This window comes from Cervus canadensis, chromosome 1 (assembly GCF_019320065.1).
Source record: "Cervus canadensis isolate Bull #8, Minnesota chromosome 1, ASM1932006v1, whole genome shotgun sequence".
In the NCBI taxonomy this organism is placed as follows: Eukaryota; Metazoa; Chordata; class Mammalia; order Artiodactyla; family Cervidae; genus Cervus; species Cervus canadensis.
Genome location: NC_057386.1, coordinates 124,919,778 through 125,496,493, shown reverse-complemented (window position 1 = coordinate 125,496,493; position 576,716 = coordinate 124,919,778). Strand labels below are relative to the sequence as shown.

Below are 576,716 nucleotides of genomic sequence, written 5' to 3'. Positions count from 1 at the left end.
TAAAAAGAAAGAGAAAAGTCAGTACCAAATGACCAAAATTTTTTATTTGACTAAATTCTATCTCATGCATAAGCATGACAGTCTCTCCTGTTTTATTAGACTTTGGCAATTAAAAAAAAAAAACACCAAAAAACAAGCAGCCTTGTACAGAACAGTGAAAATGCCAAGGGTGAGGGTAGGCTACAGTTTAACTGTAGGATAAATATATATATTTTTAAAAGGCCTCTCTCCCTTTGGCCAACAATCAGTTCAGATCATTAAATACAGACACATTTTCAAAATCACTTCTTCACTTCTCCAAGATCTTCAATGCTATCATCATCCACCTATAAAACACAAATAATTACATTTCATGAGGTGTGCTTAGCAACTAACACAGAAGCAACTGCTTTAGTAACTTACTTCTATAGATGCACAGGTTCCAGATACTCACCTCTGGCCATTTTTCCTGAATGACATCAATAATATCATCTGTAAAGTCTCCCTGAATGATGATTTCATCCTCCCCTGTTACTGAGGCACCACAGGAGAATTTCTGAGCAAAAAATCTTTGTGCTTCTTTAAGATCAATTTCTGTTATTTTAAAAAAAGAAACAGTGAGACTATAATCGGAATCATACATCAAAGAATATTTTTCCATTTTGAAATTTAATCTGCATATTAAATTCATAAAACAGATCATATTAATGGGTTTCACGTTCCTTTCAGAACAGTAATTACAAACTACCCCATAGGCAGTCATCTGAACAACATAACAATGTAACATTTTTAAGGTCAGATAAAGCCTCAGTATAGAAAAATAAGATCCATACTATTCCTGATTCAAGACCAAAATAAATCCAGGAACACATGAATTCCAATATTACATATACACTTCCAAGTAAATGAAGTTTCTTGTGGTTATCCCTTTTTACAAAGGAAGACACTCCGCCACTAACCACCTTCCCTTACCTTCTACTGTAATCCCAGAGAGGACAGGTCATTTTGCAACTGTTTGGCTACTGAGACTGGGAGGGAAAGAGGAGCAGTGCTGGTAGACCTCAAAGGGAAACCTGTCCAGCCCTCATTCTAGATAAAATATGCACAAGCAGAAATTCTGGAATGGAAAAAGTTAAACCAGTCCCTTCTACAAAAGATTTTTAAGATTTTAAGTTTGACTTTTTAAGATTTTAAGTTTGACTATAGTTAGAAATCCAAAATCTCATTTTGTATCCTTCTTAGCAAAAAACAGAACTGTAAAATTTTCATGGTACTAGATTAAAAAGATAATGAAATGAATTAACGAATAAAATTCACAAATTTTAAACATACTTAAGCTTGAACTCACCAAAAGTTGCAAGGCCACACACTCTTGTTACATATTTCTTCTTTGCTCTGGGAATTTTGGCTATCGTAACCTTTTGTGGTACAGTTTTCTTCTTCTGTTTTATTTGACCCCTTCCACCTTTATTTATTAAGAAACAGTTCAGGATTAGTTGTTTTATCATAAATAGAGAATACTATCTTTAAGTATACTGATTTTCAAAAGGTATGAAATATTTCTAAAGTTTCTTTTTCTAATACAAAATTCATAAACACATGAGTGAGTATTCATTCAGTCAATACATATTACGTAGTATGTGCTGTGCACTGCAATAAGGGCCAAGGACACAAAGACGAAGAGAACAAAAACAGTCCCTGTCCTCCAGAGGCTCTCAGTCCAGTGCAAGGAGAAAACAAGTTAAACAATTACAGCAATCTGGTATATACTGAAATAGGATCCATGAACACAGCACTACCATAAGCTCTGCAGAGGAATGGCTTACTCTACTTCCAGAGGACAGAAAGTTTCCCAGAGAAAGTGGCATCTAAGTGCCTGCAAAATAAGTCCATTTGAAGGGAGACGGGCTGGTGGAGATAAAAGGAAACAAGTACAGAGACAAGAAAGGATGCTGTAATTGAGAACTACACTTCGTCTTTTGGTGTATTAACAGGAAAGTAGGATTTATTGGTTGGCGTAGTAAGGAAAAGACAGTGCCAAGGTTCCTATGAGTGCAGGGCCTGCCACTTGTCCAGGGGGCCATGGTTAGGGTTGTATTTGACCCCACAACCATCTGGGATGAGCCACTTTTCTGCCACCATGTTTTCAAATTCATTCACATTAAACTTAGTAAATCCCCAATTCTTGGTGATGTGGATCGTCTGGCATCCAGGGAACTTGAGCTTGGCCCTGCAGAGCGCCTCAATCACATGCTCCTTATTCTGTAGCTTGGTATGGATGGACATAGCAATTTGACCAATGTGGACCCTGGCCACTGTGCCCTGGGGCTTTCCAAAGGCACTTCACATACCTGTCTGGAGCCTCAACTGGGGTAGTCCCATAGGCATTTTGTCTCCTTAGGGCAGATGCGAGTGTCTACTGGAAAGGGCTGTCTCCTTAGGGTGACCCATATAGGCCACAAGTTGAATATACTACAGAGGAGTTAGTGTACTGTTTACAACCACTGCACACTGAGCCCCCACGGGGAAAAGAACATGGTTGGCTTAACTGGCTGCAAATACACTTGTCTGAAGGAAGCTTATGATACGTAGGAAAGAAAGCCAGATAGGCAAAGATTATATACCAGTCATTTAAGGACTAGCACATCAAGCTCTGTTATACTGCAAAGAAAAGAACCCAGTGAACAAGTGACTACGCAGGAGTGAAATCATCGATTTATGGTCTGTCAAGATCATCATACCATGTGGAGGGTGGGTCTGTGAAGAGTAATGAAAGAGAGGCCACTGAGGAGCCTCCTACATTAGTTCAGGCAGAAACTAATCAAAATCTAAATAAAGCAGTGGCAACACCAATGGCCACTAGGCATAGGATAAACAGAGGAATGAGAAGAAATCACAGAATTCAGAACTGATTCAAAGGGGCAAAAAGAAAGAAACCAAGACGGGTCTCAGGTTTTTGGCTCAAATGATTGGATAAACTGCTGTCATTAATCAAAATGAAGAAAACAAAAGATGCAGATTTGGGACTTAAGTTTACTTTGGAAGTACTGTGTTTGAAGTGCCAAAGGGACCATGAGCATTTCTAGTCTAGAGACATGATCCAGGACTAGATTTGGGAGTTCTAAGTGCAGAGTGGGGGCAAAAGTTAAGGATGCAGAATCATCCAGGGAGGATATGCAGAATGAGAAGTTAATGTACAGAGTCCTGGGAAAAACACCATTTTTTAAAGGGACAGAAGGGAGAAGTCTACACAGAAGCCTGAGGAGGAAGGAAACCAGAATGAGGGAGCAAGCACAACACTTCAGGGAGTGCTCAGACGTGCTCTCATCACTGAGCAACCACCCAGCCACTTGTGATCCTTGTCAGAGGAGTTTCAATGGCATGAAAGTCAGGTAAGGATGGACTGAGGAGTGAAGGCTCAACGACTGAACTGAAAGGAGGATAGCTGAGTCTAGTCTGAGCAAGGAAGTCTAGCTAAGAAGGGAATGGGGAGGAGAATATGGCAAAGAGAGACACTAGTTCTTAGGGGAATGTTTTTTTGTTTTTAATGTGAAGTCCTAGAAAATATTTATAAGCTAATTTTAGTCATGGGAGAATTAATTCAGGAAGAAGAAACAGGCAGGGATAGGATACAAGGCACGAGAAATTCATTTTAGAAGGAGGAGAGGTAGCAGGTATATTCATCAGTTGTGAAAAGAAAAATTCAACTGAGCTGACAGAAATAAGGAAAGAACAAAATCTTTTATAAATGTCCTCACTCTAATTAAATAGAATACACAGATATTTTTATAAGGTAACAAAATTTTTAAGTCATAAATAAGCTGGCTGGCTGCTTTTTATGTATATACATGGCAAATGAAGCACGTTTCCTTGGGTTCAATTTACTGATAGAGCCCAAATCACAGGAAATCCAGTCATCCTGAGAACGATTCTATACCCCTCTGTATGGTATTCACACAGAATGCAGTAGCAGGAAGATGTTATTCAGTTTGGGAATGCTTTCACTTCTTATTTCTTCTAGTGGTTGTTGTTTAGTTGGTAAGTCATGTCCAACTCTTCTGCGACCCCATGGACTGTAGCCCGCCAGGCTCCTCTGTCCATGGGATTTCCCAGGCAAGAATACTGGGATGGGTTGCTATTTCCCTCTCAAGGGGATCTTCTCAACCCAAGGACTGAACCCGCGGGCCCCTGCATTGGCAGGCGGATTCTGAGCTTTCTGGGAAGCCCTCTTCTAGCAGTATGTTTGTAGAAGTCAAATCACGCCTCACCTCTCTTTTGTTTTTTCTTCTCTTCCTCTTCCCCTGCTGTTCCTTGACCCTCACTAATTCCAGCTTCTTGTTTGGGTGAATTTTCTAGATGTAAAAACAAAACCCTTATAAGCATTGACATCACTTCATACTAACATTAAGAAATTACCCCTGAGAAACCTCATACACAGATAAGGTATTTTTTTTTATTTACTTATTTTCTACTTGAAGGATAATTGCTTTACAGACAAATAAGGTATTTCACCAACAAATGAGTGTAACATTTATAAAGTCAGTGATTACATTCCTGGACTCCTATCAGGCCTGATTCTGAAGTCATTATGGTAAGTGTATGGTGACAGAAGCCACATTAAAGAAGCATAAAACCCTCAAGACTCCACAGGAGTGTTTAGCATCAAGCATACTGATTCTGTTAACAGAAAATCTGGCCCTAAATATGAAGATATGTCCTAGGCAAGTCACATGTTCAGGGCCCACCAGGTAGACTGACTGTTACATCAGATTTGAGGGTTCTTATCCAATCACAGACAGACCATGTTGTCTCAGGGGTTGGGCCTCATGGAAAACTATCTGAAAATCAAAGCAGCAAATAGCAGGATGATATTGGGTATACTTCAATAGCCCTGTTTCTGGCCCAGAGTTTCCCTTCTTCCTGCTACTGCCTTCATTTTTACCAGTCTTGTAAGAAAAGCCATCAATTTGTTAATTGAGGAAATCTGTTCTTCTGTAGTTTCCCTTACCTTTGGCAACAGCAACTCCATTCTAGTTGCTTCAGTCAAAAGTCTAGCTGGCCCTTTTCCTCACATCCCACATGCAACACATCAGGAGACCCTGTCAGCTCTACCTTCAAAACATGTTTGGAATCTGACCACTTCTCACCACCCCACTGCTACCATCCTGGAGTAGGTGGTCATCCTCCTGACCCAATCACTGCAAGAGCCACCTACTTGATCCCCCCGCTTTGCTGCCTATGCCTCTCTTCAGTCTTTTTTTTTGGCCATGCCACGCAGCATGTGGGATCTTAGTTCTTTGATCAGGTATTGAATCCAAGTCCCCTACATCCCTGCTCTGGAAGACCAGTCTTAACCACTGGACCACCGGGGAAGTCTCTCTTCAGTCTATTTTTAACATAGCAGCCAAAGATGCTGCTGAAACAAAAGTCAGACCTTATCATCACTCTTCTGCTCAAACTGCTTCTCATCTCACTCAGAAAAGCCGAGACTTGCTCTTTAAGACGTAGTCCTTCGTTACTTCTCTGACTTCATCTCCTACCTTCCCCCACCACCTTCCCACCAAAAAAAAAACAAAAACAAACAACCAAAGTCCTCCTTGCTGTTTTCTAAATATGCTATATGTGGTAAGTGTTTGCCTCAGGGTCTTTGCACTGGTTGTGCTATCTGCCTGGAAAATTCTTCACCCAGATATTCAAAGGACTCTCTCCCTCACTTATTTTAGGTCTTTGTTCAAATGCCATCTTTTCAGCAAAATCTTTCAAGATTTCAAATTCCCTCCCCCAAAATTCTTATCTTTCCATTCCCTGCTTATCATAATTTAATGTATTTATTTCATTTGTCTTGTTTTACTTATTTTGTCTCTCCTTCTATAATTTCCAAAGAGCAGGTCTTTTGTTTACTGCTTTATTCTCAGCATCTAAAAGAGTGTGTAGCATATAACAGGCATACAAAAAATAATTTGTTAAGTGAATGAGTGAAAATATATGTCCCTAAATCATTTACTCTTCTTTATATAAGAAAGTTGATATTTTGACCTATCCTATCCAGAGATAAGACTCATGAAGAGGTCTGTGATTTTATGTAAGAAATCTTAATTAACTCAAGAACTTAAAACAGTTTTCAAGTCAATAGACATAGATAGAGTGATACAATTCTGTTCCTACTAGAGGACTTTTGTATCTTTAAAATAATGCCCTACATGCATCTGTTTCAGGTGTACAGGTTTTGATGAAAGAAAAAAAAATGTTCATACCTACAGTAAGTTTTGCAAACTCATTTGGAAAATTCTTCTCTAACCATTGTCTACATTTAGCAACATCAGGCATATATTCACAGTACTGGAGAGGGGAAAAGAACAAACTGAGTCACAACAGTATATTTTTAATCATTTTAATTAAAAAATCATTCCCTGTGCTTGCTATTTATAGAATGATAAAATCAACTACTCCTACCTAATGTCTCATCCACAGAAAATCTGTATTCAACCAGGAAATGTCCCGTAAGAAATTAAAAATTAAAACACACCTCCTCACTGTAACAATTTATTTCCTCTCCAACAAACAGAAGGGCCATTAGAAAAAGGAGGAAACAGACAAAAATAACCAGAAGTATTTCTTGCTTCGGGCATATAGGTGTCTCATTTTTATGATCTGCCCACAGAGCCTGACTTAGAAGCTTATCAACAGAAAACCTTACACATAATTTATGCTTTTTCTTCTCTGTTTGGATGTTAAACTTTGACTTTAAGGTTACTTTTGTTTTACTGGCTAACTATTCATGAGTTCTGTGCAAAAATCCAAACCATGTATAGCCAAGTGCAAAAGATGCACACATATGACTCAAAGTCTAAAAAAAACAATTTGTAAGACCATAAAATCATTCTAAACCAAAGTTCTCTATAAAAAGTTGAAACTCTGCCAGCAAATAACAGAAAATGAAAAATAACAAAATAAAGCGCCCAAGCTAGCTATAAAATCAATGACCTCAAATTTAAAAAGAAAAAAGAATTTGAAAAGAACTTACCTCTGTTGGTAATGAACAGACTGGGGAAATGGAGAGAAAAGATTTGAAAATATAAATAAATAAATAAACAAGTACACACACAGGACTTATTTTTAGTTTGACAAAATGCTTCATTTCTATTTTTTCCTATAACTTTTATATACCACTTTTCAAATACTACCCCCATCATGTGCTTTTTTGAGGTTAATGGCACAGGGTTAATAGAGATACTATCTTGATTTCTTTTTTTGATCTAAAGAACAATGTCTCCTTCAGTTGCTAAAACATCAAACTATACTATCTGGCATGTCTTAAGGTTTTACCACAACCACTTCAATGGGTCGGAAACTAAGCTAGGATGGGAACAATTACCCATGCAACAAAGCTTAAATGGAGCTAGTTATTTCTTTTGATAACTTCACTAAAACAGCCGCTAATTTTCGTTCATACTAACAGATTTACAGACTTCCGTAGCACTTCTGCTACCATTTCTCTGCAATACAGTTTTCCTCTCCTTTTCATGTTATGCTATACAAGATCATGAAACTGAATTTCCTTCCTTCAAAGGGACGTTGGTTCAGTCTTGTCACTAGATAGCCTGCAAAGGCTAAGGGACTAGAAAACTCAAAGTTTCCCAATTTTAACTGTAACTCTATTACTGGGTCAACTGCTTATTTTAATTTTTAAGGTGAGGAATGGACTATTTCACTGGGCCCAACACCTTGAGGCCTGTGAGGGAGAGGACGGTTGGTACACCATTACTAATAACAGCAATTACTATCTATTGGGCACATCCCAGGCACTCTGTTATACTTTGTATTATGTTTCATCATCACAACCTGATAAGGTAAGAGTTACCATATGTTTATCATGATTGAGAAAAATGAGACTTAGAACAAGTAATTCATTTGCAACTGGTTAGAACAAGATTTGAACTCTGGTCTGTTTCTGAAGCTCATGCTCTTAACCACTTAATTAGATCACAGAACCTATCAAGGCAATGCAGCTGTGTACCAGCCCATCATCAGTCTTTTATAGATGAAGCCCTATAACCTTTTTAACCTTTAAACAGGTTAAATAGTTCATCCAATGACAAAGGTGGTAATGTGGCAGAAAACTATTCAATAAAATGTATCTTTTTTTTTTCCATTTATTTTTATTAGTTGGAGTGTACCATCTCTTTATTTCATTTTAGGGTTTTCCACTAAAGCTCTCTCTGCTTAACCAGAGCTCTCTAATCTTCACAGTTCAAGTTCAATCACTAGTAGTAACAGATATTCAGCCACACTTTCAGGATATAATTACAGGTTAAATACCATTACTGCAAACCTTAAAACCATAAAACTTTGTACACCATTTCAAATAATATTCAGTTCAGCAAAATTCTAATATGATGAAAAAAGTTGGAAAAATCTTCCAAGTTCCACATTATTTGCTTTTAAAGTCAATTTTCCTTCACAGATGATTTACTATTTGTAAACTACAGCTCTTCAATGAAAATACTGAGCAGTCACCAGCTTACATTACTAACAACCTGACCTTATGTACCTGCTGATGAGATATGAAGAACAAAGTCCATCATCCAAGAAACCTTCTGCTATGGTCTTCATGTTTGTGTTCCCTCAAAATTCACAATGTGGTGCTACTAGGAGATTGGGCCTTTGGAAGCATTATTTTATTTATTCTTTTCAACAGCTCGCTGAGGTAGGCTCTGCTATCCATTTTCTGGATGAGGAACTGGCTAAAGTCACCCAGTAAGTAAACGGCTCAGCCAGGATTCAAACTCAGACTGACTTCAGATTCTGAAGTCTCAGTCCCGCAGACAAATGTCTCCCTGGAAATGACCCCATCCCACTTACCCGTGTTTCTCACTATATTTCAACCAGCATTCTGCACCAGTTAGCCCCCTTTTTTCCCCTCTACCCTGAAAATACCATATTAAACCTTGCCCCCATACTGTTTTTGTGAATTCCTCAACCTTTCCTTGCAAATTCTACTTTTATGTAAGGTTTCTCACTTCACTTTCCCAGCTTCCCTTGGAACAAAGATCCCTCCTTTTCCTAAAATCCTAATTCATAGCTCTGGTCAGTACCATTTAATTTAGCATTGAATATTCCCTAAGTCCTTCTCCTACAACTAGACCTTAAACTCCTTGAGGTAAATGTAATCCTGTCTCCATCCTAGTGCCTGGAATATCAATACAAACTAGGGAAATAAAAATAAACCTTTCTTAAAAAGGTTAGGGACCTCTGGTGACTACTGGTGAAATATCACTGGGTTGGATGCATACTTAGTGCAGTTATTCAAAGCCATCTCAGGAGTAACATAAGCAATTGAAGAGGATGGCTTTCATATACTGTATTTCATTAATTCTTTCTTCTTTTCACTTTTATAGGGCTGCATCCCACAACTATGGCATGTCAATCTAACAAATTTTTCTTTCTCAGTGGAACCTAAAATAATGGTGCATCTTATAACATATGGAGACTTAGATTCAATGAATTAGGATACAAAGAACGATAACTCGTAACTACATCTGACAAGCAAGAAGGAATAAACTAAACCAGTATACTTTTTTAATAAGAGCACTTACTGTATTATGCTCTTGTATTCGTTGCTGAACCAGCTTTATAGAAATTATCTGACTTTAGATGTAATCACCATCTTTATTTTACAGACCTTAAGAAACAAACCTCTAACCCTTAGTGAAATCAGGTAACTTGCCCAAGGTCACAGAGCTAGAATTAAGCAGGAGCAGCTGGTAATGCCCAAAGGAAGGATGCAAACCCTGGTCCATGATTCCAAAGTCAACCTTATATAAAGTTCCCCTGCCTACTCTCTGGGATATTTTACACTCATTTTATTTTCTTAATCAAGGATAGTAAATAAATGATGAGTCGATACAATTTTTCAACTCAGTGACATCACCTCTCCTTTTATAGTACTTAAATTCCAGAAGAAATCTCTATTACATTCACAGAAGGTAAGATCCACAAGAACAGTGACCTCTCTTAACTTATTCATTATTCAGTCTCCAGCACACAAAACAGTTAGGCACGTAGTAAATGGCCAAAAATATTTACTGAAAAAGATAATATTTACTTGTCCTTTACTTTACTGTCATATGACTTCAAATTTTTCTGAACCTTTCCAAGATGCTAGTAAAATTTATTTATTTATTTATTCACAAATATTTCTGAATTGAAAATGAGGAAACACACTCAAAGGGAAAAAAAAAATCCTGATCCACATTTTATTAACCAAACCAAGGACACTTTCCAACTGTCCTACTGCCCATCACTCCAGCCTCATCATCTTCCACTTGTTATTACACTATTCCTACACTACACACTATACTGACACAAAACTGCTTATTTCTCCACAGACAAGCTTTTCCTTGCACAGCTATTCACTTCATCTAGGATGCATTTTCCCACTCCCTCATCCAGTCATCCCTTAAGAGTCAATTATCTTACAAGAAGCCCAACTTTAACAGCCAGACTGGGAAGTTACTTTGGGCTGGAATAATCTATTTACACATGTCTATTCCAACTGGACTGAAAATTTCTCCAGGCCAAGTAGCAAGACACAAGTCCCACAGGTTGGGAAAATCTGTTCACCCATGCCTCCTCTTCCCCAACTCCCAATTAAAGATTCAACAAATGACAAAGATGAAAAAATTACTTGGACCAAATGTGAAGCCACTGATCATAACGTATAAAAATACCGTGAGTAAAAGCCATTTTCTGCCTTCCAACACTTACCTCCACAGTAAAGGACTCGAAGTGGGTAATCTGCATCTAACTTGGTGTTGCTCCTCTGGTCTCCTCTGCAATCATGCCCACCAGATTCAGAAATGTCAGCAGCCATTTCAAAACCTGTCAGAAAAGAAAATAACACAGCTTCACTATTTGGGACCAAGGCCCTGAGAGAAACCCTGTTCGGTTGTAGCCTTGTCTTCCACTAGAAATCCCCCCCACACCCCAAATCTGTTTCAATTCTTTGCTGAATGAAAGGTAAGCTGGATTCATAAAATATGAGTAATTCTGGGCACACCATTTTCCAGGTCTACAGGAAAACGAGCAACAACAGCGAGATTCATAACAAATGGACCATGACACGGGGCGGGGGGGGGGGGGGGGCACCGGGGGAAGAAGCAGCAATGGGAAAAAGGATGGGGAGAGTGACCTCGGTGGAGACAAGGCAAAAGGTTTAGGGGGTGATTCGGAAGGGGTGCAAAGTATAACAACAGAGAAAGGCCAAGAAGCAGCTGAAGAGGCTGGAAAAACCTACGAAGACAAGGTGAAGAAGGAGTGGGTCGCCGGAGGCGCCCAGAGTGCAGGGTGTGGGGGCGGCTGGATGCCAAGAAAGGGACGCTTTAGAGTCGGGAGAGGGGATGGAAGTGGGAGACGGCGGGGACACCAGAGTCTGAGGAGACAGAATACGGGCAAAAGGACCAGGAAGGAGCAGAATGTAAGAGGACTAAGGCGACAAGAGCGGTCAGGTGTGAGGGCGCGACCTGAAGCGAAGGGGGCAACCCCGGGGACACCAGAGTGGCCCATGTGGGCGGGGGTGTGGAGACGCCCGGCCCGGCCCCCTTCCGCCGGACAGCACCTCAGCTTCCCCACGCTCTCTACAAGCTTCTCCGAACGGGAGAGGCACGAGGGGTTATTACCCAGGCGGTCGCACAGCCTCCGCCGCCTCCGCTCCCGCCACTACCGCCAGCTGAAGCGACACATGCGATTCCTCTTCCCCAGCCAGAGCCGCCCGAGAGCGCGTCTACCAGCGGCGGTCCCGCGAGACAATAAGCCTTTATCGCGAGATTCAGTGGCCGCCGGGCGGCTGTCGCGAGAAGCCTGAAGGCTGGGGCGGGGAGGAATTGGAGAGCATGCGCATTTCGCCCAGGGGCGGGGCCAAGCAGCCTAGAGGCTGACAGCCAGTAGGCGGTGCTCGTTACCTGTGGGAGAGGGTGGGTGGTCCGTGGTCGCGGCGCGGAAGGGGGCGCTCTTTGGAAAGCGAAGATAAGCGTCTAAGTCCGCAGTGACTCCTTACTGCCGAGGCGGGGACGTGGCCGTGTCCCTGGGGTCTGGAGTGCATCCTTCAGTCCTGACTAACCTCCAGCCTATTGGATGTCATTCCTCCGCGGGGAGATTGCAACTGGAAAAGGCGTTTGGTTTAATTTCAACGCCCTACCCTATGTTGGCGGAATTCTTTTTAAAAAGACAGTGTCAATGCTATTCCATTTTTCTCATTGCCCTGCAGTCTCACTAACCTAACAACTATTTTCACAGCTTCCTGGTGTCTACTGATCCTTATATGTGTTTTAAACTGGAATTAAACTCTCCCACGTCACTGTAAACTAAAAAATTATTCACAACCTCAAGATTGAGAGTTAGGGTTTACTTGGCTGGAATTTTAGGGCTTCGAGCCTAGGAGGCAGCATCTCAAGTTAACCCTGAGAGAACTGTTCTGGGGAGGGCAGAAGCCAGGCTATATAGGCATTTTGCAGCAAGGAGCAGGTTGTCTGAAAATCAAAAGATTATTGTTAATTAAAATCAGGTATATCAAAGAAATTAAGTGATTTTTCTATGTATGAGTAGATGCAGGAACCTGGGCTTACTGAAATCTTTCCTTTAATACACACCTCAGCTACCTGGGGCCAATATTCTGTGTTTTCCCATCCTGAGTTTCCTCAGGGCTCATTGTAGGGAGTAGTTGTAGTCTGATGACTGCTAGATGGCGGGTATTTTTTTCCTTCCCGAGTTCCCTCAGGGTTCACCAGCTCACAGTTTGGTGGTGATGATGACTGTGACATCCTTTGTGTACTAATACTGCAGGAAATAGTCCATTTCTCATCAGGTTTTCACACATGGTGTGTCTTGGCTTTGCTTCCATCTAGTTGTTTCATTTTGGGAAAAACCCTTCATATCCATCTTCAGCCTGAGTCCTATTTGGGAAATGGGAATAACACTACAACAGCTAAAGAGATGTGGGTTAGGGAAATGGAGACCAAAAGTGCTTTGTAGATGGTGGAGGTGGTTCTTTTCTATTTTGCTTTTTCCTCCACTCACATCTTTCTCATTCTCCCCCTTCCCTACAACTTCATTTGCCACCAGCAGTACCACCCTTAAATTGTCTGCTCAGAACTTTGTGTGCATGAAGCCATCTAGCATAATCTTTTGCACCGGAGACTGTGACCGCTACTCTGATGTCTTTCTTAAATAAACGAGTGGTTTCCCCCTCTCACAAAAGAGCATCAATTCTAAAAGATATTAATGAAAAAAGATCTTGTTTCTAAGCCTATTTGATTCCAATAATAAAAGCTTCCATTTATTGACACTTATATGCCAAGAATCTGTTCATTTGGGGATCGAGTGCAGGTGACTTCATTTCATAAAACTTGGGTACTTACTACGAGCCAGGGGCTTCCCAGGTGGCATAGTGGTAAAGAAGCCACCTGCCAATGCAGGAGATGCAACAGACATGGGTTCAATCCCTGGGTCGGGAAGATCCCCTGGAGTAGGAAATGGCAATCGGCTCCAGTATACTTGTCTGGAAGATTCCATGGACAGAGGAGACTGGAAGGTTATATGGTCCATGGGGGTCTCAAAGGGTCAGACACAACTGATGCTTGAGAACGCCCTATGTGCTACATGCTGGGGAAACAGTGAACAAGAGACAAAAGTCCCTGATCTTATTGAGCTTAACAGTCTTAAACTTACAAAATCCTTAGAGTGTAGTGACTGTCTCTAATTTCCAAATAGTGGGTAAAATCGAAGCTCAAAGATGGGGATGCATTGTTTACCTATGTTTAAGACACACAACTAGTAGCATGTTAATGATCTTAAGACATACATATTTTTACATTTTCATGTCTCTCATATCAAGATGTATTGCATGGAATGGAGTCTTTGCGCTGTTGTTTTAGTCACTAAGTCATGTCGGACTCTTTGTGACCCCATGAACTGTAGCCTGCCAGCCTCCTCTGTCTGTGGGATTTCACTGTGGCATAGTTTAATTTGGCAGTATTTTTCCTTTCTTAGTGATGCATAAACTAATGGTGCATCTTGCAGTCAGTGGCATCTTAGACATGAGGAAATATGGATAAGTGGCCAGTCCTGTGTAGTAGACCTAATGTCTTCAGTGCCATTCCTCATGCTTTTCCTGCTATGCTTTGTAGAGAAGGGGGCGCTGACTCCTATGACTGAATTCCCAAGCTTTCTTTTTCCTGAGCTTCCAGCTAGTTCAGTCAATGGGAAGCAGTAATGAGACCATGCCATCTTCTTGGGCAACATCTCTAGCAGTAGCTAGCTGGTTCTCCCCCTGCATAATTTAGGCATCTCAGCTTCTGGGCTCCTGTAACATCGCCCCCTCCCTAGATCTAGTCTCTAGCCTACCAGTGGTGATTGATGGCTTCTTGCTGCTAATTTCTGAGTGGCTTCACCATCTCTGTTTAGCTTTTAAAGCCCTGAATGAAATTCCCCTCTGCTTTAAATACTTAGATAGGGTTCTATTCTCTGGGTGAACTCTGCCTGACATTGCTGGCATTCAATCCCAGAGCTATACTTCCTCACGCACTCATCACAATCTGTCAGCATTCAGGTACCAGAAGGAGGAACAACCTATTAAATAAAGAAACATCACAGTGGTTTCTCTCCAGGAAGCCACAGACTCTGAGAGGCAGGGAAATTATTGCAAAGAATACAGGAATCCAGTTGAAGACTAAACATTGTCAGGAAATTGACTAAATATCTTTCAGCCTTAAGTATTACTATTTTTCTAGTGTAAGTTATAGTTTTGTTCCAATTAAATTCCAAAGGTTGAATCTGATGGGCTTGTTTCCAATCACGTCTGTTCCTAAATCAGTCACCATAACTAGTCAAGCCCTGAGTCAAGTGTCCATTTTTGGAACTGGGTTTGGAATGTGGAAACAGGTTACATCCCAAAGGAAATTTGAGGCACTGTGATCAGAAGAGGGAATGATGCTGAAGTATCAAAACCAATAGACAGTTTACTCCAGCCATCCTCATACTCATGTGTGCTAAAAATTATTTTAAAATCTAGGGCCCTTAGGGACTTCCCTGGTGGTCAGGTGGTTGAGAATCTGCACTCCCAATGTAGGGGGTCCAGGTTCGATCCCTGGACAGGGGAGTAGGTCCCGCATGCTGCAACTAGGAGCCGGCATGCCAAAACTAAAAAAAAATCCCTCATGCCAGAAGGAGAGTTTCCCTGGTGGCTCAGATGGTTAATAATCCACCTGAAATGAAGAAGACCCAGGTTCGATCCCTGGGTTGGGAAGATCCCTTGGAGAAGGGAATGGCTACCCACTCCAGTATTCTTGCTTGGAGAATTCCATGGACAGAGGAGCCTGGTGGGCTACAGTCCATGGGGTTGCAAAGAGTCAGACACAACTGAGCGACTAACACACACACACACACACACACACACACACACATGCTGCAAGGAAGATCTCCCACAAGGCAAAGATCCCATGAGCTGCAACAAAGATCTGGTGTAGTTAAATAAATACATATTTCTAAAAATAAAAATCTAGTGCTGTTAACACATCAAGTGGGGATACAGGTGAGGCAGACTACCTTACTAACAATCCTGTTTTACTTGAGGTAGCCATGTGTCCAGCTAAAGATGCTTGATTGCCCAGCCTCCCTTGCAGTGAAGGAGACTAAGTGATGCAATTCTGGTCAATGAGATGTAAGTGGGTGCTGAGAAGGGCATCTCTTCTCTTGGGAAACACTGTGAAAGATTTTTAAATGGACAAAAAAGAATACTGGGTGTCCTGTTTAGCATTCTCTTCAGTGTTATCTTTCTTTGTTTTTGTGCTATTTTACAATTTTGTAAGTTGTTGAAAATGGATAGTCATGCAGTTTGCTCTTGTCCGTAGAAATGCAAATCACTTCTGTCTAGTGGTGCTGTAATTGATTATTTCTCTGTTGACTAGTTTTCCATCTGCTTGTAAATTCATTTCAGCATTTCTGATTCTTATGTATATGTATATGAATGCCTATGTGTGCATGTTTTTTAAAATTCTCCCTTGAATTTGGTTTTCACATCTCTTGATTCCCATGCTAATTAAGGAATGAAATAAAAATATTGACACGTTTACTTATAACCGGACAAGAGTCATGCTTTTTTTTTTCTTTCGGCCACAACTCATGGCTTACAGGATCTTAGTTCTCCAACCAGAGACTGAAACTGGGCCAGATACCATGATGGTGAGATAACTCACCTAGGGCCAGACATCCTGGAATGAGAAGTCAAGTGGGCCTTAGGAAGCATCACTACAAACAAAGCTAGTGGAGGCGATGGAATTTCAACTGAGCTATTTCAAATCCAAAAACATGATGCTGTGAAAGTGCTGCACTCAATATGCCAGCGAATTTGGAAAACTCCACAGGACTGGAAAAGGTCAGTTTTCATTCCAATCCCAAAGAAAGGCAATGCCAAAGAATTTTCAAACTGCCACACAATTGCAGTCATCTCACACACTAACAAAGTAATGCCCAAAATTCTCCAAGCCAGGCTTCAACAGTATGTGAATGGGGAACTTCCAGATGTTCAAGCTGGATTTAGAAAAGGCAGAGGACCCAGAGATCAAATTGCCAACATCCATTGGATCATCGGAAAAACAAGAGAGTTCCAGAAAAACATCTATTCCTGCTTTCTTGAGTATGCCAAAGCCTTTGACTGTGTGGATCACAACAAACTGTGGAAATTTCTTCAAGAGATGGGAATACCAGACCACCTGACCCGCCTCTTGAGAAATTCATATGCAGGTCAGGAAGCAACAGTTAGAAGTGGACACGGAATGACAAACTGGTTCCAAATCAGGAAAGGAGTACGTGAAGGCTAAATATTGTCACCCTGCTTATTTAACTTATATGCAGAGTACATCATGAGAAACCCTGGGCTGGAGGAAGCACAAGCTGGAATCAAGATTGCCAGGAGAAATATCAATAACTTCAGACATGCAGATGACACCACCCTTATGGCAGAAAGTGAAGAAGAACTAAAGAGCCTCTTGATGAAAGTGAAAGAGGAGAGTGAAAAAGTTGGCTTAAAAGCTCAACATTCAGAAAACTAAGATCATGGCATCTGGTCCCATCACGTCATGGGAAATAGATGGGGAAGCAATGGAAACAGTGACAGACTTTATTTTGGGGGGCTCCAAAATCACTGCAGATGGTGATTGCAGCCATGAAATTAAAACATGCTTGCTCCTTGGAAGAAAAGTTATGACCAACTTAGACAGCATATTAAAAAGCAGAGACATTACTTTGCCAACAAAGGTCCATCTAGTTAAAGCTATGGTTTTCCCAGTGGTCATGTATGGATGTGAGTTGGACTATAAAGAAAGCTGAGTGCCAAAGAACTGATGCTTTTGAACTGTGGTTACGGAGAAGACTCTTGAGAGTCCCTTGGACTGCAAGGAGATCCAACCAGTCCATCCTGAAGGAAATCAGTCCTGGGTGTTCATTGGAAGGACTGATGTTGAAGCTGAAACTCCAATACTTTGGCCACCTGATGCGAAGAGCTGACTCATTGGAAAAGACCCTGATGCTGGGAGGGATTGAAGGCAGGAGGAGAAGGGGACGACAGAGGGTGTGATGGTTGGATGGCATCAGTGACTCAGTGAACATGATTTTGAGTAAGCTCTGGGAGTTGGTGATGGACAGGGATGCCTGGCATGCTGCAGTCCATGGGGTCACAAAGAGTTGGACATGACTGAGCGGCTAAACTGAACTGAACTGAACCGCAGGACTACCAGGGAATTCTCTGTTTTTTTAAAAAATTTATCACTTAACATTCTTAAATAAAAAGGCAATTCCTCATTTAAAAACAAAAGACAAAGTCGAATTTTCTGTCTTCTTTCCAACTGAAACATGAACATAAGCCATCTTGCAATCATGAGGATGGCTTACAACCATCTTTCACATGCTAAGGATCTTGCACTGGAAACATAAACAGCCTATGTTCTGGATAGCATTGTTGAGTCATTGTATCAGCTCTTGACTGTCCTCCTTCTAGAGCTTCCTATTATGAAAGACAAACACTCCCCATCCCTACAGCCTCCCCGCCTCCCCGCTCCTCCCCACCAACTGTTTACTACAGTAGAATTTTCTGTGCATTCCTAAATGATACTATCAGGAATCCCAGCGTTTCTGAGACAAGCCTGGAACTTGGGGCCCTTTGCTGCAGTGCTTGCACCTGGACAAACCTTTCCTCCAACAATGAAATACAAAGAACCTATAAGGGACTAAAAAATAACTGTGCACATATGTAGTTGGGGCAAATTCTGGGCAAAAGATACAAAAAGGCCAAAAAAAATCCAATTGCCACATTTCAATAGCTGGGAGCAAAAACAGGGTGTTGGAAGCAAAAATAGGGTACTACATATGCCCCCTACACACAACACCACCTAAAGGGTGGGCAAAACACCTGGGGTACCTCTCTGGACAGACCCCTGGACACATACACTTACCCTCACCACGTATAAGGAACCAGATCACCCCCCTCTCTGAGGAAATGAGCAAGAAAGGGAAGCTGTTACTTGTTCCCACTCTCCTCTGCTGCAGCAGGGACCCCAATAAAGCCTTACCTGAATTTTTTGTCTGGCCTCTAGTCATTTCTGTTGGTTGGGGAAGGCCAAGACCCCTGGTCAATGTCATTTCCTTTAACACAAGAGGGGAACCGATGTTCAAACAAAGCACGTGTGAAGGAAGGGGACAAAGGTGAGAGCTGGTTAAGAGACGATGGGGAAGTGATGCTGCAAGATCTGTCATTCAGATGAAGCCTGGAGGAAGGATTGTTCTGTCACTTTCTGAGAAGACTTCGGTCAAAGAGAATGAAAGCATTTGCCCTGGGCTCCTTGAATGAGACGTGACGTCTTACCACACACAATACTTTGTCTTAACACTATTTTTTTATTTTCAAGAAATTGTGGATTTTATTTTTCCACCCTTGGGGCTGGCTTTGCACTTGGCCAGACATGTTCTTTCCTCTGGGTCTTTCTGGGCATTTTTTTTTTTTTAATGTCTCTGCTTTTTATTTATTTATTTATTTTTTTCCAGTGGGTTTTGTCATACATTGGTATGAATCAGCCATAGATTTACACGTATTCCCCATCCCGATCCCCCCTCCCACCTCCCTCTCCACCCGATTCCTCTGGGTCTTCCCAGTGCACCAGGTCCGAGCACTTGGTTCTGGGCATTTTTTAAGATGTTGACTTGGGGCTGAGTGGATATTTGTTGTTTGCCTTTCTAGCATCCCCTCTCTGTAACAGGTTCATTTTGGACTGGAAGGGTTCCTCTCTCCCCCACACTTATCCCATGTGGTTCAACAGAACTGTTACAACTCCCCATTCAGAGATGGAGCATATGACCCAGGTCTAAGGCAATCAACACATAGTGTCCTGCTGTTAATAGCCATTAATTGATTCAAGGGGAGATCAGTCAGACTGAATGCCAGCACACTTTTGAAGGAGCTTCTAGAAAAGAGGCTCTTTCTTTCCTGTTGGACTTGAGTCTCAGCACGTTCACATTAGAATTGCTGGCAGCCATCACGTCACATGTGGTTTGAGAATAAAGTCAGTGTGAAGGACAGCAGAGCTGAGAAATAGAGAATATTTGACCCCTGATTCCAGCCACATCTGAAGTCAGCCTCAAACCCCAACTACTCTGTATAAAAGTCAACAAATTCCCATTTTTTGCTCGTCAGTTTGAACTGGAATGTCATTTTCAAATTAGTTCTGATGAACACATAGGAGTTAGCACTAGTGCGGCCCTGCCAGGGGTTTGTTAAGACTTGTTCTTCCCAATGTTTCCTAACATTTTCTCCCCACTGTGGTATGCCCAATGGATCTTATGCCTCTGCAGAGCATGATTTCATAAACACATCTACAGTTTGATGACATCTCCAAATGACTGCAAGGATGTAAAGCATTATAATAATTTGTAATTTCTAAAAATATGTATTTATTTGACTGTTGGGTTTTACTTGTGGCACTTGGGGTCTTTGTTGAGTCATGTGGGATCTTTCCTGGTGTTGCATGGACTCTGGCTGTGGTTTGTGGGCTCAGTAGTTCCAGTACACAGGCTTAAGTGCCCCAAGGCATGTGGGATCTTAGTTCCCCAACCAGGGATCAATCCCCCATCCCCTGCATTAGAAGGCGGATTCTTAACCACTGGACCACAAGGGAAGTCCCAGTGATTTGCAATTTTTGCAATTAATTACAACGCACACATAAGGAAGGTGGCTATGGACTATGGCAGGTTAAATGGGTTGTCACTGGAGTCCTTTTTTCCCCCTAGAAGAAAGTATTTTGGAGTCCTTAGAACAAGTCCTGGTCTAAAGAGAAACATAGGGCTAACCTTCAAACTGTCTCATTTGCTTAAGTAAGTAAAATTGCAAACTCTAATAGTTCCATATTAGCAATAAATTACCAAACACATGCCATACATGAAACTGAATTCTGGGGATTCTCTGGGGGTCCAATGGTCAGGACTCTGTGCTTTCATTGCAGGAGGGCCCAGGTTGGGGAACTAAGGTCCCACAAGCAGTGTGGTGCAGCCAAAACAAACAAACAAGCAAACAAAAACTGACTTCAACATACCAGTGGATCGAGACACACATGGGTGATAACGGTTAACTGAACTGGGTCCAATCAATTCCCAAGCTACATGAGCTATCTTGAAAACGAATATATTTTTCATCTGTTACCTCTGGTCTAAATTGAAAAACACTTATTCTTTTCTGAAAAAGAGTTTATATTTGTCATCTTTCTCTCTTGAAGGATGGATATCCTTCGAGAATTTTTTTTTTCTTTTTTTTTTTTAGTTCTACCAGTTTATTGCTACCAACCCATCTCCCTCCACCCTTGTGCACACATGCTCAGTCATATAATCCCATGGACTTCAGCCCGCCAGACTCCTCTGTCCATGGATTTTTCCAGGCAAGAATACTGGAGTGGGTTGCCATTTCCTTCTCCAGAGAATTATTTTTTTATGGGCAAGATGGTACCTGTCTCTTGGATATTTGATGTTCAAATTGCTTTAGGAAAAAAACATATCTTTTGATTTATCTATTTTTGTTGTGCTGGGTCTTTGTGGCAGCGCAGGCTTTCTCTAGTTGCAGTGAGTGGCGGCTATTCTTTGGTGTGGTATTCGGGCTTCTCTTGTTGTGGAACACAGGCTGCAGGGTACTCAGGCTTCAGTAGTTGCAGAACATGGGTTCACTAGTTGCAGCACATGGGTTCAGTAGTTGCAGCTCCCAGGCTCTAGAGCACAGGCTCAATAGCTGTGACCCACCGGCTTAGTTGCTCCAAAGCATGTGGGATCTTTCCACCTCAGGGATTGAACCCATGTCTCTTGCATTGGCAATTGGATTCTTTACCAGAGAGTCACCAGGAAAGCCACATATATTTTTAAATCAATACAGCCTTTGTCTTCTCTCTGTCAAACCCTGAGCCAACCACTTTCCCTAGGCTGCCTGGGGAGGCATAGGAAAAGGAACAAACAGCGCAGAGAGACAAGGGGGAAAGAACTATGGGAAGTGGAGACAGACCCTTATGGTTAAAAGGCCAGAGGACCCCCATCACTCCCGAGTGAGCCAAGTCCAGAATGGTTAGGAGAGAGATGTTGCTTCAAAGAAGGGTTCTTGGCATAACGGATGATGAGGCTCCCAAACACCGTCCTGAATTCCAGCCCAGAGCTAGCCACCCCTTCCGTGGCAGCCTCAATTCTGATGAACTTGGCGGCTGTGTTGATGTCCCTTGAAATGGCACTGAAATGTATAACTGAATCGGGGACTTGCCTGGCAGTCCAGTGGTTAAGACTCTGTGCTTCCACTGCAGGGGTACCGGTTCAGTCCCAAGTTGGGGAACTAAGATTCTCACATGCCACAAGGTCTGCCTTCCCCTCCCCCCAGCACACCGAAAAAAAAAAAAAAAGAGAGAGACCCCAGAAAGCTCCCTTTCCCTTCTGCCATGTGAGGACACCAAGAGCAGATAACAGTCAGGAAGTGGCCCCTCACCAGTGATTCTGCTGGCACCTTGATCTTTGACTTTCCAGCCTCCTGAACTGTGAGAAATAAGTTCCTGTTGCTTATAAGCTTCCCCAGCTGTGGTATTTTGCTAGAGCAACCCAAATGGAATCATTCATCCCTGGAGTCCTGTGCCTACCTGAGCCCGTCACAGTGGCTGTAGGGATGAAAAGATCTGATTTGCCAGATGGTCTTTCCTAGAGCCCAGGGGTGGAGCCAAATCCTCCCAAACCCCAGAGATGGTCATAACTCAGAGATGGATTAGTCAGAGAAGGAAATCAGGGTGTCAACGCCAATCAGAGGGCATGTAGATACTGGGAAGACCAAGACAGCCTATCATCTGAGGTTTGTTTTTTTTTTTAATTTATGTTATTTTTGGCTGCACTGGGTCTTCATCAGTGCACTTGGGCTTTCTCTAGTTGCAGAGAGCGGGGACTATTCTCTAGTTGTGGTGTGAGGGCTTCTCATTGCAGTGACTTCTCTTGTTGTGGAGCGTGGGCTCAGCACTTGTGATGCACGGGCTTAGTTCCTCCATGGCATGTGGGATCTTCCCAGACCAGCGATTTAACTGGTGTCGCTTTGCATTGCAAGGCAGATTCTTAACCACTGGACCACCAAGGCCATCCAAGTTCTTGATCCCAGAAGCCCTACTCGAAGGAAGAAGGATGAGGCAATGAGATGATAGGGAAGGAGCAGACATGATAGTGGTTAATGAAAACCAACCTGTTCTGCTTCTCCAAAGAGCTTGACGTTTCATAAGGTTCATTTGCTCTACCGGCCACACAGGACTAACGAGGGACACAACCAGTTCTGCCACAGAGGCCCATAAATAGTCAATATAGAAGAGGATTTACAAAGATGATACTTTATTTTAATGGGGCAGGAACTTAAGCTTGCAGTGAAACTTGTCTTTGTTTAGCCCTTGTACAAGGGGCTCAGCCCCTTGATATTCTGAGAGTCTTATTATAATACATCGAAGTACATCTCTCTTTTATTATAAAAAACAAAAATTTCCCCCTCTCCAGAGTACTATTAACAGTTTGGTGCATATAATGATAAGAATAGGAATATTAGTTAAAACACAGATACCATTTACTCTGTGTCGCATACTGCTCTAAGCACTTTCTATAGATTAACTCATTTTGTTACCGTGTCCAATCTTGTACTGCTCGCCACCAAACAGGCCAATAAAGCAAGAGATGAGTTGTGGGGGCAGAGAATAGTGACTTTAATCTGAAAGCCAGCCAATCAATAAGATGGTGGACTAGAGTCCCAAAGAACCATCTTCCCTCAGTTAGAATTCAGGCTGTTTTGTTTTTTTTTTTTAATATTTATTATTTTTATTTATTTGGCTGCACTGGTATAGTGGGAAGTGGGATCTAGTTCTGCAACCAAGGATAGAACCTGTGCCCGCTGCATTGGGAGTGCAGAGTCTTAGCCACTGGACCAACAGGCAAGTTCCCCCAGTCTGCTTTTAAATGAGGAGGGAATAAAGTCCTAGATCCTAGATGGGGGTCAGACTCCTGAGGGGATATGTTAATTTCTTTCTTCCTGCAGCTGTTCACAGGCAAGCCTGGTCAGGATGTTTCCTGTGATCTAAACAAAGGTATTTTAACCTAATGCTCCTTATGTGGGAGGCAGGGCTCCTAGAGATGGGCCGTTATGTGTAATTTAAGCTTATAGGTGAACATCCATTTAGTGATTGATTTGTAATAGTATACAAAGGTTCTTCCCTCTTACAATTTTACCGTGATATGACATGGGCAATATCACTTCCATTTTACTCATGAGGAAATTGAACCTTTAAAGATTGCCTAAAGGTAGGGAGTTTGGAATGGACATGTACACACTGCTATATTTAAAATGGATAACCAACAAAGGACCTACTGTACAGCGCATGGAACTCTGCTCAATGTTTTGTGGCAGCCTGGATGGAGGGGAGTTTGGGGGAGAATGGATACATGCATGTGTATGGCTGAGTCCCTTCACTGTTCGCCTGAAACTCTCACAACATTGTTTGCTAATAGGCTATCCTCCAATACAAAAGAAAAAGTTAAAAGAAAACAGAGATTGCCTAAAGGGACTTCCCTGATGGTCCAGTGGCTAAGACTCCAAGAACCCTGGTCAGGGAACCAGATCCCACGTGCCACAACTAAAGATCCCGCATGCGGCTAACTAAGACCTGGCACAGCCAAATTAATTAATTAATTACTTTTTTAAAAAGATGGCCTAAAATCTCATAGCCAATAATTGAGAGAATTAACTTAAAGCCCAGACAACCGAGTTCCAGGGTATACAGTCTTATCTTCTACTAGATTTTTTAAATGCATACATGTTTTTTTTTTTCCATTGAGTTACAGTTCACATAAAATGACCATTTAGAGTGTTCAATTCAGTGGCATAGTACATTGTTGTGCAAACACCATTTCTGTCTAGTTCCAAAATATTATCGCCCCCAAAACATAATCCTGCACCCATTAAGCAGTCACTCCCCTTTCTCCTCTAGCTCCAGTCTTTGAAAAATGCTAATCCACAGTCTCTGTAATTTCTATGTTCTGAATGTTTCATATAAAGGGAATAATACAATGATACCTCTTCTTTCACTTGGGGTTTGAAGTTCACGTATGCTATACCATGAATCAGTACTCCTTTCTTTTTATGATGGAATATACTCCATTGTGTGTTTTTACCACAATTTTTTATTCATTCATGTACTGATGAACATTTGAATTGTTTCTATCTCTACTAGGGTTCTTCAGAGAAACAGAACTGATAGTGTGTATATGTATACAGAGAGAAATTTATTTTAAGGAGTTGGCTTATGTGACCGTAAGACTGGTAAGTTGAAATCTGCAGGTTAGGCTGGCAGGCTGGAGACAGGGGGAACAATAACCCCTGCTCGCTGCAACTAGAGAAAGCCTGTGAACAGCAGAGAAGACCCAGAGCAGCCATAACTAACTAAATAAATCGAGGGCACTCTGCTTTACTCAGCATCTACCAATGTAAATGTTACTCTCATCCAATAAACGCCTTCAGAGACACAATCAGAAGAGTGGTTGACCACATGTCTGGGCACCAAGGCCCAGCTCTGATGACACATAAAATAAACCTTTATACGGTCCTCTGGTTGCTGTGACTAGTGCTGCTAGGAGCATTTGTGTACAAGTATTTTTTGAGTCCTATTTTCAGTTCTTCTGGGTATATACACTTGGGAGTGGCATTGCTGGGTCATGTGGCAATTCTATGTTTAAGTTTTTGAGGAGCTGCCAAACTGTTTTCCACAGCAGCTGAACCATTTTACGTTTCCACCCAGTGATATAGAAGACTATATATGTATATAGTCTTTTAGCTTCCAAAAATGGGGTTATTCTACACAAACTCCAGTATGTCTGTGTGTTTTGGGAGCCTAATCCAAAGAAAGTGTTATGCAAGTGAATGCTTTTTAAAAAAAAATTATTCATCTGGCTACCCCAGGTCTTAGTTGTGGGACATGGGATCTTGTTCCCGGACCAGGAATCGAACCCAGGACCCTGCATTGGGAGCACAGACTCTTAGCTGCTGGACCACCAGGGAAGTCCTGCAAGTGAATGCTTTTATTTTTATTTATTTATTTATTTTTTTGGTGAATGCTTTTAAAAAAGCACATAGTTGTTCTTTTGTTTTGGGCCATTCCATGCAACTTGTGGGAACTTAGTTCTCCAACCAGGGATTGAACCCATGCCCTTGGCAGTGAAAGGGTAGAGTCCTAACCACTGGACTGACAGGGAATTCCTAAGTATGTAAGGAGTCACCACAATTTATCTCATTCCCCACTAGTAAAGATTTAAGCTGCTTTCAACTTTAACTTTTTATTATGAAAAATATACACAAACCAGGAGAATAGGACAATGAGGGTCCCTGTTTTCATAATCCAGCCACAATAATAAAAAATTCATAACTTCTCTTTTTCTATTTCTTTCCCTTCTCCTGTTGGACTCCTTTGAATCACATCCCAAATAATATGTAATTCATCTACATATATTTCAGAATTTATTTCCTAAAGATAATAACTCTTTCTTTAAACATAATCACAATACCCATTATCACACCCACATTAATTAGCAATAATTCCTTAATATCCTTAATTAAGCAGTTCATATTCAGAGTTCTCCTAATGCCTTGTACTTTAAAAAATATATATATTTTTTTGATGTGGACCATTTTTAAAGACTTTGTTGAATTTGTTGCAATATGGCTTCTGTTTTACTTTTTGTGTTTTTTTTAGTTGCGAGGTATGTATCTTAGCGCCCCAATCAGGGATCAAAATCCCATCCCCTGCATTGGAAGGCTAAGTCCTAACCACTGGACCACCAGGGAAGTCCCTGTCTGGTACTTTTTAATAGCTGGAATTGTCAGAGTACAAACAATTGGTGAATATATCTCTTAAATTTCTTTAAATGTATAGTTTCCCTCCCTTTTTAATTTTTCTTATACTTTATACATGGGAAAAAACCCACATTGCTTCCCATTTTTAAGACTGATGTTGAAATGTCGGAGAACTTCCTTGTTATTTTGTGTGAGGTCAGGGTAACCTCCCTCCAGGTGACCCTGTGAAGCAATCCTCCAACCTCCCCTTGAACTTTTGGCCCCCAGCTCTCTCCTGGGCTGTAGCAGGAAACAAAATCAAACACACGATAGATCACTGATACCTTAAGTTCGGTCAGTAATTCCTCTGCCCTTCCAGAGAAGGTGTTTTGAAACAGTTTGGTAGAGAAAGGAACTCTGGACTCAAATACTGACATTGAAATTATCACTGTGGGGACTCCCCTGGCAGCCCAGTGATTGGGACTCTGCTTTAACTGCCAAGGGCCCAGGTTCAATCCCTGGTTGGGGAACTAAGATCCTGCAAGCTGCACTGTGTGGCCAAAATAAAGGACTTTTTAAATGATACAAACAAACTTATTTGCAAAACAGAAACAGACTCATAGATTCAGAAAATGAACTTATGGTTGCCAGGAGGAAGGATGGGGGGAAGGGATAGTTAGGGAGTTTGGGATGGACATGCACACACTGCTATATTTAAAATGGACAACCACAAGGACCTACTGTATAGCACAGGGAACTCTGCTCAATGTTATTTGGCAGCCTGGATGGGGGCGGAGTTTGGGGGAGATTGGATACATGTATATGCATGGCTGAGTCCCTTTGCTGCCCGCCTGAAACTATCACAACATTGTTTATTGGCTAAACTCCAATATAAAATAAAAAGTTAAGAAAAAAAGGAAAACAAAGGACTCTTTAATAAAAAAGCTCACTGTAATGGGCGGAGTGGTTACATCCCCCCTTCCAAAAAGAAGATATGTTCATATCATCAGCCCCCAAAACTATTAAACGTGATCCTATTTGGAAAAAGAGTCTTTGCAGTAATTAAGTTAGTGATCCTGAGATCATTCTGGATTATCTGGGCCCTAAATCCAATGACAAGTGTGCATACTAGAGGCACACAGAGGAGAAGCCTAAGCGACCAAGGAGACAGAAACTGATGTGGCTATAAGCCAAGGACTGCCAACAGTTCCCAGGAGCTGGGAGATGTGGGGAACAAACTCTTCCCTAGGGCCTCTGGTGGGAGCACAGCCCTCCTGACACCTTCACCTCAGAGTTCCAGTTTTCAGAACTCTCAGAGAACACATTCCAATTGTTTTAAGCCACCACGCTGGCGGTAATTTGTTCCAGCAGCCACAGGAAGCTAATACAGTCACATCTTCAGATGGGAAAGGCAATTTGGAGAAGGAGAGTCCTGGCTTTCTATCTGTGACATAATAAGAAATATAGATGTTGGTCTCTGCCCCTGGTTCCTGACACAGAATTCCTAAATCCCTTGGATTTCCAGGGTGATAGATTGTCTTGTGTTCTTTTTTTGGTTTTTGTTTTCTTTTTCTTTTTTTTATAGACATATAAACAGACATAGAGAACAGACTTATGGACATGAGGAGAGGGGAGGAGAGGGTGAGATGTATGGAGAGAGTAACATGGAAACTTACATTCAATTCAGTTCAGTTCAGTCGCTCAGTCATGTCTGACTCTTTGTGACCCCATGAACCGCAGCATGCCAGGCCTCCCTGCCCATCATCAACCTGGAGTCCACCCAAACCCATGTCCATCTAGTCAATGATGCCATCCAACCATCTCATCCTCTGTTGTCCCCTTCTCCTCCTGCCCTCAATCTTTCCCAGCATCAGGGTCTATTCCAATGAGTCAGCTCTTCATATCAGGTGGCCAAAGTATTGGAGTTTCAGCTTCAACATCAGTCCTTCCAATGAACACCCAGGACTGATCTCCTTTAGGATGGACTGGTTGGATCTCCTTGCAGTCCAAGGGACTCTCAAGAGTCTTCTCCAACCATAGTTCAAAAGCATCAGTTCTTTGGCACTCAGCTTTCTTTATAGTCCAACTCTCACATCCAGACATGACTACTGGAAAAACCATAGCCTTGACTAGATGGACCTTTGTTGGCAAAGAAATGTCTCTGCTTTTTAATATGCTGTCTAGGTTGCTCATAACTTCCTTCCAAGGAGTAAGAGTCTTTTAATTTCATGGCTGCAATCACCATCTGCAGTGATTTTGGAGCCCCCAAAAATAAAGTCAGCCACTGTCTCCTCTGTTTCCCCATCTATTTGCCATGAAGTGATGGGACCAGATGCCATGATCTTAGTTTTTTGAATGTTGAGCTTTAAGCCAACTTTTCCGACTCTCCTCTTTCACTTTCATCAAGAGGCTCTTTAATTCTTCTTCACTTTCTACCATAAGGGTGGTGTCATCTGCATATCCGTACTTATATTACCATATGTAAAATAGATAGCTAGTGGGAATTTGCTGTATGGCTCAGGAACTCCAACTGGGGCTCTGTGTCAACCTAGAGGGGTGGGATGTGGAGGGAGATGGGAGGGAGGTTCAAAAGGGAGGGGACATATGTATACCAATGGCTCATTCATATTGAGGTTTGACAGAAAACAAAATTCTGTAAAGCAATTATCCTTCAAGTAAAAATAAAGAATTTTTTAAAAATATATATTATTGAGCTGCAACAGGTCTTAGTTTTGGCACGCAGGATCTTTGATCTTTGTTGCAGCATGTATGATCTTTAGTTGCAGCGTGCAAACTCTGAGTTGCAGCACACAGGATCTAGTACCCTAACTAGGAATGGAACCCGGGCCCCCTGCATTGGGAGGTCAGAGTCTTAGGCCCTAAATCACTAGGGAAGTCTCTGTCTTGTATTCTAAGGAGGTCAACTCTTAATGGACTGCTGGATGGGGACTGGTTACCACAAAGGCCAAGCTATGATTAGAAGCTTGGAATTTTCAGCCCCAATCTCCTATTCTTCAGAGAAGGGAGAGGGGCTGGAAATGGAGTTAATGAGCGATTGTGCTTACGTGATGAACTCTCCACAAAAATCCCAATGCTATGTGGTTTGGGGAGTTTCTGGGTTGGTGATCACTTTCATAAATCAGGAGGTCCCCAACCCCATGAAGACCCCATGGGTCCCCAACCCCATGCACCCTTCCAGACCTTGTCCTACATACCTTTTATCTGGCTGCTTTTCTCTAACCTTTATCACATCCTTCATTATAGAATAAACTGGTAAACATAACTAGGGCTTCCCTGGTGGCTCAGTGGTAAAGAATCCACCTGCCAATGCAGGAGATGCAGATTTGATTCCCTGGTCCAGAAAGATTCCTTGGAGAAGGAAATGGCAACCCACTTCAGTTTTCTTGCTTGAAGAATCCCATGGAACCTGGTATATTATAGTCCATGGGGTCAAAAAGAGTCAGACATGACTTAACAAATGAATAACAAAAACATAACTGTTTTCCTGAGCTCTTTGAGCTGTTCTAGCACATGCTCAAATCTGAGGAGGGGTGTTAAGGGCACCTCAAACTGCAGCCTCGTCAGACATGAAGTTGTAGATATCCAGGGAATCCACAATTAGCATCCAAAGTGGGAGGTAGTCTCATGGAACTGAGCCTTTAACCTGCTACAGGGGAACGGGGGGTGGAATGCGTCTGTGCCAACTCTGGTTAGTGTCAGAATTGAATCAAACTGTAGGACACCCAATTGGTGTCACAGAGAACTGTGTGGTGTGCGGGGGGAAAAATCCCACATGCTTGGCATTGGAAGTGTTGTGAGTGTGGTGGAGGTGCAGGAGTGAAGACATGCCAGGAGGAGAGTACCTTCCCGATACACTGCCAGGGAGACAGTGCCCCCTCCTGCCCCGAATGTCTACCGCCTGCCCCGTCACATATAAAGTGACGTGTTCTCTCAAAGCATCAGGGAAAGTAGTATTGTGGGGCCTAAGAGCTCCAAGCTCACACCAGATCAGCCTGGCAGATATGACTGCGAGTCTTTTCAGTCTGCCCTTTCTAGGACTTCTCAGTGATCCAGGGGCCAAGACTCTGAGCTCCCAACACAGGGGGCGTGGGTTTGTTCTCTGGTCAGGGAACTGGATCCCACATGCCACAACTAAAGATTCTGCAAGTTGAAACTAAGACCTAGCATAGCCAAATAAATAAATACATATTTAAAAAAAAGAAAAGAAAAACAAGTTCTTTCCTGGTGGTCCAATGGTTAAGAATCTGCCTTGCAATGCAGGGACGTGGGTTCGATCCCTGATTGGTGAACTAAGATCCCACATGCCGTGGAGCAACTAAGCCTGTGAGTCACAACTAGAGAACCTGTGCACTGTAATGAAAGCTCCCATGTCATGCAACAAAGATCCCGTGTGCCACAACTGAGGCCTGACACAGCCAAATGAATCAATATTTTTTCATAAAAAAATAAACAAACCCCCAAAACAAATAAACAAAAAAGCCCTGCCCTTCCTGTGTCTCCTCGCAGCCAGGGGAAAAAGTAAACTACAGAGATCTAGAGTCATTCGTCCACGAGTTCATTCATTTATCCAAAATATACTTCCTGAGTGTTCCCTTGGTGCCAGGCTATAGTCTGGGCATGCATTGCTGAATCAGAGCCAGCGCTAGGCTTCACAGAGACAAGGGACTAGGGGAAGACACACAGGTAAATCATGACAATACTGTGTGGTCAGTGTGGGCATGGTGGATATGGGCAGAGAAGAGGGTTTAACCCAGGCTAGTGTGGGAGATGCACTGGAGGCTTGGGGGTTGAAGGAAGAGGTATCCCCTGGGCTGCCTGTATGGTAGCCACAAATCACATGTTGCTATGTGGCTTTCAGAATGGAAGTTAATTAAAATCAAATAATGTTGAAAATTCAGTGCCCACTAGCCCCAATTTCAAGTGTTCAGGAGTTACGTGCATATTACAGAAGATTTCCATCTCTGTGGAAAGTTCTAGCGGAAGATGCTAAAGCCAAAAAAAGAGGGGTTATCCATGGCCAGGAGGGAAGGAATGGTGTCCTCAGCAGTTCGTATAAGACAGCCTTTGGACACGAAACACTACTATGGTTCCTGTTGAAGGCATCGAGGCCAGCTCCTATGGCGTCTTGAATTCCCTGCTAAGGACAACAGGGAACCACTGGAGCATTCAACTGGGTGGGTGATGGGTGACACCAGATTTGAGTTTTGGGGGAATGGACTGGAGGAGGAGCATGAGAGCAGGCCCAATCACGCGGTGGCTGCATTCCTCTAGAAACTGGGCCAGCCAAAGTGGTAGCAGTGTGGGTGGAGAGAGATCTAGGGCAAATGATCAGTAGATGGGGGTTGTGCAAGCAAGGGAGAGGGAACCAAACTTATGAGTTACTTGGTGAGCTTCCCAGGCGGCACAGTGGTAGAGAATCCACCTGACAATGCAGGAGATGAAAGAGACGCTGGTTCAGTTTCTGGCAGTGGTCGGAGAATAAATTTAGGGTGGGATACTAGATCTGAGGGGCTTCCCTGGTGGCTCAGATGGTAAAGAATCCTCCTGCAATGCAGGAGTTTGATCCCTGGGTTGGGAAGATCCCTTGGAGGAGGAAATGACACTCCACTCCAGTATTCTTGCCTGGAAAAATCCAGGGACAGTGTAGCCTGGCGGGGCTACAATCCATGGGATCCCAAAAAGCCAGACAGGACTGAATGACTGTTCACACATGCCTGCTAACAAGTCCATTTGTCTGATGTGAACCTTTTTTTTTTTTAACCAGCATGGATAAAAATAAATCCATGGATAAAAAAATCCCCCACTCCCTTTGTTTTATTAACAATGAGAGAGAAGAGGCAACTGAAGCAAAGGTTTATCAGTCATGAGAAACTTACAGTCAAAGAACAAAGGATGGAAATGATCAGAGGTAGATTTCTGGGGACAAGGGGATGGGGGGGACTGTGTAGAGAAGGGCTTATAGCCAGAGAAGCCTCAGAACTTCAGAATAGCCCTTTAAAAGGTTTTAGTCTATTTTGAATCATATAAGTCTTAAAATATTGAACTGGCTGATTAACGTGACCAAATACAAAACTATCAAGAGTAAAAGTGTTGATGACATGACCAAATGTTTATGGATAGGAATTCAAAGGGAGTGTTCTCCAGGGGAGAGACATACTTTACTGGTGTTAACTTGAAGTGTTTGTACTCGAGTGGCTCAGTAACCTGGGACACCTCAATTCTCCATAACATCCCCACTATGGTTCACCATAGAACACTCTAGAAGGAGAAATCAGGGCTTTGATCCTGGAGGATACCCAGCTGAGAGCAGTGGGCAGTATTGTGGCTCCAGGGCAGGGAAGCCCTGTTGCCCAGCTCCCTTGGTGACTCAATGGTAAAGAATCCATCTGATAATGCAGGAGACATAGGTTTGATCCCCAGCCTGGGAAGATGCGACATGCTATGGAGCAACAAAGCCTGTGCAGCACAACTATTGAGCCTGTGCTCTGGAGCCTGGGAGCCACAACTGCTGAGCCCATGTGCTGCAACTACTGAAGCCGGCTGCCCTAGAGGCTGTGGAAGTGAAAGTCACTCAGTCTTGTCCGATTCTTTGCAACCCCATGGATTATACAGTCCATGGAATTCTCCAGGCCAGAATACTGCAGTGGGTAGCCGTTCCCTTCTCCAGGGGATCTTCCCAACCCAGGGATTGAACCCAGGTCTCCCGCAATGCAGGCACATTCTTTACCAGCTGAGCCAGCAGGGAAGCCCCTGTGCGCTGTAAGAAAGAATAGCCTCCACTCATGGCAACTAGAGAAGAGCCCTCTCAGCAACGAAGACCTAGCACAGCCAAAAATAAAGAAAATCACTTTTTTGCTTAAAGCCTCTTGCTTTTTCAACTCCTCCTCTCCAATCCTTAACAGCACCACTCACTCAAAAATGGTTCTCCCTGGACTCCCTGGTGGTTCAGTGGTTAAGAATCTGAGTTTCCAGTGCAGGAGGTACAGGTTCAGTCCCTGGTCGAGGAACTAAGATCCCACAAGCTGTGCTTCATGGCTAAAAAATAGAAAAAAAAAGTTCCCCTTGCCACTGAAGTCAAGGTTCTCGCCAAAACAGCCCCACTCATCATGACCTGTTTTATTCTTTATAATTCTGCAACATAGACTCCAAATTCCATATTCTTCAAATATTTCTCAATGTCTCTCATTTTATTCCTTCTGTTTCCACTCCTAGAAATTTTAACAACTCTCCCTCATTCTCCCTGACTCACAAAACTCCAATAAACCAGCTATATTTTTGGAACACATGTTAAAATAAAGTCATAGCTATAAAGTCCATGTGGATATTACTCTCCATCATCTAAAATCATCTCACATATCACCTGTGGCATGTCTACCACATTTTAGAAAATACTGCCTTAAAATGCTTATTCAATTTGCTTTTCCTTTATTTTTTTATTTTTTTTTAAATTTTTTTATTAGTTGGAGGCCAATTACTTCACAACATTTCATTGGGTTTTGTCATACATTGATATGAATCAGCCATAGATTTACACGTATTCCCCATCCCGATCCCCTCCTCCCACCTCCCTCTCCACCCGATTCCTCTGGGTCTTCCCAGTGCACCAGGCCCGAGCACTTGTCTCATGCATCCCACCTGGGCTGGTGATCTGTTTCACCATAGATAGTATACATGCTGTTCTTTTGAAACATCCCACCCTCACCTTCTCCCACAGAGTTCAAAAGTCTGTTCTGTATTTCTGTGTCTCTTTATTGTTATATATGCACTTGTCTTATTTCTCCTAGTAAACTCTCGGCTCCAGACAGCAGATACTATCTTCCTCACTTGGGGGATCCGGAAGCATCTAGATAAAGTATCCCAGAAGTCCAGAAGCTCATTGAGTAAACAGTTTTTCCTTTTTTGTTTTTTGGCTGTACTGCAACGAGGCATGTGGGACCTTAGTTCCCCAGCCAGGGGTCAAATCCACACCCCCTGAAGTGCAAGTGCGGAGTCTTAACCACTGGACCACCAGGAAATTCCCATAAACACTTTTTTAAATCAATAAATCCTCTAGGCCACTCTTGCCTTTTGAGATGGCCCACATTCTGTGGAGTGTGTTTCTCTCTAAATAAATCCCCTTCTTACCTATCACTTTGTTTCTCACTGAATTCCTTCTGCACTGAGACACAAAGAACCTGAGCCTCAGTAAGTCCAGACACCAGAATTCTTCATTACAGAGGAGGTCACAGTTCAGCCATCACCTCCTGATGCCAGATGATCTCTGGACTGAAGCAATTTGGTCCCTGCAGGCACCCTGATCTTAATCAGCAACCTGGGCCCTAGGCTATAAGACTCCTCACAGGTCCCCTTGTCCCCCAACTCTGGGTTGGAACACACAGTTTTGAGGGCACTACCCCACTGTGGCCCACTTTGCCTGGCAAAGCAATAAAGCTATTCTTTTTTACTTCACCCAAAATGAAAAAATAAAACAAAGCCTCCATTTTATATCAGACTCTGTAAGTAGTGTGTTCTTAGATACTCAGTCCTGTGTGACTCTTTGTGACCCCAAGGACTGTAGCCCGCCAGGCTCCTCTGTCCATGGGGACTCTCCAGGCAAGAATACTGGAGTGGGTTGTCATGCCCTCTTCCAGGGGATCTTCTCTAGCCAGGGATTGAACCCGTGTCTCCTGTGTCTCCTGCACTGCAGGCGGATTCTTTACCTGCTGAGCCATTGGGAAATTACTAGCTAGAAGTAAAAATAAAATCAGTAATGAAATTTGGCTTAAAATATTTTCAAGGGGATGTGAAGGGAGGCTCAAGAGGGAAGGGATATATGTATATGCAAAGTGAGAGAGTAAAAAAAAGGGGCTTAAAACTTATTATTCAAAAAACTAAGATCATGGCATTTGGTCCCATCACTTTATGGCAAATAGATGGGGAAACAGTGACAAACTCTATTTTCTTGGGCTCCAGAATCACTGAAGATTGTGACTGAAGCCATGAAATTAAAAGATGCTTGTTCCTTGGAAGAAATGCTATGATAAACCTAGGCAGCATATTAAAAAGCAGAGACATTACTTTGCTGACAAAAGTTTGTCTAGTCAAAGCTATGGTTTTTCCAGTGGTCATGTATGGATGTGAGAGCTGGACCATAAAGAAAGCTGAGAGCTGAAGAATTGATGCTTTTGAACTGTGGTGTTGAAGATTCTTGAGAGTTCCTTGGACTGCAAGGAGATCCAACCAGTCCATCCTAAAGGAAATCAGTCCTGAATATGCATTGAAAGGACTGATGCTGAAGCTGAAACTCCAATACATTGGCCACATGATGCGAAGAACTGACTCATTTGAAAAGACCCTGATGCTGGGAAAGATTGAGGGCAGGAGGAGAAGGGGACAACAGAGGATGAGATGGTTGGATGGTATCACCGACTCAATGGACATGAGTTTGAGCAAGCTCTGGGCATTGGTGAAGGACAGGGAAGCCTGGCGTGCTGTAGTCCATGGGGTCGCAAAGAGTCAGACATGACTGAGCGACTGAGCTGAACTGAACTGAACTGAACGCTGACTCACGTTGCTGCACAGCAGGAACTGACACAACATTGTAAAGTAACTATACTCCAATTTAAAGAATAAATTAAAAATTTAAGACTTTTTAAAGAGCAGTTTTAAGTTTACAGGAAAGTTGAGGGGAAGAAACGGACATTCCCTACAAACTTCCCCTCCTCACATGTGCACAGCTGCCCCTATTATCAGCAATAGACTTTCAGAAGACTAGAAGCCTATCTTTTCTTCCTTAATCCTCTGTTAAATCTAGAGGGAGCAAGAGAGAGGGAACAGAAGGTGATTTGACAAGACAGAAAAAATGTGGATAAAATAGCTGTGAAAAGATAAGCAAAAAGCAAAGAAGTAAAGGAAAGGTATACCCATCTGAATGAAGAGTTCCAAAGAATAGCCAGGAGAGATAAGAAAGCCTTCCTCAGTGATCAATGCAAAGAAATAGAGGAAAACAATAGAATGGGAAAGACTAGAGATCTCTTCAAGAAAATTAGAGATACAAAGAGAACATTTCATGGAAAGGTGGGCACAATAAAGGACAGAAATGGTATGGGCCTAACAGATGCAGAAGATATTAAGAAGAGGTGGCAAGAATACACAGAAGAACTATACAAAGAAGATCTTCACCACTCAGATAATCACGATGGTGTGACCACTCACCTAGAGCCAGACATCCTGGAATGCAAAGTCAAGTGGGCCTTAGGAAGCATCACTATGAACAAAGCTAGTGGAGGTGATGGAATTCCAGCTGAACTATTTCAAATCTGAAAAGATGATGCTGTGAAAGTGCTGCACTCAATATGCCAGCAAATTTGGGAAACTAAGCAGTGGCCACAGGACTGTGGCCATTTCATTCCAATCCCAAAGAAAAGCAATGCCAAAGAATGCTCAAACTACCACACAACTGCACTCATCTCACACACTAGCAAAGTAATGCTCAAAATTCTTCAAGCCAGGCTTCAACAGTATGTGAACCGGGAACTTCCAGATGTTCAAGCTGGATTTAGAAAAGGCAAAGGAACCAGAGATTAAATTGCCAACATCCGTGGGATCATGGAAAAAGCAAGAGAGTCCCAGAAAAACATTTACTTCTGCTTTCTTGACTATGCCAAAGCCTTTGACTGTGTGGATCACAACAAACTGTGGAAAATTCTTCAAGAGATGGGAATACCAGACCACCTGACCCGCCTCTTGAGAAATTCATATGCAGGTCAGGAAGCAACAGTTAGAACTGGACACGGAATGACAAACTGGTTCCAAATCAGGAAAGGAGTACATGAAGGCTGTATATTGTCACCCTGCTTATTTAACTTATATGCAGAGTACATCATGAGAAACACTGGGCTGGAGGAAGCACAAGCTGGAATCAAGATTGCCGGGAGAAATATCAATAACCTCAGATATGCAGATGACACCACCCTTATGGCAGAAAGTGAAGAAGAATTAAAGAGCCTCTTGACGAAAGTGAAAGAGGAGAGTGAAAAAGTTGGCTTAAAACTCAACATTCAGAAAACGAAGATTATGGCATCTGGTCCCATCACTTCATGTCAAATAGATGGAGAAACAATGGAAACAGTGACAGACTTTATTGGGGGGGCTTCAAAATCACTGCAGATGGTGATTGCAGCCATGAAATCAAAAGACACTTGTTCCTTGGAAGGAAAGTTATGACCAACCTAGACAGCATAGTAAAAAGCAGAGACATTACTTTGCCAACAAAGGTCCATCTAGTCAAAGCTGTGGTTTCTCCAGTGGTCATGTATGGATGTGAGAACTGGACTATAAAGAAAGCTGAGGGCCAAAGAATTGAAGCTTTTGAACTGTGGTATTGGAGAAGACTCTTGAGAGTCCCTTGGACTGCAAGGAGATCCAACCAGTCCATCCTAAAGGAAATCAGTCCTGAATATTCATTTGGAGGACTGATGCTGAAGCTGAAATTCCAATATTTTGGCCACGTGATGGGAAGAAATGACTCATTGGAAGATTCTGATGCTGGGAAAGATTGAAGGTGGGAGGAGAAGGGGACGAGAGAGGATGAGATGGTTGGATGGCATCCCCGACTCAATGGATATGAGTTTGAGTAAACTCCAGGAGTTGGTGACAGACAGGGAGGCCTGGCGTGCTGCAGTCCACGGGGTTGCAAAGAGTCGGACACGACTTAGCTGAGCTGAAAGGATGTGGAAAAGGATAAGTGTTAGGGCTTTCCTGGTGGCTCAGTGGTAAAGAATCTGCCTGCCAATACAGGAGACACAGGTTTGATCCCGGATACAGGAAGTTTCTCACAAGCCTTGGAGCGACTAAGCCCATGAATCACACATGTGTCACACACAAGCCCACAACACTGAGTCTGTGCTCTAGAGCCTGGGAACTGCCACTTCTGAGCCCACAAGCTACAACTACTAGAGCTCCTCAACAAGAGAAGCCACCACAATGAGAGAAAACCTGTGCGCAGCCACAAAGACCCAGCATAGCCAAAAACCAAATAAATCAATAAAATTATTTTTTAAAAAAGGAAGGCAAGTATTAGTCATTTGGGAAAAGGGAAACAGTCGTCTTCGTACTTATGAGGATCTCGATGATCTCTGCTAACACAGAAGGAAGAGTCTTTTCCATTTGTTGAAAAATCCAGCCTGACTACATCAAGGTGCTCAGGTTCACCCACCCAGGGCTCACCTTGGGGCATTCCAGCCTTCATAGATTCCCCCTGCCAGTTAGCTTCTTATAGAATCACAAAGTAGGAACTTGCCTGGTGGTCCAGTGATTAAGACTCCATGTGTTCTAATGCAGGGAGCCTGGGTTCAATCTCTGGTCGGGGAACTAAGATCCCACTTGCCATGAGGCGTGGTTAAAAAATAAAAGAATCACAAAGATCCACAGAGTGAAACTGGCAGATATGTGCTCTCATGAAAAGTAGGAGCTAATCATCAGATCCTTCTTGTAGGCCCTTCCTGCCAAGAACATGGACTTTACGTTCAAGGACCTGTTTGTTAGTGAGGTTAGGTGAGGGAGTTAAGTGTAGCTGTTTGGTGGATACATTTATTTACTAGAAGTTCGGAGACTAACAAGTAGGGTGTGGGGAGGAAAGTGAGAGGAGAATGATCTTGGAAAGCTGGTTTGGGAATCATCTGTGAAGGGCCTTGTAGACCAATCCAGGGAACGTGACTTCTAACCTGGAGTGTGCATGCGTGCTAAGTCGCTTCAGTCGTGTCTGACTCTTTACGACCCCATGGACTGTAGCCCTCCAGGCTCCTTTGTCGATAGGATCCTCCAGGCAGGAATATTGGAGTGGCTTGCCATTTCCTCCTCCAGGGAATCTTCCCGACCCAGGGATCGATCCTGCATCTCCTGTATTGGGAGGCGGATTCTTTACCACTGCACCACCTGGGAAGGACAGAACTGACAAACCTAGAGCAGAAGTGACAAACTCAAAATCCCACAGAGACCAGGCATGTCGATGAGTGAAGCTGACCAGGTAAGTGAGGGCGGAGGCAAAATGGAGCATTCCTGCCGTGTCTTAAGGGCAAAGCTATTCTCACATCCAGCATATTGTTATCAGGTGGGATGGTTGGCCCAGCGTGGACAGATCTTCCAGTTTCCTAGAGAGGCTGAAAATCCAGGTGTGTGTGTGTGTGTGTTTGGCCACACCTTATGGCATGTGGGATTTTAGTTCACTGACCAGGGATCGAACCTGGGCCCCTTGCAGTGGAAGTTTGGAGTCTTAACCACTAGACCACCCAGGAGGGCCCCACATGTATCCTTCCTATACACTCTCTCCCCTCACCCTTCCCTAAACTGAAAGCTGAAGTGTGGACAGATGATCTCTAAAGCCAAAGGACAGGAAAGTTTACGAACCCACCTGCCAAAGCAGGAGACCCAGGTTCAATCCCTGGGTTGGGAAGATCCCCTAGAGGAGGGCATGGCAACCTACTCCAGTATTCTTGCCTGGAGAAATCCCACAGACGGAGGAGCCTGGTGGGCTACAGTTCATGGGGTTGCAAATAGTAGGACATGACTGAAGCGACTTAGCATGCACAGGTCTTGGGAGCAGACTAATTTTACCCATGACCGTTTTGGAGATAAACTCCGCCACCCCTGGGCTGAGCACATAATTAAAATGAAAAACATACAGAGTGTGGCGCTCCACTCTTGAGCAGGCGGATTTGGGAAACTTGGAGCCAAATCCTCTTTTGTTAACAGCAGAGAACCCGGCTCCCAGAAAGGCTGTTTCATGAAGACGGACATGAGAAGTGGCTTCAGATTCATTTCACGGTCTCGGTGGTGGTGCAGCTGGTAACTGGGTCCAAGGAAGGATGCCCAGGGGAGGTGCCAGTGAAGGAGAGGGAGGGCGACTCACTTCAGAGAATTTTTTGAACAGCCAAACAAGTGCTATTTTAGGGATTTTTTTTTCCCTTCCGTAGAGCCTTCTGATTTTGAAGTGCTGTATTTTTGGGTCTGGGCGCAGGAAGTGGCCCTGAGGAGCGGCAGAGCTAAGCCTCCCCTCTCTGGCACCGCCTGGGAGAGCCCCCATGGGATGAGGGTGAGGTTGGGGCAGTCAGGCAAGGGTTAGGGAGGAGAGACCCAGAACAGCTCCAGGAAATGTTTGTGTTTCTCCACCGGGGAGGGAGGACAAACAAGCTTTTTTTTTTTTTTTCGTGCCTTCTGAGTAGCTTCGCTTAATGCTCCAGCTTGGAGAGAATCCGAAGAGAAAGAGAGGCTGGAAAGAAAAATCCACTCTGGGGCAGGTCCCAACAACTCCTCTCCGGCGCAAATTTCCTCGGATCAGCCAGCAGCTTCCCAGAAATGACAACTTGGTGAAGTCACCTGTGTTTCCAGGCCCTGGGGTGCGACAGGCTTCGGCTCTTGAGCCAGGAGGTTGGGGGTGTGGGTTGGAGATGGACCGCTTGTGATCCAGCCTCCACTGCAGTGTTACATTTCCTGGCTGAAGTTTCTGTTCTCTGTGGGGCGCCTGCATCCATGTACACGTGCTGTACCTGCCTCCCACGGTGAAGACGTTGGAAACGGCACGGCCCGGCACACGGAGCACTGGTCCTCTGTTCACCATGGCCAACAGGTCGTGCTGCCTCATCCAGGGGTACCACATGCCCGAGGTGATGCCGCCACTGCTAATCCTCGCCTTTGTGCTTGGCATCCTGGGCAATGGCGTAGCCCTCTGTGGTTTCTGCTTTCACATGAAGACCTGGAAGCCGAGCACTATTTACCTGTTCAACTTGGCCATAGCCGACTTCCTTCTGATGATATGCCTGCCCTTTCGGACAGACTACTACCTCAGACAGAGGCAATGGGCATTTGAGGATATTGCTTGTCGAGTGGCGCTCTTCATGCTGGCCATGAACAGGGCTGGGAGCATTGTCTTCCTCACAGTGGTGGCTGTGGACCGGTATTTTAAAGTGGTCCACCCCCACCATATGATAAACACCATCTCCAACTGGACTGCAGTTGGCATCGTCTGTGCCCTTTGGACCCTGGTCATCCTGGGGACTCTGTATCTTCTGATGGAGAATCATCTGTGTGTGCAAGAGAAGGTCGTAGCTTGTGAGAGCTTCATCATGGTGTCGGCCAACGGCTGGCATGATGTCATGTTCCAGCTGGAGTTCTTTCTGCCCCTTGGCATCATCTTGTTCTGCTCCTTCAAGATCATTTGGAGCCTCAAGCAGAGGCAGCATCTGGCCAGGCAGAGTCGGATGAAGAAGCCTATTCGTTTCATCATGATGGTGGCGGTGGTGTTTATTGCCTGCTACCTGCCCAGCGCGTTGGCCAGACTGTATTTCCTCTGGACAGTGCCTTCCAGCGCCTGCAATCCATCCGTCCATGTGGCCCTCCACGTCACCCTCAGCTTCACCTACATAAACAGCATGCTGGATCCCCTGGTGTATTATTTTTCAAGTCCCTCATACCCCAAATTCTACACCAAACTCAAAATCTGCACTTTGAGACCTAGGTGTCCAGGATGCTTCAAGAGGCCAGAGGGGATGCCCACTTCCAACCTTTGTTGCAACAGTTGCATCAGTGTGGCAAATAGCTTCCAAAGCCAGTCTGAGGTGCAGTGAGATCTTCAAATGTGACAGATGGCACCAGGACAGACAGACAGACAAAATCAAGGAGGTTGGATTGGTGACTTAGAAATACTCCATGCTGAGGGGTGGGGAGCCTTGAAAATGCCATTCTTTCTTAACTGTACCCTCCTCACTCTGTTGGATACAAAATTCGGATCACTATGCCTTTTTGGAAGGTTCCACTTGAGAAGTGAGTCAGTTGCATTTATATAATGTGATTCTAATGACAGAGGTGTGTGTGTGTGTGTGTGTGTGTATGTGTGTGTGTTGGGAAGAGCTTGGCCCCTGAGTAATTTTAAATGGCTCAGGTAATATGTACTAATGTTTAAATCTGTCATTCTGTCATGTTCTCTCCCTGGGGGAGTCAGCGAATTTAATGACCCATCCTCTGATCTTATATCCTTACTTTTCTTGGAAAATAGAAACTGGGGTAAGTCAATATTTTTATTTCAGGCAGAGGGAGGCTCTTTAGAGTGGGATGTCTTGACCCCAAAGATTTTCATATTCCCAGGGCCCCTCTCTACTTTTCTGACTACTCAGGAGCCCAAGAAGAATGACAGCAAAAACAATATGCTGCCACCTTTTCGGAGCTCCACGTTTTTCTGCAAGTATTTGCATTTCAAAGAAGGTACTCAAGGATATGTTTACTTGTCCTGATTTTTCCAGTGGAAGCTGAGCACTTGAAAAAGTCCTATTAACCTTTGGGAAGTGCTAAGTCCAGCAAAATTGCTTGTAATGTGACTATGAGTTTAAATTATTCAATCATTTGTTTTCTACGTATTTACTGAATTAATGTTCTGTGCCAGGTACTTTGCTAGTGTCCCTTTGACCCGGAGGGTCCTTAGTTAACTTGTGTGTTTGGCTGGGGAGGGGGCAAACAGAGAAGTTAATGACCTTCACCATTATGATGACTATAGTTTCTAGACCTGTTCTCTACAGACACTGGTGTTTTCCTTTTGTTGTAGGATTCTATACAAACACCAAAGAGTGGAAAAGGCAGTAGGCCTTGTGTACATGAATTTTCAAATATGCCCATGGGGTCCTCAGAATGAGATGATTGTATGAAATGACATGCTGCTTCTGCCCTGGATTAGGGGGAGAGATGCCAAGCCGATCTTAGCTCCGTTCTCAAGTCACAAAGCAGTGAAAGTGTTCTTGGCTCCTCTCTTTACACGTTCTCAAATTCCCAGGGGATTCTCTGCAATTAAGACCCTTGCATGCGTGCTAAGTCGCTCCAGTCGTGTCCAACTCTTTGTGACCCTGTGGACTGTAACTCACCTGGCTTCTCTGTCCATGGGGATTCTCTAGGCAAGAATACTGGAGTGGGCTACCATGCCCTCCTCCAGGAGATCTTCCTGACCCAGGGATCGAACCTGTACCTCCTGTGGCTTGTGCATTGCAGGCAGATTCTTTTCCGCTGGGGAAGCCCATTAAGACCCTTAACCTGCAACTAATACCAGTGTTGCATTCTTTGGCCTCAAAACACCCATCTAGGCTGTCCCTGGCCTTCCCAGGTAGCGCAGTGGTAAAGAATCTGCCTGCAATGCAGGAGACCCAGATTCCATCCCTGGGTCATGAAGACCCTGGTGAAGGAAATGGCAACCCACTCCAGTATTGTTGCTTGGGAAATCCCATGGACAGAAGCCTGGCGGGCCACAGCCCATGGGGTCACAAAGAGTTGGACATAACTGAGTATGCACATATGTATATATACTGTTCCTATTAACTCATTTTTAAGGGGCACTGCACAGCCCAGGGATGGAAAACATGGGTTGTACAAAGTAGATGAATCTAAGTTCAAATGCCAGCTTAGCCACTTACTAGATGTGTGATCTGGGGGCGGGTTTTATTTAACCACGTTTAGCTTGAATTTCCTCATCTGTCAAACAGGGGTAACAATAACATTGACATCAGAAGGTCTTTGGGGGACTCCATTGGTGGCTTAGCAGTACTGGTAAAGAATTGGCCTGCCAATGCAGGGCACACGGGTTCAATCCCTGATCTGGGAAAATCCCACGTGCCATGGAGCAACTAAGCCCGCACATCACAACTACTGAGCCCAAGCGCTGCAGCTACTGAGGCCTGTGTGCCTAGAGCCTGTGCTTCACAACAAGAGAAACCACTGCAATGAGAAGCCTGTGCACCACAAGGAAGGGTAGCCTCTGCAACTAGACAAACCCCGCGCAAAGCAACAAAGACCCAGCGCAGACAAATAAAAAGTGATTAAAAAAGAAAAAAGGAAGGTCGTTGGGTGGATTCACTGAATGGAAGATCCTGAAGCACAGGTACTTTGCTTCCTCTTCAATCCTTAGAGTCTACAAGTGTGAGTGCACACAGTAGGCGCTCAGTAAATATTTGAATGAATGAGTAAGTGTATGTGAAGCATAAGTGCATTGCCTGGCAGTAATGCTCAGTGTTCTGATGTATTATGTTAACACGTTTTACACATAAAGACCCTGAGGCCCAGAAGCCATTTCCCCTGGTGTTCAGCGCCTGTAAGGAGCTCCTCTGCTGTCACTGTTAGTTCCCCTGCTCCCCAGATTCCAGGGGAGAAGTGAAAGCAACGATTCTATCAGCTTCAAAGAACTCCAGATAAAAATCTGTGAAAAACCTGCACTTCTGCTTTAAGCTCTATTCTTAGTTCACTCTTTTCTGGGCTGCCCCCGTGTTGCTCCATCTTAATAAAAACAGATTCCAAAAGAAAGCCCGTATCCTGTGTGTCATCCTATGTCAAAAGAGTCATGAGACTTTACCCTCCAAGAGAAAAAAAGTCCAAAAAATCCAGGAGCTCATGGTAGGCTGAAAGTGTTAGTCGCTCAGTCGTGTTTGTCCAACTCTTTCAGACCCCGTGGACTGTAGCCCACCAGGCTTCTCTGTCCGTGAGATTTTCCAGGCAAGAATACAGGAGTGGGTAGCCCTTCCCTTCTCCAGGGGATCTTCCTGACCCAGGGATAGAACCTAGGTCTCCTTCATTGCAGGCAGATTCTTTCCCGTCTGAGCCACCAGGGAAGCCCTGGTAGGCTGAGGTTCTCATTAAAAAATAGCAAGAACAAACTGAAAGAAAGATCCAGACCCCAACCACAGTCTTGATTCTGATTTGCTTCTTCCACATTCATAGAATGTGATAAAACATAAATATTATCAAGAAGCCTTCTTCAGAAATTGTAAGGAAGTGATGTATAGCTTTGTTGATGAAACTTTGTTTCAACTACCTGGAATAGGGAAATGTCATCGATGTAGAAGAAAATGTTGTCTCCTCTGACTCAGGGTCTTTCAGGAAAAGTCACATAAAAGTGAGAAGGGATAGTAGACCATTATTGTTCACAAATTCTATGGAAAAAAATAAGAGGTACTTTTTATTGGTGCTGACTGTGAAAATTTAGATTCTGGACTACTCTCAGAATGGGTTTCCTTACCCTTTCCTACAACTGACATGGTTAAGATGGTGTCTGAAGTCACTAGAGTGCAGGGGCTGCTGGGGTGGGATTAGAACTCTGGGCACAAGGGGTTAAGTCAATGACTAAAGGTTCCATAGCAAGGTGGGGAGGTGGACACATTGTGATGCACACTCTCAGCTTGCTGCCTTCTGGGTCTTCTAATTCACAGATTTCCAATATGACGCAAGACCCCACCATCTCAGTGAGTCCATAAATGGCTTCAGGATTAGCTATCTAATTTGAAACGCCAGTGCAAAGAGAAAATGCGAGGTCCCTCATTCAAAAAGCATAAAGCATTTCAAGATAGTGACAGCAGGGCATAAACTAAACACAGTACCCTTCTGAACTCATCCATGAAGCTGGAGCCCTACATTTTTAAAACTAATTGATTGATTGATTGACTGATTTTGGGCAGTGTACTGGCTTAGTAGTTGGCACACAGGCTCAGTTGACATGGCTGGGATCTTCCCGGACTGGGGATCGAATCCATGTCCCCTGCATTGGCAGGTGGATTTTTAACCACTGGACCACCAGGGAAGTCTGCTGCTGCTCCTAAGTTGCTTCAGTCATGTATGACCCCATAGACGGCAGCCCACCAGGCTCCTCTGTCCCTGGAGTTCTCCAGGCAATAATACTGGAGTGGATTGCCATTTCCTTCTCCAAGGGAAGTCTGGGGCCCTACATTTTATATAGACAGAGTTTGTGATGGAGCAGCATAAACAGATGGGCTCAGAGATGGGCTTACTCTATATTCAGCTTCCAGTGATGATACAGTTTTATTCATTCCCTCTTTCAAGGCACATTCAAGGTACATTCATTAGGTACCAGCTCTGCACCAGGCACAGTGGCAACCCAAGTGAAAAACATAGCCCTCACCCCGTGGGTTCCAATGTGGAAACCAAAGAAAAACTAAATTTACCGTTCAGGGTATCTGCAGTGAAAATGGTAAACTTGGGGTTCTACAGAGAAGCCAGGGCCCTTAATCCTGGTTGAGGGAACTGCAGGAAGGTCAATGGGACTGGAATGGAAAGTCTAGGCTGGGCCACAACAACCTGGTAAGAGGGGAAGCTGTGAGATCTCCCTGGGTGAGAAGGGTCTGCTCACAGTCTTTCCTGACAGAAGATTCATGAATAGACTTGCAGATCCCTTTCTTTTTAGACAAGAATTCAATGTATTTCATTACAGAAGCACGTTATGTTTTCAATCAGAAATCAAGGAACACACAGATATGTAAAGTAAGAAGTAAAAGTCTTCCTTTATTTCCTCTTAATCCAATTTCTAGAGGTGGTGACTTTTAACATTTGGAATACATACATACTTGCATAAAGGTAATGAATCTTTCGTCTTGTTAAAGCAAGATAGAAAGATAGAGTTTTGCAAGGTATTTTATCATGAACAGTTTCCTATGTCAGTGTGTGAATGCTCAGTCGTGCCTGACTCTGTGACCCTATGGACTGAAGCCTGCCAGGTTCCTCTGTCCATGGGATTTCCCAGGCAAGAATAAGGGAATGGGCTGCCATGCCCTTTTCCAGGGGATCCTCCCAACCTAGGGTGCCATGCCCTTCTCCAGGGAATCTTCCTGACTCAGGGATCGAACCCAGGTTTCCTGCATCTTCTGCATTGGCAGGCAGGTTCTTTACCACTGAGCCACCTGGGAAGCCCTTCCTAAGTCAGAATAGATATCAATTTCCTTTTTGAAATTGTATCTCATTGTGTAAATGAGCCACATGTAGTTTATTCAACTAACAGACATTTATTTCTAGTTTTTCTCTATTGCCGCTATGCTATGGTGAACATACTGAATGATATATCTTTGGGTTGTGTCAAAACTTTGGAAGATAGATTCTTAGACATGGAATTGCTAAGTCAAAGGCACACTGGGTGAGGTCACGTGCACAGTGGCTGAGAGAACCCTTGGAGTTACATCTTGGGCATTCCAATCCTATCTCCTTTTTTTACTAGCTGTGTGCCCTTGAGAAAATTACTTAACCTCTCACTGCTTTATTTTTCTTGTCTGTGAAAGAATAGTACCTATGTATACTACCTATCTCTTAAAGATGTTCTGAGCACTAAATGAGTTTAGCTGTATAAAGCCCCTACAATTGTGACCAACATCCAGTTCAGTTCAGTGACCAACATCCAGCCGCTCAGTCGTGTCCGACTCTTTGTGACCCCATGGACTACAGCATGCCAGGCCTCCCTGTCCATCACTAGCTCCCAGAGCTTGCTCAATCTCATGTCCATTGAGTCGGTGATGCCATCCAACCATCTCATCCTCTCTCGTCCCCTTCTCCTCCCACCTTCAATCTTTCCCAGCATCAGGGTCTTTTCCAATGAGTCAGTTCTTCACATCAGGTGGCCAAAGTATTGGAGTTTCAGCTTCAGCATCATTCCTTCCAATGAATAGTCAGGGCTGATTTCCTTTAGGATGGACTGGTTGGATCTCCTTGCAGTCCAAGGGACTCTCAAGAGTCTTTTCCAACACCACAGTTCAAAAGCATCAATTCTTTGGCGCTCAGCTTTCTTTATAGTCCAACTTTCACTTCCATACATGTTTACTGGAAAAACCATAGCTTTAACTAGATGGTCCTTTGTCAGCAAAATAATGTCTCTGCTTTTTAATATGCTGTCTAGGTTGGTCATAACTTTCCTTCCAAGGAGCAAGCATCTTTTAATTTCATGGCTGCAGTCACCATCAGCAGTGATTTTGGAGCCCCCCAAAATAGTCTGTCACTGTTTCCACTGTTTCTCCATCTATTTGCCATGAAGTGATTAGACCAGATTCTATGATCTTCGTTTTCTGAATGTTGAGTTTTAAGCCAACTTTTTCACTCTCCTCTTTCACTTTCATCAAGAGGCTCTTTAGTTCTTCACTTTCTGCCATAAGGGTGGTGTCATCTGCATATCTGAGGTTATTGATATTTCTCCCGGCAATCTTGATTCCAGCTTATGCTTCTTTCAGCCCAGCATTTCTCATGATGTACTCTGCATATAATTTAAATAAGCAGGGTGACAATATACAGCCTTCACATACTCCTTTCCTGGTTTGGAACCAGTTTGTCATTCCGTGTCCAGTTCTAACTGTTGCTTCCTGACCTGCATATGGATTTCTCAAGAGGCGGGTCAGGTGGTCTGGTATTCCCATCTCTTGAATAATTTTCCACAGTTTGTTGTGATCCACACAGTCAAAGGCTTTGGCATAGTCAAGAAAGCAGAAGTAGATGTTTTTCTGGGACTCTCTTGCTTTTTGATGATCCCACGGATGTTGGCAATTTGATCTCTGGGTCCTCTGCCTTTTCTAAATCCAGCTTGAACATCTGGAATTTCCCGGTTCACATACTGTTGAAGCCTGGCTTGGAGAATTTTGAGCATTACTTTACTAGCGTGTGAGATGAGTGTTATTGTGTGGTAGTTTGAGCATTCTTTGGCATTGCTTTTCTTTGGGATTGGAATGAAAACTGACCATTTCCAATCCTGTGGCCACTGCTGAGTTTTCCAAATTTGCTGGCATATTGAGTGCAGCACTTTCACAGCATCATCTTTTCAGATTTGAAATAGTTCAGCTGGAATTCCATCACCTCCACTAGCTTTGTTCGTAGTGATGCTTCCTAAGGCCCACTTGACTTTGCATTCCAAGATGTCTGGCTCTAGGTGAGTGATCACACCATCCTGATTATCTGGGTGGTGAAGATCTTCTTTGTATAGTTCTTCTGTGTATTCTTGCCATGTCTTCTTAATACATCTTCTGCTTCTGTTAGGTACATACCATTTCTGTCCTTTATTGTGCCCACCTTTCCATGAAATGTTCTCTTTGTATCTCTAATTTTCTTGAAGAGATCTCTAGTCTTTCCCATTCTATTGTTTTCCTCTATTTCTTTGCACTGATCACTGAGGAAGGGTTTCTTATCTCTCCCTGTTATTCTTTGGAACTCTGCATTCAAATGGGTATATCTTTCCTTTTCTCCTTTGCTTTTTGCTTCTCTTCTTTACTCAGCTATTTGTAAGGCCTCCTCAGACAACCATTTTGCCTTTTTGCATTTCTTTTTCTTGGGGATGGTCTTGATTTCTGTCTCCTGTACAATATCACGAACCTCTGTCCATAGTTCCTCAGGCACTCTGTCTATCAGATCTAATCCCTTGAATCTATTTGTCACTTCCACTGTATAATCATAAGGGATTTGATTTAGGTCATACCTGAATGGTCTAGTGGTTTTCCCTACTTTCTTCAATTTAAGTCTGAATTTGGCAATAAGGAATCCATGACCTGAGCACAGCCAGCTCTTGGTCTTGTTTTTGCTGACTGAATAGAGCTTCTCCATCTTTGGCTACAAAGAATAGAATCAATCTGATTTCGGTATTGACCATCTGGTGATGTCCATGTGTAGTGTCTTCTCTTGTGTTGTTGGAAGAGGGGGTTTGCTATGACCAGTGTGTTCTCTTGGTAAAATTCTATTAGCCTTTGCCCTGCTTCATTCTGTACTCCAAAGCCAAATTGGCCTGTTGCTCCAGGTGTTTCTTGACTTCCTACTTTTGCATTCCAATCCCCTATAATGAAAAGGACATCTTTTTTTGGGTGTTAGTTCTAGAAGGTCTTGTAGGTCTTCATAGAACCATTCAGCTTCTTCAGCCTTACTGGTTGGGGCATAGACTTGGGTTACTGTGATATTAAATGGTTTACCTTGGAAACGAACAAAGATCATTCTGTTGTTTTTGAGATTGCATCCAAGTACTGCATTTCAGACTCTTTTGTTGACCATGATGGCTACCCCATTTCTTCTAAGGGATTCTTGCCCACAATAGTAGATATAATGGTCATCTGAGTTAAATTCACCCATTCCAGTCCATTTTAGTTTGCTGATTCCTAAAATGTTAACGTTCACTCTTGCCATCTCCTGTTTGACCACTTTCAATTTGCCTTAATTCATGGGCCTAATATTCTCGGTTCCTATACAATATTGCTCTTTACAGCATCAAACTTTACTTCTATCACCAGTCACATCTACAACTGGGTGTTGTTTTTGCTTTGCCTCTGTCTCTTCATTCTTTCTGGAGTTATTTCTCCACTAATCTCCAGTAGCATATTGGGCACCTACCTACCAGCCTGGGGAGTTCATCTTTCAGTGTCCTATCTTTTTGCCTTTTCATACTGTCATGGGGTTCTCAAGGCAAGAATACTGAAGTGGTTTGCCATTCCCTTATCCAGTGGACCACATTTTTTCAGAACTCTCCACCATGACCCATCAGTCTTGGATGGCCGTACATGGCATGGCTGATAGTTTCATTGAGTTAGACAGGGCTGTGGTCCATGTGATCAGATTGGTTGGTTTTCTGTGATTGTGGTTTTCAGTCTGTCTGCCCTCTGATGGAGAAGGATAGAGGCTTATGGAAGCTTCCTGATGGGAGAGACTGACTGAGGAGGAAACTGGGTCTTGTTCTGATGGGCGGGGCCATGCTCAGTAAATCTTTAATCCAATTTTCTGTTGATGGGTGGAGCAACCAACACGGAGTAGCTCTATTTCTTTTTTTAAATTATTATTATTATTTTACTTTTGGACCATGCTCTATAGTAGTGCCCTGACCAGGGATCAATCTCATGCCCCCTGCATTAGAACTGTGGAATCCTAACTGCTGGACCACCAGGGAAGTCCCTGGAGTATCTCTACTTCTATTAACCCTTATTATTATATTGTATTAGCTCTTATTAAAACCTTGATGCTGCTGCTGCTGCTGCTGCTGCTGCTAAGTTGCTTCAGTCGTGTCCAACTCTGTGCGACCCCACAGACAGCAGCCCACCAGGCTCCCCCATCCCTGGGATTCTCCAGGCAAGAACACTGGAGTGGGTTGCCATTGTCTTCTCCAATGCATGAAAGTGAAAAGTGAAAGTGAAGTTGCTCAGTCATGACTCTTCGCGACCCCATGGACTGCAGCCTACCAGGCTCCTACATCCGTAGGATTTTCCAGGCAAGAGTCCTGGAGTGGGGTGCCATTGCCTTCTCTGTAAAACCTTGATAGATACCACCAAATTTCTCAACAAAAAGGCTGAACCAACTTAGACTCCCCCAGTAGTGTATGAAAAAGCCTTCTTCCACACTCTCACCAATGGGCCCTTGTTTGGTTGGTTTGTTTAACAAGCATTTTTTTCATCTTTCTTTTTGTAAAAACCAAGCAAAAACTTTCACTTCTTTAAAGTGATGAAGTCTGGCTTATCAGTTTTGTTTGTGTGTGTGTTTGATGTTGTACCTAGAAAGGCTCTGCCTAAGCCACGGTCATGCCGAATTACTCTTAGGATTTCTTCTAAGAGTTTTATGTCTTATGTTTAGGTTTGTAATCCATTTTGAGTTCATTTCTGTGTCCAGTTCAAGGAAAGGACCCAATTTCATTCATTTGCCTGTTTAGTCATCCAGTAGCACTTATTGAACAGATGATTCTTTCTCCCACGGATTTGTCTTAGCACCCTTGTTGAAAATCAGCTGACCATAGGACTTCCTCGGTGGTCCAGTGGCTAATGCAGAGGGCCTGGGTTCAACTCCTGGTCAGGGCACTAGATCCCACATGCAGCAACCAAGAGTTCACACGTCACAACTAAAGTTTCCACATGCCGCAACGAAGATCTAAAATTCCAAGCACCACAACTAAGGCTCAGCACAGCCAAATAAATAAATAGATACTAAAAAGATGAAGAAAATCATCCGACCATAAATGCAAGAGTTTATTTTTGAACTCTCAATAATCCCACTCTATTGACCTATACATCTGTTCTTATGCCAGAATCACACTGTCTTGATTATTATAGATTTGCAGTTAAGTTTTGAATTGCAAAATGTGAATCCTCCAACTTTGTTCTTCTTTTTCAAAATTATTTGGTTATTCTGGTTTGCCCTCAGACTTTATATGTTAAATTTAACAGTGTTTCAAAACTCTGAAATCCCCTTCTCCTTTCTTTTACTGTCTCTGCTAGTCAGTATTGCCAGCTTCCTCTGCCCACTAGCTTTCGATTTCTCCTACTTTATCCTCTTCTCGAGAGGTCCAAAGGTCTCTCATTTCCCAAATGTACCAACTCAAAGTCATTTACTACCTACAGAGTCCAGGTCCCCCCAAATAACACCAGTGAACTGTGCTTCCTGAACCCCCATCCTTATGTGGCCCTTCCCTGTGAAATATGGACTGACTTGGTGACTCACCTTGGCCAGTGGAATGTGGTGCAGGTGATGTTCTGGGATCTCCGAGCCATGGCATTAAGAAGGTCTGCATCTCTGTGCTCCCAATGCCAGGGGCCCAGGTTCGATCCCTGGTCAGGGAACAAGATCCCACATGCCACAGCTGAGTGTTTGCATACTGTAACTAAAACCCGGTGCCATGGAAGGAAGAAAAGAAGGAAGGGAAAGAGGGAGAGATAAAGAAAGAGAGTCTGCTTGTGTGCTTTGGGAAATGTTGAGTAGCCTTGTCAGAAGTCCAGCATACTCAGTGGAAAGAATATGTGAAAAGGCTGTGTACAGGTGCCATAGAGACACAGACCATATGAAGAGGAAGAGATGTCCAGGCACTCCAAGTGGCATGCGTGAGCCTCCCTGGCATCTAAGAGACCCCAAATATAGACTGACTAGCTAAGTTCAGTCAAGCCATGATAACACAATGGCGACTTTTTTTTTTTAACAGTGACTGTTTTAGGCCACTAAAATCTGTGGTGGTTTTTGAAATAGTAATAGATCACTGAAACAGAAACAGCTACGTTCAACGACAAACAGCGAGAGTGCCGAATTCTAACCACTAGACCACCAGGGACAGATGAATAAACAACAAAGCTCTACTGCACAGTATAGGGAGATATACTCAATATCTTGTGATAAATCAGAGTGGGAAAGAATATGAAGACTATATACATATATATATATATATATATATATATATATATATATATATATGTATAGCTGAGTCATTTTGCTATACAGGAAAAATTAAACACAACATTGGGTTTCCCTTGTAGCTCAATTGGTAAAGAATCTGCCTACCAATGCAGGAGACCTGGGTTCGATCTCTGGGTCAGGAAAATCCCCTGGAGAAGGAAATGGCAACCGGCTCCAGTACTCCTGCCTGGAGAATCCCATGGACAGAGGGGTCACAAAGGGTCGGACACAACTGAGGGACTAAACCGCTACCACCAAACACAACATTGTAAATAAACTATACTTTAATAATAATTAAAAAAAAGACAAACCATGAATTACTTAACCTCTCTAAGCCTCAGGTTTCTGATCTGTGACCATAACAGGGCAACTCCTCATGGGTTTCTGAGAGGATTAAATGAGATCATGTATATACAGCTCTTAGCCGCATGTCTGGCACAAAGCAAGCAGTTGATAAATGAAAGCTATTGTTATTTTTAATTTTAAAAAGTAGTTCCATCCTGCTCTGGGGCACATTCCAGTTGTGATAAGAGAACTAAGAAGGGAGATTTGAGTTAATGGTGAAAGTCATAAATGTTAAGTGGAGTTCCCCCAAACTTGGTGGAATCACTGCCTGAGCTGTTGAAATGAATCACTAAAACAAGTTTCTGTACAGCTCATGCACTAGTAAGAAAAAAAATAATAAATGCATAAAAGGAAGACAGGAGCAAGAAAAAACATGCCCATGACACAGTAGTAAGACTGGGAATTCCACAGCAGGGCCAGGATCCAGGGAGGCCAGGATCGACACTCTTTCTGAGCAGTTGTGAACTTGGGTTTAGAATCCTAGGGTGTGAGAGCTGGAAGGGATCTGGAAGATGGTCCCATCTTCCACATTACACATGGGAAGTTCAGGGGTTAAGAGGTTTCATGGGTAATGATGGAGCCAGAGAAAAGCATCCAGGGCCTCCAACTTCTCTCTCTCTCTCTCTCTTTTTTTTTTTTTTTTCAAATGAAGCAATATCCATTCTTGTTCTTTCCTAATTTTATCCAAATATTATGAAATTATAAAACTTTCAAAGGTGGACAGAGCGGGGGAAGGGGAGGGTGGGACGAACTGGGAGAGTAGCATTAACATGTATACACTACCGAGTGTAAAGCTCAGTGCTCTGTGATGACCTAGAGGGGCGGGAGTCAGGCTCAGGAGGGAGGGGACATAAGTATATTTATACTTAGAGCTGATTCACATTGCTTACAGCAGAAACTAGCACAGCGTTGTAAAGCAATCAACCTCCAATTAAAAATTTTTTAAAGTAATAAAAATAAACATAAATAACAGTCTATGAGGGGAAAAAAGAATTAGGGGATTGGAATTGACATACACACTATGTATAAAATAGGTAACTGATGAGAACCCACTGGGCGGCAGAGAACTCTACTCAGTGCTCTATGGTGATGTAAATACGAAGGAAATCCTAAACAGAGGGCATATATGTGTCCTGATGGCTGATTCGCTTTGCTGTGCAGTAGAAAATAACACAACATTGTAAAGTAACTATATTCCAATAAAAATTAAAAACAAAACAGAAAGAAAATCTTACAAAGGGAAGATCCCTTGCAAATTCCAGCTCCCGGAAATAACTACTGTGAATAGTTGGATTTTCTGACTCTTAGCCAATAAAGGCCCTTAGGGTTACTTTCTGAATGTCACTGACAAGTCCACATTCATCTGAGAAGGGAGCAGGATATTGACAAGCATCAAGGATCAGAAACAAATGCTAGTCATTTCACTTGAGTCTTACTACACCCACACAATGTGACCTCAATCTGGTTCAGCCTTACAGATGGGGCAATAATATAATAAGAGGCAGTGTAGTGTTTTGGTTAGGGATTCAGGCTCTGAAGCCAGTGCCAGATTCAAATCTTATGATCTGTGTAGCATTGACTATATATACGGCCAACTTCTCTGAGCTTCACTTTCCTCATTTCGAAATAGAAATCAGTAGTAGTCCCTACGTCATGGGCTGCAGTCAGGGGAAAATAAATGAATGTATTAAAGCACTGAGCATGCCACCCAACATGCAGGAAGCTCTCCCTAACGTGACTGCCAACATCATCTTCATCATCGTCTTCGTCAAGTGCCACTGCTTCCTACGTGAGCCTAACATTAGATCATCTTGACTCCCGTTTACTGGGAGGAGTCTACAAAGCCCTATGGCAGAACCTGGGTGTAAAACTAAAGAAACAAATGTCTGGAAAAAAAAAATGTCTGGGACTTCCCTGGCAGTCCAGTGATTAAGACTCTACACTTCCACTGCAGAGGAAGCAGGTTCGATCCCTGGTCCAGGAACTAAGATCCCTCATGCCGCATGATGTGACCAAATTTTCAAAGATAAAAATAAACAAATGTCTTAGTTCTTACTCAGAGTAGAAGCAACACAGCTGAGAACCTCTTGCACAGCAAGAATTCATCAAACCAAAATATTCCAGGGTAGAAATGTTTTGTAAGGATTTATATCCCCAATTATACTGAAAAGCAAGAAAATGATGTGTGAAATGGTGACCTCCTGCAAGGCACAGTTCAAAGTCTTCTTAGGTCCTCAAGGTTAATTTTGTAAAAACAGAGGTTTTTAAAATATCACGCACATTGGGCTTCACTGGTAGCTCAGTGGTAAAGAATCTGCCTGCCAATGAAGGAGACATGGATTTGATCTCTGATCAGGAAAGATCCCATTTGCCATAGAGCAACTAAGCCCGTGGGCCACAACTACTGAGCCGGTGCACTAGAGCCTGGGAACTGCAACTACTGAACCCAAGGGCCACAAATACTGAAACCTGGTGCCCTAAAGCCTGTGTTCTGCAACAAGAGAAGCCAAGGCAAGAAGAAACCTGCGCACCACAACTAGAGAGTGGTCCTCACTCAAAAGCCAGAGCAGCAATGAAGACCCAGCACAGCTAAAATTAAGTAAAATTTGTTTAAAAATAAATTTATAAATAAATAAATAAAATTTTTAAAAATCAAAAATATCATGCACATTGTGAGGGAGGTTGTATATGGGGACAGCTGGTAAACAGGAACTCACTGTACTTTCTGCTCAGTTTTGCTGGGAATTTAAAACTGCTCTAAAAAATAAAGCTTATTAATTTTAATAAATCACCTCCTTAACAATAAATTACTTACTTGAGCATGGAGGCATCTCAAAATCTAACACAAACAAAGGAAAAACCCAACTTATTGTAACATACCACTGGCAACCCAAACTGGGTTCAAGTTTTCAAGTATCTTATGAAATGGCATGCTGTTCTCAAATAGCTTCCCCCCACCCCCCCTTAGCTGGGAATTAATTGCAGCATTCTGGTTTAGAAAGTCAATCCATGCTTGTACAGAGAAGATGGCCTGGAAACATCAAATGCAACACATCTGTCCTCATAAAATACTGGACAATTACTATCCTCTTGGCCTTCCATCCCCCCTCAAAAAAATCACACACACGTTACCGTTTCTTAAAACACATGTCTGCAGATATTCCATGCAAATTCGTCATGTTTCTGTTGAGCACAGTAAATTAATATTGCTGTTGTTGTTTTGTTCATTATGCAAGACAACCACATGACTGTGAATTGATTCTCCGGTGCTAAGTATTCAGTATACATGCACGCAGGCTTACACATTTCAGTAATTCACAATGACAGTCGGCTTGCCCAAACATATTCTTTACATTTAGAAAATTTTGTGGGTTCCTGTCTCCCCGGGGGATTTTTTTTTTATTACTTGTTTATGCAAACAGCAGATTGCATAAGAGCCTTGCTGGCTTCTTTTTTTTTTCTTAAAGCGATTTCGTAGTTTCCTGGTAACCATTCAGTCATCTGTTTCAACACTCTGACATGACATAAAGGCGAGCGCTGAACCATAGGTTCGCCACTCAGACACACACCTCGTTCCCTGAGCCTTGGCTAGGTGAGCTGCTCCCTGGCGCCAACGCGATTCACTCATGAACCCTTCCCACCTGCAGAATCATTTTCTGAAAATAGGGGAGAAGAACTGCTGTGTGTTCCGCGATGACTTCATTGCCAAAGTGCTGCCGCCGGTCGTGGGGCTGGAGTTCGTGTTCGGGCTCCTGGGCAATGGCCTTGCCCTGTGGATTTTCTGCTTCCACCTCAAGTCCTGGAAAGCCAGCCGGGTTTTCCTGTTCAACTTGGCCGTGGCTGACTTTCTCCTGATCATCTGCCTGCCATTCCTGGCGGACAACTACGTGCGGAGGTGGGACTGGAAGTTTGGGGAGATCCCGTGCCGGCTCATGCTCTTCATGTTGGCCATGAACCGCCAGGGCAGCATCATTTTCCTCACCGTGGTGGCCGTGGATAGGTACTTCCGGGTGGTCCATCCCCACCACGCCCTGAACAAGATCTCCAATCGGACGGCGGGCATCATCTCCTGCCTCTTGTGGGGCATCACCATCGGCCTGACGGTCCACCTCCTGAACAGAACGAGGTTGATCGAGAATCAGGGTTCGAAACTGTGCAGCAGTTTCAGCATCTGTGATGCCTTCCGCTGGCACGATGCCATGTTCCTCCTGGAGTTCTTCGTGCCCCTGGGCATCATCCTGTTCTGCTCGGTCAGAATCGTCTGGAGCCTACGGCAGCGGCAAATGAACAGACATGCCAAGATCAAGCGGGCTATCAACTTCATCATGGTGGTGGCCATTGTCTTCATCATCTGCTTCCTGCCCAGCGTGGCCGTGCGCATACATATTTTCTGGCTTCTGCGCAAGGCTGGCACGGAAAACTGTGACATCTATCGTTCAGTGGACCTGGCGTTTTACATCACCCTCAGCTTCACCTACATGAACAGCATGCTGGACCCTTTGGTGTACTACTTCTCCAGCCCATCTTTCCCCAACTTCTTCTCCACCTTGATCAACCGCTGCCTGCAGAGGAAAGGGCCGGATGAGTCGGATAACAACCGCAGCACCAGCGTCGAGCTCACAGGGGATCTGAGCACTACCAAGAATGTTCCCGAGGCTTTGATGGCCAATCCCAGCGAGCCTCAGAGCCCCTCTTATCTGAATCCAGTCTCCAGTTAAAAAAGTTAAGCCAAGAAGGGAGATGATCATCAAGGACCAGGATCTCTGGAGAAGCAGTTTGGCTGGTGCATGGAGTAACAGAGCCTTGGTCTGTGGTTTCCCAGAACTTCCAGATTCAGAGAAGCAGATTTAGGGCATTGGTGTGGCAGCGTGGGCTGCTTGCCTATAGAGTGTCTCCACAGGAAGCTTGGGGAATGGAGGATGAAGCTCCAGGTGTCGAGACTTCTGTTCCATCTTGGACACTTGCAGAACTGAAGATGGCAAAACTGTCCGCATTTCTGCTGCTGGAGTGTTGAAGCCACAGAGAGGCCCACTGGCACCTGGCGCTCAACTGGCCTCTTCCTGTCACCTGCCTAAGACTTGTTTGGTTCTCAGCTCCTGGGGCAATGTCTAGCTTCTTGTGGGCTCCCACTGGGATAAGGAAAGCTGTGACTGGAGGGGAATTATTGCATCTGAAGGGAGCCCAGGCATCATGAAACAAGCCAGGAGGTCACCTGGGTTCGGTGGAGCCGATCCTTCTTTCAGCCATGATTTGGCAGAAACGGACCAGATAGAGAGATTCATGAACTTCGGTTAGTATCTGAGTTTCCAGTGGTGGTAAGAAGGGGCTTCACCCCAGGAGGGACTGAGCAGAACAGTGTTACTAAGCAAAAGGAAATGACATTTATGTTACAACCTGCAGCCAATCCATTCCTCTTCTGTTTACACTAATTTGAAGGTTGAGCAGTTAAAAAGGCTCCAGGGAGAAAGCAGCTTCCCTCCTCTGTTTGCTTTTATCACTCAAAGGGAAATGCTGCCCTATGGTTAGCGGGAGGAAAGATTTCCTCCTGGTTCATTTGCTTGTGTTTCTGTTCTTATAAGAAATCTACCCCTTCAATAAACTTTGATATGAGACTCACAGTCTGGTGTTGCATGTGTCTGGGTGATGGTTCACAGACATGGACTTCTTACTTAAGCGAAGACCTTTATGGGTTGTTAACTGTGCCCTGGTAGAAAAAAAAAAAAAATACCACATACTGTAAAGTGTAAGAAAAGGATGTGGAATCTGAGCCGCAACATGAGGTAGTTAAGTCAAAAATTACATATGCGTTAGAACAAGGATGGGAAAGAGTAGGGAATAAAGAAAAGTGATTTAATCTGGAAGGGCAGTACAGACAAGATTACAAGAGCACTTTGCTTTTGTTTAGGGGGTGGTGAATGCTGCTATTAGTATTTGTGTATCAAAAAAAGGAATCTGGCCAGGCTGGGATTTTTGCATAGGAGGGGGAAGAGAGAACTTCCTACAGAATGGTTTCAGTTCTGAATGCTGAGAAGGAAAGGAGATGTACTGGTTTGAGGTGGTGATCAGTCCAAGTTTCTGTTACATGCTCATTTCCACTCATTGTTCTTTAGCAAGATGAGGCTTGCTTTGACATAGTGACTTGGAGGCCGATAAGGAAGGCAGATACTTGGACTCCTGGCCCCAGTGGGATGGCAGAAAAGGAAGAAAGATGGATATTTTGAGGTTCTGAAGTGTTTTCTGAGCAGTTTGCTTGTCTGATTTTTCAATTAACTCCTAGAGACTGAAAGTTAAAAGCTGAGATCATCTTTCTTAAAGAGGAAGAGATGAGGAGAGAAGAGCTCAGAGGAGAGTAGGGATTCCCCTAGACTCAGATGCATGAGTCAGCAGGGAACCCGTTTGTGAAACTCCGATTTGTTCAGAACACCCGAACAACTCACATTTGTCCTTTTGTTCATTCATCCCATCAGCTTGATGCTGAAAGCTCAGTTTCTCTGTACACCAGTGCTGAATCGAAACTGGGAGACAGAGATTTGGGTGAAGTAGAAAAGAATAGCCTTATTGTTTTGCCAGGCAAAGGGGGCTAAAAGCGGGCTAATGATTTCAAAACCGTGTGTCCCCACTTGGGGAAGACAGTGAGAAGTTTTACAGTAACTGTTCAAAGAGGAAGGCATGATCAGCTTGTGGACATTCTTCTGATGGGTTGGTGGTGAAGTAAGTGGGAGTCAGCACCATCAGCCTTCACGTATGGTGTCTACATGCTGGTGGGGACCATAACATCATTAATTGTTAACTTCTCTGACCTGGAGGGGGTTTCAGTATCAGCAAAATGGCTCAAAGATATTGTCATATGTTTCCCCGATGGGGAAACAGGACCTTGCCCCAAGGCTGCTCTTGACTGTTTCTGCCTGGTGTCGCATCTCCTTCCTTCTCTAATTGACAACTGCTTGAGTCTGCCCATCGGAACTCAGGGAAGTTTGTGGAGGCTGAATGAAAGCTGTTTTTTATAATCAAGGAAATGGGGGACACAGAAAGTCCTTGTGCCCAGGAGCCCCACAGGGCCCTGCTTGGCATCAAGTTTTTATGTATTAAGCACCAACAGTACTGTGGCATTCTGAGTGGTTGGTGGAAACAGAGCAAGGAACAAGTTCCCTGGGGCCCTCTTCTCCTACAACTTACATTCACACTGGGGAGGTGGCCAGACAAGAGATAAACAAATAAACGGAAAGGAAGCCTGGGATGACTGTGAGGACCATGAAGCCAACAAAGCAGGATGACAGACTAAAAAAGGCGTGGTGCTGGGCTGACTGGGATGTGACCGAGAGCTGAGCCATGAATGACGAGATGGAGCAGACAATGCGAGAATCTGGAGGAAGGGCATTCTAGGCAGAGGGGATGGTAAATGCAGAGGCCCTCGGGCGTGTGAGTCTGCTAATCTCCCAGGACTGTCATAACAAAGTAACACAAAGTTGGTGGCTTAAAAAAACAAAAATTTGGGATTTCCCTGGTGGTCCAGTGGTTAAAAATCCACCGTCCAATTCAGGGGACATGAAGGATTCAATTCCTGGTTGGGAAAGTAAGATCCCATGTGCCACAGGGCAACTAAGCCCACACTTTGCAACTAGAGAGAAGTCCGTGCACCACGACCAAGATCTGACACAGCTGAAAATGAAAATAGATAAATACTGGGGGAAAAAAGGCAAAATAGTATTCTCAGACAGTTCTGGAGCCTGGGAGTCCAAATCAGGGGGTCAGCAGGATCGATTACTTCTGGATGCTCTGAGGAGAATCCACCTTGTGCCTCACTCCAAGCTTCTGTGGGTTATCACATTCCTGGGCCTGCAGACACATCACTCCAGCCTCTGCCTCCATCTTCGCATTGTTATGGACCAGGATTCTTGGCCTCCTTAATCAATAGAAATTGATAAGTGGCCAGACAAGAAATTCAGGCAAGGCTTTATTAGGACCCTTGTGCCAGCAAGGTGGGGAGTGAGAGCAAGTAACAGGTTCTCTTGCTGGCTTGCTCCTTGAAGAGGGGTGAGCTTGTTCCTTATATGGGGTGAAGATAAGGTGTGTTCAGGGGTCATTCCAGAGGGGTGGCTTAGATGGTTTGCGACCCCTTTCGTGGTGATGTGTGCAGGGGGCATGCACGTCACCCTGCTTTTGATCCCACCTCTTCATAAGTGGCAGTTGGGTTTTGGTCTTTTTGTATCTTTTTGTTCATAATTTGTCCCAACTGCACATGTACACAGTTATTTTTAGTCCCCTGTAGCTTCTTGTATTGTGTTGCTGGAGGAGACATTTGTCTAAGTGTGAGAACTGCAGCAAAGGGTCCCAAGTCCCCAGCTGTCTCAACATGCCTTCTTTTCTCCTTGTCTCTGTGTCTTCTCCTTTTCTGTCTCTGATACAAACACTTGCCACTGGATTGAGGGACCACCCTAACCCAGGAAGATCCCAGCTCGACATCCTTCCCTTAATTACATCTGCAAAGATTACATCTGCAAAGACCCTTGTTCCAAATAAGGTCACATTCTGAGATCTTGGGTGGACATAGCTTTTGGGCTAAGTCAACCCACTGCAGTGAGGAACAGAGGTGAGGTCAGATGACTGGGTACAGTGAGTGTGAAGTCTTCTACCCAGTGAGGTAAAGAACCCTGTTGTGTGAAAATAACAAAAGATTTGAGAAAAAGATCATACCATATTAAAGGAAAAAGAGGTTAAAAACAAGATAGGATCTTTGTTCTCTTTGAAAGTCTGTCTATGTATATATACCTGGAACAGCAGATTAGAAAAACATAAATTGCAGCCTTAACTTTGATTCTACCTGGGTGATGAGGTTAGAGATGATTTTTGCTTGTCCATCTGACTTTTCCTTAGTATCATCTTCCTATCATCTTCCTTGATCATCAACAATAGTTATTAAGAGAGCAATCTCCTAAAGGGAACCCTTCTACACCATTGGTGGGAATGTAAATAGGTGCAGGTACTGTGGAAAACAGTATGGGGATTCCTTAAGAAACTAAAAATAGAGTTACCATGTGATACAGCAATCCCGCTCCTGTGCATATATCAGAGGAAACTCAAATTTGAAAAGACACATGCACCCTAATGTTCACAGCACCACTATTCACAATAGCCAAGACATGGAAGCAATCCAGTGTCTGCCCACAGATGAATATACAATTCAGTGTGCTATATACAACAGAATATTACTCAGCCATAAAAAAATGAACTAATGCCATCTGCAGCAACATGGATGGACCTAGAGATTATTATATGAAGTAAGTAAGTCAGACAGAGAAAGACAGATACTGTGGATAACATATGTGGAATCAGAAATATGACACAGATGAACTTATTTATGAAACAAAAACAGACTCACAGACATAGAAAACAAATGTATAGTTACCAAAGCAGAAAAGTGATGGGGGAGGGATAAATTAGGAATTTGGGATTATCAGACACAAACTACTTATTTACTATGTTTATCTATATATAAAGTAGATAAACAACAAGGTTCTACTGTATAGCACAGGGAACTATATTCAATATCTTATAATAAACCATAATGGAAAAGAATATGTATATATATATATATACATATATATGAATAACTGAATCACTTTGTTGTATATACCCAAAACTAACACCATATTGTAAATCAACCATACTTCCATTTGAAAAAAGAGAGAGAGATGTCTATTAAATTCTGTTTCCCTGTCCAGGAGAATGCCAACAGAGAGCAAGCACAACTTCCCTAGTGGTACAGTGGTTAAAGACTCTACCCTTCCACTCCAGGGCATGGGTTCAGTTTCTGGTTGGAGAACTATGAATAAGATCCTACATGCCGCAGAGTTCAGGCAAAAAATTAAAAGTAAAAAAATGAGAGCAAGCAATAACGTTCTGGGCTAAACCAATGATGTGGTCTATTCAGTCTCAAATTGTGTGTGATACAGTGTTTGTGTGTGTGTAACTCTAGGTATGCATGTCTGTGTAGCTATACATGTATTGGAAGGGCCAGTCATCATCATTTATGCATCTCTTTTTCACTGATTTCTCTTTATTTTGAAAGATACCAGTTCTTGGGGTCATGAGTTCCCTGAGTTTCACTCTCTGTTGGACTTCCTGCTAGCTGCCCCCAAACAACGTCTTCCAAGCTTCAGGAGATTAATTACCCCTATGTCCAGAACCATAAAATCAGGAGTACAAAATCATGTTTGTTTCTGACTTTGTGAACTCCTTTGCCTTTCCAAATTTATTAGCCTGCCTGCCCCAGGGCACCTTGCATGAAGGGAGGGGATTTAAACTGCACCTGGTATAAACATGCCTTTTGGTTTAATATTCAAAACACTTCCTAACTATTGTCTTTGGAACTTACAGCAAGCAGCTGGGGACCCAGCTCACTTCTCTCTTCCCCTGCTTGCTTCTGCAATCAGTCTTTAGCTGACTAACACTGCCTTGGTGAACCACTAAGTACTGGCAATTGACCATTTACAAATCAACGGAGATATGGGTCAACTCCTGCTCCCCCATCTTTTAGTTAAAATGGATGACTTTTTCAAATTGGAAAGAAATTTTTGATGAAATTCTTCAGGGCTTGAAGCTGGGCTGTTTGTGTTACTGGAAATTCCTTTCCCACTCTCTCATGGCATAGAAAGATGCCTTACTGTAATTGTTTAACTCCAGGTACTTATGGATGAAGTAACCAAGACACACTTATATTAACTTGAAAAAGAAAAAGAGAAGAAATATAGTGATGTATCTCACAGAAACTAACAGAGAATTAAATCAGGCACGGGCAGACCCAGGAGACCAGTTCACAGCTCTTCATTGCATCTCTGAACCATAAACATGAGTCAACCCTCAATACCTGTGTCTTTCAGGTCAGAGTCTCATTTGAGAGAATCTGATTGGTCCCAAATCACACTTTATAAAAGAGTCAGGAGGACAACCATCAGCAGCAGCTATGTAGAGTCTCTTTTTTCTTCTTCTAGTTTTACACAGATATAATTGACACACAGCACCACAGAAGGTTAGGTGTATAGCATAATGGTCTGACTTACATACATCATGAAATGATGACCACAATAAGTTTAGTGAACATCCATCATCTCATATAGATACAAAACTAAAGAAATAGGAAAAAATGTTTCCTGTGATTAGAACTCTTAGGATTTATCCCCTTAACAACTTTCATCTGTAACATAGAGCAGTGTTAATTATACCTATGGTGTTTTACATCACATCCTAGGAGTTATTTACCTTATAACTGGATGTTTGTACCATTTGACTATCTTCATCCAATTTCCCCATCCCCACCCCTACCTCTAGTAACCACTAATGGGTATTTTTATTTACTATTATTTCTGAAAAATATTTTTATTTATTTATTTGGCTGTGCCAGGTTCCAGCTGCAGCACACAGGATCTTTAGTTGTGGCATGTGAACTTTTAGATAAAACATACAGGACCTAGTTCCTTGACCAGGGATGGGACCCAGGACCCCTGCTTTGGGAGCATGGAGTCTTAGTCGCTGGACCACCTGGGAAGTCCCAAAGGGGTATTTTAAAACTACTGTTTATGTTAAGACATGCTTTTTGGCAACTGTTCCAGCAATAACATTTCAGACTACCATCTAGGTCACTCATTTAAAAAGCATGTTTGTGCCTTCAGCAAAGTTGATCTCGGTTCTCTTGCTTCCAAAATTTCTGCCACATTACAAAACTCTGGGGAATACAGAGGTAATTAGCCAGCCTTGAGGAAGAAACAACAGTTCACATTGTCCCAAACCCAAACAGATGTGGATCTCCAGATGAGTTCTAGAGCCTCTCTAAGGCCTTCCCAGAGATTTTAAAATCTTTGTAATGTTATATGTTACTTAATAAACTCAAGTTCAAGAAATATTCTTTGGCAGGCTTAGCTATGGTGAATACCTGGCCATGACACTCTGTTCACTGTTTTGTATCTTCCATGACAGCTGAAATGTGGCTATTGTGCAGCTAGTGCTGGATTCTCTTGGGGCTCAAATTTAAGACTTGGTCACTCTCTGTCTCTTCAGTGAGAAGAGGTTTGCATGTGGCATTACAAACATCAGGCCTGATCACAATCTCACGGCCCTGTCCTATGAAAGGCAAGCACTTCTAGGCTCTTAACAAATATTGATATACTGGGTGCTCTGGCCACACCCTGAGAGGGATTCATAGGCACGAGTGAATTGGGAACAGTACATGACATTCCCAATGCAACTGCAAAGAAGAGAAAACAATTGCCTACTAATGTTAACATCATGAGAAACTCTGGGCTGGATTAAGCACAAGCTGGAATCAAGATTGCCAGGAGAAATATCAATAACCTCAGATACGCAGATGACACTACCCTTATGGCAGGAAGCGAAGAACTAAAGAGCCTCTTGATGAAAGTGAAAGAGGAGAATGAAAATGTTGGCTTAAAACTCAACTTTCAGAAAATGAAGATCATGGCATCTGGTCCCATTACTTCATGGCAAATAGATGGGGAAACAATGGAAACACTGACAGACTTTATTTTTGGAGGTTCCAAAATCACTGCAGATGGTGAGTACAGTCATGAAATTAAAAGACGCTTGCTCCTTGGAAGAAAAGTTATGACCAACCTAGACAGCATATTAAAAAGCAGAGACATTACTTTGCCAACAAAGGTCCATCTAGTCAAAGCTATGGTTTTTCCAGTAGTCATGTCTGGATGTGAGAGTTGGACTATAAAGAAAGCTGAGTGCCAAAGAACTGATGCTTTTGAACTATGGTTGGAGAAGACTCTTGAGAGTCCCTTGGACTGCAAGGAGATCCAACCAGTCCATCTTAAAGGAAATCAGTCCTGAATATTCATTGGGAGGACTGATGCTGAAGCTGGAACTCCAATACTTTGGCCACCTGTGTGAAGAAGTGACTCACTGGAAAAGACCCTGATGCTGGGAAAGATTGAAGGCGGGAGGAGAAGGGGATGACAGAGGATGAGATGGTTGGATGGCATCACCGACTCAATGGACATGAGTTTGAGCAAGCTCCGGGAGTAGGTGATGGACAGGGAGGCCTGGCGTGCTGCAGTCCATGGGGTGGCAAACAGTCAGACATAACTGAGCAACTGAACTGAACTGAACTGAACCAATGTTAACAGACTGAAAAACAGAGGGTTTCTCTTCAGCAAGCTTACAGAACATCCCTTCTTTGGAATACAATGCTTCGGTCAAGAAAATGGTATTGATTCAATTTTTTATTTCAGTCAAAGAACACAAGGCAAAGATAGACTCAGTCAGAGAGGGGTTTTAGTTCCCTGACCAGGGATCAAACCCACAGCTCTTGCATTGGCAGCATGAAGCCTTTACCACTGGACCACCAAGTAAATCCCCCATTCACCATCATTCGATCACCATAAATTACTACATCTAAGATTTGTTCCATGCTGTCTGCCAGACACTACTCTATTTTCCATGGATGATCTCATTTCATTCTTTCAATAACTTCATAGGGTAGGTGCTATTTCATTTCACAGATAAAGGAACTGAGGCCCAGGGAGTCTGAATAATTTGCCCAAGGTCATACAACCTGTAAGAGATGAGCCAAACGTAGGCATGTGTGAGGGCACAGTGTTTGAGGGAACAAATGTAGGCAGTCTGACTTCAGAGTCTTTGCCTTTAAAAGTTCTGAAAAAACACAAAGTGAGAGATGAACAATATGAACTGTAAAAAGTAGGGTGAATACTTTGACCCATTAGGGCTCAATATTTCTGAAACTTTTCAAGTTGCCCTACCAAGAGGGATCTCCCAGGTCCAGACTGAGCTCATGTACTTAAGCTTTCAGGCACAGTACCAGGCACTAAAGGGATCAATAAATGTTAGTTTCCCTTCTTCCAAAGCTAATGGGTCATTGAATTCTTTCTTCCTTGTTGAAGATTCTTCTTGTCTTTCTAATAAAGCTACCATCTCACAAGGAGGCAGGTCAAGGATGTTCAGTGCAACAGTGTTTGTAATAGTGGAAACCAGGAGACAACCTAAGTGTCCATTAGGAGGGGAATAGATAGATACCAGTACAGGCGCCCATCGGAATACTGCATAGCAGGGAAGGAAAAAAGTGGACAAAAGTTACTTTCATCAACAGAGCTAAACCTAGAGCATAACATCTAGAACCAAAAGCAAGCTGTCAAAAGATTTGTGCAATGTGATAACATTGTTGTAAATGTTTAAGACATGCTGAACAAAATAACACGGACTTTGGAAGCACTGATATGTAATAAAACAAAAATCATGGATGAGAAGGATGCATAGCAACTGCAGGATACAGATGACCTCTGCAGAAGGAAGGAGGGAAATTTGATGGAGGGGAGGCCTCAATTGTCTCTGTAATGCTTTTACATTTTTCTTTTAGAAGAACAATCTGCAAATGTCCTTCAAAGGGGGAATGGCTAAACAGCCTGTAGTTTCTTTTTCTGGTGATGAAAATGTTTGGGAATTAGAGAGAGGTGTAGGTTGTATAACACTGAAAATGTACTAAACGCCACTAAACTGTTGACTTTAAAATGGTTTATTTCATGTTATATGAGTTTCATGTGATTAAAGAAAAGAAGAACTGCTGCAAATCTGTAGAGTAACTGTCCCTTTTCTCTAGTTTACCCTGTCTCCCATCCTTCATTCTCTGTCCCCAGTCCTCTTCTGGGTCAGGCAAGATCCCTACTCCAGAGGCAGAGGTCTGAGAATGGAATTAGGGTGGGATACTAGGTCTGAGGGGCAACCCTGGTGATTCAGATGGTAAAGAGTGTGCCTGCAATGCGGGAGGCCCAGGTTCAATCTCTGGGTCAGGAAGATCCCCTGGAGAAGGGCATGTCAACCCGCTCCAGTATTCTTGCCTGCAGAATCCCACGGACAGAGGAGCCTGGTGAACTACAGTCCATGGGGTTGCAAAGAATCGGACACAACTGAGTGGCTAACACACACACACACACACACACACACACATACTAGGTCTGAGCCAGCATCCATTGTGATCTCTTATCATCTGCAGCCTGGGCAGTTCTCATATAAACATTTTCCTCACTCTTAAAACCCAGTGGAGAAAGATCACCAGCTGCTGTTTGAAGCACACCTGAGGGTGGTTGTCAGGTTGAAATGAAGTCTCTTCCACAAACTGAAAATGGTTGTACATTGAAGTTATTGTTTACAAGATCTCAGAGATACTATAAAAGAATATTTGAAAAATTCTGAGTCATTTTTGTGTTTGAAATGAAAACTGAGTAATTTCTGACTCTGGCTTCCAGAGAGCTTGGTGGGGACATGTTTTATTTCCTCATCTTTCTTTGTCACTGATGGGAGCTGACATTCTCACACCCTAGAAACAGCCCATTGCCTCCCAAGCAGCTTCTAACTTGATCTCTGAGGAATCCTGGTCCCTCTGGCTGGAGAGTTCCTGTCTCCCACCTGTTCTTATCCCAACCTCTTTCTAGAGCCCAGCCAGTTTTGTTTCAAGCCCTTCAATGAACCACACTGGAATCAAAGCAAGCTTAAGAGGAAATTAGACAGCACATAAACTCTGATGTCTATTAAGAGCTGATTTGTGTCCCCTTCAAATTCCCATGTTGAAGTCCTAGCCTCATAATGTGACTGCATTTGAACAAGGGGTCTTCAAAGTGGTAATTAAAGTGACGTCTTTAGGGGTGGGGCCCTAATCAGACAGGACTGGTGTCTTTATAAAAAGAGGAGGTTTTTGTTTTTTCAGATTCCACATCTAAGAGATATCACATATTTCTTTTTCTGTCTGACTTCACATAGTATGATCATCTATAGGTCCACCCAAGTTGCTGCAAATGGCATTATTTCATTCTTTTTAATGGCTGAGTAATATTCCATTGTATATACATAGTACCACAACTTCTGTAGAATCTAAAAAGATACAAATGAACTTATTTATAAAACAGAAACAGACTCACAGACTTAAAGAATGAACATATGGTTACCAGCCGGGAAAGATGGGGGGAAGGGATAGTTAAAGAGTTTGGAATTAACATGCACACATTGCTATATTTAAAATAAATAAAATAAATAACCAGTAGGGGGAAAAATTTTAAATTAAAAAAAATACAGAGAGATTATGACACAGACATGCATAGAGGGAGACCATGTGAGCACCTGGGGGAAGATGGCCATCTACAAAGCTAGGGAGAGGCCTCAGACAAATAACCCTGTCAATGCCTTGCACTTCTGGCCATCAGACCTGTGAGGAAAAAAAAAAAAAACCTTTTCTAAATTTTTTTTTTTAAAAAAACTTTGTTTTATAGTGGCCCAAACAAACTCATAGCATCTGATCATCTTTGTCCTGTGCCTCAGTAAGCCAGTGGTTTTGGAGCTTGGCTGGAATGCCTTAGGTGATTATTTAAAACCACTTATCCCCTATTAATTTGAATAGGATTTCACCTAAGACCTACTGTGCTACAAAGCAGACAAATTCAACTATAGAGAAATTGTAACAATAGCGTTAAAGACAGGTTGACTTTTCATAGGCAAACATGATCCAACTGCTTTGTCTTAATACATATCTTTTGTTTAATGATGGAAACCAATCTCAAAATTCATTTAAATGCATGTTTCTTTAAAAATGAATGAGAGAAAAAAATCACACTGTCCTCTAGGGTTCCCATAAAAGCGGACATTTCGTTCATGATTTCAAAAATAAAATTAAAAAAAAAAGCTACTAAAATAATTATAATCCACCCAGAAAAAAACTGCTGAATAGTCTTATCTACTGTTATTATTTCTAACAGAGTATTCACATAAAACTCAAAAATTATCCTTCTAAAACAAAAACTGAATCATCCTTCTTTTCCTACCTTAAAAATCTTCAGTTATCAAAAGAAGAGAGTTTGGGGCTTCTCTGGTGACCCAATGGTTAAGACTCTCAATTCAGGGGGGCTGGGTTCCATCCTCGGTTAAGGAACTAGATCCCCCCACGCCGCAATGAAGATCCTGTGTGCCACAACTAAGACCCGGCACAGCCAAAAAAAAAGTATAAAGTTTCAACTCAGCACAGTCTTTGCCACCAGGCAACCTGGTAACAACAAGGTTGGAGGTGGAGGTGAAAGAGAACAGCCTTTGGAATCAGATGCTCCTAGATTGACATTCCAGCTTTCCCACTCATTGGCTAGGTGTTAGGGATGCAGAGAGGATGAAAGAAGTCCTGGGCCTAGGACCCTTACAGATATGGATATATTTTATACTGAGATATACTTCTCATGCTATAAAATTCATCTTTTCTTTTTTAAGGTCATTTAAGGAAATGGCAATTCATTCCACTGTTCTTGCCTGGGAAATCTCATGGACAGAGGTTAGTTTTTAGGGTCACAAGAGTGAGACATGACTGAGTGACTAAACCACCACCAATATTTTGTAGAGTAGCTTGTGTACTTTCTTATATTCTTACATTTAAGAGACTTTCTTTCAGATACATACCTAAAAGGCCCGAGAATGACAGGATAACCGGAACACATGATTCAAGCTCCTGTCCAGACCCTTCACCTATCTTTCCCATTGAGGAATAAGCCGGCACTTCCCCTCTATCTCAGCTGCATAGTGATCAGTCCTTTATTACTGATAGAGTGAAATAAAATGGAATTTAGGAGAAACAACCAGCTGTCAGAGGGAAGCCTGAGAAACTTCCAAGAGAGACTGTCTGCAGCTGATTCTGGCAGCCGCAGCAGGTCCCCTGCATGGTCAGTGGCTGCGTGCTGGCAGCGGTGACCATAGTGTCCTGGGTCATAGGCTGGCTCCTGACACAGACTGGATTCCCAGCCACCCAACCAAGACACACGCAACTCCCTGAGGTCTCTGCCCTCCAGCCCTCAACCACAGTTCAACCAGGGACGTCAACTAAAAACAGACATTGGCACTCAATCTTAGCCAAGAGGCCACAAAATGATAAATTCATTGTTAAAATATAGTTCAGCCATTTTTTGGAATATTCACAAACTTGTGCAAACACCACCACTCCACCCATCCACTTCAGGGGGCTCGGGTTTGATCCCTGGTGCAGGAACTAAGGTCCCATATGCTGCATGGCATGGCCAAAATAAGTAAATAATAAATAAAGTAATTATAAAAGGGTTCACTGAGTTCCGGACTGGTATGATGAGATAAAAGTCCAATGTGGTCATATTCTGGTAAAATTCCCAAACCTTGAAGATAAACATCTTATAAGTGTCAAGTGAAAAGCAGAAGATATTCATGAAGGAAAAAAATCAGATTGAAATTGGATTTTCATCTAAGCTATGGAAGGATGACAGTGGGACAGTATCTACAGAGAAGAGAGAGAAAGGACGTCAACCCAAGAATCCTCTATCCAGTTTCCAAAATACTTTCCATCCATTGTGGCAAAAGGAGAATAGTCAAGGATTCAGAGACTAACTCCCAGGACTCTGTCTGTGGAAACAACTTGAAAAAAGACTAACAAAACTACAACTGAACCTGAAAGGAAAATTGAAAAAAAAAAAAAAAAAGAGAGAGAAGGAAAAAAAAGAGAGAAAACAATATTAAGAATGTAGGCATGAGATATCTTACATCTAAGGGGATCCAGGGACTTCCCTGGTGGTCCAGTGGTAAAGTCTTCACCTTCTAATGCAGGCAGTAAAGGACTGATCCTTGGTCAGGGAGCTAAGATCCAATATGCTTCATAGCCAAAAAACCAAATAAATATAAAACAGAAGCAATATTGTAACAAATTCTATAGATTAAAAAAAAAAAATGGTCCACGTTAAAAAAAGAAAAAAACTTAAAAGCTTAAGGGGATCCAGAGAGGGATTTGTGTAACAGAAAAGGACTCTTGAAACCAAATGGACATCCCTTATGGGTTCTGTTTAGTTGCTAAGTCATGTCCAACTCTTCGCAACCCCATGGACTGTAGCCTGCCAGGCTCCTTTGTCCATGGGATTTCCCAGGCAAAAATCCTGGAGTGGATTGCCATTTCCTTCTCCAGGGGATCTTCCTGATCCAGGGTTTGAACTCATATCTCCTGTGGCTCCTAGGTTGGCAGGCAGATTCTTTACCACTGAGCCACCACGGAAGCCCAAGGGAGTTCTAAGAAATACTAAATTATCTCAACCAAATTTCAGAGATTGGCGAATGGGGGTGGGTGGGGAGGAAAAGTGTTTCACGGGTCTCAGTGGGGAACATGGGGAAGGAGAGAAGGAAAGAGAGGAAGTGGAGTGGTCTACAGGTCTCATCCTGGAGGGATAAGGGAGAAGAGAAAACAGATTTAGGAGCTGGGAGGACCATGCCCCTCCCTCATTGTGGGACATGGTGAGTTATATGCCTCTGATGATCAGATCAAGGAAATTCACATGAAGGAAATGGGGAGCTCTCCTTAACCAAGCCTGGGAACTCAGAAGCTAAGAAAGAAAAGAAGGGTATTTGACTATGTAAACATTAAAATGTTTTATGTGACAAGGGATACCAAAAATAAAGCCAGTGCAAATGATGGAGCTGGAAAAATATTTGTAATACAAATAAGAGTCACCAACCATGGTTGCCTAACTTACTGGGTGCCACGCACCATCTTATTGACCTGTATTAACTCCTTTGTGTCTAGAACAACAGTAGGAGGTAGGAATTATAATATTGATGATGATCACTACTTTATAGATGAGAAAACTGGGGCGTAACAAGGTTGAATGACTTGCAGGGGTCACATAGCCAGTCAGGGGCTAAGTTCTGATGTGACCCTTGGCAGCCTGCCCCAGAGAAGGATGGTCTTAATCACTTCTCTGCAATGAAGCCAAAGGCTAAACGGATACTATCTAAAAAGCTTTTATGGGGACTTTCTTGGTAGTTCAGTGGTTAAGAATCTGGGCTTCCACTGCAGGGGGCCGAGGTTGGATCCCTGGTCAGGAAACTAGATCCTGTATGACACAACTAAACATCCCGCATGCTGCAACAAAGATGGAGGATCCCATGTGCTTCAGCTAAGACCTGGGGCAGCCAAATAAATAAATACCCATTGCTTTCTCCTATTAGACATATCATCTTTTTTTTTTTCCAGAGATTTTTTTTTTAATGTGGGTCATTTTTTAAGTCTTTATTGAATTTGTTACAATATTGCTTCTGTTTTATGTTTTGTTTTTTGATGGAAAGGTGTGTGGGATCTTATTTCCCTGACCGGGGATCAAATCCATACCCCCTGCATTGGAAGGTGAAGTCTTAACCACTGGACTGCCAGGGAAGTCCCTAGATACATCATCTCACAAAAAGAAAGAAAGCCAATTCTGTAAAAATTAAATTGATTAAATTTTTTTAAAAGAGCTTTTACAAATTGACCTGAACAAGACAAACAAAGATGGAAATGGACTTTAGATTATGAACAGATTACTTATAGAGGAGCAAAACCAAATGGTCAACAAATGAATATAAAGCTCTTTAAATTGCACAGTGGTCAGAAGAACAGAAATTAAAGAAGCAATGAAACAGTGCATCCATCAGACTGATTGATGTAACTAAAACCAGCAATGCTCTCAAGTGCTGGCAGGAATATGGAGAAAAGGGTACATGTAAAGTTTTGTGACCATTTGGGAAAGCAATCTGGCAACATCTGTTAAAATGGAAACTAAACCCTTTGGCCCATTAATCCCACTCATGGGAATCCATCCCAAAGAAATAAAAATACCAAAACTTAGGGACAAGGATGTTTATTAGAGCATTGTTTTGTTTTTTTTGTTTTTTTTTTTTGTGTGTGTGTGTGGTAGGAAACTGGCCACAAAATGAATGTCCATCAAAAGGAAAAGGGAAATGATGGAATAAATGATGCTATACTCACCCTATATATATTGTAATAAAATTGATTGGTGTCTGCAACCTGGCAGCCTGTAGGCCCCGAGGCTTGGCAGATGTGTTTTTGGTGAGCCAGCAATGTTTTTATAAATTCCTGCAGGCTTCTGAGTCTAGGACCCCTTGCAAATGTTTTCACTAGACACAAAGTCTGTCCTTGAAAGGGCCACAGTACACAAATATGTGGTATATGTGAGGTATTACCCTTTTAAGGGGGGAATCCAGGGTGGAGGTATTGGTGAGGATGTGGAGAAATTGGAGCCCTCATATATTTCTGGTATGAATGTAAAATGGTGCTACCACTGTGGAGAACAGTTTGGTGGGTCTTTGATAAGTTAAATGTAGAGTTACTATAGGAACCCAGCAATTCCACTCCTATGACTATATCCAAAAGAACTGAATGGGTGTTCAGAAAAACATTTGAACACAAATAGTCGTAGCAACACTATTCACAGTATCCAAAATGTGAAAACAACTCAAAAGTCCATCAGCAGATGAATGGATAAACAAATGTGGTCCCATCCATCTGAACATACAATAAAATATTATTCAGCCATAAAAAAGGAATAAAGTGGGACTTCCCTGGCAGTCCTGTTGTTAAGATTCTGTTTCCACTGCAGAGGACACAGGTTCTATCCCTGTTCCAGGAAGATCCCATCCCACCTTCCATGGGGCAACTGGTACACCACAACTACTGAAGCCCTCACACCCTAGAGCCTGTGCTCTGAAACAAGAGAAGCCCATGCACCACAACTAGAGAGTAGCCTCTTCTCCCTACAACTAGAGGAAGTCTACACCCAGCAACCAAGACCCAGTACGGCCAAAAATAAATGGGTAAAATATTTTTTAAAAGGTTATGATGAGTGAAAACATTATGATGAGTGGTAGAGGCCAGACATAAAAGACCACTTATTTCAAGGCAAATCCATAGAGACAGAAAGTAGATTAGTAGTGTCCAGGACCTGGGGTGGGTAGGGGAGGGAGCTGTGGGAGAACCAGTTCAGTTTAGTCGCTCAGTCATGTCTGACTCTTTGTGACCCCACGGACTGCAGCAGGTCAGGCTTCCTTGTCCATCACCAACTCCCAGAGCTTGCTCAAATTCAAGTCCATCAAGCCAGTGATGCCATCCGACCATCTCATCCTCTGTTGTCCCCTTCTCCTCCTGCCTTCAATCTTTCCCAGCATCAGGGTCTTTTCCAATGAACAGGCCTGCTTAATAATGGGTTTAGGGTTTTTGTTTGGGGTAATGCAAAAATTCTGGAATGAGATCGTGGTATTGGTTGAACAACATTGTGAATGCAGTTAATGCAATTTTAAGATAGTTAAAATGGGCTTCCCAGGTGGCGCTAGTGGCAAAGAACCGGCCTGTCTATGCAGGAGACATAAGAGACATGGGTTCGATCCCTGGGTCGAGAAGATCCCCTGGAGAAGGGTATAGCCACCCACTCCAGTATTCCTGCCTGGAGAATTCCATGGCCAAAGGAGCCTGGCGGGCTACAGTTCATAGGATCACAAAGAATAGGACACAACTGAAGCAACTTAGCTTGCATACACGTTATACATATATTTTATCACAATAAGAAAAAATTCACAGAGAGGGACAATTAGTAAAAAATTTTTTTAAAACTGAAAAGGTAACCAGGGAAGGGGCAATAAAGGAAAAGGGGTTGAGAAATACTGGAATAAAGACTAATCTATGGGAACTTCCCTGGTGGTCCTGTGGCTAAGACTCTGCGCTCCCAATGTGGGTGCTTGGGTTTGATCCCTGGTCAGGGAACTAGCTCCCACAGCCACAACTGAGAGTTGGCATGCCACAGCTAAGACCCAGCATAGTCAAATAAATAAATAGAGACTAGTCTGTGCTTCAGCATAGTAAAGATCATCAGCCTCAAGGAAACCCTAAACAATTCACCTTAAAAACACACACACACACAAAAAACAGTGAGAGGGGCCTCCCTTGCAGTCCAGTGGTTAGGACTCCAAACTTTCACACCATAGCCCAGGTTCAGTCCCTGGACAGGAAGTTAAGATCCCACAAGCTGCTTGGCACAACCAAATAAATAAATAAAAAGTGAGGGATCTTGTAAATCCTTGAGGTAAGCCAGCCTCCTTTTCTCTTTCTAATCCAGGATTTGGGGTGTGTTCTTTAACAGCCCACAAGGCTTTGAGTTTAAGCACCATTCCTTGTTCAACTTTTGTCTGACTCTGTATTCCTTGGGAACTTCTGGGTTACCTGAGGTAATGAATGTTATATAAGCAACTGAAATGAGCTTGCTAGGGAAACTGTCAAGGCTTGTGGAGGTCTGGGACCACACTGTCTTTTTTTTTGTTTTTAAGATTATTTTTTCGATGTGGACCATTTTTAAAATCTTTATGGAATGTGTTACAATGTTTCTTGTTTCATGCTTTGGGTTTTTGGCCATGAGGCACGCGGGATCTTAGCTCCCTGACCATGGATCAAACTGGCACACCCTGCACTGGAAAGTGAAGTCTTAACCTCTGGACCGCCAGGGAAGTCCCTAGATAATACTGTCTTAGCTTACATCCAAATACCATCTGATAGAAGACACATCATTATGTGCCACGAAGACAGGAAATGAATGTACACCCACTGTGGCAAAATAATTTTGAAAATGTCATCATTTTGAAAATGTTCGACTGATATTTTTAGTCTTGGATTTTTTATATTAACGCCCAGTTTTTAAATTTCCCATGTCACTCTTGAGCATATATAAAAAGGAAAATGGAAATAAACTGGTTACGGTACTCCTACAATGCCTTTCTACTTAGAATCTGACTCTTCTGATCACTCGTCAACACAGTCACACTGAGGTCTGTGTTTTTCACTGAGCATCATCCTCCATGACTCAAGAATGCTGATGATGCAGCATTTCTTAAAAGACTGAACCACGGTTGGCACTGGGCTCTACTGCCAATTAGGGATCATGCAGGGAGCTTCCTTCTGAATCTTCCAATGGGAATGTTGCTAAACGTGTCTGATCCTCTTCTTGCCTCACCCCTCCTCCCCAACACCTGGGCTCTCAGAAGTGAGAAGAGTGCTTCACAGTTTCCCAGAGGCATTGACACCCTTCTTGGGCCTTTCAATCCCCCTGCTCTTGGTGCGCACCTTCCTGCAGGCAGGCAATGTCCACTACTTCAGGACTGCTGCCTCCACAAACACAACAGTTAAGACACCAGTGGTTAAGACTACACCTTCCATTGCAGGGGGTGCAAGTTTGAGCACTGAGCAGGGGTCAGGGATCAGGTGTAGCCAAAATGGAAACAATGCCAGCTACTGTTAGGCACATCCCAAGAGGTCAAAATGTGATGAAAAACAAAAGATACATTTTAGCTTGTTATCTTGTTATTTAGTTGCTAAGTTGTGTCCAGCTCTTTTGTGAAGCCATGGACTATTGCCCTCCAGGCTCCTCTGTCCATAGGATTTCCCAGACAAGAACACTGGAGTGGGTTGCCACTTCCTTCTCCAGGGGATCTTCCTGACCCAGAAATTGAACCCACGTCTCCTGCACTGGCAGGCGGGTTCATTACCACTGAGCCACCAGGGAAGCCCTACATTTTAGCTTATATCAATGAAAATGGTATAACAGAAGAAAGAAGCTCTAGAATTACCTCTATTCTTATGATGTGGCCTCAGCAGGTCATTGTTCTGACTTCTGATTGTCCTCTTTTGGGGTCTCTTGGCTTGTGCCCAACTCCAACAAAAGTGTCTGTTTCTTGCATATCTTATGTTCAGACTTCCATAAAGAGAGGACCTATCTGGATTGTCACTGTTCAGCGTCTTACCCTATATGATTGTGTCTAAATAGTCACTATCCTATGGGAGAGAGTTGAATGGTGATCCTCAACCTATTCAATGTCCATGGCTTAATCCCAGAACCTTAACTTGTGAATGTTACCTTATATGGAAAAAGGCTTTCGCAGATATAATTAAATTTAGGATCCCAACATAAGATCATCCTGGATTATCTGGATAAGCTCTAAATCCAGTGACAAGTGTGTCTCCTTATAAGAGACACACAGAAAGGAGAAAACCATGTGAAGACAGAAGAGAATGGAGTGAGGTGGCCGTAGGTCAAGGAACACTGGGGACCCCCATAGTTGCAAGTCACAAGAAAGGTTCCTCCCTTGAGCCTTCATGGGGAAGGTGGCCCTGTCAACACCTTGACTTTAGATGTCTGGTCTCCAGAACTGTCAGAGAATAAATTTCTATGGTTTTAAAGCTCCAAGTGTGGTGGTAATTTGTTACCGCAGCCCCAAGAAACTAACACACAGTATAGAGCGCCTTTTTGAGCACAGCTTATGACCAGGCCAGGTTACAGCTGTCAGTCACCCAATGGATGACTCCTCCGGGCTGGTCTAGTCAACTGAGGCCCGGATGGTGACACGGCACGGCTCCTCTCACAGCACAGCACAGAGGGACACGGGGTTGCATTTCGGTTTTTAAAACATCCGCACCCTGGCCTTTATGGGTCTAAACAATCCTTCATTTTCAAACCTAGTATTATTTTTCCCATGAACATTCTGTTGGAAACAAATGAGTCCCCATTATACTCTAAGTAGTGTCCCTGGAGCCTGCACTTGGCCATGCTGGCTAATTGAGGGACCTCAGTGACATTGGCTGGAGTCACCGCTTTCCCTTAACCACTCATTACAGGAAGTCTGCAATCGTCCCTTGTGTCTGTTGTCAGGGAGGGTCTAATCAGAACACTTCCTCTCTTCCACACTTTCACTGTGCCCTGTGTTTTTATTTCTTTGTCGCATTGATCACAATATTAGTTTTAAAACAATTTGCATAATCTCAATGTTCATAGCAACATTACTTACAATTGAAAAGAAAGGGAAGCAACATAAGTGACCATCAACATATGAATAGATAAAGAAGATATGGTCTGTACACTGTATATGCATATGTAATATGTTTAGATATATACATATATATAATAGATACAGTGCCGGAGCCTGCCGGCAAACGAACTAGTCAAGAATGCAATTACCACAGTACCTAGGAAAAAGAAGACTCAGAAAGAGAAAGATGGGGTTGAGAGGGACGGAGTCCGCTTGCATCTGACTCCGCCAACTTTATTGAAGAATACCACGCCTATATATACGCTAACAGGAGTTACTAAGAATAGAGCGAGGGTTTGCATATGTGCAGAGCTACAGATGTTTTAAATTCCCACACTCAAGATCAGTAAACCGTTAATTACCCTAGCGCCCAACATGATTAAGATCAATAGAACATTAGATAGAAAACAGGCTTCATCAATAGAACATTATTTAGATGGAAAACAGGTTTCGAGCATGATGAGTTTATCAGCACCAGAAAAACAGGCAAAAGGTCACCAGTGTGTTTTTTCCCTGAAGGAGACAAATGCCAGTCTATAGTTTAACAAGAAGGGGTGGCAGGACAAAGAGAGACCCTTTGTTCTCTCTTAGGGCCGTAAGGGGCCTGTACGTTCAGGCCGGCTCCCTGCAATACAGTATAATACTACTCAGCCATAAAGAGAACCATATTTTGCCATTTGCAGCCACATGGATGGACTTAAACGGCACTACTCTAGGTGAAATAAGTCAGACAGAGAAAAATACGGTATGATATCACTTAAATGTGAAATCTAAGAAATACAACAAAGTAGTGAATATAACAAAAATAATGCAGACCCACAGATACAGAGAACAAAGTAGAGGTTACCTGGGGGAGGGGAAATATGGGGTACGATAGCAGAAGATACAAGCTATTAGGTATAAGGTCTTCCCCGGTGGCTCAGCAGGAAAAATCTGCCTGCAGTGCAGGAGCCCAGAGACATCGGCTCAGTTCCTGGGTTGGGAAGATCTCCTGGAGGAGGGCGTGGCAACTCACTCCAGTATTCTTGCGTGGAGAATCCCATGGACAGAGGAGCCTGGTGGGCTACAGTCCGTAGGGTTGCAAAGGGTCGGACATGACTGAAGCAACTGAGCACACACGCATTAAGTATAAAATAAGCTACAAGGATATACTGTACATCACAGGGAATATTGCCAATATTTGATAATAACTATAAAAGGAGTATAACCTTCAAAAATTGTGAATCACTATACTGTACACTTGTAATGTTGTAGCCACGTGTTCTGGGAAACAGACTCACTCAGAAGGACAATGAAGATAGTGGAGTGCAGTTTATTACACTGGCGGGCCCAAGGCAGAGTCTCCTCTTAGCCAAGGACCCCAACCAGTTTTCGTGAAAACCTTATATACCCTAGGTGTACTTGCTCAAACCCACCTCCCCAAATTCCTTGAAACTAGTCTGGACAAGGTGAAAGAGAGATACGATCAAAGTTAACCCATGATTCATGTGTCACAAGACTAGATAAATAGTGGACATTTATCAATAGGACTGTGGTCATATCCCGATAAACATAATGGAATCTACCACTTTGTTCTGTTACAGAGATAATGAGCATATTCTTTTAGGCAACAGAGAGTCCAAGTACAAGTCCTGAGGCTCTCTTATCTGGGGGGTCTGGTTTCCCATTGGTATGCCATTTCTATAGACACTGGGCACAAAGTTCAGAGTCTATTGGGAGGGTGACCATGCGTGTAGCCTAAGGTTCGCAGCCTGGCCTGAGATGGAGTCCAGCTCTGTCTGTTTCCTCCTTCAGTAACTTACAGCAAATACACTTCAATTAAAAAAAAAAAGTAATTACTGACAGGCAAATAATTTTTAAAATATTCTGCAGAATTATTTATTTAACCTCAGCCTCCTCTACCACACTGTTATTTACAGCTCCATGAGGACAGGAGCTAAGCTCTCTGCCTTACCATAGTCTTTCCACTGTCTTTCCCAGTGCCTGACACATAGAAGATGCACAAGGAATATTTGTGGAATAGATGAAAAATGAACTCCATATGGCTTGGTGGTGGAGGGAAAGGCAAATCTGGGTACATAAAGAAGAATCTCGATGCCATTAAATTCATGGGCGTTCTCTGAAGAGGGGCGGGTGGGGGTGGTGGGAGGGAGGCACAAGAAGAAGGAGATATGTATCTACCTATGGTGATTCCCATTGTTGTACAACAGTCACTAATACAACATTGTAAAGCAATTACACTCCAATTAAAAAAAACAAATTAAATAATTAATGGAAGTTCTTTGAAACACATTCCCAGTGTCTCTACAAAGCAAGCACACCCTGCATCCACCAAGGTCCTTCCTCTAGTGTTTTTTAAGAGCTTCCATCTCACCTAGGTTTCATTGTCTGACACACGGTTTGTCAAGACCCTAGTTCCCACACTTCTTCCTTAAGGCAGATGTTTGCAGGATGAACAATCCCCAAAGGAAAGGCTGCTTGCCAGGTAGAATAGTCAAGTTCACACCCTTGAACACAAAGCAAATTGCTCTAACAATATGGGGAGGGATGGCTGACAGAGGATTTGCATACCTGTGTCACAGTGTTCATGCTCAAGGTCACCACCTTCTGAAAATGGCCCTCTTCCAAGTGACATTGTCCTTCAGAGATGACTGGGTTCCACCCCAGCTACATGGTGTCAGTCTCAGTTAGTGTTGGACAGTCGTGGTGGTCTCACTCTCCTTGCCAAGACATTGTTGTAGGCATGGAGATGTAACACAGCTCTGATCTCTAGGATGTGAGGGGAAGTCTAGGGATGTTTTTAGAAAATTTCCTTGTAGGGACTTCCCTGGTAGTCCATGCACTTCCACAGTGCAGGGACATGGCCCCTGGTCAGGGAACTAAGATTCCACATGCTACGCACAGTGCCCCCCCCCCCCAAAAAAAGAAAATCTCCTAGTAACTCCATTCCTAGGTATATTCCCCAAAGAACTGAAGCTCAGTTACCCAAATAAATACACATACAGGCATGTTCACGGCAGCACTATTCACAATTGCCAAAAGACAGAAACAACCCAAATAGCCACCAGCAGCTGAATGGACAAACAAAATGTGGAATATTCAAGCAATGGACTATCAGAAAAAGGAATGAAGTGCTAATGCATGCTCCAACGTGGATGGATCTCAAACACACCAGACTAAGTGGAAAAAGCCACACAAAAGGCCCTATATTATATGATTCCAATTATGTGAAATGTCCAGTATAGGCAAATCCTTAGAGGCAGAAATATTAGTAGTTTCCCAGGAACTGGAGAGAAGGGAATAAGTAGTTAGTCCCTGTTTAGTGAGTATTTTGGGGGTAATGCAAATATTTTGGAACTCAATAGAGATGATAGCTTGCGAACATTGTGAAGGGATTAAATGCCACTGAGTTGCTCAATTTTTCTTTCAAAAATTTACTTATTTTTAATTGAAGGATAATTGCTTTACAGAATTTTGTTGTTTTCTGTCAAACCTCAGCATGAGTCAGCCATAGGTATACATATTTCCCCTCCGTCTTTAACCTCCCTCCCCATCCCACCTCTCTTGGCTGATAGAGAGCCCCTGTTTGACTTCCCTGAGACAAAGGGCAAATTCCCATTGGCTATCTATTTTACATATGGTAATGTAAGTTTCCCTGTTACTCTCTCCAAGCATCTCACCCTCTCCTCCCCTCTCCCATGTCCATAAGTCTGTTCTCTATGTCTGTTTCTCCATTGCTGCCCTGCAAATAAATTCTTCAGTACCATCTTTCTAGATTCCATATACATGCGTTAGTATATGATATTTATCTTTGAGTTGCTCACTTTTAACATGTTGATTTTATGTCATGCAAATTTTACCTCAATTAAAAAAAAAAAAAAGGAACTTTGGAAATTCTTGCCTAAGGATGTAATGTTTGGAGTAGCTGAGCCCTTTTGTGAGGTGATAAGCCAAGGCCAAACCAGCACAGTAAAGGATGGCTGAGTGGAAAGATGGAAAGAACCTGGGCTCAATCACGTCATTGGCAAGTTCTGGGAACTCAATATCTGAACTTCAGGTTATGCAAGATAGTAAATGCCCTCTTAAAGCCATTTCTAGTTTTGGCAGCAAGGTTTTTATCATTTGCTGCCCAAAGACCCCCAAGGAAGGTTCTGAAAAAGCAAGGCAAAGGTATTGATTTTATCCAACCAGGAGCAAGAACTGCAAGACTAATGGTAACCATGTTCATGTGTCTCTCCCTGGAGCAAAAACATACCCTCATGAGTGGCCACAGCTAAAATGAAAGAAAGAAACCTTTTCAGCTTGTAGGTAGATGGCTAATGACAAAGAATTCTCGGGACTTCCCTGGTTGTCCAGTGGTTAAGGCTTCACCTTCCAATGCAGGAGGTGCGATTTTGATCCCTGGTCACGGAACTAAGACCCCATGTACCTTGTGGCCCCAAACTCAGAAAACATAAGCAGAGTTTTAATAAATTCAATAAAGGCTTTTAAAATGGTCCACATCAAAAAATGATTTCCCTGGTGGTTCAGTCGGTAGTCTGCCTGCAATGTGGGAAACCTAGGTTCGATCCTTGGGTTGGGAAGATCCCCAGAGAAGGAAATGGCAATCCACTCCAGTATTCTTGCCTGGAGAATCCCATGGACAGAGGAGCCTGGTGGCCTACAGTCCATGGGGTCACAAAGAGGACATGACTGAGTGAGTCACTTTCACTTTCACATCAAAAAAATCTTAAAAACAAAAGAATTTTCAAGTGCAGTCAGTTCTCAGGGCGAGGCAAGGAGTGTGTGTGTGTATACGTGTGTGTGCTCCCCAAAGACGAACCCCAGTCTCACATTCCCTGTCTCAAGCCAGTCTTAGCACTGAATATTTCAAAAACCAGATGGACTAGCTTTAGGTACAATATTTAAATAATTATAAATTATTATAATTATATAAGAGTGTCAGCTCTGAGTACTGCTGGCGAGATGGAATCGCTAGGCACACCACTGAGTTTGTGTGGCTTCTCTTGAGATTTGACAGATTAGCATCAAACCCTGAAACATGACTGAACACTGTGGAAAACTCATGCTTTCTCTGTGTGAAATGTCAATTCTACATGGTAAAGGTGAGCACTTTCTGCTTCAAAGTCAAGTTAACCTTTTGCATCACTAGGCTGTGACTGGGAGAAAGCAGAGGAAGATAAGTGGATCCCTCTCCACACCCTTTCCCTCACTTTTCTGTGGTTCTGGAAAGTTCTGGAAATGGCCACCTGTTGGACTGTTCTCCACAGGCCAATAAGGCCCATGCTTCCCCAGTTTCAAGAGCCCAGAGTCAGCAACAGAGACATCCATGGTTTAATGGATGAGGGAACTTACATGTCTGAAGCAAGGTCCTAGAGCAACATCCCACCATGTGCAGTGGATGGCGGGCAGGACATGGCGACAGTCTTTGCTCCTGAGAGGGAGGGGAGATTGCCAGTTGTAGGGGAATTGAGGTCAGGAGAGTTCACTAGTTACCAGGGAAACCAGCAGAGAGACACGCCCCTCACCGCCCCTTTCGTTCAAGGAAACAGTGACTGAAACTGCCCACTCTTGCCAGGCACCATACTAACCATTTTCATGAGTTATTTTATGACAGGAGGAACACAGTAAGGAACATGGAACTAACAAGTTACCACCAACTGGAAGAATTTGGAAAAAGTCAGAAAGAGACGCCATGTGTCCTACCACCTCCCAGAATCCTTCTCGCTGGAATCCATCTTGGCTGAGCCACGCCTGCACCACCAGGAAGAAACCTGAGTCGGAGTGACTGGCCAGGAACAACCCGGAACTTATTCACAGCACCGTAAAACCCGAGACTGCAAGCCAGGTGGCAGAGCAGTCCTCCTGGGTTCCCTTGCCCTCCTGCTCTCCACCTGGGCGCCCCCTTCCCAATAAAATCTCCGGCTTTGTCAACATGTGCATCTCCTCGGACAATTCATTTCTAAGAGTTAGACAAGAGCCCACTTTAGGGCCCTGGAACGGGTCCTCCTTCCTGCAACATTTTGATGAGAACAACCAACAGCTGGGGCAGGTATGTAGGAAGGTCAGTCCTGTGTGTAGAGTTTAGGTGAAGCAGGTGCTCATCAGGCAAGGGATGGACAAAGAGCAAGAGAACAGCCATCTTGAGTGGCCTGACCATACACAACCCTATATGTTTCCTGCTTTACTCCACAGATAAAAAGCTTTCAGAAAAAGGATAATGCAACTGGGTGGGCTTTCATAAGGGCATATAAAGGCTAGTATTAGAGATTAAAGGGTTTCCCTGATGGCTCAGACAGTAAAAAATCTGCCTGCAATGCGGGAGACCCAGGTTTGATTCCCGGGTTGGGAAGAGCCCCTGGAGGAGGGAATGGAAATCCACTCCAGTATTCTTGCCTGGAGAGTTCCATGGACAGAGGAGCCTGGCGGGCTACAGTCCACAGGGCTGCACAGGGCTGCAAAGAACTGGACATGACTGAACAACTAAGACACACACACACAGATTAATACTTGAAGTGTGGTTGGATTTGATCTTGCTCTTACTATATACTTCTTGGCACTTAGTCCTAAGTCATTGTGTAATGTGTAAACTATGAAAATAAATGACTTAAATCGCCTACAGTAAAAACCTGTTTCACAGCTGATGTGAAGGAGGAAACAGAGCTGGACTCCATCTTAGGCCAGGCTGCGAACATTAGGCTACACGCATGGTCACCCTCCCCATGGACTCTGAACTTTGTGCTCAGTGTCTATAGAAATGGCATACCAATGGGAAACCAGATCCCCCAGATAAGAGAGCCTCAGGACTTGTACTTGGACTCTCCATTCGTTGCCTAAAAGAATATGCTCATTATCTCTGTAACAGAACAAAGTGGTAGATTCCATTATGTTTATCGGGATATGACCACAGGCCTATCGATAAATATCCAGTTTATCTAGTCTTGTGACACATGAATCATGGGTTAACTTTGATCGTATCTCTCTTTCACCTTGTCCAGACTAGTTTCAAGGAATTTGGGGAGGTGGGTTTGAGCAAGTACACCTAGGGTATATAAGGTTTTCACGAAAACTGGTTGGGGTCCTTGGCTAAGAGGAGACTCTGCCTTGGGCCCGCCAGTGTAATAAACTGCACTCCACTATCTGCATTGTCCTTCTGAGTGAGTTTGTTTCCCAGAACGCATGGCTACAACAGATGGATTGAAGGAACTAGGTCCTGGGCTCAGGCTGATTAAGGTGCTGCATTTGTCTTTACAGACATTTACATACAGCAGGGCCTTAGCCATGATGGACGTGAATTTAGACTATACCTCTGAGAATCTCTAACAAAGATTCAGAATGAACTTCCCCTCGGTCTCCAAATCTTGGTTGTTTCATTTTTCCCACTCAGCTAGGGATTCGTATGTTCAATGGGTCTTATCTTTTAAGAGGTGACTTGTTTATTCCAAAAGTCTTCAATCCCCTGGGATGTGAGGTATTTCCAAAACAATGAGTGAATGTGTTTAAATAAAAGGAAACAAAACACAGACTCCTGCTGACTTTCAGATGGGTGGAAGGATGAGGACTAAACCACTGCCAAGGTCCTTTGGGCTCCGCCTAGGAGCCAGCCAATTGCAAAGAAAGGGAAAGGAAAGAGGAATGAAAAATTATGTTTTCAGACTTGCCCTTTGGCTTACTTGCATCTACTTTTGAGGGCTTCCCAGGTGGCACGAGTGGTAAAGAACCCACCTGCCAATGCAGGAGACATAAGAGACACGGGTTTGATCCCTGAGTTGGGAAGATCCCCTGGAGGAGGACATGGCAATCCACTCCACTACTTTTGCCTAGAGAATCCCACGGACAGAGGACCCACGGGATGGAGCCATGAACAGAGGCTACGGTCTATAGGGTCGCAAAGAGCTGGACATGACTGAAGCAACTGAGCACGCATGCATTCACTTTTGAAAGCTGTTGATTCTTTTCAGTTCAGTTCAGTTGCTCAGTTGTGTCTGACTCTTTGCGACCCCATGGACTGCAGCACGCCAGGCTTCTCTGTCCATCACCAACTCCCGGAGCTTATTCAAACTCATGTCCATGGAATCGGTGATGCCATTGATTCTTTTAGCTTTTCTATAAACTCAGTGAGATCCTTAAAATGCACATGAGATTGGGTAACTCGGTCAAAGTCACAGGATCCAGAGCAAAGGGCTAGGTTCTGGTTTAAAACCCTGAAAACCTGAACTCTATAATTGCCAAAGAGGAAAACACAAATGAAACATACATCGTTTACCAATTAGAATCAGGGATGAAAATAAGTAAAGATTTAGCCATTAAAATCCAGAGGAGGTTGTCATCACCTTTCAGAAGAATATGGTTCCTATAGTACTCAGCCCTAAAAGGAAGGAAATTCTGACATGTGTTACAACATGGATGAACCCAGAGGACATTATGCTGAGTGAAATAAGCCAGTCACAAAGCAACAAATACTGTATGATTGCACTTCCATGAGTTCTCTACTGCTGCTGCTGCTGCTAAGTTGCTTCAGTTGTGTCCGACTCTGTGCGACCCCATAAGACGGCAGCCCACCAGGCTCCCCCATCCCTGGGATTCTCCAAGCAAGAACACTGGAGTGGGTTGCCATTGCCTTCTCCAATGCATGAAAGTGAAAAGTGAAAGTGAAGTTGCTCAGTCGTGTCCGACTCTTAGCGACCCCATGGACTGCAGCCTACCAGGCTCCGCCATCCATGGGATTTTCCAGGCAAGAGTACTGCAGTGGGGTGCCATTGCCTTCTCCACCATGAGTTCCCTAGAGTAGTCAAATTCAGAGAGACAGAAGCAGAATTGTGGTTACCAGGGGCTGCGGAAATGGGGAATTATTGTGTAATAGGGACAGAGTTTTAGTTCACATGAGAGAAAATTCTGAAACTGGATGGCGGGAGCGGTTGTCCAACAATGTGAATGTATTAATGTATTAAACTGTATACTTTGGCCACCTCATGCAAAGAGTTGACTCATTGGAAAAGACCCTGATGCTGGGAGGGATTGGGGGCAGGAGGAAAAGGGGATGACAGAGGATGAGATGGCTGGATGGCATCACTGACTCGATGGGCATGAGTTTGAGTAAGCTCTGGGAGTTGGTGATGGACAGAGAGGCCTGGTGTGCTGCGATTCATGGGGTCGCAAAGAGTTGGACATGACTGAGCGACTGAACTGAACTGTATAGTTTATTTATTTTTAATGTTTATTTATTTGGCTGCCTCCAGTCTTAGTTACAGCACATGGTATCTTTGTTGCATCAAGTGGGAATATTTCATTGCAACGCTCAGACTCTCTAGTTGTGGCTTGCAGGCTCAGTAGCTCCAAAGTCTGCAGGATCTTAGTTTCCCTACCAGGGATCAAACCTGAGTCCCCTGCATTGCAACGCAAATTCTCAACCACTGGACCACCAGGGAAGTCCTTGAACTGTATACTTTAAAATGGTTAAGATGGTATATTTTGTTGTGTTTTACCACAATTAAATTTTTGTTAATGGAAAAAAAGAAAGAATATGGTTCCAAATCTGCACTGGGAATGTTCTGTGTCTTGATTTGAATGTTTTACTACATGGGCATGTTGTCTTCGTGAAAAATCCATTGCAATTTCCATACTCTTCTGTATGTTGGTTTGTGTGTGTGTTAGTTGGTCAGTCATGTCCAATGTTTTGCAATCCCATGGACTGTAGCCCACCAGGCTCCTCTGACCATGGGATTCTCCAGGCAAGAATACTGGAGTTGGTATCCATTCCCTTCTTCAGACCATCTTCCTGACCCAGGGATTAATCCCATGTCTCCTGCATTACAGGCAGATTCTCTACTGTCTGAGCCACCAGGAAAGCCCCCACTACATTAATTTACTTCTGTTAAATTTGTAAGACAACTGTTTCTTATCAGTGGTAAAGTAGACAGCTCACTGTCACTTCAAGGTTTATATACTATATCCAAAGGCAGAAGCAATAGAATTTGAAGGAGTTTGGAGTGGGTTGAATAGTCTCCCCACCACAATATTCATGTCCACCTGGAACCTCAGAATGTGGCCTTCCTTGGAAATGGTGTCTCTGCAGATGTAATTAAGGTCAGGATTAAGATGAGATCCTACAGAATAGGATAGGCCCTAAATCCAATGACAAGTGTCCTTATGAAAGACAGAAAAGGGGAATTCCCTGGCAGTGCAGTGGTTAGGACTCGATGCTTTCACTCCCAGGGGCCCTGGTTGTGGAACTAAGATCTCACAAGCCACACAGTTAGGCCAAATAAACAAGCAAAATAAAAGGACAGAGAGACACATAGCGAGGGCCATGCAAAAATGGAGACAGACATTGGAGTGATGCTGCCAAAGCCAAAGAACACCTAGCACTACCAAAAGCTGCAAGAGATAAGGAGGAATTTTCCATTAGAGACTTTGGAGGGAGTGTGGTCCTGCTGACACTTTTATTTTGGACCTCTGGCCTCCAGGACTGTGAGAGAATAGGTTTCTGATGTTTTAAAGCACCCAGTTAGTGATCACTGGGTATGGCAGAAATGAATACAGAGATATTTGGGACAAATTGGAGAGAAACTTGAGTATTCCCTTGATACCTTTTGAGAGACCTAACCAAGGAGGCTCAATGAAGATGATGTGGTGGTATAGCTTGGCCACTGGCTTTCATCCTTCTGGTTCTTTCTTCCTTTCCCTCTTCCATTCAACCCTCACCACTCACATTTTCTTTTTATTTTTGCTAAGCCCAGAAATAAAAATGAAAATATTGAAAAATCCCACCAGTAATCTAGGTTGAACCAAAAGCATGGAACTTGCTGAGAAAAGGCCACCCATTAAAATACTAGCACGTAGAATTCTTTTTCTTTTTTTGGGGGGTGGGGGCAATACTGCAAAGTTTGTGGGATCTTAGTTCCCTGACCAGGGATTGAACCTGGGCCCTTGTCAGTGAGAGTGTGGAGTCTTAACCACAGGACCATCAGGGAAGTCCCCAGAATTCTTATCTTTACATGGCAAACCTATGAATGATTGAACTATTACAATCAATGTTGTATACTGTGGCTGTTTAAGAGTCATCTTAGAAAGAGAGATTGAAGCACCAGCATATGTATTCATATCATCTGATGACAAAAGTTTTCCTAGATATTCTGGCTCCATATGACCAAAAACATCACCAACCACAGGGCATGTGATATTATGAGATAGAAAGAGGAGGAAGAAATTTTGTAAATTACCACTTCTTCTTTTGAGGTATGAAACAGAATATGGGTTATGAGTAACATCTTCTGTAGACTTAAAAAATCAAGTCTATATAAAGAGCATTGGAAAAAAATAAGTTGGCAATAGTCCTGGCAACATGCCATTTTTCCTGGTTCATTGTATTATTTATTTGAATACAAGGAATATCCTAACACTTCATACATAGATGCATAGTCATATAAACAAGATATTCTCTGAAGTAGTTCCAATGGACTTGGATACTGAGTAAACATCACAGAATAAAGAACGAGAAGGGGGACTTCCCTGGTGGTCCAGTGGTTAAGACACCACACTTCCATTGCAGGGGTGCAGGTTCAATCCCTGCTTGGGGAACAAAAGATCCCATGTGTCTCAAGGTGCGACCAGAAAGTAAAAACAATAATAAAATAAAAACGAGTGGGAGTTAGCTAGGCAAAGAGGGGGGAGCAAAGGCTTGAAATACCATTGGTATGTGTAGAGAATTGCTCCCAGAGACAAGAGTGGGAGTGGAAAAAATCTGATCATATATTTTTTAAAATATATATTTGGCTGTACCAGGTCTTAGTTGTGGCATGTGGGATCTAGTTCTTTGACCAGGGATCACAGCCTGACCCCCTGCATTGGGAACACAAGTCCCAGTCACTGGACCACAAGGGAAGTTCACTGATCACAGTCTTTTTTTTAAATTAATTTATTTTAATTGGAGGCTAATTACTTTACAATATTGTAGTGGTTTTTGCCATATATTGACATGAATCAGCCATGGGTGTACATGTGTCCCCCATCCTGAACCCCCCTCCTACCTCCCTCCCCATCCCATCCCTCAGGATCATCCCACTGCACTGGCCCTGAGCACCCTTATCTCATGCATCAAACCTGGCTTGGCGATCTGTTTCACATATGGTAATATACATGTTTCAATGCTATTCTCTCCAATCATCCCACCCTTGCCTTCTCCCACAGAGTCCAAAAGTCTGTTCTTTACATCTGTGTCTCTTTTGCTGTCTTGTATATAGGTTCATCATTGCCATCTTTCTAAATTTCATATATATGCATTAATATACTGTATTGGGTGTTTTTCTTTCTGACTTACTTCACTCTGTATAATAGGCTCGTTTCATCCACCTCATTAGAACTGATTTAAATGCATTCTTTTTAATAGCTGAGTAATATTCCATTGTGTATATGTACCACAGCTTTCTTATCCATTCATCTGCCAATGGACATTTAGGTTGCTTCCATGTCCTAGCTATTGTAAACAGTGCTGCAATGAACATTGGGGTATACTTTCAATTCTGGTTTCCTCAGTGTGTATGCCCAGGAGTGGGATTGCTGGGTCATATGGCAGTTCTATTTCCAGTTTTTTAAGGAATCTCCACACTGTTCTCCATAGTGCCTGTACTAGTTTGCATTCCCACCAACAGTGTAAGAGGGTTCCCTTTTCTCCACACCCTCTCCAGCATTTATTGTTTGTAGACTTCTTGGTAGCAGCCATTCTGACTGGCATGAGATGGTACCTCATTGTGGTTTTAATTTGCATTTCTCTGATAATGAGTGATGCTGAACATCTTTTAATGTGTTTGTAGCCATCTGTATGTCTTCTTTGGAGAAATGTCTGTTTAGGTCTTTCACCCATTTTTTGATTGGGTCGTTTATTTTTCTGGAATTGAGCTGCATGAGCTGCTTGTATATTTTTGAGATTAATTCTTTGTCAGTTGCTTCAATTGCTATTATTTTCTCCTATTCTGAAGGCTGTCTTTTCACCTTGCTTACAGTTTCCTTCGTTGTGCAAAAGCTTTTAAGTTTCATTAGGTCCCATTTGTTTATTTTTGTTTTTATTTCCATTACTCTGGGAGGTGGGTCATAGAGGATCCTGCTGTGATTTATGTCAGAGAGTGTTTTGCGTATGTGTTCCTCTAGGAGTTTTATAGTTTCTGGCTTTATGTTTACATCTTTAATCCATTTTGAGTTTATTTTTGTGTATGGTGTTAGAAAGTGTTCTAGTTTCATTCTTTTACAAGTGGTTGACCAGTTTTCCCAGCACTACTTGTTAAAGAGATTGTCTTTTCTCTATTGTATATTCTTGCCTCCTTTGTCAAAGATAAGGTGTCCATAGGTGCGTGGATTTATCTCTGGGCTTTCTATTTTGTTCCATTGATCTATATTTCTGTCTTTGTGCCAGTACCATACTATCTTAATGACTGTAACTTTGTAGTATAGTCTGAAGTCAGATTCCTCCAGTTCCATTCTTCTTTCTCAAGACTGCTTTGGCTATTCGAAGCTTTTTGTATTTCCATACAAATTGTGAAATTATTTGTTCTAGTTCTATGAAAAATACCATTGGTAGCTTGATAGGGATTGCATTGAATCTATAGATTGCTTTGGGTAGTATTCTCATTTTCACTATGCTGATTCTTCCAATCCATTAACATGGTATATTTCTCCATCTATTTCTGTCACCTTTGATTTCTTTCATCAGTGTTTTATAGTTTTCTACATACAGGTCTTTTGTTTCTTTAGGTAGATTTATTCCTAAGTATTTTATTCTTTTTGTCGCAATGGTGAATGGAATTGTTTCCTTAATTTCTCTTTCTGTTTTCTCATTGTTAGTGTATAGGAATGCAAGGAATTTCTGTGTGTTAATTTTATATCCTGCAAATTTACTATAGTCATTGATTACTTCTAGTAACTTTGTGGTGGTGTCTTTAGGGTTTTCTATGTAGAGGATCATGTCATCTGCAAACAGTGAGAGTTTTACTTCTTTTCCCATCTGGATTCCTTTTATTTCTTTTTCTTTTCTGATTGCTGTGGCTAAAACTTCCAAAACTATGTTGAATGATAGCAGTGAGAGTGGGCACCCTTGTCTTGCTCCTGACTTTAGGGGAAATGCTTTCAATTTTCACCATTGAGGATAATGTTTGCTGTGGGTTTATTATATATGGCTTTTATTATGTTGAGGTATGTTCCTTCTATTCCTGCTTTCTGGAGGGTTTTTTTATCATAAGTGGCTGTTGAATTTTGTCAAAGGCTTTCTCTGAATCTATTGAGATAATTATATGGTTTTTATCTTTCAATTTGTTAATGTGGTGTATCACATTGATTGATTTGTGAATACTAAAGAATCCTTGCATCCCTGGGATAAAGCCCACTTGGTCATGATGTATGATCTTTTTAATATGTTGTTGCTTTCTGTTTGCTAGAATTTTGTTAAGGATTTTTACATCTATGTTCATCAGTGATATTGGCCTGTAGTTTACATTTTTTGTGGCATCTTTGTCTGGTTTACACATTTGATACTACACTTGATCTTAGCCAAAAGGCCAAAAGGCAATGCCAAAGAATGCTCAAACTACCGCACACTTGCACTCATCTCACACGGGAGTAAAGTAATGCCCAAAATTATCCAAGCCAGGCTTCAGCAATACATGAACCGTGAACTTCCAGATGTTCAAGCTGGTTTTAGAAAAGGCAGAGTGTTGGGGTCCTTTAATGGACCGGAACCTGGTGGTCCGGAGTCGACTATGAGAAAGTGAGAGAAGGAAAGAGGCTAATATTCCCTGGGTTATGCAGCCGGCCTTCATGTTCCAGGGAATCAGCCAGAAAGAGAGAGAGAGAGAAAGAAAGAAAGACATGGGGACCCAAGCTTTGATGGAACACGGGTGCTTTATTGAATTCTTTAAGAGTATATATACCAGTAGCTTCTTTAGATAAAGATCAAGAGACCAGACTTTACAAGTTTACCAAGGAAGCAAGGAGCAATAGAGGCCATAAGGCCAAAAGGTGATCCATATCAAAATAGGGTCGTAAATAGTTACTTTTCACCGTATGGAAAAACTAACGAAGGAAATGCATGCATTCCTCAGTCCCAGGAGAGGCTTGCCTCTCCTCTTAATTCCTGAATATTCAGGAATTAATAAGGAACAGAGGATTCATGACAGATCCAAAACAGCACACAGGAAGCCTCCTGTTAAATGCTTCCTGACAGCAGAGGAACCAGAGATCAAATTGCCAACATCTGCTGGATCATCAAAAAAGCAAGAGAGTTCCAGAAAAACATCTACTTCTGCTTTATTGACTATGCCAAAGTCTTTGACTGTGTGGATCACAATAAACTGTGGAAAATTCTGAAAGAGATGGGAATACCAGACCACCTGACCTGCCTCTTGAGAAACCTGTATGCACATCAGGAAGCAACAGTTAGAACTGAACATGGAACAAGAGACTGGTTCCAAACAGGAAAAGGAGAACATCAAAGCTGTATATTGTCACCCTGCTTATTTAACTTATATGCAGAGTACTCATGAGAAACACTGGGCTGGAGGAAGCACAAACTGGAATCAAGACTGCCAGGAGAAATATCAATAACCTCAGATATGCAGACAACACCACCCTTATGGCAGAAAGTGAAGAAGAACCAAAGAGCCTCTTGATGAAAGTGAAAGAAGAGAACGAAAACGGTGACTTAAAGCTCAACATTCAGAAAACTAACATCATGGCATCTGGTCCCATCGTTTCACGGCAAATAGATGGGGGAACAGAGGAAACAGTGGCTGGCTTTGTTTTTCTGGGCTCCAAAATCACTGCAGATGGTGACTGCAGCCATGAAATTAAAAGACGTTTACTCCTTGGAAGGAAAGTTATGACCAACTTAGAGAGCATAATAAAAAGCAGAGACATCACTTTATCAACAAATGTCTGTCTAGTCAAGGCTGTGGTTTTTCCAGTAGTTGTGTATGGATGTGAGAGTTGGACTATAAAAGAAAGCTGAGCACAGAATTGATGCTTTTGAACTGTGGTGTTGGAGAAGACTCTTGAGAGTCCCTTGGACTTCAAGGAGATCCAACCAGTCCATCCTAAAGGAGATCAGTCCTGGGTGTTCACTGGAAGGACTAATGTTGAAGCTGAAACTCCAATACTTTGGCCACCTGATGCGAAGAACTGACTCACTGGAAAAGATCCTGATGCTGGGAAAGATTGAGGGCAGGAGGAGAAGGGGATGACAGAGGATAAGATGGTTGGATGGTATCACCAACTCAATGGACATGGGTTTGGGTGGACTCCAGGCGTTGGTGATGGACAGGGAGGCCTGGCATGCTGTGCTTCATGGGGTCACAAAGAGTTGGACACAACTGAGCGACTGAACTGAACTGAACTGTCTGGTTTTGGTATTAGGGTGATGGTGGCCTCATAAAATGAGTTTGGCAGTTTACCTTCCTCTGCAATTTTCTGGAAGAGTTTGAGTTGGATAGATATTAGCTCTTCTCTAAATTTTTGGTAGAATTCACCTGTGAAGCCATCTGGTTCTAGGCTTTTGATTGTTGGAAGAGTTTTTATTACAGTTTCAATTTCCATACTTGTGATGGGTCTGTTAAGATTTCCTATTTCTTCCTGGTTCAGTTTTGGAAGGTTATACTTTTCTAAGAATTTGTCCATTTCTTTCAAGTTGCCCATTTTATTGGCATATAGTTGCTGATAGTAGTCTTCATATTTCTGTGTTGTCAGTTGTGATTTCTCTTTTCATTTCTAATTTTGTTGATTTGATCCTTCTCCCTTTTTTTCTTGATGAGTTTGGCTAATGGTTTGTCTATTCATTTATCTTCTCAAAGAACCAGCTTTTAATTTTGTTGATTTTTGCTATAGTCTCCTTTGTTTCTTTTTCATTTATTTCTGCCCTAATTTTTATGATTTCTTTCCTTCTACTAACGCTGGGGTTCTTCATTTCTTCTTTTTCTAGTTGCTTTAGGCATAAAGTTAGGTTATCTATTTGATTTTTCTGTTGTTTCTTGAGGTAAGCTTGTATTGCTATGAACCTTCCCCATAGCACTGCTTTTACTGAATCCCATAGGTTTTGGGTTGTCGTGTTTTTATTTTCATTCATTTCTATACATATTTTGATTCCTTTTTTTTATCACAGAGTCTTATTGATATCTTAAGGATGAGTAAGTCAATATGTGTACATATTGAAAATAACAACAACAAAAACCCTAAAAGTATCAAGGTGGCTAAAAAGCTACAGAATATAGCAGTCGTTTTATAATAGCCAAAAGGTGGAAACAACCCAAATTTCCATCAATGGATAAACTAAGTGTGGTCTATCTACAGGGCTTCCCGGGTGGCATTAGTGGTAAAGAATCTGCCTGCCAATGCAGGAGATGTAAGAGAGGCAGTTTTGATCCCTGGGTCGGGAAGATCCCCTGGAGGAGGGCATGGCAACCCACTCCAGTATTCTTGTCTAGAGAATCCCACAGAGATGTCCATAAAGCAAAGAGTCCTTTAGGACTCTTTGTCCTAAAGCAAAAAGTCAGACACAATGGAAGCAACTTAGCAGGCATGCACGGTCTATCTATGAAATGGAATATTATTCAACCATAAAAAGGAATAAAGTACTGACACATGTGCTACAACATGGAAGAAACTTGTGGCTGCAAAGGCCACATTATCATATGATTCCATTTACATATTCAAGTGTCCAGAAGAGGCAAATCCATAGAGAGTAGATTAGCAATTGCTTGGGAGGTGTGGATTGGGAAGGGGTATAGGAAGATGATAGCTAAAGGGTATGCGGTTTCTTTAGAGGTGATGGAAATGTTCAAAAATTGACTGGTGATACGTGTGCTTAGTTGCTCAGTCGTGTCCAACTCTGCAACCCCATGGATTGTAACCCACCAGGCTCCTCTGTCCATGGGAATTCTCCAAGCAAGAATACTAGAGTTGGTTGCCATGCCCTCTTCCAGGGAATCTTTCCAACCCAGGGGTTGAACCCAGGTGTCCCACATTGCAGGCAGATTCTTTACCATCTGAGCCATCAGGGAAGACTGTAGTGAGAGTTGTATATATTTGTGATGTACTCCAAAGTATTGAATTGTACACTTTAAATAGGTGAATTGTATGGTATGTGAACTATATCTCAATAAAGCCTTTTTTTCTCAAGCTGTAGGACTACTTACCAAGGGAAAGTCAGTTTAGAGGTTGTATTCTTTGGTCCTATGGACGTCAGAAGGAGAGTTCAAAATGAGAAATTTCTCTAGGAATGTCTTTGTTCCCTCTAAAAAACACTACGCCTTGGTTGTTTGAAAAGCACAAGCCCTTGTTTTCTGGTTGTTTTGGGATATTTAAAGAGTTCAGCAATATGTGAACTGTGAACTTCCAGATGTTGAAGCTGCTTTTAGAAAAGGCAGCGGAACCAGAGATCAAATTGCCAACATCTGCTGGATCATCGAAAAAGCAAGAGAGTTCCAGAAAAACATCTATTTCTGCTTTATTGACTATGCCAAAGCCTTCAACTGTGTGGATCACAATAAACTGTGGAAAATTCTGAAAGAGATGGGAATACCAGACCACCTGACTTGCCTCTTGAGAAATCTGTATGCAGGTCAGGAAGCAACAGTTAGAACTGGACATGGAACAACAGACTGGTTCCCAATAGGAAAAGGAGTACATCAAGGCTGTGTATTGTCACCCTGCTTATTTAACTTATATGCAGAGTACATCATGAGAAACGCTGGGCTGGAAGAAGCACAAGCTGGAATCAAGATTGCCATGAGAAATATTAATAACCTCAAATATGCAGATGACACCACCCTTCTGGCAGAAAGTGAAGAGGAACTAAAAAGCCTCTTGATGAAAGTGAAAGAGGAGAGTGAAAAAGTTGGCTTAAAGCTTAACATTCAGAAAACTAAGATCATGGCATCATCTGGTCCCAGTACTTCATGGGAAATAGATGGGGATACAGTGGAAACAGTGTCAGACTTTATTTTTTGGGGCTCCAAAATCACTGCAGATGGTGAATACCGCCATGAAATTAAGACGATTACTCCTTGGAAGGAAAGTTATGACCAACCTAGATAGCACATTAAAAAGCAGAGACATTACTTTGCCAACCAAGGTCCGTCTGGTCAAGGCTATGGTTTTTCCAGTGGTCATGTATGGATGTGACAGTTGGACTGTGAAGAAAGCTGAGCGCTGAAAAATTGATGCTTTTGAACTGTGGTGTTAGAGAAGACTCTTGAGAGTCCCTTGGACTGCAAGGAGATCCAACCAGTCCATCCTGAGGAGCTCAGTTCTGGGTGTTCATTGGAAGGACTGATGCTGAAGCTGAAACTCCAGTACTTTGGCCACCTCATGAGAAGAGTTGACTCATTGGAAAAGACCCTGATGCTGGGAGGAATTGGGGGCAGGAGGAGAAGGGGATGACAGAGGATGAGATGGCTGGATGGCATCACCGACTCGATGGACGTGAGTTTGAGTAAGCTCTGGGAGTTGGTGATGGACAGGGAGGCCTGGCGTGCTGCGATTCTTGGGGTCACAAAGAGTTGGACACGACTGAGCGACTGAACTGAACTGAACTGAGAAGGAAAAAAAAACCCACTGAGTAGCTCCTTAATCTTTTCTAGAGTTTATGGTAAGACTTAGCTGTTTTAAGTTCAGATTTAGAATCTTGTCATGCTTTCCAGTTGAGATCATATAGAATGATGGCCACTGGACTCTGAGATGTACAGATACATTGTGGATTTAACTCATCCATAAATCTCAAGTGGAAAAGCGAGAGGAGATAAACCAGATCGGAAGACAAGATGTTTGTCCTGGCATTTTCTCCCACTTCATCAAGAGTATTGTAAGGTCTCCCACCAAGATGGCTAAAATTAAAAGGACTGATATACATGCTCCCCAGTGTTCACTGCAGCACTGTTTACAATAGCCAAGACATGGAAGCTACCTAAATGCCCATCAACAAATGAATGGATAAAGAAGATATGGTACAGATACACGATGGAATGCTACTCAGCCATAAAAAAGAACAAAGTAATGCCATTTGTAGCAAACTGGATGACTTAGAGATTATGATACTGAGTAAGTCAGACAAAGAAAAATATGATACCATATGCAGAATCTGATTTTTAAAAATGATACAAATGAGCTTATTTACAGAACAGAAACAGACTTAGCAGTTATCAAAACTAAATTTATGGTTACCAAAGGGGAAATGGGGAGGAGAGGTATAAATCAGGAGTTTGAGATTAACCTATACCCATTACTATATATAAGACAGATAAACAACAAGGACCTACTGTATTCCTCAGGGAACTCTATTCAATATTCTTTGATACCATATATGAGAAAAGCTTCTGAAAAAATGAATATGCATATATGTATAACTGAAACACTTTGCTGTAGACCTGAAACTAACTCAACAGTGTAAATCAACTAAACTCCAATACAAATTTTAAAAATACATAAAAATAATAAAATTAAAAGGACTGATGATTCAAAGTCTCATCACAGATGTGGGGTAATCTCTCACACATGGCTAGAGGGAGTGTAGATGGTACAACCACTTTGGCAAGACTGTTTGGCAATGTTTACTAAAGCACTTCCACTCCCGGAAACACACCCACAGTCAGTGAGTGTTCTTCTTCTTTTTTTAAATGTTATTTATTTTTTGGCTGTGCTGGATCTTCATTGCTGCATGTGTTTTTCTCTAGTTGTGGCAAGTGGGGGTTACTCTCTAGCCATCAGGGAAACTCTCAATGAGGGCTTCTGTCCATCAAAAACATGTACAGGAGTGCTCAGAGCAGCTTCATTCATCATTGTTAAAAACCGGTAATAACCCAGGTATGTGTCAAGAGTAGAATGGGGAACTTCCCTAGTGGAACAGTGGATAATAATCCACCTGCCAGTTCAGGAGATACTGGTTTGACCCCTGGTCCGGGAAGATCCCACATGCTGTGGAGCAACGAAGCCCATGTGCCACAACTACTGAGCCTGTGCTCTGGAGTTCAAGAGCTGCAACTACTGAGCCTGCATGCTGCAACTATTGAGGTTTAGTTGTTAAATCATGTCTGACTCTTGTGACCCCATGGACTGTAGCCTGCCAGGTCCTCTGTCCATGGGATTCTCCAGGCAATAATACCGGAGTGGGTTGCCGTTTCCTTAGAAGCCAAGAAATGAGAAGCCTGTGCACTTCAGTGAAGAGTAGCCTCTGCTCACCACAACTAGAGAAAGCCCACGCACAGCTATGAAGACCCAGCACAAACAAGAAAAAAAAGCAAGTAGAATGGGTAGGGATGTCCCTGTCAGTCCAGTGGCTAAGACTCCAAGCTGCCAATGCAGAGGGGACTGGGTTTGATCCCTGGTTGGGGAACTAAGATCCCACCTGCTGTCTGGCCAAAAAAAGAGAGTAAAATAGATAAATTAAGGTACATTAATACAATAGGATACTCACAAGAATGGAAAAGAATGAACTACTGCTATTGCTATACAAAATAATACAGGTGACTCTTAAAATGTTGAGGAATGAAGTCAGATTCTAGAGTAGATGCTGTAATAGTCCACTTAAAGAAGGTTCAAAACCAGGTCAAACTAATAATCTATGATGGCAGAGGTCAGAACAATGGTTATTAATGGGGGAAATATGCTCTACCTAGGAGGGGGCACCAGATAGTCTTCTGGGGTGTTAGAATGTTCTATATTTTGATAAGGATTATCATTATACAGCTGTAGACATAGGGAAAAAGTAACCCAACTTTGATTTATGTGCTTTATTGTATGTAAATTATACCTCAATATTAAAAGAGTATTGCAAAGTAAAGTTGTCTATGCCAGAGGTTTCCAACATGGAGTGCATAGGACAATCCACTGGATATACAGAGAAAGTATTAGAATCTTAATTTTTTATTTTTCTTTTAAAAAATAATTATTTTTTTGGCTGTGTTGGGCCTTAGTTGTGACACACAGGATCTAGTTCCCTGACCAGGAATCAAACCTAGGCCCCCTGCATTGGGAGTGAGGAGTCTTAGCCACTGGACCACCAGGGAAGTCCCTCTTTGTCTTCTTTTTTAAAATTTAACTATAGTTGACTTACAATATTCTGTTAGTTTCAGGTATATAGCTTTAGGTTTTTTCCCATGATAGGTTATTAGAAGATATTGAATGTGTTCATATTTCTTCTTTTCAAAATCTCTACTAAAGGAATATACATTGGGAGTACATATTCAAACGTTTTAACTGAAGGGCATGCCACAGAAAAGTTGGGGGATCACTAGCCTATTATATCTAGGGCACCAGCATTCAACAACTAAAAAGAACCCGTTGGTTATCTTAAGCACATCTGTGTGCTTACTTGGCTACTCCCAACTGGACGGACGTGTTCACCCAAACTCTTTGGTCTTATTCTCTTATTTAAAGCTAACTCTGTCAAAAACTACCCAGGGGAGGGAGCCAATGTGCTTACATAAGCAAAGCAAGTAGATTCCAAATCTCTGGGCCCCAGAAGAAACAGTACAAAGAAGACTGAATATCTTCCATCTTGTCAGACCAGCTTTTCCATCCTTAAGAAGGGCAAGCAGAGAGACCCACTAATTAGATTCTTTACTCCAACTAGTCAAAGGAATGGCAATGAGCCACTTCATGCAAAGCTAGAGATGATGAAAGACTGTGCATGAGTCACGAAAATTAAATATAGTGTCTTTACTTATTTAGTTGTTGCTAAATTTCTCTTTTTGTTATGTGTAATGAGGTGCCTTCATGTGTGCATGTGACCATGAAACATTCAAGGAAGGAATTTTACCCTGAAAAATGGGCAGCCAAAATTTACTTATCTCATACAAACGTATTAAAGTCTCCTACATGAGGCACAGTCCTAAGGTTTGGGGACAAATTAATGAATAGTGAAATGATCAATAGAGAAAGCGACAAAGGTAACTTTTAATAGTTTTGGGAAGGAAGTAAATATGGTTATGGCCTAGCAAGTGACTGGGGAAGGAGAGAGGCTGGCCAGAGAAAAGGGGAGAGTGGGAACATTGAGGCTAGAAAGGCAGGTGGACTGGATCCACTTGTGAGTCATGGTGTACATGGGCAGGAAATACTGGGCTGCAACTGAGATCCAGTTTTTAAACACTGTGCTTTAAAAAATGTGACCCTGGACTTCCCTGGTGGTGCAGTGGCCAGGACTCTGTGCTCCCAATACAGGGGGCCTGGGTTCCACCCCTGGTCAGGGAACTACATCGCTAAGAGTTCACATGCTGCAACTAAAGATGCTGCATGCCACAACGAAGACCTGGTGCAGCCAAATCAAGAAAAAAGAATGTGACCCTCCACAGAGGGGTGCCTTTTCCTGGTAGATCTACTGAGAGAACTGTTTATTTTTTAAAAATTTTTGGCTGCATCAAGCAGCCTGCAGGATCTTAATTCCCGGACCAGGGATCAGACCCACACCCTCTGCAGTGGAAACACAGAGTCTTAACCATTGAACTGCCAGGGAAGTCTTAAAGGAGAACCTTTTTTTATAGAAAATCTTCCTAGAAAGTATTGATGAAAAAAATCAATAGTATAAGAAAGAAATGAAAACTTTTACCCCAACCAACCTAAGGATTATAGGTTGAGAGACAGTGACTCAGACAGCTCTGAGGGCTATTCCAAAGAGGTAAGGGGGAGGTTAGCATATATGTGGTTTTCGTGAAGGGGGACATGAAATCTACCAGACATATTGGTAGAAGGTTGCGGTTTGTTACCAGGAACACCATAGTGGGTTTAGTGCTTTTCCAGAGACAGGAAGATGCAAGAAATTGGGTTTACAAAATTCTCTCCTGAAAATATCTAACAATCTGAGGGCCAGTTCTGCCAGTTTTCCCAGAGAACAAAGTGCCTCAGCTTGATCTTCGCCCTGAATTCCTTTCAGGGTGTGTTGTAGGTCAGTGACCACAGCAGTTAATGACTTGATTCTTGTAGAACTGGATGGTGGGCACCATTCTTTATTTTATAACTCCTTTCTTTCAGTCTTAATTGCAATCAAGGTTTGGGAGGTATTTTGTGACCAATTTGTCCCATGACGCTAGGAATGTTCATTTCCAGGTCAGGTGTGGATTTCATTGATGGGCTTTTTTCTTTTTTAGGGAGTGGGGGGCTGTGTTATTACTGGACTTGGAAAAGGAAATGACAACCCACTCCAATATTCTTGCCTGGAGAATTCCATGGACAGAGGAGCCTGGTGGGCTACAGTCCACGGGGTCACAGTCAGACATGACTGAGCGTGCGCGCACACACACACACACACACACACACACACACACACACGAGCTGGGGGCCTACAGTCCATGGAGTCACAAACAGACATGACTGAGCACACACACACACACACACACACGTTACTGGACTAGGCCCTATTAACTATAACCAAAGGCTTTTGGACTACCTGTCTTACTGGTCTGCTATGGTCTAGAAAATGGTTCTTTCCTGTTGCTTCTTTCCAAATCTAAAGCTACACTATTACAATCATTGATCTTACAGAACAATATTATCAGTCATCTCCAAGTCACCTAGTCGTCATTCAATTTATCTGAGGACCAGTCACACATTTGGCCATGCAAGAAACAATAATCTTGTGAATTAGGCAGAATACATGTAATATAGCTAGTAACATAAGGTCGTAAGTATTTAAGCTAAGAACTTCCATTAGGTGTGGCCCAGTATCTTCCCGGGTTGTCTGACCAGTCTGTACTGAACCAACTGCTATAAGGAAACCAATATATTGGCATTTTACGTAGCACTCACTGAAGGTATCGGCACAAACAGATGCGAAGGGAATGGTATCTTCCAGTTGCATGGCCAGTGCCAGAAGAAGAAAAACTGGGTTTTATGGCTGAGCAGGTATTTCTGCCACAGGGGAGGTCTGGTTAATGCATAATGCAGACGCACGGTGCATACTGGAGGGGAGGGAGGAGGCCAACACAAGCAGATAAAGGTTTGTTTCAATATTTCTTGTCTTAAAATGTAATTTTTTGGACAGTGCTACATGGGCATGTGGGGATCTTAAGTCCCCGACCAGGGATCAAACCAGCACCCCCTGCAGTGGAAGCATGGAGTCTTAATCACTGGACCACCAGGAAGTCCCAGAATATAAATTTTTAAAATTTCATCAAGATCTTTGTTGACATGCCTGGTAGTGCAGTGGATAAGTCTGCCTGCCAGTGTGGGGGACACGGGTTTGATCCTTGGTCTGGGAGAATCCACGTGCCTTGGAGCAATTAAGCCTGTGTACTACAACTACTGAGCCCATGAGCTCTCAGGCCCATGAGCCACACCTACTGAGCCTGAGTTTTTAGAATATGCTTAGGGAAGGGGATGGAGAATGGCTGTATGGAGACAAGTGGAAAATAAAAATGGTCATGGCTAATAAAAATACAATAAATATAATAACAAAAAAGATCCTGGCTAATTACGTATTTGAACTTAAATTCAAATATATTTATATAGCAAAAAACTACTTCATTGGCATATTAAAAGCTAACCTGTGGGCCCACCTGGTGGTCTAGTGGTTAAGAAACCGCCTGATGATGCAAGGGCCATGGGGGTTTGATCCCTGGTCTTGGAAGATTCCACATGCTGAGGAGTAACTAAGCCCCTGCATCACAACTACTGAGCCTGTGTGCCTAGAGCCTGTGCTCCTCAACAAGAGAAGCCACTGCAATGAGAAGCCTAAACACTGCAATGAAGAACAGACCCTGCTCGCCTCAACTAGAGAAAGCCCAACTGCAGCAACGAAGACCCACCACAGCTGAAAAATAAAATAATCTTACCCCCAAAAAAAAGCTAACCTGCTACCTATCAGAACTTGTGTGCATGTCTATTCATCTCCAACCAATTTATTTGATATGCTTCCTAATCTAAAATTATTTTATTGTATTGAGGGATAACTGACATGTAATAATAGTTTCAGGTGTACATAATTCAATATTTGTATATATGATGACGTGATCACCACAATGAATCCAGTTAACATACAGAACTTTACTCTGAACAATGAAACCAGTGTTAAGACGGAGAAAGAAATCCTTTTTAGCCCAGCTTGAGTCCAGGAAGTGCAGGCGTCCCCAACCCCTTGGGCCATGGACCAGTACTGGTTGGTGCCCTGTTAAGAACTGGGCCACATAGCAGGAGGTGAGCAGCGGGCGAGCAAGTGGAGCTTCATCTATATTTACCGCCACTCCCTATTGCTTGCATCACTGCTTGAGCTCAAGAAAACAAGCTCAGGACTCCCACTGATTCTGCATTATAGTAAGCTATGTAATTTTTCATTATACATCACAATGTCATAATAATAAACTGCACAATAAATGTAATGTGCTTGAATCATCCCGAAACCACCCCCACCCCCTGACCCCCGTTTGTGGAAAAACTATCTTCCACAAAACTGGTCCCTGGTGCCAAAAAGGTTGGGGACTGCTGATGAAGTGGAAACGGTCATTTCCATTTGCTACCTTCTAGTGCCACCACGTGACCCTTTTGTTCCTTGCACATTTATGCCCAAGAGTAACAATCACAGGCTCTACTTGTGAGCTCAGCCTTATAATTACAGTTTTTTTAAGGACTAATCACATAGATGCTAAAGAAATACAAATGTAAATACTGAGACACTATTTTCACTGATTAAATTAGCAAGAAGTTTTAAAAAGAAAAACTGCCCACCTTTTGGGAGGATGAAGTAAAGGTGACGTGTGTTTCTGGTAGGAATAGGGTTTCGTGAAGACCGTTGGAAATGCATGCAGTTTGGCAATTTGCATCTAGTCTTTAAAACGTCCTGCGTTCCCTTTGATCTGGTAAATATGTTCCTGGGAATGTATGTTAAGGAAGTAACTCCAAAAATACTAAGCTTTGTGAAACATACTGGTGTAAAAAGTCCAGAAGACAGTAAGTGGTGGACCATCTAATAAACCTGAAGCCAAGAGGTACACAAATGAGGGGATTAAGGCTTTGGGACATTATATAACAACTCATCTAGGATCACACAGCTAGTAGGTGATGGAGCCAGGGGGGTCAAACCCAGACTTGTTATAATTAAAAACATGGGTTTTGGATAAATATTATGTTGACTTTCCTATACAGAAATATTTTTCTCCACAAGCCAAACAAAGGCAAATGAATTCTAGTATTATCAGCTTCAGTTTATTCACAAGTAGAACCAAAAGAGGTGTGATTAACATTTCTGTGTTCTGGGTACTGCTGCAGGTTTTCAGCTTCACGCAGCCCTTCCAGCCAGCTTCCTTCCTGTCCTGCCAGGGGCTTACAGCCTGCAGCCTTCATCTCTCAGGCTCCTTGCCAGATGGCTTCTGTTTAGCTCTGTCATTTCTTGGCATAGGCACGGGAATTAGAAGGTTGCTGAAAGCAAAACGCTGCTTTTTTCCCCCCTATTGGAGGGGGCTTGGCAGTGCAGCACTAGTGGAGGATGACCAAGGGCTGCGTGGGCAGCAGCGCCAGGGGGAGGAGGCTCAGTCTCTGGAACAGCGGCACCCCCGGCTCAGAGCCAAAGCAGCAGCTTTTTTTTTTTTCCACTTGATGTGCTGCTGTGGGATCTTAGTTCCTGAACCAGGGATGGAAGCCGAGCCCCCTGCATGGGAAGCGTTGTCTTCACCACTGGACTGCCAGGGAAGTCCCCAAAGGCAGCTTCTGATATTAGGCTAACAGCCCCTCCCCTTCGGCTTCTCCAGTGCCCCTTCTTCATCTCCCTTTTGCCTTTCAGTCCACTTGATACCTCTGTAATCAGTTCCTGACACTCAATCCTTCTCTGCTTCAACTATCTAGAGTGGTTTCTGTACATCTGGCTGGCCACTGACGGATACACGCAGCAGCAAAGATTATAGACATATTTACTCGAATGACGTTAAAAAGACTGATATTCTGGGACTTCTCTGATGGCCCAGTGGTTAAGACTTCACCTTCCAATGCAGGCGACACAGGTTTGATCCCTGGTCGGGGAGCTAAGATCCCACATGCCTTGTGGCCAAGAAACCAAAACATAAAACAGAAATGATATTGTGACAAATTCAATAAAGACTTAAAAAAAAAAAAAAGAGACTAATATTCTTACCTACATAGGTGGAAGAGACAGGATGAAAGCAGTTGCTTTACTTATGGGGAGAGCAAAATACTTTTCTTCATATAGAGTACCAAAAAACTGATAGAGTCTCTACAAGTTATGCACATAACCGGCAAGGAAAAGATTTATTAATTTGGGACATCAGTTGTTTATGAGGCAGTTCTGCTGTTATTAAGCATCTTAGTTATTACTTCTCGGGGAATATTTGACAATAGCTATTGCACACAGATTGCACAATTTAAAAACTGTAATAAATAGTGTCAGTTATTAACAGATTCCAAACTTCTTGTTCTTCTTGAAAAAACTTTGATTAGGATCCATTAAACATCTAAATGGAAAGAAACACAAGCATTTTTATGAGTGTCAGTGTTTTAAATAGAAAATGGTTTGACAAACTACAGAAAAGACTTAACTATACTGCTAAAAATCTATGTATGAGATTATTTTGCATTTTAGACAACTATGATCAGAGAAAAACAGATACATTTTAAGGGCCACAAACTTGTCTCTTGAATCAATACTCTCCCTTTTTGAAAAAAGTAATCTTATGCCATTGATCACAATAGACTGGAAATGAACAAAGGAAGTTAATAATGGATGTTAACAAAATGTAGACTAAATACTTTAATATGCTTGCTCTGGACTAAGGGAAGAAAAAACCACAACAACCTAATTATGTTTACTAAAACTACCAAAACACGATCAAAATGAAAAATTTTACTTTATACTTAAGTTCAGAACAAGAGTAAAAATTATTTATGTGCTGTTTTTATACACAAAAGCATTTAGAAGAATGCACACCAACATGTTAACAGGGATCGTATCTCAAGTGATCAGTTTTTTTGTTATTATTATTTTTCCTCCTCCAGATTTTTGTTTTTCTATACTGGACATATATGTCTTAGCTAATTAAAGAAAAAGAAATAAAAGCAATGGTAACTCCAGCACAACATTAATCAATGCACTTTGCAATTTAGTTTGGTGGTCCAGTGGTTAGGACTCTGCACTTGCACTGCCATGGGCCCGGGTTCAGGCCCCCGGTGGGGAACTAAGATCCCACAAGCTTCGAGGTACAGCCAAATAAGTAAATACAATAAAACTTGGTTTGTCACCTGCCCCTGTATTAAAAACAAGACTCCACAAGGAGTCGTGATTCTTGAAAGCACCTGAGAGGCTGGGAGGGCCAGATCTGAAAACTGCAGGCCACTCAGGTACAGCAACTGGCTTGAGGCCACACGGCTGCTGAGTCTGGGACTCTCTCATACAAAAAGTGAAATGTAAAAACACATGCAGTTGCATATAAAAACTCATTTATCTCCAGAACAGGCTGGCTCAATATCAAGATCCTAGAAATAGAAATGGTGTTAGGTTAAAACCCAGTAACTTGGGCCAGATTTACCTTCAGAGTTTCACAGGGCGTGGTGCCTGGTGGTATGGGCTTCCCACAATGCTTGTAATATTCAGTTATAAAGACTGAAGCGTCATTTAAACTATGAAATAAGAAGAAGGGCATGAGGGAAATGTGGGGGTGATGTGTAGGTCTGCCATCTCGACTACGGCAATGGCTTCACAGGTGTACATCAAGCTTTATCAAATGACATACCTAAAGTATGTGCAGCTTAGTATATATATCAACGTTACCTCAAAAATATTACTTGTTCATAAACGACAACCTGCAATTATGGCTGGATCACAAGTGGTAAACAAGCAGAAAGAAATCCATGGCATGGGACTTCCCTGGTCATCTAGTGGCTTAGGCTCCATGCTCCCAGTGCAGGGAACCAGGGTTTGATCCCTGGAAAGGGAATTAAGATCCCACAGGATGATCCCGCATGCCACAGCTAAAGATCCTACATGCTGCAACTAAGACCCAGTGCAGCCAAATAAAAAAAGAAATAAAAATTTAAAAAAGAAAAGAAAAAGAAATCCATGGCATGATATTGAGAAAGAGACACTTTCCAGGGATCAGCACAGTTAGACCAAACAAATGTAGGGATGGATCTGGAAATATTTCAGTCCTGATTGAGCTTTCTCTTTCTTCAGTGCCAACTCATTTTGCCCTTCTTTTTAATTTCCAAATTTGCACCCAACACCATCCCAAGGGATACTATTTCTAAACTTGTGGGTACTGGAAAATTAGATACGCTTAGAAAAAATGATGTTATATACAGTTGTCGATGCCTCTAGTCAAACGTCTAAGGAATAAAGTTGTAATGTGGGGTTTTAGAAGGATTGTGAGATGCCTATTTTGGGATTTCAGGCAGCTTGATTAATTGTCTGATTTCAAGTTCATGTTCCAAGAGACTGGGTTACAAAACAGCTGCTTCTGAGTATGTGTTAGCAGTATGGTATGCATAATGTAGTGATGCTACAGTTTAATATTCAGAGACTTTAATTACAACCAAATAGCTTTACAATTATTTGGTATGTTCCTACAAAGTAAAGATAAATTTTAGTATATTCTACATTAAGTTGTTTTTGTGTTTTTTACACTAAGTTGTTTTAAAAAAAAATTTATCAACTTACCTCAACTCATCTGCCAAATAGTTTACAAGTTCAGTGATGTTGTTGGTATTTATCATGTGTGATTTCAACACTGGGAAGTATTTTGTCTTTGCCAAAATCCCAAACTCTTTCTTATCTATGATATTTTTCAGCACCAGACTTCTAATCTATAGAATAACAGGTATCATCATATTCAAAATGTGTTAAATGCCACCTTGTCTCCTTCAGTACCAAAGCATTTCTGACAATTAGATGTTAAATTATCACTGCATAGTGACTAAGCCTTCCTCGTGAGGGCGTGGGCTGGGGGTGGGGACTGCTTTGGCCCATTTCAGCATACAGTGAATAAATTAAAAGTTGCTGTTGTTAAGCACTTCGGGATTTTTTTTGAGGAAAATCTGTTCATCATAGTGACAAGCATTGAAGGCTACAGATTTTCCACTGTGCACAGAAGTAAACAGGACACCCAGGGTTTTTGACTTTTAAAAATTTACCTCGGCTTTAATGAAAGTGACGTTAATTGTATATATATTAACAACAGATGGAGATGGTGAGTTTTCAGCTTAATCTTGGTTTGGGGAAAATTGATTATCTCCTAATAAATTTTTCGTAACAAAAGGGAGAGGAAACTGCCACTTACTTGATGTGAAAACGCTGCCAACTGGCCAGTATTCATATGCTCCTCTAATTGCTGTAAAATGATCTGAGGGTCACAAGAGCCCAGAAAATTCTGGAGAAAAAAAAAAAAATCAAAACATAATTAATAGAAAAGTATAATCACTACTAATTTCTGTCAAATCTGGAAGGTTTTCATATTTACATTTGAAATATTTTAAAGTGTATCTAGTACAGAAAAAAGACCGCCTCTATCTTACTGAAGTAAGGAAAAAGCATTTTACAAATACCCATTTCAACAACAAAGAGCTGTTTAATAAACATTTTGTCATCCTAAGTGCCAGAAGGAATCTATTTAAATACTAAAACTCTGAAAAGCATCAACAGATGAGTTTAAGACCAGTCAAAAGAGAACAAAGTCAAGGACAGGCACAGATGGCTTTGAAAAAAAAATGAAACGAATACAGCAAGTGACAAATAAAAAATACGTGTGTTCATTTATATAGATCTTTATGAACTGGCTTAGCTACCCACAGGGAAATCATTGTAAAACAGTTCAAAATGCTTTGTTCTATTTATTCTATAGTATAAAGGGGATGGGAGCTATTTTTAAAAGTTCTGTCCTCAGAATGCTCATGGTGCCTTTGTTAGACACCCACACACAACCTGACTTTTCTATTTTCCACGGCTAATCACCAAGTCAAGCTGCAAGCAAGCCATCTTCCTCTGGTTTGTTTTTGTTGCCACCACCCTCCTTTGGGCACCCCCTCAAGCTTCCCTGGCCTAGTCACGAGGCTGTTGTATGTGCATCAAGTGAGATGAATTTCTATCCAAATGCAAGAGCTTCCTAGAAGTTTTACTTCTTGCTCCCTCTCTCTTCTGATCAAGCCCAGGTGGATTACTTCCTTCCAAATACCGCCGGAGCATTTCACTTTGCACTTGCAGGAAAATTCACTGTTCTCCACTGATAGAGAATAAGGTCCAAACTCCTCTTAAGGCTTTCTAAGATGAGTCTTCATCTATCTTTCAGTCATACCTCCCGCTAGACCCCGACACAAACTTTCTATCCTACTCATGCTTTACAGGTTTGATGAAAAGAAAGGGCAATCTTTGGCAGGGGACATGCAATGTGAGACCTTCCACCTCCTTGGCAGCCCCAGATGAGTAATTTGCCAGATACCTTTATTTCCTGGTGCCTTTTTTCTGAGTGGGGCATGAGCATTAGACACGCTAATGCAAAAGCCGGAAGCTCTAACTGGACATACTGTCTGGCCACTCTGATCATGTCGAGATCATCTGAAACTGGACATCTTCAAGAGAGCATGTTAATTAGTTAATAACCTGTCGAATTCAAGTCTATACATGTCAGGCGACAAATACTTAGAAGACTCAAAATCTATGACGTAACTATATGGTTTACAGTAGTCACAAAAGGTACTCTATATTTACATTAAAACTAGGTACAAATTTTAGAGAATGTGTACTGAATATAAGTTCATTAGCTGCACTGCACAAAGAAAGTAGACACTGTAAAAATAATAGAGATATTTTATTTTCAATCAAGTGGTGTGCTTAACTTCCGAGGAAAAAGGCATTACTCAAAAGGTACGTTTATTAGAAAGGAATTTTATAAGCAACGAATTTGATTTAGGGGGTAGGAAAAATATTTTACTTACTCTAGAACAGCAATGAGACTCTCACAACAATCTGACAGCTGACTGGGGCTTAAAGGACAAGAGGCTGAAAATAAAAAGGAACAATGTGTTTAGGAACTTCCCTGGTGGTCCACTGGTTAAGACTTTGCCTTCCAATGCAGGCAACACAGGTTTGAACCCTGGTTGGGGAGCTAAGATCCCACAGGCCTTGTGGCCAAAAAACCAAAACATAAAAAACAGAAGCAAAACTGTAACAAATTCAAGAAAGACTTTAAAATGGTCCACACTAAAAAAAAAAAAAAAAAAAAAAACACAAAAAACACACAAAGAAACCAAAACAAACCCAATAACCTGTCTATATACAAAACTATAAAATGCTACTGTCAACATTTCAGGGCACAGAAAAATACCTGAAAGCAGCGGTATCTGAACCACACACTGCCAAGCTCTGCTGAAGTAGGGAACCTGTGGAAACACGTGTATTAAAGAACTAATGTCTGGGATCTTATGAACTCTGTTTTGTAGTCACAGAACTATATACATTTAGAGCTTATATTCTTGATGTTAAGACCAAAATCTTAACTTGCTAGCTCCCTGTTCTAGATCATTAAGATTCTAGAATATTCCTCATACTATATATTTTAGGATATTAACACATAATCCTGGCTGATTTATTATTATTGTTTTTTGCTCTGCAAAATACCCTCTTATTTATATTTTAAAAAACTGAAATATAGTTGATTTACAATATTAGTTTTAGGTATGCAACATAGTGACTCAGTATTTTTACAGATTATTCTCCACTAAAGATTATAAGATAATGGTTATAATTCCCTATGCTATGTAATATGCCCATGCTGGTTCTCTATTTTTTTTAATTTATTTTGGCTGTACTGGGTCTTAGATGCATAATGAAAGAGCTTTGATCTTCACTGTGCATCTGAACTCTTAGTTGTGGCATTTAGTTCCCTGACTGGGGATTGAACTGGGGCCCTCTGCATTGGAAGTGCAGTCTTAGCCACTAGATCACAAAGGAAGTCCTGCTTATCTGTTTTATACATAGTAGTTCTATCTCTTAATCCTATATCCTTAATCTACCACTCCCCATTTCTCTCTGGTAATCACTTCTTTGTATTCTCTGTGAGTCTGTGAATATACTAAAAGCCACTTAATTGTATACTTTAAAAGGGTAAATTTTATGTGTGAATTATATCTCAATAAAAAAGGAGATCTATATGTGCTAATAGGAAACAATCTCCAAGATACCATTGTTACATTGAAAAAAACATTTATATGTAATGTGATTTAATTTATATGTACAAAAATGAATACACACACACACACAATATACACATGCACGTATACATACACCTGCTTATATGATAATAGGAAAACTCTAGAAGAGAACAAAGGAAACTGTCAACAGTAGTCACTCCTGGGGAGATTATGAAGGGAAGTGGTAAAGGAAAATTTTCATATTTTACTCAGCATATGTTCTAAGTTATTAAACTAAGAATAAAACATATATGTTTCTGGCAGGCTACGGTCCATAGGGTCACAAAGAGTCAGACATGATTGGACTGAAGTGACTCAGCACTCACATATTATATATTATATGCATTACATATATGTATAGTGATTGTGCATGTGAACAACAAGTGAAATTCAGAAAAGATGAATGACAGGGTTTCTGACTTTAGGAATCTTCAAAGTCCAAGATGGGCAGGCACATGTGTGATTAAAATAATTTATACCAGGACTTCCCTGGTGTCTGGTGGTTAAGAATTCACTTTGCAATGTAAGGGACAGGGGTTCTATCTCTTATCAGGAAACTAAGATCCCACATGCTGAAGGGTAACTAAGCCCAAATGCCACAACTACTGAGCCCAAATGCCGCAATGAAGACCTGATGCAGCCAAATAAATAAGTAAATGAATGTTTTAAAAAAAATTATACCATGACAGGTGTTATAGCTGAGCCCATGTGTTTTAAGAGCATAAATGGAGATGTGATTCATGAGGCCTAGAGGGCTGGGGGAAGTGATGTCGGGGAAGGCAAAGTCCGAACAGAGTATTCCGGGTCTAGGCACCATTTTAATGGAACAGCACCCTGCAGCTTCACTGAGGAACTGACTACTTAATCCAGGGTACCTGTGAGTCACAAGGTCAGTGAGTCTAAAGATTAAATTCTGTAAAATTTATTTTAGAAAAAACTACATACCTGCCACAAAGGATAGATGCTAGAAATGGCTGTTAAAACCTTCCTTAGATAAGGAATCTGAAAAAATGAAACAGAAAAGTTCTGAAGATTACCCAAATGGAAAATTTCAAAGTCCAATCTAGGAGTCTGAAACTTTCACAAAGAATATCAGGAGACTGTATCTTCTCTGAGGATCACCAGAGAAGGTCACCTATAAATCCACAAACACCAAAAGACGCCAGGGACTCTTCTGTTTGTTTCGAATGAAATTTATGTCAGTTTTGAGACTGCACTTTCTCTGGCCTCATGCCACATTCTTTAAGTTGGGTATGAACCCATGAGAGTGAATATTTTCCACATACATCTGTTCAATAACAAGTATCAGTGCAAGTATCAGTTTAGGAGATGCTGTGCAAAATCTTTACAATACACCGCAGTCTAGGGCACTGAGTTTTACTTACCATATTGAAGCCAAGAAGCTTTTGCAAGAGTCCATTCCAAAGCTGCAGGTCATAGATTTTGTATTCTAAACAAAGCTCAGTCACCAACTTCACTGCCTGAAGCAGGGGGAAAAAAAAATCATACTGTTTCAAGACACCAGTAAATTCAACCATCTTTGGAAAAGGTAGGATAGCTGAAGACAAAATATGCTTACAGCCAACCTGTGTCTACTGCCTAATTTCAATGAAGTCCCTCATCTGTCTAGGGAAAGAAAAAAAAATATTTTTCTTTCTCGAAGTTATGGACTCACAAACAGCATCTCAGGCTCCTCTTCCTCCTCCCCTCTTTGTTTCTTGTGTCCTAGAACAGTTTGCCTGTTGGCCCCATATCCTTCCTGCCCTGGGTTCCAGCTGCCTCAGAGACTGAACTCCCACTGGTAACTAGAAGGAAGAGGAACAAAACTTCCTGCACAAGGACAGTCTGTCTAGATGAGGACAGACAGGCTTGGGGAGGGATTAAAAAAGTGTTTCCCCCGCCACCTCGCCCTGATAGGAAGGGATGGCTTTAGGCCTTAGGCTTTTGGGAGAGAGGTAAGGCGGCTTCCAAGTTGCCGTGTCACCTGCCAGGAGAGGAAAACAGGAAAGCTCTCCTAGCAGCAGACCTGTTCAGGAATCAAGGGTTTCTTTGGATCTGTCTTTCAGGGATCCGAGTGGTGGCAGGCAGCCAAGTGAGTGCAACAGCATCTGAGAGGCTGGAGGCCGCCACAGCTAACTCAGTGTACATACCATGGATTCGTGGCTGTGGTTTTTCCAAAGACCCTTAATCATTCCTTCTTTAGGGCTGTTGCAAAATAATTCATACGTGATGGGGATATTCAGCGCCTCAAATGATGCCAGGAAAGTTATACATTTCAAGTAAGATCTGGAAAACAGAGGCAGGAAATGGGAATCTCCTCACTAGCCACATTTATGTTTAAAATAAAAGCCAACACTTAGAAATATTGGACTGATCTATTACATGTCTGTTTTAGGCTTCTAAGATAGAGTCAAGAAATACTAGAAAGAAATCAACTGGAGGAAGATGAAAAAAACACTCAGTTTCTAAATGTCTCAAAGATTCGAGAGAAATAAGATGTTCTTCAGGGCCTGTCTCCTCTCTGCCAGAACAAGGACACTCAAGGCAAGAGCACCTTGTTGACATAGCCCTTCTAACGTAATCTTCCGAACTAAGAGGCTTAAAAGTTATGGTTCCAAAGAGTGACCTGTTTTCTATTAATACAAAAATTCCACTTACTTCACTTCTTCGATGGATTTTTTGAAGAGAGATTCTATAGTTTCCTTGTCAGCCAAATAGAGCAGACACTGCAGGGCTCGAGTTCTGTGGGCGAATGTGAGCTGGTGCATCCTGAGCATCTGTAAGACCAGAAGAGGTTTCAGAGCTGCACCCATGGGTTTCAGTTGGGTAAATGAGTTTCAATCTAGGTGACAGGAGCCATGTTGGTTTTTAAAAGATTAAAGCCAGGAATTCTCTGGCAGACTAGTGGTTAGGACTCTGCACTTTCACTGCCCAGGGCTCAGGTTTAATACCTTGTGGAGGAACTAAGATCCATCAAGCCATGTGCATGGCCAAATTAGAAAATAAAAAAAAAAGAAAGATTTAAGTCTATGTTTGCCCTTGGGGGAGGGGGTTCAGTGGTTCTCAAATTGTGTTCCATGGGACCCTGCCTGGGGGCTCCTCAGTCTTTCAGAAAGAACAGGGTGAGAACCACTTTCATAGTAATACCATGATGGACTCTACCATTTTACACTTTGTTAATACTGGCTGGCCAAAAAGTTCAGGTTAGGTTTTTCCATAAGATGTATGGGAAAACGCAAACACTTTTTGACCAACCCAAAATGTGCACTCATAGTGCAAAAGCATTGGTGGGTAAACGGTAGGAACACCCAACTGCTGACAGCCACTGCATTCTTCACATTTTCAGTGCTGAAAACAAGAGAGATGTTCACTTAAGAGGGCTCTTGATGAAGCAATAAAAATTAATTTTATTAAACCTCAACTCCTGAATATATAACTGAGTTCACATTTGCATACACATTATTAATTAATCAAAATGTATTCATTAATGTCTACATGACACAAGAGGAAGCACACACGAACACAACGCGGTGCGACAATTTTCTCAGGGAAAAGCACTTGTATGACTGAGCTGGGAGCTGAACCTGGTCGGTTTCAAGGAACATAATTTTTACTTACGTGCCAGGATAACTATCAGATAAACGAAGATGCAAGAGAAAGAGGGATTTCCTTCCCGCTGCTTGTCATCAAGGACAAACGATCAGCATCTTAGCCTTTCCCTCTTTCTTCTTTCCATCCTTTGACCTACATCTTTCCTTTCCCTCAGCTCCAACTGCCTCAGAGAGCACTTTTTTTTTTTTTACCATGTCCTGTGGCTTGCGGGATCTCAGCTCCCTGACCAGAGAGCAAACCTGAGCTTTCGGCACTGAGAGTGCAGAGCCCTAACCTCTGGGCTGCCAGGAAAGTTCCCCAGAAGGCATTTCTATATGGACAAGCCTGAAAGTCAGTCACAGGCTTTCAGGGATGAGGGGAAGTTCTGACTAGTGAAGAGTTTAGTGGGGAGGGGGTGCGACAGGCCAGGCAGGGCTTGGAGACCAGAGTGGAGACTTCTCTCAGGCCTGCTGGTTGGGGGTCCCTGGTATTAGGAATGTGGCTGGGGGCTTCCCTGGTGGCTCAGACAGCAGACAGTCTGCCTGCAACGCGGGAGACCTGGGTTCCATCCCTGGGTCAGGAAGATCCCCTGGAGGAGGAAATGGCAACCCACTCCAGGATTCTTCCCTGGGAAATCTCACGGACAGAGGAGCCTGGCGGGCTGCAGTCCATGGAATCACAAAGAATCGGACACTCCTGAGTGACGTACACTGGGCCAGGGTGTTAGGACAGTGATGGTGGCTAACCCGTGGGGACTGTCAACAGTTGAACCACTCAGTTTGCAAAATAGGATGTTTCTGTAGCCAGCACTAAATGGAGCCCAGCAGATACTACAAACCTCATCTACAGAGTAAGACATAGTTCGAGTAAGTACAGAGAGCATTCTCCTAGTCACCTGTCAATAGTAAATACGCAGGGAAAAAAATGTTAGGCTGAGATACAAAGATAAGTTCTGACCAAGTTTTTAGAGCTTACGGTTGTGGTTGATGTTGCAAAGATGAACAGCATTCTTGAACTATAATCAATTGGACGAGACAGAAGGAGATACAGGACTCTGAAAAAATATTTTTTTATTACATTTAGATTTTAATTTAGTGACTGATTAGCAAAACAAGAGACTTGCTTTATCATCCATAAAAAAATAGCATCAGACAGCCCAAACAAAGGCCTGAAGGGCTATGGGTCAAGGCCACTGTTTAACTTTCCCCTCTAAAGGATGCTTAATCTGTTCTTGGGTTCCTTCACAGCTAAAGGAGATAATAAAGACACAAAAGATAGGCCTCACTCTTCTCATCTAGGAAATGGCTAAGCAACTGATAGTTTAAATCTCTCTGGTTAAGAAATCGATACAAACCATAGCTGCAAAGTACACTGAACACTACTATACATGGAAACTTGTGTTTTAATTCACAGGACCTTGTTAGTGGCATGTTTTAACCTTGGGACTCAGGGCAGACTGCCTGCCTTCCCCCCAGCCCCCAAGAGAAGGGCAAGATGGATCAGGCAAATTGGAGGAAGAAGGGATAGAGATTCCAGTGGGAAAAGGCAGGAAGTTATGAAATTGCCATGAATTACTCTCTGGGATTTCCATCTTGGGAGTTTTCTCTATGAACTATTCCCCCTAAGCCTTTCTGTGTTGGCTGCTTCAGTCAGATGCTCCAGGAGCTTTCTTTTGCTCAGACAAAGGTGTTCTTGCTCTCAAAGGACTAAGCAAGGACGAGGGAGTGCCCAGAGGGAAGGAGAGCCTGGAGCGGGTACTAGACCAGTTGTGCCCAGATCAGGAGAAATTCTTTTCTGGGGTTTATCTTCCTATATCCTCTCTCACTATCAGATCTCCAGGGCTGATGTCGGGTGGAGAGCTTCATGAGTAACCCGACCCACTGACACTTTTGGCCTACACCAAATGGCAAGAGGCTGGCATGCATGCCACCATTCCCTCTCCCACGCCTAAGCCAAGCATCATTAATGGACTGTTGTGTTTTCTGATTTGAGCACCGAGAAGAGTCTGCTCAAGACAGCAAGCCGTTACCAATCAGACTTATAGTATGTGACACCAATGTGCCTTTCTGGGTCTCAGCCTTAGGTTAGAAGTGAAAAAGGAATCCTGGTGGCCCATATCTGAACCAGCCTAGCTTGACAGGGACAGAGAACACGTACAAGTCTGGGGTCAGAGTCCTCGCTATGTAAGAGTTTTCCTTTGCTCACGGTACATTCTCTGCTAAGTGTACGAACTCACAGAGGATTCAGAAACTCTGGATCTTGGTTGTTTCTTATTTATTTGACTGGAGATATTTAAACACACTCATAGTCATGTGTCAATGAACTGATTCTTCTCAGAGATTCTGATCCAAGTTATACTAAGAAAGCCTTTTTTAAAACCATTGGTTTTAAAATCATTGGTAAGATTCGTATTGGGCAACAGGGTCTAGACAAATGTAAGTAAAGGAAGAATACCTTCGTAGTGTTTCATCTTCTTGAAGTTCAAACAATTCTGATGGTGTCTTTGAAAAAGTAGATAAACAAGTTAAGAACAGAAGAAAATTGATTGACAACATAAGCTTATGAAAGTCTATTAAATGAAAAAGTCCAACATGCAAAATTATATTTACGGGGGGGTGCAGTGCAGTAGCAGAGTACATACTTAGTGTGCACAAGGCCGGGGGTTCAACTCCCAGCACTTCCATGTTTGATGACAACAAAGGAAAAAAAAAAGATTTATAAAACAATTACATTTGCAGATAAGAAATTAGTGTAATTCATCACTTAATGAGAAGATTCTTGCTTTAAAAATGGGTTTACTCAAGTTCATTTGGTCAACAAATACATACTGAGTGCTTACCATGCACCAGGCATAATTCTGGGCACATGGGTTCCCTGAGTGAACAAAACAAATATTCCTGTCCTCCTGGAGTTTACATTCATTGTGTAATTTTTAAAAGGAAAGGACTCTGAATTGTATGAGTTGTCCTTAATTCAGTATGTATTTATGGGGACTTACACAGAAATGCATTAGGTGCATTAGGTGTATAAACACAGTTTCTAGTCTCAGAGGAATTTCAGTTTAGTGTTCCAGATTTATGTGTAAGTTAAAACATGGGGCCATAGATTCTATGTGGCCTGGATATGCTTCTAACTCTTCTGTTTTCACTGATACATGGTCCTTGCTCTGGGTAAACACTTAAAAAATACCTGTTAAATTGAATTACAAGTGATATAAAAACCATGAGTTGAAAAGCTAATGTCACATCAGTTATACTATTTGTTTACAAATACATTTTTTTCCAAGGATACCTGCCTAGGTGAACAGAAGAATTACAGAATCTCCTTAATTAAGTTCTGCCTGAAAACTCAAAAGAAACGATACAGAAAATTTTGCATTTGGATTGCTGAATCCCATCACAAATTTAGATGTTAATATTATTTCTAAAAAAACTGACATTATGTGTCTCCTTACGTGATACACTGAAGAGAACATATCACCCATAGAATATTGTTGCTAAAAATCCACAACTTGAATCTAATCATGAGAAACCTCAGAAACATAAATCCAGAATGAGACATTTTACAAACCAAAGAATCTGCACCCTCCAAAAAAGACAAAGTCTCAGCACAGATAAAAGAGTCAAGTAAGAATCATCAATAAAGACTAAGTCAGGGCCATGGGTGGTAAAGGGAGGAATTTAGAGAAGAGCAGGATATTACATTGTCTCAAAACACCTCCCTTAGTACTTACAAAAGGAAATATAGTAACTGTGTCTGAGAGAAATAGACAACAGTGTAACCAAGTTATCTAAATTCACATCCTCTATTTGGGCAAAGAGGCATCATGTGCCTCTAAACCTCATACCCTGGGAAGGACACCCTATCACCCAGGTAACATACTGCCCAAAATGCAAAACTCCAGTCTTATCATGAGGACACAGAAAAGCCCAAGAGGAGGGGCCACTGACAAAATAACGAGCCTGAAATGTTAAAAAATATCAGTGTCACGAAAGAGAAAAGTTATGGAACTGTTCTAGAGTGAAAGAAATTACAGACATGACAAATACAACACATAATCCCGGATTAGATCCTGGTCTCAGAGGAGAAAATTACTACAAAGAACATCATTGGCACAACTGGTTAAACTGTAACAAGGACCATAAATTCAAGTATGCAAACATAAATATATATGTATTTTATCAATACTGTATCAAAATTGTGTCTGATTTTTATAATTATACTGTGGTCCAATTAAGACAAAAATCTTTGTTCTTTGAATCACACACTAATTATTAAGGGTAAAGGGGCATGACACATGGAATTTACACTCAAAGGGTATGGAAAAATGTTATGGGTAAACATATTACAGGGAGAATGATGAAGTAGATGTGGCAAAATGTTTAAAAACTGACAGATCTGGGTGGAGGATACACAGCTAATTCTTTTGTACTATTCTTGCAACTTTTCTGTACCTTTAAAATTATTTCGAAATAGAAAATAATCATATGAGCCTAAAGTCTAAGCATAGGCCACTTCTATTATATAACAGTTCATCTGAAATCATCAATTAAAAGGAAGAATGTATCAACTATACTTCAATTAAAAAAATACTGGCAAGTGAAAAAAGAAAAGATAGACTAGCTGCAAAATAATATTTAAAGGAAAAGAAGAAGTAAACAACTTCATTAAAACTCATCAAATAACAGAAGCTATTAAAATGCTCAAATGTTCCTTCTTCTAAGATTCTGTGCTTCTAATGAGAAGTCATATCATGGCGAGACAAATAATTACCCTCTTCTTTGAGGAGACGCCACTGGCTCACACTCAACAACAGACACCATCAAAGCAAGCACTTACTTCACCAGGTTTGGCGGACGGGCACAGCCATTTTTCCAACAACATGTCCCAGACTTTTTCCAAATTAATTTCATTGACTTCAGCTATTTCTTTAGCAGCTGTGTGAATATCTAAGATATTCAAGATAAAGAATTAAAAAGAGAACCCCAAGTTTTCAATGCAAGATACCAGGGACTCAAAAGGATAGTTCTCCTTGGATGGAAAGATACAAAAAGAGTTTTGCTCTCACCAGGATAATCTTTCCCAGATGAATTCTGAATTCTTTGATTGATGCTGGGATGTTCGTACAGACTGACAATGAGATGCACTGGTTTTCCGATCACTCTTAAATACTCTGCAGTGTTCAGCTTGTGGGCTATGAGCACAGCTTCTGTGCCTGATCGCCGGTACTGAATATGAAGCTTCTTCAACAGAGCTTCAGCTTTTTCACGTGTCTCATCCTTTTAAAAAATTCCAAGCAACAGAAAACTTGTTTTCTAAATCTTCAGTGAGACTAAGAATCCACCTTTATCAATCAAGGTCCCTTCCTGCCTTAGTTACAACCTTAGTATCTACACCAAGCCTCATCTTCTTTCTCCAGTTTAGGTCTCCAACCCTTGAAAACAATCTATCACCAGGGTGGGCTGAAAAGGGATGGAAGGAGGGGATATAGGTATACTTAGGGCTGATTCTCACTGTGGTACAGCAGAAACCAACACAATGTTGTAAAGCAAGTATCATCCAATTAAAAATAAGTTTTAAAAAATAAATAGAAATGTGGACCTTAAAAAAGCAGCAGAGCCTGCACCCTAATGCTCATAACAGCATTACTTATAATAGCAAAGATATAGAAGCAACCTAAGTGTCCACTGAGAGATAAATGGCTATAGAAGATATAGTGTGTGATGTGTGTGTATATGTATATTTAGGAATACTACTCAGCCATAAGAAAGAATGAAGCTTTGCCATTGGCAACAACATGGACAGACCTGTAGGGTATTATGCTGAGTGAAATAAGTCAGACAGACAAAGACAAATATTGTATGATATCATCACTTATCTGTGAAATCTAAAAAATACACGAGTATATATGCAAAACAGAAACAGACTCACAGATAGAGAAAACAAGCTAGTGCTTACCAGTAGGGACAGGAAAGCTGGGAAGGGTACAAGAATAAGAGGCATGAACTACTATGAATAAAGTAAATAAGCTGCAAGAATATACTGTACAGCACAGGGAATATAGCCCAATATTTTATAATAACTATAAACAGTATAACTTATGAAAATTTTGAATCAATATGTTGTACACCTGAAACTAATATTGTAAATCAGCTATACTTCAATTTAAGAAAGAGGAACTTTCCATTTTACAGTTCAGACACACCTGAGATGGGATATTCTGAAGCCACCTCTCGGCTAAATACAGGCAGAATTTCAAACTGGACATCTTGAAGGAACCTAAACAGATAAAGCAAAGACTTAAAAGAAAATCACAATCCTTTCAAGAAAATGTATTTTAGCCAAATTAGCCAGTTTTAAAACGACAGAAAGGCATACTCATAGTAAAAAAAAAAAAAAACAGCTTAAACAGGACAGAAGGAGACAAAGTAGGAAGCACAGTTCACAGATGGCCATCTCTTAATCTTCTATTCCCATTCCCGAGACCTCGACATTCTGCCAGAAGTTCTCTGTGTACAAGTGTGCACGCATATGTACAAGCATTTTATTCCAAATGGGATAAGATCATATATGGAGCATAATCTGCTGTTCTCAGTTAATATATATCTAGGATATCTTTCCCAATCAACTACACAGTACTCTATTCTATGAATATTCTTTATTTTTTTAAACCAGTTTTTGATAAATGAGCATTTAGAAAAATTACTTATTTTCAACTTTTGTTACAATTGAAAACATGGCAATAAGTGATTGTGTACCTGTTTGACCATGTGACAGTGTCTAAGGTTTCGTTACAGAAAGTACGTATGACTGGACATGAGAGGGTATGAGTTTATACTCAAGTTGGGCGGTGCCTCTGGCACTGAGCCCCAAGCAAGCAACACTGCATCTTGCTTAAGTTCACTGGTGCCTCTTTTTTTTTTAATGTATTTATTTAGCTGCTCCAAGTCTTAGCTGTGGCAGGCAGGATCTTTAGTCGTGGCATTTGAACTCTTATTTGCAGCATGTGGGCTCTTAGTTCCTTGACCAGGGATTGAACCCAGACCCCCTGCCACTGGGAGCACAGTCCTAGCCACTGGACCACCAGGGAAATCCCCTCACTGGTGCCTCTTTAACATATGACAGTGTTACAAGGGAGGACAGGGGGGCAAATATATTTCTTTACTTTTATAAAAAAAATTTTAGCCATGCCACGCAACACGCGGGATCTTAACTCCCTGATCAGGGACCAAACTCCTCCCGCTGCATTGGAAGCATGGAGTCTTAACCACTGGACTGCCAGTGGAGTCCCATACATTTCTAAGCTATCATACTTCTTCTCCTTAAAAGAAATGGAAGGAAATGAAAGGAGTATAATCTTTTTTTTTACAAGTTACAAAAACAACACAGCCAACCATTTGAAGACCAATTAATAAAAGAATCCATACCTTCTGGGACATCCTGGGCAAGACTGATGGCGATGGCTACGGCCCACTCTGGGTTAACTATGGACAACAGGTAGGATTCGATGGTTTGAGTGATCTTGGCTATCTCCTTGTTAATCATTGTTGAGGATTTACCGTGTGTTAACTGCAGGAGCTTGGGCTTCAGCTTTTTTTCAAAAACGTGTTTGGCTGTAGACACATACAGAGTGTCCAGAGAGAACTTCAAAGAAGGGAAAAGTTATATGACTGACTTATATGCTCACTTTTACGGGCTTTACATAAATTTTTCTAGAGAGGTGCTGAAAGAATTATAGAGCAAAGATATGACTTTCACGAGTTTTAACCCATTACCTTCATTAATTTAGAAACTAAGAGCAAGGTTGGGAAGGATTCTTCACTGAGTTCTGTAGCTGGAAAGGAAACAAAGATAGCATGATTTACCTACGTAAAAGGTTTTGGCTATTCAGGACAATTCAAAAGAGGTTAATGAACATACAGAGAATTTTCCAGAAGCTCTGTGCTGTGCCAAAGAATATTAGGTGAAAAGGCAGTCTGGTTTGGGCAGCTGATGGCAAAGTTATGACGTGCTCCAACATATACTGATGTTCTAGGTCCACTGGGGGAGAAATTCTTCTGTACGACTTCAAGTGTTTCAGAAGACTTAGTGCCTGTATTAAAATAAAAAGGTTTATTCCTGTGAGATTAAACTAATCGTTAAGCGTTTTATGTTTACAGAATACCATTCCTGGGACAGTCTCTCCTCATGAAGATGATGAAAACCTTTTGTAGTTTTACCTTTAAAACTATTACATTATTTTTCTAAACCATAACTTTTGTGATTACTAAAGAAATTACACTAATTTCGACTGGAAATTAAACCACTGCAACGCTGTTGCTGGTGGGATGTCTTATACTCTAGAGTTCGAAGTTCTCTATACTCTTTTCAAATAGTTTTAGATGTACCTTAAAAATACTCGATTTCACTTTAAGTACATATGCAGTAGATCTAAAATGAATCCTCTATGTCCTCTTTTAGGGCTTCCATAGCTTCCCAGGTGGCTCAGTGATAAGGAATATGCCTGGTAATGCAGGAGACATGGGTTTGATCACTGGATCAGGAAAATCTGCTGGAGAAGGAAATGGTAAACCACTCTAGTATTCTTGCCTGAAAACTCCCAAGGACAGAGGAGCCTTGTGGGTTACACTACATGGGGTGAGAAAAAGTTGGACACAACTGAGTGTGCACACATGCATCCTTTTTTAAGTTTATATCTTATATTTTGGGGGGCCTGTATAACTTTTTTTTTTGGTTGTACCAAAAGGCTTGAAAGATCTTAGCTCCCCAACCAGGAACTGAACTCCGGCAGTGAAAGTGCTGCATCCTAACCACTGGAATGCTGGGGAAATCCCTGGGGCTTGTACTTTTTAAATCAACCCATTTTCTTTTGATTTTTAAAAGCTAATTTAAGAAAATATATAAGCTCCTATGACCAAAATTTGTAAAAGAATAGGAAGTTACTAAAAAAGTGTTAGTTGCTCAGTCGTGTCCCACTCTTTGAGACCCCATGAACTGTAGTTCTCAGGCTCCTCTGTCCATGGGACTCTCCAGGCAAGAATACTGGAGTGGGTAGGCATTCCCTTCTCCGGGGAATCTTCCCGACTCAGGGACTGAACCTGGGTCTCCTGCATTGCAGGCAGATTCTTTACCATCTGAGCCACCTGGGAGGAAGCCCAGTAAGTTACGGCAAGTACTCAAATAGAATTGAGTCCAGGACCTACCTAATATAGAAAGCTAAATCTGATTCTGGGTCTTACGTGCTTTGGGATTTTTTTGCCAGATGACAAATATTTTTTGCCTTAATTCTTCTAAATCAGTCTTTTAGTGGCTTTGTACTTTTGGCAAGTTTTAAATTGCCCCAGTAGAGCAAAAACTGGATTAAGATAGAACGTGGAGAGGGGACTTCTCTGGTGGTTAAGACTCTGTACTATACTCTGTACTTCCGATGCAAGGGGTGCAGAGTCGATCCCTGGTTGGGGAACTACGATCCTACATGCCACGAGGAGTGGCCAAAAAATAAAATAAAATAAAATAAGATAAAACATGGAGAATAAAAAACTCTTTTTACTCTGTATCCCTTTAAAGAAAAGGAAACAGAGTAAAAAAAATGTACAGTTTCAAGGGAGCTCAGAGAACAGTTCAGAAAGACACCAAATAAAAGTAATTTTAAAAAATGATCCAAATTAAAAACATAATTTTAAAATCTATGATATATTTGTTATACCTGATTAATATTAATGTTGGTTATCTTCTCATCAGCTCTTTCTATGACTTTCAGGACGACTTCAATCATCTCATAGTCATAGGGATCCAACTGCATAAAAACAAAAATACATCAAAACTGAAGATGTTGCCAGGCTGGTTGATGTTGCCGGTTATGTTCATCGGCACAGATTATAAATATAACACTTCAGTAAATTACCAGATTAAGTTAGATTATTCTTTTAAAAAATGAACTAACATTTTCTCATCTCTAAAGTCAACTCTTAGAATAAACACATGTGCTTTAAAACATTTTGAAAGCTCTTTTTAAAAAAAACCTGTATGAGGAAAAGTTGGTTAAATAAAGAAAAATGTTCTTAAGGGACTAAAAGCCTAGAAAAATAAACATATCAAAATTTTACAATTTTATAAGATTTTTAAATTAAAATTCTATTTCTGTCTTTTATGATGAGAAAATTAGAACAGGATAAAACTGACCTTTTCTTGGAAATGACATCATTAAGAGTGTGGGCCCCCAAGTAAAACCTTTTCAAAGGACTTCATTCCAGCTATAATCACATACAAGCTACAAAATCTAGCTGGGTGGTATCTACATATGCTTATAAAAAGAAAGGAAATATTTCCTTTGTTCCGTTTCTGCCCACATACCATTACTTAAAAAAACAATTTAAATGCCAACTAAATTCACATGAATAATAACACTGAACAAAGTGAGAAGATGATTTCTATAGTACCTATAGATTTTGAGCTAGTCTATATTATTTTTGGTTGAATTACAGACAAAACTTTAACTGAAGTATTTCTTGTAGTCATATAATTTTATTTCCCCATCCATCCACCTTCATTCCCCCATCAAACTACCCCTTGATCTCAAAGTTCCAATTCTCAGAAGATCTCCAAAAAAAGAAAAAAAAAAGACAAGAGCACAAATACACTTCACAAGTGTATAAAGATATTCCTTGAAACAACTTACAGGAATCAAAATTTGCAAACAATGTAAAAGTCCATTCATAAAAGCCTGGCTAAACACAGGATGTCTTATCCACATAGTGGAATAATAAATACATATCTGCCAAAAATGGGAGAGATGTCTATTTATTGACATGTAAAATATGTTAAATGAAAAAAAGAGAGTAAAAGGATAGTATATTTAGTCTTTAAGGGATTAGATCTGATAGAGTGCCTGATGAACTATGGACGGAGGTTCGTGACATTGTACAGGAGACAGGGACCAAGACCATCCCCGTGGAAAAGAAATGCGAAAAAGCAAAATAGCTGTGAAAAGAAGAGAAGTGAAAAGCAAAGGCGAAAAGGAAAGATATTCCCATTTGAATGCAGAGTTCCAAAGAATAGCAAGAAGAGATAAGAAAGCCTTCCTCAGAGATCAACACAAAGAAAACACAGGAAAACAACAGAATGGGAAAGACTAGAGATGTCTTAAAGAAAATTAGAGATACCAAGGGAACATTTCATGCAAAGATGGGCTCCATAAAGGACAGAAATGGTAGGGATCTAACAGAAGCAGAAGATATTAGGAAGAGGTGGCAAGAATACACAGAAGAACTATACAAAAAAGATCTTCACGACCCAGATAATCACGATGGTGTGATCACTCACCTAGAGCCAGACACCCTAGAGTGTGAAGTCAAGTGGGCCTTAGAAAGCATCACTACGAACAAAGCTAGTGGAGGTGATGGAATTCCAGTTGAGCGATTTCAAATCCTGAAAGATGATGCTGTGAAAGTGCTGCACTCAATATGCCAGCAAATTTGGAAAACTCAGCAGTGGCCACAGGACTGGGAAAGGTCCGTTTTCATTCCAATCCCAAAGAATGCTCAAACTACCGCACAACTGCACTCATCTCACACGCCAGAAAAGTAATGCTCAAAATTCTCCAAGCCAGGCTTCAGCAATACGTGAACCGTGAACTTCCAGATATTCAAGTTGGTTTTAGAAAAGGCAGAGGAACCAGAGATCAAATTGCCAACATCCGCTGGATCATCAAAAAAGCAAGAGAGTTCCAAAAAAACATCTACTTCTGCTTTATTGACTATGCCAAAGCCTTTGACTGTGTGGATCACAATAAACTATGGAAAATTCTTCAAGAGCTGGGAATACCAGACCACCTGACCTGCCTCTTGAGAAACCTATATGCAGGTCAGGAAGCAACAGTTAGAACTGGACATGGAACAACAGACTGTTGTTCCACAGAAAAAGGAGTACATCAAGGCTGTATATTGTTCACCCTGCTTATTAAACTTATACGCAGAGTACATCATGAGAAATGCTGGGCTGGAAGAAGCACAAGCTGGAATCAAGAATGCCGGGAGAAATATCAATAATGGTATATTTTGCAGGTGACCCCACCCTTATGCAGAAAGTGAAGAGGAACTGAAAAGCCTCTTGATGAAAGTGAAAGAGGAGAGTGAAAAAGTTGGCTTAAAGCTCAACATTCAGAAAACTAAGATCATGGCACCTGGTCCCATCACTTCATGGGAAATAGATGAGGAAACATTGTAAACAGTGTCAGACTTTATTTTTTGGGGCTCCAAAATCACTGCAGATTGTGACTGCAGCCATGAAATTAAAAGACTCTTACTCCTTGGAAGGAAAGTTATGACCAACCTAGATAGCATATTAAAAAGCAGAGACATTACTTTGCCAACAAAGGTCCGTCTAGTCAAGGCTATGGTTTTTCCAGTGGTCATGTATGGATGTGAGAGTTGGACTGTGAAGAAAGCTGAGTGCCGAAGAATTGATGCTTTTGAACTATGGTATTGGGGAAGACTATCGAAGAGTCCCTTGGACTGCAAGGAGATCTAACCAGTCCATCCTAAAGGAGATCAGTCCTGGGTGTTCATTGGAAGAACTGATGCTGAAGCTGAAACTCCAATACTTTGGCCACCTCATGCGAAGAGTTGACTCACTAGAAAAGACCCTGCTGCTGGGAGGAATTGGGGGCAGGAGGAGAAGGGGATGACAGAGGATGAGATGGCTGGATGGCATCACCGACTCGATGGACATGAGTTTGAGTAGACTCCAGGAGTTGGTGATGGACAGGGAAGCCTGGTGTGCTGCAATTCAGGGGGTCGCAAAGAGTCAGACACGACTGAGCGACTGAACTGAAGTGAAGTGAACTGATATTTAGTCTAAGATCTACGGTATACCGAACTATTAACTTTTTATCTATAGGAGTGGGATTATAGGGAAATTTACTTTTTGATTTACACATTTCTCTGTAGTTTGATCTTTTTCAAAGAATGTGTGCTATTTATAAAAGTCTGGAAAAAAAGGGCTATTTTTATTTTTGGGGGGAAAAAAGACAGGAAAAGTGCTGTATTAAACTATAATTAGGAATACAGAAATCTAAAATTTTCTGAAAATACTTTACAAAAAAATATAGGAGTTACTTTTCCAATTTGTTACCATATATCTGATTAGTTAAGGGTAGGAGGGATGTTAGAAATGACCCCGACGCATTCATTTTGCCATTCATCTACCTTATGCAGTATTCCACTAAGACTGATGACCAAATCTTTCGTGCTCGTCAGTAAAGGAACCATTTCGAGGGCTTTGGCCAGGAGTTTGGAACGCTGCTGCTTTGTGGACCCCGTGCTCACGTCTTCCTGGCTCTGGCTGGCATTCGTGTTGTGGAGGAGTGTTTCAATGAACAGCTGAAGGGCCGAATCAGCATCCAGCTGAAACGTGCTGAAATGAGTATTCCGTTACACGTGAATCTCCCAGAACGCGTGCCTTTCTAGACAGAGCTTCTCACAGAAAACTCAGGTTTACATTATCACAATTTTAAAGTCATTTCCTGAAATTCTAAAGGTCATCTAAATTTATTCAGTGGGACTGCCTGAGGCAAAAGAGTCACTGACAACCAAAGAAAAATCACCAACACCATGTGAGCATAAAGATGGTGAAATGAGCCTGACAAAATTAGAGCTCTTTAAATTTCACAAAAGAGGTCAATACCAGAAAACAACAGGCAAAAATCTACCAGTTTAAATTAAAAAAGAAGAGGGAGTGTGTGTACCTCATTCTGGCTTTGCAGCAGTCCAAATTGAAGAATGGCAGAGTTTTGTTACATTGGAATACAGGTAAGTCAGAGCTACTTAGAGCTATGAGTAGCCTCCAGTTACTGACTTGCAAGTCCAGGATGGTGACAGCCAGGGACAATACTCCCCACCATCCACAAGGACAACGAACTAGATCCCTGTCTGGTGAGGAAGGGCACTCAGCAGTCTCATTATCAAGAACTCAAGATTCTACTCATCTGTCACAAACTGGCTGAGGGTTACGGCATCCACAGTATTTTAGAAATGATCACTTATTATCTGATTTTGAGCAGGGCACTTGATAGGGTATGTTCACTCATACGTAAATTGGTGATAATATACAATAAAAATGAAATGAGATGATGTGTGGAAAACCACTTTGAAACTAATAATGGACCAGATTTAATATCTAAATTTATCAGGCAGATAAAACTGAGGTGTAAATTATAAATCGTTTGATTGTTCTCGCTACACTAAGCTGTATCTATAAATAACATTTAGTCTTAGATTTTTTTTTAAGTTATTTTTTTAAAAATTTCTCCCTAAATCATACTTTCCACCAATTTTAATTTAAGATTGCTTTGAGCCCCTAAGTTGATCTGATACAGAAGTTTACTTGTTTGGAAGAAATCCCAAGCTTCTCTGATCATGTAAATGGTCTGGATTCTGGAACAACCCAGATTCCCGGGCCTCAGCCCAGATCCGCCGAATCAGAACCAACAGTGGGACCCAGGAATCTATTTGTAACCAAGGGCCCTAGGTGATGCTTATCGTGAGGCAAGCTGGGAAAACACTTAACAGTAAGTTTAAAAGGTGATATATAAGAGAATTTAATCTGGTTTGGATTTACTCAGTGTGGGGCTGAGCAAAAGAAAACACCACAGGTCATGGGTCATATGTAATAATCATTGTTAATCACTGCGTTCTCTCATTAGGATTACCAGTTTGTTACGCTAACAGCAAAAATACTATTGAGATTTAAAGAATTACCTGCAATATTCCAGAATGACGCTTGTGTCCATATTTATATTCTTCACGAGAGCTTTGATGAGGTCTTTCTTGGTGAGAAAATGTTGCCTGAAAACTGGCTGGAAAGAAATCTAGAAATAAAAAGAGCAAAAGAAAAAACCTGCTAAACTGAAATGTATCAGAATAAGGGTACCATCATGTCATGCCCTTTCACTGTCCACTATAGAGAAACATTTTTCTACAGCTCCTTCAACTTTTACATTACTCAAGCTGAACATCACTCTGAAATTTCAGGTCCAAAATCTCTCAGTCATACTAACCCCTGGTGCTTCATCACTAAAGTATGGCAGTTAGCAATGAACAGTCTCATTCTGGAATAGGAATGAGGCTTCAAAATACATATTCAAAATATATTCTACAGTGGTTCCATTCCTGATAAGTCAACTATTTGCAAATAAAATAAAATGCTTTCATTCATAGTAAAGAAAACAGGATTTTGCTCTTGTAAATTGAAAAACAAGGGCCACTTACTGCTCCCTGGGAGGAGTTGCTGAAGCTAGTATACCTGTATTTATATTTACATATATTATCTTTAACCTACTAACACACAAAAAAGTATGAGGTTAAAGGGCAGGCCTGGAATAGCTTTAAATGTCAATTAATACTAGATACATTCCTAATGAGATGGCTTAGTAGATGAAATATCAAGCTTCTAATTTACTTAAAAATAGAGCAAAACGAAAATGAGGCAAAAAGTCCTTATTTCTTTGAGATTGAAAATGTGGGTACTTCATATACCTAAAACTTATGTGCCACAGTTTATATTTACATATAACTCTCCAAAGGGCTTCCCTGGTGGCTAAGTGGTAAAAAATCTGCCTGCAAAGCAGGAGACGTGGGCTTAATCCCCTGCAGGAGGGCAGGGCAACCCACTCCAGTATTCTTGCTGGGAAAATCCCATGGACAGAGGAGAGGAGTCTGGTGGGCTACAGTCCATGGGGTTGCAAAAGATGTGGACACGACTAAAGTCACTGAGCACGAGCATGAGCAACCTCTCCAAAAGGAAAGGACAATAAGTCCTTTGTTTTACATTTTTCAGCTGGGTAATTATCAGAGTGGATGAAACTTCACAGCACTTGAAGAATACTCACACCAAGTTTACTAAGACGAATACCCCACCAGGCATCAGTACTGAGTTCACAGAACTTAAACTTCGTTTCTATTTCCTGACAGAGACTGGCCAACTGAGAGCCCACCAGAGATATTGCCTAAAAAGTTAAAATAGAATTAAAATTAGGTTGCAGATAGAGACTGTTTTAATACTTTTTATGCAAAACTCAACAATAAAAACCATAATTTTCAGTCTTTCCTTATGGTAACAGTTGGAATGTTTCATGTTGTTTTGTAAACCATCATTACTTACACTTAGGTAATAACTGCTTTGGTAATTTGGCTTTCAGTGTGATGCCATAAATTTAGTCTGGGTTTCTTTCATAAGAAAAGGCCCAATTTGAGCTATCCTACAAGTAAAATCCCCACAAAGGGCAAATTTTAAAACAAACATTAAAGACAAGTTTTGCATCCATTAAACTTGTCCTATGAAAAAGAACTGGCCCGTGAATCTAAGGTTTCAAATACACTAGAGTAAGTATAGGCAGTGAGGTTCTGTGGCTGCATACAGATTTAAGAAATAAAAAAATACAATTCCCTGGGTTGAGCAATGCTTAGGACCTGCATATGCAATCTCTGGAGTGTCACTAGTTAAGGAAAAGCTGGGAGAAACCATGTGAGTTAGCTTGATGATGCTTCTGCTAAATCTGAAAAATATGGTGGCAAAGCCAGTTTTATTTCTTTCGCTAAATCTTTAATTCTTCAGGAACCAAAGGTGTGCCTCCTTAGGTCATACCAATATTTTGTCGTAATTCTGCCACGCTTTATCTGTGAGCTTCCAGAGATTCTCAAAGACTTCTTTTTGTGGTAAGAGAGTGCAGTACCCCAGTGCCAAGTCGAGATCCACCAGGCGACAATTAAATACCTGTAGGGAGAAAGCACCTGGAGAAGCAAGTTCCTCACAATTAAAACAGAATTTGGTCTCTAAAGGCTGATTTGCCACTAAGTTTAATTTTAGACTCTAAGAAAGAACAAGCGTTGCACAAAAAGTTATTTATAGTAAAACAGTTCCAACTTGCTGCTTAGGTTTCATGTCTTTTATCACTATTACAAATTTAAGAAAAGCAACTCCAACAAGTTCTATGTGACAGAGCACCCTTACCTTCAAAAGCAACCAGGGTGAGGACAGTGGGGAGGGAGAGGAACTCAGCACAAATACTCACTTTGTACAAGAGAGTGGTGGCATTTCCCCTGATAAACATAACAGCTTTCTCTTTCAATTCCATAACAACGTGCCTGGATTTAACTAATGGGGCGTCTTCAAACAACTTCTAAAAAAAAGAAAAGAATCCTCAGGTCTATTTCTATGAGCACTTTGAAAACTCTTCTTAAATATTAAGGGAACTTTGAAAATTCACCATGATATGCAAACAGCACTGTCATTTAATCTATAATGACAGAAAGCTGGGATGTGAAGGGGAATTAACTGGGAAAGGACAAAAATAGAGCCTTTTAAAATACTCTGTACCTTTATTATAGTGTTGGTGGCAAGGTGAAAGTACATTGGTTGACATACTTAAAATACGTGCATTTTAATTTTGAAAGCTATACTTCAATAAAGTTGTTTTTTTAAAAAAAGAAAAACTGGCATTTAGTAAATATCAATAGAGTAGTAGAAATGAATGCAGTTCCTTCTGAGACCAGCTTCATAAGCAAGATATCAATAGATAGCTTGTCTTCTAGAGTCTTTTCATAATGTTGTCAGGTAATAATTATAATAGTTTGGGCCACAGTAAAAACAAAGAGCAGATGGACAATTTCCGATAAAATGCAAGCATACATTTTTGTAGATGTTCAACAGATGTTTCCTAAACCTGGCAAATAATCCATTTCCTTACTACAAAGCCAAATGGGAAAACATGGGCCCTCAATTCATGTAACAGTGCTTTTGTATCTATATTCTTGCAAACTGAAAGTATTTGTTCTTAAAATAATACCTTTTCGCTCAAACTGGCATTCATGAAGCTTGACATAGAGTGCTGAAGGCAGGTACCAAAGGAACCAACCACAAATTTTAGGGCCAGTTCCCACTGGCTAGATTCCTGAAGGTTCTGAAGCAAGGCAGAGATGGAATCAATAATAGGTAATATCAGGCTGTCTCCTGTGAAATGATAAAAAAGAATTTTACTTGAATAAAAGTATTTTAATCTTTAGATTTTTTTAAAAACAAACAAAATCATATTTAGAAACTGTTTTCAGGGACGGTCTACTTCTTCAATGCACATAATAGTCATAGAATTGGTTCTCAAAGTTAGTAAATGAGAGTTAACAAGAGGCCTGACTGAAACCGGAAAATAGCTAAGTACATGGGTATGGAGGTACTTTGATTTTAACTTGCTTATTCTGAGATGTGTTAAGTCATGAGTTGAAGAAAACCACTTCTCCACTTGGAAGACCAAAATGTAGAACAGATTCATAAAAGTTAACACTAGATAAGCCAAACGACCCACTCTCCTGACTGTTTGGAAGAGTAACAATGTAAGAGTAGTAACTAAGAAACTACACTAAGGACATTGTATCAGGTTCATATTCAGGATTTCAAGAACTTTCTGTACTGGCAAATTTACAAAATTGAAACACAGTGGTTATACGTGTCTGATGCCAAATACCTTCACTGGTGAAGCAGTATGGTAAACTCGTAGAATCCAAGGGATATCTGTTGTTTTCTAGAAAAGAGAATAAACTCAATAACTCTTTTATAGAACACATAGTCCCAAGGATACTTTAATATTGTGCTCTTATCCAATAACGTCCTAAAGCAATCTGCTACTTAAAAAATGCAAGTATACATACAGACAAATACACAGAAAAATGTACATCCAGACCAAGAAACAGAACACTATGAGCTCCCAGAGGTCACCCCCTTGTCTCCTTCTGGTCAACCCCCCAAGAGTAACCACTATCCTCATTTCCAACAGCATGGCCTCCTTATAGCTTGTTCTTTATGTAAATGAAATCATACAATATGTATTTTTATTCCTTGCTTCATTTGCTCAGCAGTATGCCTACAATATGGAGAAGGGCATGGCAACCCACTCCAACATTCTTGCCTGGAGAATCCCATGGACAGAGGAGGCTGGCGGGCTATTGTCCATAGAGTCACACAGAGTAGGATACAACTGAAGCAACTTAGCACACATGCACTCATGCCTACAATTGATTCATCCATGTTACTGTGTGTAGCTCCAGTTCCAAACCCAGAAATACACAGGAAAAAGATATTACACAGATGAGATTTACCAGCCAGAGGTACAAGTGATGAAATCAATTCATAGATGACAGGGAGCACCATCTGTGACTCGAGAACTATTCCATCTTCACTGAAGAAGTCACAGTAAGACCACTCCTCATACGGATCTTTATGAGTTCCGAAAGAAGTCTAAATGTCAAAGAGTACAGAAAACACATAGATAAGGACACTGTGGGACACAGATACCCTCTTCACTGAGTAGAATCCAGAATCAGATCTATTAGAGCCAAATGTAATTTTAGCCAGACTATAAAGTTTGTTTCTTCTGATCAAGGGCTTAAAATAATGCTGCTTTAAGTTAAATTGTTGCTCAGGGAATTTCCTGGCAGTCCAGTGGTCAGGATTAGGTGTGTTCACTGTGGGGGTCCGGGTACCATTCCTGGTCGGGGTGATCCCACAAACTGTGAGGTAAAAAAAAAAAAATTGTTACTCTGGACAATGTCCAGAGATGCCATGTTTGAGGCCCCCTGTTTCAAAAAGAGTATAAATTAAAGCCAAAAAATGTGTGACTAGAAAAGAGAAGTGGTCTCATGATCTTAAGTAGTTCTCTGGTGCAGAGTAAGAAAATACAAGAGGTAGATTCAGTATTTTTCTAAACTATGCAAATAATTTAAGAGTGGTATATAATGGCTTGGGCTGGGGTTTTGTTTAAGGAAAAGAAATTCAAAGCAATTTACTTTCATGAGAATTCCACAATCATCCATTTGACACTGTCTGGAAAGCTCTACTGCCATCAAAGTATATTTACAGAGTTCTAAGGCATCCAGCAAAAAATCTGAAAGTGGAGAAAAATCATTAAACTATTATTTCATGTGTTTAGAATAACAACAACAACAATAAATCTTTTTAATAATTACCATTCAAATTCTAAGACAGGCCACAAAGTAGAGAGAAAGGTTTTCACATAGCTCTGACTACCCTAAATAATACAGGTCAATATTTTTCTTAAGCTTGACTGGAAAGTAAGATCAGATATGGGGAGGCAAGGAATTTCACCATCCCCTGAAAGTGAGTATTGTCAACAGTCAGAAATGACATTGTTGGGACTTCCCTGGTGGTCCAGAGGCTAAGCCTCTGCACTCCCAATTCAGGGGGCCTGGGTTCGATCCCTGGTCAGAGAACTAGATCTCACATGCTGCAACTAAAGACCCCACATGTTACAACTAAGACCTGGCACAGCCAAATAGATAAATATTAAAAAAAAAAAAATGACACTGCTAACTTTGGAAATATTTTAAAATAGTAATCCCCACAGAGATTCAATTATAAGTGTCCCTTTGTGAAAGGGGGTAATGATCTCTCCATATCTCCACATGTCCAACTGTAAGGGGATAGCATTAGCTAGACAAAAATGGAATGAAGCAGAGAACATAGAACTATGTAGATTATAAATCTTGTCACCTGGACTGCAGATGGTGGCAGCCTGGCATGCAAGGTCGTGTATCTCGGAGGGAAGATTCAGACCCACAGGCACTGTCATTGGAACACCACTGGCCAACATGTGACACAGCTTCTGACACATCAGGAACAGGAACTGCCCAGTGTCAGCGTTGCAGTGATATTTAAACAAGTCCCTTTGGAAGAAAGCAAGTATCACAAGTTAGAACACTCACATGGAAAGCAGAGGTGTTTGCCTTACTTAGATTAGTATATAATCACTAACAACATGTACATTGTCTTTAAATGTTTTCACAGTATACAGTGAAAACTTGCTTGGGGTACTGTTGTAGTGCAAGAGGATCTACACTCAATGGCTCAGTTATCTGAACCATTCAGATACTTGGGGGGCGGTCAGTTGCTAGACTTCTATGCCCCCTTTTTCTGACCCAGGTGACCAAGACAGGCTCTCAGGGTGAGAAACCAAGAATCATTTCTGTGGAAGTGAAAGGGTCACCAGCCCTACCTATCTTTTTAAATTTTTTATTGCTTGTTGAAAATAGGCTTATGGCTTTAAAAAAAATGCTGATTAAATTATAGCTGCTTTACAATGTTGTGTTAGTCTGTTGTGCAGCAAAGTGAATCAACTACACATATACACATACATATGTGTACATATATCCTCTTTTTGCTTTTTGGGATTTCCCTCCTGTTTAGGTCACCACAGAGCAGAGTTCCCTGTGCTAGACAGTAGGTTTCCACTAGCTATCTACTTCATACATAGCATCAACAGAATATATGTGTCATGTCCATCTCCCAATTCACCCCCTCTCCCCCAACCCCCTTGGTGTCCATATGTTTGCTCTCTACGTCTGTGTCTCTAGTTTTGCTTTGTAAATAAGATCATCTATACCAATTTTTTTCAGATTCCACATATATGTGTTAATATACGGTATTTGTTTTTCTCTTTCTGACTCACCACCAGCCCCATCCTTATCACCAAAGAAATAAATGAAGTCGGTGTTCCTTTCAGATGAGCTGTATGATCTGGGGACCAAGAACCCACCTGCATTTTCTCAATGCAGCTTCCACGTCCCCATCACTCAAGGCCCTCAAGGTCAGCTCGGCTTCTAGCTCTTGCCTGGACACCTGCAGGGTCAGAGCCTGTCGGTGCAGCTTGGACTCGGCGCTCAGTCTCTGCTCCTTGGCGGCCCGGGGCTCTGCTGGCCTCCGGGGTTTGTGTTTGGCCTGTGCAACTTGGTGAGCTTTAATGTGCTGCTCCCGGAGCTCTGCTACCAGGGAACTATTGCTGTAATCTTCAAATGAAAGAAAGACCTCAAAGTTCTCCTGCAGCAAGGCAAGCAAGACAAAGCCCCATGTCTATTCAGTTCATCCATGGTTGAACATCACTGGTGTGTCATGAACCTCTTTTTTCTCCCTTGTAAATTAAGAATTTAAGTCTCTATATTTCAAAAGTAACTTATATAAAGGTTGAGACAGGGGAAAATATTACTTTAACCCAGGGTTTTTCTACCTTCAGCACTGCTGAGTGTATTTGGCTCAGTAATTCTGTTGTAATTCTAAACCTACTGTAATTCTAAACCTAACCCTGAACAGAAGGAGAAAGGGGTTAAGTTTGTGCAATTCCACCCTGGCAGCTTGAAGAAGCCAGCTTTGCTCTTTTCTGTAATAACTCCTGGTTGGCTTCTAACTCCAGAACTAGGATTTATTTTTCCGACCCAATAAAAAAAGTCCTCCTGAAGCCCAAGGAAGGGCACCAAGAGGCAGTGGCAGTGAGGGAACGTTTTTCTTTGACACCACACTTTAGAGCAGGGTTTCTCTATCTGCCAGATAATTGTTTCCTGCAGAGGCTGTCTGGGTACAAGAGGTTGTTTAGCAGCATCCCTGGCCTCTCCCCCACTACACCTGACACGAGGAATGTTCCACAAATAGTAGCATAACTAAACACAACTTTGCTTTAAAACATCTGCAATTTTCAAATTTAAGAAGAATGTGGAGAAGTTAACTCCTGGGTTAACTCCTAGAGAAGCTGACTCCAGGGTGCTTTAAATGACATCTCTTGTTTAAAATGGAAGGTCTCAAACTTTAGGGGTGCAGCACCTCTATATACTCTTTTAAAAATTATTGAGGGGGGCTTCCCCGGTGTCTCAGTGGTAAAGAATTTGCCTGCCAGTGCAGGTGACAGGTTCGATCCCTGGTTTGGGAAGATGCCATAGGCCGAGGAGCAACTAGGCCCAGGAACTGCAACTACTGATGTCTGCATGCCTAAGAGCCCAACAATAGAAGCCACCACCATGAAAAGCCTGAGCACTGCAACTAGAGCGTACCCCCTGCTCTCTGAAACTAGAGAAAAGTCTGCACAGCAACAAAGACCCAGCATAACCAAAAAACAAAATAATTTTAAAAATTATTGAGGGCCTTCCCCCAAATTTTAATGAGATATTTATCAATATTTACTGTATTGGAAATTAAACAGAAAAATTTAAAATACATGAGCAAATAAAAATGCACATTCTATCAGCCTTTAGAGTGACGATGTTATCACAGCACGAAGCCTCTGAAAACCCTACTACTCTCATGACAGAATATGGATGGAAAGAACAAATCACTTTTTATTTTTGCTATAAATATAGTTTTAATATCAAGGACTCCCTGAGAGGATCTCAGAGACCCTTGGGATTCCATGGGCTATTCTTTGAGAAACTGCGATATAATAAATTGTGATAAATTATTTCTTCTTCCCACACTTCGAGATAAAACAGTTGAGAGTTAAATTTGCTAGTGTATTTACTTCAAGTTTTCACAAAGAGATCCTTGTATGTACTCCATTTCCTACTTATCGGTGAGCCCTGATAGCCTTTCTATTTACAAAGTCTTTTCACATTAGAAAGGACCTGGAGCCAAAATAAAGTTAATTTCAAATGTCACATCTGAAGACACTTAATCCGTTTAAAGTGAACAGAAATTAATTTTCAAGAAAAAGCAAATTGCCTAGGATGAAACTATATAGAAAAAAAGTAAAGACATTATGAAGTAGACAGTCATCTTTCGGACCAGTTTCTACATAAAATGTGCTGTCTTTCACAGTATTTTGAGAAGCTGTGGTTTCTGTTTCCTCCTCTGTTAAGGAGAATGGTAACAGTAACCTCTAGGGGGAGCTACTGTGACAATTACCACATGAGAAGCCCCTGGAATGATGTCTAGTACATGGTAAGAGCTGAGTAAGTGATGGCTACTGTTAGCCATCATTCAGGGTCACTGGAATTAAATAATCTATACAGATACCTTAAATCAAAATGGTTTTTTAAAAAGGCATAAATGATTAATAGAATATAGTTTAAAAAGAGAGTTGTTATTTAGTCACTAAGTAGTGTCCAACTCTGCAACCCCATGGGCTGCAGCACGCCAGGCCTCTCTGTCCTTCACTATCTCTTGCAGTTTACTCAAGTTCGTGTCCGTTAAGTTAGTGATGTTATCTCATCCTCTGCCCTCTTCTCCTTTTGCCTTCAATTTTTCCCAGCATCGGGGTCTTTTCCAATGAGTCAGCTCTTTGTATCAGGTGGCCAAAGGAATGGAGCTTCAGCTTCAACATCAGTCCTTCCATTGAATATTCAGAGTTAATTTTCTTTAGGATTGACTGGTTTGATCTCCTTGCAGTCCAAGGGACTCTCAAGTCTTCTCTAGCATCACAAATTGAAAGCATCAATTCTTTGTCACTCAGCGTTCTTTACGGTCCAGCTCTTACATCTCTATATGACTACTGGAAAAACCTTAGCTTTGACCATATGAAGCTTTGTCAGAAAAGTGATGTCTCTGCTTTATAATACGCTGCTGAGGTTTCCAAGGAGCAACTGTCTTCTAATTTCATGGTCACAGTCACCATCCACAGTGATTTTGGAGCCCAAGAAAAGAAAATCTTTCACTGCTTCTGCTTTTCCCCCTTCTATCTACCATGAAGTGATGGGACCGGATACCATGATCTTAAGTTTTTTTTAATGCTGAATTTTAAGCCAGCTTTTTCACTGTCCTCTTTCACCTTCATCAAGAGACTCTTCAGTTCCTCTTTGCTTATATGCTGGTATTCGGGTCAAGAATCAACAAAACCTTACGTGGAACAACTGACTAGTTCAAAAAAGAGAACATTTCTTAAAAAGTTAAAACAACACAGAATTGCCATATGACTCAGCAATTCCTCTCCTGGGTATATTCCAAAGGAACTGAAAACAGGAACTTAATGGATATTTGTACATCCATGTGCAATGCAGCATTATTCACAACAGCCCCAGTGTGAAAACAAACTGAGTGGCCATCAAGAAATAAACAAAAATGTGACAGAGCTGTACAGTGGAATATTATTCAGAGTAGGGAAGGAAGTTCTATACATCCTACATAAATGAACTTTGAAAACATTATACTAAGCAAAAAATGTCAGGCACAAAAAGACAAATATTGTATGATTCCACTTATGTGAAATTTCTAGAACAGGCAAATTCATAGAGATAAAAAGTTGATTAGAGGTTACTGGGCGCTGCGGCAAGAGCGGAATGGGGAGTTATACTGCTGAATAGATGCAAAGCTTCTGCTTGAGGTGATAAAAAGCAGACAGTGACAGTTGTACAACACTGTGAATGGAGCCAACACCACTGAATTGTATATCGAAAAATGGTTAAAATGGCCAATTTTACACTGTAGTACTTTACCATGATTTAAACAATCAGTAATGCAGTACACCGAAAAAGTTACTGAATTACACATACACTTCAAATGGATGAGAAGTATGGTACGTGAATTATATCGCATTAAAGTTGCTTCCAAAAAGAAGAGACAGTGGTAAAGAATCTACCTGCCCAGTGCAGGAGACACAGGTTCAATCCCTGGTTCGGGAAGATCCCACAAGCCTGAGCACTGCAACTGGAGAGTAGAGAAAAACCCTGCACAGCAAGGAAGACTCAGCATAGCCATAAGTAAACGGATAAATAAAATTACTTTTTTTAAAAAGAGAGAAGGAAAACCAGTATATCCAAAGTTCCTGAAGGCTAGTGCAGAAAATCTTGAGGAACTGATCATTTATGTTAAATGCACTGATTAGTCAGGTAATAATGTTCAACATGGCTTAACTTACCTGTAAGCTAGCAACAGTTTTAAATTGTTTCAAGGTTTCTTCCCATTCATCCTTCTTCTGCAGATTGTCTGTAATTCAATTTTTTAAAGTTATAGAAGACATCCAAATACTGATATTATCAGAATTTTTAAAAGCTAAAATTTTAATTCACTCTGTTTTTCTCAAATCTTCAGTAGTTCTTTTCAGATTCTGATAGAAGACAATTTAAGTAAACACAAAAAGAAATCTAGTGAGGGAGGTTCAAGAGGGAGGGGACATAAGTTAACCTATGGCTGATTCATGGTGATGTATGGCAGAAACCATACAACATTTAAAGCAATTGTCCTTCAATTAAAAAAAAAAGAGAAATCTAAGTATTCTCTTTGAAAGTAGAAAAGAGAAGTTTTTTGGTTACATGAGAAATGGCAATTTTTCTGAAATAAATTCTAGACTTTTTTTCCCCCAAGAGAGTTACTTTGGTAACTATTTGTCTGTTCTAGCTTTTCTTGTTGGAAATAGTACATTTATTTTTTCAAAAACTTTGGCCACACCTCAAGGCATATAAGACCTTAGTTCCCTGACTGGGGATCAAACTCGAGCCCTCTCTTCAAAGAAGGTAGAGTCTTAACCACTGGCTTGGTGGGGAAGTCCCTTGCTAACTGTTTTAAGTTCAAGGTTAAATGGTTTTTTCCTCAGTCATAATCAAATGATAAGTGAGCAATGCGAGTAAACAGTGCAAGGCACCTGAGAAATCTAGCCTGGCACTAAACAGTCACTGAAATATATACAAATGATGAGCTACTCTTAGATGCTTCTGTTCTTACACTGCTAACCAAAAGAATAAGGCAAGCAAGGCTTTTCCTGAAGAAAAATGTGTGGGATCAAACAAGACAATCAGGGGATTTCATTGGTGGTCCAGTGGCTAAGATTCCACACTCCCAATGCAGGGAGCCCGGGTTCAGTCCCTAGTCAGGAAACTAGATCCCACATGCTGCAAAAAGAGCTGGCGCAGTCAAATAAATAAATATTACAAACAAACAAACAAAAACATACAGTCAGAGCCAAGCAAAACAGACACAATCAGAGCCTGTGCATCAGTATGGCAGATGTCACTGATACCTGCTCCTGAAAAGGACTGGTTTTAGAACTAAACCAAAGTGAGGGAACAGAAATGGAAACTACCTTTGTGAATGTTGCAAAGTATTTTAAGAATGTCTACTGATGTCTTCGCTACAGACAGTCTCCAGGCCTTGTCCTAAAAAGAGAAACGCAAAATGAAGTCCATTTCTTGTATCTGCCATTGTACAGGCAGTGCATATATAGACAAATACATACAAAGCACAGAATCAGAATAAATAACAGAAATGGCTGAACAGTCGAAAGGTCAGTGTTATAGGGAGTTGGGCAGTCAAGGAAAGGATGATAAATGAATACTAAATATGAAAAATAACTAATGGAGTCTTGGATGTATGGATACCACAGAATATGCAAATCTCCCACATCACCTTTCAGTCACACTATAATTAACAAGCATTTGGATTTTGTTTGTTTTAATAGCATATACTTATTATTTGAGAAAACATCTGGAAAAAGATCTCTGGAAAAGTTAAAAAGAACTGAACTTGTTTAGTATAGAAATCAGAAGTCTAAGAAATAAGACTCCTCAAGACCAAAAAAGAAAAAAAACCTTTTTTTTTTTTTAAGACAAGAAAGACCACCAACAGGGAAAAGCTTTAATTTAAAGAGATGATATATGTTAAAGGCTTAGTAAGGGTTGGGTTCACATGAAGTACTCAAACACTTCGATCATGGGTTGTAGTTGAAGCTGGTGATTGAGAATACAGACGATTATCAGAGTTTGAAATGAGGCACTGCCACGTTTCAAATACCCTTGGGAAAGCCTCTAATGTTAAAATTTTAGTTTCTAAACTCAATCAGTAAGGAGCTAACAACAGGGCCTCCTTCACAACTATGTTCACTGCTTTACGGTGAGGAAGAAATGGATAATCCATTTAAAGTACTTTAACACTTTGTGAACAATAAGAGGATAATAAATTTTAGGTGTTTAAAAAATTCATTTCTCTAAAGGTAAAAAATGACTGAAGTGGAGACTCCCTGGTGGTGGAGAGGCTAAGACTCTACGCTCCCAATGCAGGGGGCTTGGGTTCGATCCCTGGTCAGGGAACTAAATCCCACATACCGCAACTAAGACCAGGAGCAGCCCCCACCTCTAAAGAAAAATGGCTGCAATGGGAGAAAAAAAAAGAAAAAAACTCAAGTGAACCACTGAGAGAGACTGGGGAGTAAGTATCTCCAAAGGTTTAAAAAACTCAACTCCCCTGGATAAATTAGGTTTTTGGTCCGTTATCTGTCTATCGCGAATTGGCTTTCTGGTAGCTGCTTCTAAATTTCAAGGTTCTGTTCTCAGATTAGTTATACATTATTCCTGTGGCTGACTTTACTTGAGAGTAATGACTATGCCCCATGCAATGTAAAACACTGTTTATACTTGAAGGTGTTAGGGAAAACTCTATGTCCAACAGGTGCTTCAATTATTCCTGCTGATCAGCAGATCCTAGATTACTCAGTGTGGGGGCAGAGGCACTGCTCCAAGGCAGCCATATTTGTTTTTTCTTTCTATATGATAAGTTTTCGACATAGTAAACAGGAATTTTCATATTATGCCACTGTAGCAGTGAGAAGGACAAACACGCTTACTGTGAGTCTGTCTTTTCTATCCTATTGATAAATAGCCATCAAAACTAGATTTATCTTCGTTTTATGTAGTAGAAATCTTACCTCATTAGAAGTATCTGGTTCTTCCTGTAACGCCAGTCGTGCCCATATGATTACTCTTTCTGCAGTTTTCTTAGCTTCAGCAGGAGGCAAAGACTTCAACAGAAGGACACAGTCTTCACCCTACAATCAGAGTTTGAAAGGAAGAAAAAGCAGCTGGTACTGGCAAGGAATGATTTGGATTTACCTCTTAACTTTATTATTTAGAGATGAAATGACATCATTTTGAAAAACAGATTATGATTCCATGGTTTAAAAATCTGAAAATTCTGTTTCAGATGACAGAAACAAAAAGATTAAATTAAAATACTATCCTCTGTACTTTGTAATTCTTGCGTATACCTAATAGTTTTAGAATTATATAAAGACACTTAAAAATACAAAAATAAAACCTACGTCCTATTCTGGGAACAAAGGGTCCTATAGCATATATAAAAACATGAGCTAAATTTTGTTAACTACCAAAGACTATGAAAGCTCTTTAGGTACTCACAAAATACTTTAAAGAAAAAAAAAAAAAAACCTATAGATAGAGGCCAATCTAATGCCTAATGTTAGTATAACTTTATTTTATGCTTGTCTATTTGTATAATTTGATAGTTAAATCTTTAAAAACTCAAAACAAAGAAACCATTTAGGGATAAAAGTAAGAATGATATAAAACTTTCACCTGTTCTCTATCAATCAGGTCAATAATTCTTAGACTGTAGATTTCATCTTTAGGCAACATATATGCTTCAGCCACCTTCAAAGCATCTTCTAAAGAAGATGGGACATCTTGTTTGAGAATGTATCTGACCACCCTCTGAAATAGAGACGATTCATATTTCTTTGTTATGAAATCTCACAGAGAAGCCAGAAATCATGTTTATGCAATTAAACAATGTAGCAAAAACTAAACTGTATGAAGAATTAAAACACAATTTATATTTTGAATTTAATGACAATCCTTTCACCTTTTTTTGTTACCCTTAGCTTCATCGAGGTTTAATTGATAAGTAAAAATTATATATATTTAAGGTACACACTGGAGAAGGAAATGGCAACCCACTCCAGCACTCTTGCCTGGAGAATCCCATGGAGGGAAGAGCCTGGTAGGCTACAGTCCATGGGTAGTAAAGAGTCGGACACGACTGAGCGACTTCACTTCCTAAGGTACACAACATTATGATGTAATCTGCTTCTTTAATTCCTTAATTTATGATCTGCTGTCTTTACTGTTTTAATAACCAATCAAACACTCTGTTAACATCCTATCTAACAAAAGTAAAGTAGTGAAGAACCTAGGTATATGAATCTTTAAGAATGTAAAACCCGGTCACATTTCCCATGGTGTTCTAGAAGTGGAACAAAGGTGTTAAAAGATTCAATTATTGGACTTACCATTATTTCCTTGTTTAAGAGATTCACCTCCCTTATTCCATAGCCTCGTAAAAGTTTTTTCATCTCCATTAGTTTGTAACTTTCCTGTAATAGCTTGACCCTAAAAGTAAATTTATTGATATTAACACAGACTGTCTTTGTTATGAAATACTAAGAGACACAGTAAAGGATAGAAAAACATGTTAATTTCAACTCAAAACATAGTTTATCCAACACCAAAAACTGGGTCAGGAGACTGTAATCTTACTTGGGATGGTCCATCTCTAGGTGCTGTTTCACCAGCTGCTCCACAGCTGCACTCCAGGGGACCACTGCGGCATACATTATCTTGAGCACAGCATCAAATATGAGCTACAAAGACACACACACACCAACAGTGCATAGCCCTCGGACTCACGTCTCATGCAAATTAATGATGCTGCCCAATCTATAGCAGGGGCCTTGCCATCTACTGTATGGAAACAAGAATATTTCACCCTTCTGACAGCAAAACCATGTATTTCTTCCAATATTCACACATATTAAGTCATATAGCTCTATTATTTTCTATAGTCTCTGTGTTTAAAAATGTTTTTATGATTTTATTCACATTTTACAATAATGACTAAAAACAGTGTGAAGTCAAAATAGAGGTATATGATAAATATGTTAAAAACTGTATGTTTGTGAGACCATAGAAACGCTGGAAATACATGCATTCAAATGTCCATGTGGTATTTCTGCAGGTGGGAATGAGAAGACTTTTCATGAGAAAAAAGAATCATGGGTGATTGTGACTTTATTTTCTTTTTATTCTTTTTTTCCTTTTATACAAATTCTTCCTAACAAATATGTATTGCTTTTTCTTGGTTTTGCTTTTTAATATTTATTTTTTTCAAACTTTAAACTTTTTATTTTGTACTAGGGAATGTAGCCAATTAACAATGTTGTGGCAGTTTAAGGTGAACAGCAAAAACTATCTGCTGCTTTTGTGACCAGGAAAAAAACTTTTAAGAAAGGATGCAATACTCAAAAGCAAAACCTGTATGACCACGATTTACTTACATCTGTGTCAGACAAACATCCTATTACTGCCATGGCTTTTGCTTCCCAGGCTGTATCAAAGAGTGAGGTGACCTTTGAACTACATCTCTTCAGTAAATCCTACAATGAGACAAACATTTTGTTTAAATTTAAAACTCACTAGAAAACAAAGAAACAAAAACCAACCCCCCCCCCCACAAATAAATACAAATAAATAGCTTTTATAGACATGTAAAAAACCAAAAACTTCTACTTAGCCATGAATGATGAACGACGGTCAACAGTGCAAAATTGCCAAAACCTTGGTCTTCGGTTTTACATGGCACAGAAAACTTTGTTCATACTTCTATTATTTCACAACAACCATTTGGAGAAAGTCTTAATATTATCCCATTGTGTCAAGGTTACCACTCAATTAGCAGCAGAGTTAATTCACATTCTTAACAACACAATATGCTGCACAGATCCTAATGGTAGGTATCCACATTCCTCAGAGTTAAACATTCAATACGATGACAAACCGCACAGATCCAGGAAAAAAGAAATTACCTCTATGTACAAAAGGAGAAGTTCCTCCTCCTGTAAGTCATGTTCATGCATGTAAACTCTTATAAATTTCTGGAAGATGGAAGGAATAAGCTCAGGGGCCAGCACTTTATCGAACATTCGGAATACAATGGTGGTTGTATCCTCCTGGATGTCAAAATAAAGATGGCATAAATGCAAACTGTAGCCATGTTGACTGTGGTAAAATAATTCTGGTAAATCTAGACTTTTACCTACCTTCTCAAAATCAGAGAGGGCCAATTTGCAGTTGTATTTCCTATGCAGTGTGATTAACTCTCGAAGGTTATTTACCAAAGTCCTTAACTGACATACTTCCTCCATGTTTTGATTATCCTTATAAAACAAAAGTGTTGAAGTTGTTATGGATATGAAACAAAAGCATGAGGGAAACACAATTAAGAGGAAACCTATAACTTATGCCTTTAAATTTTGTATAAGTTTAACTAAAATTAACTAGTACAAATTAACAGACCAGAATCTAAGAGAAATCTGAAATTTTTCTTTCCTAAAAAATAGGAAAAACTATTAATACACTGTAAATTTTTTCAGAACCCCAAATATACTCAGGTACACGATCATCATTTAGATGGTCCTCAATGTTCCAACCATATAGATATAAAGCTATACATTAAAATCAGATATAAAGCTATGACATTTCCTAAAGCTATATACAAGAAACAGAATTTTCAATTGATAAAAGGCAATTAGGGAAAAGAGGAAGAGGAAAAGCCCTCTTGTGGAAAAACATATATAATAATCAATATACTTTATACATTATAACATAAAGATTATATGATATCAATATACTGCTTGCAAACTATAGAAAAAATTCTTATTTTATTCTTAATAGTATATAATCACTAAATGTAAATAATAACAAGAAACTGTTATATCAGAAAGTAGGAGGAAATTTATTGATATTATCTATTTGGGGGCTCCAGAAACTTAAGGAATAAGTGTAATTTCATAATGCACATATGTTCCAAAAAGTCATACCTTCTGGTCCTTAAATACTTTATAATATTGAGATGTCTCAATGTTAGCTTATAAACTAAATTATGGTACTCCAATAAACATTTTTTAAAATATAAGAATGTACTTTTTTTTAAATATAATCAATGCTTTCTAGTTTTCAGAAATATGAAGGAGAAAATAAATAAACTTAAGAAATTTAGAAGCCAAATAATAAATTTAGTTCATTAACCTCAAACTAACACTATATGTGACATCAATATTCCTGCTCTCAGTTCTCTTTCTAGCATCACTATTTTTTTTTGGTCAGTCAGAAGTTCGAGACTTTTTTCAATTTGATTTTTTTAAAAATTATTTGATTCTTAAGCCATTATGACTGTTGGAATGTCTAAGGCATTCAAAACTAGAAGCAGTTTACCAGTTTAAATAAAAATAAACCTGATTGATAGCGCCTTTAAAAACTAATCCTAATGAATTATTAAGTTTTGCCCTTTTAAAGGGCTATGAAATGCTACTAACGCATAAAATCCCAATTAGACTACTTAGGAGTATGTTTATATATTGTTTCCCTTTGGTTCAATAAAGGAAAATAGTGCATTAGGACAGGCTGAAGTTGTGACAGAAACGTCATGAAGAAATAAAGCTAATTTTCCTTTTAGTGGATTGTCAAAGTACACAACAAAAGAATACACAGAAAGAAAACTTAAGAGGCAGATATGTCTAAATACAGAGACAAACTCTTAAATATAAATTAAATATTTTTAAATTGGGCTTCCCTGGTGGCTCAGATGGTAAAGAATCAAATGTTTTATTACTAAAAATTTCTTTTTCATATCATACCAAGGAACTCCAACTCCAAGAGGATGTCAATCCCAGCTCATCTGGTTTTTCTGCTGTAAAAAATACCTCTGCCAGTTGAAGCCCATTTTCTGGCCAGTTTGCCTTTAAAAAAATATTAGAGACCATTAAAAGTAATGTTTTTATTTTTAAAATAAAATGGGGAGTATTTGAAATGTCTCTTTAGTCCTAATTAAACTGGTATTACCTTATCAGTTAATTCAAGGTTCCTGGCTGCTTGCTCCAACCATTTTGCAAGAATTTTCTGAAATAGATACATCATATAAAGTACAAATAGATAATCATTGAAATCATTCAAAACCTCCATGATAATCTTTCAAAAGAGATACTAAAATGAACTACCTGGTGTTAGCATGACTTAATCTTTAAGAATATAAAATAAAAAATAAAACTGAATCATCCAGAGTGGAAACACTGACAGCAACTTACCTGTCCTTTAGGTACAGTCTTTCTCACAAATGGGACCACATCATTTTTAAGCCATGGACAAAGTTTTTGCAGACAGACTGGTGTAGAAATTGAGTTGAGCAAGTTCTCAAGCATTTTCACATCAAATCTGCTTTCAAAGTTTGCCTAAATCATACAGAGTGAGAAGCTAAGATTTATCTGATAAATTTAAACTGAGAGCCTCCCAAGAGGGAAAGACATTAGGAAGTCATTTCAAGAAATGTTCTACTGATTTAATAGTGACCCTTAAAGCAAATGATTTGAGTTGGTAGCTAAATTCCATGAAACCTCATGGCAGCAAGTACGAGTTAATAAATCAAGGCAGAGGAACTGGCAGAGATGCCATTCTAACGAAAACTTAACTGAAGGTGAAAGTATAAACCCTAACAAGCATGTGTCTTTAACAGTGTCACACCAAGATCCTGTTCTTCGGACCTAATATCCTATATCACTATTCAGGTGATTCAGAGCAGCAACTGTAAGAGGCAACACTTTACCACCATCTGAGCTGCAATAGGACTACCCTCTCCACCATTAACACAGAAGGTGTGAATAAACTGTGTCAATAAACTGTTTAATAGAATGTTACCTCTTGAGCTAAGTTTAGGAGCTAACTAGGCTCTGAACTGGGCTTCCCTGGTGGCTCAGAAGTTAAAGCGTCTGCCTGCAATGTGGGAGACCTGGGTTCGATCCCTGGGTTGGGAAGATCCCCTGGAGAAGGAAATGGCAACCCACTCTAGTATTCTTGCCTGGAGAATCCCATGGACAGAAGAGCCTGGTGGGCTACAGTCCATGGGGTCACAAAGAGTCAGACACAACTGAGCCACTTTACTTCACTTCACTTCTTCAGGTTCTGAATGATAAGACAACATAAGTTCCTATTTTATCGTCATAATATTTCCTCTGAGTTAATATTAATATCATCAGAGGACAGTTCTATTTTATCAAACAATCTGAAAACACCCCATTGCCCAGTCACTCCTGCCACCTCATTTGTTTCCAACACTGATTAAATCACATCTCTGCTGCTGCTGCTAAGTCACTTCAGTCGTGTCTGACTCTGTGCAGCCCCATAGATGGCAGCCCACCAGGTTCCCCCGTCCCTGGGATTTTCCAGGCAAGAACACTGGAGTGGGTTGCCATTTCCTTCTCCAATGCATGAAAGTGAAAAATGAAAGTGAAGTCACTCAGTCGTGTCCGACTCTTAGCGACCCAATGGATTGCAGCCTACCAGGCTCCTTCGTCCATGGGATTTTCCAGGCTAGAGTACTGGAGTGGGTTGCCATTGCCTTCTTCGAATCACATCTCTAGGGAACTATAAAGCCATTCAGAAAAAAATGCAAAAGAAATTACCCGATGTCTCAGCCAGAGGTACTGTGCACAAAAAAGGTTTCCTTCTCTTAGCTGTAAAAAAATATCCTTAAGGTCATCTTCATTATTCAGAAATTCAATCCAAGAACTACCACTGCAAAGTCAAAGAGAGGAAGGAAGCTAATAGTTTAAAAATATATATTAAGGTTATACAAGTGAATATCATTATGCATTGTAACTAGTTTTTTTCTCAAAGAGTTAAAAAAAAATACCAAAGATTGTACAGTTAGTCTCTTCTTATCCAGACCTATAAACTCCTGTATTCCCCTCCTCCAGAAGGCATAGCTCTTCTTGTAGGGCCTTTCTGAAATAATCACTACATATTCAAGCAACCATTTTTAATTTTAAATGAACGATTTCAATGAATTTTTAATACATACTGTTTATACTTGAAAAAATTCACTTTATATTATCTTGGTACTTGTACCAAATGAGCACATATAGTTATTATTCTTTTTAAGGACCACATATGATTCCACGGCATGGATTTACTATAATCTAACTAGGACCCCCACAGGTGAACTTTAGGATTATTTCCAGTCTTTTGCTATAATCAATAATGCTGTAGTGACTACCCAGTCCTAACTAAAGCTCAGAAATACAAGATGAACACTTCCTTAAAATGATAAAAAGACAAAACTCTATAAGCCTGTGTCATGATTAAATAAGACAAAATAAGCATTTTCAGTAACATCAGGAATAACACAAGGATGTCTGTTTATAACCATTATTTAACAATGTTCTACAAGTATCAGTCAATGAAACTGGGCAAGAAATGAGGAAAAAAATGAAGCAAAATTATCATTATTTGCATATATAATAATATACTTGGAAAAAGCAAGATTAACTGAAATATTACTATAAGCAAAAAAAAGGAGTTCAATAAAGTAACTGACTTAAAAGTAATTTTAAAAAATCTAGCTTCTATATTCTTTTGAAAATATGATAAAGTTCCATTTATAATAGTAGGAAAAAAGAACAAAATTAACATAAAGTATACACAATCTGTATGAAGACAACTGAGTAGCTATCACTTAGGAATATAAGAAAAGAATAGAATGAGTAGGAAGACACCCGCGTGTGGCTCAGTTGCTAAGTTGTGCCTGACTCTGTGAGTCCATAGACTGTAGCCCACCAGGCTCTTCTGTCCCTGGGATTTCCCAGGCAAGAATACTGGAATGGGTTGCCATTTCCTCCTCCAAAGAAGACACATACTGTCATTAAATATGAAGATTTAATATTATAAAGATACAGATTCTCCCCAAATTGATCTTAGGTTCAGCACAGTCCCATTTTTAAAAAATAATAATAAATCCAATAAAAATAAGATTTAAAAAAAACTGAATAAGCTGATTCTGACTCTTTCATACAGAAAAGAGTAATCCCCCAAATTGTGGAAAATAAGCATAGTGGGACTAGTCTATCAGTTAATGAGACACTTTAAAGCTACATTAATTAAAATTATTGGATACTGGTGAATGAATAGAGATGAGATCAAGTAAACACAATTATATTCCAGAAAATTAAATACACATGAGAATTTTAACATATAATTAAGGTAACATTTTCAATCAGCACTGAAAAGGTGGAATGCTTAATGATCGTACTGGGATAACTGAAGAGTCACAAGGAAAAAAATAAAGCTTCCTTTGTTGTTTATCACAGTAAATAAAATTATCTTTGAAGTAGCTATACTGAATATTCATAAATGATATTCTTGGTGCACATGTTAGTATATCTAATAGAATTAACTTCCAGAAGTGAATTGCTAAGGCCAAAGGTATGTGCCTTTAAATCTTCCTTCCAAAAAAAATCTGCCTTCCAAACGTTTCAATACCAATGGATGATGTCAATTCAGTCAGTTCAGTCACTCAGTCATGTCCGACTCTTTGCGACCCCATGGACTGCAGCATGCCAGGCATCCCTGTCCATCACCAACTCGTGAAGCTTGCTCAAACTCATGTCCATCGAGTCAGTGATGCCATCCAACTGTCTCATCCTCAGTCATCCCCTTCTCCTGCCTTCAGTCTTTCCCAGCATCAGGGTCTTTTCCAATGAATCAGTTCTTCACATCAGGTGGCCAAAGTACTGGAGTTTCAGCTTCAGCATCAGTCCTTCCAGTGAACACTCAGGACTGATTTCTTTTAGGATTTTCTGGTTTGCTCTCCCTGCAGGCCAAGGGACTCTCAAGAGTCTTCTCCAACACCACAGTTCAAAAGCATCAATTCTTCAGCGCTCAGCTTTCTTTATAGTCCAACTCTCACATCCATACATGACTACTGGAAAAACCTTAGTTTTGATTGGACAGACCTTTGTCAGAAAAGTAATGTCTCTGCTTTTTAATATGCTGTCTAGGTTGGTCATAGCTTTTCTTCCAAGGAGCAAGCATCTTTTAATTTCATGGCTGCAGTCACAATCTGCAGTGATTTAGGGGCCCCCCAAAATAGTCTCTGTTACCATTGTTTCCCCATCTATTTGCCATGAAGTGATGGGACCAGATGCCATGCTCTTAGTTTTCTGAATGTTGAGTTTTAGGCCAATTTTTTCACTCTCCTTTTTCACTTTCATCAAGAGGCTCTTTAGTTCTTCGCTTTCTACCATAAGGATGGTGTCATTTGCATATCTGAGGTAATTGATATTTCTCCCGGCAATCTTGATTCCAGCTTGTGCTTCATCGGGCAATCTTGATTCCAGCTTGTGCTTCATCCAGCCCAGCATTTCGCATGATGTACTCTGCATATAAATTAAATAAGCAGAGTAACAATATACAGCCTTGAGGACTCCTTTCCCAATTTGAAACCAGTCTGTTGTTCCATGACTGGTTCTAACTGTTGCTTCTTGACCTGCATACAGATTTCTCAGGAGGCAGGTAAGGTGGTCTGCCTTACCTGGATGATGTAGAAAGTGTCTAAAGTTTAGCAGGAAAGATAACATTTTCCATCATTCACTCCCTAGAAATATAAATTCATTCAAAGCAATGCTGTATCTTTTATGACAGTCCAAACTTAAATTAAAAATGGGGAATGTACACACCTGAATTTTTCTGGTCCAAATGCTCCATAAAAAGTAGTCAATTTTGCATGAGCCCTTAGTACCTAAAAAGAAACAACCCGACAGTCTAAATATTGTGTGCAGTAACATTAAAATAAAAAACACCCAAAATTAGGCATTCTGTTTTAGAAATCTTGTACATATTCTCCTTTTATCCTGTATTACAGGTCAATACCCATAAATATGGCTGCCTTTATTCAGCACAAAACATAAAACTTGGACTGATGGAAACATTTCCAATCACAGTCATTGCATTGCAATAAAACAGCAAAGAAGAGGAATGTATTTGTATATAAACTGTGCCTTTAAATCTGCCTTCCAAATGTTTCAATCCCAATGGATGATGTAGGAAGTGCCTAAAGCCTAGCAGGAAAAGCGTCTTTCAAAATCAATTAGTTTTCCCACTGATTTATAAATATGACCTTCTGGTAAAACCTAGCTGGATTATACTAAACATTTACTTTGAGATAAGAGTTAAAAATTATAGATGGTCCCTGGCATGCAATGGTTCACTTAACATTTTCTGACGTTATGATGGTGGAAAATCAATATGCATTCAATAGAAATCACACTTCAAGTTCTGATCTCTTCCTGCATTAATGATAATATACAAGACAATACTTTCTTGTGATGCCGGCAAGAATTAAGAAGCTGTAGCTCCCCTTCAGCCACATAATCCCAAACAACTGATACCCTTTCAACCATTTTGTGTTTTCACTTTCAGTACAGTATTCAATAAATTATATGAGCTATTTGACACTTTATTATAAAGTAGGCCTTGAGTCACATGATTTTGCCCAACTCTCGCTAATGTAAGTCTCTGAGCACACTTAACATAAGCGAGGCCAAACTATGATGTTCAGTTGGTTGGGTGCATTATATGTACTTTTTTTCACCTGCATGCAGCCTGCAGGATCTTAGCTCCCCCACCAGGGATGGAAGCTGTGTCCCCTGCATTGGGAGCATGGAGTCTTAACCACCGGACTGCCAAGAAAATCCCTTAAATGTATTTTTGACTTATGATATTTTCAGCTTAATAATGGGTTGGTCAGGACATAACCCCATCATAAGTCTAGGAAGATCTGTATGTACATGTACACACATATATATTTTTTGACACTATCATAACTATCATCATAATTTATAATTATTTGAGGTAGCAATCGCTATGAAAAAATACCTAGAGGAAATATTTCATTTGATTTCAAAATAACCCTTAAGTACTGTTATTACTCCCATTTTGCCATAAGGAAAAATGTATTAAAGTAACTTGCTCTTGAAAAAGTACAGACCTATCTTGAATTCAAAAGCATATTCTATTAGTACATTCAATCCCAAATTAACCTATAAATCTAATGTAATTACCTCTTTTAAGCCATCAGAATAGACAAGAACAGTTTTATCTTCTTTCTTCAAAAGCTAAGATGAATAAGAAACATGGTTAGAATATTGGCTGTATCAGGTTCTCCATTCTGTGAATTAAAGTAAAAAATCATTTTTAAAAAGTAAATTGCACTGAACTCTGAGATGAGTAAAAAAATTATATATCTTAAAAACAATGCATTTTACGAAAACAGCTCACATTTTGCCCATCTGTTACACCTTGATTTTAAGGAATATAACTAGCAACAGTATTCATTCAAAGATCAGTGAGAAAAACAATCTATAGCAAAAAAAGGCATCATTTGGAACAGCAAAAAAAATTTAAAATGCACTTTAAAAAGATCACTGATGGAAAAACAATTCAGCTTTTTGGAAATTATTTCTTTTGCTTAAGACAAACTAACATGGACAAAAATTAGAAAAACTTACCCTGGTTTTGGCATAATTTAGCATTTCCTGGGTGGTTTCATAGGTTATCCACTGAGCCTCCAAGCAGTAATTCATCACAAACTCATCATCCTATTGCATAAATGCCAGACATGGTAAGGCAACGCAATGCTGATCATTTCATTATTCTGAATATTCTACTAAACAACAGGGAAAACCTACCTGGATTTTATGTAGATTTTCCTTAGCTTCATTTACAAGTTTTTGCCATTCAGTCTGCTCACTGGTGTCCGGAGAACTCAAAGCTAGCTTCTCCAATATATCATTTGATTTTACTTTGTAAACAAGCTGTAATATAAACATGCCACATCAAGAAACCTGAAGCAAAATAACACTTGTTGATGAAACCTTATGCTGTATGCTAAAAAAAGAAAAAAGTGAATATTCATGCAGTTCAAGAATAAGCACTGGTAAGAGACTACTACCAGCAGCTCTATGCCAATAAAATGGACAACTTGGAAGAAATGGACAAATTCTTAGAAAAGTATAACTTTCCAAAACTGAACCAGGAAGAAATAGAAGATCTTAACAGAGCCATCACAAGCAAGGAAATCAAAACCGTAATCAGAAATCTGCCAGCAAACAAAAGCCCAGGACCTGATGGCTTCACAGCTGAATTCTACCAAAAATTTAGAGAAGAGCTAACACCTATCTTACTCAAACTCTTCCAGAAAATTGCAGAAGAAGGTAAACTTCCAAACTCATTCTATGAGGCCACCATCACCCTAATTCCAAAACCAGACAAAGATGCCACAAAAAAAGAAAACTACAGGCCAATATCACTGATGAACATAGATGCAAAAATCCTTAACAAAATTCTAGCAAACAGAATCCAACAACATATTAAAAAAATCATACACCATGACCAAGTGGGCTTTATCCCAGGAATGCAAGGATTCTTTAATATCCGCAAATCAATCAATGTAATACACCACATTAACAAATTGAAAGATAAAAACCATATGATTATCTCAATAGATGCAGAGAAAGCCTTTGACAAAATTCAACACTCATTTGTGATTAAAACTCTCCAGAAAGCAGGAATAGAAGGAACATACCTCAACATAATAAAAGCCATATATGACAAACCCACAGCAAGCATTACCCTCAATGGTGAAAAATTGAAAGCATTTCCCCTGAAATCAGGAACAAGACAAGGGTGCCCACTCTCACCACTACTATTCAACATAGTGTTGGAAGTTTTGGCCACAGCAATCAGAGCAGAAAAAGAAGTAAAAGGAATCCAGATAGGAAAAGAAGAAGTGAAACTCTCGCTGTTTGCAGATGACATGATCCTCTACATAGAAAACCCTAAAGACTCTACCAGAAAATTACTAGAGCTAATCAATTAATATAGTAAAGTTGCAGGATATAAAATTAACACACAGAAATCCCTTGCATTCCTATATACTAACAATGAAAAAACAGAAAGAGAAATTAAGGAAACAATACCATTCACCATTGCAACAAAAAGAATAAAATACTTAGGAGTACATCTACCTAAAGAAACAAAAGACCAATACATAGAAAACTATAAAACACTGATGAAAGAAATCAAAGAGGACACAAACAGATGGAGAAACATACCGTGTTCATGGATTGGAAGAATCAATATTGTCAAAATGGCTATTCTACCCAAAGCAATCTATAGATTCAATGCAATCCCTATCAAGCTACCAACGGTATTTTTCACAGAACTAGAACAAATAATTTCACAATTTGTATGGAAATACAAAAAACCTCGAATAGCCAAAGTAATCTTGAGAAAGAAGAATGGAACTGGAGGAATCAACCTGCCTGACTTCAGACTCTACTACAAAGCCACAGTCATCAAGACAGTGTGGTACTGGCACAAAGACAGAAATATAGACCAATGGAACAGAATAGAAAGCCCAGAGATAAATCCAAGAACCTATGGACACCTTATCTTTGACAAAGGAGGCAAGGATATACAATGGAAAAAAGACAACCTCTTCAACAAGTGGCGCTGGGAAAACTGGTCAACCACTTGTAAAAAAATGAAACTAGAACACTTTCTAACACCATACACAAAAATAAACTCAAAATGGATTAAAGATCTAAATGTAAGACCAGAAACTATAAAACTCCTAGAGGAGAACATAGGCAAAACACTCTCCGACATAAATCACAGCAAGATCCTCTATGACCCACCTCCCAGAATATTGGAAATAAAAGCAAAACTAAACAAATGGGACCTAATGAAACTTAAAAGCTTTTGCACTACAAAGGAAACTATAAGTAAGGTGAAAAGACAGCCCTCAGATTGGGAGAAAATAATAGCAAATGAAGAAACAGACAAAGGATTAATCTCAAAAATATACAAGCAACTCCTGCAGCTCAATTCCAGAAAAATAAATGACCCAATCAAAAAATGGGCCAAAGAACTAAACAGACATTTCTCCAAAGAAGACATACAGATGGCTAACAAACACATGAAAAGATGCTCAACATCACTCATTATCAGAGAAATGCAAATCAAAACCACAATGAGGTACCATTACACGCCAGTCAGGATGGCTGCTATCCAAAAGTCTACAAGCAATAAATGCTGGAGAGGGTGTGGAGAAAAGGGAACCCTCTTACACTGTTGGTGGGAATGCAAACTAGTACAGCCACTATGGAAAACAGTGTGGAGATTTCTTAAAAAACTGGAAATAGAACTGCCATATGACCCAGCAATACCACTCTTGGGCATACACACTGAGGAAACCAGATCTGAAAGAGACATGTGCACCCTAATGTTCATCGCAGCACTATTTATAATAGCCAGGACATGGAAGCAACCTAGATGCCCATCAGTAGACGAATGGATAAGGAAGCTGTGGTACATATACACCATGGAATATTACTCAGCCATTAAAAAGAATTCATTTGAATCAGTTCTAATGAGATGGATGAAACTGGAGCCCATTATACAGAGTGAAGTAAGCCAGAAAGATAAAGAACATTACAGCATACTAACACATATATATGGAATTTAGAAAGATGGTAATGATAACCCTATATGCAAAACAGAAAAAGAGACACAGATGTACAGAACAGACTTTTGGACTCTGTGGGAGAAGGTGAGGGTGGGATGTTTTGAGAGAACAGCATGTATATTATCTATGGTGAAACAGACCAACGGCCCAGGAGGGATGCATCAGACAGGTGCTCGGGCCAGGTGCACTGGGAGGACCCAGGGGAATCCAGTGGGGGGAGGGAGGTGGGAGGGGGGATCGGGATGGGGAATCGGGATGGGGAATCGGGATGGGGAATCAGGATGGGGAATACATGTAACTCCATGGCTGATTCATGTCAATGTATGACAAAACCCACTGCAATGTTGTGACGTAATTAGCCTCCAACTAATAAAAATAATTGAAAAAAAAAAAAGAATAAGCACTGGGACTTTCCTGGTGGTCCAGTGGGTAAGACTACGTGCTCCTAATGCAGGGGGCCTGGGTTCAATCCCTGGTCAGGGAACTAGATCGCATAAACTGCAACTAAAGATTCCGAATGCCTAAACTAAGATCTGGTGTAGCCAAATAAATAAATAAAAATAAATATTAAAAAAAAAAAAAAGCATTAAAGAAGGTAACACTTAGATAACTGAAAGGTAATCCAGATTGCAAAGTTATGTAAATCATTTCTACTGCATCCTCACTAGACGTGACCAGTGGTGTACTAAGAGCTTTATGTGAATTATCTCAGTTACTAATTCTCATAAAAACTTAAGTAAGCATTTGAACCTCATCATAACTCTATGGGTAAATACTAAGATCCCTATTCTATGGCTGAAAAAACTTAAACTTTGGACTTCCCAAGTGCTCTGGTGGCTAAGAATTCACCTTCCATTGCAGGGGACTCAAGTTCAATGCCTGGTTAGGGAACTAAGATCCCTACGCCATGAGGCAACTAAGCCTGCATGGCACAACTAGAGAAGCCCATGAGCCACAACTACTGAGCCTGCACACTCTAGAGCCTGTATTCTGCAAGAAGCCCCCATGTGCTGCAACTAGAGAAAGCCAGCATGCTGCAATGAAGACCCAGCACACCCAAAAATAAATAAATAAATAAACAAAATAAAAATTTCGAAACTCCCTCCAAAAAACCTGAAACTCAAGAGAGGGTCTGAAATTATGTTGTTCAAAAATTAATAGAGGGACTTCCCTGGTGATCTAGCAGCTAAGATTCAGTGCTGACAATGAAGGGTGCCGAGGTTTGGTCCTGGTCAGAGATCTAGATCCCACATGCCACAAATAAAGACTTCGCACACTGCAACCAAAGATCCCACATACTGCAACTAAAGACTGAAGACCCTGTGTGCTGTGACTACGATCCAGTGCAGCCAAATTGATTAACTTTAATTTTTTTTAAAATAAATGGAGCTGGTTTTTAGAAGATGACCACACAATTATGTTTCATGTCTAGTTTTCCATCAAAGGTTATTTAGCAACTAGAAACAACTTGAATATAGACAAAGTCAAAATTTCAGGTTTCTTTTTTCTTTTAATTTTATTTAATTATCCTTTGGCCATGTGGCATGTGGTATCTGTTCCCTGACCAGGGATCGAACTACAGCCTCCTAGCTTTGAAAGCATGGAGTCTTAATCAATGGACTGCCAGGGAAGTACTTCAGGTTCCTTTCTTATAAACAAAATACCAATTTTAACATGGGCTTTCTGGTTCCGAAAGCTAAAAATGATATGTACACATGATGTACATATGAACACATGTACACCCATTTTTCTTAAAAGAGAAAATTTTAAAAAAAATGATATGAAAGAGTAGTTTCTATAGTTCCGTGTCTCTAGTACATGAAAACACCTTTCACAGGTTTTGATTTTTTGCTCTATTCACCTTTTTAAAAATTAGAAACTCAGATGTTAAAAAAGATAATAATATAACAAATACTTGTATATTTATCACTCAAATAAAAAAAAAAATAAAGCACATTACTTACAGGGGTTAATAGTCAGCTGCCTGTTGCTCTGGCTAAGCCATGAGAAAATCGCCATGGGAAAAGAATAAAAGCAAAATATAGCAATACAGCATAACCCAAATAAAAGTACATCGGGTTGATCAGTTGGGGCTGTCATGCCCTGCTAAGCTAAGGAAAAACATAGTGCGGACCTTGGAGCGCCAGGTCAGTGCAAGTTCAGAACACTGCTTGTGCACACACTAAGATGTTTTCCCAAGGCATATGCGGGTCTATGACCTCCAGCTTGGTGATAGCCCTTGTACAAGAAAATAACGAAGATAGTTTAAAGTAATCAATAAAATGGGAGACGTGACCGGGAACACAGGAGGCTGACTTCATTGTAACACAAGATACTTTCTGCTTGCCAAAACACTAAATAAAAGTGATGTGGCTCCAAGGAACAGGGCTCTTGACCCAAGAGGTCTTGAGTTCCCTGGTTCCATCTTTAAAACTTTAATTCTGTCTCTAGTTTCTTTTTCCCAAACTGCGTCGACCACTTTCGATCCCTACTTGCTGTGCTGGCCACAGAAATTACTAATATAGTTTAAGATCTCTTTCTATTCTTCTAAATACATCATCCTCCTTCCCTAAACTAGAAGTATCTGTTATCTTAATTTTGGTGGTTGTTATCCCACTAATTTACTTACTTCTTTACTCATAAACACTTTTAAACAATATATGGAATTCTTTTGTGTGTTTTAAAATGCTATGTTTAAAAACTTTTTATTTAATATTGGAGTATAGTTGATTAACAATGTGATAATTTCAGGTGTATGACAAAATGATTCAGTTATACATATGCACTGCATCTACTCTTTTTCAAGTTCTTTTCCCATTTAGGTTGTTACATAAAATAAAATGCTACATTTTTCCACTCCTTTTTTTTTTAAATTTGATTATGCCAGGTCTTCATGGCACATGGGATCTTTAGCTACAGCATGCAAGCTCTCAGTTGCAGTATATGGGGATCTAGTTCCCTAACCACAATCAAACCCGGGCCCCCTTCATTGGGATTACTGGAGTCTTAACCACTGGACCAGTGGGGAAGTCCCCAAAATGCTACATTTTTTAAACAACAAACAGGTGGATACTCACCATCCGCAAAGGAAATATTAGTTCTTCACTACCACTAGGCTTCCTCCTTCATTACTTACCACGACTTTTCAGGGGATATCAACGAATTCCTAATTACCAAATTCAACAACTTTCAGTTTTTATGCTTGATTTTATCAGTAATATTTGCAACTGCTGATCACTCCCCACTCAACTTTTTGTCTTTTGGCCACATCTCATGACTTATGGGACCATAATTCCCCCACCAAGGACTGAACCTAGGCCCTCAGCAGTGAAAGCAAAAAGCCCTAACCACTGGACTGCCAGGGATTCTCCTCCCTAAACTTCAGTTTCTTCTTCCTTGGCTTCTTCAATTGCACATTTGTGTGGGTTTCTTCCCGAATGTGTTCATCGCCTCTCTTCCTCTATATCCCGTGTGCTGGTGCCCTGTATCTCATACTCAGATCTCTTCTGACTCTCCACATTCTCCTTGAGAGGTCTGAGTCATTCCCCTGTGTTATCCACCTCCAGATTCAGCTCAGATCACTCTCTAGGTTCCTATCAGAGAGCCTCATTTTATAAGATCCCTTACATGCAATGTTTTTTTCCAACATATAATTTTATTTATTAATTATTTATTATTAATTTTTGGGCTATGCTGGGTCTTTGTTGCTGTGAGGGCTTTTCTCTAGTTGCAGTGAGTGGGGGCTACTCTCTGCATGGACCTTTCATTGTAGTGGCTTCTCTTGTTGGGGAGTATGGGCCTTAGGGCACACAAGGCTTCAGCAGTTGCGGCTCCCCAGTTCCAGAGCACAGGCTCCGTAGTTGCAGCTCACGGGCTTAGGTGCTGCTCCCTGGCATGTGGGATCTTCCCGGATCAGGGATTGAACCTCTATCTCCTGCATTGGCAGCAGATTCTTTACCACTGAGCCACTAGGGAAGTCACACATGCAATGTTCATAAGGCAGAACCCTTTATATGCTATCCCTAACTTTTTCACGACACTCTTCATTTTTAAGTCATATCATCACATTCCAACTAGTGTGCTGAGCAGAGACCTGCAAGACCCTTCCCGACATTATCACCCCCTGTTTGATCACGGAGCCCCACTGCTTCTACCTTCTACACACCTCTCTTGGCCTTCCCTCCTGTATGTCTCTACCTTGCTGCACTGGTTCAGTCTTCCAACTGAGATATGGGTTCAACCCCATTATCAATTTCCCCTCTTTATACAGTGAAATTCTTAGGAGCTCCCCATCACCTGCAGAACAAAACCTAAATCCTCTGCACACAAAGCCCTCCAGACTCTGACCTTCTTCTCCATCGTCACCTTTTCTTTCTATGCACATTGAAACTACATGCTAGTCCTGACTAATTACTAGGAGTTCCTGGAAACTATAAGACTCCCTTACTTTCTTTTTAACATCTATGCGAATTTCTTTTTAATAAGGGATGAATTTTTCTTTTTTAAGTTTTCACTGAATTTGTTACAGTGTTGTTTCTGTTCCATGCTTTGGTTTTACAGCGTCCAGGCAAGCGGGATCCTAGCTCCCTGACCAGCAACCCCATTCCTGTTTTGGTTGGCGAAGCCCCAACCACTGGTTTGCCAGGAAAGTTCCATCCCTCACTTTCTTCATGTGTCCTAATACTTAGAATTCCCTTCCTCTCCCAGGACTATTAGGAATATCTTCAAGATCTGACATAAAATTACCTCCTCCAGGAAGTCTTCCCACCCTACTTAAAAGTTCAATACCTCCTTTGAATCCCTTACGCTCCTTTGGTCGTATCTTAATTACAGGTCTGATCACACTGAATTTCAATCATGTTTTACCTGTTTGTCTCCTCAGCCTCTAGTACATGAAGAAATGCTTTCAATGAATGAATGAATACATGAATAATTACCTCAACATCTAGTCCAAACTGAATGGCAAAGCTCTCAGCTTCAGCAAATCTGTGTTTGTGAAGTAACCGACTCAATCTGAAAAATTGAAAAGAAATTTCAGTAAAATTTTTATTAATCAGGGAATTCAAGTCTTCCATTAAGGGGTGAGGCTCAAAAGAAAAGGAGAAGTTACCTGTTTTCTGGTAAAGCTTCTGTAAGACATCTGAGTGCTAAAACGGAGACTGAGTCTTCAGACAGACTGAAAAAAACGTTTCAATATTGACATTTGTCATTTAATATTAGTAAGTAAATTTTAACTGTGCTGTTATTTAATGATGTATCTGATAAACAAAATGTGACCTACCTTGGATCATTTTTGCAAATTCCTTCCAGAAGGTAAATGGTATCCTACAAGAGCAAAAACATGCTTCAAATTGAGAAACAGAAATAATCCACTTTATAGTTACTAGAGTAACAGCTGGTTTAGGCAGAAATTATCCATCAATGGATTCTAAAATTACTGAGAAAAACTGTTGAGGAAAAGAATATATTCCCATAGTCTCTAAACAGTACCACAGAAATTACTTACTTACCAGGGGGAACGTGTACCTTTACAAGGAAGAAATCTGGCAGATCTTCTTTAACCAAGTGATCAAATTTAATAGCACCAATAACAAGATGAGTAAACTTGAGTCCCTTAACGTGATCCAGTCAGGACACAATATCACCTATGCAGGATCCTGGCCAGAAAAGCTTAGCACAAATCTAATCATGATGAGGCTGACAGATCCAAATGGAGGAACATTCAACCATTCTACTAGTACTCAAGAAAATGTGTCGGAAAAGACCAAAATAAGACTAAGTAAGTTTAGAGATTAAAGTAAACCACCATGTGACCACAATAAAATTCAATTTGCGATGCTTGACTGAATCCTAGGTCAGGGGAAAAAAAAAGTTCTCAAGTAATTGGCACTATTGGTAAAATTTGAATTTGGATGGCATATTTCACAATAATATTGCATTACTGTTAAATGTTGTGAGTGTGATGACTATGTTTTAGAAGAATGGCTTGACTCTTTAGGAGATACCTGCTAAAACTAGAGATGAGAAGTTATGATGTCTGCAAGTAATTTCCAAATGGTTTGGAAAAAATACAGGGCATGTATATAAAAAAGAGATGAAACATAGTAAAAAAAAATTTTTAGGATAAAATTTTTAGTTAAAAAATAAATTATTTTTTGTTAAAATTATTTAAATTTACCTTATTTTATTATTAAATTTATTATTATTTAGTTAATATTTTTAGTTAGAAAATTAAGTAAAAAGTGATAACCTCTCCCAAATTAACAATCATTTATATTCCCTGTGATCAGACAAGAAAATTGAATATGCAATTGACTGATGTCTTAGTCAATTAATTATCTTGTCTTTTTAAATGAAAACTGACCTCCTACAAATAAATGTATTACAGGACCTCTGATAACAATAAATATGGTTAGAAACCTGAGATCTATCCAGGTATTCCACTAGGTTCCACTCATTCTTGACTCAGTTAATCTTAATTGTTTTTGTTGTTGTTGCTATAAAGTAGTTCAAAATACATGTCACCTTACCGTGCTAATTCCTGTTTGGACCAGAGAGGAAATACTAGATACTTCCAAAGAATACAGTATTTCCATTGCAGGTAATGAATAGACCACAAGGTTTTTCATCTAAGAAAAATAGGACAGCAATGAATTTCTTAGGTCAATATAAACCTACAAGCACAAGATAGCACTTCACAATCCAGGACATAGATGAAAACATTTGATACAATGTTAAATGAAAATATAAGTAAATTTGTTACTGTATCATTTAAAGGTTACATATAAAATTACATCCTATCCCATCTTCTAAATCTGTTACCTGGAGTCCATTTTACAATTTAAACTAAGGCCAATGTAATTCGGAAGGCAAATGTAAATGTAAGGCAAATGTAACTAAGGCAAATGTAATTCCTCAGTGTCAGAACTATGAAATATCACTATAATAAGCATTTTCTTGTGGAAATGCTCCAATTAAAGTATGGAACAGAGATTTATACCATTTTCTCATTTAGATGAGAAAAAAGACCTCTCTGCAGGGTTATTTCTGATCTGTCAAGTACATGTGTGAAGTAAGAGCTAATATATTGTGAGCACTACTTAACAACTAGTTTTGTATTAATGCTATTTCTAACACATAATATGGACAAATGTGAAATAAATTCTCCCAAACCTTCTTATTAGTAGTCGTTGTCAGAGCCACTAATTTGAGATTTGTAATCCCTTGCCTGAAAGAGAAAAGAAGGTTTAAGTGAATCACATAAGCCAGTTGCTAGACATAAGCTAAGTCAAAGTGATATCCTTGTATAAAAATTTATTCACACAGAAGATAATGAATTTGGCTTCTCAGTGTTTATGGCCTAGACTGACACTCTTTCTAACACACTCACTTGGAGGTTTTTGTGTTACCTATTTGTTCTTAATGGCTAACAATGAAATGGTCTTTACCCCGTCAGTCTGTTCACAGTGCTATTTGGAATGTAACACATAATGGGGCTTCCCTGGCGGCTCAGCTGGTAAAGAATCCGCCTGAAATGCGGGAGACCTAGGTTCGATCCCTAAATTGAGAAGATTCCCTGGAGCAGGGAAGGCTACCCACTCCAGTATTCTGGTCTGGAGAATTCCATGGACTGTATAGACCACGGGGTAGCAAAGATCTGATCAGAACCAGGCAAGAAACCTAGTTCTAACAGAAGGGAAATCAATGTGAGTGTCATAATGTACCAGGTGACTGATGAAGGTGACTCCGCTTCTGTGGTGAGAAGAAACTCTTCTACATGAAGGACAGGCCAGTTCCATATGGGAGTTAGGGTGTAAACATCCCATAAGCTCAACACGTTCTGCAAAAGAGACATTTCATTGATACATCCTCTTAATGACTAAAAATTTACATTTGGGAATCTATCTTTTGATATGTAACTGAAATAAAATACAATACACAAGACAGTAATTCAGCCCAGCTAAAGTCCTTGTCTTGGTTAAGTTTAACAACACTTCCACTGTTAAATATAATACCAAGTGAAAATACTTAAGGCAAAGGATCAGAAACATACCTCGGTATCAAGAACAAAAAGTAGGTTGTCTATAAGCTGGAACTTCTTTGCACCTACAAAAGAGAAAGCAAGGTGTGTAAGGACTATGTTTCTGGGTTACATATTGCCATATTTAAGCCGGTAAATAACATACTTATGAAAAGGCAGAACTACACTTAAACAAGAAGTTTCCATTCCCATTTATTCCCTCCCCTCTACTTTTCTGGATGACTACTAAAACAAAAAACCTTCCAAAATGAAGAGTAACTACTGCAACACTCCAAGAAGTCAAATATGCAGACAATCAGAATAATAAGCTGGCTTGTTTGCAAGAGTTATTTGGTAAAATGGCCCACATGCTAGACTTAGCATAGTGACATGAAAATAACAACTCATTTTCAATTACCAAAAGTAGTTTCATTAACTTGTTTTTACCTTTGATAATCTCTGAATCAATAACACTCTTAACTGTCATCCCTTTCCTCGAAGAATCTGGCTCCCATTTTGAGAATGCACAACTGCCAGTTCCCTATAGCAGTGAAAACAGTATGTCAATTACAAACTTGGTTTTTAGACCCAAGTTCTCTTCCAAGTAGAAACATCAAAGTTGTACATGACTAATTTCAAAATATATTTATATATATTCAAGCTCAGCTAGCTGTATCATCCAGTTCCTCTCTTAAGTTTTCAAGAGAACAGAATTGAAAGAACAGTGAACTCCTACCACATGAACATTTAATAAGGAGCAGGCATGTTCAGGCAACTTAGAGACACCAGATAAGCTTTAAGACTTCCTCTAGAATTATGAGATAAATACAGTGCTTGATGAAGTATTGTCATTAAAATAACTACTATTTGAAAAAAACTCATATTCATTTCAAATTATTTGAAGCCCGATGAAATACTGAACAGGATACACTAGATGGGGAAAAATGCCTGCTTAATATATAAATTTGGCAAGCAAAAATGTTCTAAATGCTGTAATAATATAATTCAATGGAGAATTTTTGCCTACTCCTTGAATATGATATTAGATGTTTTGTTTGCTGCTGTTGCACTCATAGCTGAAGCGAAAAGTGAAAGTGTTAGTTGCTCAACTCTTTGCAACTCCATGGACTACAGCCCATCAGGCTCCTCTCCATGGAATTCTCCAGGCAAGAATATTGGAAGTCACTTCCTTCTTCAGTGGATCTTCTGGACCCAGGGATCGAATCCAGGTCTCCTGTATTACAGGCAGATTCTTTACCATCTGAGTCACCAGGGAAGCCCTAACTGAAAGACATGCTAAATGTCAGGTAGAGATTTGTGAAAATAAAGATGCAATAGTTTTTCCGATGTAGAAACTTAGTTAACTTAAATTTCATGACCTTTATTCTCTAATTTCCCTGTTTCTGCTATACACTACAAATTCATAATTTTACCAAAACTATGTTTTAATGAAACATTTCAGAAAAAGAAATTTGAAATTTTATAAAAAAAGAATTACCCCAATTATCACAGGGATTTCGCTTGCTAAATCACCAGCCACAAGATTGAGACAACCGAGAGTATGATAATTCTCAGTAGAAATAAAGCTGGACTTGATTTGTCCTTGTAACTGCAAGATTTAAAAAAATAAGAATGTTATATATATATTCCATAGTCCAAACTCCTTGGAAAGATTGATAAAAATCAGTTAAACCAACAGTTACAAATGTACCTTTTAATGGGAATGTCATTAAAATGTTTCATTATGCTAATTCCCCAAAATCAACCATTAGACAATTATGCAAACACTTTCTTAAACTGGCATTTAAGTTTTAACAAGGCAGTGTGGTTTTGTCTTACCTTCTTAGCTGTATTGACGTCTGCCTTTTCAATCGCTGCATGAAAAAGAGAAAGTAGGCTAAATTTATACTATGACATAAAATACATAGGAGTCTCCCCTTTTGTGTCAAGATGAAATTATATACAATCTAGTGAGAAGAACAACTGGTCAGAAATTAATAAAGTGCTGGTGACTTTTCAATTTTGCCCTTGACCAAAGAAATAAACTGTGATGACATGTTGTACTCAGGGCACCAGCCAGCATGTCTTACAACCCTTACAGTGCCTCTCCACACGTTCGCTCACCAGGGTTCTTCCTATTCAGAGAGTCTTCTCCCTGCCCCAACTCTCCTAGTCAAGCTCTGAAGTGCTACCTGTGATGTCTTCATCACTTTGCACTCCCTTTTGGAAGAGCTGTTTCACTTGTCCAGCTCCTTCATCAACCTTTAGAGAACCATGTATCTTAAATCTCCTCATATCCCCAGGATCTGGCACATTCTTAGCACATGTATGCATGTGTGCTAAATCACTTCAGTTGGGTCCTACTCTTTATGACCTTTGTGACCCTATGGACTGTAGCCCACCAGGCTCCTCTGTCCATGGGATTCTCCAGGCTAACATACTGGAGTGGGCTGTCATGCCCTCCTGCAGGGGATATTCCCAACCCAGGGATCAAACTATTACCTCCTATGTCTCCTGCACTGGCAGGCGGGTTCTTCACCACTAGTGCCACCTGAGAAGCCCTCTTAGCACATAGTAGATCTTTAAAAAAAAAATTGTTGAATACATATCTGGAATCAATTCCTCAATCTCTGCCAGTTCAGAGGGATATAAGATCCACACGATTCACTAACACACTCTAGATTACTGCTCTGTATTATTAACACACAATCATTTCAGTTTACAGGTTCATTCATTCCAGCAAAAAGCATTTATTACTACGCTAGCATATTGCCCGTCTCTCCAACTAAGTTGTAAAGTCGTCGAAGGCTATGAATAAATATTTCTTCAGATTCTGTTGCAGCCCTAACTTGGAGAATATGTATATTACAAATACTCAAAGTATACCCAGTATCAAAGAATGTAGTTACACTAAAATATTCTCAAAGAGAGTATATTAAAATTGCTTGGAAAACTCATAAGAAATATTGCTGTGCGGCTTCCCTGGTAACTCAGTGGTAAAGAATATGCCTGCCAATCCAGGAGACGCAGGTTCAATCCCTGGTTTAGGAAGATCCCGAATGCCGAGAAGCTACTGAGCCTGCACTCTACAGCTCGGGAGCCGCGACTACTGAAGCCCATGCGCCCTTAGAGCCCGTGTTCCACAGGAAAAGAAGCCACAGCAACGAACAGCCTGCACATCACAACTGGAGAGCAGAACTCCTGAGCTCTGTACGTAGAGAAAGCACATGCTCAGCAATGAAGACACAACCAACAAACAGTGTAACAGTGCCAACAAAAAATAAATAAAATTATTGATTAAAAAAAAGAGCCCTTTGCTCAAAAAAAAATTCGCTGCAAATCAGTAATAAGAAAATATTACATTACTTACCTTGTTGAATTTTTACAAGCTGAAGGTTCGTAATACAAAAAAGTCCATTGTTTGTAAGAAGCAGCATATAGTAGGTATCTATTAAAATAAAATCAAGCCAGCTTCTTTAAAAGGCACATCAATATAAAATTTAAACCAGAGTCTGGATCTAGCTTAAAAATATGTCCATTTGCTCATTTAAAGTCTAATAACCAAATGATATAGTAGCAATACAGATAAAAGTTATTTATAAAGAGTTGGTAAATTATCTGCAAAAACAAAATTACTTCTTTGAAACTTATAAACCAAACTTCATTTACCAGAAAAAAATAATCTCAGCTACATCAAAATAAAGTCCAGTTAACATGTGTTAAAAAGAAGTATAATAAAAAATAAAAAAAATAAAAAAAAGAAGTATAATAAATACACTAAAATCCATAAGAACATTTTTAAAGAATATTATGTATCCTTAATTATCTATAGAACTCTTAAAACTGTAAAAAGTTTAGGATATATTATTTAAGAAGAGTTAACATTTAAGCCTCTGAAAAGATCTAAAATAAACTTATTTTTTAAAACAATATTAATTGCACCTCAAAAGTCTAACTTTGTGTAAGTGTTAGTCACTCAGTCATGTCTGACTCTTTGTGACCCCATGGACTGTAGCCCGCCAGGCTCCTCTGTCCATGGGGATTCTCCAGGCAAGAATACTGGAGTGGGTTGCCATTTCCTCCTCCAGGGGATCTTCCCAACCCAGGGATCGAACCCAGGTCTCCTGCATTGCAGGTGGGTTCTTTACCAACTGAGCCACCTAGCGCAAATTTATTTACCTAATATATTAAGTACAGATCTGATTTTTTGACTGAACATTATTAAGAAGATATTTAAAAAGAAATTTAAAAACTTACCCTCATTTGAACTATCTTTCTCAATAACAAGATTCCGGTAAGTACACTGATTTTCATCGTTAGCTTTCTGAACAAAAGCCTAATTACAAATTAATATCAAATGATAAGATTAAACACAGAAAAATACAATCAAAGATTATTTTCTTTAAACTCAAGGGTTATCAATTATCATTAGCAATAATTCTACTTATATCCCAAACATTTTAGTCTTGAAATGGAAAACTATTTTGGATAAGTATACAGTCTTCAAACTGTAATTTTCCAGCTTTGCACTTATGTCCTATGTTTAGTGGATTAAAAAATGTTGCCTGCCATATCAGCAAACAAAGGATGCTGCAGCCACATCCAGCCATGAGGGAACTCAGGATAGATATGAACAGGCTGCCCACTGGCCAGCCCTTAGCCACGGCAGCTACTCCCAAGTGTACACCAAGGGCACTCTGGATGGGGAAGCACCTGACTCTGGCCCTGGATAGTAAAGGTGCATGTATCAAAGGAATGATTTGAGTGAGCCCACTCGTGCATCTTCCCATACACAGAAAACATTAAATTCATTAACCCGAGATACCTGATTTTCTTTAGTTAACAGTACTCTTTTGATGTTCCGACTATATGGTCTGTCTTGCAAAACTCCTATATATCCTAGCTCCTCCCTTACTTCTTCAGAGCAGTCCCTCAGAGCTATCTTGAGAGACTGCCTCCCAGGCTTGAAGTTCTCAGAAAGTCCACCCAATAAAACATAATTCTCAACTTTTAGGTTGTGCATTTTTTCAGTTTCTAAGCTATGATTCTTAAATTCAATGTTAAGAAACATTACTCTTTTAATTTAAAACACAAATCAAGCAATGCTTTGCTAGAGTTTTTAGCTAAGAGATAATTTAGAATTTAGATAATGGAGATGAAAAACGTAACAAGGTCTTACATTGGTGAGTAATGTTAGCTTTGATGTTACATGAATAAGATGTAAGTTGCCACTTCTCTCCCCAACCAAAAGAAACTTTCCTCCTTGACACAGGCCAACTACGTCCACTTCAGTATCTGAAAATTTCAAATCAAAGTTATGCCAAGCTTCCTCCAAAAATGTTCATTTTCAATACAAAGAATTGCAAATTTTGTTATTTAAAGTCAACTATTTAAGAAGCTTCTTTTAAATATTTCAGGAAAGTAGTGATTAATGTCAAAAGGAATGCTACTGACTCTTAGTCAATAAATATTTGCTGAGCACTGAATATAGGCTAAGCATTGTTCAAGGCCTTTTGTATACATCTGAGAATATTACCAAGAGTCCCACCTTTATGGAACTCAAATGCTAAGGCAGAAATAGATGATAAACAGTCAGCATAACATTCTAATTATATGACACAAACAAAGGTGATACAGAGGAGGGAAACAGAGCTCGGAAGAGCCATGTGGTATTAATTGGCGTGCTCAGGACAGCTCCCTTTGTTAAGGTCAGATCTGAACAAAAATTTGAAGGAGGTGAGAAAGCTTTTGTCTGCACAACAGAAAGAAGGCCAGGAGGAAGTGAAGACTGCAAGGGGAAGACTAAGACAAAAGGCAGTAGAACGTAAATCGTTTATAACTAAAATTATTCATTAGCAGTATCTGTACACAGAGTACTATACGTAGACAGTCTCACTTTCCATCAGTGAAACCGAATCCTGTGGCCCCATCAGGGCAGATATGCTAAGATTCCACAAAATATGGATTGTCCTCCTACATGTTGAGATCAAGATTTTGATCTCACGTGCATTACCTTCTGATTCCTTTCCAGCTAAGTTCTGTTTTAAAATTAATCATTAATTTTCAGCTGTTCTCAAACACTTCAATTTCTCTCAAAATTTCAGAAAAAGTTTCACAATATTTTCACCTATTTTCCAACAAAACCACTGACTTGTTTGTCCCTTAGTTTACTGTTAAGTCCATATTTGCATATACATACTTAAAGCTCTTTAATGCAATAGGAATTCATTCATATGCACTTTTTAAACATTTATAGTGCTAGAAGTATTCAAATATCTCCTGATGGTATTGAAATTATGCACAAGATCCAGGAACTTGAACATGCGTGTGTGCTAAGTCGATTTAGTCATGTCTGACTCTGTGACTCATGGACTGTAGCCCACCAGGCTCCTCTGTCCATGGGATTCTCCAGGCAGTACTGGAGTGGGTTGCCATGCCCTCCTCCAGGGGATCTTCCTGACCCAGGGATCAAACCCATGTCTCCTGCATTACAGGTGGATTCTTTACCGCTGAGCCACCAGGGAAGCCCAGTTTTCTACTAACACAAAAACCATGCAAATCAACTGTTGCTCTCCTGGTATGCTTTTCCCTAGACTTATTGACAGAAAGGATCATCTCAGTATCCTTTCCACCTGGTACTGAGCACACAGTACTCAAGATTCATTTCTTAAAATCAGTTTAATTTCAAGTCTTCTAAATAATGGAGTAAAGAAAAGGCAATGCTGTAGAAATTGGTAGCAAGATATAGTTGACTTCCAATTTGTTTACTGCATTATGTTAGACTTACCAAATATAAGATGTAACTGAAGAGATCTACAAATACTGTCCAACAGTATCACTGATTGATCTGCCACAATAATAAACCCATCACTTAAGCTGCATGCTTGTATTTTTGGATTTAATGAGGCCTGGGGGAGGGAAAAATAAGACTAAAATAAAGCATTTTTATACACATTTAACAACAGTTATCAACAATGTCATCACAGTCCTAAACAACCAAGTTTAAAACTTCACTTGACAGGCCTCTTTTCTTGAGCCCATATAACTGCTTAGTCAAGCTTTCCTTTTTTTTTTTTAATGTTTATTTATTTATTTGGCTGCACCATGTCTTAGTTGTGGCACACAGGATCCTAGATCTTTTTGTGGCATGCAGGGTCTTTAGTTGTAGCATGCGAACTCTGAGTTGCAGCATATAGGATTTAGTTCCCTGACCAGGGATTGAACTGCATTGGGAACGTAGAGTCTTAGCCACTGGACCATCAGGGAAGCACCAAGCTTTTCTTTCTATGATATATCTTGAATCCCATCAGAACCTGAAACAGGGAAATAGTCCAGGGTTGCTTCTGTTGTTGTTGCTCAGTCTTAAAGTCATGTCCAAGTCTTTGCGACCCTGTGGGCTGCAGCACGCCAGGCTCCTCTATCTTCCGTAGTACAGGGCAAACAATTCCCAAGTACAAGCCTTTGTTTCCTAAGGGTCGACCTTACACTTGGAGAAACCAGCAGGTGTTAACATAAATGAATAAACCAATATTGGCATAAAGTCTCAGTGTCTGGGCTACAACAGGGAGGGGGGCTGTGGTGTACTGTGAAATGAAGGACACAAGGCCCTACAGAAACTAGAGTCAGCAAAATGAAAGCCCCATGGAAATGAGACCCTGGCATGGCCACAGCTTCCAATTTACCAAGAAAATCTGCATCTTTATGTGAAATATTCTAAATTTTAAATACTGGCAGCTCAGTCAACATTTTAAAAAACACTGTAAGCCAAATATGAGTCTCCAGTTTGCAGCTTCTGTTGATTAGAGCTTCCCACACATATGTACCTTAAAGCAGTTGGACAGCTCAGTGGTTGAGAATGCTGTCACTTACTACCTGAGTCATCTCAGGCAAATGCCTCAACTCTCTAGTAAACCAGAAACAATAATAATAATGCCTACAACACTGGCTGGTTTGGAGTCATGAATTAATTCATATAAAGGGCTTAGATCCTGATGCTGGGAAAGCTCAAGGAGAGGAGAAGCAGGTGACAGAGGATGAAATGGTTGTATGACATCACTGACTCAATGGACACGAGTCTGAGCAAACTCGGGGAGACAGTGAAGGACAGGGAAGCCTGGCATGCTGCAGTCCATGGGGCTGCAAAGTGTCGGAGACGACTGAGCTGCTGCACAACAGCACAGGGCTTGGAAGGGAACCTAGCCTGTAGCATATGCTCATTAAATCCGTTCATGTTATTTCTGTTTCAGTGGCCACCTCCTGCAGGTGTAATTCTTGAAAACTACATTCTGATTCCTCTTATACTCTTAACCTCTTCAAACTGAAAAGTTACACCAAAGAAGAAACTGTGCTACACCTCCCAGGGTTCTAACCCAGGCTGTTTTCTCTGTCTGGATTGCGAACCTTGAGACATTTTTTTTTTTTTTTTGCCGCACCATGCAACAGGATTTTAATTCCTCACCAGGGATGAACCTGTGCCTGCTGCATTGGGAGCATAAAGTCTTAACCACTGGACCACAAGGAAAGTCCATTTTCTTTTTCTAGTTTCTTAACTGGAAACTTAAGATTATTGACTTTAGATTTTTCTTCTTTTCTAATATATGCATGCAGTTTCCCTCTAAGAACCGATTTGGCTGCATTCCACATATTTTGGTTAAGTTGTGCTTTCATTTCCCCTTCTTTTTCTGAAGGCCCAAATCAGATGCTAGTTTATGAAACACTCCTTAGATTGTCCCAACCCAACTCCATTCTCTGAACTCCTACTACATGTACTGTCTGTACCATTCATTTGGTATTTGGCACACACTGACTTGCACAGTTTAGGTATCTTTTATTGCTGTGTCCTGTCTAACTTTAAGGAAAAATCCTAAAAAGAGTTACCAAATGCAAGCATGGGTTGTGAACACAGCATTTGCTACAAGTAATGCCCCAAGCTAACAACTGATGAAATTTTAGTTCTTAACTGAACTCAAAGGTCAATACATACTATCCTTTTTCAACAGTAGCCCTCAGAGATCAAGAGAGGCCTGGGCCACTTCCATCTTTTAAGGCTGCTGGTAATAATAAAAAATAAAGAAATACCATTTTCTCATTATAGAACCTACAGTATTTTTTACTCTTGCCTTTTAGAAATAAATACCAAGGACTAAAATTTATTTGTATTATTCATAATATTTATAAATTCCATATAAATTTGTGATTTACAAATGCCATAAAGCAGTACAGGCTGACAAGAGGACACAAGCTGCATAAAGAATGATTTTTTGAAAACCTGTATCAGCTAATGTCTTTAATGCTCCTTTGAAGAAAAAGTCAAAAGCCTACATTTTGAGACTTTTGATGAACAATGTTGCCAGAGATTCAGGCCCTCCCTTTCTAGCTCTAAAAACTACAAATCTTGTCTGGTCTTTCCTCCTTTTAAAACTTTTTTCCTTAATCAGCTAATTAAAACATTACATTAACTTACTACGAGAAGCAGAGGAATCCTGGGCTATAATACTGGGACAGAAGATCATTTGTACTTTCTCTAAAAGAAACCTTTGTTTACCACGATCACCAAAATTTTATCAAAAGCAAATTACTGAGAAAGAAAATCAAAGATAAAAAACGAATAGCAATACTTTCCATAGAAGGCAGAGAATAAGGTTTCAAGCCTGGTGTGAGAATGGTGGAGTAGTTATTAAAAGAAGAAAGTTAAAATATAGAGAGAAATTCATGGAAAGGATTGGACAATCTCAACCTCAGTGGTAGGAGTATGAGAAGAGCTTGGGACCAGGGAGGGATGCCAGGGGCTTGCTTCAATTCTAGGTAATGTTTTACTTCCTAAGCTGGTGGTAGATATTCTTTGTATCATTTTTGCATACATCTGTATTTCTAAAATGCCAAGAGGAGCTATGAAAAGTTTAGGTTTGGAATATTGACCTTAAAATGATGTATGGGGAATTCAGATGGAAATTTTCAGTAATTTGACACTAACTTGGAATCCCTGAGAAAGGACTATACTCATTTATAAAACAACCACCACATGGCTACTAGTCTTACTAAACACAGTAAAAATTTTGTGAATGAAAACAGCGACATAACCATTACCTTTTCAGAGGAGATCTTTGCTAGTAAATCTACTTGATATAAAGCGGTTCCGTGTTCTTCTCTTGAACCAACACTTAGGTTCCCACTTCCTGTGTCATCATTTGTTAGCAGCTCAATGTCATTCCACATGTTTCTGAGATTGTTTTCCTGTTCAGGAATCACTGCCTTCCCTATGACAACTGTAAAATCAGACCAAATTACATTGTTGCATAGCCTCCAGCTCCTTGGGAAATAAAAAGGCTTTATTAAATACATATATATGTATGTATATATATATACACACACATACACATCAATAAACAGGGACTTCTCTGTTATTTCTGCAGTCACTAGACACTTTGGATCAATAAGATAAATGGAACTAGAACTATGACTATCACTAGAGAAGAACATACTGGTTTAGGGTCACAGGCAAACAATTTCAATCTTACCAATGTGTCCTAGAGTTTCCAGTATTTTGTATACCTAGGTGAAATTATAACAAGCTTTCATTTGAAAAAAAAATCTTTAACCAGAATAGCGAAAAACAGTGAAGTTTCTGAATGCATATCGTCTGGGATACCTTAGGTTGGTTAAGGTTCCAGACGAACTTAAAAAACCATGTCCATTCATGTTTCCAGGACTGTTACACCATAAATGAAAATGTTAAGGAGAGGTGGAAAAAAAACGATTAGGCTTCTGACTGGACCAAAGAGTGTGTTTGTAACCTTAGGAGTCACTTAACTATTTCATCAGCAAGGACTTAAATAACTCATTTCACTGGGTCTCCCGGGCATGGAACACTAAAATGAAAAGCAATGCTTGAATCAAGACTGGAGGGGAAAATAACCAAATAGTTTCAGTTGTTTTGGTAACTGCTCAGAGATATTTTTTTAAATCTTTGACGGTAACAGTACAGGAAAGAAATGATTTTTGACTTAGGGCTACTTTACATTTATTAACCTGTTGTGGTCGAGCAAGTAATTTAACCTTTCTGTTCCTCAATTCTCTTCTATAAAATAGGAATACAGTTGTACATAGCCAGAAACGTCACTACCAGTTTCAAACGTTCATGAAACAATGCTTGGTTTCATGGCAAGTGCTCCCTTTTAAGTGCAGCTAATCCACTACTGTATTGGTGGAAGAAGGTAACATTTGAGCTAGTATTTAAGGTTACAGGTGCTTTTTAACTATTGGAAGAGCTCTTACTAGGAGTGTAAGCAAGGGCCCGGAAACAAGGCATGTTAGAATAGACAATAATTCTAGTGGCTGTTTGGGCAGAAATTGGGAGGAGATTAAGACAGGCTGAGGTAAATACTTCTACTGAGTTTCAAAGTCCCACATCTGCAAGAACAGAGAAATATTATCAGCCTCCCAGGTATGCCACGTTCATTTGACAAACGTTTACTGAATGCCTACTATGTTTCAGGCACTGTTCTAGGAGCTGGGAATACATCTGTGAAGAGGACAGAAAAGGTCTTTGTCATTATGAAATTCATACCCCATAGGAAAGACGGACAAAAATAAATGCGCTATTGACTAGGCAAGATAGTTTGAATGTATTACTCATTTAATATGCACAACAACCTATTTTACAGCTGAGAAGCATGAGTCGGGGACTAAGTAAATGGCCACGGTCACCTAAAATGAGTTAACGATGTCGCTATATAAAATTCAAATTCATGCCAGTTATTAACTGTTATACTGCCTCCCTACGAAAAAATAAGTAAATGCACAACTACAAATAATGCTCAAGTGAATGGGGGGGGGGGGGTGGCGCATAAGAAAAATCTGGGAGGGGAAAGAGATGACAACTGAGCTGAGATCCGAATAACAAGACAAGGCAACTATGCAAGGCTCAGGGGGTACAAAGATGCTGGCCGAATATCAAAGATGCAGAGTGTGGAATGAGTTTGGGGTTGCTGTAGGGCCATATGAAGAATGGGAAATTGCGGGGGCTAAACCAACCGGTGGAACCAATGAATCCTTGATTACAAGATTGGCTTTCATCCTCAGTGCTAGGGTGGAAAAAATACTAAGTAGGCCAGTGACGTGATGTGATTAAGTTTGAGATTACTCTGGGTGCTAAGTGAACACATAAGCGAATTAAACGAAAGTTTCAAATAGGCCTCCTTGCTTAAGTGCTCTCAGCTAGACACGGACCAGAAAAAAACAACTCCAACCACTCTCCCGCCGGGGTCTCAAGGGGAAAACACCCCAACTGAGCTAAGGTTTCTCCTGTTTCGACCTAAAACCACCCTCCCCTGCTCCCCCCCCCCCCCAGCTCCCATAGTAGCGTGGCTCCCTCTCCTCACCTGCAACTGAAGAAATTAAAGAACACTCAAATTTACCTCCCCCGCATCCGGGCTCCCACAACCGCTCCTAAAGTCTTAAGGGTTTTTGCCACAGGTTTAAATTGGCGGGAGAACACCAAGCCCAACCCCTTCTACGGCGACTAAAGGAGGCCAAGACTGCTCTAGAAGCGAAATAGGAAGTCGCCCCACCCTAAATTCCACCAGTTCTGAAATCCATGCTGAGCATTCTGTGGTACGTCCTTGGCCCCGCCCTCTCCCCGCCTTACGCGCTCCTTCAAAAGAACAACCAATCACCGTCTAACCGCGTTGCTACAGAAACTCTTATCCCCACCCCTTTTCCTCCCAGCAAGCTGTGCTGTGCGCCGGGCCTTTTCCCCCTTTGTGCCATCCGGGTCTCTTGCGCGAGCTATTCAGTCTGTGGCGAAGCGTCGAAGCGGCCGGTACTGTGGAAAGCGGCAAGTGGAGGCGCCGCCGTTGCGGCCAAGAATCTAGACTATGGCGGTGGGTGCCAAATTTGAGTTTAAAATCATGGATATTTTTCTGTTACTCTCCAAAGAAGGGATGAGCGACTTCCAGGGCTGTTGTCCGCGCTTGTGTGTGGACAAAATGGCGCCTTGGCCTTCTTCTGCGCCCGCCATCATGGCTGGCTGCTGTAGGGAGGGGGAAATAAGGCGCTGTTGTTGGGGGTGGGGAGCAGCAGGGAGTGTCTTTTTTTTTTTCCAGAACTTTCCTGTCTCTTTCCCAGTTTTTTGTTCCTTTTGACCCACAGGACTGACTGCAGTTTAGCTTACTCACTAGTTAGTGGGTTATATTGAATTTCGTTGAGGCTTGGGCATTTATGTTCGCAGTGGGAGAGGGCTGGGGAAAAGAGAAAAGGGATCAGGGGTCGTCTCTGAAAAAGTATTGGGTCAGAAAGGCGGTGCCTGTAAGGGATCGAACGCGAAAAGAGAGCAGTCTAGGAGCGATTATTTTGCCTGTGCTCAATGAGACAATCTAATCGCAAATTTTCAATTAGTGTTACGTCTGCGCAAACCTTAGTTTATTCCTTAGTAAGCAGCTAGGGAACGAGTTTCTGGAAGGGAGTAGAAATTCGTTTTAATTAGAAGACTTTGAAACTGCGAATTCGGACTGATGATGCTCCGTTTTGAAGTCTTTGAGAAACATAATCAAGCACTATCATTGGCGTTGTTATTTTAAAATTGAGTCCTTCATTGGCCCGTTTAATTTTAAATGAAAATGCAATTTTTCAATTACCTCTAATGTAAAATAAGCCTACTTTGGATATAAGATGCCCAATCCAGATGGATCGCATTATTGTGGGAATATTTCGTTTTACTTTACCCGGTTAAAAGAAAAATGCAAACATTTTGTATCCTCTTCCACTGATTAAAAAGTTGTTTTCTCGCTTTCGAAAATGAATAGGATTATTAAACATATTGAAAAACTGGTAGTTTACTCAGCCTAATCTTTGGAGTATCTGGCGTTAGAAATCGTTAATCTGCCCCTCCCTGTTGCCCCTTTCCTAGTCCATTTGATTTAGAACTGGGTTTTTTGGTAACTGGTTTAGAACCACTTTCAAACAGTCGGCAGACTATTTGGTATTTGTGCAAAGAATCGATTTAGTGTTTTCTTTTGTTTAAATAGTGACTTGGAAGAATATTGTTTTACCTGAGCTCAGATATTTAAAAAACATTTGTTTCTTCAGTGCCTTGTTCCATAGAAAGACAACGATCCCCTGGAGATGTAGCCTGGTGTTAAGTCCAGTGTGCTTCTCTTGGCACTGGGAAAAGATTCCTATATTGTGTCTTGAGCGTCATTGAGGTTTTAAAGAAGATGTAAATTTTAAAAAAACATGATGTTTTTCTAAAAGAGTAAATGCTAGAGTGAAGGGCATTTTTGCGGTTAGCATATGGAGATTTACATACAGGTACTTACTAAATTGAAATCTTAACTACTGTAAAAATATCCTAAAGGACATAAAAGCTTAGGGTGGTCTGAGTGGCCACTTATTATTCATCTGTTTAGTGATGGGATGGTTTTTGTTGGCGTCTTGTAGTATATATTTTACAGATGAAAATGGCTGTTTGATATGTTATTACCCCATATTACAGAGTGCCTTCCTTTAAGTCAAGGACATTTGGCTTCCCTATTGCTGGACTTCCTTAATATTAAGCATGTAGTTAAATAAACCATTGACTGAAAACTTAGGACCTGGGCTAGATGCTGGCATTTCCATTGAAAGATTTTTAACTAGTCATGATATCTGTAGAAGTGAATGAGATGTGCCGGTGGTTTCAGGTATGCTGTCTCAGTTGGACAGAAAAGTGGCGTGCACTGAGAGAAGAGATAGCAGTGCCTTAAGTTTTTCTGTTGCTTTATTTTATATTCAGTGTAACTTGACCAGCACATCGCACATCATAAACCTGTTAGAAACAATCCTTAAGAATAGTGATGAGGACAAGAAGAAAAGAAAATAACCAGTGTTCGTGTGAATATCAGAATTCTCTTTTGTTTGATAAGAGTATCATATATTAATAGTAGACAGGAGATAAGAGTACCTTCTTTGGTGAGTCAGATAATATTGCTGAATCCCATCTGTGGATTGAAAGTTGAGTCTGATTCTAAGGGATGAGAGCCTTTCTGCACAAAAGTTTTCGGACTCCAGATACGACCCATACATAAAGAAACAAGTATGCTCGAATGAGCCTCCCCAGTAGTTATATGCTTCCACTTGTTTCTTGTTTTTTGATAATATTGTTAGACGCTTAACACATAATATGTCTTTCATCCTAACCCAGTCTGTAAATCCCTCCCTTTAAATTTATTAGTTTATTCCCGAAGTGTCCGGCATCGAGTGAGTTGGGTGCGTATATGACCCTCAGAAAATAGTTGGTGAAATAATGCAGCCTCTCAAACTTCACTTGTTAAATTACTGTCCATTTAGTTTACTTGCTGTTTGTTTTCTGGACTAATTTTCCTAAGAGAAGTAGTTCATTATCATGTGATTATTGCTTCTGAAAATGTGTAGTAATTCACCATTTATCCAATCCAAATTTGTTTCTGTAAAGAGCAAGTTGATAAATGTTTTAGGCATTGTGGATCACATACAACATACAGTCTCTTGTCACATTTCTTGCTTGCTTGTTTTAACAGCCCTTTTAAAAATGTAAAAGTCATTCTTAGGGGCCATACTTTGCCAATTCATGCCCTAAATAATTAGCTTCTCAGGCATATTAGCATATTGACTCTTTCCTATTCCTTCTCTGGGCAGATGGGTCACCACCTTCCACATATACTGAAACTGCTTTCCCTGCCTTTTATCAGTATCTGACTCGAGAACATTAAGGTTCTAGTTTCTCCTGTGACTTACTTAAATCAATTTCTTACAGAAATACATTTTTTTAATGGAAAACTAGTAACTGGAATTCGTTTCTTCATTTATTGGTTGATTTCTGTGCCGAGGACTATGTCATGATCTAGGCACAGGAAGTTTCCTTTTTTTAGGAAAAAAGTTCCCTTTTGTAAACGGGAAAACAAAGAGTTGATAGTTAAATGAAGGACCCTACTCTCTCAGGTAAATCAGGCCTTTCGGAGCCAGGGTACACTTGACTGTTCCTTTCAAATTTTAAAGTTTATATTGTGTAACTTATAAAAAGCTTTAAAGCAGAAACAATGTTTCCATAGCCCAGAGCATATGTGAGGAGAGGCAGACTTGGAGAAGCGCTGTGCCAAGGTGCTTTCATTAAAGAGGGTTAATGAAATTAAGATTGGGTTCTCAGATAGGTAAGTTAATTTTCTTTTTTTTTTCTTGTATAATATTCTAGAAGCATTCTGCTTTTTGAGATTTCACAGTCCTCAGTCTTTCTAACCTTTCACAGCTCATTTAAAATGCCTTTTTAAGGTATGCCCATGTAGTAAAGGCAACTAAATGAACTCAGAGATCTAAAATGGACTCTCTTCTCTGCTTAAATACTTATTGGAAATGCTTGGACCCTTATTTTCCCCTTCCTTGTTTTGAAAGATGTAAAAACAATGATTAAAAAAATTTACCAAGTTACATACGTCTGTTTGGTATTGGGTTAAGTCATTTTAGTTTACTCAGACTTACTGAGCAAGTACAAAGCATATTTAGCCACTTGGAAATCAGCTGTTCTGTTACTTGATTTTCTTTTTTTAGTTGTGTAAAACCCAAGGATAAGTGTCTTTCCTCCCCCTCTCTTTTAAGAAATTGAAAACATTTAAAAGCAATTAAGAATTTATGAAGATTTTTCTTTGAACTTGTAGGCTAGTGACGCAGAACGAGATGGACTAGCCCCAGAAAAAACATCCCCAGATACAGATAAGAAAAAAGAGCAGTCCGATGTATCTGTTTCTCCTAGAGCCTCAAAACATCATTATTCAAGATCACGGTCAAGGTCAAGAGAAAGAAAACGAAAGTCAGGTAAGAATTGCTAGAAATGATACCACTACCAGCATTTGTATAATCCATGTGGAAATGTAAAAGATTTTAGTTTACTGATACTGTTAATATGTGTGTTCTTCAAATTGAGAAATGAATAGTGAAAAGTGCATTGGTAATTTGGTGGAGAATTTTTCAGTTATGAGAACTACAAATGTCCTAATGCATACAGAAGTTTCATAATTTGTCAAACTGTATGCTTAAACTTGTGTCACAGAAATATTAGCCCTAGAGGTTTAAGTTTTGTCCTTCTAACACAGGCAAAACAATATTTTGAAAGATGTAGTCTCGGCAGTGGTGTATTCTGAATTTATTTAACATCTTTGACACAAGTTACAAGAACACTTTTAACCTTGATTTTCTTTTTAACTTAATGTTAGAATATTTCTGAAAGCAAGAGTTGTGTTTTGAAATGCTCTTTGTTAACTTTTTTTTTTTAAAAACGAGAGTGATGTGGCATAGAAAGCATCCTGTATTGCTAATGAGTGAATACTTAATGAGGTACTTAAATGAGAAGTAGAGTAGAAATGAGTTTAATGAAAGTTTTAAGACCTGAGGTCTAGTTATTTATCTTTTGTACCCGCAGATAATCATCTACAAAATGGCTTAAGTGTGATTTTTATCTATATATTGGAAACTGTGCAGTATCATCACTACTTTTTAAAGGAATTTTTCTGAACTGTAGCATCCTTTTGACTTCTTTATAAGTTTGCTGCATAATAGGAAACAAGATGGACTGGACAGAATGTTTTGTAAAATACTAAGAATCTGTGGCCACCTGAAAGTTTGTTTGGTCATGTGTCATAGAACATGGTCTTTTTGTGGAACTTATTTTGCTTACTTACTTGATTATATTCTGGTTTACTCAGATTGCTTTGTTTGTTTCAAATACATGATGTAGGATAATCCCACCCCTGTCATAAAAAATAGACTTTAGAGGCTTTACTTGACTAGTAAATATTTAATAAATTCTTGAGTTAGGCAAGTGGACAGAAATGTTCTTTGTGTGAGTTTTGAAATTTATGTTTGAGATGTCTTTATACGTTCATTTATAGCGACTTCTTGTGTGTTCACAGATAATGAAGGAAGAAAACACAGGAGCCGGAGCAGAAGCAAAGAGGTAATTAACACTTTGTAGTGAATAGGCACTTTAAAATACTTGTAAAGTATTTGGTAGAAATGTTTGTGTGAATATATGATATTGTCAAGGTAAGTACCAAAACTTGAAATTTAAAAGGTTTAATTGAGTTATAAAATAAGCATGATTTGGATTCATCATTTTTTCAAGAAGATAGTTGTTTATATGAAAAGTTCATTCAGAAACTATTAATGTGTTATGTTGTGAAAATATTCACCATAAAAATTTCATATGAAGAATATAATTGGTTTTTTAGGCCTGTTGCACAGAGCTTCCATTAATCTGAGGTCCCGAGTCTCCTTATGCCTTACGACTGTTCAGGATTTTAAAATAGCAATCATTCTTAAGTAGCAGTACTCTAAATATCTATGGGCTACTTTTTCTTTGTGGAAGGTAACAAGAGTCCTTTTCATTAGTAAACTAGTTCCCTAATAATACTGAATTTTGAAATAAAAGCGTCAGTGAGGGACAGCTGGAAAGGTGGCAGTGACAGCAAAAGTTGAGGATTAAGACAGCAGCTGTATTGCAGAAGAGTTAACTTGCCTACCTGAGAAGACAAGGAATGAGCCAACAAAGGAAGAGCGGAAGTAGAAGCCAAAAGGGAGGAGAGTCTCATGGGGGCTGGGCAAGGGACTCCTTAAACAAATATGGGCAGGGACTTCACCTCTTCCCCTAATGGAAGCTCTGTTAAATTTTTAATTTAGGAGAGTTTTTGTGAAAATGACTATTTTGTTTAGCTCACATGATAACATTTCTATAATAAATCATACTCAGCGTGCTAATGCGCGAAGAGACTGAACTGAAGACGCTGCAGACTCAGATAGCAAAATAATAAGCCTACTTCATGATAAGGTAACTATTAGTCATTCAAACTCCTATTTCCCTTAAGTATATCTTAAATCAGTTAAGGGTTTTAAATGGTTTTTTTCTTTTTAAAATAATAGTAATGTTATGTTTGGAAAACTGGTTTAAAATAAACTCTAAAACTTTTGCAAGCTTAACCACTTAAAGCTTTTCCACTTTGCCGCCATATGGCAAAATCAAGAAAATAGTGTTTTATAAGCTCATACAGAGAACTGGCATTGAAACTAAACTTTAGCTGTGTCTCCAGGTCTCTTAGTTTTCTGCAAAATAATGAGTTTTATGCTATCACCCTTTTCAGATATATCATCATGCATGTTCCAAAATGTTTGACCAAGTTTTTTGTTTTTAAGAAAAGTTAATCTTGGAGGAAATATGCTAAGGTCTAGTTTGGAAACTATGAGCTAACTGTCCTCTTGTAGTCTGGGCATCAAATATGGGGTCTGGTTTCAACTCTCCTAATAACGTAGCTTTGTGACTTCGGGTCTTAGTCGTATGTAAAGTAATGGGAATTAGAGGATCTGAGTTTCCTTCTAGCTTTAAAATTTTGATTCTGAAACATCCAGAATTGTAAGCTTTAGCTATAGGATGGATCTGACAAATCCTAATGTGGGGAAATCTAACATTTAACACTTTGTAATTCAGTGAGTGTAGGATGGAGATTTGATCATACAATTGAGTTAGCTCAGTCTCTGAATGCATATGTTGTGAAAGCAAAAGCCTCAGTTTTTACAATTCTTCAGAATATGGGGGAAGTATGTATTATATAATGGTATAGGGATTATTGTGTTATACCTAGTTTGATTTCATAAAAATTAAAAGATATGGTTGCCATTTTCTACCCTAGGTACATGAAATGTAATAGAACTCCAAGCCTGTTGGGATATTGCAAGATGAAAAGTGATTGCTTCACAGTGTAGACATTGGGAGAAAAATCAAGAGCCGTCTTTAAGAAAGGATGTGGCAGTATAGCTATATAAAAAGGACACTTAACTCTGCGTAAAGTAATTTGAAATTGCAGAAAATATTAATACTTAGATTAATTTAACTTAATTACCTAATTGGAAATGCATTTTCTGCTGCATTTCTGTGTCCTTATCTTCATTATTGTTAACTTATTATGTACTCTGGATTTAGAAGTTGTGTTGTGTGTGTGTATATATATGTGGTCTGTTTCTCTAAAAGGTTTGTTGGAAATTTGAAAAAATTTTGATACATGTGTACTTCCCTTTTAGATAAAAGAAACAACAGGGATTTCTGTTTTTCTGAAATAATGGTTTATATTATTTTAACATTGAAAGTCATTGTTTTAATTGTGATATTGAAAATATTTTGGGGTAGAAACTGCATTTGGGGGTTGTATAAGGAAAAGGTAAAATTAGTAGTATATATTTGCAACATTTGGGTGATGTGAAACTAGATCTTTTTTTAAAATTTGCCACACACTCCTAAGGTTACTAATGTTGCATCACAACTTTTTTGCTTCTGATACCCATACTAACTCTCTTTGTTGCACTATTTTCCTGAAAGAACCAACTTCTTCTTAAAACAGGCAAGAAGACATGAATCCAAAGATAAGTCGTCTAAGAAACACAAGTCTGAGGAACATAATGACAAAGAGCATTCTTCTGATAAAGGAAGAGAGCGGCTAAATTCATCTGAAAATGGTGAGGACAGACACAAACGCAAAGAAAGAAAATCATCAAGAGGCAGAAGTCACTCAAGGTCTAGGTCTCGTGAAAGGTAAGTAGTTTTTCCTAAGTTAATGCCTTCTACAAAACTTCTAAATTACAGAAAAAGTCTACATTAACAGAGCAACACAACAAAATCTTGGTTAGAAAATTTGGAATTTTTAACTTTTTGATTTGTCTTTTACAGTGAAAAAAAAAAATATTGCTGAAAACTATATATAGTTTACCCATATAACAGTCCTCTTACATTGCTGGTGTGGGATTTGTTTGCTGCTAACTACTAAACTAAATTTTAAATTGGGGTAGGAAATATTCCATTTTTTACATTATCACATTATTCTCTAGGAAGCATCATCAAATAAGAACAAAGGTCAATTTTTTGTGTAACTTATTTCATTAAAAAACTTCAGTTATACAACACAAGAGTATTGGCTCCATATGCTGCAGATAATTCATAATGTCTATAATTGAACACAGAACTCTTAAATAACTGAAATTTTGTGTGCTTTAATTTCAGGCGTCATCGTAGTAGAAGCAGAGAGCGGAAGAAGTCAAGATCCAGGAGTAGGGATAGGAAGAAGTCAAGATCCAGAAGCAGAGAGAGGAAGAAATCACGATCCAGAAGCAGGGAAAGAAAACGTCGGATCCGATCTCGTTCCCGCTCAAGATCAAGACATAGGCATAGGAGTAGAAGCAGGAGTAGGACAAGGAGTAGAAGTCGGTAGGTACTCATTATCTTGAATAACTCAGATAGGAATAGGGTCTGATAGGTCAGGCTTAGAGAGGTTAAGTAATTTGCCCAAGAAGTTCAGTATCATACTGTTCTTAAATGGTAAAGCTAGGACTGGTCCCAGGTATATCTGAAAGCAAAGTCAGTACATGGGCTCAATCCACCATACTGTTTTATTTTCTCAGATATTCAGAAGATGCGCTTATTAGTTCAAACTTGTCTTGATTGGAAGGAGGCTTTAATTTGTTGAAACTGGATGTTCAGTAAAGATCATTTCATTATAAGTATTCAAACAATAGGTTTAGTCTCTACAAAGCAGTTATTAATAGTATTCAGTTCGGCTACTCAGTTGTATTTGACTCTTTGCGATCCCATGAACTAATAGTGTATTATATCTATATTCACAAGTACTGGTATAAAATTAGTGGGAAAGCTTCTTTACTAATTTATTGCTCCTTAAGTCAAACAGCCTATAAAAGGCTGAAATATGGGTATAAGTGCACTTAAACTTATTATAAGAACTTGGGTTTGTCACTTGTATGATCAGTTAACCTATTGATGCCACTACTAGAAATTTATTCTACATACTGACCTTGTTTAGTGGCTAAGTTGTGTCCCACTGTTTTGCTACCCCATGGACTATAGCCTGCCAAGATCTTCTGTCCATGGGATTTTGGCAGGCAAGAGGACTGGAGTGGGTTGCCGTTTCCTTCTCCAGGGGACCTTCCTGACCAGGGCTCAAACCTGTGTCTCATACATTGATTGGCAGGTCGCCTCTTGACTGCAGAGCCACCAGGGGAGCACACATGTTGACCTGCACAACTAACCTACATGTCTTTTAACTTGTGCAACTTGGGCATAATAGCAAGAAATTGGAAACAACCTAAACGTCATCTGAAAAAGGAGTGCTTACGTGAAATTAGGGAAAACTAGTCTTACACAGTTTGAACTATGTAACCATGATTTTGACTCAGTGAAGTATTACTTGGCCATACTGACATGTAAAATATGACTTGTTAAAGAGATAGGAAGAAGAGAATTGAAAAACCAAGAAGATTTAGCAGAAGTTTAAGCCGAACTCCTAGTCCACCTCCTTTTAGAGGCAGAAACACAGCAATGGATGCACAAGAAGCTTTAGCTCGGAGGTGTGTATATTTTTGTTTGATGCATTTTTTTTCCTCCTTTTCATCTTGAAATGGATACTCAATTGTGTAGGGCAAATGAATGCTTTCAGTCAGAGAAGAATTCATACAACTAAATGTAGCCATGACTACTTGTGGCACCTTTGTGATACAGAGCTATGTAAGTGGTTTGTTAATTCTGGAAAGGGTACTTCTGCAGCAGTTCCTCTTTTTCTCTTCCATGATTAATTCATTCATTTTTCTCCAATCTAGACTTATAAATATTTTCAGTTTGCAATTGGAAATGTTTTTAAAAATCCTAAATCGGATCTAAGAACTCTCTTCATTTTATCTCTAAAACTGCTTTGTCATTATTTTCTTTGTTCCTAAGAAAACAGTCTCTGAAACAATAAGTAGAATTCTGTCAATAATTTTCTTATTTTGAAAGTGGCAAATAATAAACCAGTTTATTTGATCTTAACATTTTTACTACTAATATCATAGAAAGATCATTGTATTCTTAAAATTTCTGATGTTTCAAAGATGGGTTAATGTGGGACCACACAACAACAGGGCTATATAACTAAATCTGCAAAACCGTTGACTGAACTACCTAATAGAGGCAAGAAGTAAAATACAAGCCCTTGTTTGCAGGTTTTCCCATATTCTGAAAACTAAAATCTTTTGATTTTGATTTTTTTTTTTCTCTATGAAATTGAGTTTGTATTTTTTTTTTCCGTTACAAAAATACAGTTATCTCAATGTAACCTGATGGGCTGCTGCCCTGCGAACCCAGCCTGGCAGAAACTCCAGCTGAACAGCAGCAGCAAAGGTGTGAGCTCACCCCTTCCTCATTCCATTCACCTTAGTGAATGGTGTTGATTCCAAACCTGCAATGGCCGTTTAAAATATGCAAACAAAAAGTTGTCAATCACTTTCTTCCTGAAACTAAAATCAACGGAGTTAGGAAATAATTTTCCACAATATCTGAACTAATTTATGAAGAATAGTCCAATAACTTTGATCATGAATTTTTTTTTGTTTTATTTTTTTATTTTATTAAAGTTGAGTCTGTGACTAGCCTCTAAAACTGACTTAGTCTCCTGAGTGATTTTCAGATGACAATACAAATTTCAGAATACCAAATTATTCTTTGGCTACCTTGAAATTTGAAGGATGGTCGTTTGTTGTTAAACTACAGTATGTAGACCTTTTTTTGTTCCTTTTTTGTTTTTAAATAACAGAATTTTAAAACTACATTTGAAATATTTTTAAGTATTTATAAATCTACATTTTAACATTAATTCTAATCAGAAACTTTTGTTTCCAAGGACAAGTTCAAGGCTTTACTACATGCCTTTCTTTTATGTGTGCAAGATTACTATATTTTATGTAAATTTCAGTAATTGTTAAAGGGAATGCCAGTTTTCTACCACTGTATTTTACCCATAGTGCCCGCTGCTCCCCCCCTCAAAAAACTTTTCCCCAATCCTTGCCTCTTTATACCATGTTAAAAGGAGGGAGGGGGCAGTGTTTAACTTATGATTGGTAAATCAAGGAGTCTTCAGAGAAGAAAAGGGATTTCTCTTTCAGGAACTCATTATGAAGATAATATTACTTAAGATTTGTAATATAGCAGGCACTGACTTGACAGCACATTTTGTTTAGTATGTGTATTCATTAGTAAATTTAGTGTGAACCAGAATTTGTTTTTATTTTGTTTGGGGATGAGTTTGTGTTACATGTTTCCAATTCCTTTACTAATTTCTTCATCTCCTAAAAATAATTTTCTAATAGTTTTTCCCCTGTTTTATTAGATTATAGATAGGGTTTGCTTGCCCTTTTAGAAATTTTTGGCTTTTTAATTTTCAGTAATTTAGAGACCAATAAAGTCTGTTTAAATATAAATATCATCTGCATGTTTTGATTGGCCTTACTCCCAATCAGCCTCACGTAAGAAGCTTTTAGGTAATTCTATAAGTTATTGAATATACCCTAAAATTTACTCAGATATATTTTTTCAGTGTCTCACATTTGCAAGGTTTAATTTTATCCTTCTCCTGTAACCAGCACTGATGAAGACTGAATAATTTTTATCTCTTAACCATTTTAACCATTCTCCGGGAACTGTATATAAAAGCAATTAGAGTTGTTGGCTATTCAGTGAATTTAAAAATGTTTAAAACCAGTATGAAATACCATTGGATTGTGACTGATACCATCTTAAGAATGATTGCTTTTTTTCTCACATGCAGATGTCAGTTTGGGGAAAATACTAAATTTATTTAAAATTCTGTGTAGTGTTTTGTGCCTACACATGTATACATATAGAGATAAATGTTGGCTTTATGTTGTTATTTTTTATTAAATTGTCTTTGATAGGTTGGAAAGGGCAAAGAAATTACAAGAACAGAGAGAAAAGGAAATGGTTGAAAAACAAAAACAACAGGAAATAGCTGCAGGTAACTTTTTCTTCTTTATTATGGATGTATGGCATTTTAAAAATCATTACTAAAAAAAAAAATCATTACTGACGTGTGAACGTGTTGTTTTTGTTTGTTGTGTGTGTGTGTGTTTAGTTTTTTTTTTCAATCATGTTTGGTTGCTCTGGGTCTTCATTGCTGCACACAGGCTTTCTCTAGTTGTGGTGCTCAGGCTTCCTGTTGTGGTGGCTTCCCTTGTTACAGAGCTCATGCTCCAGGTGCACAGTCTTTATTAGTTGCAGCACAGAGGCTCACTAGTTGCGGTACATGAGCTTTAGTTGCTCCATGGCGCGTGGAACCTCCTTAGACCAGAAATTGAACCCATTTCCCATGCATTAGCAGGCAGGTTTCTATTCTCTGTAACACCAGGCGGTCCTGAACATGTTATTTTTAGTGTAATTTTCCTACCTCATAAAACTTTCTTTGTGCTGTATTTCTGATTTGGTCAGTGTAGATAATTTTGACAAGTGAATAGTGACTACTATTGTTCATGCAGCACGTTAGCCATCACTGCTTAAGGAATCCAAGTTTTCATGTATGACACCAGCACTGCCTGTGGATGATTTAGAGGTGATCAAGGAGAGCTTGTATGAAATGTAATCTGAAAGGTGGAAGTACCAGACCTGATACTTTATAAGACTTGGGCCAGGTATCTGTTAAGTGAGTGTAATACCTGTTTGGGTTTCCCAGGTGGCTCAGTGATAAGAATCCGCCTGCTAGTGCAAGAAATGTGGGTTTGAAAAACAAGAAAAAAAAGGAATGTGGGTTTGATCTCTGGGTCGAGAAGATCCCCTGGAGAAGGAAATGGCAGCCCACTCCAGTCTTCTTGCCTGGAAGATCCCATGAACAGAGGAGCTTGGCAGGCTACAGTCCACAGGGTCTCAAAGGGTCAGACATGATTTAGCAACTAAACAACAACAATCTGTTTAATAGTTTTAAATGTTTCTAATGAGTTTCAAATGAGGTATAGTGAAATCATATTGTGACCTATCAAGAACCATACAAATGAAAGTTACTAAAAGTTTAGCTACAGTCACCATAGTTCATTTCTATTGAAATTGTACACCTTTTTCATGTTTACAGAATTCTCTTTATCCTCAGAGAAGAAAATGAAGTTTTAGTTCATACAAGGAATTATATACAGAAATGTCTATTGATGAATACATTGAGTGTTTGCTAGAATGTTATTGCTTTATAAGCGTAACACTCCAATCATTTTTTTTATATTTGGTGAAAATATTCTGCCTTTTTGCAGCTTAGTAGCTCTTGCTTATAAATAATGTTACTGTAAATTAAGATGCTTGTTTTCATTAAAATCCATACTTACTTCCTCATTAGCAGCTGCCGCTACTGGAGGTTCTGTTCTCAATGTTGCTGCCCTCTTGGCGTCAGGAACACAAGTAACTCCTCAGATAGCTATGGCAGCTCAGATGGCAGCCTTGCAGGCAAAAGCTTTGGCAGAGACCGGAATAGCTGTACCTAGCTATTACAACCCAGCAGCTGTGAATCCAATGAAATTTGCTGAACAAGAGAAAAAAAGGAAAATGCTATGGCAAGGCAAGAAAGAAGGAGTAAGTTTTCTTATTCCCCTCTTTTGTTGTTGATTACTAAGTTAGAAAAATTCATTTGGATTGGAATAATTTAGTTTGGGTTTCTCTTTCTTGCTACAATTGTTAATGCTGGGAAAAAATGCATGATCTAAGTCAGACTTTCAGAGAAAACCAGTGTGCCCATACATTTATTAAAGGGGAAGAGTTCCTTAGTTTATATGTTTTCATATTAAGACAATTACCAGCTCCACTGATAGAATGTCATAAATGGTTTTTTTACTTAGGCAGTATTATGGAAAATTTTAGTATCCTAATAAAAGATATTTAAATTTTACATATCCTAAAAGTTCATTGTTTCTTAACAGGACAAATCCCAGTCTGCTGAAATATGGGAGAAATTGAATTTTGGAAACAAGGACCAAAACGTCAAATTTAGGAAATTAATGGGTATTAAGGTGAGTTACACACTTTGTATTAAAACTCATGTTAATTTATATCTTTAGGGTAACATTGTTTCTCAAATGTTATTTTAGTGATATGCCATCTCTGGATACTTTCTAGTACTTTTTTTTTTATTTTAACTTTATTTTATATTGTAGTATGGTTGAATGTTGTGATAGTTTCAGATGAGCATCAAAGGAACTCAGCCATACATGCACATGTGTTCATTCTTCCCTTCCCTTTCCACTAGGCTGCCACATAGCATTAAGCATAGTTCCCTTTGCTCTACATCTAGTGTGTTCTCATTTATGTTCTCTAGGTTAATTTTGAGAATAGAGAAAACATAAATGAAAACGCACTAAACCAATACATTATCACTAGCTGACAATAGAGATTGTTAAATTTGATTAAATATTTGTTGATAGAGTGTTTGTTAAGGTTTAACTGTCATCAGACCTTCTTTATTTTTTTTCAAGAAATTTTTTTTTTTTTAATATTATTTTGGGCTGCATCATGTCTTAGTTGTGACATGCAGGGTCTTTTTTACGGACTTAATTGCCCCATGGCATGTGGGATCTTAGTTTCCAGACAAGGAATGGAACCTGCGTCCACTGTTGGAAGGCAGCTTTCCAACCAGTGGACCATCTCCTTTAAAGGAGATGTAGAAGGTTGTGTTTTTTTGCTGAATAATGTAAAGATAGACAAATACAGTATTAGGTTTTGTACAGTAACCTGATAATGTCCACAAATGTTCAAATATTGGTCATTACTAAGGGAGTTGGTTTTTCATTGAAAAAATATTTGACTTAAACCCGATCCCCATTTTCTACTTAACTTTTCTTCTAGACATTTATTCACATAGTTTGGCATGTTCTTTCTCATTCCCACTGAATGAAGTTGATATTTGTTAACATCTTCTATCCCAGTACCAAGAATGAACATTGCCTTGAATGACGAATTGAAGCTAAGTGAAGTCAAATATATACTGCAAAAATATGATCTACCAGGACTTTTAAGTGAGAGAAGTACTTTCTAGTCTAGGTGAATTCATCTTGATAGTATATTTTTGTATCTGTTGCATAGAGTGAAGATGAAGCTGGATGTAGCTCTGTTGATGAAGAAAGTTACAAGACACTGAAACAGCAGGAAGAAGTGTTTAGAAATCTAGATGCTCAGTATGAAATGGCAAGATCACAAACCCACACACAGAGAGGAATGGGTTTGGGTTTCACATCATCAATGCGAGGAATGGACGCAGTTTGAAGAAGATCACCCTTTATATCTGGGACTTTTATAGACTTCTGGTTCTGATGTCAGGTCCTTGTTCACCGAACAGCTAGCATTCTAGCTTGCATGGGTGTTGCATTGACTTTAATTTATTGAAAAATACGATTTTTTTGTAAATATCAGATCAGTGATACTGGTGTTAGTGTTGTAATCAGGTTAAACCCACTTCCATTAAACTTGACAGGACTATAGAAGGACAATATTTTTTAGTTCATGAATTCTACTTTTCAAATATATAAAAGCTGCAGGTGGGATAAATATACATGAATTTTTGGTGTCCACTGTCTTGTGTACTTTTTGTACTTAACCTTGTACAGTTATTTTCATCTCTTGAAACATGAAAGAAATGTTATGTAGATGTTCTTTAGAAGATCTGGCCATTTGGTACATAATCCAGCACAAATAAGCTGGGTGGTAATGATAATAAAATTGGTTTTCTCAAGACTGGTGTTAATTTAAGTTACCTGGAATTCTTATTTGAATTTGTTTTATGGTTTCTATGGCATTTTGCAATTTCTGTTAGACACTGGCTGGAAATTCCTTTCTTTTTTTCTTTTCTTTTTCTTTTTTTTTTTTTTAAGAACAACTATGCTATAGGCAGTACCATGGTGAGCAAAAATGTAAAAGGAAGTTGGGAGCAGTGAAAAAACTTACTAAAATAATACTGTTTTCCTACTATTAAAAGGGACAGAATTGGTGTACAGTATTTGTTAAATATTCCATATGTTATTCAGGAAATAGATTAATACATTAAAGGGATGTAAGCACTTTTATTTTAATAAAGTGCCTTATAACAAGTTCTTTGTATGCCCTTTCCTCATTATCCATTTAGAATTCTTCTCTAGCATAGACTAAAGTGCTAAAAGAGAAAACCACTCTGTCACTAAATTGAATAAATTTAGGGCATAGATTTGTGGAAGGAGGGGACTACAGAACTTGTACTTCATTTACTTCTATTAAAACAAATTCCTAATTTTTAGCTTTCCCTGGAAAAGTCCTTTGAAAAACCTCTCCACAATGTAGCAGCACAGTAGAACGAGGGAAGACTACTTAATGCATTCTGATAAATGTTTAGTTTTCCCAGAGCACAGTAATTTTAGGGAGAGATACCTCTTCATGCCTCAGTGACAAAGTTAAGTTTCTGGGGAAAGTAACACCATGGTTTTTCATTTTGGAAGTCATCCCAAATTCACATTTTGCTGTTGAGCTGTACTTTCTAAAATCAGTTTTGTTAATGTCTGAGGGCTTGTAATGCAATGTGGTTATGGAGAACACACATTAAACTTCCTGTACTTTTCTGTGGTATTTTAGGTGCTAGACATAAATTATGAATAACAGTCCACTCTTAAGAATTTTTGTAGCCAGTTTTAAACAGGGAACTGATTTTGATTCATTTAATATAATGTCTAAATAACTGAATAGGTAACACATACTTTTAATTGAGGTTTCAATTTGTTATTTTCATGTTTATTTTTGAAATCCAGTGGATATTTTGTATTTTAACCCAGTTGGGCCTAGCTACATTTAAAGAATAGGGGCTTCCCTGGTGGTCTAGTGGTGAAGAACAACCTATCTTTGGGCTTCCCTTGTAGCCTAAATGGTAAAGAGCCTACCCGCAGTGCAGGAGACCTGGGTTTGATCCTTAGATTGGGAAGATCCTCTGGAGGAGGAAATGGCAACCCACTCCAGTATTCTTACCCAGAAAATCCCATTGACAGAGGAGCCTGGTGGGCTACAGTCCACAGGGTCACAAAGAGTAGGACACGACTGAGTGACTTGGACTATAATAGCCACATACAGCCAGGGGCAACAGTCCTGGACAATAAATTTAGAGGGAGGCATATAGGTTATTGTAATTAGCATAATTAAACTTCAGGAAACAATTACTGGAGTCCTGGAGGCAAGGGACAGTTAACTGCTTGGCTTGGTTGGAAATGACTTCATAGGAAGATAAACTCCATAGTTCTTATGTGCTTAAACTTTGTTTCCCCCTTTTGCTGGCTACTACTGTGCTTGGTTTTTCAAAGCCTGGTACTTACTGATGGATGTTGGCTTTACTTTTGCATGCAACAGGAACATAAGTTGTCCAATAGTTTCTGTAAAGACATGGTAGCTAGGCAGGCAGGAAGATAAGACCACACTATTTGAGGCAAGGTCTGATAAACTATGTAAAGGTAGTTGACTTGGAGAGTAAGTAAATTTAAAGATGAGGGTTCCAATTTGGGTGGTTATTGTAATTTAAATTAGAAATAATGTAAATACTCCCAGTTTTGTTTTTTTTTTAATGTAAATTCCATTTTAAGTAGTAGGTTGGTAGAAAGAGGTAGAAACAAATTGTGTGACTTATCATTTCAAGTTACATTTCATAGGCCAAAAGATGATTTTAAGAGTAAGTACTTAATCTGGAGCCCTCTCCAAGTTCTCCCACTGGCCATTCATCAATTTCTGCAGTTGTCTCATCCTTCTTAATCCCAGCCCTCTAGTACTCAGTCCCAGACTTCCCATTCTACATTATGCAGTCTCATTCTCCTATCCTTGTATTGACTTTGCATAAAAATTTGATCCAGTCAAATGCTAATCTTTAGTTCAGACCTCTTTCTGGAGTTTAGTCCCAAATACCTGACTAATACATACCTCTCCACTGGGGCCTAAAATTCCACCTTCAATATACTAATACACCAGTGCTTCAAGAATTTCTTCCACTCGTACTTATCTCTAAGGATAAAATTGCCTCAAGTTACCACGTAGCGAAAATGAAACTCGCTCTTTACTCCCAAACATAGTCAACATCAGTTTTTCTCTATCTCAAGCAATCATTCAGCCACTTAAGTCAGAATCTGGGCAAATAATTCACTCTTCTCTCATTCCCCATTTACAACCCTTCAATTATCTCTGTTACTTTATCTTATAAATATCCTCTGCTGCTGCTGAGGATAAGGTCTCTAACGACTGAGGTCGTTTCAGCCTCTGTGACCCTAAGGACTGCAGCCTGCCAGGCTTCTCTGTCCATGGGATTCTCTAGGCAAGAGTACTAGAATGGGTTGCCATGCCCTCTTCCAGGGGATCTTCCTGACCCAGGGATCGAACCTGGTCTCCTGGCATTGCAGGCAGATTCTTTACTACTGAGCCACCAGGGAAGCCGCTTAAATATCCTCTATTTGAATATCAACTCTAGGTTACTCTTGACACTACCCTAATCCAAGCGAACATTTGTTGATTTCATTACAAAATAGCGATCTGTCTGCTACAGTCAGAATGTTATTCAGCTCCATGCCTATCCTTTTCCAAACATGGGATCAGGATCATCTTATCACAATGAAAATGGGTGGGTCATGGACACACCACTTGTTTAAAATGTTGAAATGACTTCCCAATTCTAGGACTGGAAAGAATACCCGTAGTGTGATCTGTGAGTCCTTGCCTAATGTTCCAGCCACATTTTGTTCCACTCTGCCTAAGACTCATTTATCTATTTATTTTTGGTTGCACTGTGCCTTCATTGCTGTGCAAGCTTTCTCTAGTTGCAGAGAGTGGGGGCTACTCTCAATTGCGGTGCACTGGTTGGTTTCTCATGTGGTGGCTTCTCATATTGCGGAGGCTAGCTCTAGGGTGAGCAGGCTTCAGTAGTTGTGGCTTAAGGGCTCCAGAGCCAACTCAGTAGTTGTGGCACATGGACTCAGTTGCTCTGAGGCATATGAAATCTTTCTAGACCAGGGCTCAAACCTGTGTCCCCTACACTGGCAGGCAGATTCTTTTCCACTGTACCACCAGGCAAGTCCCAGCCTAAGACTCTTAATACCATCCCCCACGCTCACCACCAACTTTTGCCCTCTTTAACATTTCATAATTCAGCTCAAAACTCAATTCCTCAATTCAGACTCCCACAGAAATTTCAAATTTGTTATATATCTATAATTTCCTGTGTTTTTTATGCATATTTATCTCTTAATAAGATGAATTCCCATCAATATCCATTTTGACCCAAGATCAGAAACGTTTACGTTTATTTTTTGTTTCTTTTGGGCGTCCCAAAAGGAACCAGAGGAACAGATCAAATTGCCAACAACCGCTGTATCATCGAAAAAGCAAGAGAGTTCCAGAAAAACATCTATTTCTGCTGTATTGACTAGGCCAAAGGCTTTGACTGTGTGGATCACAACAAACTGGAAAATTCTTCAAGAGATGGGAATACTAGACCACCTGACCTGCCTCTTGAGAAATCTGAATGCAGGTCAGGAAGCAACAGTTAGAAGTGGACATGGAACAGACTGGTTCCAAAGAGGGAAAGGAGTAGGTCAAGGCTGTATATTGTCACCCTGCTTATTTAACTTTTATGTAGAGTACATCATGTGAAATGCTGGGCTGGATGAAGCACAAGCTGGAATCAAGATTGGCCGGGAGAAATATCAATAACCTCAGATATGCAGATGACACCACCCTTATGGCAGAAAGTGAAGAAGAACTAAAGAGCCTTTTGATGACATTGAAAGAGGAGAGTGAAAAAGTTGGCTTAAAACTCAACATTCAGAAAACGAAGATCATGGCATCTGGTCCCATCACTTCATGCCAAATAAATGGGGAAAAGTGGAAACAGTGACAGACATTATTTTGGGGGCTCCAAAATCACTGCAGATGGTGACTGCAACCATGAAATTAAAAGACACTTGCTCCTTGGAAGAAAAGTTATGATCAACCTAAACAGCATATTAAAAACCAGAGACATTACTTTGTCAACAAAGTTCCATCTAGTCAAGGCTATTGTTTTTTCAGTAGTTATGTATGGATGTGAGAGTTAGACTATAAAGAAAGCTGAAAAAAAAAAAAAAAGAAAGCTGAGCCCTAAAGAATTGATGCTTTTGAACTGTGGTGTTGGAGAAGACTCTTGAGAGTCCCCTGGACAAGAAGTCCAACCAGTCCATCCTAAAGGAAATCAGCCCTGACTATTCATTGGAAGGACTGATGTTGAAGCTGAAACTCCAATACTTTGGCCACCTGATGCGAAGAGCTGGCTCATTGGAAAAGACCCTGATGCTGGGAAAGATTGAAGGTGGGAAGAGAAGGGGACGACAGAGGATGAGATGGTTGGATGGCATCACCGACTCAGTGGGCATGAGTTTGAGTAAACTCCGGAAGCTGGTGATGGACAGGGAGGCCTGGTGTGCTGCAGTCCATGGGGTTGCAAAGAGTCAGAAACGACTGAGAGACTGAACTGAACTGAACTTGGGCTTCCCTGGTAGCTCAGCTGGTAAAGAATCCACCTGCAATGCAGGAGACCCCAGTTCGATTCCCGGGTCCAGAAAATCCCCTGGAGAAAGGACAGGCTACCCGCTCCAGTATTCTTGGGCTTCCCTTGCGACTGAGTTGGTAAAGACTTGGCTCGAAATGCGAGAGACCTGGGTTCAATCCCTGGGTTGGGAGATCCCCTGGAGAAGGGAATGCTACCCACTTCAGTATTCTGGCCTGGAGAATCCATGGACAGAGGAGCCTGGCAGGCTATACATATACAGTCCATGGAGTCCCAGAGTTGGACACTACTTGGCGACTTTCACTTTCCTTTTGTTTCTTTTGCTAGACTGCACCCTCTATGAAACCAGGACCAGGCAGTCTCTATTTCGCTCACTCTAGCATCCTCAGCTCCTAGAACAGTGCCTAGCACACAGAACTCGGTAAATAAATGTTGAATGAACGAGTGATTAAAGGAACTGCTGCTGCTGCTGCTGCTGCCTCTCTTCAGTCGCGTCCGACTCTGTGCGACCCCATAGACAGCAGCCCACCAGGCTCCCCCATCCCTGGGATTCTCCAGGCAAGAACACTGTAGTTGGTTGTCATTTCCTTCTCCAATGCAAGAAAGTGAAAAGGGAAAGTGAAGCCGCTCAGTCATGTCTGACTCTTGGTGACCCCATGGACTGCAGCCTACCAGGCTCCTCCGTCCATGGGATTTTCCAGGCAAGAGTACTGGAGTGGGTTGATTGAAGGAGAGGTATCACCAAAAGCTTCTAGGGACAAATCTAAAATAATCTAAAATCAAGCTAGCTTTTTATGAAAAAGTGAAACAAGTCCAACCAACTGAAGTAGCTTCTCCAAGAACAAAAAAGGTAGTCTGTGGCAAAACTGGAGTTCCTTATTGTTGTTTGGCATGAACACCAGAATCTGTGACAAGCCATGCATCGTGCTCTGATTTTTTATTTATTTTTTCTCCCCCTAGTTTTGAGGCAAAACGGGGACAACTCGCATTGTAACACTTTCTGATCTGGTTCCGCTTTCTTCACGTTAAAAACAACCAATCCCAGTATGCAATGCAAACAATGAGTTAACAGTCGCTTAGAAACCACATATCCCAGCATGCCACGATCCCGAGCAATCTCGGAAGTGGGTAGAGGAGACGCCACTGCATTCTGGGAGTTGTAGTCTCACAGGACTGGCCCGCCCCTTGTGCAACTTCGGCGGCCTACGTTTGGAGGAAACCCTACTTGGGTGGCTTAGCGCGGTGGGGGCCCTAGAGAGCGGTTCCGCCCAACAAAATCTTCGCCTCCGGCCTGGTGGTCAGCTCCGCCTCTTCTCGTATTTTTCCCACAGCCCAAAATGGCGGCGGAGGTGGATTTTGGCGATTTAGAGCTGTTCGAGGCGTTTGACCACCCAGAGGACTCGACTCCGAAGCCCGTTCACACCCGCTTCAAGGACGACGACGGCGACGAGGAGGACGAGAATGGGATTGGCGACGCGGAGCTGCGGGAACGGCTTCGGCAGTGCGAGGAAACCATCGAGCAGCTCCGCGCCGAGAATATCCTTCCCGCTCCCTGGGCCCTGTCACCGGGGCGTGTGGTGGGGCCCGTGCCGGTAGGGCGCGGGCGGAAATTCCACAAGGGCCAGAATTCAGCCTTAGAATCTAGGGTTCGGGTTGCGTAAAATGTCCTCGAGGCCTCGGCACAGACCTCTCCGCTTGTGGGATTCATTTCCTAGACCTCATTCGCTTCTCCCGTCCACGAGTCTGAGGCGGGATTTTAGCGTTATTACGGACTGTTTCAACTGTTCAGTTGTAGACTGTTCACTACGTCTCTTCCCGTCTTTTGAGTCATTATCCGGTCTCCTTTTTTGGAACCAGTGTAAAGTTGATGCAGTCACGCTATGTGGTGTATTAGGCGATACCGGCTACTTTGACCTGGGCGCAGATGTGTCTTTAAGGCGGGGCCAGTTAGTGGTCCTATTCTGTGGAGTTGGGGTCCCTAAGGAGTCGAGGCATGCACAGAGAAATGGTTCATTGCCTGATGACCATTGGGGATTCATTTGAAAGTTCTTCCACTTTGAAACAGCTTCCGTGTGGAATGTGCATTGCAGAGCTCCAGGGAAAACGCTCCCAATAAGTTTCCGTTAGACTTTAGTTTCATGTCCACAGCCTTTCTAGCAAAATGTGTTAATATGTTTATATGTTCTTAGAGGGTGTTTGCGGGTGGAGGTTAACTTATTTTAAAAGTTTTTGTTTATTTTTACTTAGCTTACAATTTTGGTTCAGGAACTTTTTTCTAGTGTAAGGTTTTCGAAGCCTTTTGTTTTTCATAATGCTTTTTTCCTGAGCATTTTATTGTGGAAAATTTCTAAAGACAGAAAAGTTGAAAGGATTTGGCGGTGAACATTCATAGATTCCATCCTAGATTTTTCAGTTCTTAACGGTTTGTTATGCTGCATTTACCTTACTGAGTTATTATGATGCTTTTGACCTGGAACGTTTTCTTAAGTAGCTGTTTAACTTCTGACTGTACACTCTTGTCCGAATAGCATTTTTGGTTTCAGTCTGTTAGTCTCTTTTGAATTACATGACCCTATCTTAGAAATGCCATGTTGGAAGGGTATGTACTTTAGCTTTTTAGATCCAGGTACTAGTCCTGCAACAGAAAAGGTCAGTAAGTGTGTCATCCTCAAAATATTTGTCTTTTAACTTTTGTAACATATTTATAACATGTTTATAACATTGACATCAAAAGTGAGGTTAGTAATTGAATTTTATGATCTTATTTCTGTTTAATGAGGGCTATCCTCCTTAACAAGTAATAACATCAAGAACTTAAAAGAAAATTGAATATTTTGACTCGACCAAGGTATGAGATCTTGAATTTGCACTATAATGTACTTTTTATTTTGTCCTGATATTAATATTTAATCGCAGGTTTTGGGTTTTTTTTTTTTTGAAGTATTTGGGATTTTTGTATTGCTTGTATGTGTTCCGTATACTCTGAAGAAATCAGAGTAATGATCCTTTATTTTTAATTTATGAGGGTAAAATTTGAATTCTCATAACTGCATTAAACTTTGAAACTGACTGGGTGAAAATACGTGTTAAACACAAACCAGAAATTTTTTCTTAATCTTCAGAATAAGTTATCTTCAGGCAAGTTATCAACCTATTCACGTTTGTATTCAGTGAACATTTCTGGGAAATTAGAATTCAAATTACAGTATTGATATAGCTGAAGATTTATTTACACAATTAAAATGTGTCTGTAAATAGAAACAATGCAAGATATATTTTAGAAGAAGAGAAAGGAGTTGCTTTTGAAAAAAGTACAGTGAGTAAATTTGCTTTCAGGCATCTAATTTTAATAGATATTTACATGTTGATATTTCCTTTTTTATGTAATTTTATTTGTTGGCTAGCTGGATCTTCATTGCTGCACAAGCTTTGCTCTAGTTGCAGCTGCTGCTGCTGCTAAGTCACTTCAGTCGTGTCCGACTCTGTGCGACCCCATAGACGGCAGCCCACCAGGCTCCCCCGTCCCTGGGATTCTCCAGGCAAGGACACTGGAGTGGGTTGCCATTTCCTTCTCCAATGCGTGAAAGTGAAGTCGCTCAGTCGTGTCCGAGTCTTAGCGACCCCATGGACTGCAGCCTACCAGGCTCCTCTGCCCATGGGATTTACCAGGCAAGAGTACCGGAGTGGGTTGCCACTGCCTTCTCCCTAGTTGCAGGGAGAAGGGACTACTCTCTAGTTGCATTGTGCAGGCTTCTTGTTGCCATGGCTTCTCTTGCAGAGCACAGCCTCTAGGGCTCAGGCTTCAGTAGCTGTGGCAGCTGGGCTCTGTAGTTAACGGTTCCCGGATTCTAGGGTACGGGCTCAGTAGTTGTATCGCAGAGGGTTAGTTGCTCCACAGCAAGTGGGATCTTCCCGAACGAGGGAGCGAACCGTGTCTCCTGCATTGGTAGGTGGATTCTTTACCATTGAGCCACCAAGAAGGCCCCAGTTATTTCTTAGTTTGCGTTTATTTAGTAGCCACTAAATCTAAAATATTTATTAAAACAGATTTACTATACAGAGTGGTATGTTAACGCTTTTAGACTTTGGGGTGCCATGATGCAGTTTCACATGGAATTTTTTATCCCTGGTACCAGCTGAAGTAACCTGCTGCATTGGTGACTAAAATTTTAGAATTTAGACATATTTCAGAATATGTCTAAAGAATAATTTCTCTATGCCCTACCTTCCTATCTATGTGAGCACACTCTGTGGATCTACACTTGTTTTTGGTTAGGTAGTAAATGTATTGAATGTGAGTAGGATTCCTAAAAAAATAAGTCATAATTTTTATATGTGTAGAGATATTTTATTTAGACAAGTGCGTGCTTTGTAATACAATCATTTGAACATTAAATATTTATTTAAAAGTGGGTTACAATCACCTGAGTTTAAATGATTATAGCATTATAGGCTTTACCAATTTATAAGGAAGCATTAGTACCCTGAAAAAGGAATAAACTATATATTTATTTATTTAGAATTAGAGTTCTCCACATTGTGAGACTGACAGAACTTTCTACAGAAAACCAAGGAAGAAAAAAATTTAGATAAAATTTCTTCCTCATTTGTCTTGATTTAACCCTCATTTTTGGAACTTGCATATCAAAGTGTCTCCCAATAAACATTGTGAGTTGGTTTTTGTTGTTGTTTCTTTATATGATAAAAATTTTAAATGTACAGAAAGTGGAAAGAATAGTATAATTAATACTCATTTTTATCACTTAGATTTAACAATATTTTGACATATTACCTTCCTTCTAATTCCATATACATATTTTACCCCAAATATTTCAGCATGTATTCTTTTTTCTAAAAACTTTCATGTATTACCACAACACCATGGTCACACCTAATAACTGGCGTGATTTCCTTAATAACATTCTCAACCATATTCAGATTTCCCCAACTGAATGTCTTTATCACTGATTGCTCAAACTGAACGCCAATCAAGAGTCACACAATTGCATGTGGTTTTTAAAAACATGGTGTTTTGTTTTGTTGGATAGCTGTATTTATTTACTTATTTTTGACTGTGCTGGGTCTTTGTTGCTGTGTGGGCTACTCTAGTTGTGGTGTGTGGGCTTCTCATTGCGTTGGCTTCTCTTGTGGAGCACAGGTTCTAGGGCGCTCGGCCTTCAGTAGCTGTGGCACAAGGGCTCAGGAGTTGCAGTTCCTGTAGAGCGCAGGCTCAATAGTTGTGGTGCATGGGATTAGTTGCTCCATGGTATGTAGGATCTTCCTGGACCAGGGATCGAACCCGTGCCTCCTGCATTAGCAGGCAGATTCTTTACCACTGAGCCACTAGGGAGGCCTACAATGTATTTTTTTTTTTTAAACTGCAGTTTTTGCAAATTGAAACAAGTTTCTGGATGTCTTCATATTTTAATTTAATTTCTCTACTTGATGTGAGCAGTTCTACATACAGATTAGTTGATTTCGCATGCTGTATAGGTACAAGGCTTTGAGGAAAGTGTGGAAAAATCAGATAGAGCTGCTCCCAGGTTACCAAAGGAATATATAGCAGATTTCAAGGCTGCAGTCTAGTTCTATTTTTTCCAGTATTTGAAAGTCACATCCAGGAATAGTGTAATTTTACATCTTTACTTTAAAATTTTGGATCTGAGATGTTTAGTGCAGTGTTCTCTGCCCTCCAAAAAGTCTACCCATTTATTTATAAAGTATTTCCATTTCCTGTATATTTCCAAGCCAAATTCACTATGATTCTTTCAGAATTATATTCTTTGTAACCTGCTGGTTTACTCAGTTCCTCCCTCTCCTCAATTTGTAAACAAACAGCCATTAGGTAAAGAAACTTTCTGGTTGAAAACTGAAAGATTAACTGCAGCTTTTAATTTTTTATGAAATATTTAAAATATATATGTAAAGTAAAAGATAATCTTTATAAAATTGTTCAAGTATGTAAAATTGGTGAAAACCGGAGTTCCTGGTGGTTCTTGATCTTGTTCGTAAAATATTATATCATCTTTGGTACTTAGAAATGATAAAGGTTCAGTGTTTATATATACATATGCAAGTTTTACTTTAATGTCTTCTAAGAATATGTTTTAACTTCTGTTTTAGTGGAATATTGGTGAACAATACTAAGTTAGATGGACCTTTATTACAGATTCTATTTATGAACAATGTTATTTCAAAGTAAGTAATTTTTTCTTTCCTAAATATTATGAGCTAATGTGTTTATGATACAGTGTTTGTATAAATATGCTGTTTTCATCTGTATTTATACCATCTGTATTCATTTTACTTAAAATTTATGGACTCATGATAAGAGCCAGGACTTTGCAGTCATAACCTGAATTTGAGTCTGGCTACCTCTGCTTTCTAATAGATAGGTGAACCTGGAGAGGTCGCTTACCCTCTCTGCATATCAGTTTCCTTACTGGAAAATAGGACACTAATAGTAACTACCTTTTAGGTAACTAAATGAGCACCTGTAAGAGCCCAGTGTTGTTATTGTTTAGTTTCTAAATGGTGTCTGACTCTTTGCAACCCATTGACTGTAGCCCATTACATTCCTCAGTCCATGGGATTTCCCAGGCAAGAACACTGGAGTGGGTTGCCATTTCCTTCTCCATGGGATCTTCCCTACCCAGGGATTGAACCTGCCTCTCCTGCAGCTCCTGCATTAGCAGGTGGATTCTTTATCACTGCGTCACCAGGGAAACCCAAATAGCCCAAATAGCTGTCTAGCTGCTAATAAAAGTCACTGCTACCACCATTTCGCTACCAGAATCAGGGAGCTGAGTCTTCCCTGTTGGCTATGTTCAAAACTTACCATGTGATTTTTTTTTTTTTTTTTAATAGCAAAACTAGACCTTTGCTAGTTTTCAGTATTCTTGGGTCTCGGATGTCTCAGTGCTTTCCTAAGATACTTGCTAGAATGTTCTGAAATGGTTTGAGGCCTTGACCCATGCCTTGCTTGAAGCATGGTCATAGACATTTCAGATGGTTGCTTGCCCCCTCCTGCATCACATGTTGTCATATCTTAGACGCTGTGCAAGGTAAAGGGAGCATACTTAGGTGTTACCTGCATGGCAGATCCATTGGCTGCTTTATCTCACAGAAGTGGAACCTGAAGCTGTGTGGGGTGGTACAGCCAGTGGCACGGTGCTGGGCATGTGGGACTCCAGGGCCACTGTCACCATCAGAGTCAGCCTCTAACTCAAGCTCCTGGCAGACCTTTTTTTTTTCCCAATTAAAAAAAAATTTTTTTTGGCCACACTGCATGGCATGTAGGATCTCAGTTCCTGAACAGGAATCGAACATACACCCCCTGCGTTGGGAGTGCTGAGTCTCAACCACTGGACCACCAGAATTCCCTCCTGACAGTCTTAATGTCTGCACCACTCACCTGAGGTTGTGCCTGCAGAAATCTTAGAATGTCAGAGCTAAATAGACCTAACAGATCATCAAGTCCACGAAGAGGAATTTGGCTCTTTGGCCCCTTCTGAACTGAGCACTGAAGAGTATTTGATGAACATGGTTCTTGACCTGGAGAGCTGGAGAACATAGACCTCGGCCATTTTTCTTGCATTGCATTTTGGTCTTTTTTTTTTCCTCCAGTGTCATATTTACATAGGTGTTGCCTTGTGTGTGCAGAAAGAGTCTGTGGGAAGAGGCTGTGGAAGAGCTGAATGCATTGATTGTGTGTGTGTTGCAGAAATAAGTGGCTGTGAGACAGGGTAGGAAGGGGGCTTTTTGTATGTAACTATTTTACTTCTTTTGAATTTTGAACCATTTCCATGTGTTATATATTTACAAATTAAATTTGTAAAATTTATAAATCCATGTAGTCTTTGTGTAAGTATCTGCCAGCTGTTCCATGCTAGGCACTATGTTAGATTGTCATCATTGTATTGTTAACTTGGCAAAAATGGGTTTGTTTTTTTTTTCCCTAAAGAATAGATTAGACTGTTACATACAGTTAGTGATTTGATATAAACTCTGAAAAACAAAATAACTATATTTACACATGTCATCTTCTAAAAATGCATGACTTCAGTCAAGTCAGTGTTTTACTCTGTCTGGGTTCTGACCACTTTGTCCTCTTATGCAGGCAATATCATCAAGAAATAGAGGAATTTGTATCAAATTTAGTAAAAAGATTTGAGGAACAGCAGAAAAATGATGTGGAAAAGACTTCCTTTAATCTTTTGCCCCAGGTATTTCAAACTTAAGAGACTTTAAGATTAGTAGGTTATGCGTATTACTGCCAATTATTAGGCGGCTCCGGGGATCCTCTTGAATCAAAACCAAAATGGTTGTTGAGGTTGTCTGTTCACCTTCCATCCTGCAACCTGACTTCCTCTCCACAATCTGACCAATGCAGCCATGGGGCTTTCTTTTGGAATTGTGATTGCTTTTCTTAGGGAATAATATTCACACCTGGCTACACTCAAAGCCTTTCCCCCTGCACCATTCCCTAACTTGGACGCATGGTTTGGGGCAGAAAATTAATTTTAGGCCAGGGAAAAACATCTCTTTTTCTGGGGACTATAAAAAATGGATATTCTTGTTTGTTTGTTTTTTTTTACTAAAATGAACAAGTTCATGTATCATCCTTTTTTCCCCTCTACTTGTTTTAAAAATCAGTAGCATGCCCAAAGAAATCTGAGAGATTCCACTGTGTGAATATTAAGGCATAAATTTATCTCAAGAAAATCAGGATTATGATTTCTGGGCTTTTTTTTTTTTTTTAATTAAAAGTTAAGGTAAGTAGAGGCTCTCAAATAAGGATTTTTAGCTGTTTATCCTCAGAGGTTGGAGAATGGAGTATTCTAGTTTACTAAATTTTTGTCACCTTTAGTTTTCATCTATTATATATAATTTTTTTTAAAGATTCAAGGAACAGAATACATTTAACAATAAAAACCATACTGAATGTTATTTAATTTTTGGTTCAAGAAACACTTCAGAATTTTGTGCCTTGAGTATCAGTATTGACCAGCAATGACAAGTTTATATTTTTAAATTTTTGATTATCTAATTTGAAGATAAAGCCTGTCTTGTCAGTTTAAATGTTGAAAGTTCCATAATTAATATTTATTAACATAAAAGTCATAGTGTAAGCTAATGCTTCAGAAGATGCTATCTTTTATATCTTTTTTAACTTTCCCACTTGGGAAATAGCTTTCATAAACTTTCCTACCTAGCTTAACTTCTCACTCCTCCTGATTATCACAGCAATGAATTCAAACTTTTATATACCTTAATGGTATGTATTAGAAAATAAAGTGAATGTGTTCAGATTCAATTATGAAATTTAAAGTTGTTAAAAATTGTTTAGCTTTTGTAACTTGTGTTTTTCTTTGTGTTAGCCATCCAGTGTTATGCTAGAAGAGGACCATAAAGTAGAAGAATCCAGTGCCGTTAATAATAAGGAAGCTTTTAGTGTAAGTTTGGACACTTTGGTTTTGAATTCTGCAGATATATTTCCTATCCTCTGTCCATTGGGTAGCATTTAAATGGTAAACTGATGTAGTCGCGTGTCATCTAATGATCACACATTCTTTCATTAAATCTGTTGTAAACAACAGTGTAGGCTTCAGCCTTCTAAATATTATAGTTTGCTTTATAATAACTATTTCATTGTGACCTAGGAGTACAATAGATATACCTCAGAGGACTTTATTTTTCTCCTGAGTATCCTCTCTGTTCATTCTCTTTTCTTTTTTTTTAAATAGATTTTATATTTTTTAGAGCAGTTTTTAATAGATTTTATAATTTTAATAGATTTTATATTTTTTTCAAGTTCACAGAGAAATTGAGTGAAACATAAAGAGATTTGCCACGCCTCCCCTGCCCCCACACATTTATAACCTCCCCCTCTATCAACATCTCCCACCAGATGGTACATTTGTTACAATTGATAAATCTGCAGTGACACATCATTATCACCCAGAGTCCATGGTTTACGTTAAGGTTCACTTTTGGTGCTGTATGGTCTATGGATTTGTACAGTAATACGCATCTACCATTAGACCTTCATATAGAGTAGTTTCACTGCCCTAAAAATTCTCTTTACTCCACCTATTCATCATCCTCTCCCCACTCATCGTCTTTAAGAACTTGGATGAAAATATAGGAAGCATGCTTGTGGAACTTACAGATGGGTGAATCTGAGAGGGATAAATAACTAGTATAACAAGTGGCAACTTGGAAATGTTAAATATTTGAAAGACTCATATAGTAAGTGAAAAACAGAAGATTTTTAACAGAGATGAGCCTATATGTAGGCCTTTTGATACCTATGCAAAATTCAGAGGCGCCAGTGCAATGTCATGTGTGATTTTGCAACTTAAAAGTTTTTAAAGAAGATGATATAATCCTGGATTCCATTAAAGGAAGACCAGTTTTCATGTTCATGGAGTATTGTGTGCCATTGACATACCACAATTTAGACTAATAAGTGTGCAACATCCTAGTCAGGTGCCACCTTAAATCCCAGAACCTTATTGTTTAGAAGGGAGATGAAGTTATCTAGTTCAAGGTCAGGATCTTTCTTTAAAGCGCCCTGATAGCTAGCATCCTGGTCTTTTTTTTTTTTTGACTCTTCTCAGTAACATGGAATTTACTTTAAAAAAATAAATGAGACATACTTCTTCATGTGTCACATCTCTGATAGAAATTTGTACTCTCTAAAAGTTGAGCTGAAATGTGCTTCTTGTACTCACTGGTCCTAGTTTTGCCGCTTGGCACTCTATAGGGTGATCTCACATGATACCTTTGCAGATATTAGCCTTTATCACATATGCAGAGTTGTGTCCATGTCTTATAAATCTTCCCAGTAAGATCTGTGGGCTCTTCATCCTCCCAGCACAGACAGGATATAGATGATATAAAGTGTTATTAGTTTTCTCAAGTATGACAGTGGTATCATGATTTGTAGGAGAATGTTCTTAGGAGGATCATACTGAAGTATTTAGGGGTGCCATGTTGTGAATGGTGCAGTGTTGTATGTAGCTGGTTATGTGTGGAAGCTGGATCTCGGGTAGGAAGTTATTAGTCCCCAGCAGGAGCAAATAATAGCTTAGACTAAGGTGAGAGTGGTGGCAGCTTACTTTTTAAAAATGGCTCAGTAAAAAGTATGTTTTTGTGTGGAGAGAATGATGTGCACACAGAAATGTCAGTTAACCATTGTTGAATCTAGATGAGGGCTCATGGGTGTTCCAACTTTTTCTGTATGAAATTTTTCCAAATTTGTATGGAGTTTTTCTCCTATTGGGAGACAAGGAAATGGAAACAATAAATATAGAAATAAAGACAGCTTTCTGAGGATCTTGCTACAAAAGGAAGCAAAGAAATGGGAAATAGAAGAATTGTTGACAAATTTTTGCTCTTTAAGTCTGGAGGGAGTGCCCCTGACAGTAGTGATCCAACAGGAAAAACTCCATGATCTAGGGAATTGAGTGATGGAGATTTTACTGACGCATCAGGATGTGACTCCTTCACTAGGGAGTTGATTATTATTTCTAGTAATTTTATCATCCAGAAATAAGTTGGTAAAACAATTAATCATAGTCTTACAGTATCTAATGTCATCTTTTTTTTTTCCGCTTAAATAGCAATATTTTTTGACTTGTTTTCTGCAGGTTGTAGGAAGTGTCCTGTATTTTACTAATTTTTGCCTTGATAAATTGGGGCAACCGCTACTAAATGAAAACCCTCAGCTTACGGAAGGATGGGAAATACCCAAGTATCCTACATAGTGAATGAAGATCTTTATGCATCTTGCCATTAAGTTCACCTTTAAAAAAATAAAAAACCAAATTGTGCAGACTATGATAACTATTCCTTAATAAAACTCACTAAAGGTACCAGCAAGTCTTCAGCCACATTGTTTCTCTAGAAGGGCAAGAAATACAAGTAAAGGCAAAAAGGTTTGTGTGGGGAGTTGCTTTTGTTTTCTTCTTCTTCTTTATTAACCAAAACCATAAACTCTTATAGCTTGAAAAGTTAATATTACCGGTTTACTACGAATAAACAGATTAAACCAGAATTTCAGTACATAGACATAGAGTAAATCTCTAAGTCAGTCATATTGCAACTCGTTGGTTCAGGCCTGATGTGCCTGGGTGGGTGGAAAGGATTAATCACTGCTGTCTTTGATTGCTGTCTTATAACCATCTACCCCTTTCCAAGTTTCCTAATGGAAAATATGATAATCTGTTTGCCTCAAATCCTTCTGTTATCAGCCACTGACAAAATTCAGAGGTAACAGATCAATCAGGAACATAAGGGCTCTTGGTTAAAAGACTTGATCAAAAGTAATATTTGTGTAACTCATTAGGACAGGAGGTGAAAGTGAGGTCATTTCTGCAGATATTAGTAATTGGTGATCTGCGTGCTTTCTTGTGTCTGATACACATTGCTGTCACACAGAATTTTATTGATTTGCTTTGATATTTCTATTTACATTGTGAAAATCTTTGTTTTTTGACCAAATAGGCCAAAGCCTCACTGTTTCAATTGTGGTTCTGAAGAGCATCAAATGAAAGATTGCCCAATGGTAAATTTTTCTCATATAAAAAAAAAAATCTTTGAACCAGAGCTTTCTAATATTTTCAGTGCATATATAGCATTGTGCGATATGAAGAAACTTCCTGTCTTACTTTCCTGTAGTCCTTAATTTTTAAATCTTTCCAAATTTCTCCATAAGTTTTAAGACATTATTTAAAAAAATAATTTATTACAGTGCTATCTATTTAAGATGAATAAAACATGATGAGAATTCATATTTAGACAATTTATTTTAAAAACTTTGTGATAGTGCCAAGGTAATAAGAAATTGAAGGACTGCCTCTCTTCCTTGCTTATTTTTCTAAACTATCCAGTCTCTTTTATACTTGCTCCTTATGCATTAAAACTGAAATAATCTGTGTGCTTGACCTAGGAAAAGTGCTTATGTTTATTTAATTTCTGAAATATTTCTACACTGCTTGATACCATTCTTTCCAAACACATTACGATTTAGCCTCGAAATGCTGCTCGAATAAGCGAAAAGAGAAAAGAGTATATGGATGCCTGTGGTGAGACAAACAATCAGAATTTTCAGCAGCGATATCATGCAGAAGAAGTAGAAGAGAGATTTGGAAGATTTAAGCCAGGAGTTATTAGGTACCTGTGTCATTTTACCTTAGAATGTCATTTCTATGTCCCCACTATTTGGAACAAGTTCTGTGTATCTTCAGGGTAATAATCAGCATATAAGTGTTCTCCCACAAGTCTCTATATAAAAGGTACATCGATTAATCCAAAAAATATCTACAGTAAGTCCCCTATATATAAAGGAGTTCTTTTCCAGAAGCACGTTCATAAGTCCAGTTTGTTCCTTAGTCCAACAAAGTTAGCCTGGGTATCCAACTAACACAATTGGGTGTATATAGCATCATAGGTTTCTAATACTTTTCAAACAAATAATACATAAAAAAAACTAACACAAAAAATAAAGGAAACAATTTTAATCTTATAGTACAGTACCTTGAAAAGGACAGTAGTTAACACTACAATAGCTAGCATACAGAGGCACAGTCACATCTTTGAAAGTTCGCAACTTGAAGGTTCGTATGTAGGGGACTTAACTGTATTGTGATTGATAGGCACTGCTGTGCCACATGCTGTGTAATATAAGACATGGAAGTGATTTGGGTTTTTTTTAATTTATTTTTAATTGAAGGATAATTGCTTTACAATATTGTTTTCTGCTGTACATCAACATGAACCAGCCCTAGGTATACGTATGTCCCCTCTCTCTCGAGCCTCCCTCCCACCTCCCACCCCATCCCACCCCTCTAGGTTGTTACAGAGCCCGGGTTTGTGTTCCCTGAGTCATGCAGCAAATTCCCATTGTCTGTCTATGTTACACATGGTGATGTATATATGTTTTCATGCTACTCTTTCTATTTGTCCCATCCTCTTCTTCCCCACCCTGGCCGTGTCCACAAGTCTGTTCGCTAAGGACATGGAAGTGTTTTAAAATACTAGAACAGTATGTATTTTCATCCAAGCAAGAATACAGTATTTTTTTTCCTCCTCTTTTATTTTTACCCAGTGAGGAACTCCAGGATGCACTGGGTGTGACGGACAAGAGTCTTCCACCTTTTATATATCGAATGCGCCAGCTAGGATACCCACCAGGGTGGCTCAAAGAGGCCGAACTGGAGAACTCAGGGCTTGCGCTCTATGATGGGAAAGGTATAGTATGTTCAGTTAGATAAGTCAACTTAAGGGTTCTATCTCTCTCTCTTTTTTTAAATTAAAGAGTCACAATAAAATAGAATGGGAATGGCTGTCTTGTTTAGTGTGTACTGAGTTAACTAAAAAATACCATGATTTTCCTTTGTTTTACAAGGAAGAAACTAAAACTTCATTGCGAGTTATCAAATAATTATCTGGACTTGCTCAGTGACTACTGAGCAAGGTATTAGCTCTCCAGCTAGACCTCATAAACTCTTGCCTTTCTCAGTAATAGTAACAGAAATATGACCCATCTCTGCCAGGAGATCTATAAAAGTTCGAATAAATAAACCTTCTCATTAATATAATCTAAAACTTCTCTTAGGTATCTAGAAAAATATTCACACACGTGCCCAAGGAAATGTATGTATATGAAGATACTTTTTAGCATTGCATATGATAGTGAAAAATTAAAAACAACATTAAGAGATCTTCCCTGGTGGTCCAGTGGCTAAGACTCTGTGCTCCCAATGCAGGGGACCCGGGTTCGATCCCTGGTTGGGGAGCTAGATCCCGCATGCCACAGCTAAGACCTGGCGCAGCCAAAATAAATTAATTTTAAGAATATATATATATATATATATATATAAATATTTTAAAACAAAATTAAGGCCATAAGGGAGAACAGCTAAGTAAACCATGGTAGATCTAGGGGGTAGGATCCTTGTAGAATTTAATAAATGGAGTAAATCCATGGAGCTCCTATGGCAAGATTCTTACGCAATACTGAGTTTAAAAGATAAATTTCTGGATAGCTTATATATTATGATACTGTTGATCTTCCTGGTGACTCAGATGGTAAAAAATCTGCCTTCAGTGAGAGAGACCTGGCTTTGATCCCTGTCTTGGAAAGATCTCCTGGAGAAAGGAATGGCAACCCACTCTAGTATTCTTGCCTGGAGAATCCCATGAACAGACCAGCCTGACGGGCTACAGTCTGTGGGGTCGCAAAAAGTCAGATACGACTGAGCACTAACACCACCACCACTACTACTACTACTACCGTTGATCTTTTTTTTTTTTTTTTTCCGTTGATCTTAAAGAAACAAAAAATCCCACATGGATGAAACCATGCTGTATATTTTCTATAAGGAGTTATGTTTGTAAAAGATATTTTTGAAAGGAACTATCTAGATTTTAGGGTTTAGACTCATAGAGGCCTTCCCTGACCACCTTATTTAAACATATCTCTCCTATGTTCATCTGTGTGTCCTGCCAGACTTTATCACTGCACCCTGTTTGTATTCTTCATGCCCTGTCACAGTTCATATATGTTTATTTATCGTGTAGCACAGTGCCTGACATCTGGTAGATAGTAAATAAGTTTTTAAAAGTCTTAACCAATATACAGCAAACTCAACAGTGGTTATCCCTGAGAGGGAAAACAGGATTGCTCTTAAGATTTTAGTATTATCTCTAATGCTCTAAATTAAAAAAGAAAAGAAAGTGTTTCTAGATATTACTTAGGTCATTAAAATAAAAACAAAACATTTACCAAGCTCCCCTTCTCACGTAGTTCAAGAAGAGTATATTTAGCACCGTCCTTTTAATATTTTATATCCCCAGGTCATGCTGACATTCAAATTATCATTACTCATGCCACTTTCTGTAGGTGCTTGCAAGTCTGTTGTTCTCTCTTTAAAAAAGAAAATTTATCTGGCTGCACCTACACACAGGATCTTTGATCTCCATTGTGGCATGTGGGCTGTTTTAGTTGCGGCATGTGGCATCTAGTTCCCTGACCAAGGATGGAACCTGGGCCCCCTGCATTGAAAATGCAGAGTCTTCGCCACTGGACCACCGATCTCTTCTTAAATTTATTTGTTCACATAGGGGTTCTTTGGACACATGGTTGTAGATAATTGAGAGTCTATAAGTTCTCTTTCTTGTTTTTAACAAAGCTCTGAATTTTGTCCTTTTGGGGTTTTTGAGATTTTCCTGATCATCATGATGGTTTTCTTTTAGTATATTTCTCTGTCCCTCTGTTTCCTGTGAATTGGTGGTAAAATCAGTCATCAGTGAACGTTGCTAATATCTAGTTATTGGGGATGGCACAGTGGTTGTATTCTCATTCTTTCATTACTTCTTGGTTTATTATCCTGAAAACTTCTATAAAGAGAAACTTCTCATCAACCATTTAGTTACCTTAGGTATATAGACATGGGACTAACAACATAAATGTTCGCTTTACTTAATGTACTTTTCAAAAAGAATGAAGTAGTTCTCAACTATCCTTCAAGGATTGCTGTCATCTGTAAAGTGGTATGAGTAGTAAGTACCTCTTAGGGTTGTTGTGAAGATTAAGTGAGTGAATACTTATAAACTGTTTAAAGCACTATCTGAGAAGAAAACATTTTTCTTATATAGTAACCATTATATAAATGTCTCTTAAATAAAAGAACTAGAATAGAGCATTAGGAAAATCATAATATCAGTGCAAAATAGACTTTTAAGCAACTCATGGAAGAACTAAACTTTCCAAGTTTTTCAGTATTTATATTTTTATCAAAATGGTATGTCCATGTTGTTTAAAAATTCTAATGGTTCAGATAAATTATAATGAAAGCCATTCTCAGAATAATTTTGTGGTCATAAATATAAGCACTTTCCAGGTCTGCTTTTGGTCCAGAGAGGGATCTATATGGGCACTCAGCAATACTAACCTTTTTGATGATCCATAATAGATGGTGCTGATGGGGAGACAGAAGCTGGAGAAGTACAGCAAAATAAAAGTGTCACTTACGATCTCTCGAAATTGGTAAACTATCCAGGTTTTAATATATCTACTCCCAGAGGAATTCCAGATGTAAGTATATTGGCTTTATATTCTTCTGGGATATAAAATTATTTGTGTAGATTGTTCAAAATGTTAGCTTATATAGCAATTACTGTCTCATAAAGAAGTAAAGGTTGAGAATTCCCTCGCTGTCCAGTGGTTAGGACTCCACACTTTGAGTGCTGAGGGTGGGAGCTCAATCCTGGGTTGGGAAACTAAGCTCCCGTAAGCCATGCAGTGTGGCCAAAAAAAAAATAGTAAATGTGACACAAATTTGAGCAAACTCTGGGAGATAGTGAAAACAAAGGAGCCTGGTGTGCTACAGTCCATGGGGTCACAAAGAGTGGGACATGACTTACCAACTGAAGAGCAACAAAATGTGTTGCTTATGAGTTTAACTTTTTAATTTCCTTTGTGTTGACTAGAATGTTAAGTGAAATTTTGAATTCATCAAAAAGAAAACCCAGTTTTTTCTGCTATTATGCCCTAAGGGACTAAAATAGAATGATTAGATTCTGTAAATATGAAACTATTCTAAAATTAAAAGTTTTTTTTTTTAACAACATGGGGTGATTTAAAGCAGTATTGTAATTTTACAGAATTACTTGGGAAGTATTTTTCTACCTTCAATCAATCTATGTGTACTATAACTTTTTCCTACTTTTCCTTCTTTTCCCCCCACAAAGTAAAATTTCTCCGATACAAGAAAGGTTTGCTATACTTAATCTTTTCCAACTTTTATCTTATGTTTCAGGATTCAACAACTAACTGTAGTAGTGGTGATGGTGGTGGTGGTATTTTAATAAAAATGCATTCTAGGGACTTCCCTCGTGGTCCAGGGGCAAAGACTCTGAGCTCCCAATGCAGGAGGCCTGGGTTCAATCCCTGCTCAGGGAACGAGATCCCACATGCTGCAACTAAGACCCAGTGCAGCCAAATAAATGACTTTTTAAAAAAATGCATTCTAGCTATTCTTAGGGACTGGGCAGTAGAGAAGCAGCCAAAGGTCTGAACTTAGAGTCTGGTGAACAGATCTGAAGATGTGTGTAATTAGTTAAGGGCTGGCTAAATTGCATGTACAAACCATCGGTGCCTCTGGAAGTTGGGTCCAAATCCCAGCCTACATCAGAATCCCCTTGGGGTACGCGTTAGAAGTGCACATTCCTAAGCACCCCCTCCCCCACTTAGACTTAACTTAGTCCCTAGAGTCTATTGGTTTCACAGGAGCCCAAAGTGATTCCTGTTGAGAGCCGCTTTTGAATGTGTTACTGGCAATAAGAGAGAAAGGAGCGATTACTACTCAGTTTGAAAAGACAGAAGGTAGAAAACAGCATGAGTGAGCAAGTTAGGAGAAAGGGACAAGGAACAGTCTATGGGCAGTACTGGTTAGTGTCAGGAGGCGGTGGGAACCAGCCAGGCTGCTGAGAGTCTGTCGTCACTGCCTGTAACTTCTTAACAGCAGGCAGAACCTTTATGGCCCAAGTGGTTTTGTCAAGTAGTCTTTTAGTATTCTGTCCTGACTGTTGTGCAGGCAGAGTTGTTTTTTTTTTCCCTTTCAGTGCACTATTACTTTCTTTACCCTCCACCCCCTGCAAAAAGGAAAAGTCACATATGAAGCAGGAATGTAATTTGATATCTCCATTTCGCCTCCCAGAAGCAGACTCTTCAGAGCATGACATTTTCCAAATACACACTTCTTTTTTCCTTCTCTTTTCATTGTTAGGAATGGAGGATATTTGGGTCAATACCAATGCAGGCGTGTCAGCAGAAGGATGTGTTTGCCAATTACCTAACTTCTAACTTCCAAGCGGTAAATAGATTTTCAGAGTGTGGTTTAGAAAAATGTATTGCTTTCATCCATGGGGTTTCGTAACTCATAGGCATCTCATTGCCTTCTCTTGTTTTGTATATAAAGCACTCTATGTTTTCTGATGAATCCAAAGGAAAAAGGTAACTACATTCACCAGTTACCTGAATTGATTTTCTGTATCATCTTTAAATGGAGGGATGGAGTGTAATTCTTTGTCTCCCCCAACTCACTTGTGTTTGGTTTGGTTCTCCGTTAGCCAAGCATGAAGTCTAGCAGCAAAAGGTCTTCGTCTCAGTCCAGCCCCAGTAGTCCAAAGAAGCAGAAGAAGGAAAACAGCGCAGCAGCCTCACCCGCCGACATGGAACTGGACTCAGGTAGGTTCCACCCCGTGGTTTTGCTTTCATTGAGAAAGTAGGACGAGTTGGTATGCTGCTGAGTTCCCTAAGAAGGAGGAAGCTCTTAATGATCAGTGACTCAGGAGTAAATCTTTGCTTTTATCCTTGGGTATCAGAGCACCTCCACTATTGCCAGTCAGAGCTGAGTTGGAAGGCTTATAGCTTGGCGTGAGAGACGGATGGGCCCGCCAACTGGGTTCCTTAGACAGACCCAGTCCCAGGGGCCCTGGATCTGGACTGGCCCCTCTGATGGGCAGTGCTTTGAGACACACAGTGGAAAATACTCCCATTTGGGAGCTCATTCCCAAGAGGAGGAAGGGCAGAACTGAGTCAAGCTTTCTCAGTTATTCTTCCCAAGTGTATAAATTCACAAAATCCCGTCTCCTCCCAGGAAAGAGAGACCGTGAGGAAAGTCCATCCTTTCGGAAAGCCAAGGGAAGGGAACAAAGGCCTTGCTCTCTGTACTCCCCTAGTCTTTTGTTCTCTGAATCCTCTGGGTTTACCATGAAACCTGTGGTCAAGCAGGATTGTGATGGTCCCGAGGGATGTGACCAGGGCGAGATGAGTAGGGTTAGGGCATTCAAGACAGTGAGAAGTGAAAATACAGAAGCGTGAAGCATCACAACATGTTTGTCCACCAACAGTGTGATAGCTGGAGTTCAGACTGGGCTGTAAGAAATGTAGTCACAATAGGCAGGTTCTTGGTTGTGAGAGCCTCATCTGGTACAGAGGAGATTGAACTTCCTCTAGATCATGGCAAGGCACTAAAGGGTTTCTAATGAGATGGAAAGATTAGTAGGACCAGATTTGTGTTTTAGAAAGACTAATTGTTTGAGGATGAGTATAAGGAAGACGAGTCGAGAGGCAGGAATGACTCTGATACTCCTGACCAACAGTAATGGTCCCAAAATAATGTAGCAGCTATGACAGGCTGTGGGAAAGGGTGGACCCCAGAGAGCTAAGGACCAGGTGTGGGTGGAAGGAAAGGAGGAGGACTCTGGTGACTGGGTTTCAGTTTTGGAGACTTAAACCAGATGCTACGGTGTTGCCAGTGAACGAGTTAACAAACGGGGGAAGAGTCTGAGTTTTAGGAAAAGATTCCTTGTTTTGTACAGATCAGATCCGTTGTGTCTGTGAGACACCCAGATAGCGATGACCAGTGACCAGTTGACCACATGAACCCACAGTTCTGTTGAGCAATCTAGACTGGGGTACAGAACTGAGAAGTAAGCCAGGGAATTTCCCAGTTGCTTCCTCTGCTGCTGCTTCCACATCCACCCACTCGAGAGTCTAGGCAGCCTCATTTCCAGCCAGATTTCCTGCCGTGTTAAAGGTTACCCTCAGTTAGAGTTACTGGCACCAGAGATCCTTGCCTCTTCCCCTGCAGATGTTCTTTTCAGGTGGATTGAGGCCATTAAGCAATGATGATGGTATGCTTCCCAGGGGGCTCAGTGGTAAAGAATCCACCTGCCAATGCAGGAGATGCAGGTTTGATTCCTGGGTCCGGAAGATCCCCTGGAGAAGGAAATGGCAGCCCACTCCAGTATTCTTGCCTGGAGAATTCCATGGACAGAAGAGCCTGGTGGGTTAAAGTCCATGGGATTGCAAAGAGTCAGACACCATTGAGCACAGCTTACACATGTGGTATCTGAGGATCCAGTTTTCCTCTCTTGAGCCCGTTATTTTGCCATCAAACCTCTGGATTCACCTGAGTTCAAATAATAAATGCTAGTAAAATCAAGTGCTGTATGACAACTCAGTATCTCAACATCCTCATTTCAGATGCCGAGGTCCCGCATGGGTCCCCAAGCAGCGAAGCTTTTCAGTTTCAGCCCCCGCTGCCCCCTGGCACGCCTCCCCCACTCCCCCGGGGCACCCCTCCACCCATCTTCACTCCTCCGCTCCCCAAGGGCACCCCGCCGCTGACTCCCAGTGACTCACCCCAGACGAGAACAGCATCCGTGACTATGGACGAGGACTCGCTGACTCTGGAGGAACTAGAAGAACAGCAGAGGCAGATATGGGCGGCCCTGGAGCAGGCCGAGAGCGTCAATAGTGATTCGGATATTCCTGTAGACACACCTTTAACCGGGAATTCGGTGGCCTCTTCACCTTGTCCAAATGAACCTGACCTCCCTGTCCCAGAGGGAAAAACACCCGAAAAGCAGGTGCCAGGGGAGGCTGAGGTACCAGACACTGCTGCACAGAAATCGGAAGAGGAACAAGCCTCGAGCCCAGATTCTGAGACTGCTTTGCTTGGCCAGAAGGAAAAGGAAGAGTCCACTCAGGTAGACCCAAATGGTGCTCTTGACCACGGCAGGGTTGAGTCAAGCAGTGAGGTCAGGAATGGAGGGAGCAGCCAGCAGCTCCTTCATGAGGACTGCAGTCCTGCAGCAGCCATGAAGGCCCACAGTGCTATCCCCGACATGAGCAAGTTTGCAACTGGAATAACGCCGTTTGAATTCGAGAACATGGCGGAATCTACTGGAATGTACCTCAGGATAAGAAACTTGTTAAAGAATTCACCCCGAAACCAGCAAAAAAACAAGAAGACTTCTGAATGACTGCTTGACATAGCACCCAGTGCTATTTAATTATAACCCTGTGTTCTGGTAATTTGGACTAAGTGGACAGGTAAAATTGTTCTCCTATTTGTTCCTCCCATGTGAAAGAAAAAAAAAATCTATCCAAGGCTTAATTGTTGTCTAAGGTCAGGCCTCTTTTAAAGAATGGAAAGACTGAGCTTTCTGGTTTACTATATTTTATTCTCACTGATAAAAACTTGGGGGGAGGTAAGTAGGAGCCAGTTTAGAGATAGTTTGTTAAGGTTTATACTATTTTTGGATTGTGAATGTCCGTCAGGAGTGATGGTTTTTAATCTGTCTTTTGTACATCGTTTTCCCTTTCTACATTTTGCTAATTATCCTGTATGTAAGTTTAATATATCACTTTTAAAAAAAAAATTCTAACCATTTAAAATTCATATTTCAACTCTTAACAACCAAATGAGAAAAATCAGGGATGAGCAGCTTTATACCATTTGGGGTATTTTTGTAAATGATTTACATTCATCCGTTTTAATAACACTTTTACTTTTTTGTAACTTCATTCTTCATATAAGCTTGCTATACAGGTATGTTCATCTTTGTGTACAAAGGTTTAATAAATTAGTTTTCATATACATAATCTAAGACTTTAAATATAAAAAAAATGATTCACAGTTAAATTAGTATATACAGCCTTGTACGTTTGGTAGTTAATTATGTGGTTGCAAAAATTAGTGGTAGCAAAGGAAATTAAGATGTTACAAGTTTGGGTATTTTCAGTGGGTTTCAGCCTTAAATATATCAATAGAAACAGCAGAATCTTTTAAAGTAATTATTTTGAAAAAATAAATGGTGGGCAGCTAGCCTTTGTATAAAAATAATTTTCTAGATTTGAATCCTATGATAATTGTTACAAACAAAAAGTAGGCATAAACAAATTGTGTTTAATTGTCTGATACATAATATAGAGCTGAAACTATGTTTTTGTCTTTATGTGGAATGCCATGACATCTTTACAGTCAAGTCCATGAAAATAAACGTTTAGATGATCTGAATTAGTCTTAGGTAGTGTTATTCTCCTCCGAGGCCAGCAGAGGGTGCAGAATACAACCCTTCCAGGTTTAGCTTTCACTTTGGTAACTTGGGTGTCCAAATTTAGTGTTCTATAAAACAGTAAAGAGAAGGGAAATTATATGAAAAAGGAAAAATTATTTTCAAGGCCCTCATAGAACATGCTAGAAATTGAATAAAATGTTTAATCCTTTTGGCTTTTTTCTCTGAGTCAAAGTCCATAATAAAACTGATCTTTTACCATAGTTTACATAGTGTTTTTAGATACATTATCATACTCAACATTTCTGTTAGGTAAATGTCTTCACATTATGTATATAACCTGAGGAAACTTCAGCAGCATGGAGAAGTCAAGGGGGCTTGTCTGCATTCAAGAAGTTGTTGGGATTTCCCTGGCGGTCCAGTGGTTAGCTTCCACTTCAGGGACCACAAGTTCGAACCCTGGTTGGGGAACTAAGATCTCACATGCCACAAGGCACAGCCAAAAAAAAAAAAGAAGTGGTTGTTGAGAGGCCAGTCCAACTAAAGACTTGACCATTCCCTAAATCACACACACAGTTGTTTAAATACCCCTTAAACATTGCATTGCAGGCTCCTATGACCAGAGATAGCTAACAGTTATCTCTCTAGCATGTCCCACAAACAATTCGTGTTGAGGTTCTTTATGCATTACTATCCCATTGTCACAATCACCGTATTAAGTAGGGATTGTTAACTTCATTTTTAGAGGAAATGCTTGAGACACAGCAGGTGACTAATGTGTGAACCTAAATCTTGATCACTCAGACCCCCAATATCCATATCCATTGTACTGCCTCTCTCTAGAGTCAAAAGCTCTAGAAAAGCACTAATTTCTCAATTGATTGCTGTTTCTCGATTTATTCAGTTATGTATTGAGGGCACACTTGTGTTGAGTTGTTCTATGTGCTTTGGGTCATTAAAAGAGGAAAACTGTAAAATAGAATGTGTTTTAAGAAGAGCTTGGATACTAGTAAGAGAAAATGGATGGTTTCCTCTTAGGAGATTCATCACATGGCCATGTGAAGTGGGCAAGGTACCTCAGCTATTTTGGGGTGGTAGGAGAGGCAGCTAGGGAAGACTGCCTTTAAATTCACAGAGCCAGGAGTTTCAATATTCATTTGGAGGGCATTTGAAAACTTCTGGAAAAAAGAACCTTTGAGCTAATCCTTAGAAAAGGTAGGTAGAAAAAAAAAAAAGGTAGGTAGAACTACAGGTTTCCATAGACAGAATGAGCATTGGAATATACAAGAAATGGCATGAGGGAAACCAAGCAGGAACTCTCAAGAAATGTAGGATGGTAGGGGCGGGGGGGACTTAAAAGCATTATTCATTGATGCTGAGGACTCTTGATTGCTTTACTATAGGGTTGGAATTTTATTAAGACAAAGGATCTGCTGAAGGTCTTGCAATGTGACCTGACCTCATCCAAGTGGTATTTGAGGAAGAGAATCCTAAAGCAGAATTCAGAATAATTTGAGAGGAGACATTTTATGGAAGGGAACTCAAAAAGCAGGAAGTAGTTGCCTTAAGAAGGTGCCCCATTTTTCAAATGTATTCTGTCCCATGGAGTATTAGGAAGAGAGTGTTGGGTGGAGGAGCGAGTTATTGTTTGGACTTGGCCATGCTGTGACAAGTCTCCAGGTGTGGGGAGGTGAGGTCATAACCAAACACTTGTACTTCAGGATGAACTTGGAGCCAGGGTGGGGACCCGTATCTAATCTTTGCCTTTCGGTGAAAAGGAATGTGAATTGTCTCACAGGCCGCTAAAACAAGGCCAGCTGTTTGTCATCTCCTTGAGCAGCTAAGAAGGCACTTTCCTTTCTAAAAATACCAAAGGACTGATTTCTTTTTTCAGAGGTTGCATGTCCTTACGTGGGCAAAAGTATAGTCTACTTTGTGCCAACAAGAAGCTTCCTCCTGGCTGGTTCTGTTCTTCAGCTTCTCTGCTGGAGTCGTTTTGCCCTTCTATCTCATACTTGGTAGATTATCATTAGCACATAAAACCAACAAGGGTGTTGTAACAATTGTGAATTTATAAGGTAGGACTCAGTTCCTAAGAACTTGTGTTTTTAGCCTCTAGGAAAAATAATTTTTTTTCAAGGTATTCATTGGACTTACTGGTACAAATTCACTTTTAAATGTTTAGGGTTAAATTATTTTGTTAAAGCATTTCTAAAGAGTTCCTAATTACAGAGCTCTTTCTATGAATAACATGGAGATCTCTGAATAAGCATGTTTTGAAAATCACCAGCAATCTAGCTAGAATGTTTATATTGAAATATTGGAGTGGGGGGGCAGGAACAGTGACAGCTGTCTTAAAGAAAATATCTTTTTTTATTTGTTTCCTAGAGAAATAACTTTTGTGGGAGGGAGATAGGAGAAATGGAGTGAGGCTCTGAAATAAGATTAAGCTGAAATACCTCTCTCGTATTGATGAAAAAAGTAATCCATAGTCAATCTGAGAAAGAAATGGAATATTTTATCCAAGCCAACCAGAGGATTATAGCCTGTGAGACAGTCTTGCAGAAATCTCAGGACTATTCCAAAGAGGTATGGTATATGTGGAGGTCAGGGTATATGTGATTTTGGCAAGGGGATATGTGCGCGTATCTTCGAAACTGACTGCTATTCGAAAGGAATAGACACCTCAGTTAATGGTTTGAGTGCTTTTCTAAGTATGGGAAACTGCAAGAAACTGAGTTCATAAAATTTTCTCCTGAAAATATCTATCCAAGAACCAGTTCTACCAGTTTTCCCAGAGCACAAAATGCCTCATCCTGGTCTTTGCCCTGAATTCCTTTCAGGGTGTGTTGTAGGACGATGACTACAGTGGCTCATGACTTGATTCCTGTAGAACTGGATGGTGGACAGCATTCTTTATTTTACAATCCCCTCCCTTTTGATCTTAATTTTGACTAAGGTTTTGGGAGGCATTTTGTGATCAATTTGTCTCATGACACTAGGAATGGTCATTCTGAGGTCAGATGGGGATTTTGTTGATAGGCCTCTCAATGTGCCATTGCTGAATTAGGCCTCTGTTAATCTATTTTACTGGTCTGTTATTGTCCAGGAAATTGTTCCTTCTTATTGCTTCTTCCCATATCTAGAGCTATACTATTATAATCATGGATCTTATGGAACTATACATTTGATTAATTCACCTAGTCATTTTTATTAGAGGCTCAGTCACACATTTGGTAATGCAAGAAAAAATAGGCAGAATGCAAATTGTAAAATAGGCAGAATACAAATAATATAGCTTGTGACATTAATAAGGTCATCAGTAAGTAAATTATCTTCTAAGGAGTTATGTTTGGTGTCAGAAGGGAAAACTGACCTTTATGGTTAAGCAGTTATTTTTGCTGTAAATATCTGGTTAACACAATGTGGATGCACAGTACACATTAGAGGGGAGAGAAGAGACCCAAACCAGCAGAGAATATTTTGTGTTAACTGTTTTTTGTCATGCCTTAAAATATAAACTGTATTTCAACACTCTATGTCTAAGCCTGTCTCTGTCATCCACAAAATCTGTAAAATTTACCTCCCATACCATTCTGTTAGCTGATGTTCAATGTCTATGAGTTAGATCCAACTTCTAAGACATTTTTATTTGCAGTTAAGTTACACCCTTTCATAACCATTTAACGAATAAATATGATGCTTGATTTCTCTTGGTTTAAAATGTTTACTTTTAAAATGATAAGCAGAAGGAATAACAAAGCCATAAATTTGAAGGAAAATAACCCATAGAGAAAGCCCACGTCCTTTTTTCTTCATAAGGCATAGAAATGTATTTTCTCACCAAATAATCTTCTAAACCCCCAAATTTTTTTTCTTTCCCCAAATGGAAATTCCTGATTTTGTTGTGGCTTATAAATGTAATACACATTTGCTTTATAAATTGAGATATAGAATATTATAAACATCCTTTATAACCACAACTTTCAGAGAAAATTTTGTTCATAGTTTGGTATATTTTCTTCCTGTGCAAATACATGTAACTAAGAATTTTTTTATTAATGTGTTGTATGTATAAGCGGTTTTTAACAAAAGCTAGGTTAAACTATACTTTCCTTGTCGGTATTTGAAATCTAAATGTTTATTACTAATGGCTGCACAGTAGTGTACCATATTTTATTAAATATTGTTTATAATAATACAATGAAATCTTTGAATATTTGCGGAAATATGTGCATGCAATGTATCATTGCTAGATTATAAGTCTAATTCAATATCTTATGTTTATGGGCAATTTTTATTCTTCTTTGCAATGTCTTTATATCCTTTGCTCATTGTTATACTAGTTTATTTAATGATATATAATCCTTTTGTTAAAAAACTTAACCTGTTTGCAGGTGTACTGCAAAATTATGTTCTTAATTTGTCATTATATTTTAACTTGTTTATTATATCCTTTGAAGTACAGAAGTTTCACATTCTTGTAAGATATTCACCAGCTGATATTACAATAATATAGCTAATGACTGAAGCTGTTATTGAAAAATTACTTCCCCTCTGGTATTTGTGTATTTATTTGTTAAATACCTATTTATTTTTGGCTGTGCTGGGTCTTCATTGCTGAGCACGGACCTTCTCTAGTCGTGGCAAGCGGGGGCTCCTTGTCTAGCGGCGGTGTGTGGACTTCTAGTGACGGCTTTTCTTGTTGAGAGGCACGCGCTCCAGGCTCCTCGGGCTTCAGTGGTTGCAGTGCACAGACTTAGTTGCCCGAAGCATGTGGGAACCCTCGTCCCCCACACTGGTGGGTGGACCACCAGGGAAGTCCCTCCCTCCTATTTAAATTGTATGATTAGCAAGACTATCCCTCTATGCAATTTTCCAGGTTTATTTTCATGTAGATTTGACTAATTGCTATCTAGATTTGGTCTACTCTACCCTAATATATCACTCTCTTTTGGATTTTCTTTTGGAATATACTGGAAAGACAATGAGATTGTCTTTCATTTTATTGGATTATTTTTACATAGGATTAAAAAAAACACAAAACTACTCAAAATATCTTATAACCCAACCAACCAGAAAAACAGATCAGGCTGGCAGGAAAAAAAAATGTTATGAACCTAATTCTTTTATTATATCTATGGTAATGGGGAGATTCTGTTTATCAGGAGTGCATTTTTTAAAGAATATTTTTATTTATTTATTCCAGCATTGGGTCTTAGTTGCAGTGCTCAGGTTTCTCTCTAGTATGGTGCACAGGCTTTGCTGCCCTGCGGCATATGGGATCTTAGGCCCCCAACCACGGGTCAAACCTGCATCCCCTGCATTTCAAGGCGAGCTCTTAACCACTGGACCACCAGGGAATTTCCTGGAAATGCATTTTTTTAAATAAAATAAAATTGAACAATCTGGCCACATTTGGGATTTTTGTAGCATGAAGAATTACTGAAAAAGCAAGGGTCTAATCCTGAGTCAGGTTTCTGTCACAGCAGACAGCTGAGATTGCTCCTCCAGAGGGGTGACATCATGCCAGAGTGAGTCCGTAAACTTTTCGGTGGAAGCTAGTTCATGAGTCATAAGCAAGAATGACAAATGAAACAGTATTAGGACAGGTTGTGGGATTAGACCTGGGGCAAATTTCTCACGGCCTTCTAACAAGTGTCCTTCTGTTCCTACCTCGTGTTTTCCATGCCTGTCCTGATCTTTGACTCTAGACAGTTACAGTTCTGCTTCTTGTATTGGTCCAGTTGACTTTAATGTTTGGTATTGGTGGTGGTGGTAATTTGGGGGGGGGGGGGTTTGGTTTCGTTTTTTGCTTTGGTTGTGGACTTTTGAGTTTTCTGTTGATATTTTTTAACATTGGGAATTTAATTAATGACAGGCAATAACATCCAATGAACAAAAGAAAGGGTTGGCACAGTTGCTTGTTGCAAACCTCTGTGATCTCATTCAACCCCATGGCTTTCAATACCATCTAGGTACAAATGATTTTCAAATCTACATGACTAGCTGCTAAAATCCTCTTGAATTCTAGAATATGTTTTTCAATTATCTAATAAGCAACGTCTCCATTCGGCTGTTTCTGTTGATTTTTTAAAGAATATTAATGAAGCATAGTTGATTGACAGTGTTGTGTTTAATTGCTGCTATACAACAAAGTGACTCAGTTGTATGTATATAATTCTTTTTTCATATTCTTTTCTATTATGGTTTATCACAAGATATTGAATATAGTTCCCTGTGCTATACAATACTGTTGTTTAGTCACTAAGTGGTATCTGACTCTTTGTGACCCCATGGACTTGTAGCCCACCAGGTTGCTTTGTCTATGGGATTCCTGAGGCAAAAATATGGAGTGGGTTGCCATTTCCTTCTCCAGGGGATCTTCCTGACCCGGGAATCGAACCCAAGTCTCCTGCATTGGCAGGCGGATTCTTAACAGCTGAGTCACTTGGGAAACCTGTGCTATACAGTAGGACCTTGTTATTTATCCTGCTTTAATGCTTTTATATGAGAATATACAGTGGAATCCTGAGGCTCTGTTGTGTTAGAGTGGTTGAAACAATGTATATTCATGACATAATGTGGTTTCATAATTTAGAGAATTAAAGATTAGGACAGACACAGCAGGCATTAGTAGGAGCAGAAAGGGTTGCCAACCTTCATAATTGAAAGAAACAGTTTCCCTGAATTCTATCCTGCACTTCTGGGGACTCACAGTTAACCTCACATTAGAGCAATCAGAGGAGAGGCATCTAGGGCCTGCCTTAGGGCTTTTGTTCTGACGGTCTCCTCTTCCATGACTGCTTTTTCCCTGAAATCGAATTGGCTAAGTCCCTCAGCTCCTTCAACTCTGCTTAAATTTCATCTCACTGAGACCAACCCGGCCACCAATTTTAAAGGCCACACACTTGGAACTTCCGTGGCAGTCCAGTGGCTAAGACACTGCAATCTCAATGCAAGGGACTCAGGTTTGATCCCTGGTCAGGGAACTAGATCCCACATATTGCAACTAAGAGTTTCATATGCCACAACTGAAAGATTCTACATGCTGCAATGAAGATTCCCACATGCCACAACTAAGACCTAGCGCAGCCAAATAAATATTATTTTAAATAAACCTCACACACATGCACACACCCAATTACTTCCAATATTGATTTAGTCTTCTCTGTAAGGATTTTTCACTCTCTAACATATTATCAAATTAGTTGGGTTATTGTTTATTGACTTTTGTCCCCTACTAGAATTCCACAGACTAAGAAATCTTTTTGTCCAGTGATATGTCCTAAACACCTAGAACAGTGCCTGGTGCATTAGTAAATGCTCAATAAGTCCTTGCTGGTTAAGTGACTAGATTTGAAAGTTGGAATATCCTACTTGTTTATTACCTTTTAAAGACGGGCTGGCATCTTGGCAGAGAAGTGTATCCATGCACAAGGAAAGAGTGTAAACTCTGTGATCTCTAAGATCCCTTCCAACTTAATGTATTTCTGAATTTTGTCCTCACTTAGGCTTCCTTCCCCATGAACCATATTTCATTTTTGAGGAACCAAAGCAATTTCCTAAGCTCATTCTTTATTCAGAGCAAAATTGCCCTCGTGTTTAATATGCTTTGTGTGAATGATTCACTCTCAGGTGTATATAGGGTGTGTAGGCAAAGACAGACCATATTGTGCTCTCAAGGAGATGTTGTATTTCACAAAAGAATACGTGAAAAACTGGAGGCACGAAACATGATCTACTGAAGAGTCCTCAGTTACAGTGGGATGGTTCATGCTGATTTCCCAGTTCATTGAGCCTTTTCTCATGAAGCAGTATTGAAGTTTGTCAAATACCTTATCTGCATGGGGATTATCATGTGTTGATTTTTTTAAAAACCTTTCTTTCTTTTTTTTTTTTTTAAACCTTTCTTTTTAAAAGTTGTATTTATTATTTATTTCTTGGCTGTGCTAGGTCTTTGTTGCTGTGCGGCCTTTTCTTCAGTGGCTGTGAGCGGGGGCTATTCTCTAGTTGCGGTGCGCCAGCTTCTCATTGTGGTGATTTCTCTTGTGGAGCACAGGCTCTGGGGCACGTGGGCTTCAGCAGTTGCGGCTTCTGGGCTCTGGAGCACAGGCTCAGTAGTCATGGTGTATGGGCTCATTTGCTCTGAGGCATGTGGGATCTTCCCAGACCAACGATCAAATCTGTGTCTCCTGCATTGACAGGAGGGTGCTTCACCACTGAGCATGATGAAGATGCATGATGCAAGCCCCTATCATGTGGTTTTTGTCCTTCATTCTATTGATACAGGGCTTCCCTTGTGGCTCAGCTGGTAAAGAATCCGCCTGCAATACAGGAGACCTGGGTTCACTCCCTGGGTTGGGAAGATCCCCTGGAGAAGGGAAAGGCTACTACCCACTCAGGTGTTCTGGCCCAGAGAATTCCATGGACTGTATAGTTAACGGGGTCGCAAAGAGTCGGACACGACTAAGTGACTTTCACTTTCACTATTATACAGTGTATCCCATGAACTGATTTTCAGGTGTTAAGCCAACTTTACATTCTTGGGATAAATCCCACTTGAACATAATGTATAACCCTTTTTATATACTGGTGGATTCAATTTGCTAGTGTTTTGTTGAGAATTTTACATCTATATTTATAAAAAATATTGGTGCGTAACTTTCTCTTTTTGTTGTGTTGATTTTTAAAATACAATGAAGATAAATGAGTCTGTGGATAGTAATCCAATCATCTAAGAACTTGCATCCTTGAACAATTATTTTTAAAAATATTTCATCTTTCATTTTTCTGAGTTATTAAGGAAGTTATTATTATTATTGAAGAGTTATTGAGAAAGTTATCTCATTATAAACCTTAAGGGCAATGATATATTCCATTCTATGATCTCATGTACATGTGCCAAAGGATATCTCAATCAGTTCAGTTCAGTTCAATCACTCAGTCATGTCCAACTCTTTGCAACCCCATGGACTGCGGCATGCCTGTCCATCACCAACTCCTGGAGTCTACTCAAGCTCATGTCCATTTAGTCGGTGATGCCATCCAACCATTTCATCCTCTATCATCCCCTTCTCCCCCTGCCTTCAATCTTTCCCAGCATCAGGGTCTTTTCCAATGAGTCAGTTCTTCAAATCAGGTGGCCAAAGTATTGGAGTTTCAGCTTCAGCATCAGTCCTTCTAATGAATATTCAGGGCTGATTTCCTTTAGGATGGACTGGTTGGATCTCCTTGCAGTCCAAGGGACTCTTAAGAGTCTTCTCCAATACCACAGTTCAAAAGCATCAGTTCTTTGGTGCTCAGCTTTCTTTATAGTCCAACTCTCACATCCATACATAACTACTGGAAAAACCATAGCTTTGACTAGACAGACCTTTGTTGGCAAAGTAATGTCTCTGCTTTTTAATATGCTCTTTAGATTGGTCATAACTTTTCTTCCAAGGAGCAAGCATCTTTTAATTTCATGGCTGCAGTCACCATCTGCACTGATTTTGGAGCCCCCCCAAAATAAAATTTATTTATAAACGTTATGTACTTATTATCCAATTTAGTTGACTTTAAATTCTTAACTTCCAGGCGTTCTCTGGCAGTCCAATGGTTAGGACTTAGTGCTTTCACTGTGGTGGCCCAGGTTCAACCCCTGATTGGGGAACTAAGATCTCACAAGCCATGCAGTGCAGGCAAAAATAAATAATTAATTAATAGTAAACAAACAACACATTCTTTAACTTTTGCTGATTTTATCTCCAGCATCTGCTTTCTGGGCATTTCACATCTACCTCTGACTTTTGTTGATATGTAAAACTGAGACTTGGCTAATAATTTAATAATGTTACATTAAAGATTGTGTATCAGTTACCTATTGCTGTGTAACATGGTCTCAAAACGTAGTGACTTAAAACATCAGCATTTCATTGTTGCTCATGATCCTATAGGTTGAGTAGGTGGGTCTGCTCATCTCAAAGCAGCTCATTCAGGTGCTGCATTCAGTTGGTGGCTTGACTGGAGACAGAGGGCCTGAGATACTTCACTCCCATTGCTGGGCACTTGTGTTGTCAGCTAGACCCCTCTTTCCATTCAGTTGTCTGGAATGAGTTCATTTACTTATAGCGGAAGCATTCCAGGGAGGCAGAAGCAGATGCTACAAAGTCTCTTGAGGCCTACACTGTGATGTTCACACAATGTCACTTTTACCAAATTCTATTGCAAGTTGGAAAGACCAGCTCAGCTTCAAAGGATGGGAAAAAAGATCCCACCTCTTGGGACTTCCCTGGCAGGCCAGTGGTTAAGACTCTGCACTTCCACTGTAGGGGGTTGTGGGTTCAATCCCTAACCTAGGAACTAAGATTCCACATACCATGTGGCCAAAATATTTTTAAAAAGTAAAAAAAAATCCCACCTCTTGAGGAGATGATCCATAAAACACTGTGGCTATTTTTAAAAATCTACTACCATATATATTCAAGCAAAGTGTTGTAAGTCACTTCAGTTCTTTAGCTGAGAATTCTCATGTATCACATTAACACTTAGTGCAATCTGTTCAGTTTAGAAAGTATGAATGATAATACGCTTTAAAATGGTTTTGAAACTCACCTATTTTGGAAATTGAGATTAAAAACAAGTAACTTTCAGAATAGGAAAAAAATTAAGTGGAATGAGATAATGTTTAAAATCAGAAACCACTGGGATAACAATGTCGAATGGTAATATTAACAAGCCACCCTAATTTTAGTACACTAAATTTTGAAAACACTCTACCCTTATCCATTTGGCTAGCAAAAATAGATTACTCCAGGAATTGTTTGTCTTATGATTGGCCCAAAGTACCACATCCAAGTTTAAAGTCATATAGTTTGTGTCACATGATTGACATGAGACATTAGTTTGATAAAATTTCAAGTTGACACAAACTGAATCCTATTCAAATGAAAAAGATAGTATATGTGGCACAAATATTTGTGCAGCACCTACCCTATGCATTATACCTTTCTGAGACCTCTTTTTTCCTTTTTTAAAATATTTTGTTGATGTGAACCATTTAAAAAGTCTTTATTGAATTTGTTACAATATTGCTTCTGTTTTATGTTTTGGCTGTGAGGCATGTGGGATGTAAGCTCCCTGATCAGGGATCAGACCCATATCCCCTGCATTGGAAGGCAAAGTCTTAACCTCTGGACCGCCAGGGTAGTCCCTTCTGAGACATCTTTATGCAGAGGGGAATAAGGCCTCTAGTCCTGGGAGAAAAGAGAAAGCACATGATTAACTACTAGATGCGGCAGAACATGATAAACATCAGATGCTGACCATGAAGTATGACTGAAAGTTCAGAGTGGCTGAGAATGCTGCCATCTAATCAGAATGCGTTAGACTTTAGTCAAATAGAGATGAGAAATCCAAGAGTAACTTCGAGAAAAGATTATATTTCTTGAAGCCATAATACAGTGAAAGGGATGCTTGTTGAAATTAATGACTTAAAAAAAAAGAAATTAATGACTTTAATGATTAGACTTGGTTCTTAGATAACAGCTTAGAGGTGCCGGGCCATGTTCCTGGGGAAGACACACAGCTAGTACCAGAATTAGAGTCAGTTTAGCTTATATTTGAAGATGTTACCACTGGCATTACCTAGTTGAATGTGATCCAGGAGCTCAGAAGGTGACCTTATCTGGAAATAGGGTTCTTGCAGTTATATTTAGTTAAGATGAGGTCATTCTGGAGGAGGGTGAGCCTTTCATACAATATGACTGATGTCCTTCAAGAGGAAAATTTGGACACAAAGAGACACATCTCCTGGGTGAAGATGGAGGTAGAGAATGGAAAGATGCATCTACAAGCCAAGTAATGCCAGCAAATACCAGAAGCAGGAGAGAGGCATGAGACAGGTGTTCCCTTGGAGAGCCCAGAAGGAATTAACCTCGCTTACTTCCTCCTCCAGAAATGTGAGACAATGACAGTTGTCTAAGCCATTCAGTTCCTAGTACTTTCTTAAGGTGATCGCATGAGATTCATAATGCCCAGTTAGCTAATTAGCATGCTTCTGTACCTCCATTATCAGGGACACAGGACCCTCTTTTCTTGGTGCTCTGTCAGTTACAACAAGTGGTTTTCCCCTTCAGTGTCAACATAAACAGCGCCAGCTCCAGCTATCACATCTGTATTCCAGTCAGCAGGAAGGAAAAAAGAAAGGGAAGAGTTTGCCTTCTACCTTTAAGGACACTTCCCAGATGTTGCACATGTTACTTAAGCTTGGCCAGACTTAGTCTCAGGGCCACATTTAGAAACAGCCTTCATTCTGTATGTCCATATGCTGGAAAATTCAGGTGCAGAAAAAAGGAAGTTTTGTGGTTTTTTTTTTTCAGTTGGCAGAGGCAGGCATCTAATAGTCTCCACCATAGCCTTTGAAAACCAAAGCAGTGTAGCACATGTGGTGAATGCAATACTCAATTTACCCTGATTGTGGTATGTTCAGAATGGACAGATGTATGTTAGTCTGAGCCAAATTAGAGGCGAGGAGATGCAAGCCAGAGGATATGTGTGTGTGTGTGTTCTTAGAAAGCCATGTGAAAACATGAATAAGGAAATGTATATTATCCATTGCTCTGGTAACCATCTTACCACCAGCCTTAGGAAGAGACTCTGCCAAGGGCAGGGAAAAAGAAAAGTTTGTGGGTTCTTGAAAAAGTTGAATTGCTGAATCAACCAGACCTGAAATTCAACCCTGCTTCACGCTTCCTGTTTTGCAAACGAACAGATTTCCTTATTGTTTGAGCTAGGTTGAGTTAGACTAGGTGCTGAAATCAATGCTGTTACAATATAAGAGTTTTGAACAGAATAGGAACCTCTGCATCTGACTGGCCACTGAAGATTTAAGCGCCCTTATCTTCTCTTAGCTTTGGGAATTTCACCAGGGACTCAAACAGCTTTATCTGACAGGAAGCTGTGCATACTGATTTCCAGGTAGTTTTGATGGCCTGTCTTTGATGGAGTAATATTGATTTTGCATTCAGAAAAGGTTCAAGTATGGGGCCACAGCCATTCTCAGACATTGCTGGTGGAGCTGTAAATTGATTCATTCTTTTTTGGAGAGCAACCTAAAAATGAAATTTAAATGACATACTTTAGATTAAATAGTTATAATCTAAGAATTAATCCTGCAAATATGTGTCCATAATACAAAATATACAATGTACAAGATTGTTTAATGAAGCAGCGCATGTAGTAGCAAATACTAAAAATAACGTAAACATCTATTGATAGGAGTCTCATTAAATAATAGCGCACTCATGATCCTGTAATAATTGAAAAAATTGAGGAATTCTGCATCTTCTGACATGGAAAGAGAGTTGTCTCCCAAATATATGTGTTAACTAAATAGTATGTGTGAATATATATGCATGTTAATATATATTTATATGTAAGTTAACATATATAATATGTATTATGTAATATATGTTAACTTTTATGTAGTACCCATAAACATTAACTAAGTTATATGTATATAATTTTATATTGTTAATAAGATTAAACAATTTTGATGTCAATGTATGACAAAACCCACTGCAATGTTGTGAAGTAATTAGCCTCCAACTAATAAAAATAAATGAAAAAAAAAAAAAAGATTAAACAATTTTGATTTCCTGCCTCACATCATGCCCAAAAATCTATCCCAGGAAAATAAATTCTTAGTGTGAAAAGCAAAACTTAAATTCATTTATTTAATTTTGGCTGTACGGGGTCTTAGTTGCTGTGCAAATTTTTTTCTCTAGTTGCAGCGCGTGGAGGCTACTCTCTAGTTCTGGTGCAAGTGCTTCTCATTGCAGTGGTCTCTCCTTGCAGAGCATGGGCTCTAGGGGGCACGTGGCCTTGGTGCTTGTGGCTCCCAGGCTCTAGAGCACAGGCTCAGTAGCTGTGGCAACCAGGCTTAGTTGCTCCAAGGCATGTGGGATTCTCCTGGGTCTGGGATAAAACGCATGTCTCCTGCATTGGCAAGCAGATTCTTTACCACTGAACCATCAGGGAAGCCCTTAAAAATTTTTTTTTATAAGAAAATATAGCTTCCTGGCTCAGACAATAGAGAATCCGCCTGCAATGCAGGATACCCAGGTTCAATCCCTGGGTCAGGAAGTTTCCCTGGAGATGACAGGCTATAGTCCATGGGGTCACAAAGAGTAGGACACGACTGAGTGACTAAGCGTGAGCATAGCAGAGTACTTTGTGAACAAGAATTTTAAAAACATTTGCTCATTGGAAAGCAGCATTTTCAGGGACTTCCCTGGTGGTCCCGTGGCTAAGACTCCATGCTCCCAAAGTAGGGGTCCCGGGTTCTATCCCTGATCAGGGAACTAGATTTCACATGCTCCAGCTGTTAGGTTGGTGCAAAAGTAATTGCGGTTTTACACTGTTGAATTTTGATGTTTGACATCAGAATACATTCTTAAATAAATGTGGTTATGTTATACATCATTTTGATGTGCATTTCTCACTTTATTTTTTTGCTAATGACATTACTTGCTGTTTATTTTATATTTATTTTAGACTATATAAATGATGTTAGACAAAAAGCAAATTTGAACAATTTTTTTGAGTTCAAAACGGGTCATAAAGCAGTGGAGACAACTTGCAACATCAACGACACATTTGGCCCAGGAACTGCTAATGAATGAACAGTGCAGTGGTGGTTCAAGAAGTTTTGCAAAGGAGACGAGAGCCTTGAAGTTGAGGAGGGTAGTGGCCGGCCATTGAAAGTTGAAAACAACCAATTGAAAGCAATCTTCAAAGATGATCCTCTTACAACTACATGAGAAATTGCCAAATAACTCCACATTGACCGTTCTATGTAGGGTCATGTGGCATTTGAAGCAAATTGGAAAGGTGAAAAGGCTTGATAAGTGGGTGACTCATGAGCTGACCGCAAATCAAAAAAATCGTCTCTTTGAAGTGTCATCTTCTCTTATTCTATGCAACAATGAACCATTTCTTGATTGGATTGTGATGTGTGACGAAAAGTGGATTTTATATGAAAACCAGCAAGGACCAGCTCAGAGGCTGGACCGAGAAGAAGCTCTAAAGCACTTCCCAAAGCCAAACTTGCACAAAAAAAGGTCACAATCACTGATTAATGGTCTCCTGCCTGTCTGATCCACTGCAGTGTTCTGAATCCTGGCAAAACCATTACATCTGAGAAGTATGCTCAGCAAATCAATGAGATGCACCAGAAACTGCAATGCCTGCAGCCAGCACTGGTCAACAGAATAAGGCCAATTTTTCTCCACAACAACACTGAACTACAACCAACACTTCAAAAATTGAACAAATTGTGCTACAACTTTTGCCTCATCTGCCATACTCAGATAGTATGGTAGTTTCTTACCAAGAAACTACCACTTCTTCAAGCATCTTGACAACTTTTAGCAGGGAAAATAACTTCCACAACCAGCAGGATACAGAAATTTGGTCTTGGAAAGCAGCTTTCCACGGGTTTGTCAAATCCTGAAGCATGGATTTTTATGCCACAGAAATAAACAAACTTATTTCTTGTTGGCAAAAATACGTTGATTGTAATGGTTCCTATTTTGATTAATAAAAATGTGTTTGAGCCTAGTTATAATAATTTAAAAGTTATGACCTGAAACCACAATTCCTTTTTTATCAACTTAATAAGAACCCTCATGCTGTAACTAATATAAATAAATAAATATTAAATAAAAAAAGAAAAGCAGCATTTTCAAAAAGTGAAAAAAATAGACCACAGATTGGGAAAAGAATACATGTATACATATATACAAACATATATCCAGAATATATAAAGAACCTCTGTAATCAAATTAAAAAATTAAAGACAATCCAATGGAATAATGGTAACAGATATAAAGCGGTAATCCACACAGGAAGATATATTGAATGGCTATAGGAAAAGATTTGGAGAAGGAATGGCAACCCATTACAGTATTCTTGCCTGGAGAATTCCATGGACAGAGTCTGGCAGGTCATGGGGTTGCAAAGAGTCGGACTAAGCTACTAACACACAGGAAAAGATTGCCAGCAATTTCACCTGGTTTAACCTGACAGTTGCCAAGAGTCTGCTGAAAAGCACAATCATCAATTTTAGAGGAAGGCCTATGAACTCTGAGTTTCAGCCTTCAGTTACTCCAGTAGCACTGAGCTTTTAACTTCCATGGTCTCAGTTCTTAAATCTGTGAAATGGGGATAATAATACTCTACCTCCTGTTCTCACAAGGACACAGTATTATAGCAAGTAATTAGCCTGTGCTATTCAGAGGCAGAGATCTAAAGCAGGGCATTATTGTTTGTTCTTATGCTGGTTGTATTTATAGCTGGAAGACACGGAAAATATAACTGGCTGGCTTTCTTGGGAGGTAGTTTTCTAATGCAGCCTTTTTTCAAAATTTTTTTTTCATGTGGATCATTTTTAAAGTATTGAATTTGTTACAATATCATTTCTGTTTTATGTTTTGGATTTTCTGGTCTGGAGGAATGTGGGATCTTAGCTCCCCATCTAGGGATCCAGCCCACACCCCCTGCGTTGGTAGGAAATGTCTTAACCACTGGACTGCCGGGGAATCCCTCTAATGCAGCTTTTTACAGGCATGAGTAGCTGGAAAGTAAAAGGTGTCTGTCGGGAAGAGATTGTACCTTTTCCTCTTGAGCAATACAACTTGAACATCTTCCTCATTTGCTGTTTTCTTTTTTTCTTTTTTTTGGCTCTGTTTTCTAAAGGAGATATCATATGTGAATAAATTCACTTAGATAAAATTGGCCTTATGACTGTGCATTTAGGTTTAAAGCCTCTGTGTGTGTGTGCTTGTGTGTGTTTTGTTATTGCTACTGCTGCTCATGTTTGTAATGTTACTGCCAGACCAGAAGCACTGTATACAGATTATATAATGAAAAAAAAAAAAAAAAACCGAAAAACTAATTTTCTTTCGCACTTAAGTTCCTTGAAATAAACACGGGGAGGAGAATTAACATTAAGCAGCTTGAAGCCTTGCTCCATAATGACAAAAGGAACATTCTAAACTAAAATTAACTTTCTCACCAAAGACGCCTATTTTTGCTTTTATGGTTTTCACGTAGTTACAAAGGGAAAACTCACTGTGGTACAACACATGGGAAACTAACTTCAGATGCCAAAAAGATTCTATAAGCCTTAGGGCTTGGTGGACATACGGGGAAAATGGATGTGAGGTGATAAGTTGTAACATCAGCTTATGGTTTTTGAGAGAGTAATGATAATTCAGCCCAAGCTTCCCAGATGGTTCTCATGGTAAAGAACCCATCTGTCATTATAGAAGACATAAGAGACACAGGTTCGGTCCCTGGGTTGGGAAGATCCCCTGGAGAAGGAAATGGCAACCGACTCCAGTATTCTTGTCTGGGAAATCCCGTGGACAGAGGAGCCTAGCACGTTATACAGTCTATGGGGCCACAAAGAGTTGGACATGACTGAAGCAACTTAGCATGCAATAATAAAGAAATGAAAAGAGGTTTTTAATAAGCTTGTTGAATTATGGAATCTTTTCTGGAGGATAAGAACATGAGAATCACTGCCATGCAATTATCATCCTTAACATTTTGGGAAGGTTGATGAAATACTCTAACCATTTTGATTGGTGAGATGATTATTCAAATACAGCAGTTGCTTTTACGATAGCTTTGAACTAGAACACTAAAGTCCTAGAAGGGGAAGTGAACGTTTATTACTTCTTGCTGCCTAGGATCCAAATGACATTCCAATTTGGGGAAACTGGGGGTAGATTCTGAGTGATTATGAAGTGGGTACTTTGGGGGGTATAGGGCAATCTAGGGGTGGGGGAGTGGGAGGTACAAACTATTGACTGTAACAGGCTCACAGGGAATATAGTCAGTATTTTGTAATAACTTTAAATGGAAAGTAACCTTTAAAATTGTATAAAAAGAAAAAAATTATTTTAAAAATGAATAATTTTTGGCTGAGTCATGTTGAGGTTTGATAGAAAACAACAAAATTCTGCAAAGCAATTATCCCTCAATTAAAAAATAAATAAATTTTAAAGAAATGATTAATTTATATGCTTGGCATTAGTGTTCAACCTGAGATCAATCTAGATTTGCAGGAAGTTAAATAAAAATATGATAAACTACCTTATCTGGCAAAGTCCAGAACAATGAGATGACTTGTACATGAAAATTCTACTTGTGCTTGTATTCATATATGGAACATACATTACTTATATGGATTACATACATTACTTATATATGGACTATATACATTACAGAGCATGCAAGTGTCATCTGAGGACTCTTCACTAAGGAAAAACTCCTATAACTAACTTTTGGTTTCCCCTGAGCCCATGTCTACACTGCAGCCAGATTCAGGACTACAGGGCTTTCCCTTAAAAGCAAATTAAAAAAAAAAAGCAAATTCAAATTCATAAAAATATACATTTTCAAAAATATATATATATATACATTTTCTTAAAAAATTGGAGTAAAATACAGTTACACACAGCATATAGTAACAATAAAAATCCCCACCAGCCACTTCTGTTTTCTTCACAAAGTTCCTTTTCAAACAAGTCCGTTAGCTCTCAAATATTTATTTTCTCGTTCTAAGCAGCTCTATTTTTGTTCTTCTCAAATATTTGCCCCAGATAAATAGTTCTCTTTCTAGGAGAGGAATTCTGTCCTTTCAATCTTCCTGCTCCGACACTCCGGCCTGCTGGCTTTTGTCTCCATGTTCACTACCTTGGGATGACAACATAGCTGCTTCTGCTCCAGATAGCACATCTGTGTCTGTCTCCATCTATTGGAGAAGCAAAAGCTGTCCCAGAAGCACCTCTAGCTTAATTTGCTAGGAAAAGTGTAACTGAACGTTAATTGTTGGGCACGTTGCCATATGAGATATGACTGGGGTTTGTCAAGTCACAGGAGGGGAGAGGATCTCGGGCCGGCGATCGACAACGTCAGCCACAGCTGAGCTCTTTGAGGGCAGCAGTCCTAGTTCTGTGTTCGAGTGTTTGCTTGGACCCCCTTGGAGTCTGTTCCTAACATATGCTCTTTCTTGGCTCGGTCAGGTCTCGGAGTCTTCTCCTGCTGACTCAGAAGTCCCCTCCTGTTACTGGCAAAACTAGCACCTCTGAGTCTCTGCCACAGTGAGTCCCAGAACAGGCACAGAAAGCTCCCAACCAGCCATTCATGCCTAAGGGAGGCCCAGAAGTGCAAACTGGATCTTGGCTATGCCTGACCTTGCTGCCCATCTTCTTAACAACGTTGGCATAGAACTATCACTCTGCCTAAGGGTTTTCTTCCAGACTCTCAAATGTGGAGTAGAGACAAACAGCCTTGTTCTGGGGGTCACCCCCCCACTTCTCTTCCCCAGATCTCAGCCTGTGGATCTGCCTTCCTCACCTGTTCTTCTGATCTTTGCCCCCATCAACTCCTAAGCATGGAAGTACAGCATTCTCTATTTCTTTGATACCATATTCTCTTTCTTTTGGATCTTGTTACATGTAATAAAAGTAATACTCAAAAAAAAAAAAAAAAGTAATACTCAGAAAGACACACATACCCACACAGACAGTGAGGCATGAAATTAGTTAGTTTAGTATTAATGAGTTAAATAAACTAGTTAATCTAGTACTTTTTGTTTGAAATCAATTTAAAAGTAGTATTTCTGGGATGTAAGAATGAGGAGCATACTAAATCTGCTTATTTATTTATGTATTTAATTTTAGCTATACTGGGTCTTTGTTGCTGTGAGAGGGCTTTCTGTAGTTGAGGTGTAAGGGCTTCTCATTGGAGTGGCTTCTCTCGTTGGACAGCACGGGCTCTAGAGCACAGACTCACCAGCTCTGGTGCACAGGCTTAGAATCTTCCCTGACCAGGGATCAAACCCGTGCCCCCTGCATTGGCAGGCAGATTCCCAACCACTGAACCACCAGGGCAGCCCAAATCTGGCTGTTTGGTTTGAGCCTTTCCTTCTACAAGGGGTCTAAATGAGATTTAGTCATTTTACTGGAATACAAGCACTGGCAGTGGCTGACAATTCCTGGTACTCATTTCCTTAATTTATAGGTCAAATTTAATTTTAGTCTCTTTTGTACAGTTGGACTTTTTCGATCTAACACAGTTGTGATTGAATGCTAAGAAAGAGGCTCAATTTTTAAAATAACAGAATATTAAAGTTGGGAAAGACTTTAATCCTTCCAATGAAAAAATCTCTTTTCTAAAATCTCCCACCTACCTGGTTTTCACATATTCTCTACTTGTCTTTTTCTTTTTGAATCTTTATTACTTTCATTTATTTATCTATGTATTTTTATTGAGATACTATTCACATTAGATAAAATTAACCATTACAAATATTTATTTATTTGGCTGCACTGGATCTTAGTTTCAGCATGTGAGATCTAGTTCCCTGTCTAGGGATTGAACCCAGACCCCCTGCATTAGGAACTCAAAGTCTCAGCCCCTGGACCACCAGGGAAGTCCCCCAAATTAATAATTTTAAAGTATAAAATTCAGTAGCATTTAGTATGCCACAACTACTTGTATCTAGTTCCAGACATTTTTTTTCACCCCAAAGGAGACGTAAACCCATTAAACAGTAGATTCCTACTTGCCTCTCTCCCACTAATCCCCCAGTAATCTATTTTCTGTCTCTATGGCTTTATATATTTCTGGCTACCTCATATAAATATCCTTTCTGGATATATCATATAAATGGAGTCAGACAATATGTGATCTCTTGTGTCTGGCTTCTTTCTCTCAGCATAATGTTTTCGATGTTCACCCAGCTTATAGCATGTTGTTGTTCAGTTGCTAAGTCATGTCTGATTCTTTGCACACACCTGGCCTCTCTATCTCTCACTATCTCCCAGAGTTTGTCCAAGATCATGTCCATTGAATTGGTGATGCTATCCAACCATCTCATCCTCAGCTGCCCTAGTCTCCTTTCCCTTCCATCTTTCATGTAACATGTATCAGTACTCCCATTTTTTTTGACTGAGTAATACTGCATTGTATATATATATCACAATTTGTTTATCCTTTCACCTACTGATGGACATTTGACTTGCTTCCGCCTTTTGGCTATTGTTAATAGTGTTTCTGTGAACCTGTGTGTACATGTATTTGAGTCTGCTTGATTTTTTTTTTTTTTTTGCTGCAGACAGAATCAACTTTTCATGTACTCAACAAATATTTGTTGCATTAGATTAAAACTGCTGCATCAACCACTGATTTCACAAATGTTTTGCTTCACTGGATAGAAGTCACAGAATTTTTTAAATGTTTGTGATAAGAACTTTATAAGTCATCTTGTTCAACCCCCTCATCGTGAAAGTACACACTCTCAAAGCAGTAGTCTATTTAAAAGGCCCTAAATACAGTTAACATCATGCTATGTGGTGCCCTACTGATATTGTTCTTTGTTAACTGAATGGGTACAATACGGCTTTTGTAGTCACAGATGGTTCTCCTTGAGAAGTGATCTCTGAATTTAAATTTAGCAGCTTGTCATTCTTTCATTGTTTTTCTTTATAAAAAGTTCCAAAAAACGACGACCGTCAGCATTCTTTGTATAAAGTAGATATGGCAGATAGTTTTAATTGGTTTCAGTGATAAAATTTGGAAATTTATCAGTGATAAATTTTGGACTGAAAAATTTTCAGTCCAAAATAGTCCAAATGCTTCGTTGTGTTGTGGGATTTATTTTTTGGTTTCTTTTCTGAGCTTTAAGACGCTGTCTTGCTCTGGATTAGTCATTTTTATTTTTTTAAGATTTTTTTCTCTTTTTTTGATGTGAACTATTTTTAAAGTTTTTATTGAATTTGTTACAATATTACTTCTGTTTTATGTTTTGGTTTTCTGACCACAAGGCATGTGGGATCTTAGCTCCCCAACCAAGGATCGAACTTGGCTGCCTTGGAAGCAAATGTCTTGACCACTGGACAGTCAAGGAAGTCCCTGGATTAGCTATTTTTGATTAAATGAACCAGCACCCTGGGCTTCTATGAAGGCTCAGATAGATGGTAAAGAATCCGCCTGCAATTCAGAAGACCCGGGATCAATCCTTAGGTCAGGAAGATCCCCTGGAGAAGGGAATGGCTACCCACTTCAGTATTCTTGCCTGGAGAATTCCATGGACAGAGGGGCCTGGTGGGCTACAGTCCATGGGGTAGCAAAGAGCAGGACATAACTGAGTGACTTTCATCTTGGGGCTTCCCAGGTGATGCTAGTGATAAAGCGCCCACCTGCCAATGCAGGAGAGGTAAGATCCTCAGGTTTGATCCTTGGGTCAGGAAGATCCCCTGGAGGAGGGAATGGCAACCCATTCCAGTATTTTTGCCTGGAAAATCCCATGGACAGAGGAGCCTGGAGGGCTACAGTCTATAGGGTCGCAAATAGTTGAACACGACTGAAGTTACTTAGCACATAGTACTTTTGCAAGGAAATATTAATATTTCTTTAAACACCAAGGCTAAACATTTTTTTTGTATGTGACATTGTAAATCTTTTAATTTTTAGCAACTGAATGAAGTTGACAGGGAGTATGGTCTAGTGCATTATATCCACTCTGAACATAAAACCAGTGAAATTCACGGAACAGTGATTATCCCACCTTGATTTAGTAAACCACAGAGCAGTAAAAGTCAAGGTTGAAGGGTAGGGACTTAATCTTCACTGCTGTGCTCCCCTAATACCTGGAACAGTGCCTGGACACAGTAGGAGGTCAGTGAATATTTGATGGATGAGTGAATGAAATTAATTTGACTCTGGTTTATGAAACAATGCTAATAAAAGTAGATGTGATTTAAAAAATACCATAGTGAAAATGAATTCCTGTGTCTTCTTTATAAATATTGTTTTAAGTATGGACTATCTCTTAGGAGTTACACTTACAAATTTTTATTGAGGTATAAGTGACATATAATATTAATTTCAAGTATAAAAATGATTCAATATTTGTATATATTATGAAATGATCACCATAATAAGGCTAGTTAACCAGACACAGTTGCAAAAAAAACTTTTTTTCCTTGTGATGAAGACTTTCAAGATTTACTCTCTTAGCAACTTTTAAATATACAGTATAATATTACTAACTGTAGTCACCATATTGTATGTTATATCCTCATGACTTATTTATTTTATAACTGAAGAATTTATATTTTTAATTGATATCTGTTACAGTTCAGGAACTTAAGAAAAAGGAAAAAAAAAGAAAAAAATTTACTTTTAATTAAAAGAGTATTCTTGTTTTGACAGCTTTTGTTTCATTTTCCATTTTAAAAGCTATATAAATCCTCACATCTTTCAGAAATTTACAAAGTACTCTTCAACCACTATTTTAAATTAAGTATTGTTTCTGAATGGCGATAAGAACTATTTGTGCCTTAGTGAAATATTTAAAATAGACAGTAATGAATGAATTTAGAACCATTGTTTACAGTAATTTTCTCTGGATGTATGGGATTATAACTGCTTTGTTTTCTTCATTCGCTTGTTTTAATTTAAATAATGAACACCTATTGTTCTTTAAAAAAATAAAGACAAAATACTGGAAAAATGTCCCTAGTTACGTAGCACCTAAAGTCTTACATTAAATCCTTTAAGAAACCAAACTACTGTGAACCAAATATTTTCTGGGGATGCAGCTAGAGCAATGAACCAACAATCCTTGCTCTCTTGAAAGTTACACGCTAGGAGGGGTGGAGTAGGACAGGTAATAAATAAACCGGCTCTACAGCAGAAAGCTGTCAGAGAGAGTGAATCCAAAGAGCTGTCTAGAAAGAAACTATGGACATGCATCACTTTGCAGAGAATATTCTCTATTCATTTGTTTGAGGACCTTACACTCTTAAATTCATTTGTTTGAGGACCTTAAATACTTTTTTAAAAAAAAGAAGTTAAAGTAATGCATGCACATTAAAAAAAATAAAGAACATCAGGGTTTTTAACGAAAGGTAATGTTGTTCTGCGAATCCCCCCCAATCCTGTTCCACAGACACCATTAATTTTTTGTCTTCAGTTCTTCAGGAAGTAACATCCATGTATGTAAAAGTATACTTATACTGCTATTTATTTAGCATCTGTAGACATTATCTATTGACTTTGTGTTATGACTGAAGTACCTCTTTCCCTCCACACAGGTCTGCTACTATTTGTGGTTATTCTTATGGGATAATTGAATGATATGTGCTTAGTCATTCAGTTGTATCCTACTCTTTTCAACCCCATGGACAGTAGCCCGTCAGGCTCCTCTGTCCATGGGGAGTCTCCAGGCAGGAATACTGGAGTGGGTTGCCATGCCCTCCTCCAGGGGATCTTCCCAACCCAGGAATCGAACCCAGGCCTCCAGCATAGCAGGCGGAGGCCTGCTTTACCGTCTGAGCCACCAGGGAAGCCCTAAAGATATGAGTAAACCTTTATTTTTTTTTTTACCAAAAAAAGTATTTAATGATTTCCCCACTTGGTAAAATGAAGATCTGGGAGCTCCTACTGGCTTTCATCTTCTGCCATTTCCCTCCATCTTCCAAACTTTTGTCAACTGAGTTGTAATAATTTTACAGCAGGCATACATTAAAAAAAACCTCAGTGGCTAAGCTCTGAAATCTCTGAAAATGGAATGTGAATGCTTTTTATAAAACAGAATTGAGAAACTTCTTTTGTCCTAACACCAGCCAAATCATGGGACTGAACACAGTCAATGCTAGGTTGCAGGGCTGGGACTAGGCCTTGGTCACAAAATTTAAGGGGGCGCCAAAAACTCAGTAGTCAAGACAGCTACTGTTTTGATGTAATACTTTAACAATAAAAATTAATGCAAAAAAAAAAAAAACAACAGTCCAGAATGAAGAAAATAAAGGCATTTAGAAATAAAGATAGGCTCAGAAGAATGAGTAGAGGAGAAAAGTGAAAAACATGTTTTTTGCTTTCACTGTGCCATGCAGCATGTGGGATCTAGTTTCCTGACCAGGGTTTGAACCTGCACCCCCTGAAAAGGATGGTGGGTGGCCAGGGAAGTCCTCCGAAATGTTTATATTTGCACTCCACAAATAACGGTGTTCTGTGCCTCTTTCTATAGCATCTATGATTACACAGGTTGTGTATTAGAGCTGAAAAATGTTCAGATGAGAGAGGAAGGTGTGCCTTTCAGGTTAGGAATGTGTGTGTGTGTGTTAGTTATTCAGTTGCGTCTGATTCTTTGTGACCCCATGGACTGTAGCCCACCAGGCTCCTTTGTCCATGGAATTTTCCAGACAACAACACTGGAGTGGGTTGCCATTACCTTCTTCAGGGGATCTTCCCAACCCAGGGGTCGAACCCGGGTCTCCTGCATTGCAGGCAGATTCTTTACCATCTGAGCCACCACGGAAGCCACTGTATACTATTGGGGTGCCACCACACTTTGGCTTCAACTTGCAAACTATTGCGATGTTGAATTAAGAGACAGAATTTTTGTGTCTTTAAAGGTGACTGGAGGGGAGAGGCCAGCAGATGAATTTTCTTATTTGTTCAGAACTCCATGCATTTTCAATGTAGTTTCCTTCCCCTGCTCTGTGCACGCCTATTGGTCCAGGCAGCACCGGTGCTTTGAATAAGGGTCAGCAAAGGGGTCACCCTCCTGATTATTCCCTTCTAGCAGAGAGGAGGAGGAAGCCCCTGGCCGCCTATCCACCACTGAGTCGCTGCAAAATCCTGGGCTTCCACTGACAGCTGCAAATTCCTCTCCCAGGAGCTGCCAAGCTTCTGGGGTTGCCATGGTCCATGGGAGTGAAATGCTGGCCGCCCTCCGCTGCACCAGCCAGGAGCAGGCTGCTGATGCCTTTCCTCCAGTTCCTTTCAAAAGCTTTTAAAGGAGATCCCCGGGGGGAGGTGGGAGGACCAGGACCTTAACCAGGGCTTCAGTGCAAGCGGCTGGGGCGAATAAAAGAAGCTTTTCTCAAAGTAATAGAGCAAGTGTTGGGCTTCGGTCTCTCCCTGGAGGGAAAGGGAGAGCAGAGATGGTCCTTCCCAAGCTTCACCTGCTGTAGGCAGCGCCTTTCAGCGTTTCCCCCAGGGATTCCTCATCCCGAATCTTCCCTGGAGGGCGAGGAGGGCAGAAGAGGGTGCTCCTGAAACTTAGCCAGCTGTTGGCCGCTCCTCCTAGCTTGTTTCAAAGGGTTTCTCACCCTGGGGGTCTGGGGGGGAAATCAGCTCTAAACCAACCGGCTGTATAATCCGGCTGAATGGATCTATCGGGTGTGACTTGCAAATTCTGGGCACACTTTCAGAAAATGGGGAATGAAGAGAGATGATGAGAAGCCCCTTAGTCCAGGCCTCATGGGTTTCCCGGTACCTTCCTCCCCGTCCCGGTCCTCTTTGGATTCTGAGGGCGGGACGGCGGGCGCGCCCGGGGTCTCGGGTTCGCCTCCCGGGAGCCGCGGCGGGTGCAGACAAAGAGGAGGCGGTGTGTGTGTGTGTGTGTTGGGGGGGGTAGTTTGGGCCCGACGCGGGTTGCGGGGTGCCGGCCGCGAGGTTCGGGGCGCGGGGCTGGCCGCGGTGGGCGCGGCGGCGGAGCGCGCGGGGAGGAGCCGCCGCGGCGTCTTCTCCAGGCGGCGCGCGCCCTACCGGCCCCGCGGCGGCGCGTCACGCTCTCCCCCTCCCGGAGCTGACGAGCCGGGAGGCGGGAGGCGGCGGCCGCGCGGCTGCTGCTGCTGCTGCAGTTGGGGCAGGTGGTGGCGACTGGCGGCGACCGAGGCGGCGGCGAGCGGTGAGTGGGGCGCGGCGCGGGCCCTCTCTCCTTCCCCATCCCCTCCTCACATTTCCCTTCTCTCCCTGCCCGACCGGCTCCTGCCTGCCCGGCTCGGGGCCGGGGGGACCGGGCCCGGCATCCAAGAGGGAGGACCGAGTCCCGCGCACCGGGCCATCCCCGTGGGGCCGCGGGGGGCCCCGGGGAGATGGCCCTGGAGGCCAGGAGTCCCTGGGGGTGCTCTCCCCGGAGCCAGAAAGTGGCCGGCCCTGTGAGCGCCGAGCCCGGCCTTCCCTTCCTCCGCCCGCCTCAAGATGGAGCTTGGACTCCTTGCCCCTGCGCCGCCCCAGGCGCCGCTCCCTCCCCGGCGCCCCTCTTCGCTCCCCTCAGTCCTGGGGCGGCGGGCCGGACCCCCGGGGGGCCGAGGCCCAGCGGGACCTGTTGCCCCGGCGGTCACCTGAGCCTTCCTCGGGCCCTTGGCAGCGGTGCCCGCGAGCCGGCATGGAGGGCACCCTGGCCGTGGCCTCCGAGGCGGGCGCCGGCCGGCGGGCTGGCCTCGCTGGCCTGGGGCCCGGCCGGCCGTGGCTTTTGTCCCCCACCCCACCCCCTCGAATGGGACCGTGATTCTTGGAGAAGGTGGATGACAAGAGGTGACAGGGATTTCCGAAATAACACCGCTGCCCCGTAACCCGAACCTTCTGCCTCGTCAGGGGATTGGCTCCGGAGACAGATGACACTTGTTCCGAGGTTATTTTCAAAGCAGAGCCTCCTGATTGCCCTCCTTTGGAGGTCCTGGGCTTCAGAAATTGTGGGTTTTGATCCGCGGAGAAACCCTGAACTCCGCTGTTGCTCCACTTCATGTGGCTTTTCCATCTGGCAGGGACCGAGCACCACCCCTTCCTCCCTTCCCAGCCCCACCTCTTTGGTATGAAGAAATTACACGTTAAGTCTGTAATCTTTAGTTACCTGTTTTTAGCAAAACCTGGGCGCCAGTTAACGTGTTTAAAAAGGAGGGTGGAGGAAAAAATATGCTGCTTTTTTTGGTTGTTGGATTCAGCAGTCTTGCCTTCTGCCTGTTTCAGGTTAGGACAGTTCCTGGCCGGTAGGAGCTCAGGACTAGTGTTAACTGCTGCTGCTTTTATGGTTGTGGTTCTGGTTGGTGGTTTTTTTTTTTTTTTGCCTTTAATTACTACCGTTACCTATAGTATGTACAAGTCCAGAGACCAGGTCTGTTAGGATTTGGGGTATAATAATAACCTTTTGCAAGAATCCTCAGGTATATGTTGTTTCTCAGCTTTGGGGCATTTTTTCTCTGGAAATATTAACATTGATTGAGGGCTTCCTGCGGTCAAGCTCTGGGCAGGTCTTTTAAGTGTTTTGTCTCAATTAACCTAGCCCAATGATGCTGCTATCCAGTGCTATTATCCCATTTTACAGAAGAGGCGTAGAAAGGTCAGGAACCTTGCTCAGGGTCACATAGCTGATAAGTGGTAGTGTCAGGATTTAAGCTCTGGTATTCTGACTCCTGGGCTTCCCTGGTGGCTCAGAGGTGCGGGAGACCTGGGTTCGATCCCTGGGTTGGGAAGATCCCCTGGAGAAGGAACTGGCAACCCACTCCAGTATTCTTGCCTGGAGAATCCCATGGACGGAGAAGCCTGGTGGGCTACAGTCCACGGCGTCGCAAAGAGTCAGACGTGACTGAGCGACTTCACTTCACTCACTCACTATTCTGACTCCTGGTGCTTGGTAATTAAATTGGTATAGTGACTCTCCTGCAAGGAGCAAGTCTGCCCTCCTTAAAGCAAAGATAGTGGGTGATTACTTGGCTAAGGGCTGGTCCTGAGTTTCTGAGGTTCAGAGAAAGTGGTAAGGTACAGCTTAGGCTTCTCACTAGGCCTAGTTCAAAAGGGTGAACAACAAACTGGGTGGACCCTGTGAAGGTATTCTGTCTAAAGATAAAGATCGCCTATCCCTCTTTTTCTTCCCCCAACAATTGCTTAAGCATTTACCTGTGCTTCAGTGAGAGAGACGTAGGCAGATCTGGTTTCTGTTCTTTATAAGTTTGGAATTTGGTATTTTTCTCATTTACCTTAAAAAAATTTTTTTAACCTATTGTCAAGCATTGAGTCTGTGCCATCCCTTGTGATCCGTGAATGCATATGAACTTAAGCAAGTAATGTTTGACGCTTGCTTTTAAGTTCTGTCTCTGTTGGGATTCCAAACCCAAATCGTGATGTGTAAGAGGTGGCTTGGTCCCCCTGTGCTCCACAAAAAGGTAGGCACTTTTGCATTTGTCATATATTGGCTGCCTGTTCTTCATTATTTATTACAGATGTATTTCTGTTCTTCCCAGAGTTTGTGTGTATCTATCTCAAGATATTTGTGTTTGTGTGTGTATACATATGTATATGATATATATCTATATTTATATTTCAAGGACCTTGACTTTCACTTTATAATACCCTCTACAGAATTCTGCAGAGTCCCATGTGTTCAGTCAATATTTATTATTCAGTTAATTGAAAATATAAGGTCCATGAGTTTCAGGATTGTTTTTTATTTTTTAATATTTATTTATTTGGCTGTACCAGGTCTTAGTTGCAGCATGTGGGATCTGGTTCCCTGACCAGGGGTTGAACCTGGGTCCCCTGCATTGGGAGCACAGAATTTTAGCCACTGGACCACCAGGGAAGTCCCAGGACTAGTTTTACAAAAACCACCAGGGAAGTCCCAGAACTGGTTTTATAAAAACCACCAGGGAAGTTCCAGGACTGGTTTTGTAGAAAAAGACAAAACAAAACTGGAGGTAGTGTAGTAAAGTCATAGGAAGATGGCTTACTATTTGTTAACATTAAAAGAAAACTTTCTGCAGTGTTAAAATGAGCCTTTCATCTCGTATAATTTTCCACTTTATCTGAATTATCAGCTTCTTTCTCCTCTTCCTTGTACAAATGAGGTGGGAAGTCGATTGTTTTTCTCTAGTATAAAGAATGGACACTGTTGTAATCACTGCAAACCAATAAGTTCTCTTTTTCAGTATTTTTTGTAGTGTGTGGTAGTCTCCCTAGAGGGAGTTTGTGGGGCTGGAGTGCCCCTGTACGTGGGCTGTACTGAAGCCTCATTTGGAATTCACTCCGCAGGTATTTATTGAGCACCTGCTGTGTGCCAGTTGCTGTTCTGGGTGCTGGTGATACAGCAGTAAATAAAACGGAAAGTCCTGTTGTTGGAACTTCCTTCAGGGAGGGGAGGCAGACAGTAACCACGTTAATACAATTTATTGTATGTTGGAAAGTGATACATGGTAAGACTAAATACTACAAGTTTTGGGGACAAGAGGTAGGGTAATGGAAATTCTAGATAGGGTGATGAGAGGAGACCTTGCTGAGAAAATGGCGTTTAAATAGAGATCTAGATGAAGTGAGGGAATGTTGATCCCTGAGGGAAGAGCATCCCAGAGGAGTCAGTTGCAAGGGTCCCAAGGCAGGAGCTTGGGAGGGACTAGATAATTTAAGGCTGTATTTAAGGTTGTAGTCCTTAAATATGTATTAAATATATATGTATTAAAATATTAATTTATTTTTAATATTTATCTTTGTCTCTTTACATATTTGTCTGTGCTAGGTCTTCGTTACAGAATGCGGGATCTAGTTCTCTGACCAGGGATTGAACCAGGCCCCTGCTCTGCATTGGAAGTTTTGGAGTCTTAGCCACTGGACCACTCGGGAAGTCCCTAAAATATTTTAAAATAGTGAAAGATAGCCATGATACTAGCGATTTTGTTCAAGAAAAAGTTGAAAATGTGGGGGAAGTAAGGTTTAAAGAATTTTAGTTACTTGCCTTAAAGGCCACACAGCCAGTGAACAGAGAGCTAGAGATTGAACCTTAGTTTATATTATTTTAAGCAATGCACAGACTATATTGGCAATGAAACCTTAAGTAAGTGGCTGGCAGAAAGGCCAGATCCGTACTTGATGTTCAGACTTGCTATTAAGAATATACTTTCCTGTTTGTATGCAGGATTTTTGCTCAGCCCTGGGAGACCTTGTAACTGACATTTGCATATATTGCGTTTTCCTGGAATTATGCTCCTGGCAGCAAAGCCTTCCTTTTTAGTCTTAAAAGATTCATGATTCAAAATCTGTGTTTGATAATAAGCCTTTAAGTGTCTTCAATCTTAATTGGAAGGCAGTGACGGTATTAGTCTCAATATGAATTTTTTAGATGACTGTTTAGGGAGGTTCTAAACTAATATAGCATCTTATATATGTATTTTAATATACATAATGTATGTTTCCCATGTAAATGGAACTCAAGGAATCCATGTGCTTTAAATCAGCACTTGAGTTACAATGCACTTTTAAGGGAAAACATATTGACTGATGGTACTGTACAAGAATTTCAAGAGTGACCTCTTCAGATTTCAAATCGGGAACAGAAGAGCCTTTTTTTTTTTTTTTCCTCCAGTGGGTTGGCAGACTGTAATTAACCAACCTTGAATTTGGCTAGGACATCTGGGTTAATATCCTGGCCCTGGCACCAAGTACCAAGGAATCTTGGCCACATTTAGTAAAGAGCTTTTTTTTTTTTTTTTTCAGATCTCCATCTGGCACTTACAGAAAGACAGATTCCACTAGCACTAACTCAGTGGGTGGGTCTGTTTTTTTGATTGTCTTATGGTGGTTCAGCAACACAGTCTTAAAAGTAGTCTTTGCAGAATCTTAGAAAAGTAGTAGTCCTATTACAGAATCCCTGTTGGGAACCCTTTCCTATATCTCTTTCCCTGGGGAAGTGTACTCTCATCTGCCTCTTCTTAGGAATCCTAATGAGACTACAGACAGGCATTTTGCTGCCCTAATGTTTTATATAAGCATAAGGTCTAATATACTTCTGACTTGAATTAAGTAGTTTGGTATTTGTATTCTCGTTTGCTTACTTATGTCTAAGTATAGCTTGGATTAGATCCCAGTTTTAACTCTGCCCATTTTTTACACTTAAAATTGCCAAGTGCTTGTTTTACTGTATCTTTTCTGAAGTTAAAGGCCTGAAGATCCAGATGTTCAGGACGTGCAGATCATCCAAAATTTGGGTTTGATGTAAAACGGAAGGCAACTTGAATAGATTCCCCCCGCCCCGCCCCCCGGTTCTACAGATCCCTAGTCAAGTAGAACACTAAAATATTTGGCATACTTTTTTTCCCTGTCTTCTCAGGAAAGATGAGATATTAGGGAAATTTTCTTTAAAATATTTGAATCAAATCTTTTGATTTCCTGCCTTCTTTCTTTATCTGGTTTCCTCCATAGAATGATTTTTCACTGGAGACATTACATTCTAGTAACTTAAGGCAGGAAGGAAGATACATACACTCCACTTTTCCAGACTATAGAAAAATTAACTTTATAGGCAGGGTAATTTTATTTTATTTTTTTTTACAGCTGGAGTGAAAGAAAACTTTTTTTTTTGTAAAGAAAACTTTTTATCACTAATTATTTTTTCAGACATGGGTGACTGGAAAAAAGTGTATTGCTAATTTCTGTTGTAAGGCATATGTGGCTTGCCTGAGTTTCAACATTGAGAATCTAGAATCAGTCAAATTTAGATTAAAAAAAATTTTTTTCTAGTGAAGTGATCCCTTTTTTGAGGTTCTTGGGTTTATTTTCGCCTTGGATACCCATTTTGCAAGGACCTTTGCATTTTAATAACATATACTAGTCATCCTATGATATGTGATTTCAGTGCATAAGATATAAACACACATATTAAAAGACAGAGAAGAAAGCATATTATCCATAATCCTACTGCCCAGAGAAAATTATTTCAGTGTTTTGGAGTACATCCTTCTAATCTTTTTCTTTATACTTAAAAAACGTCTTTATGGCTGGATCTGTATTTATATATATATATATATATTTTAATATTTTTATTTATTTAGTTTTGGCTGTGCTGGGTCTTTGTTGCTGTGCCGGCTCCTCATTGCGGTGGCTTCTCTTGTGGAGCACAGGCTCTAGGGTGCGTGGGCTCCGTCGTTGCAGCTCCCCGGGCTCTAGAGCACAGGCTCATTAGTGTGACACAGGGCCTTCATTGCTCCTCTGCATGTGGGATCTTCCTGGATCAGGGATCGAACCCGTGTCTCCTGCATTGACAGGTGGATTCTTTACCACTGAACCACCAGGGAAGCCCTGTATTTCTGTTTTGACATGATTAAAAGTGTAATATTTTCACAGGAAATACTCTCAGCGCACCAACATGGGGGGAATCAGGACTACTTTTAAGTTTGAGGAACTTCCCTGGTGGTCCAGTGGTTAAGAATCCACCTTCCAATGCAGGGGATGAGGGTTCTGGCCCTGGTTGGGGAACTAAAATCCCACAAGCCTCGTAGTGCCAAATTACTTAGCTATATGCATGCTTTTATATTGGTATAAAAATACTTTGGCCACCTCATGTGAAGAGTTGACTCATTGGAAAAGACCCTGATGCTGGGAGGGATTGGGGGCAGGAGGAGCAGGGGATGACAGAGGTTGAGATGGCTGGATGGCATCACCGACTCGATGGACATGAGTTTGAGTAGACTCCAGGAGTTGGTGATGGACAGGGAGGCCTGGCATGCTGCGATTCATGGGGTCGCCAAGAGTCGGACACGACTGAGCGGCTGAACTGAACTGAACTGAAAGCACTTGCTTTCTCCAGTGAAGTTTGAACCTTGGGAATAAAGATTTAAGGAAAAAAAAAAACAAAACAGTTTGCGGTCCTGAATTTGCTTCAGCCCCAGCTCCGTGAATCTTGTGAAGTTGGACTAGTTGCTTGACTTATAGTCTCTCATTCTGTAAAGTGGGGGTAACACCTGTCCTGTTCACCTCATGGGGTTGCTGTCTTAATGTGGGGATGTTGGTGATGATATAGTGCTAAGGGAGTCACCGGCGATTTCAAATATGAAAGAGGCCCAGGAAGACAGAGGGAAGACCAGTCCTGTGTCACTGATTGACTCTGAGTCACCTGGCATATTTTGCAAATGGCTAGATTTATTATGGTAAAGCTTTTCAGATGAATGTGACCAATCGAAAGTGTTCTGTGGGATGGGAGAAAACCCCAGAAATACTGATTTATCAAACATCTCTTGAGAGCTGTGCGTAATCTGTGCTGGGTACAAGCAGCTGTCTCACCAGGTGAGGCAGCTAACAATGGGCCAGTTAGAGGCTAACGTGGAGGCATGCTGGGGCCCTGGAAGACAGTCCGTTTCACACGGCTTGTTGTTTGGTCCCTAAATCATGTCCAACTCTTCTGTGACTCCATGGACTGTAGCCTGCCAGGCTCCTCTGTCCATGGGGTTTTTCTGTGTGTGAGAGAGGATTAAGGAAGCTTGCAACCAGTCAGTCCTTAAGGAAATCAACCCTGAATATTCGTTGGAAGGACTGATGCTGAAGCTTCAATACTTTGACCACCTGGTGTGAAGAACTGACTCATTGGGAAAGACCCTGATGCTGGGAAATATTGAGGGCAGGAGGAGAAGGGGGCGACAGGTTGAGATGGTTGGACGGCTTCTTTGACTCAGTGGACATGAGTTCGAGCAAACTCTGGGAGACAGTGAAGGACAGGGAAGCCTGGCGTGCTGCAGTCCGTGGAATTGCAAAGAGTTGGACACAACTGAGCATCTTAACAGTAACAACAAAGTGGGAAGTAGCTGTTGTGTTTGGCATTGATGGAGATGGAGGGTCTCTAGGCAGGGATGGGTTAGAGAAGACATTCTAGGCTGGATTGGATTGAGCAAAGGCATAAAGAGTAGCCTGCTGAGATCATAGCAGATAGATGGTCTACTGCTCTGTACTTTGAGGGCAGGTAATAGGAAGTAAAACTAAGACGTTTGGGTTTGTATCAAGGAGAGGCTTCCCTGCTCTGAGCAGGAGTCCCTTTTATTGGTCTGTAGGTCCATGGGGTCGAAATGAGGCAGACACGACTGAGCACAACACAGCAGCATTTTTATAATCATTAAGTTTTTGCAAGTCTTTCTTACGATGATTGCTCAAAACTATCTGGTTGTAGGCAGTAAATAGGAAAACTTCTGGGTATTTGTTGTTGTTCAGTCTCTCAGTCATGTCTGACTCTTTGTAACCCCATGGACTGCAGCACTCCAGGCTTCCCTGTCCATCACCAACTCCTGGAGTTTGCTCAAACTCATGTCCATTGAGTCGGTGATGCCATCCAACCGTCACCCTCTGCCGTCCCATTCTCCTGCCTTCAGTCTTTCCCAGCATCAGGGTCTTTTCCAGTAAGTCAATTCTTCACATCAGGTGGCCAAAGTATTGGAGTTTCAGCTTCAGCATCAGTCCTTCCAATGAATATTCAGGGTTGATTTCCCTTAGGATTGACTGGTTTGATCTCCTTGCAGTCCTAGGGACTCTCAAGAGTCTTCTCCAGCAGCCAATCCCAGCTCTGTTATTACTTTGTTACTTTATTCACTTTATGTTTATGCTTTCTGGAAGATCTGGTTCAAAGTGATAACCTCTGGAACTTAGTTTTCTCATCTCTGAACTGGGGGTAAAAGGAATTTCAAATAGTCGTCATGATGATTAAATGAATTAATATCTGTAAAACAGTATCAGAACTCTTCTCTCCCCTTTGATCCCTTGTGTCTTCCCATATGCCCATTCCTAAAGGAAGTCGGGGTTCAGCACCTCAGTTTTCTTCTCTCATGTAAGTTGAGTGGGGGAAAACCCACTTCTACTAGTCTCGGAAATGGAAACCTTATTTCCTGCCATGTATAGAAAATTACTTTGAGTTGGAGTGCCTTGCCACTGTCTAAGGGCACATTTTTAGACAACAGCTTGCACTGACGAGCTTAATTTATGAGGAGCTAAGTATTTTGCATGGGGTAGGAACTTGTGCTTCTCATGTCAGAACTTGTGTCTTGCCAAACCTCAGGCCCTTTTGTATGTTTGTCAGTTTTATTTCCCACTGTTTAACTAAAAGGAGTTTCTTCGTAAGATCTGCTAGAACTTGCCGTGTGTCTGTGTGAAAGATTACATACAAAGATAAAAAATAACCAAGAATGAAGTTGGGTTCTTTTTTTTTTTTTTCTTTTTTTTCTTCTTCTTTTTTTTTCTTTTCAGAAGTTGGGTTATTAAGATCCAAATGAAACCAATTCCTAGTTTCCATTGACAACATCAGGGGTGGTTGTACGGGAAAACTGTCTTAGGGACTTACTGAATAAATTTGAAATAGCCAAGTATCCTTCAGGATTGTGCAAACTGAAATTTGGTTATTTTTTTCCATTCCCTCTAAAGACCTGCAACTATTTTTTTTTTTTCCTTTGGCTTGCGGGATCTTAGTTCCCTGGCCAGGGATTGAAGCCGGGCCCCCATCAGTGAAAGCGTTGAGTAGTAACCACTGAACCGCCTGGGAATTCCCAGCCTGCAACTATTAAAATTGCTCATTTGCAAAGTAAAAGCAAGAAGGTTTTTATAAAGAGGCCAAAAAAAAAAAAAAAAAAACAAACCAGTGAGGAAGTCACTGATTCTTCTGTTGTCTGTGTACCCTTTTCCTGTTCAGAACAGTTGGTGAGCGTTTGCATTTGGAATGGGCCACGTGTGACTGTTGAAGGGCAAGTGAAAAGTATGCCAATTTTGATTCCTTTGTGAAGGCTGGAAAAGGAAATGAGTTTTAACCTGCCTTGAGATTGATTTACTCATCTCATTGCTGTTTATAACAGACCAGAAAACTTTTATTCATCTGCATAGATGAAGGTCAGGAGTCTTTAAACTGGAGACTGGGGTTTAAGTCCTGGACCATTAAGTAACTGTGACCTTGACAAGTGGTTTCACTTTTTAGAATTAGTTTCCTCCGTGATGAGGAAGTTGAACTAGATTGCAGGTCTCTTCTAATTCTAAAATTTTATGATGCTATATTAAGCACATTTGCTCCTTTTTACACAATAGTATAATTGATTGCGGCCGACCTATTAAGTAAGTTCTTCTGGGAGATACTAACCAGGCCTAGTCATTCCAGTTCCTTATTTAAGATCTGTCTCTAAGCTGGTGGCATTAGAGTTACAGAATCGTAGGAATTTTGTGAAAACTTGTATAAATGAGTAGAATAGCTCAAATTGTTCAGCTCTTTAAAAAAAAAAGGCCCTTTGCAGATGGAGGAACTTTGGGAGACTGCTTATTTTCTGTTTATCTAAGTAACAGGAACAGAAAATAAGTCTTCGTTCAAACTGAACTGTGCAGAGACACTCATAATTGCAGGCTGATGCGTCATGGCTCAGCATTCCGTCTTAAAAAAAACGTCTAATGCTGTAGCTCTCTTTGCTTTGCTTGGGTTTTGGCACCCTCCCCCTCCTTTCAAAAACAGCTGTAGACTTGGAAACTCTGGGTACAACTTGTGTTTGGTACTATGTCATATATGCTTCAGAATTTAAAAACATGTAATTTTCGAGCACAGAATAATTTTTCAAAGGGTTATGTCTCTTTATTGACATCCTATTCTGACTTTATTTGGCAGGCACCCTTAACTGAGTGTTGAATCATTTAACATTCTACTTCTGACTTTGATGGAAAGATGTAAAACTTTCTGTTTACCTTCAGCATTCTATTGTGTGGTAGTCTCAAACCAACACTTAAGATTGGTAGACTGACTTTATAAATTCCTCGATAAGGGCTCTACCAGTTAGAAATTGAAAGTACAACTTCCTTGTAGCACCATTTGAATTAAGAGGCCAATTAATTTTCTGATCCTTCCCTGCTTGTGTCAGCCCTTGAGTGTCTAAATGGGTTTTTCACATTGATCCTTTTAGGCAAACAGTGACTACACTGTTTTCATCTTGTGTACTTTATCCTTGGCTAGAGATGTGTAGTTTGTGTTTTTAATCTTTGTGTTAATTTTAAGGCTGTTGGAGTCCGGCCTGTTTAAAAAGTTATATATTGTGTATGAAATATATATATAAATACTTACCTAGATAAGTTTCAGTGAAAATGAGTCTTTGTGGTCATCCAGTACAATAGGGTGGCAAAAGGCTAAAGAAGACCCAGAATTTTGCCTCCTGGACTCTTCATAAACACCAGTATTTCCTTGAGGATTTCTACCCCAGAGTAACCCATCAAGAGTTCTTTGACATCTGGGTGGTCCTGTAGCTGTTGTCACTCTGGATAGCAAGGGTTACTCAGGGGTTGGAAATCTTTGAGGAAATACTGGTGTTTATAAATAATTCTTTTGACAATGGAATTTTAAAAAAAAGACATGTCTTTAATACTGGATAAATATTTGTTAAATAATCTACCATGTGAAAGGCACATTGATCTGAAGTCAGCAAATGAAGACAGTGAGGATCATGGTTTTTTGTTTGTTTTTTTTTTTTTTTTGACAAACCCCCTCCCCGCCCCATGTGGGATCTTAGTCCTCTGACCAGGGATGGAACCCATGCCCCCTGCAGTGGGAGCATGGGTTGCCAGGGAAGTCCTATAAGGACCATATTTTTAAGGAATAGCTGCTAGTGCACTTACTCAGATACATGTCTCCTGGGAGTTAGTATAAGTCAACCCTATAAAAACAAGGTGGTTAAGTTGGTAGATGTGGGACTGAATGGAAGTACTGGAAAGCGGCATTACAGTTAAGTTGGTATTTTTTACATTTTCACTTCACTCCTGTCTCCCATGTCTCCTTTTCTCTTCCTTTAACTTGCGTTATTGTTTTGTGTCATGCTTTATAATGATTTCTGAAAAGTATAAATTTAGCACTCCATGAATATAAGTTATTACCAGCTCCATCTTTAGCTTGTGGATTAACCGTAAACTTATCAAAAGCAGTACCAAAGTAACTTGGATGAACTGTGAGAAAGGCATCAGGCAACTTTAAGTCCTTAGAAGGTTTTGTGTCTTTAGCCAGGTGATCTTTGGAGAATGCTTGTAATCTTCCGGTTAGACTGAGGTGCTGCTTTTTCTAATTTATATGACAAATTAAATAATGAATAGTAGTTTTCTGTTTCAATTTTTACCTTGTATAGGACTTCTTAGTTTGAGTCTTAGTCTCCTGCTGCTATGGATGTCTTAAGATGTTTCAGACTCTCTACTGTGTCTCAGTATTTCATGGTATTCTCTTTCTTTTAATATTTATTTTGTTTATTATTTATCTGGCCATGCTGGGTCTTAGTTGCAGCATTTGGGATCTTTGATCTTTGTTGTGGCAGGAGGGATCTTTAGCTGTGGCCTGCATACTCTTAGTTGCAGCATGTGGGATCTAGTTCCTTGACCAGAAATCAAACCTGGGCCTCCTGCATTGGGAGCATGGAGTCTTAGCCACTGGACCACCATGGAAGTCCCTTGATGGAATTCTCTAAGGTGTTTCCAGATGCTCTGGCCTCCTGAGCAAATACCAGACACTGCCTCCCCACCCCTCTATCCCCACCTTTAGGCATATTGCACGGCAGGACAGTCAGCTCTCTGGAAGATGGATTCTCTCGTTTCCTCTCATTCTACAAGCGAAAGTGGCAATCTTTCACTTCTTGTGTATGTTTATTTTGGGGAGGGTTGTGTGACTTTTCCCCTGGCTGGTCTTCCCCGCTAGTCCCTGGTGTTGGAATGTTCTGCTGGAGGTGGTGGAATAAGAAACAGAGGGGCCATCTGGATCTCTGCCTCTGTCATCACCCAGCCTGAGCAGACTTACCTCTTGCTTTACCCTTTAAGCCAACCACTTAGCTGCTGCTAAAACCAGACGCCTCCAGTTCCCTGCTCACTTTTTATTCTAGTTTATCTCACTTGGTGTTGCAGTGATGTGAAGCAGTGGCTCTTTTGTGGCCTGTGCCCTAAACTGTGTCTGGTGACATCACACACATTTTCTCTATGTTCTCGGGGCAGGCTTCCAGGAGGCCTGAATCTTAGGATGACCGCAGGTGGCTCCATGTCACTCATCACTGTTCCAGCACATTGAACACTTGCCAGATACTCTGTCCCAGAGGAGATGTGCCTCTCCTCATCCCACAAGACGTGTTCTGTGTCTTCATTCAGTAGACTGACACGTTTCCCCGGTGTTGATACTTGGGACAGTGCTTTTTCCTCTCTGAGTCTTACTTTTTAGCCACTAGATTATCTCTAAATCAAAGCCAACTTACTAAAGTTCACGGGGGAAGGAACAACAGATGAGTAGGGAATGAATAACTGACAGTGAGGTCTCATCCTTGGCCCCTCTTTCTCTCCTGTTAGTCTTCCCCTTCAGTCTCTGGTCCTGTCTCTCCGCATGTTCTCACCCCACACTTCCCTGAATTTGTGTTGGCTTCCTGCAGTCAGAATGCCAGAAGCAGCTGAGTGTGGAGCCGCCTCAGTAGAAAGATGCTTTCATTCGCCTCTTTGTACTTGAAATGCTGCCTCCTGCTCCATCGCCCTTAAATCTGCCAGGTGCGACCTCTCAGGTTGCCTTCTTGTATCCTGAGACACACTTATTAAATTTTCATCTGTAACTCAGTCTCTGATCTTTGCTTTGAGTTTTGCGTGGGTATGTTTTCAAACTGTGTTGAGCCATGAGTTTTACTGGGCAGTGCCTTGTGCTATAAGCAGGGCTTCTTCATGCATCATGTATCCCTGTCAAATAGATATTTCAGAGGTCCTCTTACTGGAAATGTCATTTTTTTTTCATCTTTATCTTAAGAACAACTAAATTACTCACAGCTTTACATTCAAGAGCTTATCCATTTTTCCTTTCACACGTGTGCTGTAATGTGATCGTTGTTGCTGTGTTGTGTTAGTTGCTTCGTGACGTTTGACTCTTTGCGACCCCGTGGACTGTAGCCAGGCTCCTATATCCATGGGATTCTCCAGGCAAGAATACTGGAGTGGGTTGCCAGTCCCTTCTCCAGGGGATCTTCCGGACCCAGGGATCAAAGCCAGGTCTCCTGTATTGCAGGCAGGCTCTCTACTGTGTGATCCTCCAGGGACGCCTGTAATGTGGTAGGAAAGATGAACGTTGCATACCCAGGGGCACTCGGATATCTGATTGGCAAGTTCATTATCTATGTCAAGGGGAGAGCGTCCTTATTGTCTGCCTTACACATAGTTCTAGAGCCGCACTGCCCAGTACAGTAGCCATAAGCCATGTATGGCTGCTGGCAAGTCCAAGTTGAGATCTCAGTATAAAATACATAATTGGACCTTGGAATATTACTCAGCTGTAAAAAGGGAAAAATTGTCATTTGTAGAGATGTGGATGGACCTAGAGTCTTCATAATAAGTCAGAAAGAAAAAAAAAAACAAATACTGTATATTATCTCATACATACGGAATCTAGAAGAATGGTACAGATGAACCTGTTTGCAGGGCAGGAATAGAGACATAGACATAAGGATGAACTCGTGGACACAGAGGGGAAGGGGAGGGTGGGACAAATTGGAAAAGTGGTGTTGACATAAATCCAGTACCATGTGTCAAGTAGGTAGCTAATGGGAAGCTGCTATATAGCACAGGGAGCTCAGCTTGAGGAAGGCTCTCGAGGGAGGGTGTATATGTATACACACAGCTGATTCAGAGTGTAAAGCAATTGTCCTCCAATAATAAAATGGAAAAATAACACAATTGGATTTTGACCTAATATAAAAAGAAGATAAAATAACTCATTAACAGTTTCATATTGATTACATTTGAAGTCATATTTTGCATATATTTGGTTAACAAAAATAGGTTATTAAGTTCATCTGATATTTAAAATTTTTAAATACATTGATTAGAAAGTTCAAAATTTGTCTCACATTTGTCTCACATTTTATGTCTGTTGCAAAGAGCCAGTATCTCTGTGTCCACAGAGGAAATCTAATTCGAGACTTCTAGCTCTTACACAGCATTCACTGGAGGTGGTAATTGAATCGTTTGCCCAAAGCCTCACTGGTCTACTTTTTTTTTTTGTTTTGTTTTTACTGGTCTACTTTTTGAAGGAGATCCCAGGGTTGGGAAACCCTCTAATGTTGTTGTCTTCATCAAATGCTTAGAAGGTGAGATACAGGTTGCTTCAGGTTGAAAATCCTAGTATTGCATCATTTTAGGGGTTCTTGTTTTGTTGAGTCAGTTCAGGACTTTTTAAAACTCTTACTGTGTATCAAGTACTTTTTTAGGCTCTTGGGATGCAGAGACCAATTTCATCCCTGACCAGGAGAAACTTAGTCATCGCACAGTGTACAAAGCAAACTGATTCATCATTCAGTTATAGAAGACTGCATGGTGGCTCGGGCAGTCCAGAGAAGGAGAGAGGGCAGGACTCTCAGAGGAGACCGAGAGACGAGATGATGTGTCCGCTTTTATTCTTCTAGAGTCATTTCCTGTGTCCCCCGGAAGCCCTGGCGTGAGGGGATGAGCAGTGGAACATGGGCCTTGGGTGCATAAACAGGCATGACTCTGCATTTGCCATATGAGGACTTTCACCTCAGTTCAGCTGGGAGATGAGAACTGTTTCACTTGGCCCAGGCAAGCCCATCAGCTTACTGACTGGGTTTTGATATCCTTCTGTGAAGCTGAAAACACTTGACTTACCTTGTTTTTACTCAGGAATTGAAGAAAATGTATAAATGAACTTCAGCTCTAATTGTGTTTTATGTATGTACAGACATATCAGTGTGAATGAAACTGAAAGATGGAAAGAACTGAGTGACTTGCCTTTCCTTGGTATAAATACAAGTCAATTTGGAAAGTGACCAGAGTGTTGTGTAAGTGTTTTCAGTGGGTGAAGCAGGGGAGCTCAGGTTACACAGCGTCTCCCATGGTGGGGTGGGGAACGGCCAGTGACACCGCAGACACTTACATAACCGCGACTTCAGGGGGACGGAATTAGGCTGTGAATGAAGCTCCCGGTCTCGGGAACATGATATTAAAACACAGCCATGTGAGTTTTTGTTACTAACTTGACTTGAAAATCAGCTTCAGAAACATTTTTTCTCTCAACTAGACTTTGCCTTATTCTCAGAACTTCTTTTCCCCTTCCCTTCTAAGTGCATAGACTTAACATTTTAGGATTAGACGGACGCTCAGAAGTCTCAGCGTGCAGCCGCCTGCAGCTAAGACACTTCACCTGCCTGATGCTCCATCTCTTCCCGGGCACCCAGCAGGGCTGAGCAGAAATCCAAGTGCCCAGGTGCCCACTCTGCTGTTGTGGGCGCCTTGTTTTTGGAGGCTCAGCATTAAACTCCCTCTTCTGGCAGGTTAAGTTCATTGCAAATTCTTCAACTCTTCCTTGGCCTCCCAGCCGAATTTCCAAATTTCGTAAATATAGTATTTTTGTTTTGCTGATGGGCTGTGAAGGGGCTGAAGGGAAGTGCAGGAGATCTGATTTGCCTCAGAGGATGCTGGAGAGCCAGAGGAGAGGCAGTGCTTTTCGGAGGCTGATCTTATCAGGTGTGGTTCTTTCTTCCCCGACAGGCAGGGTACTCTTAACTCTGGCAAAGTTGAAGTCACGGTAGCTTTCCTTTCACTTTCGAATCCTTGCTCTTTCACTTAGGGAGTTTGTATTTGAATCCAAAACAGTAGAACTACAAAAGGACAGACTTAGAAACTGATCTTATTTAATGAGTTATCCTTAGCATGCCGTGTTCCAGGAAGGGGTTAAGTGCTAGCTGAAGGTCATCCAGCTGGGACGGAATCCAGCTGTCTCATTTCCCAATCTAACCCTCTTCTCATACTTTTCTTTTTTTGGAGCCACATTTTTTTTTTTCACATTGAAAAAAAAAAACAGTAAACAAAAACAAAACCCACAAAGCAACAGCAGAAGAGGGAATAAGACCTTAGGAAATCAGATAAGAGTTATGAAGATGATTATTCCTTTTCACTTGGACTTATAGTTTACACCCCGCTTGTTGTGGGGGACTGCTTCTTTTGAGGAACTTCTTGTTTCTGTAAAGTGCTTAAGCTTTTTTCTTTAGGTTATGAGGGGTGAGGAAAAAAGTGGAGTTTGAATTTTACAAAAATATCTTCTATAATAAAAACTTCTTATTGTGGACAGTTTCGTTCACAAATGTAGACAAGTAGTCCCATCACCACCTAACTCTTGAACGTTTATCAACTCACCATCAGTCTTATCTTACAATCACACTTGTGTTCTTTAAACATATTTTTGCTCTTGCCAGTAAAACGTCTTTTTGCTTTTAAAAAAACACAGTACTTTTACTTGTCTTTCATATAATCATGCTTTTTGTAGTGTGAAGCATTTCTGCCTCAGGAGCTTATCCTCAAATTTATTTTGAGTTTACTTAGCTGAGATGTTTTCCAAGGTCTCAGCAGAGTTTTGATCTCTTTGTCACTTGGTAAGAAAAGCTAGCTGCTGTAACAAACTCCACTAATTTTAATGACTTAAATGGATGGAAGTTTATTTTCAGTTATAGAAGAGTCGGGGGTAGGTATTTCATGGCGGGTGAATGAAGAAAAGTGATGCAGGAATTCAGGCTTCTTTGGTGTCCTCCATCCATGCTTTTGAAGTCACCCTGCTCATTTCCATCAAGCCACCAGAAGGGCCAAGAGTGGGAAGATTTTATGGGAAAGGCCTAAAAGTATACACGTTGCAGGCCCTGCTCTTTTTCCATCATCTATGACTCAGTCACATGGTCACACTGAGCTGCAGAGGGAGCTGGGAAATATGGCCTGTGACTCCAGGAAGAGAAAGAAGTAGGCTTGGTAAACACCGAGCCTGTCCGCCTGGGTACCCACTTCTTATTGCTCACACTGGCCTGTTGTGCTGGTTTCTTTTTCCTGTGCACACAGCACACTAGAGTCTGCTTCCTCACTCCCTGGCCATAACCCATTTTCAGTTCCGTTCAGTCGCTCAGTCATGTCCGACTCTTTGCGACCCCTTGTACTGTAGCACGCCAGGTTTCCCTGTCCATCACCAACTCCCAGAGTTTACTCAAACTCATGTCCATTGAGGTGGTGATGCCATCCAACCATTTCATCCTCTGTCATCCCCTTCTCCTCCTGCCTTCATCTTTCCCAGCATCAGGGTCTTTTCCAATGAGTCAGTTCTTCACATCAGGTGGCCAAAGTACTGGAGTTTCAGCTTCAGCCTTCCAATGAATATTCAGGACTGATTTCCTTTAGGATGGACTGGTTGGATCTCCTTGCTGCCCAAGGGACTCTCAAGAGTTTTCTCCAACACCACAGTTCAAAAGCATCGATTCTTTGGTGCTCAGCTTTCTTTATAGTTCAACTCTCACATTCATACATGACTACTGGAAAAACCACAGCTTTGACTAGACGGGCCTTTGTTGGCAAAGTAGTGTCTGCTTTTTAATGTGCTGTCTAGATTGATCATAATGTTTCTTCAAGGAGGGCCTTAGGAAGCAGCCCATTTTATTGTGACTCAAAAAAAGTCATTAAAAATCTTTTTCCTGGGACTTCCCTGGTGGTCCAGTGGTTAAGATTCCACACTTCCAGTGCAGAGGGTGTGGGTTCAATCTCTGTTTGAGGAACTAAGATCCCACCTGCTGTGTGTCTTGGCCAGAAAAACAAAAAAAATATTTTTTTCCTGCTTAAGTAATTATATCTCTTCATTAAATAAAATTTGAGAAATCCAAGAAACTCCAAAGGAGGTATAAATAATTATATTTGCTCATTAAATAAAATTTGAGAAACCCAAGAAAACACAAAGAAGGTATTAAAACTACCAGTAATCCCATCACCTGGAGATAATGATTATTAATCCTTTGTTACATTTCCCTCCAATTTAAGAATGTCTAACTCATTGGAAAAGACCCTGATGCTGGGAGGGATTGGGGGCTGGAGGAGAAGGGGATGACAGAGGGTGAGATGGCTGGATGGCATCACCGACTCAATGGACATGAGTTTGAGTAAACTCTGGGAGTTGGTGATGGACAGGGAGGCTTGACGTGCTGCGATTCATGGGGTCGCAAAGAGTTGGACACGACTGAGTGACTGAACTGAACTGAATTGAACCACTTAGAAATAACAGTAAAATGTCACTAGTTCTTTCTTTGTTCTGGGTTGCAAATTCCAGAACTCCTGGGGTGGTGGGGAACCACAACAATGACAACAATCTGGCAATTTTGGCTTTTCTTAGGAAAGAGACACTGTGCAGAACTGTGGTGAGGCTTTGTATTTCTGGCATTTTCTTTTCCTTTTTTTTAAAAAAAGATTCTTGTTTATATTAAGGGCTTCCCTGGTGGCGCAGATGGTGAAGAATCTGCCTGCAATGTGGGAGACCCGGATTCGATTCCTGGGTCAGGAAAATCCCCTGGGGAAATTATTTTTTTAAATAATTTTATTTATTTGGTAATTTTTGACTGAGCTGGGTCTTCGTTGCTGCTCACAAGCTTTCTCTAGTTGCGGCAGGCGGGAGCCACCCTTCCTTGCGGTGCATGGGCTTCTTACTGTGGTGGCTTCTCTTGTTGCGGAGCACAGACTGTAATGCACTGGCCCAGTTGTTGTGGCCTGTGGGCTTAGTTGCTCCCTGACATGTGGAATCTTCCTGGACCAAGGATCAAACCCATGTCCCCTGCACTGACAAGCGGATTCTTATTCATTGCACCACCAGGGAAGTCCTGGTGAAGTCAACCTCTAGCTTACACATCAGAAGCCTCCATCTTCTTAGTAAGTAAATATTGGACTTGGTGAAGAGGGATGTAGTGGAGTGGTGAGACCAAGATGCCATTTTAAGTTCATGATTTACTTCCGCCTCGGTTTTCAGAATTCTTAAACATAGCTTAATTTCCCAGGAGAGAATACTAAGAAAAAGTGTTTGAAACTGAACCGAAATAACAGCTTGCAAACTTGAAGTCTATAAAAATATGTGCCTGGTGCTGAGCTAAGTCCTTAGCTTAGGGGGATGTGTTGTTCTCTCTCTCCTGCATTGCCCGTGCTGGTGTGTAGTGGAGAACGAGCTGCTTCATTTTACATAGGACGATAATTTCTTGGGAGGAGGTACTTTTTTTGAGTTATCAGCTCCAGATTCAAGGCTACAGAACCTCCTGGTTTTCCTTTAAAGTGGTAAGGTGGCATCCTAGAGGCCGACCTGCGTCAGAGTTCCTGTTTGTGATGTCAGCATCATGACCCCACAGCCAGGATTGCTCAAAATATTTGCCCAGCTCCTGCCAGGATATGAGCTGAGGCCTGGCCCGATTCTACAGACACCATCAGGTATCGGTTTGTCTCTTTTTGCTGGATTTGTGTTGACTTTTCTGCAACTTCAATAGATTAAAAAGTAAAGACATTGACATTGGGCCCTCCCTATTTTATTGAAAAAAGAGTGTATAATGGTAAGAAGATCACCGTTTTAAAAGCACTTCTGGCAGGACATTTGAAAACAAAACGCAATAGAAGAGCAGAAATATTTTAACCGTGTGGATGGGTATGTGGCTCACCAGTGGCTCTGTTTGCTATGAAATTTGCTGTCTGTTTTCCCATTCCCTGCAAATAAACATAACAAGTTTTTGTTCTGTGGAAATGTATCTATAGCACCAGCCAAGTAGTAGTTTGAAATGATTAGACTTGTTTGTTAGTGGTATGAATTATTTATGACCCGGAGGCCTGAATTCTGACACATCACAATTGAGAAGTTGTCATCATTTGGTTTTGAATGTATTACTTTGCTCTTTGAACATGTTTTAGTTGGAGTTGGAAGAAAAGGTGGTGGTCCACACAGATACCCAGAAATCTAGTCTCTGAGGGTTAATACATAATAGAATTTTCTAAAGAATTGTCTGTCTTTAAACAGACAAAAACTTCAGGAACCTGTGTTCCTGTGTGTTGGGTGTTAAGCACTTGATAAATTAACCCCTCCTATTGTTTTTAATTGTCTTTTTTTGGGGGGTTTCACCCCAGGAATCGAACCTGTGCCCCCTACAGTGGGAGCTCAGAGTCTTAACCACTGGACCTCCGGGGAAGCCCCTCCCCCAGCTATTTTTTATTTACGTAGATATTGGACCCTTTCTCTTAGTTTGGTTCCATGAGTTTGAATTGAGAGATCACGTGGCCAAAATTCTGTTGCTGTTGTCATCGCTTTTTCTCCCCGCAAAGCATGTCAGTATCTGAGAGACTCAACATTCCAGTTTCTGGATTAGACCTCTTTTTAAAGCATTATTCTGTGTGTGCTCCATTTTTTTTTCCTCTGTTACAGTCACATGGCCCTATTTTCCTAAACACATACGACCTAGAGTCTCAAAACACTTACTCTTTGAGACTAGGAGCCCTTTTTAACTTCACTTGGTGTGTTCCCTTCCAAATGTGTCTGAGGAGTCTCTTGGACTGTGATGTCTTTAACACAACTTTTTAGTTTTTAATTATTTGACTGCTGAATCTTAGTTGTGGCACGTGGGATCTAGTTCCCTAATCAGGGATCGAACACGGGTCTTCTGCATTGGGAACACAGAATCTCAACCACTGGACCACTAGGGAAGTCCCAAGACAACTCTTTGGAAATGAGTTGCCCTATACATGTAGGTTGTAGACCCCCTAACTCACCAAAGTCAGTTTTATCTACGGGTACAATATGGAACTCCTGTTTAACTGCTTTAGGTCAGTGTTCACTGTTGAAAATATTTCTGTGCTTTCGGCATGTATTCTAATGCAGGGAGAACTGAATCTTTAACTTTTGAATTTTTGTTTGCTTTGCAAGACCTCTTTCATGGAAGGGTTAACTGGGATGGAGTCTGAATGGTAGTGGGTATTTGCAGTTGGGTGCAGGGGGTCTTTTTGAAAAGATTTCTTTATTGATTTTTATTTACTTATGGCTGTGCTGGGTCTTCGTTGCTGTGTGCAGGTGTTCTCCAGTTGCAGAGAGCAGGGGCTACTCTCTCGTTTTGGTGTGCGGGCTTCTCATCGCGGTGGCTTCTCTTGTTGCAGAGCACGGACTCTAGGCACATGGGCTTCGGAAGCTGGGGCGTGTGGACTCAGCAGTTGTGGTGCATGGACCCAGCTGGCCCACTCCGTGTGGGATCGTCCCAAACCAGGGATCCAACCCATCTCTACCACTGAGCCACCAGGGAAGCCCCCAGAGGCATCTTGAAATGGCACTGTGTCAGTTTCCTGGGGCTCTAGCTCTGTACATACAGAGTACTAGCTCTGTATGTCTTGTATAAAGTTAGATGGCAGTAGAGTCACCTTTAAACTTGGGCTTCATTACTGGGTCTTTTTTGTGGTTTTTTTTTTTTTTTTTCATTTCCCTTTCAAGGTCCTGATAACTAACTCACTGTCCTTACTACAGTAAAAAAAAATTTTTTATCTGGATGTTTTCAATATTCTAACCTTTACGAGGCAGGTGATAGGTGATTGCTTATTAAATTGCTTACTAAAACGAAGAACTACAGCAATTCTTTCTGTGTTTGGAGAAGGCTATAGTCTTGAACTGTATCTTTAACCTCTGAAAACTTGCTTGTTTAGAATGGGAGACTGATTTGTATGTAATTTCCTGTCCAGTAATGTGCAGTGAGAGAGGTTCTATTTGAGAGGAAAGTGGGGTGCTTGGATTCTTAGTAATAGCTGGTATTTGAGATGCTTTCTATGTCCTGGCATTGTTTTCATCTCGTGAAACTTCCCCCCCTTGCTGATATTTTCCAGTACCTTAACACACTAGCCAAATGGGTAGCAATCCTTGACTTCATAGAGGGTAGAAGACATTTCTTTTTTGTTGGGTGGAAGAACAGTCCTTCTTTCTGAAATCCCACCTTTAGGTAAAGCTGACATTCTCAAGAAGTACAATACTACACTTCTTTTTTAGAAATACCAAAGAGGCTAGATCTGGTTAGGTTATTTGCTTCCCTGAAATAAATATCTTGTCCTTTTGTATTTGTTATCTAGATCAGATCTTGGAGTTAATCACAAACACAGGTTATTAACCCACTTCAAAATTTTTGCATATTTCAGGCCTGGCTTAAATAAACCTGTAGGTTACACAGAAGCAAAACAAAAACTGTTCTTCTGGTGTTGCTGTTTGACAACAAGGATTCCTGGTTTTAGGTGGAAATGTAAACCTTTGGGTGAGAAGGAGGGAGGCACAGGGGACTGTGCCGCCGAGCCGCCTGCGTCCTCGGGCCCTTCCCCCCGCTGCATGGCTGGTTCTCGGAAGTAGATCTCTCTTCTCTGTCTGGCATTTGAGAAGCATACAAGCAAAATAGTGGCTATTGTTAACTGCTCAGAAGTGAGCTGTTCAGTTCTAGAGACAAACATTTCACACATGGCTTTTGGCTTGAAAAAATGCTAGAAGTATGGCACCAGTCAGTGGTATAAATAAAAGGTTCTGGGGGTTGGTGTGTGGTATGTGTTGCAATATTATAGTTTGGAAAGTGGGATAATAAAATAATGTGACAGACTTAAAAATAAATGAAAAAAATACACCAGAACTTTAGTTGTTTCATCTAGGGAGGCGTTGTTCACTAATTATAGTGATAAGCCGTCCATAAACCCTTTTTGGAACTCTTGGAATTGGCCCATGTGCCTTGGATACATTTTTACTATGTTCAGTAATTGCACATCATTGTATTTGTGAGGTTTTTGGATTCAAGTTTTGGAAACAGCTAGTAGTATTTTTTTTTTTTTTTTTTAGCTAGTAGTATTTTTAAGAGCCAAGTCCAATGAAGAGTATTGAGCCATTGAGATTGTTGGTCACTATTGCCTTGGGTCACTATTAAGGTGCAACTTAAAAACTGTCTCTGAAGTTATTTCTAAATGAAGAGATAAAAATATTTTTGACCAAAGCAGTATTATTCAAACAAACTTCCTGTTTCCTCAGGTGTTTACTTTGAAGGACACTATTTGGCACATAGATGGCACATAGATGGAGGTGGCTGTCCAACAGCGCCATCCAGTAGAACTTTATGTGGCGCTGGAAATTATTCTGTATGTTGCATTGAGGCTGTTGAGCACTTGAAATGTGGCTGGCATGACTGAGGAACTGAATTTTTAACTTGATTTCATTTTAAAAGAATTTAAACAGTGCATGTGGGTAGTGGCTACTGTATTAGAGAGTGCAGACCTAGAACATTTAGCTTCCTGCTGACTTATAAACTAGGGTGAGCAGCTGATGGTAAGAAACCAAAAGTTATCAAGCCACAGTAGCTTGTCAAATATCTGATCCGCCTCCCCTCTTGCAGTGTGAAGAGTAGTAGAAAAGTCTGGAATTTGTCATTTGTATTCAGTGCTATCTAATCTTTATAGCCTCTCCCAAGTTTATCTTGGCTAAGGTATTATCCGAAATGTTTTAGATGAGAAGCTTTCTTTGTGTTTGCAGTTTAATCATTGTCTTTTGATGCTCCTGGTTCTTCCCTGCTGGTTAAGACCTGTCTCAGCAGCCAGCCCTGATCTGTTACCAGCACCTGTGGCTGCAATGAATGAAAATTCGACTTGTCCCCGGAAAAGAGGCTGCCAACTATGTTAAAATCTTTGCTTGGTGTAATGGTGGTTAGGTTAAGATAATGAAAGGAACAAATGAAATAAATATAAGGCCTGAAGGGAAACTGTAGACATCTTTTCATTTTGGACCAGTAGATAAAAAAAAGAGAATCCTGCCCCCACCTGCCCCCTACTGCATGGCTTGTGGGATCTTAGTTCCCCAACCAGGGACTGAACCCAGGCCACAGCAGTGAAACCTCTGCGTCCTAACGATTGGATCACCAAGGAATTCCCTCTAAAACTCTTTCAAGTCTCTTTCCTATTTAACTCTCTAAAGTGATTTCTTACAAGAATCTTCTAATGTTTGCCATACTGAGCATCTTATTCACATGCTCTATACCTTTCCTCCTCCCTTGTTTCTTTTCTGAAATTTTTTCTCTCTGCCTTTGAAAAAAAAAAATCCTGACTGCCAACACCTGTCCAACGCTGTTGCTGACCCCCACCCCCTCAAATTCTGCCTTGCCCCTGAAGTCTTTTCTTTCTACCTCAGTCCACTTCATCTTTGCATCCTCTAAGACACTTGCAGGACCATCACATCCTGTAGTTTGGTATTTCTCATGAGTGGCATTGTATTTTTAATTATTATATATTTGTGGGTCTTTTCTCTCCAACTGCATCATAAATTCTTGAGCTTATGCCTGTGTTATATGTTGTTCTGTCACCTGTGGCAAGCACCAAAAATAACTTTTTAAAATATTGGTTACGTCCCAACTGGTTTGTTAACTCATTTAAAATATTGAGACTATTTTTTCTTATTTTTATGTAGTCAGCTTTGTTTATAAAGTACAACTAGGGATATAAGGATGACTAAAATACAGTTTCATCCCCCCCAGGGCATGTTTAATCTGGTAGAATCTCTAGGGGGCTTCATAGGTGGCTCAGTGGTAAAGAATCCACCTGCCAATGAAGGAAACGCTGGAGATACAAGTTCATTGCCTGGTCTGAAAGATCCCCTGGAGTAGGAAATGGCAACCTGCTCCAGTATTCTTGCCTAGAAAATTCCATGGAGAGTCGGGTGGGCTGTAGTCCATGGGGTCTCAGAGAGAGTAATGACTGAATGACTGAACACACACAGTTGTACACACACAGAATCTATGGCCATATAGACCCAGCTCGGCGTGCCAGGTGATAGGAAAGAGATAAAGACTTAGTTCTATGGGAAATTGAAAGAGGAACACATTTTCATTGGTGAAAGGTTTTGTGGGGCAGCTGCGTCCCTAATTGGCCCTTGAGTAAGGTTTCAGCAGATGAAAATAAGTAGGCTTGGAAGTGGAGAAAGAAGTGGCAGCCCACTCCAGTGATCTTGCCTGGGAAATCCCATGGACAGAGGAGCCTAGTGGGCTATGGTCCAAGGGGCTGTTGCAGAGTTGGACACCACCTAGCAACTGAACCACCAAACCACCAGGCTTGGAAAGGGCTTTCAGGACTGAGTGAAAAATCTGAAACAAAAGCATAGAGTGAAAGCACCAAGACTTCTATAGGAATAGTTGCCAAATCGGTCACGTGGGTGATTCGTGTGTGGTCATGTGGGTGATTCATGTGCGTGTAATTGAGAAAATGAACCTCTGATCTTATCAGTTGTTCAGTAGTGTTTCTCAAACGTCAGCCTCAGAACTATCTGAAGGGCTTGGAATGCAGATAGCCTGCCCCACCCCTAGAGTTCATTTCAGTAGGTTTGGGGAAGATCCCAAATAATTTGCATTTCTAGCAAGTTCCCAGGAGATGCTGTTGCTGCTGCACATTTTGAAAAGTGCTGGTAGCTCCGTTCCATCTTATATCTGCCTTAGAGGAATGTCCGTCTTACGTATACAGATACCCCAATGTCAATTCATCATTGTGTTCACGTTGCTTTCCATACCTCCATCTGGTCTTGTATAGATTGTAGGCTCAGGCTTCTTCCATCACTCAGCCCCTGGCACAGTGCTGTAACAATGCAGGTCATACAGCGGTAAACCCTGTACTTGCTAACTTGATTTCCAGATCTAAAAATGATATGAAGGGGAAGCACACGCTTCTGGAAGCGCTTAGGAACTGGGAAGCCCTCTGTGGCTCAAAATGTAAAGCAAAAATGCTTACGGTAGCAGTTCTCAAATGTTTTTTCCTCAGGACCCCTGTACATCCTTAAAAATAATTGAGGTCTCCAAAGAGTTTTCATTTATATTGGTTTTATCTTTTGATATTTACTATATTAGAAATTAAAACTGAAAATATTTTAAAATATTTATTAATTCATTAGAAATAATAATAATAAGCCCACTAACATGTTATATGTCTTTATTGAAGAGTAGCTATTTTCTAAAGTAAAAAAAGAATTAATGACAAGATGGCATTGTTTTACATTTTTGTCAATATCTCTAAATGACTGGCTTTAACAGAAGACAAGCTTAGTAAAAGACAACTCCTGCATTTGAACTGTAGTGATACATTGTTTTGGTTGAAGTCCATGAAGAAAATTGGCCTTATTCAGATTTATAGGAAAGGCAGAGCATTTTCAGATACTTATGGATTTTTTTCTTTTAATACTTCTCCAAAAACTTGATAGGTTGTAGTTTCTTAAAGGTGAAATCTCAAACTGTATGAATGAACTTCTTTCATTACATAAAAATCCACTGGTCTAATTTGTGCTTAGAATGAATGTGATTTTGTAACATTATACATGGTTGGTTGGAAAAAAATTGACTCACTGAGTTATGAGATCTTGCAAATATTGGCATATTTCATTTATACAATATAATTATATTTGTTAGTATTGTCGATCTCATGAGAAATACCTGTAGTATGGAGACACTCTCAGGTTCACAGAGGATGTGTGAATAACTTGAATTTTGTTTGTCAACAAATAATTGTTTTCCTTGAAGTGACAGGTTCACGTGATTCATTTTTAAGGAAATAGCTGCGGGATACCAAGTCTGAGTAACCATAGTTTCTGGTTGGGGAACTAGATCCCACATGCCGCAACAAGATCCCTCGAGCTGCAACTAAGACCCAGCACAGCCAAAATAAATAAATTTTTTTAAAAAAGAAAATAATTGGGCTTCCCAGGTGCCTCAGCAATAAGGAATCTGCCGGCCAATGCAGGCAATACAGGAGATGAAGATTTCATCGCTGGTTCGGGGAGATCCCCTGGAGTAGGAAATGGCAACCCACTCCAGAACTCATGCCTGGAAAATCCCATGTACACAGGATCCTCGTGGGCCTGCCGTCCATGGGGTCTCAAAAGAGTAAAACATGACTGAGCATGCATGTACGCATATCATAGTGTTATAAGGCTCAACTGGGATAATAAGGATAACATTTATTTCTAAATGATAATATTCTGGTGGTGTGGTCTTCACGTGTTGAGAGGGTGGAGGGGGTCTTACCTTAGATCCAAACTTCTTGATTAAGTGACCATAAGCATTAGAATTTCAAATATTCTTAATGTGTTAGTGAGGCAAGTACATCTCTTTTCTTTTTGCATGTGTTTTGGAATTGATTCATTTCAATATGACATTGACTGACCTTGAAACATTGTGCAGAGCAATCGTTTCTGGGTCATTACATTTTGTGGGTACCATGACCAAGAACTTTGATCTTTCGTTTCTCAGTAAATTGATTTTTCCCCCCCAAAAGCAAGCCTGACATGGCATGCATTAATAATGCATGAAAAAGAAACTTAAATTGGAAGATTTAAAAGCCAACATTGGTGATGTTGCTCCTAATTCTTTTATTGAGACATAGATTTTTCTCCTTCATTGAATCCTGGTCACAGTTCCCCTGCTTTGGGATTCAAGTGGCTCAGGTGGATTGAGAGCCAGAGGCACAAAGATTAGACAACAGAAGACTTAAAGACCCTGAGTTTATGACCATTCTTAGGTTCCTGATAACAACACAGGCCTAAGAAACAGAGGCTTTTAGGGGGCAGCATTTTGTGAGCTTAGAGTGTTGAGCTGCAAGGTTTGAAACTGGCTGAGGCTGACTTAGTCACTTGTTGTGGCGGTTTTCAGAATTTCTCTTTAGGGAGGAGCACTTGACGTGAGCTCAAGAATTCACTGTTGCGCCTGAGTGAGGTGTTTTAAGGAATGCTTCACTCTCTCTTCTCACCACTGTAATAGCTTTTCCAGGACCTTTGTGCCTCCTCCATCTGTTCTGTCCTTTCCTCCCTGATTGGCATCACTTTATAATGTTGGACCAGGGTGAAGAGTTGGCAAGACACAGACCCCTTGGTACCCTGCACTTAGCCTATGCCCATCCTCCGCAAACATTTTTTGCACGTGCAAACCACCTTTTTGGCACCAGGGACCGGTTTCATGGGAGAATTTTTCCATGAACCGGGTTGGGGTGGGAGATAGTTTCAGAATGATTCGAGTGCATTACATTTATTGTGCACTTTATTATTATGACATTGTGATATATAATTGAATAATTAGACAGCTCACCATAATGCAGAGTCAGTGGGAGCCCTGAGCTTGTTTTCCTAAGCTCAGGAGGTAATATGAGTGATGGGGAGCGGCTGTTAATACAGATGAAGCTTTGCTTGCTCACCCGCTGCTCACCTCCTGTGCAGCCTGGTTCCTAAGAGGAACCAGTCTGTGACCTGGTGGGTTGGGGGACCCCTGGTCTAGAGGAGACTCAGCCAAACCCTTCCATCTGTCTAAGGCAGTAGCAGGGGCAGGTACCTCTGCTTGCATATGACAGACTGTGGGTGGTGAGGATCTAGCAGTAAAGCACATGGTTTCAAATCTGAGTCAGAACCACCCGACCTGGTGCAGAGACTCCCAGCCCACTGCCACGATCCTGGCAGCAATGGTGATGGTGGTGATAGTAAGGAGCCGGGGAATTTTGTGTTAATAGTCAGAATAGGCAACCACTGTCTTCAGGGTTCACAGAGGTTCGGTATCTGTTAATCACAATCTTCTCTCAAACTGCACAATTTACCTTTGACTTAAAAAAAAAATAAAGCCACTTTTGTGCCATTTTGAACCCTCTCAAGAACCATGGGAGATCTGCAGAGTGAGCCTGACGAAGCTGCTGTCGTGGTTTGATTTCCATTCAGTCTGATTAGCTTTGATTAGAAAAATGTAAATGGCTGTATTAGTTTCCCAGGTCTGCCATAGCAAGCGACCACCAACCTGGTGGCTTAAATCTGTTCTCCCAGCTCTGGAGGCCAAAAGTCTGAAACTATGGTGTCGCCAGGGTAGGCTCCTTCTGGAGCTCTGAGGGAGAATCCATCTCAGGGAATCCATCTCAGGCTTTTCTCTTAGCTTTCGGTGGCTGCTGGCCACCCTTGGCTTGTAGACACATGGCTTTAATCCCTGCCTCCGTCTTCACCTGGCTGTCTCCTCTGTGCTCTTCTCTTCTAATTAGGACACTTGTCCTCAGGTTTAGGGCATGCAGGTCATCCAGGAGGCGCTCACCTCAAGGTCTGTTCACAGATTCCAGATGATATCTCTTTTGGTCAACAGATTTTCCTTTTTTTTTTTTTTGCCTCATGTCTTGTGGGATCTTAGTTCCCCAACCGGGGATAAAACTGGGCCCCCGGCAGTGAGAGCATGGTTTCCCACCATTAATATAGACTAATATAGTTAATATTAGCCTATAGTTAATGTAGACTCGTCCCACTGGACCACCAGGGAATTCCCAGATGGATATCTTTTGGGGAGGCTGCCATTCAACCCGCCACAGGGGTCATGGGGCCACAGCAGCACCTCTGTCAGCCCTGGCTGTGTTGTTTACTGATGCTGCACATTGCTTGTAAAAGAGAGTGAAGTCTGTGCTTCATCACCCAAACTCAACTAGCAGGAAAAAAAAAAAATCACAGAATGCAATCATTTGAGAGAGTGTCAGTAAATAGCATTTTTCTGTTTGAATTCTGTTTTCTTAGGTATTATGTCTAGAAATATTTTTCTCTATTCCAAAATCCAAAGACCTTCTCTCTTAAAGAGCAAATGACAAGGTACAGTTTTGCATGAGCCCAAAAGTTGTAGATTCATGCTTGGTCTTGACTAAATCAGATGATTGTGTTTCTGTAAACAGAATAAAGATTATTTTTCTTTATTACTTTCTAGATACGGCTTTCTTCTTACAGAGTTTGCCTTTGAACCCTCTCTCTCATTTAACATATATGTGGTTTTATATTGAGTTATTATGTATTTCTGTGGATTAAGCTATATATATATAGTTAATATAGGCTTGTGCTCATAAATCTTAAGCAACAAAGAAGTGAATGAAGTGAAAACTGAAAGCCAACTCTGTTAAGTCTGGTGGGCATTTTTCTGAACTTCTTTATGGGTTATGTGGTTTTTGGGCAGTGTACTGAACTGGTATTATTAGATGCTATAAAGAAAAGTGAGCATATTGCCAGCCTTAGCCTCTTGTCTTTAGGATAGTAAATTGCTTTTAAATCTATTTCAACAGCATCTTCATTTTTCTAAAAGACTTTTAAAAAATATTTTTGTTTGCTTAGGGATCTCTGGTTGTAGATTGTGAACTCCTAGTTTCAACATGTGGGATCTAGTTCCCTGACCAAGGATTGAACCCAGGCCACCCCCTGCTTTGAGAGCGTGGAATCTTAGCCACTGGACCACCAGGAAGTTCCAGCATCTTCAATCTTTTTGATATCTGGAGTTTTCTAGGTTTTTAGGTTCATTGTGGAGACATAAGGGAGAGTTTAGGTTGTGAAAGCGGCTTTCCATAATTGTTTCTATTTTCTTTCTCTAGATTCTAAACTCTTTTCCTGTTTATCTCTTTGCACATTTAACCCAGAGACTGACTTCACTATAGCATCACCCACAGTTGTATCAAGAACCGGGGAAAGATAGTGGCAACAGGCAACGGAGAGACAGCCCTGACACACAGAAGGCAATGAGTATGCTAAAACCAAGTGGGCTTAAGGCCCCCACCAAGATCCTGAAGCCTGGAAGCACAGCCTTGAAGACACCTGCTGCTGGTAATGCGTTACGTTTCTCTTTAAACAGCAAGTAAATTTTAATCCTATGTGAAGACTTCTATTTGAAACTCTTGATTTGACAAATCAAAATTTGAAAAATGTAAGAAGACAGTCTTACGGAACATCATATTCTTGAAAATACTTGAAAAAGTTTCAATTAAAAGGCATAGAATTTTATATCTAGAAGTCTTTTTAAAAAAATATCTATTTGTTTAGTTGTACTGGGTCTTAGTTGTGGCATGTGGGATCTAGTTCCCTGACCAGGAATTGAACCCCGTCCCCCTGCACTGGGAGCATGGAGTCTTAACCACTGGACCACCAGGGAAGTCCAAAATTTTCTATCTAGAAGTCTTATTCAATGAAGAGTCTATCTTAATTTCATTTCTTCAGTGTAAGGCAGCGGTCCCAACCTTTTTGGCACCAGGGACTGATTTCATGGAAGACAGTTTTTCTACACACTTGGCGGAGGGGTGGGTTTGGGGATGATTCAGTGCCTTACGTTTATTGTGTACTTTATTTCTAATCTAATGCTGCCACTGATCTGACAGGAGGCACTCATTTGTGGCCCAGAGGTTAGGGATCCCTGGTGCACCGGTGCTGAAATAGTTGTCAAGTTCACTTCAGTATTTGATCCTGACAGTGTTACAGTATTTCTTCAGTTTTCCTCCCCATGTATCTTCCTGAGCCCATCAGGACCTTTCTCCTCAGGGGTTAGGGATATGTAGAGAAAGCAAAGACTAGTCAGACTTAAAAGATACGATGACAGTCATTGACCCGAAATTGGCCACTGTCATCAGGGAGCAGGTACTACAGCGGCTCGAGTCTGGCTCATGAGGGAAGCCTTCAGCAGTTTATAGATGAACCCGTGCCTTTGATTATCTTTAACAACCTGTTCCTCCTCTGTTCTCCATCTCCTCCTCTACCGTTTCCACTTAATGACTTTTTTTTTTATGAATTTCCACCCATAATGATCAGAGAGGCAGGAGGAGAGGGCATCTGATGCTTGCTTTTGTCATCTTTTTATGTGATTTATGCACTATTAAATATAAATCTTAGGTTTTCAGCCGTTCTAGACAGGTGCCCACCATAATCTATTCAGTCCAACATTGTTTCTTCAAGTTCTTTCATAAAGACTTGGGCTTCCTTGAGGAAAGGAATCTTTGTGTTTTTTTCCCCTCCTCCACTGCTATTTCCATCTACACACCTAGAAAATTTCCTGGCATGTAACAGGAGTTCAGTAAGTATTGACTGATTAGAGATGATGAGTTCTTTACATTGTATGTATCAGGATAAAACCTGGTTCTTTTCAGAGAGGCCATAAAAAGAAAGCTTTACTGATAAGGCAAAGGATTGTGAAGAAATGGACTTATTTCAGGGCTATTTAGCCTTGTGGAAATCAGTTCTAATTTTGGCGAAAATCAGTTCTAATTTTGGCATCCCCTTCTTCTCCTCAAAATCTTTCCTCTTGTAAGACCCCTTCAAATGCCAAACCTTCTGTGAAGCCATCCACTGTTATACTTAACCCCTGTTAGAATTGTCTTTTTCACTTTTAATATTTTTTGTGCACACCTTTTAGCATATAGAGTCCTTGAGTTCACGGATCATATGTGATTCAACTTGGTTTCCCCAGCCTTCCTTGGCACACATTAGAGATTAAAGTAGCTTATTAAGACTAAAACTTACATGCTTGAAAGGAAGTCATTGCCAAGGAATTCAAGACACTTTTATGAAGATGGTTTTTCAGAAATTCATGCTTGCTGCACTCTGAAGAATGATTGTTGATGTGCAAAGCTAGCACTAACTCTTAAAAAAAAAAAAAACTAGCCCCTATCTTTGACAGATTATTATCTGTTCTATCTGAGAGTACCCACTGTCTTCTAAAAAAAACAGCAATAAAAACCCTCCACAAACAGAAACTCCAGTCTCCTTTTCTGTGTAGGGTAAAGGGATGCTCAGATGCTCAGCACCCACTCTCAGCCAGCCAGGCCACTCTGCTCCCCAGGCTTTGTGTGATTCACTCCTGCTGATCAGACCTCAGACTAGATGTCACCTCCTCCAGGAGGCCTTCCCTGACTGTTCTACCCAAAGGCATTATTCTTCCACAGCACTTAGACCACCTGAAATGACTTGGTGTGTCTCTTAACTGTCTGCTTCTCTACCTCTAGACTCTGAGCTCTACAAAGGCACAGACTATACTGTCTTGCTTTGTCCCCAGTTAAGAACAGTGCCTGGGACTAGTTCTGGAGTGGTTGGAACTCAAAAAAGATGTATAACATGAATAAATACATTATTTCATTTAATTCTCATTTTGGGAAGAAAAAACCATCAAGATAACACTATTTTCCCCCTTTACAGATAAAAAAACTCAGGTCATGTAACATCCTAAGATCAGGATATGCCCGGTAAATGGCAGACATTAAGAATTCAGGCTCTGTTTGCCAGTTCACGCTAAATATTTAATCAGTGGTTGGTGGGTGGATGTATGAGTGTATTTCTAGTGGAAATACCACATTTCTGGCAAAATTTTAACTCTGTCTTTACCGTCGAGTAGAGTTTGCAAAGTCATCTTGCTTTCACAGGGAGTCTGGCTCTCTTTTCTTCCTTGCTGGAGCTTCCACCTCTGCTAACAAAAGAATAGTCTTGGAACAGTGATGGTGGGGACTCCAGCAACAAATCTCCTCCTGTGTCAAGTTAATTGAGAATCTCTGTTGTGACTGTTGGCCTAGTCCTGTCATTTCTAGGTGACCTCTCAAATCGGGGAATAGAGTCCATTTCAATGGGTCTGAGTTCACTAATGTTGTGCAGGATATGGGGAAGCAATGAAATCAGACCTATGTTACAAATTCTGGGAAAAGGACTACTTTTTTCCCCCTTGTTTTTGACTTCTTCCAATCTAAACTACAAATAAGGATTAAGTCTTACCAGCTCATTGAGTTTTGATAGCATTGAAAACAGTAGTGATGGATCAAATATTAATACTTTTTACCTCCTTGCTGAAAAAAAAGAAAGATAAACGGAGCATCTCTTGAAGTATTGTGGCTACTTCTGTTGCTTTTGACTCTTCTTTTCTCGTTTATTTTCCTTAACTTAGGAGTTGTCTGCTTAAGTATGAAACTGAATCTTTTCTGATCCTTTCTTCTGTTTGCAGTTGCCACTCCAATAGAAAAAACAATATCCAGTGAAAAAGCATCAAGCACTCCGTCCTCTGAGACACAAGAGGAGTTTGTGGATGACTTTCGAGTTGGGGAGCGAGTTTGGGTGAATGGGAATAAGCCTGGATTTATCCAGTTCCTGGGAGAAACCCAGTTTGCACCAGGCCAGTGGGCCGGGATCGTTTTGGATGAGCCCATAGGCAAGAACGATGGCTCAGTAGCAGGAGTTCGGTACTTCCAGTGTGAGCCTCTAAAGGGGATATTTACCCGACCTTCAAAGTTGACGAGGAAGGTGCAGGCAGAGGATGAAGCTGATGGCCCGAAGACGACTCACGCTTCCCGGGCGACTTCGCCTCTGTCCACTTCAGCAGTCAGCATGGCGTCCTCGTCCCCAGCCACCCCCTCAAATATTCCCCACAAATCATCCCAACCAACTGCAAAGGAACCTTCAGCTACATCTCAGATCAGCAACCTTACGAAAACCGCCAGCGAATCTATCTCCAACCTTTCAGAGGCCGGCTCAATCAAGAAAGGAGAGAGAGAACTCAAAATCGGAGACCGAGTATTGGTAAGTGTAGAAACCTTCCGAGGTCGTCGTGTTGACTTGAGAGATAATCACTGGCGAGGGGATGAAATACACAAGTGTGGGCTCAGAATCTGTTCTGTTCACTCATTTCTAGAGAAAATAATCAGGTTTTCTGGTTCCACTTGTGTGAATATGCAACAGATTAGAAACTGGCTATGTAGTTTGTACATAGGGTAAGCATAGGTTTGCAGTGATCAACCTAGTTTTGTCTTCCAGTTTAGCTAAAAGAATATTGAATTTTTAGCTTGTAAATATTAAGATAGCTTTATTTGACAAAACAAGCTGAGAGGTGGAGTGAGATGTTTTTTAACAAAGGGTTTTTTTTTCCTCTCTGGTTTTTAATTTTTGCTTTCGGAATAGTATGTGGATAAATATGAGATCCTGTCTCCTTGAGTGTCTTGGAAGACTCAGACATCACAGGATGTTATTTCAGAACTTCTGTGCCTTTTAAACTATCAGATTTAGGTCCAGTAAAAGGAAGGAGATGTACACTAGGTTCTGTTGTGCTAAAAAAGCAGGAAATACAATGTATACGGTCTATATGCTGTACATTTGAGAATCCCCGAATTTGACAGGATAATTGGTTTATTCTTTTTTTGTTTGTTTTACATAAGAGGCAGTATAGCACTGCTAAAAACACAAGGTGAGTCTAACTCTGCCTTTATGACCTGAGCAAGTTATTTAACTTCTTAGTTTTCTTGTCTGTGAAAACAGGGTTGAATAATAGTGCTAACCTCTAGCATTGTTGTGAGGGTTAAAGTAGATGTTGTTGTTCAGTTGCTAAATCATGTCTGACTCTTTGTGACCCCATGGACTGCAGCATGCCAGGCCTCCCAGTTCCTAATTATCTCCCAGCGTTTGCTCAAGTTCATGTCCGTTGAGTCAGTGATGCTATCCAAACATCTCATCATTAGATGATGCATATATAATTCTTAGCAGTCAGCACCCAAGAGATGGTAGCTCTTTTTCTCACTGAAAATTTAAAGCTTTACTCTTTTACTTTTTCAACACTTTTGTTAAGTTCACGGCATAACATTTGTCTGAAGCCTTTGACCCTGTGCTCTCTCAATATCCTTTATATCTGTTCAACTGCTTTAAAAAAAAAAAAAAGGAAAAGAAACATGGCTGTTAGTCTTTGAAGTATCCCATGCATTTCATTTAATGTTTTAGCAGTGGATCCTTTATTTTTTTTTTAATTAAAAAAATTTATTTTTGGCTGGGCTGCAACAACCTGTGGGATCTTAGTTCCCTGACCAGGGGTCGAACCTGGACCCTCAGCAGGGGAGCAGTCCTAACCGCTGGACCGCCAGGGAATCCTGTTTCAGCAGTGAATGGAGTAGCACCACAGAACTGATGAGAAAATAGGCCTTAAGAAGGATAGTCACTTGCCCAAGTTTGTACAACCTTAAGAGTGATGTTTCTGCAATTCAAGTTTAGGTGTTTTTACTCTAGAACCTGTTATGTAGAGTTGATGACTGATAGCGTAATTTTGAAATAGGCAGTTTTTGTGATTATATTGTCCTACAAATAAGGACATACAGTGCGTTGAAGGCAGGTTTTAGATTTAGAATTCAAGACTTCTGCTTCCCAGTCCTGTAGCATTCATGAGTAGCATTCTGTGAATTCACAAGTCCCCTCATACTTGTGGCAGCCCTTTATACCTGTTACCTTCAAGGAGTTCCTTCTGGATCTGTTAGTTTCAAGGTGAGTTATAATAGTCATGAGTTTTAGCAGTTGATGTTTCAGAGCATCATTTCAGCACATCAGTTTACCAAGGCTCAATCTGTAACTTGTTTGTTTGGCATATACTCACTTCTTTGGGGCTTCCCCTGGTGGCTCAGATGGTAGAGAATCTGCCTGCAATACTGGAGGCCCAGATTCAATCCCTGGGTCGGTAAGATCCCCTGGAGGGATGGCAACCCTCTCCAGTATTCTTGCCTGGAGAATCCCATGGACAGAGGAGCCCGGTAGGCTACAGTCCGTGGGGTCACAGTCAGTCAGACACAGCTGAGTGACTAATGCAGTTACCGTTCACTTCTGTACCAGCTCTGAGTTTGTCCCAGCTGCAGTTTTGTTGCCCTGGAGGTTTTTTGATGCTTGTGTATTTAGTTGATCAGTTGTGTCCAGCTCTCTGTGACCCCATGGACTGTAGCTCACCAGGCTCCTCTGTCCATGAAACTTTTCCAGGCAAGAATATTGGACTGGGTTGTGGTTTCCTTCTCCCGGGGATCTTCCCGACTCAGGGATCAAACCCAGGTCTCCTGCATTGCAGGCAAACTCTTTACCATCTGAGCCACCAGGGCAGCCCTGGGTTCCCCCTCTGCTGTTAGCAAAAGAGGATTTGGCTCCGAGTTTTCCAGATCCCCCTGCTCTAAAGAGTGGAGCGCCACGATCTGTATGTTTTTAATGTTAATTACGTGCTGAGCCCATGGGTAGGGGCAAATGAGAGTTGGGGCAGTTGGTCAAGGAGTCTGTCTCGAAAACTGGTCATGAGTAAGACTAGTCTGCTTCCAAGACCAGAGTCTTGGCTAAACTTTTTGATCGTAGTGCTCTATGAGTGTGACTCTTGCAATTAAATATTCTGCACTTTTATCAACCTCAGGTGGTTCTTCTTTTTTTTTTTTTTGGTTCCTATTAAATGTTTAAACAGTTACAAATAGATTTTATTTTTGTTTAAAAAAGTATTTATTCATTTGACTGCACCAATGCACCAAGTCTTAATTGTGGCATGTGGCATCTAGTTCCCTGAGCAGGGATCAAACTTGGGCCCCCTGCGTTAGGAATGTGGAGTCCTAGTCACTGGACCATCAGGGAAGTCCCTGTCTTTTGTTTTAAAAAGTAGATAAATAAATGCTGTGGGACACGCAGATGGCATTTCAGTTTTCTGCGTTGTCAGCCCCTCGGGGAGTCCCTCCCATTCTCGCTGCTCTGACATGTATCCATCACCTCCATCTTAATTTTAAGCTAATCCTCCGTTTTATTTAACTTGGATCTGTTTTGTTCCTTAAGCAGCTGTATGAAGGTGTAATTTATGCATCCAAACATTCAATGATTTTTCATAAATGTACACAGTTATGCAGTCACTATAATCCAGTTTTAGAATATTTGCTTCCCCTGGAAAGTTCCTCCTGCCAGTCTGCAAGTCATTTTCCACTGCATCTCCAGCCCCAGGCAATCAATGATCCATTTTCTATCTCTGCACATTTGCCTTTCACAGATATTTCCTATTTTTGGTGTTCAGTCAGTTGTGCTGACTCTTTGTGACCCCCACGGACAGCAGCATGCCAGGCTTCCCTGTCCTTCACCATCTCCCAGAGCTTGCTCAGACTCAATGTCCATTGAGTTGGTGATGCCATCCGACCATCTCATCCCATGCCTTCTATCTTTCCCAGCATCATGGTCTTTTCTAATGAGTCGGCTCTTGGCTTCAGGTGACCAAAGTATTGGAGCTTCAGCATCAGTCCTTCTAATGAATATTCAGGATCGATTTCTTTTAGGATCGACTGGTTTGATCTCCTTGCAGTCCAAGGGACTCTCAAGTGTCTTCTCCCAGTTCAGAAGCATCAATTCTTTGGTGCTATACAGTCCATGGAATTCTCCAGGCCAAAAGTCCTGAAGTGGGTAGCTGTTCTCTTCTCCATGGGCTCTTCCCAACCCAGGGATTGAACCCAGGCCTCCCACATTGCAGACGGATTCTTTACCAGCTAAGCCACGAGGGAAGCCCAAGAATATTGGAGGGGGTAACCTATCCCTTCTCCAGTGGATCTTCCCGTCCCCGGAGTCGAACCAGGGTCTCTTGGATTGTAGGTGGATTCTTTACCAGCTGAGCTACCAGAGAATCCTATATTTCCTATAAATGCCCCCAAATCTTATGTAGTTTTGTAATGTCTGGTTTCTTTCACTCAGCAGAGTGTTTGAGGTTCATCATGTAGTTCATTGCTTTTTATGACTGATGATACTCCATTTTAGGGTTATACCACATCTTATTTATCTGCTCACCTGTTTAGTTTTAATTAATTAAAAATTTTATTGGGGTATAATTGCTTTCCAGTGTAGTGTTAGTTCCTGCTGCACAACAGCATGACTCAGCCGTGTGTATACATACATCCGCTCCCTCGTGAGCCTCCATCCCGTCCCCGTCCCCGTGTTCCCTAATGGATGTCCCACTGCATTAAAATAAACATCTCAGTTCCTTCCAGGGACCTGCAGAGTCTGATGCTGTGGCCCCTGCCCACGCATCCAAGCTCAGCTCTCTCTGCTCGTCTCCTTTTTTACTCCACTCCAGCTACGCTGGCCTCCTTGCTGTCACCTCAGCACCCAGATTCATTCTCACTTTAGGGTTTGCTCTTTCTTCTGCTTGGAATGTTCTGCCCCCAGGTCTTTGCATGACCGATGTCTCAAAGTCCTTGAGCCTTGACTCAGATGTTACCTCGTTAAGGATCCTTTCCCCGTCACCCCAACTAAAGACCCTTCAAAAAAGGATCTTAGACCCTTTGCTAAACCTCACCCTGCTGTGTGTTTTTCATAGCCCTCTATGTATTGAAAATGATCTCATTTATTTATTTGTTCATTGTCCAGTTCCCCAGACCAGAATTTAGGCTTTGTGAAAGTCTGGAAACTCTCTGTCTCATTCACTGCTTTATGCTCAGCACTTAGAACAATGCCTGGCACGCAGTAGGTACTCATAAAACTTTGTTAAAAGAATCAGAGGGTTGGGACTTCCCTGGAAGTCCAGTGGTTCGGACTCCATAGTTCCACTGCAAGGGGCATGGGTTTGATCCCTGGTTGGAGAACTAAGATCCCACATGTGGCCAAAAATTAGAAAAGAAAAAAAGAGTGTTTTAAATACTGTTGTCACATGACACCCTTAGAGGGCAGCAGTAACACTGTAAGGTATGACGGGAGATGCGGTTAGGACCCAAGGATAAAAACTGGGCCAGGCGGACCTTACCTGTCTTGTAGGAATTTGTCGCCATAGAGCTGCCCAAAGCTGGATTGTTCTCTAGTTGAGGTGACGTAAAATACTGACCGGTCATCTCACAGGTGATTAAGTGTTAAGTCAGGGCTAAATCTGTATTGGTAAATACCAATTAGCCATGTTTACCTTTTAAAATTAAGCTGCTTAAATTAACGACATGGCAGCTAAGCAGCCACCTCACAGAATTCTGTTGCTCAGAGAGCCCTGTGGAACAGTCCTGCATTGCCACTCATTGGACATTTTATAGCTTTATAAACTGAGGCACAGTGAGGTTAAATGGCTTGTTTGGGACTTGATGACTACATGGGAGGGTTGAGAGAGGATTCAAGGTTTTCCATTTCCATTCATTAGCCCTGCAGAATTTATTGGAGTTCTTATTTTTCCTAAGAGTTTTCAAGGAGGGTATTTGTCTCTGGTCTCACAGCATTTTGTAGAAACTTCAAGTGCTTATCACTTTTTGCTGGAATTGTTTGTTTGGATTTCTCTCTGTCAGGGTCAACACTTCTTTTGGTTTATATTTGTATCCAAGGGCCCAGGCATGCAAGAAATATATGTTGAATGACTGAATGAGAATTTAAAAATCTGACATTTGCTAAAGCATGAGCACAGGTAGGTTTTCCTTTAGCCAAGTTTCTAGTTTGAGTTAAGAGGTATAGTTTGAATTAATTAGAGGTCCCCAGTAGTGACCTCTAATTTAGACTTAGGTTGACCAGTGTTAGGAGTCATATATGTGTGTACATGCAATATATATGACTCCTAACATGTGTCTGTGTGTATATATATGTGTATATATATATGACTCCTGACACACACACATATATATATTCCAAAAGTAAAGAGAATGAATGGTAGTTATTTGTGTTTGCCTATTTTTTCGTTTCAATGTTCTAAAATTTTTTTTTAAAATAATCTTGTTATCTACCCCTGAGACATAGATTTGAAAATTGTGGCTTATACTTAATGTAAATGCACATACTGTAATACTTTTGAGTTCTCTTCAACACATGAGAAATAAAACTTAGCTTTAGAAAATCATGTTTAGATGCTTAGAAAAGAAATTGTAAAATGATTAAGTGGAAGAGACAGTGATTTAGGACTTCATGTGACTTTCTGTCTCTGTTGAGGATATTTTGAATAATCACTGAGGATCTTTTATAGGGGAAAAGATAGCATTTCATCTGTCATATGAGTCAAGAATTCCAGGTTAGGGGAGAGGGAAAAGGATACGAAAACTGTCCATTCTAGGAACCGGTAATCATCCATTTGAAACAAACTTTGTGACATTCAGGGTAGACATATAGTCTGTTACCTGCATTTAGAGGAAACGTTGCTGATCTATTGTTTGTGGTAATTTGCTATAAAGCTTCTGCACTGAGTGAAGCGGTGGTTTGTCTGGAGAATTTGCTGGTTCGTTTAACAAGCCCACAGCCTGTCTGACGCCTCTTGGAAAAACAGTGGTCATGACAGTAACTTAGACTCACCCTCAAAGAATCCAGCACATTATCTGGAGAGATTGCCTCATCTTTAACTAATGTGCTGTGTTCTGCTCATGTGATGTTGGTTAGTCTGCTGCTTTGGAAGGTGTGGAATAAGAGGACCGATGAAACAGAGGCCAGTTCTATGCAGGTTGCTATTCATACATTCCATGGTTACCAAGAAGTGTGTTAAAAAGTCCGGTTTGCCAGATCTGGAACTAATACTCTCTTTAGCATGGACACACTGGCTGCTAATACATGTCAGACTCCTACCCTATCTGTCAGACACTGCACAAGGCAGTTTTATGTGGGTTATTTTATTTAATCCTCACAACAGTCCTATAATTATCTCCATGTTACCTATGAGGAAACTTAAGATTTAGAAGTTAAACGACTTGCCTCATCCGTAGACAGAGCCGGCATGTGAATCTATCCAGCTCGGAGCCCGTGCTCACCTAGCCTGTGTTAGCATAGCTCTTTCTCTGCTCACTTCTGAGCCATCAAATTCAACCTCAAGCCGCGGCATACCTTTTTCCTTTCATTGGTTTACGTGGGGAAGTGGCCTTCGCTGAGTAGTTCCCTACGGAGAAGTCTCCTTTCATTTCTTCAGCAAGCGTTTGCCGAGTGCTCCTCCGCTCTGCCGTGCGCTGTGGGTGGCAGCGCTGGACACAGCGGCCCCTGCGGGGAGTCTTCTCCAGCCTCCAGCTTCATCTTTCCTCAGGGACGCCTGTCGTGACACCAGACCCGCCCTCTGTCACCCTTCACGTTCCCTTCCTGCCTGCAGTACCTTCAACCATAACTGCTTTGGGTCCTCAAATCAGACTCACCAAGAGTTTCTTTTTCAGAGAAAAAGTATACACAGTGGCTTTGAGGCTTTAATATTTTTCATCCTCAACAAAGGTTAAATATAGCTGGGAAAAAAACGCGTGTCATCCCAAACTCTTAGGAAGCTGTGTTTGGAGAAAAACTGGAAACAAATAGCTTTGGTGTTAAAAAGCAAATTAGGGAATTCTCTGGTGGTCCAGTGGTTAGGACACTGTGCTTTCACTGCCAAGGGTCTGGGTTTGATCCCGCTGGTCAGGGAACTGAGATCCCACAAGTCATGGAGTGCAGCCAAAGAAAACTAATTTTTTTTTAAAAAAAGCAAATTAGTATTGATCTTAAGACATTAGGAAGGGGAGAGTAATAAACCCCAAGGAAGTAAGAGAAAGGAAGTAGTGAGATAAAGAATGAATTAAATAAAATAGAGAACATTAAAAACAAAAAGGAAAAACTGAAAAGCCGGTTCTTTGTGAAGGTTGATTAAATAGGTTATCTTCCCAAGATAATCTACATTTAACACAGTCCCACTGGACTCTTTTTTAATTAACCAAAATGACTTTTAAATTTATTAAATAGATAAACCTACATAACCTAAATGTCTCCCAGTTAAGGGCTGATTTAATAAACTGGAGTGAATCCATGCAGTGGAACAACATGCGACTGTAAACACAAGCAGGACGTTCTCTGTGTCTTGATGTGGAATAAAGCAAGGTGCGGGACAGCGCGTATAGTACACTGGCCTTAGTGTAAAAATGCGAATCAACATTTGCTTTTAGATCATGAAGAAATGCTGGCATGAAGAAATACTGTACATCAATAGCAGAGGTTACCTGTGGTGGGGAGAGGAGGCAGATAGGGACAGAAGTCTAGGAAGAGAGGCTCTTCTCTAAATACATACCTTTTAAAATATTATTTTTGGCTGCACCCCGAACATGTGGGACCGTAGTTCCCTGACCAGGGATTGAACCTGCGCCCCCTGCATTGGAAGGCAGTCTTAACTACTGGAACTCCAGGGAAGTCCTGATGTATACTTAACATTTGAAAGCGTTTGAACCGTGAGAATGCATCATCTATTCAAGAATTAATTTATTATAAAGAGTTACTTTTTTAATCAATAAGAAAAAAGGGAACATCCCAAACAAAAACTGAGTGAAGTCCGTATTGTGATACATCTGTATTGTGAAATACTAAACAGCTACCATAATATAGAAGGGAAAGTGAAATGTCAAAATGTCAACAGCAACTGTCCCTGGGTGTTGAGAATACACAAATAACATGTATTTTTTGTTTGTGATGTTCTCAGTGGCCTGCAGTGACTCACCATTTTTATAATTGGGGAATTTTTTTTTTTTTAATTGAGAAAAAGGTGGCCAGGTTCCATCCCCAGTTGGGGAATTAAGATCCTGCAAGCCATGAGGCTCAGCCAAAATTAAAAAGAAAAAAAGAAGCTTAATTAAAAGTAAGAAAGATCAATATTCTGAAGAAGAGTAGTAAGGAAAACCATCATTAGCAAATATGATACTGGTTGTGAAGTAGCAGTAATTAAAATGCTATGGCAGTAAAAAAAACATACAAAACGTAAAATGCTATGGCAGTAGCACAGATACTGAATTTCTGAAACTGTAAAAAGACTCAGATCTATTCTCTCTCTTACATGAGAGAGAATGTGATAAAAATGAGTATCTGAAACAAAAATAGTGGCAAAGGAAGGATTAGTAAATGGTGATGGGATAATGTTTGCATGTTATATCACCAGCAGCTGGGACAAAGAGACATTTAAAAAAATTCAAAGCTTTGACCAGTTCATGTAAAATAAAATGTGAAGAACTGTTATTTTATTTTATTTTATTTTTAAGAACTGTCATTTTAATAGTTGTGAAGCAATGAAGAGCCTCACAGTAGAAAATATCAATATTTTAAGTATTTTGAAGAATTTATATTTCATGTGTGTGGATGTATGAATATTTGCCCTTAATATGTATATGTTATTGCTTTACATGGGTAATGATGTAAAGGAAGTTTGAGAAAATGAACACAGCCATTGTTACAGTGGATTATACACAAATTTTGTTTTTCTTTTAGTAATGTAAGGGTTTTATTTTTTTTTAGCAGATATTTATTTTGAAGCAGGAAACTCCCTCTGGAGTAACAATAATTATTACTATTGGCATGAAGTAATAGTAATAATAGTAATTATTCCCTTTTTCTAAAGAATTCATTATTGGACAATTTCATTATTGGACTATACCAGGTATCAGATCACTCTAGCAACCGAAGTCACCCAGGTCACCTTTGCTGACCTTTGAAGAGAACTCTTTAAACAGTTGGAGAGGAGGTGAAGAGAAGAGCTGCCTACAGCAATGATGGAACACAGTATTAACGACTGGCTCTAAGTGCAAAGGATTCAGCTGTGGGATTTTGTTCACCTCTTCCTTTTACTGTTCTCTGCTTCCAGGTTGGTGGCACGAAGGCTGGTGTAGTCCGGTTTTTTGGGGAGACAGACTTTGCCAAGGGGGAGTGGTGTGGCGTGGAGTTGGATGAGCCTCTCGGGAAGAACGATGGGGCTGTTGCTGGAACAAGGTGCGTTTGCTGTTGGAATTTCCTCTCCCTCCTGCACGTAAAGATGCTCAAGCCAGCCCCACCCAGTGTGTGCAATAAAATGGACATGAGCGTTTTGAAGAGCTGCACTTGTATTTCCTAAGACTCATCTACTGATTTTCCCCTCCGCTAGGATTAGTCGTTCTCTCTTAGATGGTCTCTCTGTCTTTTTTTTCCCCACCTTGTTCTGTTTTTAAAAATTTCGTGTGTGCTAGTGTGCTTTTAAAGAAAACAATTACTTACTTATTTTTTAAATTTTTGGCCGCACCCTGCAGCACATGGGATCTGTGGCATGTGGGATCTTAGTTCCTCGACCAGGGATCAAATTCACACTCCCTCTATTGGAAGAAGGAGTCTTAACCGTTGGACCACCGGAGAAGTCCCCTGACTCTGTTTAGTGATATGTGCAGTGCATCTGAGTAGATTCTGAACAAGCGTTGGGTTTATGTATCTGTTTGTTTTTGTTTTAGAGCAGTTTTCAGTTCACAGAAGAATTGAGAGGAAGATGCAGATAGCCCTTCTGACCTCCTGCCCCAACTTGTGCACAGGCCTCCCCTCATTGTCAATATCCAGAGGGATGCATTTATTACAGCTGATGATTTTAAGTATATAGGTGCTGTGCACCAAATACAGTAATAATGCCTTGAGATTTTAAAAAATCTCTTAGTGCTGCAATGATTATGAAGCCATCACGTTCATATTCTTGATGTTAAGATGTTAAAATTCGCTAGTCATAACGTCTCCAAGTGTCAGTCTGATAACTGACTAACCAGCTGATACTTCTCCACCTTTACTTGAGTGAATCCGCCAGCTAGGTGCTTGTTTGATTTCTTTTTCCCTTTGTTTAGCAAGGTTTTATTAAGTGGGATCACTGGGCTGCTGAACTCTTCTGCTGTGTGTTTATCAGATAGTAGAAATGACTTCCTCTTTACATAGAATCTTAGCAACAGACAAGTGAGTCCGTCTCTGCGTATCACACTGTTGTTTCCTCATGTGTCTTTGAAGACATTACTGAAGTTATTTATCAGCCTGCACATCCAGTGAACACTGCAGGCTGGGTGCAGCACCCCAGCCGGTTGGTAGAATTCACAGCAAGCCAGTCACAGGTTTGAGTCAGGAGAGCCTTTTGGTTACAAGTTTTTCTTTCTTGTCATTAAGCCGCTTTTTGTTCCTGTCCTTAATTGTTGTCCCCTCAAGGTATTTTCAGTGTCAACCCAAATACGGCCTGTTTGCTCCGGTCCACAAAGTCACCAAGATTGGCTTCCCCTCCACCACGCCAGCCAAAGCCAAGGCCGCGGCGGTGAGGCGAGCAATGGCGACCACGCCCGCCGGCGTGAAGCGCAGCCCGTCCGCCTCCTCTCTCAGCTCCATGAGCTCCGTGGCCTCTTCCGTGAGCAGCAAGCCCAGCCGGACAGGACTGGTGAGCCTCCCTTCCTGTCTTTCTCTGCATTCCAGGCATGTCAGGTGCCCCCCACCCACATCAGCACGCCTGCTTTGCTTTAGGAAAGGTTACACCTCCCCTCGCTGTAGCTTGTGAATGTCCTTACACATTTCGCAGCAAAAGAGAATCCAAACCTCTAGCACAAGTACAAGTTTGAAATAAAGAATTTTGAACAGCTCCTTTCAGACTCCTAAGACTGGGAGATACCACAGTGCCTGGTGAATCGATAGTAACGACTCCCTAGTCTAACGTATGAGATGATTGATTATTCTGATATTATTTTGGCATCCGGAAGACAGGAAAATTGGAGGGATCCCTTTCCCCAAGGACCTGGCTGTCTTTCTCTTTGTTGTCAGACTAGAACTAAAAGTATTTTGAGAAAAGGCATGTTCTTAGAATTTTCATGTTGTGTTCATGCAGTGTCACCCACTGAAAGCAGTTCAGTGGGTGTGGAGTGTTCCTGCCTCAGGCCCGAGGATGCAGAGAAGAACGTAGGCAACTGGAAAAGATGCCTGAAAGGCCCTGTTTTGTGTTGTCACCTCTCTCCATCTCCCCTTCCCACTCCCTCTCCCTTTCTCCCCCTTTCCTGCTTTGATCAGTAAGATAAAATCATCAGAATCAAAATAGGCAGCATCTTGTTCTGTTTGTTAACATCATGCTTTCTTAGGGCCAAAGCAGTGACTTTTTGGATTTGCTTCCCCACCCCCACCCCCTGCCCTTTAGTTTGTTTGCTTGAAGTGAGGCAGATACTGTTCAAATTTGACATGACTGTGTGAGATTACACTCCAGACTGGATTCTGGGTCTCTGGTTCATGACAATGAACTGCAGACAGGAATTAGAATGTGAAATGTTGCGATCGGGGAGTAAGGCTGCTGGCCCCTGATCTCGCTTGGCCTTCTTTCTGTTGACACTGGGCAGGGACGGGACCTTCGGGGGCATCTTTCTTTATGGCAGGGGCTACCCTCCTCTGCAGCCATTGGACTTCTTCCCCTTACGTTCAGGTGACACAGGTACCTGCTTGGACTCTGTCATTCTGCTCATATAAAAGCCTGCATCTTCAGCGTGTAAATTACAAGTGAACTTGATAAGAAAAGCTTGACAAGAACTCTTAGAATGTCTGAGTGAAATGGAGGTGAAGAAAACCCTCTATTTGGATGAAGTCTTGTTCAGAGTCAGTCAGCCAGCTCTAATGTGGACATCGAGTTTACGTTTCAGGACATGAGTTTACATTCTCAGGACTAATTCAGGAGCAATTCTGTGGACATGTCTACTCTGGATTCCAAATTCTTACTTTTTTTTTTTTGGAGAAATTTTTATTATGTTACAATTGTGTCCATTTCTTTGGAGATTCCCCAAGCCCTTCCTATCCTCCCAACCTCTCCTCTTATTTTTTAGACCAGTTCTGATTCCTCTTTGAAGAAAACTAGCAAAAGAGAAATGAGTCTCATTGCCTTTTAAAGCAGCTTATTTTTGTATCTCTTTATATTGAGTGGTTATAGTTTCTAAACCAGAAATCACCATAAATGAATATGTGAAAAACAGGATAATCAAATGCATGATTTCCTAAAAATACAGCTCGACAATATGATCCATTGTACATATATAAAAAAAGCTGAAAGATTGAATGCAAAATGATCTTCTGACAGTATTTAGCACAGTTCCACAGAACCTTTAGAGTCTCTGTTATTTTTTCACAGTGCCCATAGGCCAAAAAAAATAGCTAACAGTTCTGTTTATTAAGTATTTCAGTCCAAACAGCTTAATATTTATGTCCTCACGGTTTAGTAACTATTCAAAAAAAAAATGATACTCATTAGCTGAAAGCAAAAATAGTATTTGTAATTCATTCTTAAATAACCACAATGAGTTACTATTAGGTTGCTCCTTGTGGGCATTGCACATCCTTTGAAACCTTGGACTCGTAGTGAACATTGCTACCCTCATTTTCTGTGCTACATTGATTTGGGCTTTTTGTCCTGGCAGTGGCCAAAACCAAGCTTTGGAGAGATGTGCCTGAAAGGATTGTAATATCATTGTAAATACAATCCAAGGTTGAAGCTGAATTGCCTCCAGCTAGTAGTTTGCATAATGTCCAACAGGTGTCACTGTTCCCCTGCGAGTTAGCTGTAGCACCCTGGGGTGTGTCTCCCTGCAGGGTTTGGGAAGCTCAGATTTAGTGTATTCGGGAAGAAATGTTGGCTAAGACTCCATGCTCCCAATGCAAGGGGCCCAGGGTTCGATCCCTGGTTGGGGAACTAGATCCCATATGCCACAACTGAGGGTTGAAATGCCACGCTAAAGATTCCACGTGCTGAAACAAATGAAGATCCTGCATGCCGCAATGAAGGCCTGACACGCGCAAATAAATAATTCTTTTTTTTTTTTAAGGGAGGAAATATTAGTACGAGAAAGTATAACCACATAGTGAAACTGGAAAGTCAAGGTCAGGTGGTTAAAAGAGAGAACAGGAAATCCCCCTCCCCCTCATATGTTTAAGTAATTCAAGAAATTTCTCTCAGTAGAAACAGTGGCATTCTCCTCAAGCCAGAGATCGCTCGGTAAAGGGCCTCGGACAAACGCTGGCCAAGGGTTTGCAGCCTCTTCTGGAGCCCCTCCCAGCCCCCCAGAGCCCAGCCTGGAAGAGTGTTATTCAGCTTGTCCAAATGACCTCTGAACTCTTTAACAGAAGGTTTTGTTCTCTGTGTTTTCACATGACAATTAGGCACCTTGAGGAGGTGTCTGCTGTGTGAAACAGCAGAGATGAGAGCAGAAAGAGGTTTTCTCCACGCCTCCCCGCCCCCCACTGCTGTCTCTCATTCAACTCCTGCTCTCCTCCCCCTTCCCCCTCTCATGCACTCTTTTTCTCTCTCCTTCCTCCCCCTACTTCTCTTTCTCCGTGAACTTCTCCTATCCCCCTTTTCTACCCCCCGCCCCGCCCCGTGCCCTTTTTTCCTTTCTCTTGTGTGTGTACTTGCACACTCACTCACCCATTCACACATGCTTTGAAGGCACAACACAAGTTTCCTTTTCATCTCATCCTTGTAAATCTTTCTGGGGACTGGAAATCAGGTCCTCAGAGCTGGATCCCTGGGTGAAATCACCTCTGCCTTTTGTTCTAGAAGAAAAGTGAAGAAAATCTCACAAAGTCCCAAGTGTGTAAACTATGTAATCAGTTGAAGGAAGGTTTGTGATTCCATGGGTGACATCGTGGTCACTTAATGGTGTGTAGAAGCTCAAGAAGTTGAAAAAAGTCTCATCCTAAAGTCTAAGGAACAGAAGATTGGCCAAACTGTCTTAATGAGAAGATAACTATTCATGAAGTCCAGGCAGAAATGGAGTCTTGAGAAGCTTGTGACCTGGGTCCTGAGAGATTTTTTCCACCCAGCCCCCTCAGCCCAGCTCAGGGCACCTTTGATTTTGAGCCGCAAACATCTTTTTGGTTTTTCTGTGGCCTCTTTACATTGGTGGGCTCTTTGTGACACTGACAGGCCCGAGGCACGTGCCGTCTTGTTTCCACGATGGAAAACCTTTCCTAAGCCTGGGCAAGCCTGTGAGCCAGGGGCAGCGCTTTTACTTTGCCGAGGAGACGCCTGTGCTGCATGCACCGCCCCTTCCCTGCATCCCTCAAAGCATCGTCGCCCTTCACATCTTTAACTTTCCTTTGCAGTTGACTGAAACCTCCTCCCGTTATGCCAGGAAGATCTCCGGCACCACCGCCCTCCAGGAGGCCCTGAAGGAGAAGCAGCAGCATATTGAGCAGCTGCTGGCCGAACGGGATCTAGAGAGGGCGGAGGTGGCCAAGGCCACGAGCCACGTGGGGGAGATAGAGCAGGAGCTCGCCCTGGCCCGGGACGGACATGACCAGGTAAAGTCTGGCCCTGACCTTGTGGCGGAGATGGTGACGGGTTCTAGGCTGATCTTATCGTGGAGTCGGTGACGGTTTCTAAATTGAGGGAGGAGGCTGGGCAGCATACCTGGTGCTTGGAGCCAGGGAGCTGATCTCGAGCGTGCTGAAATGAGCATAGATGTCTTTCCTGGGCTTGTTTGAAAGCTGTGCCCTGGGTACCAGTTTGCATCATCATAAAGATGAAGTTCTGTTCTTCTTGAGTCTGCTGTGCTCTTTGGTCTTTACATCCAGGTCTCTTGGCCTGTCTGTTGTCAGATGAGCTTATACACTAGGACCTTAGTAGTGGTTACAACTCCTGTTTTGTAGGTTATGCTTTGTATGAGTTTCAGCTTCAAGAAAGATGAGAGTGGAGACTTCCCTGGTGGCCCAGTTGTTAAGACCTCGCCTTCCAATGCAGGGGGTACAGGTTCAATCCTTTGTTGGGGAGCTAAGATCCTACTTGTGACCGAAAAACAAAAACAAAAAAACACCAAAACATAAAACCAATAAAACCAGTATTTTAACAAATTCAGTAAAGACTTTAAAAATGGTCCACCTTAAAAAATCTTTTAAAAAGAGATGAGAGTTGTTTTAGCATTACCCCCATTTGCTTTAATGGTGTGGTTTTTCATCATCCGGCTCCCAGAAGTGCTGCCGAGAATAACCTGTTATAAGAGATCATAGAAAGCACTTTAACGTGACAAGGTTTTTGACTGATGCTGACCCACAGTTGTACCACTTAGCTGTAGCTCTTTGGAGGCATGTCTGGGTCAGGAGGAGGCCACTCACTAACACGCTTGCCTTTCCCAGCACGTCCTGGAATTGGAGGCCAAGATGGACCAGCTGCGAACGATGGTGGAAGCTGCTGACAGGGAGAAGATGGAACTTCTCAACCAACTTGAAGAGGAGAAAAGGTGATCCCAAAACCTGCTCTCCTTTTTAAACCATCTTAGGAAGAGCTTTCCCATCCACAGCCTTGTTGGTGTCAAACCCTGAGAACCAGAGGACTGACTGTGTATTCAGTGGAGATAGGATTCCCCATACTGTGTGAGGAAGGTTTGCTTTGACTTGGCTTTCTTGACAAGTTTGGAACCAGATAAATGTGCCCTGATTCATTGAACAGCTTTTTATTGAGCACCTACTGTGTGCCAGACATCCTCTAGAGGATGGCCTGAGTCAGTTAATTCAAACCCAGTTTCCACCTGAGGCATTCCTGGAGAGGGGATTTTTTTTTTCCTGGGCCCAGTTACCTGGTCTTTATGAAACATTGTCCAAGTATCTGATGAAATTATGTGTGTTGGGGAACGGGGTAGTAACAGAGGGGCCTTCACCTCGAGAAACTCACTGCCTTTATAGGAAATTAGAACTCTCAGCTAGAGAACTATCCAGGGCAGGATGAAATCCAGTGCTCAACTGTGTGAGACAAAGAAAGCAAGCTTGCTTCTCATAGAAGGTCTTTTGAGGCCATGAGCAAATGAGATCTCCGGGAAAGGTGTGTGCATGGAATCGGTTGACTGTCTCTGGGTTATGGGACGTTTGTCCTCAGTTGCACTTAATGCCATCTGCTGTCAGTTCGGATCACAGTGATGTAACTCAGGGGTCTCTAGGATGACCAAGTGCTCAGGAAGGTCACAAACACTGGCTGTGGTGGGAGGTACGGGGTGGCGGGGTGGGTCATACATTCAGTGCTTCACTGAGGAGATGACTGGCCACTGGGGAGAGGAGCACTACAACAGGAAGTTCTCCTTGAATCTCATTCATAAAAACGGCTACAAGTGAACAAGACACACTGACAGACCCTTCCAGGCCCTCCTGAAGGCCAAGGCCCCTGTACCACTTGCTTGGGTTTTTAAACCAGCTCTTGCTGAGCTGACTTCTGGACAGTAGAAATGTTCCCCCAGCTCTTCAGTAAGCTTGAGGGCATCAACCTATGATTATGTTTCTGATTCAACAGAGTAGAATTTTTTTATTCTAAACTTTGTTAGAAATGCTAGTGAATTTTTTTTTTTTTTTTTTTGCACGTAGTTTATGGACTTTGTCCTTCTTTTCACAATCCATAGGGTTGCAAAGAGTTAATCATGTCTGAAGCGACTTAGCATGATGATGGACTTTGTCCTCCTTTTCTTCCTTCTCCTATACCCAATTTTGTAAAGATTCAGTGTGGGTGTTACCCAGGTTTTGTAAATCTTCCTAATATCGTATTTCATTGACTTTGTGATGGCATTGATCAAAACCCACAGCCCTTATCAGAGATTTTTATGATGTGAGTTGGGGGGGGGAAGCTTGCATTTTTAGAAGCAAGAAATAGAATCCTTGATCGCCTCTCTCCCAAATTATTCCAAGCCTTTTTCTCCCAGCCTTGGAACAGGTACTCATGTTGTCCTGGGAATCTCTGCATGGGTAGCCTGCTGACCTCACCCTGGAATATCTGATGTGGGTGGTATAAAGACAGATTTGTTTTCTGTGCTAGTTTCCCCGCTATGTTCTATTACTGGGAAGTAGATATTATAGACTTCCCTTCTCATACCTGTCTGTATGGTGATCAGACCTTTTCCCTCCAGTTTGATCTTGTCTTGATTAGATCCATTTCTGGTGGTTGTGACCTGGCGAACCAGTTGATTTTCTCAACTCTTCACTTTCTGGGATCCATACCTGGTTAAAACTTTGGCGTTTCCTAAGTGGAGAAGAGCTCTTCACTTTGTGGATTTATAAACCAGAGGCTTTAAAATGCATTTCTTCATTTTCTACGTCGCTAAGGCATTTCTTTCCATCGTCATCTGCTAAATTCATGAGGACATTGATTTTATATATATATAATTTGGGGAATAAGGCAGAGGTGTTCCTTAGTTACTTCCTTAAGTATTTTGTTTTGATTTTATTCCACAGGAAGGTTGAGGACCTTCAGTTCCGGGTTGAAGAAGAATCGATTACTAAGGGCGATCTTGAGGTAAAACCCCACCAGCCATCTAAAGCTTCTGCGGGTGCGGTATTCAGAAATATGGATAACACCACTGTGGCCAGAACAGGCAGCAGAGGGGGTGGCAGGAATCCCCGCCTCTGGGCTGTGGGCTATGGCTGAGGGGCTGCCTGCCCTCCAGCCTGTCACTATGCATCTCAACTCTGGTAGCTGGGTAAAATTTTCCCTACCCTTTTCTCATGCTTCCAGATTCAAAACCTTGCATTGAAGTCAATCAAGTCATAAATCTGGCAGTGTGTCCTAAGTGAGACTCTACTTATTCCTCCCATGATCAGAATGGCATTTTAAAGAGCATTTTTTATTTCATCATGATAGTTCAGGACAGTCTCAGCTTTCCTTTTCAATTGAGCAGGATAAATCCTTTATAACCCTATAGAAAATAAATATATGTTATGGTAACTGATTTTTTAAAGTATTAGTAATTTCCAGAAAAAAAGACCAATTTTTATTTCATGGCATACTTTCAATTCAGAGATTTTCCTTTAGTATCAAGTTTTCTCATCTCTTAACAGCTATTCAGGACTTCCCAGGAGGCCCAGCAGTAAAGAATACACCTGCCAATGCAGGAGACATGGGTTCAATCCTGGGTTGGGAGGATCCCCTGGAGAAGGACATGGGAACCCACTCCAGTATCCTTGCCTGGGAAATCCCGTGGACAGAGGAGCCTGGTGGACTACAGTCCGTGGGGTCTCGAAGAGTCAGACATGACTTAGTGACTAAACAACAACAGTGATTCATATGAGTTTTTTAATAAGGCCCCAGAATTAAATGGCTTTGATGCTTTTCAAACCACTGCTAGATGTATGACAAATGCAAATTTTAAATTTTTAAAATTTAGCAGAATTTTGGTACTTTAATCTGTAATATTTTAGTAGAAGTTTCTTGTCTGTGCAGTTCTCAGAATACACATTTTTGCTACCATTGCGATTTTATTTAGAGTCTACTGAATGTCCACACCATGTAAATTTCAAAATCCTTCCAAATAAGAAGGCTGATTTCTTTTGAAATAAATGTATCTTTACAGTCAACAGAGAGTAAGGGAAACATTTTCTGTGGTCTGCTTTTATAAGGCCCAGAATGTAATGGATTATGAGTAATTTTGATAGCTGTCTTCGTCACTCATTTCATATAGAGTTACACTCCTTTAGTTGACTTCTGTGTTGTTCTCATCCATTTAAAAAACACCCCAAAATCTCATTAGAAGTTTCATATCATCATCTAATTCATGTCAAATACAGCCTACAATGTTTTGAGGAGCGAGTTAAAATATTGACACCAGCACTGGATAGGCTAGTGTGTCCAGTAAACTTGTAATTAATCAAAGTTATGCTGAAACCCTAACACATATTGAAACTCTAGTTGAATGTCTCTTTTGTTGTTAATTTTTTTATTTTTTTACTGATAGCAAAAGAGCCAGATTTCTGAAGATCCTGAGAATGTAAGAGGGCACTTAACTGTATGGATACTTCCCTTGTTAACACAGATTGATTACAGATTAAAATGCTTATTGATACACTCAAATACTAACTGCATAATCTGACCTTGAGACATTGTTCTTAATATTTCTGTGCATGTGGCTTTCAAAGCAGTTACATTTGAATCCTGAAGAAATTGTATGTAATGACTAAGTTCTGTAAATCCATTTGTCTAACACACAGGCACATATATGTTCTATAAAGAATTTTGGCAGAAAGACAAGAATTGTGTCTGGGGGCCCAACGTACTTCATTTAATTCATAAGGCCTTCTAGTTTTAATAGAATTCTTCCAAAATATATGATAGCTGACTGAAACATAAAAGATATTAGATGAAGTTGTTGCAGAAATTCTGGGGTAAAATTTCCCCAAATTTCATTTATTCCCATTAGAATAAAGGAACATGGAGTCCCGGACTGATTGCCTTTTGTGTGAGTGCCTGCTGCTGGCCAATGGCTGCCAGTGCGGCTGACAAGAAATTCAGACTTCAGTTTGTTGGGTCAGTGTTTCCCCTAGTTGGTGAAGCTGGAGGCAGGCATTCTTCAGTGAAGACATGGTGTATTTTAAATTTATTATTCTTAAATTAAGTGTTTAATTGGAGGATAATTGCTTTACAATGTTGTGCTGGTTTCTGCTGTACAAGGTGAATCAGCCATAAGTGTACATATATCCCCTCCCTCTAAGTTTATTATTCTTGAAGTGAGATTTTTTTCTAGTAGCACTGCCACAAGATATGGAGATTTTTTTTTTCTTCCTCCCTCTGTTTAGTATCAAACACCCAATTCAGATCTTACCAGAGTGGCTCAGAAGTGATCTTACCAGAGCACTTAAAAGCGTGGCTTCATGGCGCACCCTGCCGGCCAAGATGCCAATTGAAAAAAACCTGAAAGCTTCTTCCTCTTCTGATGTACCACCACAAGAGAATGCGATTAAAACAAAGGAGTTTTCTTCCCAGCAGCTGAAATAGACAACTCAAGACCGAATTTTTTTTTTTAAAGCCTCCGTTCTGAAGGGTTCCTTTTTGTGCAGCTACTTCAGTGATCTGGGTCTCTCCTCTGCTCCCAAAGTAGGCTCCTCCTGCTGCATCCAGAGTCAGTCTGCATGAGGCCTCCCTCCTGCCTCTCCTCGCGCTTCTCGCAGAGCCTTGGCTTTCCCTCTTAACTCCCCCACCCTCCATGGCCCCAGGACTCTCCTCTTGAGATACTCTATCCTAGTCAAAGAAAGTAATAGTCCTAAAAGCAGGGTGGTCCTATCCAGCTGAGCATTTCTGTGACATACAGGGAAGGACAGGGAAGCAGGTTGCTAGTTCCTTTTGCTGATGGCTGACCAAGTGCAGTGCAGAGCCCAGATCATCCGTGGGCACTCTCTCACCAGTCCGGAGATACCCAGAGGATCTTGGAACGGGGAGAAGATCACGTTCAGTGGGTGTTTACCTTTTATCTAGAAGTAGTAGCGACTTTTAGGGCTTTCCTGGTGGCTCAGACAGTAAAGGATCTGCCTGCAATGAGGGAGACCTGGGTTCAATCCCTGGGTCGGGACGATCCCCTGGAGAAGGGAACGTTTACCCACTCTGGTGTTCTTGGGCCTTCCCTGGTGGGAAGTGACCTTTTACCCAGAGGACACTGAACTCCATGTCAAGAGAAGAAAGGTACTGTTGTGTTTGCTTCTTCCTGTTAATTTTGCATTTCTGTTCTTGTGACTATGACCCCAATTATTAAAACGTAGATCTGGATGAGATTCTTTTTTTTGTGAAAGCAGGTAAATTGAACAACCTCTACCTAAGACACATACGGAGCTTCCCAGGTGGCACAGTGGTAAAGAATCTACCTGCCAATGCAGGAGATGTGGGTTTGATCCCTGGGTTGGGGAGATCCTCTGGAGGAGGCAATGGCAACCCATTCCAGTATTCTTGCCTGGGAAATCCCATGGACAGAGGAGCCTGGTGGGCTACACGTCCATAGGGTCACAAGCATTGGAACATGACTCAGCAACTGAGCATATACACGCAAGGCACATATAGATGAAGGGGACTCTCCAAACAATTAAGTTTCTGATTTTTATTTCATAATTTTTTTGAGTGTGAAGAGCTGAAGCAAGCGAAGAAGTTTTACAGACATTTTTTTTGTTTACTTTTAAAATATTCTATGATGGTTTTTTTTTTTTTTTTTACATGCTGACTTTCTGCACAAAGGTTTCTTTTTATTCATAACATTATTATTTAAGTCAATAAATTTTTAAGGATTTTCACACGTCCTGATTCTTTCCACTGCCAGTCACCATAGTTCCTCCAAAGTTGTCACCTTCAAGGCAGCCCACAGCTGTTTTAGTTGGGCCTCTCTGATCTTCAGTGGAGTGCACTTCAAAGTTTGCCACCTGTAATCTTTAAGATCCAATTTCCTCAAGCAGTTCACTATAGGTTCCTGTTTAGGGTCAGGAGATGGGATGTCTAGTTCTTCATGACAACCACAGAAAAAAAAAGTTATTAGTTACTATTGAAGATTATGTCAAACTGAACAGTATAAGAAACAAAAAGGATACTGTATCAGTAGAAATACCAGGTCTGACATGCACAAAGCAAAAAAACCAACGATGCCAGATACTGAATTTATATCGCACTGTCTTTTGAACAGCCAGCAGGAACAAACTGCTGAATGCAGATACCATGCAGTGCTATGATGGTTTTTTATACCTGGTTCATAAGCAAACTGACCCCTTGAATATATTGAAATCCCCAGAGTACTGCTGGAATGACTAAAGATATTTATAACATAAAAGATTCTAGTTTCTGCTTAAGCTTTGCACTGCTTTCTGTCACTTTAGGGTTTGTTGTCTTTTCCCTTAAATTGTCCAGATGGAGAGATCCAACTAGTTAAAACCACAGAATAACCAGAAACTGCTGGGGGCAGCTCTATCGACAGGTTTTGTCAGTTGATTACGTTGCTAACCTCTTTGGTTGGAGAGGTGAGTGGGGATAGAGGTCCATTCAGACTGATCTAGATGATTTCAAATTGGTTAAGATTCTTCCACACTTAAGACTGTTAGAAAGAGATGGCCCTCTGGGTTTTCCATCAGGTTCCATCAAAATCTGAGGTTTTAAAACATGTGAGGATCTTACTGGCTCTTTTTGCATGGAGTCGAAACTCTTGCCTTTCTATTGAGTCACCGTGTTTCTTACCTCTGAGCTGAGGCGAAATGATTGTTTTAGGATTAAGAGTATGAGCCCCTTCCCAGTTCCAGTTAAACTTTTCTCCTGCGTTGAGCTCCAGGGATGGAGGCTTTCAAGCATAACTGTCACTGAATTTTCTCTTTTAAATCTAATTCCCTTCCTCCTGTTTTCCTGGTGCCACTCTTTGGAAAGTCCACTTTAATGGCTCCTCATCTGTCATGTATGGGAATGTTGCTAAGAATCCCAGATTCTTCTCATTCATCTCAGCCAGCACCACTGGTGTGGTTTCCTTAGCTTCAGTTCGTAGACTTCCTTTGTTAGGTTTAATACTTGACCCTTGCTCACATCAAATTGTATGCAGAAGTACAGAGATCTGCGCTAGGAACTTACCAACCAAATGTAGACTTATGACATTAATCTTGTCCATATTTGGGTGATGGATGTTCAGTTTGAGGGCCAATCTACTTTTTTAAGTCACTGAGTCAGTTACATACACATTAATGTCAAGTAGCTATTGCGGGGAGGAGCGAAAATGATAGATTAGAGGAATATTAACTATTCTAATTTGTGCTGATAAACTTCACTTATCAATATAACTTGTATTTGGCTGCATGCATCTGACACTTTTCATCTTGCCTCACGTGTTTTCCATTTTTTCTTTCTCAGTAGACTAGCTCATGTCCCCTGCCCACCTCATCCTCTTGTCCATAGTGTTCATCATCGCCCCCACCCCCAACCTCTCCATCTCAGTCCACGCCCATCCCTTCTCCATCACCCTTTCTGTTCGCCCTTCGGCGGAAGGTACTGGTGGCTCAGTCTGCATGCCGCGCCCTTCTCCTCCTCTGCTGGCATGTCACGGTGGCACTGTTGTGTTTCTTCCTCTTCCTTTTTACTAACAGACGCAGACCAAACTGGAGCATGCCCGCATTAAGGAGCTTGAACAGAGCCTGCTCTTTGAAAAGACCAAAGCTGACAAACTCCAGAGGGAGTTAGAAGACACTAGGGTAATGGTTTTCACTATTTAACGAAGCTGATCCATGTTTGTGAATGATGGACACGGCGGGTGACGGGCCCTGCAGTTGGCCTACAGCCCTGACCCAGTGGTTCGACTTGAGTCTGCTGGTCCTGGTATCGCCCAGGTCCTCATGGGTGTAGGCTGATGGGAGGGCCCAGGTGCTTTACATTGAAACTTTTGTCCAAGGTGAAGATTCATTCCTTTGGTTAACTTGGCCAAAATCATCATCTAAACTCTGCAACTATACAGACTGCATGGACATCCACAGCTGCATTTGAGGGTCTTTGTATGAATACCAGGAAATAACCTTTCTGCTGTTTGCCACCAGCAGTCAATTGTCCTCTTGTCCTCATATTCCTAGTGGGTATTCTAAGTAATTTTTTGTTATTGTTTTACTTTAGCTCTCTTTTTCTGCCTTCTTCCCTGACCTCTTGGGTGAAGAGACTGGAAAACATTGGCTCTTTTTAATGAGAGTTAAGGATTTTCACCCCAGTTTTTTTTTTTATTTTTTCCCTTGGCAGCTGGTCTCTTTGTATTTCTGTTACCCAGTAGGTTAAATTCTCGGTGGTTAGGAGGGAAAAGTGTGTTGGGAACAGAATGACTTCTGCCAACCCCCAGCTCACAGTGTTTGGCCCTAGGAGGCAGTGCATTAGTCATGTGTTCACTTGAAAGATGAAAAAAGTGAAATTTATTTATATGTTTAAGCACCCATAAGGGCTTTCTTTACACCAGACACTATTCCCAGCACTGTACAAATGTTAACTTAGTCTCACCACAGTCCCATGAGGGAGGTAGTAGCGTTGTCTCCATTTTACAGATGAGTGACGCTGAGGCACTGGCACTAATATGTTCCAGCTCACACAGCTAATAGAGATAGTGGGGCCAGGATTTGCATTTGGGCCATTTGACCCCAAAGTCTGTGCTCTTAACCACTACAGGATGGAGTCTCTCTATTACAGAAGTCATTTTGTGCTAAAAGATTTAAGAACTAATCTGAGTCACATATAAGAAAACACGTATGTATGTATACCTTTTAAATCCTGAATTTGACTGTCAGTAGCTAAATCACCCAGATCCTTAATTTTAAAATTTCAAAAATTATTCTATCTCTAATCAAATTTGGTATCCTGATTTTTTTATTTTGAATTACTAGTGTTTGTAAAAAATTCTCGAGAAATCATTAATCTAAAAAAATCTAGAAAATCAAGTCATTTTTCTTTTCTAAGTCATGAGTTTTTTTATTGTTTAAGAAGAAAGAAAATGTTCTCAGTCGGCCTCAAAACTAAAGATGTCTTCTGTGTATTTGGTAAGGAAAAAAATCCTGGTAATTTGGTGCCATGTACTTGTTACCTGAGAGTCAGACTTGATCTGGGAAATACAAGGAACTGATAGGAAGCCTGAGCTCCTGTGGTGTGGCTGGCTATTGAAGTAAGGATATATATATATTTTTTTAACTTCCGAAGTGTTCTCCTATACAGCTTTGTCAGCAAACAATTTTTTTTAAATTTTCTGTGGATAAGAAAGCATCCATTCACAGCACAGTTTATTCAAGTGTTTCAGATTCAAACTGTTACCTTCCTGTAACAGTCCTGTTGATCCTCACTCTAGGTCTGCCAAGTATGGAACTAACTCCTGACCCATATAAATTTCCCATCACCCACATTCCTTTTTGGGAAGTGCTGTAAAATTCCTCTAAGCCAGTAAGCTCAGCTTATAAACAGCGTGCTTGGTGCTGTAGAGACATCAGCAAGAATTAGAAACAGTAACCTGACTTTCATGGTGGGAAAGGCAGACACATAGATAGTTTCACCTGAGGGCAGATTTGGGGAAGTTAAAAATAGAAGTGCTATGAAAATGCTCCATAATCAAACTATTATTTTCCCTCATTTTTTACTTGGCATTTCCTCAGTTTGACAGTTTTGTTGTGACTGATTAAGAATTAGTGCCTTGTTGGGTTCAATTTATTTGTATTATAGACCTCGTAGCAATGGAGTTTAATAATGTACCTTATTTTGTGGTAACAAGCTCTCCGATTCCTCACCTCCCCACCTCCACCCCAGAAAAAGCTAAGTCAATGAATTACCATCTTTCAAATACCTACATACAATCCTGAAACACAACAATTAGAGCCAGCTCTGAAATGTTCAGTGACTTGATCATGCCATCTTGGGAGTCCCAAGTGCTTTATTTTCTTGTTTATGATCGACCCTTTAGTCTTTATCCACCTCACAGCCTGTTGTTGGGCCAAGGGGCTGAAGGAAACATACATCCATTGTCTCCTGTCCTGTTAAAGGCAGCGAGGGAACGAACCTTCACCCTGCAGGACATTTGATCTGTGAAATTTGGGACTCACTGATATCTTGAAATCATTCAAGTTCCCCTTCTATTTCCCTGGTTAGCCCAGTAATTAATTTTTGTGCCCGAAGCTATCATTTCCCACATTTTTGTGCACCGAACTGACTACCTGTCAGATAACAGAGGGAAATAGCTTCCAAGAATAAAAGGATGAAGGTTAGGAAAATGGTTTTCCTCATCCTGGGGTATAAGTTTAAATAACAGTAGATTCCCAGGTTCTGTCCCCAAGCTCAGGTAGAATCAGTGTGTGTGGGCTGCTGGTGACTCACACACACACTAAGGTCAGAGAACCACTGGGTTAGGGCAGCGACACATGTATGCCAAGACGGTGAACGAATTACAAACCCTAAAAGGGGGGGGGAATTCTGTATAAGATTCTTACTTATCATTGCAGGTAAGTAACAATTTTTCCCTTGTCCTCTCTTAAAAAAAAGTCTCGTCAATTTGTTCTTCTTTATCCACTTGAGGCTTTCATTCCCCAGTCGTGGTATTCACTGAAACGTTTCCTAGGTATTTTTATGCCGGTGCTACCCAACAGGATTATGACATGAGCCACAGATGTTTTATAATTTAAAATTTCCGGGTACCCACATTAATGTGCGTAGGTTAAAAGGAATAGGTGAAATTAATTTAATAACATTTTATTTAAACGAATATATCCAATCTATTATCGTTTCATCATATAATCAACATAAGAAATTATTAACAAGATACATTCTGTTTTTCCCTGAGTCATCATTATTTGATGTATATATGACTCTCATAGCCTCATTTCAAGTGCTGAGTAGCCGTATGTGGCTCATGGTTGCTGTACTGGACAGCATACTTCGGTAAAGTCACTGCCAATAGATAGATAAGCGTTTATACCCCTTGGGTAGAGTAGGCAAAACAAAGATTCTTCTTCCAGAAGGCAAATATATGAGAACTTTGAAAGGTACTGTTTATATTAACTAACTATAGTTAATGGGTACTCTTCCTGATTTAAGGTTCTTTAGAGGGAAAAGAGCTATTTGCGGGGTGAGTTAAGCTCAATAAAGTTCAGTTTTATTTTCCTTTAGCGTCTCAAAATGGTGAAAAGTTTGCCAAAGACTGTAAATTTGGACTGTATTTTGAATTGGAGCATCTAGAACCAGACTTAAGCCACAGTCACGCCTGGATTGACACACAGACATTCTTGGTGGCTTGACTGCTGCCTGAGATGGGGTAGTCACTAAAGATCTCCAAGGTTAGAGAAAATTGTCAGTGATTCATCATTTAAATGGTCTCTTCTTTCTCCTTGACTGATGCTAACTAGGTGGCCACGGTGTCAGAAAAGTCCCGCATCATGGAACTCGAGAAAGACCTCGCTTTGCGAGTGCAGGAGGTAGCTGAGCTGCGGAGGCGGCTGGAGTCCAATAAGCCGGCTGGGGATGTGGACATGTCACTGTCCCTCTTGCAAGAGATCAGCGCCTTGCAGGAGAAGTTAGAAACCACCCATAGTAACCATCAGAAAGAAGTCGCTTCTCTGAGGGAGCATTTTGGAGCCCGGGAAGAAACACACCAGAAGGAGTTAAAGGCTCTACAGGTCACCACAGAGAAGCTTTCCAAAGAGAATGAGTCCCTGAAAAGCAAACTTGACCACGCCAACAAGGAGAATTCAGACGTGATCGCCCTGTGGAAGTCCAAACTGGAGACAGCCATCGCGTCCCACCAGCAGGCCATGGAGGAGCTGAAGGTGTCCTTCAGCAAGGGGGTCGGCACCGAGACAGCCGAGTTTGCGGAGTTAAAAACGCAGATAGAGAAGATGAGACTAGACTACCAGCAGGAAATAGAAAAGCTGCAGAACAAGCAGGACTCGGAAAGGTCTGCTCACACGAAAGAGCTCGAAGCCCTAAAGGCTAAGCTGATGCAAGTCATTAAAGAGAAGGAGAACAGTCTGGAAGCCATCCAGTCGAAGCTGGACAAAGCGGAAGACCAGCACCTCGTGGAAATGGAGGACACCTTAAACAAACTGCAGGAAGCCGAGCTAAAGGTAAAGGAGCTAGAGGTGCTACAAGCCAAATGCAATGAGCAAACCAAGGTTATTGATCATTTTACATCACAGCTCAAGGCTGCCGAAGAAAAGCTCTTGGATCTTGATGCGCTTCAGAAAGCCAGCTTCGAAGGTAAATCAGAAATCGAGAACCTCAGACAGCAGCTTGAAGCAGCTGAGAAACAGATTAAAAACTTAGAGAGTGAAAAGGATGCTGAAAGCGGCAAGGTTTGTAGCAACATCCTCCATCTTTTTTTTTTAACCTCCATTTCTTATCTTGAGTTGTACCTTATTTTTCAGTTGAGGTCATTCATCCTCCAAACTCCTGACTTAGTTAAAACTGGTGCTGACCTGATTTCCCATATGAGTGGAGTATCTTCTGAGCATCATGAGTATGGTTTCATCTGAGGAGATTAGAGAAAATAATGACTCGGGTGTGGATGGATTCTGGTTTCTTCATATCGGAATACTTTATTATTGGGTTGGCCAAACAGTTCGTTCAGGTCTTTCCATTAATACCTTATGGAAAAACTTGAACTCACCTTTTGACCAAACTGATACTTTATCTCTGGACTTGCTGTGATCTTTGTTTCAGCTTGATTCCAGTCTATAAACTCTTTTGAAAATAGAGAATGCCCCAAAATGATGGTGTTGAGGTAAATGAATTGAATGTATAAGAAGCTTAAAAGATAATCTCATCCTTTCCCATTGCCTGTCTGTGAGTCATATGTAGGCTCAGTGGTAAAGAATGCACCTCCCAACACAGGAGACGTGGGTTCAATCCCTGGGTCAGGAAGATCCCATGTGGAAGGAAATGGCAAGCCACTCCATTATTCTTGCCTGGAAAATCCTGTGGCCAGAGGAGCCTGGTGGGCTACAGTCCATGGGATTGCAAAAGAGTCAGACATGACTTAGCGACTAAATAACAAGAGTCACAGGTAAAACAGAATGTGAACTCTGAGTGCACTTGACTCTTGTAAATTAACATGCTGTGATTAATAACATTCACAGCAAAATGGAGGTTAAGAGCCCAGAGCCCTCCACATTGCTACTTATGTCTCATTGGAGTTTTTTCCTATGTCACAGTGAGAGCATGGTCTATTCCTTGCTCTTTGGAGGAAAGACTGGACAAGTGTGTTTTTGACCAAGCCATAGAAAATGATAGGAAACCTTTGCCAGCTACATTTCTTACTAACTAGCCTTGTTAAATGTCATAATCATTTTTAACTATTGTTCGAGGAAGGAATCCTCTTTCCCAGTCCTCCTGCCACTAGTTGAGGCACTGGTACTGATGCTGACTGTTCTGAGCTTTTTGTGGGAGAAGCTGCTCTATTGGCAAAGAAGGAAGGGTTGTGATGGTTAAATGGGGAGAGGTGAGGACAGACAAATGGCAAAGATTGCTAAGTAACCTTAGCCGAAGATGACAATCCCAGAAAATTTTTCTCCAGTTTCCTCATTTGGTTCCGAACTACCAATCCAAACACAAAAATTAAATTAATAAAGAATATGTAGCTAATGGTTGGTCTACTTTTTTACATGAAGATTCAGTGAAAGCCAATTTTTCTGATGGCTGTTGTCTAGTACATGTTTAAAGTTTTATTTTACATGTTGAAAAACTTCAAGCATGTACAAAATACAAAGAATGAAATACAGTCACATGAGTCTACTACCATTCCTGTCTTACGGTCTTTAAAAATCCAGAAAGTGAAATTGTTCAACTGTCTGATTTAGAAAGTAAGCTGCTGGGACTTCCCGGGTGGTCCAGTGGTTAAGAATCCACCGGCCAATGCAGGAGACATGGGTTCGATCCCTGATCTGGGAACTCAAATCCGAGATGTTCCAGGGCAGCTAGGCCTGTGCACCACAAAAAAGAAAAAAAAAATACAGTAAACATCTATATTTTCTGTTTTAGATCATGCTGATAGTCCAAATTTAGGTATAGAAAAATACTGTATTTTGATTATTTAAAAATAGCCATGGACAGTCTTATCTAGAACTGATTGTGTGACAAGTCATTGGCTTCTTAGAACTAAAAGTAACAACACTAAAATGACTTTTTACCCATGCCTTTGTTCCTTTCAGTTTTGTTTGGTTGTGTTTGTTTCTCATACATTTTTTTCACATTCGTCTTATGTTTTCTTTCTCATTCCTTTTTGTTTCCTTTGGTCCATCGGCTTCTGTACCATGTAACTGTCTGGTAGGCTAGTAGCATCACCAAAAAGCTGCAGGGAAAAGAGCTAATGCTTAATAATCTTCAGGAAAACTTGAGCGAAGTCAGTCGAGAGAAAGAGGCTTTGGAAAAAGAACTGCAGACTTTGGTAAGTACCTGTCAGGAATCTGAATCTCAGGGTTTCTGGCCAATTTGAATCGTTCCTGTTTAAAAAAAAAAACACGAAAATTTCTATAAAGAAAGAAGTATGGCACCTATTTCCTTTCTCTTGCAAAGTATTGATTGGCTGATAATCAGGGGGATTGGATCAAACCCAAACTAGTAATAAAGGTAAGTATTGCTTTTTTTTAAATCTATCCTTTGCCTCTGGTAATGCATTGATGTTTTGACATGTTGCTGACTACTTAGTTTCACTAAACATGGGGACCTTCCAAGTTATGTTAGGTTTCATGTGTAGTTCTTGCCCTGTGCCTTGTCCTGCCTGCCCTGAGACAGTAAAGCCAGCAAGCTCCCTGGACCACAGGCACCCTCCATTAGCAAGGCAGTGATGTTTGTGTGTGCTCAGTCATGTCCGACTCTGTGACCCCATGGACTGTAGCCCACCAGGCTCCTCTGTCCATGGGATGCTCCAGGCAAGAATACTGGAATGGGGGGTCTTCCATGTACCTTCTTGATTTCCACTTTTTATACCTCTGTGCTAATACCAGTGGTGAATAAAAGTGTTTGATATTTCTTTGATTTAAATGCCAATATTACATATTTCTACTTTTTAAAATGTTCATATGCAGTTAACTGCACTATTCATTATGGTAGCTACCATCCCCTTGGCTCTATAAATTTGAATTAATTAAAATTAAATAAAATAAAAAATTTAAGACTTTCCTGGTGGTCCAGTGGCTAAGACTCTACATTCCTAATGTAAAGGGCCCAGGTTTGATCCCTGGTCGGGGAACTAGATCCCATGTGCTCCAACTAAGAGTTTTCATGCTGCGACTAAGACCTGGTGCAGCCAAATAAATAAATATTTTTAAAAATACATAAAATTTTTAAAAAATACAGAAAATTCAGTTCCTCCATTGCACTAGTCACATTTTAAGTGCTTGGTAACTACACGTGACCAATGGCTGCCAACTGACCAACACAGTATCCTTGTAGAGAATTCTGAGGAACCCCCACAGTTTTGATACATAGTATTTCAGGTACATTTTGAGAAAAGTTGGCCTGGAAATTACCATTTTTTATTATAGTGTCCTTTAATAAAATGCATTTTGGGTGTCACGCCATTTCTCTGCCCTCCTCCCCAAACTTTCAGGATGCCTTACTTTTTTTTTTTTGTTTTTCAAGTTATAGACTATTCCTCTGTGTCCTCTGAAAAGAAAACATGCCTCCTGGAGTTTGGCCTTGGGAATAACGCAGGTGGACAGCCTGTGGGCTGTGATGGGCTTGTGGCTTGTGAGCCCGTTTTTTAAATCAAATATCCATTTAAAAATTCACTTGGTATCTCTAGCTCAGAATTCATCTCAGGAAAATCAGGAGAGTGGTTTTATCCTGCTCTCCTGTCATGTTTAGAAAAGATAGTGAGTGAGCGGTGAACCTTTTAATGTAAAGTAGTTGACACAGATCTAGTTTCCAGATACTAGGTTCTAATTATTCTTAGATGTAAAACATGTCAGAACTCAGATCCACAGACGTAGAAAACGAACTTAGGGTTACCGAAGTGGAAAGGTGGGAGAGAGGGATGAGTTAGGAGCTTGTCGTTGTCGTATACATGTGACTATATAAAAAACAGATGACCCACAAGGACCTAGTATAGCACAGGGAGCTATACTCAATGTTTTGTAGTAACCTATAAAAGAGTTCGGAAAAAAAATAGACACTTGAGTGTGTATAACAGAATAACTTTGCTGTACATCTGAAACTAACATAGCATTGTAAATCAACTAAACTTAAAAAAAAAAATATTAAAAAACTATTTCTGAACTCTGGTCGCTGTCTCAGGCAGATTTATGGAGAAGTTCTGCTACTTGAGGGTAGCAACATGCAGAAAAAGTATACACATGGCACCACATGTATATACCCACACATGCATATACTGACATAAGTGTGAATATCCATACACATATACGGACATATGTGCATGCCCAGCCAGGCACACAGACACAAACCTCATTCACTCGTGTGCAAACACGCATAGCACCCAGATGGTAGTAATTGACACCCACATGTTTTAAGCATAAGTTAGCTTTAATGAAACAAAACTAGCAACAAAAAATAATGTTACAGTCATTGAAACTTTTTATAATTTGAGATCTATCTATTCTGAATGTCCAATTGTTTTTCTTTAGAAAGAAAAGTTCGCTGATGCTTCAGAGGAGGCAGTCTCTTTTCAGAGAAGTATGCAAGGTACGTCTCACTAACATAACAGCACTTTAGAGGAGGTCACGTCCTCAAGCGGGAGCCAGTCTTCAGCTCAAATAAAGTCCCTGCAGTGCATAGTAACACTACATTCCCTTGGCTTCTTAAAGCCTCAGATTAATTCTTTTTATTTTTTTATGAGCAGTGTGAAATGTATATGGCTTTATTTTCAGTTTATCCCCTTCTACTTTCTACCTACTGTTAGATGCCAACATGTCTAACACATTAAAATATTCGCACATTAAAAAAAAATTTGAGAGGCATCGTCACTTCTCTCATACTATCAGCCAGTCAACCCAGCTGTGTCAGCCTTCAGTCCATGCCTTCAGCCCCCTTCCCCACCATCCTGAAGTCCCAACATGTGCTCAGCGACATGGAAAGAGCCAGCATCACCATTCAGACACAGCTTACCTTCCCAAACTGCTGTCACCTCTGCAGCCTAATCATTTCACCTGAAATCTGTCCTGCCTTCTAGAAATATACAGTCCAGTTTCCCAGTTGTATTAAAGGACTCACCCCTGTCAAATATACCCAAGACACATTGGGTAAGGGCAGCAGATTACAAAATAGTATATACTCCATGGTTCCATTTATACAAACCTATGCGTGCCATTTCCTACTCCAGGGGATCTTCCTGACTCAGGGGTTGAACTTTCATTAATTACATCCCCTTGGCAGGTGGATTCTTTATGACTAACACCGCCAGGGAAGCTCATACAAAACTATATGCACATGTATTCAACACTAACCCCCAACACAGATATTTGAATGGATCATGTCCACGATATTTCCAGTAATAAACTCTGGGTGGTCAGGTTGACTCCCATTAATTCTTTCTTCTTTTTGACCTAAAGCTTGACTCATGTTAAAATGTAGACGTACTTGGGTAAAGTATCATCTTACTTAAGCTTCAGTCATTGGTAGCTCTATTGCGTTTTTTTTTTTTTTCCCATTGCGTTTTAAGTGGAAGGTGGAAGGAGGCAAGAGATCCCTGGAGAATGAATGTTCAGTGCCTCCCTAATCTACAGATCTGGGGAGACAGAAAATTGCTTGCTTGCTTCTTTAGGTTCATTATATAGTGGTTTGATTTCTAATGGGATTCTTTAGTATTCACATGACTCCAAATCTCAAACTTTTGATTTGATTTGATTATAAGACAATCAAGCTTTAGGTGGCTTATTAACTCTGAGATGTATTAAACTTTTAACTTAATCCCAAATAGAAACTGTAAATAAATTACACCAAAAAGAGGAACAGTTTAACGCACTGTCTTCCGAACTGGAGAAGTTGAGAGAAAATTTAACAGGTAAGAACACATCTCTGGTTATTATAAACATTAAATATAGTAGGCTTCCTCGGATTTGAGATGATTTTAGTGTGTGGTACAACCTATCTACTGTTCAAGCATAAAGTCTTTACTCATTGTGTTCTCTTGTGATGAAAAACTTGTTGGGCGTCTGTTAACCTCAGCAAATTCTCTCTGCTTCGTTTTCAAACAAGTCAGAATCCACCACACCTCACCACTCCCAGTGCTACCCTTCATCCCAGCCAGCCAGCATCTGTAGTCTGAGCTATAGTAACAGCTGGCCACCTGGGCTGCTCACTTCTGCCCTTGCCCTCTTCAGTCAGCACAGCAGCCGAAGAGATGCTTTCAGCATCAAGTCAGATCATGTCACATCTCTGCTCAAGGTGGCCCGTGGCACCCATCTTGCTCAGAGTCACAGCTGTGGTCCTTAACTCCCATCAGGTCCTGTTACCTTTCTGATTTCATCCCGTGCTGTTCTTCCCCAAGTTCCTTCCACTGCAGCCGTATCTGCCTCCTTGGTGATACTCGATTGTGAAGCGTGTTCCTGCCTCAGGGCCTTTGCACCTGCCTTTCTTCTGCCTGCATTCCTCTTCCCTCACTTCCCCTAGGGTTTTACTTAAATGTCACTGTCTCAGAGAGGCTCTTTCTAAGATTTCACACTCCCCAGCTTCCTTCCTGGCTCCTGTCTCTGCTTGTATTCTTTTCCCCCTCTTAGCACTTACCACTCTCTAACATATGATTGATTCTCTTTCTTGTTAATTGTCTCTCTTCTTTGCTAGAATATAATTTTCATGAGAGCAGGGATTGCTACATACAGATATTCCCAGAGCAAGTTTTGGCATACAGGATGTAGTTAATACATTGTTGTTGGTTATAACACAACAGCTCTATTTTTTTTCTATACATATATATGTATATTCAGATACGGAGGCAAAATTCAGAGAGAGAGATGAAAGGGAAGAGCAGCTGATAAAGGCGAAGGAAAAACTGGAAAATGACATTGCAGCAATAATGAAAATGTCTGGAGACAATTCTTCTCAGCTGACAAAAATGAACGACGAACTACGTCTGAAAGAAAGGTATGTACGAGTATTATTAAGAGCGTCTGCTTTAGGTTAGGCTCTCAAGGAAGGTCTAGATGGGAGGAGAGCCAAACTCTTCAGGATAGTTATGTTTTAAAAGTTGCCTGTCTCTTGTCCTTTATTGTCTCAGTGTATTCTTGAATCAATTATTTAACCTTCTAAGGGGAAGATAGTAGTTTACCAATGGCAATAACATCTTTTTAAAAAAAAAATTTTTTTTTTTTAATTAATTTGGCTGTGCTGGTCTTAATTGTGGCATGTGAACTATTAGTTGTGGCGTATGGAATCTAGTTCCCTGACCAGGGATCGAACCCAGACCCCCTGCATTGAGAGCATAGAGTCTTAGCCACTGGACCATCAGGGAAGTCCAGGCAGTAACATCTTTTACAGGCAGTTAAAAATATTTTTAACCTATTGCAGTGTAATGATAGATAACGATTATGAAGGGCTGACCACATGCCACATGGTATGCTGACCACTTTGTATAGAGTTTATTTTCCTGATAATCCCACAAGGTGAGTGTATTATTGTTCCCATATTAAAGAAAAAGAAATCGAGACATAATGAGGTTAGGCAACTTGCCTGAGGTTTCAAGTCTAGGCAGTCTGGTCCCAGTGCCCTCACTGCCCTTCATCACTACACCGTACTTCCTCAGTGCTAAAGCTTCTTACATTAAATCTCTGTCCTTGTCTTTATTCTGAGGCTCTTGTTGCTTTGATTTGTTTTAATGGCTGTTTAAAAATCGAATGTTTATTTTATAAGGCACATTTTTTAGAAGACATGTTAGCACCATTAGACTTCTGATTCTGAAAGTATTAACACTTGGCAGTTACGTTTACATCCAGCCATGCGGGGGCTCTCCTGGTGGTCTGGTGGTTAAGACTCTTCCATTAATGTGCTTCCATTGCAGGGGGCACAGGCTTGATCCCTGGTCCGGGACCTAAGATCCCACATGGCGTGAGGTGTGGCCAAAAAATAACAACAACAAAAACATTGAGCTGAGCGCTCCCGCAGGGTCCGCAGTGGTGGTGATGGGCACCTGGGCCTTGGTTGGCCGACTTTGGTCAGACTTGCCGGGAGGCGGGCACAGCTGCAAGGTGGTTGTGGCCAGAGCCTTGGAGAAGTTCCGTTTCTGTCGGCGTTTTATCCAGTGTTTCCATCCAAGTTTCCCTCCTCTGATGTATGAGACAGCCCACTCTCTAGGCTGATGACCCTCATACATCTTCATCGGACCACAAGTTTATCTTTAAGCTAGGACTTCAAATTATTTATTGTTATTTTCATATCTGTATTCTGAAATGGCACCCAAATGAATCTTGCATATTCTAGTCTGCTAAAATTTGGAAACCTCTAAGTACTTACTTCCTCTAATACGTTTCCTTTTCTCTCATCTTTCTGTATTCCTTTCTCTCATCTTTCTGTATGTGCTGTGCTGTGTTTGACTCTTTGCTACCCTGTGGGCTGTAGCCCACCAGGCTCCTCTGTCCATGGGATTCTCCAGACAAGAATACTGGAGTGGGTTGCCATGCCCTCCTCCAGAGGATCTTCCCGACCCAGGGATCGAACCCAGGTCTCCTCCATTAGAGGCTGACTCGTTACCGTCTGAGCTGGACATAAAATAATAAACGTTCACACTTAGAGTAGTTGTTACTCTAAGGTATTTATAACCATCACAGTTGTTAAAAAGTATTCTTCAGGACAAGCCAAGGTTTTTTTTTGCTAATTCTAGATGTTATTGCTCATAACATTTATCATCATTAAGCCAATGATTATCAATATTATCTTTTAAAGTGTAACTCTAGGATTTAAAGTACTCTTTGGAAAAATCTGACGCTTCGTTTTGAAATTCTTTCTAGAAATGTAGAAGAATTACAGCTGAAACTCACCAAGGCTAATGAAAACACAAGCCTTCTGCAGAAAAGTATTGGGGAAGTAACTCTCAAAGCCGAACAGAGTCAGCAAGAAGCAGCTAAAAAGCATGAGGAAGAAAAGAAAGAACTCCTGAGAAGACTATCAGACCTGGTAAGGAGAGAGGGAACCAGTGGGACTGGTGGCCAGCAGGGGCAGAGAGGGTGGCTGGCAGGACAGCTGTGGCCAGGTGACTTCCTTCTGACATGGGGTATCTGCAGGAAAAGAAGATGGAAATGAGCCGCAACGAGTGTCAAGATCTGAAAGCCAGGTACGAGGAAGCCAGTTCCGAGAGCAGAGCCAAGCATGAAGAAGTCCTGCAGAACCTCCACAAGCTGCTCCGGGACACAGAGGAGCGGCTGAAGGCCACACAGGAGGAAAACCGTGAGCTGCTGCAGAAGCTGGAGGAGCTGGGGAAGCAAGCCGAAAGAGCCAGAGTATGTGGTGGGGAGGACCGTGTGCCCCAGTATAGTGAGCTTTGTGTCCCGCGTCAAGGTTGTAAGGGTGCTTAGAAAGCAGCAGTGCGTGGAATGGGTTCAGTGGCCTTCAGAGCGCATGGCAGCAAGGTGAATGACGTCTCCTGTGGCTTCAAGTGTTTTGTACCAGCCGCTCTCCCTTCTCAGGGTTGGTGGTGGCTACAGGTCTTTCTTTCCACCCTGAATGGACTGTGTAGCCATCACCCCCTATGCTGCTTCACAAAGAGCCTTCTGTCACCTGAGCTCTGTCCACCTGCTTGTAATAGACTCTGTCGCAGAAAAGCATGTCCCTCTAGTCTTGGCCGTCTTGCTGCCACCTTGCACCAGGGTTAGGAGAGACATCGTGCAGAAAAGCAAGAGACAGAGGCCACGCGTGAGGCAGGTGGGCAGGGAATGGAGCCTGGTCAGAAGAGCAGAGGAAAAAGAAGGGAGACCTCTGGAGAAGGTTTTCGTATGTCCCCAGGAAGGCAGTGAAAGCTTATTAACAAGGAAGTTGGATTGAAGGGCTGTGAGAAAACATCCTACTACTGAGTAGAGTAGAACTCGATACATTGAATTTTATTTTATGGTGTCAGGATCGTGTCAGGGTCCCAATATGTTTTCTGACCCACTTATTGCTATTTAAATTGCTCACAGAAAAGTAAATTATTGTCTTTAATTGTTTTTAATGTGTCAGAGAAATGTTCATATACATGTAGGAGTTGAGTAGAATAAAATACAGAAGAATATATGTAGGACTTAAAACAGATCCCTGATATTGGGAATGACTGGGGGCAGAAGGAGAAGGGGGTGACAGAGGATGAGATGGTTGGATGGCATCACCAACTCAATGGACATGAGTTTGAGCAAGCTCCAGGAGATAATGAAGGACAGGGAAGCCTGGTGTGCTACAGTTCATGGGGTCACCAAGAGTCAGACATGACTCAGCGACTGAACAACAAAACAGATCCCTTTTAAATTAAATGAAATACATCATAATATACGTCATGTGTGAAAGTGAAAGATGCTCATTCATGTCTGATTCTTTTCAACCCCATGGTCTATACAGTCCATGGAATTCTCCAGGCCAGAATACTGGAGTGGGTAGCCTTTCCCTTCTCCAGGGGATCTTTCCAACATAGAGATTGAACCCAGGTCTCCTGCATTGCAGGCAGATTGTTTACCAGCTGAGCTACCAGGGAAGCTACATGCTGCCCATCAAGGCTTTCTCTTTTCCCTGTGAAATATCTCCAGTTTTATGAAACATTTAATACCGGATATAATTTCCAGAATTTTGGACTTTGAGGCTCCCTTTATCTTGGTAGACACCAGTTTTCTAATGTATCCCTTAAAATGCTGCAGCCTGACCAAACCACAGCATTCTAGAGGTTTGTGTAAAGCCCCATTAATTTTGTTTGCTGTTGTTTTCATAAGGATCATTTGGTTAAAATGCCAGAATTGTTTCCCTTCCAAAGTAGTCTGGATATCATATTTTTGTGAACCTCAGTGTTTTGTCAGCAGACACTTTTGAGAGCTGATGAAACCTTCAGATGTTTTCCCCAGGAAAATTGATTTATACACTTAACCAGTTTTGGGTGAAATCTCAAGAAGTTCATGGAGCCCGTGATGCTCCCGTGTTCCCTAGTTTAATAGCCAGTGAACTATGCCATGCCATCCAGTACAGTAGGCACTGGACGCATGTGGCCATTTAAATATAAACTAGTTCAAGTTATAAATTCCCCTTCTCAGTCACACGTGCCACACATGTGGCTAGTGGCTACCACAATGGACAGTGCAGATCAAATCCTTTTACATCATGGCAGAAAGTTCTGGACAGCACTGGTAGAGACACTGTGGTCAATTTATTTTATAAACCAATACATTTTTTTAAAAGCCCATTTATTTTGGTCATCAAAGCCTAGCAAATTGGTCTGCATTTTTGTAAGTTACATGTAACATTGGGACTAAATCAGTCTCAGGCCAGGTTCTTTAGTAAGTAAGGGTCTGTAAGTTAGTTTGAAAGGCAACAGTTTATAACACCTCCTCCCTCTTCCCTTTTTTGGTTAAAATATACTCACTGTTTGTAGTTCTTTGGATTGTGTTTTTAAAAATTCTTCTATGAATCCCTCCTACGATAGAAATTACTGGATAATTGGGAACGGCAGGGAAAGAATCCCATGCCCTGATGTCAAACTACTGTTTGTATCTTCTAGTTAACTGTCAAGAGTACTTCAGAGGTTGTTTCAAAGATGAACCAATAGAGTTATCAGCTTTTGGCAAAGCTACAGTTGCTTTGCATTATCCTTTTATGGGCTCTGTTCATCTAGTTTCTTTCCCCTGTAATCCAGGTAGTTTCTATGACATTTATCATAAACTTTTTTTTAACTTCGATGACTTAGGTTATGTTAAGTTATTCGGGCTTGCATTTGTCTGCTTGATTTCATTTTGTTTCCATTCTTTCCATCTTTTGTCTCTGTAGTCGCTAACTTACTTATTAACATCAGCCAAAAGAGAAATTGAACTAATGTCAGAAGAGCTGAGGGGTCTGAAATCAGAGAAGCAGCTTCTTACCCAGGAGGGGAATGCTTTAAAGTTAGAAAAAGGTTCACTTCTGTCTAAACTTGCAGAGCTGGAGGCCAAAATAACTTTACTTCAGGAGGACCAACAGAAGCTCTGGTCAGTAAATGAAACTCTTAATTTAGAAAAGGAGAAAGTCTGGGAAGAAAAGCAAGATACTGAAAAGCTTTATCAGCAAGAACAACTCGATAAAGCAGCTTTGGCTGTGGAGAGAGAGAAATTACTGAAAGAGATTGATATCGCGCAGGAGGAACTCTTGAAGATAAATACAGAAAACGAGTCTTTGCAGGCTTCCGAAGCAAGCTTGCAGGCACTCACAGAGGAACTGCAGTTCAGCAAAGATATTCTAATGGCCGAGTCTCAGAAGTATCGGGAAGAAAAAGACCGCCTGGAGAATCGTATCAAGAAGCTGGTCACTGAAAACCTCTCATTGGCTAAAGATAAAGATGAAATTATTCAGAAGCTTCAGAGCTCCTACGAGGAGCTGGTCAAAGATCAGAAGAGCTTGGTGCAGGAGATCGAGGATCTCACAATAGAGAAAAAGTCAACTTTGGAGAAACAGTCAGGTCTTGACAACATGTGTATAGCTATAAAGGTCGAAAGAGATCATCTTCTTCAGAGCTGCAAAGACCTGCAGTTCGAGAAGGACATGCTGCTTCAAGATCAGGAAAAGCTGAACACCAGTCTGGAGACTGCCCGCCAGGTTAAACATCTGCTTAGTACGGAAGCCGGTGAGCTCCGCACACAGCTGGAGGAGGCCAGCAAGGCCCTGAGGAAGGCTGAGCTGGAGATTCTGCAACTGCAGGCCACGAACACGAGCCTCACAAACCTGCTGGAAGAAATTAAGACCAGCCGGGAGATCACAGACTCCGAGTGCATTCAGCTTCTGCATGAGAAAGAGACCTTAACCTCATCCGAGAGAAGGCTCTTGACTGAGAAAGAAGAACTGCTGAATGAAAATAGGCTCATCTCGGAAAAACTCAGCAAATACTCAGAAGAGTCCGCCCACATCGAGATGAACCTGAATGAGAAGATCACGTACCTCGCTTCTGAGAAGGAGCTGGTTTGTCAGAAAATCAGCAAGCTCAAAAAGCAGCAGGATAACCTCTTGAAAGAAAAATCGGTACTGGAGATACAGAATGGGGATTTACTGGTAGAAAGAGAGAACTCCAAGAAGGCCATGGAAGACCTTAAAAAGAAATATGATCAAGAGTCAGCCAACAGAAGAATCATTGTGCACGAGAAGATGAAACTGCTCAGCAATCTCGAGGCTCTGAAGAAAGAACTTCAAGAGAGAGAAAAGGAAAACCAGGCGCTCACGGCCACCAAGTGCGATCTCTCGCTGATGCTAAAAGAAGCCCAAAACGCCAAAAAGATGCTAGAAAAAGAACACACTGACGTACTGCAAGCCAAGGAGAGTTTAAATGCTGAACTCAAGGCCTGCTGTTCTGAAAAGAACATCTTGTTAAGGGACGGGTTGAATCTGCAAGAAGAATGTCAGAAGTTAAACGAGAAGATCCACACAATGCAACAGTCCCTGGTGCTGGAGAAAGAAGCCAGGACGCAGGACCAAGAGTCCTCCTTGTACGAGAGCAAGAAGCTCCACGGGAGGGTGGCGCTTCTGGAGCAGGAGGTGGAGAAGCTGAGAGCCTGCACCCAGGAGCTCCAGTCCGAAAACTGTGCGCTCATCCAAGATAAGACCAACTCAGAGCAGAAAGTGGCTGACATCGTCAAGGAGAAGGAACTCCTGAGTGCAGAGACGGCGCGTCTGGCCGCCAACATAGAGACTCTGAAGAGTGACTTTGCTGCCTTGTCCAGGTCCAAGCTAGAACTGCAGGAACTGCACGACTACCTCACCAAGATGCTGGGCGACCTGCAGCTGAGCCACGAGGTAACCCTGGCCGAGCAGGCCAAGGCGACGCAGGACAACAGCGACCTCCTGGCTGAGAAAAGAGAGATGATGCTGGAGAAGGACGAGCTCCTGAAGGAGAAGGAGAAGCTGGCCGAAAGCTACTTCTTCCTCCAGAAAGAGATCAGCCAGCTGGCCAAAACCAACAGCCACATCTCAGCCGAACTCCTGGAGTCTCAAAACGAAAACCGTATTTTGAGGAAAGACAAGAGCAAGCTCACTCTAAAAATCAGAGAGCTCGAGACTCTACAGTCCTTTACGGTAAAGTGGGAGGTTCAGGAATTGGGCCCCTGGCCTTAACCCTGTTCACTAACCCTGTAGTGGCTGAGGGAACGTGCCTTCATTTCCAAAGAAGGAAACGCACCCCATTTAATCACTTGGTCAGATATCTCAAGCTGTTTGTCACCGCCTGAAAGGGCAAGTGTTTACCAGATGTCTAATTGCTGTCATCTCTCTCCATTAGAAAAGATTGCAAACTGTGAATAAAAAGGATAGATGTTTTTTAATTTAGGGAGAATTTTTCTGAAAAGGCAACCATAATTCTTAAAGGCTTAAGAACAATGGTAAAATGGTCACATGTTAAAACATAGTATCTTCTGTGTGGCTTTAATTGTTTCATAAATCTTCCCTCCAGTTACTGGGAAGGTATAAAGGCAGAATTCTCACAAACTGAATTAGACCACATGAAATTGTAAGCAAGTGCCTTAAAAGATTTTAATTCACTTCTGTGATTTTTTTTCAATACTGTATCAACTAAGGATTTGTTTCCATGTGTATATTATCTTTTTTATTCACAGACATGCTTGTGTTCATTGCCTACAGCTTCTCATGGACTTGGTCATTCAGTGCTTCTCATTAAACACTTGAGCCTTAAATACTGTAACCGCCCAAATAATTTCCATTTTTATTTGAAAAGTTCCCAACCAAAATTCCAAGTGATTTCAAAAGCCCCAAATTTGAGATAGCAAGAAGAATATTTTAAACTTCTAACAGTAAATATGATTAAGAGGAAATTTGGCCACAGAAGGATGTAAACCTTTCTTATCAGTGAACATTTCTCTCAAACATAAGTCAGAGTGATGAACACCATTGTCAGTGGAACTCAGAACTTAGAAGGCGTAGGTTTATAGGGATCTGAAAATATGTAAATTGCACATTTCAGTTTGGCGTGTTGAAAAATGGCACAGAAAGTGTCTATAACTTTGTGCTGCTTGTTCGTCTTGGTCTGTCTGTCTTGGCATGGGGTTGGTTACCGGCTCGCCGTCTCTGTGTGATTCCCTTCACCACACAGATCCTGAGCCTCGTGGCCTGAGTGTTAGTCACCCCCTCCCAGGTTGATAAGGGGTGCCCTCATTTCTCACACTGCTTTCTCACACTTAGGCCGCTCAAACCACTGAAGATGCCATGCAGATAATGGAACAGATGACCAAAGAGAAGACCGAAACTCTGGCCTCCTTGGAAGATTCCAAGCAAACAAATGAAAAACTGCAGAATGAAGTAATCAGATTTAAATGGCTTTTTGTACAAAGGACAGCCTATCGACTTCATGGAATTCTTGATGACTAACTCAGGATGGTTTATTTACTTATTTTTTTTTTGAAGTGTGGCCTTACACAGGTTTGATCTATGTTAGTGGAGTTGCATGTACACCAGGATGATGATCTTATGAAATAAAATGTATTACTTCATTACCTATTTAGTAGGATCAACCTTTAAAAAAGGAGGGGAAAACCCTGGTAGTGTGGGTTTCTGTGATAGTTGTTCACTGACACAACTACTGAGAGGAGATACCAATGGCATTCTCTAGCTTTTGTGTTTTTTATCTTAAATCACGTGCATTTTTTTTTTTCTCCCAACTGCCTTCCAACTTTGAGCTACCGAATTCCATCCCTCAGCCCTGAGTTTGACATAGGCCTTTTTCTTGGCCTATTTCAGTACTGCCTCCCTTATATCTCATTTTGAATCAGTCACTTCTGGGTCTCAGACAGATTTGTGGTGTCAGGGTAATTTTGATTCTGTCCAAAAGTAGCATTTCTCATCCTTGCACCTCTCTTTTGATTCCCACCCGCCCCCCTCCCCCACACCCCATACCAGCCCTTTCTTTCTTTGGAAAGCTGTTACGTAAATCCAAAGCAGATTGCTTCGCCGAAATAGTTATGTGAAGTTCTATAGAACTTCAGAGGCTTTTTAAAGTGACAGTCAGGTGAGATGTTGAGAAGTTAAGCCGGGGAAGATCCAGACAGGCACGCTGAATAGCAGTCGTAAAGATCAGGCCTCCTCATGACAGCAGAGCAAGGACTGAAATCCATAAGGGCATAAACACTTTGAAATAATTAGAAGGGAAATAAAGCTTGACGTAGAAAAGAGTACATTTATGATTGAGTTGACAGTCCTAAGAGAACAAGACTTAAGCTGAAGACATAAAAGCATTAAAAATTATAGATGGTAATCGATTGGAAGCTAAGGTAAAGAAGATTTTAAGGAATGTCCCTAACCTTTGAAGGTAGATTGAGGGAGAATCCTGTGTTTCCATAACTTACCCCTTGGTGTCTCGTTACAGCCAGAATACAGACTGGATGAATCATTTTCTGGTCCCACTGAACATTCCCTGAATCTGGAATGTTAGGGAGCATTAAAAGGAAGACGGTGGTGTTAAAATTTGCAGGACACTCTGCAGGGCTCCTGATTCCCAGGGCTCCTGACCGGTAGCATGTGGTAGGACAGAACGACCTCTGGCTGAAGGAGATAACTATGCGAGTCCTAGAAAGCCAGCTTGGCACCAGGAGCACACATTGTATGATGGGTCACCCATGACAGCCCCCCGTCCCTGGGGGCTGCGTGCCTGGAACTCCAGCCACCTGCCAGAGCCGGAGGTTGGTCATGTCCCCACTAATTCCAGTAATGTGTCCGCTTTTCCCACCAGAGGCCAGGCCATAGGCTGGCCACGTCCCACGTGGGCAGGTGATGGGACTGAATGTGAGTGAGTGCTTTTCAGTCTCGCTATGTGGCCTTTCCCTTTCCAGACTGAAGCTCAGGTGAATAATTAAATCTTTCCCATCTACAAATATCCCAGGAATTTTCATAATGAGGATTATTATATAACTTTAAATTTGGCACTGACATCGAAAAATATCATATCCTAAATTACTAGTCTTGTGGGAAGAAAGGGGTGTGTTTTCATTACAAAGAATCAGTCCTTGATGTCATGCCTTTGCAATTTATTTCTAATGTTTTTATTTTCTAATGCATGTTTTTTTTTTTCCCCATTTATTTTTATTAGTTGGAGGCTAATTACTTTACAATATTGTAGTGGTTTCTGTTATACATTGACATGAATCAGCCATGGATTTACATGTATTCCCCGTCCTGATTCCCCCCTCCCACCTCCCTCTCCACCCGATTCCTCTGGGTCTTCCCAGTGCACCAGGCCTGAGCACTTGTCTCATGCTTCCAGCCTGGGCTGGTGATCTGTTTCACCCTGGATAATATACATGTTTCGATGCTGTTCTCTCAAAACATCGCACCCTCGCCTTCTCCCAGAGTCCAAAATTCTGTTCTGTACATCTGTGTCTCTTTTTCTGTTTTGCATATAGGGTTATTGTTACCATCTTTCTAAATTCCATATATATGTGTTAGTATACTGTATTGGTCTTTATCTTTCTGGCTTACTTCACTCTGTATAATGAGCTCCAGTTTCATCCTGTGGTACATATACACCATGGAATATTCCTCAGCCATTAAAAAGAATTCATTTGAATCAGTTCTAATGAGATGGATGAATCTAATGCATGTTTTAAGATGCATCGTACATGAATAGCAAGCTCAATGATAAATTTTGGGAATTGTATAAAAGTGAAAGAGACCCTATGTTGCAATTTAGTTTGACCTTTTGGCCAGGTGTACAGGGAATGTCTGACTTAACCTGTGCGGGAGGTTGGAGTTTATAATAGACTTGATCATTTGTAATCTCTTCACTTGGTGATCTTTTTGTTTTTTTGCAAAGGATTTTAATTTCACCTGTCTAATGCATGTTTTCATGAATGATTTGTCTATCCACTCATGTGATTGGAAAATGAAATAATTTCATTAGGTTTTTTTTCTCTTGATCTTTAAGTTGGATACACTTAAAGAAAACAACTTGAAAAATGTGGAAGAGCTGAACAAATCAAAAGAGCTTCTGACGGTAGAGAACCAAAAAATAGAAGAATTCAAGAAAGAAATGTAAGTTTACCTGTTATGAAAGAAATTATGAAACTTATTTAAAATTGCAAAAGTAGAAACAGTGCTAATTACTTTTTTCAAGTACTTGACAAATGTATATAAAGTCAAAGTAATGATCTCCGTCCTGCCCCCACTAAATGCCATTGCAGACCTTGAGAATTCACCCCTATAACCACTGTGAAGTTGGAACTATAGCTCAGTTACAGGGTCAAAATGAAATATGTGCTGGCTGGTGAGTTATAACACTTCGAATTCAAATGTGACTTGATAAAACCCTTTGCAAATAACAAGGGGAATTAGAGTTTTTTCAAGTAGTATGTTTATATATATGTGGAATCTAGAATAATGGTAGATGAACCTATTTGCAAGGGCAGGAACAGAGACAGAACGGACACATGGACACAGAGGGAAGGGGAGGGTGGGACAAATTGGGAGATTGGGACTGACTTACATACACTCCCATGTGTAAAACAGATAGCCTAGTGGGAAGCTGCTGTATAGACAGGGAGCTCAGCTTGGTGCTCTGTGGTGGCCTAGAAGGGTGGGATGGGGGTGGGGTGGGACGGATGCTCAAAAGGAAGGGATATATGTATAAATCATATATATATGATTCATGTTGTACAGCAGAAACTAATACAACATTATAAAGCAACTATACCCCAATAATAACATTAAAAAAAATAGTATGCTTACGTGGTAGCTAATCTCAACATTAGGAAACATCAGACCCTCTATTAATTAATCCCTTAAAACTCTTTCAGTAGGGGGTGGGGGAAAGCATGTACTTTGAAGATTATCAAATAGTTTTTATTTTAAGAGTAATCTAATCTTCTGGCTGGACATTAAATAAGCAGAACTTTGAAAGCCTCTTTCTAATCCAAGTTTACTCATCAGTCTGCTGCCTATATTTTAGGCAGACAGGCTGTCCATGTTTCCTTTGTCAATACCGCCTTTCGAGTTTGGTTCTCATAACTGCTGCAGATGGTTATTTATCTGGCGCTGTAAGTGATAGTTACAGAGTAGATTTCATTTTGCTTATCTGTTCTGAGAACTGCTCTGTATCAACTCTGTAAACCGAACATTTAAAGCCAATTAATCTGGTGAACATTTGAGTAAGCCCTTCTGCTAGGTACAGTTGAGCTAGGAAGGATCCAAAAATGAATTGTATGTGGACTCTGCCCTTCAAGGGTTTGTATTATTTATTTCCAGTTCTGATCAAACAAATAGATGAGATTCAAACAGAAACAAAAGTGTCATTTCCAAAACCAAGTTGCCATCCTCAATACTATCTGTTGATCAAGCTTGGGTTAAATTAGTATATTATCTCTAGTTCTTCTGAGTTCCTAAAATCCTCCTAGAAGTGGTCTTCTCAGGGCTACTTACCTGAGGAGATGGACAGCTCACAAGGCTGACAATGGATCCTTTCGTCAGTCTTAGTTTTAGTGATATTTCTCTAAAAGGTATTTAAACAGCTCCCAACGGTTCCATTTACACCTATGTATATGTGTAGAGTTGTGGTGGTGGCCAGTGGGAGAGGCTTGACTCTCCTGGTCTGCTAAGGCTAAACAGCACAAATGGGAACAACTGTTGGTTTTCCTATGATGGGGAAAAAAATTCAAAGCTGTTCAGAGAGGGGAGGTTCAGCTACAGTTAAGGATCTCCCCCCACCCCGTGACACAGCAGCTCTGCCGGCCTGAGGGTCTGGAGCACTACATTGACTTCAGTTCATTTATGTCACACAGGCAGCTGGTGAGGGAGGATCTGAGCGTCAGGAGAAGATTCCCTCACCAACCTCCCTCTGCCATAATCCCACCTCTGAGCTCCCTGGGCCGTACTAGGTAATGGAGGGGCAGGGCCAGAGCGGACATATCACAGAGAGCCCCGGGGAGTAAGATAAAATTCCGCTGTCCTGCAGCACCACGCAGGAGCCTCCCGTAAGGGTCGTCACACTGGCCCAGGGTTTATATGTCCCCGTCCTCACTCAAGTCTTTCCGTTCTGTCTCCACCCCTAGTCAGCATGGGGTGGTCTCACTTCTGCCAAGAGAAAAGCTCACTGTGTGTGCCCTTCTTTGAAAGACCCCGTTGAATAACAAAAGCTGAGCCCTGCACCTGTAGACCCATGGGAGCAAAAACCCATGAGCCGTACTGCCGCCCACCTCCCCTGGGCCTGCCTTCCTCCCAGGGGCTGGGTTCCCCGAGGGGAGAAGTTCACGTGAGGAGGGGCTGCTACTGATAGTCTGCCGTTTTTCCTGGCTCGCCAGGGCTACGAGAACCTTGCCTCGTGTCAGTAGCTTGGCACAGCATGGCCAGGACTCAGAGCAGGACACAGGGGCAGCGGGAGACACAGCGGTGACGTTCGTGAGAAGCCGCGGGAGGGAGGTGTGAGGAGTGGGTTGAAAGCGCCCCCCCCAACACACCCCCAGTGACTCATTGTTCCCTGCCTGAGACTTGGCCACATTTCAGGGACCAGCTGATATAAATGTACTGTGTCATGAGGACAGTGCTGCTCAGAAAGAGACCAGCAGTCATTTTACTGTGCTCTGAGCTGGAGAAGGAGCAGCTATTTGTGTTTTGTGACCACATACCCGGGCTCTTCACGGCCACTGGAGCTTTTCAGGTGTTTCTCTTTACCTGCCAGGACTGGAGATCCTGGAGGAAAAGGGACGTCTCTGCAAACCCAGGAGTTCTAATGGGAATCAGCCGTAAGAATCTTGCCCTTGGCCCTGGAAACTCAGCCCTTGCAACTAAACGTTCCTTTTCCCCTATGCCATTTTCTAAACTGGTTTTAGGAAAACTGTTGATTTTGGCTAGCCAGGTCCTAGTTTAAGTTGGAAAGAGAACAAAATTGTCTATCTCTGGTGTGTAGCTTTTGACTCTGAGGGAAAACGATATAAACGATCTAATTTTTGCCTTTAATTACTCACCTGGCTGAGTAGTAAAACTAAAATATACTAGGACTTCCCTGGTGGTCCAGTGGCTAAGACTAGACCCTCAGTACATGGGGCCCAGGTTCAATTCCTAGTCAAGGAACTAAATCCCACATGCCACAACTAAGACCTGGTATAACCAAATGAATAAATAAATATTTTTAAGAAGTAGAATATGTTTAGCATGGTAATTATTAAATTTATGATAGATTCCTCAGTAGCATGTTTGCAAGTCAATATCAGCAGTGTTTATTTTGTGTCTCAGTTTTAAAACTGTGAGTCTTCTTTTGTTTTGCAAGATATCGTTATATAGTAAAAAAAAAAAAAAAAGTAACTTATAAAATTGTGAGAAATGTATTTGTAGGTATTTTCAGAATTATTCCTTCGAGTATGTCCAGGAGTTGGGCTGTTGGAGCCTCCTCCATCTACGAAATGTACATATGTCCTTTGGTCTAAAGGAAAGTTGAAAGGTGTTTCTATATTCAGATCACAACTGAGGTCTGTCTGCCAGTTTTACCTCTAGTTCTCTTGATTCTACAACTTACTTGGGGCAAATCTTTTCACTTCCCTGAGCTTCAATTTTGTCATCTTTAAAATATAAATAATAACATGAGCCTCCTTGGGCTTTGAGGATTAAATGAGAAAATGTACATGAAATCATACGGTAGATTTTAAAACATTGAACACATATCATTTGTATAAATCTTAGAGCATCTTGATATCTCCTGACTCCTTGTTTTAATTTTACTTACTGGGGGCTCTTAATGGAAACCAAGGTTTTAACATTTTTTAAAGGATGGAAATCTGTAAGAGAGAAAGAACAGGATCAAGAACTTACCACTGATAGGCCACACAAATGCTGAGACCAAATAGCTCCTAATGAAGGTTGTGACCACTTGGGAATGAAAGGTTTGGCTTATGATGATTTATCATCATTTATTTATCAAGAATTGATGGATTTTAGCCAGAAGATAAACTTTACTTGTAGTGTGTGTGTGTTGATCCATAATTGAAATCAAGCCTCCCAGCTTTTGAGTCTGAAATTCCTTCTTAGTTTTTCTTCAATTGCTAAATAAACGTCTCTGTCAAATGCCAAATTTAATGTGCTAAGAGAATTTTCATGTCGGCATATTCCCCTTTATCTTTATAAGGTCGGCCCCATAGGTATGTTATAGGTACATGGAGAATTAAAAATCAAGAAAACTGCAGGTACCAAGTACTGCCACCCATTAGACAACTGAGGTTAAAAATAGACGTGTTCATGCATCAGCAGATGGAATCATACCCAGATGACTTGATTCAGAATTCAGCCACGTATGACAGCTCACTAAATGGAGTGTGGCCAGCCCAGACTTAAAATTCATAATTGCATCAAAACCACCTTCTATGGTTTAAAACTAAAATCCAACAATCCAGTAAACTATTTTGAATACCCACATGTAAAGGATAATTTGGGATGTATATTTTCAGTCAAGCTTAATAATGGGAAGATGTTTAATACATATGTTTACCCTACTAACATTTTATATGCTGATATTCATGATATGTATGGTCAGCAAGCTGTATTTTTATTTGCTCCTTTTAATTACAAGTCAACAGTATGGAAAGAATACAATCAAAATTAAACATTTGTTCTGTAATTAGAAAATTACATTTCCTTTGGGCATTTCACCTTTAGTCGTCCTGAAAATATACCCAGATTCACGGCAACACTTGATTCTGACAAATACTAGCAAATGGAACTATCAGCTTTACATTTCTTCCAAAAAAAAAAAAAAGATGACAGATTTGTACAGTTAGAGCAGCGATGGAAATCACTGTCAACGTAGTGAATTTAATTTTCTAATGGAAACAAAGGGAATACCGGCCATTTCATCTGTCATTTATTTTAGAGAGTAACATTGCTTTTCTGTGTGGGGAGTATTTAGAAGTGGGGTAAGTGTGGGTGGTGAGAGAGTAGATGTAGTGTTGATTAGGTTTGGGAAAAAAATGTAATAATTGCAGGCAGCAGTCCTCCCCCTAAGAGGTTAAAGCTGTTTGGCCCCTCCTGCAGGTAGACAATACTGCCTCCTGTTATTACAGATCCTATCAGGCACGTGACCCAGATATATTTTCCCCAGTGCTGTGGAGTTGGTCGTCTCCCACAGTTTCCTTGCCTGTCTTGTTACTATGGTAACCCCACACTCGCTGTCCTTGCAGAGAATCCCTAAAGCAGGCAGCAGCTCAGAAGTCCCAGCAGCTCTCAGCGTTGCAAGAAGAGAACGTGAAACTTAACGAGGAGCTGGGGAGGAGCAGGGACGAAGTCACCAGTCACCAAAAGGTCAGTGGGCGTCCGTTGGGTGGGCACCCTGCCAGGCCCTCATCTGCTGCTGCCTTGGGCAGGGCTCGCGGAGGCCCCTCGGAGACTGTGCTTGATGTGGTCGGGTCATTCCAGTGGGATCTCAAGTCACCTGTGTTTTATGTCCCCTCATTTTCAAGCATGCTGCTGTAGCACTTGGGTAGGAGTGAGTTGACAGGTCCTTTAAAAAAAAAAAAAAAAAACCACCGGGAACTTGTAAGCAAGGAGAAAATAAGATTTTTATCAGATGATCTTATGGCAGTGCATTTAAATGGAAAGGGACAGTATGTTTTCCCTCCTGCCTTGGTTTCAGTTTTGTTTTTTTCCTCTAAGATTTTTTTTTCTTTCATTAAAATTGATTTTAAGAAGGTTCCAAGAATACAGATTTGGTGTGAAGGTTGGAAGCTGTTTTTAAATAGAACTCTGCTTTTCTTTTAAGTAAAAAACAATGTTTAAACAGCTCCTAAGGGAACTGTGTATACCTGTGCACTGATGCATTGGTTTATGAAATGTGTATTATACCTGGAATGAACTAGAAGCTAACCACAACCCACTTGTTTCCCTATTTAAATTAAAAAGGTTTCTGACAAGTTCATTAAACAGTGAAGCAAAACTGATTTTAGAGAATGCCCTATTCTTTTTTTTTTAATTCTTGAATCAAAATGCTAGACTGTTAGCCACATCTGACCTCACAGCAGAAACTCAAAAAAAAAAAAAAGACATTTTAAAGAGAATTTTACCATGTGGTCATCATTCTTTGCTTTGCATGTCAAGGGGAAAATTTTTTTCCCCAAGCATACTTTGCAAACATTAATTCTCATTTGGATGGAGTATCCTGGAGTAATTTGTACTGACTGTCCATTGATGTGGCGTCGTTTGTGGTGAAAGCACTCTTTGGAGAGTTGATTTCAGACTTGTAAGTCTTCATTAGAGCTCTCCACAATGACCCTCCTTTGTGGGAGAAATGGCCCATCTCTCCAGACTCCAGGATGACAAGTGACGCTCTTGGTGATGATAGCTCACACTCAGCGGCTCTTACCTTACTGTGAGACAGGCACAAACGCCTGACAGCCGTCCTCCCTGTCTTCACGGTAGTTCCCTTGAGCCGGCAGTGTCATCACTCCCACGTGTTAAAGAGGAAGCGGAAGCACCAGAAGGTAGTCACGTGCTCAGCCTCATTCAGCCGATAGTGTCGGAGATGCGTGTCAGATTCTGATTTGGGTCAGGGAGAGAATCAGAGTGGGTTGACTTAAACAGGGTCACTGCACCCTGCTTTGGTCAGTATGTGAGAGAGTGGGGTTCATGAAAAACAGAAGCCCTCGGGCTGGACGAGGCTCTCTTCTTCCTGGCTCAAACCAGTGTGTGAACCACTGTGCACCTCTGACATCAGCGTGTCTGTAAGGACTTGAAAGGGAAGGATCTCAACCAAGTGCTGAGTCTGTTTGTCTCCTTTTATCTCATCTCACGGAATATCTTTGGTGGAGAGTGTGGATCCCACCCGTGGGAGGAACACACAGAGGTCAGCTTCTCGTCTTATGTTGTGACCTTGACTGGACCGTTGATTACATTTCTCTTGTCTGTCACTCAGAACTGGCAAGACTTAGGAGTGACGCCTCACGGTTCCTCAGGCAGAGGTTTTCAGGGCTCCTCTCCATCCGCCAGCTCTTCCTCTTTTGCCTTGGGATTCAAATTTACCTTCCTTTTGAAAAGGTTTTGTGACTAAAAATTTGAAACTCGGAGACTTTGAAGAGTGAAGTGAAGATAGCACCTGCAAGAAGCAGCCGGGGCAGTGACTTCCATTTAAACAGGGGGTGGTTTTGTCCTTTGTGTTTTACTCTGGAGAGAGAAGCAGGCGGCTGGGAACCAAACCATGATAGGCTGTGACATGAGAGACTGTTCGTGGTGAATACTGAGGAAGACTGCAGATAACGCTTCACTTGACCTGCGTACGTCTCAAAAGAGTGGAGAGAATCTCCCCATTGAAAGTAACTTAGAAGCAACCTTAGGCTAAAGAAGATTGATTCATTCATTGGCTCTTATTACTCTTGCTACATAATCTCCAAGAGTCCAGAGATCTAGACTCCAGCAGTCTACACAAGCTGCTTACTTGTGTAAAATCACAAATTTCCACTTTGTTGCTTGCTATGGTTGAGCCAAACTATCCATCAACTTTGTTTGGAAATATACTACAGAGTTGGGCAGAAACCCTATTTCAGAAAAAGAGCTGGGGCAGGGGGGAGACTTCCCTGGTGGTCAATGATTAAGATTCCATGCTCCCAACACAGGGGGCCTGGGTTCGATCCCTGGTCAGGGAGCTAGATCCTGCATGCTGCAACTGAGACCTAGCACAGCCAAATAACTTTTTTTTAAAAAAAGAATTTTAATTGAAGTGCTGTAGGAATATCCAGCGTTTCATGCTAAAGTGAAGACAGTCAAGACTGAACGTGGGACAGATAAACACTGACCTGGACCTGAGTTCCTTCCTGTTCCCTTTGCTCAGTGGTGCCACAATTCGCTGACCATGTTTCAATCACTGAGCAGGTTCCTCTGCCATTGTTTCATAGAATCACCATACCTGCAATAGTGAGGTTACATTATAGAAAGGAAGCTGAGGCTCAAACATGAAGCAATCCACCAAGGACACACAGCCAGGCAGCAGAGGAGCCAAGTTCAGAACTCATGTCTGACTAACTCGTAAGTCTGTTGGCCTGCTACTATCCTTTGCTGAGAATGAAACTTATTTCTTTGTACTTCATCATTAAGTGTTAAGATTAAAAGAAAAAAGAAAAACCCTCTGATCTAGGAATGGAGTAGGTGGGGTCAAATAGTACTATAAAAATGTGCTTTCAATCCTACCATTACTTTTTTTTTCTGCCTCAAATACTTATTTTGCTTAGAAAACCCAAGGGATCCCAGAATCTGTTCTGCATCTTAAGGCTCTTGCTGGGAATATTGGCCAAGGGTTTTGATTTCCTCAAGAAGCCCTTCGTGAAGAGAACTATTTCATTTCCTGTATGTTATTTACAAGTGAGATGATTTGTTGCAATAAAGGAATCCCTGTGTCCCTGTGACAGTGGTTTTGTAGAATGTCCTCTCCTTTTTATCATCTTAAAAGCTGATATAGGAGGCTCTGAAATAACGAGGGCTAACAGAGAGCAGGACTGGCTGATGGGAAGGTAGAGAGATGATCCACTCTGTGCTTCACTAGAACCCACATCTGCCTTGATTGACACATAGGCACCATGTTCCCCCTGGAAGAAGTGTTGGAACAGTTGGCAGGATCACCTGCTCTGGCTCGTAGCCCTCGAGAACCCAGCTAACCAAGCCAGAAGCAGAACCCACATGTGCACATTCTTTGTGGTCTGCTCCATCAGACACTGTCCCTTCCAGTGAAAAATGGGTCTCTTAAGTCCCGTTTCCCAAGCAGGATTTTCATTTTAAGAGGGAAGGGGAGTGATAACCAAGATCAGTTAGGGTTGTGAGAGGTGGAAGTGTTGGCATTAGCTGGCATCACCTGTGACAGAAATCCTTATAAAATGTTACAGAGTGCCTCCTCTTTTCAAAGAGGCTGTGTTAGATTGGACATATGGAATTGCTATTGTTTTGCAATTTCATATGACTCAACCGACTAGAGAACATAATTTATCCTTTCTTATGACTGACGGTTTTGAGGATTGTCATTATAATGCTGTGGACGGTTTGCTCTCACGTTGTTTCCCGCCTGACGGCTGACTGGTTTCATGCTACTTCGGGTTTTGGGTGTGTGCACGTGCTCAAATACACACTGCATAAATGTACTGTTTTAACCAATTTACAGTGTGCAAGTCAGTCGCACTTAGCTCATTTACAGCACTGTGAGACCATCACCTCTATCTAGAACATCTTCATGTTCCACCCCACCACCAAAGAAAACTCCACGTAAGCAGCCACTCCCCATTCCTCCATCCTCCCAGCCCTGCCAACCGCTAATCCATTTTTAATCCCTACATATTTGCTTATTCTGGACATTTCACATAAGTGGCAATAGACAGTACACGTCCATTTGCATCTGGCTTCTTTCACTGAGCGTAGCGTATCGAGGCGCATCCGTGCTGTAGCCTGTGTCGGGACTTCATTTCTTTTCGTGGCCAAGTTATATTTCACGGAAGGGAGAGACCGCGTTTTGTTTGTCTACTTCAGGTGTCTGAGGCTCCTTCTCCATTCAGACTGCCTCGCGTCTCTCCTGAAGTCTCCGTCCGTGACAGGAGCTGCTGCCTCTCACCTCCCCTTTAGGTCTTCTTCGGGTTGGGAAGGCCTCCTCATTTTCCTAAAAGCAGTGCTCAGCCTAGCCACACTGTTGACACTCGCAGCCCTGTCTTCTCCTCATCTTTACTTCCAAACTTGGAATAGTCTGTTTTCTGCTCTATTTCTCACCTCCCCGGGTTTTCCCTGCTCCCTCCAGTCTGCTTCCTGCCGTTCCCAGCGCACTCTGGCATGCACGATGGCTTCCCCGTGGTGTCTGCACACTCAGGTGGCTCCTTGCACCCTCTGCGGACGTTCTGACTCTCCTCCTTCAGCTTCCTCCACACCATGTGCTCGTGTTCCTCTTGCCTCTCCCACCACACGGCATCACTTGGTATTCGTGTGTCTGCTTTGCCGTGTCCTCTTGGTCGTCCCCCACTCGGTGCCCTTGGCCTTGCCGCTGGTCCTCATCTCTCCTCTCCAGGTGGCCACTGCCTTCCCTGGTTCGGGTCGCAGTCTCCTTCTTGGCACTCGGAACTCAGGCTCTCTCCCCACCCAGCGCTGAGACAGTAGGACTCTTAGAGCAAGACATGCAAGTTGAATGAATGAAGGAGTGAACGGGTGATGAAATAAGTTCCTCATTTTCAGCCAGGCCCTTCAGTCTTGTTTTGCAGAATAAGATGCAGAGACTGTGAGACTTGCCCCTTCCACTTTTCTCACACGAGTCCACTCACTTCCAGTCTCCTGACTTTGTTGCAGAGAGTTCATGGTTGCCAAAATCCAACCACAACATAAGCGGGCCATGCGCCCCGTGTGGATGGTAGGTTCGTACAGTGAATTCAGGCAGGGTCACTTGGTTTCAGGATTAAGGAAACCATGCAGTGCATTATTTCTTTTCATAGAGAAAATACTAAAAATAATCCAAGTGATGTGAGTTCTTCTATAGAGGCAGTCACCTTAGGGAGTCAGTTTCAGAATGTCTGATATATCATTCCCAAACTGCACGTGTTTTCTCCCCCGGGAGGGCTGCAGGGACACTGAACTGTCACTATGGGAACAGTGCTGATTTTTCCCCCCTGGTTATTCACAAAATGAGGTCACAGTTGGCTTATGGAAACTGGACAGATATTAGATGACTCAGTAGCGGTGTTTCATCAACAGTTCTTCCTCACAGAGGATATAACAGATGCAGTAAACAAAAGACTTGTGGTTATCGTCTCAATTGATCCATGAATAATTACCTGCCTTTTACATAAGCCTGCATTCCCAGACCTGAATGTTTAGAAAGGAAGCACTATTTTTAGCTTGTCATGTTTCATTTTGGGAAATGTAGTGATCATCAGCCATCAAATTTTAATCTGGGCTGAAGTGGGGGTGCTCATGGTCAAGTAAGGGGTGAGTGAAGGTTGATCACAGAATCTCTCTCCCTCAATACCTAATGAAAGACACACACTTTTTCAACTATTAAAAAGGGCTCCAGGGATTTCCCTGGTTAAGAAGCCACTTGCCAGTACAAGGGACACGGGTTTGATCCCTGGCCTGGGAAGATCCCACATGTGACAGGCCAACTAAGCCCTCGAGTGCCTAGAGCCCATGCTCCACAACCAGAGAAAGCCCACTCACAGCAACAAAGACCCAGTTCAGCCATAAGTAAATAAACAAATTAAATAATTTTTTAAAATAATAAAGAATAAATAAAATAACAAGAGCTCCAGGAAAATCCAGCAAAGCCAACCAGTAGTTTCCTGTTGTAAACACTGAAGTTGACAGGGAAAGAAACAAAATTGTGGCCTGACTCTGTGTTCATAGTGGTAAGAGAAAGGAAAACAGATAGCAAAATTCCCAGAATTTCACTCTCACTCCCCTCACCCCCAGTTTGGAGAAAATTAGACCGAAGGGAGTGAGTAGGTAGCCAAGGAAAGATCTTTGAGGCTAAGGAGCCCTCTGCTACCACTCAGGATTCTACCAGACCTGGAAGAAAGTGCTAGTTGTCATTTTCCACAGCTAGTTCAGCCAACAGAATGGCTTAAGTAAATGAGGGTTGGGTAGGAATGGGTGGGTTTCCCCCCCCCCCCTTCAAATGATGATAAATGCACAGGTAGGTAGTTCCTACCTGTTCTGGAGTGGGTCCAGCCCCTCCAGAACTTCCTCAGGAAAGCCTACCCTCCCTCTTGGCTCTGCTGCCATCCTTAAGCATATAGTTTTCATCCTCTCAATCTCAATGAGTCTTTTTTTTTTTCCAATGACTTAAACATGCAGACATTGCAGAACTTTCTGGAAGGAAGCAGGGGGAAGGACAAGCAGAGGGCTCCTCTTCACGGCGTTTATCTCTTCATCTGGAGAGGACCCTCCAGATCTCTGTGATAGTGTCACCAGTTGCAGAAATGAGTCTGCATTCCCGCAGAAAGGGAAGGAAACACAGAGGAGATGAGAGTAGATGTTGAAAGAGCCAACTTATGATGTTGTTCGGTCACTCAGTTGTGCCTGACTCCTTGAGACCCTTTGGACTGTAGCCCACCAGGCTTCCCTGTCCTCTCCCAGAGCTTGCTGAAACTCATGTCCATTGAGTCAATGATGCCACCCAACCATCTCATCCTCCATTGCCCCCTTCTCCTGCCCTCAATCTTTCCCAGCATCAGGGTCTTTTCCAGTGAGTCAGCTCTTCACATGAGGTGGCCAAAGTATTGGAGCTTCAGCTTCAGCATCAGTCCTTCCAGTTGTAATACCTGCCAGGTAATAGTTACCTCTGTCCTGACACAGTGGGTGAGATGCAGGATCTAGAGGAGAAAGCTCAGAGAAAGACCTCTAGCAGACTCTATGCATCACCTGAATTGCACTCTCCCCATCCTTGCTCCAGGCCCTCTGACTACAGAAAGTATAGACCACAGCACCCAATTTTCAGTTGCAGCTTGAACATGAAGATGAAAGGGCTCAGATAAAGTAGGAAGGACATAAAGGACAATTCATTGACATTACATGTGAGCAAATAGAAGGTCTAAGTGGAGCTGCCCATGGTAGGATGAGCAACTGAAAACATACTGTACCAAAAGAGGAAAAAAGTAAAGAAAGGAACCTAGGAATCCAAAGAGTGATGAGGAATTCAGGCCATGAGAAAGCATTACCCAGAGTAAAATATTGCTGTGTGTTATATAGAAATTTAAATGATGTAGGGACTTCCCTGATGGTCCAGTGGCTAAGATCGGACACTCCCAATGCAAGGGGCCAGGGTTTGATCCCTGGTCAGGGAACTAGATTCCCACATACATCAACTAAGTGTTTGCATGCCACAACTAAAGACTCTGCATGCTTCAACTAAGATCTGGCACAGCCAAATAAATAAATATTAAAAAAAAAAAAAAAAACAACTTTAGTGACATAAATAAAACAACTGTTTAAAGAGACAATGACGAAATAATACAAGCTGAGCGGAGATAAGGAAGAGTTAAGGAAACAAACTGAGGACCAAAGCCATACAGTATCAGAACTGCTAAATATGTCAGAAATGGACTGGACAGATGTTTCTGAAAACATACAGAGAATTCTTCAGGTCCCCAGGCAGAAAAAGCAGATTCCTTAAAAAGTGAAAAAGCAGCCAACTGCAGCTGCATTCAATGCCAGAACAAAAGGAAAAACAACATAGTGCATTGTTTCCCAAGTTGTAATGGACAGAAAATATGATCATGAGCATCATATCCAGGCAGTTATTATTCAGGTAAGAAGACAGATGTTTCCGAACATGAAAGAACTTGGAAGCTGCAGCATCTGTGAGTCCTTCTGGAAAGTAGCTACTTGCTGATAAAATTTAGCCAAACGCAAGACATGATTCAAAATACAGGACTTGGGACTTCCCAGGTGGTCCACTGGTTAACCTACTTTCCAATGCAGGGGATGTGGGTTCAATCCCTGGTTAGGGACCTAAGATCCCACATGTCACACAGCCAAAACATTAAAGGAAAAAAAAGAAAAGAAAAGAAAAAAACCAAAGACTTACTAGATTGAGGGAAGCTGGGCAACGGGACTGGAGGTGAATACTAAATCCAGGCAAATAGACAGCTAAGCTGACAGTTTAGGAAACTACAGATGAGGAATAGAGTTGTGATTTCAACTTTTTATTTGGAATTCATTTCATGCTTTGTGGAAAGTTGTGAAAATAAAACACAGAATACTCATATAGGCTAAGGAAGTGTTTTTACCTAACCATAGTGCAATTGTCAAATTCAAGAAGTGGAACACTATTATCGAATGTATGGGCCCTATTCCTGCTTAGGCAGTTGGTGGTGGTATCCTTTATAGTTTTTGTGGGATTTTTCTTTACCTGATTCAGGATCCAGTTGACTCAGGTCTCTTCAGTCATCTTTATCTGGAATGGTTCTCTGCCTTTGTCTTTTATGACTATAAAAAAACAAAACAGGCCTGTACATATAAAATCTTTCATTTTGGTTTTCTCAAGTGTTTCCTCATGATGATATTTGGGTCACTCATTTTTAGCAGAAAAATAGCATAAGTGATACCCATTATTGCTTTATCCCATTATTGGTGATGTCAGTTTTGATCATTTAGTGGAGGTGACTTCAAAATATTTGCAAGACAAAAAGAAAAAAAGATCAAAGACAAAGGAGAAATAAGAAAAACATAAAGAGAATATGACTAACAAAATTTGAGGTGATAGAGTTGAAAGCAAGTGGAAGTATGCAAACTTCCTCATCTTTTCCATCGGGATGATGTTTGATAGTATTTAAAATTAAAATTTGTTTATATGTAGGAAGATGATATTAACATCTTAGGTTTTTAAAAAAATATATTCTACTTTAAAATTTTACAAAATAAATGTATAGTATAAACCTAGTGGGAGTTCTTAGAAAAGAATATGTCTTTGTGGTAAAGAACATATTTATAGGACTTCCACAGTGGTCCAGCGGTTAAAAGCTCCAAGCTCCCAGTGCAGAGGGTGGGGTTTGATCCCTGGTCTGGGAACTAGGGTTCCCACATGCCATATGTCGCAGCCAAAAGATTTTTTTTTTTTTAAAAGACATTTTTTTGCCCTCAACCATTTTTTATATTTGCTTTGCTTTTTTCTTTCTTCTGTTAAATTCATATAAAGTTAAATTTGCTTTTTTCTCCTAAATTTGCTTTTTTCTCCCCTCTTTGTCCTCCTTCCTCTGTATACAAAAAGAAGTGTGTGTGTGTGTGTGTGTGTGTGTGTGTGTGAGGCAAGACAGCTAATGTTAATTGTTTCTTCTCTGAAAGGGCTGTTCCACCGAAATTTCCAAATCCTCCTCTTCCTCCTCCCCCCACCATTACCTTCTCCACTTCTGAAAGCAGGAGTCTGTCTGTGTGGGAGGCAAGACTAGAAATCTTCAGACGCTGGGGCTGGGGCCATGTCTTGTGCTGTCAAGGTAGAGCCGCTATTTTAGACCTCAGAACACTAGCTTAGAGAAGAGGCTGAAGTCGCCCACGCATGAACCACTTCCCTGGGGAAGTCAGAGACAAAAGCAGCCGCTGAGCCCTGGCTCCCTCGGACTAGCTGAGCAGAGTTCCCTCTGGGAGGACCCGGGCTCCTCAGTGCCCCTGCCACTCACACCTGAGGACAGCGCCAGCTCACTGACTATCTGACACAGTTGTTCACGAGTTATCGAGTGCCTCCTGTGTGCCCGTGCGTGTGTGCTCAGTCGTGCCCGACTTTTGTGACCCCCTGGACTGCAGCCCGCCAGGCTGCTCTGTCCATGGACTTCTTCAGGCAGGAGTACTGGTGTAGGTTGCCCTTTGCTTCTCTGTGGAATCTTCCCAACCCAGGGATCTAACCCACCTCTCCTGAATTGGGAGACAGATTCTTTAGCGACTGCACCGCCTGGGAAGTTATTGAATACCTACTGTGTGCCTGCCAGTAACAAAACAGAACATTGCTCCTCCTCCTTGAAGATTTTTAAAAAACATTTATTTACTTGGCTATACTGGGTCTTAGTTGCAGCATGCGGAATCTTTAGTTAAGGAATGCAAACTCTTAGTTGCAGCATGTGGGATCTAGTTCCCTGGCCATGGATTGAACCCTGGCCCCTATATTGGGATCCTGGAGTTTTAGCCACTGGACTACCAGGGAAGTCCCTCCAGGAAAATTTTTATTCAAGTAGGTTTTTGGGTTTCTTTCTTTTTTTTTGAATCCTGAAAATTTATTATTTGGGAGAATTTCAGATATTGATCCCTTGTTTTAGAGCTCATGATACTAATCAGAAAATACACATTTTGAAATGAAAGTCAAAAGAAAAGAATAATTATGTATAACACAAATTACAAAGTGTTTCCACTGGACCTGCAGAAGCAGGTGTGACTTGATTCTGAACTTTAGCACATCCTTCACTTCACACAAGCTAGTATTTTTCTTTTTTTTTTTTTTTAGTGTTTTTCTTAAATGATACTTTTAAAACGAATTACCCACCACATTTATCACATTATAGAACGGTTTTGTGGACAGATGAGCTCTTTGAGGTTTTCTGGTCCAGTGTTCCCTCCAGTCATGATCATTTGTATACTATTTTCCCTGCAACATTGTATTCTTAATTAGTCAGTTCAGTTCAGTCAGCTCAGTCCTGTCCAACTCTTTGCGACCCCATGAATCACAGCACGCCAGGCCTCCCTGTCCATCACCAACTCCCGGAGTTTACTCAAACTCATGTCCATCGAGTCGGTGATGCCATCCAGCCATCTCATCCTCTGTTGTCCCCTTCTCCTCCTGCCCCCATCCCTCCCAGCATCAGGGTTTTTCCAAAGAGTCAACTCTCCGCATGAGGTGGCCAAAGTATTGGAGTTTCAGCTTCAGCATCAGTCCTTCCGATGAACACCCAGGACTGAGCTCCTTTAGGATGGACTGGTTGGATCTCCTTGCAGTCCAAGGGACTCTCAAGAATCTTCTCCAACACCACAGTTCAAAAGCATCAATTCTTTGGCGCTCAGCTTTCTTCACAGTCCAACTCTCACATCCATACATGACTACTGGAAAAACCATAGCCTTGACTAGACGGACCTTTGTTGGCAAAGTGATGTCTCTGCTTTTTAATATGCTATCTAGGTTGGTCATAACTTTCCTTCCAAGGAGTAAGAGTCTTTTAATTTCATGGCTGCAATCACCATCTGCAGTGATTTTGGAGCCCCAAAAAATAAGGTCTGACACTGTTTACAATGTTTCCCCATTTATTTCCCATGAAGTGATGGGACCAGATGCCATGATCTTCGTTTTCTGAATGTTGAGCTTTAAGCCAACTTTTTCACTCTCCTCTTTCACTTTCATCAAGAGGCTTTTTAGTTCCTCTTTACATTCTGCCATTAGGGTGGTGTCATCTGCATATCTGAGGTTATTGTTTCCAGCTTGTGCTTCTTCCAGCCCAGCGTTTCTCATGATGTACTCTAGTTTTCTGTAAAATAACCCTCCCTTTTATTCAACCTTTTATTACGAACAAGTTCAGCGATATTCCCAGATATCCAACTCCAAAGGCAGTCAGCTCTTGGTTATTCTTTTTCTGGTAAAGTTTTTTTTTTATGATTTTTAAATTAAAATCTTTTTTTTGAATCTTTGTTACAATATTGTGTCTGTTTTATGTTTTGCTTTTTGGTTTTGAGGCATGTGGGATCTTAACTCGCTGACCAGGGGTCAAACCCTGGCCCCTTATATTAGTGAAGTCTTAACCAATGGACCGCAGGAAAGTCCCTGTTGTTCACTTTTGTTTCAGTTTTACTCTCATTGACCTACTCTTTCATGGATTAATTTGAAGTAAATCCTAGACATACTATCATTTTATCTGTGAACAACTTAATACCTTTAAAAATTAAAATTATTCATTTCTTTTAAATTGTAATGTTATTTTAAAATTAGAAATAATTGGACATGAGTTTGAGCAAGCTCCTGGAGTTGGTGATGGACAGCGAGGCCTGGCGTGCTGCAGTCCATGGGGTCACAAAGTGTCGGACAGGACTGAGCAACTGAGCTGAACTGACCCATGTTTGTGACATGAAACAATACAAATACATACCATTTCAAAGTTATTTTGAAATGGTTAGTCAAATAGTTACTCCTCCTACTGTTGTTTCATTGAGGCAACATTATAAATGGTTGAATGCTTTTTTCCATACTGCTCTTCATTTGTGTAACATCCTATATATATAATAATAGTTTTTGTATTTTATAAAACCTATATTGTATATATTACTCAAATTTGCCTGTTGTTGTTCAGTCGCTAAGTCATGTCCTACTCTTTGTGACCCCATGGCACACCAGGCTTCCCTGTCCTTTATCTCCTGGAGTTTGCTCAAACTCATGTCCATTGAGTCAGTGATGCCATCCAACCATCTCATTCTCTGTTGCCCCCTTCTCCTCCTGCCCTCAATCTTTCTCAGCATCAGGGTCTTTTCCAATGAGTTGGCTCTTTGCATCAGGTAGCCAAAGTATTGGAGCTTCAGCATCATTCCCACTGATGAATATTCAGGGTTTATTTCCTTTAGGATTGACTGCTTGGATCTCCTTGCAGTCCAAAGGACTCTCAAGAGTCTTCTCCAGCACCACAGTTCGAAAGCATCAATTCTTCAGGCTCAGCCTTCTTTTTGGTCCAACTCTCACATTCATACATGACTGCTGGAAAAACCATAGCTTTGACTATATGGACCTTTGTTGGCAGAGTGATGTCTCTGATTTTTAATATACTGTCTAGGTTTGCCTGCCCGCCCGTAAAGTTATATTTATTAAGGTAAAATATACATAAAATTCACCTTTCACATTTCATAGGTTTGGTGAGTTTTGACATATACAGTCATATAATATACCCTTACAGTCAAGATTTTCTTTGCCCCAGTAAGTTCTCTTATCCTCTTTTTTATAGTCAATCACTTCCCAATTCCTAAACACCATTTCTCTCTTCTATGGTGCTATAGTTTTGCCTCTCTGTTGGGTTGGCCAAGAACTTCATTTGTGTTGTCAACCCAGTTCAGTCCCTGGTTGGGGAACTAAAATCTTGCAAGCTGTGTGGTGCAGCCAAAAAAAAAAAAAAAAAGTCAAGGTCACAAAAGACAAGGAAGAAATGAGGAACCAGCTGGACTAAAGAAATATGACTACTAAATGAAACTTGTTATCCCGGATTCGATCCTGGGCCAGAACAAGGGAAAAAAAACCACTGTTTCCAATGAAGAATTGATACAGGACTTCCCTGGTGGTCCAGTGGTTAAGAATCCCCCCACCAATGCAGGGGACAGGGGTTCAATCCCTGGTCTGGGAAGACCTCACATGCCAAGGAGCAACTAAGCCTGTACACCACAACTACTGAGCCCATGAGCCCTAGAGCCCGTCCTCTGAACCTAGAGAAGCCACTGCAGTGAGAAACCCACATATCGCAACAAAGAGTTGCAATAGGAATCGTTGAGATTTTCTTTAGGATTGACTGGTTTAATCTCCTTGCTGTCCAAGGGACTCTCAAGAGTCTTCTCCAGCACTGCCCTTCATTATCTCCTGGAGTTTGCTCAAATTCATGGCCGTTGAGTCAGTAATGCCGTCCAGCCTGCCACAACTAGAGAAAGCCCACAAGGCAGCGATGACCCAGAGCAGCCAAAAAATAAATAAAGGAGTCAGTACAATAAGTACCCTAAATTTCGGTTCCATGGGAATTCAGGCACAAGAACGTCATCCTCTAAGAAACTGGGAGAATCTCTTCATACTTGTTCTTTGCAGTGTTGAATGATTTTCCAAGTGTTAATTGATCGCTTGTATTTTCTCTGCTGTGAATTATTACCTGCCATGACACTTATGTATTTGTATCTGCCTTGTAGTCATTTCCCAGTCTTGTTAATTTTTTTCTTTTGTTTCAGTTTTTATAACAATAAAACAGGCTTCCTTGTTTAAAAAATAAATACAAACCACATAAAAGGATGCAGAGAGAATGAGAGCCCCTCTCATCTCCATATCCCACTCTCCAGATGTTCTTCTCCCTCTCATTTCATTTTTTAAAGTTTGCCTCCCACTCTTTTCCCTTCCTTTTACTCTTTAAAAATTTCTAAATACTTCCGTGAAATGAACTACTCATGCAGCAGAAGGATTTCTCTTAATGGACTAGGAAAGGAATGTCTAGAGTGGGAAGAGAAACCTGAATGTTAACCTCTGTAGATTTCTTGATAGACTTATGTTCAAAACATACATGTTTATATTTAAGAATTTTTAAAGTATAAAGACCTTTATAGCAAAGCACATACATAACTGACACATAATCAGAAATAAGACCACAACTACTTACTGTGAGTAGCAGCTTAAATTCTAGGAACCTAGAATCTTAAATTCTAGAATCCATAAATTCTTAAATAAATGGAAACCATTACAGAGTTTTTGCTGTTATCCTTTGATTAATAAACAAAAAAAAATTGGACTTCCCTGGTGACCCAGTGGTAAAGAATCTGCCCTGCAATGCAGGGGACCTGGGTTTAATCCCTGATCTGGGAAGATTCCACATGCTGTGGGGCAACTAAGCCCATGGCCACAAGACCCAATACAGCCAAAAAATAAATAGTTTTTTTAACTGTAAGAGTTTTTCTACCTTTTTGTGTTAGTGTGACTGTATCTGGCTAAACTCTGTGTGGTGTAGTTTGGGAGTAGAGGTGTGTCTTCTCTTACAAGGTTGACTAGCTGAATCTTTTATTTTTTCATCCTCCATAGAAGAACAGAATGTTAGAACTAATGGGCCACTGGAAATTCTTTTGTAACTTTATTTTATAGGTGAGAAAGAAATGCGTGGAATATAATAGGCCTAAGATGAGGCCCTTGTAGAATAAATTACCAGTTCCTAACCCTACTCAAGTTAGTGACATTTGCCTTCAATAATTTCAGGAAAGGAAGCAGAATGCTAATAGTGAAGCCTTCCCTCATGCATCTAACAAGTGAAGGAAACATTTATTGAATGTTTACGATCTGGCACGTACACAGTGTTGTTTAATACTTTAACTCTCAGGTCCCCGCAGGAAGAGGAGTCATTCGGGTCATAAGTGATTTGTAAATTAGTAACTGTGGGACTTCCCTGGTGGGCCAGTGGTTGAGACTCCACCCTTCGAATGCAAGGGGGACGGGTTCAATCCATATGGTGATGTACACTTGGTCTTTTCTCACTGCCTCTTGGGAAAGCCAGTTGCTTTAGCTTCAGTGGAGCGTGGGAATGTGACCTGCAGGATGAGAAATCAGCCTGTCTGAGGGCTTGTTATGAACTGAACTTTTTTTTGTGTGTGTGTTTTTTTCCAGCTGGAAGAAGAGAGATCTGTGCTCAATAATCAGTTGTTAGAAATGAAAAAGAGGTAGGCTTTTCATTTTGTGTATATTGTTTTGTGTGTGTGTGTGTGTGTGTGCGTGTTTAATAAGGAAAATGTCAGAACATGCTGTGTGAAGTGACTTGTAGAAAACATACGACCTTCTTATACTCAGAAAATTGCATCATGATAGTTTAGTACTCATAATTGACAAATTTGCAAAGTTTCAGTATGAATTACTAACAGAAGATTTTTGATTTTTTAAGTCATGTTCAGTTGCATTTATTCAGAAGTATCCTAAAGTCAGATTGTCTCATATCACATACTGCTGTACCTCCTAGTTTCAGTAACTAAAAATACTGCCATTTTACCTAGAGTAATTGATCTGCATATAAATACTGATTTCAGTTATATAAAAAGTTAAATTTTTTCACAGTAACGGGAAGCACCATTTTAAACATTTCTATTTTTTTTTCTGAAAAAGAGCTTTGTTATTTGTTTATTCTTTGATGATAATCAAATGCTATTCAAATGGAAGTTTCCAGGACTTTTTGAGTAAGGATAACTGGGCCCCAGGAATAATCATTTAGAAGCCTGATGCTTATGCTTTCTGATGGTCTTGTCTGCTCTTTTAAAATGTGCAGTTTGTGTCTAGAGAAGCTCTCTGCTTTACTCTGCATGCCAAGCAGGTTTAGCGCGCACTGCTGCTGAGACCCACAGCCCGTACAGCGGTTTGCTATACAGTACATCACAACAGTGATGTGCTTTTTTCTGTCTTATTAAATGCGAAAAGAAGAATAAACCTTTAGAAATAGTACAATCAAGAATTCCTGGGGAATTCCCTCACAGTCCAGTGATTAAGACTCCTGGCTTCCACGACAGGGGGCACGAGTTCGAATTCCACATGGTGCTTCTGCAGCACGGCCAAAAGTAAATAAATACGTTTTTTGAGAAGAATTTCTGTATACCTCAATTTAAAAAACATAAGAAAATAGGGAAGAAAAATTCCTTCACAGTCTTGCAGAGCACCTTATTCTCGACTGTCAGGGCAGAGGGAGTTTCCCTTGTTGACCACTGACACAGGTGTTTACGCGGACAGTGTTCCTCCTGCAAGCATGGCAGTTGCTGCAGAATCTAGGGCCTTGTTTAGCCCACAAAGATATTTGGGTTCCATAAGCTACATTCTAAAGGAAATTAGGCCTCATTCCAGGGGTGCCTTCCTCTTTTCTTTTTTTAAGACATCCTTAAACTCTTTCTTCTTTAAAGTTTCACATCAGACTGCATATGTGTTTCACAACCACCGCACCCCTGGTCCAGCCAGGTCTTCACCAAGTGCCCCTCGTGAGCTGTAGTGACTGGCCTGCTATGACTTACCCTGGGGCCTGGGTACAAGCACAGCTCCGCCCTTGGGGGCCTTGGGATATTTAATTTTACATGAAAAAGGCTTTGTTTCTTTAAAAAGAACCCCATATATGCAGTTATCAAGGGTATGTGAAAACATAATAGCACTTACTCTTGAGGCATTCTGGTAAGGGAATGTATAAAAATCAGCAGATGGGAGTACTGATGTAATTAATCCCTTTGCATTTATGTAGCACTTGTAATTCATAGATTTCTCATATCTCTAAATAAACCATTGAAATGTATTTTGGGGCTTGCATTTAAAAATGATGAAACCCAAACTTGGGCAACTTGGTTAAAAATTCAGATGCAGGCACAAGACCCAGGACTCCGATCTTCTTACACGGGGTCTTTTCTCATTGTACATTTAATGTTTGTTTATTTTTACTTTTTAATATTTTTTAAAAAGAAAGGTAAGAGACTTTGTTAGTCCTTTCCTTGTGACTTTGACTAAATTACATGCCTCTCCAAAGTGTGATTAGACATGTGACTTTTTTTCCGGGCTTTAAAAGATAGAACAAATTTGGATACTTGTCTGCCCTCTCTCCTTATTTCATTCTACTCCCCTGTTAGGTCCTGGGTATGCTTAAGAGAATCTCTCTTGAAAATTATTCTTTTAATTGAAAAATGCAGATAAAGATAATTTTTTCTGGGAGTGAAAAAATTTTAAACATAGTTTCTGATATTTAGAACTTTGGTGGGGGAGGGGTTCAAATTGTTAATTAACCCTTATGGAAAATTAGGTCTATTTGAGAAGTCTGGATGCAAATATGCTTTAGCTAATTTGCGGGGACCATGAATGCATTCTGAAAGTCAGTTTTATAAAGGATTTGTATGTAGATCTAGGTATGTAACAGTTAAGTACATGTAGCATAGAGTACTAAAAAGAATTGGATACTTCCTGATAAGTCTGGAGTGACTTCTCTGGCAGTCCTATGGTTAGGTCTTTGTCTTCCAGTGCAGAGGGTGGGGGTTCTGTCCCTGGTTGGAGAGCTAAGATCCCACTCATATGCCTTGTGGTCAAAAAACCAAAACATTTAAAAAAGCAATATTATAGAAAGATCAATAAAGACTTTAAATATGGTCCACATTAAAAAAAAAAAAAAACCTTAAAAAATCTGGAAAGTACTTAAAAATCACAAAAGATATTTGAAATGTGGTTGTTCAAGCAAGAACTGAGATCTTAGTCAACATACATAGCTAAGAAAGAATATAATTGCTTCATTCAGACTATATTGTTCATTATTTTGAAGTGCAGTACTTACTCCTGACATGGGGTGAAACTAAATACTTATCATTAAAACGTTAGTATCCCCTTCTTGTATTTGCTCTGGTTTTTTTGCTATCTAACGTTGAATCGCAGGCAACATGCAGTGAAATTTTTTCTCTTAGCCTGAAAATGTAATCATTTCTTTGAAAAACCAGACTCCGAGTTAGGCAGACCTGTTTCAAAGCAGTTTCCAAGACATCCAGTAGATGAAGCAGGGCTAACCTCGACTTGCTCTAATTGACAGAAGGAGAGAAACACCAGAAAGCCTATGGCAGATTCGGGAACCAGTTTGGCTTCCCTCCCTTTTGTAGGCTTTTTGATGTCAGAGAAGGGAGCCCAGAGCCAAAATCTTAGATGTGGGCTGTAGAGTCAGGATTAATTCTTCGGGCGACCCACCAAGATTCCCGTCAGGAAGGAAGACCGGTGGGCAGTCCCGCCTGCCAGTCCTGAAGAGGGCACTGCCCCTCCAGCTCACTCCGCTCGCTGTGGGTTGCTAAGTGTCTGACTGTCTCGAGCTTGCGCTACTTATCAATGCTCATCTCACCCCCTCTCTTTTCCCTTTCCTACACTTGCTTCCCTTGCTCTATCTGTGTGTCTTTAATGGTAAGACTAAAGAAAGTCTATCCACGTTATAATAAATAAATTTCATATATTTTTTAGTAAACCAAGTTGTTGTATATATTTTTTGGCTGCCTTTGTCCCTCTGTGTCTTGCTTTTGTTTTGAAAAATATCCTCAGCAGTACACACACACACACACACACACGCACGCACGCACATATCTTTTTTATATCTCTATATACAGCACAGAACTTCAGTGCAAATTTAGTTCTCCTTGCTGTATTTGCAGTTCTCTTCATGTTCCTAATATTTGGTTCTTGTTATCTTGCATTTTTAAAGCTTGCCCCGTAACACTTTAAGGTATTTCCTTCATTACCGGAATTTATTTCTTATGTAAGTAGTAAGGAAAGAATCTGGGTTATACGTTGTCTTGGGGGAAAGATTTCTGGCCCCTGAAGCCCTTCTTTCATGTTATGTTTATCTTCCCTCCTTGATATTTTTAGTAAGGCCAAGTCACTCAAGCCAGAGTCGCTTTAAAGTAACACAGGCCCTCTTGTCAATGTGGTGTGTGACTCAGGTGTCAGTCATGTTGGCAGAACTAGTTTAGTTTAGACCATTTTCGTTTGCACAGTGGGATTTGAGCTCAGGCATCGCCTAAGATGCTGACATTGAAGACCTGTCACCAAGAGGAACTGCCAGGGTCTATTTGTCCCTTCAGAATTTGGTATACAAATCACAAGTCAGATCCCTTTCTTAACCACCCACCTTTTGATGACTTTTGTCCAAGAAATATCTGTTTGCTATCTTCTTAGAAGGCAGCCTCGCTTAGAGGCCATATGTATGTGGGGATAAGCAAACAGACACTTGTGTCTTTTTCTTCTGCCAGCTGATGGCGTCCTTATCCTCCCTAACACAAAGATTTAGAAGAATCTAAATCTGCTAATTCCCCAATCCTGGTATTTCTCAGTAAAAATATTTAAAATCACATTGTTCAAATTTGAGTTGAATTTACAAGTGTATCTCTTGAAATTGTTTGCTTTGAAATAATTCCTTTATTATTTTACAAAGAAGCAGAAAGTAAAAATGGCCAAATCATGGAAATACAAGCTCTTACTTTTAGTGGCCTTATTACACTTTGCCTAATGTGCTGTATATAGCAAGGAATTGAAATAGATTTTACAATAGAATAAACTACCAAATGTCCTTTAATAGAAACATAAGGAGCAGAAGATTTATTGAATCTTCAGATAAAAACAGATATTTACTTTCCAGATAGAAAAAGATGCCTATACATTCCTTTCACTTAAAGGGAATTTTTTCTTTGGGGGTTTTTTGTTTTTTGTTTTACTTAAACACGATCCTCTTTCGTAGTGAGGTGTCATGCAGTTAGTAATTTAACAGCACCAAGTGTTCATATAACACTTGGGTGTTGAATTCAAGACATTATCTGTAAGTCTCAGATTCTTTTCTTACTACTTATTCTGGGGTATAAGTGTAAGCCACACACTGAGATAAATACAACACTTATATTTCCCATCTTTGTGTAGAACTTCAATTTACCATAAACCATGAGAATTCTGTAATTCGTGTGCCGGATATCTTGGGTCTCACTAACCAGACATACATTCTGCCATTTCTAACCTGGGCCTCAGTTTCTGATCCCTCCAGTCGGTTCTAAGACAGACCGAACCACTACACACTCCATGTTCACCCAGCTCCTCCCAATAGAACTGGGAGCGATTTTTCTCTTTGCACCATGAACTCTCACTGATGGTTATCCATGTGAAGGCAGTGCCTTAGGTTGTAAGACCCGAGGGCTAGCTAGGAAATTTTCCTCCAGTAATGTTTTTCCCCAAATATTTTTGTGATACAAGGTCTTTTTTCCTCTTGTTTCACACTGCATGTAATTTTAAAAAAAACCACACAACTTATTTCAAAATTTGAGGTTTCCAGGAGCCGCAAATCTAGTACAGAGGGTCCTACGTTCCCTTCTCTCATCTTCCCTTCACATGCCCATCTTAGCACCCCTGGGCCTTTGATCCAAACTGAGAGAGTAACATTGGTTCAGACCTCTTAGCCAAAGTCTAGACGTTGTTAAGATTTCCCCAGTTTTTCCACTCATGTCCTTTTTTCTCTCCCAGGATCCAGTCTAGGAGACCCCATCGCCTTTAGTTGTCACATCTCCTTAGTCTCCTCCAATCTGTGACACCTCCTCAGTCTTTCCTTGGCTTTTGTGACACTGGCACTTTTGAATTTTCACCACAAAAATGTAAATAAAAGCACACACATTTATAAACACACAGTAGCCTCCTGCCCTTCGGGGTCGTCTCTGTTGTGTCCCTCCTTCCCTGTCTTCCCTTCATCTCTCCCTTTCTTTTCCCACTCCCCTGACTCCAAGAAACATCTTCCTCTCCTGGAAAGCCTGGTGCCCCTCCCTGTGCTGATAACCAGATGCTGGGGTGGCCTGAGAACAGGCTCCCCGTGCACTGACCTGCTCCCTCCAGGTGTCCCCCCAAGCTTCCATTCTGCAGCTGGAAATCCATCTTCACATTTCTGTCCTAGCTTTTTTGGTAATTTACCTTTCATTTCTATGAGCAAGTGAAGGTCCTCTTCAGAGTCTTCATGGACGAAAAGTAATGATCCTTCAGTTTGAATAGTGGTCATAATCTCTACTACTGTTTTGGCCCATAAGATCTCCAAAACACACTCTGGGAACTTGCTCAAAGTTACTGAAATTAGTGAGAACCAATCGATACTTCCAGCATAAAACTGCTCTGCATGATGTCTGTATAATCGCTTTGCATGTGTGTATTTTAATTGTTGTTATTGCCTGGTAATCAAGAAATAACAGAATTCATCTGGGAGGGGGGTTAGATTTTTTTTTTTTTTTAATAATTCTTTGCGGGGTGCAACAGTCTTGTTTTTTTAATTCGTCTTCCGAAGTTATTAACTTGTTTCTTTAAATTCAAATGGATACAATGATATGCAGATTCTGGTATATCTCTGCATAGGTAAACTTTTTCTCCCCTCACAGTAAGTAAAACTTCAAGTAAAATTTCACCAGCATAATAGCCTTAACCCCCCTGTAAAACTTCCCTGTGATACTTTCTCCCCTTACATTAAGCTAAAGTTAATTGAGTGTTTTTCTCCGACCCTTGTACTCTGACCACCCTCTTGGTTGATTTCTGGAATTTTTTTGAACTCTTTGGTCTTTTAGAGAATCCAAGTTAATAAAAGACGCAGATGAAGAAAAAGCTTCCTTGCAGAAATCCATCAGTATCACTAGTGCCTTACTCACAGAAAAGGATGCGGAGCTGGAAAAGCTGAGAAATGAGGTAGGGTACCCGCCTCAGGGAGCCTTCCCGCGGCCTGCCTGCGCCCGGGCCGAGCCTAAGCCAGCCCATGTGTTTCAGGTCACGGTGCTCAGGGGAGAGAACGCGTCCGCCAAGTCCTTGCATTCAGTTGTTCAGTCTCTAGAGTCTGATAAGGTGAAGCTTGAGCTCAAGGTAAAGAACTTGGAGCTTCAACTCAAAGAAAACAAGAGGCAGCTCAGCAGCTCCTCAGGTAACGTGACCGCCGCCGCCTCCAGGGAGGAGCTCTTCCCGGGGTAGAGCTGCCCTTGGAAGGAGGCACCCGCGCCGCCCCTCGGACGGGCCCCCCGGGCCTGGGCTCTCCCGCGCCTTCATCCGGGGAGACCCCACTCAAGGGGGCGCGCCTGCCTCTCCGCACTTCCGGACCTTCCCGCGGTCCTGAGCGTTGGCGGAAATCTATCTGAGACAGTAGGGGACTGCTGCCCTGTCGGGAGCGACCGGGGGTTCCGAGAGTGCCCTGCCGGGAGGAGAACATGACAGACGTGACAGGCCACCCAGCCAGCAGAGGGCCAGCCCGAGAGGGCGCCGCCGTGCCTCAGGGGGCCGGATATGGGACAGGAACTCCAGACGCGTGCTCAGAGGCGCCTCTGGGGATTCCACACCAGAAGGAGTTTCTCCCGCTGGCCCTTTCGTTGTAAGAACAAGGAAACAAGATGGGATGGCAATTTTTTAAAATATCCCCCCTCCCCGTTTTTTTTCTTAACATAAGGTAATACTGATACTCAGGCAGAAGAGGACGAAAGAGCCCAGGAGAGTCAGGTAATATGCCTTCCTTTTGATTTGCTTGTTTTTTTGTTTTGTTTTTTTTAATCATTTAATCTTTTGACTAGGTAATGTATTCATATGGTCTGAACATTGAACAGTATTAAAAATATATACACTGTAAAAAAAAACAAAAAAACTGTCCCTCCAAACACCATCCCTCTGCTACTCAGTTTCCAACCCCCTAAACAGATAATCAGGGTTATTACTGTCTTTTTAAATTTTTTCAGAGATTTTTTTTTAATGTATATACAAACCAAGACTAATAGTCTTTCCCCTTCTTTGTTACACAAATGGCATATAAACTGGTCTCTTAGTTTTTACAGGTGTATAGTATTCCGTTATATGGAGAGATATATATATATATATATACACACACACACCATAATTTAATCAGTCCTCATTAGTTGACGTGACTTTGGGATGTTTCTGATCTTTCAGGTGCATTATAAACAACGCTATAGTGTACTGTCTTGCACAGCTATCGTATTATAGCTGTACTGATATTTCTTTAGGATTAGTTCCTAGAAGTAGAATTACTCTGTTTTAAAGGTTCCTTCCTCATCTTTACCTTAAAAAGACAGTTCTTGAAAACTGTTTCCTAAAGCCAAAATTATCAAAAGAGCTTTAATTGTAAAAGTGGGATTACATGGAGGTAAGCTATTCTATTTTTGGAAATGGATGGCATCACAGACTTAATGGACATGAGTTTGAGTAAACTCTGGGAGTTGGTGATGGACAGGGAGGCCTGGCGTACTGCAGTCCATGGGTCGCAAAGAGTTGGACACGACTAAGCGACTGAACTGAACTGATAGCCCAGAAGTAATAAACATGTATTTTCAGTGTTAATTATATATTTTGGACATATTTATCCCATTAAAATTCAAAGGTACAAAAGCCATCTTTCACTTTTAAATAAAAGAGAAACTCAGTGAGTTGGTGATTTGTTGTGACATCTCCTTTGAAAGGCATGTAAGAATTCAACCAATAGCCTAACTTTAATCCTGGCTAGCATTGTCTCTGCTTAGTTTATATGTCTAATGAGCACAAAATTAACAATGTTTTCTCTCCCCCTCTTCCTTTCTGCTTCCGTTTGTTTCATCTGCCACTGCCAACACTTTTCTTCCCATCAGCAAATGGTTGGTTTTATGTTTCCTAATTTGTGAGCATGTATGTGAGTGTGTGTATGTGTGGCTTCCCACTGTACTTCCATTTTATGGCTTTTTTGCCCCCCTTCCTGATATGATACGTAGCTCCCAACAGGATATAGTCTTACAAAATACAGTTTGAGAAGTGAGATAAGAGTCAGTGGGTCTGCCTTCAAGGTCAGAAGGGATATTCTGCAGAGAATAACAAAGCCAGTGATTTCTAGCTTTGTTTTGTAACTGCCCCAGTGGGAGAAAAAGGCCAAATATTTCTTTGAAAAATAACTACTGGATGGGCCAAAAAGTTTGTTCAGATTTTTCATCTTACAGAAAAACCCCAAATGAACTTTATGGCCAACCCAATATGTGTGTATGAGTGTGCACACACACACATACACATAATATTTTTTTAAATTGTAAAGTAGGGTTTTTTTTCCTGATGGACAGTTAGATAAATGAGACGTTTTCATTGTTTGTAGAAGAGAGGAGAAACCGTTTTTAAGTTAAAGTGCCCTTGCTTTGAAACGTCAGACAAGAGCATTTCCTCCTGGTGGTCATCTCCTTACCCCACTGCCCCGAGTCTGGGCCCCGCTCCCCTGAACGCTGCCCTCTCAGTGTGTGCCTGCATCAGTTGAAGGGGAGCTTAAGTCTTCTCTTTAAAATCCTTCTTTTGGGACTTCCCTGGCAGTCCAGTGGTTAAGACTCCTCTCTTCCATTGCAGGGGGCACGAGTTCAATCCCTGGTCAGGGAACTAAGATCCCACATGCCATGGGGTGCGGCCAAAAACAGAAAAACCCCAAAACAGCTCCTTCCTTTTTCTCTGAAGACCCACTTACCATTCCACCATAACTAATAAGTGAATGTTAAATTGTGGTCTGAGGAGAATTTATGTAAGCTTTTTCAAATCTACAACACGTGAAAGTCCTGGATTGGTTCTACAGTTTAGCTGAACAAGTAACTAGTTGTGCTTTTTGTGCAATTGTGTGTGTGTGTGTGTGTATATAAACATATTTAAAAAGGGTTGAGTCACGGCTGTTGCTGGCCCCTGTGACTTCAGCACACTCTGCATCCACCGCCTGAGTATAATTGCTGACTTCTTGATGCTCCAGGGTACATATTTCAGGCATTTTACACATTTTCTTCCCTCAAACAAATTAGATTGACTTCCTCAATTCAGTAATAGTAGACCTTCAGAGGAAGAATCAGGACCTCAAGATGAAGGTGGAGATGATGTCAGAAGCAGCCTTGAACGGGAACGGGGATGACCTGAACAATTACGACAGGTATTTCGTGTTCAGCGATGCTGGGTGGAACCTTAGTTCGGTCTGAATACGTGTGTGTTTTTAAAGTTAGGTTCTCCAGACAGAGAAGGACAGATGTTGCTTCTATGTGGAATCTAAAAAAAAAAAAATGGTACAAACTTACTTGCAAAACAGAAATAGAGTCACAGATGTAGAAAACAGTCTTATGGTCAGCAGGGTGTAAGGGGAGGAGGGATAAATTGGCAGACTGGGATTGCCATATACACACTACTATATATAAAATAGATAACTAATAACGATCTACTGTTACAGCACAGGGAACTCTACTCAATACTCTGTGGTGAACTATATGGGAAAAGAATCTATAAAAAAAGTGGATATATGCATATATATGGCTGGTTCACTTTACCGTACAGCAGAAGGTTACACAACACTGTAAATCAACTATAATCCAATAAAAACTAAAAGAAAAGGAAAATATACATATAACTGAGTCACTTTGCTATGCAGCAGAAAATTAATGAAACATTATAAATCAACTGTACTTCAATATTTTTTTAAAAAGTTAGGTTCTCCAATGGATTGGAGAAACAATTGCTTTGTGATTATTTGGCCATAAACTGACTTCTACAAATCTGGCAAGAGAGTGGAAATGGTTTGATCTGAAGATTTTAAATGCGGACCCTAGTACTTGTACTTGAGGCTCTGCAGAGTGGGCCAGAATCCTTGCTTGTGTTTTATTCATTACAAATGATACTGTCTCTTGAATTTCTTCTGAGGGAGATGAGTTTCTGATCATACACATTGGTAACATTTGCAGCGATGACCAGGAAAAACAGTCCAAGAAGAAACCCCGCCTCTTCTGTGACATATGTGACTGCTTTGATCTCCATGACACAGAGGATTGTCCCACCCAGGCCCAGATGTCTGAGGACCCTCCCCACTCCACACACCACGGCAGTCGGAGCGAGGAACGCCCATACTGTGACATCTGCGAGATGTTTGGGCACTGGGCTGCCAACTGCAATGACGACGAGACCTTCTGATGAAGCCTCCCACCCAGAACTGGGCTCTCTCAGATGTGCTAGCGTGTAGGCAACTGACCACCAGCATTATGTGTGCAGACTTCAGGAGAACTCACGTTATTTTTGACCTCCATCAACAAATCTAAGAAAATATTTTGATCTTCCACCGAATCGCCCTTTTTGTCTCCCCATATAATAAATAAGGGCGATTTTCACCTCTGATTTTTGTCTTCTTGATTTTTAAAAAGTATTCCATTGCACCAGATGCCATTACACTCATCGTCCCTATGAGGGAGACCTCACAGAACGACTCCAACCCTGCCAGTACCTTATTTAAGTTAACTTTAAATTATGCCGTTCCCCTTCATATTTGCACTAAAATATTTCCAGGCTGCATTTGTATATTTAGATGTTTGGGTTAAGCTTTGACACTGGAATGAGTTGGAAAAAAAAAGTATGCCACTTTGCATTTTCATCTACTCATTTATTTTATTTTTAGTCAGAGAAATAGCTGAGTTCTTTGCACTACCCGACGTCAGTAGTGCCTTTATTTAAGGCTTGATTATACTTTTAGGTGTGATTATAAAATCATGAACCAGGTAAAGGGAGGGGGAAGCCCCCAGACTGCTGTGGGGACGTTTTCTTATAATCTCGATGCTGCACCCACTTTACTCTACTGTGGTGTTTTGTTTATCAGTTTTGCATAATTTCAGCTTCTATATATTATATGTATATATTTTTGTAAAATCTATATTTTGGGAAAAAATCCTATACAGTATGTCTTTCTTTTCAGATTTTTATCTTTATGAAAAAGGAAACACTTAAAATGTTCATCAGGACATCACGGGCTAGGCCAGGATCAGCATCACGTGGCTTCGCAGCTGTGTGTTCTCTCTTTTCATTTTCTTTCTTTATCAGGAATAAGTAACTGGGAGAATTTTCTCCAGATTTTGTTTTTCTTCTCCAACAAATATCCCCAGCAGTCGGTTAATTAGATAATAAGCCACTCTAAAACACCTAAATGAACCAATCTACAATCTGTACAAGTTTTTTTTTTTTTTTTTACTGTGTTTTTAGATGAATGTACGATGTGAAATTCAACATTAAGAGTTTTGGATTTTCTTATCACAAAAAATAAAATGAAGGACCTCAACCACAAGTTTAGCAACCAGTTTGAATCTATTTATCTTCATTTGAATGTCTTTTAGAATATGTAAAAAGTAATAAATAAATGTATCTTCCAGGAGACATGTATAATAAGAACTTCTATAATTGTATATATGCCTTTGATGTATTTTCCCCTTCTGATTATCAGCTATGTGTTTGACAAGTGAAAAATAAATATGTAATCAGTTGAAATTTGGAATTATAAACAAACATATCATAATAGGAACTGTCTCACAAACACAAAATGTAAAGCAGTATTAAAATCCAAGCAAACAGGTGTTCTGTATCTACTTGAATAAATGGTTATTCTTTTTTGCCAGTGTAGTAGACTGGTATTATTCTCAGGTTTATTTGTCCTAATGGTTTTTCTTTAAATGAGCAAGCACCAGAGGTCCAAATAGCAATTTCTACTGCAGTCTGTTGAGAAACTGCTTTTAAGAAATTATCTCAAAGCATTCTGTGACCCACTCAGCATAAAATAAATACCCAAGGTGGTTATCCATTGCTTTGTCTCACTATTATTACCTGACAGAAATGTAAGTGTCACTGTGCAGTACCAACTACCTATTAAAGAATGAAGTGTGCAAAGAAACTGAAAGCTCCTGTGATATTTACCAAAATGATGACTGAACCAAGCAATCTGGTTTTATGAGCTATGATCCCTGCACAGGTAGATATTTCCAAAGCAGAGATACCAGTTGAACATGACCAAAAAAATACCCTGACAGTAGTCCTTGACTTCAGCATTGACAGAACTGATGAAAAGACTCAAACTATTAATCTACACTTATTGTGATCATTTCTCTCTCTCTCTCTCTCTCTATATATATATATATATCTCAAATCATGTTGTACACCTAAAATGAATCTTAAATGTCAATTATATCTCAATAAGAAATACATTTTAAAAAGAAAATTTCTAACACTAAACAAATTATTTTGAAATTAAATATGTTTGGGACTTCACTGGTTGCCCAGTGGTTGAGGCCCAGTGGTTTAAATTCAGGAGGCACAGTTTCCATCCCTGGTTGGATCCTGATGATGCATGGTGAGTCCGAAAATTTTTGATAGTCAAGTATTTTTGATAGAGTCAAGTTGAGAGTGGATGTATGTAAATATGTGTAACTGATTATCACCTCCAAATTCCACTCTGCTTATTCATATGTGAGAAAAAAAAAAGTGAGTGTGTTAGTTGCTCAGTGTTGGTTGACGCTTTGTGACCCCTGGAATGTAGCCCACCAGGCGCCTCTGTCCATGGGATTCTCTAGGCAATAATACTGCAGTTCAGTCGCTCAATCATGTCCAACTCTTTGCAACTCCATGGACGGCAGTACGCCAGGCTTCCCTGTCCATCACCGACTCCCAAAGCTTACTCAAACTCATTTCCATTGAGTCGGTGATGCCATCCAACCATCTCAACCTCTGTCATCCCCTTCTCCTGCCTTCAATCATTCCCAGCATCAGGGTCTTTTCAAATGAGTCAGTTCTTTGCATCAAGTGGCCAAAGTATTGGGAGTTTCAGCTTCAGCATCCTTCCAGTCCTTCCAGTGAATATTCAGGACGGATTTCCTTTAGGATGGACTGGGTGTGTAGCTGCTGTTCCCTTCTCCAGGGGATCTTCCCCACCCAGGGACTGAGACCTCCTCTAAGTCTCCTGCATTAGCAAGTGGATGCTTTAGCATTAGCAGCACCAAGGTAATTGCTTATTGCATCCTTTCTTCATAACAGTGTATAGAGGATTGAAGGGAGCCAGGCAAGACCAAAAGTTTTCAAGCCTCATTCAGTTCCGTTGCTCACTTGTGTCTGACTCTGCGACCCCATGGACTACACAGCACACCAGGCCTCCCTGTCCATAACAAACTCCCAGAGTTTATTAAACTCATGTCCATTGAGTCACTGATGCCATCCAACCATCTCATCCTCTGTAGTCCCCTTCTCCTGCCTTCAATCTTTCCCAGCATCAGGGTCTTTTCAAATGAGTCAATTCTTCACATCAGGTGGCCAAAGTACTGGAGTTTCAGTTTCAGCATCAGTCCTTCCAATGAATATCCAGGACTGATTTCCTTTAGGATGGACTGGTTGGATCTCCTTGCAGTCCAAGGGACTCTCAAGAGTCTTCTCCAACACCACAGTTCAAAAGCATCAGTTCTTTGGCGCTCAGCTTTCTTTATAGTCCAACTCTCACATTCATATATGACTACTGAAAAAACTACAGCTTTGACTAGATGGATCTTTGTTGGCAAAGTAATGTCTCTGCTTTTTGAAATGCTGTCTAGGTGGGTCATAGCTTTTCTTCCAAGGAGCAAGAGTCTTTTAATTTCATGGCTGCAATCACCATCTGCAGTGATTTTAGAGCCCCCCAAAATAAAGTCACTCTTCCCACTGTTTTCCCATCTATTTGCCATGAAGTGATGGGACCAGATGCCATGATCTTAGTTTTCTGAATGTTGAATTTCAAGCCAACTTTTTCACTCTCCTCTTTCACTTTCATCAAGAGGCTCTTTAGTTCTTCACTTTTTGCCTTCAGTGTGGTGTCATCTGCATATCTGAGGTTATTGGTATTTCTCCTGGCAATCTTGATTCCAGTTTGTGGTTCTTCCAGCCCAGCATTTCTCATGATGTACTCTGCATATAAGTTAAATAAGCGGGGTAACAATATACAACCTTGACATACTTGACGTACTCCTTTCCCAATTTGAAACCAGTCTGTTGTTCCATGTCTAGTTCTAACTGTTGCTTCCTGAACTACATACAGACTTCCCAAGAGGCAGGTCAGGTGGTCTGGTATTCCCATCTCTTGAAGAATTTTCCAGTTTGTTGTGATCCACACAGTCAAAGGCTTTGGTGTAGTCAATAAAGCAGATGTTTTTCTGGAACTCACTTTTTCTATGACCCAACGGATGTTGGCAATTTGATCTCTGATTCCTCTGCCTTTTCTAAATCCAGCTTGAACATCTGGAAGTTCACGGTTCACGTACTGTTGAAGCTTGGCTTGGAAAGTTTTGAGCATTACTTTAGTAGCATATGAGATGAGTGCAATTGTGTGGTAGTTTGAACATTCTTTGGCATTGCCTTTATTTGAGATTGGAATGAATACTGATCTTTTCCAGTCCTGTGACCACTGCTGAGTTTTCCAAATTTGCTGGCATACTGAGTGCAGCACTTTCACAGCATCATCTTTTAGGATTTGAAATAGCTCAACTGGAATTCCATCACCTCCACTAGCTTTGTTCTTAGTAATGCTTCATAAGGCCCACTTGACTTTGCATTCCAGAATGTCTGGCTCTAAGTGAGTGATCATACCATCGTGATCATCTGGGTCATGAAGATCTTTTTGTATAGTTCTGTGTATTCTTGCCACCTCTTCTTAATATATTCTGCTTTTGTTAGATCCATACCATTTCTGTCCTTTATTGTGCCCATCTTTGTATGAAATGTTCCCTTGGTATCTCTAATTTTCTTGAAGAGATCTCTGGTCTTTCCCGTTCTATTGTTTTCCTCTATTTCTTTGCACTGATCACTGAGGAAGGCTTTGTTTTTGATCTCTCCTTGCTATTCTTTGGAACTCTGCATTCAGATGGGTATATCTTTTCTTTTCTCCTTTGCCTTTCACTTCTCTTCTTGTCACAGCTATTTGTAAGGCCTCCTCAGACAACCATTTTGCCTTTTTGCATTTCCTTTTCTTGGGGATGGTCTTGATCCCTGCCTCCTGTACAATGTCATGAACCTCCGTCCATAGTTCTTCAGGCACTCTATCAGATCTAATCCCTTGAATCTATTTCTCTCTTATACTGTACAATCATAAGGGATTTGATTTAAGTCATACCTGAATGGTCTAGTGGTTTTCCCTACTTTCTTCAATTTGTCTGAATTTGGCAATAAGCCTCTTTCACCAGATCCCAAATAGCCAGTTAAACACTCAAAGTATTGAAAAGCATATATCTTTCTAATAAGCTATTTATTGAGTATTTGTTAAGTTACAGGCACCCTGCTAAGCCTTGTACATAGATTACATGATGTAGATTACATCCTGTTTCGTCTTTGCAACTCACCAGGTAACATGTGAATTTTACCTGAATTTTACATTGGATAGTAGTTATGTGAAATACCATGTCGTATATATGTCTACTAGGAACAGCTAAACAGACAAGTAACTCTAGGTTCCCTCAGCCCTTAGCCATTTTTGTAGATTTTAGCCTACAAACTCAAAACAGCAAAGTGCAGGACCTTTAGATTGCTATAATTTAAAAGATTTATTAAAAGATTTAAAAGATTGCTATAATTTAAAAATTGGAAGTAAAGTTATGACCAACCTAGACAGCATATTAAAAAGCAGAGACATTAATTTGCCAACAAAGGTCTATCTGGTCAAAGCTATGGTTTTCCCAGTAGTCAAATATGGATGTGAGAGTTGACTATAAAGAAAGTCGAGCGCCTAAGAATTGATGCTTTTGAACTGTGGTGTTGGAGAAGACTCTTGAGAGTCCCTTGGACAGCAAGGAGATCCAACCAGTCCATCCTAAAAGATATCAGTCCTGAATATTCACTGGAAGGACTGATACTGAAGCTGAAACTACAGTACTTTGGCCACCTGATGCGAGGAACTGACTCATTTGAAAAGACCCTGATGCTGGGAAAGATTGAAGGCAGGAGGAGAAGGGGACTACAGAGGATGAGATGGTTGGATGTCTTTAGCGACTCAGTGGACATGAGTTTGAGTAAACTCTAGGAGTTGGTGATGGACAGGGAGGCCTGGCGTGCTGCAGTCCATGGGGTCTCAAAGAGTTGGACACGACTGAGCGACTAAACTGAATGACTGAAAAGATTTCCATTCAAATATAGCTTCGTTATCATTTTACAGAGAGTATACTCGCTGCTAAGAAGAAAGCCTCGATTTTTAAACCGGACGTGCAGGATCTAGTCTCTGTCCTTAAACTCAACCAGCACCCAGCCCCGGTGCTCCGGACTGTGGAGAAGTCTGAAACGGGTCTTAGGATGCCTCGGAACCGACGCGGTCGAGGAAAGAGGCGGGCACTAGGACCCGGAGGGAGAGTGGCAGATGCCCGCCCATTCCGGTTTTCCGGGTTTGGCGTGCTGGCAGCGGCTCTGGTCACGTGAACCTGCGGTCACGTGACAGAATCGCTGGCCCACACGTAGGGGAATGCAGATCTGGTTGGAGTAGGGGGTAAAGGGGGCGGTGGGGCAAGATGGCGGCACACTTGTCCTACGGGCGAGTGAACCTCAATGTGCTGCGCGAGGCTGTGCGTCGCGAGCTGCGCGAGTTCCTGGACAAGTGCGCGGGAAGCAAGGTGAGGGACAGTGCGCGGCGACACCGCCGTCCGGCCTGGCCTCATCCGGTCCCTAACTGCCTGGGCTCCAAGTGTACTAGGTCCCCTAGGGCTTCCAGGGAGGAGACCTGGCGGAAACGATAAGTCGGGGAGAGGGGCCCATTGGTGGGGCTTCCATCGCTAAGTACGCGTGGCATCGCTGTTGTTTCGTGGCTGCAGAATAAGCCACCGTGTTGTCGCAGCCCTTCGTGAACCAGCTTGTGACAGGTGCCCCTCAGGTCCAGAGAGGCGGATCCGGTGCCCCTCCGCCCAGTTCCCACCCGAGATATTGGAACTGGGGAGGCGGCCCCGCCCAGGAACGTAGCTGCACCGGTGTCCATTCATTACAAAGATCATACGTGTCGTTATAGATCATATCCTCTAAAGAATGAACATAAACTACCAACACCTTGCAATCTGCTGCTCACTTGAATTGTGAGAAGTTGTAACTATCTGGGATTTTTAATGTCAGCTTACTTAAATAGTATTTTTTTTTTTTTTTTGCTTGTTAGATGTTTCTTAGCACCCAACTCACAGTGGAATCAGAAACCGTAGATCAGGGACTTCACAGGACTTCTTTTAAGTGGTATTACCTCCCTCCTCTCCCCTTAGCATTTATCAGTCTTCCTAAGTAACTGGCAATATAACTCTGAAGAGAAGAGGAAAATTGGGGAAATTCAGCAGTCAGTATTAGAAAAAATAGGACCCCAAGAAATGGAGTGAGTGCTAGCAGCTATGGAGAGAAAACAAAGGCAGGCTAAGTCCTAGGCGCCCAGTTCCAGCTCATTAAATAACTCTGAAATCTGAATGAGATCATGGATTGTATCAGTGTCCATACCCTGGTTGTAATATCTATTGTACTATGTTTTGCGAAATGTTTGCATTGGGGGAAACTGGACAAAGCATATTGGGTCTCCCTGTATTGTTTCTTTCAACTGAGTATTTGTAATTCTACAGATGTCTCAATAAAACTTTCAATTTAAAAACGAAAGAAAAAGAACTGACACTGGACTTGAGCAGTAGAAATGCTCAGAGGGTCCCGGAGCAGTGCTCCGTGAGGTCTTTCTGTCCCAGGCTGGAGACCTGACTTCTTCATGCTGTTTATATTCAAGGTCCTAATATGGCCTTGGACCTTTTTAAAAAATTAATCTATCTATTTTTATTTTTGTTTGCGTTGGGTCTTCGTTGTTGCCTGTGAGCTTTCTCTAGTTGCAGAGTTTGGGGCTACTCTCTAGTTTCGGTGTGCGGGCTTCTTCCTGATGTGGCTTGTCTTGTGGAGCACGGGCTCTCGGTGCACAGGCTTCAGTAGTCGCAGCATGCAGGCTCAGTAGTTGTGGCTTGCTGGCTCTAAGGCATGTGAGCTTCCAGTAGTTTTCAGCATGGGGGCTCATTAGTTGTGGTTCAAGGGTCCTCGAGCGTGCAGACTTCAGTAGTTGCAGTACTTGAGCTCAGTGGTTGTGGCGCATGGGCTTAGCTGTTCTGAGGCATATAGAATCTTCCCAGACCAGAGATCAAACCCATGTCCTGCGCATGGCAGGCGGACTTCCATCCGCTGTGCCGCCAGGGAGTCCTGGACATGTTACTTAAACTTTCTGAGCCTTTAAAATTTTTCTCTTGTCAAAATAAACTTTGTAATACCTATATCAGAGGTTTTAGTTTTTATAATTGAATTGTATGCCGCTTATAAAATAGTAGATTGAACTGTTGCATTTGGCGGTTTCCATGTGGTTCAGTCTAATAATAATACCGTGACACAGATACACAGCAAACTACAGTTCCTTGTTTCCTTTAATTGTTCAGTCGCTCAGTCATGTCCGACTCTTTGCAACCCCATGGACTTTAGCACTCCAGGCTTCCCTGTCCTTCACCATCTCCTGGAGCTTGCTCAAACTCATGTCCATTGAGTCAGTGTTGCCATTCAACCATCTCATCCTCTGTTGTTGCCTTTTCCTCCTGCCTTCAATCTTTCCCAGCATCAGGGTCTTTTCAGCTATTCACATCAGATGGCCAAAGTCTTGGAGCTTCAGCTTCAGCATCAGTCCTTCCAATGAATATTCAGGGTTTATTTCCTTTAGGACTGACTGGTTTGATCTCCTTGCAATCCAAGGGACTCTCAAGAGTCTTCTTCAGCACCACAGTTCAAAAGCCTCAGTTCTTCAGTGTTCAGCCTTCTTTATAGTCCAACTCTTGCATCTATACATGACTACTGGAAAAACCATAGCTTTGATTAGACTGAGCTTTGTTGACAAAGTAGTGTCTCTGCTTTTTAATATGCTCTCTAGGTTGGTCATAGCTTTTCTTCCAAGGAGCACGCGTCTTTTAATTTCTTGACTGCAGTGATTTTTTAGCCCAAGAAAATAAAATCTGGCACTGTTTTCATTGTTTCCCCATGTATCAACCATGAAGTGGTGGAACTAGATGCCGTGATCTTTGTCTTTTGAATGTTGAGTTTTAAGCCGGCTTTTTCACTCTCTTTCACCTTCATCAAGAGGCTCTTTAGTTCCTCTTTACTTTCTGCCATAAGGGTGGTGTCATCTGCATATTTGAGGTTATTGATATTTCTCCCGGCAATCTTGATTCTACTTTGTGCTTCATCCAGCCCAGCGTTTCACATGGTGTACTATGCATATAAGTTAAATAAGCAGGGTGATAATATACAACCTTGATGTTCTCCTTTCCCAATTTTGAACGAGTCTGTTGTTCCATGTCTGGTTCTAACTGTTGCTTCTTGACCTGCACACAGCTTTCTCAGGACGCAGGTCAGGTTGTTTGGTATTCCCATCTCTTGAAGAATTTGCCAGTTTGTTATAATCCACACAAAGGCTTTAGCATAGCCAGTAAAGCAGAAGTAGATGTTTTTCTGGAATTCTCTTGCTTTTTTAATGATCCAATGGAAGTTGACAATTTGATCTCTGGTTCCTCTGCCTTTTCAAAATCCAGCTTGAACGTCTGGAAGTTCTTGGTTCATGTATTATTGAAGCCTCCCTTGGAGAATTTTGAGCATTACTTTGCTAGCATGTCAAATGAGTGCAACTGTGCAGTAGTTTTAACATTCTTTGGCATTGCCTTTCTTTGGGATTGGAATGAAAACTGACCTTTCCCAGTCCTGTGGCCACTGCTGAGTTTTCCGTATTTGCTGGCATATTGAGTGCAACACTTTAACAGCATCCTCTTTTAGGATTTGAAATAGCTCAGCTGGAATTCCATCACCTCCACTAGCTTTGTTCCTAGTGATGCTTTCTAAGGCCCACTTGGCTTCAAAGGACAGTGATTAAATCTTAATTTTCCTATGACCGCCAGTGACATTACTTGCCCTGATGCTGTTTTTTGTTTGTTTGTTTTGTTTTAAGATCCGCACAATATAAATGTGACCAGAGCTAGTTACAGTCTTTGTTTATTCAGACCTTGAGGGCAGTAGTTCGACTATGTATGACTGCCATTTTCTGTTGATATTGTTGAAATTCTTGATATTAACTGTAATGTTCATTTCTTTCCTCTTGTAGGCAATAGTTTGGGATGAGTATCTCACTGGACCCTTTGGCCTGATTGCACAGTATTCACTGTTGAAGGTAAGTGAACTGTTTGGGTTTTGTTCAGGAATTAATAACTCTGTACTTCAGCAATAATAGTAAGATTTTACATCTCCTCCTGAGTAAACAGCTTGCAGGGCTGTTTGGTCTTTATAAACACAGATGCTAATGTATGGCTAACATTTTGTATTCAGTGATCCTTTGGTTAATGATTCTGTATTGATCCTAATTGCTCTTGTTGTTGTTGTTTAGTCTCTAAGTCGTGTCTGACTTTTCTGTGACCCTTTAGACTGTAGCCCACCAGGCTCCTCTGTCCATGGGATCCCTGGCCAGAATGTTGGAATGGGCTGCCATCTCCTTCTTCAGGGGATCTTCCTGACCCAGGGATCAAACCTGCATCTCCTGCATTAGGAGGCGGATTCTTTACCACTGAGCCACCACAGAAGTCTAGCATTATATGACTGTTACCTGGTATCTTTGATACTTTATCGCGTTAGAGTCATTTATACTCAAAGACTGTCACAGTGACTTCATCCTGAAACCTTACTGTTAATATAACTGGCTTTGGGAAATCTAAATTTTGAGAACAAAGCATTGATGTGCGTTGACTGGGAGTGTTTCTGATGTCCGAGTGTGACCATGATACTTAAAGTTGAGTGATTTTGTTAACCTTTTGTGTATGTGTTTTCTTAGGAACATGAAGTGGAAAAAATGTTTACGCTTAAAGGAAGTCGTTTGCCAGCAGCCGATGTCAAGAATATAATATTTTTTGTCAGACCCAGGCTAGAATTGATGGATATCATTGCTGAAAACGTGCTCAGGTATCTCAGAACTTATGTTTGCGCCAGTAGGAGTTAATCCTTCTAATGATTTTAATGTCCTAAGCTTTTCATTGTCAACCCCTTCTCTTGCCAGTGCCTTGGATGGTGGTCTTTGGCTTCTTGTTTATTTGTTTTTAATATTCATTTATCTGGTCATGCTGTGTCTTAGTTGCAGCACTCAGGACCTTCGATCTTCGTTGTGGCATGTGGGGTCTTCAGTTGCAGCATGCAAACTCTTTTTCTTTTTTTTTTTTAATATTTATTTATTGGCTGTGCTGGTTCTTTGTTGCTGCACATGGGCTTTTTTGGTTTCAGAGAGTGAGTTCTACTCTCTAGTTGTGATGTGCGGGCTTCTCTTTGCAGCAGCTGCTCTTGTAGTGGAGCACGGACTCAAGGGCACGTGGGCCTCAGGTGTTGCCGCTCATGGGCTCCAGAGTGCAGGCTTTGTAGCTGTGGTACATGGGCTTAGTTGTTCATGGCACGTGGGATCTTCCCAGACCAGGAATTGAACCAGTGTTTCCTGCATTGCCGGGCAGTTCCTTCACCACTGGCCCATCAGGGAAACCCATGCGAACCCTTCTTTGGGATCTAGATTCCTTATCAGGGGTTGAACCCAAGCCCCCTGCATTGGGAGAGCAGAGTCTTAGACCCTGGACCACCAAAGACGTCCCAGAAAGTGGTCTTTTAGAAAAACTAGGACAGACGTGGAAAAATACAAGAATGGAAATAGGAAACTTGTGACATTGTTCAAACAGTCTGAGAGGGCAGTCATCATAAAACTGCATTCTTTTAGGACAGCTAAAAGTTTGGATATGTATCAGTAGAAAGGACCCTGGTTTTAAAAATGAACAACAACAACAAAAAAGCCTAGCTCTAATGGTTATACTGATTACAAGGTGCTTGAATTTTATAAGCAAAGTAAGAGCTGATTAAAATTTAATATAGCATCCAGTCTAGAGAGGAAGTTCTCCCAGCTCCGTCTGCACTCTGTGATATAATCGATTGATGTAGCTCCTAAAATCTTAAAAGCCATATGGGCTATTTTGAGAAGTCCACTGTCAAGGAGAGGAGAAAGAAGAGTCAAGAGTGAGCTTTCATTTTAAAAGGAGTCTCTGTGGCTGCATTGGTTTGGTTAAAGAACCATTTGTTTTGAATAAGACACAGATACCCCATTTCAGTAAACCTCAGAGCTTTAATGCCCCTGAAAATAGTTAAAGAGAGAGCTAGAAAATACACATATTGGCTGTGAATCAATGCTTGGTTTCCTGTCAGGGGAAAAAAAAAAAAGAGCAAGAAAGTGACTGTAACTGTTTGGGTCTGAAAGTCAATGTCGTATGTTTATCTCACCTGCATTTATTTAGTGCTTTCTGTGTGCACGGCAGTGGGGACAGAGTAAGTGAAATAGTCCAAGACTCTAGGGAGCTCATAAGCTAACAAATGTTCCTTCTTTTGCAGTGAAGACAGACGTGGCCCAGCAAGAGATTTCCACATTTTGTTCGTGCCACGACGTAGCTTATTGTGCGAACAACGGTTGAAGGATCTGGGTGTTTTGGGATCCTTTATTCATAGGGAAGAGTACAGCCTAGATCTCATTCCTTTTGATGGGGATCTCCTATCCATGGAATCGGAGGGTGCATTCAAAGTAAGTTTGGCATTTTCTGTTTTAATATCAGGCTGTGATTTTTGCCAAATTTATGAGCTTGATGGTCATTTTCATCTCAGATGTATAGCAGAATGATTCAGTATTTTTGCAGATTATATTCTATTATGGGTTATTATATTAGCACAATATACATTAGCACAATATATTATATTATATTGTGCTGTACAGTATATCCTTGTAGCTTATTTATTTTTTTTTGAACTAGTTGGTATCTGTTAGTCCCATACCCCTAACTTGTCCCTCCCCTCTTCTATGCCCTGCTAGTTTCTTATCTTGCCTTTTTTTTTGGATGGGGGGTGGTGAAGTAGGAAAGAATAGCTTTATTGCTTTGCCAGGCAAAGGGGGCCACAGTGGGCTACTGCCCTCAAAACTGTGTATCCCCTCCTGGAGGGAGTAGTGAGGAGTTTTATAGCAATGGTCCAAAGAGGGCACGATCAACTTGTGGACACTCTTCTGATTGGTCAGTGGTGAGGTAAATGGGAGTCAGCATCATCAGCCTTCTGATTCCAATGGGTCTGGAGTCTGCATGCTTAATGAGCAGCATACAGTTAAGTTTTGCCACCTGGTGGGGGTGTCAGTATCTGGTGTCTGGACTTACTGAGGCTCAGGTTCTTTGTTTCTCAGCACAGAAGGAATTCAGTGAGAGGCAAAGGGATAGGCAAGAAGTAGATTTATTAATAAAGGACACTTGTAAGAGATGCAAGCCGGCAGGCGAGGGAGCTCTGCCACTACTCGTTGGTTTTCTATGTCTGTAAGTCTGTTTCTGTTTTGTGTATACATTCATGGTATTATCTTTTTAGATTCCACATATGAGTGACATCACATAGTGTTTGTCTTTCTCTGTCTTATTTCGCTAGGCATAATATTCTCTAGGTCCATCCATGTTTCTACAAATGGCACTATTTCATTCTTTTTTAATGGATGAGTAATATTCCATCGTACACTTGCTAAATTGCTTCAGTTATATCCAACTCTGTGTGACCCTTTGTACTGTAGCTCTCCAAGCTCCTTTGTCCATGGCATTCTCCAGACAAGAATACTGGAGTGGGTTGCCATGCCCTCCTCCAGGGGATCTTCCCAACCCAGGGATTGAACCCAGGTCTCCTGCATTGGCAGGCGGGTTCTTTACCACTAGTGCCACCTGGGAAGCCCAATATTCCATTGTGTGTGTGTGTTTGTGTATGTGTATATATATACAGACACATACACACATATATATGTGTGTGTGTATATATATATATATATCTCCACACACCCCCTATCTTCATAATCCATTCATCTGTTAATGAGCACTTGGGTCACTTCCATGTCTGTTGTAATTAGTACTCTTATGAATGTTGGGGTACATACAGTATCTTTTCAAATTAGTGTTTTTGTTTTTTCCAGATATATATCTGGGAGTGGGATTGCTATTTCATATGGCAATTTTAGTTTTTTAAGGAACCTTCATACTGTTTTCCATAGTGGCTGCACCAATTTATATTCCCACCAGGAACGTAGGAGGGTTCCCTTTCCCTTTTCTCCATACCCCTCCAGCATTGATTATTTGTGGGCTTTTTAATGCTGGCCGTTCTCACTGGTGGAAGGTGGTACCTCATTGTAGTTTTGATTTGCATTTTTCTAATAATTAGTGACATTGAGCATCTTTTCATGTACCTACCTGGCCATCTGTATGTCTTCTTTGTAGAAATGTCCATTTATACCTTATGCTTATTTTTTTTATTGGGTTGTTTATTTTTTTGTTATTAAGTTGTATGAGCTGTTTGTATATTTTGGAAATTAAGCCCTTGTCCATCACTTTGTTTGAAAATAATTTCTCCCAGTTCATACGTTGTCTTCATTTTGTTTATAGTTTCCCTTGCTTTGCAAAAGCTTATAAATTTGATTAGGTCCAATTTGTTTATCTTTGCTTTTATTTCTATTGCCTTGGGAAACTGACCTAAGAAAACATTGGTATGATTTATGTTAGAATGTTTTGCCTACATTCTCTTCTAGGAGTTTTATGGTATCACGTCTTATATTTAAGTAAACATGGCACTTTAAAAATTCTTTTATTGGTTGATTTATATTTTTGGCTGCAGTGGGTCTTTGTTGCTGTGTTAGGGGGCTAGTTGCAGCAAGCAGGGGCTACTTTCTAGTTGTCTCTTGACTTAGTTTATGGTAGTTTTTGCTATATGTACTTTCTTTCTTTTTAAGTATATTCTGTACTCAGATGAGTGCACGAATTAGGAGTATAAAGTTTGATGGATTTTCACAAACTGAACACACCTGGGATTCCGCTTGAAAAAAAAAACAAAAATGCTACCAGGATTCCAGAATGCCTCCTTTTCCACTTCTAGTTACTCCCCACCCTATGTGTGTTTTCTTAATGTAATCATGTTTATCTGTGTTTCCTTCTTTGAATTTTGCGTATGTGACAGTGATCTTGCTAGTCTGGAGACTAGAACTTTTGAGAAGCACTGGTCTTGTGCCCAAAATTATTTGAAACTTTTCTTCTGTATTATGTTGTTACTGTGATCACTGTCTTCAAAGAGTTAACCTGAGGAAAAAACTCAGTGGCACCCCTGATGAATTTTATAACCAAGAGAGTTTCTTGGCTCTTTTTTTTAAAGTCATGTTCCCCATTGTTTTGCTTACACCAAACCTCTTCCAGTGGTGGTACAGATTTCTCCACCTACCCCCCACCCCACCGCCAACCTAATGTTTTATATGAAACATACAGAAAAGTTGAAAGTTGAAAGAATGGTACAGTGAACACCTGTAGACTCATCACCTAGATTCTGGAATTAACATTTTGCTGTATTAACTTAAAATCATGTACCTATAATGGTGTACCCTGGTGTAATTAATTCACATCTGTGCAATTAATGTGACTCGGCAGCAGCTGAGGGAAACTTGCCCTGGCATGATAAAACCTGCCCAGAGGAGAGATTTCCTGTTTATCTAACCGCTGGTTTGCAAGAAAGGACAGAATTCTTTTCTGCCAAGAATTTCAAGCCCTTGGCTGTATATGTTCACTGAAGATTCTGTTTTGGAAATCAAGGATTTTGTCTGAATAATAAAGCTAAGAATTCTACCTAATGTTAAATTCAAGTCCAATTTCTAATAGAGGTGAGGTAATTATACTTATTTATTGGATTTTAAACAGTGAGCATCATTAGGTTTTTGGTTTCTTTTTTTTTTTTTTGGCATCAGGAGACACACGTGGACCTTCCTGTGCTTTGGGGACATGATTTTGGTCATCTTGAACATTATACTATACAGAATGTGGGAATTAGAGTTCAGTTCAGTTGAATGCTCAGTCACAGGGCTTAAACTGTTTTGGCCTTCACTTGTACATGTAGGAATGAATACATAGAAAATCTGCCTACCTCCTTTTAAAAAATTGCAAGATACTCTACTGTGTAGGCATGTGGGACTTTGGGGTCAAAAAAACATGTATGTTTAAATGTTAGTGGGTGTTAGCATTTGTCCCCTCCAAAAATGTCCTCATGGCTGAAATACCAGGTGAAATTCCACAAGCACAGAATAGTGGGATATTAGGACAAATAGTCACCCACCACCAGTCAAATGAGAACAAAAAATTCAAGATAAGTATCTATCCTCAACTTTTAAATCTTTTAAGAGATAGAATTATAAAAGGAATATCTTTATAGTAATGCAGCTTTCTAAATTTAAAAAATTAATACTACTTTGAGATGTTTTCTAATTTTATTTTTCTTAATTTTTGTCTTGGCTCTGCTCTGATAGGGAGTTTTAAGTAATTTTTCCATAAAGTATATCTCTGGACAGTCTTTTTTTTTTTTTTCCATTTATTTTTATTAGTTGGAGGCTAATTACTTTACAGTATTGTAGTGGTTTTTGCCATACATTGACATGAATCAGCCATGGATTTACATGTGTTCCCCATCCTGAGCCCCCCTCCCACCTCCCTCCCCACCCCATCCCTCTGGGTCATCCCAGTGCACCAGCCCCGAGCACTTGTCTCATGCATCCAACCTGGACTGGCGATCTGTTTCACACTTGATAATATACATGTTTCGATGCTGTTCTCTCAGATCATCCCACCCTCACCTTCTCCCATAGAGTCCAAGTCTGTTCTATACATCTGTGTCTCTTTTTCTATCTTGCATATAGGGTTATCGTTACCATCTTTCTAAATTCCATATATATGTGTTAGTATACTGTATTGGTGTCTATCTTTCTGGCTTACTTCACTCTGTATAATGGGCTAGTACAGCCACTGTGGAGAACAGTGTGGACACTCTTGATTTGGCGTGCTGTATGCAGTGAAATGTTAGCATTGCTAGGCTTGGAAGAGCCACCAGGCATTACTTTCAGTGAAGACCGAGCATCCTCACAGGCTCCTTCCAGGCACAGCCCCCCTTCCTCCCTGGGGCAGAACAGATTAATTCCGCCCTCTCATCTTGAATCCCTCCAGCATCCCCTTCCTCCTGGCTTTGGAGGCTACAGACATGTCAGGAGGGTCAGTGAGGGGTGTCTGGTCCAGTGTTCCATTCTGACTAATGAGTGGATGATGATTATGAAAAGGAAAAATCCAAATGATTTCTAATTGTTATATAATAAAATAATAGAAAAATAAAATAATAAAATTATTTGTTAATAATAAAGGCTATATATTAATATAACTAGAAAAACTAATCATTTATTTATATTTTAATATTATTATATTAATAATGTTAAATATTATTAATATTATAAATAATGACAAAAGCTCACACAAGCACTCATATGTTTCAGGTCCTGGGATGAAATGTTTTACATGTGTTTTCCTCATTTAATCCATATACTGTGTTGAATATACTCCTTCTGCAGACAGTAACGCATAGAGAGATTATCTAATTGCCCCAAGCACCAACTGGGAAGTGACACAGCTGAGGTTAGGAACAAGACAACCAGAGTCAGGAACCTGTGCTCCTACCAGTGTCAAAACTGCTGGAATCTCTCCTGTGACTTCCTAGCTGGTTTTTTTTTTTTTAACTTTTTATTTTGTATTGGGATATAGCCAATTAACAATGTGGTTTTTTCATTTTTATTATAATTTTCATAATTTATTGACTTTTTAGATTTTCTTCTCTTGAGTTGTCACTTTTGTATATTATGTTTCTTTTTATTTCTGTGTTTTATTTTCAATTGGAGAATAATTGCTTTACAATGTTGTGTTGGTTTCTGCCACACAACGTGAATCAGCCATAAGTATCTGTATGTCCCCTCCTCTTGAACCTCCCTCCCACCTCCCCCCAGCTGGTTTGGTGTGTATTTTTGTGTCCCTTTTTCTATGCCAGAAAAGTACACATTTGCCTACTTTATAAAATATACCCTGTATACTTCATAAGTTAAAATATATTTTCTGAAAATGGGATCACTCTAAAGATTGTTCAGCTACCCCTTTTTCATTTCTCAAGATGTTATGGCCTTCCATTGCCGTCAGTGTGTGTGAAAATCTGTGTGATGTTTGTAAAGACTGCCACGTATTCTGTTGTCAGGTCACCTGGGATTCTGGGGTTCAGAGAATATGTGCCCTTGTGGGTATCGCCATGTGACCTCCCACAGTGTCCTCCTAGCCTCTACACTCACCGCTGTGAATGAGAGGGCCTGGCTCCCTCCTAAGTCTTTCTTGGTAATAGTGGTCTCGTCAGTAAGTCATGTCCAACTCTTTGTTACCCTGTGGACTGTAGCCCACCAGGCTCCTCTGTCCATGGGATTCTCCAGGCAAGAATATTGGAGTGGATTGCCATTTCCTCCTCCAGGGCATCTTCCTGATCCTGCTTGACAGGCAGATTCTTTACCGCTGAGCCATATGGGAAGCCCGTAAAATCTTTTCTAATCAGTAGCTTATTCAAGAGCTGGTAGACCAGGAGGAGTTCCTTCCAGAAGGCTCTGCCCTGGCAGAATTGCTTCCATAGCTGTCTCCTGATGGCAGAGCTCTTGAGCTCCTGGCCTGGGCTGCCAAACAGTAACTTTGTAAACTGGACCCCAGTCTGCAGCTTCCTGGCAAAGTGGACAAGTGGAAACCATCTTACCCAGTGGCTGCCAAGTCCCAACACCAGACAGAGACAGGCATCACAGGGTACCCAGGTAACCGTGACAGTAACCGGCCCTTTCTCTCCACAGGAGTGCTATCTGGAAAGTGACCAGACCAGCCTGTACCATGCAGCCAAGGGGCTGATGACCCTGCAAGCTCTGTACGGGACTATCCCCCAGATCTTTGGGAAAGGAGAGTGCGCCCGGGTGAGAAACGGGAGATGCTTCTGGTGGTGGAGCAAGGGCCCCTTGGTCCCTGGGAAGGGGAGGAGTGGGAATCTTGTTTTGATTTGAAAATTCGCATACTTGCTGAAATTTCTTTATAGCTCCCAAATCGGCACAGTGTTTTGCAGATATGCTCAGGGAGGCAGTAATTTGTATCATCCAGTAATTGAAGTTGTGCATGTTCTCAGCTGAGATCACAGCAAGCAACTCTGTGCCTTCAGCTCATACCATAAACAAGTGTGATTTTTGCTGCTATAGTGCCGTGCAGTACTCATGGCCACTTTTGTGTGTGTGTGTGCATTTTTGTGCTTTTTTTTTTGGTTGGTGATTTCACTGTTAAAATGACCCCCAGGGGTGGTGTGGAAGTGCTATCCAATTTTCAGAATGTAGGAAGGCTATGATGGGCCTTTAGGGAGAAAACTCATGTTAGATATCTGAGTTTCATTTAGGTGTAAATGATAGTGTTGGAGAATCAACAGCATATATTTAATGTCTTCAAATAAAACACACATCAAACAAAGTTATATATTGATCAGATGATGAAACTGTTGTAACCAGAGACTCAAGGAGCCCTCACCCTAATGGCCCTGCAGAGCAGTGGTTCAGTATTCACTGATTCAGCATTCACGATGACTTTATAGAATAGAACTTCTGTGAATAATAGAAATAGATGCTGTGATTTTATGCCTCGTTGAGAAATAGATGGTAAAAGTGTAAGTGTTGGAATGGGCATCCAACATGGAGTGCTTTTCTGTCGCTGTTTATTTCTTGTCCATCTCACTCTTCCACCATTTGTCTCCAGTTTTTTCTTTTTTGATACTTTCCATTTTTAGCTGATTTTTTGTTTTTTTGTTTCTTTGGCTGTGCCGTGTGTCACGTGGGATATTAGTTTCCTGACCAGGGATCAAACCTGGGCCCCTTGAAGCGCAGTCTTAACTACTGGATCACTAGGGAAGTTCTAGCCAATTTTTTTTTTTTTTTTTTTTAGTCCTAGCCAGATTTTTAAATCTGCTTATGCCCAGGAGAGTCCCACCTGATCCCATGTTTTGTTTCCAGCAAGTGGCCAATATGATGATCAGGATGAAGAGAGAGTTTACAGGAAGCCAGAATTCAATATTCCCCGTATTTGATAATCTCTTGTTGCTTGATCGGAATGTGGATTTGTTATCGCCTCTCGCCACTCAGCTTACGTACGAAGGACTCATTGATGAAATTTATGGCATTCAGAACAGTGAGTAAAGTAACCCTGACTTTTACCCATAGGTAATCTGATAGGAATATCCAAAAGACCAGTTAAATTTTTTTTTCAAAGAAAAACCCATATTCCAAGCAGTATTTATTATAGTGGATCAGAGAAGAAAAAATATGCCAAAATAGTAATTCAGAAGAATTAATGTTTTTTTCAGAAGACGCTTCCTTTCTAAATAACTCAGAGAGTATTTGGAAAAATTAAAATGCTGACTTTAGACCTGCAGACACTAGGATTCAGTGACACCTGAGCAAACTGTCCTTGTTGTTCACACATAGGCTGGCGAGTGTTTACTGCACAGGACTATGTGTGCCCGCTGTGAGCAGAGGCCCAGGGCTAAATGCAGGTGGCCCTGCAGTTGGAGAAAATAGATTCCAAGCTGGGCAGTCATTCAGGAAAGCTTGTGGACGATGTGGCTTTTGTACTGCGTTTGGAAAGATGGGTAGAATTTAGGGGGGCATTGCTGGTGAGGGGCAGGCAGCGTAATACCTGCGGGGAACCGTGGGGCAAATGGCTTGGTGAGGCAGAGGGCACAGCGGGGTACATTCTGGGAGAAAGGTGATAACAGGAGGTTGGACACACTTGATAATAGACTTGAAGGCCTGCTAGAGTTAGGCTTAACAGACAGTTGGGGTCAGAGGTCACAAGTATGTTTTATTTGGTTTTGACTGCATGACTTGTGTCTGTTTCTGTCACTCTTTAAAATTGGAGAAGACTCAAAAAAAAAAAAAATTGGAGAAGACTCTACTAATGATCTTGATGTGTTCCATGTCTTTGAAAACCTCCGAGGCTCTGGCAACCCCATGACCACATTCCTGTGTGGCAGCTGGTGCCCAGTGAAGATCTCTTCTTTAGACAGGCCCTTCTCTCCAGATTACCACAGACTCTACCACTCCTGTCTCATCCAGGCCTCCTTCCCTCATTTACATCAGCCCCAGTCTCTACTGGCATCCTGAATTATATCATAGGGAGCCAAGGAATAGCCTTGGAGGAAAGCATGGAGACAGAAAACCAGCTGGTGGTGGCCAGGACTCAGGACAAGATGGGGAGTCAATTCCTGTTGGGTATGGGATTTCCTTTGGGGTTTTTTGTTTTTTAATTTTACTTGGTTGCACCTCAAGGCATGTGGTATCTTAGTTCAGCAAGCAGGAATTGAACCTGCACTCCCTGAAGTGGAAGCATGGAGTCTTAACCATTGGACTGCCGGGGAAGTCCCAGGGTTTTCTTTTGGGATAAAAAAAGTTCTGGAACTAGATAGCAGCTGTGGTTGTAGAAAGTTGTGTATATAATAAATGCTTTTGTAAAATGGTTAAAATGGTAAGTTTTATGTTAGGTGTATTCTATCATAGGAATGCATGGATAAACAGATGGATAGATGGATGGCCAAGGGAGTAGGTGAAGACACAGCCATAAAGAGGGGTTTCCACAAAGCAAAGTCTTTAATGTTAAGGCTGTAAAAAGTCTTACTTTTAAGTTATTTGTTCCAAACTTTGGCTTTTTTTTTTTGGCTGTGTTGAGTCTTTTTTGTGGTGCAGGCGCTCAGTAGTTGCAGTACACGGGGTTAGTTGCCCTGACGCACGTGGGATCCCAGTTCCCCGACCAGGGATCAAACCCAAGATCCCTGCATTGGAAGGCAGATTCCTAACCACTGGACCACCCAGGGAAGTCACCAAAAGATGGCATCTTGACTACTTCTAAAAACTCTACTTCATGGACAGAGGAGGTCTATGCTAGATAGTAGGTGGGAATCAAAGAAACGAGGGAGCCCCTGCTCTTGGTTGCAGAGAGCAAAACACCTAAGATACCTTTAGAAGGAGCTCAGGTTTAGGGCAACGAGGTGGCCTGGCAGGTAGGGGAGGCTGTGTAAGATAGGTGAGAGGTAGGAAGGGATTCTGCAGGAAGAGAAGGAGTATGTGTAAATTGTTTCTTGCAAGGTTTTCTTTTTCATAATATAAGTCAAACATTGATTAAGGGAAAAATGATAAAATAAAGAAGGCAAACATACATCTCCCATGATCCCTGAAATCCTGCCCCCAAACTTTGGGACAACCAATGTTAATATTTTGGTGTATTTCCTCATAGTCATTTTTTCTATGCAGAGTTTGTTTTTAGTTAACAAAAAGTAGAATCAGCTTGTACAAATTATTCTGAAATTTTTTTGGGGGGTGGGGGGGCTGTGCCACGTGGCTTGTGGGATATCTTAGTTCCCTGATCAGGTTTTGATTGAACCTGAATTGAACCCAGGTCTTCACAGAGAAAGTGCTGAGTCCTAACCACTGGACTAGGTATAGGGATTCCCTGACTTCGTTTTTGATTTGGTATAAGATGAGCATTTTCTCAGCATATGTATAATTTTAATAACTTAATTAAAATCTGTAATTTATATTATACCATGGTTTGTATAACCCTTCCCCTAATGTTGGGCAGTTTATATTATCTGGGTTTTTTTTTTTTAATGGTTATAAAGGCATCTGTGTACATAATTTTTTTTCATATACTGTATTTCGTCCTCTGCATTCTCTGATGCAGGATTTAGGGGTCAAAGTATTAATATTATAAGGTCCTTGATTCATACTGCCAAGCTTCTTAGAGTTAAACCAGTTTATGTCCTAAGGCAACTCATAAGAGCATGTGGGGTATTTCCAGAAATGGCAACTAAGTTGGTTTGGAGGGAACAGAGGTGGGAGAAGTGGGTTAAGGCTACTTAGTGGAGGAACTGGATGCTGAGCTGAGTAATTTCGGAGCTGCTCTGGATCGGAGTGGACAGCTTCTGTAAAAGCCAGATAGCAGATATTTTAGGTTATACAGTGGCTCTGTGGAGTCTCAATTCTTCATTGTAATGTGAAAGCAGTCCCAGATGAGAGAAAACAAATGGTCATGGCTTTGTGCCAATAAAACTTTATAAAAACAGGAAGTAAGCTGAAATTGACTTTCAGGTGATAGCTCTCAAACTATTTTGGACAACAACAAAATATGTATTATATCTACTACATACACACATATGTGTGTATGAAACTGAAGAAAAATTTTATTAAAAAAAAACCATTCCCCTACTTCATGTGATGCACTATGTATTTAATGTTTTATATGTTTGTTTATAATGCTAATTGCAACCCACCAACTTGATTTCGTGATCCACTAATGGGACATGACCTACAATTTGAAAACACCATAAGATAATGGGAGAGATCCTTGTAAAATTTTTTTAAGTGAAAACGTAACCCATCCCTGAATAAGTTTAGGAACTAACTAAACATTGCCGCAGTGATTTAGATAGGTGACTCCAAATAAAGGTGGAACCATGATACTAATATTGAAGAGTGACTGCATTCTATACTGTGATTGTGGAAAAATCAGAGCTTCAGTGCCATGCACCATTTTTTCTAAAGCCGGCTTCCACCCTCTTCTGAGTTGGAAAATTCTGTTTAGTGCCTGAGCACTTGACTGGTTCTTCCATTAAACGCACGCGGGGCCTTGTTCCCTTCCGCTGTTGTTCAGGTTATGTGAAATTGCCTCCGGAGAAATTTGCACCTAAAAAACAGGGCGATGGTGGTAAGGACCTTCCCACAGAAGCAAAGAAGCTTCAGCTGAATTCTGCAGAGGAGCTGTACGCTGAGATCAGAGATAAAAACTTCAATGCCGTGGGCTCCGTGCTTAGCAAGAAAGCAAAGGTGATCTCTGCAGCATTCGAGGTGAGATGGTTTGGTTGTTACCCAGCTTCTGTAGGTCACAGGCTAGACTGCTCACCCCTCCTAGCAAGGAAGGACTGCCAAAAGTACAGCCACTAAGCGGGGCTGCAGTTATCCTAAGAAACTATGGACTCAGCCACTGGAGGACCCAAGGTTTTCTTTTTTTTCTTTTTAATATATGCACCTTTATTCATTCATTCATGTATTCATTCTGCACCTCGTAGCATGCAGGATCTTAGATCCCCAACCACGGCTGGAACCCATGCCCCCTGCATTGGAAGCAAGGAGTTTCTAACCACTGAACCACCAGGGAAATCCCCCCCAGTTTTCTTTTTAAACTTCTTCCCAGACCCATGAGAAAAGGTGTTTTTCTCCTTTAGGGAGAGAAAGGGGTAGTATTTTCAGTTTACAAGCGTTCACCATAAATGTTTGTTTTACGTTCTTTTAAATTATTTTCCATCTCTCTTAAGAGGAAGCCAGCTGTACTCTAAACAAAAGATTCTCTATAATAGAACTTGCAATGTGGGCCAAAAGCTCCTAGTTTAGCCAACATACCAATGGCAAGGGAACTCTGCAGATGCAGGAGGTGATAATAAGAGCGAAATCCCAGGAGCCCAGAGCTTTTAAATGGATGGCTTCATTATCACCTTCCTTCCTCCTCTTGCCCAGCCACTGGGTTATTCTTGGTTAAGCTCATTTTTGAAATGGGAATTCAATAGGACACTGAACTCTGCATGTTTAGTCTTTGGAAACATACATTAGGAGAACTTTGAAGACTGATTTTTTTCACTGAGTGTGTATTTCCAGGTTTCATCTTTTTTTTTTTTTTTTTTTTTGGTGGTGGGTTTTTTGTTTTTTTTTTTAATGTGGACCATTTTTAAAATCTTTATTGAACTTATTACAATTTTTGCTTCTATTGTTCATGTTCTGGTTTTTTGGCCGTGAGGCATGTGTGATTCGACCAGGGATCAAACCCATACCCCCTGCATGGGAAGGTAAAGTCTTAAAACACTGGACACACCTGGGAGGTCCCTAGGTTTCATCTTTCTTACGATTAGTATTCGTTAATTGATTTGCTTCACTTTTCTGAGTTACTTGCTTTACAATTACTAAACTTTGCAACAAAAAAAATTTCTCATCACGAAGTAAGGTTCTTTTTATCCATGGACAATATTCAAGATTGAGATTCAGCAGGAAGAATGGATTTTTTTTCTGTTACAGAGGAAACTTTTTGCTATTTATGTTCCCCTCTTAACATAATGTCTTGATTTTAATTTTTTACTCAGAAATGTTTGTGGATAACCTAATATCATCCCCCACAAATACTAATCACAATATTATCTGGTGCCTGAGAAGGAAAAAAATCTCAGGCATTTGCTCCCTAAAAAAGTACTAACGTAGTGAACAGGAACACCGAGCCTATCTTTTCTGTTTTTCTATGTCATGTTGAAGTTGGGTCTGGCCTGATTTATTTGTATTCCATTCTTTCTTTTGCATTAGTATAAATCAAATGTCCTCTAAGCAACACAAAGAACAGAGCGCTTAAAATATCTTCCTCACTTCCCTCTTCTGCTGTTTTCTGCATTTCAGGAAAGGCACAACGCCAAGACGGTTGGGGAGATCAAGCAGTTCGTTTCACAGCTGCCCCACATGCAGGCAGCACGAGGCTCCCTCGCAAATCACACCTCGATTGCAGAGCTGATCAAAGATGTAACTAGTGAGTATCCTTGGGAAGCGATGGAGCTCACCTGGGGCTGACGCACCATGACTGACACCGTGGCCATTGGCACCACCATGCTCCCTGGGAGGGCTAGCTCTGTTTTAATACCATATGTTATCCTCAGTGTTAATTAAATGTTCCCATGTTTATAGTAAAAAATGTTCCCTTTGTGATTAACTCAGTTTTCTTTCATTAATAGGATAATGTAATCATGTAATACAATATTTGGATTGTCAAAAAGAGAAAAAAATTCTTCCCCTAACATGAGGCAGTTTATTTTTTCAGTCTGGTTTTTATCCTGTCATTAAGGATTACTTAGAGCAGCATCCAGTTTCTGTTTGAGTTTTCGTTTTTCCCTTGAAGACTCCCTAGGTAGAGAGCGTATGTTAAATATTTTGAAAGAGCTTGGGAAATGTCTGTTACACTAAAGATGAATTTACTTGTTAAAACACAGGCTATAAAAGCTGAGTTAGAGATTGTTCAATGCCCTGTTTTATAAAGTATACTTTGAATCTTACATAAAAGTGTTAGAAAATCAGTCCTTTGTTTTCATGTTGATGGAAGTGGAAATCAGGTGAAACTGGGTTAGAGCTGATGATGCAGGTAAAAGGCTCTTGGCAAATTAGCTTTTGTTGATACTGAAGAAAAATTCCTAAGATCTCATTAGAGTCCTAAGGATCTTGAGATTTCATGACTCCTAAGAATAGCAAAAGGGGGTACAGTGGTTGACTATTCCTGGATGTAACTTAGGAGGTCAGAGTTGTAGTTTTCCATGTTTCTGAGAGGATTCTTTTCAGGTGGCAGTTTGAATTTTTTTGTCTGCTTTCTTTTCTGTTTCTTTTTTTTTTTTTTCTGCATGTTTCTTAATCATGCTTTGTGTGTGAAAGTATTAACATTGATTGAGTTTCTCACTTACGAATTTGCCGTTTCCATTTTAGCTTCTGAGGACTTCTTCGATAAACTGACAGTAGAGCAGGAATTCATGTCTGGAATAGACACGGATAAAGTACGTGAGCATGAGCCTGTCCTAACAAACAGCTGATACCGAATCAAAACCGAGCTTACAGCTGGAAAAGCAGTTGCTTTGATTCCCATGCCTTATCCAGATATTTTGAGGAGCAGGTGCAAAATGTGAAAATAGAGATCTTAATCAAGCATTTAAGATTATTATATTGAAGGCACTTTCTTCAGTGCACAGAGAGGTGAGGCCCTGCCCCTAAAATCAAAGATCTGTAAATGAATAGATTTACTTCCTAAGTGAATTGGTCTTTTTTTTTAAATTAATTAATTTATTTGGCTGCACCGGGTCTTGGTTGCGGCATGTGGAATCTTTTCGCTGTGGCATGTGGGATCCAGCTCCCTGACCAGGGATCTATCCCAGGCCCCCTGCATTGGGATCACTGAGTCTTAGCCACTGGACCACCAGGGAGGTCCCAGCAAATTGGTGTGATAGTTCCTGTACATATCCATCTCTATTACTAAATTTGAAATGACTCAATTTATGAAAATTCCCAATTCTTGTTACTGTATGCTGATAAATTGCTGCCGGGGTAGCCAGGATCACACACCTGGGACATGCAGCAGCCTCTGGAGGTTGTCCATCCATGGAGACAGATGAGTCCAGACAGGCTGCTGGGTCCCTCAAGTCTGCCTCACCAGCCTGCGCTCCCGATCTCTGGTGTGTCTGCGTGGTGGCGGGGGTGTGTGTAGCAGGGGCCAAAGGAGCTACTCTGGAGGGAGCTGAGGGAAAGTGCAGATAGAATGAGCCCTTCTCCCACTCATCTCCTTTATTTGACTTTGAAAAATAATAGTAAATATCCAGTTGTGTCAGCCCCCAGTCCAGATGCTGGTACCCGTCTACACTTTGTTTTCAGGTCAACAGCTACATTGAGGATTGTATTGCCCAAAAACATCCCCTGATCAAGGTGTTAAGACTAGTTTGCCTCCAATCTGTGTGCAATAGTGGACTCAAACAGAAAGTTCTGGATTATTACAAAAGAGAAATTCTACAGGTCAGTATATTTTTAAATGACTAATTTGCCAGGGGTGAAAGCCTCTTTCTAAAAAAGTACTTCCCAAAGCTGCTATTTGGGTGTGGTGTTTCCATTATCTTTTAAGTGTCTTAATACCTGGAGGGATTGTCCTTGGTATTTATTGTCTGCTGTGTTTGCATAATAATAACAATAGTTAATGTTTATTGAGCTTTTACTGCATGCCAGGCTTAGTTAGAAGAGTGTTAGTGTATTCATTTGTTTAATCCTTACAAAGGTAATGAGCAAGATAGTCTTATCCCCATTTTATGGATGAGAAAACTAAGGCACAGAATAGTGCTGTAACTTGCCCAAGGTCACCAGCTAGTGTGTGCCAGTTGTTTTTCATTCCCTAAGTTGTGTCTCTTTGAGACACCATAGACTGCAGCACTCCAGGCTCCTCTGTCCTCCACTGTCTCCCGGAGTTTGCTCAAATTCATGTCCGTTGAGTTGGTGATGCCATCTAACTATCTCATCCTCTGTCAACCCCTTCTCCTTTTGCCTTCAATCTTTCTCAGCATGAGGATCTTTTCCAATGAGTTGGCTCTTCGCATCAGGTGGTCAGAGTATTGAAGCTTCAGCATCAGTCCTTCCAGTGAATAGTCAGGTTGATTTCGTTTAGAATTGAGTGACTTGATCTCCTTGCAGTCCAAGGGACTCTCAAGAGTCTTCCCAACACCACAGTTCAAAAGCATCAATTCCTTGGTGCTCCACCTTCATGATCCAGCTCTCACATCCGTACATGATACTGGAAAAACCATAGCTTTGACTATATGGACCTTTGTTGGCAAAGTAATGTCTCTGCATTTTAATACACTGTTTAGGTTTGTCATAGCTTTTCTTCCAAGGAACAAGCATCTTTTGATTTCACAGCTGTAGCCACTGTCCACAGTGATTCTGGAGCCCAAGAAAGGAAAGTCTGTCACTGCTTCCACGTTCTCCCCTTCTATTTGCCCTGAAGTAATGGAACCAGATGCCATGATCTTAGTTTTTTTTAGTACTTAGTTTTAAGCCAGTTCTTCCACTCTCCTCTTTCACCCTCATCAAGAGTCTGAGTTCCTCTTCACGTTCTGCTATAAGAATGGTATCATCTGCATATCTGTGGTGGTTGTGTTCTTGCCCAGAGAATCCCATGGATAGTATGTACCAGAGCCAGCACTAAACCCAGACAGCCAGGGCCTAGTGCTCCTGCTCTTTAACCAGACAATTCCACAGAGGAAGGGAACTTTCTGGTGACAATTCTTTAGCTGACTTACTTAAATCAAGCCAGTTAACTTTACAGTAAGGAAAGGCCCACCATTGTTTTTAAAATTCTCCTGTTTAAAAATGTTTCAGGCTGTATGTATTTGCTGTTACTATTTATAGTTAAGTACGTTATTGTCAAAACTAAATACTTAGTTTGGGTTTTTTGTTTGCTTCGCCTTTAAAAAATTACACATGCATTCTCATCATATAACATTCAAATGAAGCAGAAGTATATGGTGCAAGGGCTTCCCAGGTAGCTCAGAAGGTAAAGAATCTGCCTGCAATGCAGGAGACCCGAGTTCAATCCCTGGGTCTGGAAAATCCCCTGGAGAAGGGAATGGCAACCCATTCCAGTATTATTATTGCCTGGAGAATTTCATGGACAGAGGAGCCTGGTGGGCTACAGTCCATGGGGTCGTATAGAGTTGGACACAGCTGAGCATCTAACACACGCGCGCACACACACACACACACACACACACACACACACACACACACACACAAAATACAAACTGTGACCCTCGCCTCCCGCTCCCCCACATTCCCCTCCAGGGACTCACGTGAGCAGTTTGGTTTGTGTGCTTCCAGATCCCCTTCTTTGCATGTGTGTACAAAGAATGTTTACATGTACAGACCATGGGGCGAGAGCAACTGGATCTGAGTCCCAGCTCTGTTACTCATTAGCTGTGTGACCTTGGGCAAGTTATTTAAAGTTCTCTGTAAAATGGAGATAATAATATCTACCTCGTGGAGTATAGTAAGAATGATTGAGTTAACAGATACAAAGCACTTAAAACATGAAAAGTGTCATATAAGCATCAGCTTTTATTGCTTATTAGATCTCTTTTAATAGAAATAAAATCCTATTACGTGAAGTACAGTAAGTCCTGTACACACAAACCTTCGAAAGTTACAAACTTTCCAAGATGTGAATGTGCATTCCATCAATGTGAGGCTTAAGAGAAACTGCAGCTTGCCCTCCAATTGTGTTAGTTGGATACTCAGGCTAACTTTGCTGGACTTAAAAAACGTGCTCTCAGAACAGAATTCTTTTGTATCTAGAGGACTTACTATATTCTATTTTTTTGTCCTTAAGAATAAATCCAGAAACTTGTTCTTAATCAGGATGTGTAGGTCTGCCTCATTCTACTTTTAACAGCTAATTATATTCCATATAAAAATATACTATAATTTTTGTTTTTTTGGCCAGGCTATGGGGGATCTCAGTTGCCTGACCAGGGATCAGACCCCCACCTCCTGCAGTGGAAACATGGGATCTTAACCACTGGACTGCCAGGGAAGTCCAGAATACTGTAATTTATTTGATGCTCACTTAAGTTGGGCCCATAAATTCTTGGAACTTTAAGGTGAAAAGTTTAAATGCTTTGAGTGATCCAGCGAGCTGGATTTGTTGTCATGGGCAAGCAGCTTTAGGACAGGCTTCTGTCCTTCCCTGCCCTGTGCCCGTGGACAGTCAGCACCTGGATTTTGGTAACATGCCCCAGAGTGCTCACCAGTGGATTTGTTGGAAGTGCTCCTTTTTGAAAGTCACAGAAACCGTTTTCCTGATTTGATTTCTCTTGCAGACCTACGGCTATGAGCACATCCTGACCTTGCATAACCTTGAGAAGGCTGGTCTGCTGAAGCCACAGACGGGGGGCAGAAACAATTACCCCACTATCCGGAAAACGTTACGCCTTTGGATGGATGATGTAAATGAGCAAGTAAGATGCTACTCTTCAACTCACTGAGAGCTTCCCAGGTGGCTCAGTGGTAAAGAAACCGCCTGCCAATGCAGAAGATAATAGGAGACTCGGGTTCGATCCCTGGGTTGGGAGGATCCCCTGGAGGAAGAAATGGCAACTCACTCCAGTATTCTTGCCTGAAAAATCCCATGGCCAAAGGAGCCTGGTGGGCTACAGCCCACAGGGTCACAAGAGTCAGACACCCCCATACACACTTCAACTCATTTGAGTTCCTGTTAATGGTTTATTGCCACGACATAACGATACTTGATCTATTCATCCACCTTCCTTTCTAAAGACAGTTTTCTAATTTTTTTTTTTTAACGTGTGGATCCTAGCAGAAAGCAGTGCTCTTGTACTGAGTAGTTTGATGGAGTTTTATAAAGATGGGGTGGACCAGGGACAGGCAGTGCAGTAGAGAACCACTCACCCCTTCCCATCTGAGGTCTGAGGGCAGGGGTTCCAGAACCTGGAGAGCAGAGCTGTGTGGTGACAAGCCAAGGGACTCAACCAGCCTCTGGCAGCATTACAGAGAGGGAGTCAGGGCAACAAAACGTGACCGCACAGTCCTGTCCTCTCTCCATTTTCCAGCTGGTGTGGAGCCCACAGGGCTGCCTCCTGGTCACAGAGCACCAGGTAGAAGGTGGGGAGGGTCAGGCAAGGATCCAGTACAAAAGGAAAGCAGTTGGTGAGAAACAAGGTTCCTCCCACAGCCAACTTCAGTCTCCACTCGGAATTGATCATTATAACCAGTTCGTTATGCATCTTCCCAGAAAGATTCTATGTATAGACAAACATTTTTAAAAATATTTATTTATTGATTTGACTGCCCCGGGTCTTAACTGTGGCATGTGGGATCTAGTTCCCTGAACAGAGATTGAACCCGGGCCCTCTGCTTTGGGAATACAGAGTCTTAGCCACTGGACCACCAGGCAATCCTAGACAAACATTTTTACATAAATGGTGCATATTCTATACCTTGGGTCTTCAAAGTAGGGTGCACTTTGCTTTATATTTGTTATTTATTCCCATCTTTCTAAATTTCATTTTTCTTATATTCTTTTTTTGGTTTTTCATAAGGGGCTTTTGTGCCTGTTGGCACAAAAGCTAACAATTAAACAATCTCTTCTCTCAGTGCTAAAATTGGATTGTTTCTCCCCGGTGGGAATATCAGTTCAGTTCAGTTCAGTTCAGTCACTCAGTCGTGTCTGACTCTTTGCGACACCATGAACCGCAGCACGCCAGGCCTCCCTGTCCATCACCAACTCCCGGAGTCCACCCAAACCCATGTCCATTGTGTTGGTGATGCCATAACCATCTCATCCTCTGTCGTCCCCCTCTCCTCCTGTCCTCAATCTTTCCCAGCATCAGGGTCTTTTCAAATTAGTCAGCTGTCCGCATCAGGTGGCCAGAGTATTAGAGCTTCAGCTTCAACATCAGTCCTTCCAATGAACACCCAGGACCCGTCTCCTTTAGGATGGACTGGTTGGATCTCCTTGCGGTCCAAGGGACTCTCAAGAGTCTTCTCGAACACCACAGTTCAAGAGCATCAATTCTTCGGCGCTCAGCTTTCTTTATAGTCCAACTCTCACATCCATACATGATTACTGGAAAAACCATAGCCTTGACTAGACGGACCTTTGTTGACAAAGTAACATCTCTGCTTTTTAATGTGCTGTCTAGGTTGGTCATAACTTTCCTTCCAAGGAGTAAACGTCTTTTAATTTCATGGCTGCAATCACCATCTGCAGTGATTTGAAGCCCAGAAAAATAGTCTGTCACTGTTTCCACTGTTTTCCCATCTATTTGCCATGACGTGATGGGACCAGATGCCATGATCTTAGTTTTCTGAATGTTGAGCTTTAAGCCAACTTTTTAACTCTCCTTTTTCACTTTCATCAAGAGGCTCTTTAGTTCTTCTTCACTTTCTACCGTAAGGGTGGTGTCATCTGCATATCTGAGGTTATTGATATTTCTCCCGGCAATCTTGATTCCATCTTGTGCTTCCTCCAGCCCAGTGTTTCTCATGATGTACTCTGCATGTAAGTTAAATAAGCAGGGTGACAATATACAGCTTTGATGTTCTCCTTTCCCTATTTGGAACTAGTCTTTTGTTCCATGGCCAGTTCTAACTTGCTTCCTGACCTGTATACAGGTTTCTCAAGAGGCAGGTCAGGTGGTCTGGTATTTCCATCTCTTTCAGAATTTTCCACAGTTTATTGTGATCCACACAGTCAAAGGCTTTGGCAGAGTCAATAAAGGAGAAATAGATGTTTTTCCTGAACTCTCTTGCTTTTTTGATTATCCAGCAGATGTTGGCAATTTGATCTCTGGTTCCTCTGCCTTTTCTAAAAGCAGCTTGAACATCTGGAAGTTCACGGTTCACATATTGCTGAAGCCTGGCTTGGAGAATTTTGAGCATTACTTTACTAGCGTATGAGATGAGTGCAATGGTGTGGTAGTTTGAACATTCTTTGGCATTACCTTTCTTTGGGATTGGAATGACAGCCATAATTCCTGTATTGTACAATGTAAATCATGTATTAGTTTGGCTCTTCACTGCCGTGACCAGCCTGTACCAACCTCACCCATCCGCCTCTTACTCTCTCAGCACTCAGGATCTTACTTCTAAGCAGGGATGGAACCTGTGCTTCCTGCATATATGGAAGTACAGAGTCAATGGATCAATGGATCACCAGGGAAGGCCCCTCCTTCATTCTTTTATATATGTATTTGACTGCATTAGGTCTTAGTTGCTGCATGTGGGATCTTTTACTATGATTCATGGGTTTAGCTGCACTGCAGCGTGTGAGATCTTAGTTCCCCAGCTAGGAAATCAAACCTGCATCTGCTGCATTAGGTGGATTCTTAACCACTGGACCACCAGAGAAGTCCCCCCTCCTTCATTCTTTTAAGTTCTTTTTAATTGCTCCATAGTGGTTTTTCAGTTATATCTTGTTTTATGATTTATTAGAAATTCAAGTCATTTGCAGTCTTTCACTAATTCATACAGTGTTGCATTAATATGTTTGTGCTTTGGTCTTTTCTCCTCTGGAGTACAAGCCCCTCTGTGGGATAGATGCCTGAAAGTAGAATTGACAGGTCCAAGGGTTCTATTTCTCAGCTAGACAGTGACACTTTACCTGCCAAGAAGTTTCTTGCCAAACCAAGTAACAACTTTCCATCTTCAGTACCTCGAGATGCTTTGAGTGGCTTTTGAAGGTTTGAATCGAAAGTGAACCTTTGGAGGGAGTAGCATGGAAACATGCACATTACCATATGTTAAATACATAGCCGGTGGGAATTTGCTCTGTGATGCACGAAGCTCAAATCCAATGCTCTGTGACAAACTAGAGGAGTGGGATGGGGTAGGAGGGAGACTCAAGAGGGAGGGGATGTATGTATACCTATCCAGGTGGTGCTAGTGGTGAAGAACCCGCCTGCCCATGCAGGAGACTAGGGTTTGATCCCTGGGTCAGGAAGATCCCCTGGAGGAGGAAATGGCAATGCAGTCCAGTATTTTTGCCTGGAAAATGCCATGGACAGAGGAGCCTGGTGGGCTCCAGTCCATGGGGTCGCAGAGTCAGACTCGACTGAGCACATGCACACATGGCTGATTCATGTTGATGTATGGCAGAAACACATTATTGTAAAGTAATTATCCTCCAATTAAAAATATATTACAAAAAAGAAGAAAGTGAATCCTTGGCTGCTAAGAACAGAGCCAAGCATGAGTAGACCGGAGAAGAATATTTTGATATTAGAGAAAGATATTTCAATATTGCTGCCAGATATTTCAGCATTGGAGCAGGCTATTTTGGGGCTTTGTGTTTCTACCTTCAAAGCCAAATCAAATAACTTTGCATTACCCCCAAAGCCGCAGTTAGGTGGCTCCCCTTCTCTGTCTCTTGCTGTACAAGCGCTTTTCTCTTCAATGATTTAACAGAACCCCACGGACATATCATACGTATACAGTGGTTACGCCCCACTCAGTGTGCGACTGGCCCAGCTGCTTTCCCGGCCTGGCTGGCGGAGTATTGAGGAAGTTCTGCGCATCCTCCCAGGGCCCCACTTTGAGGAACGGCAGCCGTTGCCCACAGGACTGCAAAAGAAACGTAAGTCCAGGGCCCAGATCTACAGATACTCATGCACTGTTTCTGTGGTTTTCACGTATTAGAGCAATTGCTTTGTAAAATACATTTGTAAAGGACTTAGGAGTCAGAGTCCAATATGCTGCTTTTGTTAGTTGTGAATTACATTGTAAGCACTGGAACTCGTTACTCCCTCAGGATTAAAAGATTTCAGCCTCTGAGTTGAGGATCTCCGAAGTTAGAAAAACCACTGAGATCAAAATCATGGTTCCTGAGTTTCATGTGAACCATCTGTATCAAGACATATATGACTTTTCTTAGGAATGATGCAGTCTTTTTAAGAGGTGGGAAGAGAAGCATCAATAATAAATAGTTCTTCTCTGGCAGTCCAGGGGTAAAGACTCTGTGCTTTCCAATGCTGGGGGCGAGGGTTTGATCCCTGGTCAGGAAACTATGATCTCACATGCTGCACAGCCAAAAATAAATAATTTTTTTAAATAATGATAATGATTCTTCATTCTGAAATGTTCAAATTTTAGGTCAACCAGGAGAAAACCGAGTCACTCTGATCTTTTTCCTCGGGGGTGTAACCTTTGCTGAAATTGCCGCCCTGCGATTTCTCTCCCAGCTGGAAGATGGAGGTACAGAATATGTCATCGCCACCACTAAACTAATCAATGGGGCCAGCTGGATAGAGTCACTAATGGAAAAACCTTTCTAGGGCGTTCCAAGTAGACTTACCAGTGAACTACAGAATAAACTGCTCCTTTGAAGAAGTTACTGGAACAGCAGTGCTGTTCCATGGAGAAACAGGAATAATAGGAATAACAACAGGAATGCAGAATTTACTTTGGGGTCAGCTTCTTAAATTAGGCTGTTTTCTCCTTTCAGTTTCTCTTTTTGTGTTCTTAAATTTCTTAAAGAAGAATGGAAGAGACTCAGCCTGTGTAAAAGAAATCCCAGTTTTTAATGTTCTGAGCCCAGGATCTCCATTAGAGACCTCTGGAAATATATGAAGGGTGGTGGGGATGGGTAATCTGTTCAGCCACATAAATGGGGCCAGTTCTTAAGAACGCAGGGACCAACCAGGTAAAAATGAAAATAAAAGTGGAAGTACAACCCCTAATAAATAGTGCTGAATTTCTTGGAGGTACATCATGCCTAGGGCAGTGGCCCAGTGTTAGGGGCCTGAGGCTGGTATCTCAAATCCCTGAGTTTGAGATTGTTTTTTCCTGTAGAACATGGCACCTTACATCCAGTGTCACCAGTCTCTATGTTACCCGGTCGTCAGGGCAAGTTTTGGTTCCTCTGTTTTTGATTCCTCTGCTTCTAAAAAAGCAAAGGTTTGGAAGAGCTTCTTGCCCCAGGACAGAGTTTATGCTCTCTGTGATCAGCTTAATTGTTGTGGGTCCCCGACTTATCAAGGGCTTTTTGCATTGAGGAAGACTCATCTTTCTGAGAATGTATTTGAAGATGCGTTCTTAGTGCACGTGTTATTAACTCTTAAGAAATTTCAGTGGTAGATGCCTTCAGTTTTCTTCCCTGCTCATCCTGAGCCCCACCATCCAGCTGGTTCCCCGCGCCCCCCCCCCCACCTTGAGCAATGACAGCTTTGCTTCTTCAGCATCTGGCAGCTCCCCCTCGCAGGTAAGTGCCACACCTGCTGCCCCAGCAGTCTACAGCCACTCCTTACATGGTCTCCAGTGTTTGTTTTGCTAGGAAACACCCAGCTCCCTGGTCTGGTGATGTCATCCCCCCTCCGGTACAGCTTGTTGGTGATCCAGGCATCCAGCTGCTACCGTTCCCAGGAGACTGCTAGGCTGTGGAAGGGAGGTGAGAAGGTGCTGGCAGTGAAGTTGGAAATCTCCCTCCTGCTCCGTCCCAGCATCTGAAAGAAGTTAAGGCCAAGAAGGGGACTAAATTAATGGTTTTACAGCCCTTGCCCAAGTCTCCAGCAAAATTAGTTGACCCCCCCCCCCTTTGCTGGGGTCCAAAGTCAGTGTCCCTCCCCAGGTGTTATTTCTTTTCTCTTAAAAAAAAAAATTTATTTGGCTCCACTGGGTGTCAGTTGCAGCACTTGGGATCTTCTTTGCTGCAGCATGTGGGATCTAGTTCCCTGACCAGGGATCAAACCCAGGCCCCCTGCATTGAGAGTGCAGAGTCTTAGCCAGCAGATCACCAGGGAAGTCCCCCGAGGTGTCATTTCTGTTGTTAATTAGTACCTGTACATGTTTTTGTCTCTTTTTTCTCTAGTGAAATTCTGTTAGCACACGCCATGTTATGAGTGAAGGGAAAATTCTGCATTAAAAAAAAAAATATCTTTAATGTGAAAATGAGGGGTAGAAGAGGGAATATTTAAAAGATTAGCTTCTTGTGAATTTAACTTGGCTTTAACATTCAGTATTTGGAAACGTCTTAAAGAAAGCAATTCCTGTTTTAGGAATCCTTTCTCAACTCCTTGTTAGCCCAGGGAGATTAGTTTATACCTTCCAGCCCCAATGGCTCTCAGTCTCAGCTGCTGTAGAGAATAAAACGCACCTTGTCCATCAGTGTTTTTGGCTCCTGGGATTCAATTCAAGTCCAGTCAAGTCCCCTTGCCTGGGGTTTTGTCCTGTGAACAGATGCTCAGTTGTGTCTCATGTGTCTGCATTCACTCATGACTCTCCACTCTCTTGCTCTGAGCATAGTTAGGTCAGCTCCTAAAAATGCATTCAGCGTAAGACTTCAAAACCTCAATTGCTTCATTTGTATGCAAATAGAAAGTGGGGGATAATTATATATTATACGCCTTTGTGTAAGTTCACTTAATACTTGAAGCAGTCTTTGTCCCAAAGAAGTGTGCCCTTACTGAGAAAAAGGGTACGTGAATGGTACATTTATTCTTGGAAAGGGTGGATTGTTTACATCATGTCTGGACTTTTTGTCTAGTTGGGTAGACGGTTCTGCAACACCAGCAGTCCTACAAAAAGAAGTCTCCGTAGATAAAGAAGCCTACATAGGCGCTATTTTGTGTCCTTCTGTACACTTTTGAATTGTAGCCAAAAGAGAAATAAGTATTTGAACTGTAGTTTAACTGTGGAGCAAGAGACTAATGGTTACACGAGGTTTAAAATAGCACACTTTAAACTCTTTCTTGTATGTTGGAGTATAGCTGATTAACAATGTTGTGATAGTTACAGGTGGACAGCAAAGGGACTCAGCCATACATGTATCCATTCTCCCCGAATCCAGGTAACAGCACATTTAATTCTTGAAGAGAACTGGGAAGGGAAATTTCCATGTGTTCAACCACTGTAGCTCTGTCCTCACGACAGGTGGATTATAGTTAATCTGACATGCAGTCTGTCTCTTGTCCTCAGTTGTACGGTTTATAGTCAGCAGAGCTGAACTCAAAAAAAAAATACTTCTTAAAAAAAAAAAAAATACCAGAACAAACTGAGTGCCTAAAGCAGCCAGTGAGAGGGGCTGTGATAAAGATGGCCAGGCAGACAAATACAGACACCGCATAGACTATGAATGATAAACAGAATGAATTATACTTGAGAACCTTGTATATATTTCAGTCCTATGGTTTAACAATGACATACTGTAGAAAATAGAGGATGCTTTTTGTCATCCAACAATCAAAGACAGTACTGTAAAATTTCTCAGACTCTCTTACTTCTAAATGGATGCATGTGAACTTCAAGCTATATAATGTGTCTCAGCTTCAGTTACTCCATTGCGACATTATTTAGTTGCTAAGTCAGGTCTGACTCTTTGTGACCCCATGGACTGTAGCCCACTAAGCTCCTCTGTCCATGGGATTTTCCCAGGCAAGAATACTGAAGTGGGTGGCCATTTCCTTCTCCAGGGGTTCTTCCAGACCCAGGGATCAAACCCGCGTCTTCTGCAGTGACAAGCAGATTCTATACCACTGAGCCACCTGGGAAGGCCACTCTGTTGGTATAAAATACCTCTAATTGGGTGGTGACTAGAGTCTACAAAGGCTGGAACACAAAACTGCCTTAATATCCATATGAAGGATGTGAGAGTTAAAGGGTAACAGAATCAGGGCTCTTTTAGTAGCCTTTTGCATGTTACTTTGGTGTGGGATTGGAATATAAATCTCAGCCATACTTGCCTGTGACTAGGCAGGACACAGCCCTCCAGATGACCAGGTCTCTGTGGGGAGTAATTACTCACTGGCTTCCTGCACGCAGCTTGATAATGTTCCGCTCCTGTTTTCAACCCGGCTGCAGCGGGGCAATGATTTGATAATAAGAGATCCTGATCAAATTAGAGAGCCATTTGGCTTCTGGATGATGATGTTGATAAAAGGGTTGATGTCCACACTGCCTTTTTTTTTTTTAAAGGTCAAAACATAGTCTTAACTACAAACTACTACAAAAAGCAGAGGAACGGGGAGCAGCATAAAGTTTGTGCTTTCTTTTCCCTTCATTGCTGCATCTGGGAAAGGGTCTGTTCTTTATTGGCTGGAATCCTGACTGGTTCTTTTTACCTTACATTTGGCAGAGTTGAAATTGGAAGTGGGTACATTGCAAAGGTGTCTATGAGTCTCTAAACAGCAACACTGAATTAGCATTGAGCACTTGAGAGCTCTTGGTTTTCTGAGCTAGTTCTCACACAAATGCTTGAAATTGCATGTTTTAAGACAAAAATAAAAAAGCTAAAGTTTTTGCTTTAGTTGGGCAATCATAAGTGAATGTTGTATGTACAGTGGTTCTTCTTGTCTGAGACTCAAGGATGGGACTGCTCTTTGTGGAAGTTTGTTAGAAAAGAATCTGGACCGTATCCCACCCAGTGTTTAGAAAAGCCAGGCAGGAGGACCATGAAATCCCCACTGTGTACCACTTGCTCAACACCTCTAAGGCAGGAGCTTTTGCAGGCAACCTCAGAGCTGTGTGGGCTGTGATGGTGACACAGGCAGAGGGTGGGCAAGCCTGCCAGCGCCCCGCCTGGTCTGGACTTGCCTGTGCGCAGCTCCGTGAGAGCTCGGAGGCCACGTGGAGATTGTGATTGGTCTCTAGACCACACCTAGTTGGTGAGCACAGCTGCTGCCTGAAAGTCCCTCAGCTCTGCCGACATCGCTGGAGCGCACACAAGCCTACCTTAGGACAGCAGACCGGAGAGGGACCGTGGAGCTGCCACAGCGCAGGAGTCGTGGAAACTTTGCTGAGTGAGTGAAGTGGGGAGACAGGGAAGTCGGTGGCTGGCACTAAGGGGTGTTGCTGGGTAGGGCAGCAGTGGAGGTAAAGAATTGGTTTGTAATTGTTACCGTCTGATTCCATCCGTGATGGAAGATAGAGGGCTGGAGCAGATGCCAAGAGCATGACGGGCAAACAGATAAGCCCAGAGTCAAACTGATACCCACCTCTTGGCACTCCTGCGATCCTGGCTGGCCAGAAGGGCAAGCACGCCTAGCCACAAAGCAGCGGTCCTCTTGAAAACTGATAAGCCTTGGGGCCACAGAAATTGCAGAAGGGCTGCAGCGAGGGCCCGCTGCTTTCCCCCTACTCAAAAGGATCTCTCTTCCTCTCCCAAGCAGCGCTGACAGCTGGGACTGCAGCTTGAATGATGGCAAAAAGCAAGCTTTACTCCATCAGCCCATTAGCAACACTCGCAACATTAAAAATGCAGGAGGTGGACGGGAGGAGAGGGTTGGAGATGAAGACCAGTGCAGCAGCGGGAACTGGGAACTCTCCTCTCCAGGCTTCCCTCCTCTGAGCTCAAATCCAGATCAGGAGCCAAAGAATGAGGAGAACGTTCCGTTTAAAAGAACTACATAATGTAAATACAGACAGTGTCCACGTGGTTGTTAGGGAGAAAATCAGCACTTTGGGCTTCCTTAGCCTTAGGAAGGTGTGTTTACTTTTTAGAGGTCCTAGTCTAGCCCCGTGTCCACACTGCCTCTAACGGTGCCGGACTCGGTAGCGCTTGCTTAGTGTCCAGCAGAGGTTGGTCTAGAGAGAGAACCGTCCTCTTGGCGTGCTCAGGGTCTCCTGCGTGCCCCCACTCCGCAGGTCCTCGGGCCTCCCGTGTAGGGCGATGCCGACCTCGTCCACCATCCACGTGCTGCAGCTACTGCGAGAGCTGCTGGCTTTCGTGCTCCTCAGCTACACGGTGCTCATCGGGGCGCTGCTGCTGGCCGGTTGGACCACCTACTTCCTGGTGCTGAAGTGACAGCGCCGCCGGCCCGGCTCCCTGCCCCTCCCACCTCCCGCCCCGCCCCCGGCCCCAACCGCCTGCCCTCCCGGGCGCTGCTCCGCCTCCGACCTCTGTCCTGACGGACCCGCACGGCCAGTCAACGAGAGAATTCTCCCGACAACCTGTCCAAACACCCCTCACGACGGCCGACTTCGCCCGGTTTCCTCTAGCCCAGGGTCCGCCCCGCCCCGCCCCACGCGGAAGCTCCGGCGGTTAGGTGTCTGGCTACGCGGTTTCTGCCGTTACCTCCAGCCCCTCCCCTTTCCTCGTCTGTCCAATCCCGACTGCGCTCTCGGACGGGGGCGTGGTCATGGGACTAAGCCCTCTCAAGAGGCGGCCGCTCCCCCGCCCCTGCTCGCGGAGTGCCATCACTTCCGGCGTGTGCTCCTGGCATCCTGCCGCCGCGGAATGGCGGCTCTACGGAGTTGGCTTTCTCGGAGCGTATCCTCGTTTTTCAGGTACCGCTGCGGTTGTGTAGGAGGTCAAGGTCGGACGGAGAGTGGGAACGCTGAGAGCGCCGTAACCAGACTGCACCCCCAGCGTTGCGGGCTCGCGCTTCGGTGCTCGGCCGAGCGGGTCACGGTGTCCCACCCCTCTTGGAGTTTTGCGGACGCTCCGTCCCTACTCCGGCTCTGAGGCCTCCAGCCTCCCGGGACAAGCCCGGACTTCACGTCCCACTGACTGCTTTTTCGTTGTTCACCTGCCGAGAGTGCATTCCCCCACTTCGGTCTGTTTTTTGAGGGCGTCTCGGTCTGCCAGCAAAATGACTTCGGTTGACCTCTCGAAGTCACAAGCGATAATTAAGGGGAGAGGCCTTGGGTGGCGGTGGCTTGCCGGAGGGAGTTTTCCCTGAGGGCGGAGGAGTTCCGGAAGTGGTCGGCTTCCAAGCCGGCCTAGTTCCCCTCGCAGCGCCTGTGGGCTCAACATCGTGTCGCGGGAACCAGCAGATCCCTTGCAGCCTAGGCCAGAGGACCAGCGCTAAATCCTGCCTGCAGAAGCGTTTTATTTGGGCCTTAGTTTTTAAAAAGCTTTGAGCCCACTATTTACCCGTCTACGCCTGGTACCTCTTAAACTCCACCACCATCCGCCCGCATTCCCGCGCGGGGGGAGCCAAGTAGTGATTGCCTGTTTGTGCGAGTCCAGGCCTTTTTGTCCGCCCCGCTGCCTACTGAGTCCCGTCCTGTGAAAAGTCACCCTACGTCATCATTTGCGTTCCAGCCTGGCCCCACTTTGAGTATCCAACCCCTCCACGTAAATTGAAGAGGTTCTTACAGATGGGTGGTTGTGCCTTATTAAACTTATTAAACTCTGTTTCTAGGTACAGACAGTGTGTTCCAGTCGTGGCTAACTTTAAGAAGCGCTGTTTCTCGGAATTGATAAGACCATGGCACAAAACGGTGGCTGTGGGATTCGGGGTCACTCTGTGTGCAGTTCCTATTGCCCAGGTGAAGTACCACCCTGTCACTCAGTGTTTTGGGTTTTTGTGTACTGTGTCCTCTGAAGTCTCGAACAGGCAATGAAACATCTGACAAGCTCTAATGGTTTTCACCCAGCGCTCTCCCCAACCCCAGGTGATGGTATGCTGTATCAGCATCGTTTCATGGCTGAGCAGATATATTAATATCCTCATTTTGATGGTCTTATTTGGTAGAAACTGGTATGTCAAGTTGGTCAAATTGTATAAAGAGGGAAGAAAGAAAAGAATGTATTACAGAAAATAATCTTTTCATTCAGAAAAACTTTATGGGGCAACTTTTATGTGTCATACACAAGAAGATTTCTGCTTTTGTAAATCTCACATTCTGGAGAGGAGGAGGAGGAAAAAATGGAATGAGAAAAACAGATGAGCTCACAGATAGCAGCGGGTCAAAATGTACTTCGACGTTTGTACTTTGTGTGCCGTTGTAAGCATTGGAATTTATTATGATAAAGAAGCCACGGGAAAAAAAAAAAAGAAGCAGCAGCCACGGGATTTTAACATAAGATTATTATGGTCCGACAAGTTTTTTTTTTTTAATTTATGTTTAATTGGAGGATAATTGCTTTACACTGTTGTGTTGGTTTCTCCCATACAACAGTGTGAATCAGCTATAAGTATACATATATACCTTCCTTCTTGAGCCTCCCTCCCACCCCTGACATAAGTTTTTAAAGGTTGTTGTGTGGAACTAAAAAGACCAGTTGGGGTCCAGGCATGAGATGATCGAGGGCCTGAATCAGGTGGGGAGAAGTGGGCTGATGGTCAGCAGGTGTTGCTGTTGGGTTAGATGTGAACCATATAACTTAATTTCCAGTGGTTTTAAAAGGCCTCAGCAACTGAAAGAATGGTGTTGCCAGATACTGGGATGGAGAGGAGTGGATTTTGGGAGGAGGAAATTTAAGAGTTCAATTTTGGAAATGTCGTCTCAGTGGAGCTGTCAAGTAGACAGCTGATAGGGAAGTGATATCTTATTTTAAAACCATTGGTTATATACTTTATCAGGAAGAACTGAATAGGAAACCAGCAAACATTTTGGCAAAATGTACTTGATACTTAAATGTGTGTTTAATCATGACAGCAAGATTAATTCCCTTTTTCACAAGTATTTTCAGCATCTTCTGAGGCTCACTCATGAGCCCTTTCCTTTCGGTGCCTTACTTCGGCCCTCATCTCTGCAGACTGATAATCTTTAACCTAAAAAGACTTACTTGGACACCAGGTCATTTTCAGTCACAGTTGGGACAGACTTTTCTTTCTTCCTCCAAAAGATTTTTTTGTTTGTCCTTTCTAGTTTGCATGTTGTTCTTAAGCCCTAGTTACCTCACTCCGTTCTAGGTCAGATGTCAGGAGCCTTTGGTTGACAGGAGCCTCAACTCACTCTCCTGCAGGAATAGCATTGCCACTTCCGTTCTTCAGAGCCTACAATGGCTCTCCATTCTGTGTCAAAAACCTAAAATCCAGAGAACTTCCTCATAGTTCAGCAACCAGGCTGGATTCCCAAATATCCCCTGCTTGCATCATATGTATTTTCCTCCTTGTTTTATCTAACCCAGGATACCTGTCCATTCTAATCCTGCTTGTCTTCAGACACAGATCCCACCCCCTGTGTTTTTTTTTTAATTTATTCATTCATTTTGGCTGTGCTGGGTCTTCACTGCTGCACTCAGGGCTTCTCTGGTTTCGGTGAGCAGGGGCTACTCTGTAGTTGTATATAGGCTTCTCACTGCAGTGGCTTCTCATGTTGCGGAGCGCAGGCTCCGTAGTTGTGACACTGGGGCTTAGTTGCCTCACGGGCATGTGGAATCTTCCCCAACCAGAGTAATAATACCTGGACTGTGGTGAGGGACAAGTAAATAAGCATTGTAAAATGGAAGGCATTTGATGAAGCCAAAAATAGATAGGCTTTCCTGATGGCTCAGCAGGTAAAGAATCGCCTGCAGTGCAGGAGACACAGGAGAACTGGGGTTTGATCCCTGGGTTGGGAACGTCCCCTGGAGGAGGAAATGGCAACACACTCCAGTATTCTTGCCTAGGAAATCCCATGGACAGAAGAGTCCGGTGGGCTACAGTCCATGGGGTTGCAAAGAGTCAGACACAACTGAGCGTGGTATAAAAATAAATTTAGATTTTAAAAAAGGAGGGTATTATGAAGACTTAACTTACCAGAATAAGTCAAAATTAGCTTTTCATGAGCAGAGGGGATATCATTCTTTGCTCTCTAGCTCCTCAATGCAAGAGGTACATAATAAATTCTTGTTTATTTGATCGAATGAAATATAAGTGTGATAAATATAATTCATGATTTATTCATGTATCTTTTTTTGGCTGCACCAGGTCTTAGTGGCAGTACATGAGATCTTTGATCTTTATGGTGGCATGTGAACTCTTAGTTGCCACATGTTGGATCTAGTTTCCGGATCAGGGATCAAACCCAGGCCCCGTCAATGTGTTTATGCTCTAAATAGCAAAAATGAGATAACAAATAATAGAGGGATTGGTTTGTTAGTTCTGATTCAATAAGTCCTCTGCTGAGGGAGAAAAAGGGGAGAGTCATCACAGTTGCCAGTATTTAATCAAGGTGGTCACAGCCCCCTTAACTCATGAGGTGGTTATACTGGTTTTTGTTTTTTTCAAATAGAACAGCTAAGGTCAGAGCAAAGAGTCTCCTCGCTCCCCCCAACCAAGACTGTGCATGTACAGCTCAATCAAGAGCGATTCGCCCTCTCCACCAGCCGTTTACTTTCTTAGGCTCAGCTTAACTCCTTATCAACTCTGTGAAACCTTTTCTAAACTATTCTCATTTAACATTGATGTGATTGCTCCCTTATGTGCACCCCTCCAGACTTCTTCCATAGCACCCATGGTACTTGATTGTATTAATTTTCTAGTTCACTCTCAGCTTCAACTCCTCCTCCTCCAGCTGAAATCTTTAAGATTCTTATCTTTAAGCATCTAACACTGTGGTAATGAAGAATCATAACTTTGTGAAATTTGTGATTATAAGTACTAGTCTTTTATAAAAAGGAATACTTTGCTCTTTGGAGCAGAGAATGATGAATAAAAGTAGGTAGAAAGCGTACAGTAGAATCATTTTCATATGTTGTCTTTAATAGCACAAATAAAGCTTTAAAAGAAAAAGCTAACACAGAAGCAGCAGAGTGTAGTTGCAGTGTGAGAATTGCGTTTTTCCCTTGGCTGTGATCTCAGCTTGAGCTTTAGGTTAAAAGTTAAGTAAAAATGTTTGTGTCTTTCAGAAACCGGAGCCTCATTCTCTTAGTAACGATACATTAATGCGGAGGGCTGTGTCTTTGGTAACAGATAGCACCTCTACCTTTCTCTCTCAGACCACATATGCATTGATTGAAGCAATCACTGAATATACTAAGGTAAGTATCTCCTCGTTAAATCTTGATCATCTAAATCCATCATTAGCAAACTATGGCTCACAGATCAAATCCAGTCTTGCCTGTGTTTGTAGTTTGATTGGAACATGGCCAGGTTCATTTGTTTGTGTATTGTCTATGCCTGCTTTCATGAGTTGAATAGTTGCAAACAGACCACTCTCTGGCCCTTGACCAAAAAAAGTTGCTTTGCAAATCAGTTTACCTGTACCATTTTTCTAGATTGCACATATAAGCAATATTAGGTGATTTTTTTCTCCTTCTGACTTACTTCATTCTTTGCGACACCCTCTATATCCATCCATATCCCTACAAATGGTACTATTTCATTCGTTTTTATGACAATAATATTCTATTGTATATATGTACCACATCTTTTTAATTTATTTCTCTGTTGATGGACATTTAGATTGCTTCCATGTCCTGGCTGTTGTAAATAGCGCTGCAGTGAACACTGAGGTATATGTGCCTTTTAAATTATGGTTTTCTCTGGATATATGCCCAAGAGAGGGATTGTTGGGTCATATGGTAGTTCTATTTTTAGTTTTTTAAGGAACCTCCCTATTGTTATCCATAGTGGTTGTACCAGTTTACATTCCCACCATCAGTGTAGGAGGGTCCCCTTTTCTCCACACCCTCTCCAGAGTTTGTTTATAGATTTTTTTAATGATGGCCATTCTGACAGTGTGAGGTGATACCTCACTATAGCTTGCATTTCTCTAATTAGTAATTTGAGCATCTTTTCATGTGCTTTTTGGCCATCTGTATGTCTTTTTGGGAGAAATGTCTATTTAGGTCTGTTGTCCATTTTTTGATTGGGTTGTTTTTTTGATATTGAGCTGCATGAGCCATTTGTATACTTTGGAGATTAATCTCTTGTCAGTTGCTTCATTTGCAGATATTTTCTCCATGCTGAGGGTTGTCTTTTAGTTTATTTATGGTTTCCTTTGCTGTGCAAAAGCTTTAATTAGACCCTGTTTTCATTACTCTAGGCAGTGGATCAAAAAGATCTTGCTGTGATGTATGTCAAAGACTTGTTCTGCCTATATTTTCCTCTGAACAGTTTATAGTATTTGGCTTCACATTTAGATCTTTAATCTATTTTGAGATTATTTTTTGTGTATGGTGATAGGGAGTGTTCTCATTCTTTTGCATGTGGCTGTCCTGTTTTCCCAGCACCAGTTATTAGAGAGACTGTCTTCTTTCCATTGTATATTCTTGCCTTCTTTGTCATAGGTTAGGTGGTCATAGTTTTATGGGTTTGTCTCTGAACTTTCTAATCCTATTCCATTATCTATATTTCTGTGCCATATTATTTTGATTACTTTCTGTAGTAGTCTGAGGTCAGGGAGCCTGGTTCCTCCAGCCCCATTCTTGTTTCTCAAGATTGCTTTCACTATTTGGGGTTTTTTGTGTTTCCATATAAAATGTAAAATTTTTATTCCAATTATTCTGTGAACATGCCCTTGGCAATTTGATTGGGATTGCATTGAATCTGTAGGTTGCTTTGGATAGTATGGTCATTTCCACAATACTGATTTTTCCAGTCCCGAAATGTCTCTTATCTGTTTGTGTCATCTTTGATTTCTTTCGTCAGTATCTTACATTTTCTGAATGCAGGTCTTTTGCCTTCTTAGGTTTATTGCTAGGTATTTTATTCTTTTTGTTGCAGTGGTAAATTGGATTGTTTCCTTAAATCTCTCTCTCTGATCTTTTGCTGTTAGTGTATAGGAATGCAAGGGATTTCTGTGTATTAATTTTTACCAAATTTATGGATGAGCTCTGATAGTTTTCTGGTAGCACCTTTAGGATTTTCTTTTTCTTCTCTGATAGCTGTGACTAGGACTTCCAAACCTATGTTGAGTAAATGTGATGAGAATTGACATCCTTGTCTTGTTCCTGATCTCAGAGGAAATGCTTTCAGCTTTTCATCAAGTATGATGTTAGCTGTAGGTTTGTCATATATGGCCTTTATTACTTTTTACTTATTCATTTTAGTTTTTTTATTGAAGTATAGTTGATTTAGTGTTATTTACTGCTATATAGGAAAGTGATTTAGTTTTATATATATATATACATATTTAGCATATATATATATGTATATATACACACATTTTTCATATTCTTTTCCATTATGGTTTATCACAGGATAGTGAATTTAGTTCCCTGCGCTATATAGTAGGACTCTGTTGTTTATCCATTCTTTATATAATGATTTACTTCTGCTAATCCCAAACTCCCAATCCATCCCTCACCCACCCATCCTCTCCCCATTGGCAACCACAAGTCTGTTCTCTGTATCTGTGAGTCTGTTCCTTTTTGTAAATAAGTTCATTTGTATCATTTTTTTTTTAGACTCCACATATATGTGATATATGTCTTTCTCTGGGTTATTTCACTTAGTATGATCATCCATGTTACTGCAAATGACACCATTCCATTCTTTTTGTGGCTGAGTAATATCTCATTGTATATCCACATCCTCATTACGCATTATCTATCAGTGGACATTTAGGTTGCTTCCATATGTTGGCTACTGTAAATAGGGCTGCTGTAGACATAGGGGTGCATATATATTTTTAAATTAGTTTTGCTGATCCTCATTTAATGTAGGGTCCCTGCAAATGGGACACTTACCACAGGGAAGGGGCTCTGGTTGGCCTCACTGCCCAGGAACCCTTTTTAAAAGAAAAATCTTAAATATAGCAGCTCAGTATATAAGACAGGGCAGCTCAGTATATAAGACAGGGGGAGCATGCTGATCTGGTTCAGTTGGGGCTACCAGCAACACCAGGGGTTTCTGGGTGAGGGTAGTTTGAAAGCCACTGATTTAATAGAGTATATGGATAATCAGAATCATTTAAAGTAATATATATGTTTCTTTACCCTTCATTTTCCAGCAGCTTTATTCTCAGCCTTCTGAGTTTTCCATCTGCATTTTGTTCTCTTTGTTTGTCTGAATTGCTAACAAGATTTTAAAACACAAAAGTTAACAAGAGATACTGATGTCCTAAGATAACACCTTTACTTCACACAGTGGTGAGATTCAATGAGACAGGAGGACTGAACAGCCAGTTTGCAGCAATGGGACTTCCATCACATTGAGATGTAAGTCTCACCCTAATATGCCTCACTTATTTTACTAATTTATTCTGTATTTTTAGGCTGTTTATACCTTAATTTCTCTGTACCGACAATACACAAGTTTACTTGGGAAAATGAATTCACAGGAGGAAGATGAAGTGTGGCAGGTGATTATAGGAGCTAGAGTTGAGGTAAGCAAAGAGTTACTTGTATTATTCTGTGTTAGTGCTCCTACCTCATTGTGGTATCTAAATTATTGAATGAAGGTGTTTTACCAGTAACTGTTCTCTCAAACCGGAGAAGGCAATGGCACCCCACTCCAGTACTCTTGCCTGGAGAATCCCATGGACTGAGGAGCCTGGTAGGCTGCGGTCCATGGGGTTGCTAAGAGTCGGACACGACTGAGCAACTTCCCTTTCACTTTTCATTTTCATGCATTGGAAAAGGAAATGGCAACCCACTCCAGTATTCTTGCCTGGAGAATCCCAGGGACGGGGGAGCCTGGTGGGCTGCCATCTGTGGGGTCACACAGAGTCAGACACAACTGAAGTGACTTAGCAGCAGCAGTTCTCTCAAACTGCTATTGAACTGAAGAAGTCCATTTAAATGTGCTTAATACTAATGAAGAGTCATGTTGTCTGAAGTGCTTTTGTTTAATTCATAGATGACTTCAAAACAACAAGAGTACCTGAAGTTGGAAACCACCTGGATGACTGCCGTCAGTCTTTCAGAGATGGCAGCAGAAGCTGCCTACCAAACTGGTAGGTTAAAGTTTTTACTGTAGAGGTGCTGTTGGAGTTTTCATCTAGCTGAAAAATGAGGGATACTGTGGCTCTTACTTTGTGAGAAGATGTTCCCGTTTCCAGCATATTAATCAATATTGTTTTCATTTACACAAAGAAAAATTAATGCCCTTGTAGACCAGACCAGTAGAAGTTAGGTGGTATCTAGAAAATGAAAAATAATAAAACTGTCAGTTAGAAATTTTGATTGCTTCCAAATAGTTAAGGATTTTACTTTTTAACAGCCCAGATAATCTGTGACTATTATCTATATCTCAGGCTTTGTGGTAAACATTTTATAGATGCTTTTAATCCATGCAGTTCTTTTAAAGTAGGAGTTGTTATTATCATTCCCACTTTACAGATGAAGAAACTGGCAGATAGAGGGGGTTAAATAATTCACCGAGCATGCTGTGGTACCCAGTAAATAAGCAGCCAAACTGGGATTCAGCAAGTTAGGTCAAATCCTAAAGCCTTTGTCTCTGGTAGCCAGGGCGTCATCCTCTCTACCTTAGTGCCTCCCAGTATAGAATGGTGCCCCATTCACCAGGGGTTTTTTTTGTTTGTTTTTTTTTTACCAGGGGTTTTTTAACCATCACTATCCATCCAGTGGGCTTGAGGTTGAATGATTGTCTAATGTATTTTGAGGGAAATCCTCATTTGACATCTTACCTGAATGGTCCCAAACTATGTCACCATAAAAATTTTTAAGAAACTGGTTTGTTAAAATGTTTTTGTTTTCTGAAATCTTAAAGATGTAAAAGATGTTTTAAGTAAATACAGAAAGAATTCTTAGTTAACTAATGCCCAAGGAATCGAGAGATTCTGCAAACAGGACTGGAATGAAAAACAAAACAACAGAAGCGTAAAATAGCATTAATGGCACACCCAAGATGGGAGCAGGGTTTCCAGGTACAATGAAGAGGGAGACTTGCTGAGAACATCACCAGGCAGCTTTGGCCACTCACTAGGCCAGCTTAAGATCTAGCAGGAAGAGAGGGAAAGTAAACTACAAGCATTATCTAAGAAAAAGACATTTTCCCAGAACTGACTGAAAGGGCTCACAAAGGTTCTGAACAGAATTTAAAATATAAGTGTATCTCACATGGCAAAAAAATATTCAGAATGTAAAATATACAGAGAAAAATCCTAAAAACTATAAGAAAAAAATAGAATACTTACAAAGGAAGTATATGTGTGTGTGTGTATTAGTCTTTCAGTAGTGTCCAACTCTTTGCAACCCCATGGACTATAACCCACCAGTCTCCTCTGTCCATGGAATTCTCCAGGCAAGAATGCTGGAGTGGGTAGCCATTCTTCTCCAGGGGATTATCCTGATCCAGTGATCAAACCCATTGGTCTCTTGCATCGCAGGCAGATTCTTTACCTTCTGAGCCATAAGATAAAGCCCCAGAGGAAGGATATCTGCAACCCTAAGATCCAAGGTGACAAATCAGTAACCATTCAAATATTATTAAAATGTAAGCATGAAAGACCTTTACAGAGACTCAAGGTTTACCAGCTGCATGTGCTTTCTGAAAAAAGTGTTTTACAAAAAAAATCAGAAGCACCTGCGATACAAAAATAATGAACAAAATTTAGTACAACTTGTCAGAAGCTCTGAATGTTAAATTTTTAAGTAATCTGAAATCAGTTTGGGAAAGCAGTGAAAGCATGCTAAGCTTCACTGTTTGAGAAGGGAGACATTGGCTTAACATTAGACACTGTTAAACACTTCAGAAGAATTCAGGGAAGGGACAAAGAAAACTTAAAAAATTCAGTTAAGGCTAAAGGTTGAAGAAATAAAGCCTGTTAATTAGAAAATGCAGAGTAAAGGAACACATTCAACCATCAGTAATCACAATAAAGAATAAATTTACTTATTAAGTGATACTTCATATTAAAAAAATAATTCTAGCTAAAACTGTTTACAAAGGCACATCTAAAACAACACATAGGAAGATTGGGTATTTTAAGAAGATAAACTGAAATATTATAAAAAAGAAAGCTGAGCAAAAAGGTGACTGCAGTGTTAGAAGAGGGATTCAAGACAGAAAGCATTAAAAGGGACAGAACAGTTTATCAAGACATCACTCTTGAAATGTGTGCCTAATAAGGCAAAATCTGATAGATTTACAAAGAGAAATTGAGCTTTACACACATCTCAGGATCACAGGTCAAAACATAAAAAAAGCAATTAGGTGTTGGAACAGGAATTTTTTTTTTTTAAAGCCTGACCAAATACATATACTGAATACAAAATGTTGCCCTCCCCCCCAAAAAAAACTCTTCCAATACAAATAGTATATAAACATGTACAAAAATTGATTTTTATGCCAAGTGACAAAGACTCAGAAATATTTCTTGATATCCCCTTCCTCACCAAAAATAAAAATGGAAATTTAACTTGCACAACTCAATATAAAAAACACACCTGATTTTAAAATGGACAGAAGACCTGAACAATTTTCCAAAGACATATAGATGGCCAACAGGTGCATGAAATGATACACAACATCACTAAGCATCGCTAAGGAAAATGCAAATCAAAACCACAATGAGATATCACCTCACACCTGTCAGCATGGCTATTATCAAAAAGGATCATAAATAACAAATGTTGGTGAGAATGTGGAAAAAAGGGAACCCTAGTACACTGTTGGTGATGATGTAAAACGGTGTAGCCACTGTGGTAAACAGTACTGTGGTTCCTCAAAAATAAACCTACACACCTGTGGTCACACTAATCTATGACAAAGGAGGCAAAATATACAGTGGAGAAAAGACAGTCTCTTCAAGAAGTGGTGCTGGGAAAATGACATCTATAAGTAAATGAATGAAATTAGAACAATCCCTAACACCATACTCAAAAATAACCTCAAAATGGATTTAAAGACCTAAATGTAAGGCTGGATATGATAAAACTCTTAGAGGAAATCACAGAACACTCTCTGACATAAATTGCAGCAATATCTTTTTTGATCCACCTCCTAGAATAATGAAAATAAAAACAAATGGGATCTAATTAGACATAAAAGCTTTTGTATTGTAAAGGAACTCAAACAAAAATAAAACGCTCAGTGTGGGAGAAAATATTTGCAAATGAAGCAACCCACAAAGGATTAATCTCCAAAATACACAAACAGCTCATACAGTGCAACAACAAAAAAACCCAATCAAAAAATGGGCAGAACAGTCAAGTAGATATTTCTCCAAAAAAGAAATACATATGGCCAATAACACATGAAAAAAGGCTCAGCATCACTAATTAGAGAAATACAAATCAAAACGGCAATGAGATATCACTTCACACTGGCCATCATCAAAAAATGACAGACAATAAATGCTGAAAGGGTAAAGGGAACCCTCTACACTATTGGTGGGAATGAAAAACTGGTACAGCCACTATGGAGAATAGCATGGCGGTTCCTTAAACTAAAAATAGGACTACCATATGATCCAGCAATCCCACTCTTGGGTATATATCCGGAGAAAACCATAATTCAAAAAAATACAGGCACACCAATATTGACTACAGCACCACTTACAGTAGGTAAGATGTGGAAGCAACCAAACTATCCGTCAACAGGAGTGGATAAAGATGTGGTACATACCGGGCTTTCCTGGTGGCTCAGTGGTAGACAATCTGTTTGCCAATTCAGGACATGTAGGTTTGTTCCCTGGTCTAGGAAGATCCCACATGTCAAGGAGCAACTCAGCCTGTGCTCTAGAGCTTGGGAACTGCAGTCATTGAGCCCACATGCCCTAGAGCCCATGCTTCACAATAGGAGCAGCTACAGCAATGAGAAAGATGTGGTACATATATACAGTGGAATATAACTCAGCCATAGTAAAGAATGAAATAATGCTGCAACGACATGGATGGACCTAGAGAGTCATACTTAGCGAAGTTAGAGAAAACAGTATACGGTATCGCTTATACATGAAACCAAAAAAAAAGGCAAAATAACTTACTTATGAAAGAGAAATAGAGTCACAAATACAGAAAACAAACTTGTGGTTTTCAGAGGAAAAGGTTGAGGGTAGGGATAAATTGGAAGCTTAGGAGTGACACATACATACTATTATATATAAAATAGGTAACTAATAAGGGCCTACTGTATAGCACAGGGTACTCAACAGTCTGTAGTGACCTATATGGGAAAAGAATCTAAAGAGTAGATGGATGTATATGTATAGCTGATTCACTTTATTGTACACCTGAAACTAACACCATTGTAAATCAACTATTCAAAACATTTTTTAAAAAGAATTGTAAAAGCAAATAATTGAAAACTGGGAATTCTGTGGCTTCCCAGTGGTTAGGACTCCACGCTTTCACTGCCAAGGGCACAGGTTCAGTCCCTGGTGAGGGAACTAAAATCCCACAATCTTTTTTTTTCTTTTGCTGTGTGCAGCACAGCCAAAAAAACCCACTGCTGTATGATCCAGCAGTTCCCTTCTGCGCTGTGTGCATGCGGGCTAAGTTGCTTCAGTTGTGTCCAGCTCTGCAACCCTGTGGACTGTAGCCTGCCAGGCTCCTCTGTCCCTGAGGATTCTCCAGGCAAGAATACTGGCACGGGTTGCTATTTCCTCCCCTAGAGGATCTTTCCAGCCCAGGGACCAAATCCATTTCCCTTACATCTCCTGCATTGGCAGGCGGATTCTTAACCACTAGCGCCATTTGGGAAGCCCTAATTACTTTCTACTCCTGGGTCTATATCTGAAGAAATCTAAACTATGAATTTGAAAAGATGTATGCACTCTTATGTTCATAGCATTATTTACAATAGCCAAGATTTGGAAGCAACCTAAGTGTCCATCAGCAGATGAATTAATAAAGATGTGTGTGTGTATACTACTCTGCCACAAAAGAATGCAATTTTGCCATTTGCAACAGTATGGATGTACTTGCAGGGTTTAGGCTTAGTAAAATGTCAGACACCAACAAGTACTGTATATCACTTACGTGTGGAATCTAAAAAATAAAACTAGTGAATATAACAAAACAGACTCACAGGTATAGAGAACAAACTAGTGGTTACCAGTGGGGAGAGAGAAGGGAAGAAGAGGTACAGACTACTATGTATAAAATAAATAAACTACAAAGATGTACAGCACGAGAAATAGAGCTGTACATAATATAATATTATTATAATAACTAAGTGGTTTATAACCTTTAGAAGTTGTGAATAGTTATGTTGTACACCTAAAATTTCTATACTGTTGTAAATCAGCTGTACTTCAATAAAGAAAAATGGAAATTTGAAAAGTACTCAGAACTATCATGACAAGTCTCATTAATAGCAGAGACCTAGAGCGTTGTAGACAAAGTAGCTCTTAAATAGAAGCGGACCCCTTATTTAAAGGTGCATGTCATAAATACAAACACAGCAACCATAAATAACAGGTAATGTTCCCTGTGCCAAGAGGTCCTGAAAATAAACTTTTAGCCCAGAAAGTTAAGAAAAGCAAGCAAATTCAGACAGTGCCGAATAAAAGGTATAAGAAGACTAAATAGTCGAAAAGGCAAAAAACCCAGTTCCTTGTAAAGAATAAAGAAAATAAGGTTTAGTGAGTATAACTTTGAGAGCAGAAGTAACATCAGAAAGAGCCATTATAGTTTTATCTATTTTTGGCTGCACTGGGTCTTTGGTGCACAGTCTTTGGCGCTCAAGATTCTTACTGTGGTGGCTTCTCTTGTTGCAGAGCACAGGTTCTAGAGCACAGGCTCAGTAGCTGTAGCACATAGGCTTAGTCGCCCCTCAGCATGTGGAATCTTCCCCGACCAAGGATCAAACCTATGTCCCCTGCATTGGCGAATGGATTCTTAACCACTGGACCACCAGGGAAGCCCAGAAAGAGCTATTAGAGAATTTTTTTTAATCATAAGAGAATACTATGATATTTATATAAATCCTAAGTTGGCCCAGGAAGAATCAAAGCAAGAGGAGCAGCCACAAAAGTCGAAACAGTTTTCATAAAAAATCTGTGCCCCCAAATGAGACACTAAGTCCACGCAGTTTTGTGCGAGAGTTTTATCAAATCTTCATGAAACATAAATCCTGTGTTACGGGAAGTATACCAGAAAATGATGACAAGCCTCCCAACTGTCTAAAGCCACCATGGGCTTCCATGATATGAAGAATACGCTTGCCAATGCAGGAGACGTGGGTTCCATCCCTGGGTTGGGAAGACCCCCTGGAGAAGGAAATGGCAACCCACTGGTGTGAGGTGGTACCTCATTATAGTTTTGATTTACATTTCTCTAATAATTATGTGATGTTGAGCATTGATATTCTTGCCTGAGAAATCCTCTGGACAGAGGAGCCTGGTGGGCTACAGTCCATGGGGCTGCAAAGAGTCAGTCACAACTTAGGTACTAAACCACCACCACCAAAGCCATCATAGGCCTGAACCCAAACTGGACTAGACTAGCACTAGAACAAAAACCTACAGCTCAGTATCACTTGTGGATAGATATAAATTAAAAATAGCCATATACCTTCAAAATACAATTTTAATTCAACACTGGGGGAAAAAAACCTATCAAGAGAACATAGGCAAAACATTCTCTGACATAAATCATACCAATGTTTTCTTAGGTCAGCCTCCCAAGGCAATACAGATAAAAACAGAAGTAAACCTGGAGAAGGAAATGGCAACCCACTCCAGTATTCTTGCCTAGAGAATCCCATGGACAAAGGAGCTTGGGAGGCTACAGTCATGGAGTTGCAAAGAGTTGGACACTGCTGAGCGACTAACAGTTTACACTTGACACTGTATGTTCTGAAATTAGCGGTGATGGTCTGACCAATTTGTGAATATACTGAAAAAACCACTGAATTGTATGCCTTAGGGGGAATTTAATGGTATGTGAGTTATACATATATATGTGTGTGTGTGTGTGTGTGTGTGTTTGGGGGTATTTTATTATTAAGCAGTAGATAAACAGACTTTCCACTAAACAAAAAAGTTTCAAATGTTGCTTAATTAGAGGTATAAATTAAAATAAATTCTTTATGCTATACTGCCATTTCCCTCACTTATGACAACCTGTTATTAATTTGTGATGGAATTCTATGTGAGGAGTCCTTCATTGGGGTTCCTTATTACTCCTATCTGGCGTTTAGGCTGCAAATCTTAAAATAGGTGTGTTTCTAACCTTCTGAGGTTCTAGTGTTAGCTGGATGTTCCCCCTCTTTGATAAACTCTTTGTTGAACCTCAAAAAAAAAAAAAAGTAAATAAATGGGACATAGTCAAACTTAGAAGCTTTTGCACAACAAAGGAAACAAACAAAAAAGACAGCCTACAGAATGGTAGCAAATAATTGCAAACAGTGTGAACCGACAAGACTTAATTTCCAAAATATACAAACAGCTCACACGGTGCAACAACAGCAACAAAAAGAAAACCCAATCAGAAAATGGGCAGAACATGTAAGATATTTCTCCAAAGAAATACATATGGCCAATAGGCACATGAAAAGATGCTCAACATCACTAATTATTAGAGAAATGTAAATCAGAACTATAATGAGGAACCACCCCACACCAGTCAGAATGGCCCTCATTAAAAAGTCTACAAATAACAAATGCTAGAGGGGGTGTGGAGAAAAGGGAACCCTTGTATACTATTGGTGGGAATGTAAGTTGGTGTAGCTGCTACAGAAAACAATGGAGATTACTCAGAAAAGTAAGAACTACATATGATGGAACAATCCCACTCCTGGGCATGTACCCAGACAAAACTATAATTCAAAAAGATATATGCAACCCTATGTTCATAGCAACACTATTTACAATAGCCGAAACATGGCAACAATCTAAATATCATCAACAGAAGAATGGAGAAAGAAGATGGGGGTACACATATACAGCGGAATACTACTCAGCCATAAAAAAGAAAGAATGCCATTTGCAGCAACATGGATGCAACTAGAGATTATCATACTAAGTAAGAAGGAGAAAAACACACATGCTATATCACTTATATGTGGAATGTAAAACATGACACAAATGAACCTATCTATGAAACAAACTTGGATGCAGAACAGACTGCTGGTTCCTGAGGGGCTGGGGGAGGGATGGACTGGGAGGTTGGGATTGGCGGGTAAAAGCTTTTATGTATAGAATGGACAAACAGCAAGGTCCTGCTGTATTACATAGAGAACCATATTCAGTATCCTATGATAAACCATAATGGGGAAGAATATTTGCAAAAAGAACATCTGTATTACTGAGTCACGCTGCTGTGCAGCGGTGATTACAACACTGTAAATCAACTCTGCTTCAGTAAAAATAAAGTTTAAAGGGTCTTATGTACACATAGTGGAAAAAACCCAAAAACCTATCAACATTTAATTCACTGCTTAAGGTTATCTACAGTAGATTTACGGAGAAAAGCCACCTCTGTAATCATACATTGGTATGCCCCAAGAAGCTTCAGTAAAATGTAGTGTCCATTTATGATTTAAATCTAAATTAAGTACAATTATAGTTTTCCTAAGATGATAAAAGTAGCCATACATCATACTGAAATATGAGAAACATTTCCCTCAATGTCAGAAATAAGGGTGCCTGCTGTTCTCCACTACCTTTTATCATTGTACTAAAGGTTCTCTTCAATGCAGTAAGATAGAAAAGAACTGCTCGAGTGTTCTGTAGATGAATTAAATATGCACATCTATATGAGCTTCCCTGGTGGCTCAGCTGGTAAAGAATCCACCTGCAATTCGGGAGACCTAGATTCTATCCCTGAGTTGGGAAGATCCCCTGGAGAAGGGAATGGCTACCCACTCTAGTATTCTGGCCTGGAGAATTCCGTGGACTGTGTAGTCCTTGTGGTCACAAAGAGTCAGACACAACTGAGTGACTTTCATATGATGAAATACACTAGCAACAGGTATCAAAAAATGATAGCACTCAAAAATAGATCTGCAAAATGTGTTCAGTAAATACTGTTTAGGCCATTATGTCAGTTTAGAGTCAGGTTTTTACTGTGTATTCCCTGTGAATTCAGTAACTTTTAAAAAAGGTTAATTGGCCTTCGTGGTTCATGAGTTGAACAGCAGCCCATCTAGTATTAATTAGTAGATGAAGTGTTACTTTATAGTAACATTTTAAAGGAGGAGAAAGATGCTCTTTAAACTTCCAAAAGATAGAGCTTTGACAGTTTTGTTAGTGATCTCTTCATTTGTCAGGTAGAAATTTATTACTTGAATGTAGTTTAAAAAATTAAAACCTTAAAACGCCTATACTAATAGTTGTGCAGCTATAAAGATGATTGTGGGAATTGCATTTGATAATTATGACGACTGCTGATAGCTGGAGGAAGATGCCAGGGTTTTGACAATAGAAAGGAAAACCGACCTGTATAGGTAGAAGGTTCTCTACTCTGCGGGGAGGGCTCAGGTACAACCACAAAGAACCCCCAGGCTTTCCTTGTGTCCACTCAGCATAAATGGCCCATCTTCCGGCAGGCGCGGACCAGGCCTCTATAACAGCCAGGAGTCAAATCCAGCTGGTGAAATCGCAGGTGCAGGAGGTACGCCAGCTTTCCCAGAAGGCAGAAACCAAGTTGGCAGAAGAACTCCGACAGAAAATCCAGGAGGACGGAAATGAGAGGGCCGAGCCAGAGGAGCAGGAGGCCTACCTGCGTGAGGATTGAGGCCCCACAGTGCTGCCCGCGTCTGCCCGCTCATCCTGGGGAAGGCAAGGGCAGACGCCACCCGGCCCCGGGTTAGCACGGCTTCCTCTGTACAGAGAGGCAGTGGCAGGTCCTGCCCGGGCCCATCAGACCAGAGGTCGCTGTGAGTGCCTGACCCCTGTCCCCACCGTCTCAGGCTTGTACTGGACCTGGCTCTTCGCCCATGAGCTAAATAGCACCCTATTTAACATTTCACCCCACTCAGCAGAGTTACCCTCTCACCCATCCATGGATCTTTTTACCTCCCACCCAGAGCATTTCACCAACCTGGCCAGAGAGAGGGGGCCTTCTCTGTCATGTAAGTTCAGTAGCTGTTTAACCTCAGTTTTCCCATCTTATTTACATTTTCTAATACGATTCAGTATTTGCTTCCTCCATAGGGACGTGAGTTTGGGGGGAAAAGGGAAACTATCCTGTTTATAAGATTTCTTTGTGTTGAGTGTTTCTAATGCCTTCTGGCCTCAGTGCCCTGTAAGGATATTCTCAGGCTGAGGAGCCAGAAGTCCATTGTTCTTATGGGACTGAATATGGAGTGTTTACCTGGTGCTCACAACAGGATTTACTCCAACACACGCTTCTCATTTCCCTTTTTCTTGGAGTTTCTCTATTGTATCTGAAGGAAAATAATTTTTTTGCATTTAAGAGAGAAAATGTGTGTGTCTTCTGGAGTCCTGTGCAGTGGCCCTCCTTTGCCAGCTGCGTGCCTCAACACCCCCCCCCTCCCCCCACCGCCCGGCCACCCCTGCCAGACTAGAAGAGTCCAAGGGCTCCAGGAGTGCCCCGGCGCCTCGTGGAGTTCTGGCAGCATTTGCATGCTTTGCCCATTTAACACATATTGGTACAAGTTAGCCAGATATCAGTGTTTTAATCAAAGTCAGCAAGGTTTGGGAGGGCTTTACAAAACAAAGTCAGCGTTCCCTGTAGCCTGTCAAGGGCCAGGTTGCAGGGTTCTTGATTTCTCATCATGATTGAAAAATTAAACAGTCCACTCGCTCAGCCCACCCCAGGAAGCTGGGACGAGGGGGCAGCTGCACACTTGAGCCGCTCGTCTGTTACCAGTGCCCACATGGTCCACATCTCCAGGGGGCTGAGGCGGTGGACCAGAAGGAGCCCTCGGTACAGACAGGGCTCTAGAGGGTCCAGGGGCCGCCGGATTCCGAAAGTCTTGAAGCCAGCGTGGTGCATGGGGCTCACCCCCAGCTTTCTCAGGCACATCCCCACAAAGACGTCATCAATGGGGAAGAGTTCAGCCTCTTCCACAGCCGCCTGGAGGCGCTGCATGATGGCTCTGGACATGACATACCCCCCACCCCCAGCGTAGGGCGGGTAGTGGCGGGCCCTGTACATGGACGGTGGGATGAAGTATTTGACCCTGGTGTTCCTGTTGGGCAGGGCCTGGCGGATGACATCCCCCACCAGGAGGTCCTGGGCTGGGTCCCAGCCATCCAGGAACTCCAGCACATTGGGGACATGGACAAAGACGTCGTCATCTCCTTTTAGTATGAAATGGGCCTGGGGGCAGGCAGCAGCCACCCAGCGCTGCAGGTGCAGCTCTTTGAGTGTGAGGTTGAAGAAGTCCTCAGCAAAGTCCCACTGCAGGATGTCATCGAACTCGCGGCTCTCGTAGGCCAGCAGCTGGGCTGGGGGAGCAGGCCCTGCTAACCCCAGGAGGAACACAAGCTTCAGCTGCCGGCCCTTAGCCCAGCTTCCCGCCCGGCCCCACGTGCTGCGGATGGCCGCGCGCCGCTCCACATGGCCAGGCTGCGACTTGATGGCCAGGAGCAGAAACGTGTCCTCGGCACAGCCCGAAGGCTCCAGCAGGATGGAGAAGTTGCGGCAGTGGCGGTAGGTCAAGAAGAGGCGGTGACGGGTGGGCAGGAACAGGGAGGCATTAGCCACCGTGTGGTTGGGTAGACACGGGCTGCGCTGGAGCCCTGGGGGAGCCCAGAAGGGCTGTCGGGCCATGGGGCCCCCTGCTGGCTGGGCCTCCTTCTTCAGAAAGAACAGGCAGCTGAGCAGCAACAGTGCAAGGCTGTACGGGACCAGCCACCCCACCCTGCGGAACATGGTGGTCCTGCAAGGAGAGAGCCGGTGAGCGGACGCAGTCCTGGCCCGGCCTCCACCTCCTCCATCCAAGAGCAACCCACCATCCTAGATGTGTGCTAAGTTGCTCAGTCATGTCCGATTCTCTGTGACCCCACGGACCGTAGCCCACCAGGCTCCTCTGTCCATGGGATTCTCCAGGCAAGAATACTGGAGTGGGTTGCCATTTCCTCCTCCAAGGGATCTTCCCCACCCAGGGACCGAATCTATGTCTCTGGCATCTCTGCTTCCCTGGTGGCTCAATGGTAAAGAATCCACCTGCCAGTACGGGAGATATGGGTTCGATCCCTGATCCAGGAAGATCCACATGCCTCAGAGCAACTAAGCCTGTGCGCCACAACCACTGAGCCTCCCAGCAACTAGGTCCTTTTATTTATCTTCTTCAGCATGTCCTCTGGCTCTTTCCGGAGCCCCCTCTCCCATAGAACAGACCAAGCACACCTGCTGTGCCAGCCCTTGCTTCCCTTCTGCTGTCATTAGAGAACTTGGCTCAACTTTTTCTCCAAAAAGATTGCAGCCACTTTAGATAACTGAGACACCACAAGTGTTTTCAATGTTTCCCAAGAAACTCAAGTACCTAATGAGTTTCAGTGAAAATGACACAGCTTATTTCCAGAAAGAAACTTGAGAGTGGTCTGTTGATGGAAGACCCAGTCTCAAGAGATGACAGCCCCAGACACTGTCCTTAGGGCGTCTGGTCCCCTGGGGAGTGGGGAGGAAACCACTGTAGGGCCGCAGCAGGTGACAGAGGCCACAGAACACACCCTCCACACCCGCCCCACGGAGCGTGGGTTTCCTGGGGAGTCAGTTAAACAGGGCTTTAGGAAAAACACAAAAACATGCACAGGAAGAGCATGAAACAAACAGGGAAGCCAATGACTTGTATCAGGCTCCCCTGCAGCCACCTCTCGCCAGTTTCCTACTGCTTACTGAGTTCCGGTTTTCTCTTAGCAAGTCTGCCGGTGAGCCAAAGAGCAGGCTGAGAAATGGTAACTCAGAACAGTAACCTACCCACAGATCACAGGAGCAGAACCAGGCCTCAGTCTCCCTCCTCATCACCTCCCTGCCATGTCCTGGACCGGCTAGCCATCACTTCAATCCAGTCTACCTGCATTAAGTTCACCCCTGTTGTCTCTGCTGCCGCTCCCCCAAAAGCATGTCTTACAGCTGCCAGAACTGTGTTTTTGAACTGTGGTGTGGGAGAAGACTCTTGAGAGTCCCTTGGACTGCAAGGAGATCAAACCAGTCAATCCTAAAGGAAATCAGTCCTGAATATTCATTGGAAGGACTGATGCTGAAGCTGAAATTCCAACACTTTGGCCACCTGATGCAAAGAACTGACTCATTGGAAAAGACCCGGATGCTGGGAAAGCTTGAAGGCAGGAAGAGAAGGAGATGACAGAGGATGCGATGGTTGGATGGCATCACAGATTCGATGGACATGAGTTTAAGCAAGCTCCAGGAGCTGGTGATGGACAGGGAAGCCTGGTGTGCTGCAGTCCATGGGGTCGCAAAGAGTCAGACAAGACTGAGGGACTGACCTGAACTGATAGCTGCCGTAGCAGGCAAAACTGGCAGGGGCCCAGCTCTCACAGTCCAAGAAGCCAGTACAAACCTCAGAGAGTGCTGAGAAGAAATTAAAGCAGTGTGATGGAATATAGTGACCCGGAAGGCTGTCTTAGCCAACAGTAGTTTAGAAGGACCTCCCTGAAAAACAACACCTGAGCAAGAACTGAACAAAGTAAGGATCCAAACCACATAAAGGTCTGGAGGAGGGGGAGACTTCCCTGGGGGTTCAGTGATTAAGAATCCACCTGCCAATGCAGGGGACATGGGTTCCATTCCTGGTCCGGGAAGATTCCACCTGCCGTGGGGCAGCTACACCCATATGCCTAGAGCCTGTGATTCACAACAAGAGAAGTCACTGCAATGAGAAGCCCGAGCACCACAACTAGAGAGTGGCCCCTGCTCACCACAACCAGAGAAAGCAAGCGAGCAGCAAGGAAGACCCAGTGCAGCCAGAAATAAACTTTTCATTAAAGATCTGGGGAGCAGGAGGAGGGAGAGGAGGGGAGAGCATGGTCTGGGTCAGAGGGAACAGTTGAGTGCAGAGCTCCTGACAGAGGACAGGAGCTGTGCGGTGTGGCTGGAGTGTAAAGAACAAGGAGGAAAGTGGTAGGTAGTGAAGCAGGAGCAAAAGCATGAGGAAGGTCACGTACAAGATCCATAGTGAAGTTTCTGGGAAAGATCTTGGGCTTTATTGTAAGCACTGCGGAGATCCCTTAGAGGATTTAGCAGAGGCAGTAAAATAATTTACATTGTTTGGAAGGTCACTACTGCTGATGCTTAGATGATGTTTTATGGAAGGGCAAGAATGGAAACAAGAAAGCAGCTCGCAAACTCTTGCATTAGTAAGGGAGCGCAGCTGAGACTAGGGTGGAGGCCTTGGGGTGCCTGAAGGCCCAGATGGATTGCAGGCATGGAAAATAGCGTTCAGGTGTGGGAGATACGCTGGCTGGGGAGAGGACACCAGGGGAGGGGGGAGAGTGGGGGCAGACTGGTGGCGCAATTTACCGAGAAGGGCGCAAAGCCAGCAGTTTGGTTTTGACTTATGCTTTTCAGAGGCGCTGTGGACCCGATTGCCCCTTTGCCCACAGCGCTCCCAGTGCGCCCAATTCCTCGGCGCTCCACTGCGGGAGCTAACCCCCAACTCCCCACCGCAAGGACGGGCCGTTCCTCTGCTCCCCACTCCACTGCACTTACTGTGAATCCAATTCAGTGCTTGCTAAACATAAGCCTCCCTCCATTCTGTGAGCTCCCAAGCCTGGTCCCGAACTGGCACGAGCTTCAGTGAATGCACTCCCTACCCTCAAGTGGGTGCTGAGCCCTAAGGGTCTGAAAATTGCTTCTGGGATCCTCACTGGTCTCGGTGACCTGGTATGCTTCGATGAATGAAAGGGTCAAGGGCTGGTTCGTTCTCCACACGACAGTCCGTAAAGGACTGTTGTGGGGGCGCAGAGTCCCGCGGGGTCGCCAGAGCAGGGACCAGAGCCTCGCGGTGGGCACCCCTCTCCGGCCCGGGGCACAGTGAGCAGCGCTGCACGACGGGGAATCCGGAGCAAGCGACCCCGGGCTGCCCTCGGCCAAACCCCAGCTCCGGCCATTCGGCATTTTTGCCCCAGAGGGGCGAACAGAAGCCGAGAGGTATCTGGAGAGCCCCCCCTGGCCCCGAAGGTTCACTGCGGGCAGGAAGCGGCTCCCGCCGGGCAGGGCGACCACGACCCCACTGTAACCAGGTCGGCACAGGGGCCCGGCACCCCTCTGCTCACACTGGGACAGGCCCCTCCCCGCAGAGGGGCTCCAGGCGCCCCAGACCCGACACCCGTCCGCCCGCCCCTCGCCGCCCTACCTGAGCCGTGACGCCGTCGGCACAGGCTAGGAGCTCACGCAGCGGCGCCAGGTGAGCACCGTTCGCTCTTCTGGGCTCGGGCGGAGGGCGGGGCTCCGCGGCGCCCCCGAGCGCTGGCCACGCCCGCGCACCGCCGCCGCCCCGGCCGCGGAGGTCGGGCTCGGGGGGCGGGGCGTCTGGAGGACGGGGCCCCTCCCACCCCACGCACCTGCGGGCCAAGAGGTCCTCCCCGGCTCTCCCTGGCTGTACCCGGCCAGGCACCCGCTTCCTCCGGTCAGTTCCCGGCTCCTCCCTGGCCAGCCCCACTCCAGCTCCCCCGGCCAGCAACCCTCTCCTCCCCTCCCCGAGGCCAACCCCTACCCCCAACGCCGTTCCTCCCTGGCCAGCTCCCCCCAACCCGGGGCTAGCCTCCTGCTCCTCCCTAGCCAGGCATTCCCCGCTCCTCCTGGCCAGCACCCCGCTCCCCTGACGCACGGCGGCGGCCGGACAGACCGGTGTCAGAACCAGACAGGCCGGAGAGTCGCGGGGTCAGAACTGGACCGGCCGGACATCAACGGTGTCAGAACCACCTTTAATCCCGCCCTACATGACGAGCCCCCGGAGCGCCTCCTCCGTCGAGCGCCACTGGATCAGCTGGATCTGGATCTCCACCGTCAGGGGCTCGGGCTGATAGTCACTTTCGTACACTGAAACCAAAGATTTTATTTCTGAGGAAATATGAAAATGTGAATCCGGGGCGATGAGCGGGGTTGGCGGTGCACGGCCGACCCGGGCGACTCCGTCCCCAAAATGCAAACCTGACCTGGGTCCCCAGGCCAGCACGGTTTCAGAATCGCCCTAGGGTCTTAACCGTAATAAGGCATAAATCACATCTAATCAAGTCATTCAACAAGCTTCAATTTGAGTTACAAGATGAACTAGCTGCTTTTTCTTGGGACATCTTTTTCACTTGAAAGAAGGCTGACAAAATATGGTTATTTCTGCACTTCTTTGGTGGGCCCAGTGGCTAGGACCCCACACTCCCAATGCAAGGGGCCAGGTCCATTCCTGGTCAGGGAACTAAATCCCACATGAGCCGGGGCAGCCAAATAAATACATTTTTTTTAAAAAAATGGTTATTTCAACGTGAATATTTGGCAAATATTTTCTAAAAATGAATGAAGCAAGCCTGGCACTCCAGGCAAAACATCTGAAAGCATTTGGATAAATACATTTATAACATTTGCACTTTCAAGTAGAACTTTGTAACATTGTATCTGCGACCATGAACTTAACAGTTTTCCAATACTGGAAGACTTTTCCAATGATAGGTTTGATAATAAAGAAGGTGATTTGGAGATAATGGATAAACAAACATGTGAACAGTTGGAAAATATGTGTAACTCAGTGAACCAGTATTTTACAAAAAAACAACAACCAGATATTAGCAATTGTTCATGCATAAGACAGATGTTTAAAATGCAGTGTTTTTAAAAAAAGGCAATGTAGACTAATGAATTTAACATAACTTATTATGAAAAACTTCTTCCATATAGATTGTTTCCACGTTGTAACAATCTTCTTTTAAAAACTACTAGTTGTCAAGCCTGATGTAATGTCAAAGAATAGCCACAATTATTTAAAAGTCTATTATTTCCCTCTTTTCCAGTTGCATGTCCATGTGAGAATAGATTTTCTTCATACACTTTAACTACAGCAAACATCACAGAGACTGACTGCAGAAGCACCTCTGCATATGTGGCTTCCTCAGTTAAGCCAGAGATTAAAGAAATTAGCAAAAATGTAAAAAGTAAAAGCTTCCTTTAAGCTCATTTTAATCCAAGGGCTTAACGATAAAATTGCTTAAAATCAGTGATAAAGAGAAAACTTTTAAAGCTTAAAGAGAGAGAAAAAGGACACATTATATACAGAGGAACAAAGAATAAAGATGACATTAGATTTATCATCAGAAAAAAAAAATGCAAACCAGAGGACAGCAGGAGAACAGTGGACATTTAAACACTCAAACTTGAAAACTATCAACTTAAATTTCTCTCTTCCCTCCCCCACTCTCCTTTGGGGGCTCCAACTCTGTGAATGTGATTTCCTTTGAATTTATAAGTCACTGATCACTAATGCTCTGTTCATTTTTTTTCCAGTCATTTTTCTCTCTGAGTTTAACTCTGGATAGTTTCTACTGCTTCAAGTTAGTCTCCTCAGTTTTCCTTCTGCATTGTCTAATCTGCCATTAATCCCACTGAGTACATTTTTCAAGTGATACTGTGGTTTTCATCTCTAAAATTCTGATTTATCTTCCATGTCACTATGTAACATGGTCAATCTTTCCTCTAGCTTCTTGGCTATATGGAATATAATGACAAAGACAGCTTTAATGTCCTTGTCTATGAATTCTATAATATATGTCATTGCTGAGTCAATTACAATTGATTCAATTTCATTATATACTGAATTGTCTTGCTTTTTTACATGCCTGGTAATTTCTCACTGGGTGGCAGACATTGTGAACTTACCCTGAGTGGCTGGCTACCTCACCTTGGCTTGGCTATTTCTGTATTCTTATCAATATCCTTGGGTTTTGTTTTAGGACACAGTTAAATCTGACCCTTTCAGGTCTTGCTTTCCCTTCCTGCTCAGAATCTGTAGTGTTTCCCAGGGTACTGGGCTCAACCCTTTACTCTTCTATCAACAAACTCATATTTTCGTGGCTTTAAACACCATCTATAAGCTGATTCATTCATTCAATCGATGTGCTGGGAGCTGGAGATTGCGTGGCTTTAAAGAATACAACCATAGCTCCTGCCCTCTGAGACCTTACTCGTGTGTACATACGTATGTGTGTGTGTGTTAGTCGCTCAGTTGTGTCCGACTCTTTGCGACCCCATGGACTCTTTGCGTCCACCAGGCTCCTCTATCCATGGGTTCTCCAGGCAAGAATATGGGAGTGAGTTGCCATGCCCTCCTCCAGGGAATCTTCCTAACCTAGGGATCGAACCCAGGTCTCCCACAGTGCAGGCAGATTCTTTACCATCTGATCCACCAGGGAAGCCCAAGATCTCACATGTTGCGGGAAAACTAAGCCCGTGTGCTGCAACTACTGAGCCCGCACTCTAGAACCCATGCTCTGCAACGAGAAGCCACCGCAGTGAGAAGCCCCCGCACTGCAACCAGAGAGTAGCCCCCATGCACCGCCACTAGAGAAAACCTGCGTGCAGCAATGAAGACCCAGTGCAGCCATAAATAAATAAATCTTTAAAAATTAAGCACCTACACAGATTCACATCTATGTAGGTATCATTGTGATACCTGTGATCATTGTGATTTCCTGTAAAGGAGAACAGGATGCTGTGAAGGAGATAAAGGGCCTAACCCCAACCAGATGATCAGCTTCCCTGAAGAAGAGCCACTGAAGCTGACTGACCCGAGAAGCAGCAGAGGAGTGAGTGGGAAGTGTAAAGTACTCTGAGTAGACTTGCCCCGTGCAGGCTAAGGAAACTGCAGTCGTTCTGAGTGAAGACCACTAAGTGGTCTGACCAGGGCAGAGGAGATGGAGTCAAAGAAGAGGAGGCAACTCAGCAGCACTGTCGACCACGGGAACTGGATGCACCACTCGATTCAACTTCTCAACTTCACGTCCCCAAAGTTGAGCTCATCTTCCCCCCGGGGGCCCCAATCTCTGCCAGGCAGAAGTCCCACGTGCACTGCTCCCAGTCACCAGGTCAGCCTGTTTCATCTTCCTCACGGCTCTCTGCTCCGTCTTTTCCACACCATCCCCACCACCCATTCCTAAACCCAGCCTCTGATTCTTGCCTTAAGTGCTTTTTTTTTTTTAAGGTGACTTTTTTTTCCAGCGAGAGAAAATTCTCATAAAATTCAAAACATTTAAACCATTTAAAAGCATACAGTTCGGTGACTTTTAGTAAATTTACAATGTTGTGCATCCATCACCACTAATTCCAGAACATTTTCATCACCCCAAATGGAAACCCATTAAGCAGTCACACCCCTTTCTCCTCCCCCACTTCCAGGCAACCACTGATCTACTCTCTGTCTCTATGGATTTGACTAATCTTGACATTTCATATAAAGTGGAATCATACACTACGCAGTCTTTGGTGTCTGGCTTCTTTCCCTTAGCACTGAGTTTTCAAGCTTTACCCATGGAGTTGGATGTGTCAGGGCTTCATTCCTTTTCATGATGGAATAATTCCCCATTGTATGGGGACTTCCTTGGTGGTCCAGTGGCTAAGATGAGTCTGAGCTCTCAATGCAGGGGGCCCGGGTTCTATCCCTGGTCAGGGAACTAGATCCCACATGCCACAACTAAAAGGTCTCAAGTCCCACAGCTAAAGATCATGCATGCTGCAACTGAAGAACTGGCCTGCTACAGCTAAGACCTAGCACAGCAAATAATTTTTTTCTTTAAAAAATCCCACTGTATGGGTAGATCACATTTTGCTTATCCAGTTCATTCACTGATGGTCATCTGGGCTGTTTCCACATTGCCTGCTGCTAACAGCACTGCTGTGATCTTACCTTAGACTTTTGCAGCAGTCTCCCAACTGAGCAATGTCTTCCATCTCTCCCCATAAGCCAACCAGTTCTAAAAATTAAATCTAAAACTTACCTATTTCAATGCTGCCACTGCCCACCCAACAAGCCCAAGATTCTCATACAGCAAAGAAGCGCTAATGCCCTGCAGGAGCTTCCCAGGTGGGGCTCACATGGTAAAAGAACCTGCCTGCCAATGCAGGAGACATAAGACACAAGTTCGATCCCTGGGTGGGGAAGATCCCTTGGAGGAGGGTTAAGTATTCTTGCCTGGAGGATCCCCATGGACAGAGGAGCCTGGCGGGCCATAGTCCATGGGGTCACAAAGAGTCAGACATGACTGAGCAACTGAGCATGCCCTGTAGGAGCAAGACTACCGCTGAGTTGGAAGGACACTGGGCACCCTGAAGCCGAGCCTCCCCTCCTACTCCATCCTGGCCCCGCCCCAGGATGCCTGTCCTGCCCAGGTCCTGACTGCGGCAGGCCCCTGTGCACAGGGCCACAGGGCAGACTCAGGGTTTGGTCCTCAGCGTAGGCATGGCCCTCCCATCGGCTGGAAGATAGGATTCTCCATCTTTCCTCCCTTCAGTCCCCAGTCAGACTGACCCCTCAGGGAGTCCTGCTATATTTGTGCCCTTCCCCCAATTCCTGCATGGAAATCCCAGCCCCCCAGGGTGATGCTGTTGGGAGGTGGGGCCTTTGGAAGGTGATTATGTCATGAGGGCGGGGGGGTGGAGGTGGGGGGAGGCGGTGGCGGCTCTGGCCCCTCTCCCACCAGGTGAGGACCCAGGGAGAAGGTGCCAACCAGGAAGAGGACTGTCACCTGGTACTGCTGGCATCTTGGTCTTGGACTTCACCTCCAGAGCAGCTGGAAATCAACATCCGGTGTTTACTCGCCACCCACCCTGGGGCAACTTACAGCAACCCTAACGGCCCAGGGCAGGTCCTTGGTAAACCCTCCCTGCCCTCTGCCCCTCAGCACCTACCTTTTTTACCTTTCTTGTTCTTCTTTGCATCCTGAGAGAGAGAACCACAGAATAAGTTCCTCACTGGAGTGGCGGGGTACCGGGGGAGGGGTGGGTACAGACCCTGGTGGGTGAGAGCTCCCTGGCTCTTAGACCAGGGAGGTGAGGCAGGGTCTCCTCCAGAGGAGCTGCCCAGCCTGCCCACTTGCCTGGCCCCTCGAACTCAGGTGACCCGTGTTGCATGCCCCCACCCCCGCCCTCTTGTGGTTCTGCTCCCCCTTCCCCATCCCACCTCCCTCTCCCTCCCCTCCCCCTCCAAGACCAGTCATTTGTGGGCGGGGGAGGGGTGTGTGTGTTGTGGGGGGGGGCCGTTATACCCTGTTAAGTGTCAGCCGGTCAGCTTCCAAGGTCCGGATCACCCCAAAGTTGCACACGGTAGACACGAACGGCTCCCCTGCCAGCAGGGGCTCTAGGACCACTGGGCTGCTGCCCAGCACCCGCAGGATGGGCGGGTCCTGGTGCAGCTCCTTGGGAAGCTCCTTCTGCTTCTTGCTCCCTTTTTGCGCCTGTGGAGAGAGGCCAGGTGGGTGGACGGGGAGGGCAGGGGCCAGGAGCAGCCTCCCACCACGCAGGCTGCCACTCCCACCTGGAGGTACCTTGGGGGGCTCCTTCTCCTCTTTGCCTGCCTTGTCTTTGCCCTTCCTGTCTTTCTTGTCTTTCTCCTTCTCCTTCTTGTCCTTCTCTGCTTTGCCCTTCTTAGCAGCCAAGGGACTGTCTGCAGAAGACGGCTGCTCCACAGGCCAGGAGAGAATCTAGCGGGTGGAGGTGGGGAGGGGGCTAGCCAGGATCTTTCTGGAAAAGCACAGAGACCCTGCCAATGTGGGAGCAGGGCTACAGGTGCCCGACAGAGAAGCAGAGCACAGGAGACAGGGGCAGCGTATGAGCCCTGGAGAGTGCGGGCGCCCACCTTCTCCTCCACGACGGTGACCACGGTCCCCGAGAGCAGGAAGGCCTTGAGTGGCACCAGGTCCCTCAGCGTGTGCTGCATCTCGTAGTTGCAGGGGATGACGTCAGACCAGGGCTTGGGGACCGTGCTGAAGAGCACTGTCCTTGGGAGGAGAGAGGCCATATGGTGGGGGGCTGTGCCATCCGGGGAGGGCTTTGAGAAGATCAGCAATACGCGGGTACAGCCAGGAACAGAAGGCCAGGAGGGATGGGGGCACAGAGAACAATAAACACCAGGTGTGGTCTGGGCCCGGCCCCCAGCCACGTGAGCATCCTTACCCTGGGGATGGGCAGAGCTGGGGATCCAGGAGCGGCCGCAGCTTGGGCAGCTCTTCTGCAGAGTCTATGGACCGTGGCAACGGCTCGGAAGCGCCAGAGACAATGGACTCCTCCAGCTCCCCCGACTCGGACAGGGAGGCCAGCCCAGATTCCAAGGACTCTTCTATGTCTTCGATGATTTCTTCCAGAATGTCCTCATCCAACTGTTCCATGCTGGGAGGCTTGATGATCTGTCAAAGACGTGAAAATACATTCAAGACTGCCAGCCTCAGAGCTCACGCCTGACATGACGTGCACAGCGTGTGAACGGGCACCTGTGCTTGACAGACGTGAAGCAAAGAAACACACGGGCTTAGAGGGCAGGGAGTTAAAAACCAACCAACCGAACAAACAAAACACCTCGTCTTGATTCTTCGGAAAGTTCTATGTTAAGAGTAAAGACAGGGACTTCCCTGGACGTTCAGCAGCTAAGACTCTGAGCTCCCGACGCAGAGGGCCTGGGTTCAATCCCTGGTCAGGGAACTAGATCCCACATGCCACAACTAAAGATCCTGCATGCCAGAACAAAGATGGAAGATCCAACATTCTGCAACTAAGACCCGGCACAGACAAATAAATAAATGAATAATAATAGTAAAGAGTAAAAATAGTAACAATTTCTTCACAAGTTAGGAAACCCTCACATTTCTCCTAGTCGGATGACACTGTTGGGTTTTCTTGTGATGGGAGGGGAGAGGGGAGGTATAGGGGGAGCTGGAGAACAGGGTTGGGAGGCTAGCAGCCTAGTCCCGAGAATATGGGCTGCTCCCTTGTTAGGTCCTTTGCTTTCGTTTCAAGGAGGATTAGGAAGGGGTGAGCATGACTGAGAATCACTCCAGCTTCAAGGGGCTTCCCAGGTGGTGCTAGTGGTAAACAACCCACTTGCTAATACAGGAGATGTAAGAGATGTGGGTTTGACCCCTGGGTCGGGAAGATCCCTTGGAGGAGGAGATGGCAACCCACTCCAGTATTCTTGCTTGGACAAGCCCAAGGACAGAGAAGCCCGGAGGCTACAGTCCAGGGGATCACGACTGAAGTGACTGACCACACCAGCAACACCAGCTTCAGGAAAGGGGCTGAGCAGAAGCTGCCTTCCTGTTCAGAGGAGGGTATGAATTGGAAAGATCCACGTTAAGGAGCTTCCTGGGCCCCTACAGCCATCCTGTCTGCACAGGGGACTCTGAGAACCCGAGAGGAGAACTGCCCCAGGCACCCACCTCGGCCAGGACGCCGCCGTATTGACTTCCTTCACCTTCTTCATCTTCCACAAAATCGTATGTCACATAGTAGTTGTAAGTGATGAAAGGGCCTTGGGGCCCTGGTTCTGGATCGAAGACCGAGGAGTCCAGCACCCCTCGGAGGTTTCCAACAGTCACCAGTAACTGCGCCTCGGGCGCCAGGAGATCTGCAGGAGGGAACGGACAGGGGTGAGGGGAACCGAGGGATGAGATGAACAGACAGGGCAATGAGGGCGGGTGAGCACGCCTCCTGCCTCCTGCCCTGAGCCGGGCTGAGCCTCACTTTGCAGACTTGGCTTCATGCCCCAGCACTGCCAAGTTCAACACACAGGGAACTGGGGTAAGTCTCAGGGGCTTCCCTGGTGGCTCGGACAGTAAAGAATCTGCCTGCAATGCGGGAGACTGGGGTTTGATCCCTGGGTCAGGAAGATCCCCTGGAGAAGGGAATGGCTACCCACTCGAGGATCCTTGCCTGGAGAAGTCCAAGGACAGATGTTACAGTCCATGGGGTCACAAAGAGTCAAGACAGGACTGAGTGACTAACACTTTCACTTTCCTTTGAGAAAGAGGCCCCTCTTCAGCCTTGTTTTCCTGATCTGTATAATTGAAACGGCAGGAGCTGCTTTGCAGGATGCTTGCAGATGGAGACTATGTTACTTTAGCCGGTGCCTGACACGCAGGAGGCGGAGCTATTATTAGCCATGTTTCATCACCCTGACCTTGAGAAGACTCTGGTACAGCCACAAGGGGGTGATCTCAAGCCACCAGCAAGCCAAGAAGCTGATTTAAAGAATGTTTCCCATTTGTCTCAGAAGGAAGGGAGGGGACAGTGATGGTCCCGACCCCCTACCATTTCTGTCCCCAAATCTCAGTCACGTGGATCAAAATCTGGGAGAGAACTCTGCCCAAGAAAGTGAGTTACACCTGACCGGGGTCTGAGTCAGCCGGGGAGCTGGGTGACAAACAAGACGTGTGTACCCAGTAGGGTGGTGGGTGGGCTGGGGGGGCCCCCCTTGACAATTCCCCCACGCCCTGCGCCTTGGCCCCCTCACCCTCGCTGTGGCTGAGCCCCCGGAAGAGATGCTTCTCGCTGGATGCCACGGTGATGTCGTCCAGCACGCAGAGCCTGGCCAGGCTGTCGATGGTGAGGCCCCGGTAGTGGGGCACCAGGGCCAGTGGATTGCCCTGGAGAAGCAGCAGCCTGAGGTGCGGCAGTGTCTGCAGACCGGCCACCATGCCCTGCAGGTCCGTCAGGTTGTTGAAGCTCAGGTCCAGGGAGACGAGGTTGGGCCTGAAAGGTGAGCGGCACGGCCCAGGAGCATGAGGCCAGGTGGGCAGAGGGGTGGGGACGGGCAGCCGTGGTCTTGTCACTGCATCCGCCAGCACCCCCAGCAGCCTGAGTCCCGGCTGGACAAGGCCCGGTGCTGAGGGTGGGATGGGAGACTGTGGCCCGCCCTGACACTCAGGCCTCGGGCTGCTCTCGACCCGAGTTAACCCCCTGTCCGGATGGAGCCCCCGCTTCCCCCGACCCCCTTGCTCTTGCTGTGCACAGAGGTGGCTGTCACATCCTGCCTCCACTCAACTTGTATGTGTATAGACCTCTTCTCAGCTAACCATCTGGCTATCTCCCATACATCTAGAAGGTTCTCAGCAGAGACGGACGGACTGGTGAGGAAGGTGGAGGCAGGCCTCTGTATGGAGGAGCCGTGGGGATGGGGTAGGAGAGCCCGACAAACAGGGGGGGCCTGGGAAGAGGGGGTGTGAGGCTCGAAGGGTCTAGAAGCTAGAAGAAGTACCCCAGAGTCAGACCAGGCCACGACCATGGGAAGCAGTCTGGTTCGTTCCTTTTATTTATTTTTTTTAATATTTACATATTTATTTGACTGCGCCAGTTCTTGGTCATGGATGTGGAATCGAGTTCCCTGACCAGGAATCAAACCCAGGCCCCCTGCTTTGGAAGCGTGGAGTCTTAGCCACTGGACCTCCAGGGGAAGTCCCTGGTTTGTTTCTTGGGGCACGTGGGTGAAGAAGAACCAGCCGCTAGGGACAGAGGAGGCGCCCCGCACCTTCCACCTGGTGGCAGGCCTCCCTACTGTGCAAACCAGAAAGTGAACGGATTCCAGCTCTGGGAGTAGAGGCAATAGCAACAGTTCATAAGGGGACACCTCATCAGCACGATCCCGCCGTCACATGCGACCATCTCCCCGCCGCACCTGCCCTTCTTCCCTCCTCTCATCCTGTCCTGATATTGATCAGCCAGTCACAGAAATATCCAAGAATACTTTGTTTGGACCGGCACACAGATTTTACACAATACCAGCCTCCTTCAGGAGAACTGGTGAAAGCATCAGAAAGATGGATTCGCAGGACATGTACCCTCCTTTTAAATTCAAAACAGCAAAAGATGGAGCTTTCACACATACATGTTTCTATGAAATCCACACTCAGCATCAATCAGGTGACGTTATCTTAAGCCTGTTTTCCAAATCAAAGACCAGAACACTTAAGGGACGTCCCTGGAGGTCCAGTGGTTAAGACTCTGCGCTTCCACGGTACGGGTTTGGTCCCTGGTTGGGGAACTAAGACCCTACATGCCGTGTGGCCAAAAATTTTAAATGAATAAATTAACAAAAAATAACCAGAACGCTTAGAACTCTGGCAGAGTTCTGAACTCAGCTGTCACACACAGCCCAAAGTGTGCGTTCTCTTTCTACGCTTCGCAGCTTCCCTGATGACGGAGGTCAGTGGAAGTCAGGGATATGGAATCATGCATGGTCAAGGCTGTGCAGAGGCAGCTTTGCCAAGATAGAGAAAGAAGAAGAAGGAGGAAATTAGGGTCAGAGACAGGCCTTCCACGAGCACGTTCCCAGGCCACCTGGGAAAGCTGTCCTGCTCCTCGAGGCCTTCCTGGGCTGTGAGGAAAGAACTGTCGTGAACCTCAGCCCAGGGAGGTCTGCCCGGGATTCTGAGCCCTGGGAATCCTCATAGAGGCTTCAACAGGCCTCTCTGGCCCCGCTTCCTCTGAGGGAGGGTTTTTTTTGTTTTTTGTTTTTTGTTTTTAATGTGGATCATCTTTAAAGTCTTTATTGAATATGTTACAATGTTGTTTCTGTTTTATGTTTTAGGGGTTATCGGCCCCAAGGCATGTGGAATCCCCAACCAGGGATCGAACCTGCAATGCCCTGCATTGGAAGGCAAAGTCCTAACTGCTGGACTGCCGGGGAAGGCCCTCCTCTGATAGGCTTTCACGGGTGGTCTCAGCTGCCCTCAGACGTCTCAGATTGCCTACTGCTCACCCACCAAGGAGACAAAGTCAAAGCAGACTTGTCTGTAGGGCAGTGGTTCTCAGGTGGGGGTGGCTTTGCCCCCCAGTGGCCGTGTGGCACTTTGGGTCATCACAGCGGGTCTGGGGTGGACGCTCCTGGCCTCTGATGGGCGGAGGCCAGGGAGCTGCAGGATGGCCCTCAGAACCAAGAATTCACTGGCCCAAACGGCAACAGGAATCCTGAATTGGAAACACGTCCTCAAAGCAAAAGGTCCACTCACTCTCATTGGCTCTTGGTGCCCTTCCCTGGGCCTCAGTGGGATTTTTGGTTCATGGGGTCAGAGGAAAAAACCCTAAGTCTGGACTTAGCAGCCAACCAGGAGTTATTACAGAAAAGAGCAAAGCTGAGTTCTCCAAGCCCCCAGCTTAGAGGGGCCCAGGTGGTGCGCTCAATCCCCTCCCCCCTCTACCCACGGGGAGCTCCCGAGTTACCAGTGGTCGCTGGTGACGTACAGACTCTCCAGGGGCCCCAGGAGCTTGTTGTGGCCCAGCCCCAAGTGCTGGAGCTGCGGGGGCGGGTGATGGCACAGACACCGCATGCTGGTTATCTTGTTGCCGTAGAGCTCCAGGACCTGAGACGAGCGGACAGACAGCCCGTGAGCCCGGGGAGGTCAGAGTCCACCCCCTCCTTCAGCTCTGGGCAACTTAGGAGGGGAGCTGCGAAGTACTCAGGCCTTGTCTCTCTGGGCCCACCTGGACTCCCTTCTAAGGATCCGGGAAGAGGGACTTCCCTGGTGGTCCAGTGGCTCTCAGTGCAGGGGGTCCAGGTTCAATTCCTGGTCAGGGAACTAGATCCCATATGCTGCTACTAAGACCCAGTGCAGCCAAGTAAATAAATATTAAAAAATAAAGTAAAAATATAATAATAAAGTAAATACAGCCTTTGGGTTGGTGAACACGGGCGTACAGGAATCTAAGTCCCTGCCTTCGAGGCTTTGGGGTGTATACCTAGGAAGGGAATTTCTGGGCCACGTGGAAATCCTGTGTTTCACTTTTTAAGGGATCTGGCCAACCTTTCAAAAGCCTTGGACCCACCCTTAGCACACAGACATGATGGTCAAACCTCTTGGGGAGTGGGCAAGGGAGGGGCAGGGTCTCTGGGCAGCTCTGGTTCCAAGACCCAGAATGGAACCTGGGCTCCTTTACTTTGAGAGTTGGGGGCAGGTTGGTGGTGTCAATCTCCTTGATTTGATTAGCACTCAGCACCAACTCTTTAAGCTTCACAAATTTCAGGAGCTCTTTGTCCACCAGGCTCACCTGGAAGGGAGGAAAGGGAGATCAGAACTGCAGTGGCCGGGGCGACCCTGGCGTCTACTGGAGGACAGCAACAGTGCACCCAGCCCCAGAGGGTGACTGCCCCACACCCCGACCCCCTTCCTCTCTTTGTGCCTTCCCTGCAGCCTTTTGCCAGGGCCTGCAGCGGCCTCCCACCTCTCAAGCCTCACCCTCCTCTGACACCCTTCCAGCTTCGCTGTCTTGTGTCCCTTGCTGGACTGTCAGATCCCGAGGGCAGGAATCAGAGCCATGGTGAACCCTGTGGTCTTAAGGGACCACTCTAGTCTCCATCCCACAGGGTCAGGCCAGAAACTTCAGGGACCTGTCTATGAATCCTCAGTTGACTTTGGCTCCAAGGACATTACGGGCCATCCTGGCTGGGCCTCCCTTCTCTGCAGCGACAAACTGGGCCAGTTTGCCAGGCTTGGTAGCCCTGCTCTGTGGACCAGCTGGTGAGATTAATCAGGAGGAGGGCAGAGCTAGGTCTTACCACCCGGTCCCATAAGACAAATGTCTCCCCTCTCATCAGCCCTGTACCTGAGCCTCACTCCCAGCACTCACATCCTCGTCCACCACCCGGAGCGACCTGAAGTAGGTGTAGAAGAAGCTGTCTTTGAGCATCAGTGGATTCTGGATGGCCAGCTCTTTCAGGAAAAGGTCCTCTGCGCTTGAGCCCTCCACCAGAGCCCAGGGTGAGTGGGCGCTGCGGACTAGGCCCAGCAGATCCTCCACCGTCTCCTCCCCAGGACTCAGGGCCCTCTCCTCTCTGGGGATCAGCTCCCGCCATGCTCGGCTAGTTTGAGGAAGAAATCGTGACTTATTCTGCAGTAAGGGTCGAGGGGGGGGGGGGGAGGAACAGAATTTCTCTCTTTATGACTCACCCTCTCTCAAGGATTCGAAACTCTCAAAATGGAATAGACTATAAGACAGGACGATCAGGGTGAGCTTAGAAGCCAGGAGGTATAAAAGGCGATCTGTGGGAGGTAATTAGCCAAGGAAAGGTTTCTGAAGCAGAGGTGGCAAAGGCTGAACATCTGGCCCTTTAGATGCCATAAGTGGAAGATGAAAGATTTTGGTCCTTGAGTTTACTGTTTTCCACTCCTTCGTCTTGAGAGACGTCTGTCTATGAAACCCCAAAGCACAGCACAATGCAGGCACAATGTAGGGGCCCAGTCAATGTTTGTTCATGAAACAAGTTAATTAGTTCCTTGATTAACATCTCGGTTTTCTCTTCTATGAAAATGGGGACCAGCCTGACAAGGGAATGTGGGGTCCCAGCTTCGCACTAGTCAATCCTAAAGGAAAACAGCCCTGAATATTCATTGGAAGGACTGATGCTGAAGCTGAAGCTGAAGCTCCAATACTTTGACCACCTGATGCAAAGAGCCGACTCACTGGAAAAGACCCTGATGCTGGGAAAGACTGCGGGCAGGAGAAGAAGGGGACGACAGGATGAGATGGTTGGATGGCATCACTGACTTATTGGACATGAGTGTGATCAAACTCTGGGAGAGAGTGAAGGACAGGGAAGCCTGGTGTGCTGCAGTCCATGGGGTCTCAAAGAGTTGGACAGGAACACCAAAAAGCTTCCCACCAAGCCCATGGGAACCATTCAGGACTCAAGACTTCCTGGCACACTTGAGAAGCCCCTGGTTCTGAGGGTCATGCTCCTCCTGCACTTAGCTGGTGAGGACTGCCCCTTTGGCCACATCGCAGCAGGGTCCTAACTGTAAACCTGCTCTCAGGACGATATTTCACCCCTAAAGGAGGCTGGTGTCTTTAAGAGAGCCTGCCCCAGGGTCCCGCTCCGCTCGAGGCAGGGTCCCTGTCCTCTACCCTGGGTCAGCGCCCACAGGCCACAGGTGGGGGCCTATCTCGTCCACCCCTGCAGCGTCCCTGTTCCCACAGTCCACCCCCACCCCCATCCCTAGGTCAGGACGCTCCCCAAACGCCCAGATCCAAACATCCTCTCCAGGCTTCTCCATATCAACCAACTCCTGGGGCTGGTGGCGCCCTCAGCACCCGGGGCCAGCCCTTCCCCAGCCCCGCTCTGCGTCCCTAGGCCCTGGCCTGGCCGCGGGTCGGTCCCCTCCGTTTCCCAGATCCCCGAGCCCTTCCCCCGGCCGCCCAGCCAAGCGCCCGCACCCAGCTGCCGGTGCCGCACGGGAACTCGTGCAGACACAATTGTCGCAGATGCTCCCGGACCGCGGCGCTCAAGGTCCGGGTCTCCGGCTCCATGCTCGCGCGTTCGCCACGCCAGCTGGTTGCTAGGCAACCCCCGGGACGCCCCAGGCGGCGGAGGCGCGGTTGCGCAGGAGCTCCTGGAACCCACTATTTTCGCATGCGGACAAAGTTTTCCGGCAGCCAGGAATCAGAGACCCAACTGCGCAGGGTTAGCAATACTCTTCCCACCACCGCCTGGGGGTGATTACTGTGGCGGCTCCGGCAGGTATTGAGCGCTTCCTAGCTGCTAATCTGTTTCTTCTCTGGAGCACCCTCGGAATAAAGTATTAATTCTTATCCCCCTTTGGCGGAGCTAGGGAGGAAAAATGAATCCAAGAACGAACAGTCCTCTCTAATCAGTGGATTCCAAGGTGGATCCCTTTAATCCCCGCGTCAGAAGTTTCAATCACTGTCCACCCAGACAACAGATTTAGCACCAGGGCCCCACTTTAGACTGGTCCAATCTCATTCCTCTTTCCATCCTCAGCATCTAGATCACTGCCCGGCTGGCAATGGACTCCTGGGCACCGGTTTGTGAAATTAACGGGATAAGATGATGGGAGTGGGGGCTTACCTGGTGGTCCAGTGGCTAAGATTCCACAGTCCTAATGTAGGGGGCCTGTGTTCCATCCCTGACCAGGGAACTAGATCTCATATGCTGCAGCTAACAGTTCACATGCTGCAACTCAAAAGATCCCGCATGCTGCAACTAAGACCTGGTGCAGCCAAATAAATAAAAATAAATATATAAAAAGAGATGGTTCTGGTTCCTATAATTTGAAAATGCAACATCTTGACTGAGATCTAATGTATGTAACTAAAATTCACCCATTTAAAGTGCACAATTCTTAAGTATATTCATAGTGCCACTATATCCATAGTGCAGCTCTCACTGTAATCTAATTTTCAACTTTTTTCTTCATCCCAAAAGGACACACAGCATAATAGTTTCAAGGTTCAGATATGTTGCAGCGTGTCTAATTCATTCCTTCTTATGGCTGAATAATATTCTATATATGGGTAGAAGGCACTTATGTTTATCCATTCATCAGTTGAAGGACATCTGAGTTGTTTCTACTTTTTGATTCTGATGAATAATGCAGATATGAACATTCATGTACAAGTTTTGTATGAACATAAGTTTTCATTTCTCTTGGGTAGATACTTAGGAATGAAAATTTTGGGTCATATGGTAACTCAACGTTTCACATTTTGAGGATCTGCTAAACTATTTTACACAGAAGCTGTACCATTCATTTTACATTTCTACCAGCAATATATGAGAGTTCCACTTTTTTCATATCCTCACCAACACCAACTATTTTACATTTACAAAAACTATAGCCATCTTAATAGGTATGAAGTAGTATCTCTTTGTGGTTTTTATTTGCATTTTCCTAATGCCTGACAAAGAAAAGGGAATACTAGACCACCTGTCCTGCCTCCTGAGAAATCCGTATGCAAGTCAAGAAGCAACAGTTAGAACTGGACATGGAACAATAAACAGACTGGTTCCAAATCAGCAAAGGAGTATAGTTCAGTTCAGTCTGAACTGAATGCCTGACTGGGCTCCCCTGGTGGATCAGTGGTAAAGAATACGCCTGCCAATGCAGGAGACATGGGTTCGATCCCTGAGTTGGGAAGATCCCTTGGAGAAGGAAATGGCAACCCACTCCAGTATCTTGCCTGGAGAATTCCATGGACAGAGGAGACTGGTGGGATACAGTCCATGGGGTCCCAAAAGAATGGGACATGACTGAGTGACTAAATAACAACAACAACAATGCCCGACTAATGATGTTGAACATCTTTTCATGCGCTTATTGGCCATTTGTCTTCTTTGGAGAAATGTCTATTCAAATACTTTGGTCATTTTAAAATTGGGTCTGTTTGTTTTTTATCATTGAGTTGTAAGAGCTTTTATATGTTCTGGATGCTAGCCCCCTGTCTTGTTCATGATTTTCTCCCATTCTGGAGGTTGTCTTTCACTTTCTTGGTAGTGTCCCTTGACAAGCAAAAGGTTTTAATTTTGCTGAGATGTAATTTATCTGTTTTTATGTCTCCCTTTGGTTGTTTGTGCCTTTGGTGTCATTTTAAGAAACCACTGCCTAATCCATAAAACTGAGTTTTGAGCATTCTTTCTATATTCTGCTCAGAATTCCTTTGTTGGATTTGCATTTGGTTAACATTTTTTCCCCTAGTCTTGGCTTGTCTTTTCATCCTCTCAACAGGGTTTTTAGAAGAGAATTATATTTTTTTAATTTTGAGGAAGTCTGATTTACTGACTGTGACCCAAAAACACCCACTGTTTTGGACATCTTTCATTCTTTTTGATTGTCCTATATTAGAACACCTTTACTACTGTTAGAAAAATTTCCCAGAACTTGGAAATAAGACAAAAAGGGAGCCATACATCTTTTTAAAGAATAAAACAAATATCCAAGAGTCTACAATGATATAAACACATCAAAGAGATGAACCAGGGAGGATGCCTGGGATTCCAGTGACAAGACTGAGTGGCTTTACTTTTTCCCCCATTCCAAAACCACAGTATGGCTTCCCTTTGCCCAACAATTTATTCAACACCCACTAGCAAACTTCCCAGTGACCTCATGTTCTCAAACCTACTGTATGTCTCTTCAGCCTTTATCTTATTTGACCTCTCTGTGCCTTTTGATGGTGCCAATCATTTCCTCCTTCTTGAAACCGCTTCTTATCTTGTCCCATGACCACATGTTTTTCTAGTATATTTCTTTCCCTCTTGAGGATGTCTTCTTGGTGTTTTAGACTAAATCTTCTTCCTGCACCTGTTCCATTAAAGGAGGTATGTCCCAGGTCTCCACCCTTGATTCACAACTCACATTGGTCCTCTCTCTTAGACGTCCAGGTTCATCAACACAATATACAGTTGGTACCCAATGTATGTCTCCGGTTCCTTCCTTCAAGCTCCAAGTCCAAATGACCAGTGGCCTTCTGTACACTTCCACCTTACCACATCAATAAATAAATTCTTTATGTCACCTGAGTCCTGTAATCCTCTCCCAGTATGGACCAACACCATCTGTCCAGTTGCCCAAACAAGACACCTGGAAGTCATCCTCAATTCCTTCCTTTCCATTATCCCCAGATCAATCAATCACCTCCTAAAGACTGGATTCTATCTCCTACAGATTTTGCCAATCCATCCACAGGTCTTCATTGCTGCTCTCGCTATCACCCTGGTTCACAGGGTATGAACCTCCATTCTGGCTATGTTGAATGTGAGGTCCAGGTGGGCCATTCAGGTGGAGATGTCCATCGGGCAGCTGGACATTTAGATAAAAGGAGAGAGACATAAAAGTGTGAGGAACATAGACCAAGCACTGGGCCCTTTGAGGCATATCCACTAAAGAGCAAAGCAGGAAGATGATTCAGCCTCAGAAGGCACTGTGAGAGGCTGATATCCAAAACATATCAGGATAACATTTCTGGAGGGGAAAAATGTTCTCAAGAAGAGGAAGTTGTTGACATTATTGCATGCCATGAAAGGATGAAGTCAAATGATAACTGAAAAGAAGCCAGTAAGGTTGGCAATATGAGGTCACTAGACACTATATGGGTTCTCACAAAAGTCATAAACTTAACAGCTTAAAACCACAAAGTTTGCTACTGTTCAGTCCCTAAGTCATGTCTGACTCTTTGCAACCCCATGGACTGCAGCACGCCAGGCTTCCCTGTCCTTCACTGTCTCCCAGAGTTTGCTCAAACTCATGTCCATTGAGTCAATGATGCTACCCAACCATCTCATCCTCTATTGCCCCCTTCTCCTCCTGCCCTCAATCTTTCCCAGCATCAGGGTCTTTTCAAATGAGTCAGCTCTTCGCATCAGATGGCCAAAGTATTGGAGCTTCAGTTTCAGCATCAGTCCCTCCAATGAATATTCAGGGTTGATTCCCTTTAGGGTTGACTGGTTTGATCTCCTTGAGAGTCTCCAAGGGACTCTCAAGTCTTCTCCAGTGCCACAGTTTGAAAACATCAATTCTTTGGTACTCAGCCTTTTTTATGGTTGAACTCTCACATCCGTACTTGACTACTGGAAAAACCATAGCTTTGACTATACAGACCTCTGTTGGCAAAGTGATGTTTCCGCAGGTCAGGACTCCAGTATGGTGTAACTGGATTCTGTGCTCTGCTTGTGGTCTTACCAAAGTCAAGGTATCAGCTGGGGCTGCAGTTCTCACCTGGGGCCCAGGGGCCTCTTCCCAACTCACTGGTTGTTGGTCAAGCTCATTTTCTTCTCATGCTTTCCACCTGGACCCTCCACCTTCAAGCTAGCAATGGAAGTTGGGTCATTCTCATGCTTTGAGTCTCTCTTACCTCTATCCTTCCTCTTTAAGTCTCATGTGATGACACTGGGCCCATCTGGTAATCAACCTACCTTAGGGTCAACTGATTAGTAACCTGAATTACATCTGCAAAGTCTCCTCTGCCATGTAATGTAACACCATTGTGGGAGTAAACACCAGAGGGTGTAAGTCATGGGGGCAAAATGTTACCTAGTGTGGACTTTTCTAAACGGTTTTGAATAAATCATTGGAGTGAAAATCATATTGTGAGGTAAAAGTGAGTCTAGATCTCTCTGAAGAAGCTTGGATAAGAGGAGGAAAGAGGGGACTTCCCTGGTGGTCCAACGGCTGAGACTCTGTGCTCCCGATGCAGTTGGCCTGGGTGTGATCCTTGGTCAGTGAACTGGATCCCATATTTTGCAACTAAGACCCAGTGCACCAAACAAATAAATAAAACTAAATATTTTTTAAAAGAAGAGGAAAGAGACAGCAATGACTAGAGGGGGACTTGGGCTTAAGGGTGGAAGGGGGTTGCCAACTGTCTCTTCTGGTGTACACTGGGGTCTATGAACCACCCAGATCTGGCCTTATCCCTGAGCTTGTGACTTTTATCCAGTGGCTGACCTGACATTAAATAGATGCCTAGCGGGCATCTCAAACTTAACTCACTCCAAATAGGACTCTTGATTTCTCGTCTCCACACTTTTCCCCCCATGGCACATTAACCATTCAGTGGCTTCATTTAAATCCTTGGAGTCACCCTTGACTCCTCTCTTCAGTTCATCTCCACACCAGTCCACCAGCCAGTCCCGTAGATGTCCAACTACTCCATCCTGGTCCAAGTCACCATCACCTCACCAGTATGGCTTCATAACCCAACTGGGTACTCTGTTTCCACCCTGGATCACACAATCCATTGTCTACTCAGCGGCCTATCTCTTTCTCATTCTCTAAAGGACACCAGAGCCTATGTTTCCCTACATACAGCCATGCAGCGGTGCCTCATCACACTTAGAATTAAACCCAAATTCTTTATTTTTCCTTTGGTTGCACCACACATGACATGTGGGATCCTAATTTCCCAATCAGGGATCAAACCCATGCCCCCTGCAATAGAGGAACTGGAAGCTCGGAGTCTTAACCACTGAACCTCCAGGGAAGTCCTAAACCTAAGTTCCTTAAAGCCCTCTGTGACCTGGCCTCTGCCCAGCTCTCCACCACCCTCTCCTTCTCTCAGTTCATTCCAGCTACCATGACCTGTGACGTCAAGATCATTTTTGCACCATGGGGCCCCCTGCTTGGAGCACCCATTCACCAGATCTTCCCACAGCAGACTGCTACTCATCTTTTAGGTCTCAGCTTCAGTGATATCTCAGAGAGACGTTTCCTGCTCCCCTGACTACATATGTCATCAATCACTCTCTGCCTATCTCTATCTCTGATCCACTCTTGTTTATTAATGGTGTTTGTTATCAGCTCCTTGCCCCTGAGATCACCAGTTTCCTGACGGCAGAGACCTCATCTAACTTTTTGGCCATCATTTCTGAGAGCTGAGAAGAACATCAAGTCAGAGTTGGCGCTCAAAATACGTGTAAGTGATTTCAACAAATAACTCCGGGACTTTCCTGGTGGTGTGGTGGTTAAGACTTTGTGCTTTCCTTGCACTGGGCCTGGTTATGGAACTAAAATCCCACATGCTGCGAGCAGCCGGCCAAAATATGTAAAAACTAAAAATTAAAAAACTAGTTGACAAGAACCAGGTAACTCTGGAGCACGGATTCTGGCTCGAGGCCTGAGGTTGCAAAGATGCTGTGGAGGAACCAATGATGTTCAAGGCCAAGCAGAGGGGAGTCAATGCCTTTGACGCACTCGAGTTCACGGTGGTTATCAGGGCTGTCCCCGAGTTCTGGAATGGGCATGCTTCAGAAATTTCCAGCGATAATACATTTTACAAGCTTTGTACCAGCTTTACACCTACACACACTATGACCCCCCCCGCAGAAGTTTCCTGTGGGGCACTGACCCTCAACCCCAGTTAGTCATACATTCCTTGGGGGTTCTGCCTGTCAACCCCAGGGGCTTCAAAATTTCTTCTAGTCAAATCACCAAGTTCCTTCCAAGAAGAAATGGCAAAGACGTGTATGCCTTCCTGTGGGCGCCTTGTGTGTATCTGCGCTGAGTCAGGCATCTCCCCACCTTGAGGGTAACCTCAGCATTTCCTTCCAGCCTTGCTTTCACCCAGGCTCGGATGGCAGAAATTTGAAAGTGTTTTCTGGAGAAAAGCTGAGTAATGATTTTGCCATGGGTGGGACTTTTAGTGTCCGTCTTCCTCGCAACTGGCCCTTCGTATATATACCTCCCTGAGTATGGCGAGCACATCTCACTCCAGCAGCTCTTGCCAAAGCAGCCTCGCTCTCTCCTGCCATGGTCTCCTCCTCAGGTATCACCGGGTCCTGTGGGCACTGATGCTGGGGGGCACGGTCGGGTCTCCCCAGACAGAGAGGAAGACTGGAGGGGCCCAGCCCGGCACAGCTCCAGCGGTGGAAGCTGGGGTGGATGGGGGTGTACGGTCCGCATCTCACAGCCTCACTTTCTTTTTCCAGGATCCTCGGGGCTTGCCCTGTTCCTGCTCTGCTGTTTGGGAGCCTTGCTCTTCTCCCATAGCCATCCACTACGGCGAGACATACAATCAGATGTAATCACAGAATTGCAGTTCTCATTTTCGAAACTCATGGAAGAATATGTAAGTGCCCACCAGATTTCTTTTTTAAGCCACTTCTTTAAAATGTCTTCCTTGGCCCCCAGAGCAGCCTGTGACATACCCAGAAGGGATGGGAACGACTAGACAGGCTCTTGTTCTTGTCATTCAGTTGCTCAGTCATGTCCGACTCTTTGTGACCCCACGGACTGCAGCACACCAGGCTCCTCTGTCCTCTACTATCTCCTGGAGTTTGCTCAAATTCATGTCCATTGAGTAGGTGATACTATCTACAGACAGGCTGGATGGGATTTTTGTGAGGTTGGTGGTGGGGGTCAGAGACAGAGATTAGCCCAGAGAGCCCCAAGCTCAACAATTTCTCACGTACCCCTACTTTTGTGGGCTTGTTCATCCCTGACATATTCGGTTCACAGGTAAATGCTTTTTCCTCCCTCCCTGCTCTTCAAGGAACAGCCAATCTCAGCCTAAGCTGTACATGATAGCCCAACAAATATAGGATGCTAAATTCCTCATGTGGGTCACAAGGAGCATCTCTTATGGCAGATAAGGGCGGTTAACACAGTAGATGTCTGTGTATGTGTTACTTATGAATTAGGGCTCCGTCAGCTTCTAGCAGAGGCCTGGCTGAGCCTGACCCATGGCAGGGAAAGTGTACATGTAAATACTCTTTCAGTTTCTCAGGGTTGTGGTCAAGATAGGAGCTCTTACACAGCTTTGAGTAAACAGAAAGCAACACGTGGAAGTGATTCGTAAGATTGGCCTTGCTCTTCCCTTCCATCCTGGCATTTGAACTTTAGCCTTGGCTTTATTTTTTTATTTAACTTTGTCTGGGCTGGGTCTTCATTGGTGCACATGGGCTTTCTTTAGTTGCGAACAGTGGGGGCTACTCTCTAGCTGCGGTGTGCAGGCTTCTCACGGTGGTGTCTTCTCTTGTTGTGGAGCACAGGCTCTAGAGCAAGGGTTCAGAAGTTGTGGCATCCATGCGTAGTTGCTCTGCAGCTTGTGGGACCTTCCCGGACCAGGGATGGAACCTGTGTTTTCTGCATTGGCAGGCGGGTTCTTAACCACTGAGCCACCAGGGACGCCCCTGCCTTGACTTCCTTCTACAGATGCAAAGGCGGAGGCTGTTGGCTCTGGTGATCAGGCAGCTTCAGGTTCATGAGATGCTTCTAGTCCCCAGGAAGAGAGATGGGAGAGGGTGTGGTCTGGAGTCCACGGTGTGTTGGAGTAAAATCTCTCTGGCATCTTGGAGACCTTTCCAGGTGGGAGACCACCTCCCACCCTGGCCAGGAGAGGGGGACACTTTTTTAAATTAATTTAATTGGAGGCTAATTACTTTACAATATTGTGGTGGTTTTTGCCATCCATTGACATGAATCAGCCATGGGTGTACATGTGTCCCCCTTCCTGAACTCCACTCTCCCACCTCCCTCCCCATCCCATCCCTCTGGGTTGTCCCCAGTGCACCAGCTTTGAGTGCCCTGTTTCATGCATCGAACATGGACTGGTGATCTATTTCACATGTGGTAATATACATGTTTCAATGCTACTGAGAGGGGGATATATTGACTTTACAAGGAGTCACAGAGAACCAGGAATAGCATAGAAACCCAGATGCCTTTCCCTTCCCCACCTCTCTGGGCCCCTGAGCAGCTAAGAGTGGACTCCAGAAGCCCAGAAGTCCTTAGAGGAGAGGAGGTAGAGATGGTGCAGAAGAGGCAGGAAGGAGCCGTGGTTAGTAGCACAGGCTTTGGGAGTGCTGCCTGACGTGGGTTGGAATACTACTCCACCACCTGATCTTGCACCAGCTCCACAAACCAGCTGAGCTTTAGTTTCTTCTGGGAGAGGGGACAGTGACCATCACAGCCTTGCAGGCTTGTGGCACTGATTAGATAAGCTGCTGAAGAGAAAGCACTGCCCAGGACTCTCGACTTTGCTATTGACGTTTAGTTGCTCAGTCATGTCTGACTCTTTGCAACTCTCTGGACTGTCACCCGTCAGGGATTCAGTCTGTAGTCCATGGGATCTCTAGGCCAGAATACTGGAGTGGGTTGTCATTTCCTTCTCCAGGAGATCTTCCCGACCGAGGAGCTATCAGGATTTTTGGCTGCTTTGCAAAATTAACGCTCACCTATTTCCCCTCCTCCTTCCACAGGAGCAGAAAGAGAAGGGAGTGCCAACATTCTGCAAGTGTCGCATGCAGTGTTTTTCTGTGAGCCCCCAACCGCCACACAACATCAACAGCTCAGCCATCCTGCCTTATTTCAGAGCGATCAAACCATTTTTCAATGACAAAAATTTTACTGATGTCATGGACCATCTCAAAAAACTTGAATCGCAACGTGCTCCAGACATTTCTGTGCCTACAGACAGCTTTCAACGTAAAATGTTCATCAAGTGTGTTTTAGAAATGTTTTCAAAGTGCCTGAAATTAGTGGATAGTGAAACCCAGAAGGTCACTGAAGACCATCTGGTTGATCCTGTTCCTTTTGAGTGGCAGGAATGCAAGGAGCCTTAAAAAAAAAAGAAAAAAAAAGATGATGAGCGACAGCTGTGTATGAGAATTCTGCTGTGAGTTAAGTAAATCATTCTAGTTATCATCTCAGTGAAGCCTCAAAATGGCGAGTCCTGGGAAGACTGAGATATAAATGTCTGAGCTAACTTGAAAATGATTTCAAATTATGTCGTTGTTCTTTGTCTTGTTATTTATAGAATGTTTTTCTTCGGAAGACTTAAATTGTATTATACCCTTGTGAGGGCAGAAGGTGACAGCTATTTTAATTTATTGATATTTATCATACTGAGATTGTTAATGCTCCTTGGAGGAGCCCTTGGAAACTATTTAATAAATTATGCTGAATTTTTCTCATAACCTGTTTTGGATTTTGTGCATGTGTGAAGAGTGGTGACTGAGGGGGTAGACGGGGTATCCAGGCTAGGTGGTGTTGGGGCTTAGGGTGATTGAGACGTGCTGTAGAAATCAATAATATCTGTCACTACTGTTTCTCCTCATTGGAAAGGCTTAGTGGCAAAGGATGATAATTTTAGCAGTAGTAAGCGTTCATTGGGCATCTTCTTGCCAGACACTGAAAGTTTCACTCTCTCCTCTCTGTATAGGTGGGGAAACTGAAGAAGTCATTTAGTCACTTGCTCAAGGTTACATAGCTGTTAAGTGTGTGTGGTTGGGGGGACAGATTCAAGCATCTTTAAAGGAATGTATTTATTTTTGGCTGCGCTGAGTCTTCACTGCTGCCCTCAGGCTTTCTCTCATTTTGGCGAGTGGGGGCTACTCTTCCTTTCGGTGATGCACAGGCTTCTGGCTGGGGGAGTTCTCTTGTTTCGGGGCACAGTCTCTGGGCATGTGGGCTCAGTAAGTTGCGGGGCACAGGCTCAGTTGCTCCATGACATGTGGGATCTTCCTGAATCAGGGATCAAACCAGTGTGCCCTGCTTTGGCAGGAGAATTCTTAACCACTGGACCACCAAGGAAGACCCTCAAGCCTACTCTTTACCACTCTGCCAACCTTTGTCCCTCCCTGGGCAGCAACTGGGTCTTCGAGGCATTTAAGGCCATGCCTGGCACAGAGCAATCATTCACGTGTCTACTGCCTAGCTCCCCACTGGATTCCCAGTGTCCCGGCTCCTGCAAAGGTCTGTTCCATCATTTCAGCAGTGACATAGCCAGGGCCAAGGATTTCCTCATGTCGAGATGCGTCCATAGCTGTCCGTAGTACTCAGGGATCATCTGGACAAATGGTTCTCCAAGCATGGTCTCTGGATCAACAGCATCGGCATTGCCTGACAATGTGTTAGAAACACAAAGCCCTGAGCCCCACCCCAGACCTAGCCAGGCCTACTGAATCTGACACTCTAGGGGTGCAGCCAGCAACCTGTGTTTGAACAAAACCTCCATATATGTGCACCAGCCTGAGAACCACTGTTGGTCAGTGCCTTCATCTTCACCTTAACTGGGGAGAAACTGAAGCCCAGAGAGATAATATAATTTGCCCAAGTTCTCGTGTAAAAGAAATGAGGTTAGGACTCTGAGATATGCAGTCCAACCTTGGCTTCTTCTCATTCGTATTTTTGTGGGTGTTTTCTTCTTCTTCTTCTTCTTTGGTTCTGTTGCTCGCCTTGCAGGATCTTAGTTCCCCAACCAGAGATTGAACCTGGGCCACCACAGTGTAAGTGCCAAGTCCTAACCACTGGACCTCCAGGGAATTCCCTCTGGTGGGTATTTCTACTCCAGTCCCACACCAGGCTTTTAAAGTCCCTGAATATCCTAGCCTCCAATGACAATGTTTTGATCAGTCCTTCCAGAAATACCCATGTGCTTGGACATCTATTGTTCTTTTTGACTGTCCTATATTGGAACACTCTTACTATTGTTAGAAAAACCATCCAAAATGGGGATATAAGGCAGAAAGATGACCATATGTCCTTTCAAAGAATAAAATTAATGTGTAGTACTCTGTGGAGATATAAAAAAATAAATAGGAGAAAAGGGACAAATGTTCCCTGCATAATTCTAGTTAATAAACATAAAAGAAGAAAATAGAAAATCACCATTAAGCACCCACAGTAGTAACTGCTAAAGACAAGATGGAGAGATGAAGGCTGAAATTAATGGGGGAAATGGAGGAGAAACATGAAATGTGCACAGGCTTCCAGCATCTGTCTCCCAGTTTTCACTAATCATTGTGGTGGTTTTACCTGGCATCCACAGAATCTCCAGGAAGTGCTCCCGCTGGACTCCCCTCCCCTTGACAGTAGGCTTGACAGTGACTTGCTTCTAAAGCAGAGTAGGGACTTCCCTGCTGGGCCAATGGTTAAAAGACTTTGCCTTCTTAAAGACCAGGCACAGGTTTGACCCCTGGTCATGGAACTAAGACCCCACATGGCTCCTGGCCCAAAAAAAAACCAAAACCTAAAACAAAACAATATTGTAACAAATTCAATAAAGACTTTAAAAATGGTCCACATAAAAAAAAAAATGCTTAAAAAAATAAAAAATAAATCACAGAGTAGGGATGGGAAAGACAGCAACCCACTGGATGATAAACATGGTGGACACCTACCTGAGCCAAGGGGGCAAGGTCAATACCACCTGTAGTGACAGAGGCACCTCCAGTCAGGGTTCTTGGAAGCCCCAGATGTATCGTGATGGGAAGGGCACCCCCTCACTTTTGCGGGCCTCTTCTCCCAAGTCCACAAGCCCAGTCTCCTCCTGAAAAAATATCAGACACACCCACATCTGCAAACTGTGGGATGTTCTGCAGATTCCCTGACCTCTTCAAAAGCGTGAGAGTCAGGAAAATCAAGGAAGACTAAGAAATTGTCACAGAGCAGAGACCAAGAGGGGATGATCTTTGGACACAGTCTTGGAAGGGATTTGAAGAAGGCATTAGTGAAAAAAAAAAAAAAACTAGTGGATACCCAAACCAAGCCTGTTCCAGTGTTAATTTCTTAGTTTTGTTTTGTTTTCTCAGTCGTGCTGCAGAGCATGCGGGCTGTTAGTTCCCTAATCAGGGATCGAACCTGCACCCCTTGCGGTGGAAGTGTGGAATTTTAACCATTGGACCGTGGGGAAATCCCAATTTCTTACTTTTGATAGATGTGCGCCATGGTTACATAATACGTTCGCATTTAGCAGAAACTGGAGAAGGGTGTATGAGAACTCTGTACTATCTATAACTTTGCTGTACGTCTGAATGTATTTCAAAATAAAACATTAAAAATAAAATCCAGTTCCTCAGTCATGCTGGCTGCATTTTAAGTGCTCAATAGCTACGTGTGGCTGAGGCTCCTCCTACACGGGACAGCTCAGAACATCTCCACCACCACAAAAAGTTCTGTAGAGCACTGCTCTCAGGAAATGGGACTCTGGCACAATTTATTATGGATTAGGTCCCTGAGTCTATGAATGTGGAGAAAGTTGCTAAGATGATTTCCGTCCAGTAGAGAAGACATCGCTGGGTGATGCTTTATTGACTACAGAGCATTAACGAGGTGAACAGCTCCCTGTGCGTTGTCTTCCAATTTTCATCTTCTTCACAGATGGCGGGTAGAGGGTTGGTCCTTTCTTGTACTGGCCGTGGAGGCTGTCATGCTGGACTCGTTGACTCGTTCATGGATGAGGTAGGGAAAATCTTGTCATGTGCTCACTCTCTATAAGAATTAAGTTTAAATAGCCTGAGACTTATGTTTGGTGGAAATCGGAGCCTGCCTCCTGCTACTGAAGCTGGAAGGGGAAGAGATTGGCAGCTGAAGTGTGGGTGCATCAAGGAAAACTGCTTCCCCCTCCTAAAACAATTATCCCTGCAAAGTGTGCATTTTCCCCTCCAGGCAAGTCTTCAGTACTCCATGGGCACCATCTGGGTGTCCTACAAGTCATTTCAATTCTGACACTAACTTTGTGGGGTTAGCACAGACCCTACGGTCAAAAGCTCAGTCCCACAAGACGGCTTCCCTCTACTTCAGATGCCAATCACAGAGTGGGTCCCAAGTTACACACATTTCTGTCTGTCTCAGCTACAAATCAGGGGTTTCCACAACCCGCTGCTGAGGCTCAATGATTTGCTAGAATGGCTCCCAGAACTCAGGGAACACTTTGCTTATGATTATTGGTTTATATAAAGGATGCTATAAAGGATACAAATGAACAGCCAGAGGGAGAGGTACAAAGGGTGAAATCTACAAGGGTCCTGAACACAGGAGCTTCTGTCCCTGTGGAGCTGGAGTTTGTCCTCCTCTGGCACATGGATGTGTTCACCAACCCCTGCAATTCAGATTTACACAGAGGTTTCATCCTGCGAAATGCTGGGCTGGATGAAGCACAAGCTGGGATCAAGATTGCCAGAAGAAATATCAATTACCTCAGATATGCAGATGACACCACCCTTATGGCAGGAAGCAAAGAACTAAAGAGCCTCTTGATGAAAGTGAAAGAGGAGAGTGACAAAGCTGGCTTAAAACTCAACATTCAGAAAACTAAGATCATGGCATCTGGTCCCATCACTTCATGGCAAATAGATGGGAAAACAATGGAAACAGTGGCAGACTATTTTTCTGGGCTCCAAAATCACTGCGAATGGTGATTGCAGCCGTGAAATTAAAAGACGCTTGCTCCTTGGAAGAAAAGCTATGACCCACCTAGACAGCATGTTAAAAAGCAGAGACATTACTTTGCCAACAAAGGTCTGTCTAGTTAAAGCTATGGATTTTCCAGTAGTCATGTATGGATGTGAGAGTTGGACTATAAAGAAAGCTGAGCCCTGAAAAATTGATGTTTTTGAACTGTGGTGTTGGAGAAGACTCTTGAGAGTCACTTGGACTGCAAGGAGATTCAACAAGTCCATCCTAAAGGAAATCAGGCCTGAATATCCATTGGAAGGACTGATGCTGAAGCTGAAACTCTAATACTTTGGCCACCTGATACAAAGAACTGACTTGTAATCATGGCTTGGTCTTTCTGACAAGCATACTGAAGACGTCCAGGAACCACCCAGAGTCCCTTCATTAGAACCAAGACCTCCTACCACAGAGGAAATCCCCAGGGATTTAAGAGTTCTGTGTCAGATACTCCCAGCGTGCCCATAAACTCAGGAAATTACAAAAGGAATTGGGGGCAGAGACTGAATATATATTTCTACTCTGTCTCCGCAGGTGATCAAGGCAGTTCAGACTTTGTTTTTGTTGTTCTTAGATTTTTTTTAATGTGGACCTTTTTTGTTCTTTTATTTTTAATTGGAGGATAATTGCTTTGCAATGTCGTGTTTGTTTCTGCCATACAACAGCGCGAATCAGCCATAAGTGTGCCTGTGTCCCCTCCCACCCCCCACCCCCCAGAAGTGGGCCATTTTTACAGTCTTCATAGAACCTGTTACAATATCCCTTCTGTTGTTTTCTGCTCTGGTTTTTCGGCCGTGAGGCATATGGGATCTTAGTGTCCCGGCCAGGGTTGAACTTGCATCTCCGGCATTGGAAGGTGAAGTCCTAACCACTGGACCACCAGGGAAGTTTCAATTCCATCAGATTGTGGATCAGGAGGCAGGGGGGATGCTCTACTCAAAGGCAGGAGGGAACTCGGTGGAATTCCAAACTGCTGGAAGGTTGATGGTCTCAAGGAGAGGAGGCAGTTGCCATAAGGTCCAGACTAGGGGCCATGGGGGCTGAGGCATTAGTGCCTACCAAGCCCCCACCCCGCCCCAGACAGGTCCTTCGCCTGTCTCCTTACTGTTCTGCTTGAACCAGTCAATGTTCAGTTGATGCAGAACCTAGGACCTCCAAGAGTTCTGGCAACAAACCCAGTCTTTCTCCCTTTTTTTCACTGAAAGCCCGCAGTTTTGGGGATGACTCAGCCATGGCTGGGGACTCCACCGTGGTCTTCTAACTAAAACCAACTCGTGGCTCTTGGAAGGAGAGGAAACATGCTCTTGAATTTTGTGATTTCTCCTTTCGGACTTCCAGCCCTTCCACCTACAGCTTCTCTGACCAAGAGGCAGAGGATCTGCTCACCGAATTCCCTCTTGCCTTTGTGTGGACCATCCCTAACTTGAGTCTGGACTGTAGGGCTGGATTCGGAGGCCTGCAACCTGGGCAGCAGCCCAGGGCCCACTTAGAAGGGCCCCACGCTTGTTTTCAATACTGTGTGGCCTCTGTCTCAAAATTCTGAATGATCTTTTTTGAACAAGGGGACCCACACTTTCATTTTGCACTGAGCCTGCAAATTACATAGTTGGTCCTGCTGGGGTGTTCGTAGATTTCTGGATTTTACACCAAGATTCTGACTGAGCGGGTCTGGTCTGGGCCTTCGACTCAGTATTACTAACAGCTTCACTGATATGTAACTTATCTGCCTTGAAGTTCACCCGTTTCAAGTGTATAATTCAATGTATTTTAAGTATAGTCAGAGTTCTGCAATCATCACCACTATCTCATTCCAGAAAATTCTCATGCCCCCCAAAAATTCCCCATTTCCCCCTCCCTCCAGCCTCCAGGAAATCTTGATCACTTTCTGTTGCTGTGTGTTTGTCTGTTCTGTACGTTTCCTACACACAGAATCAGACAACACATCTCCATTTTCGTCCGGCTTCTTTCATTCAGCGTCACGTTTTCAATGTTAATCCATATTGTAGCCTGTGCCGGTGTTTGATTCCTTTTCACTTTTGAACATTGTGGGATCAGCATGTTTTAAACAAGCCGCCAAGGTCTGAGGTAGTGGGTTCACCTGTACGGAGATGTTTGCCTTGAAGCCTACTTTCCCCATTTCGCAGAAACAAGAAAAATTTGGAGGGGAGATGAGGGAGGAGATTAGGGGTAGAAATTTGTCACTAAATCAAGACCACCTACCACAACACTACGCAAGAGGAAAAAAAAATCCAATTCATCTTTGTCTTTCCTGATAGCACCGATCTAGGACAGAAATTACCACGGTGATAAGAATGATAAATCCTAAGTTATCTGGAACTCAATTAACAAGAACTCTCAAATAATTAGAATTTCTTTTGGTGATAACCTGTCAAAACCTAGAAAGAGGCCAAAAGAAGATCGATCTTAACATTCAGGTGACAAATTTAATATCTCCTCCACCAAATGATTTCCAGGGTCTGTCTTACGAATCAGGTTTCCACATGGATTAACCTTGAAAACATGACGCTGAATGAAAGAAGCCAGACAAAAATGGAGACATATTGTCTGATTCTGTTGTTACACTCCAAAGTAAAAACATTTAAAAATCAAGTGCCGCTGATTTACAGAGGAAAACAAACACGCCATCAAGGGTCACAAAGAAGAAAACACTAATATGGTCATAGGACTCAGTGTTTTCAGAGGGAATTTTTTGGACTGAGCTTAAACATAAAGGCTTAAAACTTACTCAGCTTATAAAAGAAGAGTCAAGAATATAAAGCTGCAAGAAAAACTTTTAAGCAATGTCAATTTCTTATTCTGGAGATTCAAGATGTGAGAGAAAAATCAAAAGGAAATAGAAAAGGCAATCAGATAATAAGAAAATGAAGAGAGGAGGAGAGAAGCAGAGAGAACAGGAGAAAGAAATGCGTAAATGTGAAAACAAGAAAACAAATGTCCAGTAAATGTGAAACTTGGGGGAACCCCACTAAGTAACCAAGAAAGGCAAATAAACAGAAGGCTCTCTTTCCTGCCCATCCAATCAGCTTGGCCTGGTGGTGAGGCTGTGAAAGGCCTCCTCAGCCACTTCTGGAAACAGGTATCCATCTTATAAAAGGATTCTCCCCCTCACCGGGAACCCTCCCTTGGTATCCTATCCTCATGGAACCTCCTAAGGAGATGATCATAGCTGGGACAGGATATATACACTGACATGTTCATAACAGCATCAATGAGATTATCCGAAATAAACAGGGAGGGACTTCCCTGGTGGTCCAGTGATTAAGAATCTGCCTGCCAATGCAGGGGACGTGGTTTGATCCCTGATCTGGGAAGATCCCATATACCATGGAGCAACTAAGTCCTTGCGCCTAGAGCACGTGCTCTGCAACAAAGAGTAGCCCCTGCTCCCCACAACTAGAGAAAGCCCACACACAGCAACAAAGACTCAGCGCAGCCAATAATGAATTAAAAAAAAAAAAAAAGACTTTGCCTTCCAACGCAGGGGCCATGGGTTCTATCCCTGGTTGGCGAGCTAAGATCCCACAGGCCTTGTGGCCAAAAAACCCAAAACATAAAACAGAAGCAACATTGTAACAAATTTAATATTGGTCCACATTTTAAAAAAAAGACCCTCAAAAAATTTTTTTAATAAAATTAACTGAAAAAGAAAACGAATAGAGAAACAAGAACGGAAGCAACCTGTGTTAGTCCAGGCCACCTGAGGTGTGTATACCTAGATGGGATTCGCTGTGAGAAAAAGGTTGCTTTGCAGACAAACCTGTGAGGGGAAGGGAAGAGGAAGGAGAGGAGGAAACAGGAGGAAGAGGCGGGTCTGGCCCCTGCAGAAGGGACCAGAGAAGGAAGGAGGGTAGGGAGTAGCTTCTCACCTGTCAGGAAATCCTCTGAGTCTCTTTTCAGAGGGATGTGTGTGTATTATTTTAGAAATCAGTAAATTAAATACACTTCAGATTTTGAAAGAAATAGCTGCCAGAGAAAAAATGATGAAGAATAGGTTTGAAGGGTTTTACACATATTGGTAAAAAGGTCAAATTCTTTGGCTGTCCCAAGGCTGTTTACCATAGTAGTGGGTTGTGAAATTTGTAGTTTCTTCTCTCTGAACCTTGAAATTAGGCTAGAGTCCCCTGTTCACAGCTCTTCAGACTCCCAGCTGAATGGCACAAGCAAAGCAGAGCATTATTCCTTGCAGAGTATAACTGACTTCTCAGTGTATCCAATATTGCTTCTCTCAGCCTTTCTATGGGCTATCCAAAACTGTAGTACTTTATCACGAGACGAAATATTCTAAATGACAATTCTGAGGCTCTGTGAGAGCCCAACTTTATTAATTTACTTATTTGAGGGCCCTGGAACAATTCTTCCTCCAACAGCTTTGGTATAAAAGCAGATATTCTTGGGTTTTAGTTTCTGGTCTCTTCTCTACTTAGGACCAGATATAACCTTCAATAAGCTACTTCAGTTCTCTAAAGTATGCAATTTAGTTGTGTGTGTGGTGGGGGTGTATGTGCATATATGTATATTCACAGAGTTGTGTAACCATCACCACCACCTCCTTCCAGAACATTTTTATCACTCCCCAAGAAACTTTGTATCCCATTGCAGTCACTTCTCATTCTCCCTTTTCTTCAGCTCCTGGCAACCACTAACTTGCTTTTTGTTTATGGATTTGCTTATTCTGGACACTTTACATAAATGGAATCATACAATACGTGGCCTTTTTAGTCTGGCTTGTTTTACACAGCATAATCTTTTCAAGATCCATCCAAGTTGTAACTACTTTATGTGTCAGTACTTTATCCCTTTTTATGGCTGAATAATATTCCATTGTATGGATATGCCACATTTGGTTTATATATTCATCAGTTCAAGGGCATTTGGGCTATTTTCACATTTGGCCATTATGAGTAATGCTGCTATGGATATTTGCACACAACTGTCTGCTTGAGTCAGTTTCCATTTCTTTGGGGCACATGCCAAGGAATAGAACTGCTGAACCCCATAGGAACTCTAACTTGTGGAGGAACTGCCAAGCTCATCCACAAAGGCCACACCTTTTTACATTCCTACCAGCCTTGTGCAAGGATTCTAGTGTCACCACATCTCAAGAACACTTCTTATTTTCCGTTTATTTTGTTTTTATTATCACCATCTTGGTAGATGTGAAAGGACCACTCACAGTGATTTTTAACATGCATCTCCCTGTGCTCAGTCGCTCAATGGTGTCCAACTCTTTGCAACCCCATGGACTGTAGCCTGCCAGGCTCCTCTGTCCACAGAATTCTCCAGGCAAGAATACTGGAGTGGGTTGCCATTTTCTACTCCAGATGATTTTCCTGACCCAGGGATTGAACCTGAGTCTCCTGAGTCTCCCACATTGGCAGGCAGATTCTTAACCACTGAACCATCTGGGAAGCCCATGGATCTCCCTAATGACTAACTAGTGATGTTGAGCATCTTTTCTTGGAATTCTTGGCCATTCATATACCATTCAAGTCCTTTGTCTATTTTAAAATTGTCTATAAAGGTCCATTCAAATTGTTTATTGTCTTTTTATTATCGAGTTGTAAGAGTTTTTTTTATATGTTCTGAATACCAGTCCATTGCCTTATATATGACTTGCGAATATTGTTGTCCCCATTCTGTGGGTTGTCTTATCACTTTCTTGATAGCATCCTTGATTCACACAATTTTTATTTTTAATAAAGTGTACTCTATTTTTCCTTTGGTTGCTTGTACTTTTGATATCAGTTTAAGAAACTGTTGCCCTATCCATAGTGATGAAGATTTACATCTATCTTTTTCCGTCACTAAGTCCTAACACCATCTGCTGAAAAGATTATTCTTTCCCCACAAAAGTCTTGGCATCCCTATCAAAAACCATTTGACAGTGGATTTATACATTTATTTCTGGACTCTCAGTAGAATAAAATTCCATTGATCTACATGTCTGTTTTTATAAATTTATCTTTTTAAAGATTTTTTTTTGACATGGACCATTTTTAAAAAGTCTTTATTGAATTTGTAACAATACTGTTTCTGTTTTATGTTTTGGTTTATTGGCCTTGAAGCATGTGGGATTTTAGCTCCCTGACCAGGGATTGAACCCACACCCACCCCCTGCATTGGAAGACAAAGTCTTAACCACCAGACCACCATGAAGTCCCTCCATGTCTGTTTTAATGCTGGTACCACGCTTCTTGACGACTGTAGCCTTGCAGTAAGTTTTTGAATTGAGAAGTGTGAGCCCTCTCACTTTGTATTTCTTTTTCAAGATCGTTTTGGCTGTTCTGGGCCCCTTGCATTTCCATATGAATTTCAGAATCAACTTGTTATTTCTGCAAAAACATAGTTGTGATTCTGAAAGGGACTGCACTGAATCCGTAGGTCACTTTAGGGAGTGTTACCATCTTGGCAATATTGTCTTCTAATCCATAAACACAGGATGTCTTTCCATTTACTTAGGTCTTCTCTACATTTTTTTCAACATTAAAAAAAATTCAGGTGAAATTTACATGAGATGAACCATCTTAACATGTAAATTCAGTGGCATTTAGTACAGTCATAATGTCATGTAACCACCATCTATATTAAGTCCCCAAACAGTGTCATTACACCAAAAGAATACCCCATATCCATTAAGTACACTCCTGTTCTTCTCCCCCTGCCAACACCAATCTACTTTCTGTCTCTAAGGATTTGCCTGTTCTGGATAATCCATTTATATGGGCTCATACAATATGTGGTCTTTTGTGTCTGGTTCCCTTCACATAGCATCATATTTTTGACGTTCACCTACATTGCAGCCTCTGTCAGTACTTCACTACTTTTTATGGCTGAATAATATTCCTCAACAATGTTTTACAGTTTTCCGTGTCAGAGTCTTGCTCTTTTCTGATGAACTTTATTCCTACGTATTTTATTCTCATTGACACTATCCTACAGGGACTTGTTTCCTTCATTTCATTTTTAGAGTGTTCATTGTTAGTGTCCAGAAATACAGCTGATTTTTGTGTATTGATTTTGTGTCCTGGGACCTTGCTGAACTCATTGACTAGCTCTTAGCAGTATGTGTGTGTATCCCTTAGGGTTTTCTACATAAAGCATCTTGTCATCTGCACAGAGGGAGTGTTTTTCTCCTTCCTTCCTCATAGGAATGTCTTGGGTTTCTACGTCTTGCTGATCTGCCCTGACTGCACCCTCCAGGATAGCGTTGTCCAGTCCTGGAGACAGCGGACATGTCTGTCTTCTTCTTCACAGGTGGAAAGCATTCAGGCTTTCATCATCCCATATGTTCACTGGGGGCTTTCGCAGATGTCTTTATCAGGTGGAGGAACTTCCCTTCCACTGCCAGTTCCTGGATGCTCTCATCATGGCAGGTATGCCTTTGCTATCTCCAGTGTAGGATGAGGATCATAATCCCCACCCTATGGGGTCTTTTGAGGATAACAATGGGTAACATAATGATGTCTAGCACGGGGCCTGGCACCCATCGGCTGTTATCATTTGCAGGAAGCTCCAGAGTCAGACTCACCTGGGGCTGCAGCCCCGCTTCGCAGGCATCAACCAGTGATGCCCATGGGCAAGTTCTGAGACTCTCTAAGCCTCAACTTCCTTATCTCTACAGCGGGGATAATAAGAGGACCTGTTTCGTGGGGTTGTTGCATCGTCCCTGGCAGGTCACGGTAGATGTAACTTAGATCATAAGCTCAGGACACTAAATCTTCTGCTTGGGGAGATGAGTGATAAAACGAGATGCGGCTCCTGTCCTTAGGAAGAGCTGACGTTGTGAATGCAGTCTTGACATTCACTGCACCAGGTGGAAGGGGGCATGTGACGCCAGCGACAGAAACGGAGCACCGGTGGTAGTTCAGGGTCCAAAGTGGGGTGGCCCAGGCCAGGGCAGGCTACAGACAGAGGGGTGCACCGGGCCTTCCGGGGTGGGGTTGGGGGGAGGATGGCACAGAGTGGAGGAGCTGCATAACCACGGCGGGAGCACTGTGCCTGGAACCTGCTGTGGGAGACAGTGTCAAGGCTGAGCAGGAGGCCAGGCTAAGGGCGGGCCTTTGTTCTTGGAGAATAAGTTCTCGAGGGCCGGGAGGGGGCCTCAAGATTTTTGAAAAAGGGATGGTGGTGGAAATCTTCCTGCTATTTTCAGGGTTGGGGAGGTTGGTTGGGAAGTAGCTCAACTCTGACCCATACCAGCTCTGCCTGCAGTGTGGCCTGGGACCACAGTCAGCAACTTTGTGGAGAAAGAATTCACAGCACAAGGATGTGACAGATAAAAAGGAGGAAGGCAGGATGATGTAGGGAAAGAAGGACCAGAAGGACTCCAGTGTATTAAAAAGGAGGATGGTCTCAGTGATGCGTTAACAAAAACAGGGAACGTGGGAAGAGGGGCTGGGGGAGAAGTCAGGAAAGAAGGAAGGAAAGAAGAGTACAAAGAGCTGACATTGGAGGTGCTGCCTATAACCTGGCACATTGAACCCTTATAGTGATCTGGTGGGGCTGGTGTAATTAGTGTCCACATTTTATAGCTGAAAGATTTGGGGGCCCAGAGGGGCTGTCACTTACCCAAGGCAGTGGAGAGCCAGAGGGTGAAGAGTCTGGATTTTTCTCTAAATACTACAGGAAGCCACTGGATGGTTAAGCATGGGAAGCCCAGTGTTGGTAGGTGTCTTTAAAAGGATCCTGCTAGCTGCGTGGGGAACTGAGGCAGGAGCAGCGAGAGGAGGAACCTGGGAATTTCACACTGTCAGGGTGGGGGCTGAGGGTGGGGAGAAGTCGTTGGATTCTTGATCATTTGGGGGAACCCACTGACAGGACTCCCCGGTAGATCGGAGGTGGGAAGTGAGGGAATAGGGCAGAATGAAGGGGCCGTGTGAATTTCCAGTGTGAGCGACTGGGCAGGTGGTGGCGTCATGTGAGGAGATGCTGAGTATCCTGAAGTGCCAGTGTCCTAGGCTGCGGAGGATGAGAGATAAAAGGCAGGCTGGTTACGAGGGGAGAGACTTGAGATGCTTGTGGGGAGAGAGGAAGGAGTCAGCTGGACAAAGAGAAAACTGCTCAGGACAGAAGAGGCAAGAGCCGAGCAAAAGCCCCAGAGAGGGAGGGCAGGGTTGACTCGAAGGGAGGTGTTACATCTGACCAGTGTCTCTTCCTGTGAAACATGCTCTTCCCTGCAGGTCTTGCCCCCTCTGCTTGGCTGACTCTTGTCCTGCTGGGTCCTGGTTCGGGGGGGCCCTCCCCGACCCCCTCCTTCAACCCCGGGGGTGGTCCCTGCCACTCCTCTAGGGCACCCCGTGCTTCTCCCCATCCCTACATATCAAGATGGGTTTTGTTCTGTCTCCAATAAACTCACTGTGTGACCTCTGAGCTGAGTCCAAATTCAGCCTTCAGCACACGTGTCTTGATCAAAGTCTGGAGGAAAGAGAGCAAGTTGGGTGAGCCTCTGGCAGTTTTGGCAGTGGGAGGAGGTGCAAAATCGATGTTTTGTCTATCCCAGGGTGTGTGGGGGGATGCTCAATTAGGCTGGGGACTCAGGAGACACCAACGGGTTGGCATCCGGGCTGTGAGACAGGTGACAGGTGAGGGGGCAGGTGGGAATGGCCCCATCCTCTCCACCAACCTGTAACAGTACCAACCTGTCCTGCTTAGTCACACCAGCGGGAGAGACAATCAGACGGGCTAGATCAAGAGATTAGATTGTTTGCTGTACAAACCCATTAAGGCAGGAAAGTAGACTCATATCTTAGAAAGCTCCCCCCGCCACCCTCCCCCGACTCCCTAAACAAGGGTTTTCTAGCTAATGATTCAGTGAAACAGAAAATCAGATCAATCACATCTCCCCATTCCCCAGGGTTCTCATTAACTCTGACTGCAGTCTTACACAAAGCCTTTGGGAGTTTTCAAACGAGGGACACTGCAGGTGTAGATGCAGTTCTAGGAAATGGTACTCAAAAGCACATTTACTATTAACAGATGAAATCCATATGGCGTCTGGGATGTGCTTCAAAATAACGGGGGCGGGGTGAGGTAGATACCAAAGAAAACTGTCCCTGAGTCGGTCATCTTTTAAAGTGGACGGTTGGGTACATGGGGGTTCATTGTACTGTTCTCTCTACTTCTGTGTTTGCTGGAGATTTTCTGAAATAAAAAGGTTAAAGCACACATTGAGTGTAACCACACCAGCCTACACAAGGCTAAATTCAGAATCTGACATACAGAAAAGAGCGACTGAGAAGGTAAACTGTGTTCTATAGAATCGAGTCCAAATCCAAGACGAAGTGCTCTCAAATGCCATTTGGAAACTATTCTTATCACATTTACAATCCAAATGACTAATGTTGATGCTTTATATTAAGTATAGACTTGTAGTAGTCAACCTCTAAACCCTGCAGGACACCTACATGCCCGCATCTGCTGGTTGCAGCCACCCCCACCCCCAGCTCATCGGGGTCCCCACACCCTCTGCCTGTCTGACAGAGAGTCAGGGAAGGGGTAGCTGGGTTGGTGGAAGGGCAGGGGCTGAGGGTCACTGGGTAGGTTCCCTGGGCACCTGCTGTGCTGGTCCTGAACTGGGCACAGTGGTGGCTCTGGGCCCCTTGTCCTGATGGGGAACATGCATGATAATGACCAGCATCCTGAGGAAATACAGTTGTCTGAGGTCTGACTTGGTGTGTGCGTGTGTGTACACATGTGTGAAAGCGCACGTGTTCACGTGTGTGAAAACGCATATGCACCTGTGTGTTGGGGGGGGGGTAGGAACATTAGGGCTGGTTTCTGAAGAACTGACAGTTAAGGATTATATTGGGAAGAAAGAGGGACTTCCCTGGTGGTCCAGGGGTTAAGGCTCTGAGCTCCCAATGCAGGAAGCCTGGGTTCGAGCCCTGGAAGGGGAACTAAGATCCCACATGCCTCAACCAAGCCTGCATGCTACAACTAAAGAAGGTTGTATGCCACAATGAAGACTCAGCACAACCAAAATAAAATAAATAAGTAAACTGGAAGAAAGAACAGGAACTATTCAAGAAGAGGGGTGGAGATGGGGAAAGTCTTGGGCAGAGGGAGGCGGCTTTGGGAAAACCTGAAGAGAAAAACCAAACCAAACCAAGCAGGCCTGCCCAAGGCACGGAAAAGAGCAAAAACGAGATTGGAAAGGCAAGGAGAGGAAGGACGGGCTCAACAGAGAGGGGTGGAGGACTGACCTTTCCCTGGAAGCCCTTGAAGCAGTCAGTGCCGTGACTGGACTTGGACCACCTCAAGCTCCCATGGACTGTAAGGTTGAGGCTACAAGATGGAGAAGGGATAGAGGACATCATCGTGTGAACTTGAGGAACGATGGCAACTTGGACTTGGGTGGTTGGTGATGACAGTGGGGCTGGAGAGAAGATGGTGTCTTTGGAAGACTTCCAGAGGACACGTGAGACAGGACTCGGTGCGGGAGAGGGGATGGCACAGATAAGCCTCTGGATTCAGTGGATGGAGGATAAAATAGACATTGTTAGAGGATGAAACATGAAAACTCCAGCCTCCTGGCTCTGACCCACGTGGCTGCCACGTGGGTCTCAGAAACGACTGATGTCTTCCTCTGTGAAATGAGGAACACCACGCCACTGACTCGAGAACTGCCTAGAGGTGGCCCAGTGCCTGACACTGAGGCAAGCAGGCTCCAGCACCCTGGCCTCTTTCCTTGAGACACTCTGTTCCTCCTTTCCCCACATCCAAAGCCTCCCTTCTTCTAATTATGCCCCAAGTATCTTTTGAGATTCCAGACCTAACATGTGGCCAGACTCAAAAAGATAGAAGAACCCACTGATTATCTCAACGGAAACCAAGTTCCTTCTTGCCCCAAGGAGTCCATGAACCACTTTGTCAGGGGCCCCCGATTCTTAAGGCCCCAGATCTTGCTTTGTGTCATGAAGATGTTTTTCCTCGGGGAAGGCGTGGGGGTTTGATCAGACAAGAGCCTGCGTATCAACCCACTGCATTTTAGTCAAGAGATACAGATCTGAACAGTTGTTCAGTGAAACAAGACAGCCGCTCTGGAGAGGGGCCGGCAGCCCAAGGGGCCAGCACGGCTCATTTTAAGAGTCACGCTGCCCAGGCACAAGGAACTGGGGGGGTGGGTGTGGGCAGAGGAAGATGGGAGGAGAAAGAAGGGCTTTTTAGATTAAGCAGAAATCATCAAAGTTCTCAGCACAACAAAAGGACATCTCTGCAGGTCAACTTTCCAGCATCTTCCGTGTACGGTATTGGGTCAACAGTCAGCAGAGAGGCCCTTGCCCCCTGGGGCATCACCATGACGTAGACCCCGCTGGGTACTGGCCTAGGGCTGGCCATGCTGGTGGCAACCTGCGCTTTCTGGGAGCTGGACATTTGCGATTTCACGTGACCCTGACGACCACCCTGTAGAGACTCCAGGTGGCTGCTGTTTGCCCAAGTGCCAAGTGAGGAAACGGGCACTTTGTTCAAGTACCTCTGGACTCTGTCCACCTGGGAAAGCTAGCACGAGTGAGGCAGGCGCAGGTACCCTCTGCCCCATCTCATTTTATCACCTCTTCCACTGCTCCAACGGGTTAGCAAAGACCACATGCCACAGGCTTTTCCAAAAATACGGCTTTTTATTGTCTCGGATGCAAATATAGTCTTGGATGCATTGTAGTGCTGGATACAGCTGGCGGAACCGTGTGTCTCGACAGTGGGGCGTGAAGGGCCGAGCTCAGGGTGGTGCAGGCCTGAGGGAGCCCGCGGTGAACAACACTCTTCTTGGGTTTTGCTTTTTCTGCCCACGAGGGGTGACTTGTCTCCTGGGTGGGGAGCCCTGACACAGTCACCAGAGAGCACAACAGGGAAAAAAAAAAAAATGAATCACTTACACCGTGAACTGAAACCCGAGAAAGGAAAAGAAGGAGCTGTTTCAGCCGTGGCGTTACACAACAAGCGAAACAAGTGGTGTGAACAGATTCAGATAAAGCGACCCCGGGCGCCGCGGTCTGCCTCCCTCGCGAGAAACACAGCCTGGGCATCGCGGCTCCCTGGTGGAGCCCTTCCTACTTGTAGCTTCAGGATGTCGACTCAATGGAAACGCCATCAGACTTAAGTTTCTCCCAACCCTTTCCCCTACCTCGGCCCTTGAGAGAGGCCCATCTCTATTTTAGAAACCCAGGAGAGAATTCTTCAAAAGAGCGATGCCCAGGGTTGATTCTGAAACCAAAAGGGGATGGAGGTGAATTTTGCTACATAACCATAAAGAAATTTCACAAAAATAGAATTCCATTGAGTAAACACACACGCACACAGGCTTGTGCAAGCACACACACGTACACACACACACACACACACAAAGCCAACAATCAACAGGAAAAGTTCCCTTTTCTTTCTCAAAGGCTGATTTTTCATAAGCCTCAACAGAAAACAGCCCCCCTGCATGGTGAGCGGGGAAGGCCAAGTCCCTTAGGAGAAGAAAATTGGGCAGGTGATCTGTGTGGAGGCACATGGGGGGTCGTAAGGCTTCTCTCTGTTCCTGGAGCCCCTCCGACTGCCAAACCTGTCTGCTAGGTGGGTTAAGGCCATGGCAACCACTGACACGTACAATGTGTTGAAGGTTCAAGCTCCTCCGCCCTCCACCCTTGCTCTCCTCTCCTGTCAGCTCATGTTCAGATGAGGTGAAAATCCTCTTTTGAGATACGAGGCGTTGGAGCATAGAGCCAAAAACCACGGCCCACTGCTGCCCGTGTGCCCACATCGGGGCTCCTTGGCTCCCTTCCTCAGCAAGCTGGGAGGCACTTTGCAAAGCTGCTCCAGCGAGCAGTGTTCTAAGCCTGCCCACTGGACGAGGTAAAAGAACCCAAGTGGGGCAGGTCATCCAGCGCTGGGTCAGGTCCACACTGCACAAGTGTGCAGGAGGCCCCGTGCAGATGGGCCCCCCGGAACCCCCCCACCCCGGCTCCACCCTGACAAGACCTCGTTTAGCTGTGCCGTGAAAACCGGTGACCACCTTGACAATAACAGCAGGCCTGCCACTCAGGATTCCTCCAGGCATGCAGAGAGGGGAGGCCCAGGCTAAGAGGACACAGGGGTGCTGTCTGGGACTGCACCCTCCTGGTGAGGGGGCCTGTAAGATTACTGCACCCCTTCACCTGGGGAGGGACAAGGGGGTGGCCCCACCCTGCAATGCCACGTCCTCCCAGAATCGAACTTTCTCTTTCTACTAGCCAGAGCAAAAGAACCTAGAGAGAGGACCTCTGTCTGGTTGGGGAGGCGGGGTCAGGTCACCAGGACAGAGAGCGGAGGGAGCTGGGTGTGTGGTCACCCATGGCACCCCACCACTCCCTCCCCCATAAGACATGGTGCTCACATCAGCACCGACTCCTGAGGACAGGAATATTCCCCTTGTGCCCCAAAGACCCCGGAAAGCGCCCGCCTGCCGGCTCGGGGACCTCCTGGGCGTGTGTCGGAGGTGACCAGTTGGTGTGTAACCTGCCTGAGACGGAGGCAGGGACAGGCTGGCCGACTTCAGAAAGCCCCACTCATTCCCTGCATTTCCCACTCGTCGTCAAAGGGCAACCAGTGGTAGGAAGGGAGCTGATGGCACAGAAAGATTTCACAGAAACACTTTCAGAGACTGTGTGCCAGGCAGGCTTTTTTTTTCTTTCAGACTTATTTTCGTATCCTCCAAAATCAGCGTTTTTAAGTCTCTTTTACGGGAGAAGAGATAGGAGGTGGGGTGAAAGGGAGTGTAAACAAATCAGAGCATTCACTGGAGGCAGCTGGCAGAGTGGCCCTGGGGGTCCCCGCACCCCAGCTGGGGACCCCAGGACAAGGGTCAAAGCTAGGGCCCCACCCCACCCCGCCCCGTCCGGCCAGACTCAGTGGGTCAGACTCCGAAACAAGAAAACTTCCAGGGCAAGAAACAACTGTGTCTGTGCTAAGAGATATAGCTTTGTGGCCCTATAGCCGTGATACTGGTGAGCACCAAGAAAAATGGATTTAAGTAAATATCTCAAAACAAAACATGCATCGAGTTAACCCTCTGCTGGGACACACCCGCATACACACACCTGCACGTGCGTGCGCCCACACACAGACACACAGACACACACACACACGCGCGCGCCCTTCAATGCCTCATACAACCTAACAGCTTTAAATATTTAAAAAAACAGAATCGTGAACATTAAGTCAGCCAAAGGGCGGGAGAGGTAGGCCAAAGAAGCAAGAGGCCAATTTTATATCCCATGGAGCTAAAAAAAATAAAATAAAAAAAAGACTCCCAACATGGGGTGGGGAGAAAGCTATTGATCTCAGAGAGGTCGTGGCTGGGCTGAGCTCCACGGCCGCCCAGGCGGTTGACGAAGGCACAGGAACAGAGGCGAGGCTGAGCGCAGGACCCTCTGCAAGCCCTCGTGGCTGGGAACGTGTCTCTGATTTTCCTTTTTTTTCCTTTCGAGCCTCGCAGTGCTCTTCCCCCTTGGAGGGAGACCGTGTCCACCCGGGGGAGGCTGCGCTCTCATCCCGCCTCCCAGTGGACACGCAGGGCTGGCCCAGACTGTCTTGTGCCCGCCCCTCAGGAGAGCCATCCGAGGGCCTGTAAACACGTGTTCTGGGGAGGCAGAGGGGGCCGCCACAGATGAGGGAGTGGGTGACCAGTTGCGACCTGGGGCAGAGGCAGTGGCTCAGCTGGCCCCCCTGGGGAGGAACCCCCTCCATCCTCCATCAGCGGAGGCTGAGGTGGGGCTGCCCCCGGGGCACCTTCCACAGGCCTCCAAGAGCCAGTGGGAGCCTCCAAAAGGATCCAAACTTCAGCGGGCAGCCCACAGCAGCCCCCGCCCCAGCTCCGCAGAGCCGAGCAGGACTCCTGGCCTGCCCCTCGCTCAGGCAGGTCTCCCATCTCCTGGCAGGGAGGAGAGAGGTTGAAGGGGAAGCCTGCCGGCCTCTGAACTTCACAGCAGGACGTGAAAAGCACATTCTTTCAATGAGGAGGTAGCCCTGGGTGGGCTTCCTGAGTGTTAGACAGCATCCTTCTGCCTGGAACTGCTCCCGCAGACCAGCTAGAGGAGGACTGGCCCGGGCCCCTCCTCCGAACCCTTCCAGGTGCTCCCACCTTCAGAAACAGCCTGCCGCCCCCCCAGCCCTCCACATGGACCAAAGCTGAATTCAGCTCCTGACTTTCTGATCCAAGCTGCCTGGAGACAGCTCCGAGGCAGCTACCTTGGAGCTCCATGTCGACCGGTCAATTTCTGCCTTCAAACACAAGACACGGCAGATGCCGGGGTGCTGGCGTCTTTGGTCCAGGAACTGGGATGGATGGGCTGGGGCTCCCGGTTGCACAATCCAGGTGAGGGGACCCAGTCGATGGCAGCACCGCAGAGCCTGTTGTTTCACACGCCGCACCCACAGGGCTAGCGGTGTCCATCAAGCATGGCTGTTCCCGGCTTGGAAGCAGGCAGGGCACGAGGGGGCAGGGCCTGGCTGAGCCCCCGCCATGTGATTCCCGGGTCGGCGCCACCATGACTGCCGCAACGCCAAGCAGAACCAAGTCCACTTGAGAAACAGACCACAGCACCGCCCAGGGGACCTCCAGGACTGAAGCAGCGCCGTGTCCCTGGGGCTGCTGTTACACAGGCCCACTGTTTTGCACACATGTGCTGTAGGGTTTCCTGGCCCTGCGAAGCCTGAGCCGACATCCGCTCTATTAGGTCAGAGCCGGGGGAGGAAGCAGGAGGCCTTCCAACAGCCCAGGGGTGCCAGAGACGCAACAGGAGGGCGCGTCCCAGACAGCAGCTGGGAAGGACCCTCATGCGTCCTAACCTGGGGAGCGGGCGAGGCCTCCTCCTGCCCCGTCGGCTCCCTGCACTGCTGCCACGGCCCCTCTCTCCATCCCCCCGACACCCCACCAGCAGGACAGGACAGGGAGGGGCAGTGTCCCCTTGTTTCCCTTCATCCGAGCTTCTCTGAGGCAAGGGGAGGTTGGTGACTGAGGTCGCTGAGTCAGAGTTCACAGCAAGGGGTTCCCAGAGCTGGGCTATTGCTGTTGGCAGGACCCAAACCTGCTTCAGACCTGAGCGCGGCATTCGGAGCGGCCGGGGCCATAGTCGCAGGGAGGCTTGGAGGCCCTGAAGCGGGAGAGGTGATGGTGCGGCCTTCTCTCCACAGGCGGAGAAGGGTCTCCTCGGCATCCCACGCGGCTGCGTGCCCGCTAAGCGCTGCTAGGACTCCCCAGCTCTCTGGCTGATTCTGGTGACGGCCTCTGCTGCCTGCTCGGGCAGCTGGGACGGGTCTGTCAGGATGGACGTGGTGGTGCTCAGGTGCCGGAGAGTGTTCAGCACGGCTGCAAGAGAGAAGGGGGAGCCTGCAGATGCGGCCCGGGGAGGTTCAGCTCTGAGCCCCCGAGAGACAGAACACATGTTTACATGTGTACACCCTGAGGGGAGATCCTCAGGGCCCCCCAAAGCAGGAAGGGCATGAACCCCAGGGGAGCCTCTCTGCTGAGGTCTGGACACTCACACCTCTACCTTTAAGATGATGCCCCAATCCTATCTGCCACCCTACAGGAAGAGTGGGGAACACCCTGAGCCGTTCCTGCTTATCCCTGTGACCTGAATACACAGCTTTGATCCTTATTAGAAGAATTGAACATGAAAGTATATCTGAAAACACCGGATACAAGGCCAGGCGAAGAGTAGGTGCTCAATAGACATGAGCTGGATCTGATCATCAGACGGACACACGGAGATGGCAGAAAGCTGAGGCGAGGCGCCCCCCTCCCCGCAGGGCCTCACCCTCCTGCCCCTGGTGTGTGCAGACCAACCATGGCAGGGCCTGGGTTTTCTGCGGCCGTGTCCATGGCTAAGCCCCCCACAGCCCCACGACCCCTGCGGGCAGCCCCCACTCACTTGGCCTGAGGATGGGCAGGGAGCAGTGCTCGTCCAGCCAGGACAGCGCCGTCCGGTGCAGCTCGTCCAGGCTGCTGGTGGACACCACGCCCTTGAAGGACTCGAACAGCGGCTTGATGATAACGCTGAACTGCACGGCACTCGGGTTAAAGAAACCGTAAGCGAGCGCAGAGAGAGCGGAGTCCAGTCACAGGCGAGCCCGTGACAGACACCCCTCGGGACTGGCAGGGTGCTGTGCACAGCTGGGGAGAGATGTCCCTAACCGTCCCTGCGCTCAGCCTGATGCCAAGGAACCTGGCACTGACCAAGAGGTTCCAACTTGTCCCCGCTCCACTCGGGGACCAGAGCAACAGAGGACTGCAGCTGCTGTCTGCCGCCGCCTCCTGTAGAACCCGCCCAGGGGTGCACACAGACGCCCCCCGCCCTCGCAGCTCTCCTCCCCTGTGAATCCCTCCTCAGCCTGTCAGACCCACGGCCGGGGGTGCGGCAGCCAACCCTGCACGTGCGCCCACTGTCCACTCAGGGGCACAGCGGAGGCTGGGTGGGGACTGACTGGAAGGCCAAGTGCTGGGAGGCCTGGGCCCCAGGGCCAGAGCCCAGCACCCAGGCATCCCTGCCTCGGTAACAGCTGTCAAGGGCATGTGGTATAAACCCAGGGAACAGCACAGAGCGAACCAGCTTCAAATCCAGGCTCTGCCACACAGTCACTCTGTGAGTCCTGGTTTTGGGTGGCAGGACGGAGCTGATGCTGGGACATGTCAGAGCAGATCCCACCTCCTGCCCACCTCACGGCTCCCACCAGCAGCTCCAGCCTCCTCTCCCCTTCTCAAGGACTCGGCAGCGCAAAGCAGGCCAGTTCCATGTCCCCGGGAAGCCCTCAGCCAGTACACTCACCGAGGACAGCCCCCTCCAACACTGCGGGCCTAGCCGGGCCCCTGTCTCTCTTGAGACAGAAACTAGCATTACCTGTCTTGACAAACTCAATGACGACCATTTAGAGAGCCTCTTTCTAAAGGAACCCAAGGGTCAGTGTCTGCTGTTTCAGGTCACGGGTTGCAGGGATGGGGGGAATGAGCAAAGAAAACCCAAAGATACAATCCAGAACTTCCAATTCTGCAGGGTCCGGCTTTTCACATATTCGTCAAACATGTCTCGCATGTGATCAAACTGGCGCCGGGTGACAGGGACACCCGTGGCAGGGAGCAGCTGCTGGCAGGAGCTGAAATGACAGGAAGAGTCAGCGGAGCTCAGTGGGGCTGGGGGCCCAGCAAGCAGGCCCAAGGTTGCGGGGGAGGACAAAAGCTGCAGTGCCGAGTAAGGGGGCCTCTACCAGTCCCCCCACCCTCCCTCCCCGCCATTCGGGGTAGGATGAGCCGCACCCCCCAACCCCCAGCCCCCACCCCCGCCCCCAGGCCCAGCCTCACAGGATGGTGGCGTTGAGCTCCTCGATCTCCTCGCGCAGCCGCCGGGCCTCCTCCTGCATCTGACTGCGCTCCTGCTGCAGCTTGGTGATGTACTCCACAGTCTTCTGCAGCGTGATGGCGTGGCTGGCCTGCGAGGGGGCCAGGTCAGGGCGCGCAGCACACCAGGCGCCCCCAAGTGCCCATCCTGTCGGTCCTGCCCCGACCCACCCGCTCCCCCAACCCCCACAGCCACTCACCAGCTTGGTGTTGTTGGAGATCAAGCTGTTCAGGGTATCGAAGCCCATCTTGATGTTGAAGCGCCTCTTCTGCTCGGCTGAGATGTGCTTCATCTGCCGGTTCTGCTGGGGAATCGGCCCGTCACTGCACCACAGGGCCCCCCTCCCCATCCCTACCCGCTGCTCAGATTCTCTATAGAGAGCTATGTGGAAGGAGGGGGCAAGAGGAAGCTAAGAGGCTCCAGGAGGAGCTAGGAGGGGACAAGATGGGGCCAGAGAACCATCCCTACAGAACAGAGCACAGCCAAGGGCCTGGCGCTGCAGATCCGGCCTTCCCGGCCACCCCCACACCTCAGACCCGTTTGTGACAGCTGCCACCCCCGCTCCACAGAGCTCGGGGCCACTGTCAACACAGGGCTGGGGGCAGGTGGCGCAGGGAGGAGCCAACATGCTCAAGGGCAAGGCAGTGAATGTCCCCATTTCAGGTGTGGGACACCTGTCAAGCCCATGGGTCTTCCCAGTATGTCTCCAGTAGGAACATAGTTGTCCTCATGGCCCCTGGATACGCTTCTCCCTGCCTCCCCAGTCTTCTGAGGGAATCAAGACCCGAGAGGTACCTTTAAAACAGCCACGTTTTTGGGGTCTGCAGGCGATTTCCCTGAGCAGTTGTTTTGGGGGGACTGAGGACTGGGGCTCTGCTCAGATGCACACGGAGAAACCTGCCCTGAGTTCGGGCAGTCCCGACCTGGGAAGAGCAGAGATTCCCCTCAGGGGCCGGGCTGTGCCAGCAGCGCAGGGACTCACCCACAAAGGGAAACCCGCCCTCGACCTCCCATGGCAGCCCAGAGCAAGAACTAGGCGAATCCTTGCCAGCATCTCGGGGCGGGGGGCAGCGGGGCGGTCCTGGCTAGGCCTGCCGGGTGCAGCAGGTCTGGGAGAGGAGAGAGGCCCGCCTCCCAGGGCACCAGGGGCCCCTCCACGTCTGCACGGCTCTGGTGCTCACCCTGGGTGGCAAGCACTTAAGCTATCTGTTCTTTGAACTCTACGTGTGTGTTTTCTTATACTTCCTTCAATTTTACCCACCCCAGAAATCTTTTAATTAGGAAAACAAATGAACTCGGTGGAGGAAACTTGTGGCCCCAGCTCAGGAGCTGTGCCCAAGAAGCCCCTTCCAGCCCCGCCTCACAGCATGGACCCGCGGATGCCTGAGGCTCTGTCCCCGTGACACTGCTCTCCTCCCTACCCTGCTCTCAAGCCTCCCAGCATGGCTCTAACCTTTGGGGATCCACCTCAGCAGACAAGGCGACGTTTCCCCGAGCCCCCACATGGCATTTCAGGGTCCAATCTATAGCCAGTCCGTGTCTATATTTTCCCACACAAGGGTCCTTATTCTTCAAAACCTGTCCTTGGACGAGTCCCTGTCTGACCCCTGTAAGCAGACAGCTAGCTCCCCGCTCATCATGTTCTCCTCTCCACTTCAGAAAGATGCTGCTGCAGAGGGCTCTGGGAGCAGCCACCCTGGTTTTATCTAAGACAGGAAGACACTCTGGCCTCCCTCCCCAAGGTAGTATCTGGCTCCACCCCTCCCCAACGCCCCCCACCCGCCCCCACCAGCAGCAGAGTCTTGGGAACATCATTTCCCAGACCTCTCAGACCTCACTGGGCAACATTAGTCCTACCCCAGCCGTCTCACCAACCGAAGTCCAAGCCGGGGAGGAAGGAAGGGGGCTCCTGAGGTGTGCCGCCAGCACACGGGCCAGGGACAACCAGCCAAACCCAGACAGGCCGGGGGCTCCCGCAGGCACAGCAACCGCGGGCTCGCGGTTTCTGAAAGCTGCTGATGACCGCTCAGTCCCTTTTGTGGATCAGGACTGGCAGCTCACGGCCGGGTCTTTCTTTTTTATTTTTTAAAATCTTTTTTGGCCACATTTCACGGCACGTGGGATCTTAGTTCCCTGACCAGGGATCGAACCAATACTCTCTGCAGTGGCAGAGCAGAGTCTTGACCCCCAGACAACCAGGGACGTCCCCATCAGAGCCAGGCCCTTTTGAAGGAGGCTGAGCGGTGTCCCCGTGAGCACACAAGCTGCCGGAACCACAAGGCACTGGCGGCTTTCCCTCACTGATCCTGTGCTTAGCCTGGGCCACCGGCAGCTTCGGATCCCTCACTGCCTGGCCTGGCAGCCCAGGCTCCGCCCGGGTACCCTCAACAGCCTCCCCAGTCCCACAGCAGGCCCCCTACTCCACTCACGCGGTCCCAAGCGCTCCAAGCGGAGAGCTGAGTCACTGGCGCCTGCGGCAGGGACCTGGGCAATGCCCCCGTGCAGCGGGCCCTGCTCACCCTTCACCAGGGAGTCGGGCACTGTGCTGGGAGGGAAGAGCCGGGACACGGGGGTGTGCTGGCTTCCCGGGCCGGGGCCGAGGTCCGTCACCAGGATGCCGCTGGGGAACTCTGTGACTCCAGGAGCCTAAGGGGACACGGAGGAGGAAGGTCACCCCCGAGCACAGCTAGGTCAGGTGAGGGCCATTCAAGGTCATAAGATGTTGAAGGCCTGTCCTGGCCACTCACCCTGGTGAGGGCAGCAGGCGTGAGGACTACGCTGGACTGGGACACGGTAGAAGCCAGCATTCCTTCTCTCTTCAGAGGGCCAGATGTCATGATCACTGCCTGCGGCTGTCCTGGGAAGGCAGCTGCCGGAACAAGGGGAGGTGAGGGTGGAGGCCCAGCTATGCGCCTGCTGCCTGACACGGGTACTGAACCTGGACCAGCCAGGCTGCATGGGGGCTGCGGGGGGGAGTGGCGGGGAGCCTCAGGAGCAGCACACGACCCCTCTGCTGCCACTGAGACGTTGCCCCCTCACTGTAGGGCATGGAGAGACGATGCTAGATTTTTGCAACTTCTCCTTGGTGGGGACAGATTATAGACCAGGCAAGAGATGACCAGGGCTACATTTTTTTCCACATTGGGCTGAGACTGGAAGACCACCACAGAATAGAAAACAGACTCGATCTACATACGTCGTCTTTCACAGCCCTTCTGCTTCCAAGATCACGATGTGTGTGTGTCACGAGCTTGCCAGCCTTGGGGACAGGAAACGTCCCGGGGGTGGGGGTGGGGGGTCACACTTGCCTCCCGCACACCTGGCTCACCTGGGGTGAGGCAAGCGTTCTTCAACACCACAGACACCGGCTCTGGTTTGGGAGCAGGCACTATTTTGGGGGGCTGCTTGTGCCTCCCCCCAGACAAGGAGATGGGCTTGGGATGCACGAAAGTCATACGGGGTTGGGGAGGCCTGGCGGTCGGCGGCCGGGTGACAGGAGACAGTGCCAGGCCATAGGGGGACCCGGAGGGGGGTGGATAGCGCGTGGTGATAATGAGGCCCTGGCTCTGGCTGAAGGTGGTGGCAGCAGCGTCGTGGGTGAGGGTGGCGGAGGCCGTGTGGGTGATGACGGAGGGCGACTTGCCGACTTCGGCAAACTTCTGGGGCTGCAGGAAGGCGGGGGGAGTTGGGGGGTTCAGGGCAGTGGCGGGAGGGGGGCCTAATGGCAAGACGGGGGAAGGAGGTGGTGGGGCGGGGCTGGGCGAGAGCAAGGGCATGGTGAACACGGGCAGGAAAGGCTGGGGGACGCTCAGGGGTGGTGCCGAGGGACCCAGGTCTGCCGGCTGGATGAAGGGGTCCCCAGGCTGGGGTGGGTGTTCACAGCCCTGCCCACTCGTGGGGTCTAGGGCAGCGGCTGCAGGGGGTGCGATGAAGCTGTCAGGGAGGCTTGCAGTGGGGAGAGCGGTGGTTGGCAGGATGCCCTCCTGAGGAAGGAAGGGAAGAAGTGAGCAATGAATGCTAAAGTCACACAGCTCGCCGCCACTCTCCAGCGCTACACGCCACGGAGCCCAACACGTACACCGTGCGCCTAGGATGCAGCCCCAGGCAGAAGGGACAGAGGCAACGTCTCCCAGCCCCGGGACTCCTAATCTTGGGGAGATGGAGCTGGGTCCCCCTGGGCGCCGGCAGGGGTCTTGTTTCCTCTGGGGACTCAGTGATAACACAGGGCTCAGACACAGTGACTGTCTGCACACACTTGGCTCACAGCCTCGGGATATCCTGTTTCTGGAGTCCGGCGGGGTCCCCCCAAAGTCCCTGCCATCTTCTGTTACAGAGCAGGGGCAGCCTGGCTCGCAGCTGCTCAGGAGGCTCCCCCAGGACACTGTCTCATATCAACTTCTAGGGAGGTCACCTCCTCCTAAAAGGGAAAGGCTATAAGGAATCAATTGTTCGGGCCTCAGTCACTATAGAAGCAGCTCTTCCCCAAGCCAGATGGAAGAAGCGGGGGCCAGGGCACACTAACTGGATACTAACTGAGAGTCTCTTAAGGGCAACGAGCCGTGCCTCCCTCAGCTCAGAGGCCCCAGCACCTGGCAGCCAACTTGTGCTGAGTGCGTAGCAAAAAGGAAAAGAAATACAAGGAATTTCTTAGCAACCACATTTTTCTTTGCTATCTCACTGGTCCTTTCTTTTTCAAAAAAATTTATTGATTTTTAATTGAAAGATAATTTCACTGGTCCTTTCTTAACTGGTCAAGACAGAGCTCGCCACACACAGGTTATCTGGGGCCTTAGCGGGGAGCATACATTTACTGAGAGAGTCCCCCACCTCATGAACACCTCCGGATGCTCTCTAGGACAGCTAGAATAACTTCTATACACGTTATTTGTGAGTCCAGCACCAGATCGAGCGAGCCCTAGCACTTCGCTGCAGAGGTCTGATGACTGGAAGCCCGGTGCCCTTTCCCTTTCCCCAAGTTCCCTCTACCTGAGCAGGTGGGCTGTTGGGATCTGGTGCAGGCGTTGAGGTGGATGCAGGCAGCATGGAGCCAAAAATGGAGCGGCTGGAAGAGAAAAGGTCTGAAAGACAACATCGGGGGCCTGTGAGCTCTGTGCCTGTCATTTCACTGAATTAAGATCCAAACGAACTGGGCACTGAACCCCACCTTACCCAGAGGAATGCCAAGGCCAGAGGGCACCCCTCCACCCCCACTGAGGGAACTCTGCTGAAACAGGCCCTCTGATTGGAGTTGTACATGCTGGCAACCAGTGTGGGTTCTGAAACACCCCTAGGCCTTGGTGGCACCTGCATTTAATGATGGCGGGAGCTCAAGGATCATTTCTAACAGCAGGAAACTGCAAGGCGGCAGCTGTGTCGCCAGCGCCCTCTGCTGCCTAGAGGGAGAACTGCTTGCAGTCAAGGCCAAACCTGAGGCTCTGGGACGTGGAGGATGAGAAACACTGTCCAGGCCTTGTAGCTACTACCAAACAAAAAAAAGAAAGTTTTGGATGAATTCTAAGTCCTCTCCCTGGCCCATTCTAACAGTTCCCCTCTGTGAAAGGGAAGCCCAATCTACTCGGTCCTGGGCAAAGGGAGACGCGGGTAGCCAAACTCTCTCTCTGCCCCAAGTTCTCACCCTGGAAGGGCTCGAAGGTGTCCATGAAGTCCAGGTTGGGCTGCAAAGGGATCAGGCCAGGCTGAATCATGTCCGCGTTCCCCAGGTGCGCTGTGAGCGTAAGAGGAGACAGGGGGACCGTTTGGCCTTCCCAGTCCACATTGTGGGAATGTATCAGGGGCCCAGACTGGATCCTCCTGGCCCTGCTCACATTCTCCTGGGAACAGGAGAAACGTGGGCCACTGGCTAGGATTTCTCTGGGGGCTTCATGTGCATTCTCCACCCTCAGAGGGTGGGAAAGGAAGTGAGTTTTCAGGGGAAAGGTAAACTGAGTATCTGGGAGCAGACACTCTGCTGTGAACAGCTCTGCAGAGACCCCCTCGGTGCTGACTTCAGTCCATGGGCTCCTCCCGGAGGGTTAACTGGATAGCTGCATGCTCCCAGGTGAGAGGCCAAATGATTGGAGTGCAAATGATTTTCTTGAGAGTGAGTCTCAGGCCCTGGCACTGGCCCCAGGCCCATGTCCTCAGCTGAGGGGACATGATCAGAAATGTGAAGCTCGTTCAGACCAAACCCCCCACTGTTCCCTGGCAGGGGCACCATGGGCCCGATGGGGCCCCCACACAGCAAGGAGGAGCCGCCCTTGGGGGCGGGTTACCTATTTCACGTGGGTTGGGCCAGGCCACGGGCGGGTGGGAGGAAAGTGTGGAGAAGAGGGTGTCACTGAATTCTGACATGAGCATGTCTGTGTCCAGCAGCGTGTCCTCCTCCATGGGGACTGGCGTCTTCCAGCCATCCCGGTGCTTGTGCCAGTAAAGCATGTCATCATCCTACCACCAATAGGGGAAGGAAAAGCCAAATGGGCACCGTTGGCTCGCGAGTTCTCTGTCAAGTCACGTTGGGGAGATACGTGGCCCAGTTTCTCAGAGCAGCAAGGGCTGCCAGGTAAGAGATGAGGCCAGGGGACGGGGACCTGCAGAGAACTGGCTTCTTTCCTTAATGTCCCTCTTCTGGCCCCAGGGAGAGTCCATGTCCCCACCACATTCTGCTGCAGTGCTGGCCACCCATGTCACTGCTGTTTCTTGTAAAGGGGGAGGTCCCGTGAGGGTCCTCATGGCCCCCACTCTCGCTTACCTGGGCCAGGCTGGAAAGGTCCTCATCCTTGTGCTGCTGGAGCTGCGGAGAAAGGAGAGAGGGACAAGGTGGTTCCCCAAGGCCCAGAGAGGGGACAAGGCCCTCAGCCTCTCTTCTCTGGAAGAGGATCACTTTCAGAAGCATCTAGACCTTCTCTCTCTGGAAGGAAGGTGGCAAGAAGGATCCTACCCCTGCCATCCCCAGGCCGAAGCTGGGCTCAGAGATTCCTGACCAGCGTTTGTGGAATAAACAGCCTTAGCTCCAAGCTGGACAGACAGAACAAAGGTCACACAACCTATGCAGGTCACCACTTCGGCTGGGCTAGAAAGGGGCTGCAGGGGCAATGGTGGAGGGTGGTGGGCAATGGGTTGACAGCTCTGAGCCAGAGCCTCGGGGGTCAGTGTACTGAGTAAATATGGACTGCAAGTCCTTTTCAAATGTATTTGGCTGCACCAAGTCTTAGTTGTGGCATGTAGAATCTATACGGTTCCCTGACCAGGGATTGAACCCAGGTCTCCTGCCTGGGGAGCACTGCATCTTAGCCACTGGACCACCAGGGAAGTTTCCAGATACCCTTTTCTTGAAGTAGGTTCTCCACTTGTGATACTCCCGGATCACGATCTCTATGCGGCTTTTCCAGTACTTTCCTTCTGTGGTGATGGCCTGTGGGAGAGACGCGGGGCACAGGGAAGAGGTGGTGTTGGGTTTTATTCACAGAGCTCACCCTGCCAGCGAACAAGCATCTGGCTCCAGAAGTCAGGCCCGGGCAATCCAGCTCTGAGTCGCTAGCCGCTTGCCTGCGGCTTCATCCACAGAGTGTGTTGGCCTCTGCTGGGCCATGCCCAGCCTCAGAATGAAGGTGAGCTTTCACTAGGTTATCTTACCCCCCAAAGATAACCTAGGAGGCTTTGAGGGCCCAAGGTCCGGAGGCTGGACTGGAGTAGGGCTCAGACAAAGTACTCGGCAGGGGAGAAGTGCAGAGAGCCCGGAGCTAGAGGAATCGCCAGAGACTCGGGCTGGCTCTCAAATGCCCTGAGGCTCCGCCACATTTCCAAAGGGTGAAAACGAACAGCCAGTCACAGGAGGTTCGGGCAGAAAGTGACCTCCAAGGTTCAGCTCAACCTCCCCACCATGCAGGGCGGGAGCCCCTTCCATAGTTATCTCTGAATTCGGGTGACCAGGAATCGTGACAGCCTCAGAGAGACCACCTCACTTTCACATTCCTTTCTTTTGATGGCTGCAGAATATTAAAGCAAGTCCCAGACATCCTATCATAAGTGTCATATAATTTCACCTAAAATATTTCACTGTGTGTCTTAGACAGTGAAGAATCTCCACAGTGACTAATACAATACTATTACCAGACCTGAAAAGTGATGAGATTCTTTACTACTGTCTGATACCAGATCGTGTCCCTTGGCTCCAAGCTGTCTTGTGTTAGGTTACTTTCCAAGTTTTCCCTTTCCATCATAACAGTAAGACAAGCTTGGACGAAACTAAAACAATACAGAAGAGTAGAAAGTGAAAGTGGAGTCTTCTCTCCTCCTCACACTAATCCCACAAATAAGAGTTCTGTATATACTTTGGGACATTTCCTATGTATGTATAATCACACAGATACATGCTTCAAAAAATTAACCTGAAGATAATAAAATACTGTTGGGCAACTTGCTTCTTTTCATTTACTATGTCTTCACCATCTTTCCCTCGCAGTATATAAAGATCTTGAGGTCATTCTTCAGTGGTTAAAGATGTCTGCCTTGTCCCCTCACCACCTCCCCAGCTGACCTCCAGAGAAGCACCGACATTAAAGGAAAGCAGAGGCTAAGTCTTATTTGGAGGAAGCCCCAAGTCCTTGGAGCAGCCTGGCCTGTGCAGGGGGAGCCTCTGCAGGGTGTCAGGGGCCACGTGCCCCTACATCGCCGTCACATCTCACGGTGTAACAGCCACCAGGTCAGAGCACCCCAAGGGCTCTGCCCCGCAGCCTTCCTCTGTGGGGTCCAGCCCTCGGGCCCGTCCTCATGTCACCTCCTTCTCCCGAGTGAGGGCCCATCACCTGCCAAATACCTCTGGACGGCGGTGCTCGTCCACGTCCACAGAGCCGTCCAGTGGAGTGACAAAGTGGCACACGGGGTTCTTGCGCTTCTCCAAATCTGGGCGGGGAGAGGGTGAGACACTGTCACTGAGGAGCCCTGCCCCTTGGGGGGATCCTGAAGTGTTCTTCTCTTGGAAAATGAGATTTGCAGAAATAAAGGGTTCAGGTCAAAGGAAAAGACTCTCTCGGTGATGTGAGGGTGAGAAAGGGAGTCTGCCTGATCAAGAGGAAACACCAGCCTGAGCCTAAGGGACTCCCGGCACACCGGTCTCCTGCGCGAATCACCAGACCCCCCAGCACCCAAGCCAGCAGGACACAGGCCATGGCCCAGGCCTGCACCTTCTCAGACCCGCTGAAAATGGGGACTGTTCCTCGACTCTCTGAATGTCACCCCTCAGCTGTACACCCATCCCTTCGCCTCTGCCTTACAACACTGAGCCTCCTGTGGACACTTGGATTTGGTTTGGTTCTCCTCTCTCCACAGATTGTCCGAGAGAGACTTCTCTTTGACACACAGGGTTCCAAGACTGGGCTCCGGGCCCCAAGGTGCACAGGCCTCTCGGTGGCAGAACCTGCAGGATCGTTGGTCCAGCTACAAGACACTTACACTGCATGTACCAGGCCCGCCAGATGGCGTTGTTGAGCCGGATCTTGTCTCTCCACTGGAGCTTCAGGCCCTTGAAATTCTTCCACTTTGGAGACACCAACTTCCCACTGAAAGGTAAAATGAGGAGGGGGACACTCAGTGGTTTCTCTGACAATTAAATGTGCCACTCTACCATCCCAGGCCTCAAAATTCTGGATTAATCCATGCAAGCCACAGGCTAGGCTCAATAGGATATATCATCACTTTTACTATCACATTTTGTCGACTTTTGCATATCTTCAAATTTTCCCACAATTAAAAGCTAAAAATCTGTGGATTTTGCCTTATATGTGTATCAAATCACCATGTTGTACACCTTAAACTTAATGTTACATGTCAATTTTATTTCAACAAAGTTGGGGGGAGGAAAAAAGAAATCTGCTGACCACTGAAGGAATGCCAGGCTCCTTGAACCTGCTCTCGGCCACCAGTCCTCAGGAGGCACTGACGATCAGGCACACAAATGTCCCACTGGCCCTAGAACCCACAGGGCCCTCTCCTGCCTCAAGGCCCCTGCACTGGCGGTCCCCATTCTTCATGGAGCTCCCTCTGCCCATGGCCAGCTGCTCATCCTTCCAAATGACGCTCAGACACCATCTCCTCCGAGCCGGCACTGGCCTCTCCCAGGCTGCTGCCAGTCCCTTCAGGATCTCTGAGCGCTGTCCACACCTCAAGGACACACTGATCCACTCCCCACACCTCCGGCCACCAGCCTGCAGCTTCTCAGGGGAGGGACCGTTCAGTGTTCTCACCCTCACCACCCAGCACCGAACCTGGCGCAGAGCAGGGGCTCATGTAATAATTCTTCCCTGAATGAGTTAAAGGGCCTTTGCCAACAAAGCTAATGGCAGGCAAGGAACGCTCCCTGGTGGTAGAGCCTGCCCAGATGGTTTAGTTTTCCATGGGCTGTGCCAGGAGCCACCTCTGAGCCGCTGGCATAGGGCTCCCCTCTCCAGACGGCTGAGATGGGCAAGGCACTCTTTCTGGTCCATACCAAAGGGGGTTCTGTGAGTTCTACATCACTGCAGGCCACAGCCTTGCTCCCTTCTCCAAAGCTACTCAGAGAGGCCATGTGACAAGCAGAGACGTGCCAGGAGTCACAACAGCTGGGGTCTTCAAAGAGAGCGGCTAAGTAATAAACACTCCCCAAACCTGAACACCTGGTTTCTTCATCAGAAGCCCCTGGCAAATCTCATGCCCCATCCTCCAACCCAGCACCGGGCCATGCTGTGGATTGTAGGAGAGAAGGCTGAGACTCCCACAGAGAAAACATCACAGCAAGTCCTCTGAGAACTGGAGGGACAGACAGACAGCAGCAGCCTCAGCTCAAAGGGTCAGGGGCTTCAAGCCAGTCACATGCCTTTCTGCCCCTGCTCCCCCAGCCCAAAGACACTTCGACCTCAGCTGTCACCCACATTCAACAGCCAGCAGCCTGGTGTTTCTGAGTCTCTGTGGTGCAATTGCATACTAGAAGTGAACTATTATAGCCACGTAACTTCTCTGACATGCCAGTTTCCTGGGTAAAATCACAATAATACCACTGCCTCCAGAGTGTTTTAAGAAGGATTACATGTACACACACGCAGCCACATTCTTAAGACACACAGCAGAGGTAACCCTAAAGAATATTTTTAAAAAAATACCCACAAAACTAAACCAGCGGGCTTAAATATAAACCCACCCTTACTCCTGCTTTGTTATGTAAGACGTAGTGGCTGATGCGAGCATAAGAGCGCCTTAGAGAAGTCAGATGACACCGACCTCTTCAATTACTTACTGTGAAACGGGTGGGAAGATTCAGAGAGAGGTCAGACCCTGGAGGCTAGAAACCCACTCTGACAAAGTAACTTTCAGGTTCTCATCTTCTTCCCCCCAAACTGCTGGATGTCTGCCTCTTCCTGCCGTAGGGATGTTCACTCCTTATGTCCAACGGCTATCACCCATCATCCCAGGCTTCTGTAATACCTCAACAGTCGACAGGCGGCGCTCAGCTGACGCGAACAAGCAAGTCTGAAACCAAAACTAAAACCTAAACCGCCCAGAGAGGTGGAGAGGGTGAAAGCAGAGGCGATGGTTAACGGACACTCACCCACACACCGCAACTTGACTGGACACGCAAAGTGTTAGAAAAATGCGGGACACACATCTAGACGTCTCCTTAATGAAAGGGCTTCTCCCGCCTTTGATGTGATTTCACTGTTAACCTTCGATGAGGGCAGGAGACAGTCCCCATGCAGACACCCACAGACAAGGACAGGGACCCTTTCTGTGGAGGCACCCCAAGTCTAGTTTCCCATGGAACATACAAGAGAGGCTGCTCTAAGGAGTTCTAACGGGCAGCTCCTTGGCAGGGATCCCTAGAGCAGGATTCCCACAAAACACCCACGGTCAGACTTCTGCTCCCCCCAGCCCCACCCCAGCTTAACTCGGCTTCCAGACACGGTTGGGTGGGATGCTTCTTCGCCTAACTCAGGGTTCTGCCATACTTCTTCTTTAAAGTGTAACCAGAAACACATTAGTAAAATTTCTGAGGTCTTCTCTGGTAGTCCAGCGGCTAAGACTTTGTTCTCCCAATACAGGGGGCCCAGGTTTGATCCCTGGTCAGGGAACTAGATCCCACATGCTCACAGTGAAGATCAAAGATCCCACGTGCCACAACTAATACCTGGCACAAATAAAATTTTAAAATGTAAAAAAGAAAAAAAACTCCGAGACTACTGGCTTCCCCCTCCATAAACAAAAGACCTCCTCTGGCCTTACCTCCCAACTCTGCCTTCTCAAACATCACCCCCCAACACCAACACCCAGGCTTCCTGGTTAGAACAGGGACCCTGGATTCACCCCTTACTCTCCCAATCTGACTCTGGGAAGGCCAGGGTCTGGGTCTGACTCATCCGAGCACAGTGCCTGGCATGTGGGAGGTGTGATTAAATATGGAATGACTAAGTGAAAGCTAAACTTTTCCATAAAGAAAAGTCTTCACACACCCACTACCACAGCCGTCCTTCCTAGAAGACAGGTTCATGACACGGGGTAGGAAGTCTACAGCACAACAAACTCTCTCTCGAAACTGCTGCTGAGTGGAATGGCAAACTGAATTCTCTGGCAGTCTGGCAAGAGACTGCTTTGGAATGAAAATGAAAATGCAAGCCTTGCACAGACAGGAGCTGGCATTAAGAATGGGTAAGGATGAAACTGAGGTGGGGATTTGGGGTTCTGCTGGTTCCAGGGAAGATGAGCTTTGGACTCCTGGTCAGAGCATTCTCTGAAAAAGAAAGCAGGCAAGGGCTCCGAGATCTACTGCTGTGGGGCCCAGACAGTGGTGGAGTCCACTCGTTTGGTCATGCAGCCATATTTGCTTGTAAGGTATTATTTCTTCACCATTCCTCATGCTTCCTGCAACCCCACCAGCAAAACGTTCCCAGGCCTATACTGCCCAAAATCCACAGACTTAAAGCAATACCTATCAAAATACCCACGACATTTTTCACAGAACTGGAATAATCTTAAAAATTTAAACGGAACCATAAAAGACCCAGTTCTGCAAAGGCAACCTTGAGGAATAAGAACAAAGCAGGAAGCAAAACCCTCCCAGACTTCAGATAATACTTCAAAGCTACAGTAATCAAAACAGCATGGTATTGGCACAAAAAGAGACCTATGGATCAACGGAACAAAAGAGAGCCCAGAAATAAACCCATACACCCATGGGCAATTAACCTTCAACAAAGGAGGCAAGAATGCACAAGGGGGAAAAGACAGCCTCTTCAGCAAGTGGTGCTGGGAAAGTCAGACAGTCGCATATAAATCAATGAAAATATAACACTCCCTCACACCACACACAAAAATTAATTCAAAAATGGCTTAAAAACTTAAATATAAGACATCATAAGATTCCTAAAAGAGCACATAGGCAGAACATTCTCTGACAAAAATCACACCAATGTTTTCTGAGGTCAGTCTCTCAAGGCAATAGAAATAAAAGCAAAAATAAATAAATGGGACCTAATCAAACTTACAAGCTTTTGCACAGTAAAGGAAACCATAAACAAAACAAAAAGACAACTTAAGGACTGGGAGAAAATATCTGCAAATGATGTAACTGATAAGGGCTTAACTTGCAAAATATACAAATAGCTCCTACAATTTAATAACAAAAAAACCCAAACAACCTAATCAAAAAATGGGCAGAAGATCTAAATAGACATTGCTAAAAAAAAAAGACATACAGATGGCCAGCAGGCACATGAAAAGATGCTCATCATCATTAATTATTAGAGAAATGAGAATCAAAACTACAATAAGGTATCACCCCACACCAGTCAGAATGGTCATCATTAAAAAGTCTGCAAATAATAAATGCTGGAGAGGATGTGGAGAAAAGGGAACCTGAGTACACTGTTGGTAGAAATGTAAATTGGCACAGTCACTATGTAAAACAGTATGGAGGTTCCTCAAAAAACAAACTAAAAATAGAGTTCCCACAAGATGTGCCAATCCCACTCCTGGGCATACACCGATAGAAAACTATCATTTTAAAAGACATATGCACACCAGTGTTCACAGCAGCACTATTTATAATAGCCAAGACACAGAAATAACCTAAATGTCCATCAACAGATAAACGGATAAAGGAGATATGGTACATACACACAATGGAATATTACTCAGCTATTAAAATGTCATTTTCAGTAACATGGATGCAAATAGAGATCATCACACTAAGCAAAGTAAGTCAGAAAGAGAAAGACAAATACCATATGATATCACTTATATGTGGAATCTAAAATACAATACAAATGAACATACCCATGAAAGAAAAACAGACTCACATAGAACAGATGTGTGGTTGCCATGGGGGAAGTAGAGTGGAGGAGAGAAGGACTTGGAGTCTGGGATTAGCAGACACAAACTAGTATATACAGGATGGATAAACAAGATCCTACTGTATAGCACAGGGAACTATATTGAATATCCTGTGATAAACCATAATGGAAAAGAATATGAAAAAGAATACACATATATATGTGTGTGTGCGTATATATAACTGAGTCGCTTTGCTATATAGCAGAAATTAAATGTTGTATGTCAATTGTACTTCAGTAATTTTTTATTAAAACAAAAACAAAAAAACCCCACATTCCTACATCTGTCTCCTTCTCAGGGAGGTTGAGTTGGTGTGCTAAAGACTGTGGAAGAAGGGACTGGCATGGGGGTTGCAGGCTCTTCTTTTCTCTTGGGGACAAGTTGTCTACTTAGGGCCCATGCCCCTCCTGTTCTGCGCCTAGAGAGCGAGCCTGGGGTGGGGGAGGCCTCTCCTAGTTCTTGGCTGCCTGGGGCTGCTTAGAAAGACAGTCTGGGGTTCCCTTACAAGTCACATCCACAGCTTGATCAACGATACAGGGAATAATTTGGCCAACATCTGCTGAACCATTTTTTGTGGTGGTAAAATATATGTAACATAAAAGTTACCACTTTGACCATTTTAAAATGCACAGTTCACTGGCATGAAGTCTGTTCATAATGCCATGTAACCATCACTGCTATTTCAGTGCTGTTTTCATCACCCCAAAAGGAAGCCCTGTACCCAGTAGCAGTCACTCCCTCTTACTTCCTCCCCCGGCCTCTGGCAACTATAATCTACTTTCTTTTTCTATGGATTTGTTTCTTCTGGGCATTTCACATAAACCAAATGGTAAAACGTGGCCTTGTCTATCTGGCTTCTTTCACCTTGCACAACAGTTTCAAGGCTCACCCACATTGTAGTTCATGTGTCAGTACTTCCTTCTCATGGCTGAATCACATTCCACTGGATGGAGAGACCACATTTTGTTTACTCCTTCATCTGCTGATGGACAGTTGGGTTGTTTCATGTTCTGGCCATTGTGAACAGCGCTGCTGTGAGCTGACTCCACTTTGATTTCCTAGTCAGCTCAGAATTCTGGTAAGCAAGAGTGATAGTTACACTGGCACCAGGGACAGGATGTGATGAGGGGCAAAAACAACTGTGACCTTTGTTGGAGGGCAAGTGGGCAACTGTGTATCACATTTTAAATGTGCATCCCCCCAACTCCCAATCCCACTGTTAGGAGTAGACTCTACTCCAGACCCATTTGCACATGGGCACAAAGACATAAATAGAAGACATTAAACTACAGCCCTGTTGGTGGGAGGAAAAGGCTGGGAACAACATACATTTACATGTGCTGATGGCTCAGATGGTAAAGAATCTGTCTGCAATGCAGGGGACCCAGGTTTGATCCCTGGGCTAGGAAGATCCCCTGGAGGAGGAAAAGGCAACCCACTCCGGTCTTCTTAACTGGAGAATTCCATGGAAAGAGGAGCCTGGCAGGCTGCAGACCACAGGGTCGCAAAGAGTCAGACACGACTGAGTGACTAACACTAAGTACCTAACTAACAGCAAGATCGGCAAGATATATTAAGTGGGAAAGAAAAAAAAAAGGTGCAAGACGCACAGCATGGCCACCATTTGTATTTTCAACAGACAGACGTGCACACAGACACACACGCCGGAAAGGAGGGAAGAAAATGACCAGTCAATCTCAGGGAAGACACACAAGAAAACAGAAAGAGGAAACAGTGATTCCCCTTTGGACAGCTGAATCGGGAATTAAGGAGCCTCAGTCAGTGAGTTAGTTTTCACTCTTTACCGTTGTGTTTTCTACTGCTCAAATATAACATAGGAATGTATTATATATATATATATATTTTTTTTTTTTCTTCAAAATAAACAAGGGAACAAGACCAGGTACAGTCCAAAGCCTTACAGGGCTGCCAGTTAATTAGGGAAGGCGATTCATCACATGAGCAGACGTGAAACTTGTGCACAAGTCGGCTTTGTGCCCCAGATCCAAATATGAGGATAATGGTGAATAAGTGGTTTCTTACATGAGCGAATGAGTGAATAATGCTAGACTGCTCTCTCTTCCAGGACTTCGACTCTTTTTCTTCAAAAGAGCGGTCTCCATTGGCTTTTCCTGGGATCTGGGCCTGGTTCCACGGGCTGCCAGGAGCCAAAACTAACAGACTCCAGACAGACAAAGGTTCATTGAGGAGCCGAGGCGTGGGGAGCGGCCCCTCGTGAGGCACGGCAGGCGGAGGGCGCCATGTTCAGGGGAATCGCCCTGGAGCCATGGGCCCTCCGCCCTGGGCCACCTGCCCAAGCAGAGCCGCCGCCCAGGGCCTGTGAGGTTTTCAGGGCCTGCTCCCATGCCCAGGCACGGGTCCTATCTCCTGCACCCCAAACTCATACCCCTCCTGGGGCACATGGCATCTTTTTTTTTTTTTAACACTCTAAGAAAGTCCTATTGGAGAAGCAGGCTCAGAGGGCGGTGGCAGCCAGGCAGGTATATGGGCTTCTGAGGGCTTCATTCCAGGTCTGTCCTACTGACAAGGTGAATGTGTGTGTGTCTTTACTGTGGTGTGCGGTGAGCAGCTGTGTCTCAGGGGGTGTGTGCGTGGTGTACGCATGAGTGTGTGTGGCATGGGTACGGGTGTGGTGTGCGTGGTATGTATGGCGTGAGTGAGTGTGTGAGTGCACTCGCGCGTATGTGTGTCTTTACTGTGGTATGCGGTGAGCAGCTGCGGCTCGGGGTGTGTGTGTGGTGCACGCATGAGTGTGTGGTGCATGGGTACGGGTGTGGTGTGCGTGGTGGGTGTGGCGTGAGTGTGTGAGTGCACTTGCATGTGTGTGTGTGTCTTTACTGTGGTGTGCGGTGAGCAGCTGTGTCTCGGGGTGTGTGTGCGTGGTGCACGGGTACAGGTGTGGTGTGCGTGGTGCGTGTGGCGTGAGTGTGTGTGCACTCGCGTGTGTGTGTCTTTACTGTGGTGTGCAGTGAACAGCTGCATCTCGGGGGGTGTGTGTGTGGTGCACGCATGGGTGTGTGGTGCATGGGTATGGGTGTGGTGTGTGGTGAGCAGCTGTGTCTCGGGGGTGTGTGTGTGTGGTGCACGCATGAGTGTGTGGTGCATGGGTACAGGTGTGGTGTGCGTGGTGCATGTGGCGTGACTGTGCGTGCACTCGCGTGTGTGTCTTTACTGTGGTGTGCGGTAAGCAGCTGCATCTCGGGGGGTGTGTGCGTGGTATACGCATGGGTGTGTGGTGCATGGGTACGGGTGTGGTGTGCGTGGTATGTATGGCATGAGTGTGTGCGTGCACTCGCGTGTGTGTGTCTTTACTGTGGTGTGCGGTGAGCAGCTGTGTCTTGGGGGTGTGTGTGTGTGCGTGCACTCGCGCGTGTGTGTCTTTACTGTGGTGTGCGGTGAGCAGCTGCATCTCGGGGGGTGTGCGCGTGGTGTACGCATTGGTGTGTGGTGCATGGGTATGGGTGTGGTGTGCATGGTGCGTGTGGCGTGAGTGTGCATGCACTTGCGTGTGCGCGTGTGCCACTGTGTCCAGGTGCCGTGTATGAGCATGTTTGTGAGGACTGTGGTTGTCTATTTCGTGTACCTAGCCAGGAGTGATCATTTCCATGATGATCAAAACCTAGAGCACCTTGATGGAGCTGAAACAGGTAAGATCGGGCTGGCCGCAGCAGTGACTCCCCTGGCCCTGAACGTGAAGGACGGTGGCCTGTGTCCTTGCCTGAGCGCCCCCTCTGTGTCCCGGCCACCAACCTGGGCACAGACAGCACCATGCTTACACCAGGCCCAAGCAAACGAGGAAAGAGTGGTTTCCCTTTCTGGACTGGTGGCACAAGCTGTCGGAGTCCCACCTTTGGTAAAAAGGATGCCGATGTCCCCTCCTCTTCAGGGGAGCCTGAGACCACAGGGACTGTGAAAGGACCCGGCTGGTGCAGAGTAAGTGATGCCCAACTCTGGGGCATGTTACTGAATACTGAACTTCAGTCTTAGGTACATTTCTGGGTGTTAAAGCCTGGTGTTTCCTGTCCACCTCGAGCCATAACTGGCCTTTCAGGCAGGAGCAGCGATGCTGGGCGGGGCACCAGTTAAAGCCGTAAGCATATGTCTATTTGCCAGGAGTGTAAACTTGAACCCAGAACTCAGGGTGTTCCCAACTCCTCTGGACTGAGGATGGGACTGGACTTACAATAGGAAAAAGTGGAGTCTGACTTCAACTGTATTACCTGTTAGTAAAACACTTTTAAAAATCTGTGTACTAGCTACGCGTCTCTTTGATGAACTATCTGTGCCTTTTGTCTTTTAAAAAACTAATTATTTTGAAATAATTACATAGACTCACAGAAAGTTAAAAAAAAATACTATAAAGCATCCCATGTACTCCTCGCCCACCTCCCCCAGTGGCGATATCTTCTGTAGCGGGAGCACGACCTCAAAGCCAGGAAGCCAGCTGTAGGACACTGCTGTTACCTAGACGACAAATCTTAACTCACTTTTCAACATCCGTTGAAATGTTAGTTGTTTTTTCCTTGCTATTTTATATTGTAATACTGTAATAGTAATGATATTAACACTCTGTAATACTTCTCTGCAAATGTTTCCCCTAGGTTTGGGAAACATTTATAGCATGTCTGTGGCGCAGCTGTAAAGAATCTGCTTGCCAATGCAGGAGACACAGGTTCAATCCCTGGGTTGGGAAGATCCCTTGGAGAAGGAAATGGCCACCCACTCCCGTATTCTTGCCTGAGAAATCCCATGGACAGAGGAGCCTGGCGAGCTACAGTTCATGGAGTTGCAAAGAGTAGGACACGACTAAGCACGCATGCATGCCTGTCTACCCCCACCTTATTCAGAGACTTACTTTTAACTTTAACCTCTTTTTAAGCTTTTTTAGTCTTATTTAACTTTTAAGTAAATTATATACTCACAATGAAAGAAAATTCAAACACAGAACAGTACCAAGAACAAAAGCAAAGTCAACTGCAATTCCGCCACCTAGAAATCACCCTAATTTAAATTTTGGTGATAACATTGTGTAGTGAGAAATAACCTTATCCAAAGAGAAGTCGAGCCCTTGCCCTCAGCTCTCGGGGGTGGGGGTGACCTCCAGGCCGCTGGAATGTCCTGCCCAACAGCTGTATCTGAGTTTGCCTGGGGCTCAGGACAATCTCACTGCAGTGATGAGGACGGGGCCCTTGAGCAGGGGTATCGGTTCCAATCTCCAGAGGAAATGATGACTAAGAAGTATCGGCAGTCTCTGGGAGGGGCTGGAGACTAGAGGTCAGTCACTCGGGCAGTGATCCAGGAGAAACTCTGAAGACCAAAGACTCAGGTGAGCGTCCCTGGTGGGCAGCGTCACACACTGTGGCGGGAGGGAGGGAACGCTGTCCAGTGGGAGAGGACGGACAGAAGCACCACACTTGGACCCTCTTAGACCCTGCCCTACGCATGGCTTCCCTTGGCTGACTTAATCTGAGTCTTGTCCCTGTGATAAACTGTAACCATGAGTCTAGCAGCACTCAGAGTTCTGCATGTCTTTCTAGCAATTAGAGGACCCGAGGAGGGTTTTGGGAACTTGCAGTTGTGTCAGAAGTGGGGAAAGTCTTGTGGACTGTTCTTTCTCACTTTGCAGTTGGCCTGAAGACCTTGTAATGTATATTTATTTGATTATGTATATGTGTGCATATATTCAGATTAAAACCTATAAAAATATTTAAATATATGGGATTATTATCCTGTTTTACAGTCTATTTTTCACTTACAGGTCATGGACATCTTATTATAGTTGGGTATAGCTTTTATTGGTTACAGAATATTCCATGGTGTATATTTATCACAATCTACCTAACCACTCTTCCATGAACAGGCATTTGTTTATATTAATGGACATATGTTGCTTCTGTTTTTCACTATTATAAACAGTGCTGAGATGACCATATTGCTACTTACATTTCTGTGCAATGGCATGACTGTTTCTGTGAGATAAATTTCTAGAAATTGGAAACCTGAATCAGAGGGTATGTGTACATTTGTAACTTTGTTTTAGTCAAAGACTTTCAAGGGTTATACTAATTTATACTCTTAATAGCAGTGAACACTGCCTACTTCCCAAACCCTTGCTCATATTAGTTATTATTAATGTTTGCTAATCTTACAAACAAAAGAAATTCAGATCACTAATTTTTTAGTTACCACTTATTAGTATCTTTTCATGTGTATTGGTCTTTGGGTTTTTCACGTTAACTGTCTGCATGTCTTCTGTTCTTTCCTGTTGTGAGAGCTCTGAATTTGGTAGACACGTCTGCAGCGTACACGGCAGAGTCAGTGTGTCTGTCTTGATTGTCTTTGTCTTAACTATTTTCAGCGTGCTTTGTTTTGCGTGTTCATTCTACTTTTTCATATATGATGACTTTTGGGTTGTTATTGTTTTCAGTTGAAATAGTTCATTAATACAATCAAAATTTTAAAGTACTGTCTTTTATGTTTCCATCTTCTATGTCATAATTAAAAGGGTTTTTCCGTGCTTTTCCAAAGACTGTGAAAACACTTAATCTATGTCTTCTTTCACAGCTTCACATTTTGTATCCGTCATTTCCTCCATCTGGAAGTTGTTTTGGTGTCATGAAGATACTGGGATCCTGCTTCAGTCAGTGGTTCCTACCTGTTCACTCAATCATCCACCTTTCCCCTCGGAGTAAAACACTGTCATCACCACACACCACATCCGCACATATAATACCCGGGACCCCAGTTCTTTGGTGTTTTGTGCCTATGTTTTAAATGGTTTCACTTTTTATATTTAACTCATTTCGCTCTTTACACAGCTCACCAAAATAAACTCCGATTGGTTATCTGATTATCTCATCTTCCCTCACTAGTTGATGACACTTGCATTAACATATATTAAATTATAATATACATTAAGGTCTGTTCTGGGGGGGGGGCCTCCTATCACTAATTCATGTCCACATGTCTTAGTACTACAGTGATTTAATAATTAGAAGTTTGTGATACTCTTTACTAAGTAGAGTTAGTCGCCATCATTTTTTTTTTAATCCTTGCTTGTTTATTCCTCCATGTTCCAACTTCACAGTCGTGGTGTCAAATCTCAAAAGAAAACTATTCTGGCATTTTGATTGGAGTAGCCCTTAACAAATACACTACTGCGGACAGCAGTGACCATTTCGGCTGGGTCATCTCTACCTCAGAATGGAGTATGTTTCTCTACTTATTCGAACAACTTAACCTATTTAAAAAGAGAAATCTGAAGCTGCCTTCTTTAATTTTCTTCGCACATGTCCCTTTCATTTCTAGTCATAATACTTAATGTCAAAAGGAAGTTTAGAAGGTGAAGCCAACAAAACAAAACAAAGTCGCATAGTTACACACCCAAACACAAGCGCTATTCACGTTTTATTGTCTCCAGCACAGCCCCACCTCACTGATACGGTAACTGCCACCCTCACCCTGATCAAAGTGGCCAACTCACAGGTACAAGTATTATATTCAGTACCAGGAATAACTAACCACCCTCAAAGAAATATGGTATTTCCCTAGCACTTTCATTCGCCTACGGGAAACAGTAATTAGCAGGTTCAAGAACTCACCAAGGTTAAGAATTTTTGTGTAAAGAATGGAAAAACTCCACCGCACTGCAGACACCTGGCATACAGAGGACATAAATTAGCACAGGTCTCCAGCCAGAGTACACACCTGGAGACAAGAAACTGGCTGGCAGAGATGGAATGGGAATAGGTCATGCTTGCAAATGTTTCTGAGCTCCCATGAAGGCTGGCAAGAAACGAATTTGTTATTATCACCATCATTAGCCATCTTTGAGGTACCGCCAGCTACGTAACCTACTTAAAAGGCACAGAAATCTGAAGCTGTCTGATGCATTTCAAAGGATAAGGTGACAGGCTTCAGGTAGCCAAGACCTATAAATAGGCTTTAAAAAGCATTGGCTACATTTTTAAAAGTCAACGTTGACTATTAAGAAAAAAAACACGGACTCTGTTCTCTATTGCATTCAAAACTCCAAACCTTTGGCAATGTGACTAGGGTCACAGTGACACTACAGTAAGGTAATAAAGTTGCTCTGGGTACATCTATCAAGTTCTAACCTTTCTGGGGCCAGAAACTGGAGCCAGTAGTTAATTCTACGTTGCACCTATCACAGCATAACGCCGTGTAAAATGGGGCTTAACACCAGCAACGGGTTGATGGCAAGAGACGGAATCTCTTCGGGTTACACGTGGGCTATATACAGCACCCCTACTGTGGGCAGACTGATCCAGCTGAAACATCACTTTCTTTAGGACACAATCCTGATTTACTCACCCAGATCTGTTATTTAGGGCGGTTCTAGGTGCAAGGACTGGAGAAGGCAATGGCAACCCACTCCAATACTCTTGCCTGGACAATCCCATGGGCAGAGGAGCCTGGTAGGCTGCAGTCCATGGGGTCATGAAGAGTCGGACACAACTTAGCGACGTCACTCTCACTTTTCACTTTCATGCATTGGAGAAGGAAATGGCAGCCCACTCCAGTGTTCTTGCCTGGAGAAGCCCAGGGACGGGGGAGCCTGGTGGGCTGCCGTCTATGGGATCGCACAGAGTCGGACACGACTGAAGCGACTTAGCAGCAGCAGCAGCAGGCGCAAGGCCAGAGGTGCAGACAGAACCAAGTCCCCAGCCTTGTGCAGCTGACAGACAGGCGGAAGACCACACGTGTGCTGCGCAGGGGGCCCTTGGTGGTGCAGGGCAAAGGCAAGGGGAGGTGGAGCGGGGAGGCAGGGCTGACACAGGGCCCCCCACCAAGGTCCCCCAGGCTTCCTCTCCGGGCTCCTCCCCGCCTGCCTCCCTCCCACCCAGGAGGCCAGAACAACCCGGACCAGGACAACAAGGATCTGTTCACATTTCTCCCCAGGTGAGACTCCTTCAGGGGTTGCCCTGCGTGCTAGAGAGAATCCCTACATATTCACCCAGGTCCAGTTCCCTGCAGCTACACATCTGGGGTTAAACAAGAACCTTACTCACCTTCCTTGTCTCCCTTCTGGAGTAGACAACCTCTCAGTGTAAATGACTTCGTTGGCTACCCCCGTACCGACCATAACCTGCGACAGCCTGTGTGTGTATGTGCGTGTGTGTGTGTGTGGACTGATGGTGTGTCTTCACAACCAACTGCATTTTCCACGAGGCGGGTAGTGACTTGTCTGCTTTGCTCACTAGTACTTCCCCCACCAGAGGGAAAACGGTCTTCCCTCTAACCCCACCTCTCAGTTCAGCTCAGTTCAGTTACTCAGTCGAGTCCAACTCTTTGCGACCCCATGAACAGCAGCACATCAGGCCTCCCTGTCCATCACCAACTCCCGGAGTTTACCCAAACTCATGTCCACTGAGTCGGTGATGCCATACAACCATCTCATCCTCTGGCATCCCCTCCTCCTCCTGTCTTCAATCTTTCCTAGCATCAGGGTCTTTTCCAATGAGTCAGTTCTTCACATCAGGCCCCAGAGTATTGAAGATTCAGCTTCAACATCAGTCCTTCCAATGAATATTCAGGACTGATTTCCTTTAGGATGGACTGGTTGGATCTCCTTGCAGTCCAAGGGGCTTTCAAGAGTTTTCTCCAACACCACAGTTCAAAAGCATCAATTCTTTGGTACTCAGCTTTCTTTATGGTTCAACTCTTACATCCATACATGACTACTGGAAAGACCACAGCTTTGACCAGACAGACCTTTGTTGGCAAAGTAATGTCTCTGCTTCTTAATATGCTGTCTAGGTTGGTCACAACTTTTCTTCCAAGACTTCCAAGGAGTCTTTTAATTTCATGGCTGCAGTCACCATCTGCAGTGATTTTGGAGCCCAAGAAAACACTGTTTCCATTGTTTCCCCATCTATTGGCCATGAAGAGATGGGATCAGATGCCATGATCTTTGTTTTTTGAATGTTGAGTTTTAAGCCAGCTTTTTCACCCTCCTCTTTCACTTTCATCAAGAGGCTCTTTAGTTCCTCTTCACTTTCTGCCATAAGGGTGGTGTCATCTGTATATCTGAGGTTATTGATATTTCTCCTGGCAATCTTGATTCCAGCTTGTGCTTCAGCCAGCCTGGCATTTCACATAATGTACTCTGCGTATAAGTTAAATAAGCAGGGTGACAACATATAGCCTTGACGTAATCCTTTCCCGATTTGGAACCAGTTCATTGTCATGTTCCGTTCTAACTGTTGCTTCTTGACCTGGATACAGACTTGTCAGGAGGCAGGTCAGGTGGTCTGGTATTTCCATCTCTTTAAGAATTTTCCAGTTTGTTGTGATCCACACAAAGGTGTAGTCAATGAAGCAGAAGTAGAAGTTTTTCTGGAACTCCCTTGTTTTTTCTATGATCCAACAGACATTGGCAATTTGATCTCTGGTTCCTCTGCCTTTTCTGAGTTCAGCCTGAACATCTGAAAGTTCTTGGTTCACATACTGTTGAAGCCTAGCTTGGAGAATTTTGCGCATTACTTTGCTAGCACGTGAGATGAGTCCAATTGTGTGGTAGTTTGAACATTCTCTGGCCTTTCTTTGGGATTGCAATGAAAACTGACTTTTTTCCAGTCCTGTGGCCACTGCTGAGTTTTCCAAATTTGCTGGCATGTTCAGTGTAGCACTTTAACAGCATCATCTTTTAGGATTTGAAATAGCTCAACTGGAATTCCATCACCTCCACTAGCTTTGTTCATAGTGATGCTTCCTAAGGCCCGCTTGACTTCACATTCCAGGATGTCTGGCTCTAGGTGAGTGATCACATCATCATGGTTATCAGGGTCATCAAGATCTTTTTTGTAAAGTTCTTCTGTGTATTCTTGCCACCTCTTCTTAATATCTTCTGCTTCTGTTAGGTCCATACCATTTCTGTCCTTTATTGTGCCCATCTTTGCATGAAATGTTCCCCTGGTATCTCTAATTTTCTCTAATTTCCCCCCACCTCCTGCCAGCCCCATTCCTGCCTTCGCCCAACCCACACCTCCCCACCCTTCCAGCAGCCCTCCCCCTCTCAGTACCTGCCCCCACCCACAGTGAAGTCCTCCTTGGCCTCAAGCCCAGGCTCTCACAGGATGTGTTACTGTCCGTTTGTTCTCAGTTTATGTCCCCCTCTCCCCATTCCACCTCCCATCTCCTCCCCTCACCATTTAAAATCAGGCCATAGGGCTTTGTGAATTAACTGACTGCTACTTTTTCCAGGCTTGCTTCACTTTAGAGAAGATGCCTAGATGAAAGGGAAGGGTTTGTTGAAAACTGGAGAAGATGAAACCAGGAGGTCCGCTCCAGCCCCCTGGTCCCAGTTCTAATGCTAAACGGCAAAGGGACACCATCTCTGCCCCACAAGTCATTCCTTTACCCTGGCCTCAGTTTCCCTTTTCTAGATGAGGGAGAACTGAATTAGCTTCTCCCAACTTCCCTTCCAGTTCATAGGGTCTGAACTGTACCCCTCCCCAGAGGGTGGCCCTAAGAATACAACTGAGAGGCACCCACAGTAGGAGGTGATGGGGTAACACCAGCTACCATTAAGCAAAAGAGGGATAAGAAAGATCTATAGCACCCCCACCACAACCACAGGCTTCTGACCTCTTGTTGAGGAGAGGGACTATAAAAAGCGTGAAAACTGAAAGTGTTGGTCGCTCAGTCATGTCCGACTCTGTCCCATGGACTGTAATCTGCCAGGCTCCTCCGTCCACGGGCTTTCCCAGGTAAGAAAACTGGAGTGGGTAGCCATTCCCTTCTCCGGGGGATCTTCCCAACCCAGGGATTGAACCCGGGCCTCCTGCAATGAGGGCAGACTCTTTACTGTCTGAGCCACCGGGGATGGCCCCTTTAAAAAGCAACCAAACAGAAGAAGAACTCTGCACAGCCCTCTTCCCAAAAGAGACATTTCAAAATAAAATCTGTTTTACTTTTGCCTATACAGAGACTTTCCCTTTCATCTGCTGCTGAGAATCGGTTGTCACCCTATGTCTCTCCCTCTTTTCATCCTCCTCCCAGGCATGCTTTTTAATCAACTTATTAACCTTCTAAGTGGCAGAGGCTTTGGGGATAAGCAGGAGAGGTGGAGACTAACACCCTAAATCGAAGGCAAGCTGGATAATCTCTGCTTGGTCTCTGCTTCAGAAATGCCGTCCGTCTCCACCCTGGCCAGCTGAGACGACACTGACATCTGCTGACACTGTCTCCCAGGACATACTCGCTCGCCTTCAAAATACCTATATTTTCCCTTTCTGATATACTCATTTGCACCACGCCTTCTCGGTCAGAAGCAACAATTTGTTACTCATAAAACCAAACTTAAAAACAGGGGTGAGAGAAGAAAAGAGGTTTTGATTTATTACCATATCCCAATTTTAACCTCCGATCTTTATGTGTTATAAACCCAGCTGCAGAGCTACTTGCCATCTTAACTGCTGTTGCAAATGCTTAAAAAGAAAAGTGTTTTTTTTATGGCTCCCTGAGAGGGTAAACACACCTTTAGCTACTATAGTGCTATAAAAATCAAGGTCAGGGTGACTTATCTCTTTCATTTCCCCCTGCTTCAAGGCCTCCTGGGAGAAGAGAGGAAAATAAAATAGGAATATCTAAGGCACAAATAATCCAACAAATGGCAGGGCCGGGGGTAAAGTCCACCCAAAAAGTGACGAACATTTTATTTTCTCAAAATTGAAGTCCTGCTATGCTGAGGACTATGCTCCACAATCACACACAAAAGCAACAAATGGGCTGGGCAGGAGTTTGTGGGGCAATGACAGACTGAACCAAACGGCAAGATTTTGTGCTATTTATTCCACAGATCTTTGGGGACCAGTGTGCATTTGCAGGGAAGAGGAGTTGGGGGAGAGGTACTTGTGAACAAAACCTGAAGTCGGCCATTTACAAGGATTAAAAAAAAAATTTTTTTAATTTCTTTTTGGCTGTGCTGGGTCTTCATTGTTGCACACAGGGTGGGCTTTCTCTAGCTGCAGCGAGCGGGGGATGCTCTTCAATGCAGGAGCTTCTCCTGTTGCAGAGTGCGGGCTCTAGTCACATGGGCTTCAGTAGTTGTGGCATGTGACTTCAGTAGTTATGGCACACAGGCTTAGTTGCTCTGCGGTATGTAGGATCTTCCTGTACCAGGGATCGAACCTGTGTCCCCTGCATTGGTAGGTGGACACTTCACCACTGAGCTGCCAAGAAAGCCCTACAGGGACTTTTTAACTGTTAAGTTTCAGAGTCTTTCTATTATTGCAAGGGCTGGCTATGCTTTCTTGGCATAAGAAAGAAGGATAACATCTGATTCCTCTCATGTCGAAATTCCAGGTTTTACTGAGGAAATCTGATCCTGTCCACTGTGCCGTGCTGATGACAGAAAAATCCATCAACAGAATCTTAGGCCGGGCCACCTTCATGGGTGGAAACACCACGTGCCTCCCAGTGAGGGCTGACTCCAAAGTACAGCAGAAGCTTTTACTCAGAAGGACGCTTTCCTAACCACCTGCAACTCACCCATCCGTGTCCCCCCCTGCCAGCCATGCAGCCTCAGGCAGACAGCTGGCCTTCTGTAACTTCGCTTTCTTTGGGGAAAAGACAAACAGTCTGTTTCACAGAGCTGTGGCAAGAATGAAGTGAAGAAGGTATTCAGAATGGACTAACAGGGTGTGGAACACAGGAGGTTCTTGATAAAACGGATGAACGCATCCGGCTGACATTTCCCACGCCGTTCGGAACAGTTCTGACCCTAGGCTGTGAGAAAGCACAGCTGAAGGACTCTTGGCCGCCTCAGCCAAGCCTCCCAGCGACTCGACTCAGGGGACAAGGAGAGAATGACTGTTGGGGTGGGTGATGAGCAAAGGTCCTTGAGAGCCAAAGAGAACTACCACTTAGAGATTAGATACGCGGTTCTTCAACGAAAAGGCAAATTCGCAGCACAAACACAACTGTCTCTCTTTTTTTATTAGCACCATTTCACTCTCCCAGCCCAGACAAGTATCTACATAGGACAAAAGCCTAAGAGCTCTTCAACAGGAACTGAAGCCTGCCGTTCCCCGTGCTCCCAGCCTCCTGTGCAAGAAAACGCTGCCAGGGACCCATCACTCACCCCTCACCTCAGCTCTCAGGCACCCTTCACAGCAAGGCCCCGTATCAAGCACCACTCATGCAGGCCAGCAAGGGGAGACCCGGGAGACAACAGGAGGGAGAGAGGGAAAACCCAGGCAGGAATGCTGAGGGTGCAGTTCTAAACGCTGCAGGTCCTCCAGGAGAAGTGGACAGGCCAGTTGGGTTCATATTTTAAGTTGTGTTGTTGCTGCTGTTTAGTTGCTCAGTTGTGTTCAACTCTTTTGCGACCCCATGGACTGCAGTCTGCCAGACTCCTCTGCCCATGGGGTTTTCCTGGCAAGAATACTGGAGTGGGTTGCCATTTCCCTCTCTGGGGAATCTTCCCGACCCAGAGATCGAACTCGCATCTCTTACATTGGCAGGTGGATTCTTTACCACTGAGCCACCTGAAAGCCCTTTAGGTTGTGCAGCTGATGGCTAAGCCTCTTTCGGTTCAGGGCCCATAATTCTAAGAATCTAGAAGAATAAAGAATAATGAAAGGTACCAAGTGAGAAACGACTGCCCTAAAATGACGAGAAGGCAGCTGCTGGAACAAAAAAAAGGGAAAGGCCACAGTTTTCATTCCTCAGTTTTTTATAAGGCTCAGAGAAATACGTGTTTTGATAAAGAAGAGCATGCGAGTCCACCGTGCCCTCACGACCAGGGAAGCAAACGCAGCCATAACTAGGGAGAAATCGTCTGCCGGCCAGGAAGTGAAGCCTCCCAGCAACACTTGCCAAGAGCCTGCGTGCGATGCGTCAGACTCTGCATGGAGGACTGGGCGCAAAAGCCAGGCTCCGGGCCTCAGACCTCACAAGCTAATGGGAAAGTCAGAAATGTCTTGCTTCGAGGGAGCGAGGGCATGTGTGCAGGGCATGGAAACAGCAGGGCGCCCAGTGGTGGTTTCAGGATGGCTTCCTCAAGCAGGATGCCTGAGCCAAGTCTCCAAGACGGGCAGGAATTAACCCGGGAGAGGGAGTGTGGAGAAAAGGGTTTCCGGCAGGAGGAATAAAGAGGTCTTTCTCAAAATATTGGCAGTTATGGCTTCTGGTGCCCTGCCTCCTCCATTCTTAGCTCTGATGACAGGAGTTAAGACCGTTGACTGTTTGGAGCCTTAAGTTCTCCACCTCACTGTTGCCTCCCCTTTTCTGATGGGCTGGAGTCTGCTACAGTGGTTATATTCTTGGGAAAAGAAGAGAGCCGTGGAAGGTCAGTGTGTCTCTGTCTCACGCTCGGTTTCAGTGTAATTTTCTGAATCTATAGTCCAAAAAGACGATAGAGCAGGAGGAAGAGCTAGCTTCTCATACCAGGTATTTAAATAAAGCAGAATGAGGGTACTTCCCTGGGGGGTCCAACGGTTAGGACTTTGCCTTCCAATGCAGGGGGCGTGGGTTCAATCCCTGGTCGGGGAACTAGATCTCACATGCCTTGGAGCCAAAACACCAAAATGTGAAACAGAAGCAATGTTGTAACAAGTTCAATAAAGACTTTAAATATGGTCCACAGGTAAAAAAAAAAAAAAAAATCTTAGAAAAATTTTAAAAAGCAGAATGAGAAAGAGGGGAAAGAGAGAGAGGAAGGAAAGAAAAGAGGGTAGGGTTTAGGAAAGGAAAGTTTTAAAAAGAAATCTCTTGTATTATTGGGGGTTTTGAAAGTAAGAGATACAGACACATTAAGCAAGTATAGCAAAAGTTAACAAATGTGAACTGTGTGGGCAGTGATTATAAACATGATGGCTGCACCACTATTTCAACTTTTCTGTTATCATTTTTTATAATAGAAAGTTGAAAAAAAAAAACTGGAGAAGGAAAGACCCACATCTCCCCCCCCCAAAAAAAGAAAGAACAAATCCAAAGAATTAAAAGGAAACTCACAAATATAAAATAAATGGTCAAATTCAGGGAACAAATGATACACTAGAGATCAAAGAGATGCAAATTAAAACACCAGAGATGCCATTTTTTGGCTATCAGATTAACAGAGTTTTGAGTGCACAGTAATAATGGTACATGATATTTTTGTAAAGGTATAGCCATTTTTGGAAAATCATTTGACAGTTTTTTATGAAGTTAAACATACACTTTACACATCACCAAACATTTCCCCAAGAGAAATAAAAATGTACGTCCACACCAAGGCTTGTACATAAACATTCGTAGCAGCTTTATAACATTTCCCCAAGAGAAATAAAAATGTACGTCCACACCAAGGCTTGTACATAAACATTCGTAGCAGCTTTATTCGTGATAAAGCTGAAAACAATGAAAGGAAGACAAGCCAAATATCTACCAACAGGTGAATGGATAAGACAGGTTGCGGTCTATCCAGGTAATAATACTGATACATGGAGCAACATGTATGACAGATGAGTTAAATATATGCTGAACAAAAGAAGTCAGGTAAAAGAGTATATCCTGTATGATTCCATTTACACAAAACACTGGACAAACTTAAGCTATAGTGAGAGAGACAGAGATGGGGCAGAACACCTGGGGAGGGTCCGGGGAAACCTTCTCGGGTGGTGGAAATGTCCTGTATCTGGGCCGCAGTGATAATACACGTGTACACATGTGTGCATGTTTGTCTAAATTATACAGTTGCACATCTAAACGGGTGAATTTTGTTGTTTACATATTAAACCTCAATTGAGCTGATTTAGAATGACTTGGGTTCGATTCCGGGGTTGGAAAGATTCCCTGGAGAAGGAAAAAGCAACCCACTCCAGTATCCTTGCCTGGAAAATTCCATGGACAGAGGAACCTGGTGGGCTTCAGTCCATGGGGTCACAAACAAGACACCACTGAGCAACTGACTGAGCACACACATAACTGCACATCTAAAAGCGTGCATTTTATTGTTTACATATTAAACCTCAAGAGAGCTGATTTAGAATTTAAAATTACAGTAATGAACAACCCAGAGCTGGGGAGGACACAGGCAAATGGGCTCTTACACACTGTTAGTGCGAATATTAGTCAGTACAACCTTTTCTTTTTGAGGGGTAACAGCTTTATTGGGACATAATTCACATACAATTCACTTATTTGAAGTATACAATTCAATGGTTTTAGTGTGCTCACAGAGTTGTGCAACTATCACCACAATCAAATTTAGAACATCTTCACGACCTCAAAACAACATTCTGTACCCCTTAGTCATCACTTCCCAATCCTAAACAACTACTAATCCACTTTTTCCTTCTCTACATGTGCTCATCCTGCAGGGTTCATATAACTGGAATCATACAATATGTGGGTTTTTATGACGGGCTTCTTCTACTTAGCATGTCTGCAAGGCTTATCCATGTTGGAGCAAGTATATCATTCCACTTCGTGGCTGACTAATATTCCACTGAATGGACAGATAACGTTTTGTTTATTTATTCATTAGCTGATGGGCATTTGAACTGTTTCTACCTTTTGGATACCAGGAACACTGCTGCTAAGAACTTCTGTGTGCAGTGCTCTCCTTTCTCTCAGATCCATACCTATGAGTGCAATTGCTGGGGCAAATGTCACCTCTATGTTTAAGTTTTTTAGGAACTACTATGCTGCTTTCTACAACAGCTACACTATGCCACATTTCCACCAGCACTATAGGAAGATCCCAATCTGTCTACATGCTCACCAACATTTATCACAATTTAGTGGGTGTAAAGCAGTATTGCAATGTGGGTTTGGCTTTCATTTCTCTAATGATTAGTAGTGTTGAACATCTCTTCACGTGCTTATTGTGAAAGTGCTAGCTGCTCAGTTGTGTCTGACTCTTTGCAACCCCATGGACTACAGCCCACCAGGCTCCTCTGTCCATGGAATTTTCCAGGCAAGAATACTGGAGTGAGTTGCTATTTTCTTCTCCAGGGTATCTTCCTGACCCAGGGATCGAACCTGGTTCTCCGGTACTGCAGGCAGATTTTTTTACCATCTACACCAGGGAAGCCCATATATCTATAATATCTTTGGAAAAATAACTATTCAATTCCTTTGCCTGTTTTTAACTGGGCTGTTTTTTCATTTTTGAGTTGCAGAGTTCTTTATATACTCCAGATGCATATCCCTTATTGGATATATGATTTGCAAATACTTTCTCCCATTATGGGCTTCCCTGGTGAATCAGATGGTAAAGAATCTGCCTGCAGTGCAGTAGACCCAGGTTCGATTCCGGGGTCAGGATGATCCCCTGGAGAGGGGAATGGCTACCCACTCCAGTATTCTTGCCTGGAGAATCCCATGGACAGAGGAGCCTGGTGGGCTACATACAATCCATGGGATCGCAAAGAGTCAGATACAACTGAGCGACTAACACTTTCTTTCTCCCATTATAGACGCTGTCTTTTTTTTTTAAATTTATTTATTTTTAATTGGAGGATAATTGCCTTACAATACTGTGTTGGTTTCCGCCATACATCAACATGACTCAGTCATAGGTATACGGCTCCTCCCTCTTGACCCTCCTCCCATCCCACCCACCCCTCTTGGTTGTCAAGGAGCACAGGTTTGAGCTCCCTGTGGGTTGTCTTTTCTAATTGATACAACTTCTGAAAACCAGTCTGGCAACATGTATCAAAGACTTCAGTGTGAATCTTTGATCTTACAGTTTTACTTTTAGGAGTGTATCTTATGAAAACAACTAAAGAAATAGAATGAGAAGAGGTATAAATAAGAACACTCATCAAAGTACTTCTTAAACTGAATCTCAACCCTTACCTCACACCATATGTAAAAACTGACTCAAAATGGAGCACAATCCTAAGAGCTAAAACTACAAAACTTCCAGAAGAAAACCTAGGAAAAAAATCTTAGAGGTCCTGGGTTTGGCAAGATTTATTAAATAGAACACAAAAAAAGCATGAACCATTTAAAAACAACATGCATTGGGCTTTATCAAAAGTAAAAACTTTGGCTCCTCAATGATGGTACAGGTCTATTTTTACCTATGCAGGCATAGAAAAAAAGTAAAAAGGGCACAGTGACAAAATAAATAAACCCAAGAAGAATGTTTCAGAGGATTCTGTTCCTCTAATTCTGTCTTCCTGAAATGCCTGAATACTCCATTTGACAATGAGTATGCATTTCTATATAACAAGGAGGAGAGTTGGAAAAGAATCTTCATAAAACTAGTTCCACTTTGAAAAGGAGAAAAAGTGAATTTCCTTCTCATAATTATTAGAAAGGAATACTTAATTAGCCAGGGGACTCAGTTTATCGTGTTGATTTGGAGTTGTTTTTTTTTTAATTTGCCACATTTCAGAAATGAGAACACACTGGCATTCTCTTAAGAGCTTAATAGTCTTAAGATCTGCAGATAATTTCTTTCATACATACAAGTTAACCCAGCCAACAAATTTCAGTGATGCAACTGGATAATAATGGCTTAAAATTACTCTGTAATAGAAGTTTAGAAGTATAGCATTATCTCACAACTAGCTGGAGCTTAATTTAGTTATACGGAAGAAAGTGAAAATAATTCAAGACAGATAGTAAAGGTCTGTGCACTTGACTCAGAGGAGAGTCTCTAAGCCCTCACTAAGTTAATTACTCTCATTTTACACTCAATTTAACAAGTTATGCAAACCAATGGAAAATGGGAGGCCCCGGACAAAAAGGGAACGGAAATGGCAAAGTCACTGCAGAACGGGTGGCAGCCAACAGCCCGGAGGAGACGGGTCACTGAAGATTTGAAAACTCGGCTCACAAGAGAGATTGGGATGGTTGCGTAGAGAAGTGAACATGCTGCCTCGGTGCAACTTCATCAAGAAGCCACTGTGGTGCTAGGACTACACAGGAAATAACATTCAGAAATAGGTTTCTAAATAATCAAACATTACATTAGACTCAGTACGTTCAAGGAAACAGTGCAGGGGCCTCTGTGGTGGTCCGGCGGCTGAGACTCTATGCTCCCAATGCAGAGGGCCTGGGTTCAATCCCTGGTCCAGGAACCAGATCCCACACCACAATTAAGAGTTCCCATGTGGCAACTAAAAACCTCACACAACGCAACAAAGATTGAAGATCCTGTGTGCTAAAACTAAGATCCAGCACAGCCAAATAAATAAATATATATTTTTTTAAAAAGAAAGCACCGAAGATTATTATCTATTTGAGAGGGATTTCCACTTCCCATTAAGAATGGCTGATTTTATAAAAGAGATGATTAATGATGATTAATGAAATAAACAACGGTGATCTGGAAAACTGGCTTGTATCAAAGGAAGCTCTAATCCTTAAGAGAAGGGCAAACAAATGAGTCATTTTTGCAAACATATTTTAATAGCTACCCACCCAACTTTAATACCACAAAATTCAAAGGACTGAACTAAAGAAGCAATTCAGCTCCACTGATAGGTTCTTCTGTTCTCCCCCAGCCCCCCATGGAGGTGGTTCCCAAAACTGTATCTAAGGAAGAACTAACATGTGGACAAGGGCATTTTACATCACCCCCTCCCGTCCATCCAGCTTTGTCCACCTCATAGAATCTCCGGCCTTTGCAGCTCCATCTTCGAGAAAACAAGCACTTGAACTTGTCTGTCTGGGGTCAGGGTCATTAAAAAAAAAAATGTTTCTCAAACTCTGCGTTTCTCCTAAGCTCTTCAAACGTCATTTCTTGACCACACTGGACTTGGAGAGCTATCAATTCAGATGCAGGGAAATGAAATTCCTGGCCCTGGAAGCAAACGCAGGCTCAGGCTTTCCTGTGTGAGCTCCCTCACTCCCTCAGGAGTCCCTGGCGCCTCACCCCAGCTGCTGGGATTTCCACAAAGACAGCCGGATTGGACTAATCTGACCACACAAACGTGGAACTGAATGAGGGGCAGAGGTACCAGAGAGGACCAAAACTCTGGGTGTCTGTCCCAGGCTCGAGGGATAGCATCTGGGAGTCCAGCCAGCCAGAGGAAAGATTCACTCTCCAGATTAACCCCGCAGCTTGAGGCATCATACACAAGGGGGAGAGACGGTAGGCTAAAAGGTCAGAGGGGAGGTCAGCCTGGCAACAAGGCTGTGGGTAGGGCACCTGGCCGGGACAGACGAGCGCCATTGGAGGTTGAGGCCACGAGCAGCAGCCTGGTTCCTAAAAGCCTCCTTCCTCCAAGAGGCCAAGACAGCTGAATTCCAGCCGGGGTCCAGCAGCAGCCTGGGATGCCGGCTGACCAGGAGCAGACTGTCTGCTCTGGATGCTTAACTGATCACCCGAGATGCTGCTGCGCAGACAGGGCAAGGGAGAGCAGTTTCTCCCCTCCGGATCAGGCAGTCCATCTTTCACCTCCCCCCAGGAACACTGCTGAGGTGGAAGAAAAACAGCCGTTCCTGAGCACTGGAGCGATGGAGCAATTCAAAGTGAACCAACTGGTGCTTTATCCCAGACAATGATGGCTTTGTCGGAAGATTGCAACAGCCCAACAAACCCTGCATGCCCCTCCTCATTTCTATCGCTGGTCCCCAGGACTTGGAGACACCAGGCTAAAAAGAGGGAAGAAAGTTACACTCAGAAACTAACTGTGACGCAACAGAGGCAGGCCAGCTGCCATTCAGCAATGACACATCACCCAGGCTGGCTGTTCTGCAGTCGTGGGGCTCCTACCGCTCCCGGGACATATCTGAGTCTCACATACTGATGCGCTTCCAGGGATCCTGGCCAACAGAGAACACAGGGCTGAAGCGTCAAGCTTGTTTACAGTGCTGCTGGGTCACTGTTCCAGTCCATTAGGGGGGCAGCTTGCTCGGGATAGCTTTTGCGTTCAGTCTGGACTACGCTGTTATTTCTCTCTTGGTTTGCCTTAGCCAAGGAAACTCACTTGCCCTTAGATGGACACTGCTGTAAGGACTCTGGCTTCCCAGGTGGCACCCGCGGTAAAGAACCCGCCTGTCAGTGCAAGAGATGTAAGAGACACTGGTTCGACCCCTGGGTAGGGAAGATCCCCTGGAGAAGGAGATGGCAACCCACTCCAGTATTCTTGCTCGGAGAACCCCACAGACAGAGGAGCCTGGCGGGCTACAGTCCGTGGGGTCGCAGAGTCGGACACAACTGACGCAACTTAGCACTCAGCGTCAGCACACTCAGGACCTCAGCTAGAGCCACCGAGCCAAGGGGGCTGCTCCCAGCTTTCCAGAAGCCTGAAAGCTGCCACCCTCTAGGGCAGGAACCGGAGAACATTCCCTCTCCAGGTAAGAGCCAGGGGATGACAGAGACCAGAAGATGACAGTATTTCTCACCCCCCGCCCCGCCCTGCTCACTTCATCCATACTTTACCAATCCGTGGCAATCACCTCAAATGACCACAAACACACCCATGGCTCCAGGGAGCCAGCAACTGGCATGAAAATAAAGATAAGCAAACAAACTTCTCGGGCAAAAAAGCAGCTGGCTACATACAGGCTGTGCCAGCTCGACTGTAATCAGCAGGTCTCTGGCTGGCTGCTGTGGGAAGCATCCGGAGGAGGCTGTGCCCACCAGGTGAGTTTTCTCAGCACCACCCGCCTGCCAGCTCGCAGGTACTGTGCCAGGACATCGTCAAGGACAAGCCAGGGGCTGAGCTGATAGCTGGGTTCTCTGCTTTTCTGAGAGCTTTTTTCCCAGGGAACAAAGTCTTCTGCCAAGGTTTCTTGTGGGGGGGAAAAAATCATGAAATTCAAAACTAAGAAGAATTGAAAACTGGTCCAGTCACTAGGGAGCCAGGCTGGGAGAGAGCAGGGAGGCTAGGGCAGGCTCTGCTGGGCTAGGAGACGGGGGTCACAGTGAGGAGCTCTGGGCTAGGATGCAGCCAGTGAACCTGGATGCTCCAAGGGCAGCCGAGCCTTGACACTGGGCCTAGGGAGTTGTAACCACCTCATCCAGAGTTTAAAACATTACCCAAGTCCTCTGCCTTAGATCAGACCCCTCACCACATGCTCTTGCCACCAGTGTGGGTGGGCAGACAGATGGAACCACAGAAACCCCACAAGAGATCAGGCTGACGAGTAAGGATGCCAGAGAGCCAGAGATCAGCATCTCTGCACTCGATGGGATGGAAAGTACTTAAACTTTTCCAGAGAGTTGAGTGAGCTCTTCTTTCCATGTACCAAGTCATACCGGCATCTGCTCTGTGACTCGCAGGGACATGCATCCACGTGGCCTCTGGTCTCAGGTGAGCGTGCCCCAGCTGGGCGGGCTCACAGCTGGAACCACCAGCTTTCCTGAAGCTCAACGCTCTTTCCCTGCCTCTGGAACAACAGAAGGTCGAGGGCCGGCATCCACCTGCTGGCAGGAGTGAGGAGCCCTGGCCTCGGGGTGGGGACGTGCGAGCTCGGCCTGGGTCCAGGCACGCGGGCAGGCATGCTGCTGTGGGCTGTGTCGGACACCCTCCCCTGTGTCCCCTGCCCCTCTGCAGGCTGGCAGTGCAGCCAGCCTTTCTATCTCCAGCCCGAGGCGCAGAGCAAAGGCTGTTCCTGGGCTGCAACCTGCTCACCTCCACCCTCCACACACACCTCGGCCAAGCGGGTGGGGGCGGGGGACAGGCCAGGCCGGGGAACCCTGACCCTTTTCTTCAACGGTCCTGCTGAAAGGTTCTCAGGGAGAGAGTTCTTCCTGTGAGGAAGGAGGAGGAGGCAGAAGGATGTTTTCAGAGAAAGTAGGGATAAGAGAAATGGAACAGGGGCTTAGGAACACAAAAATCATGTGAAATGGTCTCAAGGTCCACCAGAGAGGGATTCCATAAGTGACAGTATATCCACACATGAAATACTACTCAGCCACTAAAAAATACTGCAAATGAGTATTTTGGAAAGGCATTCATGATCTATTAAATACAAAAACAAAACACACTTACTCCACCCGAAAAATAAAAACCCACAAGGTCTGAGAGAATAAACACCAGGGAAATAATGGTGGTTATCTGTCGGTATTAAGTTTGGGTTTTTGTTTTTTTTTCCTGGAAGGGGGCCCAGAAATACAGTCAAAATCCAAAAAGTAAGGTCCTAAGCTTAGAAGCTTCCTGGACTTCCCTGGTGACTCAGACGGTAAAGCGGCTGCCTACAATTCGGGAGACTCGGGTTCAATTCCTGGGTCAGGAAGATCCCCTGGAGAAGGAAATGGCAACCCACTCCAATATTCTTGCCTGGAAAATCCCATGGATGGAGGATCCTGTTAGGCTACAGTCCATGGGGTCGCAAAGAGTCGGACATGACTGGGCGACTTCACTTCACAAGCTTAGAAGAGTAATACCCCCAACCTCTCAGTGAGCATGCTCACTGTCGCTCTGAGAAGTATAAACTCTATTTCAATCTGGCTCAGGAGCAAAGTCTTGGCCTTTAAGAACCATAAAGCTACTTGCCAACACCTCTGTAGATCAGATCAAATACGGAAAAAAACTTCAAGAGGTGGAAAGCCTCAGATCGTGTGGAAGGTGGCTGCACAGGAGTGTGTGTGTGTGTGTGTGTGTGTCCGCGCGTGCACTGGGGGAAGGGTTCAAAGCAAGCACATCCCTTCCTTTCTTAAACACACACACACACACAGAGTTAACTGCAAAGCAGAGCCAGAGGCCTGTAACACAATGTCCAATGTGCAGGTTAGAAACTTTGAACAACAGCCAAGTGAGAGGCCTCTTCTGTCTAACTTCAAGCTATAATTTTGTTTCAGCAACAACCAAATCAACTGTCTGGAGTTAAGTCAAATGATTATCCCTTTCCTCCACCCTGGAATCACCCTATGAAAACAGCTCTGCCCCAGGCAGGTCTCGTGGTGAAGTTAAGGGATAACAGTTAGAAATGAAATGTAAAATGATGAGTAACCCACTGTCCAAGAACTTCCTGTGGAGAAGTGAAGTGAAGTCAACTCTCCACCCCCAAATACACACATTATCATTTAAAATAACTGCCCTGGTTCCTCATAACTCTACAAGTAACTGTCTACCAGGAGCACACACACCTCTGGGGTTTACCAGGAGGACAGTCTTGGATTTTGTTTTCAGAAGATGATGGTCCTGTGACTATATGAACATAAACATGACGTGAAGGTACACCTAAGAGTGAGAAAACCTCACAAGATATCCCCTGTGCCAGGGCTGCCCTTGTGGCAAAGAGCACCACATGCTCCTTCATCTCTTAGGCCAAGACTCAGTTCTAAACGAGATGCAACCGTGGGACTTCCCCGGCAGTCCAGTGGTTAAGACTGCACTTCCAATGCAAAGGGGTGCGGGTTCGATCCCTGGTTGGAGAACTAAGATCCCACATACCATGCGGCACAGCCAAAACAGATTTTCAGAATAAATTAAAAAATAAAAAGAAAGGCCAACAGATAAACAGATGCAACTGAGATTAAACTCATTTCCCTAGAATTCCTAATACTTGAACTCAGACCCAAGGTAGAAATGGAAATGTAGAGTTCACATACAAATTCAGAGTTCTCCAATTTTCAAATAAGCCAGAGCTCGTTCCCAAACAGCTGGAGTCACCTGGAGCTGGGTGATGGTTGCCCCCCTGTGGAGCTGGCAGGTACCCTCCAATTCACCACAGACCGCCCCCCCCCGCCCCCACTCCCTGCTGCCCTTCCATCAGGCAGGCCTGGTCAACTGCAGTTTATAGTTGCAGGGTTTTCATAATAAGTAAGTGCTTGTCTGTAACCATGACTCCATTAGAAGCCAGGAAATAAAAGACAGCAAACGTCCTCTTTGCCTTACCGATGACCCACACTTTTACCTCCTGACCCTTGTGGGCATTTGACTTTGTGACCCCCTGACCCAGACAATGTTAAAAGGAAAAAAGGCCTTAACAGGATAACCTTAGGGTGATTTGTGGAGCTTTGAGGTAACCTGGAGAGCAGAATTCCAGAGTCGATTTTAATCTAGGGGAAATGCTCAGGGTAGGTCACCTTCCCAAGCAGTCTCTCATTTACTGTACACAGAAGAAATGGAAGACAGAGACTCTTGGAACTCCTAGACACTGACATATTTGGCATTTAAGATCTCAAATAAGACTCCCGAAAGATAATGCTGAAAACCTAAATGGTTTGGGTTTTCTGTTGGTTTTTTATTAGAGGGTAACTGCTTTACAATATTGTGCTGGCCTCTGCCATACATCTACATGAGTCAGCCACAAGGATACATATGTCCCCCCCGCCTAAACCCCTGCCATCTCCCTCCCCGTCCCACCCCCGAGGGTTGTCACAGAGCACTGGGTGGGGCTCCCTGCGTCACAGAGCAAATCCCCACTTGCTCTCTGTTTCAAATACAGTGCCACCCTCCCCTTCCCCAGGGCGCCCACAAGTCTGCTCTACGTCTGTGTCTCCACTGAGGCCCTGCAGATAGGTTCATCAGTACCATCTTTCTAGGTTCCACATTCATGCGTTAATGTCCAATGTTTGTCCTTCTCTTTCTGACTTGCTTCACTTTGTATAACAGGCTCTCAATGGAATACTATTCAGCGACCAAAAAAAAAAAGAAAAGAAGAATGCATCCGGGTCAGTCCTAATGAGGTGGGTTTTTTTTTTTCATAACAGCTTTATTGAGACATGATTTACACACCAAAAATTCACCTCTTAAAAGTGTTCACTGGTTTCTAGTATAGTCACAATACTATAAAACATGACCATCATCCTAGAAGAGTCCTGCTTTTCCCCAGTATTTCCCTCTTTAACCTCCCTCACAGGCAAGTACTGATCTGATTTTTTTCCACCTCAGATTAGCTCTGCCTTTTCTAGAACTTCACATAAATGGAATCAGTATCTAATCTCTTGAGTAAGACTTGCGTCACTCAACGTAATGTTTCTGATACATACCAGAAGCTTGTTCCTTTTTATCGCTCAATACAATTTACTCCTAAGGCTGTATCTCTCAAATACACAAGGACCATGGAAGAAAAATAAGATTGGTAAATAAAAATAAGATTGGTCATTTTAGTCTAACCCTCACGTCCCCTCTCGCTTTTTCTCTTCCTTTACAATTAAAGACATCCCGACTTACAGGGCCGAGTGACACGCTAGCAACCAGCGGCACCACTGTCTAGTGGTGTCTGAGACATCATCTTTCCACCATATTCACTGCAGTTCCTGGTTTCACCTTGTAAGGAAGTCCCGAGCTGAATCTGTAAGAGAACTTTACTACTGAAAATGGAATATCAACATCCAAATAACGAAGCTACTAGGCTTCCCCCAAAAATGTGCCTGTCAATGAATGGATAAACAAAATGTGGTATAATGACACAACGGAATACTGTCCAGGAATCAAAAGGAACAAAATATGGATGCACACTATAAACACGGATGAACCTCGCCAACCTCATGCCAAGTGAAAAAAGCCAGACACAAAAGGCCACAAACAGAATGATTCCATTTATATGAAATGTCCAGAAAGGGCACAGACAAGCAGATTACAGACACAGAAAGCAGATTAATGGTTGTCTGGGGCAAAGGCAGGACCTGGGATTAAACATAAAAGAGCATGAGGGGTCTTAGTGGGGTGGCAGAATGTTCTAAAACTGGATTCTGATTATGGCTACACAACAAAAAGGAAATCAATGACCGGCACACGTACAACGACGGCATCTTAAGGCACACGAATCCCATCTTGATAAAGCTGTTAACACTACCGATAACATAAACTCATCTGCACACGGGGAAGAAAGTCCTGCTCCAAGGCAGAGAAAGATCCGCTTAATAATGTGAACAACAACAACAATAAAATAATAATTATTTAAAGAACAGAGGAGCCTGGGTAAAAGGCCCTGCTACTCAGCTGGAAAATTGCTGTTTCAAACAGCAAGCTAATATAATCATGCACTGTTTTAAGAACTCGTTGAAAGGGTTTCATTCTAATAAATAAGAGGGATTTATAAATTCACCTTCTCTAGAAAGTGTAGTGTCTAGCCCTCCGGGCTGGTCCCAGAAGATGGGGGAGTCCGTTTGCAAATGGGCCGGTGACCCCCTGAGCACAAGAAGGGGTTCTTCAGGTTGTTTTTTAAAAAGCCAGAACATTGGGGAAATATCTGGAAACTAGTTTAATTCTCCTACTTTCTACCGAAGCAGCTGTTTTTTGTTTGATGATTGTCCCATGGTGACGGAGCACAAGAGGCCATCGTCTTCCCTGATGGCCTGTGCCCACAAGCCACAGAGGGAAGGAGTGGTAACTAGCTTTCAGAACAGACCCTCCTACGCGCACAATAGTCCTCAACAGTGAAGCAGTGCGAACGAAGTCCCCGCGGGCCCCCTCTCCAGTGCCCCCTCTCCAGTGCCGTTCCCACCAGCAGCCTGGTTCTCCCTGATATCCCTTTCTGAGCTCTTTACTTCCAGGCCCCACTCTTCACTGTTCCTCAATTGGATTCTTTTTTGTTTTCTTTTCTTTTTAATTTTTACACTATCACTTCTGAGACTCAAAAGCTATAGACAAGGAATTCTGTTTCTGGAATTATTCCTCCAGATCTTGGACGTCCTTCTGGAGCTACCAAATAAGCCCTTCCACCCTGCCTCCTTCTAGAAGGCTTTTCTGATGGTGCAGTCCAACCCCAAACACACTAAGGATGCTCGATTTGGAGACATTTACTCGTAGGGCCTTTAGGACCAGGTAATACTCCTCTACCACAACCAAACCAAAGGGAGTAAAATTATCGTTCAGGATATGAGACTATCTATTTCACAGAAAGCAAAAGCAAAAACCACTGCCATTCCAAATACAAGCTCAAAACGCCAAAACCTCCCATGGCCAACCGCTCCCTTACGAGGCACAAGAGAGGTTAGGGAGATGAGATGGAGCAGCCAGGACAGAAGAAAGAATCCCGGTACTCTGGTGACAGTGAGGACCACCCTGGACTGCAGAGCCCCAAAAACTGACAGCCCCTCACAGCCCCTCTGAGGGAGCTGCCCCACCCATAGCCACGCAGCCAAGTCAAGTGCCCAGCTTGGGTCCTCGACACAGCTCACGTTAGTCACACAGCTGACGGGGCCCCCACGGCTCAGACCAAAACCCTCAGGGTCACTGCTGATTCTTTGCTTACACCCCCACATCTTTTCCACCAGCAAGCCGAAACCCACCCTGTATCCACGCACGTCTCACTACCTCCCCGGCCACCATTCTGGTATCAGTGCTTCCCCCGGCCCCCACTGCGCAGACTCAACAAGTCGGCTCCCCAAAGCAATGAACGGAATATCCTAACCTCCCACCTCCCAACCAAACCCATCTCCCCCTCTCCTCCCCCACTCGCCCTGCCCTCAACCTGCTGGCCACCCTGGCCTTCTTCCTAGCCCTGGAATGTGCCTGATTCCTTCCACCTTGGGCCTCTGCCTCGGGCTCGTCCACCGCCTGGAATGACTGCCCTCGGCTGGCTCCCACTCACCACTCGGGTTTCAGTTCAACCTGAAATGTCAGCCCCTCGGAAGACTTCTCTGACCCGCCAAGATACAGTGTCCACCTACCCTCCCCCACCCACTATCACTTTCCATCTTCTGGTGTGGTTGATGTTCTTTGCGGTAGGAACGATATAAATCTGATTTGCTTACTGATTCCTTCAACTGACTATAGACTCCATGACTTTACAATACCTGTAAGTCAGGTCACTGCGCCGGACGCCTTAAGCACTCACATAGCTGTATGCCACCTACATCCCAATAAAACTGAAAACACAAAAAGAACGCACAGGCCATGTCTTGTTTACTGCCGCATCCCCAAGGGCGAGAACAGGGCCTGGCACCCATCGGAGGCCTGATTAATACTTTTGAAAGGAAAGGGCATCCCATGCAAGACACATTAGACGCTCTGGGGTCCCTGAGATTCTGATCAGAGAGGGCGGGGCCTGCTGGTCTCTCTCTCTAACACTTAAGCTGGAGACTGCGGGCTAATTCAAGTAGACAACGGGCACAGAGCATTGATGGTTAACAGGAAGCTCCGAGCAGGTCTGTGTGCCAAACTCAGGCCACTGGCGAGCTCCTGTCAGGCAGCTGCAGAAGCCCCCGTAGGCAGGGGCTTTGAAGCAGAGGAGGACAGGGGCGGGTGAGAGCGCCAGCTGGCAGCAGAAGTAAGACCCCAGAGCAAAGCAGGGTCTGAGAGAGGAGCTGAGTCACTTGATGGGGATGAGCCTTAAGGAAAGGGCAAGTTCCCCATGCTGACAGACCACCGCAGCCCGGGACCCCTCCAGAATCCACCGAGGTCTCACAGTCCTGGGAATCCTGGAGGTTCATGAACACACTTCCTGATCCCCGCAGTAAACCCCCATTGCAAGGGCCAGCTTGAGAGGGGCCCTGATTCCTGAGGCCAAAAGGGCTCTGCCTAAAACTTAAGCCCTGTGGCCCGGAATTCTAACCACAGACAGAATTCCAACAAGATAGAAAATATCACCTAAGATATCTGCTGTCTGAACTGCACATATTAGACCCAAGAAGTAACTCAACTATGGGCAATAGGAGCTCACACTCTGAATTTTTCATCAGCTGTATATGAATCCTTAAAGATACGTGCTGTTAACTTTCTACAATACCCTATTCTAGGAACTGTGCTGGGGCAACAGGATAAGACCACTTTACAGACTTCCTTTCATAATGAGGGGCCTCCTATCATTAGATCCCCTGAAGCAGTCAGGGCCTAATACGCTTCGCACAGTTTGCCACAGTCACAGACTGGACTGCTCAGCTCTTCTGCGGGGGAAGGAGCCTGAAGAAAGACTTTTAGACCTGGGTTATATGCTTAAAAACACCACCTGGAGAAACTGTTGAGGACATTCCCGGGTGGCAGAGTGGTTAGAGAAACACCTGCCAATGCAGGGGACATGAGTTCAATCCCTGCTCCGGGAAGATTCCACATGCTGCAGAGCAACAAAGTCTGTGGGCCACAACTACTGAAGGCTGCTTGCCTAGAGCTCGTGCTCCACAGTAAGAGAAGCCTCTGCAATGAGAAGCCCATGAAGACTAGAGAAGGCCCACGCAAAGTAACGAAGACCCAGCATAGCCAAAAATAAAATTAATTAATTAATTAAAAACAAAAAAATTATTGAAACCAGTCTGTATTAGTTTCCAACTGCTGCTGTAACAAATGGCCACAAAATTAGTGGCTTAGAACAATGCAAAGTTATTGTCTCACAGTTCTAGAAGGGGTCTCTAGAACTGGGGCTAAAAGCAAGATGTCCACAGCACTGGCTTCCAGAACTCAAGGGGAGAATCTGGTTCCTTAACTTTTCTAGCTCCTAGAAGTTACCCATGTTCCTTAGCTCACAGCCCCTTCCTCCATCTTCAAAGTAAGCGACCTCAGGCCAACTCCTTCTCCTGCTCGTTCTCTCTTCTGCTTTCCTCTTCTTTTTTTAAGGACCCTTGTGACTACACTGGGCCCACCCAGGCAATCCAAAATAATCTCCCCATTTTAGAGGCAGCTGATTAGCAGCCCTACTTCCTCTCTGCTATGTGACCTACCGTATACCCAGGTCCCGGGAACGAGCATGTGGACACCCTGGGGCACCACTCATCCGCCTCCCATCTCAGGTGTGTGGGCCCCCCCACAAACACCACCCCGTGGTCCCACTCCACACCAGCACCCCTAGAGCAGAGTTCCACAGAGGGGGTTTCTCTTCACGCAGCTGAAGAGAAACAAGGTCCACCAGAGGAGAGTTTATGATGTTGGCCACTAGGCCCCTGAGTTTCCCTGTTCAATTCCATATATTTATCTTAACCACCTAGTATATTCCAGACACTGTGAGGCTCCATGGGAAAGTCAAAGGTGAAGAGAGCAGGAAAATCACGTCTATGTAAATAAAGATACGAGGCACAATCAGCAAAGTCGTGGATCTGCCTGGCATCGAGGGGTTCACTCCCTTTGAGAGGCACCACTGGGCCACAGGCACTTGAGCTGAGGCTTGAGGGAAGGGCAGGATTTCACCAGTGGGGAAGGGCGGCACGAGGAAGGGCATGGGGTGGCCTAAAGGCGCTTGTTTTCCCCATCTCGGTCACCCTCTTCCAATCCACAGGAACTAGCACTTCTACCTTCTCTCTTACAGAGCTGCATGCTTCTGTGAGCAGACGAGGAGGAGACTTTTCAGCTCCAGAGACATCACCTTGGATAAGCTGCCTCACTTCCCAGCAACAGGGCAAATTAACTTTGTGCCTTTTTTTTTTGGTTTGAAAAATACAAATTCCACGGGCACCTGCCTGAGAGAGCTACTGCTACTTAGAATAACGTAGAGACTCTAGAACACAGTAGTTGCTCAGTTAGTGTGAATTTCCTTCCCGCCAGCGAATGACTTCCCTCCATCCTCTCTTCCACCCCCTTTCCCCAGGCTCTTCCCAATCTGACCACCCTTCTTTGCCCTTCCATCTGGATGGCAATCAGCCAGCCAGCCTCTACACAAACAGGAAATTTGTCCTGGACTACCAATGAGAAGACGGGTAAAAGGTGAACCGTAGGAAGGTGAACTGTAACTTATGACAGGTAACACAGGGAGGGGGGGATATGTACGAAACCCCGATGACACAGGAAACTGTCCACACTGATCCTGATTCTGCAAACAGACATACACACACACACACACACACACACACACATACTTCGGGACTGTCCTCACTGCTGCTGTTAGACCTGGTTCACGTTGTTTATCACAACCCTTGCTAACTGTTCTGTTTATCTGTCCCCCACTCCAAGTCTGTGACCTCCTGGAGGACACAGACTACTCTTTCTCATCTCTGCAGCCCTCACTCCATCCCAGCACGGCCCTTTAATGGACACTACATAATGATTCAAGACCAAAGAAAGCCCAAAAGGAGAGAAACTGCTTCTCTTCGGCATGGCTGCAGAAGAGAAAAACCAGTTTAGTCATCTGTGTGCACGGTCCTCATTTACAACTAGTTACCATGACCAGGACTAGAAAGTTCTTCCTTGGAAAACTTAACATTTAGAGGACACGCTGCTTTAAAACTTTAATCCCTGGCTGTCAGGAACAGTGGGTAACTACAGTATGTATAGTCAATCCTAAAGGAAATTAGGACTGAATATGCGTTGGAAGGACTGATGCTGAAGCTGAAGCTCCAACACTTTGGCCACCTGATGTAAAGAACTGACTCATCAGAAAAGACGCTGATGCTGGGAAAAGATAGAAGACACAAGGAGAAGGGGACGACAGAGGATGAGATGGTTGGATGGCATCACCGACTCGATGGACATGAGTTTGAGCAAACTCCGGGAGTTGGTGATGGCCTGGTGTACTGCAGCGCATGGAGTCGCGAAGAGCTGGACACAACTGAGCGACTGAACTGAACTGATACATACATATACAGGGCTACAGTTTAGAAACTTGTATTCCAAGCCTATCTTACAGATCCAAATTTAAAGGTCTCCTCAATTATCCACTGGAGTGGAGATCCACTGTCCAGGGACTTCCCTGGGGGTCCAGCAGCTAATACACCACACTCCCAATGGAGGGGGCCCAGGTTCGATCCCTGGTCAGGGAACTAGATCCCACATGATCTAGCAACTAAGAGTTCATATGTTGCAACTAAGATCCGGTGTAGCCAAAATAAATGTTAAAAAAGAAAGAAAAATAATTTTAAAAAAGAAAGAAATCTACTGTCCAGAAAGCTACTGTTTATCTCTAAATACATAAAAGAATCATCTCTCCCCTCACCCCACAGATATTCACAAAGGTCCCTAATAAAGTTACATAAAAATGTAGAAAAGTGAAACCAAAACCAAGCCCAGAAAGCTACCTACTATATGTGTTCAGAATCTGCGTGGGTGATTTACATGTATCACATTCCTCACAATGTTAAGAGGGAAAGAACCATGAACTATGTTCTAGAGGACATAGCTCCACTGTGAGGCTTCAGAGAGTATGGACAAGCCAAGAATGCATCCATTTAGCATCTGTCAAGCAGGCATTTAAAAGCCACATTCAAGACCCCAGTCAGATATGTTATTTCCCTTAGTTTATGGATGAGAAACTTGGGCTCCTAAAAAATGTCAGCTGAATGATGATGCAGAAGGGATTCAGCCCATTAAACCTCCTGTTGCTTCTTATTTGCCAGGTACTAGACCCATTCACAGGGTTTCCCTGATGGCTCAGCAGTAAAGAATCCGCCTGCAATGCAGGAGACACAGGAGACGTGGGTTCAGTCCCTAGGCCAGGAAGATCCCCTGGAGAAGGAAATGGCAACCCACTCCAGTATTCTTGCCTGGAAAATCCCATAGACAGAGGACGCTGGCAGGCTACAGTCCATGGGGCTGCAAAGAATCGGACATGACTAAGAAGTCAGGCAGACCCATTTATAGACATTATCTCAGTTAACCCTCACTTCCATCCTGCAGGGACACCGTACTCTCCCCATGTCCCCAGTGGCGGACAGGAAGCTTTAGAGAAGGCAAGCCATGAACTTCTAAGCTCTGCCTTGAGGAGAGGCAACTTCTTCCTCTTCCAAACATCCCAACAATTGACCTCACACTGTAGGACCAAATCAAGACATTTCACTACAGGGGGCTTTTCTTAGCATCATGGTGTGGGAAGGACATGGATTTTAAGGCCAGCTACAGGAAGCTGGAATCCGTCCACACTGTTACCTGTCCAGGTGGACCTCGGGGCACCCCACACTTTCTCCAGCTGAAGTCAGTCTTGCCAAACTCTTCAGCAGTTCACGACTTTGCAAGTTCAGGGACAGATCATATCAGAGTCCCTAGTCCACTTCACACGACTGGGGAAAAAACAACCACAACTTCCCCTGCCCTTAGTTCCTCCTCCGAAAGAGCTGCTGAACCTCATCTGGAAACAGCTGGGAGGCAGCAGTTAACAGGAAACCAAACCCAAAAAAAAAAAAGCACAGAGTGTACCAGGGAGAGTTAGGCGGCTAGAACGAAGAGGCCGGGGGACCGACAGGAAGGTGAAGTCAGAAAGAGCCCAGGCCAGAAACAGACAGAAGAGGAGGAGGCCCAGCTGTCCAGGAGAGGGAGAAAACCTGGAAAATGGGGGTGAAGGCTCTACATGGCCCTGAAAGGGAAGTGAGGCCACCTCTGGGGTTGTTTTCTTTCCTCCCTGCCCCCTATATGGCAACCCTCCTTCTCTGAAAGCCAGTGAGCAGTTTTCATAGGATAGCTGAGGTCAGAAACATTTCTGTTCTCATGCTGCTTTCTAGGCCAGAGGCTGCGGCCCAGATAACTGGTTTTGAGTCCTTTTCCTGTCAATTCGTACCCACGTTCCACGCTGCCAACTAAATTCTGGGGCCACCCAGATTAGCCTCACACAGAGAGGGACACGAAGAGCATCTTCATGAGAAATTACTAGGTGGATGCCCACTGGGGGACCAGCAGTGGCAGGAGACTCTGCACAGGGAGTGACAGCAAAGCCGGACGGAGAACCAGCAGGGCTGGAGGTCTCAAAGAACAAGGTAAGCCTCAAATCAAACTAAGGGTGTATTCTGCAACCAAGAAAGTTAAATGAGCAATGGCTGGCTGCCAAAATATTTTTGAAAGAAGTGGAAAAAAAAATACCATTACTAAAATTCTTTGGTGTCATTTAATAATACGCCTTCAGGTTATCCAAACTGAGGGCAGAGGGCAGACTGGTTTATTTACCCTTTAGCAGAGCTTAGGTGAGCACTTAGGCCCATGCCTCCTGCCACTCCATCGCCCATTCTCTCTTTGTATGCGGAGAAGTTTATATTAAAATAAAGGCGAGGATTAAGTTTGCTTAATAGAACACATTCCTATCTTTCACCTCCAGGTTTGTTTGAAAGCCCTCTCTCTCTCACTGCACCGTATGCTACAGTCGAGTTGAGTTTGATTCCAACGAAGCGCTCAAAATTAGTAAGCAGGGCTAACCCTGGAGGAGGAAATGGCAACCCGCTCCGCTCCCGTATTCTTGCCTGGAAAATCCCACGGACAGAGGATCCCGGCGGGTTACAGTCCATGGGGTCGCCAAGAGTCAGACACGAGTGAGCATGCACGCACGCACGAAGCAGGGCTAAAAGCGGGCAGAGGGCTGAGAACTCAATACCATTTGGGTTTAAAAAAAAAAAATCTTCACAGGCTTGGTGCCAGCTCAAACTGGCAAGACCAGAGAATCAGAGCGGAGCCTAACCAATGTGCCACGCAAAGAGGGTGGGAGGAGAGCTCTGGGTAACTTACTGCAGCCTTGTGGCAAACAAACCATCAGGGAAGCCTTCAAGAGAGGAAATGGGGGCGGGCAGAGTGGGGGTGCATTTCAGGAACATAACAAAGGAACAAGTTGACTAATCATTTATTCCAGAGGGGGAAAATGCCACCGGGAGCTATGTATATCTAGTGTTTCAGCTTCAGGTAAATGTATAACTTGGGTATATTCGGGGCTCACTGCTTTCCAAAAAAAATGGGGGGAGGAGGGAAACGTTCCTACTCCTCTTGATACTGTTTCTGGAATCTCCAAGGAAACTTTGTCTGCGCTGCCTGCAGCAGACACCTAAGACAGCCCCAGCCAGTCCAGTTACTAATGCAGTAATCTCCACTCTGCCGAGATCCTATCGTGAGCTTTGTGCAGGGCTGGGCTGCTCCGCACTGCAGCTCCTCCAAAGAAGTTCTGTTCCCGAGGCAGAAGTTATCCGAAGCAAATACCTGACAAACACACCAAGAAAGGGAGAGTGGAAAGGCATTTTAAGCCGTGAGGTTAAACCCAGGCATTTCTGTGACTTGAGGAAAAAAAGAGATCTCCGCCTAGAGCCAGAGCCATAGGTCAGGATGGTGTCTGGGATGCCTGCCCTAAACATCTCCAAATAATGTTTCAGGGCCAGCCCAAGGAGCCTCCAACTTGCCAGGGGGACAGCCTCCACCACCAAGGGCTAGGGCTTCAAGTCTTCCTAGGAGGCACTCAGGGCCCCTCCCAAGTGTGGGTGGGGGGAGGGCTTCCCAATCTAGAGAGTGTGAGGGAACCCAGCCTCCCTCACGATAAGAAAACTAGCTCACACTTAGGGAGCAATTAAATATGTGCCAAGCACTGAAATAAGCACTTTACCTATCTCATTCCATCCCCACAGCAGTCAACGGAGGCAGGTAATATTGTCACCCTCTATAAAGGAGGAAACGGGCTCGCAGATTTTACACAATCAGTAAACCAGCGCTTAACCACCCTGGACAGGTGGTCCCAACCACTTCTCCCTGTTGCCGGAAACACACAAAGCTTTGGGGGGAAGGGTGGATAAAGTCAAGTAACACGAGGTACAGCCTGTATTTACACCTTTTTCTAGTCTGAAATCAGTGGCCTCGGGACATTGAGGGGGGGCGGGGGGTGCCTAGCTGGGGAACGTGAAGCCGGAAGAACTTAAGCCCTGGCAGACAGGGAAGAGGCCAGGACCTCCATCCCTCTCGTTTCCACTCGGGACCCCAGACCCATAAACCCGCCGGATGGGGTAAGACCCAAAGGGAATGCCTGAAGCTAAGAGGTCCCCCGGCGGCAGCCCTCCACGCTTGTTTTGTCAAAGGAGCCCCGCTCGAGAGGTGGGGCCGGCCGGGTTCCTACCTGTAGGCCAGGGTCATGCACTCGAAGAGCTTGGTGAGCGAGGCGTCGATGGACAGGTGGCAGGAGCTGGTCTTGCCGAAGCTGTAGGTCTGGCACGTCTGCTTGTTGACCGTGTCGAAATCGTAGCCCTTCTTGGGCGGGTGCTCCCGGTGCGGCGACGATACCATGAAGTGGCCGCTGTGGATGATCTGCTGGCGGCGCGGAGGCTCCTCGCGGCCCGACCCGGCCTTGGGCGGCGGTAGCGCGGCGCTCGCCTGGCCCCTGGCCGGGGTGGCTGCGCCGGAGGCGGGCGGCGGGGACGGTTCATCCGTGTCAGAGTCGTCGTCGTCCTCGGGCACCTGGGGCTTCAGCAGCACGGCGCGGCCCCGGCTGCGGGGCCGGCTCTGGGAGCACATGAAGACGTCGGCGGCCATGGGGGGGGCCCGGCCGGGGGCATCCCCCGGGGCGCGGGGAGACGCAGGGGAGCTAGCGAGACGGGGCGCCGGCCCGGGCCGGCCCGCGCGCCGACTGTCCGCGAGCGCGCGGCGGGGCGGGAGGGGGAGGGCGCGGGCCGACAGGGCCGCCTCGGCGCCGGCCCCGGCGTGACGTCACTGGCGCGTCTCGACCAATCGGGCGCCCGCGTCGGCCTCTTAAAGGCGCAGGGGTCCTTTCCGTAGCTGGGCGGACAAAAAAAAGGAGGGGGGGAGGGGGAGCCGGAGGCCACGCCTCCCGGCCCCGCCCCTCGCCATCCCATTCCCTTCGGGGTGCCTGCGGGACTTGGTGGCCAGGTGGTGTCACTCGCCAGTGTCTTGGCCTAGGAGAGGCGTTGGCCAAGCAGGTCGTGCAGATCCCGCCTCGCACTCCGGGGAAGGGCTCTGCCGCCTTGCCGCGGCCGGACGGGCGCTCCACGTGTTGGGTGGGGGTGGCGCTCCTTCCCCCTCCCAGGCCCCGCTTTCTCCTGCAGGGCCCGGAACTGTGTCCTATTGGCTCTTCCGAGATATTGCTGGGCCCAGAAGGTTTTGTCCCCGTTTTATTGATGAAAAGACAGAGTCGCTGAATACCAAAGGGATTTTCTAACGCGAAAGCAAGGTCATTAACACTTCTCACCTCCGCAGAGGTAGAAACTAGCTCTTTAGTTAAGACACTTTCCCAGGACATCGCAATATGTCAGTGGCAGAGCCAGCCACCAGCTCCTTTAACTACAACTCAAAATACTGTCATTATTGTTAAGATCTTAAACTTGGAGGGAGAACCAGCACCTAAACCCTTCCAAAAGGGGGAATTCGGAGCCATAATTGTCTTCTCTGTCAAATGGGGATTCCTATGCCTCAGAAGGTTGTGACAATTGAAAAATGACTATAAAATGCTTTGCACAGTGCCAAGCAAAGAATGAGCACTAAATAAACAGACTACAGACTGAAGGGACTGAACCAGCCAGACCAAAGGCATCTAGAAATTGCCAGTACTCAACCACTTTTGACTATAGAAACAGCGATTTCACATGGCCCAACATAATAGTTGACATGTATAGAAAGTTGTCAAGGGGCTCAAAGCCAGCTGGCAGTGGCCATGTAGGGAGGGCAGGGCAACTAACTAGAGGGCCAGTGGGGCCCCTGGGGCAGGCGCTCCCATCCTAGTGTCTGCAGGGCCTCCGGAGTCCTCTACGGCTGCTCCTGCGCTCTCCTCTGAAGCCAGTTTCACCTCCAGATTTGGGTGGGATCTCAGCTCGATACCACACCTTCCTTCTGCCAGGGAGCATGTTGGGAGTGAAAGGGACAAATGGCTCTTATCAAAGCAACTGTGCAAACTCCATCCCTGGGTGTCTTCAAGGAGGGAGAGGCCAGAGGGATCGGCAGCTGGTGTAAGTTTGAAGTCTCCTCCCTTGTCCAAACCACCACTCCCAACTCTAGTTGCAAATGTCTGAAGGGCAACTCTTTGAGTTGCCTTTCTTTATCTGAAGACTTTTCTTCCTGATAAACACTTAAATGCCCAGCCTCTTTTGATATGGCAATTCCACTTCTATAATTTTATCCTAAAGTCTGTGTGTGCATCATTTGTAAAGAGTGGACGTTATAAACAACGTGATGTCTAACAAGAGGGCATACACTGAATGTAACATAGTCCCTAATATAATGAAATACTACATTTTAAATGATGCAAATGTATTTTTATTGACATTGGAAGATATCACATGTTGTTGGGTGGAAAGACAACTTTTAAAAAGTTATCAAGGGGTGGGAGGTGGGAGGGAAGTTCAAGAGGGAGGGGACATATACCTATGGATGATTCATGTTGATGTATGGCGGAAACCAACACAATATTGTAAAGCAATTATCCTCCAATTAAAAATAAATTAATTAAAAAAAAATTATCAGAGGAATTCTCTGGTGGTTCAGTGGTGGAGAGGACTCCAAACTTTCACTCCAAGGGGCAGGGGGTTCAATCCCTGGTTGGGGAACTAGGATCCTACAAGCCACACGGCACAGCCAAAAAAAAAAAAAAAGTTATCAGTAGCTTGATGTCAGTTTTAAAAAATTCATATATTTATGTGTGTATGTCAGAAGTGCACCATAATGTTAACACTGGTTATCTCTGGGTGGGGCAACTATTTTCTAATTCCCAAAAGAGACAATTATTACTTGTATACTTTTTTCTTTGCAGTGTACTCTTTATTTCTCTTTGGTTTCTTAACACAAAAGGTATCTATGTGAAAGGATATGTTAGGTAGTTAGAATAGGGAAAAGGAGTCCAAAATGGCGGTGGCTAAAAGACCTGGAAGGGAAAGCCCGGGAAAATAGAACAAAGGAAGGTCCGAGGACCGGAGTGAGAACCTCAGGTAAAACAAACAACGCTCCTGCCTGAGCCCACTTTGCATAGGACAGGCCCAGGGGGAACAAAAAAACATAAAAAGAGGAGCCAAAGCCCTCTTCTCTCTCTCTCCCCCCCACGATGGGGTGCTCTTCTCTTCCCGTCTTTGGATCGAAGTGCCCTCACACATCGAAGATGGATTTTCCTGCTATTATCTAAATAAATAGAGCTGTAACACTGAGCTGTAACAGTGATTTATTTAAGAACTATAACATGGTCTGGCTTTAATGTCCATCACTCCAAATCTTTGTTGTGACGAGACAAAGAACCAAGGAGCATATACTCGCCTGACAGATATATATATATATTATATGTAGTCTTTTTTTATGTTGACCATTTTTTAAAAGTCTTGATTGAATGTGTTACAATATTGCTTCTGTTGTTTATGTTGACTTTTTGGCCATGAGGCATGTGGGATCTTAGCTCCCCAACCAGGGTTTAAACCCTATACCCTTGGCATTGGAAAGTGAAGTCTTAACCACTGGACTGCCAGGGAAGTCTCTACTTAAAAAAAAAAAAAAAAAATTTAAGGCCCTTCCATGTGGCGTGCGGACCTCATTAATTGTTCCCTGGCCAGGGACTGAACCCATGCTCCCTTCAGTGGAAGCGCAGAGTCTTAACCACTAGATCACTAGGGAGGTCCCAAGGATATATACTTTAAAAAGCAAAAGCAAACAAACAAAAACAAACCCCATCAATTTCCTGGGAGGAGATACACTCTTAAGGCTGAAGTTGAAAACTGGCAACCTACAGGCCTTACTCGGTACACAAACATGCTTTGTTTAATCCTCCCCATAATTTCCTAAAGATCACATTAGAAAAGAAGCAAGACTTGAGGAAAAGCAGTTTAAAATGAAGTTAAAAGCAGAGGACCACCAAGAGTGAGAGCTGCAGTTTGCTCCAAACTCCCAGTCATTGGCTGGAAAAAAGTCTCAAGGGCAGTTTTTGGGAAAATGTGGAAATATTTGCCAAGGATCTAGGCTGACGACGGCCCCCTCCCTCCTACTGAGTAGTGGACAGCCACAGCAAGTGCACAGGGGGACACAGAGGGCAGTGTCCCAGGGGAGCCAGCAACTCCATGAAGGACAAAGAGCTTCCACACCCAGCAAACCACTAGAACACACAATCTCATAGGATAACCATCTTCTACCAGAACCTCACAGGATAACCATCTTCAACCAAAAGTAAGAAGCAGCATTCCATGGTAATCAAATCAGCAAACAGGCAGATAAGAATTCCCAAATACAGGGAATTCCCTGGCAGTCAGTGGTTAGGTCTCCACACTTTCACTGCCGAGGTCTCGGATTCAATCCCCGGTCAGGAAAACAAGATCCCACAAGCCTTGCAACACAGCCAAAAAAAAAAAACAAAAAACAAAACCCAAATACGAAATGTTACAGACCAGCAAAGGTCAGCAAACAATTAAGGAAAGTCAGCAGTCTGGAAAAAAGCTACCTGAGAACTAAAAAGTGAAAGGGAAAAGTTAACAGAATAAACAGAAGACTTTAAAAAATAAATAGCCCTGGAAAGAATACAGAAGATTCTGAACACATTAAGCAACAACCAATATGCAAAAGAAGCAAACAGAGGTCCTGGGAAAAAAATATGAATATAAAATAATGATTCTGTAGAAAAGTCAAGTTGAATAGCAAAATGACTGTCTGGAAAACACAGTCGTAAACTGAAAGACTGATCTGAGAATTTATTCCCAAAGACTGCCAAAAGGACAAAGGGAAATTAAGTGACGTGGAGGATTCTTCCAGCGAAAGTTCCAGCACCTGCCTCATAGTTCCAGAAAGGAAGAAGAAGAAAGGAAAAGAGAGAGGAAAAATTGGAAAGAGGAAATAATTAAAGCAGCAGTAAAAGAAAATTTCCCAGTGCTAAAGAAGCAAACATTCAAAAAAAAAAAAAAAGAAGCAAACATTCCATATGGGTCAAACACAGGCTGAAGGTGCTGTGATAAACCACACCCAAAATTGCAAAGGCTTAAAACCACAAAGGTGTGCTTCTACTGAAAGCTACCTGTCTATTGACTCCACAGCCATTATAGGCTGACAGTGTGTTCTGCCGGTCAGAGTCGCTACCAGACTTGGGCCACAGAGCAGCCACTGTGGCAAATGCTGCCCAGAAGGGATGTGTACTCACAACTCACCCACCAGAACTAATCACATGGCCCCGCCCAAGCACAAGGGAATTAGGAAGTACAACACGATCATAAGACCAGAATCCAGCCAGCCAGAAATATTTGGTGACCAGCACTGGTGACCAAATGAGCACACACACACACACACACTGGTGACCACTGATGACTATAGCTCTGGATTTCAAAGGTTTCCAAAAATGCAATACTATAGATGACTTTTGAAAGCATTATGCTGAGTCAGAGAAGTTGGACTTTAAAAGCCATATATTGTTTGATTTGATTTATATGACATCTGGGAAAAGGCAAGATGATAGGAACAGAAACCAGATTAGAGCTTGCCAAGAGTTAGAGGGTCAGGAACTAACTACAAAGAGGAACAAGGGAACTATCTGAAGTGATGAAAATATCTCTTGATTATAGGTGGTGGTTACATGACTGTGTAAGTTTCTCAAAATCCATAGAAGGCTTCCCTGGTGGTCCAGCGGTAAGAATCTGCCTTTGCTGAGCCGGGGACACTGGTTCGATCCCTGGCTTGGGAAGATCCCACATACCATGGGGCAATTAAGCCCGTGTACCGCAACTACAGATGACACCATCCTTATGACAGAAAGTGAAGAACTAAAGAGCCTCTTGATGAAAGTGAAAGAGGAGAGTGAAAAAGCTGGCTTAAAACTCAACATTCAGAAAACTAAGATCATGGCATCCAGTCCCATTATTTCATGGCAAATAGATGGGGAAACAATGGAAACAGTGACAGACTTTATTTTGGGGGGCTCCAAAATCACTGCACATGGTGACTGCAGCCATGAAATTAAAAGACGCTTGCTCCTTGGAAGAAAAGCTATGACCAACCTAGACAGCATATTAAAAAGCAGAGACATTACTTTGCTAACAAAGGTCCATCTGGTCAAAGCTATAGTCTTTCCAGTAGTCATGTATGGATGTAAGAGTTGGACCATAAAGAAAGCTGAGTGCCAAAGAATTGATGCTTTTGAACTGTGGTGTTGGAGAAGACTCTTGAGAGTCCCTTGGACTGCAAAAAGATCCAATCAGTCAATCCTAAAGGAAATCATTCCTGAATATATTCATTGGAAGGACTGATGCTGAAGTTGAAACTCCAATACTTTGGCCACCTGATTCGAAGAGCTGACCCATTGAAAAAGACCCTGATGCTGGGACTGAAGGTGGGAGAAGGGGATGACAGAGGATGAGATGGTTGGATGGCATCACCGACTTAATGGACATGAGTTTGAGCAAGCTCCAGGAGTTGGTGATGGACAGGGAAGCCTGGTGTGCTGCAATCCATGGGGTCGCAAAGAACTGGACATGACTGAGCCACTCAACTGAACTGAACCACAACTACTGAAGTCCTCACGCCTAAGAGCCCGTGCTCTGCAATAAGACAAGCGACTGCAATGAGAAGTCTGGGCACCGCAACTAGAGAAAGACCAAAAAGCAATGAAGATCCAGCACAGACAAAAATAAATAAATAAATATTTATTTTAAAAAATCCATATAGATGTACAGAGTCGGACACAACTGAAGTGACTTAGCAGCAGCAGCAGCATAGATGTATACCTAAAAAGGGTGATTATACCTCAAATCTTGGAGGATACAGGTTAAATGTCCATTTCCTGCATAGACTATGTTTGAAAGAATTACTAGAGGTTATTCTCCAGCAAAAGAAAAATTAAATTCAAGTAAGAGAAAGATGGGCTTCCCAGGTGGTGCTAGTGGTAAAGAACCCACCTACCAATTCAAGAGACATTAGAGATGCTGGTTTGATCTCTGGGTCAGGAAGATCCCCTGGAGGAGGGTGTGGCAATCCACTCCGGTATTCATGCCTAGAGAATCCCATAGACAGAGGAGCCTGGTGGGCTATACAGTCCATAGGGTCCCAAAGAGTCAGACAGGACTGAAGTGACTTAGCACAGTGCAGAAAAGAAAGATAGGAGACACAAGAAACAGCTTAGCACAAACAAATGAAATCAAACTTAAAATTGAATTTTTAAATTATGAGTTTTGAACATTTTTATAAACATAAAATAAAAAGTTTTGAAAGTTAAACCATGTTAGATAGCTTATTAAAAACTCTCTGCCAGCCTCTCACTCCCTGCATGCCTCCATGCCTACTGCCTCTGATTCTGGAGCTTCTCTGGTCCAATTTCTAATTTAATTTCTCCAACTGCTAAATATCCTGTCTGCAGCAGAAGGGAGAGAGGGGCAGTTGGCAGAGATTATGCAGGATGGGGGTGTGTCCAGAATTCAGGGGTGTAGAGGTCTGACTCTCTCATATACAGACTTTTTAAATCAAACCCCATTTTCTTTTCTTATTAAAATACCTACCTATGGGTCTGATCATACTCAATTCTTTTTTTTTTATTTAAAAAAAAATTGGATTTATTTTTGTTTGCACTGGGTCTTCGAAGCTGTGTGCAGACTTTCTCTAGTTGTGGTGAGCGGGGGTTACTCTCTAGTTGTGGTGCATGGACTTCTGGTTACAGCGGCTTCTCTTGTTGGGGTGCACTGGCTTAGTTGACCCATGGCATGTGGGATCTCCCTGGACCAGGGGCCAAACCTGTGTCCCCTGCGTTGACAGGTGGATTCTTCCTGCCCGGCCCCCACTTTGCCCACCCACAAGGAATTCTTAACCACTGGGCCACCAGGGAAGACCTCTCCTGTCTACTTTGTATATGGTGGTTTGAGGCTTCAGATGTTGCCTGATTTCACTAAATACAGCTTTTCTGCTTCTGCGTCTTATACTCGGGGTGAAAAGAAAAGGATGAACATGCCTTTACCACAGTAAAAACTAATATCTAAACAAGTTTTTTGTTTTTTTTTTTTTACTTACTTGCTAACATTGAAAAAATCACGACATGTCATATAAACGTGAGGGTGTTAGAATCTTCCCGAACTATCAGAAGATCTGGCAATACTGGGCTCTTACTAGGTCCATATGGTAGAAGCTGGAGCTGAGGAGGGACAGTGCCCTTTAGACCCAGCCTGGCTCTCCAGTTTTCCCCAGTCCCCACCATTCCCTATTGTTCCCAGTCTGCTTTGCTATTTCCATGACCTGCCTAGTTCCTGTAGGCAAAGTCTGAAGTCTCTGCTCTGCTAAACCTTGTTAGTGGTTGTGTATCTCTCACTGGAACCAGTGAGGTGGAAAGCTTTCCTGTATAGATATGGGAGAAAGACAGCCACAGGATAAAGTGAAGGTTACAGAAGGAGGAAGGCCCTACAGATCTGACTGAGGAAGGGGAGAAAATTAAGAAGGTGAGAGATCTCTGGCCACAAAACTTTCAAAGCCTGGGGATAATTAATACTTGCTTCTCTGGGTTGTCGTGAGGACTGCCTGAGTTACTATATGGAAAGTGCTTCAAGAGTGCCTTGCACATAGTATGTGATGCTTGGTTAGCTATTATTATTATTTTTGCTTTGTTGTGTTGGGGAATAACTTACCTAACGTTCTCTCTTTTTAGTGTATTGTTTTATGATTTTGGACGAACATACTCCATCATGTAATCACCACCACAAGCGAATGTGGTGGGACTTCCCTGGCAGTCCAGGGGTTAAGATTCCATGCTTCCAATGCAGGGGACACAAGTTCAATCCCTGGTTGGGGAACTAAGATCCCACATGCTGCTCGGCCAAATTAAAAAAAATAAAAGATGTGGAATAGTCCCAACACTCTCTCACAACACAGATTCCTTCTCAACCCCTTGCAATCAATCCCCCTTTCCACCCCAGCCCCTGGCAACCACTGATCTGCTTCGTGTTCCTATTGTTTTGCCCTTTTCTGAATGTCACATGTGAATAAATGGAATCATTCAGTGAACAGCCTTGGGTCTGGCTTCTTTCACTTAGCATGACGCATCTGAGAGGCTTCCTTATTGCCGAGGGTGTCTGTAGTTCATTCCTCTTTTATTGCTGCATTCATCTTATGACTGTACCACAATTTAGGGCCAATTTAGTTGCTCCCAGCTTTTGGTGATTACAAATAAGGCCACTATAAACATTCACAATAGACTTTTGTACATTTTCTCTTAGGTAACTACCTAGGAGTGGGATGACCAGCTTGTAGGGTAAGTTCAGGCTTAACCATATAAAGATCTGCCAAACTATTTTCCAAATGACTGTATTTGTTTTACCTTTCCACCAGCAGTGGAGGAGGGCTCTTGTTGCTCTGCATCTTCACTAGCACTTGGTATTGTGGCCTTTTCATCTATTCGAGTGGGAGTGTAATGGTATCTTACTGTGGTTTTAATTTGCACTTCCCTAATAATTAATGATGTTCAGCATCTTTCATGTGCTCATTTGCCTTCCGTATATTTTCTTTGATGAAACATCTATGCAAATATTTGGTTAGTTCTTTTTTGGCAGGGGTCGGGGTGGGATTGTTTTCTTATCACTGAGTTTTGAGAGTTTTTCATATATTCTAGATAGAAGTCCTTTATCAGGTAAGTGTTTTGCAAAGATCGTCTGCCCATCCTATTTTTTTTTTCATTCTTCTAACAGTGTCTTTAGCAGAGCCTGAATTTTAAATATTGATGAAATCCAATTTACCAATTCTTTTTTCTACAGTTAGTGCTGTGATGTCACGTTTAAAAAATAATTGCCTAACCCAAGGTCACAAAGATTTTCTTCTGTGTTTTCCTAGAATCTTTAGAGTGACATTTTGGTCTGTGAGCCATTTGGAGTGAATTTTGTGATAAGATGTGAGGTATGGGCTGACGGTCATTCCTTTTTGCACACGAGTGTCAAACTATTCCAATGTCCACTTTGAATATTTGCAATGATTATTATTTTTTTCTTTTCTTTCTTCTTCTTGAATATTTGCAATGATTATTATTTTTTCCTTTTCTTTCTTTCTTCTTTTTTTTATGGTTGCACAGCATGCGGAATCTTAGTTCTCTGGCCAGGGATCGAACCCGTGCCCACTGTAGTGGAAACACAGAGCCTTAACCCCTGGACCACCAGAAAATCCCCTGCAATGATTATTAACCCTCTCAGAATTCCTGTTCTTGGGGTGGCGGGGTAACAAAGGGGCATCTCGGCTTCACACACATCCCTCAAACCTCACAGCTGGGGCCTGTGGCTGTCCTCTGCCAGCAGAGCAATTGGTTTCAGGTTGCTTTACCTCCTCTCTTCCTGAAATCTCTTGCATAAAACAAACCATGAAAGGGCAGGGGTGGCCTAGCGGTCTGGCAACGTCCCTTTGAAAATAAACAAGTGCAGAAACTGAAAGGCAGCGACCATCTCTGGGGACTACTTGGAGAAACAGTTTGGGGCCGGTGCATCCGCTGCGCGTGGCTCTCTGGCCCCTGGCAGGCGGCAGGTCGGATATAGTAAAGCCAAAGGGGATCGTGATTGCTTCAGATGTCACCTCTGGCCAAGGAGACCCCCGTGTCTTTGCAGCGAGAGGAGGGCTGGTGGGGAGCTGCCAGAGTTCCATGGCTCAACAGCTCTGGGCAGTCTGCACAGCCAGCTTCACACCTCTAAGGGAAATTCAGACACAGAGGGAGGCGGAGTGGGGATGCGGGTGTGTGTGGGTAGAGGGTGGAGAAATAGATGGCTGTGGGTTTGGGTTTTTTAATTTTCAAGCTTTATTGAGGTGTAATCTACTTCCCATAAAATTCACCAACTTTAAGTTTACAATTCAATGAGCTTTAGTAAGTTCACTGTTGTTCTGGTTTCGTTGCCCATTGTGTCCGACTCTTGGCGACCCCATGGACTGCAGCCCACTAGGCTCCTCTGTCCATGCAATTTCCCAGGCAACAATACTGGATGGATTGCCATTTCCTTCTCCAGGGCATCTTCCAGACCCGGGAAGGAACCCACATCTCCTGCATTGGTAGGTGAATTCACCACCGAGCCTCCAAGTGCCTAGGAAATCCCACGGACGGAGGAGCCTGGTGGGCTACAGTTCATAGGGTTGCAAAAGAGTTGGACATGGCTGAAGTGACTTTGCAACTTTAGCGACTAAACAACTAGTCAAATAAGTTCACACACAGTTGTATAATTATCCCCACAATCCAGTTGCCTCAAATCATTCCCTTTGACCTCCTTATGGTCAATCTTTTGCTCCCAGCCCTAGACAACTCAGCCTCTACCTTGTCTCCATACTTTTGCTTTTTCTAGAAATGTCTTCGTATAAATGGGGCCATAACAGTCGTTAGTCACAGTGGGATGTCAAGCCAGAAACTAATGAGGAAGTCAGAGAGCCAGGACGCCAGGGACACCTGCGCTCGTGGCTCTTCCTATTTGCTGCGCCACTTCATGGGCACCACAGTATCTAACCTTAGTCTTCACATCTGTACAGCAGGGCTAATTGGTCCCCCTCTCACACTGGAGCTGGGGTGAAATGGGGTCCAATATCTTGCATATTCATAAAACTCCATGGAGACTGGAAACAGACCAGACGCCCACCAGCAGAAGCGTGTCGTGACGCCAATGACATGCAATATGGATGAATCTCACAAACATCTTACCAAGTGAAAGAAGCCAGACACAAAAGGGCACGTTCTGTATGATTCCACGAATAGAAAGTTCAGAAAATGTTACAAACATTTAGAAAACATCTGTGCAGAGAGATGTCAGGATAGTAATTACCCTTCAGAGGGCAGTGACTGCAACGGGTGGGCAGGGGGCATCCAGAGAATAAGTATTATTCTGTTTCTTGATCCAGGTGCTGGTTTTGCAGGTGTACTCAGTGAAAATTCATTGAGCAACACCCTTTCATATCAATAAAAAATTCAGGAATGTCTTGCATGGTACCTGGCACATTGAGCATGCGTGCAAAGTCGCTTCAGTAGTGTCTGACTCTTTGCCACTCTAAGGATTGTAGCCCACCAGGCTCCTCTGTCCATCGGATTCTCCAGGCAAGAATACTGGAGTGGGTTGCCATGCCCTCCTCCAGGGGATCTTCCCAACCCAGGGACTGAACCCGCATCTCTTACATCTCCCTGCATTCCGTAGTCAAGTTCTTTAACACTAGTGCCACCTGGGAAGCCCCTGGCACATAGTAGGCAATTATTATTGTTATTACCATTAATGTCATTATTTTTTATCATATTCTTTCAACCACAAAGTTTCAGCAGGGAAGTGTGGTCAAGTGCAGCAGTTGGCCAGATGGTAAATAGTTTCAACTTTGCAAGTCAGTCTCTATAACAACTACTCAATTCTGCTGTTGTATTGTGAAAGCTGCTGCTGCTGCTGCTAAGTCACTTCAGTCGTGTCCGACTCTGTGCGACCCCATAGATGGCAGCCCACCAGGCTCCCCCGTCCCTGGGATTCTCCAGGGAAGAACACTGGAGGGGGTTGCCATTGCCTTCTCCCAACTGTGAAAGCAGTCAGGGACAATGTAAGTGAATGAGCATGGCTGTGTGCCAATAAAACTTTATTTATAATAACAGCTGGCAAGCTGGATCTGCTGACCCTGGGTCTAGTGAGAGACAGGCTGGGTTCCAAAGCCTTCTTCACTGAGTACCTGCAGGACCCTGTTCAGCAACTTCCCTGGCCTCAGTTTTCTCATCTGTATGATGGGGAGGTTGATCCCTGCTCTAACTACCATTTAGGGTGACAAAGAGTTCAAATGAGCTCATACTTTGAGAGAGCCCTGAGGGAGAAAAGCGGAATTTAAGAGTCTCTTGAGATTCTTTGATGCAAAGCAGATTGTTATCTCTGGTCAAGTCTAAAGAGAGAAAGCCATTGACTCCAAGTCACCCAGGGCATCCATGGGTACAAGTGTCTGTCCCAGGGGTACCCTAGAGGGAGATAGGACCCACAGGCCTGGTGCCACATCCTGGTGCTTGCCTCCTAGAGGCCTTTTCCCCCAGGGCCTGTAGAGGCAGGGCAATGATGAAGGAGAGATGCTGGAAAAATGAGCCTCCAGTGAGCTGTTCTTCTGCCTGAAGGTCCCTCTTGGGCCTGACATACACGCCCCCAGCGGGGATGCATCCTCACATCGCCAGCCCTTTACTCAAGCCCTTGCCTTGGCCAGGAATGTCTTCCCTTTGCCTGTCTCCTGGTGGGGTTCTAGTCATTCCACAAGGCACCACTCAGGCTCCAGATCGTCTGGGGCAAGCTGGGCGGTACCTCCAGTGTCGGTCTCATTTGGGGGAGAGGCGAGTCTTCAGGGAGCAAAGTGTAACTCAGAGGGCAAGCCCAAAGCAGCTGCGGCTGGGTGATTCTGCCTTTCTTGGTGCTTCATGGTCTAGCAGCTGGAGCTCTGGGGTCTAGAAGTGCTTGAGGATAATACCTACACTCATAATAGCAGCAACAACAGCGGTCACCATTTATTGAGATTTACTATGTGCCATGGGCTTCCCTGGTGGCTCAGACGGTAAAGAATCTGCCTTCAACACGGGAGACCTGGGTTCGATCCCTTGGTCAGGAAGATACCCTGGAGAAGGGAATGGCAACCCACTCCAGTATTCTGGCCTGGTGAATTCCATGGACAGAGGAGCCTGGCGGGCTACAGTTCATGAGGTCACAGAGTCGGACACCACTGAGCAACTAACACATTCAATTTCAGGGCCTGTCCGGAGCACTTTACATGTATTCGGTAATTTACATGTATTAATCCTCACAGCAACCTGAGGAGGCACCATTATTCTTTCCATTTTACAGATGAGGACGCTGGGGCCCAGAGAGGTTAAGATACTTACTTGAGGTCACACAGCTCTGAAGTGCTGGAGCTCTGAGGATTCTAGAAAAGCCTGCTTCCAAAGTCCAAATCAGGTCTATGTTAGCCTCTATTTCCTTGTGCTCAGCTGTGAAACTTCCAAGTCCCTGTCACGCGGGAGCATTGAAAAAACAAAGTTTGGAGGAAAGAGACAGTCCTTCCAAGAGAAAAACAGGGTCAGAGCTACCATCTCAACAACCATCCCTCCTTCTGGATTTGTCCAGGAGACCCTCCAAGCTCTTGGATGGAGGGGGTAGGGGCTCAGGTAGGGGAAAGACCAAGTGAAAACTAACCTAAACTATCACAGGCATTTACTGGCTCAAGAACTTGAAAAGTTCAGGAGGGCTGGTTTCAGGGCCAGCTGTTGACTTCCCTGGTGGTCCAGTCAGTAAAGAGTCTGCCTGCAGTGTAGGAGACCTTGGTTCAAGTCCTGTGCTGGGAAGATCCTCTGGAGAAGGTAATGGCAACCTACTCCAGTATTCTTGCCTGGAAAATCCCATGGACGGAGGAATCTGGTAGGCTATAGTCCATGGGATCACAAAGAGTCAGACACGACTGAGCAACTTAACTGGGGAAGGAAATGGCAACCTACTCCAGTATTCTTGCCTGGAGAATTCCACGGACAGAGGAGCCTGGTGGGCGACAGTCCATGAGGTTACAAAGAGTTGGACACGACTGAGTGACTAACACTTTGGGTCCAAGTGCCGCTCTCAGGAAGCTCACACTCACCATCTTTCAACTCTCTCGTCTCACCTGTGTTGGCTTCATTCTCTGGCAGGCTTCTCTCCGCCTTGGAGTGAAGGTGTCTCCAGCAGCTCCACTTAACAACTCCAGCCAACACTCTAGGGGAAGTGTTTCCCAACAGGTCCCACAAAAATTCCAGGGCTGACTCTCATTGGGCCAGGTGATCATCCTTGAACCAATCGTAGTTACCAGGCAGAGGGACCCAGATCGCCCAGCCACTCTTGGGGCTGAGAGTGGGTCAGGGGGACCCCTACTGGAAGAAGAGGGGAATGCAACTGGCAAAGGCAGCCAGTGTCTACTATGAGCCTCTGGAGGAAAATATGCATTCCTTAAGAGGCAGGTGAGGGATAAACTTGGGTGTTAGGAATTCAAATCCCTCCTCAGCCCAACTGCGGACTTCTGTTACATTTGTTGTGGTCCAGACTTGGACCTGCACCAGAGCTTTGTCTGCCTGCCTTCCCCTCCTCAAACTTGTTCCCACCTCACCTGGCTGCAGTGCTCATTGCCTTCACATCACCTGGGGGCACACGGGCCTTCTTGCCAACTCCTCGCCTCCTGCTTCACCTACAGTCTAGTTCCATAGTTGCCCTGCCCCCACCTCCTGTCTGGCTTTTTCCAGTCCATGTCATTCACTAGCAATGCCACCCCCAGTCCAGCAGAGCCCTGGCTCAGAAACCTCCAACCACTCCTTAGCATCCACAAGGCAAAATGAACTCCTTAGCCCCATGCCTGGGCTTCTTCCACCATCCTAGGAGCCTCCCTGACCCCTGCCATCAAAAATGCACCTCTCCCCAATTCCAAACTGTCCCCAGCATCCTAGTGTACCAGCTTATCTGCTTAGAGAGAAAGGGTCAAGTTGGAGTCAATGCTGCCCAGGGCTCAGTACACAGATGGTGCTCAAGTGATGCCTGTAAAGTCCAAATTTCTAGCCCTTGGACATGACTGCTCCTTGAGGAAGGGAGATGAGAGGAAGTCAGAAAGCTCCACAGAGACAGGGAAGCTGAGAGAGACAGGGAAGATAAAGCAGAATGCCTGAGACAAGAATGGTAGAGGGAAGGGGAGAGATCCAGAGATGAGGATTAGTCTGGGAGGAAGGGACCTTCATCTAGAGTTGTAGACCCAGGGAACAGACCTCAGGGATACCAGAGAGAGCGAAAGTGTGCCCGCTAAGGCACTTTTTTTTTTTTGGTTAAGCAAACAAGGTCCCTATGATTTATGCTTTGTCAGGATGAACTTTCCATATCAGGAGTTTATTTCGCTGAGCAACCAATCCCGGTAAAAACACTGGAACATGTTAAAAAGGAACGGGGTGGGGAGGAAAGTCAGACAAAACAAAAAGGAGAATGTCTGCCTCCAGGTCGGTCAACACGGGTGACTGAGCACAGGACTGCTAGAACAATCGTCCCACCCCTCTGTCCCTAGCTGGTGGTTCACCTAGGGCCAGGTTTCAGGTGCGAGAGGAAAAACAGAGACTGGACAGAGAAGAAAAGAAAAAGTAAACTGAGGGAGGGAGTCTGAGCTGGAGAGTGAGAAAGAGCCTGAGTTGTGGGGGAAAAGGCCCTGGGGCGGTTCTGGATCCAGCCTGACTGAGAGTCACTAGCTGTTAAGGCAAGTCAAGACAGAGTTGCAAGTCACCAAAGAATAGACCCCTGAACCCCTGACATGGGCCAGAGCCTCCTGAAACCAGGGACACCACCAGGACGCAAGATGGGGGGCAGATGGCCTGGCTGTAATTTATACTAGGGTTCTAACTGGCTACTAGCTCAGCCTCCCACAGCATGTGGGAGGCCACAGTCCCAGCGTTCAAGTTGTGTACAAAGTCAGGGCCACGCCGCAGACACCAGAGCAGCCCGCTCTGTGAGTAAAATCTCACAGGATTTTTACTCTTTATCATAACACTCCAAAATCACATGGTGTTCATGATTTGAATTTTTCTTTTATTTTCTGAAATGGAACCATTGTACATTGTACAAACCATATCTACTGATGGAATAAATAAGTGAAAAATTATACTGCTGTACAACACACCAAAAAAAAGTCGTAAGGAAAAAAAAAAAAAACAATTAGGTAACGGTGAATAAAAAGGTCTTTATATCTCTAACCAGGTCCTTGGCTGATAATGGAACATTCCAAACCATGACATCGTTGGTAATGGGAGGTCACCACCTGTGAGTCAGTCTTCCGCCTTCGGGTTATGGGTGTAAGTGCCAGCACTTTGTGGAATGTGTAACCGCAGCACCCCCCACTTCAAGATTTGCGGGGAGTTAAGTTTGCCCTGGGAGCCCTTTAGGCTGTGGGGCCCGGTGATGGCGGAAGGCATTCGCTTAGGACCCCCGCCTCTGGCTCGGCCGGCTGAAAGGTCTTAGATTCCATGGAGGGAGAAGGGGCGAGGGGCGCAGGATGGCGTGGGGAAGGGCGGCAGCCCCGAGGAGTGGGCCGCGTCGGGGAAGGAAGCACATGTGGGTTTTCGCAGTCTCGTCATCCCGCGTGGAAGGCCGTCCTGGCCGGCGTGGATGGGGGCGCAGGGCCGCTGGCCGCTCTGCCTGGCGTGGCCGTGGCGGGGCCCAGTCGGTCCGGACCCCTGGCCCGTTTCCTACCTTCAGGCACTTCAGAGAAAAACTAACGACAGCCTCGTATCCTGGGCGTCCTCTTTTGTTCACCCTCAACCATGTCCGCTCCCCTTGCCTGTCGAGGGGACCCTGCTGTTTCCACGGATGCCTGTGTTGTGATTCGTCTTCGGCTGTCTTGCTTACCTCTCGTTTCCCAAAAAAATAAAAGAGGAGGAAATAGATATCCAGATTCATCTTTCATCCAAATGGAGTTTTGCTGCAAAGAAAGGAAGTTAATTCTAACTCTAGGATCTGGAGGTAAAGCCACCTTGAGATACGCTGAGAGGTAACACAGAACACAGTTCTCCGTAGAACTGACTGCCTGAGGGGCAAAATTGATAAGGATTTTTTAAGACAGAAACCTTTCGGCATCACTAACTTCAACATGACCATTTTCAAAGTTTGTGTGTGTGTGTTTTGTTTTTTTTCCCCCTTCCCTTGCTTCAGGAGACATGTTTGCATGAGGTATTTGAAATTCAGGAACATTTTGATTCTTCTTGAAGTGCAGGAAATAGATTGGCTCCCTTCAAAAACAAAGAAGAGCCTCACCCTCAGAAACGCTTAGAAAATGGAGTCTGGCAGACACTCCCCATGGTGGTCAGGAGAGAGATCCACACGTGAAAGGTGGTACTTGAATATATGCACCAATTGGCCGAAACAGAAACAAAAACTGAACGAACAAACAGAAAAAAAAAAAAAAAACCAACAACAAAACCCGGAACCCCCCTCCCCCCTCACACAACTCAAAGGGAGTTGGAACTCCAGTGCAGTAAAGAAAGCTCAGGAGAAGGGTTAAGGGTCTGAGGAGTCCGTATAGGAATTAAGAGCAAACCAAGCCTCAGAACCAAACAGTGAGGCAGTTCATCCAAGGTGGGGGGCGTGGGGAGAAGAGGTGCTTCTCTGTTTTAGTGACAGGAAGTCATCCCAGTGCAGGCAGGGGGTGGAGGCAGGGGAGGGACCCCAGAGCCCCCTTTCTGGAGGAGTGCAAAGCTCTCCAGTTTCTCGGGGGCCTCATTTCTGGCCTTCAAGTTCCAACCCTTGAGGCCTGCTCCCCCGTGGGAACCCTCGGAGCATCCTGGGAAAGAGACGCGGTCCAACTGTTGGCTCCAGGAGTCAGAACAGTCTGCAGAAAGCCGGTGGACTCTGGATTTTGGCCGACTGCAACCTCACCTCCCCCGCGGGTGGGGCCAGGTGGAGCTGGGGAGGTAGACTAGGGCAGCAGGTGACTGTGGATTTGAAATCCAAGCAACGTCCTGTGAGAGAAAGTTCAGCACCAGCTAATCCTGCCGTCTGCTCCCGGCCTCCTCCGGCCCTTTATCGTCTTAAGGAGACCATCCTGCCATCAGCCGCAGAAGCCAGTCCGTCTTCGGGAGGTGTGGGAGGTTGCCATATGCGGGGGGGAGGGGCGGAGGGGGGAAGTGCCAGAACAATCCAAGGGCTCTGTATGTCCCTCTGGGCAGCTGTGGGCTTGGAAACACCAGTTCAGATGCCCCAAGCAAGCCCTGGGGACAATGCCCAGACATCTGAGACTCCTCGGACCCTGGAGGCTAGCTCTGTCCCCAGGCAGGGCTCAGGGTGTACCCTGCAGCCTCCCAGCTGCACCTAGAAACCAGCTGGCCTGGGAGGTCCTGCTCTTCTGTGGCCTCAAGCTCTCCTTCTCCCTGCCTGGTCCACTCCAGCCGAAGTCCTGGGGCAGGGAGGAGAAAGACGCGAGGACTGGAGCAATGGCTGCCTGACCGAACCAAGAGGGCACTTGTAAGGGGAGATGCAAAACAACCAGAAAACATGCCAGAGGTCACCTCAAGGGCACAAGGCACAAAAAAAGAAAGCGGAAGGAATATCGGTTGAACAGTGAAAAGCCCCGATGAAAAAGTGAATTCCTGATCAGTACCACCCTCAAATAGCTTATATCATTAAATAGAGGAGTGGGGAGGAAAAAAAAAAAAAAAATACAGCAGCAACACAAATGTAATCTTGGCTTCAGAGACAGTGTCCAGACGCTCCTGAGCTGTCGACCCCGCCTTCCCCAGGACAGTCACTTCAAGATTCGAGTGTTTCGCTTCACAGCAGAAAGTTCTTCAGTGTCTGAGAAGTTACGCCGTTCTAGGTTTTCTTGGATTTGCACTTGGTAAACTTGTTAAGTTAGTAGTTCCCTTTGCACCCGACAGGGATCTGCTCGGGTGAGGTTGTTCAACAACTAAGCCTGCTGATGGATCTCCCGTGAGACGTGGATCAGAGGACCGAACTCGGCGTCTACATCTCCTCGGAGTTCTGTTGCGAAGCCTCCAGTTTCATCTTTTTGGAGGGTGGCACTCCTTCCAGGTCCTTGGGGTTGGAGGGTGGAGGGAAGAGGAAGAAAAGAGAAACGCAGGTTGACACCCCGGGACAGCAACTCAGGTCAGCTGGGAGTTACAAGTCAGCCCAGGAAGGACTCGAGGGTGGGCGTCTGAGGTTCTGACCCCCGTGGCCCTGGCGTGGACTCGAAAGGGTTCACGGACCCACAGGGAGCCTCACACCCGAGCTATATTCACCTATATTCACCACGTCACCTGTGTCTTCCAACAGCTCACTAACTGCAGGGTAATCATATACGGAGTTTTAAGTTTACTCTCCAAGATCGAAGGTTAGACCAACCTGGCCGTGTTGACAACGGCTCATCCAGGGCTCAGCACAGGTGCCTGGCCTGGGGCAGACACCCAGCGTTTACGGAATGCATACACGTTGGTTATTCGGGGGGAAGGGTCTGTAGTGCCACCAAATTCCCAAGAAGTCCCAGCACTCACACACACACAAAAAAATTCGACACTCGCTCACCTACTTCTCCCTCGACTTTCTCGCTCTATCATCCCAGCCAGCTCCAAACTAACCCATCCCCCGAGTCCACCTCCTAACGTCGCCCATCCTAACCGGCGCTCCCACGGCTGGCGACGGCCCTGTCATCTGCCTAGGACACAGCTGGATGGCACCCTGGAGTCCTCCCTTCTTGCCACGCCTAACTCCATCTCCAGAGACCCTCGGCCCACCCACTTCTGCCCTTGCCAGCCACCCCATCCACACCTGAGCCTCCGTCCCTTGTCTGGCTGGCGCCGCAGGCTGCTCCACGGCCGCCCCACCCAGCCTTCAGCAGAGCTCAAGAGACAGTTTCAAAGCAGAGATCATACAGAGCACAACACTGACCTCGGAACAGAGTCCCAGCTCCTCATCAGGCCGAGAAGGCCTCTCTCCCTCCCCTCCTCCGTGTCTGCCTGGCTCCAGCCTCCCTGGCCGCCCCTCCCGTTCCCTAGGCTGGCTCCTGTCTCCTGGCCTGTGCGCCCTTTTCTCTCTGCTCAGAGAGCCTGCCCTCGCTGCCCTCATCTCTCACCCTCCCAACTCCTGCTCTCATCTCACTTGTCCGCACCTATACCATCTAGGAGGGCTTCCTTGCATCACCCTGCTCCCGTTCTCCCACAGCTCCAATTGCAATCCACTCGGGTCTGCTGTCTCCTGGCCGTGCGTCCCGCCTCCCTGAACCCATCCTTCCTGTCCCTGTGAGGACAGGGACCATGTCAGTTGGCTCACACTGTCTCCCTAGGACCCAGCTGACTGCCCAGTACACAGTGGAGGCCCAACAGGTGCTAAACAGAGACCTCTGGGCCTTGATGGATGAGGTGAGTGAGTTTCCTGAGAGTTGATATGGCAGGAAGGCAGGAACAACTGCCCCTGTCTTTCCCCTGCCTTTTCCTCGTGAAAGTGATAAAAGCTCGGTCTCAACGTAACGGGACCAAGTGGGTCGCTGTGCCTTCTGAGGAAGGGGGATACCATTCAGGCCAAGCGTCCACAAAGCATTTGCATGGGGGGGACAGTGAATGAGCGTGGCAGCAGACTCTGGAAAGAGGACAACTATCCCATGAGAGGGAGCAGGAGGGAGTGCCTAGAAAAGGGTATGGGGAACCTTTTTTCTTTTTTAAATAGGCAAGGCTGAACGTCAATGTCAAGCTCTCTGCTTCAGGACAACACACCCTCTGTCTTGCTCACAAACCGAGCGGCTCTGGAGACAAGCGGCATGTCTATGTGAGCGTGAAAACTGTGGAAGGGTCCCCATTTCAGGTCTGGGTCCCCGGACATGGGAGTGGAGGTGGAGGCCTGTCAGAACGGAAGACCCCTGGACTTTCCAGATGCCGGTGGGGAGCACCAGATACCCCCAGGGTGCGGATCAGCATTTTGAGCTGATCTTTCCTCCTCTGAGTTCAAGAGGCCAGGAGATGCCAGCTGCCATCCTGGCCTTTACCAATTCTATCTGAGGACTGGATTTGCACTGTAATCAAATGGGCTCATGCTCCGTTGGAGGTCCTGCCTGGCATCTCGCGCTGTGAGAACGTTATCCGGACCTGGTCAACACACGTTAACAGCGGCATACCAGGCTGTGCATCTGCCGCTCCGGATTTATTAAAACCTTAAGACACTCGGGTTTTGGCCGGTTTTCTGCCACTGCAAACACATTTTTCATCAACACTGTCCTGTCTTTGGGCCTCTGGAGGAGTGCTGGGTAGGCTGACACGGGGTTGTGGAGCCAAGGGTGCCAGGATGTGAGGGTCTGAGAGTCTCTTCCCCTTGAGGAAGGCCTGGTTGAAGGCTCCCTAGAGTACAGATCAAGCTGTTCCCCTTTCTCTGCTGCTACCTGTTTTCGGTTTCTCCCCAGGTGTGAAAATACTCAAGTGGAAATAGTCTTATTAGCTGTAGTTTTGACACCCCTGAGTCCCCAGACCTCTTTGATGAGCACAGAGGACGGACAGTAAAAAATCACAACAGAAGCCTAGGCAACGCTGGGGTCTCTCCTGTGCCCAGCTGTGTGTGAAGTGCTAGCCACATTCTCTCCTCTTGTCCGTGTTCTGGCCCCAAGACAGTCCTGTGATCTCACCGTGGCAGCGAGAGACCCTGAGGCTCGTGTGTGTGTGTGTCAAGTGGAGGATCTGGGATTCGAACCAGGGACATCTGCTCCCATCAGCAAGGCCACCTACATCTGCACTGTCTGATTCAGACTAGATTCCGGCAAACAGTGATAACCTGGAAAGGGGACCAAGTAGGGGGGAGCGTGGTCAGGTGCAAAATTCCAAAGGACGGTTCGTCTAGCATTTAAGAGTCTGAAGACCTATCTTCCCAGCTCTAAGGGAAGTTGGCTTTGGGTCACTGTGCCTGGGCAGTGCTCTGTGGACCCGAATAAACAAAGTGATGAAGCTAAGGCTGGGATAAAGGACTGACCCCAAGGGGGGACCTGTGCGTCTTCTCTACTGCAACCCCAGTTACCAGACCAGCTACAGGACACTCATGGATCCTGCTCAATGAATACCAGACAGTTCCAATCATCCAGAGAGCAAACCAGGAAACAAAAACAAGAAGACACCTTTCAACGTACCCCCAACACCCCAGCAGGCTCCTGGCCGAGCTGGCTGCCCCTCTGAGACCTCGATCGAGGTACCTGAGAGATTGTGGATGTCTCTGCAGCCAGGCCCACATCTCCAGACGGCTGCCGTTCGACTTGCTCTGAACTGTTCATCGAGTTTTCCATTGAAGACTGTGAATTCTGCTCGTCGGAAGCATCTGAGGAAAAGCAAGACGACAGAAGCTGTTTTCAGACACGGGCGATACGGAGCCAGATGAACCACTTACTAAAAATACCTGGAACTGGGTAAGTTGGGAGGCCAGGCGGTCTGTCAGGACTGCAAGGAGCTGGGGGGATTGGGAAGCCTCTTGCTTATTTTTTTAAGGATGTCATTTTAAGCAGCCAGGCCACACTTTGGCACTGGGGACTCTGACCCTTTCCCTTGCACTCCTATTAGCTGCCAAGTGCCAGGAGAAGCCATGTAAAGGATGCTACCGGCTTTATGCTGTGTGCATCTGCTGCCCTCCAGTGGACACAGCGTGCTCCAACCATCATGGCTGCAGACACCTCCCTCCTTCCATCAGGGGAGTGTGGGGGGAATTCACAGAGGGAACTGCCCCTTGGTAAACATTTCTCTTAGTAATATGGATATTTTTCTGATTGCCATTGCAAGAGCCAAAAAATACAGGGGGGGGGGGAATGAAATCAGCAACTACCTCATGTCACCCACGGCTGCCACGCCACTAACATTTTAGGGGATCTAGCCCTATTTTTCCAGATGTTTCTCCCTACATGCACTTCTAGTTCTGCATTCTCCCGAGACAGGGATCTCACAATATTTGGGAAGAATTCTGCATGTCCTTAAAAATTCTATAAAAATGAGAGCCTACAAGATGGCTGCACAGCATCCTATCAGGCCGTCACTTACATTTAATGAGTCCCTGTTTGGCTGGCCATTTGGGCTCTGTCTCACGCACAGGTCTCCCTGCTCCCCCCACCACGTTCCATTAGCAGAAGGAAGGTGCAGGTCTTAGCAGGCTGTGTGAGGTGGTGCGGCTTTGGAAAGAGGGAGCAGCCGTTGCACCTGAAGCTTATTTTAGGCACAGAGCGCATGGAAGGAGCAGCCGCATCCCGCCCAGGGCCCTGCTCTGCTTGCATTCAAGATACCAACAACATATGTCACCCTGATTTGTAAAAAAAAAAAAAAAAAAGAAAAGAAACACACTAAAATATTCAAGAATGTTTTACGTTCTGGGGTTTCTGAGATAGAAGCACAACAAAGGGAAAAAAATTTCCCAGGTCTAAGTTTTCTCTTTCTCTCTTTTTTTTTGGCCATGCTGTGCAGCCTGTGGGATCTTAGCTCCCCGACCGGGGATCGAACCTGCACCCCTTGCATTGGAAATGCAGAGTTTTAACCACTGAACCACCAGGAAAGTCCCCAGGCTTAATTTTTAAAGCAAGCAAACAATAAGAGGAAGGGGCAGGGAGAAGCAGGCAGTATTCCAGAGCTTGAGCCCGGCAGGGTACAGAAGGCTGGGGAGCAGGGCGGCAGGAAGGAGCTACAGCCCTCCTTCCACAGAGGCTGAGCCCTAGTATATCCCTCCCAGTGAAGGCGCCACTAACACAGACTCTGCTCCCCCAAATCAGCAGCCCTGAGTGCTCAGGGCAGTACCAGGAGACCCGACACCCTGCCACGGTCTGAGCTGGGTTCTCCTGACGCCATCAGGAGAGTCAGGGAGTCCACCACACCAGGACCCCTGGGCTCCTCCTACAAGCTGGTGTCTGGGCGGGGCGGAGGGGGGGACACAGGGTCTAGAAACAGACTGGGTTTTTTTAAAAATTATTTAATATTTATATATTTTATTTGGCTGCACCAGGTCATGGTTGCAGTGCACAGGGTCTTTAGTTGCGGCACGTGGGGTCTAGTTCCCTGACCAGGGATCGAACCTGGGGCACCCAGCTTTGGGAGCATGGAGTCTTAGCCACCGGACCAGCAGGGAAATCCCAGACCTGGTTTCTAATGCTGCCTCTGCTGCTTGTTCCTATGAAGCTGGGCTCCCTGTGTCAGACCCCCCACCCTCCATAAAGTTGAGGTTGACAATAGCTGTCCGGTTGAGTTGCTGTGAAAATTAAATGGAAAGATGGAAAAAGAATCCAAGCGGCAAAATAATCCCATGTGGGAGTAGATGAGGGATCATTGAGGGCAGGAAACCAAACTCCCCATAAACCTGACATTTCTTTGGTATTTCTAGTTTTACCTTTAAAAACCATGTTAACAGCAGTTCCTCAAAAACACAGAACTCCTATATGACCCAGCGATTCTACTTCTAGGTGTAGCCCCACAAGAATCGAAAACAAGTCTTCAAGCTGATGTCTGCAAACAAATATTCACAGAAACATCACTCACGATGGCCCAAAGATGGAAACGGGCCAAATGTCCATTAACAGATAGGCAGATAAACACAATGTGGTCCACCCACACAACAGAGTATTATTCAGCCATGAAAAAGAATGAAGCGCTGACACAGGCTACTATGTGGATGAACCTTGAAACAAAGATGCTGAGTGAAAGATGTCCGTCAACAAAAGACACAGGTTACATGACTCCATTTCTATGAAAGGACCACGAAAGACAAATCCATAGAGACAGAAAATACAGATTGGTGGAGGCCAGGGATAAGAGGAATGGGAAATGACAGCTGAAGGGTACAGGGTTTCCTGTTAAGAGTGTTGAGAACAGTTTGGAACTAGACAGAGGTGGTGGCTGCACAGCATTATGAATGTGCTAAATGGTACTGAGCTGCTCACTTTAAAACGGTGCCTTGCATGCTATGGGAATTTCATCTCAATTTAAAAGAAAAATAAATCCATGTTAACCTTATATTCTAGTTCATATTATAAGTTTGCTTTAACAAACCTATGCAGTTGCTATTGTCCTCCTTCTCTCTTGACTACAGACCTTTTTTTAAAAAAAAGAAGCACTTATTTTTTTAGCTGGTGTAGGTCTTAGCTATATGTGGGATCTAGTTCCCTGAGCAGGGATCAAACCCCAGCCCCCTGCACTGGGAGCATGGAATTTTAGCCACTGGACCAGGAGGGAAGTCCCGACAGAACCCTTTCTGCCCTACATGGTGGGCTTTGCAGAGAGGAGAGGGAGGTGGGGGCTCGGATGCAGGCTTAGAAATCATGAAGGTGGCGAGTCACCCAGAGTGGGTCCAGAGAGTCATGCTGACCCCTTGTCTGGCCCAAGAGCACAGTGGGAACTGGCCTTGGAGCTGGCCGAGCGTTCCAGGCAGGCCCCGCTGCTGCGGCCTGGTTCTCTCAGCCCAAGGCACTGGAACTCACCCAGGGGAAATTATTTTCCAAGGGCCTAAATTTAGTCCAGGGACTTTGGACATTATGTCATTCCCTGAACTCACTTAGCAGTAAACAAGTTCAAAGCAAGGTCAACAGCTGGCGACCAACCTGCCCTGTCCTGCAGGAAGCAGACCCCCACATGAGGAAGGCCCCTGAGAGCGTGTAGGTGGGCCTGGCCCCCGGGGTGTCTCCCCTGGGCAAAGCTGGGCAACTCTACCGGCCCAGAGGCCAGGCCTGGCCTGGCCGGAAGGGATGCCGGTGTGGCCCCCATGGACCTGTGGCAGCGGGCAGGAGTGACAGGGTCCAAACAGGGCAGCCGTGAAAAGGGGGACCCCAGACAGAATTCCTGCAGCCGAGCTTTAACCGACCCTTCAGGGCAAAGGAGATGCAGACCCCAAACACCGAGAACCGAGGCCCAGAACGCGGAGAAGCGGCCACACCGGCCCCGCCCCTCATCGCGCCGCCCTCCCTCTGCCCCGCCCCACCCTGCAAGCTCCACCTCCTTTCCCAGAGACCTGATGCGACAGGCAGGCAACTTACATTTGCCTCGAGGACACTGGAAGGTGCACAGGAGGTCCTGCTGCCGGCCTGAGGCCTCACGGCCAGCACGGGTCGGCCCAGATGTGACCAGTCGGTCCTGCATTCATCGCCCCATCCCAGTGCCTCTCCTCAGGCCCGGGCAGGGCCCCGAAGGGAGGAGAGGGTATGCCCACGTGCTGTACAGGGGAGAAGGCTGCACCGAAGTCGCTCGGATGTTGCTCAGCACTCCACGATGCACACGACACCCCCACGGCAAAGAATCACCCGGCCCCACAAACCTACAGAGCCCAGGCGGAATGCTCCGGGGGAAGCCACTCTGCCCTTGGCATGAGTGGAAAAGAGGGAGGCCACTACAGACACTGTAAACGTCCACTGCCCTTTGTCTCTGTAGCCCCCCTCCAGGGCCGTATCCTCCAGACTCATTCACATCTGAGCAAAGATGCAAAGAGACGTGAGCACAAGATGCCTTTCAGCACCATCGGTGCAGGAAAAAGAAACAACTCAAATGACCCACCAACATGGGGACTATTTAAATACATCATGGTACAGTCACGGCTCTGAATGATAAGCTGGTAAAGAGAATAAGAAAGACCCGTATGTCTTAACGTGGAACTATCTCCATGGTGACTGTTAAGTGAGAGTGTTCTAAAACGGGAGGTGATCATCTCACATAGATGCTTCTAGGTACAGACCACCTCTAGAAGGCCACACAACAGACCCAGCAGTGGTGGTCTGTTAGGGCACCTTAATCTGCATCCTAATTCAGATCCTCCTGGCACATGGGCACATTCCCCTGACCTCCCCAGGTACTGCCCTGAGGTCCCTTCTGCCTGGACTGCTTGGTTCCCTCCTATCTCTGCTCATCCTTTAAGCCCAAGTCAGACAGCACCTCCTCCAGGAAGGCTTCCCAGAGGCCCCCAGGCTCCATTTCCTTATTGCATCTGACCACAAACTCAAGACCCCTTGTGTTCCAGGCAGTGTCAGGAATGAGTCAGGTGGGCTGTTTAACTCAGACTCAGATAACCTTTGCACAGAAAATCTAAAGGAATATTCTCTTCTTCCTCAAAGACATGTGCATTTCCCCTCAGGCTCTCTACTCTTAGTAGAAAAAAAGGTTCAAGAAACATATTAACTTTCCTTTTAAATCAATAACAAGAAAAACAGCAGTGATCACAGGGTAAAACACAACTGCCTTTGGCCTCGGTGGTGGGGAGATGATAGGGTGTGGTGGGGAGTGTGGTAACTGGAGTATGTAGGTCCTCTGGGCCCTCCCTGGAGAGGCAGCCACATCTCTGCTCTAGCTGGTTGCAGCTCTATGGAAATGCAGGCTTCTCTTTTCAAGAGAAGCTGGAGATCGATCTTATTTTAAGTGAGATTGCTCAATTTTTAAATTTTGCCATCAAGTTCCAATTAAAAATAAAAACAGCACTGGGCTCTGGGGCCACACCTGCACACCACATGCTGGATCTAGTCTGCCTGCGACCTCTGTAGACTGTAATTCTCAGCTTCAATGCCTGTCTTGCCCATGAGCTCTTGGGAGTCTGGAGTGGGACTGGGCCCTGCCTGTCACCCGGGATGGGCAGGGAGCCTCTCACGGGGCTAACGAGTGAAGTGTGTGGAAGAGACTGGCACCAGACGTGAAGGAGCTCTCCAGCACAGGACGGCCTTCTCCCCAGGAGATGCACACCCTCCCCAAGCACCAAGAAGCCAACAGCCTTGCCCCACCGGGCAAGAGCACATCACCCCGGGCCTCTTCCTGGAACCCCAGACTGCGCTCGGGCATCTGCTGGCACCCCAGACCCGCCGGCCCTGCCCCTCCACCTCTCTCCATCACAGATGACGGCAAGGCCATTCCTCCAGGCATTCCTCCAGGAGTCACTCTTGAGTCCCCTCTCTCACGGCCCATGCACCATCCATCCAACATGCTCCCGAGTATTACATAATCGGGAACTACTGTTCATTTTCTGAGGTGCAATAATGGTCACTGTGATTATGTAAGGGAATGTCCTTATTTTTAAAAGATACACAGTGAAGTGTTTAGAGATAAAATGTCATAAAGTCTACAACTTAATGTCAAATGGCCCCAGAAAAAAATGTTTAGGCAAAGCAAAAACAAAACAAAAAAACCTCAAACAACAGCAGCCTCCAACAAAAAAAACAAAAGACCCCAAACATTAAATATCAACAACTGACGAATTCAACTGGTGGGTATACAGGAAAGTATTACACTATCCTTTCAATTTTTCTGTGTATTGGAAATTTTTCATTTAAAGAGAACCTAGGGACTTTCCTGGTGTTCCTATGGTTAAGACTCCATGTTTCTGAAGCAGGGGCATGAGTTTGATCCCTGGTCAGGAAACTAAGATCCCACATGCCATGCATCATGGCCCCCAAAATAAAGAAATAAACATAGAGAACCCAGAAATCTCAAAATAAACAAACCTATACATATGTATAGGGCTTCCCTGGTGGCTCAGTGGTAAAGAGTCTGCCTGCCAATGCAGGTCCAATCCCTGGGTTGGGAAGATCCCTTGGAGAAGGAAATGGCAACCCACTCTAGTATTGTTGACTGGGAAATCCCACGGACAGAGGAGCCTAGCAGGCTACAGCCCATGGGGTCGAAAAGAGTCAGACAAGACAGCTTCTAAACAACAATATGAGCTCTAGGCATTACCTTTCTCTACTGTTACCTTCTGGGGGCCAGCACTTGGAGGGGCCTCCTTAAAGTCCCTTCCAGCTGCCTGGCTGAAAGCTGGCTATACAGAGGTCTCTCTGAGCCCCACCCTCGAGGGCACGTACCTTCGGCCCCGGGGAGCTCCTTCCCATCGGCCTGGGCCTCGTCCACCTTGGCATCGGTGCCATCGCCGGGCGCAGCTGAGTTGGGCTCGGGAGCAGGGCTGGAGTTGCTGCTGTTCTCCTGTTTGATGGGGGAGGCATCTGCGATGGAGCTCTGGTTGCTGTTATCATCTGCATGGGGAGGGAACAGAATCACAGCGTGAAATGCTGCAGCTGCTGAGAAAAGAGGGGTGGGGGGCTCAGGCCCCCAGGCCTTGCTGCCCACAAACCCTCAGGATGCTCTCCCTGGAGAGATGACTCTGCTTCCTCCCGAGGCCCCTGAGCTGCCCACCAAGGGCTGGCCCCAAGTGTCCTGCGCAGGCTGGAGGCTCGCTTGACCGCCCCCTGCAATGCCGGCTCCCTGAAGGGACTCCTGGGTTAGCGGCAGCCAGCCAGACGGTGGCCCAGCACACTGAAAATCTCTGGGGGTCATGAGAGTCTCATTCTGGGTGAAGAAACCAGGTATCTCGTGGGCCTGGCTCTGAAGCAATGCAGAGGCTGGAGCGTGGTCTCAAAAGGCAGCATCGCCAAACTGTTTCATGGGATCTGATCCAGCCCTGGACCAGTTGCACTTGATACAAAATTAAAGGGAGAGACAGAGAGAAAGAGAAACAAGTTCATAACAGAAAGTGGATATTTTACAGGACAACAGTCCCAGGCTCGCCAACAAGTCAATACCATTAAAAAAAAAAGAAGAAGAAGAAAGAGGGTACTTCCCTGGTGGTCCAGTGGTTAAGAATTAGCCTTGCAATGTAGGGGATCGGGTTCAATCCCTGGTTGGAAAAGACCCCACATGCCTCGGAGCAACTAAGCCCCCCTGCTGTATTGAAAGATCCTGAATGATGCAATGGACACAGCCAAATCAATCAGTCAATATTTTTTAAAAAAGAGAAACGGGAAAGATCATTGTCGTATTACAGATTAAAGAAATTTAAGAGACCTAACAACTAAACATGACATGTGGGATTTATCTGGGTCCTGTTTTGAATGCACCAGCTCCGAGAGACATTTGGGGACAACTGGGAAATTTAATACAGTCTGGAGTTTCAAAGTAAGGAATTGTTAGGAGTGATAATGGTACAGTGGGTAGATAGAAATGTCATTTATCACTGACACATGCTGAAGTGTTTAGGTACAGACTTAAGTATCATGGTGTGGGGGAAATGTACTTTAAAATCTAGCACGGGTTGCATGCAACTGTCACAATTCCCTGAATTTTATACTCAAGAGCTGTGGAATTTTGAACTTGTAAATTGTATTTCAATTAAAAAAAAACTTAACATTTAAAAAATAGGTGAGGCAAATGTGGCATCATATTATGAAAATCTACGTGGGTAGGCATACGGATTTCATCAAACTATTCTATTGTTCTCTATTATGACATTCTTTTCATACTAAAAAGGGAAAAGGGAAGAAAGTTCATTGGGCAAAAAGGCCACTAGGGGTGGAGCTGGGGGTCATGGGGGCACACACCTGCTTGCCCTGGACCCCTTTCTTGGGCACAAAGAGTCATTTTCTTTTCTTTCTTTATTTTGCTGCACCACATGGCTTGTGGGATCTTAGTTTCCTGACCAGGGATTGAACCTGGGCCCTCAGCAGTGAAAGCTCAGAGTTCTAGTCACTGGTCTGCTAGGGAATTCCCCACAATCTGTCTTTTCATACTGAGTTATTCCCCGAGGGGGAGCACCGTTCTTGGAGGAATGGCAATACCAGGCTGATGTGTGGAGCAGACAGAGCAAGTTGCTAGCCCAGTGCCTTCCTCCAAAGATCCATGTACTACACTGTCCTTGGATAGAGATATTAAACTGCTAAGAACAGATACCACACTTCGTTTTAGCCAACAGGCCGAGAAGCGATCAGAGAGTCATTTTAACCTACAGATGCCCACGTGATCATTTCAAAAATATTACTACAGCTTTACCCTGCTTTTCTGGGCCATGCTGTGCACTGGGACCAAAGCCATTTTTGTAAAAATGAGAGAGAGAGAAACAGACACAGAGAGAGAGGGGGAGAGCAGAGAGGAGAAGCAAGCACATTCACACCTCCGGGGCACCGACTACACGCTAGGCACCAAGCCAGGCATCCACAGTCACCCTGTTTAATCTCAGAAACCTCCCAGGTGGGGAAACTGAGTCTCGGCGGCAGAGCCCTCGCTCATGCTGGTCTGCCCAACCCCCAGCCCAGAGCCTTTCCTCTGTTTCCCCCTGGCGAGGCAGCACCAGGCAGCCCCGCAGCCCTGACTTGGTAAATTGCACCTTATTTTAAGTGTACTCTGGGGCACTCGTTACACAAAAGCACCCTCTTGTGAATTCTGGGACTTAAAAAAAAAGATGTAAACTCCCCCTGGTTTACGTTTCAAGAAAAATCTAAAGCCCCTCTCTATGCCAAGATATACATACGGGAGTGTGTGTGAGAAGCACAGAGCGCAAAGACACAACCTGTGGGTGCTTGCATGGGGTCATGCTGATTAAGGACAGTGAGCACTCATGTTTAACGAGTCAGCTGCCCTGAACCTAGCCTGGTAACCTGGTAACGGCATGACCCTGATGCTTGGGCTGACCCCAGGTGGATCCTGGAGACTTGTTATAAACAGCTGGATGCAGAAGCTCTGTCCCCTCACTTCCTCCCAGGTCCATCCGCCTGCCTGGAGCATTCCAGATAATTCTAACCAGGCCCACAACTTTCCCTGAGCTTTCAGGCTTCCATGACCTGTGGTCAGACTTGGGTCTTTCTTGGCTGCACAGGTACTAAAATGGAAAGTGAGCCTGGTTTCTGAGTCAGGGACCTGGGTTGCTCAGCATTCTGGATTTTTCTGGGGTGTTAAGTCTGGGCTAGTGGACATAAACTTGAATTCTCCAAAGGACCTCAGATGCCAGCACTAACACTGACGAACTTCCTAACTCTGGGCAAGTTACTTCACCTTCTTGAGCCTTGGTTTCTGCACAAAAGAGGCTCACTACCAGAACTGAATGAGGTGATGCCTCAGATGGGCTTAGCGAGGTGCTTGCTTGGCACACTGTGACGGCTTCTCGAATGTTAGCTACTGACACGCCCAGGCCTTTATGGGACTGTCTCATTTAATGCTCATAATGACCTTGTGAGGTAGGTATTACCATCCCTGTGTGACAGGTTAAAAACAGACAAACCCAAGGCTACATGTTCAATAACTAGCTCATGATCATCTAGGGGCGATCCTAGGAGAGTCACATTAGAATTCAGGTGGGATCTGGCTCTCTGCTCTAAAGGTTCTCATCTGTAATTCTATGAATGAACTGAAACCAAGCCAGGCCAGGGCTCTCCTTGGTACCCAGAGTGGGATGCTGACCAGCACCAGGGAGACAGGGTATGTCCCCACTCAAATACCTATTTCTTTGTTTTTCCATATTTATTTGGCTGTGCCTGGTCTTATTTGTGGCATATGAGATCTAGTTCCCTAACCAGCACCACACCTGGGCCTCCTGCTTTGGGAGTGCAGAGTCTTAGCCACTGGACCACCAGGGAAGTCCCCAAAAAGCTGTTTTTGAAAATGAAATGCATCTTGATTAGAGTTGAGGTACGGGGGTGTGTGTGTGTGTGAGAAAATGAAATGTATCTTGATTATGACTGTATGGCCAGTTGAGGTATAGGTGTGCATGTGTGTGTGTGTGTGTGTGTGTGTGTGTGTGTGTGTGTATGGCCAGCTGAGGTATAGGTGTGCATATGTGTGTGTGTGTGTGACTTTCTTGAAACATTAGCTGTCAGCAAACACCCCCCTGTGCTTTTCTGAAGCCACTTTGGCAACCAGCAAGAATCCTTGCCCTCGGAGCTTGTGACTGTTTTCCAGACTAGTCAGTTTGTGCAAATGGGGAAGTCTGCCAGCCTCCCTTCCTCCAGAGTTAAGACAGCCCTGGGCCCGGAGGGTTAGGAACTAGCTGCAGCCAATATTCCCTTTTGATTTATTTGTTGATTTATCTAATACCACTGTGTTGTGCAAAAAGAAAACTCCGGTGGTCAGAAGGACAAAAGACAGAAACTGGGAAGGAGACGGAGAATGGCGAGCGCTGGGAGCTCCGAGACCAGTGGGGCAGGCGCCGGACAAAACAGGAGCTGAGCCTGGCGGGCCTTGAGGGGCCGGCTCTCCCCGCAGGGGCGGCTGCTTCTGCTCCGAAGGGCTGTGGCCTCCAGGATGCACATGCCCAAGGACTGGGAGATCTGATTCCTCACAGCAATGGAGAAAAAACAGGTCTCTGATAGTTTATAAATATCAGAAACTCAATTTTTTAGCCACTTCCAGTTCAAATCTCTGCGGTTAGAGGTCAGGTGGTGGTTCTCCTTGATGGGGTCGGGACGGCCAGGAGGCGACACCATGTGGATTGCCGGGAACCTTCTTTTTAAAAAAAAAAAAAATTCATTTTTATTTATTTGGCTGTGTTTGGTTTTTGTTGTTGGCACTCAGATCTCCTTAGATCTTTAGTTGTAGCATGTGGGATCTAGTTCCCTGACCAGGGATCAAACCTGGGTCCCTTACACTGGGAGGACAAAGTCTTAGTCACTGGGCCACCAGAGAAGTCCCAACCTCTGTCTTGATTTGGGCCGGTTACAAAGAGGTATATAGTTTGTAAACATTTCATGGAGCCATACACTTATGATTTGTGCCTTTCCTCTCAGATAAAAAGGTTAAAAGAAAAAAAAAATTAGCAGCAGTGTCAAAACAATTGCAGACTGGTTAAAGCATGGGTCCCCAACCCCCAGGCCATGAACCGATACCCGTCTGGGGCCGCACAGCAGGAGAGGAGTGGCAGACGAATGAGCAAAACTTCATTCTGTATTTACAACCACTCCCCATTGCCTGATTCCCCCTGGTCCGTGGAAAAACTGTCTTCCCTGGGAAAAACCAGTCCCCGGTGCCAAAAACGCTGGGGACTGCTGGGCTAAAGCACGTCTCCAGCCTGGATCTGATTAATGGGACACTGGTTACAACTTTTGAAATATGACAGTAAAGGAAATGAGGCTGTCAATGTAGAAGGGTGGGTCCCAGGGTCCCAGAATGATTCACGTGAAGCCAGAAATCCAGTTAGAGCTTCCCAGTAGCCCAAGCAAAATAGGAAATGGGAAACAAAGAGTCATTTATATGATATGTCAGGCCCAGGAGGAAAAGAGATAGTTACTCCAAAAAACTTCCTGGGCACATGGGACTTACAGAACATCTGTGAGGTTTGTGTCACTGGGTGAGAAGGAGGTCTTATTTAATATTTCTGGCTCAGTTTTTAAAAATATTTACTTATTTAGCTGCACCAGGTCTTAGTTGTGGCATGTGGGATCAAGTTCCCTGACCAGGGATTGAACCTGGGCCCCCTACACTGGGAGCGTGGTGTCCCCGGACCACCAGGGAAGTCCCACTCTGGCTCATTTTATGATTCTTGGCTCGTTGCTCTGGGAAAAGAAGCTTCTTCTCCTCCGATGAGCCTCTTCCTCGGCACAGAGGCCTCCCGGTCCTGCCTAGCCTGCCCAGCCCTCCTACCCCTGGCCTGGAATGTGAACAAACCTGCTGGTAAAACAAAAACACAGCCGAGCGCTCCGGGCAGGGGACAGGCCCGGCCGGCGGCCGCGGGAAGCTCACCATGCATGTCCATCATTCCCGGGGAGGAGCTGTTCTCCGGGGTGGTCACCTCTGAGCCACACTTCTCATCTTTGCCCTTCTTCTTGTTCTTATTTTTCTGGAGGAGAAAAGTGAGGCAGAAACCGAGTCACTGAATTGTGCGTGTGTGCACGCACGAGTGAGACCCTGGGGAATGGGATGAGTATTTTATTCCGAGGATTCATCTTGGGAGTCCCCAAGTCTCTGGAGGGCTCCACTGGCCTGCCTTTGAACATGTCCCATGGGGGGGTCCCCTTGCTTTGGGATCAAGGAGCCCTGTAGAGGGGATGTTTCTATGGGTGGGCTGGCAACACTGGGGGTAATGCCACCTTGCTTGTAGGGGCTACCCCGCAGGCCTGCAAACACCCTGGCTGGTGGGAATTTCCCCCGGTGAAAAGGCCATGGTCACTCAGCCCAAAGCTGGTACAGGGATGCCAGGTGAGAGATGGAAAAGGCAGCTTGTGCATTTCTACTCATGCATTTCTACTATCTTCAGGCCCCAGACACTGCCTTGCTTAAAGACAGTCAGCTGACTTCCGAACCGACTCTGGAGACCAGGTGAGGAGGGAAAGCCCAGTGAGGAAGCAAAGGTGAAGGGGATGCTCTCTGTATGTGGTTCCATTAAAAAAAAAAAACAACTTATTTATTTGGCTGCACCAGGTCTTAGTTATGGCATGCAGGATCTTTAGTTGCAGCATGTGGGATCTAGTTCCCTGACCAGGGATTGAACCTGGGCACCCTGCATTGGGAGCATGGAGTCTTAGTCACTGGACCACCAGGGAAGTTCCATGTGGGACTATGTTGGAAACAAGCTAACTGCATCCATTGGAAAAAGACTTGTTAAACAAAGTACAGGACATTCATTCAATGCAACGGGATGCGCCAATTACAGACACCAGGGCAGCTCTTCCTGTGCAAACGCAGAAAGAGCCGCAGAAGTAGCCACATCTTAAAATATTCTGGTATCCCTGAGATGTATAAAAGACGCAGAACACATGAACAGGATGCTGCCATTGGCGGTAAAGGCAGAGCATAAAGGAACGTGAGTGAGTGTGAGTGAGTGTGTGTGTGTGTGTGTGTGTGTGTGTGTGTGTGCATGCACACGCTCCCTGGAAGGATAAATGAACACTGGCTGTCTCCAAGGAAGAGAGCTTGGTGGGGTCGGAGGTACTCATGGGGATGGGATGCAGATTTACAAAAAGATAACACTAGGGACTTCCCTGGTGGTCCAGTGGCTGGGATTCTGAGCTCCCAAGTCAGCGGGCCAGGGTTTGTCCCCTGGTCAATGAACTAGATCCCACATGCTGCAACTAAGACCCAGTACAGCCAAATAAATAAAAAATATATATTTGTAAAAAGATAAGGCTATTAAAAAAAATAAAGTAACATTTAAAGGATATGCAAACCTACAGAGACAGATGTAGACTCCAGAATCTTCGGGCAAGTTTGAGTTTTATTTTTTATGGGGTAATGAAAACATTCTGGAATTACAAAGATGATGGGTGCAGCAGCACTGTGAACATACCAACATTGGCTGGCACAATTTAAGAGTGAATTTTATGCAGGTGAATTGTCTTAGTTTTTTTTTTTAAAGGGTTTATAAGTAACATTTGAATTTTGTAACATGTTTTACCTATTTAAGAGAATAAAATTTTCAAGAAAATTCTGAAGAAAAAAAATGATGTAACCATGCCATTAACGGGCGTTTACAAACATGAAAAGTTGTCCTTTTCCAATGCAGATTCCCGGCCACCACCATCAGAGATGCAGATTTAGCTGTCCGGGGTAGCACCCGGGAACCTGCATTTTGTCGAGACTCCCAGGGGTTCAAGTGCTCAGCCATGTGTGGGACCCATTGACCGAGAGGGAGCGGGCAGGAATATTGTACATCTCGGCTCAGAGATGACAGCGAATTAGCATCTAAGCACTGTCTGCACAGCCACGCTGAGCTAAGTTCTTCCCATATGATATACTGCCTTTGCTCTGTTGCAGAAAACCCCAGGAGCTGGATAGTAATGCTCCAGTGCACAAAAGAGGGGACTAAGACCCAGCAAGGTGGGGTCACCTGTCTGGCATCGCAGGTTAATTGAGGCTAGCCTGTCCAACTCCACAGCTGGAGGTCTCTGTCCAGCCCTGGGCTGCCCTGTCCTTCCTGACACCCCATCGATTACGTTTTCTCCTTGATCACAATCCATTTGGCGCTTCCCTGATGTCTGTTTCATGCTATTCTATAATTATCTTCCCCCAACGAGATTATAAATTCCTTGAGAGCAGGGACCACATCTTCTCAAATGCAACCGGCGTTTATACAACACCTAATGATGTGCAAGGCACAGACATGGGCAGGAGCCAGAAGCTGCCTTCCAGGAGGCTGGCTGCACTCTGCTCTCCCTCCAGAATGGCCCACACCGAAGGCCGTGAGGGTCTGTGTTGGTGCCTCTGGGGTAAAGCAGCCCTGGTGGCTCCATGAGCCAGGCCAGGACCAGAGGGGATGACACACCACCACCACCTCAGCCCAGTGTCAACTCGCCTAGAGGGGCTAACACATGATCAAAGGGTCAAGAACGGCGCCTCAGCCCTGCCTGGAGACCCCAGACTTGTGGGGCAGGTCACTGGAAATGGAGGAGGGAGGCTTTGCCCTGCTTTTTTTTTTTTTTGGCCAAGCCACATGGCATGTGGGCTCTTAGTTTCCCAACCAAAGGATCGAACCTGTGTCCTCGGTAGTGGAAGCACTGAGTCCTAACCACTGGACCGCCAGGGAATTCCCTGCCCCTCCTTATGGACCCTAGTAACCTACCAATCATGCCTACTGTCACGACTGGAAGCACGCAGGTCAGTGTGAGCCGCCCTTGCATGAGTAGGGACGGCACTCCAGGCAGAAGGAACAGCCCACAGGCAGCTTGATGGTGGGACCATTCTGGATTTTGACTGAGAATGAGAGTAGCTGACCTGGGGGTCTTTGAGGGTAACTGGCCTGGAGCCACAGAGCTGCAAAACTATCTGTGACGTGGGACAGCTGCCAGCCATCAATCCCTAAGATTAGGACAGCATATTAAAAAGCAGAGACATTACTTTGCCAACAAAGGTCTGTCTAGTCAGAGCTATGGTTTCTCCAGCAGTCACATACGGATATGACAGGTGGACTACAAAGAAAGCTGAGCGCCAAAGAATTGATGCTTTTGAACCGTGGTGTTGGAGAAGACACTTGAGAGTCCCGTGGACTGCAAGGAGATCCAACCAGTCCATCCTAAAGGAAATCAGTCCTGAATGTTCATTGGAAGGACTGGTGCTGAAGCTGAAACTGTAACACTTTGGCCATCTGATGCGAAGAACCGACTCATTGGAAAAGACCCTGATGCTGGGAAAGACTGAAGGCGGGAGAAGGGGATGACAGAGGATGAGATGGTTGGATGGCATCACCGACGCGATGGACATGAATTTGAGTAGGCTTCGGGAGTTGGTGATGGACAGGGAAGCCTGACATGCTGCAGTCCATGGGGTTGCAGAGTCAGACACGACTGAGCAATTGGACTGAACTGAAGATTAGGCACAGACACCAGGGCTCCCCCTAGTGGTCGTAGTCACCATTCCGCCTGGAACCCTCTCCTTAACAACGGCCCAGGTTCCTCTGCACCACTCTGGGGTCACCCTTCACCAGCACCCCCAGAAGACTCTCCAAGAGTAGAGAGTACACGCTTTGGAGTCAGGCAGATCTGACAGTTGCTGCGTGACTCTCGGGAATGGCTTTGCCTCCCTGTGCCTGTGTCTTTCCTTGTACAGAGTGGATACAGAGCTCAACTCCACAAAGTAATGCCTGACAGAGAGATGGTCAGGGGCCAGGAATGGCCCTGCGATGACGGGGGAGGGCCTGCCCGTCTGCAGCTACCACCATGCCCACCCCAAAACCATGGTGCTCAGTCTAAGGGAGGGGACACCTTGGTGCTAAAGTGTGTCCCCACTGGCAAATCATGGGGCTCTCAGTCGGAAGAGGCGACTTGCAGGGGACACTCCCCACCTCTCTGAGGGCCAAACTAGGGCTGGACTATGGGGGAGGGGTAGACCCAACAGCCTCTCCAGCCCCAAGCTGGGTCCTTCTGCTTTCCAAGTGCTCTGCCCCCGGGTCCCCACATGGAGGGTGGCAGTGGACAGCCAGTCCCCTGTCGTCATGATGCAAGGGAGCATGGATGGGCAGCCCCACTCCAGGGGACCAGCCCCCATACTCACATCATCAACCTTTGGCTCCGTCACGGGGACCCACTTGTAGATTCGCAGGGATGTGTCGCCCACAGTCACCCACTTCTTCTCCCTGCAGAGGACGAGGAAGAACCTGTTACCAGGGGGCTTCTGGGGTGGACCCCTGCTCACGCTGGTGGGGGTCACGGGCCATATGCCTTTGGAGCAGCTGGGACACAGTGACCACCCCGGGCAGGGCTGAGAGGACGTCTCCAGATCACACAGACGCGGGTTTGAATCCCAGCACTGGCTGCCCCCCGCCATCCCAGGCAAGTCACTTCACCAGCCAGAGCCTCAGTTTCCCCATCTGTTGGACCGTGTGGGGTTGTCAAGCTCTCCAGGCGGCCACAAAGATTTCGGGAGACAAAGCATGCAGACAGCTTCTTGTATCTGGGTGGAAGTGCTTGGTAAGATGGGAGTAGGGGAGGGTCACTGCCACTGAGGTGATTCCTCTGGATGAAGGGAATTGGGCCCCAGGTTCCTCTCACCCCCACGGAACAAGTGAACTGGGCCACCCGAGCCCCTCTAGGCAGCAGAGAGAGCATCGGACCAACAGGGCATTTCCTCCAGTGGGGGTAGGGTAGGGGTGGGAGGGTCTTCATCAAGGGCATCCAAGGGCTCGCCCTGCCCTTTTGGCAAGTTTTCTGAGGTCCTGGGAAGGGAGGCAGGAGCAGACAGCCTGAGTAACCACCCCAAGCTCTTCCGGGCGAGCTCCAGGTAGATCAGCCAAGGGGAACAGAGCGCTGGGGCAAACCTGGATGCCCAGTGGCCTCAGCCCCCAGACGCTGATACTCAGGGGCGGCGACAGGAAGCACAGCCCAGGCGGAGGGCAGCAGCCAGGTGGGAGATTGCTCCGAGACCCTGCACTCAGAGATGGGCCTCAGCTTCTAATGTCTGCACCGCCGCCCCTGACCCACCCTTGGCTGCCTCCTAAACACCTGGGGCATGGCTGTCAAAGGCAGGTTGACAGCGAGAAGTAAACCACAAGCCGTGGGAAGGAAAGTGGGTGACTGGTTTTCACCAAAGGTGATGATGATAATGACCACTCTCTGCTCCAAGCATCATCTTCCTCCTCTAGTTATCACCCCAGCCTCCCAAGTTCAGTCCCGACCTCGCGCAGCCTACAAGTCAGGTCCTGCAGCTTCCTGCCCTAGCACTAGCGGTGACAACCAGAGACCACATGCCTGAGGAAACCGAGGCTCAGGGAAAGTCCCCCCAGAAGAAAGGCTGGGATTCCAACCGGGTTGCTGGGGCTCCAGAGTCCACATTCTCAGCACCAGGCTCTGCCGTCTCAGAGACGTGGGAGGTCACACGAAGGAAATCAGCTGATTCAAGGGCCCCATGAGATGACGTCGGGGCCAGACACACACCCGCTGCAGGTGGCATGGCAGCCAGGAGACCTCAGCAATTTTAGTGACAGCGGTTGCACCAGAGCTGAGAATTACGGGTGGCTGTGGGCACCTTGTCCGGCCTCCCTGCCAAGACCTGGGCCTTGGATCCTCCCCTCCAATGGAAAGTAGCCCTCATGAGCTAAAGGGACACATTCCCACCACCTGGCACCAATCCACCATTGAGGCTTCTGGGGGCCCAGCTAACCAAACCCACAGACACTTCCACACCCCAAACTGTGCCTGCGTGGTTCCCAAAGTCCTCTGCTGGAGGAAGCTAAGGACTGCCTTTTTTTTTTTTTTTTTTCGGCTTCACCTCAAGGCATGTGGGATCTTTAGGTCCCCAACCAGGAGTCAAATCCTAACCCCCTGCAGTGGAAGCACTGAGTCCTAACCAGTGGACTGCCTGGAAAGTCCCTAGGGCCTGGCTTTTATCAACATTTATTCTTTTATGCAGAAGACCTCTGAAAGTCCCTTGGAGACTTCAAGGAGATCAAACCAGTCAATCTTAAGGGAGATCAACTCTGAATACTCATTGTAAGGACTGATGCTGAAGCTGAAGCTCCAGTGTTTTGGTTTGGTCATCTGATGTGAAGAGTCGACTCACTGGAAACAGCCCTGATGCTGGGAAAGACTGAGGGCAGAGGGAGAAGAGGTGGTCAAAGGATGAGACGGCTGGATGACATCACCGATGCAACGGACATGAACTTGGGCAGACTTTGGGAGATGGTGAGGGGCTGCTGCAGTTCATGAGGTCGCAGAGTCGGACACAACTGGGTGACTCAACAACAACAACAACAATTCTACTTTGACTGTTTCTAGTGCCTCCTGTGTGATAAGCACTATCCACACTTGCTCTAATTTTCCCATAATCTCTGGTGACAGTAAATAGTCACCTTTCCTGTCTGATAAAGAAACTGAGGTTGAGGGAGGTGGAGTCATCCTCCCCAGTGTTCACACCTTCCTGCCACACTGCTTTTTGAAGTAGCTCCCCGTGCCCCCATCCCTGTCCCTCTTAGCCTTGAGAGAATTAAATAAAGGCAGGTACCTAAGTCACCATCCACCTGTCCCCTACCTCCTGGAGGCAGGATGGATGACCCACAACCCCGGTCTTTCCCCATCTCCATTCTGAATAATCAGAAGGTGCCTGGAAGGGACAGAGACATTCCAAGAAACAACCTCAGTGACAAAGCAGCCATCACAATAGCCATTGTGTGCTGAGGGCTTACTTCATGCCAAATGCTTTATTTACAAAGGCCTATGAGAGGGGGACTATTGTCATCCTGCTTTACAGATGAGGAAACGGGAGGCCCAGAGAAGTTATAACACTAGTTCATGGTCACGCAGCTAGTCCAACGGCAGAACTGGGGTTGGACGTGGGCTGTGGTCCCTGGCATTCTGTCTCCCATGAAAAAACTAAGAAATGACTCCACAGAGCTCATCAGCGACGGAAGCTGGACAAAGAGGCACAAACTGCTCCAATCCCACCCAAAGGGCCACAGGCACTCACTGCTCACAAGCTGGCTTCCTCTGCCCAGACCCCGGTAGGTCAGCAGATCCAAGGCTTGACTGTGCTTAAAACAGAAAAAAAAGTAACTGACTGGTAACACACAGGACACCTCTCAGGGTACAAAGGGTGCCAGGCCTGGGCTTCGCAGGCCGCAAGTGAGCCGAGATGAACGTGGCAAGTCGCAGGTGCTTTCCAGGGAGGTTACGGGCCCCGCAGGTTCTGAGCCGGGTTCTGGTACCTCCCTTGGCCCCAGTTCCCAACTCACTCCAGGCATTAGAAACTGTTCTTCAGTTGCATTTCTAGGTATAGGCACTGAGGGGCCAGGGGTCAGACGGAAGGGTGCTGAGACTCTGACCATAGTCTGCAGTCCGGCCAGCAGCCACCTAGGGAGAGACAGGCCCTGGAGTTCAGGGGTGAGATGCTGACGGAGAACCCGGCACTTCGTAGACACATCCACGGAGTGTTGGGTGTGTCATCAAGCCAGTGGCTCGGCAGCGCCTTGGGAAACGACACATGGACATAGAGGAGCAGCTAAGAGTTCCTACCACCACCTCCAAACCCATCACCCTAGAACTCGCGATCCCCTCAACCCCCAAGGAGTGTATTAAGTTGTACTCATCACCTTACATTTGTGGTTGAAGACAAGTGGCCAAGAGGCACGTTTTGTCTGGCCTATATGGTATTTAAAAAAATTAGAATCCATTGTCAGACTTGGGGAAAAAACCCAACAAACAAGTCAAACCCCACATTCAAATCCAGATTGCTGGCCATTCTCAAAAACACAATACGGCCAGGAGGGACCCACATGCCCCGAGGAGCAGTGCCTCTCTCAGATGGGGCCCTTGGTTCTCTCAGACCCCTGAGTCTCACCACCTCTAGGCACGGGTCTGGATTCACCACAACCTCCAGGCTGCAGCCCGACCTGGCCTTGATGGGCACGCAAGGAGCCCTCCTGTAACCAGACAGGCTGAAGTGCCTGTCACTTCCCCACCAGGCTGGGTTCCTGAACAAAAGGAGTCAGCTGGAGGAATAGAGCCCCAAACACCCCATCCCAGCACAAGCTCCTGTGTAAACTATGAGCACCCCTCTCCCTAGATCCTCCAGGCGGAGGCCAATTTCTAATGTTCCCTTAGGGTCAGCTCCGAGCGCTGGCCAGCCAGGGAGACCTGACTCCCGCAAAGACGGCCCTGAAGTCGTCACTTCCTCTCCACTTCCCAGGGCTAGCCCTTGATGCCAGAGAAGGTCTGGCTATGGCTGGCTTCATCCTAACTAGGCCCAGGCCCGCTTGACCTGCCCTGTGCCTGGCAGGATGGTCCCCTGAAGGTACTGAGGTGAGAGTCTAGGCACAGTCAACCCCCCCCACCCCCAGGGACTGGTGGGAGGTCTCGGGGAACAGGCCTCTCTCCGTCTTCACAAGTCACTGAGGGACCCTTCAGACCACGGTCCCAGGGGTCCCTGGGTCTAAGCCTACTTCAAGGCTCAAGCCTTTTACCGCCTCTACCCAATGACTCCCACTTCCCTCTCTTCTCCACCCACACTGGGCCTCCTAACCCTGCCCCAGTTCCCCCCCGAAGGAGCCCACCATTTTGTTCTTCCTTCAGCCATGTTCTGGCTGCCTTGCACTCCACCAGCTGGCCTCACCTGGGTATCAGACAGAAAGGAGAGGAGAAATAGCCAGTGGCTATAGACAGGGCAGCCATGGCTGCCTGCTGGCTTTTTCCAGAGGAGGGGAAGGGTAGGGCTAGGCAGAAGGGGGGATTTTTAGGGGTCACTGGGACTGAGGAGAAATACCACCCTAGGCTTACAGGCTGAGTGGTATGCTAGACACCTCCATTCTGAATTTAAAAAAAAGAAAAGAGAGAGAAACGGGACTTTGAGATAAATTTGAATTTCAGATAAACAATGAATAATATTTTTTAGTATAAGTATGTCCCAAACAGTGCGTGGGACATACTTACACTAAAAAAAAAAAACAAAACCTATTTAAAAATATTATTTGTTTATCTGAAATTCAAATTTAACTGGGTGTCCTGTAATTTTATTTGCTAAATCTGGCAACCCAGTGTCCCAGCCAGTAGGACGTCCCAGACACGGTTGGTGGCCACAGAGTTAATAAACAACCCCAAACCACAAGGGCTGACTGGAAGACACATTCTAAAGGCAGAGTGAGGGTAGGATTTAGCTTCTTGGTGCTGGGGAAACCTATGAAATAAGGTAAAGTCTCTTTTGCTTAGAAAGGGCAGGAGGGGGGAAAAAATCAGCAAAACCAAGCTTCTACCTTACAATAAAGGCAGCGTTTAATGACCAGGGAAATGGCTCCCCACTCCAGTATTCTTGCCTGGAGAATTCCATGGACAGAGGAGCCTGGCGGGCTACAGTCCATGGGGTCGCAGAGTTGGACACAACTGAGCGATTCACACACACACACATACACACACACTCTCCTCCCTGTGTGAAGGATTAAGTGCTTTGGGAGACATGGTATTATTCCAGGAGGGGAGAAGGAACACAGGGACCCTTTGCTGTCATGGTTAGAGAAGTTATGTGGTTAGCCCAAGGTCACAGCAAGGAAGTGAACTGGAAGTCCAGTCATAAGATCCCAAAGCCTGAGGTCTTTAATGGACTTGACTCCTAGTTTCCCAAAACACAAAAAGAGAGAGAGACACATTCTCCTCCCCTCCTCCCAAAACCAGAGCCTGCTCAGCAGCACTGAGGGTTTCCAGGCTGGCTGCTCTGGGGCCCCCAGGGTGGAAAACCCCACAGCTCCATCTGCCCTCCCAGCAGAGCAGCTGGCGGGTGGGCCCTCCACGAGCAGCTGTCAGGGTGCAGGGGCCTCTGCCAGGCTGGGAACCTGGGGCAGAAGGCCCCACCACGCCTTCCGAAGCACAGAAAGGCAGCGTGCCCCCACCCCTTTCTCACCTCCAGGCTGGTAACAGAAGGAACTCAGGCCCAGACAACAGCTCTTTCTTTGCCGAGGCGCTCAGGCAGGGGACAACTCCAGCCTTGCCTCTGAGAATCCCGCTGGAGAGGGGGTGGTGGGCTTGTTTTCCTGTGTGTGTTTTGGCCTGCAGCTGTTTCTGCCATTTTTAAATGGCTCCGGTCCCGGCACTCGGCGCCCTGCGCGTCAGGGGAGCTCCCACGGCAGGGAAGACTTGGATCTCAACTTTGGAAGGCCTCCCCTTCTCACGGTTCTGAAAATTCTTTGTCCCATTGGAGCCAAACCCAGCCCTCGGCTGGGCATCCGGCCATCTGCAGACAGCCCTTTCCATAGGAGGCCCGGGAGCACGTGGACTTTATTGATTTTCCTCTTGCCTTTTTTGTTGGGTTTGACTCAGAAAGGACAGCTAACTTGTGACACGGCTAGACTGGAGGCTCGCCCCCAGTGGTTTTGAGAGACCCAGGCGTTACTTGAGAAATGACACCCCTAAACATAAACAGAGCCCGCCACCGGGCCTTGCCGGGTTTTCAAGCTTTAAATAAAGGGTCAGAATGAGCCCGCGGGCACTGACACTCGAACGTCGCGGCGGCTCTTCTCCCTCCCTGACCCTGGTGAGGCCGTGGGAAAAAAATAATAAAGTTGAAATCCGGGAGCCGGGAGTTTTCAACAAGTCCGCCCCAACCTGGCGATCGGCTGGCGTCTCGGGCCTGGCCCTCGGGCCGATTCCGAGACAGACCCAGACGAGGCCGGGGAAACGTTCAGTCGTATTAATTATAACCAGGCCACGCCGGACGGAATCTATAACGTGAGCCAGAGAAACCCGCACGGCCCGACACCCGAGTCCCCCCTCGCCCCCCGCGCAGAGAACAAAAACAACAGCTCTCTCCGCAAAACAAACAGGAACGGCCGGGTTTGGAGCAGCACACGCGGCCCAGGACCGGGGTCTGGCCCCAAACGTTCGCTCGCCCGAGCCCCTGAGCCCGGGTCCCGGCAGAGCTGGGCGGGAGGAGGGGGGGCGCCAGGAGCCCCGGGCCCCGCGGCCGCAGCCAGCGTTTCCTCCTCGCGCTCGCCCCCATCTTTCTTCGTCGCCAAGAGCCCTCGCTCCAGGCAGCCCAAAGCGCTAAATTTAAACGGCTCGCGCTCTACAAACTCCGCAGACTCGAGGGCGCCGAGCCTGGGAGGCGGGGAGCGAGCGAGAGAGCCAGCCGGGGAGGGAGGGAGGGAGGGAGAGAGGGAGGCCCGGCGCGGGCAAGGGCGCGGGGGCCGGCGCTGCGCCGCCCGGGGCGCGCGGGGAGGAGACGGAGACGGCGGCGGCCCGCTCGGTGCCTGCACAATGGAGCTCGCGCTCTCCCCTCCGCCGCCGGCATCGCGGCCCCGGCGCGCGGGAAGCCGCTTTCATGTGACTTGCACAAAACGAAATGGCTTCTGGGGCCGGCCCCGAGCCCCCCTCCCGGGAGCCAAGCGCCGCGCCGGGGACTGCCCGCTGCTCCACCGCCCGGCCCGGGGCGCTTGTCGCCTCCAGGCTGCCGCCGCCGCGCCAGGTGGGCGACAGGCGCGAGCGCACCTGGGCAGCGGCCGCGGCCCCCGCCGCGCGCAGGTGACCCGGCTCGCGCGCCGCCCGCCCTCTCCAACTCCCGGGCCCGCGGGCGGCCCGGGGCGCTGCGCCCCGCCGGCTTTTTGTATCTGGTTTCGGGGTTCGGGGCGGCCGCGGCGCCGAGCCGGCGAGCAAACGAGCCGGCGCCTCCGCTTACCATTTGCGCACTTTCTCGATAGCCGCCATGACCCTCTTGATATCATCTTTGGCCCGGCTCCTGGTCTCGGCTCGAACCGACCTGCCCGACATGGTTCTGGCGGGGAGAGAGAGGCTGGGGGAGCGCGCCCGCCGGGTCCTGCTCGCGCTCCGCGGCGGCCACACTCGCGCCCGCCCGCCCGCTCACTCACTCACACACGGACACACACACACACACACTCGCACACATACACACACACACAAAGCCTGGTGCCGCCGCGCGCCCAGGGCCCAGTGCGCAAGCGCCGGGCGGCAGCTGCACCAAGCAGGGGGAGCAGCGCCGCCGCGGCCGCCGCCAGTGCGGCCTCCGGGCGCCGCCGCCGCGGAGCAGCGCCGGCAGCCTCTCCGCCCACCCGGGGGAGGCGCCCGCGACCCCCGCTCCCCGGGGAGGTGGCGAGGGGCACCTGGCTACCCCCAGCTCCGGGCAAGCGGGGTGGTGGGGGAGGCGGGCTGGCGGGTGGAGGTGCGCGCGGACACTTACTCGGAGGCCGCAGGTGCCGAGGGGTCCCCCGGGGAGGGCGGGCCGGCTGGCCGGGCGGCCGTGGAGGGGATGCATTCCTGGGGAGCCGGCGCGGCCGCCCGTCCGCGGCCCCGGGTGTGTGGCTGCGGCTGCAATAATGCAAGTTTCCTGTGGGGCTCCCGACTTCTCAGAGTTGAAGGCGCCGATTCGGGACGCGAGGTGCTCTTGGAAAGAGTTGAGAAAGGCGGACCTCTGCTGGCCTTATGCCCGGTTTAAATACGCGAGCTAGGACGTCGCTTCCCTGTCTTTGGTCCTTTTGGAAAACTAGGGTGGGAGGAAGGGAGCTTGGGGTGACCACGAGAGACATTCGACCTTGCTTCTTAAATAGCTTTCGGCGCAGAAAAGCTCGATGATTATTTATCAGCATTTCAAGAGGGGCTGTTAGACATTGCCTCTAGTGATAAGTTGCCCTCACCATAAATAAGGGAAGCGGGCCCACGCTGGGGTTTCTGTCCTGGAACCAGATTCGAGCTTAAGCCACACCTGATGTTAAGTTCTGGGCTCTGCTCAGCTGCGGCTACCGCACAAATGACCCTGGCAGGTAAAGTAGACTGGCCGGCTACCAGGAGGACTTCTGGGCTGGTGTCTTCCCTGCGGTGCCTCAAGACAGCTCTGCACCAATCTACAGTTACCAGGATAA

At 43.4% G+C, this 576,716-nt stretch overlaps 13 protein-coding genes, 2 long non-coding RNA genes, 2 other non-coding genes and 1 pseudogene across 32 annotated transcripts in view; 8 read left to right on the top strand and 10 right to left on the bottom strand.

The window, feature by feature from the left end:
* Nucleotides 1–12,080, bottom strand: part of DENR (density regulated re-initiation and release factor) — a 13,350-nt gene extending 1,270 nt beyond the window's left edge. The window contains exons 1-8 of one of the 2 annotated variants that reach the window (XM_043441767.1): nt 11,940–12,080; nt 10,747–10,860; nt 7,004–7,023; nt 6,234–6,318; nt 4,248–4,331; nt 1,328–1,444; nt 434–573; nt 1–326 (exon numbers count right to left, since the gene is read on the bottom strand). The exon at nt 1–326 is cut by the window's left edge and continues 1,270 nt beyond it. In XM_043441767.1, the coding sequence (XP_043297702.1) occupies nt 282–326; nt 434–573; nt 1,328–1,444; nt 4,248–4,331; nt 6,234–6,318; nt 7,004–7,023; nt 10,747–10,852 (597 nt within the window). In that variant the 5' untranslated portion in view covers nt 10,853–10,860; nt 11,940–12,080 and the 3' untranslated portion in view covers nt 1–281. Of the gene's footprint in view, nt 327–433; nt 574–1,327; nt 1,445–4,247; nt 4,332–6,233; nt 6,319–7,003; nt 7,024–10,746; nt 10,861–11,657; nt 11,813–11,939 lie in introns of those variants that run through there. The other variant, XM_043441766.1, reaches the window with a different exon arrangement.
* On the bottom strand, nt 2,407–2,537 carry LOC122425450. Its single transcript, XR_006264854.1, has one exon. It is a non-coding gene; the product is annotated as a small nucleolar RNA SNORA70 (small nucleolar RNA).
* A 28,013-nt stretch (nt 12,081–40,093) lies between the features above and the next one.
* On the top strand, nt 40,094–44,735 carry HCAR1 (hydroxycarboxylic acid receptor 1). Of its 2 annotated transcripts, none has more exons than XM_043441764.1 (2): nt 40,094–40,228; nt 40,606–44,735. In XM_043441764.1, the coding sequence occupies exon 2, from the start codon at nt 40,999–41,001 to the stop codon at nt 42,004–42,006; it is 1,008 nt and encodes a 335-aa protein (XP_043297699.1). In that variant the 5' UTR covers nt 40,094–40,228; nt 40,606–40,998; the 3' UTR covers nt 42,007–44,735. The 2 variants fall into 2 exon arrangements, with proteins under 2 accessions (XP_043297699.1, XP_043297700.1); XM_043441765.1 differs by having other exon boundaries at nt 40,167–40,261.
* Nucleotides 44,736–57,212: 12,477 nt separating this feature from the next.
* On the top strand, nt 57,213–59,316 carry HCAR2 (hydroxycarboxylic acid receptor 2). The gene has a single exon (XM_043441763.1). The coding sequence runs from the start codon at nt 57,325–57,327 to the stop codon at nt 58,414–58,416; it is 1,092 nt and encodes a 363-aa protein (XP_043297698.1). The 5' UTR covers nt 57,213–57,324; the 3' UTR covers nt 58,417–59,316.
* Nucleotides 59,317–107,586: 48,270 nt separating this feature from the next.
* Nucleotides 107,587–180,658, bottom strand: KNTC1 (kinetochore associated 1). 2 transcript variants are annotated; one of them, XM_043441745.1, is made up of 64 exons: nt 180,521–180,658; nt 178,191–178,369; nt 174,892–175,012; nt 173,284–173,399; nt 172,362–172,440; nt 171,475–171,552; nt 169,944–169,978; nt 169,603–169,713; nt 168,552–168,645; nt 168,138–168,190; nt 167,809–167,924; nt 167,258–167,312; nt 166,615–166,713; nt 165,366–165,409; nt 165,195–165,260; nt 165,022–165,097; nt 157,245–157,370; nt 157,065–157,154; nt 156,618–156,671; nt 155,235–155,296; nt 152,184–152,295; nt 150,813–150,956; nt 150,571–150,627; nt 150,366–150,467; nt 148,770–148,886; nt 148,536–148,679; nt 148,008–148,106; nt 147,211–147,314; nt 146,964–147,063; nt 146,251–146,385; nt 145,584–145,703; nt 143,967–144,039; nt 142,806–142,873; nt 138,729–139,009; nt 137,687–137,859; nt 136,963–137,060; nt 136,276–136,414; nt 135,645–135,701; nt 134,973–135,136; nt 134,199–134,306; nt 133,772–133,900; nt 133,017–133,133; nt 131,887–131,996; nt 130,336–130,543; nt 126,837–126,926; nt 125,051–125,222; nt 124,906–124,964; nt 124,558–124,774; nt 123,336–123,409; nt 122,199–122,409; nt 121,970–122,079; nt 119,585–119,631; nt 118,106–118,184; nt 116,198–116,316; nt 115,690–115,825; nt 114,925–115,020; nt 114,485–114,541; nt 112,675–112,729; nt 112,286–112,349; nt 111,790–111,919; nt 110,635–110,724; nt 110,016–110,161; nt 108,889–108,979; nt 107,587–107,817 (listed from the first exon to the last, which is right to left on the bottom strand). In XM_043441745.1, the coding sequence occupies exons 2-64, from the start codon at nt 178,317–178,319 to the stop codon at nt 107,800–107,802; spliced, it is 6,624 nt and encodes a 2,207-aa protein (XP_043297680.1). In that variant the 5' UTR covers nt 178,320–178,369; nt 180,521–180,658; the 3' UTR covers nt 107,587–107,799. The 2 variants fall into 2 exon arrangements, with proteins under 2 accessions (XP_043297680.1, XP_043297691.1); XM_043441756.1 differs by lacking the exon at nt 180,521–180,658 and adding an exon at nt 180,485–180,504.
* Nucleotides 180,659–180,828: 170 nt separating this feature from the next.
* RSRC2 (arginine and serine rich coiled-coil 2) lies at nt 180,829–197,042 on the top strand. Of its 5 annotated transcripts, none has more exons than XM_043441710.1 (10): nt 180,829–180,985; nt 184,769–184,925; nt 186,020–186,063; nt 188,495–188,685; nt 189,151–189,354; nt 190,386–190,508; nt 192,867–192,946; nt 194,309–194,538; nt 194,883–194,972; nt 196,042–197,042. In XM_043441710.1, exons 1-10 carry the CDS (start codon nt 180,980–180,982, stop codon nt 196,219–196,221), a joined length of 1,305 nt encoding a protein of 434 aa, XP_043297645.1. In that variant the 5' UTR covers nt 180,829–180,979; the 3' UTR covers nt 196,222–197,042. The 5 variants fall into 5 exon arrangements, with proteins under 5 accessions (XP_043297645.1, XP_043297642.1, XP_043297664.1 ...); XM_043441707.1 differs by having other exon boundaries at nt 194,306–194,538; XM_043441729.1 differs by having other exon boundaries at nt 188,473–188,685.
* Nucleotides 197,043–202,670: 5,628 nt separating this feature from the next.
* ZCCHC8 (zinc finger CCHC-type containing 8) lies at nt 202,671–226,450 on the top strand. Of its 4 annotated transcripts, none has more exons than XM_043441677.1 (14): nt 202,671–203,026; nt 204,296–204,338; nt 207,614–207,688; nt 209,610–209,715; nt 210,871–210,945; nt 213,145–213,248; nt 213,367–213,432; nt 214,001–214,061; nt 214,527–214,669; nt 215,604–215,746; nt 218,473–218,594; nt 220,288–220,374; nt 220,631–220,748; nt 222,552–226,450. In XM_043441677.1, the coding sequence occupies exons 1-14, from the start codon at nt 202,828–202,830 to the stop codon at nt 223,331–223,333; spliced, it is 2,124 nt and encodes a 707-aa protein (XP_043297612.1). In that variant the 5' UTR covers nt 202,671–202,827; the 3' UTR covers nt 223,334–226,450. The 4 variants fall into 4 exon arrangements, with proteins under 4 accessions (XP_043297612.1, XP_043297622.1, XP_043297628.1 ...); XM_043441687.1 differs by having other exon boundaries at nt 202,822–203,026; nt 204,301–204,338; XM_043441693.1 differs by lacking the exons at nt 202,671–203,026; nt 209,610–209,715.
* Nucleotides 226,451–250,976: 24,526 nt separating this feature from the next.
* Nucleotides 250,977–365,663, top strand: CLIP1 (CAP-Gly domain containing linker protein 1). Of its 4 annotated transcripts, XM_043441638.1 has the most exons (26): nt 250,977–251,126; nt 282,197–282,380; nt 285,529–286,100; nt 295,849–295,973; nt 297,189–297,411; nt 301,101–301,298; nt 302,130–302,233; nt 304,206–304,266; nt 305,702–305,734; nt 309,837–309,941; nt 313,602–314,546; nt 316,520–316,636; nt 318,834–318,891; nt 320,126–320,209; nt 321,132–321,288; nt 323,148–323,313; nt 323,421–323,636; nt 329,521–329,637; nt 332,255–332,361; nt 337,488–337,608; nt 353,105–353,157; nt 359,557–359,674; nt 359,753–359,903; nt 360,420–360,469; nt 362,776–362,900; nt 363,700–365,663. In XM_043441638.1, exons 2-26 carry the CDS (start codon nt 282,296–282,298, stop codon nt 363,923–363,925), a joined length of 4,317 nt encoding a protein of 1,438 aa, XP_043297573.1. In that variant the 5' UTR covers nt 250,977–251,126; nt 282,197–282,295; the 3' UTR covers nt 363,926–365,663. The 4 variants fall into 4 exon arrangements, with proteins under 4 accessions (XP_043297573.1, XP_043297596.1, XP_043297578.1 ...); XM_043441661.1 differs by lacking the exons at nt 305,702–305,734; nt 309,837–309,941 and adding an exon at nt 326,134–328,401; XM_043441643.1 differs by lacking the exon at nt 305,702–305,734.
* On the bottom strand, nt 308,307–308,443 carry LOC122425513. The gene has a single exon (XR_006264888.1). It is a non-coding gene; the product is annotated as a small nucleolar RNA SNORA8 (small nucleolar RNA).
* A 4,547-nt stretch (nt 365,664–370,210) lies between the features above and the next one.
* On the top strand, nt 370,211–399,577 carry VPS33A (VPS33A core subunit of CORVET and HOPS complexes). The gene is made up of 13 exons (XM_043441595.1): nt 370,211–370,380; nt 373,902–373,967; nt 374,622–374,749; nt 376,205–376,391; nt 382,548–382,664; nt 383,739–383,913; nt 387,430–387,623; nt 389,211–389,337; nt 390,279–390,346; nt 391,215–391,352; nt 394,202–394,339; nt 398,307–398,475; nt 398,991–399,577. The coding sequence occupies exons 1-13, from the start codon at nt 370,279–370,281 to the stop codon at nt 399,170–399,172; spliced, it is 1,791 nt and encodes a 596-aa protein (XP_043297530.1). The 5' UTR covers nt 370,211–370,278; the 3' UTR covers nt 399,173–399,577.
* A 14-nt stretch (nt 399,578–399,591) lies between these two features.
* LOC122424020 lies at nt 399,592–404,810 on the bottom strand. Its single transcript, XR_006264272.1, has 3 exons — nt 403,826–404,810; nt 400,990–401,150; nt 399,592–400,339 (listed from the first exon to the last, which is right to left on the bottom strand). It is a non-coding gene; the product is annotated as an uncharacterized LOC122424020 (long non-coding RNA).
* A 178-nt stretch (nt 404,811–404,988) lies between these two features.
* Nucleotides 404,989–423,765, top strand: DIABLO (diablo IAP-binding mitochondrial protein). Its single transcript, XM_043441620.1, has 6 exons — nt 404,989–405,116; nt 405,977–406,103; nt 409,393–409,524; nt 412,704–412,814; nt 413,288–413,384; nt 422,888–423,765. Exons 1-6 carry the CDS (start codon nt 405,067–405,069, stop codon nt 423,073–423,075), a joined length of 705 nt encoding a protein of 234 aa, XP_043297555.1. The 5' UTR covers nt 404,989–405,066; the 3' UTR covers nt 423,076–423,765.
* Nucleotides 423,766–423,970: 205 nt separating this feature from the next.
* B3GNT4 (UDP-GlcNAc:betaGal beta-1,3-N-acetylglucosaminyltransferase 4) lies at nt 423,971–428,834 on the bottom strand. The gene is made up of 2 exons (XM_043441609.1): nt 428,627–428,834; nt 423,971–425,188 (listed from the first exon to the last, which is right to left on the bottom strand). The coding sequence occupies exon 2, from the start codon at nt 425,179–425,181 to the stop codon at nt 424,108–424,110; it is 1,074 nt and encodes a 357-aa protein (XP_043297544.1). The 5' UTR covers nt 425,182–425,188; nt 428,627–428,834; the 3' UTR covers nt 423,971–424,107.
* A 374-nt stretch (nt 428,835–429,208) lies between these two features.
* LRRC43 (leucine rich repeat containing 43) lies at nt 429,209–443,538 on the bottom strand. The gene is made up of 13 exons (XM_043467906.1): nt 443,446–443,538; nt 441,862–442,122; nt 441,172–441,282; nt 440,458–440,597; nt 437,753–437,991; nt 436,680–436,867; nt 435,424–435,653; nt 435,107–435,248; nt 434,796–434,951; nt 434,517–434,705; nt 434,161–434,191; nt 432,668–432,670; nt 429,209–429,333 (listed from the first exon to the last, which is right to left on the bottom strand). The coding sequence occupies exons 1-13, from the start codon at nt 443,536–443,538 to the stop codon at nt 429,209–429,211; spliced, it is 1,908 nt and encodes a 635-aa protein (XP_043323841.1).
* A 26,777-nt stretch (nt 443,539–470,315) lies between these two features.
* LOC122423984 (MLX interacting protein) lies at nt 470,316–529,491 on the bottom strand. Of its 2 annotated transcripts, none has more exons than XM_043441570.1 (17): nt 528,965–529,491; nt 486,521–486,627; nt 485,886–485,971; nt 484,392–484,481; nt 483,819–483,860; nt 483,343–483,514; nt 482,706–482,795; nt 482,057–482,148; nt 480,399–481,053; nt 479,818–479,939; nt 479,500–479,716; nt 477,866–477,993; nt 477,270–477,374; nt 477,034–477,161; nt 476,705–476,828; nt 475,610–475,739; nt 470,316–475,044 (listed from the first exon to the last, which is right to left on the bottom strand). In XM_043441570.1, exons 1-17 carry the CDS (start codon nt 529,375–529,377, stop codon nt 474,923–474,925), a joined length of 2,823 nt encoding a protein of 940 aa, XP_043297505.1. In that variant the 5' UTR covers nt 529,378–529,491; the 3' UTR covers nt 470,316–474,922. The 2 variants fall into 2 exon arrangements, with proteins under 2 accessions (XP_043297505.1, XP_043297511.1); XM_043441576.1 differs by having other exon boundaries at nt 477,270–477,371.
* LOC122423992 lies at nt 496,643–498,141 on the top strand. The gene is made up of 3 exons (XR_006264267.1): nt 496,643–496,772; nt 497,363–497,457; nt 498,011–498,141. It is a non-coding gene; the product is annotated as an uncharacterized LOC122423992 (long non-coding RNA).
* A 15,806-nt stretch (nt 529,492–545,297) lies between the features above and the next one.
* On the bottom strand, nt 545,298–576,209 carry BCL7A (BAF chromatin remodeling complex subunit BCL7A). Of its 2 annotated transcripts, XM_043441548.1 has the most exons (7): nt 576,038–576,209; nt 575,519–575,614; nt 567,923–568,004; nt 563,681–563,777; nt 558,046–558,213; nt 551,383–551,567; nt 545,298–548,315 (listed from the first exon to the last, which is right to left on the bottom strand). In XM_043441548.1, exons 2-7 carry the CDS (start codon nt 575,608–575,610, stop codon nt 548,244–548,246), a joined length of 696 nt encoding a protein of 231 aa, XP_043297483.1. In that variant the 5' UTR covers nt 575,611–575,614; nt 576,038–576,209; the 3' UTR covers nt 545,298–548,243. The 2 variants fall into 2 exon arrangements, with proteins under 2 accessions (XP_043297483.1, XP_043297492.1); XM_043441557.1 differs by lacking the exon at nt 576,038–576,209 and having other exon boundaries at nt 551,446–551,567; nt 575,519–575,808.
* Nucleotides 559,758–559,938, bottom strand: LOC122425852 (annotated as a pseudogene).
* Nucleotides 576,210–576,716: the final 507 nt, after the last annotated feature.

Coding starts and splice junctions, on each gene's coding strand:
- HCAR1 (XM_043441764.1), top strand. CDS start 40,999: ATGGCCAACAGGTCGTGCTGCCTCATCCAGGGGTACCACATGCCCGAG.
- HCAR2 (XM_043441763.1), top strand. CDS start 57,325: ATGAACCCTTCCCACCTGCAGAATCATTTTCTGAAAATAGGGGAGAAG.
- KNTC1 (XM_043441745.1), bottom strand. CDS start 178,319: ATGTGGAATGACATTGAGCTGCTAACAAATGATGACACAGGAAGTGGG. Junction 175,013..178,190: donor CAAAGATCTCCTCTGAAAAG/GTAATGGTTATG, acceptor TCCCTCCCCCAG/GCCTCATTAAATCCAAAAAT. Junction 156,672..157,064: donor TAAATTATGCCAAAACCAGG/GTAAGTTTTTCT, acceptor TATTCATCTTAG/CTTTTGAAGAAAGAAGATAA.
- RSRC2 (XM_043441707.1), top strand. Junction 188,686..189,150: donor AGGTCTAGGTCTCGTGAAAG/GTAAGTAGTTTT, acceptor CTTTAATTTCAG/GCGTCATCGTAGTAGAAGCA. Junction 194,539..194,882: donor GGCAAGGCAAGAAAGAAGGA/GTAAGTTTTCTT, acceptor GTTTCTTAACAG/GACAAATCCCAGTCTGCTGA.
- ZCCHC8 (XM_043441677.1), top strand. CDS start 202,828: ATGGCGGCGGAGGTGGATTTTGGCGATTTAGAGCTGTTCGAGGCGTTT. Junction 218,595..220,287: donor CTCCCAGAGGAATTCCAGAT/GTAAGTATATTG, acceptor TTTCATTGTTAG/GAATGGAGGATATTTGGGTC. Junction 220,749..222,551: donor CGACATGGAACTGGACTCAG/GTAGGTTCCACC, acceptor TCCTCATTTCAG/ATGCCGAGGTCCCGCATGGG.
- CLIP1 (XM_043441661.1), top strand. CDS start 282,296: ATGAGTATGCTAAAACCAAGTGGGCTTAAGGCCCCCACCAAGATCCTG. Junction 297,412..301,100: donor AGCCCAGCCGGACAGGACTG/GTGAGCCTCCCT, acceptor TTTCCTTTGCAG/TTGACTGAAACCTCCTCCCG. Junction 320,210..321,131: donor GTTGAGAGAAAATTTAACAG/GTAAGAACACAT, acceptor ATGTATATTCAG/ATACGGAGGCAAAATTCAGA.
- VPS33A (XM_043441595.1), top strand. CDS start 370,279: ATGGCGGCACACTTGTCCTACGGGCGAGTGAACCTCAATGTGCTGCGC. Junction 370,381..373,901: donor ACAAGTGCGCGGGAAGCAAG/GTGAGGGACAGT, acceptor TTCCTCTTGTAG/GCAATAGTTTGGGATGAGTA. Junction 373,968..374,621: donor CACAGTATTCACTGTTGAAG/GTAAGTGAACTG, acceptor GTGTTTTCTTAG/GAACATGAAGTGGAAAAAAT.
- DIABLO (XM_043441620.1), top strand. CDS start 405,067: ATGGCGGCTCTACGGAGTTGGCTTTCTCGGAGCGTATCCTCGTTTTTC. Junction 412,815..413,287: donor TTATAGGAGCTAGAGTTGAG/GTAAGCAAAGAG, acceptor TTTAATTCATAG/ATGACTTCAAAACAACAAGA. Junction 413,385..422,887: donor AGAAGCTGCCTACCAAACTG/GTAGGTTAAAGT, acceptor ATCTTCCGGCAG/GCGCGGACCAGGCCTCTATA.
- B3GNT4 (XM_043441609.1), bottom strand. CDS start 425,181: ATGTTCCGCAGGGTGGGGTGGCTGGTCCCGTACAGCCTTGCACTGTTG.
- LRRC43 (XM_043467906.1), bottom strand. CDS start 443,538: ATGGAGCCGGAGACCCGGACCTTGAGCGCCGCGGTCCGGGAGCATCTG. Junction 441,283..441,861: donor TCCGGGTGGTGGACGAGGAT/GTGAGTGCTGGG, acceptor CCTCCCTTCCAG/GTGAGCCTGGTGGACAAAGA. Junction 435,654..436,679: donor ACGGCGGCGTCCTGGCCGAG/GTGGGTGCCTGG, acceptor CGTCTTTGACAG/ATCATCAAGCCTCCCAGCAT.
- LOC122423984 (XM_043441570.1), bottom strand. CDS start 529,377: ATGGCCGCCGACGTCTTCATGTGCTCCCAGAGCCGGCCCCGCAGCCGG. Junction 482,796..483,342: donor GCCCAACCCACGTGAAATAG/GTAACCCGCCCC, acceptor TTACGCTCACAG/CGCACCTGGGGAACGCGGAC. Junction 479,940..480,398: donor GAACGCTTGCCTCACCCCAG/GTGAGCCAGGTG, acceptor TTGTTCCGGCAG/CTGCCTTCCCAGGACAGCCG.
- BCL7A (XM_043441548.1), bottom strand. CDS start 575,610: ATGTCGGGCAGGTCGGTTCGAGCCGAGACCAGGAGCCGGGCCAAAGAT. Junction 558,214..563,680: donor GGGAATGATGGACATGCATG/GTGAGCTTCCCG, acceptor CTCCCCATGCAG/ATGATAACAGCAACCAGAGC. Junction 551,568..558,045: donor GGAGCTCCCCGGGGCCGAAG/GTACGTGCCCTC, acceptor GCTTTTCCTCAG/ATGCTTCCGACGAGCAGAAT.